Below are 449,299 nucleotides of genomic sequence, written 5' to 3'. Positions count from 1 at the left end.
TGTGGAGGTGTCTTCTGGCGAGAAGCAGAGATACACATGCCATGTGCAGCATGAGGGGCTGATTGCACCCCGAGTCCTGAGAAGGAGTAAGGAGGGAGATGTAGGCACACGGCTGACTCAGGGGCATCAGAAGGATGCCCTTCTCCCTTCTGGAGACCTTCAGGGTCTGACCTTCTCTTCCCTTTCAGTTTCCCCTCCTCAGTTCTCCATCCTTGCTGTCGTCCTCATTTCTGGCTTGGTTTTCTTTGTTGGTGTGCTCTTTGGACACAAGGTGGCTTCATGTGTCTCAGGTAGGGAAGGGAGTGGGGGATCTTGTCCACTGGGGGCTTTCATGTCCCAGGGAGAACTTGCCCTGCCTGGTTAATGGGAAGTACCATCCACACACGTGTGTTGCCCAGAGGGCATTTGGTTCAGTCCCCCCTCACCTCCTTTCTTCATTTTTCCCAGTCCTGACCTGGGTCTTTACTCACAGTTCTGGAAACTTCCCTGTGGTGCAGGATTAGAAGATTCCTTTAGGCTTCTGACCTGACTCCTCCCTGGTCTCACATGATACTTCTTCCCACAGGAGGACAAGGAGGAAGCTACACTTAGGCTGCAAGTAAGTGTGTTCAAGGGTTGGATCCTTGAGCCCCTGGGGACAGTGCAGATGGAGCCCATGGGGGAGTCACTCTCATCAGTTCCTTCTGTGGTCTCATCTCTGACCAAGTTTTGTTGTGTTCTCCCCCAGCAGCCACAGTCCCAGTGCTCTGAAGTGTATCTCAGACCTTAAAGGTGAGACCCTCGAAGACTGCTGGGGGGCTGGGGTTTGTGGCACAGTGGCTGGGACAAGATTATGGGGATGCTTTCAGGAGGACATCCTGAGAATGCAGTGGACCATTGATATTGTTAACACTGAGGTAATTCACCTGAATTTCTTCATCATTATTTTCTTTCAGGGTATTAGACAGCCTTGTGTGGGCCTGAGTGTTCCAGGATTTCTTTTCGCCCATATTGTGTGGCTTTATGATCCCCTGGTTTAAACCTTCACACCTGCAAGAACGGCCCATATCCAAAAGACCAGAAACAAGTGCTGGCAAGGATGTGGAAAAAAGGGGACAGTCGTGCACTGTTTTTGGATAAAGACTGAGCCAGCCCTTATGGAAACAGTATTGAGGTTTCTTAAAGAGTGAATGTGGTTCTGCCATTGATCCCAGCAATTCTACACTGAGGATCTCCTCACAGAGGATAAATACTCTCCTGTGAAGGGACCTGCACTCCTGTCACCACTGCAGCACTATTTACAGTAGCCAAGCTATGGGAACCACCTGAATGCCCCAGACAGGTGGGAAATGAAGAAGCAGCTGGCATTACACGTGTACATATATGTACATATACAGATGACTCCAAAGGAGATGAATATTGGGGTTGGGGGAGGGAGCTGTCAGGGGTGAAGATGCCACCACATCCTAGCAGGGGCCAGGGTGGGGGAAGGGGTCCTGCCCAGCTCTTACACCTCAAGGCAACCATGAGATTTTTCTAAACCTCCTCCTCTTCTTCAGGGCCAATGCTTTTTCAGTCCTGCTCATAAGCTACTTCTGCATGGACCTGTATTTATAGAGGTGTTGTTCTGACACTCTTTACTCTGTGTGCGATTTGAATTAATTTATTCTGGGGCTGAATGTTATTTGATTTCCCATCATCTTATCCTGCCATTCCTCTTACACACACACACACACACACACACACATACATACTCCCCTCTCCTTGGGAACCAGACCCTCACTCAGCACTGAGGTTACTCTGACCCTCTGTCTCTGGTTCCCCTCACAGCCGCCCTCTCTGCAGTGTCTCTACTCAGCAGTGTTTGAGCAGCCCCAGGAGTCCCTGCACCTCCTGCCTCTGACCTTGAGGGAAACCAGCCCCTCAGCCTTCTTGACAGTGAGGAGGTAAAGGCAAAGTCCTGAGGTCAGTGACTGATGGAGGAGACAATTACATTTTTTTCTTTTTACCTTCACTGTATTATTCAATTGAGGTTAGCATTGGTTTACACACTGTATGTGTTCAGAGGCACAGGGTCACCCTCTTCAGATGTTTGTTACCACATCACACCCACCCTAAGGGCACCGACAGTCTTAACCATAGTCCATTGGGCCCTCTTCCTACTTTGTTTCCTACTCTTACCCCCAGCCCATAACTTCCATTCTGCAGTCATATATAGAGAGTATGTTTTGGTTTAGTTTCATCTGTCCCTGCTTTGTTTCTTTATATTACAAATATGAAATCATCCAGTGCTTAACTTTCCCCTTCAAACTTATTTCACTTAGCACAATCCCATTCATATTTATCCATGTTGTTGCAAACCCATTATTTCATCTTTTTCACAGTCGAGTAGTATTCCATTGTGTATGTAGCTTGTGTTCTTTATCCCCTCATTTGACGTTGGGCATAAGGTTGTCTTCATCTCTTGGTTATGGTAGACAGCACTACAGTGACCATAGGAGGCACATATTTCTTGGAATTAGTATTTTTACCTTCTTTGGATAAATACCAAGGAATGGGATGCTTGACCATGTGACAGATCTATTTTGAGGAACCTTCATTTTTTTTTTCTATAGGGGCAGGACCAATGTGCTATCCACAGAAAAGAGAGGTTCCAGGTTACCGCCCTGCCCAAGGAAAGGTGGGGCTGAGCAGGGACGAGAAGCTAAGGAAGAGGAGGAAGACGTGGAGTGAGATGAGGAAAGAAGACTGGAGGAGGCGCATGGAGCAGAGAGACATGTGAAGAAGAAACCACACTTGCTTCTCACTTGGACTTGTGCCAGGGAGCTGGGGACATGGAAAGAGACACGTGAAAGACAAAAACGTGAATGAGAGACCCATCGGGAGGCTGACCCTTTCCCATGGGTCTCTACCAGTAGGTGCCTTAGCCTTGTGGCAGGCCTTCGGGCCCCAGTGGGCCTGCTTTGGCCAAGACTGTTTGGCTGGGCATTTACCCATGAGGGGACGGGTAACTTTGGATGCTTCACTTGGGAACTATTCTAACTATATTCTTTCTCTTCTCTCTCTCTACTGCACTGATTCTCTATTTTATACTAACTATATTAAAGTTCTTTTCTATTGAAGGTCTTATGCTTTAGAGTATGTTTTGTCTTTATGCAGCTGTTGGCAGATCCCATGTAGAGTGTGCAGTTTTGAGGGTCCAGGGAACCCCTCATTCTGCCCACTAACAGGATCAGACATCATTCCCACCCACTATGTGCCAGAGTTCCTTTTCTTCCACACCATTCAATGGGCCTTTCTCACAGTGTGAGGTGGTAAGTCATTATGGTTTCAATTGGTATTTTCCTGACTGCATATGACAAGCATTTATCCATGTACCTATTGGCCACATGTGTGTCTTCTTTAGAAAAAGTACCTATTTAGCTCCTCTGCCCGTTTTGAGTTGTTTCTTGTTTTGGAGTTCTTTGTAGATTTTGGATATTAACTCCTTGTTGGATTGATGATGTGCAAATAGTTTCTCCGATTTGATATTGTCTTGTCATTTTAATGTTAGTTTCCTTCACTATGTAGAAGCTTGATGTGATTCTATTGGTTTCTTTTTGCTTTTGCTTCCTTGGAGCACAGAAGACATTATGGGCAGTGAAAATACTCTGCATGATATTATCATGGTGGACACAGGTCATTATACATTTGTCCAACACCCCGAGAATGGACAACACCAGAGTGAACCCTGAGAGAAATCATGACTTTGTGACTGTGACATGCAGGTCCATCACTTGTAATCGACGTGTCAGTCTGGTCTTAACATGTGATTTAGACATGATGTATGAAGAGTTTTATAAATTGAGGAATAAAGTGTAATTTACTTTAGAAAGCATATTTCATGCTCATACAAGAACATTTAAATAACACTCAAGGATACACATAAGTCATTCCCCTCCATCCCCAAGACCCCAGTCAGCCAATGTCTTGCTCAAACCAGTTAGCAATTTATCTTTTCTCTTCTAATATATCTCCATGCTCCTGTCTGGGCAATAGTGTTTGTTTTCCCATCAGTAAAGGATTTCAGGTCAGAGCATGGGGGGAAACATTTGCAAATCACAAATCTGATAAAGGATTGTATCTACAAATAATGCCTAAAACTCAATGATTACAAAGAAAGAACCCAATTTTAATAAGGACAAAAATAATGTAATAAATGAATGGCACCTCATCTGTAAAAATGTACAAAATTTCCTTACAAACAGCAACTTTAGTCATAGAAAAGTAAAAATATGAACAGATGCTCAATATCACAGTTAAGAACAACAGTGATACCATCACACCTAGGAGAGACTGAAAATGCAAACTCTGAACAATACCAGGTGCTGCCCAGGGTGTGCACAACAGGAATCTCATCAGATTCATTGTAAAAGATTCTTAGGGGCTGAGAGACACATCAGAGCCCTGGGCACTGCTGCTGCCTGGTTGAGAACAAAACATACCTGGTCAGAAATGAGACCACAGGAGGGACTGATGAGGGTGACTCTCCCATGGAGTCCATTTACACTGTCCCCAGGAGCTCAGAGATCAAAACGCTGATCCACACTTACCTGCAGCCTGAGTGTAGCTTCCTCCTTGTCCTCCTGCGGGAAGAAACATCATGTGAGACCAGGGAGTGGTCAGGTCAGAAGATCTAAAGAAATCTTTTAATCGTGCAGAACAGGGAAGTTTCCAGAGCTGTGCGTAAAGACCCAGGTCAGGACTGGGAAAAAATGAAAAAAGGAGGTGAGGGGGACCAAATGCCCTCTGGGTACCACACGTATGTGAGGATGGTACTTCCCATTAACCAGGTAGGGCAAGTTCTCCCTGGGACTTGAAAGCCCCAGTGGACAAGATCCCCCTACTCCCTTCCCTACCTGAGTGTTTCTTCCTCCACATCACAGCTGCAGCCACCGCAGCTCCAGTGAGCACAGCTCCAAGGAGAACCAGGCCAGCAATGATGCCTGCAGTGGGCATGAAGGACTGAGGGGGCACTGGAAGGGAAGAGAAGATCATACTCTGAGCCCCAGATCTTATCCTGACCCTTTGAAGGTCTCCAGAAGGGCTCCTGATGGCCCTGAGAACAGCCTCTGTGCCCACATCCTCCTCCTCACCCCATCTCAGGACTTGGGGCTCCAGTAGTCCCTCATGCTGCACGTGGCATGTGTATCTCTGCTCCTCTCCAGAAGCCACCACCACAGCCACCCACTTCTGGAAGGTTCCATCTCCCCCAGGCCTGGTCTCCACCAGCTCCGTCTCCTGGGTCAGGTCCTCCCCATCTCGCTGCCAGGTCAGGGTGATATCCGCAGGGTAGAAGCCCAGTGCCCAGCACCTCAGGGTGACCTCATGGTCATTGTAGGGGTGGTGGGTCATGCGTGTCTTTGGGGGATCTGAGGTGGTAAATCAGAAAGTTCACTTTGTGTTTCCTCCATGGACACTGAAGAATCCTCATGAGACCATCCTCACAATGGACAAGACAACCGGTGTGGCAGGAAGAAACATAAAATGTAAAAAACAGGCTAATCTGGGGAATCTGTGAGATTCTCCTATTCCTTAGAAAGTCCTAGAATGAGGATGAAAACCCAGAGAAGGATGAAGCAGAGGGAGTGGAACACAGACTTTCTATTCCTGACCTGGGTGGAAGGTGAATGACACAGAAAAGCAGGAATCACATAACTGAAAATGTTCTCAGACCAGAAACAAGACTGAGAGAGAAACTCGTGGTTCTCAAACAGGCCCCTGGTCAAAAGGCCCTGGTGACGTGTGAAGTCAGGGACTGTGTGTCTTTCTCAGGAGAGACTGGATCCCTTCACTGTCCTTCAGGAGAAGCAGGAGGCTCTGGGAGTCTCTCTAGTGCAGAACATGAAACCCAGGGGAGTCCCCCTCTCGGGACTAGAGAGAGGACTCATTTCCCGCAGTGACTCCAGGCAGGGGGGGACGGTGAGGCCTCCAGGCCCCTCTTACCCGTGCGCTGCAGAGTCTCCTTCCCAGACTCCAGGAATCTGAGCAGCCACCTCAAGCACCTGCCCTCCACAAAGTTCCTGAATCTCTCTGCCTCACCCTGGGCTTCCCACTCGCGCCGGGTGATCTGAGCCACTGTGTCCGCCGCGGTCCAGGAGCGCAGGTCCGGGTTTAGGGCCAGGAAATCGGTGCCGTCGTAGGCGAACTGCTCATACCAGCCGAGGAGGCGCCCGTCGGGTCCCATGTCGCAGCCATACATGTTCTGGAAGGTGTGAGAGCCTGTCCCCGCCCCATCACTCAGCGTCACCCCGCCCGCACTATAAACTAAAAACGAAATGGGGTGAAAGTCCCGCGGGCTGTTCCCGGGCAGGCTGCAGAGGAGCCTGGAGGGGGAGACCCTGAGTGACCCCCGTCCGTGGGGATGGGGGTGCTGACCCGGCCCGGACCCGCGCCAGCTCACCGGTCTCACTCTGGTTGTAGAGGCAGCGCAGGGCGTCCAGCTGCGCTCGGAACCACTGTGCGCTGTCCCTTAGGATCCGCGTCTCCTCCTCCCACTCCTCCTGCTCCTCCTGCTCCACCTGCCCCGCCCAGGGCGCCCGCGGCTCCGCGCTCTGGCCCGGAGAGTCGCTGTCGAACCTCCCGATCTGCGTGTCGTCCACGTAGCCCACGGAGATGAAGCGGGGCTCCCCGAGGCCGGGCCGGGACATCGCGGTGGAGAAAAACCTCAGGGAGTGGGGGCCTGGGGGCGGGAGGGGAGACCCGGGCTATTCTTCTCCCCTTCGGGGGCTCGAGTCCCAGGGGGCGCCCACGAGACATAAAGTGGGTGAAAGACGAGTAGAGTGAAAAGCGGCTGCGGACGAAAATGGCCGGGACTTGGGGGGCCAGAGGGGGCTGGGGTCTCGGGGGACGGAGAGGGGCCAGGACGGGGCGGGGCCGAGGTGGGGGGACAACTAGGGCCGCGGCGAGGTCGCGCCTTTCCCACCCTCGCTCACGCCCTCGCTCCCGCCTCTGGGAGCGCCCTGTCCCCTCCCGACCCGCACTCACCCGCCCGGGTCTCCCTCGGGGCCGCGGCCACCGCGAGCAGGAGCAGGAGGGCTGCGCCCCCCATCCCCCAGGACGCGCCTCCACCCAGGCTGGGTAGACGGAGTCCCGGCGGGCGGGCGAGGGCTTTGGAATGGGAGCCGCGGGGCTGCTGATTGGCTGCTCTGGAGACCTCCAGGCAATGGGGATTGAGCCCTGGGGTGAGTCACCAGTATCCAGGAGGGAGGACCTGACACAAACTGAGAGATGAAACTGGGGTGATAGGAAGCCCCAACAGTCACCTTCCAGCCCCAGACAGCGCCCTGGGGACTGAGACTGTTACTGAGCAGCCCAGATATAAAATGAGTTGCCTGACTGTGGGTCCTCACCTGCGCGCTTAAAAGGGACTTATTAATACTCCACTGCAGGCACACACAAAAGGTTAACAAAAGGCTTATTTACAAGGGAAAGGGAAATGAGGAAATGTCTAACTCAGAGAGAAAATAGGGAAATAAAGTCTTTAATAGGTCCCACCCGATCCGCAGACCTGGAAACCCAATGGCACTCTGAGAGCTGGCCGGGCAAAGCGAGCTGGTGGAGAGCCAAAATGGGGGCCCTCCAAAGCCCACGTGTCTGGTTTTATACTAAACCTGGCTGCTTAACCCCACCCTCAGGTTCCAGCAACTTTCCCTTAGGCGGTGATGGGATTTGTCTTTCCCAATGTCCTGATGGCTTTGGTCTGGAGTGGGGGTGGAGTCCACAAAGTCTGTATGGAATTAGCTTTAGGACATCCTTTTCCCCTCAACAAGACCTTGAGAGCCACACCCCCAATCCCACTCCCTGCCCAGACCTGGGACTTTGCTGCCCCCTCCTCTCCTGTACCAAGACCTTTGTCACACTGTTGCCTCCCTGAATCCAGGCCCAGGAACTGGGTCAGAGATTCTCAAACATTTTTCTTTCAGGATGTCTCTGCAGTCTCACAAATTATTACGGATCCCATGCATATTTTTTTATGTGGGTTATAGCTTTAAATATTTACTTTACTAGAATAAAACCTTTCAAAAAGTTATTATGCTGGGAGCCATGCTACAACTGTCGTCTGACAAAGGTCAGGGCATGGGGCAGATTCCTGAAAAGTCAGGAATCTCTTTAGCTGACTCCTGCTAGAGTCTCATTTGTTTAAGGCTAGTTTCTACCATGGTTAAAATACGCATTTAAAAGTAAAACTGCAAATGCTGTTTGATCAATTACCGAATAACCAATCTGACAGCAAATGGCACTGCGTGATTCATTGATAACATTGGTTAGTTAGCATACAAATTCTTGACACAGGAAAAGGGGGAGGATGCAGATCTTTGAGACTGGCCCAGGAGAACAACCAGCCTAGCAGGCTGCCAGGCCTTGTTTAAATATGCTTGTTAAGGAAGCAAACTTGTCTTTTACTGACATTTCCATGTCTATGGCTCTTTAACAGGGAAAGATTCCCTTTTCCTTAACAGTTCCCTTTCAGAGACAATGGGTATGGTAGCTGTTGGAGTATGCATTAAAGAGTAAGCCAACAACAATTTTGTTACTGGTTAAGCTAATAACCTTGACAGCACAAATAATGCACTTGGAAATAGTCAATGTTACAACTACTGATATGTCCAATATTAACCATTCTGAGAACCAAAAGCTATAACCATCTCCGGCCCTGCCTCTGATGAAACATTTGTAGTTCCTTAAAACAACAATCAGCAATCTTACAGAAAAAGGAATTTTCCCTTGATCTTAAAGTTAGATATGAAAACTAGGCTGATTAAATAAGTAGAGGAGTAATAGGTTAGATTCTGTTAGATTAGGAGAATTCCTCCCTTAATTGAGAGCTTGGGGCTAGTGAAGAGTCAGTGCGGCTTGTCTGGCACTGACGCCCTCCATGCCCTTGGTTCCTTAATATTGAATCAGTATCTTATTAAAACAATATATATTAGATGATGACTTCTATATAAAAGCCTTCTGTTTTTTGCTTTAATCATAGTTACAAAGCAGCCCCGATATAAAACGGGTTGCCTAGCTGTGGGTCCTCATGTTAGGGGGAAAGGATGTCCTGAGCTAATCCCATACAGGCTTTGTGGACTCCACCCCCACTCCAGACCAAAGCCATCAGGACATTGGGAAAGACAAATCCCAGCACCACCTAAGGGAAGGTGGCTGGAACCTGAGGGTGGGGTTAAGCAGCCAGGTTTGGTATAAAAACCTTGGGGCCTTGGGACCTTGGGGGCTCTTCCTCTCTTGCTCCCTCCTGGCTCGCGCCAACTCTCAGAGTGCCATTTGGAATTCCAGATCAGCGAATCTGGTAGGACACATTTAAAATTTTGTCTCCCACTTTTCTCCCTGAGTTGTATATTTCCTCATTTGCTCTTCCATTAAAAATAAACCTTTTATTAACCTTTCATGTGTGTGCCTGCAGTATTTCTTTTTTTTAGAATTTTTTTTAGATTTTTAAAAATTTTTTTATTTATTTATACAAGCACTGGGTACAGTCAGAAGCGTGGGAGGGTGAGAGAATTCACAGAGCCAGAGCGGGGAGCAGAGCAGGCAGAAAGATGGAAGTACACTGCTGAGGGGAGCAGCGGGCAGCAGGAGAGGTCTGCGCACCACGTGGGTGGCCTCCTCAGGTGGCCAGGGAGCAGACGGGGATTGAACCGGTGCTGCAGAGGCTGGGGCAGCTTTGCAATCCAGCGCTCAACCGCTGCGCCACCGGGGAGGCCCGCCTGCAGTAGAGTATTGATAAGTCCTTTTAAGTGCGTGGGTGAGGACCCACAGTCAGGCAACCCATTTTGTATCCAGGCTGCCCTGTAACATTCACCTGCGCGCTTCTAATGCTCCAGATTTTTTTTTCTTTTGGCTTGGATAATGGACTATTTTCCAGTAATGGAAAACTGTCATACTGGACATTCATGGACAATGCTGCTGACTAATTGTTGCTTCTCTTACACACATTGTAACCCTGAAAAAAGACTGTCTCCTAAGACTATACCCTGAGATCTGTGCCACCATAGATATGGTGGAATAAAAATTAAAAGGGGGGATTGTAACAGGGTGGTCCCCAAGAAAGGGAGAGGTTCCAGGCTCCCTGTCCCACCCAAGTGGAGGGTGAAGCTGAGCAGAGAGAGAAGAAGCTGCAGAGGAGACTGAGGAAGGAAGGAAGCCGGATGGAGCCAGAGGAGACCCAGAGGAGGCACATGGAGCCGAGAGACACGTGAAGAAACTGCACTTGCCTTTTGGTCGTGGACTGGGTGACACAGATGTGGGTGAGACCCGTGGGGAGGTGACAGTGTCTGTTTTTATCTTGATTTTGATTTTGCTCTTTTCCCTCCAGACTTGTCTGGTTATTTCTGATCATTTTCTGTGGATCCCCACTGGAATCTTAAGATTTGTGGCAGGCTTTGGGGCCTTGTTCTGGGCCAATCCTGCTTGGGTGGACTTTTACCCACGAGGGGACGGGTAACATTGGGTGCTTGATTTAGAAACTATATTCTTTGCCTTTTCTGTATTTTTTCCTAATTGTATTAAAGTTCCTTCCCATTAAAGTCTCATATGATTTGTGTTGATGCAGTGGATGGCAGAACCCATTTAGAATAGGCAGGTTTGTGGTGTCTGGGCTGCCCCTCTCCCTGCCCTGTAACAATATGGTTATATGTTAGTCTCAACTTTATAGGTTAGTTAGAAAAAATCCCTCTGTCTCCCTTCCCCCAGGTACCTGCCTGGCCTTTGTTTCCCCAGCCCTTAGTTAATCCTTCACTGTAGTAAATATAGAAATGTTAGTCTCATTCACGTAAGTTTTTGCTAGTAATAAAATGATTAAGACAAATGAATATTCTAAGAACACTTTTGTTTAGCAACTGTCCTTCTTCAAAATAAAGAATGTTACAATGTCTGCTGAAGGGCAAATAAACCCCTGGCTGTTCTAGAGGAAGATGTGATGATTGTTATCTTCCTGCTCTAATACATATGCTTATGTACTCTGGGTTTGCTTGTAAGGTATAAATAAAGGGCTGCTGAGACCCTCAGCAGGATGATGTCTGCACCCAGATCAAGTGTTTGCATCTCCTCACTCGCCCTCCCCCTAATCCCTCAGATTTGTCCATGCCCTCTCATCCTTACAGGAACCCCTCACAGGACAGTTTGCCAAGGCTGGTCCCTGGCATTATTACTTCTTTACTTTAGAATATTAATAACCATTGTATGCTAACAAAGCATTTTTAAGAAAATAACTTTCTGTAAATGTAAGGATTATCGTACAATTGTATGATTTCTTTTTTAAAAAGTTACCTATTGTTTTACTACTGAAAGGTCCATGCAGGAGGCCTGAATACAAAAACCCACCAGGAAGCCCACCTGGGAACAGGAATGTGGAAGCCTGCCTAGAGGATTCAGATAATGAATCTCCCCCCCACCCTACAAATCTTTTCAGGGACCTACAAACCCAGTCTCACACCTGACCTCTCCTCACCCTATAAAACCCTGCTTCCCCCTGACAATGTGCGCGGCTTCACAGACCCCCACCTTGGGTCCCTGAGGCCATCAGGGGTGCAATAAATTTTCCCTTCCTTTGAGAAATTTAGCCTGGCTGTCCTTTTCTTTACCGCTCTGAACCTTTCATCTGGTGCATTGGCCGGGAACGGGGTTCGATCCCGCCTGGGGATCCTGCCCTGTCCCAAACCCTCCACTCTCCCTCTCCTTCACTCTCTCTCTTTCTACCTCTCCCTGTGGAACTGGAAGTCTGCAACCCCTCCGAGCTCACTAAGACTTAACGGCTGCTGGTACAGGACCCGGGGCACCCTCCCTGCGGGAGAACGGCCCTTGCTGCCTCTCATGCCACGTGAGTGGAGCAGGGACTTGCTCTAGTCCCTTACTGGGCTTCCCTGGTAACTCCAATCCATGTGGCCACTTCCGCCTTAACTTCCTCCCATCTCCCTTGGAGGGGCCATCCTCTTCTTCCTCCTGTTGGCCCACCTTCTCTTGCTATGGCACTTCGCCAAATAATCGCGAACGAAAAGACCCAGCAGGCCTGTGGACCACCAGCACTTGGCTCGTGACTCTCCCAGGGTGAGCTGTTGCCTCTAAGGTCCCTCGGATTGTTAGGGGGAAAGGATGTCCTGAGCTAATTCCATGCAGGCTTTGTGGACTCCACCCCTACTCCAGACCAAAGCCATCAGGACATTGGGAAAGACAAATCTCGTCACCACCAAAGGGAAGGTGGCTGGGACCTGAGGGTGGAGTTAAGCAGCCAGATTTGGTATAAAAACCAGACACGTGGGCCTTGGGGGACTCGCTCTCTGGCTCGCCTCCTGGCTTCAGGGCTCCTGGCTCGCGGCCAGCTCTCAGAGTGCCATTTGGGATTCCAGAAGAAGAATAGCGGTGCCGGGTTGCTCCACTAGACCTGAAGAAGCCCATTAGGACAACCCTCTCAGAGCCCCGGGTAACCCTCGCTGTGGGGGATCGTCTGATTTATTTCTTGGTGGACACTGGAGTGACATACTCAGTTTTGAATTCAAAATTAACTAAAATGAGCAAAGAGACTGTAACAGTCACTGGGATTACGGGAAGGCCACAACAGAAAGCCTTCTTACAACCTTTGGAGTGCCGGCTGGGCACCACACAGCTTCAGCACCGCTTCCTGTACATGGAAGAATGTCCAATTCCTCTACTTGGTGGGACCTTTTAAGTAAGCTCAACACATGAATTATATTCTCACCAAAACATCAGGGGCTTTCCCTACAGGTACCTCCAGGGCATGCTCTGCGGTTCCAGATGTTACTCAAGATGTTCCACTGAAAGGTGAACTTTTACCTCCAGAAATTGTTGAAAGAGTAAGTAAATGTGTATGGGCTGATGAGACCCCAGGATGTGCGAAAAATGCAGAGCCTGTAAAGATAGAAGTGATAGAGGGGAGCAGAACCCCAAGGAGGAAGCAATACCCCTTAAAGGAGGAGGCCTTGAGGGGAATTGAACCAGTATTGAAAAGGTTCCTTCAATCTGGACTCATTCAGCCCTACCGCTCACCGCACAACACTTCGATTCTGCCAGTGAAGAAAGCCCATATGGGCGAGTCCCACTTTGTCCAAGATTTAAGGGCCATTAATGACATTGTTTGGGATTTACATCCCACCGTGCCTAATCCCTACACCTTATTAACTGACATACCTGGTGACTTCGGGTGGTTTTCAGTATTAGACCTTAAGGATGTCTTTTTCTGTATCCCAATAGATGTCCAGCATCAACTGCTTTTTGCCTTTTATTGGCAAGACCCTAAGAGCACTCTCCAGTATTGCTGGACTGTGCTTCCACAGGTGTTTAAGAACTCCCCAACTATTTTTGGGGAAACACTGGCCAGGGATCTCAGGAAGATTCAATTAAACCAGGGCGTCTTGTTGCAATATGTAGATGATTTATTGATTGCAAGTCCAGACTACAAATCTTGTCTGGAAAATAACATAGTGGTACTGAACCACCTGGCAGAATGTGGCTATAAGGTGTCACCTCAAAAGGCACAGATCTGTAAACAAACGGTGACGTATTTGGAGTTTGAAATTAAGAAAGGCAGATGGAACCTGATGACGGAAAGGAACCAGGTAATTTCAGCCCTTAAACTCCCCAGCAACCGGCGAGAGTTGCGTGGATTTTTGGGTATGGCTGGGTTTTGCAGGATTTGGATTCCTAACTTTGGATTAATAGCAAAACCCTTATATGATGCTCTCAAAGGCCTGGACTCTGAACATTTGTCTTGGACTCCAGAATGTCTAAAGGCCTTTGATGAAATAAAAGTAAAGTTGATCTCAGCACCAGCATTAGGGCTTCCAGATCTTAGGAAGCCATTCAGACTTTATGTACATGAGAGACAGGGAGTTGGCCTAGGAGTGCTAATCCAATTGTTGGGGCCAGAAATGCAGCCCGTTGCATATCTGTCCAAACAACTGGACCACACCACTAAGGAATGGCCTCCATGTTTGCGTGTTGTCGCTGCCAATTGTGACCTACACGAGGCGGAGAAGTTTACATTGGGTCAGCCCATCACTGTGTGTGTGCACATCAGGTCTTGACATTGCTGGAGCAGAAGGGTGGACTTTGATTGACCGCTGGGCGAATGGGAAAATATCAAGCAGCTCTGTTGGACAATCCTAATGTGAAGCTGCAGTTTCCTAATTCCCTGAATCCCGCCACACTGCTTCCAAGTAATGCAGATGGACCTGAGGATGCCACTTTAATCTATAACTGTTTAGAAATCATAGACACAGTGTATGCCAGCCGACCAGATCTGACTGACCAGCCTCTGCCAGATCCAGAGTGGGAGCTATTTACAGATGGCAGCAGCTTCATGAACCAAGGCCATCAACGCGTGGGATATGCAGTGGTGACGCTCCAGAACACCGTGGAGGCCAAGGCTCTTCCGGCAGGTATATCAGCGCAAAAAGCCAAATTAATAGCCCTGACCCGTGTGTTGGAACTCTTGAAAGGTAAAAGAGTCAATATATTTACTGACTCCAAGTACTCTTTTTGATTTTCCACATAAACGTGGCCATTTGGAAGGAACAGGTACTCCTTACTGCCAGTAACAAGGACATCAAATATCCATTAGAAATCCTGGCCTTGTTAAAGGCAGTAGCTTTACCATCACCTGTGGCTGTGATGCATTGCCCTGGCCACCAAAAGGGTGGGTCTGACATGGCAAAGTGTAACAGGACAGCTGATCGGTGGCTAAGGCCGCTGCCTGTTCTGCCCTCCAGGGTGCACTCATCCCTCTTGTGGACCTGACTCAGTATGCTCCTGAATACACTGAGCGGGATGAGGAGAGAGCTCGTGCATGGGGATTCACTGAGTTTGACCCCAGCTCCACTTGGAGAGTAAACTCCCATGGGATGATACTCCTCCCAAAGGCCCTTGCATATACGTTGCTAAAACATCTGCACAAAGGATCTCACTATGGGAGAGATGCCTTAATAGAAACAGTGCGCCCATATTTGAAGGGCCCATATTTACATACAATAGCACAACGGATCACCCGAGGTTGTCAACTATGTGCCAGGAATAACCCCAAGACTGACTGCCACCCTAAAGACATTGGGGTTCAATATCGGGGCAAGTGCCCTTTTGAGGACTGGCAGGTAGACTTTACACAAATGCCTAGAACAACAGGCAATTTCATATACGTATTGGTTTTTGTGGACATGTTCTCGGGATGGGTGGAAGCATTTCCCACAATGACGGAAAAACCTTCTGAGGTTGCAAAACAGCTGCTGAAGGAGATAATCCCTTGCTTTGGGTTGTCCAGCTCCATCCACAGTGATAATGGGCCGGTATTCGTCTCTGACATTACTCCTGCAGAAAGCAGTGCGTTACAGATCAACTGGAAATTGCATGCTGCATGGAGACCACAGTCTTCTGGGTAAACAGAAAAGATGAACCACACCTTGAAGAAAGCCTTGGCAAAACTGTGCCAAGAAACACGACTTCGTTGGGACCAGGTACTATCCCTTGCCCTCCTCCACATAAGAGTGGCACCTAGAAGTGGGCTACAATTAAGTACAATTAAGCCCCTTTGAAATTGTGTTTGAAAGACCCTTCCAGGCCTCACTTCTGGAAATAGCACAAGATTGCCGCATCACACAATATGTGAAACACATCCAGGAGGTTCTGGCAGTAATTCGTAACTTTGCAACCTTGAGGATCTCTATGCCTCCTGATCAACCACTGCATCCCTTCAGACCTGGAGATCAGTTCTTACTGAAGACTTGACAGTGTGGGGATGCCCAAAATCAACTGTCAGAAAAATGGACTGGTCCCTATGATGTTTTGCTGAGCACATATACTTCTCTGAAACTTGCAGGCATAAAACCCTGGGTACATCATTCCAGAGTTAAGAAAGCCCCAAGAGGAACTGACCCAGAGACGAAGTCCCACAGGTCTTGTGAACCCACTGAGGACTTGAGATATTTGTTTAAGAAACAGACAAAAACTTGAATGTTACTGACTTCTTTTCCAGTTATTGTTGCAGGATACCCAAGGACTGAGAAAACTAACATGAGAAAACTAACTAAACCCTGAGAAAACTAACATGCTCTAACCAATCTTCCTTTCAAAGTTTAGGAGACATGAAATAACATCTAGGATCATGCATATGCTGGCAGTATTTTTTTTTTTTTTACACAGATAGACTTTCAATCTTGATTTTGGTATTTCCTTTTAACTTTTTGTTTATAACTTTGAGGTTTTTTTTTTCCTCTGCTTGTTTTTGTTACTTTGGCCTATCAGTGAAACTGCAGTTGTATGAGATATCCCACGCGTGATAAATGGTAACTAAAGAGTTCTTTGTGTCTATATGTTGTATGTATGTATGTCCTTTCCTTGTGTCTTGGTCTTGGCTTCCAGTAGTTGAAAAATTGGTACACATTGTGCCCATAGACATTGGGAAAAAAAAAAAAGAGAGAATCTCCAGTTATGAGAAAAAAACTAAAGGTTATGGTTTGATTGTCAACATTGTACTACTAAACTAAGCCGATGCCTTCATAGAGATTGAATATTGTTGTTTCTGTTGTTTTTCTGATACTTATGGCAAAGCTTCCCAGAAATCTAAATTCAAGTACAAATTTGGTAGCCTGTCATTTGGCTGATGCAAGGAAATTTTGTGGAACCACAGTAGAGCTCCTGAGACACTCCACAAAGTTTCTCCCTTTCCTCCTGGGAAAGGTGTTCGATGAATTTGTTCTATTTGGCTTACCTAGTAGAGTAAAACTAGAAGGGAAGCGCTGTTACTTGGGAAAATGGGTAACACTTTGACCTGATATGTGTGTAAATTATCAATGGTGAATGTCGCCTTGTAATATTGTATACTTCAATTGTTTAATATCTACAGATTTTTTTTTTTTTTTGGACCATCACCGGTGGCCGGGGAACGAACCGGTGCTACAGAGGCTTCAGGCAGCCTCGCAGACCAGCGCTCAACTGCTGCACCACCAGGGGAGGCCCTGTATAGAAATGGTTTCTGGAAATATAGGGAGAAAAGGGTCTCAACAGATTCCTATTGATGGAACTGTTGAGAATAAAACTTTCCCACAAAGGACTGAATAGACCTGGAAATACACTTGATATTTACTAAGTTTTCTTTCACATAATACTGATTTTTTTTTTTTTTTTTTTTGCATTTTGTTCTGAATCCACAAAGTTTCTTGTTTTGGTGACCAGGATCTGCAGCAAGGTTGCATTTTTTTTTCCAGCAAAGCTAACTTGTGTTTGCATTTTCTCTCCCCTTGATACCAACACAGCATAAAAATAGTGGTAGCAATCTTTTACTACTTATCTCAGAGTCTGTTTTTGCATAAATTCCATAGGGATTTTGTCTGCTTGAACAAAAAATTGGACATGAGTGTTATTGTGTGGCTTTGAGTGGAGTTCTTCCAGAAAGTTGAAACAGAGCTGAACCAAGAAGAGGAGAACCTGTTTGCTTTGTTCGTAGGGTTCCAGAGACATCCAAAGAAGGTGAGGAAGCTGCCTCCATTGGCAGGACTGGACAACCCGGCCAACGAAAAGTCCCTGGTACCCTCGAGAAGAGGAAAGCCTAGAAGGAGTCTGATGAGACCAACTTTGTTCCTGAAACCTACATGGACCGGATGTCAACAGTTCACTCTGATCCTATATGGAGTATTCCAACAAAGCCAGCTAAAATTGCTGCTTAGTTATTCTGCCCTATGATTTTATGCAAAAATAGGTACTATGGTTTAAAAGTACATTTAGTTTGCAAACTTTTGCTATGCTGTTCAAAATTTGGGATTAAAGTTGAGAGAATCTGTTTTTACATAATGGTTTTAACCATTTTAAGATTTTTTTCCCTGTGATTTTGAAGTATTTGCTATCTTGTTCTGGCTAATGCCTCCAGATTTTTTTTTTTTTTGGCTTGGACTGATGAACTGTTTTTCCAGGAATGGAGGACTTTTGCTTTCCACAATGGACAATACCTGGAGGGACTGGTTTTCTTTCACACTGGAACCCTGGAAAATTTTCATCTGAGATTATATCCCAGCATCCACATATTTGATCTTTATCACCATGGAAATGGTGGCAAAAAGTGAAAGGGGGGAATTGTTAGGGGGAAAGGATGTCCTGAGCTAATCCCATACAGGCTTTGTGGACTCCACCCCCACTCCAGACCAAAGCCATCGAGACATTGGGAAAGACAAATCCCGTCACCACCAAAGGGAAGGTTGCTGGGACCTGAGGGTGGGGTTAAGCAGCCAGATTTGGTATAAAAACCAAACACGTGGGCCTTGGGGTCTACCTCTCACTCACCTCCTGGCTTCAGGACTCCTGGCTTGCGGCCAGCTCTCAGAGTGCCATTGGGATTCCAGATAGGCGGATTGGATAGGACACATTTAAAATTTAATCTCCCACTTTTCTCCCTGAGTTGTACATTTCCTCATTTGCCCTTCCCTTATAAATGAACCTTTTATTAATCTTTTGTATGTGCGTGCAGTAGAGCATTGATAAGTCCTTTTAAGCACACGGGTGAGGACCCACAGTCAGGCACCCCGTTTTGTATCGGGGCTGCCCTGTAACACTTCCAGTCCCTGCTACACTTCCACCGGCAGTCTTGGGTTTGGCGGCTGAAGACTGAAGAGGCCCGGACTCATCGACTCCAATAATCTTCGAGGAGCCCAGAGTAATGTTCAAGGTAGCAGGTGAGTCCATCTCCTTTCTGGTTGGCACAGAGGCTGCCTTCTCTGTCCTCCCCTCCTATTCCAGTCAAGTTTATCCTTCTCAGGTCTCGGCTACGGGTGCTGACGGCCTTCCTTCTCAGCCCAGGACCACTGGGCTGCTCTTTCCTAGTCATGCCTTCTTGCCCCACACCACTCCTGGGTCGAGACCGCCTGACCAAACTCGGGGCTACTCATGGTTCCAAGATCCTAGCGCTGCTCTCATCCTCCCACTGCTCCAAACATCTCCTGATCCTCCTCAGGACTCCCCGCTGTCTCCTCCCACTGTCAACCCCCTGGTCTACAATATCTCTATCCTGATTGTTGCCACTCATCATACCCCAGTCCTCATTCGCCTTAAGGATCCCTCTTTTCCCTCTCACCCCCAGTTTCCAATCTCCCTCACTCACCGTCAGGGTCTCAAACCATCATCCAATGACTCCTGGGAAAGGGACTCCTTACTCCTATGAACTCGCCCTGTAATACTCCCATCCTCCCCGTTAAAAAGCCTGACGGTTCTTACTGCCTAGTGCGAGACCTTCACCTCATTAACATGGCGGTGATGCCTATCCATCCCGGAGTGCCAACCCCAACACCCTCCTATCTCATATACTGTCTTCTACCACACGCTTCTCTGTACTTGACCTTGAAAATGACTTTTTTTCCATCCCTCTGGATCCTCAAGGTTACTTCCTATTTGCTTTTACTTGGGAAGATCTGGACACACACACCTCCCAGCAACTGGCCTGGACAGTCCTGCCTCAGGGGTTCCGGGACAGCCCTCATCTGTTTGGTCAGGCATGAGCTAGTGATCTCCCATCATGTCATACTCCACCCCGCACTCTCCTCCAGGATGTCGCTGGCCTCCTCCTCTGCAGTCCTTCTCCGCCACAATCTCAGCAACACACTGCACAACTCCTCACCTTCCTGGGCTCAAAAGGATACCGTGTCTCCCCATCCAAAGCCCAACTTTCAGTTCCCACAGCCGTCTATCTGGGTCTTCGACTAACTCCTTCCTCCAAACAGCTGACGGTGGACCACAAACAGGCCATCCGGGGCCTTCCCTCCCTTGAATCGGCAGAACAAACCCTTTTCCTTCCTAGGTTTGGTCGGATTCTTCCATCGTGGATCCCTAATTTTGCTTTCCCAGCCAAGCCACTGTACGACACAGCAAATGCCTCCACAAAGGACGTCTCCAATCCTCCGGGGAGGTCCAAAGGGCCTTCCTTTTACTCACACATATCCTCCTTAGGGCACCTGCCCTTGGCCTTCCTCATCCAGAAAAGCCTTTCCTCCTGTGCACAGATGCATGTCGGGGCATTGCAGCAGGCGGCCTTTCCCAGCCTCTGGGCCCAGCCCTGTGTCCTGTCGCTTATCTCTCCAAGCAGATGGATCCCACCGTCAGGGGCTGGCAACCTCGCCTTAGAGCCCTGGTGGCGGCAGCTCTACTCACCCGGGAACCCCTCAAACTTACCCTGGGAAGACCTGTCCAAGCACATTCCTCGCACCGTCTTCAGGCCCTCCTGTCTCCCCGCCCGCTCTCCACTCTCACTCCTGCCCGCTCACAGGACTTCCACGTGCTCTCTCTCGAAAACCCTCTGGTGAGTCTTATTCAGTCTAATTCTCTCAACCCAGCCCCTCTTCTGCCTGTCTCTGGCCCCCTTCTGTCGTCCATTTGTGTCCTGAAATCCTGGGGAAAAAAATGCAAACCTCCAGACTGGGTTTAACTGACTCCCCTTTGTCAGATGCCTACTGTATGTGTAGACTGGTGGCTCTTGTGTAAATGCACGAGGTCAGCGGAGGGCTGCCTAGGCCATTGTTACCATCAATCAGGTAATTGAGGCAGGAAAGCTGCCCAGAGAAACCACCTTCCAAAAGGCAAAACTCATAGCATTTAACCAGGGCCCTGACCCTCCACAACCATAAGAAAGTCAACATCTATACGGATTCAACATATGCCTTCCTTATGGCTCACAGTCATGCTGCGATTTGGCAGGAAAGAGGGTTCCTCTCCACCAAGGGGTCCCCCATCATGAACGCTAAACTTATACTTAAGCTTTTAGGAGCCTTGCAGCTCACCAGCTGCGTGGACACTTACCCAGACAGCATTGGCAGGTTGATTTTACTCACCTCCCTACTCACAAAAAGGTTAAATATCTGCTAACAATGGTTAATACAATAACGGGTTGGGTCGAGGTCTTCCTGCAGCTAGAAAAATGGCTCAGGTGGTAACAGAGGCCCTTCTTAGCCACATTATCCCACGCTTTGGCCTCCTCACCTCTCTCCAATCTCACAATGGTCCAGCTTTTTATCTCAAATGTTACTGAGCAGGTCTCCGCGGCTATGGGTGTCACCTGGAAGCTTCACATTCCCCACCACCCACAATCCTCAAGGAAAGTGGGGCACGCCAATGGGCTAATCAAGGATCACCTGACTAAACTTTTGTTAGAGCTCTGCAGCTGCTCTGGGAACACGTAGACCTGCACTTACCCAGTCCTGCCTTGAATCTCGACCTTTTCAACTGACCTTCCCCACCACTGCAGCCGGGAGACCAAGTCCTGCACAAATCACTTCAGCCAAAGCCACTGCAGCCTCCGTGGACCGGTCCACACACGGTCCTTCTCACCACGCCTATAGTGGTAACACTTCTGGGAGACCCCTCCTGGCACCATCTCTCTCGGGTCAAACGTGCCCCGGAAGACAAACAGTATGCATGTCCTAACCTGGGTCCTACTAGGATGCGCATTTCTTGTCAAAATCTCCCCTAGCCCAGTGTCCTATGTATGGAAATTCAAAGTTAGGGAAACCTTTGTCTAAGGATCCACTGAGACTACCACTTGGTGGGTACTGTGGAGTGCCCACAGGCCGGATGCACAGCACCCATCACTCTCACCCTAACTCTTTCGTCAATTACTAATCCTATGAACACCGTCTTTTATTTCTTTTACCATCAAACCTTAAATCACTGCAAAAATACCTACAGATAATATAGGGGGTGCCCTTACCCGTCATGTACAGTGCACCTTCCAGACAAAGGCTGAATGTTCTCTCCGGTCCATCATAATACGGGTTTCGGTATGAATTAAGTTAACTCTGCTATTTCAGATCCTTGAGACCAAATTGGGTACAGGGAGTCCAAGCCGCAGTGTATTTCTACTGGCTGGCAACATTGTCCTTCTCAAGGGAATATGTCCCAACACAAAATGCCACAGTCCAAGTCTCCCGGGGCATCCTCCATTCGGAACAAGTTCTATAAAATCAGCTAACATCATCAGAAAAGACCGAGACACCCTCAGCGTGGATTCATATAATCCAAAATGTTATACCCTTCCTAAATGACTCTTTTGGGACTAATACCTCCTCTTGTTTCCTCTGCGCTTCCCTTCAGAGGCCTCTACTGGCGGCAGCTCCAATTAATCTCAATACCACTACAGCCAAGATAATGGATGCTGCTTGCCAGACTCCCCCACCTCTCAGTCCCCCTATGGGACTCCAATCACAGCTACCCCTGCCAGCAAACTGACGCCCTTTTCGGCTTTCATTCCCGCACTTCTAACATTTTGGTTAAAGGATAGATACCTCCTTAGAAAAAAACTCTGTGTCTTTAGCATCGTTACAACGACAGCTCCCCTCCTTGGCACAGGCCGCTCTCCAAAACCGGTGGGCTCTGGACCTGTTAACATCTGATAAGGGGGCACCTGCCTGTTCCTCAGGGAAGAATGTTGTTACTATATCAGTGAGTCAGGGATTGTAGAACAAAATGTGGAAGCCTTCATGAAACTACGCAAAGACGTGGAAAGGGAAAGCGGGGGCTCCAACTCTCCGCTGACATGGTTTCAAAATCCTATAGCCTCATGGCTCCTCCCACTCTTGGAGCCAATATTAATAATAACCTCGTTTTTTCTTTTTGCTCCTTGCCTCTTAAAATTCACACAGGCTCGCATTCGGGAAATGTTTCCTACCACCTTTAACCAACTCCTTCTCCACCCACATTCTCCCATCCCTGCAGAAGACCCTCATAAGGAGGCCTGAGCCACTCCCTTGTCTTCATCCCCTTCCAGCAGGAAGTAGCCAAAGAAATAAACTTCTGCCCTTTTTCCTATCAACAAAAGGCTGGTATGAAGGGTCCATGCAGGAGGCCTGAATGCAAAAACCCACCAGGAAGCCCACCTGGGAACAGGAATGTGGAAGCCTGCCTAGAGGATTCAGACAATTAACCTCCCCCCCTACCCCCGCCCCCCTACAAATCCTTTCCCTGCCCTATAAACCCAGTCTCCCACCTGACCTCTCCTCACCCTGTAAAAGCCTGCTTCCCCCTGACAACGTGCGTGGCCTCACGGACCCCCACCCCTTGGGTCCCTGAGGTCCGCCCTGGGCACAATAAATTTTCCCTTCCTTTGAGAAATTTAGCCTGGTTCTCCTTTTCTTTACCGCGCCAAACCTTTCAACTACATATTAAATATATACAGTGTTGATTACTCTAGGATCAAGTCATCAAAAATCATATGTTTTACTTTTTACCACAGATCCCAAAAGAAAAATTGGTCCATACTGTAAGTTGTCGAGTTTATAGTAATAGGACTCAATTTTCCATAATTCTGGAAGTTTACATTTTATCAAGGCAACAAATGCCCTCAGTTGATTTTTAAAAGGGACAGACTCACATTCATTTTCAGGAAAGTGTCTGCCAATTCAACTAGTCTAAGGAACCATGGTTTTAGCCATTCATTCTTTCAATTAAAAATGATATTGCCTAAAAGAAGAGGCAAATTCACTTCATACATTTTTTCCCCCGGGACACGGCCCTTTGGACTGTAGCAGACACGTCTTAAGTGCACTTCCTGGTCATTGCTTCAGACCTTTAAAAAAATGTGGATTTCAGGATGATAAATAGAAAATAGGATTTCATGATTTAACTAGGACATTCTGAAGGGAAACTGGTCTGGATTTTTTTTTTTTTTCCTGCAAGAAAGTGGTGGTGAAAAATAACTACAACTGCAGTTGGTACTATAATTTCCATTCTTACTAAGTTTTACCTTAGCAAATGTCAAAATAGTGAAAGGCAAATGGTATCTAAGTGATGTTATAAAAATAGTTTTGACCTCCTGGAACTCGTTAAAAGTTCTGGGTGACCTCAACGCTTCCACAGACCGACTTTAGAAATGCTTTTCTCAGTGAACCAGGGATAGTCTCTGCCTTTGTCACTTATCGAGTGTCCTCTGCCTTTGTCTCTTATTGAGCTCTCAGAATCCATCTCCTTGGTTTCGATTTTCAATTTTCAAAGTTTTTCTTAGAGCTTTGCCCCTGGAATCTCTGGAAGAGCACTCATTCCTCAGAGATGATGAGAGAGTGCTAGGTCTGAGAAGGGAGGTGGAGAGAGAGGTGCTTCCCTTTGGAACTGGGACAGTTTGTATCTGGAGGCACCAGACTCACTGATAATCTTTTTTGATTTTGTTTTTCACGTACTTAATATGTATTCCCATCCAGTGACTTCACCTCATCCTTAAGAGAGATAATATTGGCCCCTTGATTTTACATGTGTTTAATGCATCTGACTTGATGCTACCAAACCATGAAGAGCTGTGCTGTCCAACAGAACGTTCAGGAAGAAAGAAATGTTCAATATATGCACTGACCAATATGGTGCCTCTAACTATTGAATACTTGAAATGTGGCTCATGAGCTGAAATGTTGCATATTTTACTACATATCATTTAAAATTAAAAAGCCATACGTAGCTAGTAGCTACCATATTGACGGTACATATCTAGAATGTTCTTAACTTTCAGTATCTGCCCCCCAATACTTTGTTGTATAATAAAATAGTACAATAAAATATAATGTACAATAAAATTACCTTCATATGGAAATCATGGATTTTTCTACATGGATTTTTGGTATATCCTTAAAATAAGGCATGTCCAAATAGTTTAATTAACATGTATTTTAACAACAGATGGAGAGGTAAGAGCCCAAATCTGAATACAAACTCTGTCAAATCCATGGCTGATGACTGTACTGTGCTGAGGTGTGGGACACTCAAGAGAAACTGTCGGAAAACCAGAAAGAACTTAGAGGGTCTTCTACCCTTGAGTGACAGACTCATCCTAGTGCAATCTGTCAGTCTGCACCTATGACTGATGACTTGCCCAATCCACACAAGCTCAGAGAACCAGCAAAAATCTTACTGACTTGAGGAATTAAACATCAGATTTGGTGGTGACATTTGGGTACACCAGGCACAAGGTAACCAACAAGTGAGTGAATGCCAACATCTGGGTAGACATTGTCCAAAACCTTGGTTGACCATTGAATCACACGGAGACAAGTCAAACCCTTCAAGACCCAGCATGAAAATGCAGCAAGTGGAGACTGAAGCAACAGAGCAGGGGCCCAGCTGTGCACACTGCAGGGGCAGATTTCACCTGATTCTGGCAAATGTCCAGCGTCAGTGGGGGAAAAAAGAAATCCCCAGAAAAATGAAAGAGTCCAGATGTGTTAAATCTTGTCTTTCATGTATTTAGAATTAAACCTGCTTTCTCCATGGTGCTTGACTACTCTCTACAAGGTATCGGCATGATTTTCCTTCTTTGACAAAAGAATATAAATATTTAGTGGCCAGATGATGGAGAGTAGAAGTTTTTCAAATGTCCACAGGTATTTTTATACACTCCAGAGGTCAAGACCAATTCCCCTCCTGTGAGTCCCTGGACTTGCTGGCTCCCTGCTCATGGAGGAGGCTGTGGTGCCTGCGCTACTTCACAGTGAGGCTCAAAAGGTGTCGTGATCTCCTGCTTGATCTCTCCTGATCCTCTCTGGGGGAAAGACATTTGCTCTGCTTGGTGGGCACTCAGATAAGGAGATGCTCACATGGTGAAGAACTGAAGCTTTTTTTCCAGCAGCCACGTGCATGAGCTTCTATGTAGACCCTTCCATGTCCACCAAGCCTTTTCTTCAGCGTGACATTGTGATTGCATAATGTGAGGCGCCCTGAGCTGGAACCACCACTGGGGTACAGGCCAGAGGTGTGGAGGGTGAGAGGATGCACCAGAGACAGAGTGGGGTACAGAACAGGCAGACTGACTGAAATACACTGCAGTCAAGTCAGGAGAGGTCTGCTGTGCCATGTGGGTAGCTCCCTGGCCAGGGATCGAACTGGTGCTGCAGAGGCTGTGGACAGCTTCATAGGTTGTGTCTTAACCCCTTGCACCACCAGGGAGGCCCATAAATAAATACATCTTAGACAACAACAAAAGAAGTCTTGGAGAAAGAAGTTATGAGTGTGGAAGCCCTGGGCTTGGGTCCTAGGTCTGTGTCATGCTAAATATGGGAATGTTGCCACTCTCGCCTGTAAAATGGGACTAATAGAGTCTTGGTTGTCTGCCTCACACAGGTGATAAGAAGATTAAGCTGAAACTTACAGTACTGTAGAAGTGAACTATATATTGCTTACAAGAGATGAAGTTTCAATATAAAGACACACTGAAGGTAAATTGATGGAAAAAGATAAGCTATGAAGATAGACATCACAAGGAGATTGGAGTGGTTCTATCAAAATCAGCCATTAAAGATTTCATAATAGAATTCATTGGCAAATACAGAGAACTCCCTCATGATGATAAAATCTAATAGAGTGAGAAACTACAGAGTACAGCTAGAAAGGAGACACGTTGCCTGGCTGGGGTAAGGAGAGGGATCAAATATAAAGGTGCAGCTATTGATAAGAGCTAAGATATGGAAACAACCTAAATGCCCAAAATCAGATGTCTGGATCAAGAAGATGTGCCATATATACACAAGGGAATACTACTCGGCAATCAAAAAAGATAAAGATGCCATATGCAGCAACGTAGATGGAGCTGGAGGGGATTATGCTCAGTGAAAAATAAGTCAGAAGGAAAAGGAAAAATAGTGGATGGTTTCACTTAGAGGAGGAACATAGGGAAACCATACAAGGGATTGGGGAAAAAAGACAAAACTAGCAGCAAACTATACATTGGAGACATTCATCTGGGGAGAGGGAGGGAAATGGATCAAAACGGGAGGGAAGAGCAGCAGAGTCTGTGGTGATGTTCCCAGGTGTCCTGGTGGAGGCACTTTCATGGGGACAACACCTGAGAGGGGAATTCAAACACTGCACAAAAATGAAGACCAATGTAAAAATATATAAATAAATAAATTTCAAAAAACAGTATAAAGGAGCAGGAGACATTTTAGGATGAGGGGGCTGTGCTGTCTATGCTCTATGTCTGTGCTTCCAGGATTCTATTTATTTAGAATATTTATTTATCTATTTATTCTATTATTTATATTTACCTAACTGTCCGTCTATAACTGGTAAATTTTATTTCATGTAAAGATCTTAAGAAATAAAAGTGGGGAGAAAGAAGACAAAGTAAATACACTAGAGTTAATTAAAAACAGAGAATTCATTGCTAGGAGTCCTGTCCCAAGGAATGTTAAAGGATTTCTTCCAGGCCTCGGGAAGTGACAGTAGATGATAACTCACACGTTAGAGCAACAACTAGCAACAGAGACACGCAGAATACTCTTTTTTTATAGCTTGTCTTAACTTATTGAACAGATATGACTGCTTACATTTTTTGTTTTACAGTTTTATTTGGCTTCTGTTTGTTTTGGTTTAATAAATATATATATATATTACATGAATAACATTAAGATGGTTAAACAGAACTATATTGCTGTAAATTTCCTATATATTATGGAATGTAGTTCAATTAAGTAGATATTGAAAAATGAAAGATTTAAGTATTTACAACAATAAAAAGTACTGAAATAAATATATCTAAAGTCACAAGAAGAATTAATTTCACAGAAAACTATTTGCTTGAATCAAAGAAAGGCAGAAAATGATGAAATGGAATGAGAAAGATGCGAGGCAATGAAAAAATAAACATCAAAGTGATAGACTCAAATCTTACCATATCAAATACTGGATGGTCTCACTCATAGCAGGAATTTAGAAAACCTAAATAAGGGATCAGGAAAAAGACTAACTGCAATAAAGTAAAAATCAAAATCAGCGAGCAACTATAAACCAGAGACACACTGGAGGGTGGGGGCGGGAGGAGGGATTAGGGTCAAAATAAGGGGGGCGGGAATTGTATGGGGAATATAACCAAGATGAAAATGCACACATTTTGCAAAAATTAAAATGAGAAATGATGTAAAAATAGATAAAATAAAATAATAATAAAAAATAAATTAGGCACTGTGGGTGCTCTAGAGGCGGCCCCCTGGACACACAGCTTTGTGGCCTGAGAGGCTTGGGTGGGGCGGAGTCCAGACCCCGCCAGGAGGGCTTGCGATGCGGCTGGGCTCAGGGACTTTCGCTGCTGGCCTCGCAGTGATTGAGGTGATGGGGTCACGCTGTTCCTTCAGGGTTTCTCCAGGGCCCCCCGTTTGTTCTGCTCCCTGGACCAAAACACCAAACAGAGCTCCCACCACCCGTCTTCAGTAAAGATGTTATTATACTGAAAAAAAAAAATTAGCTAAATCCTAATCAAAAGCCTGTGATTCTCTGGCACATATTAAAAAACTAGCAACAATAAATGTTGGCGAGGATGTGGAGATAAAGGAACTCTCCTGCACTGCTGGTGGGAGTGCAAACTGGTCCAACCACTATGGAGAGCTGTGTGGAGATTCCTCAACCTACTAAAGATAGAGCTTCCATAGGATCCAGAAATTCCACTCCTAGGTATTTACCCAAATGACACAGAAACATTAATTCCAAAGGGCACCTGCACTCCTATGTTTATAGCAGCACTGTTTACAATAGCTAAGCTTTGGAAACAACCCAAACGCCCAAAAATAGATGACTAGATCAAGAAGGTGTGGTACGTATACACCACGGAATATTACTCAGCAATCCGAAAGGATAAACTCATGCCATTTGCAGCAACATGGATGGAGCTGGAAGGGATCATGCTCAGCGAAATAAGCCAGAAAGAAAAAGAAAAATACCGGATGGTCTCACTCATAGCAGGAATTTAGAAAACCAAAATAAAGGACCAGGAAAAAGACTAATTGCAATAAAGTAAAAATCAAAATCAATAAGCACCTCTAGACCAGAGACACACTACAGTGGGGGGCAGGGGGAGGAGAAGAGGGATTAGGGTCAGAATAAGGGGGGTGGGAATTGTGTGGGGAATATAACCAAAATAAAAATGCATACACTATGCAAAAATGAAAAATGATGTAAGAATTATATAAAATTCAAAAAAAGCCTGCAATTCTCAGATTGGATAATATGAAGGAGATTTGTATTCTGTGTGTGTTAGAAAGACTTTCTATACAAACAAATGTAGTTTAAAAGTGAAAGGGTGAAAGGATATGTCAAGGAAATAGAAAGTAGAACCACAAACCTTTACTGTCATTGCAGAAGGTGGCAGGAGCAAGGCCTGAGGGACCCAGACAGCAGGTCCCTGCCTCTCTGTCCAGGAGGGAGGGGGAGAGCAGAGTGTGGGGGGCACAGTGGATCTGGAAAAGGACTCTGGGTGCTGGGGTGGAGGGGGTGGTTTGGTCACTACCTCTGAAGAGATGGGAGCCTATTCCCTAAATGAATTGTAAATCAATGTTACTGCAATTTGAAAAACAGCCCTCAGAAAAGGGACAGGGAGTGGAAGAGAAACGTATCTGCTTTGGTAATTTCACATCGAAGAGATGTGAAATTATTCCCCTAAATCACACACAGTACTGTAAATCAGTGTTGCTTCAATTAAAAAAAAAAAAAATAGGCCTCATGAAAGGAACGGGGAGTTGAAGGGAAAAGCAACTGCTTTGCAGTCTCCAGGGTGTTGTCATCAAGGGGCTGCAGAGAGAGGCTGTGGGGAGAGAAGATGGCAGCTCCAGAGCCTCCTCTCCTCACTGCCCCCACCCCAGCCTGGTGCCAGGGTTGCTCACAGGGCATCTCACCCGCTCCCCCAGTGATGCTCAGCCCCAGCTCACCCTCTCAGCCTGAGTCACACACACCCAGCCTCTCCCCTGGCTGCCAGACTAGGACAGCGCCGCAGCGCCCCCGTGTGGCCACGGGGCAGAGGACAAGGGGCGAGAACCCTTAGGTCTCTCCAGGTTCTCATGGAGCTCCCAGAAGGACAGGGCTGTGCACAGGAGGGGGAGCCCCACACAGCTTCAGGTTCTCAGTCTGACCTGTTTCCTAATACACGCTGACATGATGAAGGTCTCCTGTCTCGCCCGCTGCTCCCCTCAGCAGTGTATTTCATCAGTCCACCTATTCTGTCCCCTGCTCTGTCTCTGGTGAATCCTCTCACCCTCCTGCACATCTGGCCTGCACCCCAGTTCTTGTATGCATGAATAAATAAATCTTTTTAAAAAAAGGGTCTAGAAGTACAGATGATGACTTGAGCTGCAGTATCATCACTGGTCCATACAAGGTGTTTAACCTTAATAAGATCCTTAACGGATCACTGGAGGAGGGGGAGGTTAAGGCAATGCACCAAGAACGCTTTCTGAAGGGACACATTGGAGAGTGATATGATTCTTAATAAAGGCCCAGCTAAACCTGGATTCCAGTGTCTAGGACAGCCATACTAGTTAAATGGAAGGTCCCAGTTCCAGGTTGTGTTGGTGTCCTGTGATGAATCCCTGTCTCATTCACCCCCAGATGCTCTCCAGTGTATCACCCTCTTTTCTCTCTGTTTTATGACTTACTACTCTCCAACATTTTCTAGTTGTTCCACCATTCACTAGTGCATTGTCCATGTTTTCACTGTCATTTGAGATCCTTGAAGTCAGGAGAATTGTCCCATGAACACATTTCCTCAAATGTAGTGAATGGCTAGAAATATCCATTAAAGTAATGAAGAAATGTACTGGCTCCTCTCTCATTACCTCTTGGTTCACATCCTAATCCACTGTCAGTTCTCCCCTATATCTCTTCTGATTTTTCTATCTCTGTCCCTTCCCCAGACCTCATCTCCTCCCTTAGGCTCCTGCCCCAGACTAACGACTTTTCCTAGATGATCCTGGAGGGGAGGGTTTTAGACCCTTCCTTCCATCTGGAGGACATTAGGTTGAAATAATCCAACCTCAAAAGGAAACACTGAGAATAGTCAACCTTTCATAGGCTAATATTGCTAAATATACAGCTCATGCATTATTATGCCCATAGTTGTTCCTTCTCATCAAAAATGGACTTCTGACCAGGGAATGAGGATGAGGTAGGAGGAGAAAACTCCATCCTGCCACATTATCCAAGAAGCATTACTGGTGATATGTTGGAACCCAAAGTGAAAGCCCTCCAAGAAACTGAAGGAAGAGGAAAGTAAGATTACCTTCAGACAGGTGTACAGGAAACGCACTAGTGCTGGAAGCCAGAGGAGGAAGGTAAATCTCAGGTGGAGGCATTACCATGTCTAAGCAAAGAATTTATCCCTGATGAAGGGCTGATCAAAACTGGAATTAGGGGCCTCCCCGGTGGCGCAGCGGTTGAGCGCTGGGTTGCAAAGCTGCCCGCAGCCTCTGCAACACTGGTTCGATCCCCGGCTGCTCCCCGGCCACCGGAGGAGGGTCCTGCATGGCGGGTACACCTCTTCTGCCGCCCGCTGCTCCCCTCAGCAGTGTACTTTGGTCCTTCTGCCTGCTCTGCTCCCCGCTCTGGCTCTGGTGAATTCTCTCACCCTCCCGCGCTTCTGACTGTACCCAGTGCTTGTATAAGTAACTAAGTAAGTAAGTAAATAAATAAATCTTAAAAAAAAAAAACTGGAATTAGACTAAATATTTACTTAGCCTCATTACTTCCAAACACCTTACTAAGAGATTTCCTTGTATTATCTCCTGTAATCCTCCAAAGAGCCCATTGGTCACTGGTCTTATCATCAGAGCTAGATTACTAAGACCATGGGAACAGGAACCATGTCTTTTGTTCTCTTAATTCTTTCGCTTGATATTTTGTCCAAACATCACAGCACAAAACACAATAATTGGAAGGAACAACCAACACTGGTTGATTGATTAGTTCCTCTAGTCAGCAATTTTCCTCCCCTCTGAAAATACTCTCCTCCTTTAGCTTTTATCTCTGTAACGGTTATATGCATAGCCTCCTCCTTGCCCTTAACTTTGGGGTCTTCCTTCCCTCTGTGAGAAATGCCTCTTCCATCTTTCTTTGGCAGACATCACCTATCTGAAAACAATATAACTTGGTCACTGGGTGGGTGGACTTGTAAGAACAAGATCCACAAAATAGCCATGTGACATTGGACACATTAACACTTTGTGTCTGTTTCCCTTCAGTGAAATGGTACTAAAAATACATAATTCTAGAATTATTGTAACAGTTGTTGTAAAGAGTTGAAATATAAAGAGTTATCATAGAGTTAAAACCTAATTACAGACAAAGCATAATACCTCAAATGCAAAGTCAAACTGAAGAGAATATTTGGGGGAGAAGAAAATAAGTTCTCACTAAATGATAGCTGGTAGGGTATTTTGATTGTAGGCAAAAGAAATTGCATTTGACTGGTTTAAACCCCCAAGCCCACACCAAATGGAATTTACTAGCATTCTAACTGGCTCAGAGGTAACCAGTCAACATTGGGAAGGATGGGTGTTGAAATTCATTTAAGATATCCTGGGGGATGCACTGGGATGATTTTGATCCAACTGTCTTCCATTCTGATCTTGGTCTAGAAAATCTGGGTTATGTCTTTTCTTTGAAGAAGAAGAAAGAGTGGAAAAGTAAATGATTAATAGTCACCAAAAATCATGCAGAATGGGGCAGGGGTTGAAATCTCTATTGCTATGGAAATAAATTACCACACAGCCAGTGGCTTAAAATAACACAAATCTGTTATTTTGTTGTTATTTTATTGTTCTGGAGATCAGAAGTTCAAAATCAATCTCAGTGGACCAAAATCAAGACCCCTGTAGTGCAGTGTCCCTGCCACCTGCTCTGAAAATCTTATAGAACATATTATTCCCTCATCTTTGTCATATAAAGTAACCTGATCCATGGGACAATAACCCACCTTAAGCACAAGTCCTGCCCATATGCAAAGGAAGAGGATTATACACACCCTTTGTGCGTGTAAAAATGAACCCTTTAGTAAGTAGAATGGGTATAGACTGTGACACAGATTGTAGTTCAACCTAGGAGGTGTAGGCACAAAGATGTGTATGTGAACTTAAGAGCAATTATGTGTAAAAGTGTCTGAGGAAGGAGAGGAGAAAATGGGGTTCAGAAAGGAGGTGATTTCTGAGCTGAGTTTTAATAGACAAGAATTCATCTCTAATGAGTGCTACACATGTAAACCTAAGAGAAGCCAAATTCAGATTTCTGAGTAAAAGACTAATACTTTACTCTAGACCACAGATGAATTCCCAAAAGAGCCAAAAATTAAATCCAGGCAGAAATAATCATTTAATCAGTCAGTCAGGCCACCTTGCCTTGCTTTGTGATTTAAAAGGGCTTAAAGAATACATCTGGATCCCATTTTGAAAGCTTATTGAATCTTGAAATTCTTGTTATCATAGGATTACTAGTGATTTTCAGGATCTTTTTGCTAAAAAATGCCATAAAAGAGCAGGCATATGTGGTGTTGCTGGGAGGAAAAGTAGTCATACTATTGTCTAGATGGCACAGTAGTTGAATTCAATGATCAGCCAGTTGCCTTGGGCTTACTAATTTCTTTTTAATCTTACACTGCAATGAAGAATTGCAGGGTGGCGTGAAATGTGAGAAGGGAAAAGGGGGAGAAGACTATTAAGTCAAACACAAAATAGAAAGGGAGCAAGTAAAAGCAGTGCATGAAGTTCCAGCTGGCTAGCAGCGATTCACCACTGCTCCGTTTGCTATTAGAATTCCGGAGGCTTGGAGGGTAAAGGAATGTCCCCAGATATTCCTTTTTCAATGGTTCTAGGGTTGGTTGAATCTAGTGTTCACCTAGTCTGAACACTTTTCCGTATTCAAAGGTTTTTTTTTTTTTTTGTATTTGCAATTTTTATCCAGCTAGTATATTAACATTTTTTAAAAATCAGATTTTGTAAGGAATTCTCAAGTAGACATGAATTCTTATGTCTCAAGTAGTGTACTAGAGGTATACTAAAAACACTATTCATTTTTTATCTGACATTCTTTTTTGTTCTAGTATTCAACTAGCCTACAGTTAATCAAACAATGAAAAACAGCAGCCTGTCTTGTGCTCTCCCCTGACCGGTTTCAGTATTTTGGATATATTCTATGCTACCTACAGATAATGTATTTATGTCACTCTTGCTTTGTGAGCTTATTTGAGATATATTTCCTGATACCAGTAGCTTTTTATCACTATTTGTACTTCCTCTCTTGATTAATTTTGCAATGGTAAATGATATCCCCCTTTTACATAGTGTTGGATTATCTGTACAATAGTACCTCTTGACTTTCTCTCTTGCCTTAAAAGGACTTAATAGGAATGATGACAGGTGAAAATAGTTACACGGAATATTAACAGATGGGTCATAAAGAAAGGTGTTTCATGTATAAATGAGTTTAAGAAATTCTGGGTAAATAAGTAGAAGTTGTTTATAATGGAGCATACAGAAGCTTTGATGTGCAAATATGTGCTGTAAAGCTTCAAAAGAGCATGTGATATGCAACATTTTCCAAACTTCTGATGATAGAAACTTTTTCACAGCACATCCAGTGATATCTTAAGGAAATGTTTATAAAAAGGTCCAGGAGGCAATCTCCTCTTTGATGTGATGGAAGGAACACAAAGTTACCTTTTAGTGAAACAGTACTGATCTGCTAGGGCGTTGAGAACTGGATACCTGCGGGTGCTATGCTGAGTGCCAGCTGTGCTAACAGTACCTCAATTTCACAAAGAGAGAGGCTGAGGTATAGAAATGGCAAATAGTTTGTACAGTGTCCCACCACATTAAGTGGCAGTCATGATTCAAATGGAGGACTCAGGTTTAGAAATCCCCCAGGACACTCTTCTGCCTCCCCCAATGACAGCTAAACTGCCTAAAAGGAAAGCAGTGCAAAAGGACTGTTTAAAGACCCAGGCACATTAATTAGATTCTGTCATTTTCTGTAAACATCATGCTGACTTTTACCTCTGTAGAGCAACTTATTTTACACCAACATCATTTACATTTATTATCTCCTTGAGTCTCACCCAACCCTGTCAGTGGACTGAGAAGTCCACTGGATACAAAAAGTTTGAAGGATACAAAAGTTTGAATGTGCTGGCTAACTCAACATCACTCATCAAGGACTAAAATAGTCAGGGGTTTACCTTTTTACTATCTCTATCCTAGCGAGAAGAGTGTCCAAATTTAATGAATAAAAATACAGGAATCTACGATTAAAAAAATAAAAATAAGAACAAAAATCTTTGAATAGTCTAAATTATCAGGTTTGATTAACTCTAGGCTAGTTGAATGCTAGAACGAAAAAGAATGTCATATAAAGAATGCATAGTGGTTTTAGTATATGTCTAGTACACTACTTGAGACATGCTTATAGTAAGATTTCACATGCATAGTTGATCTAAAAATTTTTATATGCATTTTATCTGGCAACTTGATAACTGGAAACAGAGCTCAGAACACAAGATTGAGTAAAAGTAGAGATGGAAGCTAAGTGACCTGGAAGCAGTGGGACATTAAGCTCTGTCTCTGAGCTTCTCAAGTGGTGTGCGCTGATGGTTTAACAAGATGGAGAAGTACTGGTTCCCTCAGCCCTCTGCACAGTTAAGGTAGTCAGAAGTGGTAGAAACACAAGTTCTTTCCAGGACTCCTTGAAGGGTGACCCAAGCATGATGAGGTCTAAAGGGGGCCTAACATTCTCTCGATGACTTTCAGAATAGTTCCAACTACATCGGCAGCCAGCTGCAAAGCATGCCACTGCCCATCATGGACAAGGAGACCCATACACCCACAAGTTTGTATTCCAAATGCTCGAAGAGCAGGGCTCACAGCCCAAGGTGCAAGTTGTCGGGGTGAAGGTGGTCAGGACATCTTTCAGGTATGGGCCCACACAATATAACTCCAAATCTCTTTCACATATATTGGATAAATGTTGCTCTGTGGCCCATGTGCTCTTACTGGCAATCTAGCAAGCTTCTCAGAGGACTGTATTCATGTTCTGTAAATTAGAGTTTCATTGTTACTTTCAAATACTTGATACGTAAAATATAGTTTTTGAACTCTGATTGCATTATTGTAAGCTAAAATTTAACATATCATTTGTCAACAAAGGAAAAGGAAAAACTATTGAAGTCTTTAAATATAAATTTACCCTTGCAAGTGTTTGAATAGGCTGTGAAAAAATGGTTTCAAGGTGTTATTGCAAAACTGTTTTTAATGGTGATGACAAGAATTTCAAGAGAATGCATTAAAAAGTCAATTAGGGTTCACTTGTAACCATTTCAACATAAAACATGATAAAAAGATATCTTGACTTTCACATCCACAAGAGAACACTGCTCCTACCTTAAGAAGAGCAACCCAGATAATCTACAAAAATCATGTTTTTTTAAGCCCAAAGAGAATTCAGGTTGTAAAAAAGCCTAATGAACCGAATCCAAAAAGTGACAACAACCTCCTAGGAGAGCTGCTTTTATCCTGGGCAGCAAATCCAATGGAAAAGGAAGCTGAAAAGAAAAAGCAGCTGAGCCTTTAACGCAATTTTAAAGGGTTTAGAATCCCCAAGAGCTCGACACAGGGGCCTGCACCTGTCCTTTGGCCCTTTTCCATGGACCTTCACAGGACAGCTTGAGGGGGCAGGGAGATAACTGAGAGACCCTGAACTCAGGCATGGAAATCCTGCTGAAGTCAGAGAGGAAGAACTAGGGGAAGTCCCGAACATCCACATTATGGTGCTGCTGATGAGCAGCATGTACCTCTGGGTGAGGAGCTGCAGAACTGAGAAAAACAGCTACTGTCTCCAGGTACAGATGGGAGTCTAAGGAGAACTGAGAGTGATTCCAGGAGAACTCAGAGTCACCCCAGAGATACACATGGGCCTTACCCTGGGTTAGGTTCTTCTCCCCACTGAGGGAAGGTCCAGGAAATGGAGGTCGACAGCTCACCCCAAACACAACTACAAAAGACCTCCTGAAGACTAAGGGCAGAACAGGGATACGGAGAGAAACCCCAGACCTTGCACTGAGTACTAGGAAGGGACCATGTACAGTTGGTAGAGGGCAGGAGCGTGGATACCTGTGTTAGGATACAGGGGGGAATTTTTCCCACCCCCCTGGGTTCTTCTGACACTAGACAAATACATTTATATCAAACAGATTAAGTAGGAGAAAATATCAAATTTAATAACAGATATATGGAGAATTTACATTATAAATTCTGAAATAAATGATGCAAGTCTGGGGTTTATATTCTGTGTGAAGGGATCTAAAGTATAAAGTGGTTGGAACTGGGAGAACATTTTTGCACCCAACACTAATGATAAAGGACTGATCACAAAAATCTGCAAAGAGCTGATGAGACTCAGCAACAACAAAGAAAATAATCCAGTCAAAAAATGGGCAGAAGAGCTAAAAAGAAACTTCTCTGAAGAGGAAATGCAAATGGCAAACAGACATATGAAAAAATGTTCAACATCACTTGTCATCAGGGAAATGCAAATCAAAACTACCATGAGATACCATCTCACACCAGTGAGAATGGCACATATTAAAAAAACTAGCAACAGCAAATGTTGGCGAGGGTGCGGAGAAAAAGGAACTCTCTGCACTGTTGGTGGGAGTGCAAACTGGTCCAACCACTATGGAGAGCTGTGTGGAGATTTATGGACCTACTAAACATAGAGCTTCCATATGATCCAGCAATTCCACTCCTAGGTATTTACCCAAAGGACACAGAAACATCCATTCCAAAGAACACCTGCACCCCTATGTTTATAGCAGCACTGTTTACAATAGCTAAGCTTTGGAAACAACCCAAATGCCCAAAAATAGATGACTGGATCAAGAAGATGTGGTACATATATACCATGGAATATTACTCAGCATTCAAAAAAGATAAACACATGCAATTTGCAGCAACATGGATGGCGCTGGAAGGGATCATGCTCAGCGAAATAAGCCAGAAAGAAAAAGAAAAATACCGGATGGTCTCACTCATAGCAGGAATCTAGAAAACTTAAATAAGGGACCAGGAAAATGAATATAAGAAAGTGAAAATCAAAATCAACAAAAAACTATGAACCAGAGACACTTTTTGGGGGGTGGGGGGCGGGAGGGGAAGGATTGGGGTCAGAATGGGGCGTTTGCAATTGTATGGGGGAATATAAAAATAAAATTTAATATTAAAAAAAAAGATAATACCAGAAAAAAAATTAAAAAAAATAAACTATAAAGTGGTTGGGGGTCATTTCACATTATGCAGAGGGAACAACTTCATATCACAAAATCTTCCCTCTGGATGTTTGCCCTGCCTTAAGGTAGGTTCCTCTGATTTTAAAGAGAAGAAAAAAAAAAAGGTTGTTTCTGGAAATATCCTTAATTTAGTAAATCTAGGTAATCATTCTTGAAGAAGTAGTAACAGTTTCAATCGAGGATCTCAATTGCTCTTAGTTCTACATATCAAGATAACATATATTGGGGGGAAAAAATCTAGATGTCTTGGAAAAAGTCTATCTGAACCCTTTTCAGGAGACTACTACCACAGAGGAATAAAGCAAAAGCAATCGGATCCTGTTAAAAAGTGAAGGTAAGAAAGAAGTGATTGGCCTCCCTGGTGGCACAGGGGTTAAGATGTAACCTATGAAGCTACCCACAGCCACTGCAGCATGAGTTTGATCCCCAGCCAGGGAGCAACCTACATGGCACAGCAGACCTCTCCTGACTCGCCTGCTGTTCCCCTCAGCAATGTATTTCAGTCAGTCTGCCTGTTCTGTGCCCGGCTCTGTCTCTGGTGAATCCTCACACCCCCCCCCCACAACTCTGGCCTGTGCACCAGTTTTTGTATGCATAAATAAATCTTTAAAAAAAAAGAAAGAAAGGAGTGATTAAATACTCCCAGGTGTTCACATCCCAGTTTCTGCTAAAGGGAAGTGGAGGATAGGCCTCTGTAAGTGTTTTAGAAGAGGCTTGATGGAGATGTGGCATGTGCATTATTTCAAACTAAGGTTAATAAAGACCCTGCAGGTTCTCATAGGAGAAACTTTTACCAATCCCTTAACTATCTTGAAAAATGAAAATTGAGACTATTGTTCAGAATGAGGCTTTTTACCAGAAAGAACCCGTCGATGGTAGAAACCTATCTATGAGGCAGGGCAGACGTCTAAATCGAAAATCTGGTCATTGTCATATGAGTCACCCAGTCCTCATAATGTGAGTTCCCTTCCTCTCTCCTTGAAGGCCGTGGCCTCTATCTTATTCCTTAGCTAAGGATGTATACCCTCATTTGCCCCCACTGACCCTGGAATTCACATCCACTTAAATTCTCCATATGTTTGTAACTCATCTTTGTTTTTTTCCTACTGATGTATCTGACATTAATTTGTTGTTCAGCCAGTCTAAAAGAATCCAAAGGGGTAGGGAGAAACTTCCTCTCTTCCCCTACAGAAAGTTGTGATTCCTCTATCACGTTACATGAAGCCTACAGTGAACTGAATAACTAAAGCCACAAAACCTTACAGGCCTAGCTCCACTACTGACTAGATTGTGTCAAATCGTCTCACTAATGGTGAGCCAGATAACAAAAGTCTGCCCTTTCTCTAGAGATGATTGCTGTTTTTTTCAGACTCTACTATTCCTTTATAATTGATGATCTCTGAATTTAATTTTAATCAAAATCAAATTATAGGGCCTCCCTGGTGGCGCAGCGGTTGCGCGCTGGGTTGCGAAGCTGCCCGCAGTCTCTGCAGCGCCGGTTCGATCCCCGGCTGCTCCCCGGCCACCGGAGGAGGGCCCCACATGGCGCGCAGACCTCTCCTGCCGCCCACTGCTCCCCTCAGCAGTGTGCTTCAGTCCTTCTCCCTGCTCTGCTCCCCGTTCTGGCTCTGGTGAATTCTCTCACCCTCCCGCACTTCTGACTGTACCCAGTGCTTGTATGTATAAATAAATAAATCTATCTTTTAAAAAAAATCAAATTACAAAACACATAGAAAAAGTAAGAAAACTAATATTTCCTCAAAGAGAAAACAGTAAATGAAATCTTACCTACAGAATAAAATTGTTGTTGGAATTATAAGGCAGACACTTTAAAATAATGTTTATAAATATTTAAGATGAAAGAAATAGAAGAAGTGAACATGTTTGGACAATTTCAGAGTCAAATGCAAATGCTAGAGATGAAAGCTATATTACAGATAAATAATACTGTCAATGAGTTTATTATGTTTTATACAGCAGAAGAAGGAATCAGTGTCACTGAAAACAGACAATGTGATTTTAAAACATATTTGCGTTCAAGATAAACATGCCAATAAATACATAACTTGATTTCCAGGAGAAATACTTTAATGGCCCAGAACATATGAAAGCCATTGACCCAAGATTCAATAGACTCAGAAACCTAAAGAAGAATAAATACAAAGAAATACCAAAATTATACATCACTGTCTAACTGCTTAAAATCAAACATGAAGAGAAAAACTTAAAAGCCACAAGAGAAAACAAAACACATTACAGAAAGGAGAAAAACAACAGAAATTGCATCTCCTCACTGGAATCAATAGAGACTAGAAGACACGGCCATGACAACTTTAAAGTGTTAAACAGAAAAACGTATTAGTCTAGAATTCTAGAACTAGTGAAATTATCTTTCAAAAATAAAGATATTTCCCAAAGGAAAAGGTGAAAGAAATTGTCTTAAATAGACTTCTGTAAGGAATACTAAAATGTATTAATTTAAGAAATACTAAAGGAATACTAAAATGTTTAGTTCAAAAAGAAAAATACCAAGTAGAGACCCAGTTATTCAAGAAGGTATGAAGAACACTGGAAAAAGAAAAGACATATCAGTAGATATAAGTGACAAACACATACACACACAAATACATACATTTTAAAGACTATTAATCTTATAAGGTAAAAATAGTAACAAGGTAATGTTAGGTTGTACCATATTTAGAAATAAAAAAAATGTGTGGCAAGACAGAGCACAGGGGAAGAGAGAGTGATAATTAAAAATATGCTATTTTAATATCCTTACATTGTAAAGTAACAGAATTTTGTTATTATATACATATGACAAGTTAGAGATGTATAATATAATCTTTAAATCAACCACTAAGAAAATAACATAAAATGATATAACTAAAGATAATACCTAACATAGAAAATAAAAATAAAAGTGATTACCTAAAAATACTTAATTAACAATAAAAAGGGACGAACAAAGAAAGAGCAAATGCAATAATTAAAATCAAATATCAGCATTGTAGTTTAAAACCCACATATACTAATAACAACTAATAATAAGTAAAAAAGAAATTAAAAGATGCAGACTCAGACTGGCTAAAGAATGCAACATCAAAGTAGATGTTTTTGACAAGTAACACTCTTTAAACATAGCGACAACAGAAAAGGGGGCCTCCCTGGTGGCGCAAGGGTTAAAGACATGCACTATCAAGCTCTCCCCAACCACTGCAGCATGAGTTCTACCCTCAGTCAGCCAGGGCGCAACCCACATGGCACAGCAGACCTCTCCTGTCTAGCCCACTTCTCCCCTCAGCAGTATATTTCAGTAGATCTTCCTGTTCTGCTCCCCACTCTCTCTAGTGAATCCTCTCACTCCCCCCACTCCTCGCAACTCTTGTCTACACCCCAGTTCTTGTGTGCATAAATAAATAAATCTTAAAAAAAAAAGACAACAGAGAGAAGGGGCGGAGCAACATGGCGGCGAGGAGACGCTGCGAGTAAGATCTCCCATTAAAAAAAAGTTAATAGGGAGGAAAAGCGGCAGGTCCCAGTGAGAACTGGGACACGGAAGATAAACGGGTGACTCCAGCAAACTACCCGAAGAAGAAAGTGGCCATAAAAGAGGACTAGTAGGGAGGGAAGCGCAGAACCCTGCTCCCCTCCCCCGCCCACAGAGGCGGCACTCTCCGACCAGCAGAGAGGAGGGAAACAACAAACCAAAACGGCCACCAAGAACAAACGACGCAGCAAGCGGGACTGTGAGTGGAAAGGAACTATTGCAGCCACCACACCCCTTGAACGGGAGCTGAGGCGAACCCTGCAGGATTCGCCGCAGCGGTGAGCGAACGGCTCTGGGCGCCATTAGAGAAGAACAAAGACCCCGGGAGACGCGCACACAGCCCGGGCTGCCGGTAAGCTTGCGCGGATAGCGGCGCGCTGGGCGCGCTTGAAAAGCAAGTGCAGACCAGGATCAAGGCTGCCCAGGTCCCCGCGCCTGCCACCTAGGCTTGGCAGATGACCTAGGCTTGCGGGGAGACGCGCGGAGGTCCTCACTGAGGTGAAGGTCCCTCCCTGAGTAAGCAGGAACCAGGCGCCCAGGCACGGGAGCGGTGCAAAAGGCGCCATTCCCGCGCCACTGAACTGGGCTACAGCCCGCGTCCTGGAACTGAGGGCTTTGGAACTGAGACCTGGGGCACGAAATTAGGGGCGTGGGTTCCCCACGACGGTGGGGCACAAGGCAGACACAGCACCCCAAAGCCGTTGAGGTGTACCCTACCATCCCCGCTTTGCTCCCTGTCCCACGGGGTGGAAAATCAGCTCCCCAAGGGCTCTAGGAGAGATCTTTGGCGCCACCTAGCGACTTGTAGCCAGCACAGGCTCCTGAAGGAGCTAGTGGCCAGCTGGGGAGTTAGCCCACACCCGGCCCCTTCCGAACAAGTAGTCTGAGCCCACAGGGAGAGCGAGCACCCACAGCCAGGGCAGACCAGGCACGCAGAAGAGTGTGCCTGACACCGGACGCGCAGGGAGTGTGTCCCACATCACCATTTTAGAACAGGGACATTTCTTCAGTAAAGACTACCTGCAGAAGGCTTCCTCAGGAGCCAGAGGTGAGCGGGGGAAGTTCGCCCACGCCAGACCCCCTCTGGCCTGCAGTCCAAGCCCAGAGGTGAAGCAGGAACCCACCACCGGGGCAGACCAGGCGCACAGGGGAGTGTGTCCCCACATCGACATTTTAGGACAGGGACCTTTCTCCAATAAAGACTGCTTGAAACTGACAGATGACTCCTGGAGGAACCAGAGGGGAGAAGAGAAGCCCACCCAAGATGCCGGCCAGTCCCAACAACACAGTGTCCCAACGCATACGGCAAATTAGAAAACAGACAGTAGGGAGGAGAAGAACCACACGCAACCTAGCAACTCTCCAGAGAAAAAGCACACCACAAAAAGAAAACCAGCCCCCAGATTGCAACGACAGTAACTTGGAAGAACTTCTGAGCCTTCCAGAAAGAGAATTTAAAATTGCCATGATTAAAAAACTGACAGAAGTCATAAAGGAAAACAATGATAAGGGAAAAATAATCAACGATCAGAAGAATGAAATTGAGTCCCTAAAGAGGGAAGTAAAAGAAATGCAGGAGATCAAAGAATTAGTGGAAGAACTAAAGAATTCTGGGAAAAGCAATGAAAGCAGAATTGATGAAATGGAAGAACGAATAAGTGCTCTTGAAGACACAGAAATAAAAAGAACCAAAACAGAAAAGGAAAGAGAAGTACGAAGGAAAAAGAATGAAGAAAGACTTCGGGAATTATCTGACTCCATGAGGAAAGGAAATATAAGAGTTATAGGAATACCAGAAGGAGAGGAGAGAGAAGTAGGAACAGAGAAAATATTCAAAGAGATAATTGAAGAGAACTTCCCAAATGTGAAGAAGGAGCTGAAAATTGATATACAAGAAGCAAGAAGAACACCAAACTTCCACGACGAAAGAAAAAATACAGCAAGACACATAATAGTAAAGCTCCCAAGAATCCAGGACAAAGAAAAAATAATGAAGCTGGCAAGAGGGAAGAAACAGATAACATTCAAAGGAAAGCCAATCAGGCTGACATCAGACTTCTCCGAAGAAACACTACGGGCAAGGAGAGAGTGGAGGGACATAGTCAACAGACTCCAAGAAAACAGATGCCAACCAAGAATACTCTATCCCGCAAAGCTCTCCTTCCTCTTTGAAGAAAGAATATGGACCTTCCCAGACAAACAGAAACTCCGGAATTTCATTGCAACTAAACCCCCACTCCAAAAAATACTACAAGGAGTCCTAAAGCCAGAACCTCAGAGGGACGAATAACAATGAAAGAAGGACAAAAAAAAAACAAAACAAAACAAAAAAAACCAACCAAACAAACAAAAAAAAAAGTTATTAAAAGAATAAATAAATAAAATCAAAGGAAAGACAAACACAATGGCAAATACAGATGTTAACATATCAATATTAACTCTAAATGTAAATGGACTAAACTCTTCAATAAAAAGACACAGAGTTGCAGCCTGGATTAAGAAACAAAACCCAACCTTTTGCTGTCTCCAGGAAACACATTTAGCTACAAAAGATAAAAATAGGCTCAAAGTTAAAGGATGGAAAACAATCCTACAAGCAAATGGACCAAAAAAGAAAGCAGGAACAGCTATACTTGTATCAGATAAAACAGATTTCAAACTCAAAAAGATAAAAAGAGACCCCAATGGTCACTACATTATGATCAAGGGGACAATACTTCAAGAAGAAATAACACTCATTAACATATACTCACCAAACGAAGGAGCACCAAAATATATCAGACAACTGTTGTCCTCTCTGAAAACAGACATCAGAGAAAACACATACGTAGCGGGAGACTTCAATACACCACTATCAACAATGGATAGATCAACAAGACAAAAAATAAGTAAAGAAACCAAAGCTCTAAATAAGGACCTAGAGCAATTGGGCTTAACAGACATCTATAGAACACTAAACCCCAAAAAAACGGAGTACACATTTTTCTCAAGCACACATGGATCATTCTCCAGGATCGATCACGTACTGGGGCACAAGACAAACATCAACAGATACACCAAGATTGAAATCATATCAACCATCTTTTCTGACCATGAAGGCATCAAACTAGAAATAAACCATAAAAAGAAGGCAAGGAACTTTCCTACCTCATGGAGATTAAAAACCACACTACTGGAAGACCACTGGACTAATGAGGAGATCAAAGAGGAAATTAAAAAATTTTTTGAATTGAACGACAAGGAGGACACCAATATCCTAAATGTATGGGATGCAGCAAAAGCAGTAATAAGAGGAAAATATATAGCAATAGAAGCTCACATCAAGAAACAAGAAAGAACTCAAAGAAACAACCTAATCTCGAAGCTCAAAGATCTAGAAAAAGAACAACAAAAAAACCCCAAAACCAGTAGAAGAAAAGAAATAATAAAAACCAAAGCAGAAATAAATGAAATTGAAACTAAAAAAACAATCTAAAAGATCAATGAAACCAAGAGCTGGTTCTTTGAAAAAATCAATAAAATAGACAAACCCCTAGCCAGGCTCACAAAGGAAAAAAAGGAGAAAGCACAAATAAACAGGATCATCAATGAAAGAGGAGAAATCACAACGGACACAGCAGAAATCAAAAGAATAATCAGTAACTACTATGAACACTTATATGGAAACAAGTTTAATAATCTAGAGGAGATGGACAAATTCCTACAACTCTACAATCACCCAAAGCTAGATAAAGAAGAAATAGAACACCTAAACAGACCAATTACAATTAGCGAAATTGAAATGGTAATCAAAAACCTCCCCAAAAACAAAAGCCCAGGACCTGATGGATTTACAAATGAATTCTACCAAACATTCAGAGACGAATTAGTGCCTATCCTTCACAAACTCTTCCAAAAAATTGAGAAGGAAGGGACAATACCAAACACGTTCTATGAAGCCAACATTACACTAATACCAAAACCGAACAAGGACAACACAAAAAAGGAAAACTACAGGCCAATCTCCCTAATGAACACTGATGCAAAAATCCTCAATAAAATTTTAGCCATCAGAATCCAACAATGTATCCATAAGATAATTCACCACGACCAAGTAGGATTCATTCCAGGGGCACAAGGATGGTTTAACATCCGAAAATCAATCAACGTTATCCAACACATCAACAAAAAGAAATATAAAAACCATATGATAATATCAATAGATGCTGAGAAAGCTTTCGACAAAGTGCAACACCCATTCATGATAAAAGCCCTTGAAATTCTTGGGATACAAGGAACATACCTCAACATCATAAAGGCCATCTATGACAAGCCAACAGCCAGTATCATTCTCAATGGTGAAAAGCTGAAAGCAATTCCATTAAGATCTGGAACAAGACAAGGATGTCCACTCTCACCACTGCTTTTCAATATAATACTGGAAGTCCTAGCCAGGGCAATAAGACAAGAGAAAGACATCCAAGGAATCCAAATAGGAAAAGAAGAAGTCAAACTATCACTATTTGCAGACGATATGATATTATACATAGAGAACCCCAAAAACTCCACAGAAAAGCTAATTCAACTCATCAATCAGTTCAGTAAAGTGGCAGGATACAAAATCAACACGCAAAAGTCAGTAGCCTTCCTATACACAAACAATAAATCTGAAGAAGAAGAAATCAAAAAAACCATCCCTTTTGTTATTGAAACAAAAAAAATCAAATATTTGGGAATAAATCTAACAAAAGAGGTAAAGGACCTATACAAAGAAAACTATAAAACACTGTTAAAAGAAATAGAAGAAGACACAAAGAAATGGAGAGACATCCCCTGCTCATGGATTGGAAGAATAAACATTATTAAAATGGCCATCCTTCCAAAAGCAATATACAGATTCAATGCTATTCCAATCAAAATTTCAATGTCATTCTTCAAAGAAATAGAACAATTATTGATGAAATTCATATGGAATCACAAAAAACCCCGAATTGCCAAAGCTCTCCTGAAAAAAAAAGAAGGGAATGGAGGCATCACACTCCCAGACTTCAAACTCTACTACAAAGCCATAATCATCAAAACTGCATGGTATTGGAACAAGAACAGACACACAGACCAATGGAATTGAATAGAAAATCCAGAAATAAACCCACAGATTTATGGTCAACTAATCTTTGACAAAGGAGCAAAGACTATGCATTGGAGCAAAGAAAGTTTGTTCAATAAATGGTGCTGGGAAAACTGGGTCGCTACATGCAAAAGAATGAAGCTTGACCACTACCTCACACCATACACAAAAATCAACTCAAAATGGATTAAAGAACTAGACATAAGACCTGAAACCATAAAATATATAGAAGGAAATATAGGCGAAACACTACGTGATCTGCACATCAAAGACATCTTTACAGACACATCACCCAAAGCAGTGATAGTGAAGGCAAAGATAAACAGCTGGGACTACATCAAATTAAAGAGCTTCTGCACAGCAAAAGAGACAATAACAAAAACAAAGAGAAACCCCACCAACTGGGAGAAAATTTTTGCACCCAACACTAATGATAAAGGACTGATCACAAAAATCTGCAAAGAGCTGATGAGACTCAGCAACAACAAAGAAAATAATCCAGTCAAAAAATGGGCAGAAGAGCTAAAAAGAAACTTCTCTGAAGAGGAAATGCAAATGGCCAACAGGCATATGAAAAAATGTTCAACATCACTTGCCATCAGGGAAATGCAAATCAAAACTACCATGAGATACCATCTTACACCAGTGAGAATGGCACATATTAAAAAAACTAGCAACAACAAATGCTGGCGAGGGTGTGGAGAAAAAGGAACTCTTCTGCACTGTTGGTGGGAGTGCAAACTGGTCCAACCACTGTGGAGAGCTGTGTGGAGATTTATGGACCTACTAAACATAGAGCTTCCATATGATCCAGCAATTCCACTCCTAGGTATTTACCCAAAGGACACAGAAACATCAATTCCAAAGAACACCTGCACCCCTATGTTTATAGCAGCACTGTTTACAATAGCTAAGCTTTGGAAACAGCCCAAATGCCCAAAAATAGATGACTGGATCAAGAAGATGTGGTACATATATACCATGGAATATTACTCAGCATTCAAAAAAGATAAACACATGCAATTTGCAGCAACATGGATGGCGCTGGAAGGGATCATGCTCAGCGAAATAAGCCAAAAAGAAAAAGAAAAATACCAGATGGTCTCACTCATAGCAGGAATCTAGAAAACTTAAATAAGGGACCAGGAAAATGAATAACTATAAGAAAGTGAAAATCAAAATCAACAGAAAACTATGAACCAGAGACACTTTTAGGGGGGCGGGGGCGGGAGGGGAGGGATTGGGGTCAGAATGGGGGGGCTGCAATTGTATGGGGAATATAACAATAAAATTTATATAAAAAAAAAGAGTAGATGGGAAATAAACCTTTTGTGGTGGTCATTTTGCATTGTATACAAATATGAAGTCATCATTTTGTACAATTGAAACTAATACATATAATGTTATATGTCATATTTGATAAAAATAAAATGAAATAACTTCAAAAAAAAAAAAAAAGAAAATTAAGTCAGGAAATGTTCGAACAATATGCAAGCACCCACATTCCATTGGCCACAGGGAAAAAAAAAAAAAGACAACAGAAAAATTGAAAATGAAAGAATGGAAAATATATAGCACTGAAATACTAATTATAAAACATCTTCCATCCCATATTTTATAATAGAAGTAGACTTCAAAGAGTATTACCAAGATAGACATTTCATAATGATAAAAGGTTAAGTCATCAAGAAATCTTAAAAATTTTAAAGCTGTCATATTACTTGTTCTCTTATGAACTAATAAAAAGTATAGACAGATCCAAATTATTGTTGTAGATTTTAGCACCTATCTCTCAGCAATTGATAACAAGACAAAAATTTAACAAAGACATCGGAGATATAAATCAACCTAGTTGAAAGTTATAGAACACTACACCCAAGAACAGAAAAGAATTGTATAATCTTCTCATGTGCACTTGAAAAATTCACCAAGGTAGACTATACTCTGAGACATAAAACAAGTCTCAATAAATGTCAAAAGTCAAAATCATACAAACAAAGCATGTTCTTAGGCTGTAACAGTATTAGATTAGAAATCATTAACAAAATATTACAATAGAATTTTCTGTAATGATGAAAAGGTTCTATATCTGTACTGCCCAAATATGGTACCCATTATCCACATATGACTTTTAAGCAATTAAAATTTGGCTAGAATGGTTTAGCCACTGAATTTTAATTTAAATTCATTTAAATAAATTAAATATCCACAATTGACCAATGAATATCATTGGTTCAAATCCATTAAATCTCCAAATATTCAGAAATTTAAAGACACATTTTTAATACACAAAACCATATTTTCTTGGGTCAAACAAATCTCAAGCAAAACTAGAAAATATTTTGAACAAACTCATAAAAAAACACACGATGTCAAATTTCATGGAATACACATAAAGCAGTTCTCAGAGTGTACTTCATAATTTGAAGACTTGTAGATATCACCTAACTTCTCTGAACCTCCATTCTGATTTCTTAATGGGGAAAATAATGCTACCTACCTAGATATTTTTGTAGGAATTAGATGAGAAAATCTTGCATTGGTTTGTGATTATAAAGTGCTATTACTTTTAGACATACTTTATAAAGATAAGATATCCAAAAAAGCATATTTAGGAACAAAATATCACCCTTGTTTGAATTATTATCTCGCCATTACCTAGCTGGGTGACTGTGGATACTTTCCATAAGGTCACCTGACCTCAGTTCAAAAAAAAGATAAAAACAAAAGCAAGGTAATTTTAAAGTTATTTTCAAACTCTAATTTTTAAGAACTATGAAAGTGTGACATTTCCTTTGTAATGTCTACATTACTACAAAGTGCACTGCATTATCATCACCAGGATTCCCTTCTTTCCTGTGGGATTAGGAAGGAGAATGGTGGAACCATCTCCTGACAAACACTGCACTCACTTCTTCACACGCATCATTCCATTTCTTCCTCACACTCCTCCTGGGGGGCTGGTATTTTAAGAAAAGTGTTACTGAAGAATCTGAGGTTCAGAGAAATAAAATGATTTGCCTAAGTCTGCACAGTTACACAAGAAGGGGCAGTTCTCAAATTTACCCCCCCCCTTCTCTCTCTCTAACTTCATATTCACCCTCGAAAGTGACCTCGAGGACCCGCCAAGCTCACCAGGGAGCAGGACCCAGGGAGTCTCTGCACCAGAAGTGGACACGCCCGTCCAGTCACCCGCATCCCCGCGGGGAGTGTCCGGGCCTCGCGCGTCCCCGTCTGTCTCGGGCCCAGGCCCGGGGACTCGCGCTGGGCGGGGCGGGGACGCGAGAACCACGAGGAGCCGCGACCCGCCGCCGGGTGACCGCGAAGACGGTCACGAGCACCAGCGCGGGCGCGTCACGCAGAGACGGGAACAGGGGTTTTCTCTGAGAGAACGTGTGACGTCCCCAAGGACACCTTCTGTTGGGGCAAATGTTTTCTTTCTAAAGATTTATTTATTTACACACGCAAGAACTGGGCAACCCGCCGCCCCGGGGAGGTTCATTACCGGCTCCAGCAGCCCCGTTGGTGTCGTCACGCTCTCCGCGCTCAGCCGTCGCCGCGCTCCGTCTGCTCAGCCACTCCAGCCCCTCCTCCGGCCTCGGCACCGCACCACACTGCGCTGCGCTGCGCCACGCCACGCCACGCACGCCACGCCACGCACGCCACGCCTGTTACGCATGCCACACACGCCACGCCACGCCACGCCACGCATGCCACGCCGTGCCACAGGGTGTGCCACGCCGTTCTGCCGAGTGCGCATGTGCAGTGGGAGGGCGGCAAAGCCTGAAGCTTCCCCCTCTTCTTACCGGCACACCCCTTCAGATGCATATTGTTATTCCACACCAACCACCAAAGCACCCACAACCCTCCACCAGTCCATTGTGGTTCCCCCCTTTCTCTCCCCCAACACGCCCTCTGGTAACCTCAATTCTATAGTAGGATTTCTAGGGTTTGATTTAATTGTGTCCATTCCTTGGTTTTGATGTTCCGTATATGAGTATAATCATCCAGTATTTGTCTTTCTCCAACTTACTTCCCTTAGTGTAATCCCCTCCAGTTCCATCAGTTCGCTCCATGTTGTTGCAAATGGCATGACTGCATTTTTTTGTGGTAGTTGAACAGTATTTCTTTGTGTAAATTTACCATAAATTCTTTATTCACCCATCAGTCCTCGGGAACTTAGACTACTTCCACAACTCAGCTGTTATAAATAGTGCCGCAATTAGCATAGGAGTTCATCTATCTCTTTAAGTTAGTGTTTTTGCATTTTGGGAAATTGATAGTTAGGAATAGAATTGCCAGACCATATGGAAAATATATTTTACTATTTTGAGAAACCTCCATACTGTTTCCGTAAAGGCTGAACCAGTGTACAGTCCCACCAACAGTATATGAGGGTTTCTTTTTCTCCTCATCGATATTGTTGTTTCTGATATTTTTGTTATGGGCCATTCTCACAGGTGTGAGGTGGGTGGTATCTTGCCAAAGCAATCCAAACCACAAAGAACAGAAGAATTACACTACTAGATTTCAGACTATATCATGAAGCTATAGTAATAAAAATAGTATGGTAATTGAATAAAACAGACAAGTAGACCACTGGAATACAATTAAACACCCAGAAATAAGCCCATGCTTATACAGACAAGTAGTCTTCAACAAAAGAGCCAAGACTATACATTGGGAAAAGGAAAGCCCCTTCAATAAATGACACTGGGAAAAGTGGACAACCAAATGCACAAAAATTAAACTACACCACTGTTTCACACCATACACAAAAATAAACTCAAAATGTATTAAAGACATGAATGTAAGACCTTAAGTCATAAAGTACATAGAAGAAAAACATAGACAAAACACTCCACAACATTGGCTTCAAGGATGTTTTGGGGGACTTGACTCCAAAGGCAAGGTAAACAAAAGCAAAATAAACAAATGGCAATATAACAAACTAAAAGCTTCTGCACAGTGAAATAAATATCATTAAAATAAACTATCATTAAAATAAAAGATATCTACTGAAAGGAAGAAAGTATTTGTACATCACACATTCTACAAAGGACTGATTACCAAAATCTGCACAAAATCCACAAAGAACTCATACAACTTAGCAAAAAGAAAGCACATAACCTAATCAAAAAATGGGCAGGAGAACAAAATAGACACTTCTCCAATTAAGACATACAGATGGGTAGCAGACACAGGGGAATAATGTGAAGGAGTGAGGGTGTCTAGTGGTGGGTGTGGTGTGGTAAAATATACCTAAAGAGGTATAAACCTATACCTCTGAATCATACACAGTGTTGTGAAAAAATGTTATCTCAGTGGAAGACAAAACATTGGTTTTTGTTCTCATTCAGTGAAAATACAAAAATATGAGATAGCAGAAGACATCAAAAGAAAAGAATATTCATTGTCACTTATCATCAGGAAAATGCAAATCAAAACTATAATAAAAAGTTCTTGGAATTATACCATATAGATTTTTTGAAAAATTTTCCACACCTTGATATGAAGATGCCTCACCATACCCACTAACAAAGTCCTAGAGCAAGTCTAAATAATTTGAGTCTATAAATATTTCTAAAACATTTTTGAGACACTATTTTCTCAGTACCTTCTATTGTATACTTAAAAAAGGAATTTTTATGAAATAAATTTAAGACAAAACAGTGCTACCTTGCCTAATGAAAGTAGTTATCTTGTCTTCATTTGATTACTTTTTAAATAGTGACCACTTTGGCAACAGCAATATTCATTGGCTTGAGAACAAATATTATCCACATGTATGAGCACGTATCTCAAACACATATTGCAGCATATCTCTGATAACTCACTTCATTTGTGTTTCACAAACATCTTAAAATGCTTCTGAGGTCCTTAGCTTCTGGGTGAAGTCAAACTACATGGACAGTTCATTTACTACATGCAGCTGTAAGGCACCAAACTGAATTTCAGCTACGAGATCTTTCAGTACAAGAAGTACGATGTGGGCCTCCCCTGGTGGCACAGCGGTTGAGCGCTGGGTTGCAAAGCTGCCCACAGCATCTGCAGTGCCGGTTCGATCCCCGGCTGCCAGGCAAGGGTCCCACATGGCGCGCAGACCTCTCCTGCTGCCCACTGCTCCCCTGAGCAGTGTACTTCGGACCTTCTGCCTGTCCTGCTCTCCGCTCTGGCTCTGGTGAATTCTCTCACCTCCCGCGCTTCTGACTGTACCCAGTGCTTGTATAAATAAATAAGTCAATCTTTTAAAAAAAATTCTATTAAAAAAAAGTGTACGATGTATTTTATGAAATTCTATTTCTACTTTAACTCATATGAAGAAAAATTGATTATTACCAGTCTGTAGGAGTTGGAAACAGATTTAATATTATGCTGTCACTAAAGCATAATTAAGGGATTTTTTCCCTTCAGCAGATATTATAAATACTAGCATTTGTCCTAAGCATTAATTTTGAAAAGAAATTTTACAAATTGCAATAACATTTCCCTTTTGTATAGGAGTGAATAAATGATTTAACTTAATTTCACTGTTACTTTGATTTCAAATCCTTCTTACATGCTTTCATTAATAACTTAATTTTATCCCAATGAGAGCTAGTTCTTCTTACTCTATCTTTGTATCCCTCATAAGCATGTGTTCTTTTGTTAGGCCTACTCAGCTGCCTGGTCCTGAATATTTAACTTGAAAAGAATCTCCAGCATTTGTCATTAACTGCTAGTCTCTCTGCATCTGGTTTAGCTATGATCTTTGTATATTTATGTGTAGTCTTTTAAGCAGACGTTTTAAAAAGAAAAAAAATGTAGGACAAACTAGGAAAAGAGAATGAGGGAAATTAAGCAAAAATCTTGTACTGTAGCAGAATTTTTATAGTGTCTGGTAAAAAAATTGGGTTTAAAACGAAATTGATAATTACAGAGTTTCTCTAAGCTAAAATGTATTTTCAATGTTTCTATAACTTTTTGAGGGAACATTGATTTACAACACTGTATATAATTTAGGGATATAGGTTCATGCCTCATAAGCTATATGTTTACACACCATGCCTACCACACATATATACCCAGAATCCTCTGCCATAGACCACTGAGCCTCCTTCCCACTCATCCCCTCTCTAGCCTCTATTCTGCAGCCATATTTCTGGAGTTTGTTTTTATTTGTTTTGTCTGCTCCTTTTGTTTATTTCTCTGTATTTCACATATGAATCAAATCATCCAGTATTTGTCTTTCTTCTTCTTAGTTCCTTAGCAAAATCCTCTCCAGTTCTATGCATGTTGTTCTGGCAAATTTTCATCTGTTTTTAAACTGAGTAATATTCATTTACATGTATGCCACAACTTCTTTACCCACTCATCTATCCTTGAGCACTGAGGAGGTTATTTCTATAACCAATGCAAATAGTGCTGTAGCAAACATAGGAGTGCAAATATCCCTTTGAATTAGTCTTTTTGTAATTCTTCTAATGCATATCTAATTAACTTCAGATAGATACCTAGGAATGTTAGATCAACCATCAGATCTGTTTTTAATATTTTGAGCAACTCCATACTGTTTTCTATAAGGGCTAGCCCTGTCTGCATCCCACCAACATCCTCCCCAACACCTGTTCTGGTCTTATCAGTATGGGTCATTCTCACAATGTAAGAAGGTAACCCATTGTGGTTTTGATTCATATATGATGAAAAGTTATGATGAACATTTTTTCATGTTCCTGCTGGTCATCTACATGTTTTCTTTGGAGAAGTGTCGATTTTATTGGATAATTTTTGTTGCTGAATTTTGTAGATCTTTGATATTAGTCCCCTGTCAGATATATGATATACAAATATTTTCTTCCACTCAGTGGGGCATCTTTTTGTTTTAATGATAGTTTATTTCACTGTGCAAAACTTTTCAGTTGGGTGTCATCCCATTTGTTTATTTTTGCTTCTGTTTACATTGCAGTTGGAGTCAATTCCCCAAATACATCCCTGAAGTCAATGTGGTAGAGTGTTCTGCTTATGTTTTCTTCTATGTATTTTTTATGATTTCAGGTCTTACATCCACATCTCTATTCCATTTTGAGTTAACTTTTGTATGTGGTATGAGACAGTGGTCTAGTTTCATTTTTCTGCATGTGACTGTCCAGTTTTCCTAGTACTATTTGTTGAAGAAAGTTTCCTTTCTCTAATGTATACTTTTGGCTCCTATGTCATAGATTAATTGTCCATATAAGTATGGGTTTATTTCTGTAGTCTCTAAAAAATGTATGTTAGAATTTAGTGTGATAGATAATATTTTGTTATTTTATAAAGAATATGGTAAGTTGGGCTACTTATCTACTTTGGGTTATCTTCCCTCCACATTCAATCTGATGTAAAGCAGACCATTTAGTAGTTTGTTTTGGAATCTTTATGGAGCAGATAAATTTAAAGATTTGGGGATTTGATCCGTAGTAAAGTAAATAAGTAAAACTCCATGTCTTACCTACCTATGAAAGATGAAATAATTGAATTTCACAACTCTGAAATATTAAGACAAGAGTCAGTTTTCCTACTATGTAAAAAAATGAAAGGACATTATTCACCACATTATTCACCACTTCCTGAAAGCACAACAGGGAGTTAATTGAGTAATTATAACTAACTTACTCATAATGAAAATGGAAGTGCTATAGCTTATACTTATTAAAAATCTGAAAGGTTATAATTTGCTCTAGAATTGAGTCAAAATTGAGAACTATCTATTAACTTAAAATATTCCATGTAATGGTAAAATTACAAGTACTTATGACAATTGAAACTAACAGTAGCATCATTCCATAAATTAGCTTTTGCATTTTAAAAATTGCCACAGTATTACCCTTTGTCACAATAGTGGATAAATAATTTTAATGGATATGGCAATCCTTATTTCATATGATCATTATGAAGTTTACATGAGTAAATTCATATAAAGCATATGTCAAACACAACAGTTCACGTATGGAAAATCTTCAATAAATTATAAACTAACAATTAAATGCTACCTATTTCAAATTACCAAATAAGTAAATATCCAAATTGTGATACAATCTTCCCATTGATGATGGCCTTGATCTTCCACTAGATAATACTGGATAGCTCTAATGCTGAGAAAGGAAACTTTTATATTATATTCCAGCCTTCAACTTTTGCTGTAAATTTTGTTCATTGGACAACACAGACCAGCTTCCCTGTTTTCCACATGACAACTCTTCAAACATTTCTGTACAGCTACATCCTCTTCCTTCAGACCTATCCCTTGACCTATCTTTAGAAAACTGAACCTGGAAATGACCCACTGTAGTCCACCGTAGTATAATCAGGACAGAGCTTAGATTTAATACTTTATTAGTAGTATCTAGAGATTTAATACTTTATTATTAGTCCACCCTTATTCCAGACACTATGTTGGAGGTCAAGTTTAAATATTATTACTGACATTTTGTGTTGCAAATGACAGAAACTTAATTAGCTTGAGTTAAAAGGGAATTTACTAGATTCTGGCAGGTTATTACAGTAGAATGACACTAAGAGATAAAGATGCACCTCAGCCACAGAAGCAACTGACCCAAGGAAACTAAAAATAGAAAGAAGTCTCTCCTGTTCCTGTCTATACAGATCAGATCCCTGTGTTGCCCCCATAGTGGAGATATGGCTACCTGCCAACCCAAGGTTTTACCTCTTAGACCCCAGACTTCCTAAAAGGGACTGTCTTACCATTCTCAGATCTGATTTTGGACTCGAAATAGATTCTCTTTCTTGTTCAAGTGTCCACTTCTGGTCTTATCACCTACGTCATGTTGTACCTTAAGTGCTTATGTGGCTACCATTCTGTATAGGTAGAGAGTTAATTTCTGGAAAAGATGTGCTGGAAGGACAGCCCTGCCAGTGTTCACTGGAGAACACGTTGTTTTAGTTTTCTTTTCTTTTTTTTTTTTTTTTGAATAGCAATTAGTTTAACCCACTTTAACATTTATATTTAAACCTCAGTTTAGTCTCATGTCCTGTTCTATTCTTGTGATTGTGACATCGTTTTTACTAACTGAACTTCAGAACACCTTTGCAGCCTATATCCATTGCTTTTGTATTCTACTTATCCAGAGACTGACTTTCACATCTTCGTGAGTGAATGATAAAGTGTACAGAGTTACAGATAGAACCTTGTTGCAGCCCATTAGAAATTTCTTTGGGGGTGAACATGGATCCATTTATCAATACCTTTTGGGTACAATCATTCAAACAACCATGATGTCTTAGAAGTGAATCTTTGTAGGAGCTCATGGATGTAATATCAGAGACACTGAGGTTAGAACACTCAACATCTCCTCATCCCATGGGCGAAAACTATTTGAGGAGCAATGTTCCTGCTGCACCAAAAGAATAAAAGCATTTCTTTTTTTTTTCTTTTTTTTAATTAATATTTTATTTTATATAATTCTTATATCATTTTTCATTTTTGCACAATGTCTGCATTTTCATATTGGTTATATTCCCCATACAATTGCACCCCCCCCTTGTTTTGACCCAAGTCCTCTCTCTCCCTGCCCGCCCCCCCCATAGTGTGTCTCTGGTTTATAGTTGCTTGTTGATTTTGATTTTTACTTTGTATTAATTAGTCTTTTTCCTGGTCCCTTATTTAGGTTTTTAAATTCCTGCTCTGAGTGAGACGATGTGGTATTTTTCTTTTTCTTTCTGACTTATTCCGCTGAGCATGATCCCTTCTAGCTCCATCCATGTTGCTGCAAACTGCATGTGTTTATCTTTTTTGTTTGCTGAGTAATATTCCATTGTGTATATGTACCACATCTCCTTGTTCCAGTCATCTATTTCTGGGCATTTGGGTTGTTGCCATAGCTTAGCTATTGTAAATAGTGCTACTATAAACAAAGGCGTGCAGGTGCCCTTTGGAATTACTGATTCTGTGCCATTTGGGTAAATACCTAGGAGTGGAATTGCTGGATCATATGGAAGCTCTATCTTTAGTAGGTCAAATAACCTCCACACAGCTCTCCATAGTGGTTGGACCAGTTTGCACTCCCACCAGCAATGCAGGAGAGTTCCTTTTTCTCCACAACCTTACCAACATTTGTTGTTGCTAGTTTTTTAATATGTGCCATTCTCACTGGTGTAAGATGGTATCTCATTGTAGTTTTGAATTGCATTTTCCTGATTACAAGTGATGTTGAACATTTTTTCATATGCCTGTTGGCCATTTGCATTTCCTCTTTGAAGAAGTTTCTTTTTAGCTCTTCTGCCCATTTTGTCACTGGATTATATTCTTTGTTTTTGTTGAGTCTCATCAGCCCTTTGTAGATTTTTGTGATCAGTCCTTTATCATTAGTGTCCTGTGCAAAAATTTTCTCCCAGTTGGTGGGATTTCTCTTTGTTTTGGTTATTGTCTCTTTTGCTGTGCAGAAGCTCTTTAATTTGATGTTGTCCCAGCTGTTAATCTTTTTTTTTTTTAATCCTCTTTTTTTTTATAGAGGCACTTTTTTTAATTTACTTATTATTTATTTATTTATTTGTTTGTTTGTTTTATACATGCACTGGGTATAGTCGGAAGCACGGGAGGGTGAGAGAATTCACCAGAGCCAGAGAAGGGAGCAGAGCAGGCAGAAGGACCAAAGTACACTGCTGAGGGGAGCAGCGGGTGGCAGGTAGGTCTGCGCACCATGTGGGACCCTCCTCCTGTGGCCGGGTTGCAGCCGGGGATCGAACTGGCGCCGCAGAGGCCGCGGGCAGCTTCGCAACCCAGCGCTCAACCGCTGCGCCACTGGGGAGGCCCCCAGCTGTTAATCTTTGCTTTCACTCTCACTGCTTTGGGTGATGTGTCTGTAAAGATGTCTTTGAGGTGCATGTCATGTAGTGTTTCGCCTGTATTTCCTTCTATGTATTTTCAGGTCTTATGTCTAGTTCTTTAATCCATTTTGAGTTGGTTTTTGTGCATGGTGTGAGGTAGTAGTCAAGCTTCATTCTTTTGCATGTAGTGACCCAGTTTTCCCAGCACCATTTATTGAACAAACTTTCTTTGCTCCAGTGCATATTCTTTGCTCCTTTGTCAAAGATTAGCTGACCATAAATCTGTGGGTTTATCTGTATTTTCTATTCGGTTCCATTGGTCCATGTGTCTGTTCTTGGTCCAATACTATGCAGTTCTGATGATTATGGCTTTGTAGTATAGTTTGAAGTCTGGGAGTGTGATGACTCCATTCCCTTCTTTTTTATTTCAAGCGAGCTTTGGCTATTTGGGGTTTCTGGTGATTCCATATAAATTTCATCAATAATTGTTCTATTTCTTTGAAGAATGTCATTGAAATTTTTATTGGAATAGCATTGAATCTGTAAATTGCTTTTGGTAGGATGGCCATTTTAATAATGTTAATTCTTCCAATCCATAAGCAGAGGATGTCTTTTTTTATTTCAAGATGGGCTTTTCTCTTGGGCATGAAGTGGTGCCTCATTGTGGGTTTACCTTTAAATTTTTTTTTCTCCACTAAAGAGAAAGGCATTTTTTTTTTAAGATTTATTTATTTATTTATTCAAGCACTGGGTACAGTCAGAAGTGCGGGAGGGTGAGAGAATTCACCACAGCCAGAGCGGAGAACAGAACAGGCAGACTGACAAAATACACGGCTGAGGGGAGCAGCGGGCGGCAGGAGAGGTCTGTGCGCCACGTGGGACCTTCACCAGTGGCTGGGATCGAACTGGTGCTGCAGAGCCTGCAGGCAGCTTCGCAGCCCAGCGCTCAATTGCTGTGCCACCAGGGGAGGCCAAAGAGAAAGGCATTTTTTAAAAACGAAATCCAAAGCACAGGAAAAATAATTTTCCACCAATTTTCCCTTGGAAGCAAATTCACTTCCTGCTTATATTTCATCCCTTCACTGTTTTGTGTGCTCACTGAGGAGACTCATTAGCCACCTCCTGTCTTCCCCCTCTTCTTTCTCACTGTCCCCCCACCCCCACCCACTGCTTTTCCAGGCCTGCTAAGTTCGGGTAGCCAACAAGGAATTATTGACAATCCGCCCAGTAATGCCTAATGAAAACAGTGCAGGCAGTCACAGATGGCCTACTTGAATAAGTGCGGCAGACCAGCTTTTGGCAAAATATTGGGTCAGAGTCCTTGAAAGGAAAAGACGGCCTAGGTGTGGTGTAAAGGACTGAGGGGAAGGGGATGAGGCAGTGAGGAGACACTGACACAGGATGAGGTGCAAGTATCTTCTGCTGAGAGACTCAGCAGGTCTTTCTTTAATCAATTTTAGTAATCAGAAAAAAAATGCATTATCATGTGTAAAGCAGAGACAATCAGAGTATTCTATTCCCATGGACTACTGGCTCCTACAGGTTTCAGCTAGACGGTAGCCTTCAAGGTTAATAGATAAAAAACCAAACCTAACACTAAAACTTATGATTTCAGCTAGACAATTACCTAGACAGTGGATAGACGCCAGTACATCCCTATCAGCTAAAGCTTAAGCAAGAAAAGACTTTTCTTATTCGCATGGCCTTCAGCCGGGACCGGCTGCTATTCAGCATCAGAACTTTTTCTACCTAGAAACTTCTTAACACAGTTAACTTCATTTAAAAACTTTCCTAAGAAACTTCTAATAAAAAGGAACTTCTAAAAAAGCAAAAGAAGGACTTACTATAATAGTTGTGCTGGTTTGCTTGTCAGGCATGTACAATAAATTGTCTCCCATTGTCAAGTGGGTCAAATTGTTTAATAACTAATTTCTAAAGAGATAATTTTCCGCGCCATCCACCCACAGTCTGCTGACACGTACAATCCACTGCCCAATATACTCTCTAATAAATTTTTCTCTCTCTATGACCAAGAACAAAAAGCAAAGCGATGCCAGATCTTTAGCCCCATGGTGTGAGGCCCTTTCTCTTTGCTGCTTGTCAGTATCCTATCTGGCTGGGGCAACAAGACCCCCTGCAGCAAATAAGCAAGAGCAGGACCCCTGTAAAAATCTCTCCAGGGAGGGAGAACAATGAATCAGTTTCTCAGCCACCTGGGGTTTCCTCATGCAGGCTTGTCTCCCACCAGCAACCCTATGACACCTTCATTATTGAGGAATCCCAACTCCAATCCTTCGGAGGAGTGACATTTTAGGAGCCTTCAAAGGAGAAGCAGATGTTTCTCTAGTAAAGAAGGCAGAGAAAGATGGTCCAGCCAAAGGGACCAGCATATACTAAGGGACGAGAAGGCCTGGAAAAGAATGAACATTTAGGAAGTGTCCAGATGTCAGCTAAATTAGAGGGTTCCCAGGTAGGGCATGGCAGGGCGTGATGGGAACACACTGGCCATGGAGGGCCAGGTCAGGTCCAGATGTGAAAAGTGAAGGAATCCCTTTGTTACAGGAGGACGAGGGGTACCCCAGGACCTCCAAACCTGTCTGCTCTAAATAGGTTCTGCCACCCAGCACATCAAGACAAAACATGCTCAAGTGCATAAAAGCTTCAATGGAAAACAACTTTAATACAATTAGTGTGCAATAAAGAGAAGAAAAACAGGAAGAATACAGTTTCCGAATCGAGCACCAAAAACTACTACCCATGCGCTTGTGGGTAAATGCCCAGCCAAACAGAGTTAGCTCAAAACAGGACCCGAGTCTAAGGCATTTCCTGGTGGGGGCCCATAGGAAAGGGGCAAAAGGGGCCAGGAAAGTCTAGAAGGAAAAGAGCAAAATCAGGGCCTCCCCATGGCTCAGCGGGCTGAGCGCAGGGCTGTGAAACTGTCTGCAGCCTCTGCAGTGTGGGTTCGATTCTGGCAGGCCAGGGAGATACCCACACGGCGTGGCAGACCTCTCCTGCATCGCCTGCTGCTCCCCTCAGCAGTGTCTTTGGTCCCTCTGCCTGTTCTGCTCCCCACTCTGTCTCTGGTGAATTCTCTCACCCTCCCCTGCACCTGGCCTGTACCCCAGACCTTGCATAAAAATAAAATAAAAAACTAAAAAATAAATAAATAAAAGAAACAAGCAAAATCAAAATCAAAACCCAAATCAATATAAAGGCTGCCATTGTCAGCCTCCCCACAGGTCTCTTCCCCACATCTCTGTCTCTTTCAATTGTCTCCCTCCATATCCCCCAAGTTCCTGATACAAGCCCCAGGCCAAGGAACAAGTAAGTACAGCTTCTTCACATGTCTCTCTGCTCCACTGTCTCCTCCAGGTGCTGGTCTTGGTATCCCCTTCCTTCTTTCTCCTGCCTTCTCTTGCTCCCCGTCCCTGCTCAGCTCCACACTTCCATGACGGGGCAAGTGAGACACAGGGCAAGCTAGAAATTAGGCAGTTTTAGGGACAGTGCAGGAGGGGACTTCTGAAGAATTTAGGGATTTTCTCCTCAATAAACTTTTTCTTTCTCAAAACAAACCTGTGTCTTCTTGCTTGCTTGCCTGAGAGTCTGCGAAGTTCCTGCTGCGGCTTCAGAGACACCATCCCGTGGGGGTCTAGTGGCTGGGACTCAGCGCTGCACCTGCAGCCTGGGATCTGTTCCAGGCTGGAAGACTAGGCCTGACAATTCCGGTATCACAAGGAACCTGGAAACTCCCCTTTCCTGGGGATTGCCTTGTTACACCTTCAGCTCTAAAATCATTCCTGTGTATTGCCAGCAAGGTAGTTTCTCCCTGTTTGGATAATATTAAGTATTCACCTGCAGGAGGGTGGGGGAAGGACTTTCAACAATGCTTAAGAGAAACCCACACCTTGACCATTCACTCTGCTATCTGATGAGCACTAAATTAATTTCCATATGAACGCATGATGTGGAGGTAAGACACAGAAACACGAATTACAAGAGACACAGCCAGCTCTTATTAAATTTCCCAGAAACACAGTGTGTGCATTAATTAGTCTAAAGCACCTGGAACCTAATGCAAGAGAGATTTACAGGGAGCAGTGGTACAGAGATGGATTAACCCCAGAAATAGGTTTGGCTCTGAGGCTGATATTTTCTTTTCCTCTCTGAATGGAACAAGATAAGACACATTACTTACAAAATGTAACCACTTCTGGCAGTTTTACCTCTGGTTCCTGCCTCCTACCCCCACCCCAAGTGCTGCCAGGCACAGAGACTGGTTCTGAACACAAACCCCTGGGGCCTCTTCAGCTCAAGCCCCAGAGACACTTGCTGGTGAATTGTGCAAATCGGTGGTGGGGGGGGGGGAATGCCAGTTCCTGATCCTCTCAGGCTTGGCCCTGTTTTCTGTCAATCCAGCTTTGCATGATGAATTGAAGAATTTCCCATATGGCCAAAGGCACCAAGGCACCATCACCACTGGGCTTAATCCTAATGCATTTTTAACTTCCCCCTTTTTAACCAGGTGCCAAGGAGAAAAGATCCACTTGAAAAAATTCCCTGAACAGGCACCAAGGAAGCAAGAGGCATGAATGCCACTTTCTTTGAAAGGCTGAGGCACTGGGAGTAGAAGAGTTGTCATAAAATGCAGGCTAGAGCTCCAGACCCCCTGGGCTGTGACCGAGGCCAAGGCCAGTGTGGCACCCTCAGGACACTTGTGACCTGCCTCTTTATGCTCCTATGGAGAGTTCAGCAGGTGTGATGGGATTTTTTTGGAGTTAGTGGGTTTGGAGTGCGGGGTCCTTGGGCTCACTCTGGGAAAGGTTTCACCAGAGCTCCCGTTTCAGCAACACGCAGTGAGTTTCCCAGGCAAGTTTCTCCACGAGACAGAGACATTGGTTATATTTAAAAAGCAGGTTTGTTAGGGAAAGGGACAGAAGAATAAAGGACACTTGCATAGACACAAGCAGGCAGGAAGAGCTGCCCTGAAAGGGAAGGTTTGCTAAGAGAGGCCTGCATGTTTGCAGGCAGGTGGCCTTGAGGAGAGCGGCCTCCGCTGAGGGAGGTCAATGAGGGGAAGTACAGGTCACGGGTAGGTAGGGAGCTGCTGCCCTGAAGAGGGAGAGAGTTGGTAAAAAGAAGCACCTGCATAGGCACAGGTGGGCAGAGAGATTGCTCCCTGAGCCTGTGCAGACACTGCACTGATATACTCTTCTCTTGTTTGGGAGGGGCTCACTCCTTGTGAGCCTTAGATTAGTTGCTTATTTTTTTTTTTTAAGATCTATTTATTTATGCATACAAGAGCTGGGGTACAGGCCAGAGGTGTGGGGGGTGAGAGGATTCACCAGGAACAGAGTGGGGAGCAGAACAGGCAGACTGACTGAAATACACTGCTGAGGGGAGCAGCGGGCGAGTCAGGAGAGGTCTACTGCACCATGTGGGTTGCTCCCTGGCTGGGGATGGAACTCGTCCTGCAGTGGCTGTGGATAGCTTCATAGGTTGCATCTTAACCCCTTGTGCCACCAGGGAGGCCCAATTGCTTATTTTGGATAACTATGTAGAATCTGAAAAGGACAGGAGATTCCACAATGGACTTGATCTCCATATCTTTACCCTTGAACCTTTGCTCTGGACACTCCCTACAGCAGCTTGATACCTGCTTGGATCTTATGCTTTGTAAATTGGGCTTTGGCACCTAAGGATCTTGGTTTCCATAGCTGTGTCAACAGCTATGCTAATCTCTTCTACCCCCACCTCCTGTGTGAGCCAGGTTGCTGGTCTTGTGGGGCCGCCTTTGCAGTTTTGCTATTCCTGTCCTCCATCAGGTGAATACCATGTGAACAGTCTTGTTCTGGAAAGAACAGACTTATTTTGCTGTAATCTTGCTGAGTGATCATGGGCAAGTCACTGAACCCCACATTTTCCTCCACTGTTCAACAGAGAGGTAGAGTGGCATGATCTCCAATATCCGCATGATGTTAAGATCCTATTATTTTACTAACAGCAACCTTATGCTTTCACATTGTGGTGGACATGGTGATGGGCCTCCCAGATGGTCCTTCTGTAACAGGGAGCTTCCCAGGAAAAGGGGAAGTGCCAGATTCCCTGCCCCACCCAAGGGAGGGTATAGCTGAGCAGGGAAGAGAAGAAACTGAAGAGGAGACTGGAGAAGGAAGGAAGCAGGATGGAGAGCCAGAAGGAGACCTAGAGGAGGCACATGGAGTGAAGAGACATGTGAAGAAGCTGTACTTGATGTTTGGTCCTAGACGGACTGAAACAGATGTGGGTGAGAGACCAATGGCAGCATTGATCTTGATTTTGATTTTGCACTTTTCCTCCAGACTTGTCTGGCTATTTCTGACCCTTTTCTATGGGTCCCCACCAGAAGGTGCTTTAGACTTGTGGCAGACTTTTGGGCCTCAGTGGCCCTGCTGTGGTTCAACCCTGTTTGGCTGGGCATTCATCCATGAGGGCATGGGTAACTTTAGGTGCTTGATTTCAAAACTATATTCTTTGTCTTTTCTGTACTGCACACTAATTGTATTAAAGTTACTTTCCATTAAAGGTCTTGTATGTTTTGTCTTGGTGTGGCAGACGGCAGAACGTATTTAGAATGGGCAGGTTTGGGGGTTCTGGGGTGTCCCTCTCTTGCCCTCTAACACTTCAGTGAAGACCTATTGTCCAGAGTTGGAAAGCGTCACCAGGAAAAATTGCCTCAAATTGCCTAAAGCTATATACCAGAGTCAGTGATGCTCCTCAGTTCCTCCTGAATAAGCATCCTTCCTGCTAAGCCCCTTCATGGAGTCAGCTTCTGAGAAAGCCCAAACTGTCAAGATCACTCCATAGAATTGTAGAGTTTGAGCCTCTGACTGCACGTCCCCCCAGCCTTCCTCCCTCATTGTAGAGGAAATGAAGTCTCAGATAATGACTTGCCAAGTTCATTCTATAAGCAGGACTGGGACAAAGTCTTCAGTTTCCCACATCTCAACCAAATCCTCCTATCATTCCTCACTGACTTCCCAACTTAAACCACTTTTCTTTGCATATGGAGAGAGAGAGATGTGTAGACAGAGAGATAAATAGATTCATCCATCCATCTCCTCTGCGAGGAAGAATAATAAGCTAATGCATGCATTCATGAGTTCATTGCCTCTACTTTACACAAATAAACCATTGGTTTTTGTTTGAGGGAATTTTTTTTATGTCCTTGAGAAGCCATATCGCATAAAGACAATAAGCTGTGGATCAAGAACCAGGAAAGGATTCTTATTCTCAGTTTCTCATTCTTGTGCTGCAAATATGCTGCCATTTGAGAGTAGGATTTTTTCAGATTCCAAGACTGGCTGGGGGATAAGAGTGGGGAAGGGGTAATCATGTTATGAAATGATGGTTCCACAAAGATTGATGTCATTGGGGAAAGCAGTGTGAAGGAGAAATAGGAAATTTCTGTATATGCACACACACACATTTGTATATATTTATATACATATATTTATATGTACACATTTATATATATGTTATATATGTATTTTTTAGCAATATTTTGTGGTCAAAATTATTTCATAAACATTTGATAATAATAATAATAACTCTCAATGGTTTCATTTATTCTCACAAAGAGTGGATGACTTGAGGGATGGGGGAGGGATGTGCAAGATACAGAGCATACTCACAGCACCTCATTGCAAAGCTAGTGTATTTTGAGTGCCACTCAGTGAGGTAGAGGTGATGAAACTTGTTGCACCAGTCATGTGCTTTTGAAAAACATGCTCTCTATGAAAAAGCCAAGGGACGGGCATTCTTTAGACCAGAGCCCTGAACACTGTCTGCTACAGCACCTGTTTTCCTGTTTGGGTTATATCACCCCAGGTGATTTAAGTCAGACCAGCTCCTTCATTTCATAGGTGAACAAAAACAGAAACCCTGAGAAGAAAACAGCTTTTGCGGTCGGCCAAAGAGTGACTGATTTGACAAAAGCAAACAATTCCAAACTGGAAATATATACCTGGTCCGTGGTCTGGAGAACATCCTCTTCTGTTTCAAGAGCCCAGGGTGCATGGGTGGGGAGGAGAGCAAAAGCCAGCTGCCACTAGACTTCCCGCCATCTGCACTGGCATCGGGACTGCCCCATGCAGGCTGCAGGCTCCAGCCAAGTGTTGCCTGCAGCATGGTCAGCAGGTTGTCCAAGGACGGTCATGGAAGTCACGTCCTAAGAAAGGAGCCAGAAAGCAAGAATTAAGCATTTCCAGTTTTATAACTAAATAGCATTCAAAGGTGCTATCAACTATAAATCAAATGTGATGTTAAAAAGGAAAAGAAACAAATCACCTCAATGGAAATAACTGTCTCCTATCAAAATATCTTGCAATTAAATATCCATTTCTTCTCTAAGTTCTAATTTTCTCTTAGGAGAAGTCAATGTTTTTGCAGTGACAGTCCAAAGTCATGAGGAAAACAGTGTGAGGTTTTATCCCTGGCACTGAACATTGTAAAGGTATATGTTTTTAATAACTTTTTAAACTGAAATATATCTTATTTATAATCTAGTGCATGAAAATTGGTTTTTACTTTTTATAAACCTGATAACCACTGCCCCGCTGACCAAGACCAAGAGGACATTTCCTGCTCCCTAGAAGCTTCCTGGAGTGCTTAGATAGCTGCATAACATTTAAATTAATATTACGAAAATCGAAGCCTCCTCCATCCGGGTGGCTAGCTCATCCCAAACCTGGCATTTATCCTAAAGACAGGCATCCTAAGACATTCAGGCACCCTAGCTCAGAACGCCCCACCCACTGCCTTCTCAAAACAGGACCATGGCCTTGAGAACATCTTATTGACAAGGTAAAGGAAGGCTAAGGCCTAGGGTAAGGCAAAACTTTATTCTTTGCTCCCTCTAAGGAGCCATGTGGAATGGGGGATTGCCGCAGACCAGCTTTCAGCAAAATGTCAGGTCTGAAGTCCTTGAAAGGAAAAGACGGTCTAGGTGCGGCGAAAAGGATCGAGGGGAAGGGGATGAGGTAGTGAGGAGACACTGACACTGGATGAGGTGCAAGTATCTTCTGCCAAAAGACTCAGCAGGTTGTTTATACTTTTTCAGCAAGCCGTGAGATTAGAATATCATGTGCATAGAAACAAAGCAGAAACAATCAGTGCATCCTTTTTTTCCATAGACTTTTGGCCACTACGTGCTCTCAGCAAGAAGGCAAACTTCAAGGTTCATAAAAAACTAAGCCTTACACTAAAACTCATTGATTCAGTTAAACAATAACAGTAGATAGCTGCCAGGACACCCCTATCAGCCAAAGCCTAAGCAAGAAAAGACTTTTCTTATTTGCATGGCCTTCAGCCGGGGACCAGCTGCTACTCAACTATCAGAACTTTTTCTACCTAGAAACTCCTTAACTCAAATAGCTTCATTAAAAAACTTTCCCAAGAAGCTTCAAGAGAAGGCAATAGAAGGACCTTCTATAATAGTTGTGCTGGATTGCTTGTCAGGCATGTACAATAAATTGTCTCCCATTGTCAAGTGGGCCAAATTGTTTAATAACTAATTTCTAAACAGATAATTTTCCGTGCTATTTACTTACAATATGCTGATACGTGTAATTTATTGCCTAATATACTTTCTGATAAATTTTTCTCTTTTTATGACCAAGAACAACAAGCAAAGGGATGTTAAATCTTTAGCCCCACGGTGTGAGGCCCTTTTTCTTAGCTGCTTGCTAGTACCTTATCTGACTGGGCCAACAAAGCCCCCAGCAGCAGGGGATGGTGAGAATCTGAGGTTTAAGGAAAACCTGGCGTTTGGGGATGACCTGATAGTTTGTCTTATAAGTTATGGTTTTCAATAGAGAACATTGAACTTAAAAGAGTGTTCATCAGTTTGTTTAATCGCCACGGGGTGGTAGAAGCATCCATCTTGAAGTTAAAAAAAGATACTTCTGGTGTGCTTAAGTCTCTAAACTGATGTTTGCAGAAAGTTTGCCTTTTCTTTCTTCTGGATTGTAGAATCAAGTGCCAAGTATCAAATTTCATTCCATTTTTTTTCCCCAGTGGGAAATTTTCTTCAATTCTCAAGTCAGGATTTACTAATATTTGAAGCTGCTGTCACCTGATGATTTTGGAACTGATTTCCCCAACCTTCTTCATTCCAGTACACATTTCAAAATCCTTCATACTTAGAATCTTCACCCTGAAGATTTCCTCTGTGAGGGATGTGAAATAGAAAGTTGTGGGCCTCCCTGGTGGTGCAGCGGGTGGAGCACTGCACTGTGAAGCTGTATGCAGCCTCTGCAGTGTGGGTTTGTTTCCCAGCCGCCCAGGGAGAAACCCACATGGCACGGCAGACCTCTCCTGCCTTGCCTGCTGCTCCCCTCAGCAGTGTCTTCTGTCTGTCTGCCTGTTCTTCTCCCTGCTCTGTCTCTGGTGAATTCTTTCACCCTCCCATGCCTCTGACTATACTCCAGTTCTTATATAAATAAAAAAAATTTAAAAAGAAATAGAAAGTTGCCTATATTTTCTAAAATTCAAATCCTAGTTCATAAAAGGAGTTCAATCACTTTCCCCACCTCTCAAAAATACTGTCTCAATTCCTTCCCAGTGCACGTTCTAGTTAGGAACTGAACCAAGCTATATTAAGGACAATTATAAATAAAAGACTTGAAACTGTGGATCAGAGGGAGGGACAGCGGAGGAAAGAAAATTGTAAATAGATGGCATCATTCCTCACAGGGCCCAAATCAGCCTTTGGAACAAATAAGCCAATTTAATTACTCTTGTTATCGCTCATAAGTAAGAATTTTGAGGAAATACCAAATGCCTAAGAGTTTAGGACATTTTTTTCCTTTTTCTCCAAGTGGGAGTTGGAGTTATGTGATTTCAGCAAGGTTGGAGGATGGTGTGTGAGGAGAGCAAGAGGTTCCAGTGGAGGTCGGGTTAAAGTCCAGCCCTTGCTATGCAACTAGTGGGCTCTGCTCATGCCTTGACACTTGTTTTGACAAGGAAAAACTTCTATTTACTTCTATAGAGAAGGGTTTGCTTTCTGGCTTCAGGAAAAAAAGATTTTTATGTGTAGATGTCTAAAGTGAGAAATACCACCTTGGCCCAAAGATCTATTTATTGTCTCATTATTTGTACTCCCATTTTTACTGCGTTTCTCTGATTATATTATGTAAATATCACACATTCATTGTGAACAACTCAAACCATTTATAAAATATGAAACTTTTGAAATATAAAAATATAATAAAAATTATCTTGTCATCTTACCATAATAATAAGCATTAATATTTTGGTGACATTTTTGCATGCATCTCTTTACATATCTATGTGTTTTTACATAAACAGCATTTAGCATAAATGATAATTTTCCTGGGATACCTTTCCACACCCATATCAGCAGCTTTATCCCCATCTCCATTTTCCCCAAGTAACACATGTATCTTAGCCAGAAAAAAACCTGAGGTTTTGCATGCAAATAGTTTATTTGGGTTCATTACCATGGGAACAGGAAACATAAAGCAGGGAGTGGAAGAAAAGTTGATACCAGGGTGCTTTACTGACCTGGGTACTGCCATGGGCAACTGGGGTTCAATCTCCGTGGGGCCCTCTAAGGAGCTATGTGGAATACACCTCAGAATTGTCCACCGATGGAAGGAAAGATGGAGGGACCTATTTACTTGCTGATTTCTATCTCCCATAGATCGAGGGTCGCCAAAGGGGCTATTAATTCCCTCTCCTAGGTTGCACATGAGTGAGCAGGTGCCAGACCGGTGCAGCACTCATCTCACAGAATGGCTTCAGAAAGGACCTGAGGCAGAAAGTGACAAATAAGGTGCAACTGGACTAAGGTGGTGAAAGGTTATTATACCTGCATGAAACTGCTCACTATGAAACAATAAACTATAGCAGTAAAAAGGTGAACTGAAGGGATAGAAGACATGAGGCCTGAGAAATGTCCCATACAGTCTACTCCTTACACCACTCAAATGTTCTCACGCCCTCTGCGGAGTCCAGTCAGTCAGAGGGTCTTTGATGTTGTGGTCAGTGACAAGCTCTACAAAAAACTCAGTTAATGGGCCAAGCCTACACAAATGCATGTGGTCACAACACCATTATCAATGTGCTTCGTCTCTTTCCCCCACATCCATTCCAGATTCCCCTCTCCCTGGAGCGAACCTACATTCTCCATCCCTGTGGATTTGGAGGCTGAGTCCCTCACCCCCATCAAGACATGGTTTCTGCATGGGCTGTTTGTATTTCAACTTGGCAAGAAGCCCCAGATCTCCAGAGTTTCTACGTGTGCTCCTTTCTTACTCCATTGTGCAGCAGCAACCCTAGCTCCTTATAGTAATCAGGGTCAATTATCCTGAAAACGATCACAATAGAGTTCATTGTGGCTCACTGGCTCAAGGAATATAAATGCGTAGGCAGTAGATATAACATCAAATCCAGCAGAACCTTGCTGGTACAAATATGCCTCCCAACCTCCCACCTCACGTCCCTGGGAAGCCTCTAAACTAATAGGGTGAAAGGCGTAGGGTGGGAAGGATAAATTCCTCCAGTGGATCATTAGGAGTAATGGTGAGAGCGGCTGGTCCTTCTTTCACCTCTTAGTTGCAGGATCCATGCTTTCTCGATATTAGAACACAGATTATATATTGGCCATTACTTCAATGTGTATAACACATGTTGAAAGCTGCCTTCCACCATCACAGAGTGTTTTGCCCAAGATAAAATGTTAAAAGTTTTTAATGTCTCTCCTCCTTCAATTATGCTGTCAACTTCCCAGGTGACATGCTGTATGGTAGAATCAGTGATTCCTGCAGACGTGCTGCCAATGTCATACTTATTTCACCATAAAATGTGCCCAGAGGCACATGTTATATATCAGAGGCAATGTTATATAGGCTCTATGCTGGTAAATTAGGCAATCTGTTGGCTCTTGTATAGAGATGCTGGCAGTCAGGGAAGGGAATCTTACATCCAGAATGGATGTCAATTCTTGAGAACAAATCACTCTCCATAACAGGGTAAACTGGGTGAAGAAATGCACCTGTTACCATGTAGCTGTCTGGTCTACTAAGTGATGTAATCACAGCAAGAGCTTGACTGTGATTTCTTTGACTGGAAATCTGGGCATTCATGAGTGGCAGTGACTGATGAATCACCCATGATGAGAAGAAACTCATGCCTCTGGACTCAGGTATGATCAAATCACTCTTGATCTCAATTTTATGACTTTTTTAGGGACTGTTGAATCAGCCCTAGGGTGACCAAGGAGACAAGTTCACTGTTGTCCACACAAAGGGAACATTCTCTGTGGAGGTGCTCTCTGAGGTGAGGACTCACATGAGACACAAAGGTCTTACACCCTGTGTCCACTCCCATGGACAAAAATGCCTCAATTCCTAACTTCCTTTGACGTTCACCTTCTTCTCATCTTGCTCCTTCTCAGCACTGAATCATTCAGAAAGTCACAAACCACTGCCAGGAGTCTATTTTATAGCCATGACGGAGGGAGGTCAACATTGCCACCATTCAAATTAAGTCATCAGGGCACTGCCTGCAACTCTTGCCACTCCTCACTGTCTCATTGGGCGCTCCTGGGTGAGGCTATTTAATGAAATTGTAGCCCTGGATATCCCATTACATCTCTAATCTTAATATCTTCCTCCTAAAACATATGTTCTTATAAATGGATGTCCTAACATGGACTGATGTAGACATTAATAATGATTTCTTGATTATACTTATGTAATGACATATGGCTGATTTGATAGATATTGCTCATTTGTAAAACCCTACCAATTAACTTAAATTGAGCATCCCCATTTTTTTTTTTTCTTTCTGCAGAGAAGAACTAGAGTGTAGACTTGAAGCTACACTGGAATGAGAGGATTCACCGGAGACAGAGTAGGAAGCAGAACAGGTAGATTTACTGAAAGACACTGCTAAGGGGAGCATCTGGTGAGACAGGAGAAGTCTGCAGAGCCCTAGGAGGGTCAGCTCCCTGGCCTGGGCTAGACTCAGGCCTCAGTGGTAACAGTGCTGAGACTTCACCCCTGGGACACCAGGGAGGCCCAACAAACCAAATTTGCATTACACCTACCATGTGTACTACCTCTATTGTGTACTTGGGAAGATCCCAGGTCACCACTGATTTGGTTCCTTCTCTGTAAAACGCCCAGGTAGAATTCAGAATAGAGGCAACAGGCATGTGAGGGAATCAGGGCCTGAGGGGCCTGGGCAGTGAGTGGTTTGACTAAAGAGTTTACACTAGTTGTAGATCTTCTGCAAGGCCATAGCAAGAAGGAGGCCAGCACTATGACAGAACTGGACTCAAAAGGAGTAAAAAAACTTGGGTGATACAAAACAAACTTTATTAGTATTTCCATAATGAACAAGAAACCTTGGAGGAAATAAAACAAAAACAACTTGAAATTAATTAGGAAACAAAGATTTGAACTACAAGAGGACGGCCAGGTGTCTGTGGGTGCAAGGTTAGTAGAAATTAAATGAGGACATGTGGCTAGGGAGGTGGGTGAGGAGAGGTTTGGGGTCAGCGGTGCTTAGTCTGCACCAGAGGTGGACAGGCAGGACAGGGGTCAGGCATGGGACCCTGGAGGAATGGTATCAGGTGAGCACCCTCTGCTTGTGCTGCCGGATCCCTGCAGGGGCTGGTTCCCCAGGCAGGGCTGCTGTGGCTTAGCACCCTCACTTGAACCTGCAGGATGTTGGCCAGAAGTGGCTTCCTCCCACAGGTGTGGTTTGAGCTCAGGACGCTCTTGCATAGGCAGCATTCTCCTGACCAGGGCCTGGCTGTCCCGCAGGGGTGGAGTGAGCTCAGCACTGTCCCCATAGGGTTCAGTATCCTGGTCATTGTCTGGTTCCTCCCACAGCACTCCTCTTATCTCAGAATCCTCAAAGAAGTCTTGGGGATCCTGCACCAGTCTTGGCTTCCCCAGAAAGGAGGGGCGTGAACTGCCCACACTGGGCAGCTCCTGAAGCATCCTGGCCTATACCTGTCTCCCACAGTGGGGCTGGTGTAAACACACCACTGCCAGCTGCCCTGCTGTGGCCTGGCTAGGGCCTGGCTCCCTGCAAACAGGTGGTGTTTGCTTGTGCCCAGCAGGTTGTCCCACAGGTTGCAGGTCCTGGCCTGGTTTCCCCAGCAGGGCTGGTATTAGCTTAGCAGCCCGGGGACATCCTGCTGGAATCTGGGGAGTTTCAGGCTGACTATTCAGGGGTCACAAAGCTCAGAGTGCCCAGGACGCCTACAGCATCCTGGGCATTGTCTGTCTGACCCAGCAGGCCTGCTGGGCTCTCCTGTTGCTCTGGAACAGCATATGCAGGAGCGGCTTCTCCTGTCCCTTCAGGACCCCTAGTGTCTGCTTGTCTCCAATCAGCAACTTGGCTGGTCTCCTGGCCTGTCCCATGGGCAGCAGGGAAGCCTGGCTGTGCTCCTTGAGAAGGGGCTAGAGATGCAAGAGGACAGGCCATCAGCCACATGCCAGATTGCCACTTGCCTTTGTAAACAGACCACATGCTAGAGCCCTGAGCAGAGACCAGCCCAAGATAGGGGGCCCCTGGGATTCTGTTCCCCAAATTCGGCAGCTACAGATGCCAGGTCATACTGCTCGTGGTCCGAATCTAGCCCGTGTGGTCTCCTCCAAGGGCCACCTGACCCTACCCTGCCCAGTCGGGCCCATGCACCAGACTGTGCCACTTACCCTCGGACAGCTCCTCAAGGGCCTTTGTGTACTCCAGCCAGTTCCTTTGGACATGTGCCCCAATCTCAAATTGCGGGTACACTTCAACCAGGGCTCTGTGCTGGGACAGATCCCACACTGGGCTGTGGGAGGACAGTCGGGAAAATGCACTCTCTGGATCTCTTCACCTTCCTGGACACAGAACACCTTCTGGGAGCAAACAGACATACCTCCTGGGTAGCAACCAGCTGGGGCAAGAGGGAGCAGCCATGACTCTCTGGGTCCCAACACCAGCTAGGCTGGTTCTGGTGTAGACATGACCCACCTCCTGGGTGGGCCAGACCCTCCTTCCTTGAGCAGGCACACACTCACTCTCACCGCTCGCACACCCACACTCACAGGGGGAAGGGAGGGGTGGGGGCATCAGAGCCCTGGCGTGGCCTGACCTGTCCCGAGGGCCCCCCTAGTTTCCTCAGGGGCAGTGCTGGTGCTGGCCAGAGACGTCGACACAGGCTCCTCATGCCTTTCAGCAGAGTGCGACACGAGTTTCGGGGACCTTTTTTGGGTCCACTGCAGGGAGACCTGGGCAAACAGCAACAAAATATGGTGCCGGGTCCAGGCCCACCAGGCAAGTGAGGTGGGTCAGGTTTGGTTCAGAACCAACTGCCTGGGGACCAGGGTTCCGAGGTGATGTGTGCCCTGTCATCTTTTGGAGGTGATGTCACTTCCTGGGTCCCCTTCCCTGGACTTCCTGCTCAGACAGATGCCCCCCATCCCATGGCTGCCTGGGCCACTTCCTGTTCACCCTCCATGCCAGGCCCAGCCCACAACACTGACAGCAGCACAGCCTCCCTGAGCCCTTGGATGGCGAGACATGGCGAGACGTAGCCAGGGCCCCTGCCGGGCACTCTGGTCTCTGGCTGCTGACCTGGCTCATCCTCCCTGCCAGGGAGCAGGCCCTGCAGCATCGGCAACTCCAGGCTCCTGTCTCCCATGGGCCCAGAGGAGCTCCAGAGTGTGGAGCCTTTCCCAGGGCGGTCCTGGGGAGTGGGTCACTCCTGTCTGCTGCCCTTGGAGGGGAGGCTGGTGTCAGGCTCACAGCACTTGGAGGGTCCCCCCTGGGGAAGGGCACCTGCTTATGCCTCACCCAGGCCTGACCAGCCCTGCTGGGGGCTGAGACATCTCCCACCCGGGGTGCCTGTCCTCCCACCCAGTGTGCCTGTCAGCCCTGCTCCTCTCTGGCCATGCCCTACAGGGCCTTGCGGGCCCAGTCAAGGTGCCAGGGCCACAGACAGTGCACACCTGCCGGCCACAGATTTCTCAGGGCACCCTGCCTGCTCACACACCTACCCACCTGCCTGGAGGTTGTATCGACTTGGGACTGGGTTCTGACTAGGACGAGGCCACCCAAGGCAGGGGGTGTCCACTCCAACAGTGACTGATGCCAGCGAGGCCTCTTCTGTCTCGTTCCCTGTCCTCACTGGCTGACTCTCCCTTTCTCTTTCTGTATGTCCCTCTGATGTTCTCTCTCCCCCTCTTGGTCTGTCCTCATCTCACTCTCTGTGTGTGTCCCTGTCCCTCTCGGCCTCTCTGTCCCTGCCCCATTCCTCTGTGTCCCTGTCTCAGTCTCTCTCTGATCCCCAGTGTGCGGAGGACCAGAGGGAGGGTGGGGGGAGCACAGGGGACTGAGGTGATGGTGCACGGGTGCCTTGGAGAAGGAAACTCTATGGGGACTACACCTGAGGGGGTGGGGGAAAGCAAATAGTGTTTACAAGTGAAAAGTGAAGTTAAAAAATAAAAAAAGAAGAGTATCAAAAAAGAATACAGTCACGCCTGCAGGATCCTCATCCTGTCTTGGCTTCTCCAGCAGTGGGGGTGTGAACTGCCCACACTGGGCAGCGCCTCAAGCATCCTGGCCTATTCCTGTCTCCCGCAGTGGGGCTGTTTTGATCCTGTCTCCTGGAGGCAGCATCAAGTTGGGTTTTGTTTTTGGTACAACCAGTCACTCTGTGTCTTGTTCTTTGGTGTGTTCAATTCCTATCCATGAAGGGTGATGACATGATGACTTACTACTGCGCTTTTGTCCTTAGTCAAATCCAGCCAAGAAATGTGTGGTATCTGGAGCGGGTGGTGAGGGCTCCAGGCTCACTGCCTCCTTGGTCCCCTGGTCAGTTTGGAGGATGGTGTCGGTCCAGAGGCCCAGACATTAGCCAGGACCTGGGCACTGCCATAACCCCTCAGTCTCCAGGTCCTTGTTTCTGAGAGGGTGTGGGGGAGGGGTGTCAGGACAGTATCACTTCCCAGCTCACAGAGTGCTGGGGAGGAATCTCCAAGGTCACATGGAGAAAGTCACTGCTGAGGTCATGTAGTCGGCCTTTCATCAGCTCCCTGAGCCACTTCTGTTCCTGTGCCCACATCTGGCTTTCAAGACCCAGCTCCCATGTTCCCTTCCTGCTGAGGAAGGAACCTCCCTGGCTCTGCCTTGGCCCCCTCTGAGGCAGCTATTGCAGCCCTTCTCTCCTCACACCCCAGGCTGCAGGGCCTCCTGGGTGGGGTCATGTGGTTCTCTGTGACCTTAACACCCTGTGGAGTATGTTCCTGGGCACCAGCATGCATTGGGTTAGGGTACCCCAAATGTCCACTGCAGGTCTGTGTCAGCTGAGTCGCCTGGGATGTGTTTAGAGAGAAGATCCTTGGCCCATCCCCAGAGGCAGAGAGTGGGCTCTGGCTGCCCAGGGCTGGGGAGGGGAGGGTGGGGGTGGTGCCCATGGGCCCAGGCTCAGGAAACAAGGTTGTTGTGGTGATGGAGATGTTCTCAAGGTAGAGTATGGGATGATTGCTCTGCTCTGCACTTACCAAAAGGAAATGACAGTTGAGCCTTCAACAAATGACTCAATGGCCAAAAGTTATATCTCAATAAATTTGCTTTTAAAACATGAAAAAATGGGTCTACAAGTTGCCCTGTGTCTGTCCTCCACAGTATACTGATAGAGGGCTTGTGGGGCAGGAAACTGTCTCAGCCCACGAGTTGCTGAGCACAGACGGCTTCACTGCACAGATGCTCTCAAGGCGCCTCCTCTGCGTGGTCCTGGGTCCTGCAATGAGATGCTGACGTCACGCTGCTTCTGTGATGGGAGAGACTTTAGGGGCCTTGGGTGGGAGGCAGCTTATTTTTTATGTGGACAGAATGGAAATAATGAGTGTCCAGAAGGTCTACTGTGTTGGTTTTCAAATTTCCACCAGTTCTGGGATACACAGGAGGGGAGACAGTTCCCCCCGTGAGTGTGTCTGACTTGCTGGCTCTTCCTCGTGAGGAGAATGAAGCAGAAGGGACGCGCCACGTCACAGAGTCAGGCTCACAGTGGCTGAGACTTCCCGCCTGGGCTCCCTTCCTGGTCCCTCTCTGGGGTGACTCCCTGCACACGGTGGACCCTCAGCTAAGGGGACGCCCACAGGACAAGGACCTGAGGGTTTTCTCCAGGAGCCACATGCAGGAGCTCTGAGGCAGGTCCTTCCACGCTGATCACGGCCGTTCAGATCCACCAACATCTCGTCCCCATCGCAGCCTCGTGGGACCCAGAGCTGGAGCCTCTGAGTGAGGCCCCTCCTGCTGCCTCCCCCTCAGAGACTGTGGAGACGCCAGATCTTTGGTTTAGGTGCAAAGGAGGAAGAGATTTGGTACAAACCAGTAAAATATTCAGGCGATAAAGTGATCAGTGGCTGTTTTCTCACAAGAAACAGTGGAGGCCAGAGTAGCTCACGTGACGGTCAAGGTCCTGATTGCAATGAGCTGTCAGACAAGGATTCCACGTCCTCTGAAGTGTCCTTCAAAATATGTGATTTTTAAAAATCAGTTCTACCGTTTTTAGATTCCCATTTAATTTTGCTGTTTTGTTTTCTGTATACTATCCCCAGAGTGGTGTCTTCAGGGTCACGGCACAGAGGGGCTGTCAGCAGCCTGGAGCTGTGAGCCAGGCTGACTCTAACCTGCTAGCTGGGAGTGGGGCCTTGGAGCCCCAGAATCAGCCCCCAGGGCTGGCCCTCCAGGGCAGCACAGGCCTTTCTCCTCTTGATTCCCTGAATCACCTCCTCTTGATTCCAGGAATCTCCCTGGCATCCCAGCATTGGGGAGTTGGGGAGGATGTTGTGGCTCAGGAAATGGGGGCCTCCTCCTAACCATCTGTCCTCTCCTCCTCTCTCTCCTTCATCAGCCTGAGTGTGCATATTTGAGTCACACCAGCCCTGCACGGACAGGAAAGGCCCAGAACTTAAGTGATTCCCTGGTCAGTTACAGCACCAGCCCCTCTGCAGTCCCACCAGGGGAGACAGAGACTCTCCCAGCCCCAGCCAGAGCCGCGTCACCCACACGGACCTTCCCCTCACAGTGTCCCCGATGCTGCCCCTTCCTGGTCCCACCCTTCCTGGTGCCCCCACCACTCCTTTTGGGCCCCATCCCCTAGTCCCCATTTTCATCCTCTGCTCCATTTCCAGGATCCTCCCGTCTTCCTAGTCATGCCCGGGGGATCTCCTCAACCTCCCCTCATTCAGAGATGGAGAATTTTTAAAAGATGTATATTTATTTATTTATTTCCTTACAGCGTGGGTCATCTTTCTATAGTTATTGTTCCTCTTACATGCGGCCCTTCCACCAATGATCCACCACATACCACCACCAGCTCCCCGGGTCTCTCCCCGGCTCTGATCACTCCTGCTCCCCCTGCTGCAAGACGTGGATGGATGGTCGGCCCACGGGTCTTGGTGTTATCCTGGAACCTTGTCCTTTTCTTGGGCGATGACCTGGACTCCTGGGTAGAATTGAATGTTAATTCCCTGGAAGCAGAAGCAGAAACAAAATACAGAGACTCTGGAGTCCAAGGATCCATCCGAGACTGAAGGAACCTCTATATTTGGGGATCAACCCATAATCTGGGAATCAGCTGTTATGACCTGGAAACCTGCTTTTGTCCTTTGTCCATAGGACTAAGAAAATTTGGGGACTTCTGACCTGACACTGGACTTGGGCGCCCCCTTGTGAGCAGATCCCTGTCCTGCCGCTGGGGGCGCAGAGAGCCTGGGGAGGGACTGGCTGAGCAGGAGAAAGGGCAGCTCTGGGCTCCTGTGCTCAGCCCTGTGGCCACACGGGGGCGCTGCCGCGCTGCTCCGGATTCTGGTGGAGCCGCCAGGATGGGAAGGGGGCTGAGGTGGGCAGAGTTGGGGGTCCTGGAGGGCGGTGTCCTGGGGTGAGATGCTCTGTGAGGAGTCTGAGCAGCAGGGCTCAGAGGAGAGGAGACTCCGGAGCCTGCCCTGTGTGTGAGGTTTCCAGCTTTTCTCCTAGAACCCCTCTCTCCAGTCCCTGGATGTTGATACCTGGGAAAACTGGAAAAAAAAAATTTCCTTCTATAACCTATTAAATATTGAGAGTATTTTAAAAAATAACATTTAAAGAATACCGTTCTATTCACAGAAAAGTTGCAAATGCAGTACAGGTCTTGTTTATCCCCCACCACTTCCATTTTGTTAACATCCTACATGAGTACAGATTTTTTTTTTTTTTACCACTAATGCAGCAATGTTGACATAATAACTAAACAACATACTTTAATTCGGTTTTGCTAATGTCCATTTTATGCCCAATAATCCCATCCAGTTTGCCTGGATGACAGTTTCTCAGACTTTCCTTGTTTCCTTGGGAGAGGTGTTGGGGTCACAGATGGGGGTTCTTGGGTCACCTCTAAGAAAAACTTCACCAGAGTCCTCCTTTTAGTGGGGTGAGGGCACACACACACACACGCACACATATGAAAAGAAAGAAGTCCATGCTTGCACAGACACAAATTGGCAGGAGGACCTGATCCTGGAGGGTTGGGGTGTGTTAGGGGAAGCCTGTTAGTGGAGGCTCATTAGAACTCTGTTGGTGTGTGTGGTGTGGAATTACACATCTTAATAGGTGTGAAGATGCACTCCAAAAATTTATACAGTGTTATAAACTAGTGTAACACACGCATATATATATTAATTATTGCTTTTGGGTGTTTTGCTTACATTACTGCTAAAAGCCATGATCCATTACGGAGGTCTTACTATGTGGGCCTCTTAGTTGAATCATAGTCTCTGGTATACTATCAGCTTTCCAATCCTCAGATATGGAGGAAATTCCTAATTCCGTTTATACCACATCTAGGTCATGGGTAAGAAAATGTTTGCTCCTCAGTTGATCTATGTAGCCAACATCTGCATCAATAATATAGAAAATCCTTGAATTTCCTCAAATTATGTCCTGGAAAATGTTCCTCAAATTTTGTCCCCTGCAGTTATTTCATTGTTTTCCTTCCTTTCCAGTCTGATTTGGCTAATTTTAATGCCATTCCAATAGGGAACAGTGGTAGAGAAAGAAATAGACGAGATAGTAAAACATCACTCCTTAATTCTTGTAGCCCTAGGAAAATCAAGTGTTCTCTATGGTGGTGGAAAGAGGAGATTATTTCCTGATGTAGGAGCACTCACAATGTAATGGAAATGCATGGTTGTATTGCCATGGTTTTGATCCCTTGCATATTTTGGAATAGGGCCCAAGTCCTGTTTCACAAGCCTAAATAACTAACCTGGACCTGGGTTCCAAGGAGGACCATGGATTTGTGGCTCACGGGTGCACACTTCTCTGCCCCACTGGGGGCATATTGTGGCACCAACCTTGTAGAGACTTTGGGCCCAAGACCTGTTTTCTGTGGTTTCCTGAGGGGAGGTTCCCCAAACTGTGTTTGCATGGAATAGCTGTGAGCCATCTACAAACTTCCATAATGGAGTTTCCCTTCATATATTTAAGTTGTATTCTGTTGTATAGTGATTTGTGGACTAGACAATGTAGCAGAAGTACACTGAAGCAAGTTGATTAAGAGTTGATAAATGAATGTAATGTAACAGAATTAGCTGACTGCTTTATTCTCAAAATGTTTATACTTCAGTTAGTTTATGCTTTAGTTTGAATTACCATGTTAATCCCTTCATCATATTGCTCTGTACTATTCTCAAATAGTTTCTCATTAAAGCGTTTTCTCCTTGATCTGCTTTGCAGACTTTCCAAACAAAGACTGCCACCTTTTTCCAATGTATTTTTTTTAAGCATAGAAGAACTGGGGAGTAGACCAGAGGTGCAGTGGTTGAGAGGATTCACCAGAGAGAGTGGGGAGCAGAACAGGCAGATGTACTGAAATACACTGCTCAAGGGAGCAGCAGGCATGGCAGGAGAAGGCTGCTGCACCCTATGTGGCTTAGCTCCCTCGTGGGGAATTGAACTCAGGCCACAGCAGTGACAGAGCTGAGACTTACTCCCTAATCCACCAGCGAGGCCCCTTTCCCAATAATTTCTCACTGCAGTATTGGCCATATAGAATTTACTATAAAATGAATGTATCTTTACTGATCAAGGAATCATGTCACAGGCAAGTTTTAGATTTAAATTAATTGGTATGCATGTGTAAGGACTATATACTACATGGTTGATATGAACAGTTTTTCTGGTTTTTAAGTGACTCTGAAATTGAAGAGTCTTTTTGGAAAATGTCAAAGTAAAAACTAATATGAAAATATTTAACCTTTCCTTCTTATTATAACAAAATGGAAAATAACAAATGACAGGGTTTCACATGGTAGCCCTGAAGGATAAAGCTTTTCAGATCTCTTTTATCCATCTCTTTTAATAAATAGCCCTTCATTACCTTTTTAAGTTTCAAGTTTGCATACTGAACCAGATTGCAATGAAAGAACAGCCTAATGAAAAACACTATGTTTGAAATAGATGCAGGTCATTCTGTGCCCATAAAATTTTTTTTTTTCCTGAGGACTGTTTGCATTTTATCTATTTATTTATTTTTTTAATAAATTTTATTGTTATATTCCCCATACAATTGCAGCCCCCCCATTCTGACCCCAATCCCTCCCCTCCCGCCCCCGCCCCCCTAAAAGTGTCTCTGGTTCATAGTTTTTTGTTGATTTTGATTTTCACTTTCTTATATTCATTTTCCTGGTCCCTTATTTAAGTTTTCTAGATTCCTGCTATGAGTGAGACCATCCGGTATTTTTCTTTTTCTTTTTGGCTTATTTCGCTGAGCATGATCCCTTCCAGCGCCATCCATGTTGCTGCAAATTGCATGTGTTTATCTTTTTTGAATGCTGAGTAATATTCCATGGTATATATGTACCACATCTTCTTGATCCAGTCATCTATTTTTGTGTGCCCATAAATTTTTAAGTAGTTGATGGAAAATTGGTCTCTCTAAGTAAGAGATTTTTGTTTTATTTTCAAGTTAGGCTATAGTTTTGGATCTGTGGACAAACCATTTACTCTCCCTGGTATTATCTTTCTTCTAGCTAATTCTGTGAGTCATAGTCTCTTCTGGTACCATCGATATTATTGCAAAGAGGAAGATTTAATCCGGTGGGGTTTTTTTAGTAGCTGAGTAGTATTTGTGTATTGTGCGCCATATTTTTGTAACCAACTCATCTATTGTTGGACCCTTAGGTTGCTTCTAACACTTTGGTATTGAAAATACTATTACAATGAACATAGGAGTGCACATATCCCTTCATATTAGTGTTTTTGTATACTTCAGAGAGATATCTAAGAATGGGATTGCTGGATCATCAGGTAGAACTACTTTTAGTGTTTTCAGAAATACCTATCCTACTTTTCTAGGAAAGGAAACAGTCTTCATTTCCACCAACAGTGGAGTAAAGACATGGATATAAGTTCTGAAATCACAAAATACACAGAAAAACAAAAATGACACAGTTCCTTAATCAGCCTTAGAGATGACTTTTGTCAATCGGATTACATTGGCAAAGGAAACAAAAGCAAATATAAACAAATGGGACAATATTAAACTAAAAGGTTTCTATAGAGTGAAAGAAACCACCATTAAAAAAGCTAATGATTTGGAGAAAATACTTACATATGTCAGACAAGGGCTTAATATAGAAATTTTATAAAGAACTCATTAAACTCATCACCAAAAGAACAAATGTCCCCATTGAAAAGTGGACAGAGATGTTGAAGAGAGCCTTGTCCACAGGAGACAGAGATGGCAGCAGGCACATGAACGTGGTTCCTCCTCTCCTATTCAGAAAGCAAATCAGAAGCAAAATGAGCGATCATCTCCTATCTGTTAAGAGGGTTATTATCAAAATAGACAAGAAACAAGTGATGGTAAAGTTGTGGAGAGAAAAAATTCTTTGTAGATTGTTGTTACAAATTTAAACTGTTCTAATCATGGAAATAGTGTAGCAATCCCTCAACAAAATTAAGAAAATAAATATCACATGACCCAGCTAGCTGACTTCTCTTTAGTTGTCAAGCTTTACCACAAAAATATACAAACTTAAATTCAAAGAGATATATGGAACACCATGTTCATCATAACATTATTCACAACACTCAAGACAGAGAAACAAACTCAGAGCCCACTGATAGATGATAAAATAAAAAAAAGTGACATATATGATATATATATATATCATATATATATACAGTGGGAGACTACTCAGCTATAAAGAAGATGAAATCCTGCCGTTTGCAACAACATGGATTGACCTAGAGTATTTATATTTTGCTATCTAAAATAAGTCAGAGGGATAATAAAAGCACCATATCATTTTGTTACAGGGCAATGAGAGGAGCAGCCCAGACACCACAAACCTACCTGTTCTAAATGGGTTCTGCCGTCCACCGCATCACCACAAACATATGAGACTTTACTGGGAAGGAACTTCAATACAATTAGGAAACAATACAGGAAAGGCAGAGACTACAGTTTCTTTTTTTTTAAATATTTTATTTTATATAATTCTTACATCATTTTTCCTCTTGGCACAATGTATGCATTTTCATTTTGGTTATATTCCCAATACAATTGCACCCCCCCCTTATTTTGACTCTAGTCCTTCCTCTCCCTGCCCTCCCTCCCTCCCCCCACCCCGCACCCCCTCCCCCTGCAGTGTGTCTCTATAGTTTCTAAATAAAGTATCCAATGTTACCAGTCCCCTTGTTGGTAAAAGTCCATCCAAAAGGGATTGCCCAGAATAAGGTCCCAAAGCCTGCCACAGGTCTAAGGCATCTTCCAGTGGGGACCCATAGAAAAGGATCAGAAACCACCAGACAAGTCTGGAAGGAAAAGAGTAAATTATCAAAAGCAAGACAAAAACCGCCATTGCCACCTCCCCATGGGTCTCTCGCCCACATCTGTGTCACCCAGTCCACGACCAAAAGGCAAGCGTGGTTTCTTCACGCGTCTCTCTGCTCCATGTGCCTCCTCTGGGTCTCCTTCTGGCTCCATCCTGCTTCCTTCCTCAGTTTCCTCTGCAGCTTCTTCTCTCCCTGCTCAGCTCCACCCTCCCTTGGGTGGGGTGGGAACCTGGAACCTCCCCTTTCCTGGGGACCACCCTGTTACAATTTCACTCCTATATAGATGATAAAGAAACAAAACAAAAGAACAAACAAAACAAACCAAAAACAACATCTTAGTTTGTAAGAACCAAATATTTGCTGCCAGAGGGAAACAGGAAAAGGGGCTGAGGAATTTGGGTAAAGGAGTTCTTGTATGGTGAAGAATAGAAACTGTTTATTCAAATGTTAATTTTCAATGTACACCAAAAACTATCCCTATATAATGGTACAAACCAGTGGAACTTCAGTAAAAATTAAAAGAAAATGAAGTGAAACACAAAGATGTTTATTAGAGCTCATGAAATTTGTGATAATTCCGAAGCTCCATTTGTATATATATGTAAAAAAGTAAAAGCTATTCTGAGATATTTTGACTTGCTCTCTTAGATGCAATCCTCATACTTTTCCTTTTTTAAATTTTTTCTCCCTCAGCAGTTAATTTTTAAAAACAATGGAATCAACTGATGGCCTATGAAGGGACATTTCAAGGTCTTAATTTCAGAGGACATTTATTCTGATTGCTGTGTGTTCTTTACAGTTTTTGCTATAATACATGGGAGTCAGAATCTCCAAGATGGATGAGGGTTGCTCAAAGACTCACATTTTGATGCAAATTTCCTAAGTCATCCTAAATTCCAGCCACTTCAAAATTCATGGAGCAAACCCAAAGATGTAAAATTGTGGAGAAAAGGGAAATGATTTCCTTAGAACAAGAAAATGACACCTCAGGCTAAATTCAACCTTGTAAATACAATGAAAAACCAGCCACATTCATTTGTTAATTGTCCTTGGCTATCTCCTTGCTGTAGTGCAGATTTTAGTAGTTGCAAAAGGAACTACAATATATGGTAAATAAAGTTTGAAATATTTATTCTTTGAGGAGAGAGAAATTTGTCAATCCTTGTTCTACAGTCATGATTTGTAAACATTCACGCCCAGCTTCTCTGGCATAGGGAGGGTGAAGAAAGAGATCTGAGCCTGTGTTCTTCTTCCCTTAGCAGGTCTCTGAATCTACAGAAAATAAAGGAACTTTTTAGAGTTTGAAAATCAGTGAATTTATCTTTGATTGCCCCATCAATATTAGCTTGCTAATGCTGTTAATAACATTTATATCAGAAATAATAATAATTCAGGGTCAGTGATATAAGCGATGATTGGATAGTTCATTAAGTGGAACAAACATTATTAAGCAGTCTTTGTGGTGGAACCATAGCTGGGGGAGGCGTGAGGTATGGGGGTGTAAGAGTGCGGCAGAGATGGAGTAGAGAACAGAAAAGGAGGATTTATTGAAATACCCTGCAAGGGAACAGGGGGCAAGAGGGATCTATACAGCTGTGTGTGAAGGATTTGAGACTTTTACACTAGGGTTCCATAGGGTTTCTTACTTGGGGAGCCAGTTTGCACGGGTTATCGGCTGGGGTGTCTGCTCTTGGGTGCAGACCCTTGACACAGACACATGTGCAGGCCCTGCCTCTGCATTCCTGGAGTTGGGCTGGTTTATCTGCCATGGTGGTCAGTCTAGCGGCCCAGTTCCCGTGGCAGCCTTATTGATGCCCTTCTCTGCTCAAGTCTCTCAAACATGACTGTGGGGTAAGAGTGAGAGCTTAGTTTTTAACCTTATGGAATGACACCCTGACACCCGTGTTGGGCCAGATGTATACTGCAGGAGTGACAACATGATCCTTTCTCTGGAAATCACAGTATTTTCTTTCCTTTTTCCAGAATTTATACTATTTTTGCTGATTTGATGGGCTCATGTTTTAATATTTGGTAATTAAACATGGTTTTGACAGGGAATGAGTAATAAAAAAATAAAGCAACCCAATTCAACCCCCTTTTGCTCTTTTGATTGTACCATAACTTACAACTTAATTGTCAGAAATTCTCTCTTAAGAAAATGTAGAATTGCTTCCGTGTTTAGCCTTTGGGGATTTGGGGTTCCCTTTTTGGTAATTTACTTGACATTCATTGATATAAGAGTGTTAAGTCATAAAGTGCATGCTTTGGATTGTTTCTGTCAGTAGAGACTTCCAAATTTAATGGATGCAGACAGGTGAAGACCAAGAAGATGGAATGTAAATCGCATATAGGAAATTATCCACTGTGGCAGAAAAACAGAAACCAAATGGTGGGGTAGTGTTAAATAAGGTTAAAATTAAGCCCCTACCCCTTGCCCAGCAGGAAGGTTTGGGAGGCTTGAACACAGAGAGAAAGGATAAGGCGGCTCTGGGTCCCAATCTGTAAGATGGATCCCTTTGACCAGGAATGTGGAGGCAAGGCCAGGACACATTCTGGGTCAAAGATCAAGCCCCCAGGATCAGACACCCCTGTACTAACCAGCCCAAAACTAACTCCCCAAAGCAAAACTGACAAAACTATTTATAAAAGGGAGCCCAAAATCTTTCTTCACTTGCAGATCTTTCCTGTCTCCCTAGCTGCTTCTCTTAGCAGTGTATTTGAACAAATGTGCCTTTTCTGTTCTCCAGTCTGCCTCTGGTGAAATTTTTCACCCCTGCACCTCTGGTCTGTCAAGGTATCGTTAAGAATTTGAAAACCAAGCCCCCACTCCTTGGCCAGAGGCAAGTTTGGGAGGCTGGAATGATAAAGGGAGTGGATGGAACTGCCATGGAAACATGGACATTAAGCTAGTGAGGCCCAGAACTGATGATCCTCTATGCTGATTCAGATCATCAGTCAGGACACACCCAAGACTAGTCACCCTAACCACTCAATGGTTCTAAAGCGTAGAGACTTGGGACCCAAACTCTGAGCAGTCCACCCTTCCTGTTTCGCCCTCTGCTTCTTTTAGCAGTGTATTTCAATAAATTCACCTGGTATTTCCCATCTGTATCTGGTGAACTCTTTCACCCTGCAACAGGGCCTCCACCTTGATTCTTCCCCACAACATTCTATATCAATAATCTTTGTTAGATAGAGTGGTGTGATTTCTTATAAAAGAAGATGGAACCTAACCTCTTCAACTACACCAATCTTCCATCTACCCAAACCTGTACTCTTTGTTCTCTGAATTCAGCAAATAAAAATAAAACTTAAAAAAAAAAAAAACATGGGCCTCCCCTGGTGGCGCAGCGGTTGAGTGCTAGGTTGCGAAGCTGCCCGCAGACTCTGCAGTGCCGGTTCGATCCCTGGCCACCGGCGAGAGTCTCACATGGCACCACAGAACTCTCCTGTTGTGCCCGCTGCTCCCCTCAGCAGTGTATTTTGTCACTCTGCCTATTCTGTTCTCTGCTCTGGCTCTGGTGAATTCTCTTACCCTCCCCCACTTCTGACTGTACCCAGGTCTTGTATAAATAAATACATAAATCTTTAAAAAAAAAAAAAAAGCAAATAGCAATTACATCTACCAAGTTGCTCAGGATAGAAAGTTTGGCAGCATCTTTAATTTCTGTCTTTCCCTCACTTTCTATATCCATCCAAAGCAGCCCTATTAGCTAACATCCTAAGCAAAGTACCATTCTGACCCACACCTCTCTCTTTGTCTACTGCAAGTTTCTCTGTTGTTTTCCCTGTTGCATCTTGTTCTCCTACAATCTAGTTTCCCCAATGCAAAGAGATTTTCCTCAAACACAAATTATTCAATTCACTCCACTCGCCAACACCTCTCTCCATTTTCACAATTAGCATGAAGTTCAGGCCATCCCCCTGAATTAGGAAGTTCTGAGTGACTAGTTTCTGTGAATATCTTTGACCTTGTCTCACAATTCCTTCTCCTTTGTCCACATGAAACACTGACCTGCTTTTTCTTACTGCAGGGTGATTCAGTCCTTTCTGCCTCTCTGTGCTCCCCTCTGCAATTGTGCTTTCTCCCAAACTTTGCTGTATGCATCCTGGTCTGTAAATAGTGTTCATATTGTCATTTATTGAAGTCTTATAATTTCCATGAAAGAATAATGTTTTCATAGCTTTACAGATACATACATTTTATTAAAAATATCTTGATGGGTTTCATATTTTGATGTTATCCTAAATGGCATTGAAAATTCAATTGGTTTGTTTCGATCCTTTGTACAGATCCTATCACCATTTGTTAATTCTCTGTTGGATATTTTAAAACTTATTTATATTGCTTTTATTCCCTGCCACTGAAAAGTCAGTTTTATCACAACAATCTCTCTATATCTTGATCACTAGAACACTATCAATTCTACAAAAGTACAGTGTAGTTTCTCAATAATTAGTCATTGTTTCTTTTGAGTGAATATCATATATAGGTAACCTTGGAAAAAGTAATTAGCCTCTCTAAATCTCCTTCCTCAGATATTAATATATATGTAAGTGCACATATTGATATATGTAATATACATAGAATTAAACCAATGATACTTATACTTCCTGATATTTATCACTATTAAATCACTTTATTTTGGTTGAAGTGTTAAAAGCAACCTAAAAAACAAAGTATTCTGAATTTCCTAACATTTTTGTTTAGTTTGAAGCACACTGGTACTGTTATGACCTATTGGATTTGTTAGTATATTCCTTCTCAAAGGAACTTTTGTGCATATAGTATTATTATTTAATGTTATTTTTCTACTAAACTGACTGCATGACACAATTACAGCCCCCCAAAAAGAAAGACAGGCTGAAAAAGAATCCTGAAATTACCTCTTGAAAATTTTAGAATTTAAACCTTACTAGTTCATTGCAACAGCAGTAACTGTGCCTTTATTTTTTTTTTTTAATTTTCTTAAAGATGTATTTTATTTATGCAAGCACCGGGGTGCAGGCCAGATGCGCGGGAGGGTGAGAGGATTCCCCAAAGACAGCCTGGAACAGAACAGACAGACTGACTGAAATCCACTGCTGAGGGGAGCAGCGGGCGGGGCAGGAGGGGTCTGCGCGCCACGTGGACCCTCGCGGGCGCGGCAGAGGCTGTGGACAGCTCCCCAGCGCGCGCCCAACCGCCTGCGCCCCCTGTTTGCTGTTCTCCCCACAGTGTGAGCGCGACAGTAAAGCATCTGCACAAGGCAGGGCCAGGATGGGGACGCCTGGAAAAGCCAAAACCCAGGACGGGATTGCTCGGGACCGATGAAAGGGCCTCGCGGGCATTCCAAGGGTTGTCGTTAAGCGGCAGCTTTTTCGTTAAGGCTGAGAAACCGCTGGCGGTTCCCTCTGCCAATGGCTGTGGCCTGTGGCTCTGACGCCACAAAGAGCCCTTGTGACGGCACCGGCACCGCCTGCATCAGGCCCGCCCGGACTGCGCCTGTGTCCTCAGGAGCCGGGAAGCTTTGGACAGTGACCTGTGCACTCCGGACGACGTGAGAGATAGTGAGAGCCTGTTTTGGTTCTCTTTTGTTTTATTTATCGGTTTATTTATTTAATTATTTGTTTAGGCTATTTATTTTAGTTATTTTATTTTTCTTTCTTTGTTTTTTAGCTTATTTTCCTTGTTTTTTTTTTTTTTTTGTATTTGCTTATACTCAGGGCTGGTGAGGGTGGTCAGCGTAGTCAAGCGCACAGGCGCTATGTCCCAGGGACGGCAAGGGCAAAGCTACCTGGTGCTGCGGGAGCTGGGGCGGGGCTCCCACGCCAAGGTGATGTTGGCGCTGCACGCGCTCACGGGCACGAAGGTGCTCATCAGGGGCGTCCGCAAGTCCGAGGTGCCCGACCTCCGCCTCCTGGCCCGCGAGATGGGGTGCATGAAGGCCCTTCACCACCCGAACATCGTGGAGCTCTTCCAGGTGGTGGACACCGGGCCGGAGCTGCAGCTGGTCATGGAGTACGTGCAGGGGGAGGACCTGCAGGACTTCCTGGACAGGCGTGGGCGCCTGGGCGAGCGCGAGGCTCGCCCGCTCTTTCGGCAGATCCTCGCGGCCCTCAGCTACTGCCATGCCAAAGGCATCGCGCACAGGGATGTGAGGCCTGAGAACATTCTGCTGACCCGAGAGGGGAAAGTCAAGCTGGTGGACTTTGGGCTCAGCGTCCAGGCCTTCAACCGGGCGCTGAGCAGGTGCTGCTGTCGCCCAGAATACAGGGCCCCCGAGGTCTACCTTGGCCAGCGCTACAATGGCCCCAAGGTGGACGTGTGGAGCCTGGGCGTCGTGTTCTATAAAATGGTGACCGGCACACTGCCCTTCAGGGGCCCAAACCTCTGGGCGATCAGGGTGCGCGTCGTGGGCAGGCGGGTCCAGCTGCCCGACTATCTCACGGAGCAATGCCAGGACCTACTGGCCAAAATGCTGGCACCAGACCCCTGGAGGCGCAGCACCCTGGAGAGCATCCGGCAGCACGCCTGGCTAGCAGAAAACACTGAGGGACTCCTGCCCTTCAGCGAGCCGTCCCTCAGCCCCCAGGACCCGGCCATAATCAAAGGTATGGAGCGCCTGGGCTACCAGAGGCAGGAAATTCGGGAGGCCATTGACGCTAACAAGTACGACAAGGTCATGGCCACCTACCTGATCCTCCGCTCCAGGAAGCAGGCGGGGGAGGAGGACTATGAGGAGGAGGGCCAGGAGCGGCCCAGGCGCGTCACTTTCCAGGTGCCAAAGCTCGTCACCTTCCGGGAGCCCGGTGACCCCGATTCCAAGGACAGCCTCCCGCAGCCTGAGGTTTCGGGGAATACCCCAAGGCCGGGTATCCTGCGAAAGCAGGAAGTCCAAAAGAGGGCAAAGGATGCCACCCCGGGCACCAGGGTCATCTCCGCAGGAGTCCCTGAGCTGGAGGACGCCCAGAAGCACACCACCGCCGCAGGGCCAGGCCGCCTGTTAGATGATGCCCCGAAGGGCAGACCCTCTGCGCTAGGCCCGGTACTGGAGGACGCCTGGGGGGACACCAGCACCTCTGTGGCCAGACCCCAGCAGGAGGACACCAGGGAGCACAGTAGCACCTTGGTGTCAGTCCTCCAGCTGGAGGACACTGGGGAGCACGGCAGCACCACTGAGACAGGCCCCCAGCTGGAGAGGGACCAGGAAAGCAGGGCCAGCACGATCTGTCCAGCTCCACAGGCCTCTAGCACCCCCCTAAGACCTCCCCCAAGACGTGGCTGGCCTTCCAGTGCAGTGGCCCCTTCAGCAATCATCAGGGCCAGAGACAGGGTATTAGATATTATCCTAGAATTTTGTTGCTGCTGTGCAACATTCGAATTGCAGAGCAACAAAGACTAAAAATAGCACCACACCAGACAAAAGCCTCCCCACCCCAAAGCACAAAGTGGCCATGGTGAACAGGAGTACACCAGGGAAGGTTGAGGCTCTGGAGAGGCTCAGGGATTGGGCCCAGTCACAGGAGCCAGGAGCAGCATGAGACCCATGGGACTGCAGCACAGAAATCTGGGCAAAACTGATGTCCCTGAGCAGAGCAGGTGAAGGGCCAGGAGGGCCACGGAACTGGTGAAACACCTGGAGGGGAGCAGAGTGGGTGAGTGGTGGGGTGTGGAGGGGCTGGGGAGAGCTGAGCAGGTACAGGGCCCAGGAGGGGTATGAGGCTGTGTGGGTGGCCCCAGGGCCAGAGGCAGGAAACCCTGGGCCTCTCTCCCCCATCATAGGCTCAGTTCCCTGAGGACCATACTGCCCCCTTGCTGGGAGAGACCTGCTGCTCTATCCTGGGCACAGGGATGGCATAGAGGATGCAGGAGCTCTTGCAAAGGCTTGGGTCCAGGTGGTAAAACGTGCAGATTGCAAGGAGCAGATAGAGAAGGTCTCTAGCTCCCCTTAAGAAAGACTCGGGGACCAGTATATTAGAATCCAAACAGGACTCTTCAAGGTGGACAGAGTTTATGCACAGACCAACCTTATTCCACACGACCTGCTCAGCTGGAAAATCTGCACATCTTCCTACACCAGGAAGCCCTAGGCTGTGACCAAACTCAGTCCCACAGTGAGCATTGTCACCTCAAATTTTTGCAGCTTGGGATTCTTACACAGTGTCAGCCCAGCTGGTATTTCCCCTTTTAAAAATCCTCTCCAGAAGGCCACCCACCCCTCCTCCTCCCTGGATTCAAACCCTGCAGGGTGACCTTAGCCAAATTGGAAACGTTAATATCGCCCAACAGATGCGGGCTTTGGACACCAGTCTCTGTCAAGTAAATCACTGGGTCCAGGAACGAAAAGCTACAGGGGCTGTCTACCTTAAATTTGTGTTTTTCATCATTGTTTAGATGGTGTTCAAGATGGGTAAAATGAAATGGCATAAGAAAGAAAGAAAGCAAAAGAAAGTGTTGAAGGTCTGAGAGAGATTTTGGTGGGAAATCATGTGTACTCAGGTGTCTCCCCCTCCTCCAACACATTCATGGACTTGCTCATCTGACCAGCAAAGTCCCTCTGATCGATACTTCGTCAGCCGAAGCTGGGGCCAGGACATCCAAATGTGGACCAGCTCTCCCTTACTGCCATGGATCCTGCCCCTAGTAGGCCCAGTGATTATGATGATGCTTTTCTTTGTTTCTACACCCTGTTTTCTCTGCTTTATCCACGCAAAGCTCTCTGAGATGAGCCTTCGCTCTCCCAGACCCGGGAAAGCCATTCCTGTTATTGACAGATGAGCAACAGGGCATTGCTCTAGGGGTTCTGGGCCAACCTGGGCTGTCCAGCGACCAGTTACTTATTTCCCTAAACAAAGGGATCCCACTGTAAGAGGATGGCAGCCCTGCCTGCATGCACTTGCGGCAGCTGCTCGTCTCGCTAGACAGGCCTTAAAACCCACACTGGGCCAATCTGTAGATGTTAATTCTCCACATCGGCTCCAGGACCTACTCAAGCAGTATGTATGCAAGTGCTGGGCCCAACTCGGGCACGCATCACTGCTCCCCTGGTCCAGGTTCCACTCAGCCTACAGAGCAGAGACCCACTGTTTCTAATCCCATCACTTCAAGCCACTTCCCGTTCTTCTGTCTATACCTGGAAATTCCAGATCAGCGCAGCCTCAGGCAAGGTATTAGCACACACAGGGCCTCTGATCCTAACCTTATTTTTTTCTTTTTGCCCCATGCTTACTGCATTTCATCCAACACGGGATCCAAGATCCGCCCCGTAGCACCTTTAACCAACTCCTCCACCCATGTCCTCCTGTCCCTGCAAAGACCTTCTCATAACCAGGCCTGAGCCCCCACCCCGGTCTTCGCCCCCGTCCAGCAGGAAGTAGCCAAAGAAAGAACCGTCGCCCCTTTTCCTATCAACAAAAGGCTGGTATGAAAGGTCGATGCAGGGGCCAGGAATGGGGAAGCCCACATACAAACAACAAGATGGCCCTGACACCAGTACCCCTGATTCCATCAAACTGAAACTGAAGCCATAAGCAGGGGAAAACAACTCGGCTCCACGAAAAAACAACTTTGTTCCACCTAAACCTGTTCCCCCCTGCCAACCCAGTTTTCCTGCCTAACCTCTCCTCACCCTATGAAATGACATCTCCCCCCACGACGGGCGTGACTTCAGGGACACCCCACCTTGAATCAGCAAAGCTCGCCTGGGGGCACAATGAATGTCCCTTCCTTTGAGAAAGTTTAGCCTGGCTCCCCTTTTCTTTACCGCGCCAAACCTTTCATCTTGGTGCCCGAAACCTGGAAGGCTATGTCCCCTGGCGCTGGGGCCGCCTTCCCGTCCCTGGGACCTCTCCTCTCCATGGCAGACGCCTCACATCCACCACCGGCCTTGATCCTTGGGGTGAGTCACCTGCCTGACCCTCCTTCCTAGGAGGCCCTCACCCCTGGTTACCTGGCTCCTCTCCTCACCCCCATCCTGGTCGACTGTTCCATAAACCGCGGGCCTACACCAGCCGACCCCCATTGCTCCTGGTTCTGATTTGGGGAAGCCCATCCAGTCCAGGTGTCCCTTTCTCATGCCCTCCCATCTCTCCCTCCTGCAAACCAGTTGTACTTTCCAAGTCTCCATTCTCCTCTCCCTCTTCGCCCTCTCCTCTTCTGCGTTCTCTTGTCCTCTAGATGTTCAGTCTTCACCTCCTTCAGCTCCCCAGGCCTGCCCCCGCTTCCACCTCCCAGCTACCACACCTGCTCTCACACTCGTCCTCTTTGTCCCCTTAGGGAGGTTGCGGGGACTGAAGGAGCAGGTGGAGTCCACGATCCTTTCCCTCTGTCTGATGTCTCCCAGATTGAAAAGCATCTCGGCTGTTTCACTAAGGACCCCACTACCTACACCAAAGAATTTCGTTATCTTACCCAAGGTTACACCTAAGGTTACACCTATAACCTTCGGTGTCATGACTACACGTTATCCTCTCTTCCACCCTGACCTCTAATCAAAGAGAACTTGTTTTTCAGTCTGCTCAAGGCCACCCAGATCAGGCCACTTCACTGACACAACCATGCCCCAGGCCCTGAAGCAGGTCCCCGCCAGGAGCCTGGCTGGGAATCCCAGACTGACACTGATGCGGGTCGCAGGGGCAGGGCTCGCTGCCTCTTAGCCAGGCTCCAAGCAGCAGCCTGTCTCCAAGGCAGTTAATTTTGACAAGCACGGGAGATCACCCAGTTCCACCCCATACGAGGAGGACGGTGACTACAAACAGCGATGAAGAGCATGTGGGTGCTAGATCTGTTCATAAACCTACCCGGGATGGGTTGGTTGCACTACAACTAGCGTAGACGGCAGGATGGTTCAAAGCAGGACGGCTCTACGCAGACGAAACCCTTTGGAACCTGGGGAGGGGTTGCCAGGTGGCCAGCCACGAGCAGATGGTACTCGGTGGCCAACCTCCTCGCCCTGTGGGCACCTCTCCAGGAATGGCCAGAGGTAGATGGATCCCCAGGGCAGTTGGAACAGGCCCTGTATGAAATAGAAGAAACCCTGAGTGGATGTGTTATAGGACAGGGAGAGGGGCAGCCCAAACCCCGCAAACCTGCCTATTCTACATGGGTTCTGCCATCCGCCGCATCAACACAAAACATAGGAGACTTTAATGGGAAGGAACTTTAATAAAACTAGGAAACAATACAGGGAAGGCAAAGAGTCTAGTTTCTAAATGAAGCATCCAGAGTTACCCGTCCCCTCGTGGGTAAAAGTCCATCCAAATGGGATTGGCCCAGAACAAGGCCCCAAAGCCTGCTACAAGTCTAAAGCATCTTCCAGTGGGGACCCACAGAAAAGGGTCACAAACAACTGAACAAGCCCGGAAGGAAAAGAGCAAAATCAACATCAAGAAAAAAGCTGCCATTGTCACCTCCCCACGGGTCTCACCCACATCTGTGTCACCCAGTCCACGACCAAAAGACAAGCACAGTTTCTTCACGTGTCTCTAGGCTCCATGCGCCTCCTCCAGGTCTCCTTGCTCCATCCTGCTTCCTTCCTCAGTCTCTTCTTCAGCTTCTCCTCTTCCTGCTCAGCTCCACCCTCCCTTGGGTGGGGCAGGGAACCTCCCCCTTTCCTGGGGACCACCCTGTTACAGATGCAGTTCCCGCGAGGTGGCAGGAGCAGTGGGATGGGTGTTTCTCACAGCTCTGCTTGAGTCCAGGCAGAAAGAGCAATCTAGAGTCCAGCGAGTATGGGATGAGATGCGGGAAAAGATGCGAAAACTACAATGTTTGAGGATTCTGGAGGAAGAAGTTCAGAGAAACCAACCCACCATTCTGGAGATGCCAGACTCCAGCTCAGAAAGGAAGGAGAGGGAGGCTGGCCCTTTGCCCGAATCGCAGCTGGTGGTGGGAAACCAACCCATGACTCCAGAGATGCCAGACCCCTCCTCAGGACAGGAGGAGAGGGAGGCTGGCCCTTTGCCCGAGTCACAACCAGCAATGGCAAACCAACCTGCGACCCCTGAGATGCCGGACTCCTCTGGAGAGGAGGTGGAGGCTGGTCCCATGCTCCGGGCCCGCCGAGTGGTGACTCAGAAATAAAGCGGCAGCCACCCATGGCCCCAGGTGGGTGGTCAGGCTGCTGGACCACCACAAATGACAGAATTTACTTCCTATCAACCATACACCCAGGCGGAACTGGTGGACTTGGACAAACAGTTTCCACCAGAAACCAGGGGAACCCTTGGCAGCCTGGCTGCTACATTTGTGGGGCCTGGGGCTGGATGGGATCATTTGCACGGCACAAGTGATGGAGAGACTGGCCTCCATGGTTTACACCCATCCTTGCGACAGAGGCTACAGAACAGCCAGCAGTATGGCCAGGGCGACCACACCCTCCGGGAATGGATAATAGCTGCCACACGAACAGTCTGGCTGATGCAGGAGACGTGCCGGACACAGTAAGTGGATGGCAGACGTACGCCGAGCTGGTACAGGTCCTTCGGGAATTGGGGATGCGGCAGGCCATGTTTAATGTGAATTCCCGTGGTCCTGATGATGAGCGTTTCACAGCAGGGATGAGAGACTTGGTATTAAAAAATGTCCCCTCATCCTCATTTGGATCCCTCATGGCAGTTGTAGCACCCCATGTGAGTCGTCAGCTACACGACGTCACAACAGTGATAGCCAGCTTGGGCGAAGTTGAGAACTGGCGCTCTCAAACTCAGGAGGGAATATGGGTAGTTGTTGAAAAGTCAAAAGGAATGCCAAGGAGGGAAAGGAATCTTCTTGGCACCACAGAATTTATTAAAGTCACCCATAACCAAATGTGGACAGATTTAGTGAGAGCAGGTGTAGATAGCACTAAAATACACGCACAGCCCAATCTATATTTGTTGGAATTATGGCAGCAGCTGCAAGAAGACCAGAGGTTCACGCCCATGAGAAGGACTGCTGCTCAGAGGGAGCCTGGAAGCTCCAGGCCTCAGGCACATGTCCTGCGCCTGGAAGACACTTGCTGCCAACCCTATCCTCGGGTGAGGCCTGATCGCTTTCAAATAGGGTGAGGGCCAAGGAACCCGTCCACAGGGGACGGGCGGGGACCGGAGGCCACATGTGGAGCTTGCCATCCACTGGTCCCCAACTAACATGCAAAGGGTTTTAGCTCTGGTAGACACAGGAGCAGAATGTACTCTGCTCTATGGAAATCCAGAAAGATTTCACAGGTCTACTTGTATTGATGGCTATGGAGGCCAGAGTGTCAAGGTGACAGCAGTGAGACTATCTCTGGGGATTGGGCCATTACCCCCCAAAAGAGTATAAAGTATATGTGTTGCCCGTCCTGGAGTACATCCTGGGGGTGGATGTACTATGTGGCTTATGGCGAGAGACCACAGCCGGAGAGTTTCACCTTAGAGTGCGTGTGGTAAAGGCAGTGGTGAGAGGACACGCTAAGCATCTGCCCACACAACTGCCAGTCCCTAGGCGAGTGACTAATACCAACCAATATCAGTTGCCCGGAGTCTACAAGGAAATTGGGCACAATATCAGAACTGGAGAAAGCGGGCATTGTGCGTACTGCCCACAGCCCCGACAATTCACCGGTGTGGCCAGTGAAGAAGCCGATGGCTCTTGGCGCATGACGGTAGATTATCATGAGTTCAATAAGCTAGTTCCCACTTTGCATGCTGCAGTGCCTTCGGCAGCAGATTTGGGGATCATCTGCTGGTGCCAATGAATGTCTTTTGCCACTAGGTTGGTACCTCGCCTGGACTAACTTGTGTTCTGTTGTATTTTGTTGTTATAGTGTGATGTGTACTATTTACTTTTATGGGACATGGCTGCGTTGTTTATGTTTGCTAAGAAACAAAATTGTCTATATGTAGATGGTCTGGCAGAAAACCCTGAGGGGGTGGATTGTAGGGTAAGGTAAAAAGTATCAGGCTTTTCTGCTCTCCCGCCATTAGGAGAGATGACGCATCCCTGCGGGCCTGAACGCAGGCCTGATGGCGGCACCTGGAGTAGGGTGGGGGTGCGGTGTCGAGGGTGGAGGAGGACAGTGGAGTGTGTGGAGGAGAGCGGCGACTACAAACAAGAGCGAGGAGCATGTGGCTGCTAGAACCGTTCATAAACACACCTGGAATGGGTTGGTTGCGTTACAGCGGGGTCCTGGGCTTCACTCTGGGATAGGTATCTGCAGAGCTCCCCTGTCAGTGGCACGCGGCGTTTCCCAGGCGAGTTTCTCCACGAGACAGAGACGGTAGTTACATTTAAAAAACAGGTTTATTGGGGAAAGGGAAAGGGGCAGGTTTTGCTGAGAGAGGCCTGCATGGTTGAAGGCTGGCAGCCTTGACAGGTCATAGGCGGGCAGGAAGCTGCTGCCCTGCAGAGGGAGAGAGTTGGTAAGAAGAGGAACCTACACAGTCCCAGGTGGGCAGAGGGAGTGCTGCCCCGAGCCAGTGCAGAGAATTTACAGACACAGTCCTCTTCTGTTTGGGGGGGTCACTCCTTGTGAGCCGTCAGTTGGTTGCTGATTTTGGATAACCACGCAGAATCCAAGAGGCACTGGAGATACCAGGATGGGGAGTGGAGATTCCAGGATGGGCCCAATCTCCAAATCTTTCCCCTCAGGCCTGTGCTCCACTCCCTAGAGCATCTGATCCTGCTTGGGTCTCATGCCTTGTGATAAGGCCCTGGTGCCTAAGGGTCATGACCTCTACCGCTGAGTTAATGGTCATGCTATTTGCCTCTATCCCTACCTCCTTGTGAGTCAGGTTCTGGTGTCAGGATACCTCCTTTCCAATCTTTCTATTCTGTCTGCTATTAAGGTATTCCTATTTTGTGAGGAGGGGAAGCTGGGTCCCGAATGCTGGGTGAGTATGGAGTAAGTGGCTCCTATAGCAATCAGAGAATTAATATCTTACCTGTGACATCCAGGGTTACTCTAGGCTTAACCACAGAGACCATGACATTGGGGACCTGGTGACGTCCTTGGGCCCTATCACTTGTCATCCAGGAGGTGTCAGTAGTCAGTCTACTACAGGGCAGGGAGAGGGGCACCCCAGAACCCCCAAAGCTGCTTGCTCTAAATAGTTTCTGCCATCTGCCGCATGGACACAAAACATTTAAGACTTTAATGGAAAGGAACTTTAACACAATTAGTAAACAATACAGAAAAGACAAAGAATCTGTTAGAGGTCAGGGAGAAGGGCAGCCCAGACACCACAAACTTGCCTGCTCTAAATAGGTTCTGCCATCCGCCGCATCAACAGAAAACATATGAGACTTAAATGAAAAGGAACGTTAATACAATTAGTAAACAATGCAGGAAAGGTAAAGAATATAGTTTCTAAAATAAGCATCCAAAGTTACCCATCCCCTTGTGGGGAAAAGTCCACCCAAACAGGATTGGCCTAGAGCAAGTCCTGAAAGCCTCTCCAAAGTCTAAAGCGCCTTCCAGTGGGGACCCACAGAAAAGGATCAGAAACAACCAGACAAGTGTGGGAGGAAAAGAGCAAAATCAAAATCAAGACAAAAACCACCATTGTCACCTCCCCACCGGTCTCTTGCCCATGCTGTTGTCACCCAGTCCACGACCAAAAGGCAAGTGCAGTTTCTGCACGTGTCTCTCGGCTCCATGTGCCTCCTCCAGGTCTCCTTCTGGCTCCATCCTGCTTCTTTCCTTCTCAGTCTCCACTGCAGCTTCTTCTCTCCCTTCTCAGCTCCCTTCCCTCTCTTCCTTTGGGTTGGGCAGGGAACCTGGAACTTCCCCTTTACCTGGGGACCACCCTATTATCTTGGATATCTCATACAGAAACACATATTTTAACTGTCTTAATTTGTTTAGGTGAGATGTCATTAAATTTTAGTTTTCTTATAATAAGAAGCAAAAAAAATAAACCTGCAAGCTCAACAATATTTAGAGAAAGTGATATTGTTTAACATTCTCATTCTTAAACTTAATAAGACCTTAGTTTTATATGAAATTTGGCCACCATTTAAATAGTGATAAAAGAAAAAATTTAAGGGAGAGATACCAATTGTAGCTGTTAGTTTTTCTTAGGACAGGAATTTTAAATTAATTTCAGAGTTGCAAATTCTAACATCCCAAAAACCAAATTTCTTTCTTAGGCAAGTACTAGATAGATTGATGAAAACCAAGAAAAATAAGAGAGACTTAATATCATATACATTTCCTACATACCTGTGAGGAACACAGTGTTGCTAAGGAACTTGCCCATGAGGCTAGATTTTGCTAGGACAAGGGGAAAGAAAGAAGTCAATCTGGGATTTTTCTGGAAAAGAATTTTATCAAGAGATTTAGGACTAACCATCAAAATGCAAACTTATCTTTTTTGATGTAGACTAGGTCAATTACTCTTTTTTTTTTCCTGAATACTGTGTGCTTCCTTTTGAAAATAGAGACATTTCAACATAAAATATTGATACTCAACATGAAAACTGTAAGGCTTGCATGCTACAAATTCAACCATTAAGTTTTGATCTAGTTTTTGATTACCAAAATCTTAAATCCTGATCTCAAAATTGGGAATTTTTTATTAGACTTTATATAGTTGTCATTTATAACTAATACTCCTAAGGCATTAGATAGTGATACAAACAGATTTTTTGATTTTTTTTTTAAAACTTTGGTCATGTGCATTAGTTTTAAAAAGTAGTTATTCTTTTTTTTAATAATAAATTTTATTTTTATATTCCCCAACAATTGCAACCCCCCCCCCCATTCTGACCCCAATCCCTCCCCTCCCGCCACCCACCCCCAAAAAAGTGTCTCTGGTTCAAAGTTTTTTGTTGATTTTGATTTTTACTTTCATATAGTTACTCATTTTCCTGGTCCCTTATTTAAGTTTTCTAGATTCCTGCTATGAGTGAGTCCATCCGGTAGTTTTGCTTTTCTTTCTGGCTTATTTCGCTGAGCATGATCCCTTCCAGCGCCATCCATGTTGCTGCAAACTGCATGTGTTTATCTTTTTTGAATGCTGAGTAATATTCCATGGTATATATGTACCACATCTTCTTGATCCAGTCATCTATTTTTGGGCATTTGGGCTGTTTCCAAAGCTTAGCTATTGTAAGTAGTGCTGCTATAAACGTAGGGGTGCAGGTGTTCTTTGGAATTGATGTTTCTGTGTCCTTTGGGTAAATACCTAGGAGTGGAATTGCTGGATCATATGGAAGCTCTATGTTTAGTAGGTCCAGAAATCTCCACACAGCTCTCCATAGTGGTTAGACCAGTTTGCACTCCCACCAGCAGTGCAGAGAGTTCCTTTTTCTCCACACCCTCGCCAATATTTGTTGTTGCTAGTTTTTTTAATATGTGCCATTCTCACTGGTGTAAGATGGTATCTCATGGTAGTTTTGATTTGCATTTCCCTGATGACAAGTGATGTTGAACATTTTTTCATATGTCTGTTGGCCATTTGCATTTCCTCTTCAGAGAAGTTTCTTTTTAGCTCTTCTGCCCAATTTTTGACTGGATTATTTTCTTTGTTGTTGTTGAGTCTCATCAGCTCTTTGCAGATTTTTGTGATCAGTTCTTTATCATTAGTGTTGTGTAAAAAAATGTTCTCCCGCAACATGGATGGCGCTGGAAGGGATCATGCTCAGCGAAATAAGCCAAAAAGAAAAAGAAAAATACCGGATGGTCTCACTCATAGCAGGAATCTAGAAAACTTAAATAAGGGACCAGGAAAATGAATAACTATAAGAAAGTGAAAATCAAAATCAACAAAAAACTATGAACCAGAGACACTTTTAGGGGGGCGGGGCGGGAGGGGAGGGATTGGGGTCAGAATGGGGGGACTGCAATTGTATGGGGAATATAACAATAAAATTTATTATTAAAAAAATAAATAAAAAACAAAATTAAAAAAAAAATAAAAATAAAAAAAATGTTCTCCCAGTTGGTGGGGTTTCTCTTTGTTTTTGTTATTGTCTCTTTTGCTGTGCAGAAGCTCTTTAATTTGATGTAGTCCCAGCTGTTTATCTTTGCCTTCACTATCACTGCTTTGGGTGATGTGTTTATAAAGATGTCTTTGATGTGCAAATCATGTAGTGTTTCGCCTATATTTCCTTCTATGTATTTTATGGTTTCAGGTCTTATGTCTAGTTCTTTAATCCATTTTGAGTTGATTTTTGTGTATGGTGTGAGGTAGTGGTCAAGCTTCATTCTTTTGCATGTGGCAACCCAGTTTTCCCAGCACCATTTATTGAACAAACTTTCTTTGCTCCAATGCATAGTCTTTGCTCCTTTGTCAAAGATTAGTTGACATAAATCTGTGGGTTTATTTCTGGATTTTCTATTCGATTCCATTGGTCTGTATGTCTGTTCTTCTTCCAATACCATGCAGTTTTGATGATTATGGCTTTGTAGTAGAGTTTGAAGTCTGGGAGTGTGATGCCTCCATTCCCTTCTTTTTTTTTTCAGGAGAGCTTGGCTATTCGGAGTTTTTTGTAATTCCATATGAATTTCATCAATAATTGTTCTAGTTCTTTGAAGAATGACATTGAGATTTTGATTGGAATAGCATTGAATCTGTATATTGCTTTTGGTAGGATGGCCATTTAATAATGTTTATTCTACCAATCCATGAGCAGGGGATGTCTTTCCATTTATTTGTGTCTTCTTCTATTTCTTTTAATAGTGTGTTATAGTTTTCTTTCTATAGGTCCTTTACCTCTTCGGGCTCAGTGTCCAAGGCTTCCCCCAGGCGCTGAGCACGTGCTGCTGTCGCCCAGAATACAGGGCCCCCAAGGTCTACCTTGGCCAGCAGTACAACGGCCCCAAGGTGGACGTGTGGAGCCTGGGCATCATGCCCTACGAAATGGTGACCGGCACACTGCCCTTCAGGGGGCCCAGCCTCAGGGCAATCAGGGAGTGCGTCCTGGGTGGGAACGTCCACCAGACCACCTACTTCATGGTCCAGGGCGGGGACCTGCTGGCCAAAATGCTGGCACGGGACCCCTGGAAGCACAGCACCCTGGAGAGCATCCAGCAGCACGCCTGGGTAGCAGAAACGAGCAGGGGACTCCTGCCCTTCAGCGAGCCGTCGCTCTGCCCCAGGACCTGGCCATAACCAAAGGTATGGAGCGCCTGGGCTACCAGAGGCAGGAAATTCGGGAGGCCATTGACACTAACAAGTACCGCGAGGTCATGGCCACCTACCTGATCCTCCGTTCCAGGAAGCAGGCGGGGGAGGAGGACTATGAGGAGGAGGGCGAGGAGCGGCCCAGGCGCGTTACCTTCCAGGTGCCGAAGCGCGTCACCTTCCGGGATCCCGGTTACCCTGATTACAAGGACTCCCCACCCACACCCACCCCTCCGGCACCTGAGGTTTCGGGGAATACCCCAAGGCCGGGTATCCTGGGAAAGCACCCAGTGCAGAAGATTGGAAAGGATACCCACCCCACTCCCTCAGCCTGAGGTTTTGGGGAATGCCCCAAGGCCAGGAATCCTGCGAAAGCAGGAAATCCAAAAGAGGGGAAAGGATGCCACCCCGGACAACAGGGTCAACTCCACCAGGTCCCTGAGCTGGAGGATGCGCAGCAGCACACCACTGCTGCAGGTCCAAGCCCCCTGCTAGAGGACACCCCAAAGGGCAGTCCCTCTGCGCTAGGCCCAGAGCTGGAGGATGCCTGGGAGGACACCAGCACCTCTGTGGCTAGACCCCAGCAGGAGGACCCTGGGGAGCACAGGAGCACCGCGGTGTCAGTCCTCCAGCTGGAGAACACTGGGGAGCACGGCAGCACCACTGAGACAGGCCCCCAGCTGGAGAGGGACCAGGAAAGCAGGGCCAACAGGATCAGTCCAGCTCCCCAGCCCTCCAGCACCACCCTAAGACGTCCCCCAATATGTGACTGGCCTTCCAGTGCAGTGGCCCCTTCAGCAATCATCAGGGCCAGAGATAGAGTATTAGAAATTATCCTAGAATTTTGTTGCTGCTGTGCAGCATTGGAACTGGAGAGCAACAAAGATTAAAAATAGCACCATACCCGGCAGAAGACCCCCCACCCCAAAGAACAAGCACTCAGTGGCCATGGTGAACAGGAGTACACCAGGGAAGGTTGAGGCTCTGGAGAGGCTCCGGGGCTGGGCCCAGTCAGAGGGGCCAAGAGCAGCATGAGACTCACAGGACTGCAGCACAGAAGTCTGGGCAGCACTGATGTCCCTGGGGCAGAGCAGGTGAAGGACCAGGCAGGCAACGAAACTGGTGAAGCATCTGGAGAGGAGCAGAGCAGGTGAGGGTTGGCGTGTGAAGGGGTTGGGGACAGTTGAGCAGGTACAGGACCAGGAGAGGGGTGTGGGGCTGTGTGGGCAGAGCCTCCAGAGGTCCCAGGGCCACAGGCGAAGAACCCTAGGCCTCTCTCCCCCATCTTAGGTACTGCACCCTTGGTGGGAGAGACCTGCTGCTCACCCCTGGGCACACAGATGGTGCAGAGGATGCAGGAGCTCTTGCAAAGGCTTGGGCCTGGGTGGTAAATCGTGCAGATTGCAAGGAGCACAAAGATAGGCTCTCTAGCTCCCCTTAAGAAAGACTCTGGGACCAGTATATTAGAATCCAAACGGGACTCTCCAAGGTGGGCAGAGGTTATTCACAGAGCAGCCCTAATCCACCATGACCTGCTCAGCTGGAAAATCCGCACATCTTCCTGCTCCATGAAGCCTAGGCTATGATCAGTCTCAGTCCCGCAGTGAGCACACCTAGGTGTCCAGTGTCCCCTGGGCTGAAGCTGCAGCTCGTCATGGAGTACGTGCAGAAGGGATTTTGCAACTTGGGATTCTTACACAGTGTCAGTCCAGTTGGAATTTCTCCTTTTAAAAATCCTCTCCAGAGGGCTACCCACCCTTCCTCCTCCCTGGATTCAAACCCTGCAGGGTGACCTTAGCCAAATTGGAAACATTAATATGCCCAACAGATGCAGGCTTTGGACACCATTCCCTGCCAATTAAATCACTGGGTACAGGAATGAAAAGCTACAGGGGCTGTCTACCTTAAATTGGTGTTTTTTCATCATTGGTTAGATGGTGTTCAATTCCCTTCTAAAACTAAGGTTTTGCTAAGTCTGGTAAATGCAAGTGAGGTGAGGTATGTGTGTTTGAAAAAAGAAATGTATGGAAGAGGGATATCTGAAGGGCCTTAAGATTATGTAAAGCCAGATGGGTAAAATGAAATGGCATTAGAATGAAAGCAAGCAAAAGAAAGTGTTGAAGGTCTGAGAGGGAGGTTTTGGTGAGAAATCGTGTGTACTCAGGTGTCTCCCCCTCCTCCAACACATTCCTGGGCTTGCTCATCTGACAAGCAAAGCCCCCTCTGACTGACCTTTTGTCAGCTGAAGCTGGGGCCAGGACATCCAAACTTGGACCAACTCTCCCTTACTGCCATGGATCCTTCCCATAGTAGGCCTGGTGATCATGATCATGCTTTTATTTGTTTCTACACCCCATTTTCTCTGCTTTATCCAGGAAAAGCTCTCTGAGATGAGCCTTCGCACTCCCAGACCCGGGAAAGCCATTCCTGTTATTGACAGATGAGGAACAGGGCGTTGCTCTAGGGGTTCTGGGCCAACCTACACCAGTCCAGCGAGCAGTTGCTTATTTCTCTAAACAAATGGATCCCACTGTAAGAGGATGGCAGCCCTGCCTGCGTGCACTTGCGACAGCTTCTCGTCTCGCTAGACCTAAGGCCTTAAAACCCACACTGGGCCAACCTGTAAATGTTAGTTCTCCACATTGGCTCCAGGACCTGCTCACTCATCAGGCTCTCTCCCCTCCATCACCCTCTTGTCTGTTAGATTTCTACTCTCTTTGTCAAAGACCCTCTCATCTCCCTCTCCCAATCCTCGACTCTCCATCCTGCCAGGCTTCACGGGTGTTCCACTCCCTAACGCAGGTAACACCCTCTTCTTACTACGGGGGACACCATCACCATTCGGACAGTGGACCTGCCTTTATCTCAAAGATTACTCCACAGGTCTCCTCCCTGGGCATCACCTGGGAACTACACATTCCCTCCCGACTGCAATCCTCTGGTAAGGTAGAACGGGTAAATGGTCTGACCAGAGACCACCTAGCCAAACTCTCCACAGAGCCCACAAACCCTGGGTGGAGCTGCTCCCACTGGCTTTAGTGCACCTCCGAACCACTCCCCATGGCCCCTTGTTCCTGAGCCCCCTTGAACGGATGTATGGCAGACCTCTTCTTACTAACCATGAGCTCCGCGTCCAACCTACACTGTTGGCTGGATATTTTCCATACTTCTCTTTGCTCAGACAGCTGCTCCAAGAACACGCAGACCTTTGTCTGCCACAACCTGTGCCTCTGTCCCCTGATGCACCTGTCAACCTGCTGTGCCCTGGAGACCAGGTTCTTCTGAAAGCCATCTCTCCAAAACCACTTCCGCCAAAGTGGATGGGTCCACACACGATCATCCTGACTACACCAATGGCTGTCAAGGCATCAGCTGTCCAGGGTCAAAGCAGTCCCTGTGGACAAGCAGTATGTATACAAGCACATGGGCCCAACTCGGGTTTGCATCAATGCATCCCCGGTCCACATCCCACTCAGCCTATAGAGTAGAGGCCCTCTGATTCTCCTTCCTCTGTTTCTTTTTTTTTTTTTTTAAAGATTTATTTATGCAAGCACTGGGTACAGTCAGAAACACAGGAGGGTGAGAGAACTCACCAGAGACAAAGCGAAGGGCAGAACAGGCAGACTTGACGAAGCACACTGCTGAGGAGAGCAGTGGGCGGCAGGAGAGGTCTGCCCGCCATGTGGGACCCTCGCCTTGAGGCCAGGGATTGAACCGGTGCTGTAGAGGCTGTGGGCAGCTTCACAACCCAGCGCTCAACCATCAACCGCTGTGCCACCGGGGAGGCCCCTCTCCTTCCTCTGTTTCTAATCCCATCTCTTCAAGCCACTTCCAGTTCTTCTGTCTATGCCCAGCAATTCCAGATCAGCACAGCCTCGGACCAGGTATTACCACTCACGGGGCTTCTTATCCTAATCTCCTCATTTTTTCTTTTTGCCCCATGCTTAGTCCATTTCATCCAACACCGGATCTAAGAATTGTCCCATACCACCTTTAACCAACTCCTTCTCCACCCATATCCTCGCGCTGCAAAGACTGTCTCATAACCAGGCCTGAGCGCCCACCCTGGTCTTTGCCCCTGTCCAGCAGGAAGTAGCCAAAGAGAGAACCATTGCCCCTTTTCAACAAAAGGCTGGTATGAAAGGTCGATGCAGGGGCCAGGAATGGGGAAGCCCACATACAAACAACAAGATGGCCCTGACACCAGTACCCCTGATTCCATCAAACCGAAACTGAAGCTATAAGCAGGAGAAAACAACTCGGCTCCACGAAAAAACAACTTAGTTCCCCCTAAGCCTGTTTCCCCCCCGCTACCAACCCAGTTTTCCTGCCTAACCTCTCCTCACCCTATGAAATGACATCTCCCCCCACAACGGGCACGATTTCAGGGATACCCATCTTGGGTATGACGCTTGCCTGGGGGCGCAATGAATTGTCCCTTCCTTTGAGGAAGTTTAGCTTGGCTCCCCTTTTCTTTACTGCGCCAAACTGTTACAGGGCAGCCCCGGTATAAAAAGGGTTGTCTGACTGTTTCCCGATTCTGGTGGAGTGTTTCGGATTCTGGTGCAGCTGCCCGGACAGGGCCGGTTCTGAGATCGGCAGAGTTGGGGGTCCTGGAGGGCGGCATCCTGGTGGTGAGATGCTCTGTGAGGAGTCAGAGAAGCAGGGCTCAGAGGAGAGGAGACTCGGGGGAATGCCCTGGGTGTGAGGTTTCCAGCTTTTCTCCCCAGGACCCCTCTCTCCAGCCTCTGGATAACAAAACCTGGGGAAACAGGAAAGTAGATCATTTTTTCCTTTTTACAACCTATTTAGTATTGAGGACTTAAAAAAAAAAAACATAACATTTAATGAATACTGTTAAATTTACAGAAAAGTTGCAAAGATAGTACAGTTCTTATTCATCCCACACCATTTCCACTTTGTTAACATCTTACATGAATACAGTTGTCTTTTTTTTTCACAGCTAATGAAGCAATGTTGACACAGTTACCAAACTCCGTGCTTAATTTCATCAGTTTTTCCTAATGCACATTTTATGTTCCATAATCCAAATTGCCTCACTCAGTTACAGCCAGTTCTCCTCGATGTGCCTCTTGCTGACTGTTTCTCTGACTTTGCTTGTTTTTATAACGTTGACATTGGTGAGGAGTGATATTTTGGAGAGGTGTTGGGTTCACAGTTGGGGTTCTTGGGTCACGTCTGAGAAAAGTTTCACCACCCTCCCCCACCCACTGAGTAGGCTCTCTCCGACCAACGGAAAGGAGGGAAAAAAAAAAAACTGCAAGAACGAACTACAGATCAAGTGGGACACTGAGTAGAGAGGAACTATTTCAGGCACCGCACCCCACAAATGGGAACTGTGGAGAACGGTGAAGAAATCACCACAGAGGTGATCGAGCGGCTCCGGGCGCCATCAGACGAAGACAAGGATTCCACGGTGACCTACAAATAGCCTAAGGCCAGCCGAGAACCACTGGGAAAAAGCAAAGGTCAGCAAGGACAGGTCTCTCTGCCACCTCATGACCAGAACAAAATCACCAACTAACTGATTCCCTGTTGGAACTAAGTAAATACAGAGGGAGGGAACTGTAAGGGACAGTGCCCAGCAACACAGCATCAACACTCTGGTGGAGTGTTGTCTCCAGTGCTAGTCTCAGTCTGCTGAAGAGTTTCCGACACCCCTGAAGGAGCACTCCAAAGAGATGGAAGCCACCCTTAGGACAACTTGGATCCTTCTCCTTTGGGGACTTGCTGGCGCGGGGTTGCACAGAGAGGAGGGGGCAGATCTTGCTGGCTTTCAGGGCTGCTTCAGAACCCAGGGGTTCTCTGAGCCCCTCTGGCTGCCCCCCCAACAGTAAATGGACTGAACGGTGAAGAGGAGGAGGAAGAGGAGGACAAGGGTCCCCTGACAAAACTAAGCATCCCGGACGATCTAGACAGCTGCGAGGCCATGGTGAGCTCGGCCCTGGGGCCCCCTCCCTGCCCCACCTTCCCCCTCCCACCAGCACACCCTTCTTCTTGGTTCCCCTCCCTTTGATTAAGCTTTCACCCACCTCTGCTGGGAGCCAGTGGGTAGACACCAACACCATCCTCGAATCTCAGGTGTGCCCACGGAGGCCCTGAGAGGTGTGCCTCCCAACCTCCTGCCGGGCCCACAGGGGCACCCTGCACCTCTGGCCCACAGGTGGCATTTTGTAACTTGGCCTTGGCCAGTGCTGAGGAAGAACAGGCGCGGCTGCACAGACAGCTAAATGAGCAAAAGCTGCTCTGGTGGCTCCTGGCTCAGCAGGTAGCCCCATGGGACCAGGAGACTGAGAAGATGGAGGCCCCAGCCCCCGGGGGGAAAGTGTGCCTGGGGAGACACACCAGGCCCTTCAGGGAGCCATGGAGAAACTGCAGGTGAGTGTGTGTAAGGCAGGAAGGAATGGCCACAGGGCAGGTTTTCTGATCCAGCAGACCAGGTACAGGAGAAGTGAGTCCTGGAAGCCTCAGTGAATTTTGCAGACTTTATTGGGATTTACCAGATACATGGCAGGTAGGGGTGCTAGGGGGCCAGGAGGCTGACAGGCCTCCCAGCCCACAGCAAGTCTTCACTCTTTCTGGGCTCTCTGGCGTTCTCTGGTGGTCTCTGCTGCTCTGCTCTCTCGGTTCTGCTTCTGCTTCTCTGCTTCTGCTGGCGTACCCGTGACGCCACCCTTAAAAGCCCATCTTAGCCCAGGGGAATCCCATCTACCTATGCCCACACCCTACTCCAGGTGCCCGCATCAGGCATGCATTCGGGACCACAGGGTTCCATCATCCATCCTATGGGCGGGAGAGCAGAAAAGCCTGATACTTTTACCTTACCCTACAATCCACCCCCTCAGGGTTTTCTGCCAGACAGTCTATACAAGTGATACACACGTTTCTCTTGACGAATATGAACACTGCAGCCATGGCCCACAAAAGCAAATGAAATATATCACAATGAAATATAACAGAACACAAATAAGTCCAGGCAGGGCATCAACCTAGTGCAAAAGACAATTATTGGCACCAGTAGATGATCCACCACTTCCGCTGCCGAAGGCACTGCTCATGCGAGGGAGGGAACCACTCAGGCATCAGCTGTCACACGCCGGGAGCCATCAGGCCTCCCGGCCCCCTCCGGCTGCAGTCTCGGCCACAAGCCACACACCGCATCCACCCCCAGGATGCACTCACTCTTGGGTTGGCGATTCTGTACTCTTTGGGGGTAATCGCCCATCCCTCAGGGTTTTCTATCTGTGGTCGCTCCAACGCTCCAGCATGCAGGCCCCAGCACTCAGGCCAACCCACTGCACAAGCACATGGGTCGGGGATCCGTGGATACAAGTCCACATGCGGCCTCTCTTGGGTCCCCTCTTTGGCTGTGGGCTCCACCACAAGCCACGTTCCCTACCCATCCCCCAAAGATGGGCTCCTCAGCTCCTCACCCTCACTCAACTATGAGCAGGGCATCACCCACAGGTGATTTTAAAAGACTCACTGGCCTTTAGCTTACGTAGTGCTTAACAGCCGCTCAGGGCTTCCCGAACTTAGCACAAGCTTTTGCCTTCTCAGTTGGCTTTTCTCCTCTGCTTAGCCGCTGGGCAGTACACCGGCTGCCTTTGGCCACCAAGGCCCACTGACACCCCCAGACTCCCATCTCTGGGGGTGTACAATCCCATCCTTCCTCAGGGTCCCCAAAACATATCAAACTTGCCAAGGTCCTCCCCCTTCTGGCGGGATTGTTAGTCCATTAGTCCAAGTTCATCGTCTTTTCCCTTTGTCCACACTGGGGAGCTCTGAGTCGTGGTCCTTTCTCCCCGGACGATTCTTGCTGCCTAGGCGGGGATTGTTGGCTGGTCCTCTCGGGCATCTCCTCCTCCAGGCGAGGTCTCATCCCGCAGGTCCCGCACCTTTCCCTTCCCCTGTCCCGCCATGACACGTCCAGCGCTGTCACAGGCAAACACTGTCTGCTGCTCCTCAGTCCCTCCCGGTCTTCGGAGGGCTCCACACCGGTCTACATGGATCATCTTGCTGACTTACACCAATTGTAAGAGAGGAAGGAATGGACACAGGGCAGATTTTCTGATCCAGCAGACTCGGTCTTGGAGAAGAGTGTCCTGGAAGCCTCAGTGGCTTTTGTAGGCTTTTATTGGGATTTACTGGATACATGGCAGGTAGGGGTGCTAGGGGGTCAGGAGGCTGGCAGGCCTCCCAGCCCCCAGCAAGTCTTCACTCTTTCTGGGCTCTCTGGCGTTCTCTGGTGGTCTCTGCTGCTCTGCTCTCTCGGTTCTGCTTATGTTTCTCTGCTTTTGCTGTGAACGCCACCCTTAAAAGCCCGGTCTTAGCCCAGGTGAATGCCATCTACATATGCCCACACCCTACTCCAGGTGCCTGCATCAGGCTTGCATTCAGACCACAGGGTTCCCTCATCTATCCTAAAGGCGGGAGGGCAGAAAAGCCTGATAGTTTTATCTTTCCCTACAGTGTGGTTTTCCAGAGGGCTAGGCGGGCTGGGTGCTGGGCAGGCCAGCACTGCTGAGCCCCTGAGCCCGCTGTCTGGCTGAGGGCCGATTTACCGAGCTTATGCAGGAAAAAGTTGGCTTACAGGACTGGATGGAGGAGCTGGAGCATCGATGTATCCAGATGTCTGGAGAGACTGACACCATCGGTGAGCAGGGAGGCTTGTGCCCTGCAGCTGGGGTGCTATGCAGAGGCTGGGGAGACCCCAGCAGCTGAGCTGTCTGCGCGCCCTCCCCCTAGGAGAATACATCGCTCTCTACCAGAACCAGAGAGCAGTGATGAGGGAGGAGCACCAAGAGAAGGAGGAGTCCATAAGCCAGCTGGCCCAGGACAAAGAGGAGATGAAGGTAGTCAGAGCTCTGGCTCCATGGTGGTGCGGCTGGGGGCGGGGCGGGCTTCTGAGCATCTCTGCTTCCAGGTGAAGCTGTTAGAGCTGCAAGAGTTGGTTTTGCGGCTGGTGGAGGCACGCAACGAATGGCGGGCAAAGCCCTGAGCACCCACCCAGAACCCTGCTGCTGAGCCCACTAGCGCATGCCTAGTCCCCAAGAAGCTTGGCACCGCCAACGTCCAAGGTGAGGAAAGCCCCTAACGGGCGGCTGGTCAGGAAGAGCACACACCGCCAGGCACACAGCATCCTGTCTCTGTCTCTCTGTAGGGTAAAGAAAATATCAGGCTTTTCTGCCCTTCCGCCATCAGGATAGATGATGGATCCTTGTCCTGAATGCATGCCTGATGGCGGGCACCTGGAGTAGGGTGTGGGCATAGGTAGATGGGATTCAGCTGAGCTAAGACTGTGCTTTTAAGGGCGGTGTGACGGGGACGCCAGCAGCAGCAGTAGAAGCCGAAGCTGAAGCCGGTAGAGAAGCCAAGATCACCAGAGAGCCCAGATAAAGTGAAGATTTGCTGGGGGCCGGAGGCCTGCCAGCCTCCCAACCCCCCAGCCAGCACCCCTGCCTGCCATATGCCTGGTGAACCCCAATAACACACCTGCAAAACCACTGAGGACTCTGACTCCTCCTTTACCCGGTCTGCATGGGATCAGAAAACCTGCGCTGTGCCCTGCTCATGCCCTTACTCTCTCTAAAGAACCAAGTAAGGTGAGCCTTGTCCACGATGTGCAGCCGACCCCGGGTGAGGCCCAGCTGGGCCTGACTCCACTCGAGAACGCCTCTGCGCAGCAGGTCGTTCAGCTGCTTCAAGAAATGCAGAACTCCCAGGAAGGTGTCACCATTGGAAACAGCCCATGCCTTCCCTTCTTCTACCAGGCTGACGACAACGAGGTGAAGATAATGGTGGTCTAGGCCACCGGCATGGGGCCGGAGGCTCTGCCCCCACCTGGCCCTCACCAACCCATCCCTGTTCCCCAGGCATTCCCCCCCATCCTTTGGCTCTCCTTCCCAGTCGTCCTTTCATCCCTCGGCTTAAAAAAGGGGTCCAACAACTCCCCTATCTAATAGGGTGAAATAGGTGCAGACCCTAGCTTCTGAGGTTAGGGCTGTGTCTTCATTTAACTCTGGACTAATCATACTTCCAGAGGCAAGGAGCTAGAAATATCCAGCTAGTTATTTAGGGGGCTCCGTTCTACAATATAGGGGCTCCTTGAATGACCAATTGAATCCTTACCAGGCCTTCTTGCAGAGGGCCTAGGTTATATTAGGCAATTTTGGGCCACGTGCCCCCCACCTCACCCCAACCATGTCGAGCGGGGCAGCACTTTGAAAGCCCAGCACGGGGGCTAAGTACAGACAGAGATACCAGCTGGGGCAGGTGGGCACCAACACCTGTCTAGAGTGTAGCCACAGAGATAGCAGTGGTTTATTTGAGACCACCCAGATCCACAAAGGGGTGGCCTCCCCTGCTCCCTTTTGAAATTTCCCCATGTGCCTTTGCACCCAATTTTGTTTTTGTTTTTCTTTGTTTTGTTTTGTTTTTAATTTTTTGTTGGACCCAATAATTGTTTTGATTTTTCTTTATTTTTTTTATTTTTACTTTTTGTTGCACCCAATTATTCTGGAGGTGATCCCTATCTGCAAAGGGGAGGCCTCTCCTACTACCTAGCAAAAGTCCCCATGGGACTGTGTGCCCGATTATTTTGTGGGAACCCACCTGTTAAGGGGGGGCTCTGCTCACTACACATGTCTTGCAGCTTGAGGTTAACCTGTCCCACTCACAAAAGGCCCGCGGGCATGAGGCCACCCCAATCTGCAAAGGGGTGGCCTCCCCCATCACCCCTCAAGTCCTGCGGGCATGAGGCTACCCCAATCCACAAAGGGGTGGCTTCTGCTGTCCTCCTCACAAAAGTCCCACGGGCATGAGGCCACCCCAATGTGCAAAGGGGTGGCCTACTCCTTCCCGCCTCACAAAAGTCCCATGGGCATGAGGCCACCCAATCTGCAGAGGAGTGGCCTCTCCCGTCCCGCCCCTCACAAAAGATCCACAGGCCTGAAGCCACCCCAGTGCACAAAGGGGTGGTCTCCCCCTTGCCCCCTCACAAAAGTATGAGGCCACCCCAATCCACAAAGGGGAGAACTCCCCCATCCCCCTCCTCACATAAGTCCTGCAGGCATGAGGCCACCCCAATCCGCAAAGGGGTGGCCTCCCCCGTCGCTCCTCTCGAATGCCCCACAGGTATGAGGCCACCGCAGTCCACAAGGGGGTGGCCTCCACTTGCTGTCTTTGCAAAAGTCCCGTGGGCCTCTGTGCCTGATTATCTTGGGACCACCCCGGATTTGCAGAGAGGTGGCCTTCACTGCTTCTTTTACAGAAAGTCCCCATAGAGGGGATGCATGGCTTACTGAGGCAATTTGGGGGTACACACTCCCCCAACCCTGTGGAAAACTGGGCTTGACCAGAAGCCGGGCCGGGGTGGCTGGTGGAGGCCAGGCGGAAGGCGCGGGGGCGCCCCGCGGTGTACATACTGTGCTGGGACATGTGTACATGGGACTGAGATGGCCCCTGTATCACAGCGGAGGCTGGGGTGGCCCCTGGGAGAGGAGGTTTCTATGAATCAGTTGACATCGAGGAAACTTATTTATAGATCGCCCAGGACAGAGGAAGGAGGCAAGGCCAGGGAGTGGTTCCTGGTGTTTCACTTTTGTTTCTGAATAAACCGAACTCACCACGTGGTGGGGCCCTGGGTTCTGGGCTCAGGCGCTGCGCTGGGTGTGGGTCCTGCCAGCAGAGGGCAGGCTTCGGGGTGCAAGGTGCGCATTGGCGCTGCCTGTCAGGGCATCTAATCCCCCTCAGCTCTCTGACCTGTAGGGCCTGTGGGCTGCTTGCTGCCCCGGGAGGGCCAGAGTACTGGCTTCCAGCCTAGGCATTTCTCCTCTCACCCTGTTCTTCTGGGGCTCCCACCCAGGCCCCATGAGTCCTCCAGGCTGGCACTCTACCCCTGATGGCCACAGCAGGGTTCAGATGAAGACCAGCTAAGTCCAGGTGCTTTCCAGGGCAGCCTGGGAAAAACTGGTGCCTCCCAGGCACCCCTGCGCCCCCATGCTTAAACCTTCCCTTCCCCCTGAACGCCACAGAACACAACCAGCACACAACACGTTGCTCCCCATTGTTCAGAAATGGGTTTCATTCTCAGCCAAGAGACAGCAGGACTGGTCGCGGCCAGAAGCACAAAGCTGCCGGAGCAGCACCCCCATGCTCGGGGAAGGGGCAGGAAGGTGGCTGGGGGGGCTGACTGTGCACAGGCAGGGAATGGCAGGGAGGCTCGTCGGAGGCGGCACATGTTGGCGGGGGCGGCTGGGGTGACAGTGTTTGCTTTTAGTTGGGCCACAAGACTCAGAAGGACAGCACAGCCAGCGGTTCCCAGCACCAGAGATGCGCGCTTGCACGTGTGTGTGTGCCCGTGTATTCATAGACATGCATAGAGCAGGGCAGGAGCAATACCACCGAGGAGGCACAAGAGTCACCGAGGTCACGCCTGGGGTGTCAGCTCACCACCACAACAGACTAAAGTCACAGATGAAGGGGGAGGCTTGGGGGCTGGGGGCCAAGTCACAGAACAGTCACCCAGGCAGGCCTGGGAAGAGAGGTGTCCCAGGAAGAGGAGGGGTCTGGTTAGAGGCCGAAGGGGGCCCTGGGGCTCTCAGGTTGGATGGACTTGCCTGACCCGATCAGCTGGCAGCTGGAGAGAAGCAGAGAGAAAACGGGGGAGGGCAGAGAAGGGGGAGAGCTGGGAAGGCAGGTGCAGCCTGGGCTGCAGCGCTGGGGGGAGGTGGGGAGGGAAGACGAAGCAGGGGAGGGTGTGGGCAGGGGTTCTGGATGAGAGGAGAGGGGGGACAGGGAGGGGGGATGCAGGAGCAGGAGCTGGAGCCTCTCCCTGCTCACTCGCCGGCCTCTCACACACACGAGACAGTGCACCCGTGGGCCAGACATGTGACCGGCCCCCTCCGGCTCCCTCCTCTCTGTTCCCCTGTCTTTCAACCCGCCAGCCCAGGGTCACCCTTAGTGTCAGGAGTAGGCGGCCTCGGGCCCCACGTGACTCCACCATTTCTGATGGAGAAAGACAGGCGGAATACCACTGTTTGCCCCGGGAGGGCAGAGCTGAGAGGATGGCTGGAGGGAGCACCGGGGGCCCCCTGGGGTAGGCAGAAAGCACAGTAGTTCCCCATATGGACCCTGGGGAGGCAGGGAGGGCAGGAGGCCAGATGCTAGTGGCCACAGGCTTATAAGTCTAAGAGGGGAGCCTCAGCAGGCTGGGGGACCACGGGTCGTGTAGGTGAGGCTGGGCCCTTCCTGGTGTGGAAAAGCAGAAGAGCCAGCATCAGTGTAGGGGTGCGGGGGCAGGCAGGTCTGTGGGGCGAGTTTTACTGACCAGCTTGGGTAGAACTCAGAGAAGCCGACTTGCCCAGGTCAGCCGACACTGAGGTCCCCTGGCTGAAAAAGGAGAAGTGACACTATGAACAACAGGCCCAGGTCCACGGGCTGCAGGCGGGCTTCGGTGCTTCACCTGGGGCACAGGGACTGCCGTGGCCCTGTGCTGGCGGGAACAGCAACAGCAGGCACGGAGGGCAAGGCGCTCTGTGGCCTGCCTGGTTGCAAGGTGGCTGCGGGCCGAGGGTGTGGCTTGGACCCTCAGGCTTTCCAAAGCCATCAGACAACCTGAGCCTTCCTGAAGGGGACTCAGTTGCCACAATAAGGAGGAGGGGTCAGACCTCCTCTGCCCTGTGGTGGAGCCGGTTCCAAAGCTCCCAAGGCAGCTGCCCTGCCCCAGCAGCACACTCACATAGGGGGATGGGGGCTGCACCCCCAGCATGAATTTCGAAGGCTCCCTGACGGCCTGCTCCCTGACAGCGGCACCAGCGGCCTATCAGCTCAACACCCTGCGTGACCATCTGCACTGCAGGTCCTCGAGCCTAGAGACTTCCACAGCCAGAGAACATCCACCTAGGTGGAAGGCCCGGGTAAGACAAGTCTCAGTGGCTGTCTTCAGTCGGAGGTACTTTGGGAACCTGGGGTTGGCTTGCCTGTATGAACTTAAGTGTGTGTGTGACCAATATAGGAATCAAATTCTCTCTGAGAGCCAACTTCTGACTGAAGCTTATCTATCACCCTCGCGGCAGATGCCTTCTCTCAAACCTCGGTCCCTTGGAGCTTAGGCCAGATATGTGCCCTAAGCGTCTCATCTTTTACCGCAGCGCTGCGTGGCCTCAATACCAATTGGACAATGGCTCCCACGGGCCGAGCATGGCGCTTTTGACTTCTCGATCCTTACAGACCTAAAGAGTTCTGTCACCGCAATGGAAAATGGTCAGAGATCCCTTAGGGCCAGGCTGGCTTTCTCTTGTGCTCCCGTGCCCCCCTCCAGCCCCTCCCTCCTGAAAACCTGCCACACTCTCCAAGTCTTGAGACTCCTCTCACTCTTCCCCTCTCTGGACCCTCTTCAACGTTTTCTGATCCTCTAAATTCTCAGTCTTCACCTCCTCCAGCTCCCCAATCCGGCCTCCCCTCTTTTTTTCACCTCCTATCCACCACACCCGTTCTGGGTGGTCCTCTTCTGGGTCCCCTCAGGGAAGTGGCGGGGAATGAAGGAGGAATTAGGGTCCATGGTCCTTCCTCTCTGTCTGGTCTCTCCCAGACTGAAAAGCTTCTTGGCTCTTTCACTAACAATCCCACCACCTACACCAAAGAGTTTCCTTGTCTTACCCAAGCCTGTGACCTTACTTGTCATGATTACATGTGATCCTCTCTTCCACCCTGACCTCTGACAAAAGGGAGCAGGTTTTTAGGTCTGCCCAAGACCATGCAGATCAGGTCCCTGTGACAGACACAACCATGGCCCCAGGCTCTGCAGCAGTTCCCAGCCCAGAGCTGGGGTGGGGCTTCCAGACTGACACAGGCAGGGCCCCCAGGGCAGGACTCACCAAGACCATTTTATTACCTGTCTCCTAGCTGGTCTCCAAGCCGCTGTGCACAAAAGTGTAAATTTTGCTAAGCTCAGGGAGATCACCCAGTCTGCCTCAGAAAACCCTGCTGCCTTCCTTAGTCGCCTGACGGAGGCGTTCCAGCGCCATACCAGGCTTGACCCTGACTCAGATGGAGGCTCAACAGTTCTGGCTACCCATTTTAATCTCAGTCAGCTCCTGACATTAATAGAAGCTTAAGAAGTTTGAGAGGACTCCCCTGATGGCGCAGATGGCAAAGCGCCGCGCTGTGAGTCTCTCCGAGGCCTCTGCAGTGCCGGTTCCATGCCGGCCGGCCAGCAAGGGTCCCACATGGCACAGCAGACCTCTCCTGCCTCGCCCGCTACTCCCTTCAGCAGTGTATTTCGTCAGTCGGCCTGATCTGTTCCCCACTCTGTCTCTGGTGAATCCTCTCACCCTCCCACATATCTGGCCTGGACCCCTGTTCTAGTGTAAATGAATAAATAAACCTTTTTTTTTTTTTTTTTAAAGAAGGCTGAGGACTGTCCTCAAACCCCTATCCAGGATCTGCTGAATATGGCCTTGACAGTTTTTAAAAACCGGAAGGAACAGGACAGGGCAGAGAGGGAACCCCGTAGTCTCCAGAAGGCTGGGCTTCAAGCTCAGGCCCTGGTAGGGCCTTGAGACTGCCAGGCCATGTTCCTTCAACCACCGCAGTGCCTGCCGGCCGACAGAGGATGACAACGGGCCCCATGGCCCCCAACCGACCACCGCTGGGAGCCTGCTTCAAATGTGGTCGAGAAGGCCACTGGACCAGACAATGCCTCAACACCTGCCAGGACCATGCCCCATCTGCAACGTCCAGGGTCACTGGAAAAGTGACTGTCCCTCCATGCCTGGCTGCGGTGGACCAGTCCTTCCAGCCCCTGCAACTCTTGCCACCGGCGGTCTTCGGTTTGGGAGCTGAGGACTGAAGAGGCCCGGACTCATCGACCCCGATAAACTTCAAGGAGCCCAGGGTAACAGTCAAGGTAGCAGGTAAGTCCAACTCCTTTCTGGGCTCTCCTTTAATATGTTGCTGGCCTCCTTCTCTGCAGACCTTCTCTGCCACAATCTCAGCAACTCACTGCACAACTCCTCACCTTCCTGGGCTCAAAAGGATACCGTGTCTCCCCGTCCAAATCCCAACTTTCAGTTCCCACAGCCGTCTATCTGGGTCTTCCACTAACTCCTTCCTCCAAACAGCTGACGGTGGACCACAAACAGGCCATCCGGGACCTTCCCTCCCCTGAATCGGCAGAACAAATCCTTTCCTTCCTAGGTTTGGTCGGATTCTTCCGTCACTGGATCCCTAATTTTGCTTTCCTAGCCAAGCCACTGTACGACACAGCAAAAGCCTCCCTCGAAGGACGTCTCCAATCTCCCGGGGAGGTCTGCAGGGCCTTCCTTTTACTCACACATATCCTCCTTAGGGCACCTGTCCTTGGCCTTCCTGACCCAGAAAAGCCTTTTCTCCTGTGCACAGACGCACATAGGGGTATGGCGGCAGGTGGCCTTTCCCAGCCTCTGGGCCCAGCCCTGTGTCCTGTCGCTTATCTCTCCAAGCAGATGGATCCCACCGTCAGGGGCTGGCAACCTTGCCTTAGAGCCCTGGCGGCGGCAGCTCTACTCATCCGGGAACCCCTCAAACTTACTCTGGGAGGACCTGTCCAAGCACATTCCTCGCACAGCCTTCAGGCCCTCCTGTCTCCCCGCCCGCTCTCCACTCTCACTCCTGCCCACTCACAGGACTTCCACGTGCTCTTTATCGAAAACCCTCTGGCGAGTCTCACTCAGTCAACTTCTCTCAACCCAGCCCCTCTTCTGTCTCTGGCCCCCCTTCTGCCGCTCATTCATGCCCTGAAATCCTGGGCGAAATGCAAACCTCCAGACTGGGTTTGGCCGACTCCCCTTTGTCAGCTGCCTACTGGGCTCTGTCTGTAGACTGCAGCTCTTGCGAAGGTGCGCGAGGTCAGCGGAGGGCTGCCTAGGCCATGGTTACCCTCGATCAGGTCATCGAGGCAGGAAAGCTGCCCGGGGGAACCACCTCCTGAAAGGCAGAATTCAGAGCACTTACCGGGGCCCTGACCCTCAGCAACCATAAGAAAGTCACGATCTATACGGATTCAACATATACCTTCCTTATGGCTCACAGTCCTGCTGCGATTTGGCAGGAAAGGGGGTTCCTCTCCACCCAGGGGTCCCCCATCATGAACGTTAAACTTGCCCTTAAGCTTCTAGCGGCCTTGCAGCTTCCAACTGAAGTTGCCATGATCCACTGTGAAGGACACCACACGGACAATTCTCACGTGACCACAGGGAATAACAAGGCTGATGCAGCACCAAGGGCTCCCACCACTCACTCTGCTGCAGATCCTGGTCCTATTCTCTCTCTATCTGTCCCCTCCATCTCTCCGACTTAGAACCTAATGAACGCCAAATCCTGAGTCTGCTCTTCCACCCCTCCTTGAATGCAAAAGTCTGGCAGCTGTGTTCCCATCATCAAACCGGTGCTCGTGGATCACCTCAAGGGGGAATTCGCCAACCTCCTTCTTCTGCAGCTCACCAGCTGCGTGGACACTTACCCGGACAGGATTGGCAGGTTGATTTTACTCACCTCCCTACTCACAAAAAAGTTAAATATCTGCTCACAAGGGTTGATACAATAACAGGTTGGGTCAAGCCCTTCCCCGCAGCTAGAGAAACGGCTCAGGGGGTAACCGAGGCCCTTCTTAACCACATTATCCCATGCGTTGGCCTCCCCACATCTGTCCTATCTGACAATGGTCCAGCTTTTATCTCAAAGATTACTCAGCAGGTCTCCGCAGCTCTGGGTATCACCTGGAAGCTTCACATTCCCCACCACCAGCAATCCTCAGGGAAAGTGGAGCGCGCCAATGGGCTAATCAAGGGTCACCTGACTAAACTCTCCTGAGAGCTCTGCAACTGCTCCAGGAACATGCAGACCGGTACTTACCCAGTCCTGCCCGAATCTCGACCTCCTCAACTGACCTTCCCCACCACTGCATCCAGGAGACAAAGTTCTGCTCAAACCGCTTCAGCCAAAGCCACTGCAGCCTCCATGGACTGGTCCGCACACAGTCATTCTCATCACGCCTATAGCGGTAACACCTCTGGGAGACCCCTGCTGGCACCATCTCTCTTGGGTCAAACGTGCGCCCGAAGACAAACAGTATGTATGTTGTAACCTGGGTCCTACTAGGATGCGCATTTCTTGTCAAAATCTCCCCTAGCTCAGTGTCCTATGTGTGGAAATTCAAAGTTAGGGAGACCTTTGTCTCAGGATCCACGGAGAGTACCCACTTGGTGGGTACTGCGGATGCCCACAGGCCGGATGCACAGCACCCATCACTCTCACCCTAACTCTTTCATCAATGAACAACACTATGAACACCATGTTTTCTTTCTTTTACCATCAAACCTTAGATCATTGCAAGAATACCTACAAAGAATATGGGGGGTGCCCTTGCCCGTCATGTGCAGTGCACCTTCCAGACAAAGGCCGAATGTTCTCTCCATCTGTCATAATACGGGTTTCAATACGAATCAAGTTAACTATACTATTTCAGGTCCTTGGGACCTACGCTGGGTACAGGGAGTCCAAGCCACAGGGTACACGGGCTGGCATTCCTACACAGTGGCAACATTTTCCCATCTCAAGGGACTATGTCCCGACACAAAATGCCACAGTCCAAGTCTCCCAGGACATCCTCCATTCAGAGCAAGTCCTACAAAATCAGCTAACATCATCAGAAAAGACTGAGACACCCCCAACCTGGATTCGTAAAATACAAAACGCTATACTATTCCTACATAACTCTTTTGGATCTAATACCTTTCTTGTTTCCTCTGTGCTTCCCTTCAGAGGCCTCTACTGGCAGCAGCTCCAATTCATCTCAATACCACTATGATCAAGATTACAGACGCTGCTTGCCAGACTCCCCAACTCTCAGTCCCCCTATGGGACTCCAATCACAGCTACCCCTGCTATCCAACTGATGCCCTTGTCGGCTTTCTTTCCTGCACTTCTAACATTTCGGTTAAAGGTATCTACCCCTCCTTAGAAAAAACCTCTGTGTCTTTAGCATCATCACAAAGACAGCTCCCCTCCCTGGCACAGGCCATGCTCCAAAACCGGCGGGCTCTGGACCTGTTGACGACTAACAAGGGGGGCACCTGCCTGTTCCTCAGGGAAGAATATTGTTATTGTATCAATGAATCAAAGATTGTAAAACAAAATGTGGAAGCCTTCATGAAACTACGCAAAGACATGGAAAGGGAAATTGGGGGCTCCAATTCCCCGCTGACATGGTTTCAAAATCCTATAGTGTCATGGCTCCTCCCACTCTTGGGGCCAATACTAATGATGACTTTACTTTTTTTTTTCTTTTTGCTCCTTGCCTCCTGAAATTCACACAGGCTCACATTCAGGAAATGTCTCCTACCACCTTTGACCAACTCCTCCACCCACGTTATCGCATCCCTGCAGAAGACCCTCATAACCAGGCCTGAGCCACCCCCTTGGCTCTCTGCCAGACCAGAGAGCAGTAATGAGGGAGCAGCACCTAGAGAAGGGGTTCTCATAAACGGGCTGGCCCAGGACAAAGAGGAGCGGCGAATGTGCGTGGAGGGGCAAGGGGTGGAAAGTAGCTACGTCACAATCCCTGGGAACCATCCTTATGTCACATCAAGAGCTGGGTGCTTGATTTGTTGCCCCAGCCCCCAGGACTAACCCCCTTTCAGGTTTCTCTTGTGGCTGCAGATTACCAACTTGAAGGGGACCCAAGACCTGACCCTGGGAGAGGGTTCAGGCTCGCTTGCTCTGTACTGTACCCCACCTTTAAACACTGAGCGCCTACAAAGCCTACGCTTCCCTAGTAAACTTGAAACGCTGGCAACTGCTCTGGGAGACACTGGGAAGAACTGTTTAGTTTGGTTTTCTGCGGGGTTTCTACTTCTCCACGGAGACTTTCCAATTTTTGTCTGACTCCTCCATCTCACATTCTAATTCCTTATGACCCTGGGGCCAGAGTGCCCCCCAATCAGTGCTCTTTGGAGTGATCTGTTTACCCTCTGTGGATCAGATCCCAGCAAACTGACCTTCCCAGTTGGGAATCTTCCCCCAGTCGTCTCAACATGGGTTGCTCTGCTCGCCACAGGATAAACAGGCGACTGAAGCATCAATTCTGCTTGAGTCTTCTGAGAAAAAAAAGCCTCTGTGTTAATGCACGTATGCAGACATATGAGAGATTGTGACAGATTGCTCTGAAATGGGCCTGGCTGTGCCCCTGGCTGTCCCCTCACTGCCTCCTGCCAATGTGCAAAGGGGTGGCCTCCTCCTTCCCCCCTCACAAAAGGCCCATGGGCATGAGGCCACCCAATCTGCAGAGGAGTGGCCTCTCCCGTCCCGCCCCTCACAAAAGATCCACAGGCATGAAGCCACCCCAGTGCACAAAGGGGTGGTCTTCCCCTTGCCCCCTCCCAAAAGGCCACCCCAATCCACAAAGGGGAGAACTCCCCCATCCCCCTCCTCACAAAAGTCCTGCAGGCATGAGGCCACCCCAATCCGCAAAGGGGTGGCCTCCCCCGTCGCTCCTCTCGAATGTCCCACAGGTATGAGGCCACCGTAGTCCACAAGGGGGTGGCCTCCACTTGCTGTCTTTGCAAAAGTCCCGTGGGCCTCTGTGCCTGATTATCTTGGGGCCACCCCGGATTTGCAGAGAGGTGGCCTTCACTGCTTCTTTTACAGAAAGTCCCCATAGAGGGGATGCATGGCTTACTCAGGCAATTTGGGGGTACACACTCCCCCAACCCTGTGGAAAACTGGGCTTGGCCAGAAGCCGGGCTGGGGTGGCTGGTGGAGGCCAGGCGGAAGGCGCGCGGGCGCCCCGCGGTGTACATACTGTGCTGGGACGTGTGTACATGGGGCTGAGAAGGCCCCTGTATCACAGCGGAGGCTGCGGTGGGCCCTGGGAGAGGAGGTTTCTATGAATCATTGGACATCAAGGAAACTTATTTATAGATCGCCCAGGACAGAGGAAGGAGGCAAGGCCAGGGAGTGGTTCCTGGTGTTTCACTTTTGTTTCTGAATAAACCAAACTCACCGCGTGGTCAGGCCCTGGGATCTGGGCTCAGGCGCTGTGCTGGGTGTGGGTCCTGCCAGCAGAGGGCAGGCTTCGGGGTGCGAGGTGCACACTGAGGCTGCCTGTCAGGGCATCCAACCCTGCTCAGCTCTCTGACCTGTCGGGCCTGTGGGCTGCGTGCCGCCCCGGGAGGGCCAGAGTACTGGCTTCCAGCCTAGGCATTTCTCCTCTCACCCTGTTCCTCTGGGGCTCCCACCCAGGCCCCATGAGTCCTCCAGGCTGGCACTCTACCCCTGGTGGCAACAGCATGGTTCAGATGAAGACCAGCTAAGTCCAGGTGCTTTCCAGGGCAGCCTGGGAAAAACTGGGGCCTCCTAGGCACCCCTGCGCCCCCATGCTTAAACCTTCCCTTCCCCTTGAATGCCACAGAACACAACCAGCACACAACACGTTGCTCCCCATTGTTCAGAAATGGGTTTCATTCTCAGCCAAGAGACAGCAGGACTGGTCGTGGCCAAAAGCACAAGCTGCCAGGACAGCACCCCCATGCTCGGGGAAGGGGCAGGAAGGTGGCAGAGGGGCTGACTGTGCACAGGCCGGGAATGGCAGGGAGGCTCGTCGGAGGTGGCACGTGTTGGCGGGGGTGGCTGGGGTGACAGTGTTTGCTTGTAGTTGGGCCACAAGACTCAGGACAGCACAGCCGGCGATTCCCAGCACCAGAGATGCGTGTGCACGTGTGTGTGTGACCGTGTATTTATAGACATGTATAGAGCAGGGCAAGAGCAATACCACCGAGGGGGCGCAAGAGTCACCGAGGTCACGCCTGGAGTGTCAGCTCACCGCCACAACAGACTAAAGTCACAGATGAATGGGGAGGCTTGGGGGCTGGGGGCCAAGTCACAGAACAGTCACCCAGGCAGGCCTGGGAAGAGAGGTGTCCCAGGAAGAGGAGGGGTCTGGTTAGAGGCCGAAGGGGGCCCTGGGGCTCTCAGGATGGGATGGACTTGCCTGACCTGATCAGCTGGCAGCTGGAGAGAAGCAGAGAGAAAACGGGGGAGGGGAGAGAAGGGGCAGAGCTGGGAAGGCAGGTGCAGCCTGGGCTGCAGCGCTGGGGGGGAGGTGGGGAGGGAAGACGAAGCAGGGGAGGGTGTGGGCAGGGGTTCTGGATGAGAGGGGAGGGGGGACAGGGAGGGGGGATGCAGGAGCTGGAGCCTCTCCCTGCACGCTCACCGGCCTCTCACACACACCAGACAGTGCACCCGTGTGCCAGACATGTGATCGGCCCCCTCCGGCTCCCTCCTCTCTGTTCCCCTGTCTTTCAACCCACTGGGCCAGGGTCACCCTTAGTGTCAGGAGTAGGTGGCCTCGGGCCCCACGTGACACCACCATTTCTGATGGAGAAAGACAGGCGGAATACCACTGTTTGCCCTGGGAGGGCAGAGCTGAGAGGATGGCTGGAGGGAGCACTGGGGGCCCCCTGGGGTGGGCAGAAAGCCCAGGAGTCCTTCATAAGGACCCTGGGGAGGCAGGGAGGACAGGAGGCCGGATGCCAGTGGCCACAGGCTTATAAGTCTAAGAGGGGAGCCTCAGCTGGCTGGGGGACCGCAGGTTGAATAGGTGAGGCTGGGCCCTTCCCGGTATGGAAAAGCAGAAGAGCAAGCATCAGTGTAGGGGTGCGGGGGCAGGCAGGTCCGTGGGGCGAGTTTTACTGCCCAGCTGGGGTAGAACTCAGAGAAGATGACTTGCCTGGATCAGCAGACACTGAGGTCCCCTGGCTGAAAAGGGGAGGTGACCCTAAGGAGCAACAGGCCCAGGTCCATGGGCCTGCAGGCAGGCTTCGGTGCTTCACCTGGGGCACAGGGGCTGCTTTGGCCCTGTGCTGGCGAGCACAGCAACACCGGGCATGGAGGGCAAGGCACTCTGTTACCTGCCTGGTTGCAAGGTGGCTCTGGACCGAGGGTGTGGCTTGGACCCTCAGGCTTTCCAAAGCCATGGGACAACATAAGCTTACCCTGAAGGCGACTCATTTGCCACCATAAGGAGGAGGGTTCAGATCTTCTCTGCCCTGTGGTGGATCCGGTTCCAAAGCTCCCAAGGTGGCTGCCCTGCCCCAGCAGCACGCTCACGTAGGGGGATGGGGGCCGCACCTCCAGGATGAATTTCGAAGGCTCCCTGAGGACCTGCCCCCTGACAGCAGCACAAGCAGCCTATCAGCTCAACACCGGCGCAACCATCTGCACTGCGGGCCCTTGAGCCTAGAGACTTCCACGGCTGGAGGACATCCACCTAGATGGAAGGCCTGACAAGTCGCAGTGACTGTCTTCAGTCAAACGTACTTTGGGAACTTGGGGTTGGCTTGCCTGTATGAACGTAAGTGTGTGTGTGACCAATATAGGAATATAATTCTCTCTGAGAGCCAACTTCCGACTGAAGCTTATCTATCACCCTCGCGACAGATGCCTTCTCTCAAACCTCCATCCCTAAGCATCTCCTCTTTTCCCGCAGCACTGTGTGGCCTCAATTCCAATTGGACAATGGCTCCCACAGTCCCGAGCATGGCGCTTGTGACTTCTCAATCCTTATAGACCTAAACAGTTCTGTTACCGCAATGAAAAATGGTCAGAGATCCCTTAGGGCCAGGCTGGCTTTCTCTTGTGCTCCCGTGCCCCCCTCCAGCCCCTCCCTCCTGAAAACCTGCCACACTCTCCAAGTCTTGAGACTCCTCTCACTCTTCCCCTCTCTGAACCCTCTTCTGTGTTCTCTGATCCTCTAGATTCTCAGTCTTCACCTCCTCCAGCTCCCCAATCCAGCCTCCCCCCCTTTTTTCTCCTAGCCACCACACCCGCTCTGGGTGGTCCTCTTCTGGGTCCCCTCAGGGAAGTGGCGGGGACTGAAGGAGGAATTAGGGTCCATGGTCCTTCCTCTCTGTCTGGTCTCTCCCAGACTGAAAAGCTTCTTGGCTCTTTCACTAACAATCCCACCACCAACACCAAAGAGTTTCCTTATCTTACCCAAGCCTGTGACCTTACTTGTCATGATTACATGTGATCTTCTCTTCCACCCAGATCTCTGACAAAAGTGAATGTGTTTTAGGTCTGCCCAAGACCAAGCAGATCAGGTCCCTTTGACTGACAAAGCCATGCCCCCAGGCTCTGCAGCAGTTCCCAGCCCAGAGCCGGGGTGGGACTACCAGACTGACACAGGCAGGACCCCCGGGGCAGAGTTCACCGAGACCATTTTATTACCTGTCTCCTAGCTGGTCTCCAAGCAGCTGTACACAAAAGTGTAAATTTTGCTAAGCCCGGGGAGATTGCAGTCTGCCTCAAAAAACCCTGCTGCCTTCCTTAGCCGCCCGGGCACATTCGCTGCCTGGGGAAGAACAAATCAGAACTGGGTCAGGGTCCACAGGAGATGAGAATGAGGGTGGAATTGCTGAGTCAGCTTATCCTATGGGCTCCATCTACACTATCCCAAGGGTTTGAATAATCATAAACCCTGATCCATTTACCTCCAGTCTGGGAGTAGCTCGCTCCTTTTCCTCCTGTGGGAATAAAACATCACGTGAGACCACGGAGGAGTCAGGCCGTGAAGTCCTAAAGGAATCCCCTAGCCTGGGCCAAAGGGAAGTTTCCAGAACTGTGACTGAAGACCTATAGCAGTACTGGGCAATATGAAGAAAGGAGATGAAGGGGGACTGGACTTACTGACTCCTGGAGTCTGTCCCATGCAGGAACTTTGCGCACTGATATTTTCTGGGAATCAGGTCCCCATCACCAGAATTATCAGTGAGAACAATCTGATTCACTTTCACATTTCACATGTTCTTTACAAAAGGCGGTGTTAGCAATCAGCTCTAGATCGGGCAACAGGTGTGTGGATGGTATTTCCATTAACCAAGCAGGGCAAAGTTGTATCTGGGACTTGAAATCCCCCAGTGGACAAGATCCCCCACTCCCTTCCCTACCTGAGCACTTCCTCCTCCACATCACAGCTGCAGCCACTGCAGTTCCAGTAAGCACAACTCCAAGTGTTAAGAGGAAATGATGTCCTGAGCTAATCCCATACAGGCTTTGTGGACTCCACTCCTGGTCCAGACTAAAGCCATCAAGACATTGGGAAAGACAAATCCCATCACCACCAAAGGGAAGGTGGCTGGGACCTAAGGGTAGATTTCAGCTGCCAGGTTGGGTATAAAATCCAAACACGTGGGTCTTGGGGTGGCTCACTATCGCTCGCCTCCGGGCTTCAGGGCTCCGGGCTTGCAGCCAGCTCTCAGAGTGCCATTTGGGATTCCTGATGAGCGGATTGGGTAGGACGCATTTAAAACTTTGTCTCCCACTTTTCTCCCTGAGCTGTACATTTCCTCATTTCCCCTTCCCTTGTAAATAAACCTTTTATTAACCTTTCGCATGTGCCTGCAGTGGAGCATTGATAAGTCCTTTTAAGCGCGCAGGTGAGGACCCACAGTCAGGCACCCGGTTTTGTATCGGGGCTGCTCTATAACAGTTTGGTGCCCAGCGTGGTTTCCAAGTTACACCTGTGGTTGACCAGCCCAAAGTAACATTCCTTGTGTTGGTCACCATAAGCGCACTAGTTCTGCAGGACTCGCAGTATAATATTTGTCTCAAGTCCTGAAAAGTCTGTTTTTTCCCTGTGCGTACAGCCCTTGTGGGTGCGTTTTTGACTCAAATATGGCCTCAACCATGAGCCTATACAGTTTCATCCCTAGCTTGAGTTCTTTCAGTTTCCTTCCGGCCTTGAATTTGAGTAGCCTTCTTCCATTAAATATCACCACTAGAGTCATCAATGTAAATCATTTGATGAAGCCTGGTGTATGGCACGTGATTTTACTATTGTATACATACATGGGTGGTTTACAAGCCATCCATTTACAGTCTGTGCTTCTGGGTGTTTTTTTGGTAATATGTGTAAGCGCCATTTGCTGCATTCTTGTTTCTATGAGAGGCAGATGTTCTACTTCACATACTGAGAATGTGCAACAACACATTCAGGCTCTTAACTTAGCCATGCAACAACAAATTCAGGCTTTTAACATGGCCATACAACAACATCAGGCCTTTGATTTAACTATTAAGTGCATGAAGGATGAGAACCGTAACATCTTTGAGTCAGTTTATAAAAGCATACAAGATCAAGCTTTTAAAAATATGCAGGACTGGATAGAGGTCGCCCTCATAAATTGGATATGGTGCAGGCTCGGCTTATGGCACAGAGAAGGATAAACCTTCCTCTTTTCATGAGGACTGCCAGCGGGCAGAGTTAGAAGAGGAGGAGCATCATATTTTAAATACTTTAAATACATCAGGACAAAATCCTCTTCCATGTGACAAGGCCCCTCCCGTGCAGACTCCTGAGGCTTCACATCCCCCACTGCCCTCCAGGGAGGAAACTAAAATGGTGTCTCCTCCCCACACTAGACTGGGCACCCACTTTGGCAGGAAGGATCACCCTGAGGCAGGACAGTTTCCCCTTTGCCAGATGCCAATGGGTGGCTTGAATGAACATGGGAGACCTGCTGGTTACTTTTGGTCGCACCATCCTGTCAGTACTGTGGACATCCTAAATTGGAGGAGCTCTGTTCCCTCGTACCGGCAGGCTCCTAAGAGGATGGAGAACTTGTTTGCCTCTATCTTCATCTCCCACCACCCTAACTGGGCAGATATACAGTCCATGCTCCATACTTTATTATCTCTGGATGAGCAGAGAATGGTATTCAGGAAAGCCAGGGAGGAGGCTGGCCATCTCCACCAACAGAATAGGCAGTCCCCAGAGCCAGAGGTTGTCCCAGAGGTAGATCCTGGATGGGACCCTACAATGGAGGAATGGCGATGTTGGATCTGTATAAAAAATGTTTATTGGTAGGACTGCAGCAGGGAATCCCCAAACAAAAAAACTTTAACAAAATATTGCAACTCGAACAAGGAGTTAATGAGGATCCGTCGGAGTTTCTTGAGAGGATTATTCAAACATACACTAACCACACAGATATAAACCCAGATGCCCCAGAAAATGCTCGTCTGATCACTATGGCTTTCATTACCCATAGTGCCCCAGACATAAAGAAAAAGTTAGCTAAGGTGGGCGGCGTCACAGAGATGAGTCCGTCCCAGGTAGTGCACTTGGCATTTAGGGTTTATAATAATAGATAGGACAGGAGAATGAAACCTGCGAATGTTTTCTTACAAAGAGAACACAGAACAGGGTTTCAGGGAAACAGTAATGGACAGAGACATGAACCCCTAGGAAGAAATCAGTGTGCTTTCTGTAGGGAAGAGGGACATTGGAAGCACAGTTGTCCCAGATTACAGGGAAGCGGCAGACGCAATAATTATAGAAGGCAGGGTAGAAGACAGAACACCAAGACATGATGATTCACGTAGGGGTTACAGGAGGGAATATAGAAGGAGTACACAGAACCAGGAATCAAGGAGAGAGGAAAAAAGACAAATGTTAGCACAGAGTAGAGGCTCAGATGATGATAGGGAATACAGACAGAGAAGGAATCGAGATCCCAGTACAGAGGAAAGGAGACAAATGACAGCACAGGGTAGAGCCTCAGGTGAAGATAGGAGGGAATATAGACAGAGTAGAAGGAATCTAGAGCCAAGTACAGAGGAAATGAGACAAATGATAGTTCATGGAGAAAGTTCAGATGCAGAATAGGGGTGCCCGGGGGCTCCATTAGATCTAGAGAAGCCCATTAGAATAAACCCCTCAGAGCCCTGGGTAACACTTGCTGTGGGGGATCGTCTCATTGATTTCTTGGTGGACACTGGAGTGACATACTCAGTTTTGAATTCAAAATTAACTAAAATGAGCAAACAGACTGCAGCAGTCACTGGGATTACGGGGAGGCCACAACAGAAAGCCTTCCTACAGCCTTTGGAGTGCCGGCTGGGCACCACACAGCTCCAGCATAGCTTCCTATACATGGAAGAGTGTCCAATCCCTCTACTTGGTTGTGAACTTTTAAGTAAGCTCAAAGCATAAATTATATTCTCAGCAAAACATCAGAGGCTTCACCTACAGTTTCCTCCAGAGCATGCTCTGCGGTTCCAGATGTTACTTACTCAAGATGTTCCACCGAAAGGTGAAATTTTACCTCCAGAAATTGTTGAAAGAGTAAGTAAATGGGTATGGCCTGATGGAACCCCAGGACGTGTGAAAAATGCAGAGCCTGTAAAGATAGAAGTGATAGAGGGGAGCAGAACCCCGAGGAGGAAGCAATATCCCTTAAAGGAGGAGGCCTTGAGGGGAATTGAGCCAGTATTGAAAAGGTTCCTTCAATCTGGACTCATTCGGCCCTGTCGCTCACCGTACAACACTCCGATTCTGCCAGTGAAGAAATCCCATACAGGCGAGTACCGTTTTGTCCATTAAGGACCATTAATGACATTGTTTGGGTTTTACATCCCACCGTGCCTAATCCCTACACCTTACTAACTGCCATACCTGGTGACTTTGGGTGGTTTTCGGTATTAGACCTGATGCCTTTTTCTGTATCCCAATAGATGTCCAGGATCAACCGCTTTTTGCCTTCGAGTGGCAAGACCCTAAGTCCAAGAGCACTCTCCAGTATTGCTGGACTGTGCTTCCACAGGGGTTTAAGAACTCCCCAACTATTTTTGGGGAAATACTGGGGATCTCAGGAAGGTTCAATTAAACCAGGGCATCTTGTTGCAATACGTAGATGATTTATTGATTGCAAGTCCAGACTACAAATCTTGTCTGGAAAATACCATAGTGGTACTGAACCACCTGGCAGAATGTGGCTATAAGGTGTCACCTCAAAAGGCACAGATCTGTAAACAAACGGTGACGTATTTGGGGTTTGAAATTAAGAAAGGCAGACGGAGCTTGATGACGGAAAGGAAACAAATAATTTCAGCCCTTAAAGTCCCCAGCAACCAGCGACAGTTGCGTGGATTTTTGGGTATGGCTGGGTTTTGCAGGATTTGGATTCCTAACTTTGGATTAATAGCAAAAGCCTTATATGATGCTCTCAAAGGCCTGGACTCTGAACCTTTGTCTTGGACTCCAGAATGTCAAAAGGCCTTTGATGAAATAAAAGTAAAGTTGATCTCAGCACCAGCATTAGGGCTTCCAGATCTTAGGAAGCCATTCAAACTTTATGTACATGAGAGACAGGGGGTTGACCTAGGAGTGCTAATCCAATTGTTGGGGCCAGAAATGCAGCCCATTGCATATATGTCCAAACAATTGGACCACACCACTAAGGGATGGCCTCCATGTTTGCGTGCTGTGGCTGCCACTTGTGACCTCCTACATGAGGTGGAGAAGTTTACATTGGGTCAGCCCATCACTGTGTGTGTGCCACATCAGGTCTTGACATTGCTGGAGCAGAAGGGTGGACTTTGGTTGACTGCCGGGCGAATGGGAAAATATCAAGCAGCTCTGTTGGACAATCCTAATGTGAAGCTGCAGGTTTCTAACTCCCAGAATCCCACCACACTGCTTCCAAGCAACGCACATGGACCTGAGGACGACACTTTAATCCACAACTGTTTAGAAAACATAGACACAGTGTATGCCAGCCGACCAGATCTGACTGACCAGCCTCTGCCAGATCCAGAGTGGGAGCTATTTACAGATGGCAGCAACTTCATGGTCCAAGGCCGTAGATGTGCGGGATACGCATTGGTGACGCTCCAGAACACCGTAGAGGCCAAGGCTCTTCCGGCAGGTACATTAGAGCAAAAAGCTGAATTAATAGCCCTGACCCATGCCTTGGAACTCTCAAAAGGTAAAAGAGTCAATATATTTACTGACTCCAAGTACTCTTTTATGATTCTCCACATGCATGGGGCCATTTGGAAGGAGCGGGGACTTCTTATTGCCAGTAACAAGGACGTCAAACACCCATTAGAAATCCTGGCCCTGTTAAAGGCAGTAGCTTTACCATCAGCTGTTGCCGTGATACATTGTCTTGGCCACCAAAAGGGTGGGTCTGACATGGCAAAGGGCAACAGGGCAGCCGATAGGGTGGCTAAGGCCGCTGCCTGTTCTGCCCATTCTGCCCTCCAGGGTGCACTCATCCCTCTTGTGGACCTGACTCAGTATGCTCCTGAATACACCGAGCGGGATGAGGAGAGAGCTCGTGCATGGGGATTCACTGAGTTTGACCCCAGCTCCACTTGGAGAGTAAACTCCCATGGGATGATACTCCTCCCGGAGGCCCTAGTATATCCAGTGCTAAAACATCTTCATGAAGGATCTCACTATGGGAGAGATGCCTTATTAGAAATAGTGTGCCCATATTTGAAGGGCCCGTATTTACACAAAATAGCACAACGAATCACGCGAGGTTGTGAATTATGTGCCAGGAATAACCCCAAGACTGACTCCCACCCTAAAGCCATTGGGGTTCAATATTGGGGCAAATGTCCTTTTGAGGACTGGCAGGTGGACTTTACACAAATGCCTAGAACAACAGGCAATTTCAAATACCTCTTGGTTTTTGTGGACACGTTCTCGGGATGGGTGGAAGCATTTCCCACAAAGACGGAAAAAGCTTCTGAGGTTGCAAAACAGCTACTGAAAGAGATAATCCCTTGCTTTGGGTTGCCGGACTCTATCCAGAGTGATAATGGGCTGGCATTTGTCTCCGACGTCACTCATGCAGTAAGCAGTGCGTTACAGATCAACCGGAAATTACATGCTGCATGGAGACCGCAGTCTTCTGGACAAACAGAAAAGGTGAACCACACCTTGAAGAAAACCTTGGCAAAACTGTGCCAAGAAACACAACTTCGTTGGGACCAGGTACTATCCCTTGCCCTCCTCCGCATAAGAGTGGCACCTAGAAGTGGGCTACAATTAAGCCCCTTTGAGATTGTGTTTGGAAGACCCTTCCAGGCCTCAGTTGTGAAAGCCAGTCCGGAAATAGCACAAGATTGCCGGATCACACAATATGTGAAACACATCCAGGGGGTTCTGGCAGTAATTCATTACTTTGCAACCTTGAGGACCTCTATGCCTCCTGATCAGCCATTGCATCCCTTCAGACCCGGAGATCAGGTCTTACTGAAGACTCGGCAGAGCGGGGATGCTCAAAACCAGCTGTCAGAAAAATGGACTGGTCCCTATGATGTCTTGTTGAGCACACATACTTCTCTGAAACTTGCAGGCATAAAACCCTGGGTACATCATTCCAGAGTTAAGAAAGCCCCAGGAGGAACTGACCCAGAGACGAAGTCCCAGTGGTCTTGTGAACCCATTGAGGAGTTGAGATATTTGTTTAAGAGACAGACAAAAACTTGAATATTACTGACTTCTTTTCCAGTTATTGCAGGATACCCAAGGACTCACTTTTTCTGAAGAAACCCTGAGAAAACTAACATGCTCTAACCAGTCTTCCTTTCAAAGTTTAGGAGACGTGAAATAACATTTAGGATCATGCATATGCTGGCAGTATTTTTTTTACACAGAAAGGTGTTCAATCTTGATTTTGGTATTTCTCTTTAACTTTTGTTTTTAACTTTGAGATTTTTTTCTTTTCTCTGCTTGTTTTTGTGACTTTGGCCTATGTGTGAAACTGCAGTTGTATGAGATATCCCATGCATGATAAATGGTAACTAAAGAGCTCTTTGTGTCTATATGTTGTATGTCTGTATGTCCTTTCCTTGTGTCCTTGACTTGACCTCCAGTGGTTGAAAAATTGGTACACATGGTGCCCATAGACATTGAAGGAAAAAAAAAAGAGTCTCCAGTTATGAGAAAAACTAAAGGTTATGGTTTGATTGTCAACATTGTGCTACTGAACTAAGCCGGTGCCTTCATAAAGATTGAATATTGTTGTTTCTGTTATTTTTCTGATATTTATGGCAAAGCTTCCTAGAAATCTAAATTCAAGTACAAATTTGGTAGCCTGTCATTTGGCTGATGCAAGGGAATTTTGTGGAACCTCAGTAGAGCTCCTGAGACACTCCACAAAGTTTCTCCCTTTCCTCCTGGTGTTAGGGGGAAAAGGATGTCCCAAAGCAAATTCCATATAGGCTTTGTGGACTCCACCCCCACCCCAGGTCAAAGCCAAAGACACTGGGAACTCCAAATCCCATCACCACCAAAGGGAAGGTGGCTGGGACCTGAGGGTGGGGTTAAGCAGCCAGGTGGATACAAAAGGCAGACACGTGGGCTTTGGGGCTCTCTCCATTTTTGGGCTCTCGGCCAGCTCACAGCATCCGGCCAGCTCTGAGAGTGACTTTGGGTTTCCAGGTCGTTGGATCGGGTAGGACGCATTAAAGACTTTATTTCCCTATTTTCTCCCTGAGTTGTACATTTTCCTTATTTCTTTTCTCTTGTAAATAAACCTTTTATTAACCCTTTTGTGTGTGTCTGTAGTAGAGTATTCATAAGTCCCTTTAAAGCGCGCGGGTGAGGACCCACAGCCAGGAACCCGTTTAATATCGGGGTTGCTCTATAACACTGGGAAAGGCATTAGATGAATTTGTTCTATTTGGCTTACCTAGTAGAGTAAAACTAGAAGGGAAGCATTGCCACTTGGCAAAACGGGTAACACCTTAACCTGATACGAATGTAAATTGTCAGTGATGATTGTCACCTTTTAATATTGTATACTTCAATTGTTTAATATCTACAGGAATTGTTTCTGGAAATATAGAGAGAAAAGGTCACAACAGATTCCTATTGATGGAACTGTTGAGAGTAAAACTTTCCTACTAAGGACTGAACAGGCTTGGAAATACACCTGATATTTACTAAGTTTTCTTTGACATAATACTGATAATTTTTTTTTGCATTTTGTTCTGAATCCACAAAGTTTTCTTGTTTTGGTGACCAGGATCTGCAGCAAGGTTGCATTTTTTTTTTTCCAGCAAAGCTAACTTGTGTCTGCATTTTCTCTCCCCTTGGTACCAACACAGCATAAAAATAGTGGTAGTAATCTTTTACTACTTATCTCAGAGTCTGTTTTTGCAGAACTTCCATAGGGATTTTGTTTGCCTAAACTGAAAAAAAATTGGACATAAGTTTCATTGTGTGGCTTTGTGTGGAGTTCTTCCAGAAAGTTGAAACAGAGCTGAACCAAGAAGAGGAGAACCTGTTTGCTTTGTTCGTGGGGTTCCAGAGACCTCCAAAGACAGTGAGGAAGCTTGCCTCCATTGGCAGGACTGGACAGTCCAGCCAACGAAAAGTCCCTGGTACCCTGGAGAAGAGGAAAGCCCAGGTGGAGTCTGATGAGACCAACTTGTTCCTGAAGCCTACATGGACCGGATGTCAACACTTCGCTCTGAATGCTATATGGAGTATTCCAATGAAGCCAGCTAAAATTGCTGCTTAGTTATTCTGCCCTTTGATTTTATGCAAAAATAGGCAATATGGTTTAAAAGTAGATTTAGTTTGTAAACTTTTGCTATGCTGTTCAAAAAAATTGGGATCAAGGTTGAGAGAATTTTTTTTTTACATAAGTTGAACCATTTTAAGATTTTTTTTCCTGTGATTTTGATGTATTTGCTGTCTTGTTCTGGCTAATGCCTCCAGATGTTTTCTTTCGGCTTGGACTGATGAACTGTTTTTCCAGGAATGGAGGACTTTTGCTTTCCACAATGGACAATACCTGGAGGGAATGTTTTTCTTTCACACTGGAACCCTGGAAAATTTTCATCTGAGACTAAATCCCAGCATCCATATGTTTGATCTTCATCACCATGGAAATGGTGGCAAAAAGTGAAAGGGGGGAATTGTTAGGGGGAAAGGATGTCCTGAGCTAATCCCATACAGGCTTTGTGGACTCCACCCCCACTCCAGACTAAAGCCATCAAGACATTGGGAAAGACAAATCCCGTCACCACCAAAGGGAAGGTGGCTGGGACCCGAGGGTGGAGTTAAGCAGCCAGGTTGGATATAAAAACCAAACACGTGGGCCTTGGGAGCTGGCTATTGCTCGCCTCTTGGCTTCAGGGCTCCTGGCTTGCAGCCAGCTCTCAGAGTGCCATTTGGGATTCCAGATAGGTGGATTGGATAGGACGCATTTAAAACTGTCTCCCACTTTTCTCCCTGAGCTGTACATTTCCTCATTTCCCCTTCCCTTGTAAATAAACCTTTTATTAACCTTTCGCGTGTGCCTGCAGTAGAGCATTGATAAGTCCTTTTAAGGGCGCGGGCGAGGACCCACAGTCAGGCACCTCATTTTGTATCGGGGCTGCCCTATAACACTTGCCTCCTAAAATTCATACAGGCTTGCATTCAGGAAATGTCTCCTGCCACCTTTAACCAACTCCTTCTCCACCCATTCTCGCATCCCTGCAGAAGACCCTCATAACCAGGCCTGAGCCACCCCCTTGGTCTTCACGCCCTTCCAGAAGGAAGTAGCCAAAGAAAGAACCATTGCCCCTTTTCCTATCAACAAAAGGCTGGTATGAAAGGTCGATGCTGGAGGCCAGAATGCAAAAACCCACCAGTTAACCCACCTGAGAACCTGAATGCAGAAGCCTGCCTAGAGGATTCAGACAATGAATCTTCCCCTCCCTACAAATCTTTTCTCAGACAAAGAAACTCCTCCCACCCTGCAAACTTTTTCCTGCTGTAGGAACCCAGCTTCCCACCTGACCTCTCCTCACCCTATAAAAGCCTGCCTCCTCCTGGCAAGGTGCAGCTTCATGGACCCCCATCTTGGGTCCCTGAGGTCAGCCCCGGGGCGCAACAAATTTTCCCTTCCTTTGAGGAATTTAGCCTGGTTCTCCTTTTCTTTACCTCAGCGAACCTTTTAGGAAGGAAATGATTAACCCACCAGCATCAGGACAATTTGTATCTGAGAAGACAACAGGGAACAGTGAACAGTGTGCTCTGATAAAGCAGCAGGAACAGACCCTGAGGGGCTGGAGAGGCAGTGAGGGAGTAAGGGTCTTCTTGCAGGGAGTCCAGTGTCCCCCAGGGTTGTCCAGGGACACCTACCCTCTGCTCCATAGCCCCTCCCCATCTTTTTCCTCTCTAAGGGCAGCCCTGGGGGGAGAAGATGTTTCTGGGTGTGTCCTCCTGGGGCAGTTTTTCCTCCTCCCCTTCCCCTGGGATGGGTGGAGCTAGGGGCTGGGCTGGGCTGAGAGCTGGGGTGGGGGTGGGGCACATCCTGCAGCTGCAGCCCCTCCCCCCAGAAAGTCTGGCTGGTCCTCTACCCTGAGGGGGCAGGTAACTTTCAGTGTTTTGTTGGGAAACTGGTATCCCATCTTCTCTTCCTCTCTATGGAGCGCCTCTACTGTGTTCTTTCACACTCAGAGTGTGCTCTGCCTTTATGGCATAACTTCCACAGGGATTTTGTCTGCTTAAACTAAAAAAAAAAAAAAAAAAAAAAAGGAAATGAGTTTCATTGTGTGGCTTTGAATGGCGTTCTTCCAGGAAGTTGAAACAGAGCTGAACCACGAAGAGGAGAACCTGCTGCTTTGTTCGTTGAGTTCCAGAGACCTCCAAAGAGGGTGAGGAAGCTTGCATCCATTGGCAGGACTGGACAACCCAGAAAACGAAAAAGTCCTGGTACCCCCGAGAAAAGGAAAGCCCCGGTGGAGTGTGATGAGACTGTTAGGGGGAAAAGGATGTCCCAAAGCTAATTCCATATAGGCTTTGTGGACTCCACCCCCACCCCAGGTCAAAGCCAAAGACACTGGGAACTCCAAATCCCATCACCACCAAAGGGAAGGTGGCTGGGACCTGAGGGTGGGGTTAAGCAGCCAGGTGGATATAAAAGGCAAACACGTGGGCTTTGGGGGGGTACCCCATTTTTGGCTCTCTGCCAGCTCGCAGCGTCCGGCCAGCTCTGAGAGTGACTTTGGGTTTCCAGGTCGTCGGATCGGGTAGGATGCATTAAAGACTTTATTTCCCTATTTTTCTCCCTGAGTCGTACATTTTTCCTTATTTCCTTTTCTCTTGTAAATAAACCTTTTATTAACCTTTTGTGTGCGTCTGTAGTAGAGTATTCATAAGTCCCTTTTAAAGCGTGTGGATGAGGACCCACAGCCAGGCAACCTGTTTTATATCGGGGTTGCTCTATAACAAGACCAACTTTGTTCCTGAAGCCTACATGGACCGGATGTCAAGAGTTCGCTCTGATCCTATATGGAGTATTCCAACAAAGCCAGCTAAAATTGCTATTTAGTTATTCTGCCCTGTGATTTTATGCAAAAAAAGGTAAAATGATTTAAAAGTAGATTTAGTTTGCAAATTTTTGCCATGCTGCTGAAACAATTTGGGATCAAGCTGCAGAGAACTTGTTTTTACACATGTTAAACCAGTTTTAAGATTTTTTTCACTGTGATTTGATATATTTGCTGTCTTGTTTTGGCTAATGCCTCCAGATGTTTTTGTTTTTTTTTTTTCCTTTGGCTTGGACTGATGAACTGTTTTCCAGGAGTGGAGGACTTTTGCTTTCCATAATGGACAATACCTGGAGATAGTAGAAATCTGAAAACTTTTTGTCTGAGACTGTACCCCAGCATCCATACATTTGATCTTCATCGCCATGGAAATGGTGGCAAAAAGTGAGAAGGGGGAATTGTTAGGGGAAAAGGATGTCCTGCACAAACTCCGTACAGGCTTTGTGGACTCCACCCCCACTCCATCAACACACTGGGAACTACAAATCCCATGATCCCCAAAGGCAGATTGCAAGGACCTAAGGGCAGAGTTAAGCAGCCATTTTCTCAGCTGGTGTTTATAACCGGCCATATGAGTGGGGGGAGGGGGTTTCTCTCTCTTGGCTCACTCTCCTGGTCAGGCAGCACTTGGTCTTGGCGGGTCATGTAGGATTCCAGGTCAGTGAAACAAGTAGGACACCTTTAAATTAAATTATCTTCCTCTTTTCTCCCTGAGTTGTTCATGTCCTCATTTCTCCTTCTTTGTAAATAAACCTTTGATTAGCCTTTTGTGTGTTCTTGCAGTTTAAGTCTCCTTTAAGCACATGGGTGAGGACCCACAATCAGGCAACCCATTTTATATCGGGGCTGCCCTGTAACAAGAGGAGAAAGCATACATTGTAAAAAATGAAGAATGATGTAAAAAAAAAAAGATTGGGGTGCTCCTCAACCACTCATATGATGACACAGTTAAGAGCAGTCACTAAGCTGTAACATGAGGGGCAGGGATGACAATTGCTCAGTCAGGGATTCATGGTGTTTTGAAAAGTCAACTATCAAAAATGTGAAAATACCTTTCTCCTCATTTTTTGCTTTTGATTTATTTGTATTAGAAACACTTGTAAGTTATTAATTCATTTCACTCCACCAATATTTGTATATTATGTGCTATGTATAGAACAGATAGATTCACTGTATTCAGAGAGGTGCTTTCATGCAGTGAATAATAAAGACAAGAAACCTACCCCACCCCCACCTGTAGAGGGGCTGAGAGAAGGGACAGGCAGGGAGCTGATCAGGCAGCAGGGAGGGAGGGGTGTGGGGGTCGCTGTGTCCATCAAGGGGGTCAGTGTAGATGGTGGGATTGGAGCAAAGCCCTGGGGAGGGGGTGTTGGGGGTGAGGGTCCCATGGAGGGGACAGCCTGTGGGGAGCTGGCTGGTGCCAGGTGTGCAAGGATGGGGGAGGGGGGTGGGGGGGAGTGTGGGGATCAGCTGGAGCAGAGGGAGAGGGAGGGACACAGGAATGGGTGACAGAAGCCTGGGAAGGGGTGACCCTATGGGACTGGGAGTGACTGTTGGCCTGGGGAACTCCTGCCAACATGTGTGCTGAGCAGGACCTGGTTTAGCTCCCAGGTGAAAGGGGCCCAGACTGGGGGTGGCAGGAGAGACTAGTCTGTGTGTCTCCAGGTGAGGGAGGAGGGGCTCAGGCCAAACTGGGGCAGCACAGGTAAGAAGTGGCTCTTTGGAGGTGCAGGGGACTCCTGAGGACAGCACAGTCCTGTCCTTCCCAGGCCTCCTTAGGTCAAGGACACTGACTAGGGAGCAGGCTGAAGGAAACTATTTCTTCTATTTTTTTTTTTTTACTGAGGTAACATTATTTTACATACTGCATAGAAGGCACGTGTACAGCTTCTCATACCCACTAGCAAAAGTCCAATCACAATCCTCCACCAAGCTATTCCCTCTACCCTCTTTCCCCTCTGGTGACTGCCATTTTGTTGTGTTTGCTGATTGCTTTTTTCCTCTTTATATTCCACAAATCACATGGTATTTATCTTTCTCCATTTGACTTAGCATAATTCTCTCAAATTCTGTCCATATTGTTGAAAATGACAAGATCTCATCTTTTTAAATATCTGAGTACTATTCCATTGTGTGTGTGTATGTGCATGAATGTGTGTGTGTGTGTGTGTGTATGATATATATAAATGTGAGATATATATCACAGTTTCTTAGTCTATTCATCTGTTCTCCAGCACTTGTGTTGTTCCATATTTTGGCTCCTGTAAATAATGCTGCAATGTCTTGTTTTGAATGTGTTCTCATATTCCTCAGGTAGATATCTAGAAGTGGAAATACTGGATCACATTGTAATTCTATGATTTTTTTTAGAACCCGCCACATTGTTTTCCAAAATGGCTGCACCAATTACATCCAATAGTGCACAGGGGTCCATTATCCCCTGATCCTCACAAAATTTATTTCTTGACTTTTGATAGTAGACATTGTTATTGGTGTGAGCAGAAATCTAAAGGATTTTTTCAAATGTTGACCCATCCTTGTGTTGCTGAGATAAACCCCACTCAGTCATGATGTGTAATCCTTTTTCATGTAAAATGGAATTCGGTTGCTAAGGTCTTGTTGAGGATGTTTGCATCTATGTTCATCAGGGATTGGTCTGTAGCTTTCTTTTTGTGTGGTGTCCTCTGCTTTTGGTATCAAGGGAATGTTGACCTCATGAAATGTGTTCTGTAGCATTCCCTCTTCCTCTATTTTTTTTGAAGAGTTGAGAAGTCAAGTATTAGTTCATCTTTAAAGATTTTGTAGAAGTTACTGAAAATGTCTGGTCCTGGGCTTTGTTTTTTGGGAAATTTTTGATTCATGTTTCAGTGTCTTTGCTTGTAGTTGCCTTCCTCTGAATCTTCCTGATTCAGACTCAGAAGGTTTGCAACTTCTAAGAATGTGTCAGTTTCTTCTAGGTTATTTGAGTTTTTCCATTTATTGATACATATTTAGTGTTGCCTTACAATCCTCTCTATTCCTAAAGAGTCTGTTGTAACTTCTCCACTTTTGTTTCTTATTCTATTTATTAGAGTTTTGTTTTCCTTTTTTCCTCTTTGAAAGTGTAGTAAAATATTTGTCTATTTTGTTTATTTTTTTTCCAAGAACCAGATTTTGGTTTCCTTGATTTTTTTGGTCTTTGATTTCTGTGTCATTTATTTCTGCTTTAATTTTTTGCCTTCTACTGTATCTTGGTTTCATTTGTTCTTTCTAGTTCTTTTAGGTGCAAGGTTAGATTCTTTACTTGAGCTCTGTCTTGACTCTAGGTGTGGCCTGTATTGCTTTATATTCCCCTCTTAGTGCTGCATGTGCTGTGCCCACTAATAGGTTGTCATTTGTCTAAGGTATTTTTAAATTTCTTAAATTTCTTGGTTGCTTTCCTCATTAACCCAAGAGTCATTTGGTAGTCATTTATTCCCCCCACCCTGGTTTCTTTTTATGATTGATTCTAGTTTGATACCACTGTGATCAGAGAGATACTTATATGATTTCAGTCATCATGAATTTATTGATGTGTGAGCCAACAAGTGGTGTATTCTGGAGACTATTCCATGTGCACCTGACAAGAATATGTATTTAGCTTTTTTTGGAGTGTAGCACCCTATAATATCTATTCAGCTCACATGGTCTAATTCCTCACTTAAAGCTATAGTTTCCCTGAGTTCTGTCAGGTGTATGTGTCCTTGATGAAACAGGGTTGTTGAATTTCTTTACCACTATTGTGTTGCTGCCAATATCTGTTTTCAGATTTGTTAATAGTTGCTATATATATTTTGCTGCTCCTTTGGTGCATCCATATTGATGAGTGTTGTGTCTTCCTGATGTAAGATTCCTTAATCATATGATGTTTATCCCTGTCTCTTGTTACCTTTTTTAGCTGGAAATTTATTTTATTTTATGTGGCAGCCCCTGCAATTTTGTGGCACCCCATTTTCTTGTGTTTTTTCCCAAGAACTTTCTTTTTTTTTTTTTTAAGATTTATTTATTTATTTATACAAGCACCGGGTACAGTCAGAAGCGTGGGAGGGTGAGAGAATTCACCAGAGCCAGAGCAGGGAACAAAACGGCAGACTGACGAAATACATTGCTGAGGGGAGCAGCGGGCGGCAGGAGAGGTCTGCTGCGCCATGTGGGACCCTTGCCGGTGACTGGGGATTGAACCGGCGCTGCAGAGGCTGCGGGCAGCTTCACGGTCCAGTGCTCAACCACTGTGCCACCAGGGGAGGCCCTCCCAAGAACTTTCTTGATCCTGTCTCCTGGAGCCAGCATAAAGTTGGGTTCTGTTTTTGGTGCAACCAGTCACTCTGTGCTTTTCTGTTTGGTGAGTTCAATTCATGTACATAAAGCATGGTTACATGATGACTTACTACTGTCCTTTTGTCTTTAGTCAAATGCAACTCAAAGAAATGTGTGGTATCTGGAGAGGGTGGTGACGGTTCCAGGCTCACTGCCTCATAGGTCCCCTGATCAGTTTGCAGGATGGTATCAGGCAGTAGGCTCAGACTTTAGCCAGGTGGCTGGGGTTAGACCTGGACACTGCCATAACCCCCCAAACCCCATGTCCTTGTTTCTGAAAGGGAATGGGGGAGGGGTGTTAGGACAGTATCAATGCCCAATTCACAGAGTGCTGGGGAGGAATCCCAGAGGTCACACAGAGAAAGTAACTGTGGAGTTCATGTAGTCGGCCTTCCATCAGCTCCCTGAGCCACTTCTGTTCCTGTGCCCACTTCTGGCTTTCAAGACCCAGCTCCCATGTCCCCTTCCTGCTGAGGAAGGAACCTCTCTGGCTCTGCCCTTGGCCCCCTCTGAGGCAGCTACTGCAGCCCTTTTCTCCTCACACGCCCCAGGCGGCAGGGCCTCCAGGGCGGGGTCACGGGGTTCTCTGTGACCCCAGCACCCAGTGGAACATGTTACTGGGCACCAGTATGTCTTGGGCTAGGGGACCCTAAATGCATGACTGCAGGTCTGTGTCAGCAGAGTCACCTGGGGTGTGTTTGGAGAGAAGTCCCTGGCCTGTCCCCAGAGGCAGAGTGGGATCTGGCTGCACAGGGCTGGGGAGGGGAAGGTGGGGGCGGTGCCCATGGGTCCAGGCCCAGGAAACAAGGTTATTGTGGTGATGGAGATGTTCTCAAGGTAGAGTATGGGATGGTTGCCCTGCTCTGTGCTTACCAAAAGGACATGAGAGGTGAGCCTTCAACAAGGGACTTAAAAGTTATAAGTTATATCTAAATTAAATTGCTTTAGAAACATTAAAAATTGGGTGTACAAGTTATCCTGTGTCTGTCCTCCCCTGTATCCACATCCAGGGCTTGTGAGGCAGGAAACTGCCTTAGCCCACGAGGAGCTGAGCACAGACGGCTTCACTGCACAGATGCTCTCAAAGAGCCTCCTCTGCGTGGTCCTGTGTCACATGCTGAGATGCTGATGTCATGCTGCTTCTGTGATGGTAGAGACTTTTAGGAGCCTTAGGTGGGAGGCAGCTTATTTTTCATGTGGGCATAGAAAAAATTAGTGTCCACAAGGTCTACTGGGTTGATTTTCAATTTTCCACCAATTCTGTGATACACAGGAGGGGAGACAGCTCCCCCCGTGAGTGTGTCTGACTTGCTGGCTCTTCCTCATGAGGAGAATGAAGCAGAAGGGACGCGCCACGTCACAGAGTCAGGCTCACAGGGGCTGAGACTTCCCACCTGGGCTCCCCTCCTGGTCCCTCTCTGGGGTGACTCCCTGCACACGGTGGACCCTCAGCTAAGGGGATGCCCACAGGACAAGGACCTGAGGGTTTTCTCCAGGAGCCACATGCATGAGCTCTGAGGCAGGTCCTTCCACGCTGATCACGGCCGTTCAGATCCACCAACATCTCGTCCCCATCGCAGCCTCGTGGGACCCAGAGCTGGAGCCTCTTAGTGAGGCGCCTCCTGCTGCCTCCCCCTCAGAGACTGTGCCAGATGCCAAGTCTTTGTGGTTTAGCTGCTAAGTTTGAAGTAATTTGGTACGAACTGTTACTGGAACCAGCGTCTCAGTGGTGGGAGCGGCAGGACAGTGGTGTTTTCCACCTGCTGCTCCACCACAAGGCAGTTGTGGCAGCTGCTCCTCAGAGCCCAGTAACTGCAGTTTGTAATGGGCGGATCAGGTGTGAGCTGGTTGGTGCTAAATGGTCCCATCAGACTTGTGGGACCATTTGTGGGTGAAAAGATAAAAACCAGGGTTGGAGGGAGTTGAGGAGCCCCCTGACCCAAGAAAGGAGATGACGACCCCAGTCCTGAGAGAAGAGGACAAGGGAGCCCCAAAGAAGAAGGAGAGAGACACCAGAAGCCCCTGAATAAAAGAAGCCAGTTCCAGCCTCCAAAGAAAGAGGAAAAGCAGCACCAGCAGCCGCCCTCTGAGGAGGGAGAGAACCCGAAGGACTCTGTCATGGGCTGGGCCTCGGTCCTGTCCCTGACATCGCCTGAGAGGAGCCCAGAGGCTCTGGGCCTGGCGTCTCAAAGAGCTGTTTGTTGCTGGTGTAACCCATCCCCTCACAAAGAGCCTTTACCAGTGGGCGTCTCTGATGCCGCCTCTGCGGGACCCGTCGTGGCCATCACTACTGGCTGGTGCTGTCCATCACCCCTGGGGGCCGGGGCTGACCATCACGGATGCTCCCTGGGTGAGCAGCTGCCACTTGTGGGTACAGTGAGCTCTTTGTTTCCCCTGTTTGTAAACTAAACCCCATGGTTGTGTTATGGCAATTTCCCAGAGGTCAGGCGGCACTCAGAGAGGTGGAGACAGATTTCATTGTCACACCGGTGGGCTCAATGGGATCGCTCCCAAAAGGCGGAACACCCAAAATGGCAGGGTTTGATAGAGTTTGTGTGAGAAACTTGCTCGCCCATCCATCATAGCATAAGCTATCTTTATGGTTCAGGAACGGGATTTAAGAGAGTCATGGCTACCCCTGTGAACAAGCAGTGCAGCTCACCCTGCAACTCCTCCGCTCCAGCAAGCAGCAGAATCAAGGCCGAAGACTCCCCCAAGCAGCAGGCTTGGGAAACTTCCTGCTTCAGTTGTTCCTGGAGACTGAGGTCTCTTGCAATTGTATACGGGGATGAGACCCACAGACAGTGGCCTGTCCTCTTACTGGGCACCTTCCTTTGTTGGTCTGTACCTCTTGCTTTTGGGCCTTTTGGCCTTCTGGGGCTTTGTTGGCTCCCTGGTCTGAGAACCTAGGCAGGGGGTGGCCCTTCCTTCCATCTGGCCTCCTTCCATCTGGCCTCCTGCCCTGGGGCCTCTACGTGGCCCTCTCCGCCCCTGCTTCAAAACCACTAGAAAATTCAGGGAATAAAGTGATCAGTGGCTGTTTTCTCAAAAGAAGCAGGGGAGGCCAGAGCAGCTGGAGTGACACAGTGAAGGTCCTGATAGAAATAAGGTGTCAAGAATTCTACGTCCCTGGAAGTGTCCTTCAAAATACAGGTGATTAAAAAATTATTTTTACTGTTTTTAGATTCCATTTAATTTTGCTGTTCATTTTTTTTCCCTTCACACTATCCCCAGAGCGGTGTCTGGAGGGTCACTGAACAGAGGGGCTGTCCGCAGCCTGGAGCTGTGAGCGGGGCTGACTCTGACCCTCCTGCAGGGAGTGGGGCCCTGGAGCCCCAGAATCAGCCCCTAGGGCTCATCCTCCAGGGTGGCCCAGGCCTTGCTCTGTCCTCCTCTTGGTTCCCTGAATCTTCCTGACACCCCATCATTGAGGAACTGAGGGGGGATGTTCTGGAACAGGAGGGCAGTCTCTCCTTAGCCATCTGTCTCCCCCGTCTCTCTGCCATCCGCTGTATCAAGCCAAATATATAAGACCTTTCATGGAAAGGATCTTTCATACAGTTAGTGTGCAACAAAGAAAAAGGAAAGAATAAAGTTTCCAAACCAAACACCCAAAGTCACCATCCCCTCGTGGGTAAATGTTTAGCCAACAGGGTTGCCTTATAGCAGGGCCCAAAGGCCTGTCACAGTCTAAAGCACCTTCCCGCGGGGACCCATAGAAAAGGGTCAGAGACAGGCAAGTCTGGAAGGAAAAGAGAAAAATCAAGATAAAAGCTGCCATTGTCACCTCCCCGTGGTCTCTCACCCACGTCTGTGTCACCCAGTCCAGGATCTAGAAGCACGTGCAGCTTCTTCACGTGTCTCTCTGCTCCACGTGCCTCCCCCAGGTCTCCTCTTGGCTCTTTCCTTTCTCCAGTCTCCTCCAGTTTCTTCTCCTCCATGCTCAGCTCCACCCTCCCTTGGGTGGGGCAGGGAACCCAGATCCTCCCCTGGGGACCCCCTTGTTACGGTCCTCTCCGTCACCAGCATGTGCGTGTGTTTGGGTGGCACCAGCCCTGCAAGGACGGGCAAGGCCCCGGATGTGCGCAGTTCCCTGGGCAGTTACAGGCCAGCACTGCGGCGTCCCCCCAGGGGAGACAGATGCTCCAGCTCCCCAGTGAGAGCTCGTGTCACCCACATCGACCGTCCCCCTCAGGGTCCCCCATGCTGCCCCTTCCCTGCCCGGTCCTCTCTGGCTTCCCGCTGCACCCTTTTCCACCTCTGTCCCCTAAAGTCCCCATTTCCATCCTCTTCTCTCTCTTCCAGGAGTCTCCCCATCTTCCTAGCCAGTGTCCTGGGGGATCTCCTAGGCCCCTCCCCTCCTCCAAAGGATGGAGAATGTCATTTGATTTCCAGGAGGAGGGGCTTTCATCCCTGGAAGCAGAAGCAGAAACAAAGTACAGGGACCCTGAGGCCAAGTTTCCATCCCAAAAGACCAAAGCAGCCTATATATTTGGGGATTTGCCCAGAATCTAGGGGCCAGTTGTTATGTCCTGGAGACCTGGTTATCTCCTAAGTCCAAAGTCACCTACTGGCTAGGAAATATGACACTTAAACTGACACAATGGAACAAGGACAGTTTGTTCAATAAGTGGGACTGGGAAAACTGGACCACCACATGCAAAAGAATGAAACTAGACCACTACCTCTCACCAGGCACAAAAATCAACTCAAAATGGGTAAAAGATCTGGACATAAGACCCGAAACTATAAAATATATAGATTTAGGGAAAACACTCCAAGACATACATCTCAGTAACATCTTTAAAGTCTTATCACCCAAAGTAAAGAAAGTGAAGTAAAAGACAAACACTTGGGATTACATCAAACTGAAAGCTTCTGTACAGCAAAAGAGACATTAACCAAAACAAAAAGACACACCACTGATTGGGAAAAAAAATCTTTACACTCCATGCAGCTGATAAGGGACTGATCACAAAGATATACAAAGAGTTGATGAGACTCAACAAAAACAAAGTAAACAATCCAGTCAAGAAATGGGCAGAAGTCCGCCTCCCTGGTGGCACAAGGGGTTAAGATGCAACCTATGAAGCTATCCACAGCCTCTGCACCACGAGTTCGATCCCAGGCCAGAGAGCTACCCACATGGCACAGCAGACCTCCCCTGACTCGCCTGCTGCTCCCCTCAGCAGTGTATTTCAGTTAATCTGCCTGTCTGTTCCCCATTCTGTCTCTGGTGAATCCTCTCAGCCCATGTACCTCTGGCCTGTGCCCCAGCTCTTGTATGCATAAATAAGTAAATCATTAAAAAAAGAGCAATGATGTTAAATATGTATAAATAAATAAATATTTTAAATGAAAGAAAAAAAAAAAAACCAAAAAAACTGACAGACTTGGGCGCCCCCTTGTGTGCAGATCCCTGTCCTGCCGCTGGGGGCCCAGGGAGCCTGGGGAGGGCCTGGCTGAGCAGGAGAAAGGGCGGCTCTGGGCTCCTGTGCTCAGCCCTGTGGCCACACGGGGGCGCTGCCGCGCTGCTCCGGATTCTGGTGGAGCCTCCAGGTCGGGGCTGGGGCTGAGGTGGGCAGAGTTGGGGGTCCTGGAGGGCGGCGTCCTGTGGGTGAGATGCTCTGTGAGGAGTCAGAGCAGCAGGGCTCAGAGGAGAGGAGAGTCCGGAGCTGCCCTGTGTGTGAGGTTTCCAGCTTTTCTCCCCAGTCCTTCTTTTCTCTCTCCAGCCCCTGGATAAACCTGGGAAAACTGGAAAGTAGATAATGTTTTTCCTTCTACAAGCTATTAAGTGTTGAGGGTAGTTTAAGAAAATTAAAGAATACTGTTACATTTACAGAAAAGTTGTAAAAGTAGTAGGTTCTGTTAGGGGGAGAGGATGTCCTGAACAAACTCCACAAACAGGTTTTAAGGCCCCCACCCCCACCCCAGACCAAAGAGATCCAAGACACCAAGGGCTGCAAATCCCACCAAGGACCCCAAAACAAGAAAACAAACAACCCAATCAAAACAAGAGCTAAACAGGCACTTCTCTAAAGAAGACATACGTGTGGCCAATTCGTACATGGATAAATGTTTGTCATCATGTGCTGTCAGGAAAATGCCCATTGAAACCACAATGAGATGCCCCCTCACACCTGTGACAATGACCCAGTGTAGGGTAGGGAGGAAAAGGAACTCTGGGACATGGTGGGTGAGGATGGAGGCGGCTCCTGTTAATGTGCTGAATGAGGGGTTCCCTGGACCCTCAAATCTGATGAATCTAAGTGGGTACCGTCATCGGTTGCATAGACAAAGCATAGTACAGTGTGTAAGACCTTTAATAGAAAAGTATGATAATATAATTCATGTGCAATAGAGAATTAGTGTGTAATAGAGAAAGAGAAGAGAAAGAATATAGTTAAAATAGTTTCCAAATGAAACACCCAAGGTTCTCGTCCCCTCTTGGTTAATGCCCAGCCAAACAGCGTTGGCCCAAAGCAGGACTGCTGAGGCCTGAAAGCCTGCCACAGTCTAAGGCACCTCTGGTGGGGACTCACAGAAAAGGGGCAGGAAGGGCCAGGCAAGTCTGGAAGGACAAGAGCAAAATCAAAATCCGCATCAAGATAAAGGCTGCCATCGTCAGGCTCCCCTGGATCTCTCACCCACATCTTTGTCTCTTTTAAGTGTCTCTTTCATGTCTCCCCTGGTCCTTAGCACCAGCCCAAGGCTCAGAAGAAAGTGTGGTTTCTTCTTCAGATGTCCCTCTGCTCCATGCGTCTCCTTCAGTTTCCTTTCCGTACCTCGTTTCTTCTGCCTCCTTGTTAGCTTCTCATCCCTGGTGGGCTCCACCCTTCCTGGGGTGGGGCAGGAAAACTGAAACCTTCCTTTTCTATGGATACCACACTGTTACAGTCTTGCCCCTGTGGAGAGCAGAATGAAGGTTCCTCAAAATATTCAAAATACCACCTTCCACATGGTCAAGTATTCCATCCCTTGGTATTTCTCCAAAGGAGGTAAAAACACTAATTCCAAATGATATGTGCCTGCTATGTTCACTGCAGCACTGTGCACAATAACCAACTGTGGAAACAACCTAAGTGCCCAATGACAGATGAGTGGACAAAGAAGAGGTGGTAGACAGACACCATGGAATACTACTCAGCTGTGAAAAAGATAAAGCCTTGAATTTGCAAAACATGGATGGATGTGGAGGGGATGATGCTAAGTGAAATACATTTGAAGGAAAAAGTCAAATACTAGATGATTTCATTCATATGTGGAATAGAAAGAAACAAAGCAGGGATAGATGAAATAAACCATAACAAACTCTAGAAATATGACTGGAGAATTGAACCTATGGGTGAGGGAGGGTGAGAGCAGGAAACAAAGAGGGAAGAGGCCTCATGGACTATGGTGGAGGACTGTGGTGCCCTCAGGTGGGTGTGATGTGGGAACAAACATCTGAAGAGGGTGACCCTGTGCCTCTGAGCACAAGCAGTGTGTAAACTGATGTTGCCTCCATAAAAATAATACAGTAATGAGGGAAAAAAGATAATGCAAGAAAATAGTAAATTGTCTCCTCCATCCATCACTGACCACAGGACTTTGCCTTCGCCTCCTCACTGTCACGCAGGGTGAGGGGCTGGTTTCCCACAAGGGCAGAGGCAGGAGGTGCAGGGACTCCTGGGGCTGTTCAGACCCTGCTGAGTAGAGACACTGCAGAGAGGGCAGCTCTGAGGGGACCAGAGACAGAGGGTCAGAGTAACCCCCAGTGCTGAGTGAGGGTCTGTCCCAAGAAGAGGGGAGTGTGTGTGTGTGTGTGTGTGTGTGTGTGTGTGTGACAGGAGAGACAGGGCACACAGCATAGATAGTGAGAGGACAATTACACATCGAGCCCAGCATCAAGGAATTCAAATCCCACAAAGAGCAAAGAATGTCAGGACAACACCTCGATGGCAAAAGTTCCATCGAGAAGCTATTTTTGAGCAGGTCTGAGAAAGCAATGGGTATGAAGAAGAGGAGGAAGTTTAGAAATATGTCTTGGTTGGACTGAGCTGGAAGGAGCTGGGTAGCACCCCACTCCAGGACCCCTGCTAGGATGTGGTAGCACCCCCACCTCTGAAACCTCCCTCCCACAGACCCCAATGTACACTTCAAGTTCACCTCCTTTGGGGTCACTATAGAAAACCCACTGGCCTCAGAGTCAGGGGGCTCCAGCCTGGCAGCCCCTCAGTTTCCCAGGGGGTCACTTCCTCCGTGGGTTGCAGCTCCTTTCTCTCTAGACCAGAGCTGGAGGGAACCCCACAGGGGGAGGGAGGAGTGTGTGTCCTGCTGGCCTGGCCCAGGGGCAGGATTAGCCCAGGTCACCCCAGTTCCTGAGCTGAGCCTTTGCCCACAGTCCAGGAAGGGAGGGGGAGATGGAGCAGGGTCTCCCTCAGCTCCTGGAGGAAGGTGTAACGTTAGAGGGGGTGAAATTATTGTTTCTTTCTCATTTTCTCATCATCAAATCCCCTGGAAACATCCAGAGTGAGGGTTGGGTCCTCTCAGTGACAGACACCCACTACCTGCCCAGGCAGCCCTTTTATTGTGAAGACTTACAAAAAAAATTCCTCCTGACGTTCTCGAGATGGCGGGAGATGAGTGGGAGAGAGGGGAGGTGATGACAGAGGCTGGGCCCCAAAACTTCTACAGAATGACCAATTTCTGACCTCTATTCAAACAGAATAAGGACACTTTTTCACATCATAGCCCTGGAAATGTCTGAAATCTCTGTGTGCATAAGCAGGGCAAGTCCCAACACAATACATGGTTGTTTGCAGTATGTTGGTTGGTGTGAAAGTCTTAACCCACCATTGCGAGAATCAAGAGTCCTCCTGAGCTGCTTTTTGCATAACCACATTAATTTATTAACACAAATGACATGTATTGGGGTGCCACCCACCAGGCACTGGGGTGCAGAGTGAGCCGTCCAGGGACTCTGTGTGTCTGTAACTCAGAGTCCAGCTGGAGACGTGCCCGGGGAGCACAGAGCGAGGGGCCCTGACCTGGGAGCCACTAGGCCTCCTCCCTGAGGAGGTGACAGGTGACCTCAGCCCCAGGGGGAGCAGAAGGTGACAGGGAGGTGAGTCACCCTGAGGAGACAGGGTGAGGGTCCTGGTTGTTGGGTGTGGGGTGGGGGCAGGACTGGGCATTGGCAGGAGCTGGAGCCACTGCAGTGGGTGCTGAGGGCTGGGGGACTCACCCTGGGTCTGGACTCCTGCCCATTCCCACCCCCACAGTACGGGGGTTGGACCTGCACAGGGACACCCACCCCCCGAGCCTCAGTTTCCTCACCTGCGTGTGGTGAGGTTACGGACCTGGTGAGGATGGGGAGCTGATGCCCAGGGCCTGGCACAGGGCCTGGTACATTGTGGACCCTCAGCCCGTCTGCTCTCCTGGCTGCAGGGAAAGGAAGTGCGGGAGAAAGTGGAGGTGATGCCAGGCCCTGTGAGCCCTCCCTGCCTGGTGTGGGGAGCAGAGAAGGCAGTGAGGGTCCATGTTGGGAAAGGCCTGGGGCGCCATGGGGAGCAGAAACTGGAGAGGGTGAGAGTGTGTGGGACAGGGAGGAGGCTCCTGTGTCCTGACCAGAACAGGTGTGGTCACCTGCTCCATGACCGTCTCCTCCGCCCTCCATTTGTTCCCCTTCCTCACCCACTTTGCGGGACAGTCATGACCTCAGGGCCACAACTGATCCTCCTGGCAGAGGAGACCTGCAGCATCTGCCTGGAGACAGGGGCCCGGAGCACCTCCTGTGGCCACAGCTTCTGCCAGGCCTGTCGCAGCCGACTCACTCTCAGGCTCAACGAGGGCCACGTGCTATCCATGCTGCCAGGAGCCACCCAAGAGCGGACAGCAGCCCCGCTGGGTCCTGGTCAGTCTGTGCTCTGGCCCAGCATTGGCACCCAGGGGAGAGACCCCAGACAGGAAATGGGGGTCTGTGGGCAGCACAGGAAGAGGACATTTCTCATGTCCAGCAGGCCAGGAGGGTGTGGTTTGCAAAGACCTCAAACACACATGTCACCCCGTGCTGCAGAAGGGGAAGGTTCTAGGTCTTATGTGACTGGCAAACTCTAGGACTATTATTGAGTTTTTGAAGTTGAAAGTCTTGGTGGCTTGTTCTGTTATCGATTACCAGGCACTGTCCAAGAGAGATGAGCTCCTGCATTCTCAAATCACCGCTGCTGCCAACACTAGAATCTCTGATCTGATTGTATTATTAAAAATGACTTGTGAACATAACTACCTGCATTATCAAAGCCCCTCCTAGATGATAGCCCCTCCTGACCCTGAGAAGCGGGAAGTAGGGGTCACCAGTCAACTCACCTTTCTTTCCCTCAGGTGGGAGGGGATGCAGTTTCCACTCCCATAGCTGTGTCCTCAAGGACTTATTGCCCCTTATTTAAAACTGAGCTTGGAAAATTATAACCCTTATTTCAAGGCTACACAAGAGGGAGCAGAATGAGGATTCAATCTTGGCGTTTCCTTCGAGATCATGTGCTTTGCTGCATCATACTCTACAGACATATTTTTTTTGTTAAATCATTCTTGTTTTTTTTTTTCACAATGTAGAATTTCTCCCCTCAGTTGGGGTCATACAGTTTTTCCCCCACCAGAGCTCACACAGCCTCCTCCAACAGCCCCCCCATTCCCTACTCTCCCCCTTTCCTTCCCCTTCTGCTCCTGTGTGTCAGGTCTAAGGTCTGATTTCTAAGGTCAGGCTCACTGTGTGTCTTTGTCTGATCCTTTGCTTAGTTTCTCTAGATTCCACATATAAGTGACACAACCTCTATTTCCCTTTATCCTTCTGGCTCTCTTCTCTTAGAATCATCCTTTCCAGCTCCATCCATGTTGCTGCAAATGGCATGAGTTTATCTGTTTTGATCGTTGGTAATATTCCATTGAGTGTATGTGCCATGTCTTCTTGATCCACCCATAAGTACTTGGGAATTTAAGTTGCTTCCATATATTGGCTATTGTAAATGGTATTGCTAGAAATAGGAGTGTACAGATGCTTTCAAATTAATGTTTTTGTGCTGTTTGGATAGAGACCTAGGAGTGCAATCCCTGGAACATGTTTACGTCCATTTTTGTCTTTTGAGAAATGTCCACACTTCCTTCCATAGGGGCTGGACTTGTCCACCAAGAGTGTGATAGGGTTCCTCTCCCTCCAGGCCCTCACCAGCACTTGTTTATTGTTTTTTTTAATATGAGCCCTTCTCACAGGAGTGAGGTGGTATCTCACTGTGGATTTGATCTGAATTTCCCTGGCTGATGATGAGCATTTTTCACATGTCAGAGCCATCTTCATGTCTTCTTGGAGACAGGTTCTTCTGCCCATGTTCTGATTGAGTTGTTCATTTTCTTTTGGTTGAGCTGTGTGAGTGCCCTGTAGATCTTCTGTATCAATTCCTTGTAAGATATATATGTGCTATGCAAATATTTTCTCCATTCAGTAGGGTGCCTCTTTGTTTTGGTCACTGTCCCTTTCACTGTTCAGAAGTTTCTTGTTTGATGTAATCCTAGTTGTATATTTTCTCCTTTGTTTAACTTGATGCTGAAGATGAATCTATAGATATTTCTGAGGTTTACTTCATGGAGTGTTTTGCTTGTGTTTTCATCTGTGTATTTTATGGTTTCAGGTCTTACATCCCAGTCTTTTATCTATCTTGAGTTGTACGGTGTGTTATGGTGGTCTAGTTTCATTCTTGTGCATGTGGCAGTCCAGTAGTCCCAATATCAATTACTGAAGAGGCATTCCTTGTTCCAGTGTAGATTCTTTGCTGCTTTGTCAAAGATTAATTGTCCATAAATCTATGGTCTCATTTCTGGGCTCTCAATTCTACTCCATTGATCTGTGTGTATGGATGCCCCCCCCCCACCCCCTGAAACAAAACCATGGTGTTTAAATTTTTAGTACAGATGTCAGGAAGTGTGATACTTCTATTTTTCTCCATTTTGATCAGGAGAGCTTTGGCTACTAGGGCATTTTTGTGATTCCATATGAACTTCAAAATCCTTGTTATTTTTCTTTGAATTGAGAAATCCATTAGGATTTTTATTGAGATTTCATTGAATCTGCAAATTGCTTGTGGTCAGATGGCCATTTTGACAATGTTGATTCTACCAAACCATGAACATTGAATATCTTTCCATTTATTTTTGTCCTCTCTATTTCTTTTAACAATATCTTATAGTTTTCCCTGTAAAGTTCCTTTACCTTCTTTGATTTTTTTCCCAGATATTTATTTTTTTGGTGAGATTATGAATGGGATGATTTTCTTCATTTCTCCTTCTTTTAGTTCACTATTTACATTTAGAAAGGCAACTGAATTTTTGTGTGTTGATTTTGTATTCTGCCACTTCATTGAACTGGGTTATTGCATCAATTAGATTTCCTGTGGAGTCTTTGGGGTTCTCTATGTAAATTTTCATATTTCTACAGAAAATGGCTTTAACGCTTTCCCAACTTGCATTCCTTTTATTTGTTTTTCTTGCCTAATTTCTCTATCTAGGACTTCTATATTATGTTGAATAATGGTGATGAAGTGTATATCCTTGTCTTGCACCAGAACTGAAAGGCTTTCAGTTTTTCACCACTGAAAATATGTGACTTTTGTCATATTGATGTGTTCCTTTTATTCCAAGTTTTTCAAGGGCTTTAGTCAATGGCTTTCAATCAAGGGCTTTTATCAAATGCTTTCTCGGCATCTACTGATATGATCATGTGGTTTTTCCTTTTCTTTTTGTTGCTATGGTACATTACTTTGATTGCTTTTTGGATGTTTGAACCTTCCTTGTGTTCCTGTTATAAATCCCACTTGGTCATGGTGTATAATCATTTTAATGCATTGTTAGATTTCGTTTGCTAAGATTTTATTGAGAATTTTTTATCTGTGTTTATCAGGGAGATAAGTATGCAGTTTTCTTGTTTTGGTATTAGTATAATGTTGGCTTCATGAAAGTGTGTTTGGAAAAAATTTCTTTCTTAACTTTTTGAAAGAATATGAGCAGGATAGTTATTAGCTTATCTTTGAAAGTTTGGTAGAACTCATTTGTGAAGCCACCTGGTCCTGGACTTTTGTTTTGGGAGCGAGTTTTGATTACTGTTTCAATTTCCTTGCTTGTGATTGGTTTGTTCAGGTTTTCTATTCCTTCCCTATTCACTCTTGGGTGATTGTATAATTCAAAGAATCTGTCCGTATCATCTTGGTTGTTGAATTTGTATGGGTATAAATGCTTATAGAAATCTCTTATCCTCTGAATATCTAGTGTCTTTTGTAACTTTCCTTTCATTTTAGATCCTATTTATTTTATTTTTCTCCCTCTTTTTTTTTAGTGAGTTAAGCTAAAGTTTTATCTACCATTCATTTTTCTCTTTTTTTAAGATTTATTTATTTATTTTATACAAGAACCGGGGTACAGGCCAGTTGCGCGGAAGGGTGAAAGGATTCACCAGAGACAGAGTGGGGAGCAGAACAGGCAGACTGACAAAATACATTGCTGAGGGGAGCAGTGGGCGAGACAGGAGAGGTCTGCTGCGCCATGTGGGACCTCACCAGCCAGCCAGGATCCAAGCGGCGCTGGAGAGGCTGCAGACAGTTTCATAGCGCGGTGCTCAAACACCTGCGCCACCAGGGGAGGCCCAACTATTCATTTTTCAAAGAAAGAGCTTTGGGTTTCATTGATCTTCTGGACTGTCCTTTTATTTCTTTAAAAAAAATTTATTAATATATTTTTGCATCATTGTTCATTCTCCTCACAGGTGAATTACCACCACCAAGACTTCTATGAACCGTCACTATAGTCTTATGCTCTTCCCTCCCCTGTTTTGATCCCTATCTCTGTCCCTCCCCAGCTGAATATCTGGGTTTATAGTTTATAGTTTTTCCCCCTGTCTTTTTATATCATTAAAAAAAATTTATGGGGCCTCCCCGGTGGTGCAGCGGTTGAGCGCTGGGTTGCGAAGCTGCCCGCAGCCTCTGCAGCGCCGGTTTGATCCCCGGCTGCTCCCCGGCCACCAGAGGAGGGTCCCACATGGCGCGCAGACCTCTCCTGCCGCCCGCTGCTCCCCTCAGCAGTGTACTTCGGTCCTTCTGCCTGCTCTGCTCCCCGCTCTGGCTCTGGTGAATTCTCTCACCCTCCCGCGCTTCTGACTGTACCCAGTGCTTGTATAAATAAATAAATAAATCTTTAAAAAAAAAAATTTATTTATTTTTGCATAGAAGAACTGGGGTGTAGGCCAGAGGTGCTGGGGGTGAGTATTCACCAGAGACAGTGTGGGGAGCAGAACAGGCAGATCTACTGAAATACACTGCTGAGGGGAGTAGCTGGTAAGGCAGGAGAGATCTGCTGGGCCATGTGGGTCAGCTCTCAGGCTGGGGATCAGGCTGTAGGGGTGATAGTGCTAAGACTTCACCCCTAGACCCCCAGGGAGGCCCTGCCTTTTTAATTGCTATTTTATTATATGTGCTTTAACTTTTATTAATTCCTTTCTTCTACTTACCTCATACTGTGTTCTTTCACTAAAATTTCTTTGGTGATAAATGGAGACCTAATGTGCCTGCTTATATTTACCAGGTTAATGAAAACACCAAGATTCCCACTATAACAGAGCCAAGGGTTGGCTCCATGATGGGCACTTTTGAACAGTTAAGACTTTGGTGTTATAAATCATTTTTGCCTAATATCTCTACAATCTAGTTGTTAAAATACATGTTAATTATATTTCCTTGGGTATGTTATATTTTAACGTTGTGTGTCAGACCCACACAGATAAGTCGATGACAACCATATGAAGAAAATTTCAATAAACATTTACCTTTGAGTCACACAGTATTTTGAGGGGACAGATGTTGAAAACTAAGGACATCCTAGATATGCGCTTTCCAATATGATAGCTAATAGTCATTTATGGGGATTTTTTGGTTTGAATAAAAAAAAAATTTAGGGTCTCCCAGGTGGTGCAGCGGGTTGAGTGCAGTGCTGTGAAGCTGTCCGCAGCCTCTGCAGCTCCGGTTCGATCCCGGCTGGCCGGTGAGAGTCCCACATGGCATGACAGACCTCTCCTGTCTCGCCCGCTGCTCCCCTCAGCAATGTATGTCATCAGTCTGTCTGTTATGCTCCCCGCTCTGTCTCTGGTGAATCCTCTCACCCTCCCATGCCTCTGGCCTGTGCCCCAGTTCTTGTATAAATAAAAATAAATCTTTAAAAAAAATTTAAAAATAAAAAATTCAATATCTCAGCTAAAAAGCCCACATTTCAAGTGCTCAATAACCAATGAATTAGCAGCATCACATTGTGCAGTGCACATATAGAATTATCCCTTGTCTCAGAATATTCTGTGGGACAGCACAGCTCTTCATGCTCTGTGGGCATCAAGTCAAATGCATTAGACACATGGAGAATGAAAGGGCCCGCAGTATTCCTCTTAAAGAATATGTCAGATCTCTCTCTGAGCTGAGACTCCATATTAAGCTGGTGTAAAACAAAACCCAAACAGGTATAAACTTCCCAGTCCCAAAGGGAAGCACCCGTCCCTCCATCTCCTGTCTCAGGCAGTGGACACTCTCTGGCACCCCGTTTCTGAGAGGTAAGTTACAGAAGATTTCAGGGCAAAGATCTAAAACAAGCTTTGGGAGTCAGGGAATCCAACCCTACGAGGATTCTAGGAAACCAAGAGGAGGCAGATACAGAACACTTGAAAAACTCTCCTAGTTTATCAGAAAAGCATTTCTCAAAGTGTGGTCTGTGGAACCCGTGAAGTCCCCAGGAACTTTTCGTGGAATCCATGGGTCAAAACTATTTTCAAGATTTTATTTAGACATCATTTGTTTCTTCATTATTTTTTCATTTGCACTTGTTGTAGGACCTCACCCCAAAAGAGTGGGTTCTTTGCACTCTAGGGAAAGGATTCACCAGAGAGTGCTGGTGGTACTTGAACCAGGTGAGGATTTATTAGACTCATGACTGAGGGAGCCAGTTTGGGAAAAAAGAATATGACCCAGTTCTCCTAAGGGAGTTAGGCGGAACTATTTAAAGGGTGAGTTCCCGAGGTAAAGAGGAGGGAGCTACTTCTGGGTTGGGCTTTTCCTGAGCCTGCACACATAGTGCTGGTCCAGCTGAGTGTGGGCGCTCAGTTTCCTCCCTCCAGGAAATGAGGAGATGATCACTAGTTGTCTCCTTATGATGACATGTGGTGCGAGAGGAAAAAAATTACTCAGAGTCCATGTGCAGAACAATGAGACGTCTAGAGGGACCACACCACAAAGGTGCCAGGATGTAATTTTTATCTCCCAGGGAGCTTCATGTCAGTGTATTGGGCCCAATTGCTTGGCCAGGACTTGCCAGTCTATGATTTAATCCACCTGTTCAATCAGGACTGGGGCAACTTATCCTACTGGGTCTAATTTCCTTTATCTTGGCTCTCTCACACTGAGGTGAGGCTAATAAGAATGCAGATTATTGTAACAACTGAGTAGTAGTGAAACAGATCCCCAACAGCACAGGCCACAGGACAGAACAGTCTCCCCCCACAGCCTAAGCAGCAGGTGTGCTGCTGTGTTAGGGCCGGTGGTCCCCGCATGTACACCTGTTACACAGCAAGGTGAGGGGCAGCCCAGAACCCCCAAACCTGCCCACTCTAAATAGGTTTTGCCATCCACCACATCAAGACAACACATACTTTAGGGCATAAGACCTCTAAAAGAAAGGAACTTTAATACCATTAGTGAGCAATAAAATGAAGAGAAGGGCAAGAATTGATCATATAGTTTCCAAATCAAGCATCCAAAGTTACCCACCCTCTTATGGGTAAATGCTCAGTCAAATAAGGTTGGGCCAAAGCAGGGCCAGTGAAGCCTGAAAGCTGCCACAAGTCTAAGGTACCTTCAGGTGGGGACCCATAGGAAAGGGCAGAAGAAGCCCAGCATGTCTGGGACGGAAGCTGCACAATCAAAACCAAGATAAACGCTGCATTGTTAACCTCCCCGGGCCTCTCACCAGTCTCTCTCCAGTTTCTCTTCCTCCATGCTCAGCTCCACCCTCCCTCGGGTAGGGCAGGGAACCTGTAACCTCCCCTTTCCTGGGGACCACCCTCTTATATAGCTTGTGGGTCAGCCAGCACAGATAGCTCTGAAAGCAGCAAGCAGAGAAGGGAGTTTCCCGCTCACTGCCCATGTGTGCTGCCTGTGGGCCAGCTGGCCCAGCCACTCACAGCAGAGGCAGCCCAGCCTGGCCATGGTTCCCAGGTCGTGCCAGAGAGCACAGCCCTGGGTCTCTGGTACAGAGGCAGCCCTGAGCCCTATGGCCTCTGGCCCAGGGGGACTTGGAGGAGTATTGGGCCCCATTAGGGCTATTCTGGGACTGCTGATCCTTGGGGCTGCTGGCAGAGGGACCCACAGAGTGCCAGGTCAACAAGGCAGGCTCCTAGCAGAGCCCACTTTGCAGCCACCTCCTCCTCCCCATGCCCCCCATCCCTTCCTGCTGCAGTTACACTGGCCCATCCAAGGGCCCTGGGTATGGTGTGCCTCTGTCCCCACTGTGTCCACCCTAGCCCAAAAGCCTGCCCTGACCTCTGTGCAGGCTCCAGGCTTTTCCCTTTTAAATCTGGCACCTACGTCATAAATGGGCTAATCAGGCGATGGACCAATCAGGTTTAAGCTCAGTTTCACTCATGGCGATGACTTAAATAAACTTGTTGTTGGACCCTGAGCCTCAGTGCTTGTGCAATTGTGCACACAGATAACAACTCATTGACAGTGGCCTGTTCCCTCCTTGGCACTGTTTTGCTACTGTTGTTAGTTAGTACTGTTGTGGTAGTTATTTTTCACCACTGCTTATTTGCAGAATAAAATACCCGAGGACTTTCAATTCAAAATTTCCTGGTTGAAGCAATAAAATTTGCCTTCCTTATTTTATCATTCTAAGATCCGCATTTTAATAATATCTGATATGATGAGATGAAAGTACATATATGGGGGCTCCCTGTTGGCCTTGGGGTTAAGTCTCAGCGTTATCACTGCTATGGCCTGAGTTGGAACCCCACCAGGGAGCTGACCCACATATGGTGGAGCAGACCTCTCCTGCCTCACCTGCTGCTCCCCTCAGCAGTATATTTTCAGTTAATCTGCCTGTTCTGCTCCCCACTTTGTCTCTAGTGAATCCTCTCACCCCCTGCACCTCTGGCCTGTACCCCAGTTCTTGTATGCATAAGTAAATCAATTTTGTTTCAAAGAAAAAGACTTGGATTAGTACCCTTATGAGAAGTGACTTGTCACAGATGATCGCCCTCTGACAGGTAAGGATATAGCAAAAGAGTAGCTAGCTAAAAGGCCCCTCTCCAATGTGAATTGGTCTTGAATGTCCAGGCCTCCAAAACAGTCAGAAATAAATATTTTTTGTTTAAGCACCCAGTCTATGAAATTTGTTATAGCAGCATTGCCGACTAAAATAAATCACCACCTAAGTACCAGAGAGGCCACCAGCAGTGGTGAACATGGGGGAATAGCTCCAACTAATGTTGCAAAGTCTTTGACAACATAATCCACAGAAAAATGGTCTGAACTTATGGTTATAACTTAACCACACCGATTGCTGACTTTAAAAAAAAGTCAATATTCTCCATAAAATTAATCAAGGGGCATGGTCTAATCAAAATAGCCAAGTAATCTAAATTGTAATCCAAAATTACTGGACATGTGAATTGGCAGGAAAATCTCAGTTCTCAGGGGAGAGACAATCGACAGATGTCAACTCCAGGATGGCATGGTCTAGTGCAAACGCGCACAGGACCGGTTCACTGTCCATTCAGGCAGACAGGTCATGAGAGTCCTGGAGACCTCGGTGGATTTTATAGGCTTTAATGCTCTCTCAGGGAACCAGGCCAAGGCACACCAGGCAGGGAGGCTGGCATGCAAGGAAGCAGGCATGGGACAGGAAGGGTGTCCGGGGGGGTCTGGAGGCTGACAAGCCTCACAGCTCCTTGCAAATCTTTGCTCTTTCGCTGACCTCTCTCTAGTGTTCTCTGGCATTCTCAGTCTCCTGTCATCTCGTGGCCTCACCTCAAAGTGGTCCCCCAAACTGAGTGGTGGTTGTAGTGTCACTGCCTTTACAGCCCCATCAGCACAGGTGCCTGTACTTACATATATGCACCTTGTGCTTCCTGGGCCCAGGTGTCCACAATCAAAGGCATGTGTGCCCCGACCACATCCTTCACCCTGGACATCTATGCAGGCGGGAGGGCATGAAAGGGTCATTTACTCTACACGTGGGATGTGGAATCATCTGAAAACTTTAAAGCAGCCCTTATGAAAATGCTCAACCCAGTAATTGCAAACAATCTCAGTGAGAGAATAGAAGATATAAATGAAAATATAGTAACATTGGTTGACTGTATGACAGTGTTCCACTCCAGTGCAGGATGTTGGGAGTAGGGAGGGCTGTCATGTTGGGGGGCAAGTAAGTGGAGACTCTATACTTTCTGCTCACTTTTGATATGAACATAAAACTGCTATAAAAATAAAGGGTATTTAAATATATATAAAAAAATGCAATAACTACATTTAAAAGCTCACTGAATGGATTTGATAATAGAAAGCTTATGGTAAATTTATTCACAAGCACAAAAACTGGAAACAACACAGTATCCTTCATTGTGTAGATGAATGAAAAATGCATACAAACCATCCAAATACTACTCAATCGTAAATAAATAAAAACCTATTGATGCACTCAACAACTCAACCAGAGCTTAAAGGCGATATGCAGAGGGAAAAAAAAAAAATCTGTCTCAAAATGTTGCCTGTTGCGTGATTCCATTTGTATGACCTTCTTCCAGACAAAATGGTAGCAACTGAAAATTGCTCAGTTCTTAAACTTTGCAGGGAAAGAGTATATGACAAAAGATTTAACAGAAGGGAATTGTTTTGATTGCTCTGTAATTTTATTGTGTGGTGCTCCCGAAAATCCATACCAGCATCAGAATTCACAAACTATACATCAAAAAGCTCTATTTTAGTTAACCACAATATAGAATTTTTAAAAATTAATGAGTCATATTTTCTTTAATGAGGAGTTCCAGGTATTCCTGCACTGTTCAGGAATTAAGTGTAACTGAGAATAGCCTGGTTTGTTTTTTGTTTTTTGTGTTTTTTTTTTTTTTTGTCTGTACAGTTATTTGAAATGTCTGCCTGGGTGCCCAAAGATGCATCTGAGAGGTGATCATTTTGAATCAACATTTCCCCAAAACATGTTATAGTGTTCAGTCTCCTTCATTTCCTCTGAAGGTGGTTTATTAAATCATTCTTTTGAATAATTTTCTCTTGCATTTGGTTTGGTCTCTTCTTCATAAATAGTAGGTATATATTGTTTTTTTTTAAGATCTATTTATTTATACATACAAGAATTGGGGTGCAGATTAGAGGCATGGGAGGTGAGAGGATTCACCAGAGTGTGGGGAGCAGAACAGGAAGATCTACTGAAATGCACTGCTGAGGGGAGCAGCGGGAGAGACAGGTCTGCTGCACAATGTAGGCTGCTCCCTGGCCAGCTGGGGATCAAACTCATGCTGCATTGGCTGGCAGTAGCTTGATAGCACTGTCTTTAACCCTTGTGTCACCAGGGAGCCGCCCCTGTATTGGATTTTGTCTGTCTTCTTTAGCTATCAGATCTACTTGACCCTTTTTGGCTGTATATGGCAGTTTCAGTTTACTTACATATTAATTAAGGACAGCGATTATGCCCTCCACATCCTTTCCTATGTTTGCAGAAGAGCCCTTTGTCCTTTATGCCACCCCACTGGCTCTTCATTTCGTCCCTCTCTTCTACTTCGCCATGTTTTGCCAGCTCATATGTCCTCTCCTTCAGTTGTCTGACAAGTATTCTCTAAACTCTTTCATCTCTGTATCTCTTACATCAGTTTTTTACAGTTCTATACTTTTTGGAGTCTATATTACCAGGGCCTGGAAAACCCTCCATTATCTGTTTACCTCTCTGACTCTGAACTCTCCACCTTGCCCTCTTTGCTAGCTTCTCAAGACCATCCAGCCTGCCCCAGGGTATGCTAACATGGCAGGCTGATTATTTTGAGGTGAAGAAAATTGAAATACAGAAGATCCAAGATCTCTTTCCTTCCAAGTTTTATTACTACATAACCTCACTGGAATAACCAAGAAGTTCCACTAGCCATGTTTGGGCCTCTGTGCCCATGCAATAAGATGTATCTTTGCTCTTGCTATTCTATTTTATGGCTACTTAATCAGTTTCCTGTCATGGGAACTTTCAAGGATGGACAAAGATTTGTTTCTTCCCCAACACCTGCATTCCAGCAGCACTGCCATTCTTGCTGTTCCTGGGATCCTCCAGACATGGTCCATCCCAGGACGCTGGCAATTGCTGATCTTCTGTCTGGAACACTCCACTCCCAGAGGTCCAATGTTTCCCCCCTCACTAATTTTCTGTCAAGAAATTTGACCAATGCTAACTCATAATATAAGTTTTTTACCTATATTTCATCAATCAAAATAATGCCATGTGGTCTGTTATTGGTACATAGGGAACTAGGAAATGTGACTTTGAAAAAACATGACACATTGGCTCCAAATAAAATAGCCTCTTTTAGTTAAAAAAAAAAAAAAGAGGGGTGGGGGTTGAATAGTTTTTGCAATAGGCAAATATTAGCATCTGCCACTTTCCTCCATGGGATCAGGGGCTGCCTGATTTGTTCATTGGCACCTATGGCCATGCCTGACACAGCGTATCTTAATAACTCTTGAATAGATTACTGTCATCTTACTGGTCCTCTGAAAAAAATGGACAAAACCCCTATTTAAATGAGGACATTTAAATTTACATCTTTGTATTATTAATTAAAGTGATAACTTTTGATGACTTTTTGATGAGGTTTAGACAAAAGAGATAAGTTTTTTACCCACTAAGGTAATAGAAATGAGGCTTTTTCAGATGAGGGAGTTGTGCTGGGGCAAGGGAGAATTACCCCCTTCCCCTCTGAGTTTTTCTAAGACTAAATGGATGAGCAAATCCACAACAGACAGATTCATGGGTGAATAGACCAAAATTTAATAGCATGTGTGTGGGGAATTACATTCTTATGAATTCTGAAGAATAATGGTGTGAGCCTGTGATGTCTGCTCTGTGTTTCGGGCCCTGAGGCATTAGGAGAGGGAGGGAGAGACATCCCAGGATGGGCAGATGAGAAGGGGGTGACTCAGCTTCTCTCTAAGAGTAAAGGTGAGATCCTTGGCAGAACAGACATGGTCACTGAACATGTCCAAACTGCTGACACATTCTCGTGGGCTCTAAAAGGGGAACCGTGATTACTTCTTTTACAGGGAAAAGGGAAAAGGACAAAAAGCTCCTAAGTCCTTCATGACTCTTAATTTAAAATATTCTGCACTATTGGGCCTCCCCTGGTGGCACAGGGGTTGAGCACTGGGCTGCAAAGCTGCCCGCAGCCTCTGCAGCGCCGGTTCGATCCCCGGCCGCCGGGTGAGGGTCCCACATGGCGCGCAGACCTCTCCTGCCACCCGCTGCTCCCCTCAGCAGTGTACTTCGGTCCTTCTGCCTGCTCTGCTCCCCGCCCTGGCTCTGGCGAATTCTGTCACCCTTCCGTGCTTCTGACTGTACTCAGTGCTTGTATGAATAAATAAATATTTTTTAAAAAGTGTTAAAAAGAATAAAATAAATAAAATATTCTGCACTATTGAAGTGACAGTAACAGCTTCCTTAGGCACAGGGTCTCCACGCTGGTGACATCCCTGGAGGAGACCCTCCCTGGGCATGTGGGGAGAAGCCCACCCAACTCTTTTGGGGACACAGGTCAGCAAAATGGGGCTTCTGTAAGAGTGAAGAAATTGGGAGCAAGGTTTAAAAAGAGGGAAGTTAAGTACGATGGCGACAGACAGGGCCCAAGAAGAGAAATGGCCAGTGAGAAAGTCCCTGTGATGGGAAGATGGATGACGATGTCCTAAAACCCGTGTTGCCAGTGAGTTGCTGCTTCTCTTGCACCATCAGCACCTTATGTTTCCTTTGATGACAGTGTGGGGAGAATGCTGGGGTGCAGAGGAAGAGTTTAACGCAGGAGAGAAGAAATGTAGTTTCAGAAAAGAGAGCTGAGAGGAGATTGAGAACAGGAGAACCATGAGTTTAACAAAAATGACCGTTAAACACAGAGCCCCGCCCTGTCCCCAACAAGGAATAGATACAGATATTGGTGGAAAAGAGGGATACTGCAGGGGACCTTGTTGCCCCCGCCAGATAAGACACTGGCAAGCAGCTAAGAAAAAGGGCCTCACACCGTGGGGCCAAAGATTTCCAAAGAGCCTCACACCCATGGGGCTGAAGATTCCTTGTGCCTCACACCGTGGGGCTGAAGACTAATTTATAACCTATAAGCATCCCTTTGTTTTTTGTTCTTGGTCATAAAAAGAGAAAAACCTCTCAGAAAATACATTGGGCAATAAAGTATATGTATAAGAATATTATAAGCACATGGCTCGGAGAAATACCTGCTTAAAAATTAAACACTATAAATTTGGCCTGCCTGACAATGGGAAAGAGTTTGTTATACATGAGCATGCCTGACAAGCAATCCAGGACAACGATTATAGTAAATCCTTCTTTTGCTTTTTAAAGAAGTTTCTTAGGAAAGTTTTTAAATGAAGTTAACTGTGTTAAGAAGTTTCTAGGTGAAAAGTTCTGATAGCTGAGAAGCAGCTGGTCTCCGGCTGAAGGCCATAAAAATAGAAGAGTCTTTTGATGCTTAGGCTTTAGCTGATAGGGTTGTACTGGCGACTATCCACTGTCTTAGGTAATTGTCTAGCTGAAATAATAAGTTTTAGTGTAAGGTTTCGGTTTTTAGCTATTAACCTTAAAGGCTATCGTCTAGCTGAGGCCCGTAGGAGCCAGTAGTCCATGGGAATAGAATACACTAATTGTTTCTGCTTTGCACATGATGATGTAATTTTTCTGTTTGCTAAAAATGAACAAATAAAGACCTGCTGGGTCCCTCTGCAGAAGATACGTGCACCTCATCCAGCGTCAGTGTCTCCTCACTACCTCATCCCCTTCCTGTGAGCCCTTAAAGTTTCGCCTAGGCCTTCTCATCCTTTAGGAACCCCTGACAACCAGATTGCCGAGGCTGGTCTTCGGCAGAGGGAGGCACTGATGCCCAACTGTACATGGCATTTTAGCTAAAAATTAAAGGGTAGATGTATTAAAGTTGTCCAGACAAATAGTCCTATAGACTCTGTGTGTGTGTGTATGTGTGTGTGTGTGTGTGTAAATGATTTTCTTACAAGTATCATAAGGAATTGACCAAAATAATTATGCAACTGACAACATACTTTGACTTAGATTGTGCTTTTAGTCATTTCCCCTTTCAAGCTCTATGTTTATCTTCAGTTCCCAAGTCAAATCCCACCTCTCCAGAAAGTTCTCTCTAAGCATTTCAGTTTTGGTTCATTCCAGTGGAGCCCCAAAAAGGGAAGAACAGAAAAGTTATCAGAAGTTTACCTTTTTTCCTGTATTGTTCTTCATTTCTGCTTCCTTTTTTTAGTTGGGTTCTGTCTCCTCATTTCATAACTTCAATAAGAAAATCAGCACACGCATCACTCTACATTGCCCTGTTTTATCACTATTGCTTTATAGATTCCCCAGCTACTTTACTGGGTAAAGGAGGGCAAAGAACACAGCTCATCTTTTGTATCCTACATCACCCACAGCACCTAGAAGAGTGTTGAATATTTAATGAACAGTATTTGCTTGAGTTACTTGTTGTAATAAATGTTCACAATAGTTTAAGAGCGGGTGTTTTACAGAAGTACTGAGAAATCAAGTGTCTAAAATCTAATATAGCTATGAACTGGTTTTCCAAGTTAAAAAATCTCATACAAAGTAGACAGAATTGCCAAATGAATTGTAAAGATAATTTTCTTGGTCATGTGAGAGAAAAATTCCTATCAGGATATTTTAGAGTTGTGTTAATTTTAGACATATATGTATGATTTTATTGGCTTTCTAAACATACCCTTCAGCTATCTGGACTAATAAAAACTGTATAGGTAATACTAAAATATTTTAACATTGTTAGTTAATGTCATTCTTTTTGTTGTAGTCACTGAAAATATGCCATGTAAATTTCTTCTTCACCCAACAAAAAAATTTTGAGAACAGATTGACATTCAAAAATGATCAAATGCTTCCTTCTCAGAGTATTAAAATTACTGGCTACTTTGGGAACAATAATAGAGCAAATTAAATTTGATTTCATTTCCAAGATTAGAAAGGGACTAGAATTAAACTACCTGAAGGAGTCATTGATTATTGAATCCTATGCATTCTGACAAGAAATTCTCTCAAACCAGGAAAATATGCATACAAGTTTGACACTGAGACTTCAAGAGAGCAGAGAGGACCTGGGTAATTCTATCAGCACCTCAGTAGGTGAGCTGGCAACACTAAGTTTATAGCTCTCAGGAACACTTAGATTGAAGGACTAAATCTCTCCCAGGGCACGGTCAAACATACTAACCATGAGGAAGGTTGGTTTCTAATGAGAGAAAATCTCCCACAAGTCATATTCTTTTTATATTATATGGGCCTCTTTAACAGAAACTTGATTTTACATAAAGTAAGTTGGGAGCAGGTATTGCAATGATTGAGAAGTTTCACAAAGTTCAGAGGCAGTAAAGGGGAAATTAAATCTTTGTAGCTCCCTGCTCAGAGGGTCTTAGGCCTGGTGCAGTTATTAATCCAATGCAATTGTAATCAACAAGTTTTGCTCACTTAACAGCTCTTTCCTTAGAAGACTAACAAAATTACAAGGTCAGGCAGCCGGCCAAGTTAGTCTCTCTTTTCAAGGCCATCCCGAGATGTCTGTGTTCTTGCTTTTTCCCATCCCCTTCTTTAGGAACTTTGCAGCAAATGATGTTATCAATGTAAGAATAGTCATGTATAAAAGAAATTCTTTATCTGTAAACAGGTGCTCAGACCTTATGGGGCTCCCCAGGTCTGGAACCTCAGGCATGAGTCATAAAGCTTCTCCTGACCTCACCATTCCTGAAGCACCACTTGTTCTTCCTCTTCCTGGGTAAAAAGCAGAATTTTTTTTCTGCAACATTTTGGTGCATTGGTGGGAAACAACAAGCCCATTGGCCCTTTGAGCCATCTGCTTAGGAGGACACAGAGTGGGGGAGGAGAGGGAGAGCCAACCAAGGGCAAGTGCACTCCCCTGAGGACTTTCCACATTCTCTGACTTGGTTGCTCCTGCCTGGCCCCCACAAGGCCTCCCGGGCCAGACTTCCAAAGGGCTGAGTGAGACCAGGATTTGGTGCCAGCGTCGGATCAGGTAAGGTCCCTGGACCCTGGTTCCCATTTGGCCTACCCAGAGTGGTAGAAGGAGAGGCTGATCACCTCTCAGGGAGACCTCGAGGGTCTCATTTGGCTTTGGTCGGGAACCTTGGAGCTCCCAGAAAGGGAGGGATGGTTATAACCTCTGGTGTGAGTGAGAGAGAGTGGTGTGTGCATGAAATCTCCACGACTGCAGCTACAGAGATAGATTGGGCTTTCACCTGCGGTTCTGTAGACAAAGCCGGATGACTTAACGGTGCCTGGCCTGGCCAGAGCCTGTCCGGGGGTTATTCGGACTCACTTGTACATCAAGGCTTCTTGCCAGTTTCAAGATAAGTGTGGCCAGGGAAAGCACCTGTGTGTTCCCTCTCCTCTTGCTGCATCACCGTTCATAATGGGAGGGAAACAAAGCAAAAACATGGTCCTTGAAACCATGCTTAAAAACTTCAAAAAGAGCGGTTGAGCGCTGGGTTGCGAAGCTGCCCGCAGCCTCCATAGTGCCAGTTCAAGGGTCCCACATGGTGCACAGACCTCTCCTGCTGCACCCACTTCTCCCCTCAGCAGTGTATTTCATCAGTCTGCCTGCTCTACTCCCTGCTCTGGCTCTGGTGAATTTTCTCACCCTCCCGTGCTTCTGACTGTAGCCAGTGCTTGTATAAATAAATAAATAATTCTTTTAAAAAAAAAAAAAAACTTCAAAAAGGGATTCTCAGGAGCTATGGTATTAAGCTCAGTCCTGGGAAGCTAGTACATTCTGTGAGCTTGAATGGCCGGCTCTTGGCGTTGGCTGGCCGGCAGAGGCACCCTAGACATCCCCACCATTCGCCGTGTCTGGCAGGCTGTTACTCCTAAGACAGGGCATCCGGATCAGTTCCCGTACATAGATTCCTGGTTAGAGGTTGTTCAGGCCTTTCCCCCATGGATACACATCAGTCAGAGCAGGCAGGACAGGCTAGGGTCCTTATTGCAGCTCTGCACAGTTCAGGGAAGAGAAGCCTTTTGAACTGGCCAGAGAAACCGCGGCTACATGTGGGAGACCCAGAGGAATCGGACTACCGATTCCTCCCCCACCTCCTTACCGGCCGGCCACCAGCTGGTGAATCTGCTCCAACAGCCCCACCTTCAGAGATGGGAAACTGGGAAACGCCACCTCCCTCTGTCCCTCCACCACGGGCCCTGTCAGAACCTTCTGACCTTAGGCCGGCAGCCCGGCTCCGCTCTTGGTCAACAGCCCTCCAAATGCCTGTGCGTGAGACCCGAGAGCCGGCGAGAGAGGAGGAGGATGGGACTCCCCAGCCAGGGCGTGTTATGCTCTATTATCAGCCTCTCAGCACCAGCGACCTCCTTAATTGGAAGCACAATACCCCCTTCTATTCAGAGAAATCACAGGCGATGGTCTGTCTCATGGAATCCATCTTCCAAACTCACTGCCCCACCTGGTTGGACTGCCAACAGCTCCCCTGCACCCTCTTTAACACCAAGGAGCAGAGGCGAATACTGAAAGGGCCGAAGTAGTCCTTACAGGGGCACGTCCCAGTGGGCTGGTAGATGCAGCAGCCTGGGTGAGTGAGGCGGCGCAGGAGAGCCATCCTGATTGGGACTTCACCACAGAGGAGGGCCAGGAGTGTATCCGGAGACACCAGGAAACACTATTGGGGGCTCAAAGCTGGAACTCAAAGCTCAAAGCGGGAGCTAAAAAGCCTATGAGTATTGCTAAGGTTTCCTCAGTGACCCAACACCTGAATGAGTTACCAGGTGACTTTCATGAGAGACTTTGCAAGGCATATCGGTTCTACACATTCTTTAACCCTGAGGACTCAGGGAGTCAGCAAAAGGTTAATTCAGCCTTTGTGGTGCAAGAGCCTCTGATATTCTGTGGAAATTGCAGAAACCGGAAGGCTTTATCGGGATGAATATCACTCAGTTAATTGAAGTAGCCAATAAAGTTTTCATGAACAGAAATGTTGTGGCAGAAAGGGTGGCAGAAAAACATATGAAGAAGGGGTTCAGTCTCTTGGCAGCTGCCCTGGGAGAACAGACCTCAACATCAGGCACCCCTGTGAGGCTCAGGGCCCCAGCCCGACCTCCAAGGAAGTCAAAACAGCCACTAGCTAAGGATCAGTGTGCTAACTGTAAAGAAAAAGGGCACTGGAGACGAGAATGTCCCAGCCTTAGAAAGCCCCCAGGCCAATCGCGGGACCCTGTCCAGTACTGGCCAGAGCCACGGCAGGATGGGCTTCTTGGAATGGCTGGAGACTCAGACTGAAGGCAACCGGGCTCAATCTCCCTTGGCCCCTGTGAGCCCTTGGTTAGAGTTAAAATTGGGGGCCAACCTGCGACTTTCATGGTTGATATGGGAGCCGAGCACTCTGTGGTCACCACTCCCATTGCTCCATTGTCTGAAGAGACTGTAACCATCCTTGGGGCTACAGGAAAGAAGGCTATTCAAAAGCCATTTTGCCATACCCGCCAGTGTGAAATAGGGGGCCACTTGGTTAAACATAAATTCCTGTATCTCCTGGAATGCTCAATTCCTCTCCTTGGGAGAGACATCCTTTCTAAGCTGGGAGCCCAGATTACTTTTGAGACATGGGGGGGGGGGCACCCACTGACTCCGCCCAGGCCCCCAGCAGATCGTATGGTACAAAGTTTATTGCACCAGGTTGTCCTGATTTTTTAAATGAGTTTCCTCATGTGTGGGCTGAAAATAACTCCCTTGGCCTCGCTATTAATTGGGTCCCCATTATTGTGGATTTAATTCCTGGAGCTGTACCACAGAGGCAGCGTCAGTACCTGCTCCGGCTAGAGGCCCGGAGAGGCATTCAAGAATATTTGTCAGGGCTCAAGGGCTCAAGGATTGGCGGAGTGCCAATCCCCATGGCCCACTCCCTTCCTTCCCATAAAGAAACCTGATGGAGGTTACAGACCAGTTCAGGATCTCCACGCTCTGTGCAGTTAATAAAGTGACTGTCTCTCTCTACCCAGTGGTACCAAACCCATATACTTTGCTTGGACAAATTCCAGGATCAGCCCAATGGTTTACCTGTCTGGACCTCAAAGATGCGTTCGTCTGTATTATGTTTAGCCCCATAAAACCAGCCATTGTTGGCTTTTCAGTGGACTAACCCTGAGTCAGGATGGCAAAAGCAGATGACCTGGACGAGACTTCCCCAAGGGTTTAAGAATGCTCCCATGTTAAAGATGACGCTCTGGCGGCAGACCTTGCCACATTCCCCGGAGAACAGACTCACTGCATGTGCTTCAGTATGTAGATGATCTGCTTCTAGCTGGGAAACTAAAGAAGATTGCTTAGCCGGTACCAGAGCCCTCCTCCAACTTTTAACTGACCCGGGGTACCGCGTTTCATGGAAAAAGGCACAGATCTGTCAGCAACATGTAAAGTACCTAGGCTTTTACCTATCACAAGGCTAGAGAAAGTTTGGGGTGAGAGGCAACGGGTCATTACCTCCGTACCCCAACCAAAAACTTGTAACAATCTCTGAGAATTTTTGGGAGCGGCCATCTTTTGCCGGATCTGGATTCCGAGTTTTGCAGCTTTAGCAAAGCCACTCCATGAACTTTTAAAAGGACCTGAAAATAGGGCCTCCCCGGTGGCTCAGCGGTAGAGCGCTGGGGTGCGAAGCTGCCCGCAGCCTCTGCGGCGCCGAATCGATCCCCGGCTGCTCCCCGGCCACCGGAGGAGGGTCCCACATGGCGCGCAGACCTCTCCTGCCGCCCGCTGCTCCCCTCAGCAGTGTACTTCGGTCCTTCTGCCTGCTCTGCTCCCCGCTCTGGCTCTGGTGAATTCTCTCACCCTCCCGCGCTTCTGACTGTACCCAGTGCATGTATAGACAAAAGCAAACAAACAAATAAATAAAAAAAAGCATGCCTCTATTAAAAAAAAAATTTTAAAAAATTTAGAAGGACCTGAAAATAGTCCTTTTATTTGGACTAATGCAGCAGAGGCTGCCTTTCAACGCATAAAGGACGCATTGGGGAGTGACCCTGCGTTGGGATTACCAGACATGAGCAAGCCGTTTCATCTCTTTGCACATGAGAAGGACAAAGTGGCTCTGGAGGTCTTAACACAGACTGTGGGGCCTTGGCAGCGCCCCATTGCATATCTCTCTAAACATGTGGACCCAGTGGCAGCGGGATGGACCCCTATCTCTGAGCAGGAGCACTTGCTGCCACTGTTCTCCTAATCAAAGAGGCAGATAAGCTCACCCTGGGACAGGCACTCAGTGTTAAAACCTCACATGCCTTAATTTCCCTAATAAATCGGCCAGCGCCCAGATTTCCCTCCAACTCCCGCCTCGCTCAGTATCAAGGTTTGCTCTGTGAGAATCCTCGGGTGGCTCTGGAAACTGTCCATACGATTAACCTTGCCACCTTCTGCCGGAAGCCAGCTCCAGCAAACTGTCGTGTGTGTGGGGGGGGTTTCCTGCAAGAACAAGAGGGCGTGGATGAATCTGAGGGGGTGAGGGGGAAGGGAATGAGGAGACACAGACACTTGGTGAGGTGCAAGTATCTCCTGCGAGGGTCTCAGCAGTACTTTATTTATACATCACAAGCAAGCCATGGGAGTACATAAGCGTGTGCTTTCAAGTGAAAAACTAACAACTGCGGCATTTTTTCAAAGTCAACCTGGGGTCTCATGACCTCTTGCAAAGGTGATAATAATGATTGAAACCAGCCTGGGCTTCTTAGACCCCTTGCCTTCGAGATAACAATTATTTTTACATTTTTCTATAAATATATTTACCACACAAAATGTCCCCCTAACAACCATTTGTTCTCCACAACCCAGTAATTGTTCTGTTAACATTAAAACCAGCAAACAACAAAACTCATGTGACTAAAAGCTGACTTCCTTATAAATTCTAAGTTACTAATTGATCAAACTTTATAAAATTTCCTAATCTTATTAAAAAACATAATTACTGCTAAAAGCAAAAACTTCTTACTCCTATAATTAATCTATCACATAATTCTAATTTAATAGAAAATAGTAAATTATTCAAAATCAAAAACCCAAAGAATTCCAGTGCTGCATAAGCTGCACTGACATTTCTCTGACCTCAAACTACAAAGAACAAGCAAAATTCTATTAATTACTTAAAACAATATTTTTGCTTGTCACTCTTCTAATTATTTTGTCAACTACTATCTCTAACTTCAAACCAAAAAAAGTTGTACTTCTTCATATGGCCTTTGCCTTAAAAGACCACAACTTTCTATCAAAGACTTGGCCAGGAATGTTTGCAGCCTTTAGTTTCCAGAAGTTTTTTAGATGTGGCATATCACTTATTTTGAAAATGTCGTAGGATTATGACCATATGCTAAGGTCAGTTGCTTTTTTATGTACTAGCAGCAAAACAACTGCTTATAATGAAATCTTAGAAATCAAATTATAGGGTTAGGTGGAAGAGTATTGGTTGTTTGGCATACATTTGTAGAGGTGTGAACCTATATTCCAAAAACATACAGTGTTATAAATTAATGTTACCTCAATAGACATAATTAAAAACAAAAAAAATTCCATTTTCAAGAGTAAGTAGAAAAATCAACACTCTCAGAAATAAATTAAACACAAATATACAAGACCTTTTTCTGCATGTTGCAATTGTTAAGATATACATTTATAAATAAAACTGCAAATGCTGTATGACCACTTACTAAATAACTAGTTTGACGAAATGGCACTGCGTGATACAAACAGTACATTTTTGAGTAATGTGGGGTGGGGGGGTGGGGGGGTGCCTGACGGGCGGCTTTTCGTCCCCACAGCACTGGGAAATCAGCTTGTACTGGAATATCACCAGATCACACATCTGGGGAAAACGGCTCTAGAAAAGCTCATCCAAAAACATTTTTTCATCAGTCTCTTGTCAACGCTCTGTAAGTCAGTTAGTGAATGTTGTGTAACTTGTGCCAGAAATAATGCTCAACAGGCACTGGAGTTCTAGAAGAAAGTGAAATCTGCAACTAAGCTGACAGATTCTAGGAAGTGCTCTTGGTCCAAATCTGCTTCTCCTTTTTGCGTTTCCTCTTCTTTCTCCCTGAACTTTGCCTCTCTCTGGTCTTCACTTCACAAAGTGGGCTGTAGTTGAAGGCCACATGAAGAGGCAAACTTTATTCTTGTACATAATTTTGAAATTCCTGGGTGAGACCATAGTTAACCAGTTAGTTCAAGTTGCCAGAACTTCAACAATCAACAGTGGCCATGGACCATCTTACCTGTCATTCTATTTTACTGCCTGCTCTTTTTCTTGTAACAAGATGCTTAAACAGAATTTTGAAATACTCAGTTTTGAAACCTGCCCTAAATTTCCTCACGGTCAATGTCATAACGAAGTATACAAAAAACACAAAATATGTCTAGCATAACAAAAAAGACAAAAATCAATTTGTTCCACCCTTACTTCCTTGCTTGCTCAACAGTCAAATTACATTTTTTAAAGATTTATTTATTTATGCATACAAGAACTAGGGTATAGGTCAGAGGTGTGTGTGTGGGGTGGGGTGGAGGTGGTGGTGAGAGGATTTACCAGAGACAGAGTGGGAAGCAGAATAGGCAGATCTAACGAAGTACACTGCTGAGAGAAGCAGTGGGTTAGTCAGGAGAGTTCTGCTGTGCCATGTGGGTAACTCCCTGGTAGGGGATTGAACTTGTGCTGCAGTGGCTGTGGATAGCTCTATAACCCCTTGCACCACCAGGGAGGCCCCTCAAATTACATTTTTGATAGAGGATTGTGAAATGGGCTATTTCCAAAGAAGAATCATGAATTTGTTTTATACTCTAGAAATAGATGTTTATTAGATATGCAATTTGGATATAGCTTGCAGTTAAAATTTATTTCTTTGGGACATGAAATGTCATGAAAATGACATACAAATGTCATGAGAATAAGTTGAAATGAAAGCTAATGTTGTCACATTACATTCAAACAAAAATAATAAAATTGCAAGGAATCATAAAAAAGTACATGCAAAACAGTATTAGGTAAAAAAGGGTACTGTACCAATTTTATGATATCATTTGTAAAAGCTTAAAAACATCATCTCAATTTCAGTGATTCCTGGGTTGTGTGATAATGGACAATTATTGTGCACTTTTTATTTAATACTGGAACTGCTATTTTAATAATTTAAAAAGTTTTTTTTTTTTTTATAAAGAGAAGGTGCTATCCCTGGAGTAGGAATAGCACTGGAATAGTGGAAACACTGTCTTGATTGCGGACACTAATCAGTAGTGATACATTGCTAACGTGTCACCAGAAAAGGGTAAGAGCAGAGTGGTGCTGGATGAGAGCAATGATGAAGAATATTCAGGTTCCTTTTAAATAAACTTTCCAGTTGAATACCCGATTGTTCTAGTACCTTTCATTGAAAAGGTTTTCCTTGACCCCAATGCATTACTTTGCTGTGTTTGTTAAAAATTAAGTGATTGCCCAAGTTCAAAATTCAGTGAACTTTTAGTAGGTAAGTAAATCTAACATTTCATAGGTAGATTTTTGAATGTTTAATTTATTAACTGGAATGAGCTAGTAAAGTGTGTCTATTTCCGGACACTCCAATCTGTTCTGTTGATCCCTGTCAGTACTTAGGTCAGTATCACATTGTCCTGATTAATGCAGCTTTGGTAAATTTTGAATTCAGGTACTGTAAGTTTTGCAATGTGTTCTTTTTTAAAAGGAAAAGGTATATATGTCCATTCACTTGTGCTTTCCTTTTCTCTCAGCAGTGTTTTATAACTTTTAGTGTGGAGGTCTTGTATATTTGTGTTTAATTTATTTCTGAGAGTGTTGATTTTTCTACTTACTCTTGAAAAATGGAATTTTTTCTTTTTTAATTATGTCTATTGAGGTAACATTAATTTATAACACTGTATATTTTTGGAATATAGGTTCACACCTCTACAAATGTATGCCAAACAACCAATACTCTTCCACCTAACTCTATAATTTGATTTATAAGATTTCATTATAAACAGTTGTTTTGCTGCTAGTATATAAAAGAGCAACTGACCTTAGCATATGGTCATAATCCTACGACATTTTCAAATTTCTATATTGTTGCTAGTAATTGATTATCAGTTACTTAGAATTTTTATGCAAGTAAATATTGTCGTTTTTACTTCATTTTCTTGCCAAATTCCAATGGTGAGGGACACCACTTTAACTTCGAGAGGTTATCTTGGCCCTGTGTTAAATTTTAGAGCGAAAACACTACTTTGTCTTTGAGCATTATATCAACTGTAAGATTTTTATTAATACCTTTTATCAGATAGAGGAAGTTCCTCTTCGATTCTATTTTGATTAGAATGGGTTTTTTTTGGTCACAAACGAATTTTTAATATTGTCATGTGCTTTTTATTTATTTTATTTATTATTTTTTTTTGATCAACTGTGGACAGAAGTATGTGTTCAGTGAAAAAATTTTCTGGTCTGTCCTTAAAGAGGTTCTGAATCTGTCAGATGATTCATTCAGTAGACTGCTTGAAGGAGATTGTAGTCTAGTGGAAGGAAATACTTTAAACCATGATTATTTGCTATATTTTTTAATAATAAATTTTATATTTATATTCCCCATACAATTTCAACCGCCCCATTCTGACCCCAATCCCTCCCCTCCCGCACCCCACCCCCAAAAAGTGTCTCTGGTTCATAGTTTTATGTTGATTTTGATTTTCACTTTCTTATAGTTATTCATTTTCCTGATCCCTTATTTAAGTTTTCTAGATTCCTGCTATGAGTGGGACCATCCGGTATTTTTCTTTTTCTTTCTGGCTGATTTCGCTGAGCATGATCCCTTCCAGCGCCATCCATGTTGCTGCAAATTGCATGTGTTTATCTTTTTTGAATGCTGAGTAATATTCCATGGTATATATGTACCACATCTTCTTGATCCAGTCATCTATTTTTGGGTATTTGGGCTGTTTCCAAAGCTTAGCTGTTGTAAATAGTGCTGCTATAAACATAGGGGTGCAGGTGTTCTTTGGAATTGATGTTTCTGTGTCCTTTGGGTAAATACCTAGGAGTGGAATTGCTGGATCATATGGAAGCTCTATATTTAGTAGGTCCAGAAATCTCCACACAGCTCTCCATAGTGGTTGGACCAGTTTGCACTCCCACCAACAGTGCAGAAGAGTTCCTTTTTCTCCACAACCTCGCCAACATTTGTTGTTGCTAGTTTTTTTAATATGTGCCATTCTCACTGGTGTAAGATGGTATCTCATGGTAGTTTTGATTTGCATTTCCCTGATTACAAGTGATGTTGAACATTTTTTCATATGCCTGTTGGCCATTTGCATTTCCTCTTCAGAGAAGTTTCTTTTTAGCTCTTCTGCCCATTTTTTGACTGGATTATTTTCTTTGTTGTTGTTGAGTCTCATCAGCTCTTTGCAGATTTTTGTGATCAGTCCTTTATCATTAGTGTTGTGTGCAAAAATGTTCTCCCAGGTGGTGGGGTTTCTCTTTGTTTTTGTTATTGTCTCTTTTGCTGTGCAGAAGCTCTTTAATTTGATGTAGTCCCAGCTGTTTATCTTTGCCTTCACTATCACTGCTTTGGGTGATATGTCTGTAAAGATGTCTTTAATGTGAATATCACGTAGTGTTTCGCCTATATTTCCTTCTATGTATTTATGGTTTCAGGTCTTATGTCTAGTTCTTTAATCCATTTTGAGTTGATTTTTGTGTATGGTGTGAGGTAGAGGTCAAGCTTCATTCTTTTGCATGTAGCGGCCCAGTTTTCCCAGCACCATTTATTGAACAAACTTTCTTTGCTCCAATGCATAGTCTTTGCTCCTTTGTCAAAGATTAGTTGATCATAAATCTTTGGGTTTATTTCTGGATTTTCTATTCGATTCCATTGGTCTGTGTGTCTGTTCTTGTTCCAATACCATGCAGTTTTGATGATTATGGCTTTGTAGTATAGTTTGAAGTCTGGGAGTGTGATGTCTCCATTCCCTTCTTTTTTTTTTCAGGAGAGCTTTGGCTATTCGGGGTTTTTTGTGATTCCATATGAATTTCACAAATAATTGTTCTATTTCTTTGAAGAATGACATTGAAATTTTAATTGGAATAGCATTGAATCTATATATTGCTTTTGGTAGGATGGCCATTTTAATAATGTTTATTCTTCCAATCCATGAGCAGGGGATGTCTTTCCATTTCTTTGTGTCTTCTTCTATGTCTTTTAACAGTGTTTTATAGTTTTCTTTGTATAGGTCCTTCACCTCTTTTCTTAGATTATTCCCAAATATTTGATTTTTTTTGTTTTGATAATAAAAGGGATTTTTTTTTATTTCTTCTTCTTCAGATTTATTGTTTGTGTATAGGAAGGCTACTGACTTTTGCGTGTTGATTTTGTATCCTGCCACTTTACTGAACTGATTGATGAGTTGAATTAGTTTTTCTGTGGAGTTTTTGGGGTTCTCTATGTATATTATCATATCCTCTGCAAATAGTGATAGTTTGACTTCTTCTTTTCCTATTTGGATTCCTTGTATGTCTTTCTCTTGTCTTATTGCTCTGGTTAGGACTTCCAGTATTATATTGAAAAGCAGTGGTGAGAGTGGATATCCTTGTCTTGTTCCAGATCTTAATGGAATTGCTTTCAGCTTTTCACCATTGAGAATGATACTGGCCTTTATGATGTTGAGGTACGTTCCTTGTATCCCAAGAATTTCAAGGGCTTTTATCATGAAAGGGTGTTGCACTTTGTCGAAAGCTTTCTCAGCATCTATTGATAGTATCATATGGTTTTTATAGTTCTTTTTGTTGATGTGTTGGATAACGTTGATTGATTTTCTGATGTTGAACCATCCTTGTGTCCCTGGAATGAATCCTACTTGGTCGTGGTGAATTATCTTATGGATACATTGTTGGATTCTGATAGCTAAAATTTTATTGAGGATTTTTGCATCAGTGTTCATTAGGGAGATTGGCCTGTAGTTTTCCTTTTTTGTGTTGTCCTTGTTCGGTTTTGGTATTAGTGTAATGTTGGCTTCATAGAACGTGTTTGGTATTGTCCCTTCCTTCTCAATTTTTTGGAAGAGTTTGTGAAGGATAGGCACTAATTCGTCTCTGAATGTTTGGTAGAATTCATTTGTAAATCCATCAGGTCCTGGGTTTTTGTTTTTGGGGAGGTTTTTGATTACCATTTCAATTTTGCTACTAGTAATTGGTCTGTTTAGGTGTTCTATTTCTTCTTTATCTAGCTTTGGGTGATTGTAGAGTTGTAGGAATTTGTCCATCTCCTCTAGATTGTTGAACTTGTTTCCATATAACTGTTTATAGTAGTTACTGATTATTCTTTTGATTTCTGCTGTGTCCGTTGTGATTTCTCCTCTTTCATTGATGATCCTGTTTATTTGTGCTTTCTCCCTTTTTTCCTTTGTGAGCCTGGCTAGGGGTTTGTCTATTTTATTGATTTTTTTCGAAGAACCAGCTGTTGGTTTCATTGATCTTTTGGGTTGTTTTTTTAGTTTCAATTTCATTTATTTCTGCTTTGGTTTTTATTATTTCTTTTCTTCTACTGGTTTTGGGTGTTTTTTGTTGTTCTTTTTCTAGATCTTTGAGCTTCAAGATTAGGTTGTTTCTTTGAGTTCTTTCTTATTTCTTGATGTGGGCTTCTATTTTATATATTTTCCTCCTATTACTGCTTTTGCTGCATCCCATACATTTAGGATATTGGTGTCCTCCTTGTCATTCAATTCAAAGAATTTTTTAATTTCTTCTTTGATCTCCTCATTAGTCCAGTGGTCTTCCAGTAGTGTGGTTTTTAATCTCCATGAGGTAGGAAAGTTCCTTGCCTTCTTTTTATGGTTTATTTCTAGTTTGATGCCTTCATGGTCAGAAAAGATGGTTGGTATGATTTCAATCTTGGTGTATCTGTTGATGTTTGTCTTGTGCCCCAGTGTGATCGATCCTGGAGAATGATCTGTGTGCGCTTGAGAAAAATGTGTACTCCGTTTTTTTTGGGTTTAGTGTTCTATAGATGTCTGTTAAGCCCAAATGCTCTAGGTCCTTATTTGGATCTTTAGTTTCTTAACTTATTTTTTGTCTTGTTGATCTATCCATTGTTGATAGTGGTGTGTTGAAGTCTCCCACTACGTATGAGTTTTCTCTGATGTCTGTTTTCAGAGATGACAACAGTTGTCGGATATATTTTGGTGCTCCTTCGTTTGGTGAGTATATGTTAATGAGTGTTATTTCATCTTGAAGTATTGTCCCCTTGATCATAATGTAGTGACCATTGGGGTCTCTTTTTATTTTTTTGAGTTTGAAATCTGTTTTATCTGATATAAGTATAGCTGTTCCTGCTTTCTTTTTTGGTCCATTTGCCTGTAGGATTGTTTTCCATCCTTTAACTTTGAGTCTATTTTTATCTTTTGTAGCTAAATGTGTTTCCTGGAGACAGCTAAAGGTTGGGTTTTGTTTCTTAATCCAGGCTGCAACTCTGTGTCTTTTTATTGAAGAGTTTAGTCCATTTACATTTAGAGTTAATATTGATATGTTAGCATTTGTATTTGCCATTGTGTTTGTCTTTCCTTTGATTTTATTTATTTATTCTTTTAATAAATTTTTTTTTGGCCTTCTTTCGTTGTTATTCATCCCTCTGAGGTTCTGGCTTTAGGATTCCTTGCAGTATTTTTTGGAGTGGGGGTTTAGTCGTAATGAAATTCCAGAGTTTCTGTTTGTCTAGGAAGGTCCTTATTCTTTCTTCATAGAGGAAGGAGAGCTTTGCAGGATAGAGTATTCTTGGTTGGCATCTGTTTTCTTGGAGTCTGTTGACTATGTCCCTCCACTCCCTCCTTGCCCATAGTGTTTCTTCAGAGAAGTCTGATGTCAGCCTGATTGGTTTTCCTTTGAATGTTATCTGTTTCTTCCCTCTTGTCAGCTTCATTATTTTTTCCTTGTCCTGGATTCTTGGGAGCTTTACTGTTATGTGTCTTGCTGTATTTTTCCTTTCGTCGTGGAAGTTTGGTGTTCTTGTTGCTTCTTGTATATCAATTTTCAGCTCCTTCTTCACATTTGGGAAGTTCTCTTCAATTATCTCTTTGAATATTTTCTCTGTTCCTACATCCCTCTCCTCTCCTTCTGGTATTCCTATAACTCTTATATTTCCTTTCCTCATGGAGACAGATAGTTTCCGAAGTCTTTCTTCGTTCTTTTTCCTTCGTACTTCTCTTTCCTTTTCTGTTTTGGTTCTTTTTATTTCTGTGTCTTCAAGAGTACTTATTCGTTCTTCCATTTCATCTATTCTGCTTTCATTGCTTTTCCCAGAGTTCTTTAGTTCCTCCATTAATTCTTTGATCTCCTGCGTTTCTTTTGCTTCCCTCTTTAGGGACTCCATTTCATTCTTCTGACCATTGTTTTCCCTCTTTAGGGACTCAGTTTCCTTCTTCTGATCATTGTTTTCCTTTATGAGTTCTGTCATTTTTTTAATCACCGTAATTTTAAATTCTCTTTCTGGAAGGCTCAGAAGTTCTTCCAAGTTACTGTTGTTGCAATCTGGGGTGTGGTTTTCTTTTTGTGGTGTGCTTTTTTCCTGAGGAGTTGTTAGGTTGCGTGTGATTCTTCTACTCCCTACTGTCTGTTTTCTCATTTATCGTATGCATTGGGACACTGTGTTGCTGGGACTGACCGGCATCTTGGGTGAGCTTCTCCGCTCCCCTCTGGCTCCTCCAGGAGCCATCTGTCGGTTTCAAGCAGTCTTTATTGAAGAAAGGCCCCTGTTCTAAAATGCCAATGTGGGGACACACTCCCCTGTGCACTTGTCTGCCCCTGCAGTGGGTTCCCGCTCCCCCTCTGGGTTTGGAATGCAGGCCAGAAGGGGCATGGTGTGGGCGAGCTTCCCCGCTCACCTCTGGCTGCTGAGGGAGCCATCTGCAGGCAGTCTTTACTGAAGAAATGTCCCCGTTCTAAAATGGCAATGCGGGACGCACTCCCTGCGCATCCGGTCTCAGGCACACTCTTCTGCGCGCCCGGTCTGCCCCGGCCGTGGGTGCCCGCTCTCCCTGTGGGCTCAGACTGCTGGTCTGAAGGGACCTGGGGTGGGCTAACTTCCCAGCTGGCCATGGGCTCCTCCAGGAGCCTTCTGCCGGTTTCAAGCAGAAAGAAAGGTCCCTGTTCTATGGGGTGTTAGTGACTTTTTTTCTGGTCGCTAGGTGGCGCCAGAGATCTCTCCTATTGTTCTTGGGGAGCTGTTTTTTTTCCACCCGGTGGGACAGGGAACAGAGTGGGAATGGTAGGGAAAACCTCAATGGCTTTGGGGTACTGTGTCTGCCTTGTGCCCCAACGATGTGGAGGACCCGCACCCCGAATTTCGTGCCCCGCGTCTCAGTTCCAAAGCCCTCAGGTCCAGGACGCAGGCTGTAGCCCAGTTCCGTGGCCGCAGGAATGGCGCCTTTTGCACCCCGTTCCCGTGTCCGGGAGCCTGGTTTCTGATTACTCAGTGAGGGACTTTCACCTCAGTGAGGGCCCCCACACGTCTCCCCGCAAGCCTAGGTCGCAGGCGCGGGTACCTGGGCAGCCGCGATCCGCGTTTGCTTTTCCGTGCAAGCTTACCAGCCGGCCCAGGGCTGTGTGCAGGTCTCCAGAGTCTCTGTTGTTCTCTAATAGCGCCCGGAGCCATTCGCTCACCTCCTCGGCGAATCCTGCAGGGTTCTCCACAGCTCCAGTTCACAGGGTGTGGTGGCTGAAATAGTTCCTTTCCACTCACAGTCCCACTTGATGCGTAGTTTGTTCTTGTTGGTCGTTTTAGTTTGTTTTTTTTCCTCCTCTCTGTTGGTCGGAGAGTGCCGACTTTGTGGGTGGGGGAGGGTAGCAGGGTTCTGTGCTTTCCTCCCTTCTAGTCCTCTTTTATGGCAACTTTCTTCTTCTGGTAGTTTGCTGGAGTCATCCGTTTATCTTCCGTGTCCCAGTTCTCACTGGGACCTGCCACTTTTCCTCCCTATTAACTTTTTTTTAATGGGAGATCTTACTCACAGCGTCTCCTCACCGCCATGTTGCTCCGCCCATTTCTGTTGTGTGCTTTTTAATCCATATTCTGAAAAGACCCTGTGAGATTGTTTCTTCATTCTGTTAATATGATGAGTAATATTGATGGACTACTGAATGCAAAACCAACCTTGCATTTCTGGGATAAAGTGTTTTGTCATAATGTATCAGTCTGTAAATAAATTTCTGCATTGAATTTGCCCATATTTAGCTAAGTATTTTTGTATCTATGATTATGAAGAATAGTTCTTTGTGATTTTCTTTTTAAAATATTAAATTCACATTTTACTACAGGAAATTAATTTTTCCCACCAAAATAACATCTATAATTACTATATTATTACTACACAAACAGCAAAGTTCCTATAGTTCTTATAAATCAAAACAAGGCAATAGATACAGATTCATTCAAATAGATGGTCAGTATCCTTGGCTTCTGATTCTGTTCTGACCATGTAATATAAGTGTTCAATGCACACCTGCTAGATGTGTACAGTTGGATTAAGGTGTAAATTCAACAAGTAAATGTAAATAACTAAGAAATATGGAATATTGGTGAATAGCTTTCTATTCAAACTTCAATTTTCTTTTTATATTTACTTAATGGAGACAAAATCAATACTGAAATCTCTTTTGTGAATTCATAGTTTCACAACATACAGAAATATCTTCTAGTTAATGGTCAGCCCTGAACTTTATTGCAGTATTTAATAAGATATATTTATTCTCCCAAGCCTCCCCAACATTTACTTCTTCAAAGAACTAGTAACTAATACATGATAATTATATATTTGGCAACAAGAATGTTATGCTCAAAATGACAACTAAAAATCTCCAGAGTGCCACCCACAAAAACCCCATGGAAATGAAATGTTCTTTCAATGCTGTCTTCAGGAAGGTGATGTCTTCAAAGATCAAAATTCAGTTAACTTTTAGTAGGTAGGTAAATCTAACATTTAATAGGTAGATTTTTGAATGTTTAATTTATTAACTGGAATGAGCCAGTATTTGATGATTAGGTGGCCCATAGATATCTCCAGTTTTCGCTCCAAATATCAAATAGAAGCATAAAAATTATTCCAGAACCTTCTCCTAACTATTTTTGGTGGTACTGAAGTACTTTTAAAAACTCTGGCTTCAATGTATAGTTTGATATGTGTATCAACCATTAAATTAAGATCATCTTTTTTATATGTAATTTATTTACATATATTTTACGTCATTGTTCGTTTTGTACAATGTGTGCTTTCTCCTCTCAGATGTAGTCCCCATAAAATTTCCCACCACCAATTCACCCAAGGACCATCACCACAGTCCCCTGTGTTAGTACCTCCCTGTTTTGATCCTTTCCCTCCCCCCATCCCTGCAGAATATCTGTCATCTTTTATATCAAGATTTGTGTCAAGCAAAGTTATTTAACCTCTGGTCTCTTGAAATATTTCATTGCCAGAGACCAGCCTCTGGCATAATGTCATGTCAGGGGTTCCTGAAAGGATGAGATGGCCTCGGCGACCTGTAAGGGGCTGAAACTTAAGGGCTGAGGGGAAGGGGATGAGGTAGTGAGGAGACACTGACACTGGATGAGGTGCAAGTATCTTCTACTGAGGGGCTCAGCAGGTCTTTATTTATACTTTTTTAGCAAGCCGAGAGATTACATCATCATATGCATAGAAACAAAGCAGAAATAATCAGTGCATCCCTTTTCCCATTGACTTTTGGCCACTACGTGCTCTCAGCAAGAAGGCAAACTTCAAAGATAATAAAAAACTAAGCCTTACACTAGAACTCATTGTTTCAGCTAAACAATTACCTAAGACAGCAGATAACCGCCAGTACATCCCTATCAGCTAAAGCCTAAGCAAGAAAAGACTTTTCTTATTCGTATGGCCTTCAGCCGGGACCGGCTGCTACTCAGCTATCAGAACTTTTTTACCTAGAAACTCCTTAACTCAAATAGCTTCATTTAAAAACTTTCCCAAGAAACTTCAAGAGAAGGCAAAAGAAGGACCTACTAGAATTATTGTGCTGGATTGCTTGTCAGGCATGTACAATAGATTGTCTCCCATTGTCAAGTGGGCCAAATTGTTTAATACCAATTTCTATACAGATAAGTTTCCGCGCCATCCACCCACAGTCTGCTGACATGTACAATCCACTGCCCAGTATACTCTCTAATAAATTTTTCTCTATGACCAAGAACAAAAAGCAAAGGGATGCCAGATCTTCAGCCCCACGATGTGAGGCCCTTTCTCTTAGCTGCTTGTCAGTATCCTATCTGGCTGGGGCAACAAGGCCCCCTGCAACATTTCATAATTATACTTAAGGTATTTTAATGCAATTTCAGAGCTTTCCTTCTAAAACAAGGAAGAACAGGACCTTTACTTGAAATGGAACAACAGAGCTGTGCTAGGAGGGGGTTCTTATACATGCTTGGTGGGAACTCGGTGTCTGCCCCTTTGCATTCTGGCTTGAATCTCCAATAACAAAGATTAGTAAAGAGTGTGTTATGACCGGATAAGTCTCTTTGGTCCATGTTAGCATGGTTTTACATGTCAGCTGTGCTATGACAGGTTAGCAGAGATGAGCATTTTAGAACTGTGTTGTACTATTCTGAAAAAAGAATTCAAGTCCTAAATAATGTGCTTCATTGCTGGAACACTAAGCATTTCTTGATAGTAATTCGCAATGTTTAGTTGAGATTCTAGATTATCTACTGAGCCCTGTGGAATGTCACAGGAAATATTTAAATATCAAGTTTGCTTTCCAAATTCCTTGCTTCCTCAAGTAAATATTTCTAACAAACATAAAATATTTTCCATCCTTTCATGTAACACAACTCTGCAGTTGTTAGTCTGTGATCAAGGGGTATCCAGAGACACCAGGCTATGAGGTGTGCTCTCTAAAGCAGGGTACTGCCTTCCACCACATAAAAAAGAAAGCAGATTCTCAGTGCAAAAATCTTTAGTGTGTAAAGAGAAAGAAGAGAGGAAAGGATGTTGCTAATAAAATTTTCCCAATTAAACACCCCAAGTACCTACTCCCTCGTGGGCAAATGCCCAACCAATAGGGTGGGCCTGAAGCAGGGCTGCTGAGGCTGAGAACTTGCCACAAGTCCATGGTGCCTTTTGGCAGGGAATAGTAAGAAGGGGGCAATTCTGCCAGGCAAGTCTGGGACAAAAGGAGAGATATAAAAATATGAATCAAGACAATGGCTGCTATTGTCAACATCCCCATTGTAAGGGCAGGAATGGACCAGTGCAGGTTTTCTGATCCCATGCAGACCGGGTAAAGGAGGAGTCAGAGTCCCTCAGTAGTTTTGCAGGTTTTTTATTTGGGGTTCACCAGGCATATGGCAGGCAGGGGTGCTGGCTGGGAGTCTGGGAGGCTGGCAGACCTCCCAGCCCCCAGCAAGTCTTCACTCTATCTGGGCTCTCTGGCATTCTCTGCTTCTGCTTCGGCTTCTCCTTCAGGTTCCGCTGCTGCAGCTGCTGCTACTGCTGCTGCTGCTGGCGTCCCCGTGACGCCGCCCTTAAAAGCAGTCTTAACTCAGCTGAATCCCATCTACCTATGCCCACACCCTATTTCTGGTGCCCGCCATCAGGCATGCATTCAGGACAAGGATCCATCATCTATCCTGATGGCGGGAGGGCAGAAAAGCCTGACATTTTCTTTACCCTACAGTCCACCCCCTCAGGGTTTTCTGCCATATAGTCTACGTATGTACAATTTTTTTAAGCAAACATAAACAGTGCAGCCATGGACCACAAAAGCAAATACATCACATATAACAAAATACAATATAACAAAATACAACAGAACACAAATAAGTCCAGGCAGGGCACCAACCTAGTGCAAAAGACAATTATTGGTACCAGCAGATGAGCCACCAAATCTGCTGCCGAAGGCACTGCTCATACGAGGGAGGGGAATCACTCAAGACATCTACTATAACACGCCAGGAGCCGTCAGGCTTCCTGGTCTTCTCTGGCTGTAGTCTCGGCTACAAGCCACACACCGCATCCACCCCCAGGATGCACTAGCTCTGGGATTGGCAATTTTATTCTCTTGGGGGTAATCACCAACCCTCAGGGTTTCTGTCTGCAGTCGCTCCAACACTCGGCCTTCACGGCCACCCATGCAACTCGCAGACCCCTGCACTCAAGCCAACCCACTGCACAAGCACATGGGTTGGGGATCAAAACTCTACATGTGGCTTGGGCTCCACCCCAAGCCACGTTCCCCACCCGTCCCCCAAGGACAGGTTCCTCAGCTCCTCACCCTCACTCAAGAATGAGCAGGGCATCACCCACAGGTGATTTTACGAGACTCACAGTTCTTCAGCATACCCAGGCTGCTTAACAGCCACTCAGGGCTTCTCAACTTAGCATTAGCACCAGCTTTTGCCTTCTTGGTTGGCTTTTCTCCTCCACCTGGCTGATGGGCATGCACAGGCTGCTTTTGGCCATCTAGGCCCACTGGCCACCCCCAGATTCTCAAAAAAAAAAAAAAAAACATAACCTGCCAAGGTCCTCCGCCTTCTGGCGGGATTGTCAGTCCAAGTTTATCAGTCCATGTCCATCAGTTGAAATCCATTGGCCTCTCCTTGCGTCAGCAACGTCCTGCTGCCTCAGGGGTCGTTGGCTGGTCCTTTCAGGCGTCTCCTTCACGCCAGGTCTCATCCTGTAGCTCGTGGACATATCAATCTTCTATACCGCCATGGCGCCTCCAGCGTCGTCACAGGCAGTCTTTTACTCCTTAGTCCCTCCAGGTCTTCGGAGGGCTCCATACACCCGTCTGCATGGATCATCCTGCCGACTAACGCCAATTGTAAGGGCAGGAACTGGCCACAGTGCAGGTTTTCTGATCCCATGCAGACCCGGTAAAGGAGGAGTCAGAGTCCATCAGTAGTTTCGCAGGTTTTTTATTTGGGGTTCACCAGGCATATGGCAGGCAGGGGTGCTGGCTGGGGGGCTGGCAGACCTCCCAGCCCCCAGCAAGTCTTCACTCTATCTGGGCTCTCTGGCGTTCTCTGCTTCTTCTTCGGCTTCTCCTTCAGGTGCTGTTGCTGCTGCTGCTGCTGCTGGCGTCCCCATGACGCCGCCCTTAAAAAGCAGTCTTAACTCAGCTGAATCCCATCTACCTATGCCCACACCCTACTCCAGGTGCCCGCCATCAGGCATGCATTCAGGACAAGGATCCATCATCTATCCTGATGGCGGAAGGGCAGAAAAGCCTGACATTTTCTTTACCCTACAAGTCCTCAGTGGTTTTTTGCAGGTCTTTTATTGGGGTTCACCAGGCATATGGCAGGCAGGGATGCTGGGGGGCCGGGAGGCTCGCAGGCCTCCCAGCCCCCAGCAGGTCTTCACTCTGTGCGCTCTCTGGCCTTCTCTCAGTTTCTCCTTCGCCTTCTACTGGCGTCCCGTGACACCACCCTTAAAAAGCACAGTCTAAGCGCAGGTGTACCCACTTCAGGTGCCCGCCATCAGGCATACATTCAGGATCACAGGGTTCCCTCATCTATCCTGATGGCGGGAGGGCAGAAAAGCCTGATACCTTTTACCTTACCCTACACCCATGTTCTGTCACTCCTTTGTCTCTTCCAAGTGTCTCTAATATGTCTCCCATCCATACATCTTCTCCAAGTCACATCAAGTCCTGGCTGCAAATCAAAGCTGGAAAAGCAAGTGTACAACTTCCCTCTTCCCCCCGGTCTTCCAGGTTATATAACTTCACCTGACCACTCAGCTCCATACCTCATTTCAGGTATCTAGTCCAAGGTGGTGTGTAAATGGGGCAGGGAATATGGCAGCTCCCCTAACACACTCAGCTGCCAGCTGCAAACATGCTGGAGATTTTTTTTTAAATTATTTTTATTTACTTGCATACAAGAACTGGGGCCTAGGCCACAGGTGTGGGGGTGGAGGTGAGAGGACTCACCAGGGACAGGAATTTTAATCACCAACCAATCTATGCATAGGGCCTAGACTCACACAAAAGACTTTATCAAAACAGGAAAACTACCTGGTGTCATTTACTTCTTTCAGATGTAAATTTACCCCCAGTTTCTTTTAATTCCTTTAGTGTGTCTTTATATTATTATATATATATTTTTTTTAATTTTTGGAGTCTATAGTTGTTATCTGAGAGTGAAAAAGCTAACCTTGATTGCTAAAGACCTATTTGCATTAACTCACTGAGAAATCACTGAGAAATCAGAGTTTATTATTTAGTTTCCTCACTACCTCCATGTAGGATTTCTCCGGTGTTTGTGGTAGGTATGATTCCCCCTTACCCTACACTACGAAATATTTTATTTATTCATGATTGTAGGGGCAGGAATGGACCACAGTGCAGGTTTTCTGATCCCATGCAGACCGGGTAAAGGAGGAGTCAGAGTCCTTAGTGGGTTTTTGCAGGTCTTTTATTGGGGTTCACCAGGCATATGGCAGGCAGGGGTGCTGGCTGGGGGTCTGGGAGGCTGGCAGGCCTCCCAGCCCCCAGCAAGTCTTCACTCTATCTGAGCTCTCTGGAGTTCGTTCTGCTGCTTCTCGGCTTCTCTTTCGGCTTCGGTTTCTACTGCTGTTTCAGCTTCTACTGCTGCTGGCGTCCCCGTGACGCCGTCCTTAAAAAGCACAGTCTTAGCTCAGCTGAATCCCATCTACCTATGCCCACACCTATTCTAGGTGCCCGCCATCAGGCATGCATTCAGGACAAGGATCCACCATCTATCCTGATGGCGGAAGGGCAGAAAAGCCTGACATTTTCTTTACCCTACAATGATTTATATATTTGTTCACTCCCCCATATTTAGCTATTTGAGGAGCTATGATGCTCTAAGCATTGGATATGTAAGAGTGGTTAAGTCATGGTTCCTGTCCTCACAGAGTCGGAGTCTAGCGTTCCCCCAATAACACAGCAGTTATTAGCACGTGTAGGACATTTCCAGTATCCAAAATGGGCTGTCCCTCTATTACAATTCTTTCTGCAAGTACTTCTGCAGTCTGTGTTCACTAGATGAACTAAGTAAAGAAACAAGCTATGTCTTTTACTCCGTGGTCCCAGTTCCAAGCAGTATCTGATGTATCACAAGACACAAATAAAGGTCAGTTGAAAAAGTAGACTTTAGCTTTAAATAAAGGAGCTATGCAATTTTAAAGCTAAGCTATATTTACTGCTACTAATTAATCACAAGTAAAGGAGTAAAGAGAAGAATTGTCAAGACATGAAAGGAACAGGAAGACAGCGGTTAGAATGTTAATAAAGCATTATGTTCTTATCACCCTTCACAGGGACAGAAAACTCTAATAATTTGTGTAGCCTTTGAAACTGGTGGGTGTTCATATTTCAAGACCTTTAGTTGTTAGTAGGATATTAAAAGTAAATATGGATTACCTACTCAAAACTTAATTGAGAAGGACATTTTTGTACTTCCTGGTTGATATGATGACACCTAAATTCATTATTCTTGGCTGCCTAATAGCACTGGGTAATCAAGCCTGTTGACAGGTATTATTGCAGTACTACTAACTTGTGGAAAAGAGACAGTGACATGAGCTGAAATTTGATTGCAGTCCTATCTGTGGTTGTTCTTCTTTTTTCCTCACTAAAAAGCAAAGAAAATGCATGTACTTTGTTAAGTATAATTAACAAAACAGATGTTTCTAATTCCTGTTACAAACTACTAGAGAAGAGTTTTGTGAAAGGAACCCTGGAAAGAAATGGGGACACCTGGATGCTAGATAAGCCTTGTCCTAGTTAAGTCATAATACTTTCAAATATACTATGAATATCAAGCAAGATCATATAGTTATTATGAAGCCTAATAATAATACTACTAATAAATAATAATATTGATAATAACAATGCATTACATTTATTGGCCATTTATCATATGCCAGCCATTGCTATTTATTTTTTATTTACATTTCTAAAAGATGAGAAAATTAGAGTTTAGAGAAGTTCAGTATTTGTTCAAGGTCACACCCTTTGTAAAGCAGCAGAGAAAGGATTCAAATCCATATGTAGACATATGATAATGGAGTCATAGATTCCTACTGCTGAAAAGGGAATTCCATGTGGAAATGGATAAAATGGCAATATATCCTGTGGTATTTGAGTGTGATAGAACATGGTTGAAATCATAGTTTTTTTTTTTTTTTTAAGATTTATTTTGCATACAAGAACTGGGGTACAAGCCAGAGGTGTGGGGGGTGAGAGGATTCACCAGAGACAGAGGGGGGAACAGAACAGGTGGATCAAAACACACTGCTGAGGGGAGCAGTGGGCGAGGCATGAGAGTTCTGCCACGCCATGTGGCTAGCTCCCTGGCCAGGGATCGAACTTGTGCTGCAGTGGCTGTGGATAGCTTCATAGGTTGCATCTTAACCCCTTGCACCACCAGGGAAGCCTGAAATCATAGTTTATAATAGATAGATGCAAAAATAACTGCAGACATATATGTATATATGCACCTGTGTACATGTATACCTTTATACTTATACATATATAAATTACAAATAAATATATACACATATATGAATGTCTGTGTATACACATATATACATATTTTCCAACTCTGTACATTAAAAGGGCCTAGAAACAGTTACACATTAGTAGCAATAGGACATAGCAATAGCACCAAGATCTTGGATTCTGTATATGATTCCCCATTAAAAGAAACCAACACTTCTTGGGAAATGACTTGTCTACAGCTGTGAAAGTCCAAGATAAGCCTAGAGTGTCTTTCAACTCTGGAAATTGAGAAATATGGGGACATATAAAATCCACACAGAAACAAGCTTAATGGGCTTCCTGCTGGCTTAATGCTGGCCAAACATGTCATCCTGAGCATTACAATAATGACCGTAGTGAATTATAACACATTAAATAAAACTAATATCCACAAATCAATATTGATATTAAATTAGTTAATTAATTAACTAAGAGAGGTGAGGACTTTAATGCTTAAAGTAGAAAGTCAATAAAGGTAAAATAAATGATGGATTTAGGAAATCATTAATAGATGCTTAAAAGTCTAAGTGGAAAATTAAGGAGCAGGATATCTGCATACCTTCCAAATATCTGCCCCAAGATAATTAATTACAAAGGGGAAAATAGTAATTTTATGGTTAAAACCTAGTGAAGACTACCTTAAGCAAGTGTTATGCTAACTTCACAAATATCAGGACAAACTGTCACCATGCCTTTCCGACAGGAATCCAGTCATAAGACATACACACATTGAAAGAAATTCTACATAAAATTGATCTTTATTTTTCCAAAACATCAAGGTCAAGAAAGGCTGAGTAACTTTTCTGGATTATAGGAAACTAAGAAAATTTAACAACTAAGTGCACGGTTGGTTATCTGTTTCTTCTCCTTTGTCAGCTTTATTATTCTTTCTTTGTATTAACTCTGAGAAGTTTCACTACTGTGTGTCCCACTGTTGGTCTCCTTTCATGTAGGTGGTTTGGCATTCTCCTAGATTCCTGTATTTGTATATTTAGTTCCTTCTTCAAGTTCAGGAAGCTTTCTGCTATTATTGATTTAAATAATTTTTCAGTTATCTTCTCTCTTCTCCTTCTGGGATGCCTAGAATTTTTATATTTCCTTTCCTCATGGATAATTCTTGAAGTATTTCTTTATTTTTTTTCTTTTATATCTATCATTTTGTATCTTGAGTCTTCCCCCAGTTGCATCTTTCAGATCACTGATTCAATCTTGCACTCAGTCTATTGTACTTCCATGGCTTTCTCCAATTCTGTTATTTTCTTATTTAACATTTCAATTTAAATCTTCCGTTCACTGATATATGTGTTTCCTTGAGACAGAAGAAGGTTGAAATTTGTTTTTTTTTTTAAGATGTATTTATTTATACATACAAGAACTGGGGTGCAGGCCAGAAGTGCAGGGGGCGAGAGGATTCACCAGAGACAGTGGGGAATAGAACAGGCAGATCGACTGAAACACACTGCTGAGGGGAGCAGCGGGCCAGTCAGGAGAGGTCTGCTGTGCCATGTGGGCTGCTCCCTGGCCGGGGATTGAACTCATGCTGCAGTGGCTGCGGATAGCTTCATAGGTTACGTCTTCCTTCATTTCCTTCTTTCAGATCTTAAGTTCATTCTTCAATTCATTAATTATATTTCTCATATCATTCTTTTCCTTTTTCATCTTCTTTATGTTTTTTTCTTAAAGGACTTTTTTTTTTTTTTTTTTTTTTTTTTTTTTTTTTTTTTTTTTTTTAAAAATTTTTTTTTCTTTTATAGAGGCATGTTTTATTTATTTATTTGTTTGTTCGTCTGTTTCGTTTATACATGCACTGGGTACAGTCAGAAGCGCGGGAGGGTGAGAGAATTCACCAGAGCCAGAGCAGGGAGCAGAGCAGGCAGAAGGACCGAAGTACACTGCTGAGGGGAGCAGCGGGCGGCAGGAGAGGTCTGCGCACCATGTGGGACCCTCCTCTGGTGGCCGGGGAGCAGCCGGGAATTGAACCGGCGCTGCAGAGGCTGCGGGCAGCTTCGCAACCCAGCGCTCAACCGCTGCGCCACCGGGGAGGCCCAAGGACTTTTTTTTTTTTAAAAAGATTTATTTATTTATTTTACACAAGAACCGGGGTACAGGCCAGATGCATAGGAGGGTGAGAGGATTCACCAGAGCCACAGTGGAGAACAGAATAGGCAGATTGATGAAATACACTGCTGACGGGAGCAGCGGGAGACAAGGGAGAGGTCTGCTATGCCATGTGGGACCCTTGCCAGCCAGCCGGGATCGGACCGGCGCTGCAGAGGCTGGGACAGCTTCACAGCATGGCGCTCAACCACTTGTGCCACCAGAGGAGGACCTTCTTTATGTTTTTTAATCATGACAATTTTAAATTCTCTATCTGGCAGGCAAACCAAGCTCTTCCAAGTCATTGTTGTTGAGTTCTGGTGCCTAACTTTCTTTTTGTGGTATATCCTTGCCCTGAGAACTTGCTTGGTTATTTGTTTTTTTTCCCTTCTCCCTGTTGTTTGTTTTCTAATTTGTTCTATGCACTGAGACATTGTCCTGCTGGTTCTTGTAGGGATCGCTTTAGGGTGCTCCTTCTGGGATTTGGGAACTGGTGGCGAGACCGAGTCCAGCACTGTTATGGTGGACTTCACAATGGTAGTGATGTTGTGGATATGTTCATGGGCGCTGAAGATCCCCTCCCTCTGTGTTTACTCAGTTCTAGAAGGGATCATGGGGGTCCCTGGCTTCCAACACTGGTGCAGGGGCTGCACTCTCCCAGTGCCCACAGTTCACCTTAATGGCAGATCTCTGCCTGTCTCTACTCAGTCCAAAACGGTGTGTGGGGCCTGCAGCAGCCTTGCTCTATGTGCACGCTGTCCTGCTTGCCTTTTTTTGTGGCGCCCACCCTCTCTCAGTTCCAGAGGGGAATGGTGAGGTCCCTGAATTCCAACAAGAATGGTACAGGGGCTTCACTCTCCCGGTCTTACACTATTTTCATTTAAAGTTTTTTCACTAGTTGTTTTGTGTATTCTCTGATATTACCCTTTTTGAGTTCATTAATTTTCTCCATTACTTATGTTATTGAAGCCCTGTATTTTTATTTTTTTTTTTTTTTTTTTTTTTTTTTAAGATTTATTTATTTATTTGTACAAGCACTGGGTACAGTCAGAAGCGCGGGAGGGTGAGAGAACTCACCAGAGCCAGAGCGGGGAGCAGAGCAGGCAGAAGGACCGAAGCACACTGCTGAGGGGAGCAGCGGGCGGCAGGAGAGGTCTGCGCGCCATGCGGGACCCTCCTCCAGTGGTCGGGGAGCAGCCGGGGATGGAACCAGCGCTGCAGAGGCTGTTGGCAGCTTCACAACCCAGCGCTCAACCGCTGCGCCACCGGGGAGGCCCAAGCCCTGTATTTTTAATATGTTGTTAATATTTTTGATCCTGGTTCTAACTGTAACAGTATCATATTTTCTCCATCTTTATTCTGTTCCTGGTTTATATCATGCAATTTTTTTTCAAGTTCAGTGGTTTTATTATAGCTGTTCACTTGAATTCCTCTTCAGGCAGATGCCACAGTTCTGCTGGATTGAGGCTTAAGTCAGGGTTTTGGTTGTTGTTTGCTCCATCATTTGTGATTTGTTCTTCTGTCTTTTCATTGTAGTGTTTATATCAGGAACCAGGGCTAAATTGCAGACCACCCTCTTTGTACCTGTTCGGGTGACAGGAGAACTCTCACTGATAAGGAGTAATGGGGGAAAGGACCCAGGGCAGGAGGCCCGAAGAATCAGCTCCAGTGTCAGGGACTCAAGCTTCCTCCTGTGCTGTAGGTACCAGAGTTGTGGAGAGGGGTCCACAGTGATCCCCTCCTCTAGGGCAACCCCTCACCCTAAATATCTTGAATAGACTTATGCTAACCTCAACCCCTATGCTAAGTTTGAGAACATAATTCAGCACTGGACACAAACTGAGCTTTCTGTTGCACAGCTTTAGCCTGGATTGCTTTCTCCCTGGTAAAAATCCAGTTGATATTAAACCATTTAGTGGATGCATTTAGTTGTGTTTTGACCCTGTTTGGGACAGGTGGGAGGGGGTCTGGAAACTGGGGGTATAGGAGGGTGCAGAGTTGGTGGATAGGGGGAGTAAGGAGGTTGAGTGATGGCTGTGGTTTAGAGTATCACAACCTCTCACTACAAATAACATTCTCTTAGAGAAGAGGCAAGTGAATCCATCTGGCTCTTCCCCTACTTTAGGCTCCAGTTGTTCCATATTGGGAGCACCAGTGTCATCAGTCATCACTCTGCACCCTGCCCCTGTGGTTCTCCAATAGTGCATCCCCTGTTCTGGAGGCCAACTCTGTGCACCCCCTCCAAAGTCCCTAGTGCTGGATCTCCAAAGTCCCCAGAGTGGGTTAAGCCCCTGTGGAGGGTCTCTGTGGAGACCTGTTAAGCCCTGTGGCAGGCCCCCCTTATGATTTTTATTCCCTGTATCACTGCACACATAGTTCAATTAAAGATTACCCCACCCTCCTCTGCTGGACTTTTGTTCATGTCACATACTGCAGATGTTGGTTTTATCCTTCAATGGTTATGAATTTGTTCTGCTGTAATTTAGTGTGAATATAAGAAGGAGGTGAGGCTTGTATCTTCACTCTGCTGCCAACTTGCCAGGCTTTTCTTGTCAAAACCTTTACAACACATTCTGAAATAAGCTTGAGGTTTTCTTTTTTATTACATTGGTTTGGTGTATTATAGTAATTGAATTTTATGTTAACTCAGGCTTATTTTCTGGAATAAATTCTACATAGTTATTCCACATAATTCTTTTTGTATGTTGCTGGATTGGATTTATATCCATGAGATATTGGCCTGCAGTTTTCTTTTCTTGTGACAACTTGATCTGTTCTCATATTGTTACAGAGCAACCCCAATATAAAACGGGTTGCCTGACTGTGTCCTCACCCGCATGCTTAAAGGGGACTTAAACTGCATGAACCACTAAAGGTTGATCAAAGGTTTATTTACAAGGAAAGGGGAAATGAGGAAATGAATAATTCAGGGAGAAAAAGAGGAAGATAAATTCGTAAATGCATTCTACCCGTTCCACTGACCTGGAATCCCAAATGACCCACTGATAGCTGGCTAAAAGCCTAGAGCCTTGAGGTCAAGAGGCAGACCCCCGCTCACAGAGCTGGTTAAATATCCAAACAAAAAACATGGCTGCTTAACTCCGCCCTCAGGTCCTTGCAACCCTCCCTTTGGTGGTCATGGGATTTGTAGTTTCCAGTGTCTTGATGGAGTGGAGGTGGAGTCCACAAAGCCTGTATGGAATTTTCTCAGGACATTCTTTCCCCCTAACAGTATCTGAACAATTTTGGCCTCATATAATTAATTGGGTAATTTTAGCACCTCTATACTTTGGAAGTTTTTGGACATTTGGGCCAGAGCTTTATATGTGGGTAGTTTTTAAAAACTGATTCTATCTGATAATTTTTATAGGTATGTTTAGATTGCCTGTTTCATCTTGAACTACTTTAGTAGTTGATATATTTCTATGAATCTGTCTTATATCTAATTCTCTAATACTAGGCATATCCTTTTTCATAGAGTTCTTAATAATTCTCTTTATTTTTGTATGGCCGCATAAATTCCTTCCTTCACTACATACATGAAGGTTGATTCTTTTTTTCCTTTTTTTAGTGTGTGTAGTGGCAGAACAGGGACAGAGCTGTTTCTCTATTATTCTCTCTGATTCAAGCAGACCACGTAAAGGAGAGCCCTGGAGCCCTTAGTGGCTTTGTCAGGCTTTTATTGAGCTTTTACATGCAGTGCAGCAACCAGGGGCATGGCAGGCAGGGGTGCCAGGGGGCCAGAAGGCTGGCAGGTCCCCCAGTTCCCACCAATTTTCATTCTTTTCCGGGATCTCTGGCCCTTCTCTCTGATGCTTTCTTTCCTTTTCTCCCTCCTGCCTCTGCTTCTCTTGGCCAATATATCAATACCACAGCCATGGCCCACAAGAGTAAAAAATACATCTGAATATAACAATGTAACAAAATCTAGGTGTCCTCCATCAGGCATGCAATGCTAATAGAAGGTGGGCAGAAAAGCCTGAAAATCATTTACCCTAAAGTGTGTCTACTTGAAAATATGTCAGTTTCATTGAACTTTCAGAAGAACACATTTGACTTAAAGTATTGTGTCACTTTTCCCTGTTTCATTCATTTCTGACTTATTTTTTGCCTTCCTTTGTTTTGCATTTAGCTTGCTCCTCTTTTTCCTTTAATTTAAAGAGGACCTTTTGGGCTTCCCTGGTGGCACAAGGGGTTAAGACGCAACCTATGAAGTTATCCACAGCCACTGCAGCATGAGTTCGATCCTAGACCAGGGAGCTACCCATATGGCACAGCATACCTCCCCAACTCGCCAGCTGCTCCCCTCGGCAATGTATTTCAGTCAATCTGCCTGTTCTGTTCCCCAGTCTGCCTCTGGTGAATCCTTTCACTCCCACACCTCTGGCCTGTACCCCAGTTCTGTATGCATAAATAAATAAATATTTAAAAAAACTTCTAAAAAAAGAGGACCTTTTGGTTATTAATTATAGAATTTTCTTTATTAATTTAGTCACTGATAGCTATAAACTTCCCTCTACAGACTTGAATACATCCAATACATTTTGACATTATATTTCTAATTTCCATTTTGATTTCTTTTTGATCTTTTGGTTATGTAGAAGTGCATTTCCACATTTGTGAGTTTCCCATATTTCCTTTAGTTATTGAATTTCATGCCCTACGTGTGAACATACGTAATATTATTTATGTCCTTTTAAATTTATTCGGTTTGAGAGAATGATGTCAACAACATGGTGGAAAAGAACAAAGTATACTTGATCCTGCAAAGCTCACCTTCCTTTATGAGGGAAAATTAAGGACCTTCTTAAAAAACCACAATCTTAGAAATTCATTATGATTAAACCCCCACTCCAAGAAATATTACAAGAAGCCTTAAAATCTAAACCAACAGAAGAATGAACAGGAAGAACTAAACAAGGTAGTGAAGAAAATCACAACACATCACCAAATGGCAATAAGAGACCTCCATGTATCTAAGTGTTACTGGACTAGACTCCCCAGTGGCATGCTGGATTCAAACACAGAACCCAAACTCCTGCTGATTCCAGGAAACACACTTAAGCGCTAAAGATCAGCACAGCTTGAAAGTAAAGGTTTGGAAAACAATTCTACAAATAAACAAATGGCCCCAAAAGAAGGCAGGGGTAGCCATACTCATACCACATAAAATAGACTTACAACTAAAAAAGGTGGCAAGAGACACCAAAGGACACTATATAATGATCAAGGGGACAATACACCAGAAAGTCTTAACACTCATCAGTATATACTCACCAAATGAGGGAGCACCAAAATACATTAGATAATTACTATCAGCTCTGAAAGTATAGGTAGTAGGTGTCTTCAATACTGCACTCTCACCAAGGTACAGAACAACAGGACAGAAAATAAGCAAGGAAAATAGCTCTAAAAGAAAATCTAGACCACACGGAACTAATAAACATCTATAGGACACTGCTACCCCCTCAAAAAAAAAAAAAAAAACCTGAATACACATTTTTCTCAAATACTAGTGGATCATTCTCCAGGATGAACCACACAAGGGGTCACAACACAAACATCAAAAAATACATATTGGGCCTCCCCCGGTGTGCAGTGGGTTGAGGGCAGTGCTGTGAAGCTGTCCACGTACTCTGCAGCACCAGTTCGATCCCTGGCCTGCCAGGGATTTACCCACATGGTGCAGCAGACCTCTCCTGTCTCACCCGCTGCTCGCCTCAGCAGTGTTTTCAGTCCGTCTGCCTATTCTCCCCTCTCTGTCTCTGGTGAATCCTCTCACCTTCCCATGCTTCTGGCCTGTACCCCAGTTCTTGTAGAAATAAATCTTTAAAAAAAATACATGAAGACTTGTAAGGGCAGGACAGGTCACAGTGCAGGTTTTCTGATCCCATGCAGACCGGGTGAAGGAGGAGTCAGAGTCCTCAGTAGTTTTGCAGGTTTTTTATTTGGGGTTCACCAGGCATATGGCAGGCAGGGGTGCTGGCTGGGGGGCTGGGAGGCTGGCAGGCTTCCCAGCCCCCAGCAAGTCTTCACTCTATTTGGGCTCTCTGGCGTTGGTTCTGCTGCTTCTCAGCTTTTCTTTCGGCTTCTACTGCTGCTTCTATTGCTGCTACTGCTGCTTCTACTGCTACTGCTGCTGCTCGCGTCCCCCCGTGACGCCGCCCTTAAAAGCACAGTCTTAGCTCAGCTGAATCCCATCTACCTATGCCCACACCCTACTCCAGGTGCCCGCCATCAGGCATGCATTCAGGACAAGGATCCATCATCTATCCTGATGGCGGAAGGGCAGAAAAGCCTGATATTTTCTTTACCCTACAAGACTGCATTCATACCAAGTCTCTCCTAAGATGATAAAGATATCAAACTAGAAATAAACCATGAAAAGAAAGCAAGGAGATTGCCCACTACATGGAGACTGAACAACATACTACTGAAAAATCAGTGGGTTAATGAGGGAATCAAAGAAAAAATTTGAGTTTGGTTGACTGAGGTGATGGGATTGGGGGAAAAACAGACACATGAAGGGCCACTCTCAGCACAGCACCCTGGAGAGTCACCTGCACCTGATCCTCACTGATGATGTCACCTTCCCCACTGTAGGGTAAATGGTTTTCAGTCTTTTCTCCACTCCCACCATTAGGGTTGTCCTGTCTGATGGGGTACCTGCAGTTGTTACATTGTTGCAAACTATCTTATTTACTTCTGTGGTTCATGGGAGGGGTATGGAGATAGTCACCAAAGAAGCAGAAGCAAGAGAAGAAGCAGGAGAGCGAGAAGGAGAGAAAGAGGCCAGAGAAGCACAGAGTGAAGGCTTGCCTGGGGCCTGGAGGCCTACTGGCCTCCTGGCCCCTGGGCACCCCTGTATGCTGTGTACCTGGTTGCTGCTCTATATGTAACAGCTCAGTAAAAGCCTGAGAAATCCACTGAGGACTCCAAGACTCTCCTTTACCCATCTGCTGGATCAGAAAAACTGTTCGGTGCCCATCTTGCCCCTACACCCCCCTGGCTGAGGACGGGTCTCCACTTCCTCCCTGGGAAGTTCTTTCTTTCCTGTGTCCCTTTCCACACAGCAGTCGTTGGAAGGCGTCACCATGTGGCGCCCACACTTAAGGGATGCCCTGCTATAAACATTTCTGTGCAGGTTTTGTGTAAACAAAAGTCTTCAAGTGAGTTGGGTAAATACTCAGGGGAGTGATCAGCAGGTTTTAGGGTAACTCTGTGTTTCACTTAATAAGAATGAGTTATTATCTCTTCCATAGTGACTGTGTGATTTTGCATTTCCTCCAGCAGTGAATGGGGGTCCCTGTTGCTCCCCATCCTGGTCAGCACCTGATGCATAGTGCCCCCCCTTTTCTGAGGTTTCATTTTCCAAGGTTTTAGTTTCCAAAAATTAAACTAGATTAAAATTTTTTCATAAGATATTTAGAGAGATCACAGAACACAACTTTTATTACAGTACATTGTTGTCATTGATTGTCCTGTTTTAACGTTATTAATCACATGGTGCCTAATTTATAAAGTAAATGTATCATATGTATGTATGTGTGGGGAAATCTTTGTATATAGAGGGCTCCATACTATTTGTGGTTCTGGTATCCACTAGGGGTCTTGGAATACATCCTATGTGGATAAAGGGGGGCTGTACTAGGATTTGGATTTAGGCCATATAATAGGTGTGCCTAGCGTGTCCATGTTGCTTTAATTTGCACTTGCATTTACATATGTCAGCATATGATGTTGAGTTTCTGTTCATATGCCTAGTTGCCATCAATGTAGTCCGTGGAAACTGTTCAGAGTTTTGCTCAGTTTTAGAAAGTTATTTGTTCCTTGTTGAATTTTAAGGGTTCCATGCATATTCTAAAACATGTAGTATATTAGTCATATTTTGCAAATATTTTCTCCTGGTCTGTGGTCCAAGCTCTTTTTACAGACCTAACACATCAGTGCATACATAGACTTTTCTGGGGAGAAAATAAGAAGTTGCTGACTACAGTGGGTTCAGAGTAGAGGCGACTTGGTTGACTGAGGATGAGGTGACTTATTTATTTGTGTATGTTCTTGAGTATTTATGAATCCTCTGTGTGAGCGTGAATAGCAAATATTAGTTATTATCAAAATCATTTATTATAAAAAATAAATTACACAATACCTGACACTTATCAAACACTTGGCACTTCCCCCTCAGTCACATGTTCTCAGGCTCTGACCTTCTACTCTAGGACCCGTCATCTTGTCACTGAATGATTTTGCCTTAGAATTTGCACCTGACCAAGGTGGGCTGGATGGATGGACACCTTCCCACTGAAAAGAGCTAAAAATGTGAGATAGGTATGAGATACAAATCCACCTTCTTAAAAGCATTAGAATTGGGCTCCCCTGGTGGCCCAGGTGGTTGAGTGCCACACTGTGAAGCTGTCTGCAGCCTCTGCAGTGCTGGTTCAATCCCAGCCAGCCGGCAAGGGTCCCACATGGACTGCAGACCTCTCCTGTCTCGCCTGCTGCTCCCCTCAGTGGTGTATTTCGTCAGTCTGCCTGTTCTGTTCCCCGCTCTGTCTCTGGTGAATCCTCTCACCCTCCTGCACATCTGGCCTGTACCCCGGTTCTTGTATAAATCAATAAATAAGTCTTTTTAAAAAAAGCATTAGAACTGACAATATAGTAATGAATGCCCACACCCAGTAAAGAATAGGGAGACCCTACATGGGTCCCACAGAGAACAGCATCTTGAGGAGGGGAGGAAGGGCTGTGAGGGCCCTGATCAGAGCAGACACGTAGCCCAGCCCTTCAGCTCTGTGCTGAGCCGGACGACTACCACCCGATATCCCTTTCAAAATTTAGGAAGACCTGCTTTATTTTGCTTATGATGTGTGTGTGTGTGTAAACACACATATATGGTACACTTCTTAGGCTATAAACTGTATTCCCTATAAAAAATCAAAATGTTGGGCCTCCCCGGTGGCGCTGCCTGTTGAGCACAGCGCTGTGAAGCTGTCCTGAGCCTCTGCAGCGCAGGATTGATTTCTGGTTGGCCAGGGAGACACCCACATGGCGCAGCAGACCTCTCCTGGCTTGCCCGCTGCTCCCCTCAGCAGTGTATTTCAGTCAGTTTGCCTGTTCTGTTCTCCGCTCTGTCTCTGGTGAATCCTCTCACCCTCTCGCACACCCCAGTTCTTGTATGCACAAATAAATCTTTAAAATAAAAATGTTACAAACAAAGCATTTTCAGGCCAGAGGGAGTAAAAAACACTGTCAGCTGTTGTTAACAATGAGAAACAGAAAAGCATTGAAATGAGGCCTCAAGTTTGGTGACGACCTCTCATTGTCAGCCTTCCACAGGCAGGTCTAGCACCTGAGCCCAGTGGAGAAGGTCTGCCCAGGAGGGAGCAAGAGGGAGGGAGCAGGACGTGGACAGAAACCACCCTGTCCAATATGAAGGGCTGTGGGGTCCTAGCCAGGGAGGCTCAGGAAAGCAGGGAGCATCAACTCAAGCCTGAGAGAAAGAATCTGGACACAAAGTAAACCCAGTTTCTGATGACACAGAGCACATGTAAGTCACTTCTGCCACAATCCAAAGTACTATGTGCCAAGGAAACTAATTTGTATAAGGAGAATTAGACCTTTTGGGGGGGGGGTACTACCATCTTTACTTGAAGGGATGAATGACAAAACACTATCATTATTTAGATTTTGTTAATCTGTACACACTTTCTAGAAAGTGAATGTGAGCTGTCCCTTTAAGAAAATCAAGTGACAGTTGACAACTGATAGTAATTAACTACCTTGATAAAGTGCAAGCGCCACGTGAAAACCAGATAGTGCAAAATTGTGTCCCGTCACTGTAAACTTGACAACTTCCAGTAGCCACTTACTTTTCTTTGGGGATTTTTGGAACATGAAACATGTATGATTTTCAAAATTTGATTCTTGAATAATTAACATAAAGATCATATAACCTGGTAAGACAATGCATCACTTTTTAAAGTCATGTATTAGTACAAGATTAATAATTAATAAAGGCCTATGGAATTAATATAACAGAAAACATTCAATGATACTGTTCTACCACTCACTTTGCAAATAACATTTGAAAAACCACCACTTGTATAGTTTCAATTTATGGCAGAAGTGTAACAAAGTTAAATAGTCACAATTATGTGAAAAATACTTAAAATGCTATTTTCACAAATTTCAGAGAGGCTGTATAGTTTTTCATTGACCCACCAAAACAAAGAGTAAATGCAGGAGAAACTATGACAGTCCAACATGCCTCTAGTGAGACAGAGAAGAAAAATTGCAAAAAAATATAAGCTGTAAAAGATCCACTCATGACCCTGATTATTTTCATTAAATATCTACATTTCTTTAAGACACTTTGAACACACAATGGATTATTAATATTATTTTAAATTAAATGAAAATATCTTTAAATTGTCTTTATTCTTCATGTAGTAAATACTGAGAACTATAACCTCCTAAACTTATACCGGGGTCCTGGCTAATTTTAAAACTGCAGAGATCTTGAAACAAAAAAGCTTGAAAAAGCGCTGCCCCAGTCCCTGGCCTGGACTCAGGGAGGCAACAGTGTGACAAAGGCCTTGGAGCAGGAGAGGAGGGGGCAGCAAAGTCCCAGGTATCTGGTGTGGTTCTCAGGGTCTCAGCCCTGTGGGCTGTGCAGGGGGCAGGGAAGGTTACTGTTGGGGATTCTTCATCTCCCCACAGTTTCACATCTCCCACAACATACTGGTGACTCACCCCCAGTTCTCACTCTCCATTGCCTGGAGGGTCTCCAAAGACTCCAGCCAGCATCACAGCTGCAACCAGTGTGGACTCAGTCTCCCCTGACCCAAGAGCACCCGTCATGAGGCCCCCAACCCTCCTGCTGCTGCTTTCAGGGGCCCTGACAGAGACCTGGGCAGGTGAGTGTGGGCTCAGGAGCGAAAAGGTCTCATAGGAGAGAGGAACCCCGGCGGGGCGCTTAGGTCCCAGAAAAAGCAAGTCTCCCCTGCCTCTGACCCTGTTGTTCCCCTTGACCCCAACCTGCCCTGACCCCTTTGTCCCTCTCAGCCTCCTGCCGCCCCTCTGAGTCTCCAGCCTTCTCACCTGCTGCCCCCATTTCAATCTCAGGAGCTCCCTCGCCCCCTCCCCTCCCGCCCCGTCTCCCCGGGACCCGCGCGGGAGGAGGGTCAGCCCGGGTCTCCCTCCCGCCCCCAGGCTCCCACTCCCTGAGGTATTTCGACACCGCGATGTCCCGGCCCGGCCCCGGGCAGCCCCGCTACATGGAGGTGGGCTCCGTGGACGACACGCAGTTCGTGCGGTTCGACAGCGACGCGGCGGGGCCGAGGATGGAGCCGCAGGCGCCCTGGATGGAGCAGGAGGGCCCGGGGTACTGGGAGGGGGAGACGCGGAGAGCGAAGGCCAACACGCAGATGTTCCGAGTCAGCCTGAACAACCTGCGCGGCTACTACAACCAGAGCGCGGCCGGTGAGCGGGGCGGGCCGGGGCGCTCACGACCCCACCCCCGCGGGCGGGCGGGACCCCAGACCCCGGCCCGAGCGTCCCCCGAGGCAGGGGGACCCGCCGGACCCTCGACCCGGGACGAGCCCCGGGACGTTCCCCGCGGGGTTCCCGCGTCAGTTTCGGTTTATTCCCGGCGGGGGCGGGCGGGGTGACCGCGGGGTGACGGGGCGGGGACAGGCTCTCACACCCTCCAGATGATGTCTGGCTGCGACATGGGGCCCGACGGGCGCCTCCTCCGCGGGTAAAGTCAGTTCGCCTACGACGGCGCCGATTACCTGGCCCTGAACGGGGACCTGCGCTCCTGGACCGCGGCGGACACGGCCGCTCAGATCTCCCGGCGCAAGTGGGAGGCTGAGGGAGTGGCCGAGCGTTTCAGGAACTACCTGGAGGGCACGTGCGTGGAGTCGCTGCGCAGGTACCTGGAGCTCGGGAAGGAGACGCTGCAGCACGTAGGTAAGAGGGGCCGCGAGGTCTCCAAACCCCCCTCAGGTGGCACCCAAGGGGAGGGTGGAGTCAGGGTCACAGCAGTGCCCCCTCTCTGGTCAGGGGAAGGGGAGCCCCCTGGGTTTCCTGACTCCCCAGAGGACCCCACTTTTCCTCAGAAGTTTTCCTCTGAGCCTGAGGGGAGACCAGCCCTGAAATCACCCCTCACTGATCCTTTTGACCCAGCAGTCCTCTTGGGAACCATCAGTTTTTCTCTCAGGGTCTTGTTATTGGTCTGAGGACATTTTTCTGATCTGACTCTGCTTTTGTGAGTCCCCAGGTCAGGAGCACAAGTCTGTGCTCTCCTCCTTAGAGAACTGGGTCCTCCTATCCAGAGTTGTCACCTTATTTTAGAACTTTCTAAGGAACAAGAGATTATCCGAGACTCCCCAGACCAGGCTGGTTTCTAGATTTTTGTGCTTCCTTTTTCCAAACCCACTGCCCTGTCCATTCTGAGGATGGTCACAGGAGGGTTTTTCAGGGTCCATGAAAGAAAAACCCAGAGTGTGTAAGTTCTCACCCTTCTCCTCAGAGGCCCCAAAGACACAGGTGACCCGCCTCCCCACCTCTGACCAGAAGGTCACCCTGAGGTGCTGGGCCCTGGGCTTCTACCCCGCGGACATCACCCTGACCTGGCAACGAGATGGGAAAGACCTGACCCAGGACATGGAGCTGGTGGAGACCAGGCCTGGGGGGGATGGAAACTTTCAGAAGTGGGCAGCTGTGGTGGTGCCTTCTGGAGAGGAGCAGAGATACACGTGCCATGTGCAGCATGAGGGGCTGCTGGAGCCCCGATTCCTGACTTGGGGTAAGGAGGGGGATGTGGGCATAGAGCTTCTCAGGGACATCAAGAATCCTTCTGGAGACCTTCAGAGGGTCAGGATGAGGCCTGGGGCTCAGGGTCTCCCCTTCCCTTCCAGATCCCTCTCTTCAGCTCCTCGACTCCGCTGTGGACATCGTTGCTGGCCTGGTTCTCCTTGGACCTGTGCTCACTGGAGTTGCACTGGTGCACCTGTGATGTGTAGGAGGAAGCGCTCAGATAGGGAAGGAAGTGGGGGGGATCATGTCCACTGAGGGCTTTGAGGCCACAGGTAGAACTAGCCCTACCTGGTAATGGGAAGTACCATTGTGAGAGCAGCATGAGCACAGTGCAGGTTCTCTATGACCCGAGCTGATGGGTGAAGAAGGAGTCCTGGAGCCCTCGGTGGCTTTTTCAGGCTTTTATTGAGTTTACCAGGTACAGGGAAGGCAGGGGTGCGGGATGGTGGGGTCAGGAGACTGATAGGCACTGGCAGGCCTCCCAGCCCCCAGCAAGTCTTCACTCTTTCTGGACTATCCTGCGTTTTCTAGTGGTCTCTGCTTCTCTGCTGGTGCTGCTCTCTCGCTTGTCCTCCTTCTGGTGGTTCTGCTGTTCCCTTGGCGTTCCCATGATGCCACCCTTATGGGCTGCACTCTCAGCCCAGGTGTATCCCACCTATGCATGCCCACACCCTACTCCAGGTGCCCACCATCAGGCATGCGTTTAATCTAATGGTGGGAAGGCGAAAAGCTTGATATGGATTTTACTTACTGTAGGGTCAAGAACAGGGCATGGAGCAGGTTTCCTGATCCAGCAGACCGGGTAAAGGAGGAGTCAGAGTCCTCAGTGGTTTTGCAGGTTTTTATTGGGGTTCAGCGGGTACATGGCAGGCAGGGGTGCTGGGAGGCTGGCAGTCCTCCCAGCCCCCAGCAAATCTTCACTCTATCTGGGCTCTCTGGCGTTCTCTGCTTCGGGCTTCTTCTCTTTCGGCTTCTCTTCGGCTTCTGCTGCTTCTCGGCTTCTCTTTTGGCTTCTGCTGGCGTCCCCGTGATGCCGACCTTGAAAGCCCAGTCTCAGCCCAGGTGAATCCCATCTACCTATGCCCACACCCTATTCCAGGTGCCCGCCATCAGGCATGTGTTCAGGACCACAGGGTTCCGTCATCTATCCTGATGGTGGGAGGGCAGAAAAGCCTGATACCTTTTACCTTACCCTACACTAATCCTCTTTTGTAAAGCATTTTTGAAAATGAGTCACATTGTTCCCCTTGATAATTCTGGTGCTGGGGCCCTGATTCCAGTAAATGGCAGAGGAGGGGAAGGTCCCTGCTGAGGGCAGACCCAGGAGGCAGTTGGTCTAGTGCCCTCTCATCTCCTTTCTTCATATTTCCTGATCCTGCCCTAAGTGTCCAGTCACAGTTCTGGAAACTTCCCTGTGTTCCAGACTTGGGGATTTTGTTAGGGCTTCATAGCCTGACTCCTCCCTGGCCTCACATGATGCTCCCTCCCACAGGAGGAAAAGGAGGAAGCTACACTCAGGCTGCAGGTCAGTGTGTGAGATGGTCAGTGTGTGTAGGGTAAATGATTGTCAGGCTTTTCTTCCCTCTTGCCGTTAGGATTGATGATGGATCCCTGCAGTCCTGAATGCATGCCTGATGGCGGGCACCTGGAATAGGGTGTGGGCATACATAGGTGGGATTTAGCTGGGCTAACACAGGGCTTATAAGGGAGGCGTCCGGGAACAGAATCACCAGGAGAATGGCGTGGGCCATGCTACCCATGCTATCTGACAAGGTCCAGGCATGAGGAAAATTTCTGAAAAGAAAACTCCATAGCTGGCTCCTGCTACTTCCTTTCATTTGTTTGTGGCAGTTATTGAAACCATGGAAATTTTCTATAAGCTTCAGAATAAAACAATGTGTGCTGGCATCAATGCCAGTTTTGGTAATGCACACCTCAGTAATTTGAGAAATGAGCCTTCGAACACAATTGATAGTGAAACGGTTCCCAATAATTCTCCATGTCCTCCAATTTGTAATTCAGTTACCATGAGTAGCATTGAGTTCTTTAACAAGCCACCCTTGATAGAGCTGTTGGAACCAAGCCCGGCTAAAGTCCCCACTAGCGAAGGCCCTGAGGCACCCCGGGAGGCGAAATGGTCCAAGAAATACACCCCACATACTGTTCCCATGGTACCGGGACCCCTTGGTTCTATATAGAAAATAGGAAGCCGCCCTTGATCTTACAATGCCTGCTTAGCCTTGTTTTAGTTACCAGCTTGACCGCATTAATCACGTCGTGTGTAGCACCTGTTTCTATTTTCTGAATAACATTCATACCTAGGGAAATATGTAACCGAGTTAATGTAACCGAGTTAATCATAGACTGGGAAAATTTAAAAAAGGACTGTGCACTGTTAATAATCATTAATAAATTCTGAACTCTGTAAAATAAAATCAATCATGATTGCATGATGTAATGATCAAATAATTTCTGATGTATAAATAAAGCTCCGCTGAGGTTATCAGTGGGAGATGTCAAGTGTCAGTGTCTCCTCACAAACTCATCTACCTCATCTCCCCCTCCCCTCATCCCTCCATTCTGCCGACACTGTCTCAACCTGTAGGGACCCTGCTGCCCTGGTCAGAGCTGGACTCCGGCACCTGCCTGGAGGGAGTGGGGCCCTGGAACTCCAGAATCAGCCCCCTGGTCCTCCAGGGGACACAGGCCTTGCTCTGCCCTCCTTTTGGCTTCCTGATCCCCCAGCATTGGGGAGTTAGGGAGGATGTTGTGGCTCAGGAAATGGGGGCCTCCTCCTAACCATCTGTCCTCTCCTCATCTCTCTCCTTCATCAGCCTGAGTGTGCGTGTTTGAGTCACACCAGCCCTGCACGGACAGGAAAGGCCCAGAACTTAAGTGATTCCCTGGTCAGTTACAGCACCAGCCCCTCTGCAGTCCCACCAGGGGAGACAGAGACTCTCCCAGCCCCAGCCAGAGCCCATGTTACCCACACAGACCTTTCCCTCAGTGTCCCCCATACTAATCCTTCCCTGCCCAGTCCTCTCTGGTTCCCCTACAACTCCTTTTGGACCCCACCCCCTAGCCCCATTTTCATTCTCTGCTCCATTTCCAGGAACATCCCCATTTTTCTAGCCACACCCTGGGGGCTCTCCTCAGCCCTCCCCCCATTCAAGGATGGAGAATTTTTCTTTAAAGATTTGTTTATTTATGCACACAAGAACTGGAGTATAGGCCAGAGGTGTGGGGCGTGAGAGGATTCACCAGAGACAGAGTGAGGAACAGAACAGCAGATTGGCTGAAACACACTGCTGAGGGGAGCAGCTAGTGAGACAGTCGAGGTCTGCTGCACCATGTGGGTAGCTCCCTGGCGGGCTGGGAAATCGAACTCATGCTACAGAGACTGTGGCTATCTCCACAGTGCTGTGCTTAACCCCGTGAACCACCAGGAAGGCCCATCAAGGATAGAGATGATTTAAATATATATTTTTTCCTTACATCGTGGGTCATCTTTCCACTTTTTTTGTTCCTATTAGGTGCAGCCCTTCCACCTTCCTTCCCATATCACCACCCAGCTCCTCCATGTCTCTCCCCAGCTCTGATCACTCCCGCACCCCCTCTGCTGCAAGATGTGGATGGATGGTAGCCCTCAGGCCTTGTCTTTTTCCTGGAACCTTGTCCTTTTCCTGGGCGAGGACCTGGGCTCCTGGGTAGAATTGATTGTTAATTCCCAGGAGGTGCTTTCACCCCTGGAAGCAGAAGCAGAAACAAAGTACAGAGACTCTGGAGTCCAAGGTTCCATCCAAGACTGAAGGAACATCTGTATTTGGGGAAATCTGCCCATAATCTGGGAATCAGCTGTTTTGACCTGGAAACCTGGTTTTGCCTTTTTGTCCATGGGACTAAGAAAATTTGGGGACTTCTGACCTGACACTGACTGGACTTGGGCGCCCCCTTGTGTGCAGATCCCTGTCCTGCCGCTGGGGGCCCAGGGAGCCTGGGGAGGGCCTGGCTGAGCAGGAGAAAGGGCGGCTCTGGGCTCCTGTGCTCAGCCCTGTGGCCACACGGGGGCGCTGCCGCGCTGCTCCGGATTCTGGTGGAGCCGCCAGGACGGGGCGGGGGCTGAGGTGGGCAGAGTTGGGGATCCTGGAGGGCGGTGTCCTGGGGTGAGATGCTCTGCGAGGAGTCAGAGCAGCAGGGCTCAGAGGAGAGGAGACTCCGGAGCCTGCCCTGGCTGTGAGGTTTCCAGCTTTTCTCCCAGGACCCCTCTCTCCAGTCCCTGGATGGTGATACCTGGGGAAACAGGAAAGGAGATCATTTTTTCCTTCTACAACCTATTTAGTATTGAGGACATTAAAAAATAACATTTAAAGAATACTGTTAAATTTACAGAAAAGTGCGAAGGTAGTGCAGTTCTTGTTTATCCCACACCATTTCCACTTTGTTTACTCTTCCTACATGAATACAGTTTTGTTTTGTTTTTTAAAGATTTTATTTATTTATACAAGAACCCGGGTACAGGCAAAATGCGCAGAAGGGTGAGAGGATTCACCAGAGACAGAGCGGGGAACAGAACAGGCAGACTGGTGAAATACACTGCTGGGGGGAGCAGCGGGTAAGACAGGAGAGGTCTGCAGCGCCATGTGGGGACCCTTGCTGCAGGCCAGGATTGAACCTGTGCTGCAGAGGCTGCAGACAGCTTCACAGAGTGGCGCTCAACTGCCTGCACCACCAGGGGAGGCCCCACTTTTTTGTTTGTTTTTTTTTTGTTACAACTAATGCAGCAATCTTGACATAATTACTAAATGCCATACTTTCATTAGTTTTTGCTAATATCCATTTTATGCTGCATAATCCCATCCAGTTTGGATGACAGTTTCTCAGACTTTCCTTGTTTTTATAACATTGACACTGGTGAGGAGTGATGTTTGGGAGAGGTGTTGGGGTCACAGATGGGGGTTCTTGGATCACATCTAAGAAAAGCTTCACCAGAGTCCTCCTTTCAGTGGCGCGCGTGCACACACACATGGAAAGAATTAGATGCTTGTGCAGACACACTTGGCAGAAATTGTTGCACCTGAAGAGGGCAGGTGTGTTAGGTCAGGTCCCAGGAGGCAGCCTTGGGAGCAGAGCTGCATGTTCCAGAGGCTAAAAGGGCACTGAGGTAGTGTTGTGGTTGGGAAGGGCTCATTCTTTTGTGCAATTGTCATGTCTTTAAATTAATTACTTCAATGGTGTGACTAGGCTGATTTGTCAGGAGCAGCGATTCTCTGTAATGGCTCCATCCCCACATCCCACCTCTGGTTTGCACCTCCTTGTACTTCCTGTAGCATCTTGTAGTGGCAGGAAGGGCACAGAGCAGGATCTCTATGATCTGAGCAGATGGGTGAAGGAGCAGTCCTGGAACCCTCAGTGGCTTTTTCAGGCTTCTAGTGGGTTTACCAGGTACACGGCAGGTGGGGTGCTGGGGCTCCAGGAGGCTGCCAGGACTCCTAGCCCCCGCGAATCTTCACTCTTTCTGGGCATTCTCTCGTGGCCTCCGCTGGTTCTCCTCTGGTCTCTCTTTTGCTCTGCTGGCAGCCCTGTGACGCCGCCCTTATAAGCCCAGTCTCTCAGCCCAGGTGTACCCACCTATGCATGCCCACACCCCACTTCAGGTGTCAGCCATCTTTTCCATTTCTTCAGATACTGTTGTTTTTGGAAGAAAGTCATTATGGACAGCTCACACTTACAGGTGTTCTGCTATAAGCATTTACATGCATGCAGGGTTTTATGCAAATAAAAGTTTCTAATTGGTTGTGTAACTAGCTGGGGCAGTGATCTCTGGGCTGTATGCCAAGTTTTTGGGTTTTCAAAGAAACTGTCAAAGATCTTCCACAGTGACCGCGCCATTTTGCATTCTGGCCGGCAGGGAGGAGGAGCCTGTTGTCCACATCCTGGGCAGCACTTGTGCAGGGTTTGCATTTTTCAGCCTCTACCAGGTGTGATGGCATCACTGTTGTTCTTTTTGTCTTTTCCTAGTGCCCTGTGATGCTGAGCATCTGTTCATGTTCTTCCTTGCCGTCTGTGTCTCTTCTTGGTGACGTAGGGTCTGTTACAGTCTTTTGTCCATTTTTCAAATGAGGCACCATGCATTTACAACACTGTTGTCCCTTTTAAAATTGGGTTATTTCTTTCTGATCATTGAGCTTTCAGTGTTATTTTGTAAATTCTAGAGAAATGATAAATTGCTAACTGGCTTTGAGCAGATGTCCTGGCTGACTGGGATGTTGGGGGGGGGGGTGGAGGGGAATGACTTAATTATGTGTCTCCCTGAGTGTTATTTAAATGTTCTTGTATGTGCGTGAAATATGCTTTCAAAAGTAAATTACACTACACTGTTCAATTTATAAAACTCTCCACACATCACGTCCAAATCACATGTTAAGACCAGATGGACACGTGTGTTACCAGTGATGGACCAGCATGTCATAGTTGCCAAAGTCCTGGTGTTGTCCATTCTGTGGATGTTGGACAAACCTGTTCCATCATGAGAATATCATGCAGAGTATTTTCACTGCCCATAATGTCTTCTGTGCTCCAAGGAAACAAAAGCAAAAATAAACCAATGGAATCACATCACACTAAAAAGCTTCTACATAGTGAAGGAAACTATCATTAAAATGAAAAGACAATATTGAGTCAGAGAAAATATTTGCATCTTATATATCCAGAAGGAGTTACTATCCAAGATCTACAAAGAACTCCAAAACAAGAAAACAACCCAACCAAAACAGAGGCAGAAGAGGTAAATAGGTACTTTTCTAAAGAACACACACATGTGGCCAATAGGTACGTGGATAAATGTTTATCATCATGTGCTATCAGGAAAATGCCAATTAAATCCACAATGAATTACCACCTTACACCTGTGAGAATGACCCACTGAAGGGTGAGGAGGAAAAAGAACTCTGGCACATGGTGGGTGGGAATGGAATCTACTCCTGTTAGTGGACAGAATGAGGGGTTCCCCTGACCCTCAAACCTGCACACTCTACAAGGGATCTGTCATCAGCTGCATAAAGACAAAACATTCTCTAATGTGTAAGACCTTCAGTAGAAAAAAACTTTAATAGACAGTGTGCAACAGAGAATTAATGTGCTATAGTGAGAGAGAAAAGAATATAGTTAAAATAGTTGCCAAATGAAACACCCAGAGTTACCCAACCCCCAAGTGGGTAAATGCCCAGCCAGACAGGCTTTCCTCAAAGCAGGCCCACTAAGGCCCGAAAACCTGCCACAGTCTAAGGCACCTACTGGTAGAGACCCATGGGACAGGGGCAGGAGGGGCCAGGCAAGTATGAATGGAAAAGAAGAAAATCAAAATCCACACCAAGATAACAGAAAATCAAAGAAAGAAAAAATCAAAGAAAATCAAAATCCACACCAAGATAACAGCTGCCATTGTCAGCCTCACCATGGGTCCCTCACCCACATCTTGGTCTCCCTCACGTGTCTCTTTCCATGTCCTGAACTCCCTGGCACAAGTCCAAGCCTGAGAAGCAAACGCGGCTTCTTCACATGTCTCTGCTCCACTTATACCTCCACTTCTGTAACTTCTCATCCCTGCTCAGCTCCACCTTTCCTTGGATGGGGCAGGAAACCTGGAACCTCCCTTTTCTATAGATACCACATGGGTACAGTCCTGCCCCAATGGAAAACAAATGAAAGTTCCTCAAAATATTCAAAATAGACCTGTCCCATGGTCAAGCATTCCATTTATCCAAGAAGATAAAACATTATTTCCAAGGAATATGTGCTTCCTATGGTCACAGAAGCACTGTTGACCATAACCAAGTGATGAAGACAACCGAAGTGCCCAACGGCAGATGAGGGGATAAAGAACACAAGCTATATATATATATATATATATATATATACAATGAAATACTACTCAGCTGTGAAAAGGATGAAATACTGAATTTGCAGCAACATGGATAGATGTGGATGGGATTATGCTAAGTCAAAAAGTTTGAAGGAGAAAGTTAAATACTGGATGATTTCATTCATATGTGGAATATAAGGAAACAAAGCAGAGACAGAAGAAACTAAAACAAACCAAACTCTAGAAATATGAGCACAGAATTGAAGCTATAAGGTGGGGGTAAGAGCAGGAAACAAGGTAGGAAGAGGGCCCAATGGGCTATGGTGGAGGACCATGGGGGCCCTTTGGTGGGTGTGATGTGGTAACAAACATCTGAAGAGGGGTGACCCTGTGCCTTTGAACACATACAGTGTGTAAACCAATGTTAACTCAATAATACAATGAGGGAAAAAAGAAAAGTTCTTAAGCAAAAGAAAAAAAGTAAATTGTCTCCTCCATCCATCACTGACCTCATGACCTTGCCTTCGCCTCCTCACTGTCATGCAGGCTGAGGGGCTGGTTTCCCACAAGGGCAGAGGCAGGAGGTGCAGGGACTCCTTGGGCGGCTCAGACACCGCTGAGTAGACACTGCAGAGAGGGCAGGTTTGAGGGGACCCAGAAACAGAGGGTCAGAGTAACCCCAGTGCTGAGTGAGGATCTGGTTCCCAAGGAGATGGGAGTGTGTGTGTGTGTGTGTGTATGTGTGTGTATAACAGGAACAACAAGATACATTGCATAAGATGATGGGAGATCAATTAACATTAAGTCCCAGAATAAATTAATTGAAATCGCACATAAAGAATGTCAGTATAACACCTCAGTAAACACAATTCCATGGAAAAGCCATTTCTGAGCAAGACAGGACTGTAAAAATTGGACTTGAAAAAGAGGAGGAGGCTTAGAAATATCTCATGGTGGGCTTGAAGTGTAAGGATCTGGGCAGGTCACCCCTTCCAGGCCCCTGCTAGGATGTGGTGGCAACTTCACCCCTGGCAGCTCCCTCCCCCAAACCCCAACTTTCATAGAAAATCCACTGACCTCAGAATCAGGGGGCACTATGAGCTGCAGCTACTCTCTCTCTCTAGAGCAGAGCTGGAGGGAGCCACACAGGGGGAGGGAGGAGTGTGTGCCCTGCTGGCCTGGCCCAGGGGCAGGATTAGCCCAGGTCACCCCAGTTCCTGAGCTGAGCCTTTGTCCACAGTCCAGGAAGGGAGAGGGAGATGGAACAGGGTCCACCTCAGCAACTAGTGGAAAGTATAATGTTAGGTGGGTGAACTGACGTTTCTTTCTCATTCTGGGGCTCTCTCATGTTCCCAGGGTAACCCTCAATGTACATCAGGGAGAGGATCTCATGTCAAACCCAGGCTGGTGCCCCCAAGTCTCTATCCAATATTGTGTTCAGGATGAATCTTCTTGTATTCATGGCCACACTGGAGAAGAACACAGAAAGGTAAGTATCATTACAGTATTTGCTACTGGGATGGGAGGTAACATTTTTACTATAAAAGTTCTTTTATTTCTGTTGTTGCTGTGACAATGTTGTGCAATCACACACACACACATGCACACACACACAAAAAAAATACCTGGGAGAGGGAGAAAGTGTTGAATTGAGTTTTCATGATGCCAAAAAAAAAAAAAAGAAAAAAGAAAAAGGCAATAATGAAAATAAGACAAACATTTGCATGGATTATTCAGTTTAACCCATGATGCCCTGTGAGTTGTCAGATACCATGATCCCAGCTAATGACTGGGATCATAACTAATGACTGTGGGAGTGAGACTCAGAACTAACTAATGACTGTGGGAGTGAGACTCAGAAGCGCAACCCAGGCTACTCAGCAGGAGACCCAGGGTTCTGACCACCTAGGGCCCCCTGCTGTGGCAGCTGCAGTGAGGAAGGGTCTCAGAGCTGAGGGGGCTGAGGCCTCAGTGTGGTCACATCCACTGGAAACATCCAGAGTGAGGGTTGGGTCCTCTTAGTGATGGGCGCTCACTACCTGCCCAGGTAGCTCTTCTATTGACAAGTGAAATTTAAAAAAAATCCTCCTGATGTTGCTCTGGTGATGAAAGCAGGTGAGATGGGAGAGAAAGTGGAGGTGATGACAGCCCCTGTGAGCCCTCCCTGCCTGGTGTGGGGAGCAGAGAGGTGCTGGTGAGGGTCCATGTTGAGGAAGGCCTGGGGTGTCTTGGGGAGCAGAGACTGGAGACGGTGAGAGTGTGCAGGGCAGGGAGGAGGCTCCTACAGCCTGACCAGGGCAGGTGTGGTCACCTCCTCCCTGACCATCTCCTCTGCCCTCTGTTTTTTCCCCTTCCTTATCCACCTTGTGGGACAGTCATGACAAGGCCGCGACTGGACCCTCCTGACAGAGGGGACCTGCAGTGTCTGCCTGGAATACAGGGGCCCCTGGGCCACAGCTTCTGTGGCCATAGCTTCTGCCAGGCCTGTCACAGCCGAGTCACTCTCAAACTCTCTGAGGGGCCACGTGCTGTCCACACTGCCAGGAGCCACTCAAGAGGGAACAGCAGCCCCAGTGGGTTTGTCCTCTGGGGACAGATTGTCCTCTGTGGGCAGAACTGGCCAGTGGTCATTTTCTAGCAGTTACATTAAATGAGGACCCCGCCACCTGGTGCAACCAGTGGGGTGTGACCAGCTTTGCTGAGGCCGCTTCAGCAGCAAGGTTTGACACCAGCCACGGGGAGAGAGGCCCATGGTGTTCCCGGCCCCAAGCTCAGCGTGCAGTCTATGGGCATCCCTGAGCTCTGGCAGCATTGACCTGGGCTGTGCTGTGGCAGTTGGTAGACCGACCTGGTGGGCTGTGATAGAGGGGAGCCTGGCTGCGCAGGTGAGTTTCTGGCCCTGCTGAAGCCCACTCCCACTGTGATCCCTGATGCCATGGTGGGAGTGGACTTTACTGTGTGCAGACTGTGGTCCTGTCTAGTGGGCTCTGAGTGACAGCGGCCTGCACTCCAGAGTGAGACTACCTAACCTCAGGCATCTGGACACGCTGGCAGGTGTTTCATTTATGAATACAGTGGCAGAATTGTAAATGGACCAATCAGATTCATGCTCTCACAGGTACCATTGAAGGTTTATGAGACCATGCAGGGCTCTAAATGGACCAATCTGATTGGAGCTCCACTGGCACCAACCAAAGAGCTGGGACTATAAAGGGACCCCTTCAGGCTTGAAAGGTGGCACCCTGAAGAGGATACAAGCCAGAGCGGGAGCCAGCTTGAGCCACTTGATAGACAGCTGCAGGTCAGATATGTAAGTACTCCTAGAAAGATCTTTGTAAAGACCTCTGCAGATTTCAAAATCTCAATATATTTTGAGACCTTTCTGGAGACTTGATCACTATAACTCCCTCTGGCCCTGCCTCTAACATTGCCTGCAAAGAGCATCGTCAGTCTGTCCCTGGTGTTTCTTTTCTTTTTTTTTTTTAAGATTTATTTATACAAGCACTGGGTACAGTCAGAAGTGTGGGAGGGTGAAAGAATTCACCAGAGCCAGAGCAGGGAGCAGAACAGGCAAAATGACGAAGTACACTGCTGAGGGGAGCAGCAGGCAGCAGGAGAGGTCTGCGTGCCATGTGGGACCCTCGCCTGGCGGCCGGGGATTGAACCAGAGCTGCAGAGGCTCCGGGCAGCTTCGCAACCCAGCGCTCAACCGCTGCGCCACTGGGGAGGCCCCTGTCCCTGGTGTTTCTAAAAGAGCTGTTTGCAGATGGCTTATGTCCAGCCTCTCTAAGGCTGTTTGCTGTTGGTACAATGGCAACTCTACGAGTTGTGACACTGGCATCTCTGGCACCAATGCCTGTTGACCATCACTGCTGACCTGTATCCGGCCTCCTCTGAGAGCTGTCCATCACTCCGGCACCATCTCCTGGCGCTGTTGCATCTGCACAAGCTTTGTTGAGGCAGCGAGCTCTCCAATCAGTTCCGGTGCTAGAACCAAAGCCCTGTCTGCACCCGCATGTGTGAACCCTCTGGTACAGGGCAGGCTTCTGCAGCGTGTCCTGCAGGGGCTGGAGCGCACAGTCACACCACTGTGGGCAGGGGTGGTGCAGAGGGAGTAGGGGTTCCAGCTTTGATCATCAGGGAAAAGGGGGTCATCAGAAAAGCGGGCCTCAAAAGGCGGGGTTGCTGGGCGGGGCAGCTGCTAACCAGCTCGCTGCCTGGGACACGTGCTACAGAATGGGAAGATGGCTCCTGCCATGGGCGGGGGGTGAGGATCTAGGAACTTCGGAGGGTGACCCTCCTGGAGGTCAGTCAGTGCTTCTGTACTTGGGGGGGGTGTGGTTTGAAACTTGTTTATGTGTGGCCAAGACCTTGTGTTCTCCCACTACCTGATATGTTCCTACTTTGCAGAGGAAAAAGAAGAGGCCTGTAACATTTTTTAAAAACTTTATTTATTTTGTAGAAGAACTTGGGTATAGGCCAGAGGTGCCGGGCTGGGTGGGTGAGAGGACCCACCAGAGACAGAGTGGGGAGCAGAGCAGGCAGATCCACTGCTGAGGGGGGCAGCGGGGGCGACAGGAGAGGTCTGCTGTGCCATGTGGGTAGCTCCCTGGCCAGGGACGGAACTTGTGCTGCAGTGGCGGCCCATAGCTTCACAGAGCTGAGACTTAAGGCCTTGCGCCACCAGGGAGGCCCTCATTTCACTTTTTAACGTTATTCTTTGAATCACATTAGATTTACAGAAATGCTGTGAAGCTAGCGCAGAGGTCCCTTACTCCTTTCACCCAGTTTCTCTTGATGTTAACATCTAACAAAGCCATGCTAAGACCAAGAAGCTAACACTGGTACAATACCATTAGCTCCACTACAGACCTGTTTTGGATTTCACCCGTTTTTCTACACTCTTTTGAGTTTCTAAGTTCTTACCTGTTTCCATGACCTTGAAAGCTGTGAAGAGTACTGGACAGATACTTTGTACAATGTCACTCGTTCGAGTTTGTCTGAGGTTTTCTTATGATTAGATGGTGGTTGTGAGGTGTGGGGGAGAAAACCAGAGGTGAAGCGCCCTCCTCACATGCCTAGCCCCCCGCAGCGTGACAGCCCCAGGGTCCTCACGGCAGTCACCACCACCCTGGCCACGCGAGAGAGACTAGAGACTGAGTGAGCTGCCCACCGCAGCTCTCCTGCCCCACCCTCACCACGCCACCATCTTCCTCCCAAAGCAATGCCTCCTCCCTCCCCAGCCCAGGGCTTCTGAAGGCCAGAGCAGGAAGGGGGTCCCCACAGCTCCCTGCAGGAGTCTGGCTAACGGATCCCCTCCATTCCCACCGCAGCCTGAGTGCCTGCGCCGCGCAGCCTTGTACGCACAGAGTCTACCCAGGAAGGGGTCCCCGCAAGTCCCTGAGCCTCAGTCTCCTGCTTCAATTTTGCTCAACTGTCACCCAGTGAGGCCCACCCTGACCACCCTATTGGCAAGTGCCCCTCCCATCTGCTTGCCTTGGGCGTCCACCCTGCTGGAGTTTTCCTCTAACTCCTGTCACTTTCTGACACACTGTACAGGGGCCTTTTCCCAAGACGGGCTCGACAACACCCACCCCACATGCCCTTCCGCAGTGTGACACCGCCACCGCCTACCTAGGGCTGTGACCATCTCCCTCCCTTTGACCTTTGAAGAGCTTTGGGACAATGACACTTTGAATTCTGAGGATCTGACACCAGATCCCCAGTGGGGCTGACTTGTCCACAGGGGACACTCCCTCCTGGAGCCCAGGAGCCGAGCTGGGAACAGCCAAACCACGCAGTTAGCAGCCCCAGTGAGCCCCAGCCCACAGCCTGCACCCCCTGTCGTCCTGGGAGGGACCCTCCTGGGTGTTCCGGACCGCTGCACCCCCTGCCCGTGTACATGGAGCAGAGAAGCTGCCCACTGACCCTGTCACCAAGCAGAAGGGGGAAAATAAAAAGATGCTTTTATTTGGGGCATTGTTTTGTTAGTGATGGACAAGAACACACATCACACTTTATTCTTCTTGCGATGTTCCCATTTGTTGTCTGTTTTCCTGTCAGATGGAAGCATCAGGAAAGCAGTATTGTATTTTTTTCTCTGATTTCATGAAATGATCACGAGGCCCAGAACCATGCCTGGCACAGAATGTCACTGCATATCGATGACAGCACATGAATATACGCTGTGACAGTCCTGTAAAGCTGGTACGTCTGAAACTGAAAGGGAGAGTGCCTGGATTTTGGTTTGGAGTGGCCTTGGTCTGCTCAGGCTGGGTCAACAAATACACACACTAGGGGGTTGAAAGAAGTATGTTTTCTTGCTGCAGACCAGCTTTCGGCAAAATGTCGGGTCAGAAGTCCTTGAAAGGAAAAGACGGCCTAGGTGTAGCGAAAGGGGCTGAGGGGAAGGGGATGAGGCAGTGAGGAGACACTGACACTTGGTGAGGTGCCAGTATCTTCTGCCGAGAGACTAGGCAGGTCTTTATTTATTCATTTTTAGTAAGCAGAAAAAATGCATTATCATGTGTAGAGCAGAGACAATCAGAGTATTTTATTCCCATGGACTACTGGCTCCTACAGGTTTCAGCTAGACGGTAGCCGTCAAGGTTAATAGATAAAAAACCAAACCTAACACTAAAACTTATTATTTCAGCTAGACCATTACCTAAGACAGCGGATAGCCGCCAGTACATCCCTATCAGCTAAAGCCTCAGCATCAAGAGACTCTTCTATTCATATGGCCTTCAGCCAGAGACCAGCTGCTTCTCAGCTATCAGAACTTTTTCTACCTAGAAACTTCTTCACACAGTTAACTTCATTTAAAAACTTTCCCAAGAAACTTCAAGAGAAGGCAAAGGAAGGACCTACTATAACTATTGTGTTGTAATGCTTGTCAGGCATGTTCAATAAATCATCTCCCATTGTCAAGTGGGCCAAATTGTTTAATACTAATTTCTAAACAGATAATTTTCCGTGCCATTTACTTACAGTCTGCTGACATGTACAATCCACTGCCCAATATACTCTAATAAATTTTTCTCTCTCTATGACCAAGAATAAAAAGCAGATCTTCAGCCCCACGGTGTGAGGCCCTTTCTCTTTCCTGCTTGTCAGTATCCCATCCGGCTGGGGCAACAAGGCCCCTGCAGCATTTTCAAGCAGTTGGAGGCTAGAAATCAAAGATCAAAGTGCTAGGAAGCTGGCGTCTGATGAGGGTTCTCTTCCTGATTTGTAGCTGGGACTTCACAACATGGCCTCACATGGTGTTTCCTCTGTGTGCGTGTGTGCGTGTGTGCGTGCATGTGTGCATGTGTGTGCGTGCACACAAGTTGGGGAGAGAGAGATTTCTGATATTTCTCATAACCACCAGTCCTCTCAGATTAGGGCCCCAGGCTTATGACCTGATTTAACCTTAGTTATATTTTCAAAGGCTGTATCTCTAAGTACAATCATATTGAGGGATAGGACTTCAATGTATGAATTTTGGGGGACACAACTGTTCAAAATGGGCATTTCTTGAGATCTGTGTGTGTTTGCTACTATCATTTCATCTCAGTTTCCTTAGCCTCTCACTACACAGCTGGGAAGTCAGGTGGTGCCAGCCACCAACTGCCTCTGATGTCTCTTGGGCCAGGAAGTGTGTCCATCCGGTTGGGGGTCACTACACTGTCACCCAGATGACAACTGAAGGGACACTGCAGCACATGGGACTCTGGGGAACAGTCTCCTGCTTTTGAACACTTGTCCATTTGGGATATGATAACAGAACATCATAAACTGATACATGCACACTAGAAATTCATTTTTCGCAGTCCTAGAGTCTGAGAAGTCCAAGATCAAGGTGCCAGCAAATTCCAGTGCTCTCTTCCCTATTCATAGCTGGCTGCCCTCCCACGGTACCCTAACACAGTGGATGTGGTGAGGAGCTCTCTGGAGTGTCTCCCAGGGACATAATCCCATTCATGAGGCCCTAGCTCATCACCTAATCATCCCCCAAGGCCCCACCTCCAAATACCATCACATTGGGGATTAGAATTCAGCTTATGGATTTGCATGGAACACACTTACTCTGCACTCCACAAGCCCTGGGTCGCTCATCAAGGTAGAAAAGACATTGGGGTGGGGCTGCGGAGCTCCTAAGTTCATGGATTGTGGGCGGCAAAGAATCGGGCCTGAGGACCCAGCCTGCGGGTCTGGGTGCATGTCCCCGAAGGAGAGGGAACCCCTTGAGCAGCAGCTGTGGAGGTTGTCGGAACTGCTGCTGGGAAGCGGCTGTGGGGCGTCTGTGGGGCCATCACTGATGCCTGTAGCCTCAGTGGGGTCAGCGGCTGCTGAAGGTCAGCACAGGCCCTCGGGTCCCTGGCCTGGTTGTCACAGGGGAGAAAGGGACAACTGAGACCATGACAACCAGTTACTGGGGAGGTCATCCACAGGGGGTGGGAGCCTGGAGACCCCTGGAATTTGGGGCTAGGGCTGGTGCCTACAAGGGTGGCACAGCATCTCCCCTTTGCTCTCTCAGGCCAGAACCTGGAGATCCTCTCCAGGCTGCCCACAGCTGTCTCCCAGGCCAGGCAGTTCCCTCCCCTGGCTACTCTCCCCTCCTGTAACCTCTGCTCCTTTCATGTCCTGATTTCTGTTCTAGCCTTACTTTCCCAGGGTGTCCCCAGGTCACCCCAGGACCTAACACCCCAGGCAGCTCCTCCCCTCCCCATCCCATGGTTAGAGACACACTAGACTGAGTCCAACTCTAGAAGCAGTGGAAGGAGCAAGGAACAGGGACTCAGGTGTCTTATGTTCCATCTCAGGTGACTGAGGGCACCCCATTTGTTTGTGGGGTTCCCCACCTGGGACCTGCTGTAATGACAGGAGATCCTACAGCCCCAAGGCAGTCCATGGTGACTCAGCGGGGAGGAAACACTGATATAAGTGTGGGGTTTTGGGAAACACTTTATACTTCATACCTGACATGGATGGGGGCTCCTCTTGTGTTCAAAGCCCTCTTTGTGCTGCTGGGAGCCCCAGGAGCCCTCTGCAGGGCCTGACTGAGCAGGAGAAAGGGCAGCTCTGGTCTCCTGTGCTCAGCCCTGTGGCCACACGGGGGCGCTGCCGCGCTGCTCTCAGATTCTGGTTAAACAGGTGGAAGGACCTCAGCTGTGCTTGGTGGGAGGAGGCTGAACTGGAGGATGGGCACCCAATGTGAGGATTCTGGGGAGTTCTGAACTGCTTGTGTCAGAGAGAGGAGTGGGGCAGGGACTGAAGGAGAAGAGGGCTCAGAAGCCCTTGTGCCATCTCTGAGGGTTCCGTGTTCTTCCCAGCCCACCACCTCTCTCTAGTTCTTTAATGACTATACCCCAGAAAATTAAAATAATTTCTTCTATTTCCTGTTTCTCAGTTTTTTTAAACTCATTTTTTTAAAAAAATATTTTATTTATTTATGCATACAAGAACTGGGGTGCAGGCCAGAAATGTGGGAGGTGAGAGGATTCACCAGAGACAGAGTGGGGAGCAGAACAGGCAGATCTACTGAGTACACTGTTGAGGGGAGCAGCAGGGGAGATGGGAGAGGTCGGCTGTGTCATGTGGGTAGCTCCCTGGCTGGGAATTGAACTCAGGCTGCAATGGCTGCTGAGAGCTTCATAGTGCCGAGACTTTAACCCCTGCACCACCGGGAAGGCCCTGAAACTCAATTTTTGAATAAAATCACCTGGAGGTGGAAAGAACATCTCACTGTTGACACAACACTTCAAGGTGTGGATCTACTGGGACTAAGAGCACAGGTCCCCCACGCCCACCCCAGGCTTTCTGTTCCCTCAGCAGGGAGGAAGAGGGGCCTGTGCCAGGGCTCACTCCTGGTGCCCCAAGTCACCTCCAACAGCAGGGCCAGGCCGACCTGAGTGCAGGTGTGAGCGTCTCCCCGCCCCCAGGGCTGGAGTGGACTCATGCCCGTCTCTGAGACCCCGTCCTCTGTCAGGCACTCTGCCCAGGATCGGGCCAAGAAAGTGTCCACACCCTAGACCTGACACCTGGCTACCCCACACCTCCTCATCTCCATCGACAGAACCCAAGGGTGGCGCCCAACTCCTCTCCTCCCATCTTCATCTCTCAGACTCACCTCCACCACCTGCCGGACTCATCTCACCATGTCCTTTTCCTCTTTGCGTCTGTCACCAAGTAGCCTTCACTCTTATCTCCACCAGAGAGAAGTGTGTCTGCACACCCCTATTCTGTCTCCTCTCACACATCTCCTGAACCACTGAAACCTTCCCACTGTGGTCCCTGGAGTTCTCAGCCCAGGATCAGAAAAATCGCCAAAGCCCTCCCTCAAGATGTCCCTTCAGCTCGCAGCTCTGATAGAAACCTGGTCTCCTGAGGACATGGCTCCCTGCAGGGCCTGTCCCCCAGGGTGCTTCCTCTCCCCCCAACATTGTACCTGGGGGTGGCAGGTGGGTGGGGTCTTTGCTCATCGCTATCTTCAGGCCTTTCTCCCTCACACCCCCTAAGGTGTCCTCAGATCAGGCCCCGCCGCCCTCGCTGCTGCTGTTCTCTGGACCCCCAGCCATTCCCCGCTTTCCTCCACATTTCCAGCTGTGGTGCACCTCACTGTCTCCACAGTGCCATTTAAAACCACAGGAAAGATGTTGTATTTTTTTATAGGATGCTAACTGAATAGAGTCAGTTCTTGAAAAGCTTAGTTCCTAGATTGGAGTTAACCATTTCCGTCTGGATCACAGCAAAATTGTTGTCTTGATGGTAAACTAGGTGAATAGAGCGAGGCAGGAGGCTCACACTATTCTGGAAGTGAAAGCAATTTCATTAGGCAAATATTTTTGAAGATGATGTGGAGTAAGAATTGGCATTTCAGCATTCTGAGGTAACGTCCTGGCCTGTGTGGTTCTATTTGCCCTTTGAACTCACAGAGCTTTCCTTTCCTTGGGACAGTGCCTACAGCTATTCAGATGGGCCAGCATTTGATCTACTGACTTTGGTGAGCCGTCAGTATACCCTGTAACTGAACTGGGCTGTCCCAAATCCCTGGAAATAAGAACTGCTCATCTTATATCCAGAAAGTTTAGAAAGCACCCAAAAGTATAGTTGCTGTGTGCCCGGGAGGACTGCAGGAGTTCCCCTGTGAGGCTCAAGTTCTTACAAGCTCGTCAAAAATGAAAGAACACGTCAGCCGGGCCTATTCTAGGGGCTGTGCTGTGTGAGTGAGTGTGTCTGGACCGGACACCCATGCTCCCCTTCTGAGGAGCAGAGGATCACTGTGAAAGCCTTACCAGCACAAACACAGTATCAGAAGGCTACAAAAAAAAAAAAAAAAAAAAAAGAAAGAAAGAAAGAAAAAGAAAAAAGAAAAGAAAAAAAGAAACAAAGAAAAAAACTTTTGAGTTAAAAAAAATCAATAGGGTAAAACAATTGGCATTTTAGTCAATATTGTTCATAATCTTAACAAACTAACATTAAAATATTTATTTTTTTAAAAAGATTTTATTTATTCATTTTTATGTAGATGAATGAGGTGTAGGCCAGAGATGCAAGGGGGGTGAGAGGATTTTACCAGAGATAGAGTGGGGAACAGAACAGGTGGATTTACTGAAATACGCTGCTGAGGGGAGCAGTGGGCGAGAGAGAAGAGGTCGGCTGTGCCTTGTGGGTTAGCTCCCTGGCAGGGGATCAAAATCCGGCCTTAGGGTAATAGCACTGAAACTTAACTGCCAGACCACCGGGAGGCCCCAAAACATCTATTTTTAATCATGTTTTATTCAGTTACCATCCTTTACAAAACTAGATACAATTTCAGGAGCACAGTTTCACACCTCAATATATATGTATTTTCTTCCCTCATCCCCCACCAAAGTCCTAGTGCCTAACACTGTCAGTTCACCCCCCTCTACCTCTGCTCCCGCCCTTCCCAATCTCTGGTAGCCACCAAATCTCCAGAGTCTAAGGGTTCATGTTACTGTGTTTTGTCAGTTTGTTTGCTTTGGTTATTTATATTCTGCACATGAGCAAAACCATCTGATAATTGCTATTCACTTGTTGACTTAAATTTGAAACTTAAGGGCATCCCTCATGGCACAGGGGTAAAGTCTCACCACTATGAACTGCAGCATGAGTCCGATCCCTGGCCAGGGAATTGACCCATACGGCGCAGCAGACCTCTCCTGTCTCTCCCGCTGCTCCCCTCAGCAGTGCATTTCAGTCAGTCTGTCTGTTCTGCTCCCCACTCTCTCTGGTGAATCCTCTCACAACCCCTTATCTCACCTCTGGCCTGCACCCCAGCTCTTATATGCATAAATAAATAAATCTAAAAAAATTGAAACTTAAATAAGAAAAACAATATTATTTTAAGGCATTATGGTTATGACATCCATGTCTTGAAACTATTTGATCTAGCTAAAATATGTTCTCAACTTTGTGGCAATTATTTGTAGGGAGTGTTAGAGAAGGCAACTGTAAGAAAACTTACAAATATTATTGTATTTCCTTGCTCTGTCTCAAATTTTAATTCATTACTTTCTAAAAGTGAAATTTTAAATGTGAAAAACAAATACTCCCATAAAAAAAACATTGATTTAAAAGTCCTGACACAGGGCTTCCCTGGAGGATTAGGGGTTAAGTCTCAGTGCTAGCATTGCTGTGGCCTGAGTTCAATCCCCGGCCAGGGAGCTACCCACATGGTGCAGCAGACCTCTCCTGCCTCACCCACCTCTCCCCTCAGCAATGTATTTCAGTAAATCCACCTGTTCTGTTCAGTATTTCAGTAGATCCACCTATTCTACTCCTCACTCTGTGTCTAGTGAATCATCTCACCCCCGTGCTTCTGATCTACACCCCAGTTCTTCTGCATACAAAAAAGTCCTGAAACAATATTAAATTTTAAGTTTGGTTTTAATATGTATACAAATTCTTTGATAAACCTCCCCTCCAGAGGTGGAGCTTAATTCCCTCCTGTTGAGTGTGTGCTATACTTAACAAATCACTTCTGACAGGGTTAGGCTGATGTGTGTGTGCTTGTGGGTCTAGGTCATAAAACTTGCTGCAATTCCCACCTTGGTTCCACAATCCCCTCCTTCCCCATCTCTCTCTGTCTCCACTCACTGGGGGAAATTAGTCACTTTAGTAGTTATTGCCTTATGGAAAATTGCACATGGCTAGGAACTAAGCCTCTTGGGAACATTCAGGAAGGAACTGAGACTTTCCCAACAGCCACGCAAGTTAGCCATGTTTCATAGTCCCACAGCCCAGGTCAAGCCATTGGATGATACAACTGTGGCTACAACTAGACAACAACCTTGAGAGAGACCCTGAGTGAGAAGCACTCAGTTATAACTGTTGTAGTGCCAGGAAGGGCACAGAACAGGATCTCTATAATCGGGCAGATGGGTAATGGAGGAGAGTCCTGGAACCCTTGGTGGCTTTTTCAGGCTTGTATTGAATTTACCAGGTACACAGCAGGCAGGGGTGCCGAGGGCTCCAGGACTCTCCTTTACCCATCTGCTTGGATCATAGAGAACCAGCTCTGTGCCTTCCTGGCACTATACCTGTCCTTGATTTCTGACCCTGGGGAACTGTGGAAGGTAATACACATTTGCTTTGAGCTGCTAACTTTTGTGTGATATATATAACATGTAACAAATATAGCATCTAACAAATGAATGTATTATATTACATTTGCTCTAACTTAATCATAAATTTTAAACATGGGCCTCCCTGGTGGCTCAGGGATTAGAGTCTCAGTACTATCAAGCTATTGCCAGCCACTGCAGCATGAGTTGGTTCCCTGGCCAGAGAGCTAACCACATGGCATAGCAGACCTTTCCTTTCTCACCCTCTGCTCCCCTCAGCAGTGTATTTCAGTAGATTTGTCTGTTCTGCTCCCAACTCTGTCTCTGGTGAATCCTCTCACCCCCCACCCCACACACACACACCTCTGGTCTACACCCCATTTCTTGTATGCATAAGTAAATAAAATAAATCTTAAAAAAAGTTAAACATGTCATTTGGTTTTAATTTTTTAAAAGACTTAATTATTTATGCTTATGAGAACTGGGGTACAGGCCAGAGGTGTGGGGGGTAAGAAGATTCACCATAGACAGAGTGGGGAATAGAACAGGTGGATTGACTGAAACACACTGCTGAGGGGAGCAGCGGGTGAGACAGGAAAGGTCTGCTGCACCATGTGGGTAGCTCCCTGGCCGGGGAACTGGGAGCTGTCCTAATCAGGTTGTCACTGGTGGTTAAAGCCAAAAGACTTTTACAGGGGTGCCCCTTGGAGGAGGTTGCTGGTGAGGATAGCCCCAGGGAAAATGCTAAAAATTATCATATTTTGGAGTGGGTTGACCAATAAGACATAAGGGATTGCAGAAGGGGGTGGATTAATTCAGTCTTCAGGATTTCAGCCGTTTTTTGATCTTCAGAGTTTGGGGTCAGTGGATTTTGGCCCCCACCATGCCAATCTGCCAGAAGATGGAGGCTCCCAGCAGCCAAACTTGGAGAGAAAAAGTTCAGAGTCTTTGCAATTAGCCAAGCCACTAATTGCTGCTGTTACAGCCTAACAGAGAAGGCCAAGACCTGGAGCCGGGCGCCTCGCTGAGCTGCATGAGTGTGGCCATTTGTCAGGTCATTCGGTTGCTGCAGCTGCTGTCTTGAGTATTGCTTGTCTGGTGCTTCACCAGGGCATCTTGGAAGCTCAAGGATAGTCTACTGTCATGTCTTCTGCTGTCTGCATGAGTTGGAACCTGGCCTATAGTCTGCCTGCCACATGCTGCATGCTTGGCAAAGGCAGGAAGAAGCCACCTTGGACACGTGGCCTATTGTTCAGGAGAGGAACTCCTTGTCCTCAGTGGCAGGAAGATGCCATTTTTCCTACTTTTGCTTAGCTTTGAAAAACACTGGGCACTGCTTTGGGTGAGGTAAACAGCCATTTTTGGCCTCAGTAACTCTTTGTTTTTCCCTGGTTTGTTAAATAAATCCCATTATTGTTGTTCTCTGAGCCTGAGTAGTCTTGCAATTGTGCATGCTGGTGAAGAACTCAGACAGTGACCGTAAACTATTTGGGCAGTGTCTTTGGCCAGCTTTAGTGCCCCCTGCTGCCCTGTATCAAGGTGAGCCCTTGAAAGGACTGGGTTTTTCCTGAGCAAAGTGGTTCAAAGTGTGAGAGGAACTTAATGTGGGATTTTCTTCATTGTGGACTTTGAGAATGAAGGGTCAACCCAAAAAAGAATGCTGTGGACACCAGGAGTTGGGAGCAGCCCTCCCTCAGCTCTGTACTGACAGCTGTTAGGGAATCAGGGACCGCAGTCCTGCAACCACAAGAACTGAATTCTCCCAATAATCTCCGTATAAGCCTGGAGGAGGATCCTGAGCTCAAGATGAGAACACAACTTTGTGAAAACCTGAGCAGAAACCCCACCCACACTAGACGTGGATTTCTTACTAAGGAACTGCAGGTAAATAAATGGTTGTTGTTCTGAGCCACAAAGTTGTGGGAACTTGTTATGCAGTGATGGACGCATACAAAGGCGCAACTGCACAACAGACAAGCAGGTGGTATTTTCCCCACCAGGATGAATTTATGAGCTGATTTGTGTACTGGTTGCATGAGATAAAAATCTTTCCTAACCTTTTTTGGTGTTGTTCACTTTATGATTTTTATGCAATGCAAGAAAGTTTTCAATAAATCATAGCTTATTCATTCAAAACTATTTGATGCCTACTATGCACTTTTTATGACTGTTTATGACTTTTTATTCTAGGGATGCAACTTTGACCTCAGTAACCCATGATTCCTGTGCGCAGGTGCTTCACAATGGTAGAGGCTCCCCAGGAGTGAGATGGAGCCACTGGAGCATTTTAAGCGAGGCAATGGCACGTCCTGACTCACATTAGCAGGGTTGCTGACCCCAGTGGAGAGAACAGTCCTTGGGTGGCAGGGAGGGGGTGTCGCTAGTGCCAAAATTCAGGTGTGAGGGGATGGTAGAGACTAAGGGAGAAAGGCTGGGAGGTGAGAGAGACAGTGAAGGGCTGGAGAAGCAGGGGTGAGGAAAAGACCTAATGCATACAAAGAATTCTACAGACTTCTCAAATTTAGTATATTGTTTTATAGATCTTTGAGAAATAGCATTGCAGAGTACTTTTTGCATTTGGTATTTAAAACAGTTTGTGGGGCTGCTTAAAAACCAATGCCTCTTTAGATTAATCTGTTTAAAATAAGTGATAATAATTTAAAAAGTCTCAGTAAAATATGTACATTACTTAGATGTGAATAATTCATAAAAATAATGTTTTTTTAATTCAATTTTTATTTTTTACATCATTGTTCATTTTAAAACAATATTTGCTTCCCTCCGCCCAGGTGTAGTCCCCATAGAATTTCCTTCCCCAAGGCACTCGTGCACCATCACCTCAGTGCCCTGTGCTCCTCCCTCCCTCCCTCTGATCCCTCTCCCTCCTCCCCTGCAGGATGTCTCTGATTTATAATTGTCTGTTTTTGTTTTGTTGTGGAAAAGTAATTGTAAAGATTTGTTTATTTATGCATACAAGAGCTGGTGTGCAGGCCAGAGATGCAGGCCAGAATATATCAGAGACAGAGTGGGGAACAGAACAGGCAGACTGACTGAAATACACTGCTAAGGGGAGCAGCGGGCGAGACAGGAGAGGTCTGCTGCGCCATGTGGGTCAGTTCCGTGGCAAGGAAGGGATTGAACTCCTGCTACAGAGGATGAGGCTAGCCTCACAGTGCTGCGTTTAACCCCTTGTGCCACCAGGGAGGCCCATAAATAAACAAATCTTTTAAAAAAGAGTCATGGGGAAAGAGCAGTTTTGTTTTTTTTTAAATTTATGTACTTATTTACACAAGAACCGGGGCACAGGCCAGATGCACGGGAGGGTGAGAGGATTCACCAGAGACAGAGTGGGGAACAGAACAGCAGACTGACAAAATACACTGCTGAGGGGGCAGTGGGCACAACAGGAGAGGTCTGCCATGCCATATGGGATCCTTGCCAGCCGGTTGGGGTTTGATCCGGTGCTGCAGAGGCTGCGGACAGCTTCACAGCAGCGCAGCACTCAAACACCTGTGCCACCGGGGGAGGCCCAAGAATAGTTTTTTTTTTTTTTTAAAGATTTATTTATGCATACAAGAGCTGGGGTGTAGGCAAGAGGTTGGGGGGGAGAGGATTCACTAGAGACAGAATGGGGAGTAGAACAGGCAGAGCAACTGAAATACACTATATTTCAGTGTTTCGCTGTATATTTTCAGTGTATTTCAGTGTATTTCCCAGTATATTTGCATACAGTGAAATACACTGTATTCAGTGTATTCCCCGCTGCTGAGGGGAGCAGTGGGCAATACATGAGAGGTCTGCTGTGCCATGTGGGTAGCTCCCTGGCCGAGGATCGAACTCATGCTGCAGTGGCTGCAGTCTCTGTGGATTGCTTCATAATGCTGAGGCTTAACCCCTTGCACCACCAGGGAGCCCCCATTTAACCTTCTTTATCAAGGGGTTCACTTTAGAATGTGTCCTTCAAAATCCAGTGTCCAGAGTCCAAAGACCCTTCCATCAGCAGGTGCATCACGAGGCCTGAGTATGAGCTCTGTCAGGGTCAGTGTGTGCTCCAGGCCCAGCCCTGCTCACCTGCCTGCACTGTCTCAACACCACGGGCTGTGGGCAGGTTCCCATTAGGTCAGGGGGGCTGTAGTGCCCCTTGGATTTGCCAGGGTGGAACCAGTGAGCTGTCCCGACATAACTCAGCTTCATTATTAGGTAACACATCTCAGTTCAGGCTGAGAGCCAATATGGTTCGAGCAAAGAGCAGACAAACACACCTTAGCCACCGTCTCTTCCTGCAGTTGAGAGGCCCTGGCCCAGCCCTTAAGTGCAAGTGCCATTTCCATGGCACTTGGAAGATGGGAGTTTTTTTTGCACTTTCCCTCTATCAGATTTTGACTCACAGCGACCCCTCTGGTATGAGAACGCACATCTTTTTCTTTGGCATGATACTGGTTTTGGAGGGTGAATGGGCATGATCAGGTTTTGCCACCTCCCTCCATTAGCATCCAAGATCCACCCCTGTGGTCTTACATGCGTGCCTGATGGCGACACCTGGAGCGTGGTGTGGGTGTGCATGAGTGGGTGCACCTGAGCCAGAGACGGAGCCTATAAGGGTGGTAGAGGATGGGGCTGCAGAGGATTCCCCGCAGTGGATGCAGGAGAGACCGGTGAGGAGACCTCAAGGGAACACCCGAGAGCCCAGAGAGAATAAAGACTTACTGGGGCAAGGCGGCCTGCCAGGCTCCTGGCTGCTAGACGCCCCTGCCTACCCTGCCCTGGTCACTTCACTACAAATAGTGTAGAAAGATCATTAAAAGGCTGAAAAAGCCACCAAGAGATCCAGGACCCTCCTTTTTCCGTCTGTCTGGATCCTAGAAAACCTGCTCCGTGAATTGCTGGCGCAACAATGGTGTAGTCGGCAGGATGATGGGATGCAGACAGGTATGCAGCCTCCAAAGACCTCGGGAGGTACTGAGTGGTGCAGACCGTGAGCCTGTGACAACGCTGGAGATGCCATGGCAGCACAGGAAGTGACCAAACTGTTGGAGCTGTGGGAAGAGCTAAGATGCTGCTGGAGCACAGGAGGTGGATGAGGTCCAGGAGCTGCGGGATGAGACCTTGAGTGGAGGAGGAGACAGCCCACGAGGACCAGCCCACGACCCCTGAGGCAGCAGAGTCATCAGGGAAGAAAGAGGACCATGATTCATCATCTGGAGCTCTTCCTGTGCCAAAGCCAGGGAAAAGCTGATGGACTTGGACTAACAATCCCGTCAGAAGGCTGGGGGACACTGGCAGGATGATGTTATGTTTATGGGCCCCAGGGGTGAATGGGATTCTGTGTACATCTCAGGAGATGAAAATCAAGGCATGGCCAGTGGGTCTTGGTGGCACGGCCAGTGGGCCTTGTGTGAGGTTCTCTGCGGCCAGGCAGAGGAGATGGATCCAAAAGCCAGTTCAGACGGGGCAAAAGCTGGTGCTAAGATTAGGAAGCCCAGAACAGTTGTTTAGTAGCTGAAAGGACGCTAAAGAAGGCAGGGGAGCCTGTTAAAACCACCTGTGGGTGATGCCCTGTTCGTTTTTGAATAAGGGAGATGAGCTGAGGCACCGACCTTGGGGGATGTGTGGAGAATGTGGCTTGTGGTGGTGACCACAACCAAAGAGGGGACCTGAGAGAGGCCGCATGCGGAGCTCGCTATTCACGGGTCCCCACCCATGTGTGTGGCTTGAGTGCAGGGGTCTGCCTGTCACTTGGTGGCTGCGAAGGTTGAGTGTTGGAGTGACAGCAGTGAGTACCCCTGGGGATTGTGTGGTACCCCAAAAGAGTATAGATTGTATCACCCATTTCAGAATGAGTGCATCCTGGGGGTGGATGTGGTGTGTGTGGCTTGTGGCTGAGACCACAGCCAGAGAAGGCCAGGAAGCCTGACCGCTCCTGGAATGTGAGGGCAGATGCTGTGAGTGAAGAGCGGTTCCCCCTCGCATAAGCAGCGCCTTCAGCAGCAGAATTGGTGGATCATCTGCTACAACAATAATCTTGTCTTTTTACCCCAAGGTTGGTGCCCTGCCTGGGCTTAGTTGCATTCTGTTGTATTGCTATGTTCATTTGTATTGTTTACTTTCTTGGGTCATGGCTGTAGTGTTCATATTTGCCAAGGGAAACTATTGCATATGTTGTATGGTGGAAAACCCTGAGGGGTGGAATGTGGGGTGGATTGTAGGCTGAATGGAAACCCTGGGGGTGGAAGTGATGAGGTTTTTTTCTTCCCTCCTGCCTTTAGCATCTGTGATCCACCCCTGGAGTGCTGTGCAGGCGTGAGTGAGTGGGCACACCTGAGCGGAGACTGAGCATATAAAGGCGAAGTCACAGAGGACCATGCAGCAGAGTGCAGCAGAGACCAGCAGAGAGACCACAAGAGAACGCCAGAGAGCCCAGAGAGAGTAGATTCACCTGAGGCTGGGACGCCTGCCAGCCTCCTGGCCCCTGGGATCCCCTGCCAGCTCTGCACCTGGTCACCTCACTGCAAATGGTGCAGAAAGATCAGTAAAGCCTGAGGAAGCCAGTGAGGACTCCAGACTCCTCCTCCACACATCTGTCGTAGAAAAACTGCTCTGTGCCTTCCTGGTGCTACAGTATTCATTGGATCCTGACCCATGTGATTTGCAGTCACATCTCAAAATGCCTGTGCTGCTCAGAGGTGGAGGGATCCCAGTGCAAGAGGCCCAGAACTCATGAGTAATGGGGTGTAGGGTAAATGATTTTCAGGCTTTCCTGCCCTCCCTCCATTAGCATTGCATGCCTGATGGCAGGGCCTGGATTTTGTTACATTGTTAAATTCAGTTGTGTTGCTTACTTCTGTGGGCCATGGCTGCAGTACTGATACATTCTCCCAGAGAAGCAGAGGCAAGGGAGAACCTGAGAGAGAAAAGGAGAGACAGAGTGCCAGAGAGCCCAGGAAAGAGTGAAGGTTCACCAGTGGCTGGGAGGCTGTAGGGTCAGGAATGGACCACAGTGCAGGTTTTCTGATCCAGCAGACCGGGTAAAGGAGGAGTCAGAGTCCTCAGTGGTTTTGCAGGTTTTTATTGGGATTACCAGGTACACGGCAGGCAGGGGGTCTGGGGGCCTGGGGGACTGGCAGGCCTCCCAGCCCCCAGCAGGTCTATGGGCTCTCAGGCCTTCTCTCGGCTTCTGCTTGGCTTCTGTTCGTTCTTGGCTTCTGCTGGCATCCCCATGATGCCGCCCTTAAAAAGCAGTCTTAGCCCAGGTGGATCTCATCTACCTATGCCCACACCCTACACCAGGTGCCCGCCATCAGGCATGTATTCAGGACCTCAAGGATCCATCATCTATCCTGATGGCGGGAGGGCAGAAAAGCCTGACATTTTTTTCTTTACCCTACAGAGGCCTACTGGCCTCCCGCCGCCCCCCCACCACCCCCCCGCCGGCACCCCTGCCTGCCGTGTACCTGTTTGCCACACTGCATGTAAAGCTCAATAAAAGCCTGAGAAAGCTACGGAGGGCTCCAGGACTCCTCCTTTACCCGTCTGCCGGATCATAGATAACCTGCTCAGTGCCCATCCTGCCCCTACAATTGGCGTAAGTTGAGAGGATGATCCATGCAGACAGGTGTGGGGCCCTGAAGACCTCAGGAGGGACCAAGGAGGAGCAGACTGTGTTTGCCTGTGACAACGCTGGACGTGCCATGGCAGCACAGGTGGTGGCCAGAGTCCAGGAGCTGTGGGAAGGGCTAAAGACGCTGCAGGAGCCCGGGAGGTGGACAGAGTACGGGAGCTGTGGGACGAGACCGCGCCTGGAGGAGACGGCCCGAGAGGACCAGCCCATGACCCTTGAGGCAGCAGAGTCGTCGGGGAAGAAAGGACCATGATTCAGAGCTCGCCAGTGCTGACACCAGGAACTTGGACCGACAATCTCGCCAGAAGGCGGAGGAACTTTGGCAGATTAATGTTACGCTTTGGGGACCCTGGGGGAGGATGGTATCTTTTGTACACCCCGGGAGGTGGGAACCTGGGGGTGCCGGTAGGCCTTGGTGGGCAATAGCAGCCTGTGCGCTGCCCAGCAATCCTAGGGCCACAGCCCGGAGAGGCAAAGGCCAGATGTAAGGGCAGGAAGGACACAGTGCAGGTTTTCTAAGATCCCTATGCAGACCGGGTAAAGAAGGAGTCCTAGAGAGTCCTCAGTGGGTTTTTGCAGGTCTTTTATTGGGTTCACCTGGCATATGGCAGGCAGGGGTGCTGGGGGGCCGGGAGGCTGGCAGTCCTCCCAGCCCCCAGCAAATCCTCACTTTCTCTGGGCTCTCTGGCGTTCTCTGCTTCTGCTGCTGCTTCTCTGCTTCTCCCTCGGCTTCTCTTTCGGCTTCTGCTGCTGCTGGCGTCCCCGTGACGCCGCCCTCAGGACCGCAAGGATCCATCATCTATCCTGATGGCGGGAGGGCAGAAAAGCCTGATATTTTTCTTTACCCTACACCAGAGTAGAGGAAGGACAGGCATGAGAAGAGCCCAAGAGACTGAGGGAGGAAGCCCTCGCCAACTTCTCTGCAGCCAGGCCGAGGAGGGATCAAAAAGCCAACTTAGAAAGGCAAAAGCTGGTGCTGAGACTGGGAGGCCCTGAGCAGCTGTTAAGCAGCCTGAGTGTGCTAAAGAAGGCCAGTGAGTCTCTTAAAATCACCCGTGGGTGATAACCCTGCTCATAGTTGAGTGAGGGTGAGGAGCTGAGGAACCCATACTTGGGGGACAGGTGGGGAACGTGGCTTGTGGTGGAGCCCACAGCCAAAGACGAGACACAAGAGAGGCTGCATGTGGAGATTGTATCCACGGATCCCCAACCCATGTGCATGTGTAGTGGCAGGAAGGGATGGAGCAGGATCTCTATGAGTCGAGCAGACGGGTGAAGGAGGACTCTTAGGAGCCCTCGGTGGCTTTTGCAGGCTTTATATTGGGATTTACCAGGTACACAGCAGGCAGGGGTGCCAGAGGGCCGAGAGGCTAGCAGGCCTCCCAGCCCCTAGCAAGTCTTTACTCTTTCTGGGCTCTCTGGTGTTTTCTCGTGGCCTTGTTCTCTCTTCTGCTTCTACTGTTCCTCTGGCATCCTGTTACGCCACCCTTATGTGCCCAGTATCTCAGCCCAGGTGTAACCACCTACACATGCTAACACCCTGCTTCAGGTGCCCGCCATCAGGCATGCATTCAGGACAGCAGGGATCCATCATCAATCCTAATGGTGGGAGGGCAGAAAAGCCTGATACTTTATTTGCCCTACAATCCACCCACTCAGGGTTTTCTGTCAGACAGTCTATACAATTTATACACACGTTTCTTTTGGCGAATATGAACACTGCAGCCATGGCCCACAAAAGTAAATAGAATACATCACAATGTAACTGAATACATAACAAAATACAACAGAACACAAATAAGTCCAGGCAGGGCACCAACCTAGTGGCCAAAGACAGGATTATTGGCACCAGCAGATGATTCACCATGTCTGCTGCCAAAGGCACTGCTCATGCGAGGGGAACGACCCCCAGCATCTGCCGTCACATGACAGGAGCCATTAGGCTTCCTGGCCTTCTCTCTGTGGTCTCAGCCATAAGCCACGCCACATCCACCTCCAGGATGCACTCACTCTTGGACTGGAGATTCTGTACTCTTTGGGGTGATTGCCCAACCCTCAGGGTTCTGTCTGCGATCACTCCAACACTCAGCTTTCATAGCCACCAATGTGACACGCAGGCCTGCACTCAGGCCAACCCTTTGCATGTGCACGTGTGTCGGGGATCCGTGGATACAAGCTCCACGTGCGGCCTCTCTTGGGTTTCCTCCTTGACTTAGGCTTTACCACAAGCCACGTTCCCCAACCGTTCCCCGAGGACAGGTTCCTCAGCTCCTCACCCTAACTCAACCATGAGCAGGGCATTACCCACAGGTGATTTTAAGACTCACTGGCCTTCCTTAGCATACTCAGGCTGCTTAACAGCTGCTCAGGGATTCCCAGTCTCAACACCAGCTTTTGCCTTTCTAAGTTGGCTTTTTGTCACCAAGACCCACTGGCCACCCCCAGATTCCCATCTCTTGCAGTGTACAAACAATACCCTGCACCCCCAGTGTCCCATAAACATATATCAATCTGCCAAAGCTCTTCCGCCTTCTGGCGGGATTGTCAGTCCAAGGCCATTGGCCTCTCCCTGCATTAGCACTGGCGAGCTCTGAATCGTGGTCCTTTCTTCCCTGACGATTCTGCTGCCTCAGGAGTTGTGGGCCAGCCCTTGTAGGCTGTCTCTGACTCCACTCGAGGTCTCGTTCTGCAGCTCCCAGACCTTGTCTACCTCCTGTGCTCCTGCAGCATTTTTAGCTCTTCTGGAAGCTCCTAGACTTTGGTCACCTCCTGTGCTGCCAATGGCGCCTCCAGCATTGTCCCAGGCTCATGATCTGCTACTCCTCAGTCTCTCCTGAGGTCTTTGGAGGGCTCTACACCCATCTGCTTAGATCATTCTGCCGACTTATGCCAATTGTAGCGGCAACAAGGGATGGAGCAGGATCTCTATGATTCAAGCATACGGGTGAAGGAGTCCTAGGAGCCCTCGGTGGCTTTTGCAGGCTTTTTATTGGGATTTACTAGGTACACGGCAGGCAGGGGTGCTGGGGGCCCAGGAGGCTGGTAGGGCTTTACTCTTTCTGGGCTCTCTGGCATTCTCTCATGGCCTTGTTTTCTCTCTTCTGCTTCTGCTGTTCCTCTGGTGTCCCGTGATGCTGCCCTTACATGCCCAGTCTCTCAGCCCAGGTATACCCATCCACACATGCCCACACCCTACTCCAGCAGTCTGCCATCCGGCATGCATTCAGGACTGCAGGGATCCACCATCAATCCTAATGGTGGGAGGGCAGAAAAGCCTGATACTTTACTTACCCTACAGCATATGGAAAGGGTTGGCCTGAGTGCAGGGGTCTGCGTGTCGCAATGGTGGCTATGAAAGCCAAATCTTGGAATGACCACAGACAGAAACCCTAAGGATTGGGTGATTACCCCCAAAGAGTATAGAAACGCCAATCCAAGAGTGAGTGCATCTTGGGGGTGGATGCATTGTATGACTTGTGACCGAGACTACAACCAGAGTAGGACAGAAGGCCTGATGCTTGCCGACTTTTGAGGGGCAGATTCCTGGGTTCCCCCTCAAATGAGCAGTGCCTTTGGCAGCAGAAGTGGTGGATCATCTGCTGGTGCCTATAATCGTCTTTTGCCACTAGGTTGGTGCTTTTTTCATAGCCGCCAAGGCCTGTGTTACAGGCAACACCAAAATAAAATGGGTTACCTGACTGTGGGTCCTCACCTGTGTGCTTAAAGGGGACTTCAACTGTGGGCACAAGAAAAGGTTGATCAAATGTTTATTTACAAGGAAAGGGGAAATGCAGGCCAGAGGTGTGGGAGTGAGAGGATTCACCCATGGCACAGTGGGGAGAAGAAGAGGGGATTCAAAACAGGGGAGGGAGAGTGCACGGCTATGGTGAGCGTTCCCAGGTGCTGGGGTGGTGGGAGAGCTGTGGGGAATACACCTGAGGGGAGAAGCTGCACAAAAATGAAACACAATATATGAAAATAAATTTAAAAAATTGATATGTGAAAGTACAAAACAATAGTTTGGGCAAGTCTTTGGCAGAAGATAATTATAACAATTGAAACACAGAATCAAGTACTAATTCCCAACATCATAACTTTAAGGCAAATATGTTTTAAATTAAATGACTAAATTTTGAATTGGTTTTTATTTGTCAAGGCATGGAGAACTTTTATTAATTTAACTATAAGCAGTTTTTACTGACTTGAGGACTTTACTTAGGTCTAGGATACGGGACGGCCTCCAAGATGATGAGTGAGGTCAGGAGTAGCAGAGCCCTGGGCCTGTGGTTAAGGTGAACAGTCAGAAAGTGGTGCAAGAAAGGGCAACTTCCCTGCCTCAGAAAGAGACTGGAGAGTCTCTACACACACAGCCTACCCTGAGACTTTTCTCTCTACAGTCAACCCTCATGTTTTTTTTTTTTTAATTTATTCATGCACACAAGAAGTGGGGTGTAGGCCAGAGATGTGGGAGTGAGAGGATTCACCCATGGCACAGTGAGAAGAGGCAGATCTACTGAAGTACACTGCTGAGGGGAGCAGCAGGTGAGACAGGAGAGGTCTGCTGCGCCATGAGGTCAGCTCCCAGTCTGGGGATTAAACTCATGCTGCAGTGGCTGGTGATAGCTTGATAGTTCTGAGACTTTAATTCTTTTGCCACCAGGGAGACCCCCACCCTAATGTTTTTTATTAATAATTTATTTATATATATTTTACATCACTGTTCATTTTGTACAATGTTTGCTTTCTTAGGTGTCGTCCCCATAGAATTCCTACCAGCAATTCACCTGTGCACCATAACCATAGTCCTCTGTGCTCTTCCTGCCCTTGTTTTGACCCCACTCCCTCCTCTTCCCCTGCAGAATGTCTCTGATTTATAGATTACTGTTTTTGTTTTGTTTTTTATTGTTATTATTTTTTTCCTTATTTGTTTCCACAATATTTTTCCTGCAAGTGAAACCATGTGATAGTTTACTTTTTCCTTCTGACTTTTTTCACTGAGTGTAATCCCTCCTAGCTCCATCCATATTGCTGCGAATGGCATGAGTTTATCTTATTGGATTGCTGAATAGTGTTCCATTGTGTATATGTACCACATCTTCTTGATCCAGTCATCTATTTTTGGGCATTAGGGTTGTTTCCAAATCTTACCTATTATAAATAGTGCAGCAATAAACATAGGGGTACAGGTACACTCACCAAATGAAGGAGCACCAACATCTAGAAGACAGTTATTATGAGCTCTGAAAACAGACATTAGAGGAAATACATATATACTAGGAGATTTCAACACTGCACTCTGACCCAACGAGACAAAAAATGAACAAGGACACTAGGCCCTAAATAAAGATCTAGACCTCATGGGTTTAACAGACATTTACAGGACACTGCACCCAAGAAAATCCAAATATATTTTTTTCTCAAGTGCGCTCGGATCATTCTCCAGAATCGATCATACTTTGGGCCACAAGATAATGTTAATGTTTTAACAGATACATTCAGATCAAAATCATTCCAACTGTCTTCTCTGATCACAAAGGCATCAAACTGGAAATAAACCATGAAAAGAAAGTAAGGAATCTCCCACTTCATGGAGATTGAAACCCACACTACGGGAAGACCATTGGATTAAAGAGGAGATCAAAGAAGAAATTAAAAAATACTTTGAGTTGAACAACAATGAAGATGTTAGGGGGAAAGGATGTCCTAAAGCTAATTCCATACAGGCTTTGTGGACTCCACCCCCCACTCCAGACAAAAGCCAAAGACACTGGGAACTCCAAATCCCATCACCACCAAAGGGAAGGTGGCTGGGACCTGAGGGTGGGGTTAAGCAGCCAGGTTGGTATAAAGCCAGACACTTGGGCTTTGGAGGGGTCCCCCATTTTGGCTCTCCACCAGCTCGCAGCATCCGGCCAGCTCGGAGAGTGCCTTTCGGTTTCCAGGTCGGCGGATCAGGTAGGACGTATTAAAGACTTTATTTCCCTATTTTCTCCCTGAGCTGTACGTTTCCTCAATTCCCTTTCCCTTGTAAATAAACCTTTTATTAACCTGTTGTGTGTGCCTGTAGTGGAGTATTAATAAATCCCTTTTTAAGTGCGCGGGTGAGGACCCACAGCCAGGCAACCCGTTTTATATCAGGGCTGCTCTGTAACACTTGTGCACTCTCCCGGTTTGCTTGAAATGTATAAATAAAGGGCTGCTGAGACCCTCAGCAGGACGATGCCTGCACCCTGATCAAGTGTCCGCGTCTCCTCATTCCCCCTCCCTCACGATTGCGCCCTCACCTTCCCATCCTTCAGGAACCCCTGACGGCCAGACTGTTGCGGCTTGTTCGCAACAAACATGTGTTTTAAGTTTGCATTTATAAGAAATAATTGTTTTTTGGCTTTAAACCGAGACAGAAGATTTACAACCTCCACAGCCACGATTGGTTCTCCAGCTGCTGCTACACAAGACAGGAATAACACGGAAGCCCTAATTCTCACTGATGCTGCCACTTTGGCTACAACCCCTCCAGGTGTTTGGGACACTCCAGTGCCAGGCTGAGGTGTCTTTGCCACCCACCTTAGGGTGCAATTAAAGGAACCGCCTCTCTTCCTGATGGAACCACAACACCCCTCAAGCCAAAGCCCAACAATGCTCCCTGAATTCCCTAGTCTCAGTGGTTATGTAACACCATGGAGTTCTGGGCTTACCAGTCTGTGGCCTTCTTACTCTTAAATCCTTAAAAAAAAAAACAAAAACACAAAAACTACTGTCCTGGATGTTCCCCTGTTCAATTCTCTTACTAAAACTTTTTTTTTTCCATTTTTCTCTTGCTTGGGCCCTGCATCCTCCATGCCCTCATTGGGATTATCTCCCGCCTGGAGGCCATCAAACTCCATATGGTCCTTCAATGGAACCCACTATGAAACCTCCACCTTCTGAGATCTCTTAGATTATCACCCTGCAGTGGAGACCTGACTGCCTCCCCACGTTACCCACTGTAAGGCTAGGACCTGGGCACAGTGCAGGTTTTCTGATCCCATGCAGACCGGGTAAAGAGGAGTCAGAGTCCTCAGTGGTTTTGCAGGTCTTTTATTTGGGGTTCACCAGGCATATGGCAGGCAGGGGTGCTGGCTGGGGGGCTGGGAGGTTGGCAGGCCTCCCAGCCCCCAGCAAGTCTTCACTCTATCTGGACTCTCTGGCGTTCGTTCTGCTGCTTCTCGGCTTCTGCTTCGGCTTCTACTGCGGCTGCTGCTACTGGTGCTGCTGCTGCTGCTGCTGCTGCTGGCGTCCCCGTGACACCGCCCTTAAAAGCACAGTCTTAGCTCAGCTGAATCCCATCTACCTATGCCCACACCCTATTCCAGGTGCCCGCCATCAGGCATGCATTCAGGACAAGGATCCATCATCTATCCTGATGGCGGAAGGGCAGAAAAGCCTGACATTTTCTTTACCCTACACCCACGTTCAGCAGGAAGCAGTCATTGATCAGATGGATGTCATTTTTGCTAACAGCAGTTAGGGGCTCCATCCATAGAGGGGGGAATGAGTCCTAGGGTAATCGGGTAGTTTTAGGGACATTGTAGATGGGGACTTCAGCAGTTAAGGAAGGCTCCAGAGATTATTCCTAAGGGGATAATCAAACACCTCCAGGACTAGGGCCAACAGGACATTGCTGGACAAGGAAATAAAGAAAAAAGATAAGGACTGGGACACTCAGTTCTGGGCACAGAGACATTGAGGCAGTGAGTGAGACACCGAGAACTAACCAGTAACAAAGAGACAGGTGGAGCTTTAGAGTAATCAGGGAAAGAAGGTCTCTATTCCCTGAGGCCGGACTCCACTTGGGCTACCTTTTCCCTCCCTGGCCTGGTTCCACTGGCCTGGGATTACCACTTTACTTCTGTTCCTTTTCTGCTCAATAAAGTTTTTCTTTCTCTAAACATATCTGCCTCTTCTTGCCTGCTTGCTTGAGTGTCAAGTGCAGTTCCTGTTGTGGCTTCGTAAGACACCAATGACACCGAACGCGGGGGGGAAATTGCAAGAGATGGGAGGAGACAAGCTTGTTAATTCTTATCTGACAGAGAGGTGATTTGTTACTGTATCACCAACCCATGGGGTTCTAGTGGCTGGGACTCAGCGCTGCCCCTGCAGCCTGGGATCTGTTCCTGGCTGGGAGACTAGGCCTGAACACCTGCAAGTTTGGTATCATTACCTTAGTGTTGTCTTCTGAGTCAGTGGGTTTGGAGTGCAGGGTCCTTGGGTTCACTCTGGGAAAGGTTTCACCAGAGCTCCCGTTTCAGTGACACGTGGTGAGTTCCCCAGGTGGGTTTCTCCACGAGACAGAGACATTAGTTATATTTAAAGGGCAGGTTTGTTAGGGAAGGGATAAAACAGTAAAAGACACTTGCACAGACACAAGCAGGCAGGAGGAGCTGCCCCACAAGGGATAGGTTTGCTGAGAGAGGCCTGCATGTTTGCAGGTGAGCAGCTTTGAGGAGAGCTGCCTCCGCTGAGGGAGGTCAGTGAAGAGAAGACCAGCATGGTATGGCTCACGGGCAGCAGGAAGCTGCTGTCCTGCGGAGGGAGAGAGTTGGTGAAAAGAGGCACCTGTGTAGTCACAGGTGGGCAGAGGGAGTGCTGCTCAGGGTCTGTACAGACTGCACTGATATAGTCTTCTTCTGTTGGGAGGGGGCACTCCTTGTGATATGAAATGGGGGCAATGTGAAATGAAGTAGACCACGCAAGGCCTACGCTTGAGCTATCTCAGGAGGAAAAGAGAGGGCTGTGGGGAAATTCCAGGCCAAAACAATAGAGGCCGGGTTCCCGTCAAAAATAAGATGTGCCCTTTGTACCTGAAACATGGGATGTGGTGAAATGCTCTGCTGCTTGCAACAGCACAGTTTGGCTTTTGTACTCCCGCTTGCTGTAGAACTGCAAACTCCCAGGTGTGGTTTTCGGCTTTAAAAACCCTTAATGATGGAGGACAAGAATAGAAAGACTGGAAAGGAAGTGCCTCAAGACCAGAACCTGACTCAAAAGGAGATAGGGATAGAGGGAAATAGCATGACCATTAACCCAGCTGTAGAGGTTGTGACCCTTAGGCACCAGGGCCTTATAACAAGGCAGGAGACCCAAGCAGGATCAGATGCTCTAGGGAGTGGAGCACAGACCTGAGGGGAAAGATATAGAGATTGGGCCCATCCTGGAATCTCCACTCCCCATCCTGGAATCTCCCGTCCCTCTTGGATGCTGCGTGGTTATCCAAATCAGCAACCAACTGACGTGACGGCTCACAAGGAGTGACCCCTCCCAAACAGAAGAGGGCTATATCAGTGCAGTATCTGCACAGGCTCGGGGCATCAATCCCTCTGCCCACCTGTGACTATGCAGGTGTCTCTTTTCACCAACTCTCTCCCTCTGCATGGCAGCAGTTTTCTGGCTTCCCATGACCTGTACCTGCCGGGACTTCTCACTGACCTCCGTCAGAGGAGGCAGCTCTCCTCAAGGCCACCCACCTGCAACCATGTAGGACTCTCTTAGCAAAACCTGTCCCTTTCCCTAATAAACCTGTTCTTTAAATATAACCATGGTCTCTGTCTCATGGAGAAACTTGCATGGGAAACTCGCTGTGTGCCGCTGAAACGGGAGCTCAAATTAAACATTTCCCAGAGTGAACCCAAGGACCCCGCAACTCCAAAAACCCCATCATTTTGGCACCCAATGTTTGGTTTTTCATGGCATCTGTGAGATTTCTCCAGTTTTCTCTATCTTCATGCTACTACCTCCTTTTCTGAGAGCAGCTGGTGTTCGTCGACTGTTTGGCTATGCTACACGGACTCAGGGGCCCAGGCCAAGGCTACTCTTTAGCAGCTCCCAAAATTCCCAGTTGCCCTTGGCCCAACCAGGTGAGTGCCTCATGCCTCTCTGCCTCATTCTCTCAACTATCACCACCTCTTTCTCTGAGAGGAGCTGGTGTTCGGCTACTGCTTGGCTGTCCTACACGAACTGAGGGGCTCAGGCGAAGGCTACTCTTTGGTGGGCCCTAAAATGTGAGGGAACAGCCTTCCAGTTGCCCTTTGTCTGACCAGGTGAACGCCTCATGCCTTTCTCCTTGCCTCACTGCCTTGCTTATCAATCTCAGTCAAGCAGCCATTCCCTCTCTGCCTTGGGGAAAGAGCTGGCTCCTGAGTTCTGTCTTCAAACCAGGTCTTGGTCTCGCCGCAAAAAATAGTGGGCACAGGTCAGCCATGTAAGAGGCCACTAGGGCTGGCTGCCATTTTTTAGAAGACTCCTGTGAAAGTGTTAGGGGGAAAGGAAGTCCTGAGCAAGCTCCATACAGGCTTTGTGGACTCCACCCCCACTCCAGACCAAAGCCAGCAAGACACTGGGAATGACAAATCCCATCATCACCAAAGGGAGGGTTGCTGGGGCCTGAGGGTGGAGTTAAGCAGCCAGGTTTGTTATAAAACCAGACATGTGGGCCTTGGGTCGCTCTCTTGGCCTCACAGCTCTTGGCTCTTCGCCAGCTCTCAGCGTGCCATTGGGATTCCAAGTCAGCGGAACTGGTAGGACGCATGAATTTTTCTCCCTCATTTTCTCCCTGAGTTATTCATTTCTTCATTTTCCCTTTCTTTTGTAAATAAACCTTTTATTAACATTTTGTGTGTGTCTGCAGTTGAGTATTAATAAGTCTCTTAAGCCTGTGGGTGAGGACCCACACACAGGCAAGCCTTTTTTTATCGGGGTTGCTCTGTAACAAAAGGATAAGTTGGTGTGCGCCAGGGTTAGCTCTAGTCCTGCCAACTGCAAGACAAAGGGTGCAGCAACGCAGGAACTCGTGATAAGCACCCGCATGTCCCACTCCTTTACAACCTATTTACTGCTCTTCCCTAACTCGAACTACAACCTTCCACTGCTTCCTTTTCATCGCAATCAACTACAAGTCAACAAATTATAAGTAGCCAGCAACCCATCCAGCCCTTTCCTTGCTCAGGTAGACCTCTCCTTCTCAGAGAGCTTCCCCTCTCTGAATCCTTGCCTTTTAGGTGCCTTCCTACATCACAGGTACTCTTGATAGTCTTCTTCCCTTGCTTTGGAGACCAGATTTCCTCTCCTTGGTTAAACTATCTTGTTATACGTGCCTAAACTTTAAGACTCGTGAGGGACAAAGACAACCCCAGTCAGCTAATTTAGATTCTACAGTGTGAGAGAGAGGCCTCTGGTCCTACATTGAAAATCATCTTATTAAATGCCAACGGGTTTCCTTGTTAACTGGTATTAAGATAAGCCAAACATATGCCAAGCACCAGCTATCTTTCTTAAAACATTTCTAAATAAAAAAGGAGCCCGAGACAGCCTTCCTTTCCACCCAGAGAAGAGAGAATGGCAGGGACAGATAGTAAGTCGCGGCCTGGGGACGCTAAGGCCTGGGGAATTCTTCCTCAGCGTGGGGGCGCCCACAAAAATAGGACTACTCCCCTGGGGAGTATGCCCGTGGCTACTCCCCACCCCGTGGGGGTACGCCCGTGGCTGCCCCCAGTGTAATCTGTCCAGGATAGGTCCAAGCTCTCTTCCAGCCTATCATACGCTGGGTCTGCTCCCTCCATTCCTGTGGACTCTACTTTGGGTTCTCTCTTAAAACACCTTAACTCAGCCTGACATTCTCACATAACTAACCCTCGGCTATAACACCATTCTCTAAACCTTCGCTTTGGCTGAAGCAAAAGATAAAAATGCTGAAAAATAAGGTGGGGAACACCACCCTGGCTGACATGTGTGGGACCCCCCATTGTTCTCAGCTAGCAGCTGCCTGGACCTTTGCTCTAGTGCTGAGATCATTGGTATGTCCACCACCACCCAGCAATGGGGGACTGGGTTTCTTCTTTCTATCTTGATATCTTCCTCTGGTCTATAGGTAGGAATTTCTGCCATGCCTTCCACTCTTAAGGTATGTTTGGTTGGTTTAAGAAAAAAAAAAAATCAAATTACTTTGGTCTTATAGCAGGCTATGTAGGATGCTTTATTGATTAAAAGACAAGACAAAAGATCTTAATCTGCTGCCTCTCTTGTCCTCACAGTCTGTAAATAAGGTGCTCTCTTGTCTTAATGAAACTGAAATTTCACGTTTACCTTTTGCTCCTTATTGTAAGGAAACTTAACTTTTAGGTCTACTTTTTACTCCTTATTGTAAGGGAACTAAAGTTTAATGTCATCTCAAAGAAAACTAAAGGATGTGTTTGTGTAAGCTGTCCAGTCTAAAGAAACGATATATAACAGCTATTACAATGTCTTACAATGCAGAGGTTAAAAACCAGGATGTAATAACTCTAAATGTAAGTGACATAAGGGGTCTGTGTGTGTTTGGAAAAAAATATATTTAAGGTGGATATTCTGAAGGTCCTTAAGCTAATTCAAAGTAGGATGGGTAAATCAAATGGTATTAAAAACAAAGAAAGCAAAGGAAAGTGTTGAAGGTCTGAGACAGAGATTTTAGTGGAAAATTTTGTGTGCTCAGGTGACTTACTATGAAATGTTTTGGTTAATTTGGGTATCAGTAATACACCCATGTAACACCAAGCTTTAGTTCTTGATATATATATATATATATAAATTTATATATATATATATATATAAATTAAGGTATTCTAAAACTATGTTCACTAGTTTCTTATAACAAGTGGAAGACTGCTCAGGTAATCTGAAAATCTTGGTGCTCTTTTATCCTTGGGTTACCTGGGAAAAAAAACCTTATGTCAGCATTGCTGAGCCTTGTCAAAAAAAAAAAAAAAATAGATCTATACTCTTAAAAATCCTGTTACTCTGAGTAATTAAGTGTTTTGTAAAGATCTGTAAATTCTATGACAATTTCAGTCTAAAATAGTAAAATTTTTGCCTTAAGAGGACTCTTAAAGACACCTAATAAAATTGTTTTTCCTTGTGAAAAACAAACTGAATTAATTTGGGTATATTGATACCTCACAGAAAGTATTCTCATAAGATTGTTACACCTTTTCAACATAAATGTAAACTAATGAGATGGTTCTAAAATACACAAGACTTCTTAAAACCTAATAAGCCAGTCAATTATAAATGATTCTTTTTTTTAAAGATTTTTTTTTTATTCATTCATATAATAGCTGTGGTACAGGCCAGAGAGAGGCGTGGGAGGGTGAAAGGATTCTCCAGAGACAGAGTGAGGAGCAGAAGAGGCAGACTGACCGAAACACACTGCTGAGGGGAGCAGCAGGCGAGACAGGAAAGTCTGCTGCACCATGTGGGAATCTCCCTGGCCATCCAGGAATTGAACCCAGCTGCAGAGGCTGTGGACAGCTTCATAGCGCTGTGTTCACCCCGCTGCGCCACCGGAGAGGCCCCTAGCCAGTCAATTATAAAAGGGCAAAAAAGTTACTCAAAAGTCAAAAAATTCCAAATCATTTTAGGCTACATGTGCAGAGGCTATGAAAGGTATGCTAATCTAGACCCAGAAAAGCACAAGCATTTTAGCAGTCTCCTTCATTAGCCAGTCTTGCTCTGACATCAGGTGCAGGCTCCTGAGACAAAATCAAGGGAATTTAGTGAAAGCCAATCGCAAGTTCACAAACCTGGATCCTAATACAAGACAGGGCGAGGTGATTCTGGGGACTCATTTTAAAACTAGCCATGGGACACCAATCTCAGCCACAACAGCTTTTTAAAAGTGGCTTTTAATATCTTTAATAATAGGGACCAAAGTAAAGGGTTTTTTGAAAAAAAAGGCAAGAAGGCCATAGTGAGTGAGTAAAGACAGCTCCATTAATAGGCACCTCCATTGCCGGTGCCCTGCAGACCCAGGCTTACCCAGGCTCAGAGAAACAGAAGACTGACCTGCCTGGAATAAAGAATGGAGGAGCTGGGCCTCCCCTGGTGGCACAGCGGTTGAGCACTGGGCTGCGAAGCTGCCCGCAGCCTCTGCAGTGCCGGTTTGATCCCCCGGCCACTTGCAAGGGTCCCACATGGCGCGCAGACCACTCCTGCCGCCCGCTGCTCCCCTCAGCAGTGTATTTCGTCAGTCTGTCAGCTCTGTTCCCTGCTCTGGCTCTGGTGAATTCTCTCACCCTCCCGTGCTTCTGACTGTACCCAGTGCTTGTATAAATAAATAAAAAATAAATCTTAAAAAAAAAAAAAAAAATGGAAGAGCTTCAACGGCCCCACACTACAGGTACAAGTCTGGGCACTGGAGCAGGAATTACACACAACCCAAAAATCCACCTGGGCCGTGCCCCAGGTACAAGAAGAAAGGCCTCTGGAAAAGGGATTGTCCCCTTCTCCGAAGAGAGGAGGGACCAGACCCTCAGCCACCAGCTGATGCCTCCTGGTTGATGAGTGATGCCTCCTGGACAAGTGACACCTCCTGGATGGAAAGTGATGGGGCCCAAGGATATCACCAACTCCCCAGCTGACCATCTCTAAGGCTGAGTCTGGGGTAACCCTGGATGTTGCAGGTAAGAATATTAATTTTCTGATTGATACAGGAGCCATTTTCTCTGTACTCACCCGACATTCTGGACCCACCTTCCCCTCCTCACAAAATATAATAGGAATGGCCTGAACACAGTCAAAGGTCACTAAATCTGCTTACTGCCGCCCAAGGAAAACATATGTCTATTAACAGGATAAAACACATGTTTGAGTAACTTAATTTCTGGTCCTCTTCAACCTACAGATAGGACTAGCACTTTCTATATCTAACTGTTTAATATAAGCTTGCTCCTAACAGATGACAGTCTCCCGCAGACTCCCCTTCACATGACTGGTGCTCCTGAACACTTGGAATGTCCACCTGGAGCCCAAAAAGGTTCTGGCACCGTCTTTCTTTTTTTTTTTAAAAAATAAAAGATTTATTTGTTTATTTATACGAGCACTGGGTACAGTCAGAAGCACGGGAGGGTGAGAGAATTCACCAGAGCCAGAGCAGAGAACAGAACAGGCAGGTTGACGAAATACACTGCTGAGGGAAGCAGCAGGTGCGGCAGGAGAGGTCTGCATGCCATGTGGGACCCTCGCCCGTTGCCAGGGATAGAACCGGCGCTGCAAAGGCTGCGGGCAGCTTCGCAACCCACCGCTCAACTGCTGTGCCACCGGGGAGGCCCTGGCACCGTCTTTCTAATACTGCTTTGCCTCAAAATTGGAAGAAATAAAACCATGAAGTCATCATACTTAGGCAAAATCTTAACATGTAAAAAGGTGGACTGCGGTCCTCACGCTAACTTAACTTTAAAGCTGGCTAGCCTCACAGTGACCACACTCATGACACTGTCCCTAACACAACTAAATAACTAGTAGTTTTCACTGGACTTGCTGCTCTGCACACACACAAGCCAACCCTCACGCTGAGTCCGTGACTATCTGCCTCACTCCAGCACCTCAGGGCTCCCTGGCGGGTGTTGCCCTAACAAAAGGTTTGGCGCCACATATGGTGGGTGGGGGGGATGACAAAGGACAAGAATAGAAAGACTGGAAAGGAGGTGCCCCAAGACCAGAACCTGACTCACAAGGAGGTGTGGGTCGAGGGGAATAACATGACCATTAAACCAGCTGTGGAGGTCGGACCCTTAGGCGCCAGTGCCTTATCACAAGACAGGAGACTCAAGCAGGAACAGATGCTACAGGGAGTGGAGCACAGCCCTGAGGGTAAAGATGCAGAGATTGGGCCCATGCTGGAATCTCCACTCCCCATGCTGGTATCTCTGGTATCTTGGATTCTGCGTGGTTATCCAAAATCAGCAACACACTGACGGCTCACAAGGAGTGACCCCTCCAAACAGAAGAGGGCTGTATCAGTGCAGTCTCTGCCCATGCTCGGGGCAGCACTCCCTCTGCCCACCTGGGACTGTGCAGGTGCCTCTTTTCACCAACTCTCTCCCTCTGCAGGGCAGCAGCCTCCCTGCCTGCCTGTGACCTGTACCTGTAGGGGCTTCACATCACTGACCTCCCTCGGTGGAGGCAGCTCTCCTCAAGGCTGCCCGCCTGCAACCATGCAGGCCTCTCTCAGCAAACCTGTCCCTTTCCCTAATAAACTTGTTTTTCAAATATAACTAACTGCTCTGTCTCGTGGAGAAACTCTCCTAGGGAAATTGCCGCGTGCCACTGAAATGGGAGCTCTGGTGACACTTTTCCCAGAGTGAACCCCAGGACCCCGCAACTCCAAAAACCTCATCATTATCACCCCCTGCTAGGGCTGCCCCCTACAAGGGGGCCAGTGGCCGGCAGATTAATAAAGGTTTTTTTTTTAAATCTGCTTCAGACTCAGGTCTGTGTCTAGCGGGAGATGTTACAGTAGTAAGCCTTCTGGTGAGTTGCTGATTCTGGATAACCATGCACAGTCTGAAAGGGACCAGAGACACCACAATGGGCTCATCTCCATATCTTTACCTTTGGATGTGCAGCTGATACCTGCTTGGATCTTATGTTTTGTAATCTAGGTGTCCCCAGCCCCAAATATCTTGGTTTCCATGGCTGTGTGGAAGGCTATGCTAATGTCTCCTACCCCCACCTCCTGTGTGAGCCAGGCTTCTGGTCTTGTGGTGCCTCTGTTAGGGGGAAAGGATGTCCTGAGCTAATTCCATACAGGCTTTGTGGACTCCACCCCTACTCCAAACCAAAGCCATCAGGACATTGGGAAAGACAAATCCCATCACCACCAAAGGTAAGGTTGCTGGGACCTGAGGGTGGAGTTAAGCAGCCAGGTTTGGTATAAAAACCAGACAAGTGGGCCTTGGGCTCTCTCGGGCTCTCGCCTCTTGGCTTCACTGGTTTTGGCTCACTGCCAGCTCTCAGAGTGCCATTTGGGAATCCAGATCAACGGACCTGGTAGGACTCATTTATGACTTTATCTCCCACTTTTCTCCCTGAGTTGTACATTTCCTCATTTCCCCTTCCCTTGTGAATAAATCTTTTATTAACCTTTTGTGTGTGCCTGCAGTGGAATATTAAATCCCTTTTAAGCGCGTGAGTGAGGACCCAGTCAGGCAACCCGTTTTATATCGGGGCTGCCCTGTAAGTTTGTTGTCCAACGTGGGGCTCAAACCCATGGCCCTGAGATTAAGAGTCTCATGCTCTACCGATGCAAATTGCCACTGCTGAGATCATAGCCCAGTTTAAAGACAAGTTTTCTAGAGATAAAAAAACAAAACAATACATTAAAGACCAATATTTTTAAAAAGTCATTAAATATTATACAAATCCTCCTCAGTCTACTTTTTCCATGTATTAAGTCTCGATCCTCTGTCGGTAATTTTTATAAATCCATTTTTTTTTATAGGGCTTGGTAGGTCTTTTCAGTTCCAAAACATATCTATATTGCCAGTCTTTTTTTGTGAATTTTCTGAAGACAAAACTCAGCAAGTAACCTTTAGAAATAGCAAAAACTTGAAAATGACCATACCTAAAATTATGGCTTAAGGTAAAAGACAAGGATGTTTGCTCAAATTTGTGACATGCACATGCACATATATATTTCAAAATAATCAGAATCGCCCAATAATATAATGCCAGAGCATTTTAAAAATCTCATGTATTTTAGAACACTTTAATCAGCTTTCTTTTATATATGCTGAAAACGTATAACTTCCCCCTCAATGACAATATTTTTTTCTATGAAATTTAACATCTCTAGATTGGTCCAATGTGTTTTAGCATTTTCCTACAAGGAGAAATAATTTATTAAGAGTCCTAACACACATCAAATTGTTTTACTAATCAAAAACTTTACTATTTTTGAAATTTCAATTTAAGAAAAATTTTGTCACAGGCTTAATAAATATATACAGATTTCTATAAAACAACACTAAATTACTCAGAGTAATAACTGGAGGGTTTTTTTTAAGTAGTTATATTTTTACAGTGCTCAACAATGCTGACAGATCTGTATTTTTTTAGTTTCCAAGTCTGAGGTTAAAAGAGAACCAAGAGGGCCTCCACGGTGGCGCAGCAGTTGAGCGCTGGGCTGCGAAGGTGTCCGCAGCCTCTGCAGCACCGGTTTAATCCCCAGCCACTGGGTGAGGGTCCCACCTGGCGCTCACCTGGCGCGCAGACCTCTCCTGCCGCCCGCTGCTCCCCTCAGCAGTGTACTTCGTCCATCTGCCTGTTCTGCTCTCCGCTCTGGCTCTGGTGAATTCTCTCACCCTCCTGCGCTTCTGACTGTACCCAGTGCTTGTATAAATAAATAAATAAATAAATATTTAAAATAAATAAATAAAAATAAAAAAATTCTTTAAAAAAAAGAGAAACAAGATTTTAGATAGCCTAGACAGTTTTTTTTTTTCCCATTAAGAACCAGTAAAAGCAGTTTAAGAATACTTGAGTCTTTACTGCAAATGAAAAAGAAATTAAAGTTTGGTTGTTCATAAGGACACTACTGATAATAAACTTAAATATTTTTAAAGCAAGTCATTCTGTCACATAGCATTTTTTAAGATACTTCTCTCAGACCTTTAAACTATTTTTCTTCCTATTGTACCATTTTTTCAAAGATAGCCATTTTTTTGGACACTAAATTTTTCAAGACATTTAACATATCTGTCTTAAATACATTCCTTTTTTATCATTTTATTTTTCATTTAAATTTTATTTTATATTCCCCATACAATTACAACCCCCTTATTTTGACTGCAAGCCATCCTTTCCCTGCCCCCCACTCCCCATAGAGTGTCTCTGGTTCATAGTTGTTTGTTGATTTTGATATTTTCTTTCTTATAGTTATTCTTTTTCCTGGTCCCTTATTTAAGTTATCTAGATCCCTGCTTTAAGTGAGACCATCCAGTATTTTCCTTTTTCTTTCTGACTTATTTCGCTGAGCATGATCTCTCCCAGCTCCATCCATGTTGCTGCAAATTGCATGAGTTTATCTTTTTTGAATGCTGAGTAATATTCCATTGTGTATATGTACCACATCTTCTTGATCCAGTCATCTAATTTTGGGCATTTGGGTTGTTTCCAAAGCTTAGTTATTGTAAATAGTGCTGCTATAAATGTAGGGGTGCAGGTGCTCTTTGGAATTGTTGTTTCTGTGTCCCTTGGGTAAATACGTAGGAGTGGAATTGCTGGATCATATGGAAGTTCTATGTTTAGTAGGTCAAGAAATCTCCACACAGCTCTCTTTTTATGACCAAGAACAAAAACCAAAGGGATGTTAAATCTTCAGCCCCACGGTGTGAAGCACAAGGAATCTTCAGCCCCACGGTGTGAGGATCTTTAGCTTCGGCCCCACGGTGTGAGGCCCTTTAGCTTTGGCCACACAGTGTGAGGCCCTTTTTCTTAGCTGCTTGTCAGTGTCTTACCTGGCTGAGGCATCAAGGCACCCTGCAGCACCTGGCCACCAGGCGAGGTTCCCACATGGCGCTCAGACCTCTCCTGCTGCCAGCTGCTCCCCTCAGCAGTGTACTTCATCAGTCTGCCTGTTCTGTTCCCTGCTCTGACTCTGGTGAATTCTCTCACCCTCCCACACTTCTGTATAAATAAAATAAATAAATAAAATGAATAAATCTTTATTTATATATAAATAATAAATAAACCTTTAAAAAAAAAGATCTGGAACAAGACAAGGATGTCTACTTTCACCACTGCTTTTCAATATAATACTGGAAGTCCTAGACAGAGCAATAAGACAAGAGAGAGACATACAAGGAATCCAAATAGGCAAGGAAGAAGTGAAACTATCATTATTCACAGATGATATGATAATATACATAAAGAACCCCAAAAACTCGACAGAAAAACTAATTAAACTAATCAATCAGTATAGTAAAGTGGCAAGATAGAAAATCAACAACAAAAATCAGTAGCCTTCCTATACACAAACAATAAATCTGAAGAAGAAGAAATCAAGAAAACCATACCTTTTATTATTAAAACAAAAACAATCAAATATTTGGGAATAAACCTAATAAAAGAGGTAAAGGACCTATACAAAGAAAACTATAAAACACTGTTAAAAGAAATAGAAGAAGACAAAAGAAATGGAAAGACATCCCCTACTCAAGGATTGGAAGAATTAACATCAAAATGGCCATCCTACCAAAAGGAATTTACAGATTCCATGCTATGCTATTACAATAAAAATTTCAATGACATACTGCAAAGAAATAGAACAAATATTGATGAAATTCATATGGAGCCACCAAAACCCCTGAATAGCCAAAGCCCTCCTGAAAAAAAAAGAAGGGAATTGAGGCATCACACTCTCAGATTTCAAACTATACCACAAAGCCATAATAATCAAAACTGCGTGGTATTGGAACAAGAACAGACACACGGACCACTGGAACTGAATAGAAAATCCAGAAATAAACCCACAGATTTATGATCAACTAATCTTTGACAAAGGAGCAAAGACTATGCAATGAAACAAAGAAAGTTTGTTCAATAAATGGTGCTGGGAATACAGGGACACTATATGCAAAAGAATGAAGTTTGACTGCTACCTCACATGATACACAAAAAACAACTCAACATGGATTAAAGAGCTAGACTTAAGACCTGAAACCATAAAATATAAAGAAGGAAATATAGGCGAAACACCACATGACATGCACCTCAAAAACATCTTTGTAGACACATCACCCAAAGCAGTGATAATGAAGGCAAAATATAAACAGCTGGGACTACATCAAGTTAAAGAGCTTCTGCACAGCAAAAAAGACAATAACCAAAACAAAGAGAAACCCCAATGACTGGGAGAAAATTTTTGCACACAACACTAATGATAAAGGACTGATCACAAAAATCTACAAAGAGCTAGCTGATGAGACTCAACAAAAATAAAGTATATAATGCAGTCAAAAAAAATGGGCAGAAGAGATAAAAAGGAACTTCTCCTTTTTAGGAGGAAATGCAAATGGCCAACAGGTATATGAAAAATTGTTCAACAGCACTTGTAATCAGGGAAATGCAAATCAAAACTACAATGAGCTACCAACTTACACCAGTGAGAATGGCACATATTAAAAAAACTAGCAACAACAAGTGTTGGCGAGGGTGTGGAGAAAAAGGAACTCTTCTGCACTGTTGGTGGGAGTGCAAACTGGTCAAACCACTATGGAAAGCTGTGTGGAGATTCCTCAACCTACTAAAAATAGAGCTTCCACAGGATCCAGCAATTCCACTCCTAGGTATTTACCCAAATGACACAGAAACATCAATTCAAAGGGGCACCTGTACCCCTGTGTTCATAGCAGCACTGTTTACAATAGCTAAGCTATGGAAACAACCCAAATGCCCAAAAATAGATGACTGGATCAAGAAGATGTGGTACATATACACAATGGAATATTACTCAGCAATCAGAAAATATAAACTCATGCAATTTGCAGCAACATGGAGCTGGAAGGGATCATGCTCAGCGAAATAAGCCAGAAAGAAAAAGAAAATTACTGGATGGTCTCACTCACAGCAGGAATTTGGAAAACCTAAATAAGGGACCAGGAAAAAGACTAACTATAATAAAGAAAAAATCAAAATCAACAAGGAAATATAAACCAGAGACACACTACGGTGGGGGATGGTGGTGGTGGGGAGAGGAAGGATTAGGGTCAAAATAAAGGGGGTGCTGGGCCTCCCCTGGTGGCACAGATGGCTGTGCACAGCGCTGTGAAGCTGTGGGCAGCCTCTGCAGCACAGGTTCAATTCTGTCCAGCCAGAGAGGGTCCCACATGGCTCAGCAGACCTCTCCTGTGTCGCCTGCTGCCCCCCTCAGAAGTGTATTTCAGTCACTCTGCCTGTTCTGTTCCCTGCTCTGTCTCTGGTGAATCCTCTTACCATCCCGCACATCTGGCCTATACCCCGGTTCTTGTATAAACAAATAAATCTTTAAAAAAAATAAGGGGGGTGGAATTGTATGGGGAATACAACCAAAATGAAAATGTATACATTGTGCAAAAATGAAAAATTATGTAAGAATTATATGAAGTAAAATATTTAAAAAAAATCATACATTAGCACAAGTTCCAACCAATACGCAAGAGAGGCCTGTGGAAATGTAACAATAGGAAATATTCCATGATATTATTTCAGGTTTCACTTTACAAATAACCTTCGAGAAACTACCACCTGTATATATATATATATATATATATATATATATATATATATATATATATATTTTTTTTTTTTTTTTAAAGATTTATGGGCCTCCCCTGGTGGCGCAGTGGTTGAGTGCTGGGCTGCAAAGCTGCCCTCAACCTCTGCAGCACCGGTTCAATCCCTGGCCGCCAGCAAGGGTCCCACATGGCATGCAGACCTCTCCTGCCACTCACTGCTCCCCTCAGCAGTGTACTTAATCAGTCTGCCTGTTCTGCTCTCCACTCTGGCTCTGGTGGATTCTCTCACCCTCCCACACTTCTGACTGTACCCAGTGCTTGTATAAATAAATAAATAAATCTTTTTTTAAAAAAGATTTATTTATTTATGCATACAAGAACTGGGGTGCAGGAGGTGGTGAGAGGATTCACCAGAGACAGAGTGGGGAGCAGAACAGGCAGACTGAGTGAAATACACTGCTGAGGGGAGCAGCAGGCAAGTCAGGAGAAGTCTGCTCTGCCATGTGCGTATCTCCATGGCTGGGGATCAAACTTGTGCTGCAGTGGCTGTGGATAGCTTCATAGGTTGTGTCTGAACGCCTTGTGCCACCAGGGAGGCCCCATCTGTTTAGTTTTAATTCAGTATCAATATTCACATTTATCTCAAAATATTGCTAGTTTCTTCATTCCTCCAGGCTGCTGCTTCCCCCAGCCCAAATCCACTCCTCCTAAAAGTGGGGAAGGGAATTTGGAGCCTCCCCTGTCTGTGGATGTCACACTGTTACAGCATCACGTCTCCCTCTCACAGGCTCTGTGGGGTGGGGCAGCCTTGATGACCCCACACTCACCCCCATTCTCTCTCCCCATTTCCTGGGAAGACAATCAGCATCCTCCTGCTCCAGTTACAAAGTCTCCAAGGACTCTCCTGGACTCCTTCTCCCCAGGCTCCTGGATGAGTGTGATGCCCCTCACCCTCCTGCTGCTGCTCTGGGGGCCCCTGGTCCTGATGGAGACCCGGGCGGGTGAGTGCGTGTCCAGCTGGACACTGTTGCTCCAGGAGGGAGGAGCCAGGAGCCCCCGCAGGTGCAGGACCCCAGGAAAGGCTCATCTCCCCCAACCTCTTGTACCCCCTTCAGGCCCCTTGTGTTCTGGCCCCTTCTGTCCCTCCCGCCTCCCCTGAGTGCTCTGGTCCCCTGAGTCTGGGCCCTTCTTGGCCCACCGCCCCTTTTCACTCTCACGGCCCCGCCCCTTTCTCCCCTCCAGGCCCATCTCCCTGGGCCCGCTCTGAGAGGAGGGTCAGCCCGGGTCTCCCCTCCTGCCCCCAGGCTCCCACTCCCTGAGGCTTTTCTACACCATGATGTCCCGGCCTGGCCTCGGGGAGCCCCGCTACATCGCCGTGGGCTACGTGGACGACACGCAGTTCGGGCGGTTCGACAGCGACTCTCCGGGCCAGAGCGCGGAGCCGCGGGCGCCCTGGGCGGGGCAGGTGGGGCAGGAGGACCTGGACGAGGAGACTCAGAACCAAAGGGACAACGCGCAGTGGTTCAAAGCGCTCCTGAGGGACCTGCGCGGCCGCTACAACCAGAGCGAGGACGGTGAGCTTCGCGGAGCGGGGCCAGGGTCAGGTCACCCCCATTCCCATCACGAGGCCGGGGTGTCCCGGGTCTCAGGGTCCACTGACCCCTCGAGGCGGGTGGATCTGCCAGGACCCTCCACCGGGAAGAGCCCGCGGGACATTCCTGCCTGCATTTCATTTTCAGTTTAGGTTTATTGAGGTTTATTCAGAGAGGGCGGGGTGACCTCGGGGCTGACCACAGGGGTGGGTCTCAGGGTCTCACACCCTCCAGAGGATGTTTGGCTGCGAAGTGAGCCCAGACCTGAGACTCCTCGGCGGGTATGACCAGTTCGCCTACGAGGGCGCGGATTTCATCTCCCTGAGCGAGGACCTGCGCTCCTGGACCCCCGCAGACTCGGGGGCTCAGATCACCCAGCGCGCGTGGGAGGCGGCGGGCAGGGCCGAGCGCGTCAGGCACAGTGTGCAGAGCAGGTGCTTCCCGTGGCTCCTCAGATTTCTAGTTTTGGGGAAGGAGGTGCTGCAGCGCACAGGTAAGAGGGGCCAAAAGGCCTTGGACCTCCCCTCAAACTGGAAGAGGGGGGTTTCGTGGGGGGCGAATGGAATCATGGGCAGAACAGCAGCTGCTTTCTGGGCAGAGAGGGAGAGTCCCCCTGGGTGTCCTGTTCTGTGCTAGAGAGAGACTCGCCCAAAAGACACCACTTTTCTGGAGGGTTAAGGAATCCAGTCTCTCGTGAGGGAGGGGAGGCCATCCTGAAATAACACTTCCAGGATTCTTTTGACCTGGCAGCCATCCTGGGAAACATAAGCTTCTCTTTCAAGGTCTTGTTTTTGGTCTGAGAACATTTCTGGACCTGACTCCTGCCTTTCTGTGTCATTCACCCTCCAACCAAGTCTGGAGTAAAAATCTGTGTTCTCCCCAGAGACCCGCATCCTCCCTCATGGGCTCTTACCTAATTATCCCAGATTCCCCAGACTAGGCTGGTTTTTGGGTTTTGTGCTTCCTCCCTCCAAACCAATTGTCATGTTTGTTCTGAGGATGGTCAGTGAGTCTGCTTCAGTGTCCAGGAAGGAAAACCCAAAGTGTGATTTTTTTTGACCCTTCTCCTCAGATCCCCCAAAGACACAGGTTTCCCTCCACGTCACCTCTGACCGTGATGTCACCCTGAGGTGCTGGGCCCTAGGTTTCTACCCTGCAGACATCACCCTGACCTGGCAGCGAGATGGGGAGGAACTGACCCAGGAGATGGAGCTGGTGGAGACCAGGCCTGGGGGGGATGGAACCTTCCAGAAGTGGGCGGCTGTGATGGTGCCTTCTGGAGAGGAGCAGAGCTACACTTGCCATGTGCAGCATGAGGGGCTGCTGGAACCCCAAGTCCTGAGATGGGGTAAGGATGGGCTCTGAGTTTCTTTTTTTCTTTTTTTTAAATATTTGTTTATTTATACAAGAACTGGGGTAAAAGTTAGAGGTGCAGGAGGGTGAGAGAATTCACCAGAGACAGAATGGGGAGAAGAACAGGCAGACAACCGAAAACACTGCTGAGGGGAGCAGCAGGCGAGATAGGAGAGATCTGCCATGCCATGTGGGTATCTCCCTGGCCAGGTGGCAATCGAACTCGTGCTGCAGAGGCTGTGGACAGCTACAGAGCACTGCATTCAACCCATTGTGCCACCAGAGAGGCCCTGAGCTTCTGCTTGGAGGAATCAGGAGCCCTTCTGGAGAATTTCAGAGAGTCAGGATGTTCCTGGGGCTCAGGGTCTCATCTTCCTGTCCCTTCCAGTGCCCCCTCCTCAGTCCTCTGTCCCCACCGCGGGCATCATTGCTGGCCTGGTTTTCCTTGGAGCTGTGCTCACTGGAGCTGTGGTGGCTGCAGCTGTGATGTGGAGGAAGAAGTGCTCAGGTAGGGAAGGGAGTAGGGGAATTTGTCCACTGGGGACTTTCATGTCCCAGGGAGGACTTGCCTTACCTGGGTAGGAGGAAGTACCATCCACACATATGTTGCCCAGTCTGGTGCTGATTGCTAACACTCAGGTTTTTGTAAAACACTTTTGAAAATGAATCACCAATTATTCACCTTATAATTGTGGTGATGGGGATCTGTTTCCCAGCAAATGCCAATGGGAAGGGACCCTGCTGTGGAAAGACTCCAATTCCCTTTCATATCCATTCTTCATATATCCCAGTCCTGACCTGGGTCTTCAATCACAGTTCTAGAAATTTCCCTGTGACCCAGACTTGGAGATTCCTTTAGGACTCCATGCGCTGACTACTCCCTTATCTCACATGATGTTTCTTCCTGTAGGGGGACAAGCAATCAGCTACACTCAGGGTGCAGGTAAGTGTAGATCAGGGGTTGGATCCCTGAGCCCCTGAGGACAGTATAGAGGGAACTCTAGGGAGAGTCACTGTTGCACGAGGATGATCAAGAGGTCACCTGAGGATGGCAAGGGAAGGGCTGACCGAAACGCTGAGAAAACTCGCATATGCCAGGATGGAAAACCACCTGGGAGGGACGCCCTGGACTTGCTTCGTCCTTGGAAGTCTCCTTGGTCGTAACTTAGCAACAGAGACTCACAAGGACAGGCATGTCCGACAAGCACAAGGGCTCATATAAGTGATGTGTATGAGCTCACGCACATGGTGTGTGAGGCAAGGTTGTTTTGGCTTTTTCTGACTTATGATAAAACGCAGATGTGTTTGTTCACAATTCCCATATAACCATGCTGAGAAATGTAGAGAATCACTGCTTGTAGCTGAAAGCATTGCCCCGTCTGGTGGGTCCTTTGCGACCAGCGTCCCAGGTCTCAGAGCCCACTGGAGGCTCACAAGTGGCACCCAAACAGGGACCTGAAGGAGAAACCTCCCACTGAAGTGACGAGGTGACAGCAGTGGTCACGACTCCACAGAAGGATGTGAGTAGAGGTGGGAATTCCAGATGGGGCAATCTTCTTCAAGGCTTTCTACTTTCGCTTTGCTTCTGCAGCATCTGCTTTCTCACCATAGGGCAAAAATACCCCTTAACCAGATTCTAGAATGTTTAATGGTAGTTGAAAAATATAACCCATGGTTCCCAGAGGGCAGGTTGCTGGATATAGAAACTTGGGAACAAGTAAGAGATAACGTGACACAGTCTTATAAATGGAGGAAGAAATGCTTCAAGCTTTTCCTGTTAATTATTTGGGGTGGGGGGAGGCCAGGGTTTCTGCCACTAGAGTTTTGCCATTTGTTTTTTTTAAGAAAAATAAAAAAGTTATTTCTAAAAAATGGTATTCGAAGTTCATTCACAATTGTTAAAGTGATAGGAAATGGTTATAATATGACTATATGAGACTAAAAGGTTTTTATTAAAATAATGTAAACCCACTGTGGTGGACAGGTGGAGGCTACCCCAGTCTCAGCAAGCAGCTGCCTGGACTTTTTCTCCAGTGTTGAGATCACTGGCAGGTCTCTGCTGCCTTTCTGCTGTGGGGGACTGGACTCTCCTTTTGTCCACCTTAAAACACCATTCTGGCCTGTTCTATAGGTAAAAATCCTATTTCCCTGTGTCTCCTACAAAATGCTTATTGCTTGAGTAAAAACTTTTAAATTTACTTACTTGCTCTTTTTTGTCTTAAAAATATGCTTGTTCTCAAGGCCTCCTCTGGTGGCGCAGGTGGTTGAGTGCCACACTGTGAAGCTGTCCGCAGCCTCTGCAGCACTGGTTCAATCCCGGCTGGCTGGCGAGGGTCCCACATCGCGTGGCAGACCTCTCCTGTCTTGCCCGCTGCTCCCCTCAGCAGTGTATTTCGTCAGTCTGCCTGTTCTGTTCCCCGCTCTGTCCCTGGTGAATCCTCTCACCCTCCCGCGCATCTGACCTGTACCCTGGTTCTTATATAAATAAATAAATAAATAAATCTTTTCAAAATATGCTTGTTCTTGGTGAGATAAAACAATAACAACTTAAAGCCAAAGGATCATTTCTTTAAAATATAAACTCAAAAAAAATTTCTTATCTAAAAAAAGTTAGTAAAAACTGCCGTGACTGTTGTAGTCTCAAGCCCAAGGTCTTTAGTAATAATTAAGATTGGACACATATTCTATGTAAAGATTTTGGCTTTTAACTCATTAAAAACCTTCTTAATATAAAAGTGTAACAAAAAAAAACTTGGTAATTGAGAATATCAAACATAAATGAGAAGCTAAGGCATCTCAAAAACTAGGTTGTTTGAGATGTTTTATAAAGGCTCTTTTACAATTTTGAAGGAATTTTTTTTCAGGTCTTAAAATACTAATGTAAATTCTCTGTGCACAGCTTCTTCAAAGCCAGAGTCACTCTTAAAAATACAAATTTAAAATATGTTTGATCTAAAAGAATTGTTATAGAACTAAAATTAAATCATTAACAGGTTTCTCAGTGTCTTCACAAATATTGATAAAATAAATATCTCTTAAAATTTATACACATGACCAAAGTTGAATATGAATATCAAGAACTCTCTGTTTGTTTGTAACTGTCTTTGTTTTGTTTTGTTTTTTACCTCCAGAGGATTAATTATAAATCTTATGATATAATTCAAAGCATATATGCTTTAAAGTTATAATGTTAAGTATTAATAATTTACTCTGTTTAAATGTGTTTATTTCAAAAGAAACTTCTGGTATAAAAGGTACTTTTGTCTTTCCTACTGAGTCACATGTATATGAAAAATGTACATAGTATCTATATGTTACTCTGATTTTTCTTGTTTTTATTAATCTGCCTAATGCTTGTTTGATTATTAGCCAGCCTAGAAAAACTTGGTATGTGCCATTGTTTTATTAACAGCCCTGCAAAATGGAATTCCAGTCATAACAGGAACTAAAGCTACAACTAAACTTTCTTAGATACCTTAGTGTCTTGGGAACACATCAGCTGGAATAATTTTTGGTTAAAAGTAACTGAGTTTTAATCCAATGGGTTGTTTTAAAACATGTACTTATAAACTCGCATTGGGTATAACCTTAGCTCTTGTCTGGGTTAATGATGTTGGGTACATAATGTCTTTTAAGTGTCTGAAAAATTACTAAGGTTTTTGAGATGAAAATTAAAGGTTATGATTTGAATGTCAATATTATACTTAGGGCTGGAACTTTCATAGAGATTAAATATGGTTGTTGTTGCTGTTTTCTAATATTTATGGCAAAGCTTTCCAAAAATCTAAATTGAAGTAAAATTTGGTAGCCTCTCATTTGATCAATTGAAGGAAATTTTGTGGAACCTCAGTAAAGCTCCAGAAACACTCCACAAACTTTCTCCCTTTCCTCCTGGGAAAGACATTAGATAAATTTGTACTATTTGGTCTACTTAATAAAGTTACACTGAAAGGGAAGTATTGTCACTTGGAAAATGGTAAAACTTTGGCATGTACAGAAATGTTAATATTGGTTTTCTAAAACAAAATCTAGTGCAGGCCGTGCTACTCATGCTGTCTGCCAAGGTCCGGGCATGGGGGAAATTTCTGAAACGTCAGAAAACTCCTTAGCTGGCTCCAGCTACTTCTTTTCACTCGGTTGTGGCAGTTATTGAAACCATGGAAGTTTTCTATAAGCTCCAGAATAACACAATGAGTGCTGGCATCAATGCCAGTTTCGGTGATGCACACCTCAGTAGTTTAAGAAAAGTGCCTTCCAACATGATTGATAATGAAACGGTTTCCAATGATTCTCCACATCCTCCAATTTGTAACTCAGTTACCATGAGTAACATTGAGTTCTTTAACAAGCCACATTTGATAGAGCTGTTGGAACCAGAAGAGAAGGCCCTGAGGCACCAGGGGAGGCAAAATGGTCTGAGAAAGACACACCATATACTGTTCCCATGGTACCAGGAAACCTTAGGTTCTATATAGAAAATAGGAGGCCGCCCTCAATCTTACAATCCCTGCTTAGCCTTGTTTTATTTACCTAGCCTGACCGCATAAATCACGTAGTGTGTAGCACCTGTTTTTATTTTCTGAATAACATACATCACCTAGGAAAATATGTAACCAAGTTAATGTAACCAAGTAACCAAGTTAATCATAAACTAGGAAAATTAAGAAATGGGTTGTGCACTGAGTGATCAAAAATAAATTCTGACACAATGTAAATGACATAATGCATGATGTAATGATCAAATAAAAAAATTCTGATGTATAAATAAAGACCCTCTGAGACCCTCAGCAGGAGATACTTGCACCCTATCAAGTGTTTGTGTCTCCTCATTCCCTCATCCCCTCATCCCTCCACTTTGCTGATGTCATCTTGTCCTGTGGGGACCCTTGACATGACATTTTGCAGGAGCTGGCCTCCGGCAAAAATCTTTCAGTACCTGGTATGTATGCAAATTGTCAATGGTTATTGTTGCCTTGCAATATTGTGTACTTCAATGGTTTCTACAAAAAATATAGAGAAAAGGCCTCAATTGATTCAAATTGATGCAACTTTTGACAGTAAAAATTTTCTGCAAAGGACTGCATAGACTGTTGGAGTTATACCTGATTTTTACTAGGTTTTAGCTAAGTTGTATTTACATTTTGTGTGGCTTTGAGTGGAATTTTTCCAGGGAGTTGACATAGAGCTGAACCAAAAAAAGGAGAAACTGCTGCTTTGTTCATAGGGTTCCAGAGACCTCCAAAAATGATGAGGAAGCTTGCCTTCATTGGCAGGACTGGCCAACCCGGAAAAAGAAAAAGTCCTGGTACCCTCGAAAAGAGGAAAGCCCAGGTGGAGTCTGGGGAGACCAGCTGTGTTCCTGAAGCCTATTTTTAGACCCTATTTTAACAGTTCCATCTGATCCTATTTGGAGTATTCCAACAAAGCTATCAAAAATTGCTGTTTGGTTATTCTGCCTTGTGATTTTATGCAAAAATAGGCAAATTGGTCTAAAAGTAAATTTAGTTCACAAATATTTTGCTGTACTGTTATATAAAATTGGAATCAAGGTGGAGAAAACTTGTTTTTAAATAAGTTAAACTAGTTTTCAGAATTTTCTTTTTGCTTCTTTTTTCCTGTGATTTGACATATTTACTGTTTTGTTTTGGTTAATGCCTTCTAATGCTTTCTTGGCATGGCCTAACTAATTTCCAGTAATGAAGGATTGTCAATACTGGAACTTCATGGACAATACTGGTGGCAGACTGTTATTCTCTAACATACACAAAACCCTGGAAAAAAACTGTTTCCTAAGACTATGTCCTGGGATCTGCCCTTAAAAATCAAAAAAGGGGGAGAGAGTCCCCTGCTACACTGATTGCTCAAGCACTTATTACTCTAATTTTTTTTAATTTGCAGGCTGATACTGACTGTTCTGCAGCTAAAAAGCATTGGCATTCAGAAGTGGCTGTAGTAAAACAGCCCATTTGGTGGAAAGATGAGATGACCAATCAGTGGGAAAAGGGAGAGGTGCTCACCTGGGGAAGAGGGTTTACTTGTGTTTCTCCAGGTCTGGAAGCCAGAGAGCGGTGGTTACCTTCAAAACTGATTAAGCCTCATTATGGCCAAGAGGGGGAGATTCCACTTCAAGCCTCTGACTCAGGAGATGAACAGCTTGAGCCTGATAGCAGTGACCAATCCCACTTTCAACAGCAATAAGGCAGATCCTTCAACATGGGGACAGTTGAAGAAGCTGGTGCATCAAGCTGAGAGTGGTGGCCCATACGAAGAAACCTCGAAATTCTGTGATTTTGTTTTTTGAAATGATGGCCATTGTGGAGGTAATTGGTGCAGAATCTTTTTATTGGATCTATGTCCCTAATCCTCCACTGCTGCAGACTATGAGCTGGAATGCAAGGTCACAAGGATTCCAGGCAGCTTTGGCAGCCTCACCTTCATCTGGAGGAGGGACTGGAGGGTTGCCTGGGCAAATTACAACAAGCTGTTCAATGGCTAGGTGGCCAGTTTGTAGCACTTCAACATCAGATTATGCTACATTGTGACTGGAATGTCTCAGCTTGCTATGTGACTCCAGTGCAGTACAGTAGTTTGAACCACTTCTGGCAGGTAATCCGATACCACCTGACAGTATCTCTGGTAATATGTCCTTGGATGTTCATGCTCTTCAACAACAGGTGTTGGATTGTTTTTTGCTTGATCTACCCAAGGAAACATATGAGGGACTGGCTCAAGGAATAGCCGAGGCACTTCAGGGAATGGACTCACAATCATTTATGCAGAGCATGACCCATAGCATTAGTTGTGCTGTGATTGTTGTACTAATATGTGTGATTATTTTTTGTGTAGGATACTCCTTCCTCTGCCGAACCATGAGTGAACAATACTCCACCTCAAAGATCTTAGCCCTCTTTTTAAAGAAAAAGAAAGGGGGGATGTTGCATGAGGATGATCGAGAGGTGACCTGAGGCCGGCAAGGGAAGGGCTGACCAAAACGCTGAGAAAACGCACATGTACCAGGGGGGAAACAGCCTGGGAGGGACACCCCGAACTCGCTTTGTCCTTGGAAGTCTCCTCTGTGGTAACTTAGCAACAGAGGCTCACAAGGACAGGCATGTCCAACAAGCCCAAGGGTTCACATATGTGGTGTGTGTGAGCTCACGCGCATGGCATGCGAGGCAAGTTTGTTTTGCTTTCTCTGACTTACGATAAAATGCAGAGGTCCTTGTTCATAGTTCCCATATAACCATGCTGAGAAAAATAGAGAATCATTGCTTGTAGCTGACAGCAGTCCCCCATCTGGTGAGTCCTTCGCGACCAGCGTCCCAGGTCTCAGAGCCCACTAGAGGCTCACTGTCACCCTCATCATTTCCTCCGAGGGTCTCATCTCTGGCCTCTGACCAGGTTCTCTTTTGTGTTTCCTCAGCAGAAACAGTCCCCAGGACTCTGGGATGTCTCTCATCCCCTGGGACACACCAGAGAGAGATGTGAGAGGGACATTCTGAGGATGCAGTGGACTATTGAGAATGTTATCATTTAAGGTGATTCACCTGAATTTCTTCAATATTATTTTCCTTCACCGAGTGAGAGAGCTATGCCTTGTGTAGAACTGAATGTGGTAGAATTTCTCTCACCCCCCCATTATATCAGTGATTGATATAAATTTCTTAAATTAAATCTATTCATTGTTAATTTTTGTATAATATTTAATTTCTCTCTCAGGTGTAGTCCTTGTAGTTCCGTCACCACCATAGCACCCATGATCCATCACTACAGTCCCTTGTGCTCTTCTCTCCCCTATTTGGAATCATCTCTCTCCCTTTCCCCTTCTGTATGTCTCAAATCTATAATCAGGTTGCAAATTTTGTCTTTATTCTGACCCTCTGTTTGGTTTCGTATATATCACATATAAGGACAACCACCTGATATTTTTTTTTCCTTTTGACTTATCAAGCTTAATATACTCCCTTCCTACCCCATCCATATTTCCCAAATGGCATAAGTTTATGGTTTCAATCACTGAGTACATTCCACTGTATATATGTACCACACCTTTTTGATCTGTTCATGATCCCCTGATTTAAAACACAGTGACAAATCACTTCATGTCTGTAAGAATGCCTTATATTAGAAAGACCAGATATTAACAAGTGCTGGTGAGAACATGGAGAATATGGAACAATCCTACATTGTTTTTGAGAATGTAGACAGGCTCCTTTTTTTATTAAAGATTTGTCCTTTTTATACAAGAAGTGGGGTACAGGTCAGAGGCATGGGAGGCTGAGGCGATTCACCAGAGACAGCGGGGCACAGAACAGGCAGACAGACTGAAAGCACTGCTGAGCGGAGCAGTGGGTGAGATAGGAGAGGTCTGCTGTGCCATGTGGGAATCTCCCTAGCTGGCCAGGATTCGAGCCCATGCTGCAGAGGCAGTGGACAGCTTCACAGTGCTCTGCTCAACCTGCTGCGCCACCAGGGAGGCCTCTGGCTTGGTTTTGATGTCAACAATATCAAGGTTTCTGCAAATAATGAAAGCTCTCCTGACTAAAAAGGAGAATGGAGGCATCATACTGCCAGATTTCAAATTATACTGCAAAGCCATAATAATTAAAACAGTATGGTACTGGAACAAAAGCAGACACACAGACCAATGGCATCAAATAGAAAACCCAGAAATAAACCCACATATTTATGGGCACCTAATCTTTGACAAAGGAGCAAAGTATATGCAATGCAACAAGGACAGTTTATTCAATAAATGATGCTGGGAAAACTGAACTGCTACATGCAAAAAAAAAAATGAAGCTAGACTAATACCTCATACCATGCACAAAAAACAAACTCAAAATGGATAAAATAATTCAACATAACACCTGAAACCATAAAGTAGATAGATGAAAACATAGGCAAAACACTACAAGAAATACATCTCAGCAACACCTTTAAAGACACATTCCCCAAAGCAGAGAAAACAAAGAAAAGATAAATAGCTAGGATTACATCAAACTAAAACTTTTGTACACCAAAGGAGACATTAACCAAAACCCAGAGACACCCTTCTGATTGGGAGAAGATTTTTGCTCACAATGCAACTGATAAGGGACTGATCACAAAGAGCTCACATGACTCAACAAAAGAAAACAATCCAGTCAAAAAATTGTCAAAAGATCAAAAAAGACTACTCCAAAGAGGAAATGCAAATGGCCAACAAGTATATGAAAAATGTTTGACATCACTTAAATCAGGGAAATGCATATCAAAACCATAATGAGATACCAACTTACACCAGTGAAAATGGCACATATTTAAAAAACAGGAAACAGCAAATATTGCCACGGTTTTGGAGAAAAGAAACTCTTCTACTCTGCTGGTGGGAATGCAAACTTGTGCAACCATTATGGAAAACTGTTTGGAGTTGCCTCAAACTACTAAAAATGCATCTACCTTTTGAGCCAGCAACTCCATTCCTAGGAATGTACTCACAAGGCACAGAAGCATCAATTCAAAAGAATACCTTCCCCCTTTGTTTATTGCAGCACTAGTTATGATAGGTAAGATATGGAAACAACCAAATGCTCAAGAATAGATGACTGGATCAAGAGGATATGGTATATACACAATGGAATACCATTCAGCAATGAAAAAAGATAATCTCATGCCATTCTCAACATGAATGGAGCTAGAGGGATTATGTTCTGTAAAATAAGCCAGAGATGAAGAAAAATATCAGAGGATTTCACTTATAGGAGGAATATAATGGAATCAAATAAGGGATCAGGAAAAAAATACCAGTAATAATAGAAAAACAAAATTAGGCAACTATAAATCAGAGACATTTTTCAGGGGAGGGGGAGGTAGAAGGAGCAAAACGGGAGAGAAGAGCACAAAGGACCATGGTGATGGTTCATGGGTGAAGTGGTGCTGGGAATTTCATGGGGAATACACCTGAAAGGAGAAAGCATAAAAGCATACATTGTACAAAAATGAACAATGATATTATATATATATATAAATAAATGATTATATATATGACATACATCTATGACTATATATATGAAATTTTATATATATACATATAAAACATAATTAAGGTTTCTTAGAAAATTCAAAGTGCGTCTGCCATAGGGCCCAACAGTCCCACTCCTAGGTATGTACCCACAGAACACAAATACACTACTATGAAGGGCACCTTGCACATCCATGATCACTGCAGCACTATTTACAATATCCAAGCGATGGAAACAACCTAAATGCCCAAAAACAGATGAGAAATCAAGAAGTGGTATATAGATAATAGAATACTACTTATCAGAAAAACATAAATGCATGCCATCTGGGCAACATGGATGGATTATGCTAATTGAAATAAGTCCAAAGGAGAAAGACAAATATGTCACTTATATATGGTCTAAGAAGTCTAAGGGCTATATTAAGGCAAACTTAAAAACTAACCCTTGAACTCCCCAGGCTGCGCCTACTGCTGACCAGGGCTGCAGACCAGCCCAGGCTTCCTGGCCCAGCAGTGCTGAAGGTGGATGGACCCTCTCTAGTTTGGCAACAGACTGATTTGATGACAAAGCCTGACTCCCGCTGACTGAGTCCCCCACTGTGTCTTGTTGCACCTACACCACCACTGGGTCCCCAGCCTCCCCTTTATGCTAGAGCTAAGATGGATCTTGTACTCGATGCTGCAGATAATTATTTTTTATATTATTTCTATATCCAACCACTGGGCCAGAGTATGACATCTTCCAACAAACTGTTATTTTCCTGGTTATAAGAAATCTTGCTGCTTTTATCCTGTATTTCTTCATTGTGACAATGAGTTGTTACTTTGTCTATAGTCATTTCCTAATGAACCACCCACAATATTTGTAGAATCAAGTCTACTGAGAATCATGTTTACTGTTAGGTCATTACCATGGATTAAGTATTCCCACCATGTCATGGAGCTGGAAGGGATCCTTCTCAGCGAAATAAGCCAGAAAGAAAAAGAAAAATACCGGATGGTCTCACTCATAGCAGGAATCTAGAAAACTTAAATAAGGGGCCAGGAAAAAGAATGACTATAAGAAAGAAAATATCAAAATCAACAAACAACTATGAACCAGAGACACTCTATGGGGGGTGGGGGTGGGGAAAGGAGGGCTTGGCGTCAAAATAAGGGGGTTGTAATTGTATGGGGAATATAAAGATAAAATTTAAATAAAAAATATAAAAAAAATATATCCCCACCATGTCACTGCTTCTGTGGAGCTGAGAGGATGCAGCAAATTACATGACAACATAGGAAAGTTTCAAATAGCTGGATTCAACTCATTGTTCCTGTATGATCTGTCCTCTTTCTCACTAACATGCTGATCTACTGGATTCACAGAGGCTTTCTTTATAGACTTAAAGATAAAGGAATCCATGAACCTCCTCTCTGGAAGATCCTCTTTACCTGAAAGTCATGGTCTTCACCCTGTGGATGGCTTTCTTCAGAGTCCACCCTTTCATCTTACCATTAAACCAGCTGGTTTATTTAGGTTGAACATCTCGGTCAATGTCTGCACAATTTCCATTCATGACAGTGATTTCTGTCTCCTCAAATCTGAAGGCCTTTTATCAATGACTCAGCTCATCATACAGACCATCAGCTCTTCTCTAACTACAACTGTGGACAATATTTTACATTGTGGGGTAGAATTGGAGGCTCATTCAAAACCCTTCCCCCTTTGAAGGGAAGGTGAGAGAAAAAAGCACAGCAGCCAGCAGGAAGTTGTAAAAAATAAGAAATTATTATTTTTTAAGATTTATATTTTATTTATACAATATCTGGGGTACAAGCCACAGGTGTGAGAGGGTGAGAGGATTCAGCAGAGACAGAGTAGGGAGCAGAACAGGCAGGCAGACAACTGAGGGGAGCAGCGGGAGCGACAGGAGAGATCTGCCGCACCATCGGGGAATCTCCCTGGCTGGCCAGGAATCGAACCCGCACTACAGAGGCTGAAGACAGCTTCACAGCATATGCTCAATCTGCTGTGGCACTGGAGTGACCCCCCCAAAAGTAAGAAATTATTCAGTGGAGAGTTTACAAAGACTGAGCAGATTATTGCCCAATGATTAAATATTTTTAATGAGGGAAAATAATCTATACCCAGCCAGGAGACATAGTGATGGTAGCATTTGAAACTCCACATTGAGGGCCCTCCTGAGGGATGGTCAGCAGGGAGGGAGAGACCAAGAGAAACCAACCTCCTGCGTAAACACCATGGGTGACCTAAGAAGTGACTGTGTCTTTCCAGCCAGTGACTCTGCAACTTATATGGTCTCATCAATAATTTTTAAAAAGGTGGAGAGAAAATAAATGATTGAGGGGACCAGGTTATGTCCTTTTGCCTTAACCCACCACATTCATTAAGGAAAATTCATTGTGCTAATAGCACCAAGGCTGAGCGCCATACAAGGAACACAAATACAGTGACAGGTGGTGCCTGGTGTCAGGAGTGAGCTCCGTCTTCCATGCTGGGCTGGGATGACCACTTGTAGTACTTTGTTCAAGGGGGAGCTGCAATGTGACTGCCAGTCTGACAGAATCTAGTAGTGACTATGCAAATGAATGGTTCATATTTCATCTGCCCCCCCAATTCTCTGGGGACATTGCCAAATGTTACATTTTACTGACTAATAAGTAAACTGGAATTTTAAAAAAATGATGCTATCATGATTTATCAGATGTGGGATTATTTAGTTTAACATGCCAATGTTTATTTTTAAAAACCATTATGTAATAAGTGTAAAATTATGTGAATGTATATACATGTAGAAAGGAAAATGTGATGCCCAAGTAATATGTTTCACTATTGTTTTTTTAAAGTAAACTGAGGCACTGCAGTTTTGACATGTTTTGAGGTTATAAATATGTAACTGTCTTAGAAGAGCAACAATGGCCAAGAGTTTACCCTGTCACTGAAGATTAGCTTTGACATCGTCAGTGTCACTTTTTTTTTCTTTTTCCCTACCTCCACTGCCAAAAAGTCTAATAAATACATTTGTACATGTTAACATAAATATATTGGAAAAACATGGTTTGCAAACTATTAGCTATTTATGTGAAACCAATAAAAGTTGATTATGGGGACTATTTAACAACACACGCTCACACACACTGACCCTTGAAGTCTGCATGGAGAGCAGGGGCTGGCAGAGGGGCAGTGGGGAGGGTGAAAATAAGCGGGAAGGGAGCACAGTGGACGCTGCCGGAGGACCATGGAGCTCAGGTGTGGGTGTGCTGCAGTGACAGCACCTGATGGGGTGATCCTACCCTCTAAAGTATAAGCAGTGATGTAACCAGCGCTCCCTCAAGAAGAGATCCTCTGGTTTCTCTTGCTGCAAAGGGAGTCCTCATGTGTCTCTTCCTATCAGCATAACGTGAGGAGGTGGGGAGACGGGCCCAACCCCATCCATCTGGCCCCTCCCCACCCTGACCTGTGTCTCTCCCTGGTGACTTTCCTGCTCCAGCAGAGGCGGGGCTGACTCCACTCCTGCCTGTACTCTGTGTTTTCCTGAGGAATAATGTCCACTTCCCTACAGAAAATAGACACCCAGACATGAAACTTTTTTTTTTCTGGATTGTTTTTTTGATGGGTTAATTGAAAAGATTCTTAAAATTTGACAAGATATAGGGAGGAGCCACAAGGACCAGCCCGAACTGCATGCATTTGCTGTGCTGAGTCTGTGCAGGTAGGGGGCAGGAGAGGCTGTGAGGAGCCGAGGGGGATGGGACCTGTGTCCAGTCGGTGCTCAGTGCATTGTGGGCATTGCTGTGGTCACTCCTCAAGGTCATCTCTCTGCTCCTTTCTCCCTGTCCTTCAGGAGCACCTGTCCCAGCAGGGCCTGCGATCACAGGGATTCAGACCCCACCTGGGCCTGTCCTGTCTCCAGGATGTCAGTGGGGCTGCGTGTGGCTGGATCAGGGTTTGCTAAGGTCTTGTTGAGGAATTTTGCTTCTGTGTTCATCAGGGATATTGGTCTGTAGCTTTCTTTCTTGTGTGTGATGTCTTTCTCTGCTTTTGGTATCAAGGGAATGTTGGCCTCATGAGATGTGATGGCAGTGTTCCCGTTTCTTCTATTTTTCTGAAGAGATGAGGAGTCAGGTGTTAGTTCATCTTTAAAGATTTTGTAGAAGGTACTGAAAATGTCTGGTTCTGGGCTTTATTTTTTGGGAAAATTTTGATTCGTGTCTCAGTGTCTTTGCTTGCAGTTGCTTTGTTCTGAATCTTCCTGACTCAGTCTCAGAAGGTTGTATACTTCTAAGAATTCCTCAGTTTCTTCTAGGTTATTTGAGGTTATTCAATCTATTGACATATAGATAATTAGTATTGTCTTATTATCCTCTCTATTCCTGAAATGTCTGCTATAACGCCTCCCCTTCATATCTTATTCTATTTATTAAATTTTTTTTCCCTTTTTTCCTCCTTGAAAGTATAGCAAAATATTTGTCTGTTTTGTTTATTTTTTGTCAAGAACCAGTTTGTGGTTTCATTGATTTTTGGATGCCTTTGATTTCTGTTTCATTTATTTCAGCTTTAATGTTTTTCCTTCTACTGTCTCTTTGTTTCACTTGTTCTTTCTAGCTTTTTTAGGCATAAGGTTAGATTCTTTCCTTGAGCTGTCTTGACTCTAGGTGTGGCCCGAATTGCTCTGTATTCCCCTCTTAGTGCTGCTTGTGCTGTGCCCACTGATAGGTTGTCATTTGTCTCAAGGTATTTTTAATTTTCTTCTTTAATTCCCTCCTTAACCCAATTGTCATGTGGTAGTGTGCTCAGTCATTATGAATTCATTGACACTTGTTCTGTGACCCAACAAGTGGTTTATTCTGGAGACTGTTCCCTGTACACTTGAGAGGACTGTGGAGTGCAGTGCCCTGTAGATATCTATTTAGCCCTTGGGGTCTAACACTCTCTTAGAGCAAATTTTCCTTGTTGATTTTCTGTCAGGTGATGTGTCTTTGATCAAAGTGGGGTGTAGAGTTTCTTTACTAGTACTGTGCTGCTGCCAATATCTGTTTTCAGATGTGTTCATAGTTGCCTTATGTATTTTGCTGCTCCTTTGTTTGGTGCATGTGTATTGATGAGTGTTATGTCTTCCTGATGTAGGATTCCTGAATCAGATGATGGTCATCCCTGTCTCTTGTTACCTTTTTTAGCTGGAAGTTTATTTTATATTTTATGGCATTTTGGGGTGTCCCATTTTCTTGTGTTTTTCCCAAGAACTATTTTGATCCTGCCTCCTGGAGGCAGCATAAAGTTGGGTTTTCTTTTTTGGTGCAACCAGTCACAGTGTGTCTTTTTCTTTGGTGAATTCAATTCGTTTCCATAAAGGGTGATGACATGATGACTTACTACTGCGCTTTTGTCTTTAGTCAAATCCAGGCAAGAAATGTGTGGTATCTGGAGCGGGTGGTGAGGGCTCCAGGCTCACTGCCTCCTTGGTCCCCTGGTCCGTTTGGAGGATGGTGTCGGTCCAGAGGCCCAGACATTAGCCAAGTGGCTGGGGTTCTGACCTGGGCACTGCCATAACCCCTCAGTCTCCATATCCTTGTCTCTGAGAGGGTGTGGGGGAGGGGTGTCAAGACAGTATCACTTCCCAGTTCACAGAGTGCTGGGGAGGGATCTGCAAGGTCACATGGAGAAAGTCACTGCTGAGGTCATGTAGTCAGCCTTCAATCAGCTCCCTGAGCCACTGCTGTTCCTGTGCCCACATCTGGCTTTCAAGGCCCAGCTCCCATGTCCCCTTCCTGCTGAGGAAGGAAGCTCCCTGGCTCTGCCCTTGGCCTCCTCTGAGGCAGCTACAGCAGCCCTTCTCTCCTCACACTCCCCAGGCTGCAGGGCCTCCTGGGTGGGGTCATGTGTTTCTCTGTGACCTAAACACCCTGTGGAGTATGTTCCTGGGCACCAGCATGCATTGGGTTAGGGTACCCCAAATGTCACTGCAGGTCTCTGTCAGCAGAGTCGCCTGGGATGTGTTTAGAGAGAAGTTCCCAAGCTCATCCCCAGAGGCAGAGAGTGGGCTCTGGCTGCCCAGGGCTGGGGAGGGTAAAGTGGGGGTGGTGCCATGGGCACAGGCCCAGGAAACAAGGTTGTTGTGGTGATAGGGATGTTCTCAAGGTAGAGTATGGGATGATTGCTCTCCTCTGCACTTACCAAAAGGACATGACAGGTGAGCCTTCAACAAATGACTCAATGGTCAAAAGTTATATTTCAATAAATTTGCTTTAAAAACATTAAAAAATGGGTCCACAAGTTGCCCTGTGTCTGTCCTCCACTGGATCCTCATCGAGGGCTTGTGGGGCAGGAAACTGCCTCAGCCCACGAGGAGCTGAGCACAGACAGTTTCACTGCACAGATGCTCTCAAGGTGCTTCCTCTGCGTGGTCCAGAGTCACGCGATGAGATGCTGACGTCACGCTGCTTCTGTGATGGGAGACACTTTTAGGGGCGTTGGGTGGGAGGCAGCTTATTTTTCATGTGGGCAGAATGGAAATAATGAGTGTCCAGAAGGTCTACTGTGTTGGTTTTCAACTTTCGATTTTCTACCAGTTCTGTGATACACAGGAGGGGAGACAGTGCCCCCCATGAGTGTGTCTGACTTGCTGGCTCTTCCTCGTGAGGAGAATGAAGCAGAAGGGACGCACCACGTCACAGAGTTAGGCTCACAGAGGCTGAGACTTCCCGCCTGGGCTCCCCGCGCCCCCCCCCCGTCCCTCTCTGGGGTGACTCCCTGCACACGGTGGACCCTCAGCTAAGGGGACGCCCACAGGACAAGGACCTGAGGGTTTTCTCCAGGAGCCACATGCAGGAGCTCTGAGGCAGGTCCTTCCACGCTGACCATGGCCGTTCAGATCCGCCAACATCTCGTCCCCATCACAGCCTCGTGGAACCCAGAGCTGGAGCCTCTGAGTGAGGCCCCTCCTGCTGCCTCCCCCTCAGAGACTGTGGAGACACCAGATCTTTGTTTTAGGTGCAAAGGAGGAAGTGATTTGTTACAAACCAGTAAAATATTCAGGCGATAAAGTGATCAGTGGCTGTTTTCTCACAAGAAACAGTGGAGGCCAGAGTAGCTCACGTGACGGTCAAGGTCCTGATAGCAATGAGCTGTCAGACAAGGATTCCACGTCCTCAGAAGTGTCCTTCAAAATATGTGATTTTAAAAAATGAGTTCTACCGTTTTTAGATTCGCATTTAATTTTGCTGTTTTGTTTCTTTATACTATCCCCAGAGTGGTGTCTGCAGGGTCACGGCACAGAGGGGCTGTCAGCAGCCTGGAGCTGTGAGCAGGGCTGACTCTGACCCGCCTGCAGGGAGTGGGGCCCTGGAGCCCCAGAATCAGCCCCCTGGGCTGGCCCTCCAGAGCAGTGCAGGCCTTTCTCCTCTTGATTCCCTGAATCACCTCCTCTTGATTCCAGGAATCTCCCTGCCACCCCAGCATTGGGGAGTTGGGGAGGATGTTGAGGCTCAGGAAATGGGGGCCTCCTCCTAACCATCTGTCCTCTCCTCCTCTCTCTCCTTCATCAGCCTGAGTGTGCGTGTTTGAGTCACACCAGCCCTGCACGGACAGGAAAGGCCCAGAACTTAAGTGTTTCCCTGGTCAGTTACAGCTCCAGCCCCTCTGCAGTCCCACCAGGGGAGACAGAGACTCTCCCAGCCCCAGCCAGAGCCGCGTCACCCACACAGACCTTCCCCTCACAGTGTCCCCGATGCTGCCCCTTCCTGGCCCCACACTTCCTGGTGCCCCCACCACTCCTTTTGGGCCCCATCCCCTAGTCCCCATTTTCATCCTCTGTTACATTTCCAGGAGCATCCCCGGCTTCGTAGTGATGCCCTGGGGGCTCTCCTCAACCTCCCCTCATTCAGGGATGGAGAATTTTTAAAAGATGTATATTTATTTATTTATTTCCTTACAGCGTGGGTCATCTTTCTATAGTTATTGTTCCTCTTAGGTGCGGCCCTTCCACCAATGATCCACCACACACCACCACCAGCTCCCCGGGTCTCTCCCCGGCTCTGATCACTCCTGCTCCCCCCTGCGGTAAGACGTGGATGGGTGGTCGGCTCACGGGTCTTGGCGTTTTCCTGGAACCTTGTCCTTTTCTTGGGCGAGGCCCTGGGCTCCTGGGTAGAATTGAATGTTAATTCCCTGGAAGCAGAAGCAGAAACAAAGTACAGAGACTCTGGAGTCCAAGGATCCATCCGAGACAGAAGGAACCTCTATATTTGGGGATCAGCCCATAATCTGGGAATCAGCTGTAATGACCTGGAAACCTGCTTTTTTCCTTTGTCCATAGGACCAAGAAAATTGGAGGACTTCTAACCTGAAACAGCACTTGGGCGCCCCCTGGTGTGCAGATCCCTGTCCTGCCGCCTGGAGCCCAAGGAGCCTGGGGAGGGCCTGGCTGAGCAGGAGAAAGGGCAGCTCTGGTCTCCTGTGCTCAGCCCTGTGGCCACACGGGGGCGCTGCCGCGCTGCTCCGGATTCTGGTGGAGCCGCCAGGACGGGGTGGGGGCTGAGGTGGGCAGAGTTGGGGGTCCTGGAGGGCGGTATCCTGGGGGTGAGATGCTCTGTGAGGAGTCAGAGCAGCAGGGCTCAGAGGAGAGGAGACTCCGGAGCCTGCCCTGTGTGTGAGGTTTCCATCTTTTCTCCCAGAACCCCTCTCTCCAGTCCCTGGAAGGTAATACCTGGGAAAACTGGAAAAGAAAAAAATTTTTCTTTATATAACCTATTAAATATTGAGAGTATTTTAAAAAATAACATTTAAAGAATACTGTTCGATTTACAGAAAAGTTGCAGAGGCAGTACACGTCTTGTTTATCCCACACCATTTCCCTTTTGTTAACATCCTACATGAGTACAGATTTTTTTTTACCACTAATGCAGCAATGTTGACATAATAACTAAACGCCATACTTTAATTCGTTTTTGCTAATGTCCATTTTATGCCCAATAATCCCATCCAGTTTGCCTGGATGACAGTTTCTCAGACTTTCCTTGTTTCCTTGGGAGAGGTGTTGGGGTCACAGATGGGGGTTCTTGGGTCACCTCTAAGAAAAACTTCACCAGAGTCCTCCTATCAGTGGGGTGAGGGCACACACACACACACACACATGAAAAGAAAGAAGTCGATGCTTGCACAGACACAAATTGGCAGGAGGACCTGATCCTGGAGAGGGGGGGTGTGTTAGGGGAAGCCTGTTAGTGGAGGCTCATTAGAACTCTGTTGGTGTGTGTGGTGTGGAATTACACAGTTTAATAGGTGTGAAGCTGTACTCCAAAAATTTATACAGTGTTATAAACTAGTGTAACACATGCATATATATATTAATTATTGCTTTTGTGTGTTTTGCTTCATTACTGCTAAAAGCCATGATCCATTACGGAGGTCTTACTATGTGGGCCTCTTAGTTGAATCATAGTCTCTGGTATACTATCAGCTTTCCAATCCTCAGATATGGAGGAAATTTCTAATTCCATTTATACCACATCTAGGTCATGGGTAAGAAAATGTTTGCTCCTCAGTTGATCTATGTAGCCAACATCTGCATCAATAATATAGAAAATCCTTGAATTTCCTCAAATTATGTCCTGGAAAATGTTCCTCAAATTATGTCCCCTGCAGTTATTTCATTGTTTTTCTTTACTTTCCAGTCTGATTTGGCTAATTTTAATGCCATTCCAATAGGGAACAGTGGTAGAGAAAGAAATAGATGAGATAGTAATACATCACTCCTTAATTCATGTAGCCCTAGGAAAATCAAGTGTTCTCTATGGTGGTGAAAAGAGGAGATTATTTCCTGATGCAGGAGCACTCACAATGTAATGGAAATGCAGGGTTGTATTGCCATGGTTTGATCCATAGCACATTTTGGAATAGTGCCCAAGTCCTGTTTCATAAGCCTAAATAACTAACCTGGACCCGGGTTCCAAGGAGGACCATGAATTTGTGGCTCATGCATACACACTTCTCTGCCCCACGGGGGACATATAGTGGCAACACCCTTGTAGAGACTTTGGGCCCAAGACCTGTTTCCTGTGGTTTCCTGAGGGGAGGTTCCCCAAACTGTGTTTGCATGGAATAGCTGTGAGCCATCTACAAACTTCCATAATGGAGTTTCCCTTCATATATTTAAGTTGTATTCTGTTGTATAGTGATTTATGGACCAGACAATGTAGCAGAAGTACACTGAAGCAAGTCGATTAAGAGTTGATAAATGAATGTAATGTAACAGAATTAGCTGACTGCTTTATTCTCAAAATGTTTATACTTCAGTTAGTTTGTGCTTTAGTTTGAATTACCATGTTAATCCCTTCATCATATTGCTCTGTACTATTCTCAAATAGTTTCTCATTAAAGTCTTTTCTCCTTGATCTGCTTTGCAGACTTTCCAAACAAAGACTGCCACCTTTTTCCAATGTATGTTTTTCAAGCATCACAGAACTGGGGTGTAGACCAGAGGTGCAGTGGTTGAAAGGATTCACCAGAGAGAGTGGGGAGCAGAACAGGCAGATGTACTGAAATACACTGCTCCAGGGAGCAGCAGGCATGACAGGAGAAGGCTGCTTGCTGCACCCTATGTGGCTTCGCTCCCTCGTGGGGAATTGAACTCAGGCCACAGAGTGATAGAGCTGAGACTTACTCCCAAAGCCACCAGCGAGGCCCATTTCCCAATAATTCCTCACTGCACCATTGGCCATATAGAATTTAATATAAAATGAATGTGTCTTTACTGATCAATGAATCATGTCACAGGCAAGTTTTAGATTTAAATTAATTGGTATGCATGTGTAAGGACTGTATACTACATGGTTAATACGAACAGTTTTTTCTGAAATTGAAGAGTCTTTTTGGTAAATGTCAAAGTAAAAACTAATATGAAAATATTTAACCTTTCATTCTTATTATAACAAAATGGAAAATAACAAATGGCAGGGTTTCACATGGTAGCCCTGAAGGATAATATCTATTTCCGGACACTCTAATCTGTTCTGGTGATGCCTGTCAGGACTTAGGCCAGGATCACACTGTCCTGATTAATGCAGCTTTAGTAATTTTTTTTTTTAATAGAGGCATGTTTTATTTATTTATTTATTTGTTTGTTTGTTTGTTTTTGTTTATACATGCACTGGGTACAGTCAGAAGCGCGGGAGGGTGAGAGAATTCACCAGAGCCAGAGCGGGGAGCAGAGCAGGCAGAAGGACCGAAGTACACTGCCGAGGGGAGCAGCGGGCGGCAGGAGAGTTCTGCGCGCCATGTGGGACCCTCCTCCAGTGGCCGGGGAGCAGCCGGGGATCGAACCGGCGCCGCAGAGGTCACCGGCAGCTTCGCAACCCAGCGCTCAACCGCTGCGCCACCGGGGAGGCCCTAGTAAATTTTGAATTCAGTACTGTAAATTTTGCAATTTGTTCTTTTTAATAAGGAATATATGTCCATTTATTTGTGTTTTCTGCAGCCAAACTCAGAGAGGAAATATTTGGAGGCTTTGAAAGTAGCTTAGTGACTGAAACTGTTCCCGGTTTTGCTGCTGTTACAGCCTGGCAGGGAAGGCGAGACCTGGACCCGGGCACCTCTCTAAGCTTTGAGTGTGGTCATTTGTCAGGTCTTTTGGCCGCTGCACCAGCTGTTTTGAGTGTCGCTTGTCTGGTGCTGTACTGGGGCATCTCGGCAGCTCTGTTGGGCATCTCCTGTTGTGTCTTCTGCTGTCTTCGTGAATTGGATCCCGGCCTATAGTCTGGCTGCCACATGCTCCAGGCCTTCAGAGATAGGAGGATGCTACTTGGCAACATTTACGTTTAGGACTTTAAAACACTGGACACTGCTTCAGGTGAGGTAAATGGCCATTTGTGGTCTCAGGAACTCTTTGTTTTTCCCTGGTTTTTAAATAAACCCCATTATTGTTGTCCTCTGAGCCTGAGTGGTCTTGTAATTGTGTGCATGGGGGAAGAACTCAGAATGGTAAACTATTTGGGCAGTGTCCTGGGACAGCTTTAGGGTCCCTTGCTGCCCTGTATCAGACATGATAATGGGCTGCATGAGAAGCAACCCAGACCTTCAAACCTGCACATTTAAGTGGGTTCTGCCATCAATTGCATAAAGACATAGTCTAATGCATAAGATCCTCAATAGAAGAGGACTTTAATACACTTAGTGTGCAATAAAGAGAACAGAAAGACCATAGTTAAAGTAGTTACTAAATGAAACACCCGAAGTTACCATCCCATTGGGTGTAAATGTCCAGCCAAACAGGGTTGGCCCAGAGCAGGACCACTGAAGCCTGAAAGCTTACAATAAGACTAAGGCACCTTCTGGTGGAGACCCATAGGAAAGGGGTAGAAGCAGCCAGGCAAGTCTGAAAGGAAAAGAACAAAATAAAAATGATACAGGGCAAAAGAGGCACTAAAACTGGCCAAACAGTTTACAGGTCACTGTCCAAGTTTTTCACCCGTGTGCACAATTGCAAGACCACTCACGTTCAGAGAACAACAATACGGGATTTATTTTACAAACAGGAAAGTCAAAGAATCACTGAGGCTACAAAGGATGTTTATCTCACCCCAAGCAGTGTCCAGTATTTTGAAGTCCTGAACAAAAGGCATCTAAGATGGTGCCCACCTGCCACTGAAGATGAAAAAAGACTACTATCCTGAAAAAAGACATCGCTCCCAAAAGGACATCTTCCTGCCACTGATGGCCTAGAGCTTATGGCAGCCAGACAATAGGCCAGTATCCAGCTCACTAAGGCAGTAGAAGACACAACACGAGATGCTCCATGGAGCTGCTGAGAGGGGCCAGCACAGAACCAGACAATCAGCATCGAAACAGCAGCTTCAGTAGCCAAATGGCCTGACAAACTGCCCACATCGCACACATCTCAGGGAGGTGCCCAGTTCCAGGTCTTCACCTTCCCTTCCAGGCTCTGATAGCAGCAAAGCTGGAAACAGGTGAAGAAGCTGTGATTGTTTCTCAGCCTTGGACTTGTGCCAGAGACTTGGGGGACATGGAAGGAGACACTGGGAACAGATGTGGGTGAGAGACCTGTGCGGAGATTACAGTAGCAACATTTCAAGGTTCTTCTGCCTTCTGGTGGAATTGTCAGTCTAAATCCATCAATCTTTTCCTTGCACCAGCACTAGGACCTCCGAATCGTGCTCCTTTCTTCCTCAAAGATTCTGCTGCCTCAGGGGTCATGGGCTGGTCCTCTTGGGGCCCCTCTCCTGTGCTCCTGCAGCATCTTTAGCTCTTCCCGCAGCTCCTACACTTTGGTCACCACCTGTGCTGTCATGGCACCTCCCGTGTTGTCAAAGGCTCATGGTCAGCTTCTCCTCAGGCCCTCCTGAGGCCTTTGGAGGGCTCCATACCTGTCTGCCAACTATGCCAATGTAGTGCCAGTGCAGGATCTCCATGAACCTATGCAGACGGGTGAAGGAGGAGAGTCCTGGAGATGTGGTGGCTTTTTGGGATATTTTTTAAGATTTATTTATTTATTTATTTATTTATTTATTTATTTATTTATATAAGCACTGGGTACAGTCAGAAGCACGGGAGCGTGAGAGAATTCACCAGAGCCAGAGCAGCGAGCAGAACAGGCAGACTGATGAAGTACACTAATGAGGGGACCAGCGGGCACAGCAGGAGAGGTCTGCGTGCCATGTGGGACCCTCGCCCAGCGGCTGGGGATGGAACTGTTGCTACAGAGGCTGCGGGCAGCTTTGCAACCCAGCGCTCAACCGCTGCGCCACCAGGGAGGTCCGCTTTTGGGGATTTTAATGGGCTTTTTACCAGGTAGTACACGGCAGTGAGGGGTACCAGAGGCTGGGAGGTAGCAGGCCTCCCAGCCCCTGGTGAGTCTTCACTCTTTCTGGGCTTTCTGGCGTTCTCTCGTGGTCCTGCTTCTCCTTTGCTGCTCTGCTGGTTCTGCCCTCTTCTCCTCTTGCTGCTCTTCTGCTGGCATCCCCATGACACTGCACTTATAAGTGAGTCTCAGCCCAGGTATACCCACCTATGCATGCCCACACCCCACCCCACGTGTCCACCATCATTAATCCTAATGGTGGGAAGGCAGAAAAGCCTGACAATCATTTGCCCTACAGGCTGCACAGGAGGGAGCCGAAGGGGAGGGGGCAGGGACAGGGGCAGAGACACCCTGTCCAGTATGAAGAGCTGTGGGGTCCTGGACAGGGAGACTTAGGAAAGCAGGGAAGCATCTCCTCAAGCCCTGAGAGAAAAAATTTGGAAACAATGTAAGCTCAGTACATATAAATCACTTCTGCTACAATCTAAAGTAGTATGTTCCAAGAAAAACAATTTGTATGAGGTTAAATAGACTTATTTTTCAGGCAATACCATCTTTATTTGAAGAAATGAATAACAAAACTCATTATATAGATTAAGGTAACTTGTAGGCACTTTCTAGAAATTTAATGTGTCTTTTCCTTTAAGAAAAATCTACTGAGTTGTAAACTGATAGTAGTTACTTGCCATGATAAAATGCAAACTCCGGGGGAAAACCAGGTATTAGAAAATTATGTTGCATCCCTAAATAAGCTTGACAACTTTCCGTATCAACTAATTTTTTCCTTTGAGATGTTTGGAATATAAAACAAATATGATTTTATTTTATTTTAAAGATTCATTTATTTATTTATACAAGCACTGGGTACAGTCAGAAGCGCAGGAGGGTGAGAGGATTCACCAGAGCCAGAGCAGGGAACGGAACAGGCAGACTGATGAAATACACTGCTGAGGGGAGCAGCAGGTGCGGCAGGAGAGGTCTGCGCGCCATGTGGGACCCTCCCCAGCGACCAGGGATCTAAACCGTGCTGCAGAGGCTGCGGGTAGCTCGCAGCCCAGCGCTCAACCGCTGCGCTACCAGGGGAGGCCCAACAAATATGATTTTAAAAATTTGATTCTAGAATAATAAACGCATTATTCATATAACCTAGTGAAACAATGCTTTACATTTAAAAATCATAATAGTTCAAGATCTATTAACATGCGAGAGAGGTCTATGGAATTAATGTAACAGAATAGAAAACGTTCAGTGAGTGTATCAGGTTTCTCTTTGCAAATAACATGTGAAAAACTATCATTGTACAGTTTCAATTTATTATCAAAGCTGTAACAAACTTGAATACTCACAATTATCCTAAAAGATTATAAAATGCTATTCCTACATATTTCTTTAAGGCTGTATATTTTTTCATTGACCAACCAAAACAACAGACTAAACGCAGAAGAAAATATGACAATTAACTGCCATGAGACAGAGACGACACTTGTAAACTATAAACTGTGAAAGGTCACTTCTCACCACCACGCTTATTTTCAGAAATCTGATTTTCTTTAAAGCAGTGAACATGCGATGGATTATTCATAATTTTCTAAATAAAATAAAAACCTGCTTAAAATGGTTTTATTCCCTGTATGGTGAAGACTGATAGTTTTGTCCGCATAACACTATCCTTGGCGGTCCTTGAGGACTCGGACGGCTGCGCGCGCGGAGACTCTGAAAGGAAAATGTGTGAGACGCGGTGAGGCAGCCCCGGGCCTGGAGGAAGCTCTCGGCGCAGAAGAGGAGGGGGGTGCGGGGCGAGCCCCAGGTCCGGGGTGAGGCTCTCGGGTCTCGGTCCCGGGGCCCTGTCTGGGGCGGGGAAGGTGGCTGTCGGGGACTCCCCACCTCCCCCCAGGGGCACCTCTCCCTGCGCGGCCAGCGTCGGGCCCTCCCGCCTGGACGCTGGCGGCTCCGCCCAGTTCCCTCTCCCCGCGGCCCGAGGGCGCCGAGCAGCCGGTCAGCGTCCCGGGCTCAGGGCACCGCGTCTCCACCCGCCCCGCCGGGGCGCCCAGCGTCTGGGGCCGGGTGGCGAGGACCATGGGGCCCCCGCTCCTCCTGCTGCTGCTCTCGGGGGCGCTGGCCCCGACGGAGGCCTGGGCGGGTGAGTGGGGTCGGGAGGGAAACCGCCCTGGGGGTGGGGAGGGTGCCGAGGGGAACCCCTGGTAGCGGCGGCGCTGGACCCGGTAAAGGCTCGGTTCCCAGTCGCCCCCCCCGTTGTCCCCCCTCAACCCGACCTGTCCCGGTCCTTCCCGGCCCTCCCCGCCCCGCCGCCTCTTCCCCAGGAGTCTCGGCCCTTCCAGCCCCGCCGCCCCGGAACAATTTAGCGCCCCCCTCGCCCCCTGCCCCCCGCCCCGTCTCCCCGGGGCCCGGGACCCTCGCGGGAGGAGGGTCAGCCCGGTCTCCCCTCCCGCCCCCAGGCTCCCACTCCCTGAGGTATTTCTCCACCGCGATGTCCCGGCCCGGCCCCGGGGAGCCCCGCTTCATCGTCGTGGGCTCCGTGGACGACACGCAGTTCGGGCGGTTCGACAGCGCCGCGGCGGGGCCGAGGATGGGGCCGCGGGCGCCCTGGGCGGGGCGGGAGGGCCCGGGGTACTGGGCGGGGGAGACGCGGAGCGCGACGGGCGCCGCACGGACGTTCCGAGAGAACCTGCTCGACCTGCGCGGCCGCGACAACCAGAGCGAGGCGGGTGAGCGCCGGGCCCAGACGTGACCCCGTCCTCGGGGACGTGCGGGAAACCCCAGACCCCGCGTTGGAGCCGCCCCTGAGGCAGGTGGGCCCGCCCCGCCCCGCCCCGCTAAGAGCCCGCGGGGCTTTGCTCCCTGCGGTCAGTTTCGGTTTAGGTTTATTCCCGGCTGGGGGGTGGGGTAGGGGGGTGGGGGGGTCGTCGAGGCTGACGGGGCAGGGACGGGCTCTCACACCGTCCAGAAAATGGAAGGGTGCGAAGTGGGGCCCGACGGGCGCCTCCTACAGCCGGTTCGCCTACGACGGCGCCGATTACATCGCCCTGAGCGAGGACCTGCGCTCCTGGACCCCCCGCGGATGAGGCTGATGAGGCGGCTCAGACCACCCGGAGCAAGTATGAGGGGGAGACAGACCTGCGGAACTGCGGGGACTACCTGAGGATCACATGCGTGGAGTTGCTGTGCAGATTCCTGGAAAAGGGAGGGAGACACTGCAGCGCTCAGGTAAGGGGGACCTTGCAAGGCCTCGGTGGCTTCAGATCTCCCTCAGGCTGACACCTCCGGGGAAAATGGAGTCATGGTCAGAACACAGACCTCTTTCTGGGGCCTCCCTGGAGGCGCAAGGGGTTAAGCACAGCACTGTGTGGCTTTTGGCAGCCTCTGCAGCATGAGTTCTATCCCTGGCTGGCCAGGTAGGTGACCCACATGGCACAGCAGACCTCTCCTGTCTCACCTGCTGCTCCCCTCAGCACTGTATTTCAGTCATTCCGCCTGTTCTGTTCCCCACTGTGTCTCTGGTGAGTCCTCTCACCTCCCCACCCCCCCACCCCCACCCCTCCTCTGGCCTGTACCCCAGGTCTTGTATGCATAAATAAATGCATCTTAAAAATAAAAAAATACAGACCTCTTTTTGGTCAGAGAGGGAGGAGACCTCCTGGGTTTCCTGTTCTGTGCTAGAAAGACTCCCCACAGGGCCCTACTTTTTCTGAAGGGATGTTAAGGAATCCAGTCTCTCCTGAGCTGGAGGGGAGACCATCCCTGACATCACCCTTCATTGGATCCTTTTGACCTGGAAGCCATCTTGGGGACCATCAGTTTCTCACTATATCTTGTTTTTGGTCTAATTAGCATTTTTCAGATCTGGCTTCTGCTTTTTTGAGTCCCCATGTCAGGAGCATAAGTCTGTGTTCTCCTCCTTAGAGACCTGCATCTTCCTATCCTGAGCTCTTATCCTGATTTACCCATTCTAAGAAACAGATTATCCCAGACTCCCCTGATCAAGATGGTTTATCGGTTTTGTGCTTCCTCTTCCAAACCCATTGCCCTGTCCATTCTGAGGATGGTCACAGGAGGCTGCTTCAGTCTCAGTGAAGGAAAAACCCAAAGTGTAATTGTTCTGACCCTTCTCCTCAGATCCCCCAAGGACACATGTGACCCACCACCCCACCTCTGAGCATGATGTCACCCTGAGGTGCTGGGCCCTGGGCTTCTACCCAGCGGACATCACCCTGACCTGGCAGCAAGATGGGGAGGACCTGACCCAGGAGATGGAGCTGGTGGAGACCAGGCCTGGGGGAGATGGAACCTTCCAGAAGTGGGCGGCTGTGGTGGTGCCTTCTGGAGAGGAGCAGAGATACACGTGCCATGTGCAGCATGAGGGGCTACTGGAGCCCCAAATCCTGAGATGGGGTAAGGAGGGAACTTGGGAAAAGAGCTTCTCAGGGGCATCAGGAGCCCTTCTGGAAACTTTTAGAGGGACAGGGTGAGGCTTGGGAGTCAGAGTCTCACCTCCCCTTCCCTTCCAGTGCCCCCTCCTCAGTCCTCCATCCCCACCGTGGGCATCATTGCTGGCCTGGTTCTCTTTGGGGCTGTGCTCACTGGCGCTGTGGTGGCTACAGCTGTGATGTGGAAAAAGAAATACTCAGGTAGGGCCTTCCCAGTGGTGCAGCGGGTTGAGCACAGTGCTATGAAGCTGTCCGCAGCCTCTGCAGTGCGGGTTTGATTCCTGGCCAGCCAGGGAGATTCCCACATGGCATAGCAGACCTCTCCAGTTCCGCCTTCTGTTCCCCTCAGCAGTGTATTTCGTCAATCTGCCTGTTCTGCTCCCCTCTTTTCTTTGGTGAATCCTCTCACCCTCCTGCGCATCTGGCCTGTACCCCAGTTCTTGTATAAAAATAAATATACCTTGGGCCTCTCCTGGTGGCACAGGTGGTTGAATGCCACGCTGTGAAGCTGTGCACAGCCTCTGTAGCGCCAGTTGGATCCCCGCCAGCTGGTGAGGGTCCCACATGGCACAGCAGACCTCTCCTGTCGCGCCCGCTGCTCCCCTCAGCAGTGTATTTCGTCCGTCTACCCGGTCTGTTCCCTGCTCTGTCTCTGGTGAATCCTCTCACCCTGCCACACATCTGGCCTATACCCCGGTTCTTGTATAAATAAATAAATAAATCTTTAAAAATAAGTAAATAAATAAATAAATCTAAAAAAAAAAATACTCAGGTACGGGAGTGGAGGGGGGGTGTCTTGTCTACTGGGGGCTTTCATATCCCAGGTAGAACTTGCCCTACCTGGTAATGGGAAGTACCATCCACATACTGTGTTACCCAGTCTGGAGCTGATTGCTACTCCTCAGTCTTTTGTAAACCACTTATAAAAATGAATCACCACTTGTTCACCTTGATCATTCTTTCCGGAGTCCGGCTCTGATGAACAGGGTTGAGAGAGGAATCTGATTGAACTGAGGAAGTAAAGAAATGACAGACACAAAATAGAGTTTAAGAGAAGCGGGACCCGGGGGACACAAGGCCTCTCATTCGTGCTGGAGCATCCTCCTGAGTGCCTGGTGCAACTCATTTTTATTGCTACAAACTGCCCCCTCCCTCCTGGTTAGTTACTAGGCAATGAGCATTCTCTTGGCATTTAGCCTTGTCCAGGCGCACATTCACCCAAGGCTCTGCACTATCAAGTTATTCTGTTTCTTTTTTAATCTAGTTTGTCCCCCAGACATAGTTTCACAGACACAAGAAAGACCATCCTGATCTATGCACGGGCCGGTCTTTGGACCCGTGCTGACCTGTCTTCCAACCATGACCCTGATGTTTTCCTTGTCTCAGCACTTTATGCTTAGGGGATCTCCAACAATTCTGATCATGGGATCCTGATTCCCAGCAGATGTCAGAGGGGAAGGTCCCTGCTGAGGACAGACTCCAGGAGGTGGTTGCTCCAGTCACCCTTCCTCTCCTTCCTTCATATCTCCTGGTCCTCAGGCACAGTTTTGGAAACTTCCCTGTGACCCAGGGAATTCATTTGGATTTCATGGCCTGACTCATTTGTGGTCTTATAGGATGTTTCTTCCCACAGGTGGACAAGGAGGAAGCTACACTCAGGCTGCAGGTAAGTGTGGATCAGGGGTTTGGTCCCTGAGCCCCTGGGGACAGTGTAGATGGAGCCCTTGGGGATGTCACCCGCATCAGTCCCTCCTGTGGTCTCATCTCTCGTGGCTCTGACCAGGTTCTGTTTTGTCCTTCCCCAGGCAGTGACAGTTCCCAGGGCCCTGATGTGTCTCTCTCAGCCCCTAAAGGTGAGACCCTGGAGGCCTGCGGTGGGAGGGGCTGGGCCAGAGAGGATGGGACCAGGTGATGGGGAAGCTGTGAGGGAGACATTCTGAGGATGCGGTGGACTATGGAGAAGGTCAACACTTCCCTAACTTTGTTCATGATCATTTTCCTTCACAGTGTGAGCCAGCTGCCTTTTGGGGACTGAGTGATGCAGGATTTCTTCTCATTTTCATTTTGTGACTTCAATATCTGCTGCAGACAGGGCAACCGATGAAATTCTCAGCCATTAACGAAGACTCTAAATGAATTTGCAATGGGGGGAGGCTGGGAGAGTGTTGTCAAGAGCAGCCCTGCCTCTCACTCTCCCAGCCCAAGCTTTTATTAAAGACATGAACAAAGGAACAAGAAAATAGCACGCAATTGTGTTTGTGCTTCTACAGATTATTAAGTTACTGCTGGAACAAGCTTTCCTGATTAGCAGGGAACATGCGCACAAGCCAGCACATCCTCAGAGAACAGGAGTCAGTTCTAGGAAGAAGTTTTGTTTGCGGAACTTCTAACGTCCTGGAACTCAGTGTGCACAGTAAACAGGAGCTCTCCAAATAATCCAGCTCCCTTGAGGGCAGCAGGCTCCCATAATATCTCCCTTTTTGTTTTTAAAGCAAAGTATAACTAGTTTTGGCATAGCCTGTATGACTCTTTTGGTGTGGTGATTTTTGTTTGTTTGTTTTTTAAAGATTTTGTTTGTTTGTTTGTTTATTTATTTATTTAATTATACAAGAACCTGGGTATAGGCCAGATGCGCAGGAGGGTGAGAGGATTCACCAGAGACAGAGTGGGGAGCAGAACAGGCAGACTGACGAGATACACTGCTGAGGGGAGCAACGGGCAAGACAGAAGAGGTCTGCCGTGCAATATGGGACCCACCCCCACTGGCCAGGATCAAACAGGCACTACAGAGGCTGTGGACAGCTTCACAGTGTGGCGCTCAACCGCCTGCACCACCAGGGGAGACCCTGGTGTGGTGTTTTAAGTGATGCAGCAACTCCTGTGTGAATGTGATAGAAGGGTCTCTTGTCACCGATCCTGGAGTTCACCTGGAACCCATGTGGCTACCAGCTGTTTTAGTATTAAGAATGTGATATTTGGACTAGATTCCCAGTATATCCGATTGATACATTGTTGCAGATAAGTCACTACAAGTAACACCATACATGGAATAGGATGCAGTATAGCTAACATGAACATTTCCTGACAACATATGGATTAAGCACACAGGCAGAATCAAAAATTTTCTATTTTGAAGGTCATGTTCATATGAGTTTGGGTTCCTTTTTCAGTATGCTGTATGCCTCCCACACATACAGGGAGGAGACCCAGCTTTTAGATGGAGTTATGCATAGGCCTGTATCTCAGCCTTTACTGTTCCCCAAGTTCTCCTGGTTTCAGATTTTCTCAGTCCTGCCAGAGAGAGCATGGCACCAGAGCAAACTCCAGGGTAGGGGGGCAGGCTTAGCATCTATCCGCTACTTCCTGCTGGGACGGGCGGAGTAGGGCAGGGCAGCGGTGTCCTGTCTGAGCGGGTCTGTCCAGGAGATACCTGCAAGCTGAAGGTTTATAGCTTTTAACTTGCGGGAGACAAAAGTAACCAAGAGGTTCAGAATACACAGACCAGAGAGAGGGCCAGCAGGGGTATGGCAAGGGGCTGAGCAGGTTGGGAGTGAATTTTGGAGGGTTCTAAAAGGGGAAAAGAAACCATGAGTCTGGATGTAAGGGAATACAAAGAAAACCCACATCTTTAAGTCTGTCCCTCATAGGACTCTGGTTCTACATTTATATATTTATGCAGTGCCTCCCAGGTGATGCAAGAATATCATGGGACTCTCGTCCTTTTTTGTTGGAAAAGGTATATGAATGATTCTAACTTTTTTTTTTTTAAGATTTATCTATCTATACAAGAACTGGGGTACAGGCCAGATGCACAGGAGGGTGAGATGATTCACCAGAGACAGAGCGGGGAGCAGAACAGGCAAACTGACGAAGTACACTGCTGAGGGGAGCAGCAGGTAAGTCAGGAGAGGTCTGCTGTGCCATGTGGTATCCTCACCAGCAGGCCAGGATTAAACCGGAGCTGCAGAGGCTGTGGACAGCTTCACAGTGCCGCGCCCAACTGCCTGCGCCACTAGGGAGGCCCTAACTTTTTTTTTTTAGGATTTATTTATTTTTTTATACAAGAACCGGGGTACAGGCCAGATGTGCGGGAGGGTGAGAGGATTCACAGAGACAGAGCAGGGACAGAACAGGCAGACTGACTGAAATACACTGCTGAGGGGAGCAGCAGGCGAGTCAGGAGAGGCCTGCCACGCCATGTGGGATTCACACCACCTGCCAGCCTGGATCAAACAGGTGCTGCAGAGGCTGCGGACAGCTTCATGATGTTGCGCTCAACTGCCTGCGCCACCAGAGGAGGCCCTGATTCTAACTTCTAATTGATAATGTGAGGAGGTGGGGAGACTGGCCCAGCCCTGCCCACCAGATCCCTCCCCACACTGACCTGTGTCTCTCCCTGATGACTTTCCTGCTCCAGCAGAGGCGGGGCTGACTCCACCCCTGCCTGTACTCTGTGTTTCCTGAGGAATAATGTCTACCTGCCTATTGAAAATAATCAGATATGAAATTATTTTTCTTACCCGGTCATGTGGGACTGTGTTGGGAGCCTGCCGCCCTTACGGGAGCTGGAGTTTTCTGAGAGCACCTGTTTGCTCCACATGTGGAGTTCCAGGAGTGGCTGGCTATTCAAATGGACCCATTCAGAATTGCCATCTCAGGGTGGAATTGTGTAAGTCATCCCATGGGCAGCTGTGAAGTAATTAAAACAAAGGCCAGTAGCCACTGGGGTTCCAGTTGAACTCCAGGAACCGTGGCAAGAGGCGTCTTCTATCTCATTCAGGCAGGAGTTGCTGCATTGCTTAAAACACCGTCATAGGGTGGTGACTGCAGGCACTGCTAGCCTGGGCAGCATCATTGCTGCTGCAGCTGCTGCCGCCATTGCCCCGAACGAGCAGGTGTGCGCCTCTGACTTTCAAAAAAATTTACAGAAACTTGGAAAAACCAAATCCATGTTGACAAAGAACTCTTAGACTAAATACAGCAATTATAAGATTCTATTATTTGCTTGGGTAACAGGCTTTTCCAAACCTACTTAAACTTACTCTGCTTCAAAAACAAAAAGGGGGATATGTTGGCAGAGAGCCCGAGTTCTCTGAAAGCACGTGTTTACTCTGCGCATGGAGTTCAGGAGGTTAGAAGTTCTGCAAACAGAAATTTCTTTCCATAACTGACTCCTGTTCTCTGAGGATGAGCTGGCTTGTGTGCATGTTCCCTACTAACTGGAAAACTTGTTTTCAACAGTAACTTACTCATCTGTATAAGCAAAAACATAATTGCGTGCTAGTTTCTTTTTCTTTTGTTCCTATCTTTAATAAAAGCTTGGGCTGGGTGAGTGAGAGGCAGAGCTGCTCTCGATGGTTCTCCCTAGCCTCCCCTGCTGCAAATTCATTTAGACTCCGAGTCTTCGTTAATAGCTGAGAACTTCCCATTGGCTGTTTGCAGCAGCATTGCTGGGTTAATTAGCAGGATTCCTAAAATTTGAGATGAAACGAAGAGGAGCCCTGAGGACCAGCCAGAACTGCAGGTTTTCTGTGCTGAGTCTGTGCAGGTGGGGGTGGGAGAAGCTTTGAGGAGCCGAGGGGGACAAGGCCTGTGTCCAGCCGGTGCTCAGTGCCTCATGGGCTTTGAGGTGGTCACTCCTCAAGAGTCATCTCTCTGCTCCTTTGCCCTTGTCCCTCAGTAGCACCTGTCCCAGCAGGGCCTGTGATCACAGGGACTCAGAACCCCCCTGGGCCTGTCCTGTCTCCAGAAATGTGAGTGGAGGCTGCGTGTGGCTGGGTCAGCCTAGGATCAGGCCAGGGTTGGGTCCTCAGTCTTCATATTCTGTGTATCTACATTTTATTGTGTATCTACATTTTATTATGGTTTTTATTTTTCTGTTCATATTTAGAGACCAGGCCTCATGTCCTCTGGGTGTCCCCATCTCTGACAGCAGCAGGAGGCATCTTTCATTGTCCCCACAAGGTCCAGGAGTGCCTTGTGCACACAAAAGTCTGGTGTTAGAAATTGATTTCCAGACTCCTGCAGGTTAGGGCCTCATTTTAGGCTATGTTTTGGATTATTCTTTCCATCTTTTCCACATCTTTTTTAAAGAACCAAATTCTGGTATTAGTAGAGAGGAGACTTAGGTAATTTTTCATCTTAATGTCCTGTTGGGTTTCTGTTTCCTCTACAGCTTCTCCCTCCAACTTTACCCTTAAGTAACCCTGCCCAGAGTGTGTGGGGACAGAGAGGCTGGCTGCTTCCTAGCATGGTCAGTATGGGCCTCACGTAGGTGACCTTTGAGAAAAAGTTTGATGAACATGTTGCCCACAAGGATGTCCAGGGAAGTTCTTTCCAGGCAGGACAACCTCCAGTGCAGAAGCCCGAGGCAGGAATCTGTGTGGCTCAGGTAAAGGCTGCTGGAGCGAGGGTAATTGAGATGGGATCTGTGTGCACCCAGACCATTCAGGCCTCACAGATGTTGGGTTTGACTTTCCTTTTTTTTTTTTTTAAGTAAGATTTATTTATTTTTGCATACAAGAACTGGGGTGTAAGCCAGAGATGCGGGCGGATGCGGGCGGGGTTTGACTTTCTGAGTAAGGTTTGGGTTGACAAGAGCTTCTGAACAGAGATGACCTGTGTGACTTCTCTTTAGGAGCCCCAGTCTGGCTGCTGTGCAACATGAAGGGGTGAGAGGTGGAAAGAGAAATGGGGGAAACCAGTACAGGTCCCAGGACAGAGAGGTTGGTGGCTTTGTTGGAGAAGGGAGAGGAGAGCAGGAAAATAACAGGCAGTGATAGGATCTGTGTGTATTTAGAGATGGACTTTACAGCATTTCCTACTCTGGGCTGTGAGGAAGGGCTCAAGGATGACACTCAGTGTCTCAGACTGTGCAGGCAGTGGTGGAGCCTGCAGTGACATGGGGAAGACCCCAAAGAACCATGTGCGGGCGTCCTTGGCCTTCAATTTAGGAAAGTTGCAGCTGAGATCTATTAGAAATGAAAGTGAGGTTGGCAATTGGACAGACAAGTCTGGAGTAGAGATGAAATATCTGAGCTAAGAAATAGACCTGGGAGGTGATAGGATGTGAATGATGTTTGAAGTCTTGAGCTTGGAAAGGTCCCCCAGAGAGTGATCACTCAGGAAAAGAAAGGAGCAGGTTAAACCCCAGAACCCCCGGTGATGAACAATCTGAGCAGACACCCCCTGGAGCTGACTGTACTGTCTGACACCATGTGGAGAAGACACGGAGACCAGGTAGCCCCCTACTTCTGTGAGCACAGAAATCACCTGGATGCTAGAAGGTCTAGAACAGTGTCTCAGATTCTATTATCCAACTCCTTTCCTCACCCTAGGGATGGAGAACTTAGGGTTGATTCCCAGGAGAAGACACTTCATCCCTGGAAGCAGGAACAAATAACAGGGACTCAGGAGTCCAACGTTTCATCCAAAGAGACTGAGAGAACCTGTATACTTGGGGACTCACCCAGAATCTAGGAACCAGCTATTATGACCTGGAGACATGGATCTTACCTGATGTCTATGTGCACAGCCACTCCCTAGGGAGGAAGTTTGAGCACGCCTAACCTGACAGTGGACCTGTCCTGCCGCTGGGGGCCCAGGGAGCCTGGGGAGGACCTGGCTGAGCAGGAGAAAGGGCAGCTCTGGTCGCCTGTGCTCAGCCCTGTGGCCACACGGGGGCGCTGCCGCGCTGCTCCGGATTCTGGTGGAGCCGCCAGGTCGGGGCGGGGGCTGAGGTGGGCAGAGTTGGGGGTCCTGGAGGGCGGTGTCCTGGGGTGAGATGCTCTGTGAGGAGTCAGAGCAGCAGGGCTCAGAGGAGAGGAGACTCCGGAGCCTGCCCTGGCTGTGAGGTTTCCTCCTCTTCTCCCTGGTACCCCCCTCCCCAGGCCCTTCATGGCAAAACCTGGGGAAACAGGAAAGTAGATATTTTTTTCCTTCTACAACCTATAACTTTGCTAACAGTATTTTGAAAGATACTCCTAGAGTTACAGAAAAGTTGCAAAGGTAGTAGGGTTCCTATATAACCCACATCACTTCCAAGCTGTTAACATCTCACATGACTACTAAGTGATTTGTGACACTAAGGAAACGATGCTGATGCAGTTTCAATAAACTCCACACTTTATTTGGGCTTCATTAATGTTTCCTATTGTCCTTTTTATGCTCTGACATCCCATCCAGGACACCACATGAAGTCCCCACCTGGTCTCCTTAAGGTGCCTCAGGCTTGCATTTCTCAAACTTTCCTTGATTTTGATGCCACTGGCATCTGTGAGAGCTGCTCAGGAGTCATGGCCTCAGTTTGAGTTCTTCTGACTGGGCACAACGGGTTTGGGGAAAGAAGACCACAGAGGCGAAGTGCTGTTCTCCATCAACACATCAAATGTACAAATATGCACTATTGTATTTTCATTTATTTAGTAGTTACTGTTGTTATTGGAAGGAAGACACTATGGGCAGCTCACACTTAGTGGGTGTTCTGCTATAAACATTTACTTCCATGCAGGATTTTTTTTTTTAATCATAAGTTTTCAAATTAGTTGGGTAAATAGCAGGGACAGTCATCACTGGACTGTATGGCCCATCAGTGTTCGGCTTTAAAAGAAACTTTCAAGAATCCTCCCTAGTGACTGTGCCATCTCGTATCTTGCCAGCAGTGAGGGTCCTGTTGCTCAGTCAGCACTTGGTATTACCTTTTTTTTGGCCTTCTGGTAAGTGTGTAACGTTATCACTCTTGTTTTTTATGTCTTTCCCTAATAACCTGTATTACTGAGCATCATTTATGTAATTATTTGGCACCAATGTCTCTTCATTGGTGAAGTATTTTGTCCATTTTTAAATTGGGTTATTTTCTTATTGTTGAGTTGTAAGAGTTCATTTATAAATTATAGATACAAGTTCTTTATCAGATACGTGATTTGATTTTCAAATCTTTTCTCTCACTCTGTGTCTTAAAACTCTTATATTACAGTATACACTAATAACTAGATATAAACATAGATAAATTTTTCTGGGAAGGGAAATGATAAATTTCTGACTGGTTTTGGGTAGGTCTCGTGGCTCACTGGAGGGCCATGGTGTGTGTATGTGTGCATTTATGTCAATTCTTGAATGTAAAATCTTATTTTGTGTGCATATTTTTTTGGAAGGAAAGCTTGCAAAACCCTTCAGAGATCATGTCCTAATCACATGTTCAGCCCAGAGCAGTATGATGAACCTTTGCAACATCATCTCTCACGGCCCTTAACTTCCCTTAGGGGTCACTCTTGGTGGTGCCCATGCTATGAATTTTAAACAAATGTCCAATGATGTAGACACCATATTGTGCCCTGCAGAGTAGACTCACCTCCCTCAATATCTTTTGCGCGCCAAGGAAACATAAACGATAGTCCAGTCAAGCCACACCAAACTAACAAGTTCTTGCACAGCAAAGGAAACTGCCGATAAATGTAATCACATCATATTGAGTGGAAGAAAATATTTGCATATCATACATCCAAGTTATATAAATAACACGCATAACTCTAAAACCAGAACACAATTAACCCAATCAAAACATGGGGAGGGAAGCTAAGTAGAAACTTCTCCAAAAAAGATGCCTATGGTCAACAGTCACATAGAAAAATGTTCAACATCACAAATCATCAGGGGATGCACATCAAAACCACAATGAGATACTACCTCACACCTGTGAGATGGCTCATATTAAAAAGACAAACAAGGGCCTCCCTGGTGGTGCAAGGGGTTAAGATGCCACCTATGAAGCTGTCCACAGCCACTGCAGCACGAGTTTGATCCTCAACCAGGGAGCTATTCACATGGCACAACAGACCTCTCCTAACTCTCCCCCTGCTCCCCTCAGCAGTGTATTTCAGTCAATCTGCCTGTTCTGCTCCCCACTCTGTCTCTGATGAATCCTCTCAACCCCCACACCTCTGGCCTGTACCCCAGTTCTTGTATACATAAATAAATAAATCTTCAAAAAAAATGACAAACAAGTGTTGGCGATGATGTGGGGGGAAGAGGAGCCCTCATGCACTGGTGGGAGTTGGTCCAGCCCTACGGAGAAAAGTTTGGAGGTTCCTCAAAATATTAGACATAGATCGTCCAAAAGACCCAGCCTTCCACCTCTTGGGACTTACCCCTAGAATGTAAACACTAACTTGAAGGGATTTGTGTGCTTTTGTGTTCATTGCAGCAATGTCTACAATAGCCAAATTATGGAAACAACCAATGTGCTTAACAATAGATGAGTGTGTAATAGGCTGGTCCCTAAGAGAAGGGGGGTTCCAGGTTCCCTGCCTCACCAAAGGGTGGGTGGAGCTGATCAGGGAGGAGAAGAAGCTGGAAAGAACATGTGGTATGTATACAAAATGGAATACTACTCAGCTGTGAAAAAAGATGAAATCTGGAATTTATCACAACATGGATGGAAGAGGAAGAAATCATACAAAATGAAATCAGAACAACAAATACCAGATGATATCATTGATATGTGTAATATAAAGAAACAATGCAGGGCCTTCCCTGTGGCGCAGCAGGTTGAGCGCAGCGCTATGAAGCTATCCGCAGCCTCAGCAGCACAGGTTCAATCCCGGCCGGCCAGCGAGAATCCCACATGGCGCAGCGGACCTCTCCTGTCATGCCTGCTGCTCCCCTCAGCAGTGTATTTCGTCAGTCTGCCTGTTCTTCTCCCTGTTCTGTCTCTGGTGAATTCTTTCACCTTCCCGTGCCTCTGACTATACCCCAGCTCTTGTATAAATAAATAAAATCTTTAAAAAAAAGAAACAATGCACAGGAGGAGATAATACCAAACCAAAGCCTTGGAGTTTGGCTGCAGGACTGATGCTACCAGAGAGGGTGAGACTGGGCAGTAAAAGAAGAAGGTCCAAAGGACTAGGGCTGGAGACGTGGGTACCTTGAAGGTGGGAGTGAGGTTATACCTGAGGAGGTGTGAACCTGTACCTCTGAACCTGTACCTCAAAAAAAAAAAAAAAAACAGTAAAAAAATGAAAGTTTTAAGAGAAAAAGTAAATTGTCTCCTCAATCACTCACTGACCTCAGTGAGTTGTCTTTGCCTCCTCACTGTCATGCAGGCTGAGGGGCTGGTTTCCCACAAGGTCAGAGGCAGGAGGTGCAGGGACTCCTGGTGCTGCTCAGACCCCGCTGAGTAGAGACAGTGCAGAGAGGGCGGCTCTGAGGGGACCAGAGACAGAGAGTCAGAGTAACCCCAGTGTTGAGTGAGGGTCTGGTTCCCAAGGAGAGGGGAGTGTGTGCATGTGTGTGTGTGTGTGACAGGATGGCATGGGCCATGCTACTCAGGCTGTCTGACAAGGTCCGGGCATGAGGGAAAACCCCTGAAAAGTCAGGAAGCCCATGCTGTCTGACAAGGTGCGGACATGAGGAAAGTTTCTGAAAAGTCAGAAAACTCCACAGCTGGCTCCTGCTACTTCCTTTCATTTGTTTGTGGCAGTTATTGAAACCATGGAAATTTTCGATAAGCTTCAGAATAACACAATGAGTGCTGACTTCAGTGCCAGTCTCCGTATGCACACTTCAGTAGTTTGAGAAAAGTACCTTCCAACATGATTGATAGTGAAACGGTTTCCAAAAATTCTCCAAGTTCTCCAATTTGTAACTCAGTTACCATGAGTAACACTGAGTTCTTTAACAAGCCACGCTTGATAGAACTGATGGACCTGAGCCCTGGAAAAGTCCCCACTAGAGAAGGCCCTGAGGTGCCCCCGGAGGCGAAATGGTCCGAGAGAAACACCCCACATGCTGTTCCCATGGCACCAGGACCCCTTGGTTCTATATAGAAAATAGGAGGCCGCCCTCCATCTTACAATCCCTGCTTAGCCTTGTTTCGGTTACCTCGCTTGACCGCATAAATCACGTTGTGTGCAGCACCCGTTTCTATTTTCTGAATAACATACATCACCCAGGGAAATGTGTAACCGAGTTAATGTAACCAAGTGACCAAGTTAATCGCAGACTGGGAAAATTTAAAAAAGGACTGTGCACTGTTAATGATCATTAATAATTTCTGAAACAATGTAAAAGTAAAATCACATGATTGCATGATGTAATGATCAAATAAAAATTTCTGATGTATAAATAAAGACCCGCTGAGACCCTCAGCGGGAGATGTCTGCACCCTGATCAAGGGTCAGTGTCTCCTCACTACCTCATCTACCTCATCTCCCCTCCCCTCATCCCTCCATGCCGCCGACACCCTCTCATCCTTGCGGGGACGCTGACAGGACATTTTGCTGGAGCTGGCCTCCGGCAACAGGAGAGACAGGGCACACAGCATAGACAGTGCGAGGACAATGACACATCGAGCAGGTTTGGAGCAGGACTTGAGGCAGCAGAGGATCAGGAGACAGGAGGGGATGGGACTATCCCCATGGTTAGATGTAAGGAGCCTGGGTGGGACCTGCTGGGCTGGGGGGGGGCAGCCCCCCCTGACAGCTCCCTCTCTCCTCCTCCAATGCTCACTCCAGGCTCATCTCCTTTGGAGTCAGGGGCCTCCAGCCTGGCAGCCCCTCTGTTTCCCAGGGGTCACTGCCTCCGTGAGCTGCAGCTACTTTCTTTTCTCTCTAGAGCAGAGCTGGAGGGAGTGCCACAGGGGGAGGGAGGAGTGTGTGCCCTGCTGGACTGGTCCAGGGGCAGGATTAGCCCAGGTCACCCCAGTTCCTGAGCTGAGCCTTTGTCTACAGTCCAGGAAGGGAGGGGAGATGGAGCAGGGTCCACCTCAGCTCCTGGAGGAAGGTGTAATGTCAGCGAGGGTAAAGTTATTGTTTCTCATTTCTGGAGTTTACCCTTCTCTCCAGGGTCACCCTCCAAGTACAGCAGGGGGGAATCTCAGATAAACCCAGACTAGTGCCCCCACCTCTCTCCCTTCCTTCCTCAGCAATGATGTGTTCAGGAGGAATGTCCTGGAGCTGATGGTGCACGCTGGAATGATATATAAAAAAAGACGTTGGATTATTATATTAGCTTCTGGGATTTGAGTTAAGATTTCTCTTTTTACTGTAAAATTTATTTTGTTTTTGTAGTCACTATGATGATGTGCAAGCTGAGAAATCCTGGGAGTGGGAGACACCGTTGAGTGTTCATAGTGCAAATAAAAAAGGGAACAAGAAATCAACCGTGAAAACAAGACAGAGAACTGCACAGAGTGTCCAGTCTCCCAACAGACTCTGTGTTGGTTGTCAGATGTGATGATCCCCTCAACCTGAGGCTATGAGGAGTGAGACTCAGAAGCACAGCCCAGCGCTCTGAACTTCTTCAGGCACCCCCTGCTGTGGCAGCTGCAGTGAGGGAGGGTCTCTAAGCTGAGGGGGCTGAGGCCTCAGTATCATCACAATCCACTGGACACGTCCAGAGTAAGGGTTGGGTCCTCTCAGTGATGGGGGCCCACTACCTGCCTGGGCACCACAGATATTGTTCAGTTGAGTATAAAAATTCCTCCTGATGTTGCTCTTGTGGTGGAGGGAGATGAATGGGGAGAGAAGGGAGGTGATCACAGAGACTGGGCCCCCAAACTTCTACAGAATGACCAATTTCTGACCTCTGCTCAAACAGAATAAGGACACTTTCACATCATAGCTCTTGAAATGTCTGAAACCTCTGTGTGCATAAGCAGGGCAAGTACCAACACAGTACATGGTTGTTTGCAATATGATGGTTGGTGTGAAAGTCCTAACCCACCATTACCAGAAACAAGTGTCCTCCTGAGCTGATTTTTTTTTTGTAACCTTAATCATTTCTTAATTCAAATGACATATGTTTGGGGTGCCACCACCAGGCACTGGGGGCACAGAGTGAGCAGTGCCAGGACTCTGTGTGTCTGTAACTAAGAGTTTAGCTTGAAGAGGTGAGAGGTGACCTGAGCCCCAGGGGGAGCAGAAGGTGACAGAGAGGTGAGTCACCCTGAGGAGACAGGGTGAGGTTCCTTGGTGTGGGGTGTGGGGGCAGGTCCAGGGATGGGCACGGGTAGGAGCTGGAGAAGCTGCAGCGGGTGCTGAGGGACGTGGGCCTCGCTCTGGGCCTGGACTCCAGCCCGTCCGCCCAGCACGTGGCTGGGACCCACACAGGGACTCCCCCACAGAGCCTCAGTGTCCTCACCTGTGTGTGGTGAGGTTAGGGACGTGGTAAGGATGGTGACCTGATGCCTGTGAGTCTCGGCTCAGGGCCTGGCACACAGGGGACACTCAGCCCCTGTCTGCTTTCCTGGCTGCAGGGAAAGGGGGTTGGAGAGACAGTGGAGGTGATGCCAGGCCCTGTGAGCCCTCCCTGCCTGGTGTGGGGAGCAGAGAAGGCAGCTGAGGGTCCAGTTTGAGAAAGGCCTGGGGTGTCGTGGGGAGCAGAGACTGGAGAGGGTGAGAGTGTGCGGGGCAGGGAGAAGGCTCCTTCGGCCTGACCAGGGCAGGTGTGGTCACCTCCTCCCTGAGTGTCTCCTGTGCCCTCTGTTTGTTTCCCTTCCTCACCTACCTTGCGGGACAGTCATGACCTCGGGGCCACAACTGGTCCTCCTGGAGGAGGTGGCCTGCCTGGAGACAGGGGCCCAGGGAGCACCTCCTGTGGCCACAGCTTCTGCCAGGCCTGTCACAGTTGAGTCACTCTCAGATCCACTGAGCACCTCATGCTGTCCACACTGCCAGGAGCCACTGCAAGAGGGAGTAGTAGCCCCATTTGGTTCTGGTTAATTTGTGTTCTGATCCCCAATACTAGAGCCCAGGGGTAAAAATCCAGCTAGGAAGGTAGAGTTTGGGGGTGGCACAAGGAAAAGCATGTTTTTCTATCTCTAGGAGGACCAGGAGGTTTGTAAAGATCTCAAGTACAAAGTCACCCAGTGCTGCAGAAGCTGAACATTCTAGATCTTATAAGGTGGGTAAACTCTTACTGATAATCTGAATTTGTGACAAATCTTTGGCGACTTGCTCTACTAGGAGCACTATTCTAGAAAGAGTATCAGCACTATTCTAAAAAGAGAAATTCCTGCATATTTAACTCAACACTGTATGCAACACCAGCATCTCTGTGGATTGTGTTAGTAAAAATGACTCATGGGGGCCTCCCTGATGATGCAGCGGTTGTGCGCTGGGCTGCAAAGCTGTGTGCAGCCTCTGCAGCACCCGTGCCATCCCCGACGGGCTGGCGAACATCCCACATGGTGCTCAGACCTCTCCTGTGCACCCGCTGCTCCCCTCAGCACTATTTAGTCAGTCTGCCTGTTCTGCACTCCGCTCTGGCTCTGGTGAATTCTCTTACCCTCCCGCGCTTCTAACTGTACCCAGTGCTTGTATAAAATAAATAAATAAATCTTAAAAAAAAAAAAAAAAATGACTCGAGGATGCAGAAGGACTTCCCTGCTAAAACTCTCAGGTGCTGAAGCATCACAATAGCTCCACCTGCAGGACAGAGGAACTTCAGGGCTGCTCTAGGATGTCATACAAACCCCAAGATAGTCTTGAGATTTCTGAGGGTGAAGGACTCATCATTGGAAAAAATGAAAAGGACAAAATCACCCTGAGGATATAGGGCTTTACATGAGCACATTAAACACCATGTTATGTCTAGAGTATGTGTGACCTTGATATATTTATCAGGTATTTTTTGGCTGAAGATGGCAAAATCTAACTCACTATTGTCAAAATGGGGACTCGCCTACTTATTAAACCAACTAAAGGCAAAGCCAGGGTGCAGGTGCCCCTTTACAGAGCCGGAGCCCTATGCTACTCCTGCTGGGAGCCAGGACCAGCCTGTCCAGGGAGGACTGTCCTGGGCCAGCATGGCCCTGATGGGGACTGGTTCTGGGTCAGTAGCAATAAGCCACTTGGCTCTGTCCTGCCCTCAGTGTCCAGCTGTCTGTTCTAGAATGATCCTGGGTCTCATTTTCCTCAGCTTGTCAGGGATGAGGGTCTGTTCATCAAAGGCCCCTTCCAGATGAGAGCAGGAGGGTCACAATGGCTTGGGGATCCCTGATCCTGAGAGGGGATTTGTAGGGGGTCACTGAAATTCTGATCTTTCTTTCCCTCAGGTGGAAGGGGGTATGGTTTCTAGTTCCATAGCTGTGTCCTCAATATGTTCACATGACTTATTACCCCCCATGTACTTATGAAAAAACTGAGTCTGGAGGGGCCTCCCCGGTGGCGCAGCGGTAGAGCGCTGGGTTGCGAAGCTGCCCGAGGCCTCTGCGGTGCCGGTTCCATCCCCGGCTGCTCCCCGGCCACCGGAGGAGGGTCCCACATGGCGCGCAGACCTCTCCTGCCGCCCGCTGCTCCCCTCAGCAGTGTACTTCGGTCCTTCTGCCTGCTCTGCCCCTCGCTCTGGCTCTGGTGAATTCTCTCACCCTCCCACGCTTCTGACTGTACCCAGTGCATGTATAAACAAAACAAACCAGCAAACAAATAAATAAAGAAAAACATGCCTCTATTAAAAAAATAATAATAAAAATTATAAAAAAAAAAAACAAAACTGAGTCTGGAGAAAGCATGTGATTTATTCAAGGCTGCACAATGAGGAGCAGAGTCATGATTCCAACACAGTTTTCCTTCATTTGCAAGATCATGCTTTTTGCTGCATCACACACTACAGCTTTCCAAAGTGAGCTTTGACAATGAAAGTCAAGGAAAAGATAAACACCTGGGATTACATCAAACTGAAAACTTCTGTACAGCAAAAGAGACATTAACCAAAACAAAGAGACATCCCACTGATTGGGAAAAATCTTTGCACTCCATACAACTGATGAGGGACTAATTACAAAGATATACAAAGAACTCAACACAACTCAACAAAAGCTAAATAACAGTCCAGTCAAGAAATGGGCAGAAGAATTTAAAGGACACTTCTCCAAAGAGGAAATGCAAATGGCCAACAGGCATATGAAAAAATGTTGAACATCCCTTATAATCAGGGAAATGCAAATCAAAACCACAATGAGATACCACCTTACACCAGTAAGAATGGCTCACATCAAAAAAACTAGCAACAACAAATGTTGGCGAGTATGTGGTGAAAAAGGAACTCTCCTACATTGCTGGTCCAACCACTATGGTTGGGAGTGCAAACTGGTCCAACCACTATGGAAAGTTGCCTGGAGGTTCCTCAGTCTACTAAAAATGGAGTTACCAGAGGACCCAGCAATTCCACTCCTAGGGATCTACCCAAAGGACACAAAAACATTGATTCAAAAGAACACCTGTACCCCTTTGTTTATTGCAGCACTATTTACAATAGGTAAAACCTGGAAAAAACCCAAATGCACAAAAAATAAAAGACTGGCTCAGGAAGATGTGGTATATATACACAATGGAATATTACTCAGCAGTCAAAAAGATAAACTAATGCCATTTGCAGCAACATGGATGGAGCTAGAAGGAATTATGCTTGGTGAAATAAGTCAGAAGGAAAACGAAGAATATTGAATTATTTCACTTATATGAGGAATATAGGAGAACCGAGTGAGACCCCAGGGCAAAAAAATAATAACAATACAAAACACAACAAAACAAAACAAAAACAGACAGTTATAAACCAGTGACATCCTGCAAGGGAGGAGGAGGGAGAGGAATCAAAGGGAGGGAGGGAGGAGCACAGGAGACTGTGGTGATGGTGCAGGGGTGCATTCGCGAAGGAAATTCTATGGGGACTACACCTGGTGGAGGGGAATAAGAAAAAAGCAAACATTGTTTAAAAATGAACAATGATGTAAAAACATATAACAAGTTATAAAGATTTACTATAAAGTCGGAGTAATCCAGACAGTATAACATTGGTGAAAAAACAGACGAATAGGTTAGTGGACCAGAGAGCTGATAAACAGGCCCACTCAAATAGAGTCAACTCATCACTGGTAAAGCAGCAAGGACAACACAATGAAGAAAAGAGCCTTCTGAATTAATGGTTCGGGAACAACTGGATGCTCACATGCAAAACATTGAATCTATCTAGATAGACTTTACACTCTAGACAAAAATTCACTCAAAATGTATCTAAGTTAAAATGCAAGCTATAAAACTCCTAGAAGATAACATAAGAGAAAATCTAAATGACTTTGGGTTTGGTAATGTCTTTAGCTGCAACACCAAGGGCACAATGCATGAAAGAAAGAATGATATGCTGTTCACTAAAATTAAAAATATTTGCTCTGTTACAGAAACTGTCCAGAGAATGAAAAGATAAGTCACAGACTGGGAGAAGACATGTGTGATCAAAAACTGTTATCCAAAATCTTCAAGGAACTCTTAAAGTGCAATAAGAAGAAGACAATCATATTAAAAACTGGAACAAACAACTGCCAATAAGTTCATGAAAAGATGTTCATCATCACTAATCATCAGGGAAATGCAGATCAAAACCTCAATGAGATGTTACTTCCTACCTGTTAAAATGGCTACTCTCGAAAAGACAGGAGATAGCAAGTGTCAGGTAGAATGTGGAGAAAAGGAATACCACCATACTGTTGATGGGAATGTAAACTTGTAGCTACTCTGGAAAACAGTATGGAGACCCTGCAAAAAATTAAAAATTGTTGTCATGTGATCCAGCAATCCCACTTCTAGGTTAATATTGGAAGGAAATTAAATCATAATCTTGATAGTTACTTCCCCATGTTCACTGCAGCATTATTATTTGTAATAGCCAAGACACAGAAACAACCCAACTTCCATCGACAGATGAATAGATACAGAAAATGTGTTTCACACACAGGAATATTACTTAGCCATAAAAAGGGGGAAAGCCTGCCATTTTCAACAACACAGGTTGATGGACCTTTGAGAGCATTATGCCATGTGACATAAGTCACACAAATGCTGTATGCTCTCATAACTGGAATCTTTAAAAAAAAAAAAGCCACACTCACAGAAACAGGGAATAGAATGATGGTTGCCATGGGCTGGGAGTGGGGAGGGAGATATTGCTCAAAGATTATGAGCTTCCAGTTATGAGTAAATTTTGTGTCTAGTATTTATCATGGTAACTATTTATCATGGTAATACTACTGCATTATACACTTGCTAGTTGTTAAGAGAGTAAATCTTAAATGTTCTCAACATACATACACACAAATTGTGGTTATGTGGGGTGATGGCTGTGTTAACTAGCCTTATTGGAGTAATTCTTTCACAATATATACATGTATCAAATCATCATATCGTATACCTTAAACTTAATATGCCAAGTATGTCTCAATAAAGTTGGAAAATAAATAAAACAAAGCAAAACAAAAATGAGCTTTGAAGGACAAGGACGACAAAATCAGTCAACTCTATGAGCTTATGAGCAGGAAGCTGCCTTAATAGGCTCACTAAAGGCAGGTCACTCAAGGCAGGTTTCTGTCTCTTCTCCCTCTTTTGGTGGTAAATCTCCCGCCGTGGTGACCAACCCTCCATTTCATCTTCCGGAGGCCACAGCGGTTGACCAGTAACAACATCAGGAAAATCTGGAACATTTTCAGCGGTAGGAACAAGCACCAGGACCCCGAGGTGAAGCTGCTGGTGGAGCAAAGAGCGTGAGTCACACCTGGGCCATAACCTGAGGTGGCTTCTCCTCCCCCCGAGTGATTGGCCCTCAGGAGCTTGTCAGCACCTCCCTCCCCACTCTGTGGATGGTTCCTGGTCTTAGGAACCCCACAGGCCCAGGAGAGAGGAGCCTCCAGAGGTCCTGAGTGTCCCTGAGGGTCATTCTTAGAGTCTACGGTATATTCGACTTGCAGTAACGTGCTGACCTTGAGGAAAAGACATCTTCATTACTTCTGTGGGTTTTGATTATCCAGGTTTTTAACTTCAGTAGGATTAGAGAATTGCAAGTTTGTCACCTCACTAAACTCAGTCTCGACATGAAATAGTGTTCAGAATTTCCAACCATAACATGTGGAATTCCCGCGTGGCAAAACAATTAAGGAGAACTTACAAATAAGTCAGCCTAGGAAATTTCTAAGTATAATAAATGACACCAAGATAAAATTAAGGGAATCAAAAAAAGAAGAACTTCAAGAGAAAATTTGAATTTCGTGGAGATCACAAATGTGCTGAATTCAATACCCTTTCATGGGCCCCAGGGGGTGATTATAATGTACGGGGAACCCTCTGTGGGTCAGGTCCTTTCAGTCATAATTTCACTGCTCCCAACAATAATCCCCCCAGGCACCTTCTGTCCTTGATAAAGCAGATGATGCTCAGGGAAACACCCCATGTCCCCATCCCCCGGCCTGGAGTTTGCTGAGCCAGAAGACCCTAGCCCCGGCTCCCCTTTGGTCTCAGAGTCTGTGCCCCCACCCCCAAGGGGCTGCCTCGCCAACCCCACAGCCCAGCACCCAGGAGACACATGGCCAGACAGACGCAGAGCAGCACTGGCCCCCCTAGGCCTGGGGTAGAGGGACGTGCAGGGAGGGGACCCCCATGTTCAGTCCACTGTTCTCTCCCTCCCATGGGGACCTTCACAGGGTCACAGAGTAGAGGAAAAGGCAGGGCTGCGGGACCTCCAATGAGTATTCTGTGGGGACCAGGCAGGGCCTAATGCCCACACGCCAGGGACCCAGATCTAATTCCTGGTGATGGAGCCTGCGTCCTGCTCCCAGGACTCATGATAAATACCACAGGGAGCTGCTCCGTGTGCACAGGCTAAAGGGAGTGGCCGGCAGAGGGGTTTATAAAATGAACTTGGTGAGACTCCGGCTCCACATTGAGCTACCAGAGGGACAATGAGTCCTGGTGGCTTCTCCCTGAGTCTGAGGCAGGATCCTCATCAGCCCACAAGAGGGGCAGCGCTAACCCCTGCCCCCACCACTGTCTCCCCTCTGGGGCAGACTCGGCCAGTGGGCATTTTCCTGCAGCCATGTGACCTGAGGCTGGAAGTGGTGACTGTCCCCTGCAGGGCATGTGCTGACACCGGGCACCTCCCTTCTCTGCTCAGCCCTGAGAAGTTACACTAAATAAGGGAGGGGACGCCCCAGATAGTCAGGGCTGCCGGACATGTGAGGCCTTGAACTGGAAAGACCTTCACAGTCATTCTCACTATACCCATGAGGGGGATCAATGAAAAGACCATCAGGGCCAGTGATGGCAGAACCTGGACACAGCCGGGACCCTGACTCCCCATCCCTGCTTGTCCCCTGATGCCTGAGGGAGGACAGAGGCTGAGGATTCCAGGAGAGGAGCTGGACACTCACCTCCTCCTGCTCATTCCTCAGGGAAAATATAGGAAACAAGTGGAGAAATAACTTAGGCCACAGGAAAATATTTTTCTATGAGTATGTTTGTTATTCTGGGTTGAATATAATTTACGATATTTGACCATAAGCTTTAAACCCTGATGAGTACATCAACCTAAGTGCCAAGTAGCAGAAGACGTCTGTTTTGTCTAGAAGCACCTCAAATCTCCTCACTAAAGTGTTGTTAATACAGAGGGAAAAAGAGGAAACAATGTTTGATATCAAAAGGACACCGACTTGTAGGCATCCTGGGTGCTGAGCTGACGTAACACACTGTTGTTATGGAGTGGGGTGGATTTCAGGACAGACACCTTGTGGACATGGCACAGGAGCAGGAGGAAGCTCTCCAGGGTGAGGCCTGTGAGCACATGGGTGAGGGGCCTACTTAGGGTCCACAGTCAACGCAGACACTCCTGTTTCCTCCTGGGGGATCTGCAGAAGATTGATAAATATTTGTGAATGAAACCATGAAAGATACTCAAAGACCTGTTTGGGGGGAGCAGCTGGGCTTAAAATAACATCAGGGGAACATTTGAATTTCTCTAGTGAAGTCAATAACTTATATTTTTAAGAGAAATGATGATTTTATTTTGGCAAACAACAGTCATGACCGTCAGCCCAGAGAGAGGCCAAAGAACATATAGGATCAGTGAGCTGCAGGGTGAGTGTCCACATCAGGCAGAAGTGGCCTCTGCAGCCACAGACAGTGAGGATGGACATCAAGGACAGAGATGCCTAGAGACCCCTCTCCCCACGGGGACACGGCAGACACGGGGGTAAGGTCACCCAAGGGCCCTATTAGAGCTGCTCTTTGACCCGAGGGAGCAAGTGACCCACAGACCCCCCCCTCCTGAGACCCTCTTCTCTCCTGGGAAAGAGAAGCCACACTTTCCCCTTTGCCTCCAGAGTTGCATGAGCAGTAAAAGTGCTCTGTGTGTGCTGTAGGAGGAGAATCATTTCAAGCTTTTCAATAATATTCATTACTAATAATGACATTTCTCAGCTTCCAGAGGAGAAAACTGAACAACAGGTCACTTCCGTGATCTGCTCGGAGTTTACCCAGGGGCAGGACACGGGGCGCCCACACTCATCATCACTCTGACCCTCAGTCTCTTTCTCTCATGGTGCTGTTGGTCCTGGACGGGATGCTGCTCACCTGAAGCTCCTGGTCTCCAAGGACAGGGTGCCTGTCACTCTGCGTGGCTCTCTGCCAGGGCCATGTGCTCATCCAAGAGTTCTGGCCACCAACCCCTATGTGCTGGGTGAGAGGGGATCAAACTTGTGCTGCAGAGGCTGTGGACAGCTTCATAGGTTGCATCTTAACCTCTTGTGCCACTAGGGAGGCCCAAGATTTATTTATTCATACTTATAAGAACTGTGGTACAGGCCAGAGGTGTGGGGAGTGAGAGGATTCACCAGAGACAGAGTGGGGAGCAGAACAGGCAGACTGACTGAAATACACTGCTGAGGGGAGCAATGGGTGAGACAGGAGAGGTCTGCTGTGCCATGTGGGTAGCTCCCTGGTTGGCATCAAACTTATGCTTCAGAGGCTGTGGATAGCTTCACAGTGTTGTGCTTAACCCATTATGCCACCAGGAGGCCCAGGCATGAATTTTTGCAGCTTCACTTGTCACTTTCTTGGGCCTGAACAGAGAAGGGGGGTCAGATGGGTACTGACACCACACCCTGCATCGGGACAGTCACCAGTTCCAATCTCATGTTATGTTAAAACAGGGCAATGTTGGGGACAGTCATTGTTTCTGGGTCCTCATCCATGTGCTCACACTTGGAAGACAACACTCAGGCTCAGGGTGTAAAAGCAACAGGGTTTATTAAAAAGGGGAGACTGCAAACAAGGAAGGAGTGTCTAAGCCCAGAAATGGCCATCCGTCCTACCTCAGACAGTGTCCTCAGTGTCCAGTGGTCCAAAACAAAGGCTACTCACACAAGCTGTGCTACGACAGCCTGGAGCTGGTGACAACAGGTAAGCAGTGGAGCAGGATCCAACTCCCGGTGGCAGCTGGAGATGATCCCAGGTGGGCTGCTCAGGTGACGCTGCAGCAGCCAGCAACAGCTGTCCAAAGGCCAGGCAGACAGCACCAGAACCTGGACTGGACACTGCCAGATGCAACAGCACCAGGATATGGTGCCCAAGGGTGACAAGTGGTGGGCAGCTCTCAGAGGAGGCCGGATACAGGTCAGCAGTGCTGGTCAGCACTGGTCCAGCAGGCAATGGTGCCAGAGATGCCAGTTTACATCTGATAAAGATGCCATTGTACCAACAGCAAACAGCGTTAGAGAGACTGGACATAAGCCACCAGCAAACAGTTCCTTTAGAAACCCCAGAGACAGCCTGACGATGTTCTCTGCAGGCGAAGATGAACATTGGGGACTGAAGATGAAAGTTGGGGACTGGTGGAGGGAGCTGTCAGGGGTGAAGTCACCACCACATCCTAGCAATGCCCTGGAGGGGGGTCCTGCCCAGCTCCTTACACCTCAAGCCAACCATGAGGTATTTCTAAACCTCAGCCTCTTCTTCAGGTCCAATGCCTTTTCAGTGCTGCTTAGAAACTGCTTCTCCATGGAACCGCATTTACTGAGGTGTTGTTCTGACACTCTTTACTCTGTGTGTGATTTCAATTCATTTATTCTGGGGCTTGATATTAATTGTCTTCCCATCATCTTGTGTTGTGTATCCTGTCATTCCTGTTACACACACACACACACACCCCTCTCCTTGGGAACCAGACCCTCACTCAGCACTGGGGTTACTCTGACCCTCTGTCTCTGGTCCCCCTCAGAGCCGCCCTCTCTGCAGTGTCTCTACTCAGTGGTGTCTGAGCAGCCCCAGGAGTCCCTGCACCTCCTGCCTCTGCCCTTATAGGAAACCAGCCCCTCACTGTGCATGACAGTGAGGAGGCAAAGGCAAAGTCAGTGATTGATGGAGGAGACAATTTTTTTTTCATTTCTTTTTCCCCTCATTGTATTATTCAGTTGAGGTAACATTGCTTTACACACTGTATGTGTTCAGAGGCCCAGGGTCACCCTCTTCAGATGTTTGTTACCACATCACGCCTACCATAAGGGCACCCACAGTCTTTACCATAGTCCACTTGGCCCTCTCCCTACCTTGTTTCCCGCTCTTACCCCCAGCCCATACCTTCAATTCCACAGTCATATTTCTAGAGTTTGTTTTGGTTTAGTATCACCTGTGCCTGTTTTGTTTCTTTATATTCCACATATGAATGAAATCATCCAGTATTTAACTTTCTCCTTCAAACTTACTTCACTTAGCATAATCCCATCCATATCTATCCTTGTTGCAAAGTCAGTATTTTTCTTTTTCATGGCTGAGTAGTATTCCATTGTGTATATAGTTTGTGTTCTTTATCCCCTCATCTGTCGTTGGGCACTTAGGTTGTCTCCATCGCTTGGTTATGGTAGACAGTGCTGCAGTGACCATAGGAGGTGCATATTCCTCGGAATTAGTGTTTTACCTTCTTTGGATAAATACCAAGGAATGGAATGCTTGACCATGGGACAGGTCTATTTTGAATATTTTGAGGAATCTTTATTTGTTTTCATAGGGGCAGGACCAATGTGCTATCCATAGAAAAGAGAGGCTTCAGATTACCACCCCGCCCAAGGAAAGGTGGGGCTGAGCAGGGATGAGAAGCTAAGGAAGAGGAGGAAGATGTGGAGTAAGATGAGGGAAGAAGACTGGAGGAGGAGCATGGAGCAGAGAGACATGTGAAGAAGAAGACAGGCTTGTTCCTCAGGCTTGGACTTGTGCCAGGGAATTGGGGACACAGAAAGAGACACGTGAAAGAAACAAAGACTTGGGCGAGAGGCCCATGGAGACACTGACAATGGCAGCTGTTATCTTGATGTGGATTTTGATTTTGCTCTTTTCCTTCCAGACTTGCCTGGCCCCTCCTTCCCCTGTCCCATGGGTCTCTACCAGTAGGTGCCTTAGCCTTGTGGCAGGCGTTCAGGCCCCAGTGGGCCTGCTTTGGGCCAACCCTGTTTTGCTGGGCATTTACCCATGAGGGGACGGGTAGCTATGGGTGCTTCACTTGAGAACTATTCTAACTATATTCTTTCTCTTCTCTCTATTGCACACTAATTCTCTATTGCACACTAATTGTATTAAAGTTCTTTTCTATTGAAAGTCTTACGCTTTAGTGTATGTTTTGTCTTTATTCAGATGATGGCAGATCCCATGTAGTGTGTACAGGTTTGAGGGTCCTGGGAAACCCTCATTCTGCCCACTAACAGGACCAGACTTCATTCCCACCCACCATGTACCAGAGAGAGTTCCTTTTCCTCCTCACCCTTCAGTGGGTCATTCTCACAGGTATAAGGTAGTAACTCATTGTGGTTTTAATTGGCATTTTCCTGACAGCTCATGACAAACATTTATCCATGTACCTATTGGCTATCTGTATGTCTTCTTTACAAAAGTATCTATTTAGCTCCTCTGCCTTGTTTTTATTGAGTTGTTTTCTTGTTTTGCAGTTCTTTGTAGATCGTGGATAGTAACTCCTTTTTGCATTGATGATGTGCACATATTTTCTCCAACTTGATATTGTCTTTTCATTTTAATGAGTTTCCCTCACTATAAAGAAGCTTTTTAGTCTCATGTGATTCCATTGGTTTCTTTTTGCTTTTGCTTCCTTGGAGCACAGAAGACATTAGGGGCAATGAAAATACTCTGCATGATATTCTCATAATGGACACAGGTCATTATACATTTGTCCAACACCCACAGAATGGACAACACCAGAGTGACCCCTGAGAGAAACCATGACTCTGGGACTACGATGTGCGGGTCCATCACTTGTAACCCACGTGCCATTCTGATGTTAACACGTGATTTAGACATGATGGGTGAAGTTTTATAAATTGAGGAATGAAGTGTAATTTATTTTTGAAAGCATATTTCATGCTGCAAGGACATTTAAATAACACTCAAGGATACGCATAAGTAAGCCATTCCCTTCCATCCCCCAACATCCCAGTCAGCCAGTATCTGCTCAAAACCAATTAGTAATTTATCTTTTCTTTTCTAAAAAAATATATCCATGCTTCTGTCTGGACAATAATGCTTGTTTTCCCGTCAGTAAAGGAGTTCAGGTCACAGAGTGGGGGGAAACATTTGCATATCACAAACTGATAAAGGACTGTATCAAGAATTTACAAATACTGCTTAAAAATCAACGATCAGCAAGAAATAACCCAATTTTAATAAGGACAAAAAACAGTGTTACAAATATAACAAAAAAAGAAAAAATTTACTTCTGGGCCTCCCCTGGTGGTGCTGGTGGTTGAGCGCAGCACTGTTAAGCTGTCCGCAGCCTCCGCAGTGCAGGTTCGATCCCGGCCGGCGGGCAAGAATCCCACATGGCGCGGCAGACCTCTCCTGTCTCACCCGCTGCTCCCCTCAGCAGTGTATTTCATCAGTCTGCCTGTTCTGTTCCCCACTTTGTCTCTGGTGAATCTTATCACCTCCTGTGCATGTGACCTGTACCCCAGTTCTTGTATGCATGAATAAATCTTTTTATTTATTATATTTTATTTATTATTATTTGTAGACATAGCAAGTTATGTAGACATAGAAAAATAAAAATATGAACAAATGCTCAATATCACAGGTAAAAACAACAGTGACACCATCACACTGCCATCCAGGGTGTGCACAACAGGAGCCTCATCAGGTTCGTTGTAAAAGATCCTTAGGGGCTGAGAGACACATCAGAGCCCTAGGCACTGTCGCTGCCTGGTTGAGAACAAAACAGAACCTGGTCAGAGACGAGACCACAGGAGGGACTGATGAGGGTGGTTCCCCCATGGAGTCCATTTACACTGTCCCCAGGGGCTCAGGGATCAAACCCCTGATCCACACTTACCTGCGGCCTGAGTGTAGCTTCCTCCTTGTCCTCCTGTGGGAAGAAACATCATGTGAGACCAGGGAACAGTCAGGTCAGAAGACCTAAAGGAATCTTTTAATCCTGCACAACAGGAAAGTTTCCAGAACTGTGACTAAAGACCCAGGTCAGGACTGGGAAAAATGAAGAAAGGTGAGGGGGGACTGGACCAAATGCCCTCTGGCAACACACGTGTGTGTGGATGGTACTTCCCATTAACCAGGCAGGGCAAGTTCTCCCTGGGACATAAAAGCCCTCGGTGGACAAGATCCCCCACTCCCTTCCCTACCTGAGCACTTCTTCCTCCACATCACAGCTGCAGCCACCACAGCTCCAGTGAGCACAGCTCCAAGGAGAACCAGGCCAGCAATGATGCCCCCAGTGGGGCTAGAGGACTGAGGAGGGGGCACTGGAAGGGAAGGGAAGATCATAACCTAAGCCCCAGACCTTATCCTGACCCTCTGAAGGGCTCCAGAAGGACTCCTGATGGCCCTGAGAATAGCCTCTGTGCCCACATCCTCCTCCTTACCCCATCTCAGGACTTGGGGCTCCAGCAGACTTTCATGCTGCACGTGGCACGTGTATCTCTGCTCCTCTCCAGAAGGCACCACCACAGCCACCCACTTCTGGAAGGTTCCATCTCCCCCAGGCCTGGTCTCCACCAGCTCCATCTCCTGGGTCAGGTCCTCCCCATCTCGCTGCCAGGTCAGGGTGATGTCCGCAGGGTAGAAGTCCAGGGCCCAGCACCTCAGGGTGACCTCATACTCAGAAGTGGGGTGGCGGGTCATGCGTGTCTTTGGGGGATCTGAGGTGGTAAATCAGAAAACTCACTTTGTGTTTCCTCCATGGACACTGAGGAATCCTCATGAGACCATCCTCACAATGGACAAGACAACTGGTGTGGCAGGAATGACAGGGGTGAAGGATGCCCTGAGCAAACTCCATACAGGCTTTGTGGACTCCACCCCCACGACACTGGGAACTACAAATCCCACGATCACCAAAGGGAAGGTTGAGAGGACCTGAGGGTGGAGTTAAGCAACTAGGCTCTCCGTTTGGGTATTTAACTGGTCACGTGGCCGGGAGTCACTGGCTTGGCCACGAGATGAGGCGTGTGAGGTTTTCGCCACCTCTGTGGGTCACTGGGATTCCAGGTCAGCGGAACAGGTAGGATGCATTTATGAACTTATCTCCCTCTTTTTCTCCCTGAGTTATTCATTTCCCATTTCCCCTTCCCGTGTAAATAAACCTTTTATCAACCTTTTGTGTGTGTCTGCAGTTTAGCATTCATAAGTCCCCTTTAAGCGCGCAGGTGAGGACCCACAGTCAGGAAACCCCATTTTATATCGGGGTTTGCCCTGTAACAGCTAGAAGCATAAAATGTAAAAAAACAGGCTAATCTGGGGAATCTGTGAGATTCTCCTATTCCTTAGAAAGTTCTAGAATGAGGAGGAAAACCCAGGGTAGGATGAAGCAGAGGGAGTAGAACACAGACTTTTTATTCCTGACCTGGGTGGAAGGTGAATGACACAGAAAAGCAGGAATCACATAACTGGAAATGTTCTCAGACCAGAAACAAGACTGAGAGAGAAACTCGTGGTTCTCAAATAAGCCACCTGGTCAAAAGGACCCGGTGACGTGTGATGTCAGGGACTGTCTGTCTTTCTCAGGAGAGACAGGATCCCTTCACTGTCCTTCAGGAGAAGCCGGAGTCCGGAGTCTCTGGGAGTCTCTCTAGTGCAGAACATGAAACCCAGGGGAGCCCCCCTCTCGGGACTAGAGAGAGGACTCATTTCCCGCAGTGACTCCAGGCAGGGGGGGACCGGGAGGCCTCCAGGCCCCTCTTACCCGTGCGCTGCAGAGTCTCCTTCCCGTGCTCCAGGCATGTGCGCAGCCACCTCAAGTACCTGTCCTCCAAATTGTTCCTGAATCTCTCTGCCATACTCAGGGCCTCCCACTCGCGCCAGGTGATCTGAGCGGCCGTGTCCACCGCGGTCCAGGAGCGCAGGTCCTCATTCAGGGCCAGGTAATCGGCGCCATCGTAGGCGAACTGACTGTACGCGCGGAGGAGGCTCCCATCAGGCGCCAGGTCGCAGCCAGACATCCTCTGGAAGGTGTGAGAGCCTGTCCAGAATGAAACCGGGTGGAAGTCCCGCGGGCTGTTCCCGGGCAGGTTGCAGAGAAGCCTGGAGGGGGAGACCCTGAGCGACCCCCCCCCCTGCGTCCGTGGGGATGGGGGTGCTGACCCAGCCCGGCCCCGCGCCAGCTCACCTGTCTTGCTCTGGTTGTAGAGGCCGCGCAGGGCGTCCAGCTGCGCTCCATACCACAGTATGCGGTCCCTTAGGATCCGAGTCCTCCAGTCCCACTCCTCCTGCTCCTCCTGCTCCACCTGCTCCGCCCAGGGCGCCCGCGGCTCCAAGCTCTGGCCCGGAGAGTCGCTGTCGAAGCGGTTGAACAGCGTGTCGTCCACGTAGGCCACCGAGATGAAGCGGGGCTCCCCGAGGCCGGGCCGGGACATCGAGGTATAGAAAACCCTCAGGGAGTGGGGGCCTGGGGGCGGGAGGGGAGACCCGGGCTATTCTTCTCCCCTTTCGGGGACTCGAGTCCCGGGGGGCGCCCACGAGACAGAAAGTGGGTGAAAGACGAGTGAGAGTGAAAAGCGGCTGCGGGACGAAAATGGCCGGGACTCGGGGGGCCAGAGGAGGCTGGGGTCTCGGGGGACGGAAAGGGGCCAGGACGGGGCGGGGCCGAGGTGGGGGGACAACTAGGGCGGCGGCGAGGTCGCGCCTTTCCCACGCCCGCCCACGCGCTCGCTCCCGCCTCTGGGAGCGCCCTGTCCCCTCCCGACCCGCACTCACCCGCCCGGGTCTCCCTCGGGGCCGCGGCCACCGCGAGCAGGAGCAGGAGGGCTGCGCCCCCCATCCCCCAGGACGCGCCTCCACCCGGGCTGGGGAGACGGAGTCCCGGCGGGCGGGCGAGGGCTTTGGAACGGGAGCCGCGGGGCTGCTGATTGGCTGCTCCGGAGACCTACAGGCAATGGGGAGTGAGCCCTGGGGTGAGTCACCAGTATCCAGGAGGGAGGATCTGATGCAGGTTGTGAGAAGTGAAACTGGGGCGATGAGGAAGCCCCAACAGTCACCTTCCAGCCGCAGACAGGCCCTGGGGACTGAGACCTTGAGAGCCACACCCCGAGACCCTCCTCTCCTGCACCAAGACCTTTGTCACACTGTTGCCTCCCTGAATCCAGGCCCAGGAACTGGGTCAGCGATTCTCAAACAATTTTCTTTCAGGATGTCTCTACAGTCTCACAAATTATTACGGATCCCATGCATAATTTTTTTATGTGGGTTATAGCTTTAAATATTTACTTTACTAGAATAAAACCTTTCAAAAGGATGTTATTATGTTGGGAGCCATGCTACTCCTGTCGTCTGACAGGGGTCCGGGCATGGGGCAGATTCCTGAAAAGTCAGGAATCTCTTTAGCTGACTCCTGCTAGAGTCTCCTTTGTTTATGGCTAGTTTCTACCATTGTTAAAATATGCATTTAAAAGTAAAACTGCAAATGCTGTTTGATCAATTACTGAATAACCAATTTGACAGCAAATGGCACTGCATGATTTATTGGTAACATTGGTTAGTTAGCATACAAATTCTTGACACAGGAAAAGGGGAAGGACTCAGATCTTTGAGACTGGCCCAGGAGAACAACCAGCCTAGCAGGCTGCCAGGCTTTGTTTAGATATGCTTGTTAAGGAAGCAAGCTTGTCTTTTACTGACATTTCCATGTCTATGGCTCTTTAACAGGGAAAGATTCCCTTTTCCTTAACTGTTCCCTTTCAGTGACAATGGGTATGGTAGCTGTTGGAGTATGCATTCAAGAATAAGCCAACAACAATTTTGTTACTGGTTAAGCTAATAACCTTGACAGCACAAATAATGCACTTGGAAATAGTCAATGTTACCACTACTGATATGGCACGTGTTAACCATTTTGAGAACCAAAAGCTATTTTGAGAACCATCTCTGGCCCTGCCTCTGATGAAATATTTGCAGTTCCTTAAAACAACAATCAGGACAAAAAAAAAGGAATTTTCCCTTGATCTTAAAGTTAGATACGGAAACTAGGCTGACTAGATAAGTATAGGAGTAATAGGTAGAAAAACTCTTCTGTTAGATTAGGAGAATTCCTCCCTGAATTGAGAGCTTGGGGCTAAGGAAGAGTCAGTGTGGCTTGTCTGGCATTGACGCCCTCCAGACCCTTGGTTCCTTAATATTGAATCAATATCTTATTAAAAAAAATATACTATTAGATGATGATTCCCATATAAAAGCCTTCTGTTTCTTGCTTTAATCATATAGTTACAGAGCAGCCCCGATATAAAACGGGTTGCCTAGCTGTGGGTCCTCACCTGCGCACTTCTAATTCTCCAGATTTTTTTTCTTTTGGCTTGGCTAATGGACTATTTTCCAGTAATGGAAAACTGTCATACTGGTCATTCATGGACAATGCTGCTGACTAATTGTTGCTTCTCTTACACACATTGTAACCCTGAAAAAAGACTGTCTCCTAAGACTGTAACAGGGTGGTCCCCAGGAAAGGGGGAGGTTCCCTGCCCCACCCAAGGGAGGGTGGAGCTGAGCAGGAAGAGGAGAAGCTGCAGAAGAGACTGAGGAAGGAAGCAGGATGGAGCCAGCAGACCTGGAGGAGGCGCATGGAGCCTAGAGACATGTGAAGAAACTGCACTTGTCTTTTGGTCGTGGACTGGGTGACACAGATGTGGGTGAGACCCGTGGGGAGGTGACAATGGCAGCTTTTATCCTGATGTTGATTTTGCTCTTTTCCTTCCGGGCTTGTCCAATTGTTTGTGACCCTTTTCTGTGGGTCCCCAATGGAAGATGCTTTAGACTTGTAGCAGGCTTTGGGGCCTTGTTCTGGGCCAATTCCATTTGGATGGACTTTTACCCACGAGGGGACGGGTAACTCTGGATGCTTCATTTAGAAACTAGACTCTTTGCCTTCCCTGTATTGTTTCCTAGTTTTATTAAATTTCCTTCCCATTAAAGTCTCCTGTTTTGTGTTGATGCGGCGGATGGCAGAACCCATGTAGAATAGGCAGGTTTGCGGGGTTTGGGCTGCCCCTCTCCCTGTCCTATGACAAGACTACACCCTGAGATCTGTGCCACCATAGATATGGTGGAATAAAAATTAAAAGGGGGGGATTGTAACAGGGTGGTCCCCAAGAAAGGGGGAGGTTCCAGGTTCCCTGCCCCACCCAAATAGAGGGTGGAGCTGAGCAGGGAAAGAAGCTGCAGAGTAGACTGAAGAAGGAAGGAAGCAGGATGGAGCCAGGAGACCTGGAGGAGGCACATGGAGCCGAGAGACATGTGAAGAAACTGCGCTTGGCTTTGGGTCGTGGACTGGGTGACACAGATGTGGGTGAGAGACCCGTGGGGAGGTGACAATGGCGGTTTTTGTGTTGATTTTGATTTTGCTCTTTTCCCTACAGACTTGTCTGGTTGTCTGGTTATTTCTGATGCTTTTCTGTGGGTCCCCACTGGAAGATGCTTAAGACTTGTGGCAGGCTTTGGGGCCTTGCTCTGGGCCAATCCTCCTTGGGTGGGCTTTTACCCCCGAGGGGACGGGAAACATTGGGTGCTTGATTTAGAAACTATATTCTTTGCCTTTTCTGTATTGTTTCCTAATTGTGTTAAAGTTCCTTCCCATTAAAGTCTCATATTGTTAGGGGGAAAAGGATGTCCTAAAGCTAATTCCATACAGGCTTTGTGGACTCCACCCCCACCCCAGGCCAAAGCCAAAGACACTGGGAACTCCAAATCCCATCACCACCAAAGGGAAGGTGGCTGGGACCTGAGGGTGGGGTTAAGCAGCCAGGTTGGGATAAAGCCAGACACATGGGCTTTGGAGGGGATCCCCCATTTTGGCTCTCCGCCAGCTCGCAGTGTCCCGAGTGCCTTTGGGTTTCCAGGTCAGCGGGTAGGACGCATTAAAGACTTTATTTCCCTATTTTCTCCCTGAGTTGTACATTTTCCTTATTTCCTTTTCCCTTGTAAATAAACCTTTTATTAACCTTTTGTGTGTGCCTGTAGTGGAGTATTCATAAGTCCCTTTTAAGCGCACGGGTGAGGACCCACAGCCTGGGAACCCGTTCAATATCGGGGCTGCCCTATAACAATATGTTTTGTGTTGATGCTGCGGATGGCAGAATCCATTTAGAATATGCAGATTTGTAGGGTCTGGGCTGCCTCTCTCCCTGCCCTGTAACAATATGGTTATATGTTAGTCTAAACTTTATAGGTTAGTTAGAAAAAAATCCCTCTGTCTCACTTCCCCCAGGTAACTTCCTGCCCTTAGTTAATCCTTCACCATGGTAAACATAGAAATGTTAGTTTCAGTCACATAAGTTTTTGCTAGTAATAAAATGATTGTTTAAGATAAATGACTATTCTAAGAACACTTTTGTTTAGCAACTGTGCCTTCTTCAAAATAAAGAATGTTCCAACCTCTGCTGAAGGGCAAATAAACCCCTGGCTGTTCTAGAGGAAGATGTGATGATTGTTATCTTCCTGCTCTAATGCGTATGCTTATGTGCTCTCATGGTTTGCTTGTAAGATATAAATAAAGGGCTGCTGAGACCCTCAGCAGGATGATGTCTGCACCCTGATCAAGTGTTTGCATCTCCTCACTCCCTCTCCCCTAATCCCTCAGATTTGTCCATGCCCTCTCATCCTAACAGGAACCCCTGACAGGACAGTTTGCCGAGGCTGGTCACAAGCATTATAACTTCTTTACTTTAGAATATTAATAACCAACGTATGCTAAGTAAGCATTTTTAAGAAAATAACTTTCTGTAAATATAAGGATAATCATACAATTGTATGATTTTTTTAAAAAAAGTTACCCATTGTTTCACTACTGAAAGGTCCATGCAGGAGGCCTGAATGCAATAACCCACCAGGAAGCCCACCTGGGAACAAAAATGCGGAAGCCTGCCTAGAGGATTCAGACAATGAACCTCCCATGCCCTACAAATCTTTTCTCAGACAAAGAAATTCCCCCCCCCCCCGGCCCCCACAAATCTTTTTGGCCCTACAAACCCAGTCTCCCATTTGACCTCCTCACATGATAAAAGCCTGCTTCCCCCTGACAATGTGTGCGGCTTCACGTTCCCACCTTGGGTCCCTGAGGTCCACCCATGGCGCAATAAATTTTCCCTTCCTTTGAGAAATTTAGCCTGGCTCTCCTTTTCTTTACTGCTCCGAACCTTTCATCTGGTGCGTTGGCCGGGAACGGGGTTCGATCCTGCGTGGGGACCCTGCCCCGTTCTGAACCCTCCACTCTCCCTCTCGTTCACTCCCTCTTTCTACTTCTCCCCGTGGAACTGGAAACCAGGAACCCCTCCGAGCTCACTAAGGCTTAACGGCCGCAGGTTCGTGACCCGGGGCACCCTCCCTGCGGGAGAACGGGCCCTCGCTGCCTCTCATGCCACTTGAGCGGAGCAGGGACTTGCTCTAGTCCCTTACTGAGTGTTGTGCCCAATGTCGACCAGTGCAGCCCCCAAGGACACACAGACAGCAGTTGTAAAATCATAAAGGAGTTTATTACGGGCTCGAGTCCGGGCCCACGACACGCACCAATGTAACGGTGGAGGTCGGGAGCCCTGAACAAAGGGGACAGGGATCTTATATAGGGTTACAAGCCGATCTCTAAAAATTAAATCATGTTGGCAAACATTCATTGGTTACACAGGTGCATTTCCTAACAACAGTGGGTGCACAGTTTCAGTTTTTGAGCTGATTGGTCACATCAAGATACAGCTCTATTTTATGGCTAGTTTGACCCTATTAGTGGCCTGAATTTCTCAGCTCCGACTGAGATAAGACCAGAGTGGGGTGGGGGTTGAACTCTGGAATGCAGTCTTTTCCCGGGACAGCAAGACCTGAAATTCTAAAATGGCAGTTACACACAAAATGACAAAGCAATGGCTAAGAATACTTATGCTTGGTTCCACACTGAGCTTCCCTGGTAACTCCAATCCATGTGGCCACTTCCGCCTTAACTTCTTCCCCTCTCCCTTGGAGGGGCCATCCTCCTCTTCCTCCTGTGGGCCCACCTTCTCTTCCTAGGGCACTTCGCCAAATAATCGCGAAGAACAAAAAGACCCGGCCGGCCTGTAGACCACCAGTGCCTGGCTCTTGACTCTCCCAGGGTGAGCTGTTGCCTCTAGGGTCCCTCGGATCACAGGGGTCTCTTCTTTTTACTCAGTGATCGCTACCCCCTCCTGATCCGCGCTTTCCATTTGGGACTCCCATTGAGGTGAGACTGTTGTAGAGCAGCCCCAATACAAAACGGGGTGCCTGACTGTGGGTCCTCACCCGCGCGCTTAAAGGACTTATCAATGCTCTACTGCAGGCACACATGAAAGGTTAATAAAAGGTTTATTTACAAGGGAAGGGGAAATGAGAAAATGTACAGCTCAGGGAGAAAAGTGTGAGACAAAGTTTTAAATGAGTCCTACCCGATCCGCCGATCAGGAATCCCAAATGGCGCTCTGAGAGCTGGCCGCCAGCCAGGAGCCGTGAAGCCAGGAGGCGAGTGATAGTGAGCCCCCCCCAAGGCCCACGTGTTTGGTTTTTATATCCAACCTGGCTGCCCAACTCCACCCTCAGGTCCCAGCCACCCTCCCTTTGGTGGTGATGGGATTTGTCTTTCCCAATGTCTTGATGGCTTTAGTCTGGAGTGGGGGTGGGGTCCACAAAGCCTGTATGGGATTAACTCAGGACATCCTTTCCCCCTAACAAGATGTCTCCTCAGGGGAACGACCCGTCTATTTCTTGGAGGTAAAAAGGACAGCGGGACGCCGCCTTCCCCTTTCACTCTCCCTCTCAATTCCCTGAGGATCGGGCCAAGGACACTGGGACGCCGGCCTCCCTCCCTGACCCTCCGTTTGAGATCCTAAGAGGGACACTCACTATGGGGTCAACGCAATCCCGCATTCTGGCAGACACCCCCTTGGGGTGCCTCCTAAAGGCCCTTGGCCCTCTACATTTAAAGCCAGATGTGAGACCTAAGCACCTCATTTTGTTGTAGGACAGGGAGAGGGGCAGCCCAAACCCCGCAAACCTGTCTATTCTAAGTGGGTTTTGCCATCCGCCGCATCAACACAAAACATAGGAGATCCATCCTGCTTCCTTCCTCAGTCTCTTCTTCAGCTTCTCCTCTTCCTGCTCAGCTCCACCCTCCCTTGGGTGGGGCAGGGAACCTCCCCCTTTCCTGGGGACCACCCTGTTACAATTTTTTATTGCACCACGGCCTGGCCCAAATATGAACTGGACAGTGGCTCTAGGTGGCCGGAAATGGGCTCTTTTTGTTACAGGGCACCCCCAGTACAGCAACCTTCCCTTTGGTGGTGACGGGATTTGTCTTTCCCAATGTCCTGATGGCTTTGGTCTGAGTTGGGGTGGGGTCCACAAAGCCTGTATGGAATTAGCTTTGGGACATCCTTTCCCGCTAACATTTTGACCCCAAAATTCTAACTGACTTAGACAACCTTTGCCATAGGCAGAAAAAGTGGTCTGAAATTCCCTTAGGCCCAGGCTGTCTTTCTCTTGCACTCCGGCACTTCCCTCCCTCCTGAGAACCTGCCATACTTTCTAAGTCTCCAGACTCCTCTTAGACTCTTCGCGCCCTCTCCGAATCTCCGAACCCCTCTTCTGCCTTCTCTGATCCTCTAAATTCTCTATCTTCTCCTCCTCCAGCTCCCCAATCCAGTCCCCCCCCCTTTCTTTTCGCCTCCTAGCCCCACACCCTCTCTCCTGCTTATCCTCTTGTCCCTCCCCTCAGGGAAGTGGGTGGAACTGAAGGAGGAGGTAGAGTCCATGTTCCTTTCTCTGTCTGACCTCTCCCAGATTGAAAAGCATTGTGGCTCTTTCACTCCCTACACCCAAAAATTTCATTATCTCACCCAAGCCTATGACCTTACAAGTCATGATTTACATGTTATCTTCTCTTCCACCCTGACCTCTAATAAAAGGGAATGTGTTTTTAGGTCTGTCCAAGACCATGCAGATCAGGTCCGTTTGACTGACACATCCATGCCCCCCCAGGCTCTGCAGCAGTTCCCAGCCCAGAGCCTGGGTGGGACTACCAGACTGACATGGGCAGGACCCCCGGGGCTGGGCTCACCTAGACCGTTTTATTACCTGTCTTCTAGCTGGTCTCCAACCGGCAGCACCTAAACCTATAAGTTTTACTAAGCTCACAAAGATTACCCAGTCTGCCTCAAAAAACCCTGCTGCACTCCTTAGCCACTGCCTGACCTAACGGAGGCACTCCAGCGCTATACCAAGCTTGACCCTGACTTGCCTGGAGGCACCACAGTTCTGGCTATGCATTTTGCATCTCAGTCAGCCCCAGACATTAAAAGACAGCTTAAGAAGGCTGACAACAGTCCTCAAACCCCTATCCAGGATCTGCTGAATATGGCCTTGACAGTATTTAACAACCTGGAGGAACAGGACAGGGCAGAGTGGGAACTCCGTAGTCTCCAGAAGGCTGAGCTTCAAGCTCAGGTCCTAGTAGGTGCCTTGAGATTGCCAGGCCCTGCTCTGACTGTTATAGGACAGGGAGAGGGGCAGCCCAAACCCCGCAAACCTGCCTATTCTACATGGGTTCTGCCATCCGCCGCATCAACACAAAACATATGAGACTTTAATGGGAAGAAACTTTAATAAAACTAGGAAACAATACAGGTAAGCAAAGAGTCTAGTTTCTAAATGAAGCACCCAAAGTTACCCATCCCCTCGTGGGTAAAACTCCATCCAAATGGGATCGGCCCAGAACGAGGCCCCAAAGCCTGCTACAAGTCTAAAGCATCTTCCAGTGGGGACCCACAGAAAAGGGTCACAAACAACTGGACAAGCCCGGAAGGAAAAGAGCAAAATCAACATCAAGATAAAAACTGCCATTGTCACCTCCCCACGGGTCTCACCCACATCTTGTCACCTAGTCCACGACCAAAAGACAAGCGCAGTTTCTTCACGTGTCTCTAGGCTCCATGCGCCTCCTCCAGGTCTCTGGCTCCATCCTGCTTCCTTCCTTAGTCTCTTCTTCAGCTTCTCCCCTTCCTGCTCAGCTCCACCCTCCCTTGGGTGGGGCAGGGAACCTCCCCCTTTCCTGGGGACCACCCTGTTGCATGACCACCGTAGCACCTGGCACCCAACAGAGGACGACAACGGGCCCCAACCGACCGCCACCCGGAGCCTGCTTCAAATGTGGCCAAGAAGGCCACTGGTCCAGACAATGCCCCAACCCCCACCCTTCACCAGGACCGTGCCCCATCTGCAACATCCAGGGTCACTGGAAAAGTGACTGTCCCTCCACACCTGGCTGTGTAGGCGCCCAGGGTAACGGTCAAGGTAGCAGGTGAGTCCATCTCCTTTCTGGTTGACACAGGGGCTACCTTCTCTGTCCTCCCCTCCTATTCCAGTCAAGTATATCTCAGGTCTCGGTAACGTGTGTTGACGGCCTTCCTTCTCAGCCCAGGACCACTGGTCTGCTCTTTCCTAGTCATGCCTTCTTGCCCCACACCACTCCTGGGACGCGACCTCCTGACCAAACTCGGGGCTACTCATGGTTCCAAGACCCTAGCGCTGCTACATCCTCCCACTGCTCCAAACATCTCCTAATCCTCCTCAGGTCTCCCCGCTGTCTCCTCCCACTGTCAACCCCCTGGTCTGCAATATCTCTATCCTGACTGTTGCCACCCGTCATACCCCAGTCCTCATTCGCCTTAAGGGTCCTTCTTTTTCCTCTCATCCCCAGTTTCCAATCTCCCTCACTCACCGTCAGGGTCTCAAACCATCATCCAACGACTCCTGGGAAAGGGACTCCTTACTCCTACCAACTCGCCCTGTAATACTCCCATCCTCCCAGTTAAAAAAGCCTGAGGTTCTTATTGCCTAGTGCAAGACCTTCACCTCATTAACAAAGTGGTGGTGCCTATCCATCCAGGAGTGCCAACCCCTACACCCTTCTATCTCATATACTGTCTTCTACCACACAATTCTCTGTACTTGACCTCGAAAATGCCCTTTTTTTTTTGCCATCCCTCGGGATCCTCAACGTTATTTTCTATTTGCTTTTACTTGGGAAGATCCAGACACACACACCTCCCAGCAACTGGCCTGGACTGTCCTGCCTCAGGGGTTCCGGGACAGCCCTCATCTGTTTGGTCAGGCATGAGCTAGTGATCTCCCGTCATGTCATACTCCACCCCGCACTCTCCTCCAGTATATTGCTGGCCTCCTCCTCTGCAGTCCTTTTCCACCACAATCTCAGCAACACACTGCACAACTCTTCATCTTCCTGTGCTCAAAAGGATACCGCGTCTCCCCGTCCAACCCCAACTTTCAGTTCCCACAGCCGTCTATCTGGGTCTTTGACTAACTCCTTCCTCCAAACAGCTGACGGGGGACAAGAAACAGGCCATCCGGGACCTTCCCTCCCCTGAATCGGCAGAACAAATCCTTTCCTTCCTAGGTTTGGTCAGATTCTTCCATCTTGGATCCCTAATTTTGCTTTCCTAGCCAAGCCACTGTACGACACAGCAAAAACCTCCCCCAAAGGACCTCTCCAATCCCCCAGGGAGGTCTGCAGGGCCTTCCTTTTACTCACACATATCCTTCTTAAGGCAGCTGCCCTTGGCCTTCCTCATCCAGAAAAGCCTTTGCTCCTGTTCACAGACAAACGTCGGGGTATGGCGGCAGGCGGCCTTTCCAGGCCTCTGGGCCCAGCCCTGCGTCCTGTCGCTTATCGCTTATCTCTCCAAGCAAAAGGATCCCACCGTCGGGCTGGCAACCTCGCCTTAAAGCCCTGGCGGCAGTAGCTCTACTCACCCAGGAACCCCTCAAACTTACTCTGGGAAGACCTGTCCAAGCACATTCCCCGCACCCCCTTCAGGCCCTCCTGTCTCCGCGCCCGCTCTCCACTCTCACTCCTGCCGCTCACAGGACTTCCACGTGCTCTTTATCGAAAACCCTCTGGTGAGTCTCACTCAGTCTAATTCTCTCAACCCAGCCCCTCTTCTGCCTGTGTCTGGCCCCCTTCTATCGCCCATTCATGTCCTGAAATCCTTGGAGGGAAAAAATGCAAACCTCCAGACTGGGTTTAACTGACTCCCCTTTGTCAGATGCCTACTGTGTGTGCAGACTGGCGGCTCTTGGCGTAAATGCGCGAGGTCAGCGGAGGGCTGCCTAGGCCATTGTTACCGTCAATCAGGTAATTGAAGCAGGAAAGCTGCCCAGAGAAACCACCTTCCAAAAGGCAGAACTCATAGCATTTAACCAGGGCCCTGACCCTCAGCAACCATAAGAAAGTCAACATCTATACGGATTCAAAATATGCCTTCCTTATGGCTCACAGACATGCTGTGATTTGGCAGGAAAGAGGGTTCCTCTCCACCAAGGGGTCCCCCATCATGAACGCTAAACTTATCCTTAAGCTTTTAGCAGCCTTGCAGCTCACCAGCTGCGTGGACACTTACCCGGACAGGATTGGCAGGTTGATTTTACTCACCTCCCTACTCACAAAAAGGTTAAATACCTGCTAATAATGGTAAATACAATAACAGGTTGGGTCAAGGTCTTCCTGCGCTAGAAAAATGGCTCAGGTAGTAACCGAGGCCCTTCTTAACCACATTATCCCACGCTTTGGCCTCCCCACCTCTCTCCAATCTCACAATGGTCCGGCTTTTATCTCAAAGATTACTCAGCAGGTCTCCACGGCTCTGGGTATCACCCGAAGCTTCACATTCCCCACCACCCACAATCCTCAGGGAAAGTGGGGCGCGCCAATGGGCTAATCAAGGATCACCTGACTAAACTCTCTTTAGACTCCGCAGCTGCTCTGGGAACATGCAGACCGGTACTTTCCTAGTCCTGCCTTGGATCCTGACCTCCTCAGCTAACCTTCCCCACCACTGCATCCGGGAGACAGAATCCTGCTCAAATTGCTTCAGCCAAAGCCACTGCAGCCTCCGTAGACCGGTCCTCACACGGTCATTCTCCCCAAGCCTACAGCGGTAACACATCTGGGAGACCCCTCCTGGCACCATCTTTCTCGGGTCAAATGTGCCCCCGAAGACAAACAGTATGCATGTCGTAACCTGGGTCCTACTAGGATGCACATTTCTTGTCAAAATCTCCCCTAGCTCAGAGTCTGTGTGTGGAAATTCAAAGTTAGGGAGACCTTTGTCTCAAGATCTATGGAGACCTACCCACTTGGAGGGTACTGTGGAGTGCCCACAGGCCGGATGCACAGCACCCATCACTCTCACCCTAACTCTTTCATCGATTACTAACCCTATGGACACCTTGTTTTGTTTCTTTTACCATCAAACCTTAAATCACTGCAAAAATACCTACAAATAATATGGGGGGTTCCCTTACCCGTCATGTACAGTGCACCTTCCAGACAAAGGCCGAATGTTCTCTCCAGTCCATCATAATACGGGTTTCAATATGAATCAAGTTAACTCTGGTATTTCAGATCCTTGAGACCAACATTGGGTACAGGGAGTCCAAGCCGCAGGGTACACTGGCTGTCATTCCTACCCAGTGGCAACATTGTCCCACTTCAAGGGAATATGTCCTGATACAAAATGCCACAGTCCAAATCTCCCAGGACATCCTCCATTCGGAACAAGTCCTACAAAATCAGCTAACATCATCAGAAAAGACTGAGACACCCTCAGCGTGGATTCATATAATCCAAAATGTTATGACCTTCCTAAATAACTCTTTTGGGACTAATACCTCCTCTTATTTCCTCTATGCTTCCCTTCAGAGGCCTCTACTGGCGGCAGCTCCAATTAATCTCAATACCACTATGACCAAAATAACGGACACTGCTTGCCAGACTCCCCTACTCTCAGTCCCCCTATGGGACTCCAATCACACCTACCCCTGGTAGCAAACTGACGCCCTTGTCGGCTTTCATTCCTGCACTTCTAACAATTCGGTTAAAGGATAGATACCTCCTTAGAAAAAGCCTCTGTGTCTTTAGCATCATCACAAAGACAGCTCCCCTCCGTGGCACAGGCCGCTCTCCAAAACCGGCAGGCTCTGGACCTGTTAACATCTGATAGGGGGGGACCTGCCTGTTTCACGGGGAAGAATGTTGTTACTATATCACTGAGTCAGGGATTGTAGAACAAAATGTGAAAGTCTTAATGAAACTACGCAAAGATGTGGAAAGGGAAAACAGGGGCTCCAACTCTCCGCTGACATGGTTTCAAAATCCTGTAGTGTCATGGCTCCTCCCACTCTTGGGGCCAATACTAATGATAACCTTATTTTTTCTTTTCGCTCCTTGCCTCTTAAAATTCACACAGGCTCGCATTCGGGAAATGTCTCCTACCACCTTTAACCAACCCCTTCTCCACCCATATTCCCGCATCCCTGCAGAAGACCCTCATAACCAGGCCTGAGCCACCCCCTTGGTCTTCACCCCCTTCCAGCAGAAAGTAGCCAAAGTAAGAAACTTCACCCTTTTTCCTGTCAACAAAAGGCTGGTATGAAAGTTCCATGCAGGAGGCCTGAATGCAAAAACCCACCAGGAAGCCCACCTGGGAACAGGAATGTGGAAGCCTGCCTAGAGGATTCAGATAATGAACATCCCTCCGCCCTACAAATTTTTTCCGTGCCCTACAAACCCAGTCTCCCACCTGACCTCTCCTCACCCTATAAAAGCCTGCTTCCCCCTGACAATGTGCGCAGCTTCACGGACCCCCACCTTGGGTCCCTGAGGTCTGCCCGGGATGCAATAAATTTTCCCTTCCTTAGAGAAATTTAGCCTGACTCTCCTTTTCTTTACCGTGCCGAACCTTTCAACTACATGTTAAATAGATATGGTGTTGGGCCTCCCCGGTGGCGCAGCGGTTGAGCGCTGGGTTGTGAAGCTGCCCACGGCCTCTGCGCCGCCGGTTCAATCCCCGGCTTCTCCCCGGCCACCGGAGGAGGGTCCCACATGATGTGCAGACCTCTCCTGCCGCCCGCTGTTCCCCTCAGCAGTGTACTTCGGTCCTTCTGCCTGCTCTGCTCCCCGCTCTGGCTCTGGTGAATTCTCTCACCCTCCCGCGCTTCTGACTGTACCCAGTGCATGTATAAACAAAACAAACAAACAAACCAGCAAACAAATAAATAAAGCATGCCTCTATTAAAAAAAAATAAAAATAAATAAATAAATAGATATGGTGTTGATCACTCTGGGATCAATGCAAGGGGCCTTGTTGCCCCAGCCAGATAAGACACTGGCAAGCAGCTAAGTCAAAGGGCCTCACACCGTGGCCGAAGCTAAAGAGCCTCACCCCATGGGGCTGAAGATCTAACATCCCTTTATTTTTTGTTCTTGGTCATAAAGAGAGACAAAACTTCCCAAAAAGTACATTAGGCAATAAATTGTATGCATCAGTATACTGCAAATAAATGGCATGGAAAATTATCTGTTTAGAAATCAGTTATTAAACAATTTGGCCCACTTGACAATGGGAGACAATTTATTGTAATATCTGACAAGCAATCCAGCACAATTAAAGTAAATCCTTCTTTTGCTTTTTTAGAAGTTTCCTTTTTTTAAAGAGGTTTCTTAGGAAAGTTTTTAAATGAAGTTAACTGTATTAAGGAGTTTGTAGGTAGGAAAAGTTCTGATAGCTGAGAAGCAGCTGGTCTCCGGCTGAAGGCCATGTGAATAGAAGAGTCTTTTGATGCTTAGACTTTAGCTGATGGGGATGTACTGCCGGCTATCAACTGTCTTAGGTAATTGTCTAGATGAAATAATAATTTTTTGTGTTAGGTTTAGTTTTTTATCTATTAACCTTGAAGGCTACCATCTGGCTGAGACCCGTAGGAGCCAGGAGTCCATGGGAATAAAATACACTAATTGTTTCTGCTTTGCACATGATGATGTAACTTTTGATTACTACAAATGAATAAATAAAGACCTGCTGAGTCTCTAGGCAGAAGATAGTTGCACCTCATCCAGCGTCAGTGTCTCCTCACTACTTAATCCCCTTCCCTTTAGCCCCTAACATGTCGCCTAGGCCGTCTCATCCTTTCAGGAACCCTGACACGATATTTTGCTGAGGCTGGTCCCCCGCATCCCCTAACTATTGAACACTTGAAATGTGGCTCATGAGCTGAGATGTTGCTTATTTTACTATATATCATTTAAAATTAAAAAGCCCATATGTGGCTAGTAGCTACCATATTGACGGTGCATATCTAGAATGTTCTTAGCTTTCAGTATTTGCCCCCCAATACTTTGTTGTATAATAAAATTGTATAGGGCCTCCCTGGTGGCGCAGCGTTTGAGCGCTGGGTTGCAAAGCTTCCTGCAGCCTCTGCAGTGCCGGTTCGATCCCCGGCTTCTCCCCGGCCACCAGAGGAGGGTCCCACATGGCACGCAGACCTCTCCTGCCGCCCGCTGCTCCCCTCAGCAGTGTACTTCGGTCCTTCTGCCTGCTCTGCTCCCTGCTCTGGCTCTGGTGAATTCTCTCACCCTCCCGTGCTTCTGACTGTACCCAGTGCTTGTATGTATGCATGTATCAATCAATCAATCAATCAATCTTTAAAAAAAATAAAATAAAATTGTATAATAAAATATAATGTACAATAAAATTACCCTCATGTGGAAATCATGGATTTTTCTATATGGGTTTTAGGTATATCCTTAAAATATGGTATGTCCAAATAGTTTGATTAACATGTATTTTAACAACAGATGGAGAGGTGCAATCCCAAATCTGAATACAAACTCTGTCAAATCCATGGCTGATGACTAAACTGTGCTGAGGTGTGGAATGCTCAAGAGAAACTGCTCGAAAACCAGAAAGAACTTAGAGGGCGTTCTACCCTTGAGTGACAGACTCATCCTGGTGCAATCTGTGAGTCTGCACCTATGACTGATGACTTCCCTAATCCACACAAGCTCAGAGAGCCAACAAAAATCTCACTGACTTGAGGAATCAAGCATCAGATTTGGTGGCAGCATTTGGATACACCAGGCACAAGGTAACCAACAAGTGAGTGAATGCCAACATCTGGGTAGACACTCTCCAAAACCTTGGTTGACCATTGAATCACATGGAGACAAGTCAAACCCTTCAAGACCCAGCATGAAACTGCAGCAAGTGGAGACTGAAGCAACAGAGCAGGGGCCCAGCTTTGCACACCGCAGGGGCAGATTTCGCCTGGTTCTGGAAAATGTCCAACTTCGGTGGGGAAAAAAAGGAATCCCCAGAAAAATGAAAGAGTCCAGATGTGTTGAATCTTATATCTTTCATGTATTTAGAATTAAATCTGCTTTCTCCATGGTGCTTGTTTGACTAAAGCCTGACTCCTCTCTACAAGGTATTGGCATGATTTTCTTTCTTTGACAAAAGGATACAAATATTTAGTGGCCAGATGATGCAGAGTAGAAGTTTTTCGAATGTCCACAGGTTTTTTTAATACACTCAAGAGGTCAAGACCAATTCCCCTCCTGCGAGTCCCTGGACTTGCTGGCTCCCTGCTCATGGAGGAGGATGGGGTGTCTGCACCAATTCACAGTGAGGCTCAAAAGGCATCAGGATCTCCTGCTTGATCTCTCCTGCTCCTCTCTGGGGGGAAGACATTTGCCGCGCTGGGTGGGCACTTAGATAAGGAGATGCTCACATGGTGAGGAACTGAAGCTTTTTTCCAGCAGCCACGTGCATGAGCCTCTATGTAGATCCTTCCATGTCCACCAAGCCTTTTCTTCAGTGTAACATTGTGATTGCATAATGTGAGGCCCCAAGCTGGAACCACCACTGGGGCAGAGGCCAGAGGTGTGGAGGGTGAGAGGATGCACCAGAGACAGAGTAGGGTACAGAACAGGCAAATTGACTGAAATAAACTGCTGAGGGAAGCAGCAGTCGAGTCAGGAGAGGTCTGCAGTGCCATGTGGGTAGCTCCCTGGCCGGGGATTGAACTTGTGCTGCAGAGGCTGTGGACAGCTTCATAGGTCATGTCTTAACCCCTTGAGCCACCAGGGAGGCCCATAAATAAATAAATCTTAGACAGCAACAAAAGAAGTCTTGGAGAAAGAAGTTATGAGTGTGGAAGCCCTGGGCTTGGGTCCTAGATCTGTGTCATGCTAAATATGGGAATGTTGCCACTCTCACCTGTAAAATGGGACTAATAGAGTCTTGGTTGTTTGCCTCACACAGGTGATAAGAGGATTAAGCTTAAACTTACAGTACTGTAGAAGTGAACTATATATTGCTTACAAGAGATGAAGTTTCAATATAAAGACACATTGAAGGTAAATTGATGGAAAAAAGATAAGCTATGAAGATAGACATCACAAGGAGATTGGAGTGAGTCTATTAAAATCAGCCATAAAAGATTTCATAATAGAATTCATTGGCAGAAATAGAGAACTCCCTCATGATGATAAAATCTAATAGAGTGAGAAACTACAGAGTACAGATAGAAAGGAGACACGGTTGCCTGGCTGGCGTATGGAGAGAGGATCAAATATGAAGGTGCAGCTATTGACAAGGGATGAAATATAGAAACAAACTGAATGCCCAAAACCAGATGTCTGGATCAAGAAGATGTGCTATATATACACAAGGGAATACTATTCAGCAATCAAAAAGATAAAGATGCCATATGCAGCAACATAGATGGAGCTGGAAGGGATTATGCTCAGTGAAATAAGTCAGAAGGAAAAGGAAAAATATTGGGTGGTTTCACTTAGAGGAGGAACATAGGGAAACCATACAAGGGATTGGGGGAAAAAAGACAAAACTAGCAGCAAACTATACATTGGAGACATTCATCTGGGGAGAGGGAGGGAAAGGGATCAAAATGGGAGGGAAGAGCAGCAGAGTCTGTGGTGATGTTCCCGGGTGTCCTGGTGGAGGCACTTTCATGGGGACAACACCTGAGAGCAGAAATCAAACATTGTATAAAAATGAAGACCAATGTAAAATATATAAATAAATAAATTTCAAAAAAACAAATATAAAGGTGCAGGAGACATTTTAGGACGAGGGGGCTGTGCTCTCTGTGCTCTATGGTAGTTCCAGGATTCTATTTTATTTAGAATATTTATTTATCTGTCTATTTATTCTATTATTTATATTTACCTAACTGTCCATCTAAAATTGGTAAATTTTGTTTCATGTAAAGATCTTAAGAAATAAAAGTGGGGAGAAAGAAGACAAAGTAAATACAGGAGAGTTAATTAAAAAGATAATTCATTGCTAGGAGTTCAGTCCCAAGGAATGTTGAAGGATTTCTTCCAGGCCTCGGGAAGTGACAGTAGATGATAACTCACACATTAGAGCAATAACTAGCAACAGAGACACGCAGAATACTCTTTTTTTGATGCTTGTCTTAACTTATTGAACAGATATGACTGCTTACATTTTTTGTTTTATACTTTTATTTGGCTTATGTTTATTTTGGTTTAATATATATATAACATTAATAACATCAAGGTGGTTAAATAAAACTCTATTGCTGTAAATTTCCTATGTTATGGAATGTAGTTCAATTAACTAGATATTGAAAAATGAAAGATTTAAGTATTTACAACAATAAAAAGTACTGAAATAAATATATCTAAAGCACATGAAGAATTAATTTCACAGAAAAATATTTGCTTGAATCAAAGAAAGATAGAAAATGATGAAATGGAATGAAAAAGATGCAAGACAATGAAAAAATAAACATCAAAAGGATAGACTCAAATCTTACCATATCAAATACCGGATGGTCTCACTCATAGCAGGAATTTAGAAAATCTAAATAAGGAAGCAGGAAAAAGACTAATTATAATAAAGTAAAAATCAAAATCAACGAGCAACTATAAACCAGAGACACTGGGGGGAGTGGGTTGGGGGGGGAATGGGAGGAGGGATTAGGGTCCAAATAAGGGGGGTGGGAATATAAGCAAGATTGAAATGCATACATTGTGCAACAATGAAAAATGATGTAAAAAATATATAAAATAAAATAATAATAACAAATAAATAAATAAGGCACTGCGGGCACTCTGAGAGGCAGCCCCCTGGGCGCGCAGCTTAGTGACCTGGACTGAGCCCAGACCCGGCCAGGAGGGCGCGCGATGCGGTTGGGCTCAGGGACCTTCGCTGCCGGCCTCAGCCTCCTAGTGATCCAGGTGCCCAAGGCGCGCTGTTCCTTCGCGGCTTCTTCCCGCGCCCCCAACCCCGCTCCCAGGACCAAGCACCACCGAGTAGATCCCCAGGTGCCCAAACCTGCGGCCAGAGCAGCTTCCAACTGGACCAAGCTCCCACCACCCGTCTTCAGTAAAGTTGTTATTATACTGAAAAAAAAAAAAAATTAACTAAAATCCCAATCAAAAGTCTGCGATTCTCAGATTGGAAAATATCAAGGAGATTTGTATTCTATGCGTGCTAGAAAGACTTTCTGTACAAACAAATACAGGTTAAAAGTGAAAGGGTGAAAGGATATGCCAAGGAAATAGAAAGCAGAACCACAAACCTTTACTGTCATTGCAGGAGGCGGCAGGAGCAAGGCCTGAGGGACCCAGACAGCAGGTCCCTGCCTCTCTGTCCAGGAGGGAGGGGGAGAGAGAGTGTGGGGGGCACAGTGGATCTGGGGAAGGACTCTGGGTGCTGGGGGAGGGGTGGTGTGGTCACTACCTCTGAAGAGATGGGAGCCTGTTCCCTACATGAATTGTAAATCACCGTGACTGCAATTTGAAAAAATAGACCTCAGCAAAGGGACAGGGAGTGGAAGAGAAACGTATCTGCTTTGGTAATTTCACACTGAAGAGATGGGAAATTATTCCCCTAAATCACACACAGTACTGTAAATCAGTGTTGCTTCAGTTAAAAAAATTAAAGTAGCCCTCAGGAAAGGCACAGGGAGCGGAAGGGAAAAGCATCTGCTTTGCAGTCTCCAGGGTGTGGTCATCAAGGGGCTGCAGAGAGAGGCTGTGGGGAGAGAAGATGGCGCCTCGGACACGGGGCAGCTCCAGAGCCTCCTCTTCTCTCCCCCACTCCCCCCACCCCGGCCTGGTGCCGGGGCTGCTCACAGGGCAGCTCACCCCCTCCCCCAGGGATGCTCAGCCCCAGCTCACCCTCTCAGCCTGAGTCACACACACCCAGCCTCTCCCCTGGCTGCCAGACTAGGACAGCGCCGCAGCGCCCCCGCGTGGCCACGGGGCTGAGGACAGAGGGCGAGAACCCTGTGGTCTCCCAGGTTCTCATGGAGCTCCCAGAGGGACAGGGCTGTGCACAGGAGGGGGAGCCACATACAGCTTCAGGTTGTGTCTGACCTATTTCCTCAAATACATGTTGACGTGATGGTCCCTCTCCACTAATAACCATAGATTTTGTTTCAGGGAGGAGCAGGTCTCCAGGCCATAACAGCTGGGTCCCAGAACCAGGGTGGCCCCACAAACATACCAGGTCTCCTCAGTGTCCTGGGATGAGATCTTGACCCAGAGTCTCTTGTTTCTCTGCTGACTCCAGGGTTGAAGCTCCTTCCCCAGGGAATCAACTCTAAACTTTTCACCCCTAGGATGTGTTTTTGTGTTCCCTGGATCATACCAAAGGCGTGGAATTGCTGGATTACATGGTATATTATTTTTATTGTTTTGAGAAACCTCAACAATTTTTTTCATAGGACCTAGAACAGTCCACATTCATTAGGGTTATTCTTTTCAATAAACGTTATCATTTTCGGATTGTTTGCAATTTATGGAAAACTTGTAAAATTGGCACAGAGTTCCTGACGTTCCCACACACATTTCCCCTGTTGTTAACATCTTATATCACTACCTTACGGCACAGCTAGTGAGGCAATATTGATAAGTTATTCATAAACTCCATGCTTCATTTGTGTGTCATTAGTTTTTCCTTGTCTGTCCCAGGATCCCATCCTCACACCACAGTAAGTAAAACCGAGCATGTTTCCTAAGGCTGCTCTGACTGAGTCAGTGTTTTGCAACCAGCCCAGGCCGGTAAGTTCATTGTTGGTTCTCACCAAGGAAAAGATAGTTTTGGAGGTTTTGGTAGATGTACACAGGCCTTTAATGCTGCATCAGGGACAGGCCAGCTTCTCTCCCAGTGTTTCTCTGTGTCCTGTCTCTGGAGTCCGTCTCATGTTGTCTCGCCCCAGAGAGGTCGCTCATAGCTGTCATCTTGCCTCAGCGTGACTCTGCCCTTTATCCCTGGCCTCTCGGCACAGCTGCCCACACTTCCACAGGCGCCCCTGCTGCCTGGGCCAGGTGTCCATGAACATGGGCATGCCCTGGGGCCCCTGGACATCCAGGAGATCCAGTGGTGCAAGACAAGGCGTTCTGCTAGGCCGGTACCAGGCGGGAGTCACAGAGGCCTGACTATCTAAAAAGAGACTTTTACCTTCTTGGCCCTCCCCTATAGGGCAAAATTTTTTCATTTTCTAGTAAGATAACTTTTAAGTCATAAGGTAAAAATGTTCTTATAAAATTCTTGGGACACCCCCAGGAGCCTTTCCCCTGGTGTCTGCTTTGACCCTGCCAGTAGACACAGACAGAAGTTGAATTTCCTATTACGTCAGGGATGTATGTACAGGTTTGCCTCAAATTCTAGGTCCTGCTCATTGATTACACCTTTGGTATAGCAAATGTGTCTCATGGCAGTTTCCCAAAGGGAGTTTAAGCAAGTAAATATCAGGCCCTGGGCTACTGCTGGTTCAAGGGCTATGACTCTGAAAATCACTTTTGTTGTCTGGTAAATGGGCATCATTGGAAATTAGGTCCCAGGACCTGGTCTGTGGCTTGTGTTGAGTCTCTACTTTTCAGGTATGTTCAGGGTCTCTTTCGTTAGATGAGGAGAGTGGCTACTATAAGCTTGCTAGACTCTTGGAATGGGTGCCCTTTGTAGAAAGACAGAGTCAGGGTCACTGGTAGGGTCCCACAAAGTCTAGAACCCCTTCACCTTCTGCTCAGTGGGAGGCAGATAGTCCCATACATTGTGTTCAGGTCACGCTGATAAGGGAGTGATTAAGTCCAATAGACCCTCGTGAGCGAGGAGACTGTTCATCACTCACAGCTGGAGCTCAAGGTAAAGAGGAGGGACGCCTCCTGTAGATAGAGGTTGGTGTTGGACACCCACCTTCCTGTTGTGGATGGGAGCTTCCTCATCTGTCTTGAAAAAGGGTGCACCTCTCTCCTGCATCCTAGAGTTCAGACCACTTTTCAGGTGCAGTCTTCTCGGATTGCACCTGTTGCTTCTCTTACTTAGTAAGTCACTTAGACTTGAGTCTCGACATAGCCAGTCAAGAGGCCACGGTACATGGTCCTGGTCTTACGGGAGGGCCTCTAACTTAGCTGCAGGGATGCCCCTGCTTCGTCTCTCTGCCATTCTTGTGGGTACTTTTCTTTCAGTACTGCAGAAATCATAAAATGCTCTTTCTCAATTCTATGGGACATACCCTTGAGCCGCATTCTTAAAAACTAGCCCAATTTTGGCCCAGGCTCTAAAAAAAGAGAACCTAGTGTTTCTTTAAACACTACCTGGCCCCAGCACAAAACATCTAGCCCAGCATCCTGAGCTGTAACACTCCTCTCCAGCTAAACTGGATTCTCCCTTTGTCCACCTTGAGATACTGTTTTGGTTCATTCTTTGGGAAAAAATTCCATTTCCCTGTGTTTTCCTAATCTTGAGGTCTAGATTGTTTAAGGTAAAAACTGAGTTACTTGGGACTTGCTAACAAGCTGTATAAGGTGCTTCTTGGTTGAGTAAAAACTTCTAAATTGCTTATTGGGCCTGTAAAAGTTTAGTTTCTTATTAAGACTAATTAATATGGTAAAAACTATAAAATACAAACACAACTTTCTTTGAGCTAAATTACAAACCTCAGATTTCTGATAAGAGTCTAAAAACAGGGCTTCCCTGGTGGCACATTGGGTTAAAGGCGACCTGTGAGGTTTACTGCAGCCACTGCAGCACAAGTTTGATCCCCAGCCAGGGAGATACCCACATGGAGCAGCAGACCTATCTTGACTCACCCGTTGCTCCCCTCAGCAGTATATTTCAGTCAGTCTGCCTGTTCTGTTCCCCACTCTGTCTCTGGTGAATCCTCTCATCCCCCACATCTCTGGCCTATACCCCAGTTCTTGTATGCATAAATAAATCTTTTTTTAAAAAAGAGTTTAAAAACAGACAAATTGTAAAATAAAATCTTAATCTACTTAATCTACCTCTTCTCCTGTCCTGATACAGGGCAGGGAGAGAGACACCCCAGAACCGCCAAACCTGCCTGTCCTAAATAGGTTCTGCCATCTGCCACATCAATACAAAACATAGAAAACACTTAATGGGAAGGAACTTTAACACGATCAGGGAAAAAATACAGAAAAGACAAAGAATATAGTTTCTAAATCAAGCACCCAAATTTACCCTTCCCTTCATGGGTAAAAGTCCACCCAAACGGGATTGGCCCAGAGGAAGGCCCTAAAGCCTGCCAAAAGTCTAAAGCACCTTCTGGTGGGGACCCTCAGAGAAGGATCAGAATCAACCAGACAAGTCTGGGAGGAAAAGAGCAAAATCAAAATCAAGACAAAAACCGCCATCGTCACCTCCCCACAGGTCTCTCACCCACATCTGTGTCACCTAATCCACAACCAAAAGGCAAGCGCAGTTTCTCCACATGTCTCTCTGCTGCATGTGCCTTCTCCAGGTCTCCTTCTGGCTCTATCTTGCTTCCTTCCTTGGTCTCCTCTCCAGCTTCTTCTCCACCTACTCAGCTCCACTCTCCCTTGGGTGGGACAGGAAACCTGGAACCTTCTATTTTCCTATGCACCACCGTGTTACACTTCCCATACATGGTTCCTGAAACAACAAATGTCTTTTGTCTTAAAAATGTGCTTGGTCTCAGTGAGACAGAGCAGAAACAACATAAAGCCAAAGAATAATTACTTGGAGATACAAACTCAAAATGTTTTCTTATCCAAGAAAGTACAGACTGCTTGACTTTAAAAGGGTCTTGCCTAAATGGATGTGTCAAACATAAACTAAAACAAGTCAAAGAGCCCTTCCATTCTCAGCACATTCCTGTGACCACACTCTCCTCCGAACAGAGTCCATGCCTGATTTATCTTCATAGTTAATTGTTTTCATTATATTTATCCAGATAACTTTGATTTTTCAAGCATATATAAATATATATATATATATATATATATATGGGTTACAGGTACAAAGCTCCAGAATATATGTGTGTGTTTAAAAAGAAGTAGATCTTTATTTATTTATTTTTAATAGAGGCATGTTTTATTTATTTATTTGTTTGTTTTTTGTTTATACATGCACTGGGTACAGTCAGAAGCACGGGAGGGTGAGAGAATTCACCAGAGCCAGAGCGGGGAGCAGAGCAGGCAGAAGGACCGAAGTACACTGCTGAGGGGAGCAGCGGGCGGCAGGAGAGGTCTGCGCGCCATGTGGGACCCTCCTTCAGTGGCTGGGGAGCAGCCGGGGATCGAACCGGTGCCGCGGAGGCTTCGGGCAGCTTCGCAACCCAACACTCAACCGCTGAGCCACCAGGGAGGCCCAAGAAGTAGATCTTTAAAAAGAAGTAGGAATGTATTGAAAATGGATATTCTAAAGGTCCTTAAAATAATTTAAAGTAAGATCTTTAAAGTGAAATGGTATTAAAAAGTAAGAAAGCAAACGAAAGTGATGAAGGCCTGAGAGAGGGATTATAGTAAAAAAAAATTTGTGTGCTCAAATGATTTACTATAAAATACTTTAGTTAACATAAATATCAGGAGTGCACCTATGTAACACCAATCTTTAGCCCTTTTTATATATAAAAATTAAGGTATTCTAAAACTGCTTCACTAGTCTGTGTTTTTTTTTTTAAAAAAGATTTATTTATTTATTTATTTTATACAAGAACCAGGGTATAGACCAGATGCATGGAAGGGTGAGAGGATTCACCAGAGACAGAGAGGGGAACAGAACAGGCAGACTGACGAAATACACTGCTGAGGGGAGCAGCGGGCAAGATAGAAGAGTTCTGCTGGGCCATGTGGGACCCTTGCCGGTTGGCCGGGATTGAACCAGTGCTGCAGAGGCTGCTGACAGCTTCACAGCACAGCACTCAACTGCCTGCGCCACCAGGGGAGGCCCTTCACTTGTTTCTTGTAACAAATTAAAGACTATTCAGGTAATCTAAAACTCTTTGTGCTCTTTTATCCTCAGGTTACATGAAAAAAACCCTTATCATGTTAGCATTGCTGAGCCTTGTCAAAGAAATAGATTTACTCTTAAAAATCCTTGTTACAGGCCTCCCTGGTGGCACAGGTGGTTGAGCACAGCACTGTGAAGCTGTCTGCAGCCTCTGCAGTGCCGGTTCAATCCCCGCCGGCCTCAGAACAACCCACATGGCGAGCAGACCTCTCCTGTCTCACCTGCTGCTCCCCTCAGCAGTGTATTTCCTCAGTCTGCCTGTTCTGTTCCCTGCTTTGTCTCTGGTGAATCTTCTCACCCTCCTGCACATCTGGCCTGTACCCTGGTTCTTGCATAAATAAAAAATAAATTAAAAAAAAAATCCTTGTTACTCTGTGTAATAGTTTTTTTTTAAGATCTGTAAGTTTGCTCTATGACAATTTCATTCTGAAATAGTAAAGATTTTGTCTTAAGAGGACTCTTAAGACACCTAACAAGGGCCTCCCTGGTGGCTCAGGTGGTTGAGCACAGTGCTGTGAAGCTGTCAGCAGCCTCTGTAGTGTGGGTTTGATCCCAGCCGGCAGATGAGATACCCACCTGGGGTGGCAGACCTCTCCTGTCTCACCTGCTGCTCCCCTCAGCAGTGTATTTCAGTCTGCCTGTTCTGTTCCCCGCTCTGTCTCTGGTAAAACCTCTTACACTCCCACACATTTGACCTGTACCCTAGTTCTTGTATGCATGAATAAATAAAATCTTAAAAAAAAAGATAAAATTGTTTTTCATTGTGAAAAACAAACAACTGAGTCAATTTGGGTATATTGATACCTCATGGGAAGTATTCTCATAGGATTGTTACACCTGTTCAACATAAATGTAAACTAATGAGATTATTCTAAAATACATAAGACTTCTTAAACCTAATAAGCTAGTCAATTATAAAAGGGCTGAGAAAAGTTATACTGAAAAGCCCAAAAATTTCCCATCATTTCAGGTTAAATTTGCTGAGGCTATAAAAAGGTACACTAATCTAGACCCAGAAAAGGACAAGCATTTTAGCGGTCTCCTTCCTTAGCCTGCCTTGCTCTGACATAAGGTGCAGGCTCCAGAGACTAAACCAAGGGCCTAAGATCCTTTTAACCCTTTTGGACAAGGCCTTCAAGGTACAGTGACATGGAGGGGACTCACTAGACTAAAAAAGAGAGGGAGAAAGAAAAGAGAAGAGCCCAGTATATGGCAGTTGCCATTGTCAGTGCCCTGCCACCTCAGACTCACCCAAGGCCCCATGCGCCCCAGGGCAACCGGGGCCTCAACCTCTTAATGGGCTGCCAGCTTGTTTCTACTGCCAGCAACTGGGACACCTCAGGGGAAGTAAGTTGCCCCCAGGGTTATGCCCTCAGTGCCATCGCACAGGGCACTGAAAGAAAGACTGTTCTACTCTCCAGAGAGAGAGGGGCCAGCCCAACCCACAGGCCAGGTAGGGAGGACAGACTTGACTGCCAGTTGGCTCTGACTGTGAAGAACCTGCTGCAGGAGACCTTCTCTGAAGAAGCCCAGAGGTGAGCCAGTGTCCTCTGTTTACTGTTTCTATGGATAAGCCTTGAGTGACCCTAGAAGTGGCAGACAAAAAGATCGCCGTTTTGGTAAATAAGGGGCTACTTACTCTGCCTTGCTGCTCCAATTCCTTGGACTGACCTACTGGTCGATTGTCCCCCTCACTAGTACTGATGGCCAGCCTGAGCCAGGTCACTGCACAGCATGGCTTCCTTGCTCACTAGGAGGCCACATGTTTATAGGTTTTTAGTATTGCTTTCCTAGCTTCCTCTATTAAGACAGGACCTGGTAACTAAATTCCAAATTAACAGCCTCAGCAGCCACTATTGGCTCTCCCAGATGCTGCTACCCAATATAGAAATAATACGGAAGCCCTAATTCTCACTGATGCTGCCACAGCACCTCCAGGCATTTAGGACACTACAGTTCCAGGATGAGGTATTTTTGCCACCCCTCTCAGGGTGCAATTAAAGAAAACTCCTATCTTCCTGATGGAACCACAATAACCCTCAAGCCAAAGTCCAACAATGCTCCTTGAAGTCCCTAGTCTCAGCGGTTATGTAACACCTGGAGTTCAGGGCTTACTCATGAGTCTGTGCCCTCCTTACTCTTAAATCCTTAAAAAACCCAATTCCTGCCCTGGCTATTCCCCTTTTTCATTCCCTTACAAAAACTTTTTTTCAGGGCCTCCCTGGTGGTGCAAGGGGGTAAGACACAACCTATGAAGCCATCCACAGCCTCTGCAGCATGAGTTCCACCCCCGGTAGGCCAGGGAGCTACCCACAAGGCGCATCAGACCTCCCCTGACTCGCCCGCTGCTCCAGTCAGCAGTGTACTTCCCGTCAATCTGCCTGTTCTGTTTCCCACTTTGTCTCTGGTGAAGCCTCTCACCACCCCCACCCCCTGCACCTCTGGCCTGTACCCCAGCTCTGGTATGCATAAATAATAAATCTTTAAAAAATTAAAAATAAAACTTTTTCTTCATTTTTCTCTTGCTTGGGACCTGCATCCTCAATGCCCTCATCAGGAGCATCTCTTGCCTGGAGGCCATCAAACTCCATATGGTCCTTCAATGGAACCCACTGTGAAACCTCCACTGTTCTTCTTCTGAGGTCCCTTAGATCATTGCCCTGAAGTGGAGCCCTGACTGCCTCCCCACATCGCCCACTTTCACCAGAAAGCAGTCATTGATCAGATGGACATCATTTTGTTACAGGGCAGGGAGAAGGGCACCCCAGAGCCCCCAAACCTGCCTACTCTATATAGGTTCTGCCATCCACTAAATCAACACAAAACATATAAGACTTTTAATGGAAAGGATCTTTTAATACAATTAGGGAACAATACAGAGACAAAGAATATAGTTTTTAAATCAAGCACCCACAGTTACCTGTCCCTTTGTGGGTAAAAGTCCACGCAAGCAGGATTAGCCCAGAGCAAGGCCTGAAAGCCTGCCTATGGGGTAAGTAAAAAGGAAAAGCATCAGGCTTTTCCGCCCTCCCGCCATGTATGCACACTCAGCCATGGGGTGGAGGATGGCATGGCGCAGCATGGTGTAGCATGGTGCGGAGTACATGATGTGTTGCGGCATGGTGCCATGAACGGAGGAGTGTGGTGGAGTGTGGTGGAAAGAGGTGGAGAACATGAAAACACCAACATAGCTGCTTGAACTGATGATGAACCTACAGGGTATGGGATGGTTGCATTACAATGCCCAAAGTCTAAAGCACCTTCTGGCCAGGACCCAAAAGAAAAGATCAGAAACAACCAGACAAGTCTGGGAGGAAAAAAGCAAAATCAAAATCAAGATAAAAGCCACCATTGTCACCTCCCTAGGAGTCTCACCCATTTCTGTGTCACCCAGTCCATGACCAAAAGGTAAGCGCAGTTTCTTCACGTTTCTCTCCTCCAGGTCTCCTTCTGGCTCTACATGCTGCTTCCTTCCTTCCTCAGTCTCTTCTCCAGGTTCTTCTCTTCACTTTAGCTCTACTCTTATTTGGGTGGGGCAGGGAACCTGGAACTTTCCCCTTTTGTGGACACTTGTGCTAATGGCAGTTAGGGCTCCATCCATAGAGAGGGGGAATGAGTCTTAGGGCAAGTTAGGACAATCAGGGTGTCTTTAGGGACATTGTAGGTGGGGACTGCAGCAGAGTTAAGGAAGGCTGCAGAGATAAGGGCAACAAATTCCTAATGGGACTAACCACACACCCTAGGACCAGGGTCAACAGAACATCCCTGGATAAGGACAATAAAGAAAAAAGACAAGGGCTGGGACACAGAGACTTAGTTCTGGGCACAGAGACATTCAGGCAGAGAGTCAGACCACTGAGAACTAAGCAATCACAAAGATGCTGGTGGAGATTTAGAATAATTAGGGAAAAAAAGTCTATGTTCCCTGAGGCACAACCCACTGGGGCTTCCTTGCCCCTCCCTGGCCTGGTTCCACTGGCCTGGGAGTCCCACTTTATTTCTGTTCCTTTCTCCTCAATAAACATTTTCTTTCTCTAACCAACTCTGCCTCTTCTCACTTGCTTGCCTGAGCATCAGCAAAGTTCCTTCTGTGAATTCGTGAGACACCAGCCCGTGGTGTTTAGTGGCTGGAACTCAGCATTGCCACTGCAGCCTGGGATCCATTCCTAGCTAGGATACTAGGCCTGAAAACCTGTAATTCTGGTGTCAATGTGAGCTAACATTGAGAAGAACAAATTTTCTGGGATCTCAGGTGTCCCCATGATCTTTAAAGTATTTTCTGTTTCACTCATTAACTTTTTTAGATCACCCCAGGTTGGTCAAGTGGACTGCTTCATTGAGTCCACAAGATCCATCTTCCTCCTTAAAAGTATTGGTGCAGTAAAGATACAGAGAGCCAGGCCAGTTTCTAACAGGCAGAAACTTTATTGCATTCCCGGGCAAGATTCACAGACCCAGAGTCGGGGGTCAGTGAAGTCACGCCCTCTGTCAGGGGGAGGGTCACTCTTATAGGGTGAGGAGAAGATAGGTGGGAAAACTGGGTTGGCAGGGCGGGAGACAGGTTTAGGCAGAATAAAGTTGTTTTTCGTGGAGCCGAGTTGTTTATCTCCTGTTTATGGCTTCAGTTATGGTTTGATGGAATCAGGGGTACTGGTATCAGGGCCATCTTGATTTTTCTATGTGGGCTTCCTCATTCCTGGCCCCTGCATTGACTTTCACTCCTTTTCTGTCCCCTCCCCACCTGGAGGCAGATGTGACAGCAAGTATTGAATCTCCAGAACAGTCAGCAAATCAACATGGCGGTGAAGAAATGCTATGAGTAAGTTCTCCCATAAAAACAATAGGGAGAAAAAGCGGCTGGTCCCTATGAGAACTGGGACACCTAAGTAAACCTTTGATGCTGGCAAGCTGCCTGAAGAGGAAAGTTGCAATGAAAGAGGAGGAGAAGAGAGGAAAGCAGCATCCCTCCCCCACCCGCAAAGACAGCTCACTCTAAAATACCAAAAAGAGAAATAAAACTGAAAGGTTGATGCCTAACCTCTCCTCACCCTATAAAAGGACATCTCCCCCCACAAGGGGCACAACTTCACAGACCCCCACCTTGGGTCCGAGAAGCTCACCCTGGGACACAATAAATTTTCCCTTCCTTTGAGAAAGTTTAGCCTGGCTCCCCTTTTCTTTGCCAGGCCAAACCTTTCATCTTGGTGCCCGAAACCTGGAAGGCTGTGTCCCCTGGCTCTGGGGCCGCCTTCCTGTCCCTGGGACCTCTCCTCTCCATGGCAGACGCCTCACATCCACCACCGGCCTTGATCCTTGGGGTGAGTCACCTGCCTGACCCTCCTTCCTAGGAAGCCCTCACCCCTGGTTACCCAGCTCCTCTCCTCACCCCCTATCCTGGTTGACTGTTCCATAAACCGCGGGTCTACGCCAGTCGACCCCCATTGCTCCTGGTTCTGGATTTGGGGACGCCCGTCCAGCCCAGGTGTCCCAGTCCAGGCGACAACCGAGCAGTGGAGACGTCCCCCACGCTTGTCTGTCCCATTGCAAAGGCCAGGACGGTGTCATAGGATGCTGCAATTCAGGGCCTGTGCCCCTATAGGTCAGATCAGGTCGTGAGACGCTGCGTTCCTGAGTCTGTATCCCCATTCGTTGGGTAGAGGAGCCGACTTAGTCATGGGGTCTGCCAATTCCAAGCCTAGCTGGGCCACTCCACTTCTCTCAAACCTCAGTTCGCTGGGACTTAAGCCAGATATGTGCCTTAAGCGTCTCATCTTCTCCTGCAACACTGCCCGGCCTCAGTGCCCATTGGAGAATGGCTCTTGCGGCCGGAACATGGCACTTTCCATTTCACGGTCCTTACAGACTGTAGTACCAGGATTGGATGGGCACAGTGCAGTTTTTCTGATCCAGCAGATGGCTAAGGGAGACGAGTCCTGGAGCCCTCGGTGGCTTTCTCAGGCTTTTATTGAGCTTTTACATGTAGTGCAGCAACCAGGTACACGGAAGGCAGTGTTGCTGTGCGGGCCAGGAGGCTAGCAGGCCTCCAAGCCCCCAGCAAGTCTTCACTCTGGGTTTCTCTGGCCTTCTTTTCTCCCCTTCTCCCTCCTGCATCTCTCCTGCTTCTCTTGACCACTCTCTCTATACTCCTCCCGTGGCCCAGAGAAGTAAACAACACAACAATGTAACAAGTGCAGGTGCCCCATCAGGCAGAGCAACCTAATGGTGGGAGGGCAGAAAAGCCTGAAAAACCATTTACCCTACACAGACCTAAACAATTTCTGTCACTGTAATGGAAAATGGTCAGAGATCCCTTATGTCCAGGCTTGCTTTCTCGTGTACTCCCGTCCCTCCCTCCTGTCCCTCCTTCCTGAAAACCTGTAGTACTTCCCAAGTCTCCAGACTCCTCTCACTCCTCGCCCTCTCCGGACCCCTCCTCTGCTGTTCTCTGATCCTCTAGATGTTCAGTCTTCACCTCCTTCGGCTCCCCAGTCCAGCCCCCGCTTCCACCTCCCAGCCAGCACACCTGCTCTCACAATCATCCTCTTTGTCCCCTTAGGGAGGTTGCGGGGACTGAAGGAGCAGGTGGAGTCCACGATCCTTTCCCTCTGTCTGATCTCTCCCAGATTGAAAAGCGTCTCAGCTCTTTCACTAACGACCCCACTACTTACACCAAAGAGTTTCATTATCTTACCCAAGCCTCTGACCTTATGTGTCATGATTTACATGTTACCGTCTCTTCCACCCTGACCTCTAATAAAAGGGAACATGTGTTTTGGTCTGCCCAAGACCATACAGATCAGGTCCACTTAACTGACACAACCATGCCCCCTGGAGCCTGGCTGGGAATACCAGACTGACACTGATGTGGGTCGCGGGGGCAGGGCTCGCTGAGACGCTTCATCACCTGCCTCTTAGCCGGTCTCCAAGCAGCAGCCCATAAGGCAGTTAATTTTGACAAGCTGCGAGAGATCACCCAGTTCCCCTCAAAACTCCGGCCACTTTCCTTAGCCGCCTCACTGACGCCCTCCAGTAATACACTAGATTAGATCCTGACTCGCCTGGAGGTGCCACAGTACTGGCTACCCATTTTATATCTCAGTCAGCCCCTGACATTAGCAAAAAAATAAATAAATAAATAAATAAATAACTGAGGACAGTCCTCAGCCCCCTAACCGGGATCTGCTGAATATGGCCTTCAAAGTATTTAACAACTGGGAGGAACAGGATAGTGTAGAGAAACCTGTAGTCACCTGAGCTTCAAGCTCAAGCCCTGGTAGCTGCCTTGAGGCTGTCATGCCCTGCTCCTCCAATGACCACAGCACCTGCTGCCTGACAGAGGACATAATCAACCGCCATCAGGAGCCTGCTTCAAGTGTGGCCTGGAGGGCCACTGGTCCAAACATTGCCCCAACCCCTGCCCTCCGCCAGGACTGTGCCTCATTTGCAATATCTAGGGTCACTGGAAAAGTGACTGTCCCTCCACGCCATATTACCTAATTTTGCATAAAATCATAGGGCAGAATAACTAAACAGCAATTTTATCTGGCTTTGGTGGAATACTCGATATAGGATCAGAGCGAACTCTTGACATCCGGTCCATGTTGGCTTCAGGAACAAAGTTGGTCTCATCAGACTCCACCTAGGCTTTCCAAGGCATTCAAACAACCTAAACCTAAGTGTTCATCAATAAAGAACGTATAAAAAGATGTGATGTATGCAAAATGGAATATTATTCATGTTTTTTTAAAACATGAATTCTTACCATTTGCAAAATGTAAATGAGCATGAGGTGATATGCTAAGCAAAGTAAGTCAGAAAGAGAAAGACAAATATTTGATGATTTCACGCAAACGTGGACTATAAAGATGTTAGTGGAGGCTCATTAGAACTCTGTTGGTGTGTGTGGTGTGGTATTACACATTTTAATAGGTGTGAAGCTGTACTCCAAAAACTTATACAGTGTTATAACTAGTGTTATAAATTATTGCTTTTGGGTATTTTGCTTACATAACTGCTAAAAGCCATGCTCCATTAATGAGGTCTTACTATGTGGGTCTCTTAGTTGAATCATAGTCTCTAGTCTACTATCAGCTTTCCAATCCTCAGATATGGAGGTAATTTCTAATTCCATTTATACCACATCTTGGTCATGGATAAGAAAATGTTTGCTCCTCAGTTGATCTATATAGCCAACATCTGCATCGATATAAGAATAAGGCCCCAAAGCCTGCCACAGGTCAAAGGCATCTTCCAGTGGGGACCCACAGAAAAGGATCAGAAACCACCAGACAAGTCTGGGAGGAAAAGAGCAAAATCAAAAGCAAGACAAAAACCGCCATTGCCACCTCCCCACGGGTCTCTTGCCAACATCTGTGTCACCCAGTCCACGACCAAAAGGCAAGTGTGCTTTCTTCATGCATCTCTCTGATCCATGTGCCTCCTCTGGGTCTCCTTCTGGCTCCATCCTGCTTCCTTCCTTCTTCAGTTTCCTCTGCAGCTTCTCCTCTCCCTGCTCAGCTCCACCCTCCCTTGGGTGGGGTGGGAACCTGGAACCGCCCCCTTTCCTGGGGACCACCCTGTTACAATTTCACTCCTATATAGATGATAAAGAAACAAAACAAATGAACAAACAAGACAAACCAAAAACAACATCTTAGTCTGTAAGAACCAAATATTTGCTACCGGAGGGAAACAGGAAAAGGGGCTGAGGAATTTGGGTGAAGGAGTTCTTGTATGGTGAAGAATAGAAACTGTTTATTCAAATGTTAATTTTTAATGTACACCAAAACCTATGGATATATAATGGTACAAACCAGTGGAACTTCAGTAAAAATGAAAAGAAAATGAAGTGAAACACAAAGATGTTTATTAGAGCTCATGAAATTAGTGATAATTCCGAAACTCCATTTGTATATATATGTAAAAAAGTAAAAGCTATTCTGAGATATTTTGACTTGCTCTCTTATATGCAATCCTCATACTTTTCCTTTTTTAAATTTTTTCTCCCTCAGCAGTTAATTTTTAAAACCAATGGAATCAACTGATGGCCTATGAAGGGACATTTAAAGGTCTTAATTTCAGAGGACATTTATTCTGATTACTGTGTGTTCTTTACAGTTTTTGCTATAATACATGGGAGTCAGAATCTACAAGATGGATGAGGGTTGTTCAAAGACCCACATTTTGATGCAAATTTCCTAAGTCATCCTAAATTCCAGCCACTTCAAAATTCATGGAGCAAACCCAAAGATGTAGAATTGTGGAGAAAAGGGAAATGATTTCCTTAGAACAAGGAAATGACAACCCTCAGGCTAAGTTCAACCTTGTAAATACAATGAAAAACCAGCCATATTCATTTGTTAATTGCCCTTGGCTATCTCCTTGCTGTAGTGCAGATTTTAGTAGTTGCAAAAGAAACTACAATATATGGTAAATAAAGTTTGAATTACTTATTCCTTGATGAGAGACAAATTTGTTAATCCTTGTTCTACAGTCATGATTTGTAAACATTCAAGCGGCAGCTTTTCTGGCATAGGGAGGGTGAAGAAAGAGATCAGAACCTGTGTCCTTCCCTTATCAGCTCTCTGAATCTACAGAAAATAAGGGAACTTTTTAGAGTTTGAAAATCAGTGAATTTATCTTTAATTGCCCAACCAATATTAGCTTGCTAATGCTGTTAATAACATTTATATCAGAAATAATAATAATTCAGGGTCAGTGATATAAGCAATGATTGGATAGTTAGTTAAGTTGAACAAACATTATTAAGCACTCTTTGTGGTGGAACTGTTAGGGGGAAGGGATGTCCTGAGCTAATCCCATACAGGCTTTGTGGACTCCAACCCCACTCCAGACCAAAGCCATCAAGACATTGGGAAAGACAAATCCCGTCACCACCAAAGGGAAGGTGGCTGGGACCTGAGGGAGGAGTTAAGCAGCCAGGTTGGGTATAAAAACCAAACACGTGGGCCTTGGGGTCTCTCACTCTGTCCCTTGCCTCCTGACTTCAGGGCTCCTGGCTTGCGGCCAGCTCTCAGAGTGCCATTTGGGATTCCTGATCGGCGGATGGGTAGGAAGCATTTAAAACTTTGTCTCCCATTTTACTCCCTGAGCTGTATATTTCCTCATTTGCCCTTCCCTTGTAAATAAACCTTTTATTAACCTTTCGTGTGTGCCTGCAGTAGAGCATCGATTAAGTCCTTTTAAGTGCGCGGGTGAGGACCCACAGTCAGGCACCCTGTTTTGTATCGGAGCTGCCCTATAACACCCCTAGAGTGTGGGGGCAGCAGTGGGTGTGCCCTAGAGAGAGTGGGTGCAGCCATGGGCATACCTCCAGAGAGTGGGGGCAGCCGCAGGTGAATCCCCAGAGTGAGTGGGGGAAGCCACAGGTGTTCCCCCAGAGAGAATGGGGGCAGCCATGGGTGTAGCCCCTGAGAGGGTGGGGGAAGCCACAGGCGTGCCCCCAGAGAGAATGGGTGCAGCTGTTACAGAGACAGAGTGGGGAGCAGAACAGGCAGATTGACTGAAATACACTGCTGAGGGGAGCAGCAGACTAGTCAAGGTCTGCTGCCCCATGTGGGTATCTCCTTGGCTGGCACTCGAACTTGTGCTGCAATGGTTGTGGAGAGCTTTATAAGTTGCATCTTAACCCCTTGAGCCAGCAGGGAGGCCCCAGAATCTGGGATCCTTAAGTGGCATGTTTCCAGATGGGAGGAGGATTTGAAAATTCAAAGGCTTGGGTATTCTTTCAGCCACTGAGCCGTGTATAACCTTATGGCTCCTCCTCCTGCGACAGGAAATTGTCCTATAAGCCTGATGTCCTACCAGAATATTTTGGGTCCCAGGGTGTAATGCTCGAGAGCAAGCATCATTGTATAAATTTTCTGGGTGTCCCATTCCCCCCCGAGAACACCTTAAGGGCAAGGTGGTGGCGAGCCAAAAATATGAAAGGGGAAACTGTTGACTTTTTCCTATTATCTAGAAATTCTTTAGAGATAGCTTGCTTTTGCCCCACGTATGGCTGATCTTACTACCATTTAACAAGAACCCCCTGTGGCATTTAAGAGGAATTACAGTGCAGGACCAGAGGCCTAGCCCTGACACTTCAGGATCTAGAATAGCTGACTGGAGTTGTCTTAGTCCCTCACGAGTCTTAATTGAAGGCAGATATAACAAGAACGTTTAGAGTAGAACCTCAGGTTGAAGGCTTGGGCCCACTTATTAACCAAGGGGAGGAACTATGGTCCCCATAGTGAGAGAAGGAGACTATCCAAGTACTGGTGACATAGGAAGGCACCTAAAAGATGGGAATACATTTGGGAGAGAGAGAAAGAGAGGACTCGCAGAGAGGAAGGATCTGGTCTGCCTGGTAGGGAGTCAGAATGGGCCATTGGCTATTTACAGTCCCTTGACTTGCGGTTAATTACGATGAGAAAAGCAGCAGTGAAAGGTTGTGGTCCCAGTCTGGGAAGAGCAGTAGAGAAGAGGCTGTAAAAAGCAGGTCTAGGTCTCGGTTTATAATATTAAGAGGTGGAGAGCTGGGGGTGTGACATGTGAAATCTACATGGCTGACCTGCACTCATCATTTTTTTTCAAAGATTTATTTATTCATACATACAAGAACCGGGGTACAGGCCAGATGCGTGGGAGGGTGAGAGGATTCACCAGAGACAGAGCAAGGAGCAGAACAGGCAGACTGACTGAAATACACTGCTGAGGGGAGCAGCAGGCAAGACAGGAGAGGTCTGCCGCATCATGTGGGTATCTCCCCAACTAGCCAGGATCGAACCCGCTCTGCAGTGGCTGCAGACAGCTTCACAGTGCGGCACTCAACTGCCTGCGCCATCTGGGAGGCCCAAAAAATATTTGTATGAGATGATTAAAACTCTTTTTATTTGTGGTCAATACCAACCTTACCTGAAGAGATGAATGATAAAAACTAAAATTATTTAAATTTGGTTAATAAGCAGACACTTTCCTCAAAATGAATGTCTGTTTCTTTAAGAAAATCAACAATTGACAAATGACAGTAATTGTGTCTGATAAAATAAAAGCTCTCAGAGAAAACCAGAATTATGAAAAATCCAGTGCCATTACTACTTGGCAATTTACAGTACTAATTTTTCTTTGGGATTCATGATTAAAAAATAAAATATGCTTTTGATAATTCGATTCCAGGGTAATTAACACTAAAGATCTATGTAAATTAATGAAACAATGTATCACCTTAAAAAATCATACATTAGCACAAGTTCCAATCAAATATGTAACAGAATAGGAAATATTCCATGATATTATTTCAGTTTTCACTTTGCAAATAACCTTTGAGAAACTACTACCTGTATAGTTTTTTTTTTTTAAACATTTATTTATTTATCCGCATACAAGAACTGGGGAAACAGACCAGAGGTGTGGGGGGGTGAGAAGATTCACCAGAGACAGAGTGGGGAGCAGAATAGGCAGATGTACTGAAACACACTGCTGAGGGGAGCCAAGGGCGAGTCAGGAGAGGTCTGTTGCACCATGTGGGTATCAAAATGGCTGTGGATAGCTTCACAGTTTGTGTCTCAACCCCTTGTGCCACAAGGGAGGCCCCACCTGTATAGTTTTAATTCAGTATCAATATTCACAATTATCTGAAAATACTACTAGTTTCTTCATTCCTCCAGGCTACAGCTGTCCCAGCCCAAATCCACTCCTCCCTAAGGTGGGGAAGGGAATTTGGAGCCTCCCCTGTCTGTGGATGTCACACTGTCACAGCATCATGTCTCCCTCTCACAGGCTCTGTGGGGTGGTGCAGCCTTGATGACCCCACACTCACCCCCATTCTCTCTCCCCATTTCCTGGGGGTGTCCAGGGAAGACAATCAGCATCATCCTGCTCCAGTTACAAAGTCTCCAAGGACCCTCCTGGACTCCTTCTCCCCAGACCCCTGGATGGAGTGTGATGCCCCTCCCCCTCCTGCTGCTGCTCTGAGGGCCCCTGGCCCTGATGGAGACCCGGGCGGGTGAGTGCGTGTCCAGCTGGACACTGATGACCCAGGAGGGAGGCGCCAGGAGCCCACTGCGGGTGCAGGACCCCAGGAAAGACTCATCTCCCCCCAACCTCTTGTACCCCCTTAAGGCCCCTTCTGTCCCTCCCGCCTCCCCTGAGTGCTCTGGGCCTTGAGTTTGGGCCCTTCTTGGCCCACCGCCCCTTTTCACTCTCAGGCCCCGCCCCTTTCTCCCCTCCAGGCCCATCTCCCTGGGACCTGGGCCCTCATGCCCCCAGGCTCCCACTCCCTGAGGTATTTCTACACCTTGATCTCCCGCCCGGGATGCGGAGAGCTCCACTACCTGGCCTTGCTACGTGGACGACACGCAGTTCGGCAGCGACTCTCCGGGCCAGAGCGCGGAGCCGCGGGCGCCCTGGGCGGGGCAGGTGGGGCAGGAGGCCCTGGACGAGGAGACTCAGATCCAAAGGGACAACGCGCAGTGGCTCAAAGCGCTCCTGAGGGACCTGCGCGGCCGCTACAACCAGAGCGAGGACGGTGAGCTTCGCGGAGCGGGGCCAGGGTCAGGTCAGCCCCATTCCCACCATAAGGCCAGAGTGTCCCGAGTCTCAGGGTCCACTGACCCCTCGAGGCGGGTGGATCTGCCAGGCTCCTACACTGGGAAGAGCCCGCGGTACTTTCCTGCCTGCAGTTTCATTTTCAGTTTAGGTTTATTTAGGGTGAGAGGCGGGGTGACCGCGGGGTGACCTCGGGGCTGACCACAGGGGTGCGTCTCAGTGTCTCACACCCTCCAGAGGATGTTTGGCTGTGAAGTGGGGCCCACGGGAACCTCCCTGAGCGAGGACCTGCGCTCCTGGACCCCGCGGACTCGGGGGCTCAGATCACCCAGCGCGCGCGGGAGGCGGCGGGCAGGGCCGAGCGCATCAGGCACAGTGTGCAGAGCAGGTGCTTCCCGCGGCTCCGCAGACTCCTGGAGATGGGGAAGGAGGTGCTGCAGCGCACAGGTAAGAGGGGCCACGAGGCCTCGGACCTCCCCTCTCCTGGCGCCCCACAGGGAACATGGAATAATGGGCAGAACAGCACCTGATTTTTGGGCAGAGAATTGAGAGTCCCCCTGGGTGTCATGTTCTGTGCTAGAGAGACTCGCCCAGCAGACAACACTTATCTGGACAGTTAAGGAATCCAGTCTCTCCTGAGGGAGGGGAGGCCATCCTGAAATAACTCTTCCCTGATCCTTTTGACACAGCAGCCATCCTGGGAACCCTAAGATTCTCTTTCAAGGTCTTGTTTTTGGTCTGAGAACATTTCTGGAATGTTCTCCTACCTTTCTTTGTCATTCACCCTCCACCCAGGTCAGGAGCAAAAGTCTGTGTTCTCCTTAGAGACCTGCATCCTCCTACCCTGGGCTCTCACCTGATTATCCCAGCTTCCCCAGCCTAGGCTGGTTTCTGGGTTTTGTGCTTCCTCCCTCCAAACCAATAGTCATGTTCATTCGGAGGATGGTCAGTGAGGCTGCTTCAGTGACCAGGAAGGAAAAACCCAAAGTGTGATTTTTTGACCCTTCTCCTCAGATCCCCCCAAAACACAGGTGTCCCTCCACCTCACCTTTGACCATGAGGTCATCTTGTGCTGGGCCCTGGGTTTCTACCCTTCAGACATCAGCCTAACCTGGCAGCAAGATGAGGAGGAACTGACCCAGGTCCCGAAGCTGGTGGACACCAGTCCTAGGGGAGACGGAACCTTCCAGAAGTGAGTGGCTGTGGTGGTGCCTTCTGGAGAAGAGTAGAGATACACGTGCCACGTGCAGCATGAAGGCTTGCTGGAACCCCAAGTCCTGAAATGGGGTAAGGATAGGGACGTGGGCTCTGAGCTTCTATTTTTTTTTTTAAGATTTATTTATTTATACAAGAATTGGGGTATAAGTCAGAGGCGCGGGAGGGTGAGAGAATTCACCAGAGACAGAGGGGGAACAGAACAGGCAGACAACCAAAAACACTGCTGAAGGGAGCAGCAGGCGAGATAGGAGAGAGGTCTGCCACGCCATGTGGGTTTCTCCCTGGCCAGCCAGGAATCGAACCCATGCTGCAGAGGCTGTGGACTGCTCCACAGTGCTGCGCTTAACCCACTGTGCCTCCAGGGAGGCCCTGAGCTTCTGCTTGGAGGAATCAGGAGCCCTTTTGGAGACCTTCAGAGGGACAGGATGTTCCTGGGGCTCAGGGTCTCACCTTCCCTTCCCTTCCAGAACCCCCTCCTCAATCCTCCATCCCCACCGCGGGCATCATTGTTGGCCTGGTTCTCCTTGGAGCTGTGCTCACTGGAGCTGTGGTGGCTGCAGCTGTGATGTGGAGGAAGAAGCGCTCAGGTGGGGAAGGGAGTGGGGGATCTTGTCCACTGGGGGCTTTCGGTCCCAGGGAGAACTTGCCCTGCCTGGTTAGTAGGAAGTACCATCCATACATGTGTTCCCCAGTCTGGAACAGATTGCTAACACTCAGGTTTTTGTAAATCACTTTTGGTTGAAATGAATCACCAATTGTTCACCTTATAATTGTGGTGATGGGGATTTTTTTCCCAGTAAATGCCATTGTGGAGGGACCATGCTGAGGAAAGACTCCATTGCCTTTCATATCCATTCTTCATATATCCCAGTCGTGACCTGGGTCTTCAGTCACAGTTCTAGAAACTTCCCTGTGGTCCAGACTTGGGAATTCTTTTAGGAGTCCATGGGCTGACTCCTCCCTGGTCTCACATGTTTCTTCCCACAGGAGGATAAGGAGGAAGCTACACAGAGGGTGCAGGTAAGTGTGGATCAGGGTTGGATCCCTGAGCCCCGGGGGACAGTGTAGAGGAAACTCTAGGGAGAGTCACCCTCATCGTTTCCTATAAGGGTCTCATCTCTGGTCTCTGACCATGTTCTTTTGTGCTTCCTCAGCAGAAACAGTCCCCAGGACTCTGGGATGTCTCTCCTCTCCTGGGACACACCAGAGGGGATCTGTGAGTGGGACATTCTGAGGATGCAGTGGAGTATTGAGAATGTTATCACTTAAGGTGATTCACCTGAATTTCTTCAATATTATTTTCCTTCACTGAGTAAGAGAGCTCTGCCTCGTATAGAACTGAACGTTGTAGAATTTCTCTCACCCCCATTTTGTAACTTCAGGATATCCTGGTTTATTTAATTTTATTTGTTTTCTAGCTGTCAGTGATTGATACAATTTTTTTAATGAAATCTATTCATTGTTAAATTTTGTATAATATTTGATTTCTCTCTCAGGTGTAGTCCTTGTAGTTCTGTCACCACCATAGCACCCATGATCCATCACTACAGTCCCTTGTGCTCTTTCATCCCCTGTTTGGAACCATCACTCTCCCTTTCCCCTGCCGTTTGCCTCAGATCTATGATCAGGTTGCAAGTTTTGTCTTTATTCTGACCCTGTTTGGTTTCATATATACCACATATAAGGGCAAACATCTGATATTTATTTTTGTCCTTTTGACTTATAAAGCTTAGTATCCCTTCCTACCTCATCCATATTTCCCAAATGGCATAAGTTTATGTTTTTGATCACTGAGTACATTCCACTGTATATATGTACCACACCTTCTTAATCCGTTCATGATCCCCTGATTTAAAACACAGTGACAAACCACTTCATGTCTGTGAGAATGCCCTAGATCAGAAAGACATGATATTAAAAAATGCTGGCAAGAACATGGAGAATAGGTAACAGTCCTAACATTGTTTTTGAGAATGTAGACTGACTTGTTTTTTTTTAAAGTTTTTTTTTTTAATATACAAGAACTGGGGTATAGGTCAGAGGCATGGGAGGGTGAGAGGATTCACCAGAGACAGAGCAGGGAGCAAAACAGGCAGACAAAATGAAAGCACTACTGAGGGGAGCAGCGGGCAAGACAGAAGAGGTCTGCTGCATGTGGAATCTCCCTGGCCGGCTGGGAATTAAGCCCACTCTGCAGAGGCTTTGGACAGCTTCACAGCACTGTGCTCAACCCACTGCACTACTGAGGAGGCCCCTGGCTTGGTTTTGATTGAAATGGTATCAAAATTTCTGCAAATAGTGAAAGCTCTCCTAACTAAAAAGGAAAATGGAGGCATCACACTGCCAGATTTCAAACTATACTACAGATCCATAATAATTAAAACAGTATGGTACTGGAACAAAAGCAGACACACAGACCAATGGTATTAAATAGAAGACTCATAAATAAGCCCACATACATATGGACAACTAATCTTTGACAAAGGAACAAAGTATATGCAATGGAACAAGGACAGTTTGTTCAATAAATGAGGCTGGGAAAACGGAACTGCTATATGCAAAAAATGAAGCTAGGCTAATACCTCACACCATGCACAAAAACCAACTCAAAATGGATAAAATAACTCAACATAAGACCTGAAACCATAAAATAGATAGATGAAAATTTAGGCAAAACACTACATGACATATATCTCAGTAACATCTTTAAAGACACATCCCCCTAAGCAAAGAAAGTGAAGGAAAAGATAAATAGCTGGGATTACATCAAGCTAAAACTTTTGTACTGCAAAGGAGACATTAACCAAAACAAAGAGACACCCTTCTGATCAGGAGAAAATTTTTGCACGCAATGAAACTGATAAGAGACTGATCACAACGATATACAAAGAGCTCACACGACTCAACAAAAGTATACAATCCAGGCAAAAAAATGGGCAAAAGAGCAAAAAAGACCACTCCAAAGAGGAAATACAAATGGCCAACAAGTATATGAAAAAATGTTCGACATCACTTAAATCAGGGAAATGTATATCAAAACCACAACGAGATGCCAACTTACACCAGAGAGAATGGCACATATTAAAAAGCACAGGAAACAGCAAATGTTGCCAAGGTTTTGGAGAAAAAGTAACTCTGCTTCTCTGCTTGTGGGTATGCAAACTTGTGCAACCATTATGGAAAACTATGGAGATGCCTCAAACTACTAAAAATGGATCTACCTTATGATCCAGCAGTTCCATTCCTAGGAATGTACTCAAAAGATACAAAAGCATTAATTCAAAAGGATACCTGCCCCCCTATGTTTATTGCAGCACTATTTATGATAGCTAAGATGTGGAAACAAACCAAATGCTCAAAAATAGATGACTGGATTAAGAGGATGTGGTATATACACAATGGAATTCTATTCAGCAATCAAAAAAGATAATCTCATAATCTAGAAGGGATTATGTTCAGTGAAATAAGCCAGAGAGATGAAGAAAAATATCGAGTGGTTTCACTTATAGGAGGAATATAGGAAAATCAAATAAGGGATCAGGAAAAAAAATACCAGCAATAATAAATAAAAAACCAAAATGAGGGCAACTATAAATCAGAGACATTGCAGGGTAGGGAGAGGTAGAAGGAGCAAAGCGGGAGAGATGAGCACAAGGGACCATGGTGATGGTTCATGGGTGAAGTGGTGCTGGGAATTTCATGGGGAATACACCTGAAAGGAGAAAGCATAAAAGCATACATTGTAAAAAATGAACAATGACATTACAGATATAGATATATAAAACAGTTCTGAGGTTTCTTAGAACATTAATAGTGTATCTGCCATAGGGCCCAGCAGTCCCCTCTCCTAGGTATGTACCCACAGAGCACACATACACTACTATGAAGGGTACCTTGCACAGCCATGATCACTGCAGCACTAGTTACAATATCCAAGCTATGGAAACAACCAAAATTCCCGAAAACAGATGAGAAATCAACAAGAAGTGGTATATAGATAATAGAATACTACTTATCAGAAAAACAAATACATGCCATCTAGGGCAATGTGGATGGATCATGCTTATTGAAATAAGTCCAAAGGAGAAAGACAAATATGTCACTTATATATGGTAGAAGAAGTCTAAGAAAGGGCTACATTAAGGCAAACTCAAAAACTAACCCTTGAATTCCCCAGGCTGCGCCTGTTACTGACCAGGGCTTCAGACCAGCCCAGGCTTCCTGGCCCGGCAGTGCTGGATGGTGGACTGACCCTCTCTAGTTTGGCAACAGACTCATTTGATGATGAAGCCTGACTCCAGCTGACTCAGTCCCCCTTTGTGTCTTGTTGCACCTGCACCTCCGCTGGGTCCCCAGCCTCCCCTTTATGCTAGAGCGAAGATGGATCTTGTACTCGATGCTGCAGATAATTATTTTTTATATTATTTCTATATCCAACCACTGGGCCAGAGCATGACATCTTCCAACAAATTGTCATTTTCCTGCTTATAAGAAATCTTGCTGCTTTTATCCTGTATTTATTTCCTCTTTGGAACAATGAGCTATTACTTTGTCTATAGTCATTTCCTAATGAATCACCCATAATATTTATAGAATCAAGTCTACTGAGAATCATGTTTACTGTTAGGTCATTGCCATGGATTAAGTATTCCCACCATTTTACTGCTTCTGTGGAGCTGGGAGGATACAGCCAATTACATGACACCATAAGAGAGTTTCAAACAGCTGGATTCAACTCACTGTTCCTTTATGGACTGTCCTCTTTCTCACCAACATGCTGATCTACTGGATTCACAGAGGCTTTCTTTATAGACTTATAGATAAGGGAATACATGAACCTCCTCTTTAGAAGATCCTTCTTCACCTGCAAGTCATGGCTTTCACCCTGTGGATGGCTTTCTTCAGAGTCTACTCTTTCATCTTTCCATTACACCAGCTGGTTTATTTAGGTTGTACATCTCGGTCAATGTCTGTACAATTTCTATTCATGACAGTGATTTCTGTCTCCTCCAATCTTAAGGCCATTTATCAATGACTCAGCTCATCATACAGACCTTCACCTCTTCTCTAACTACAACTGTGGACAGTATTTTACATTGTGGGGTAGAATTGGAGGCTCATTCAAAAACCCTTCCCCCTTTGAAGGGAAAGTGAGAGAAAAAAGCACAGCAGCCAGCAGGAAGTTGTTGGAAAAATACGAAATTATTATTTTTTAAGATTTATTTTTTTATTTATACAATAGCTGGGGTACAGGCCAGAGGTGTGGGAGGGCGAGAGGATTCACCAGAGACAGAGTGGGGAGCAGAACAGGCAGGCAGACCTCTGAGGGGAGTAGCAGGCGCGACAGGAGAGGTCTGCTGCGCCATCAGGCAATCTCCCTGGCCGGCCAGGAATCGAACCCATACTGCAGAGGCTGCAGACAGCTTCACAGAGCTGTGCTCAATCTTCTGTACCACCGGGGCGCCCCCCCCCCAAATAAGAAATTATTCAGTGGAGAGTTTACAAAGACTGAACAGATTATTGCCCAGTGATTAATATTTTTAATGGGGGAAAATAATCTACACCCAGCCAGAAGACATAGCAATGGCAGCATTTGAAACTCCGCATTGAGGGCCCTGCTGAGGGATGGTCATGCCGAGAGACCAAGAGAAACCAACCTCCTGCGTACCACACCAGGGGTGACCTAAGAGGTGACTGTGTCTTTCCAGCCAGTGAACCTGTAACTTACATAGTCTCATCAATAATTTTTAAAAAGGTGGAGAGAAAGTAAATGATCGAAGGGACCAGGTTATGTCCTTTTGCCTTAACCCACCACATTCATTAAGGAAAACTCATTGTGCTAATAGCACCAAGGCTCAGCACATGACAAGGAACAGGAATACAGTGACAGGTGGTGCCTGGTGTCAGGAGTGAGCTCCGTCTTCCCTGCTTGCCCAGGATGACCACTCGTAGTACTTTGTTCAAGGGGGAGCCGCAAAGTGACAGCAGGTCTGATAGAATCTAGTAGTGATTATGCAAATGACCTTTTCATATTTCATATGTACCCCTATTCTCTGGGGACCTTACCAAATGTTACATTTTACTGATGAATAAATAAACTGGAATTTAAAAAAAATGATATGATTTCTCACATGTGGGATTATTTAGTTTAACATTTTGATGTTCAATTTTAAAAACCATTATGTAGTAAGTGTAAAATTATGTGAATGTAAATACATGTAGAAAGGGAAACGTGATGCCCAACTAATATATTTGACTATTGTTTTTTAAATAAACCGAGGCACTGCAGTTTTGACATGTTTGGAGTTTATAAATCTGTAACTGTCTATGAAGGGCAACGATGGCCAAGTGTTTCCCTGTCACTGAAGATGAGCTTTGACATTGTCATCTTCCCCTCACTTTTCCCTACCTCCACTGCCAAAATGTCTAATAAATATGTTCGTACATGTTCACATAAATGCATTGGGATAACATGGTTTGCAAACTATTAGCTATTTATGTGAAACCAATAAAAGTTGATTATGACTATTAACAACACACGCTCACACACACCCTTGAAGTCTGCATGGAGAGCAGGGGCTGGCAGAGGGGCAGTGGGAAGGGTAAAAATAAGTGGGGAGGGAGCACAGTGGACACTGCTGGAGGACCATGGAGCTCAGGTGTGGGTGTGCTGCAGTGACAACACCTGACGGGGTGATCCTACCCTCTAAAGTATAAGCAGTGATGTAGCCAACACTCCCTCAATAAGAGATCCTCTGGTTTCTCTTGCTGTAAAGGGCGTCCTCATGTGTCTGTTCCTATCAGCAGGCCCCTTCTCACTGACCTGTGTCTCTCCCTGGTGACTTTCCTGTTCTACCCCTGCCTGTACTTTGTGTTTTCCTGAGGAAAACGCCCACTTCCCTACTGAAAATAGACATCCAGAAATGAAACTTTTTTTTATTGGATTGTTTTTTCAATGGGTTAATTGAAAAGATTCTTAAAATTTGACAGGATATAGGGAGGAGCCATGAGGACCAGCTCAAATTGCATACATTTGCTGGGCTGAGTCTGTGTAGGAGGGGCGGGAGAGTGTGTAGGAGCAGAGGGGGATGGGACCTGTGTCCAGTCAGTGCTCAGTGCATCATGGGCTTTGACATGGTCACTCCTCAGGGGTCATCTCTCTGCTCCTTTGTCCTTGTCCTTCAGGAGCGCCTGTCCCAGCAGGGCCTGTGATCACAGGGACTAAGACCCCACCTGGGCCTGTCCTGTCTCTAGGATGTCAATGGAGGCTGCGTGTGGCTGGATCAGGGTTTGTGAAGGTCTTGTTGAGGAATTTTGCATCTGTGTTCATCAGGGATATTGGTCTGTTAACTTTCTTTTTGTGCGCGATGTCCTTCTCTGCTTTTGGTATCAAGGGAATGTTGGCCTCAGGAGATGTGATGGCAGCATTCCCTCGTCCTCTATTTTTTTTGAGGACTTGAGGAGTCAGGTGTTAGTTCATCTTTAAAGATTTTGTAGAAGTCACTGAAAATGCCTGGTCCTGGGCTTTGTTTTTTGGCAAACTTTTGATTCGTGTTTCAGTGTCTTTGCTTGTAGTTGCTTTGTTCTGAATCTTCCTGACTCGGTCTCAGAAGGTTGTACACTTCTAAGAATTTGTCAGTTTCTTCTAGGTTATTTGAGGTTATTCAATTTATTGACATATAGATAATTAGTAATGTCTTATGATCCTCTCTATTCCTAAAATGTCTGCTGTGACGTCTCCCCTTCGTTTCTTATTCTATTTATTAGATTTTTTTTCCTTTTTTCCTCCATGAAAGTATAACAAAAGATTTGTCTATTTTGTTTATTTTTTTTCAAGAACCAGTTTTTGGTTTCATTGATTTTTCAGTCTGCCTTTGATTTCTGTGTCATTTATTTCTGCTTTAATTTTATTTCCTTCTACTGTCTCTTGGTTTCATTTATTCTTTGTAGTTCTTTTAGGCCTAAGGTTAGATTCTTTCCTTGAGCTCTATCTTGACTCTAGGTGTGGTCTATATTGCTCTATATTCCCCTCTGTTGTGTGTGTTGTGTGTGCTGTGTCCACTGATAGGTTGTCATTTGTCTCAAGGTATTTTTAATTTTCTTGTTTGATTTCCTCCTTAACCCAATAGTCATTTGGTTGTGTGCTCAGTCATTATGAATTTATTGACACTTGTTCTGTGACCCAACAAGTGGTTTATTCTGGAGACTGTTCCCTGTACACTTGAGAAGACTGTGGAGTGGAGTGCCCTGTAGATATCTATTTAACCCTTGGGGTGTAATGCCTCACCTAGAGCAACAGTTTCCTTTCTGATTTTCTGTCAGGTGATGTGTCTTTGATGAAAGTGAGGTGTTTAATTCCTTTACCAGTGTTATGTTGCTGCCAATATCTGTTTTCAGATTTGTTAATAGTTACCTTATATATTTTGTTGCTCCTTTGTTTGGTACATGTGTATTGATGAGTGTTATGTCTCTGATATAGGATTCCTTAATCAGATGATGGTCATCCCTGTCTCCTGTTACCTATTGTAGCTGGAAGTTTATATTTTATGGCCTCTTGGGGGTGCCCCATTTTCTTGGTTTTTGTTTTCTTTTCCCATGAACATTTTTGATCCTGTCTCCTGGAGACAGCATAAAGTTGGGTTTTGTTTTTTGGTACAACCAGTCACTCTGTATCTTTTTCTTTTTAAGATTATTTATTTATTTATCCAAGCACTGAGAACAGTCAGAAGCATGGGAGGGTGAGAGAATTCACCAGAGCCCGAGTGGGGAACAGAATAGGCAGACTGACGAAATACACTGCTGAGGGGAGCAGCGGGTGCAGCAGGAGAGGTCTATCGCGCGATGTGGGACCCTTGCTGGCAGCCGGGGAACGAACTGGCGCTGCAGAGGCTGCAGGCAGCCTGCAGCCCAGTGCTCAAGTGCTGCGCCACCAGAGGAGGCCTCTGTGTCTTTTTCTTTGGTGAGTTCAATTCATTTACATAAAGGGTGATGACATGATGACTTACTACTGTGCTTTTGTCCGTAGTCAAATCCAACCAAGAAATGTGTGGTATCTGGAGAGGGTGGTGACAGCTCCAGGGTCCTGACCTTATAGGTCAGTTTGCAGGATGGTGTTGGACAGGAGGCCCAGACATTAGCCTGGTGACTGGGGTTCAGACCTGGGTACTGCCATAACCCCCCAATCTCCATATCCTTGTTTCTGAAAGGGTATGAGGGAGGGGTGTCAGGACAGTATCAATTCCCAATTCACAGAGTGCTGGGGAGGGATCTCCAAGGTCATATGGAGAAAGTCACTGCTGAGGTCATGTAGTCAGCCTTTCATTAGCTCCCTGAGTCACTTCTGTTCCTGTGCCCACATCTGGCTTTCAAGGCCCAGCTCCCATGTCCCCTTCCTACTGAGGAAGTAACCTCCCTCGCTCTGCCCTTGGGCCCCTCTGAGGCAGCTACTTCAGCCTTCTCTCCTCACACATGCCAGGCTGCAGGGCCTCCTGGGTGGGGTCATGTGTTTCTCTGTGACCTTAACACCCTGTGGAGCATGTTCCTGGGCACCAGCATGCATTGGGCTGGGGGACCCCAAATGCCTGACTGCAGGTCTGTGTCAGCAGAGTCGCCTGGGATGTGTTTAGAGAGAAGTTCCCCCTGCCATCCCCAGAGGCAGAGAGTGGGCTCCTGGCTGCCCAGGGCTGGGGAGGGGAAAGTGGGGGGTGGTGCCCATGGTCCAGGCTCAGGAAACAAGGTTGTTATGGTGATGGAGATGTTCTCAAGGTAGAGTATGGGAGGGTTGCCCTGCTCTGTACTTACCAAAAGGACATGAGAGTTGAGCCTTCAACAAGTGACTTGATGGTCAAAAGTTATATCTCAATAAATTTGCTTTAAAAACATTAACAAATGGGTCTACAAGTTGGCCTGTGACTGTCCTCCACTGTATCCACATCCAGGGCTCGTGGGGCAGGAAACTGCCTCAGCCCACGAGGAGCTGAGCACAGATGGTTTCACTGCACAGATGCTCTCATGGCGCCTCCTCTCCGTGGTCCTGAGTCATGCGATGAGATGCTGACGTCACACTGCTTCTGTGATGGAAGAGACTTTTTAGGGGCCTTGGGTGGGAGGCAGCTTATTTTTCATGTAGGCAGAATGGAAATAATGAGTGTCCAGAAGGTCTTCTGTGTTGGTTTTTAATTTTCCACCCATTCTGGGATACACAGGAGGAGAGACAGTTCCCCCTGTGAGTGTGTTTGACTTGCTGGCTCTTCCTCATAAGGAGAATGAAGCAGAAGGGATGCGCCACGTAACAGAGTCAGGCTCACAGGGGCTGAGACTTCCCGCCCCGGCTCCCCTCCTGGTCTCTCTCTGGGGTGACTCCCTGCATATGGTGGACATTCAGCTAAGGGGTCGCCACAAGGAACTGAGGGTTTTCTCCAGGAGCCACACGTATGAGCTCTGAGGCAGGTCCTTTCACACTGATCATGGCCGTTCAGATCCGTCAACATCTCGTCCCCATCGCAGCCTCATGGGACCTGGAGCTGGAACCTCTGAGTGAGGCCCCTCGTGCTGCCTCTCACTCAAAGATTGTGCCAGATGCCAGATCTTTGTGTTAGCTGCAAAGGATGAAGTGATTTGTTACAAACCATTAAAAAAATTAAGGCGATAAAGTGATCGGTGGCTGTTTTCTCACAAGAAACAGTGGAGACCAGAGCAGCTCACATGACAGTCAAGTCTTGATAGCAATGAGATGTCAGACGAGAATTCCACATCCCCTGAAGTGTCCTTCAAAATAAACGTGATTTTAGAAAATTATTTTACTGTTTTCAGATTCCATTTAATTTTGCTGTTCATTTATTTTTCACACTGTCTCCAGAGCAGTATCTTCAGAATCACAGCACAGAGGGGCTGTCAGCAGCCTGGCACTGTGAGCAGGGCTGACTCTGACCCACCTGCAGGGAGTGGGGCCCTGGAGCCTCAGAATCAGCCCCCAGGGCTGGTCCTCCAGGGTGGCACAGGCCTTGCTCTGCCCTCCTCTTGGCTCCCTGAATCTCCCTGACACCCCAGCATTCGGGACCTGAGGAGGGAAGTTCTCGATAAGGACAGGGACTATCCTCAACTATTTATCTCCCTCCTTAACTATTTATCTCTCTGCCATCCCCCTCATCAAGACAAAACATGTAAGACCTTTAATGGAAAGGAACTTAAATACAATTAGTGTGCAACAAAGAAAAGGAAAGAATAAAGTTTCCAAATCAAGCACCAAAGTCACCATCCCCTCGTCAGTAAATGATCAGCCAAACAGGCTTGGCCCAATCAGAGCCTGAAAGCCTGTCACAGTCTAAAGACCCTCCTGACGGGGACCCATGGAAAAGGGTGGACGGGGCTGACAAGTCTGGAAGGAAAAGAGCAAAATCAAGATAGAAGCTGCCATTGTCACCTCCACATGGATTGCTCACCCACGTCTGTGTCACCCAGTCCAAGGCCAAGAAGCAAGTGCAGCTTCTTCACGTGTCTCTGCCCCATGTGCCTCCCCCAGGTCTCCTTCTGGCTCCATCCTGCTTCCTTCCTCCTCAGCCTCCTCTCCAGCTGCTTCTCCCTGCTCAGCTCCATCCTCCTTGGCTGGGGCAGGGAACCCTGATCCTCCCTTGGGTAGCCTGTTACAGTCCTCTCCATCACCAGCATGTGAGTGTGTGGGGGTGACATCAGCCCTGCATGGACAGGCAAGGCCCCAGATGTGGGTAATTCCCTGGGCAGTTACAGGCCAGCACTGCTGCATCCCCCAGGGGAGACAGACGCTCCAGTCCCCCAGTGAGAGCCCGTGTCACCCACACAGACCTTCCCCTCACAGTGTCCCCCGTGCTGCCCCTTCCCTGCCCGGTCCTCTCTGGCTCCCCCTGCACCCCTTTCCACCTCTGTCTCCTAAAGTCCCCATTTCCATCCTCTGCAGAGGAAAAGAGCAGGGCCCTGGGGGTTCTCCTAGGCACCCCCCCTAGTCAAGGATGGAGAATGTGAGGTGAATCCCAGGAGGAGGGGCTTTCGTCCTTGGAAGCAGAAGCAGAAACAAATTACAGGGACCCTGGGATCTAAGTTTCCATCCCAAGATTCTGAGGGGACCTATATATTTGGGGATTTGCCCAGAACCTAGGAACGAGCTGTCATGTCCACCGGAGACTAAAATTAAGGACACTTAAACTGACACTGGACTTGGGCGCCCCCTTGTGAGCAGATCCCTGTCCTGCCGCTGGGGGCCCAGGGAGCCTGGGGAGGGCCTGGCTGAGCAGGAGAAAGGGCGGCTCTGGGCTCCTGTGCTCAGCCCTGTGGCCACACGGGGGCGCTGCCGCGCTGCTCCGGATTCTGGTGAAGCCGCCAGGACGGGGCGGGGCTGAGGTGGGCAGAGTTGGGGGTCCTGGAGGGCGGCGTCCTGGGGTGAGATGCTCTGTGAGGAGTCAGAGCAGCAGGGCTCAGAGGAGAGGAGACTCCGGAGCCTGCCCTGTGTGGGATATTTACAGCTTTTCTCCAAGAAGCCCTCTTTCCAGTCCCTTGAATGCAATACCTGGGAAAACGGGAAACTTCATCATTTCCCCTTCTTCAACCTAGAACTTCGTTGAGGGCTATTTTTTAAAATGTTATTTTAAAATTTAATTCTAACAACATTTTAAAAAATGTTGTTAGATTTACAGAAACATGGCAAAGGTAGTAGAGTTCCTTTAAACCCACATCATTTCCAAATTAACATCTCACATGACCACAGTGCATTTGAGCAGCTAAGGAAGCAATACTGATGCACTTTCACTAAACTCTGCATTGTATTTGGATGCCATTAATTGTCCTAATGCTCCATTCATGGTCCGGCATCCCTCCCAGGACACCACATGAAGTTCCAAGCACAGTTCCTCTGGCTGACAGTTTCTCAAACTTTCCTCTTCCGATGACACCTGTGAGCAGAGCTGCTCAGGCACACAGGCCTCCATTTGAGGCTTTTCTCCATCAGCACATCAAGTGTACAAATGTTCACTTTTATTTTTCTTTTCTTAAGTTATTGTTGTCTTTGGAAGGAAGTCACTATGGGCAGCTCACACTTAGAAGGGAGTTCTGCTATAAACATTTACTTCCATGCAGGGATTTTTTTTTTTTTTTTGGTTTGGTTTCTTTGTTGTTTTGCAAATACAAGTTTTCAGATTGGTCGGGTAAATAGCAGGGACAGTGCTCACTGGGCTGTATGGTTGTTCTCTGTTTGGCTTTAAAAGAAGTGTCAGATCCCCCCGAGTGGCTTGGTCATCCTATCCTGCCAGTGGTGACGAGGGGTCCTGTTGCTGCAGTCAGCACTTGGGGTTGCACATTTTGGGGGACTTTCACCTATATAAGCATGTAGTGGTATCACTATTGTTTCTAGTCTATCTTTTCCTAATAACCTTTGATAATTGAACATCACAGTTATTTGGTATCTGTGTCTCTTCATTGGTGAAGTCTTTTGTCCATTGTTTGCATTGGATCATTTATTTCTTATTGTTGAGATCTAAGATTTCATTTATAATATCAATTCTAGATACAAGTCCTTTATCAGATACATGATCTGATTTGTAATCATTTCTTCCACTCTGTGTCTTACACTCTTGTACTTATACAATAGTATACACTAGTGATTAGATATAGGCATAGATATATTTTTCTGGAAAGAGAAATGGTAACTTGCTAACTGGTTTTGAGCAGGTGACCTGGCTCACTGGAGGGCTCCTGTGGGAAGGAGATTTATTCATTTAGCTATGTAAATTCTTCAGTATAAAATTTTCTTCTGTGCTCAGAAAATAATATTTTCAAAGTTAAATCCTACTAAAAACCCTTCAACTGCATCATGTCCTAGTCACATGCTAAGCCCAGAGCGGCACATCTGTCACATGACGAACCACATGATGAACCCGATCATCATCACCTCTCATGGCTCGTGGCTGCACATTGGGGTCACTCTTGGTGGTGTCTGTGCTGTGGGTTGTAGACAAATACACAATGACATGGACACCATAGTGTGTCCTACACAGTAGACTCACTGCCCTCAGTATCTTCTGTGCTCCAAGGAAACAGAAGCAAAGACAGACCAGTGGATACACATCAAACTGCAAGCTCCTGCCCAGCGAAGGAAACTGTCCTTACATGTAAAGACACCCTGTGGAGTGGGAGAAATAATTTGCATATCATACATCCAAGAGGTACGAATAATACATATAACTCAACAACAGAAAACAATCCAATCAAAAATGGGGAGAGGAGCTAAGTGGACACTTCTCCAAAGAAGATGCAGATGGCCACAGGCACATGGAAAATGCCCCCATCACACGTCATCAGGGGATGCAGATCAGAACCACAATGAGACACCACCTCCCACTGTGAGGGGCTCATATTAAAAAGACCAGAGACAACAAGTGTCGGCAAGGGTGTGGGGGGAAAGGAACCTTCATACACTATTGTGGGAACTGGTCCAGACCCTGCAGAAAACAATATGGAGTCTCCTCAAAATATTAAACATAGATTTGCCAGAGAGCCCAGCATTCACTCCTTGGGATTTATCCAAAGAATGCAAAAGGTCATTTCAAGGGCTATGTGCACTCTTGTGTTCATTGCAACAATATTGACAATCACCAAATTATGGAAACAATCTATGTGCTTAAAATAGATTATGGGCACTCTTGTGGCAAGTGCAGGAAATCTTCAATTTACAACATGAATGGAAATGGGTAAAAGTATTCTAAGTGAAATAAATCAGGAGAACCACAAACACCAGATGACATGACTCATATGTGTAATATACAGAAACCCAGCGAAGAAGCAGAGAAAACCTGACCAAGTCCTTGAGTCTGGCTGCAGAACTAGGCTACCAGAGGGGGTTGAGGTTGGGAAGCAAAAGGAGCAAAAAGGTCCAGAAGAACACAGTGGAGGACTCTGGGTGCATTGGAGGTGGGGGGTGAGGGAACCTGCATCTGAGGAGGTGAGTCTCTGACTTTGAGTCATGTGCAGTGTGTAAACGCGTGCTACCACAAAGAAGACAGTAATAAAAAATCTATTTTTTTAAAATAATAAATTTTATTTTTATATTCCCCATACAATTGCAACCCCCCCATTCTGACCCCAATCCCTCCACTCCCGCCCCCCACCCCCCAAAAAGTGTCTCTGGTTCATAGTTTTTTGTTGATTTTGATTTTCACTTTCTTATAGTTATTCGTTTTCCTGGTCCCTTATTTAAGTTTTCTAGATTCCTGCTATGAGTGAGACCATCCGGTATTTTTCTTTTTCTTTCTGGCTTATTTCGCTGAGCATGATCCCTTCCAGTGCCATCCATGTTGCTGCAAATTGCATATGTTTATCTTTTTTGAATGCTGAGTAATATTCCATGGTATATATGTACCACATCTTCTCCATCCAGTCATCTATTTTTGGGCATTTGGGCTGTTTCCAAAGCTTAGCTATTGTAAACAGTGCTGCTATAAACATAGGGGTGCAGGTGCTCTTTGGAATTGATGTTTCTGTGTCCTTTGGGTAAATACCTAGGAGTGGAATTGCTGGATCATATGGAAGCTCTATGTTTAGTAGGTCCAGAAATCTCCACACAGCTCTCCATAGTGGTTGGATGAGTTTGCACATGTGAAAAAATGTTCAACATCACTTGTAATCAGGGAAATGCAAATCAAAACTACCATGAGATACCATCTTACACCAGTGAGAATGGCACATATTAAAAAAAACCTAGCAACAACAAATGTTGGCGAGGGTGTAAAAAAACTATTTTAAACCAAGAAAAAAAAAATACCTTGTCCTCTTCATCAATCACTGACCTGAGGATTTTGCCTTCACCTCCACACTGTCATGCAGGATGAGGGGCTGGTTTCCCACAAGGGCAGAGGCAGGAGGTGCAGGGACTCCTGGGGCTGCTCAGACCCTGCTGAGTAGAGACACTGCAGAGAGGGCACCTCTGAGGGGACCAGAGACAGAGGGTCAGAGTAACCCCAGTGCTGACTGAGGGTCTGGTTCCCAAGGAGAGGGGAGTGTGTGTGTGCGTGTGTGTGTGTATGCTTGTGTGTGTATGTAAGAGGAGAGACAGGGAGGACAATTGCACATCAAGCTCCAGAATAAATGAATTCAGATCCCACAGTGAAGAATGTCAGGCAACACCCCAATAGTACAGTTCCATGGAGGAGTAGGTTTGGAGCAGGACTTGAGGCAGCAGAGGATCTGGAGACAGGAGGGGTTTGGGACTAGTCTCATGTTAGATTTAAAGAGCCTGGGTGGGAACTGCTGGGCTCAGGGTGGGCAGTCCCCCCCCAACAGCTCCCTCTCTCCTCCTCTAATGCTCACTCCAGCCTCATCTCCTTTGGAGTCAGGGAGCTCCAGCCTGGCAGCATCTCTGTTTCCCAGGAGGTCACTGCTTCCGTGGGCTGCAGCTACTTTCTCTCTAGACCAGAGCTGGAGGGAGTCCCACAGGGGGAGGGAGGAATGTGTGTCCTGCTGGCCTGGCCCAGGGGCAGGATTAGCCCAGGTCACCCCAGTTCCTGAGCTGAGCCTTTGTCCACAGTCCAGGAAGGGAGGGAGAGATGGGACAGGGTCAGCCTCAGCTCCTGGAGGAAGGAAAAATGCTAGAGTGGGTGAAATTATTGTTTTTCATTTCTGGGGTTCTCCCATCTCCCCAGGGTCACCCTCCCTGTGCAGCAGGGAGAGGATCTCAGATAATCCCAGGCTGGTTCCCCCACCTCCCTCCCTCCCTGCCTCACCCTGTGCTCAGGATGACTGTCCTGGTCCTCACTGGAAGAGGAGGCAGAAAAAGAGTGTTGTTACCACAGTAGCCACCAGGATTGGAGGTAAGTGTTTTCATTTTTACTGTAAATGTTCTATTTTTTTTTTTTTGTCGTGATAATGATGTGAAATAGAAGATTGAGGGAAAGGGAGAAAATGTTGACCCAAGCAAACCATAAAAGCAGGACAAAAAGGCAAAAATGAAATAAACAAACAAACAAAAAGAAATTTGCCTCAGGTCCCCCTGCTGTGGCAGCTGCAGTGAGGACGGGTCTCCAAGCTGAGGAGGCTGAGGCCTCAGTGTGGTCACATCCACTGGAAACATCCAGAGAGAGGGTTGGGTCCTCTTAGTGACGGGCGCCCACTTCCTGCCCAGGCAGCCATATGTGATTAAGATGAATTTAAAAATTCCTCGTGATGTTGCTCTTGTGATGGAGGGAGACTAGGGGAGAGAGGAGGTGATGACAGAGGCTGGGCCTGAGACTGCTGCAGACATGACCAGGTTCTGACCTCTGTGTGTAAACAGAATAAATATAAATCTTCACATAATAGCGCATGAGATATCTGAAATCTTTGTGTTCTTAAGGAGGATAAATGCCACCCATAGATATTGGTTTCAGTATGTGTTTGATGGAGATGTCCTAACAGTCATGCCAGAAACAAGAGCCCTCCTGAGCTGCTATTTGTGTAACTGTCAATTTCTTAACTCAAATTGTAACAGGGTGGTCCCCAGGAAAGGGGGAGGTTCCAGGTTCCCTGCCCCACCCAAGGGAAGGTGTAGCTGAGCAGGGAGAGAAGAAGCTGCAGAGGAGACTGAGGAAGGAAGGAAGCAGGATGGAGCCAGAAGGAGACCCGGAGGAGGCGCATGGAGCCGAGAGACACATGAAGAAATTGCACTTGCCTTTTGGTCGTGGACTGGGTGACAGAGATGTGGGTGAGAGACCCGTGGGGAGGTGACAATGGCAGCTTTTATCTTGATTTTGATTTTGTTCTTTTCCTTCCGGGCTTGTCTAGTTGTTTGTGACCCTTTTCTGTGGGTCCCCACTGGAAGATGCTTTAGACTTGTGGCAGGCTTTGGGGCCTTGCTCTGGGCCAATCCCATTTGGATGGAGTTTTACCCACGAGGGGACGGATAATTTTGGGTGCTTGATTTAGAAACTAGATTCTTTGCCTTTCCTGTATTGTTTACTAATTGTATTAAAGTTCCTTCCCATTAAAGTCTCATATGTTTTGGTGTTGATGCGGCGGATGGCAGAACCTATTTAGAACATGCAGGTTTGTGGGGTCTGGGCTGCCCCTCTCCCTGCCCTATAACAAAATGACCTATATTTGGGGTGCCATCCGTCAGGCACTGGGGCTCAGAGTGAGCCGTCCCGGGACCCTGTGTGTCTGTAACTCAGAATTCAGCCGGAGACGGGCCCGGGCAGCACATAGCGAGGGGCCCTGACCTGGGAGCTGCTGGGCCTCCCACCTGAGGAGGTGACTGGTGATCTGAGCCCAGGGGAGCAGGAGGTGACAGAGAGGCGAGTCACCCTGAGGAGACAGGGTGAGGGTCCTGGGTGTTGGGCATGGGGTGTCCGGGCTGGGCACAGACTGGAGCTGGAGCCGCTGCAGTGGGTGCTGAGGGGTGTGGGCCTGGACCTGGACTCCAGCCCATCTCCCCAGCACGCGGATGGGACCTGCACAGGGACTGAACACCAGAGCCTCAGTTTCCTCACCTGTGTGTGGTGAGATTAGGGACGCAGTGAGGGTGGGGAGATGATGCCTGTGAGTCTCAGCTCAGGGCCTGGCACATCGTGGGCGCTCAGCACATGTGCCCTCCTGGCTGCAGGGAAAGTGGGTGGAGGAGAAAGTGGAGGTGATGCCAGGTCCTGTGAGCCCTCCCTGCCTGGTGTGGGCAGCAGAGAAGGCAGGTGAGGGTCCATGTTGAGAAATGCCTGGGGCGCCATGGGGAACAGAGACTGGAGAGGGTGAGAGTATGCGGGGCACAGAGGAGGCTCCTGTGGCCTGACCAGGGCAGGTGTGGTCACCTCCTCCCTGAGCGTCTCCTCTGCCCTCTTTTTGTTCCCCTTCCTCACCTACCTTGCAGGACAGTCATGAACTCGGGGCCACAACTGGACCCTCCTGGCAGAGGGGACCTGCAGCTTCTGCCTGGAGACAGGGGCCCAGGGAGCACCTCCTGTGGCCACAGCTTCTGCCAGGCCTGTCACGGCCGAGTCACTCTCAGACCCACAGCGGGGCCACGTGCTGTCCATGCTGCCAGGAGCACCCAAGAGTGGACAGCAGGCCCAGTGGGTTTGTCCTCTGGGGGCAGATTGTCCTCTGGGGGCAGAATTGGCCAGTGTCATTTTCCAGTAGCTACATAAATTAAGATCCCTGCCACCAGGTGCGAACAGTGGGTATGAATGGCTTTGCTGAGGCCACTTTAGCAGCAAGGTTTGACACAAGCCACGGGGAGAGAGGCGCATGGAGTGCCAGGCCCCAAGCTCAACATGTAGCCTATGGACATCCCTGAGCTCTGGCAGTGCTGACCTGGGCTGTGCTGTGACAGGTGGGAATCTGGCCTGGTAGGCTGTGATTGAGGGATGCCTGGGTGCTCAGGTGAGCATCTGGCCCTGCTGAAGCCCACTCCTACTGTAATCCCTGATGCTGTGGGAAGAGGGGACCTTACTGTTTGAAGCCTGAGGGCCCATCTGATGGACTCTGAGTGGCAGCAGCCTGCACTGCAGGGTAAGACTACCTGACCTCACGTATCTGACACACTGGCAGGAGTTTCACTTATGATTACAGTGCCAGGACTGTAAACAGACCAATCAAGTTCAAGCTCCCAATAGACCAATGAGATTCAAGCTCTCACAGGTGCCATTCAAGGTTTTTGAGACCATTCAGGGCCATAAATGGACCAATCCGATTGGAGCTTGACTGGTACCACTCAAACAGCTGGGATTATCAAAAGGACCAATTCAACTTAAATGGCTGGGACCCTGAAGAGGATACAAGCCAGTCTGTGTTAGTTGATTAGAGGCTGCAGATCTGATTCATCAGTACTCCTAGAAAGACCTGCTCAGACCTCCACAGACTTTGAGACCTCATATATTGATGCCTTTGAGACCTTTGCTGAGACCTGAACTGCCAGGGACCAGCCTCTGGCAAAATGTCGTGTTAGGGTTTCCTGAAAGGATGAGATGACCTAGGCGACCTGTAAGGGGCCGAAAGGAAGGGGATAAAGGAGACACTGACACTGGATGGGGTGCAAGTATATTCTTCTGCCGAGAGACTCAGCAGGTCTTCATTTATTCATTTTCAGTAATCAGAAAAATTACATCATCATGTGCAAAGCAGAAACAATTAGTGTATCCTATTCCCATGGACTACTGGCTCCTACGGGTCTCAGCTAGAGGGTAGCCTTCAAGGTTAATAGATAAAAAAACCAAACCTAACACTAAAACTTATTATTTCAGCTAGACAATTACCTAAGACAGTGGATAGCCGCCAGTACACCCATATCAGTTAAAGCCTAAGCATCAAAAGACTCTTCTATTCACATCGTCTTCAGCCGGAGACCAGCTGCTTCTCAGCTATCAGAACTTTTTCCACCTAGAAACGCCTTAACACAGTTAACTTCATTTAAAAACTTTCCTAAGAAATTTCTTAAAAAAAAAAGGAAATTCTGAAAAAGCAAAAGAAGGATTTACTATAATTGTTATGCTGGATTGTTTGTCAGATATATACAATAAATTGTCTCCCACTGTCAAGTGGGCCAAATTGTTTAATAACTAATTTTCTAAACAGATAATTTTCCGTGCCGTTTATTTGCAGTATACTGACACATATAATTTATTGCCTAATGTACTTTCTGATAATTTTTTCTCTTTTTATGACCAAGAGCAAAAAATAAAGGGATGTTAAATCTTCAACCCCACGGTGTGAGGCGCTTTAGCTTCGCTGCTTGCCAGTGTCTTATCTGGCTGGGGCACCAAGGCCCCCCGCAGCACTGAACTTTGCACATGCCTACAGCCCCGCCTTTAACATCGCCTGCAGAGAGCATCATTGGCCTGTCCCTTGTGCTTCTAAAGGAGTTGGCTTATGCCCAACATCTCTAAGGCCATTTGCTGTTGGCACAGTGGCAGCTCTATGAGCTGTGACACTGGCATCTCTTGCACCATTGTCTGCTCACCAGCACTGCTGACCTGTAGCTGGCCACCTTTGAGAGCTGTCCACCACTTCTGATCCTCTGGCACCATCGCTTGGTGCTGTTACATCTGGCACTGTCCAGTCCAGTGTCTGGTGCTGTCCTCCTGGCCTTTGGACTTTGTTGTGGTTGCTGCTGTGTCACCTGAGCAGCCCCACCTGGGATCACCTCCAGCTGCCACTGTGATCACCTCCATCTTGTCCACTGTTTATCTATGAGCTCCATGCTCTCATTGAAGGGCCAGCACCACCAAACCTGAGTAGCATTTGTTTGGACAGCTGGACACTGTAGACACTATCTGAGGTAGGACAGATGGTCATTTATGGCCTTAGACACTCCTCCCTTTTTTGCAGTGTCTCTTTAACAGACCCTGTTGTTGCACCTTGAACCTGACAGCTGTCTTGCAATTGTGAATGCATGAGTGAGGACCAGAAACAGTGACTTGTCCCCCACCTTTGTGCTGTTTTAACATGACCAGAAATTGGAACTGGTGACTGTCCCGCTGCAGGGTGTGATGTCCTGCACCCACCTGACAGCTTCTTTCTCTGCTCAGTCCTGAGAAAGTGACACTAAATACAGAAGTGATGGTATGTAAGTCATGACTTCCAGAAAGTGTTAGGATTTGAGGTAAATAGACCTTCACAGTCATTCTCACTATACCCATGAGCGTGATCAATGAAAAGACCGTCAGGGCCAATGATGGCAGAACCTGGACACATCCGGGACTCTGACTCCCCATCCCTGCTTGTCCCCTGATGTCTGAGGGAGGGCAGAGGCTGAGAGTCCCCAGAGAGGAGCTGGATACTCACCTCCTCCTGCTGGGTGTGAGGGTCCCTCTCTGCCAGGGACCCACTGCTGTAGTGACACTGTCATAGGAGGACACTGCAGCTGGGGTGGCTGGAGAGTCATTGAGAATAAAGGGCTGACTCTTCCTCTGCAGGAGGAGGGCATCTGGGCTGTGAGGGTCACCAGAGGACAGGTCTGGACTCTCACACCCCAGAAACCAAACTGATCCTGTATGAAAATCCCCAACAACAGAGGTGACCTTGAATTTCAAAAAGGACAGGTGACATTCACTAGAGCAGGAAGAACAGGCCATTATTTTTCTTTTTCAGGATCTTTCACAGGGAAAACAGCCCCATTCCTTGGCCTCTGTGGACCAGGGCACAGCTGAGCCCATGATGCTGGCAGGGACATGGCTTTCCCACGACCTCTCATGAGAACCTGCTCAGTTAATTAACTACCAGCTCAGGGCTCCTATCATGTTCGTCCCACATTGGATGAGTGTAGGGGCAGGTGTGTCATCCTCCCCTCATCACATCTGTGTGGTTCATGAGGATGGAAGGTCTGTGTCATCTGGTCTCACTGAATCTGCCCACTGATGAAAGTAAGATCCATGGCAGGTGCTCCAGGTCCTAATCCTCATCCATTTCCAAACACAGATCTCACCCAGATTCCGCACCATCTAGAGTGGTTCTGAAGCCTGAGGTTTCAGAAAATTTAGGATGATTGTCATAATGCAGATTCCTGGACCTCCCCAACCAGATGCAGAACCTCTGGACAGAGCTTGAGAATCTTCTCTCTGAGATGAGCTCCAGGTGTCTAGCAGTTACGCAAATAAGAAGCATCTAGTTAAAATGTAAACCCTGGGCCTCCCCGGTGGTTGAGCGCTGGGTTGCGAAGCTGCCTGCAACCTCTGCAGTGACAGTTCAATCCCTGGCCACCGGGTGAGGGTCCCACATGGCACGCAGACCTCTCCTGCTGCCCACTGCTCCCCTCAGCAGTGTACTTCGTTGGTCTGCCTGCTCTGCTCTCCCCTCTGGCTCTGGTGAATTATCTCACCATCTCACCCTCCCACACTTCTGACTGTGCCCAGTACTTGTATAATTAAATAAATAAATCTTTCAAAAAACAATTAAAAAAATAAATAAAATGTAAACCCTGATCCTGTGCCGGGGACCAGCCTCCGGCAAAATGTCGTGTCAGGGTTTCTGAAAGGATGAGATGGCGTTGGCGAATAGGAATGATCTGAAACTTAGGGACTGGGGGGAAGGGAATGAGAAGACACCCACACTTTGTGAGGTGTTAGCATCTTTTGCCGGAAAGGCTCAGCAGGTTCTTTATTTATACATTTTTTGCAAGCAGTAGGATTACATTATCATGTGCATAGAAACAAAGCAGAAACAATTAGTGCATTTCCTTTTCCCTGCTCTCAGCAAGAAGGCAACCTTCAAGGTTAATAAAAAACTAAGTCTTACACTGAAATTCATTGTTTCAGCTAAACAATAGCCCAACACAATTGATAGCCACCAGAACATTCCCATCAGCTAAAGCCTAAGCAAAGAAAGAACTTTTCTTATTCTCTTGGCCTTCACACCAGGGGCCAGCTGCTACTCAGCTATCAGAACTTCCTTTACCTAGAAACTCCTTAACTCAAATAGCTTTATTTTAAAAACTTTCCCAAGAAACTTCAAGAGAAGGCAAAAGAAGGACCCACTGTAATTATTGTATTGCAATGCTTGTCAGGCATGTTCAACAAACCATCTCCCATTGTCAAGTGGGCCAAACTGCCCAACAACTAATTTCTAAACAAACAATTTTTCGTGCTATTTACTTACAGTATGCTGATACATATAATTTATTGCCTAATATACTTTCTGATAAATTTTTCTCTCTCTATGACCAAGAACAAAAAGCAAAGGGATGCCAGATCTTCAGCCCCATGGTGTGAGGCCTTTTCTCTTTGCTGTTTGTCAGTATCCTATCTGGCTGGAGCAACAAGGCCTCCTGCAGCAATCCTGTGATTTGGGGACTGGTCCTGAAATCCATTTTCATGGCATGAAAGTTATATCATAAAGATTAAGTCTTACTCTAGTTCATTTAGCTTTCTTCTTTTTTTTAAAGAATTATTTATGCATAAAAGAGCTGGGGTGTAGGCCAGAGGTGTGGAGAGTGATAGGATTCATCAGAGACAGAGTGGGGAGCAGAACAGGCAGATCTACTGAAATACACTGCTGAGGGGAGCAGCAGGAGAGACAGAAGAAGTCTTCTGCACCATATGGGTCACCTCTCTGGCCGGGGATCAAACTTGTGCTGCAGTGGCCGAGGACTGCTTCATAGTGCTGAGGCTTAACCTTTTGTGCCACCAGGGAGACCCCATTTAACCTTCTTTATAAAGGGGTTCACTTTATAATGTGTCCTTCAAAATCCAGTGTGGAGACTCCAATCTTAGGTGCTAAGATTGGGAAGCCCTGAACAGTTGTTAAGTAGCCAAAAAGATGCTAAAGAAGACAAGGGGTCTCTTAAAATCACCTGTGGGTAATGCCCTGTTTGTTTTGAATAAGGGGGAGGAGCTGAGGAACCGTCCTTGGGGGATGGGTGGGGAACGTGGCTGTGGTGGAGGCCACAGCCAAAGAACTGTGGCCCTGAGAGAGGTTGCATGTGGAGCTTGTATACATGGATCCCCAACCCATGTGCATGTGCAATGGGCGGGCCTTAGTGCAGGGGTCTGCGTATCACTCTGGTGGCTATGAAGGCCAAGTGTTGGAGTGACAGCAGTGAGTACCCCTGGGGATTTGTGGTTACCCACAAAAGAGTATAGATTGTGTCACCAGTGTCAGAATGAGCGCATCCTGGGGATGGGTGTGGTGTGTGGCTTGAGGCTGAGACCACATTCAGAGAAGGTCAGGAAGCTGATGGCTCCTGGAGTATGAAGGCAGATGCTATGAGTGAAGAGTGGTTCCCCCTCACATAAGCAGCATCTTCTGTTGGGAGCCTGCTGACTGAAAGGGAGCCTGAGTATTTGGAGAGCACCTGTTCACTCTGCACACGGAGCTCCAGGACATTAGAAGTGCTGCAAAGAGAACTTCCCATGACTGACTCCGGTTCTCTGAGAACATGCTGGTGCGTATGGATGATCCCCACTAACCAGGAAAGCTTGTTCCAGCAGTAACTTATTCATCTGTATAAGCACAAACACAATTGTGTGCTGGTTTCTTGTTCCTTTGTATCTTTAATAAAAACTTGGGCTGGGAGAGTGAGAGGCAGAGCTGCTCTCGATGGCTCTCCCCAGCTCCCCCCACTGCAAATTCATTTGGACTCTAAGTCTTTGTTAATGGCAGAGAACTTCATCGGCTGTCCTGTCTGCAGCAGTGGCATCTGAACAGGGTCACAAACCCTGAACCTCTAGGAAGGTGCGTGTGGTAAGTGTGTTCTCTAGCTCCTCTATAGTCGTGGGTCGCAACTGACCAAGAGGGGATTATCTAAGGTTGGGTAAAAATGGGGCAGAATTTGGCTCATCATCATGAGATGACACAGGGCAAGCTAGAAATTAGGCAGTTTTAGGGACAGTGCAGGAGGGACCTCTGAAGAATTTAGGGAGGCTTCAGAGATAAGGACAACCAAGGGAAAGTAACCAATTCCACTAGGAAAAACAAACATCCCAGGACCAAGGACAACATTGTTAACGCTGGTCCTGGTTTCCTTCAGGTGGTAAAGGGAGGCGGAGATTGGAGAAATGGAGAGTGGTTTAATTTATGGACAACTTAGAAGGGCAGCTGTTTAACTTCAATGCAGGGATGCCCATCCAGAGGACTGGGCCATAAAGACAGAGATGCAACAAATGGGGAAAGAAAAAGCTGTTAGATAAGGAATGTAAAGATTCCCCACTCAGTAGCAAATTAAGTGAGACAGCAGAGAACTAACCAATCACAAAGAGACTGGTGGAGCTTTAGAATAATGAGGGAAAAACGGTATATATTCCCTGAGACACGACTCCACTTTGGCTTCCTTGCCCCTCCCAGGCCTGGTTCCCTGGCCTGGGAGTCCCACTTTATTTCTGCTCTTTTTCTCCTCAATAAACTTTTTCTTCTTCTAAACAAAATCTGCCTCTTCTTGCTTGCTTGCCTGAGCGTCTGCGAAGTTCCTGCTGTGGCTTCGTGAGACACCAACCCGTGGTGGTCTAGTGGCTGGGGCTCAGCGCTGCCCTGCAGCCTGGAATCCGTTCCTGGCTGGGAGACTAGGCCTGACAATTCCGGTATCAATCATTATATAATCCTTTTAAAATGCCTATTAGAACAGAGTGGAGCCACTGTCTCCATCGACAGCTTAAATGAGCTGTTAGATTGGGTCCTTCAGACCCCTCCGTGGTTCCCAGGTGAAGGTGTTTTGGATGTAGAACTTGGCAAAGAATTGGTGAAACTTTGAAAAGGCATCATGAACAAGGTATGAAAATCCCTACTGTAGATTTTTCAACATGGGTGTTGGTATGAACAGCTCTGGAACCCTTCTAGGAAACTTTAAAAAAGGAAACTAAACATAAACATGAGGTACCTGATATTTCTCATCCTTTCACACCTTCAGCACCACTAAATGAAAGGGAAACTTGCTCTGAAAGTAAAATCCCTAGAAATACATGGTCCCACAATCATCCTTTACAGAAGGAATACGTTGTTGGTTCAACTTCCTTAGCCAAAGCAATGAAGGAACAAAAGACAATTTTTGCAGATGGCCCGAAAATGGCTTCTGTATTGATGACTTTTCCAGTATTAAAAAAAAAAAAGGGCGAGTTGACCACCAGGCATATCAACAGGTCGCTTTAGCAGCAGGTAGAGATGGACAGAGCTTGCCTCAACCCAGAACACCGGATTGGTCTTTCGTGTGTATATTGCAGGAGCCCAGGCAGTTCCCTTGTTAGGCCCAGGCTAAAACTTTAATAATAAAACTCACATGTTCTTGCAAAACCAAAAAAAAAAAAAAAAGGGGGGGGATGTGGTGATCTTGGATCAACTGGGAGGCACTGTGTAAATATACAAACATAGACCCAAAGTCCTCTGAGGGCCAGATTTACTGAAAGATAATTTATCTACAGGCAGCCCCTAATATCAGGAAAAAATAACAAAAAATGGCTGTAGGCCCTCAACAACCATTGGAAAATCTCCTGACTGTTGTCACCCAAGTCTTTCACAGCAGGGATCAGGAGGAGGCACAGAAAAAGACCCAAAAGTCCCGTATCAAGGTGGAGGCTCCGGTGGCCCCTCTCAGAACTTCAGGGGGGCTTCACGAGCGGGGCAAGAGCTGTCAGTGCGGCTGCTCGGGGCGTGTCCAGAGAGGGCCTGGCCAAGCGGTGGCTTCCGGAGAGCGGGCAGTTGCCTCTCAGACACGCCCGAGTGTCAGGGTCATCACTGGAGAAGACACTGGCCCAGGCTGCTCTGAACGCAGACGGCCCCGGAGGCCCTGACGGCCCCGCCCTCCCTGCTTCCTCCGCGCCCAGGCCCGCCCTGCGGTGGAGACCGTGCAGCAGCCTTTCTGCCGGCTCCTGGGCCACGTCCTCCGCCCTCCAACCTTGTCCCTTGTCATTAACATCTAATGGGGTGACAGTTAAGGAGGTAGCCAAAAAAACTATTACTAGGTGTTTTACCCCTGTGGGGTGCCTCTGGGACTCCTTTTGTTTTCCGCACACCTTCCTAGAGATCCCCAAATGCCCAACCCTGCCTCTGGGACAAAATATCTTGGCCAAGGGGGGTGCTTCACTTTTGTTCACCAGCCAGAACAGCGGGCCGCTCCCTCATGCATCCTTATTTTGCCTGTAAGTGTAGAAATTGACCCATGGGTCTGGTCTGACGGGTCACAGCTGGGGAGAGCAGTTTCCAGCATTCCCGTTAAAATCAAGTTACGCTGCTGTCCCAGGTACCAGGAGATTCAAAGTTCTTCTCAGTCATGGACCTAAAAGATGTATTTTTTTTTTAATTCCCTTACATCCAGAATCATGGTTTCTTTTTGCCTTCTAGGAGCCTCCATAATTCACTCCAAACTTGCTTGGCCCCTTGCCATACTCCTGCCCTCCTTCTCTTCGGTCTGTGCATTCTGAACCTCTTGGTTAGTTTTGTCTCCCACAGGTTAAAAGCTACAAACCTTCAGCTTGCAGGTATCTCCAGTCCACTGACTATGCACGGGCCCCCTGGACAGACCCGCTCTGACCCGGCTGCCCTGCCCTACTCTGCAGCTTCCAGGAGGAAGTAGCCAGATAGACTCAACGCCCCCTTCCCTAGGACTGCTCGGTGTCTTGCTCTCTCTGGGGGGACTGAGAAAATCTGAAACCAGGAGAACTTGGGGAACCATAAAGGCTGAAACACCGGCCTATGCAAAAAGAGTCCATCTAAAAGCTGGGTCTGGTACAACCTCCCCTACATGTGTGGGAGGCTTACAGCATCCGGGGAAAAGGTCCCAAACTCGTATAAACATGACCTTCCCAACAGAAACTTTTTGATTTCTGCCTGTGTGCTTCATCCATATGTTTTGTTGTCAGGAAAAGTTCATGTTAGTTACAATGCATCCTATTCCAAGTATCATGTTACTTGTAGTGTCTCTTATCTGCAACAATGTATTAACTGGACATATTGGGTAATTATCACATTCTTAATACTCAAATGGCTGGTAGCCACTTGGGTTCCAGTTGAACTCCAGATCTGTTGCAACAGACTACCTTCTATCACATTCATACAAGAGTTGCTGCATCACTTAAAACACCACACCAAAAGATTCATACAAGCTTTACCGAAACTAGTTATGCTTACTCTACTTTAGAAACAAAAAAGAGGATCTGTTTGGAGCCTGCTGCCTTAAAGGGAGCTGGAGTTTTTGGAGAGCACCTGCTTGCTCTGCACACGGAGTTTCAGGACATCAGAAGTGCTGTAAATGGAACTTCCCATGACTGATTCCTTCTCTCCGGAACTGACTCCTGTTCTCTGAGGACGTGCTGGGGTGTGTGCATGTTCCCTGCTAACCAGGGAAACTTGTTTTCAGCAGTACCTTATTGATCTGTATAAGCACAAACACAATTGTGTGCTATTTTCTTGATCCTTTGTTCATATCTTCCATAAAGCTTGGGCTGGAGAGTGAGAGGCAGAGCTGCTCTCGATGGCTCTCCCCTGCCTCCCCTGCTGCAAAATCATTTAGACTCTGAGTCTGCTTTAATGGTAGAGAACTTCATCAGCTGTCCTGTCTGCAGCAACGTTCGGCAGCAGAATTGGTGGATCATCTGCTGACGACAATAATCTTGTCTTGTTGCCCCTTGGTTGGTGCCCTCCCTGGGCTTAGTTGCATTCCTATATTCAGTTGTATTGTTTACTTTTGTGGATCATGGCTGCAGTGCTCATATTCACCAGAGGGAAACTATTGTGTAGATTGTACGGAGAAAACCCGAGGGGGTAGATTGTAGGGTGAATGGGAGGGATCAGGTTTTTCCCGCCCTCCTGCCATTAGCATCCGTGATCCACACCTGTGGGCTTACACGCGTGCCTGATGGTGGCACCTGGAATGTGGTGCAGGCATGCATGAGTGCCTGAGCTGAGACTGAGCATATAAAGGCAGCGTCACAGAGGACCATGCAGCAGAGGGCAGTAGAGACCAGCCGAGAGACCACAAGAGAATGCCAGAGAGCCCAGAAACAGTAAAGATTCACCAGAGGCTGGGACACCTACCAGCTTTCTGGCCCCCAGGCTCCCCTGCCAGCCCTGCACCTGCACACCTCACTGCAAATGATGTAGAAAGATCAGTAAAAGCCTGAGGAAGCCGCTGAGGGCTCTAGACTCCTCCTCTACCCATCTGTCTGGGTCATAGAGAAACTGCTCTGTGCCTTCCTGGTGCTACAGTATTCATTAGGCTCCTGACCCATGGGATTATGCAGTCACTTCTCAAAATGCCTGTGCTCCTCAGAGGTGGAGGGATCCCTATTCAAGAGGCCCAGCACCCATGAGTAATGGGGCTTCTCACTATCAGAGCCCACAAGCATCTGTCAGATTGATGAGACACATGTGATTTCATGGTTTGGGGAAGATGAGACAAATGCAGAGACAGTTCAGATGTGAGCTAACCACTTCCAGGGCTCCTTTCAAACTTGACTGTATTTCTGATGACTTAGATAATGCAGGGACATCCTCAGTCTGCAGGTGCTGCCTCCAAACTAGCGAGGCCAGAGGGATTGTCCTCCATTGTCATGCTGGCTGTGCACGCTCAGTGGTTCCTGAGTGGGTTTGGTGCTTCCCAGTCCCTGGTCCAGTCTCATGTCAGTTTGAGAACTTAAGCAGGGATCCTAAGGCCTGGATGCACATTAGTTTCACACAATTAAATCATGGACTGTGACCTTCTCCCCCAAATCCTCTGTCAGGTGGGACTGCTGATGGCAGGGTAGAGAGGTTCAGCAAGTGTGGGAATATAAACTGGTGCAGCCACTATGGAGGCTGTGGGGAGTTTCCTCCAAACACTAAAAATGGATCTGCCATATGATCCAGCAATTCCACTCTTAGGAATTTACACTAATACCCAGGACACACTAATGTAAAAGGAAACCTGCACTCCTATGTTTGTTGCATCACTATTTATAATGGTCAAGATATGGAAACAATCCAAATACCCCAAGCAGAAGAATGGATAAAAAAGGTGTGGTATATATGCACCAGTGAATACTACTCAGCAATCAAAAATGACAAACTCATGTTATTTGAGGCAAAAGGGAAGACACTGGAAGGGATTATGCTAGGCACAATAAGTGGAAAGGACAAAGATAAATGTAGGATGGCTTCACTTACATGTGGCATGTAGAGAAACTGAACAAAACATCAAGAACAAGACAAAAGTTGCAAGCTGACTATAGACCAGAGTCATATAGCAGGGGAGGGTAAGGAGGGCTTCAAAACAGGGGAAGGAAGAGCACACGGCTATGGTGAGCATTCCCAGATGCTGGGGTGGTGGGAGAGCTATGGGGACTACACCTGAGGGAAGAAACTGCACAAAAATGAACAACCTTGTATGAAATACATTTTGAAAATCGATATGTGAAAGTACAAAACAATAGTTTGAGCAAGTCTTTGACAGAAAATAATTACAATTGAACAAAAGTATAAAAATAAATATTTGAAGTAACCAGAAAAATAAACCAACACAGCAGAAATATGGGAAGAAATTTCATCTTGAAGAGCTCCTGCAATGAGTAGAAACAGCAATGTGCAGCCTTCTCACCCCAGGGTGCTCTCCTCTCCCACAGACACTGCAGCCCAGTGTCTCAGGGGCAGAGCAGAGCAGCCAGACATTCCAGGGGAAATACAAACCTGAGAGAGCAGAAGGGTTGAAACCAAATCTGAATACAAACTGTGCCCAGGTGTGGGGGCCTCAAGAAAACTGCTAGAAAAGCCACAATACCACAATACCAAGCCACAACACCAAGAGGTATTTTTGCCTTGAAAGAGACAGAGTGATCCTGGTGAAATCGGTGAGTTTCCACCTTTCACTGATGACTTGTCCATTCCCGCAAAGCTCAGGCTGTCAAAAGCAAAAATCCTACTGGATTGAGATATTGAGGGTGGGACTTTATGAAGAGACATTTGGAAATTTGGGGTAAAAGCCAGGAGCAAGGCAACCTCTGAGAGGGAGATCGACACGGTTGGAGTAGAAACTGCCCAAACCTCGGTTGACCTTTCAATCTCACAGATGCGGTTAAATCCTTCAAGCCCAGGATAAAGGCGTAGCATGTGGACCCTGGAGGAGAGAACACAGCAGCTGCGCACACTGCAGGCTTCCCTAGGGTCCAGGCAAGGGTCCATGGGGGGTGGGGTGGAGGGAAATGTACCCCAGGAAAGTAACATAGATTCCAGATGTGCTAAATCTTATCTTCCATGTATTCGGAATTAAAGCTGATTTCTCACGGGGCTCATTGGAGTCAAGCCGAGGCTTGTCCTGAGAGATAGTATGTGGGGGAGCCTGTCTCACCTCTGGGCTCCTTTAGAGAAGGTCTTTTCCTCCTGCACTGGGGTCTTCACAGCCAGAGGCAGCTTATGGTCCATTTGTCCTCCAGTCTGACCTCTGTAGAGAGAGCCTCTTCCAAAGCCCTGTGTGATGGCACAGAAGGCATGGCCCTGGGGAGGTCTCTTTGGACACTTGTGGCTGAAATGTCCTGGTTGCTTCAGGCTCTTTAAGCGGGTGAGGTCCCGAGCACCCTGGGCACACATGGGGTCTGGGGTGTTTAAGGTGGCGGTACTGCCAATGGCTGCCAACATACTGATTCTTTCTTCCTCTCCTTTTTTAGTCTGCCTGGTCTCCCTGTTACTATTGGCCTTGAAGTTTATACCCAAAAGTGTGAGAAAGAGGTTTGAGGCTCTTGATCCAGGGCAAGACTGGCTAATGAAGGGGCTGCTAGAATGGCTTCATTTTTTACAGTCCCTGGGGCCAGATTAGTATATATTTTTTATGGCCTCAGCAAGTCTAGCCTGAAATAATGCAGGATTTTTATCAGGCTCCTGAGTAACCTTGCTCCATTTGTTATTATTGAAGGGCTTAACAATTGTTTTTAAAGTAGCATTTATTATTATTATTATTATTATTATTATTATTTTAATCTTATATGTTTTTATATCATTTTTCATTTTTGCACAATGTATGCATTTTCATCTTGGTTATAGTCCCCTTACAATTCCCACCACCCCTTATTTTGATTGTACTCCCTCCTCACCTCCCCCGCTGTAGTGTGTCTCTGGTTTATAGTTGCTCGTTGATTTATGGAAACAACCCAAATGCCCAAAAATAGATGACTGGATCAAGAAGATGTGGTACATATACACAATGGAATATTACTCAGCAATCAGAAAGATAAACTCATGCAATTTGCAGCAACATGGATGGAGCTGGAAAGGGATCATGCTCAGCAAAATAAGCCAGAAAGAAAAAGAAAAATAACAGATGGTCTCACTCATAGCAGGAATTTAGAAAACCTAAATAAGGGACCAGGAAAAAGACTAATTATAATAAAGTAAAAATCAAAATTAACAATTGTTTTGTGTTCCCTGAAGGAGGCAGGTGATCACTTGGTCGCTGCTTTAAGGCCAGTTCTAGGGACCACCCACCAGAAAGTATGAAGTTTTAAGAACTCATAAATTCTAGAATCACTCATATTCGGATATTTTTATGCTGAAAATGTGTAACCATTTTTTTCAAAAATATTTATTTATACAAGAACTTGGGGTATAGGCCAGAGGCATGGGCAGGTGAAAGGAGAGCAGAACAGGCAGACGGACCGAAAACACTGCTGAGGGAAGCAGCGGGTGAGAAAAGAGAGGTCTGCCACGCCATATGGGTATCTCCCTGGCCAGTGGGGAATCGAACTCACACTGGTGAGGCTGCGGCCAGCTTCATAGTGCTGCGCTCAACATGCTGCGCCACTGGGGAGGCCCATGTAACCATTTTTTAAATGGTAATAAATGTTTCTTTACTGGTTTTAATACACTCAAATTGATCCAATTTGTTTTTCACAAGAAAAACTACTTTATCAGATGTCTTAGGTGTCCTTTCAAGACTTTCAAAGAAAATCTTTACTATTTTAGAATATTTGATATTATGGCAGTCTGCATAGGATTAAGAAATGTACAGATTTTTATAACATATTTAATTACCTGGAGTGACAAAGATTTTCCAGAGCAGATCTTATTTTTCTGACAAGGCTTAGCAATGCTGACCAGATTATTAAAAATTAGTAAAGACAGTCCAAGAATACTTTAGTTCTTCTTGCAAATCAGAAATTTAAGTTTGGTATCAATAAGCACACTAGAAATATTAAAGTTTAATTTAATTGCTATTATAGTGAGTTAGAGGACCACATAACATTTTTTTTAGGATGCCTTTAACTTTAAATATTTTCTTTTGCTTTTCTGTTTTATGGGACTTTATTTCAAAGATAATGAGTTTTAATTTGATAGTAAACCCTTTTTTAGCTTTTCAGCCTGAACCGTCATCTCTCAGTAAGTCGCCAAAATGACTAACACAAAGGGAAAGAGAACAGGGACCCACTATATGTTCTCTAGGCCTTTTAGAAAACATGGAGTTGTTCCTCTGGCCCCATACATGCGAATCTGTAAGAAAGATGATAATTGTAGACATCAAGGGGATGGGCACTGTTCAGAAAGGAATGCCCCACAGGTGTTACCATGGCAAAACCGGAAGAGTCTATAATGTTGCCCAGCATGCAGTTGGCATTGTTGTAAACAAGCAAGTAAAGGGCAAGATTCTTGCAAAGAGAATTAATGTTCGTACAGAGCACATTAAGCACTCTAAGAGCCGAGATAGCTTCTTGAAACGGGTGAAAGAAAATGATCAGAAGAAAAAGGAAGCCAAAGAGAAGGGTGCTTGCGCCACCTGGAGAAGCACACTTTGTGAGAACCTGTGGGAAGGAGCCTGAGCTGCTAGAACCTATTCCCTATGAATTCATGGCATGATAGGTGTGCAAAAAGAAATAAAAGAGATCTGGACTATAAAAATGTTTCTCCTAATTGAGCAGAGGTGTGGTGTCCCCTCTCTAAAAAAATATTTAAAGCAGACTTTTAATTATATCGTAATTCATTGGAAAAAAAATAAACCTTTTTTTAAAAACACACATTTTACTTTACCTCTGTTGAAATTTATAACACCCTAGTTTTTTTTTTCTAGAATGTAAAATATTGAAGCAATGATTGTACTATCATCCCTTTGCACTGAATGTCTTACACTTAAACACATGGTTTAAGTTTTGTCCTTTCAGTTACATGACATTAAAATTTCAGCTTCTTTAAAATAAGGAGCAAAATGTAAACCTGAAATTTTAGTAATTTTAAATAAAATAATTTTAGATATTTAACAAATTTTTATAACTCAATACAACTTTACGTAATGATAAGTGGATTTGTCTTTTGGAATATAATTTCATAAAGAGAAGTTTTGGTATTAACATCAAAAAGCAAATTTATCTTTGTCGACATAGAGCAGGTTAATCACTTTTTTTTTTTTGCTGAATACCATGAGCTTTTTTTTTTTTAAGTAATCACATTTAAACACAGAATCAAGTACTAATTCTCAACATCATAACTTTAAGGCAAATATGTTTTTAATTAAACTACTAAATTTTGAATTGTTTTTTATTTGTGGAAGCATGGAGAACTTTTATTAATTTAACTTTAAGCAGTTTTTACTGACTTGAGGATTTTATTTAGGTCTAGGATACGGGACGGCCTCCAAGATGATGAGTGAGATCAGGAGTAGCAGAGCCCTGGGCCTGTGGTTAAGATGGACAGTCAGAGTATAAATAGAAAGTGGTGCAAGAGAGGACAACTTCCCGCCTCAAAAGACTCCAGGAGTTTCTACTCTACAGCACACAGCCTACCCTGAGACTTTGCTGCCTACAGTCACTGTAGTGTTGTTGTTTTTTTTAAAATTTTATTCATGCATACAAGAATTGTGGTGTAGGCCAGAGGTGTGGGGGGTGAGAGGATTCACCCATGGCAGAGTGGGGAGCAGAATAGGCAGATCTACTGAAACACACTGCTTAAGGGGAGCAGCAAGCGAGACAGGAGAAGTCTGCTGTGCCATGTGGGTCAGCTCCCTGACTGGGGATTGAACTCATGCTACAGTGGCTGATAGCTTGATAGTGCTGAGACTTTAACCCTTTTGCCACCAGGGAGGTCCCTACCCCAGTGGTCTTTAAAAAAATTATATATATATATATATATATATATATATATATATATTACATCATTGTTCATTTTTGTACAATGTTTGCTTTCTTTTCTCAGGTGTGGTCCCAATAAAACTCCCACCAACAATTCACCTATGCACCATCACCATAGTCCCTTCTGCTCTTCACACCCTTGTTTTGATCCCTCGCCCTCCCCTCCCCTGCAGAATGTCTCTGACTTATAGTCGCCTGTTTGTTTGTTTTTTTTTTTTTCATTGTTATCATTTTTTCTCTGATCCCTTATTTGGTTACCCTTTATTCTTCCTATAAGTGAAACCATGCAATGTTTTTCTTTTTCCTTCTGATTTATTTCACTGAGCATAATTCCTTCTAATTTCATCCATGTTGCTGTGAATGGCATGAGTTTATCTTTTTTGGTTGCTGAATAGTATTCCATTGTGTATATATAACACATCTTCTTGATCCAGTCATCTATTTGGGCATTTGGGTTGTTTCCAAACCCAAGCCCCTATTATAAAAAGTGCTGCCATAAACATGGGGGTGAAGATATACTCACCAAATGAAGGAGAACCAACATATATAAGACAATTACTACCAGCTCTGAAAACAGACATTACAGAAAATGCATATATAGAGACTTCAACATCCCTCTCTCATCAATGGACATATTGAAGAGACAAAAAATGAGCAAGGACACTAGAGCCCTAAATAAAGACCTAGACCTTATGGGTTTAACAGATATCTATAGGATTCTGCACCCAAAAAAATATCCAAGCACACATTTTTCTCAAGTGTGCACAGATCATTCTTCAGAATCGATCACATACTGGCTACAAGACAAGCATCAACAGATACATTAAGATAAAAATCATTCCAACTATCTTCTCTGATCATAAAGGTATCAACCAGAAATAAACTATGAAAAGAGGAGCCTCTCCGGTGGTACAGCTGGTTGAGCACAGAGCTGTGAATCTGCCTCAGCCTCTGCAGCGAGGGTCAATTGCCGGCAGGCCAGGGAGATTCCCACATCGTGAGGCAGACCTCTCCTGTCTCTCCTGCTGCTCCCCTCAGCAGTACTTTCAGTCTGTCTGTCTGTTCTGCTCCCCGCTCTGTCTCTGGTGAATCCTCTCACCTTCCTGCGACTTTGGCCTGTACCCCATCTCTTGTAAAAATAAAATAAATCTTTTTTTTTTTTTTTAAAGAAAGAAACCATGAAAAGAAAGCAAGGAACCTGCCCACTTCATGGAGATTGAAACCCACACTACGGGAAGAAGACCATTGGATTAAAGAGGAGATCAAAGAAGAAATTAAAAAATGCTTTGAGTTGAACGACAATGAGGACAAAACTTTCCAGAGTATACGGGACACCCTAATGGATTTTAACTGGCCCACAGGGCCCTGGTAATCTTAGGATCCTGGTAATTTTCTTTAATAAGAAAACATTTGTTTTAAGGTTGCATTTAAAATAAATTATTGTTTTATGGCTTTAAATTGAGACAAAAGATTTACATTAGTTTCCCAAAGTCCTTGTGTTTCACTTGGTCTCATGAGAACAGAGGCAGCTTCCCCAGCAGCTGCTGTGAGTCTCTCACTTTAGTCTCCAGCATTTTCCCTCCTGACTCAGTTGTGGCGTAAGATTTTAAATTTACACTCTCAACTTCGGCCAGGATTTCTTTGTTCTCTAGTTTATGAGCTGGCCAGGCAGGAGTTCAGAAGAAGATCTGAGGACACAGTCCACGGATGAGCAGGCAGTGGAGGCCTCCTTACACACCTGGATGAGAATGACAGGAAAAGCACCCTCTTTTTGGTCAACTCTGACCTGTAGCCAAAAAGTACCCCCTTTTGGGTCTCAGAATTGTGGGGGGAGGGTGACCTTCACTGACAAGTTGGAGGGGAAAGATCCTCTGGATTAGTTACCCTTTTTCATGCCCAGAGGTCTCGTCCTGTCCCGACTCCTTTCCACTGGTCTGAACAAGCAGTTGGGCACCTGCCTGGAGGGCGGGTCTCAGGAGCTGGTGGACACGGAGGGGGAACCTTTCCCAGCTTCCAGGACAATATCTGTGGTGACTGAATAAAGGAGCAGGGAAACCAAGGAGGGGATCTAGGGGCCTGTCCAGGTGGGTCAGAAAATCTGTGAGGGCAGACTCGGCTGGCTAGGACCGGTATAGTTTCCAGGGTTATGTCCCAAGTGGTGTGTGGGAAAAGGTGGGTGGGACTCAGGACTTGGGACAGATTTAAGAGTCACAGATTATTGATGCAAAGCCATGACCGCGAGTCAGGGACATGGACAGAGACCATCCTGTCCAGCATGAAGAGCTGTGGGGTCCTGGACGGGGAGGCTCAGGAAAGCAGGGAGCATCTCCTCAAGGCTGAGAGAAAGAATCTTGAGACAAAGTAAACTCATTTGTTTTTCTAGAAAGTGCAATAACAAACCACAGGAAATGACATGAAGCAACTGCTCACGCTCAGTCATTGTACAGGGGGTGTTTCGTTTCCATTTGAGGCCTAAAGACCCAGAGCCCCATTTACACCACATTGTCAGTGAGGATCATTTATGGATTTTAATATTGTCCTCTGCTTAGGCTCAAGGAGGCAAATTGCCTAAAAACGAGGTGGATACAATCTGAACACTTTTGATGCTCATTTCAGTGAAAGCCTAGGAAATAGTTTGTCCCACACTTTACAAAGGTATGTCATTTGCATGCTGTTATATGAAATGCTTTTTATTTTTATGTCTTCAAATAACTAAGAAAAGTTGATGGTTGATTTGAAGTTTAAGGTTATAAGGTTTCTGGCTTGTTTGTTTTCTGTTAATAGCTTGTTATGTAATGTTAAAGTATTACACATATAAAGGAATTGCTGTGACTTGGGTGACTGCATACAGACTAATTATAAAATTAAATCATTATTTCCTGCTCTTTTTTAAAAAAAATTATTTATTTTTTTATAGAGGCATGTTTTATTTATTTATTTGTTTGTTTGTTTGTTTTTGTTTATACATGCACTGGGTACAGTCAGAAGCACGGGAGGGTGAGAGAATTCACCAGAGCCAGAGCGGGGAGCAGAGCAGGCAGAAGGACCGAAGTACACTGCTGAGGAGAGCAGCGGGCGGCAGGAGAGGTCTGCGTGCATTGCGGGACCCTCCTCCGGTGGCCGGGGAGCAGCCGGGGATCGAACCGGCGCCGCAGAGGTCCCGGGCAGCTTCGCAACCCAGCACTCAACCGCTGCGCCACCGGGGAGGCCCTAAAAGATTTATTTTTATTTATTTATATATACAAGAAATTGGGTGTCGGCCAGAGTTATGTGTGGGGGGAGGGGGTGATGAGATTCACCAGAGACAGAGTGGGGAGCAGAACAGGTGCATCTAGTAATATACACAGCTGAGGGGAGAAGTGGGTGAGACAGGAAAGGTTTGCTGCTTCATGTGAGTCAGCTCTCTGGCTGGGGTCCAATTTGTGCCGCAGTGGCTGGTGATACCTTCACAGTGCTGACACTTTAACCCCTGGCCAGCAGGGAGGCCCTATTTCCTTGTCTTTCATCTAATTTCAAACATTCATTTTTCTAGAAGAAATGACCATCTCTTGAGGTAATGAAATGATGCTTCAGGTATTGCTTGTAAATACAAGTTTGTCTAATAAAACTGATAATAAAATAATATAAATGATAATAAAAATTACCATAGATACATATGGTAATATATGGCTGTAAAGATATGAAAACAGCTAAACTGCTCTTGTGATTGACAAATAGTCTTGTGGATGAAAGGAAAAGGGAGAATTAGATAACTTATTTGTTGAAAGATCAAAATGAATAACATCATATATTGATATATCAATTTATATTGGGTGATAACATATATTTTGGAGTTTTACCTATAAACCCTAAAAAATGTATATATGGTTGAAAAATCAAAGTTATCCAAATAAATAGAATAAGAATAAATAACTATGAAGATGAATCTGGCCTGGGATCTGTTCCAAGGAGAGTGTGTTCACAGGAACGTGCTGAGAATGGAGGGGTCAGGGAGGCTTCAGATTGGACTGTGGTAGTTACTCAAAAGATGGGGGGACCAATAAATTATATTGTTAAGTGTGACACATTATTAAATTATTCGAATGTTCATTGTTTCCAAGAGAAGAACGGAATAATATACATAATGTTCTTGACAAGGGTCAAAATTCCTCTAATAGTATACTTAAGGTTTGTGCCTTTCTCCAAATATTTATCTCAAAGAAAACTCTTAACCCAATTTGAGCTCTAGTTGTTAATTGGAATGCTCAAATGTTGAGAAATGAAAGGTGCTGACATGTGCAACTAACTTTGAAATGCATCAGAGGGCCTCCCCGGTGGCGCAGCGGTTGAGCGCTGGGTTGCGAAGCTGCCCGCAGCCTCCACAGCGCCGGTTCGATCCCCGGCTGCTCCCTGGCCACCGGAGGAGGGTCCCGCAATGCACGCAGACCTCTCGTGCCGCCCGCTGCTCCCCTCAACAGTGTACTTCGGTCCTTCTGCCTGCTCTGCTCCCCGCTCTGGCTCTGGTGAATTCTCTCACCCTCCCGCGCTTCTGACTGTACCCAGTGCTTGTATAAATAAATAAATAATAAATAAATAAATAAAGCTTGCCTCTTCAAAATAAATAAATAAATAAATAGGAATTTGTCTTTAAAAAAAAAAAAAGAAATGCATCCGAGTAATAAGATGGATGAATAGAGAGACAGATCCATGGATAAAGATAAGTGATAAAGCAAATGTGGCAAATGCTAATGCTGGGGTCTAGGCGGTGTGCTCTGCCCTGTTATTTCCGTTTTTCTTTGTGCTTGAAAATATTCATAAGAGATCACAGACTGAGCAGTGAATGTGTGTCTCATTATGATGTGTGGCAGGATGAAAAAGGATTACCTAGAGTCCATGTGCAGAACAATTAGAAGCCTAGAGGGGCCACACCATGAAGGAGCAGCCCAGCTCCAAGGGCAGACTCGTTTTAATTTAGAATCAAACAGAAAATAAAAAATATCAAAGAAGCAAGCAGACAAATGGGGAATGCACAAGTATGTAGGGGGACTAGTAACCAGCTGGCCCAGCCAAGGCTGGGAAATCAGGGAGTCAGTGGTTTGCTTTTCTAAGCACAACATCTATTGCTGTTTTCAGCACATGCTGAGACAGGACTCTCGGGACTTTTGCCCAGAGAGGTTCCTTATCTCAAACTCTCCCTGTTCATATTCTGAGAAGCACAAATTAGTCAAGGCAAAGAATAATCCAAGTTCCCACATGTCCTTTCCTTTTGTTTTATGAGAATCAGGAGAGGAGTCAGGAAGGGATTGATATGGTGATGGCTGTAGAAGGGTCAGCCTGGCCTCAGCTTGTCTGGGGTCTGCCTGAGCAAGGGACAGTGGGCCTTTAGCACTGAAAGAAAACATAATATACCCAGTCCAGTCAGACCCCATATTCTGATATTGAGACCTGAAATCCATTTGTTGGGTTTAGCCAGTGGGCTAGATGATTTAGATGGCTTACGGTGGCATTTTTTGCCTCTTGTTGGAGTTGAGCTATTTGTTGCTGAAGTTTGTTTCTGAGTATCTCGTCCCAGATGATCGTGGACGGCACCGTGAAGGCGCCATTGGACGTCTTCCCAAGAGGAAGTGGTGGTAAAAGGAACAGGAGTAACGCACACTGACTGGTACTGGGCATCACCACTAAGCCTGGTGCGAGTCCTGAGGGCTTGTTGATGTTCTCCAAGCCAGGACGCTGCAGTCTTGAGGGCATCCAGTCACTGTAAGATTTCCTGATCACTGGTGGTTTGAGTCAGGAGTTCCAAAGTAACATTTTGAAAACATTGATTCATTTGCTGTGCAGTGTGAATGGAGTGAGGTGGGCCACTATAGCAGTAGCAGCAGCAGCAGCCATAACAGTGGCAGCAATAACAGCAGCTATGAGGACACCTGAAAGATCATGTTCTAAAGCACTGGTAATTTGTTCAAGAGCAGATTCTCAATCCACTCACGGGTAAGATTAACTGGCAGCCAGACTTCAGCTCTTTGTTTTAGAAGGAACAGATGAGTAATGTTAAGGCTAGTGATGTTATGGTGAGTGAAGAGAGGGGTTAACCATATGGCATCCGCATGAAAGGTGGTGTTAACACCTTTAACCCTTTGCTGGTAGAAGCAGAATAAGTAGTCACCATCATGTTAGGTGTTCTGGAGGTCATAATAAAAATATAGGGTCTAGAAGTACAGATCATGACCTGAGCTGTAGTGTCATTACTGGTCCATACAAGACATCTAGCCTTAATAAGCGCCTCAACATCACTGAGGGAGGGTGGGAAGGTTAAGGTGATGGTCCAAAATGCTTTTTTAAGGGAGACATTTGAGAGTGATATCTGATTCTTAATAAAGGACCAGCTAAACCTGGATTCTAGTGTCCAGAATAGCCATAATAATTAAATGGAAGGGCCCAGTCCCAGGTTGTGTTAGTTTCCTGGACCAATATATTTCAAGATCCCCAGTTTCTAGGGACTGGTTAGCAAACAAAGAATTTACTGTAAGATTAGCTGATGTACAGATGACCCAATTTAGGTCCAGGTCTTCTCCAAGAGGTAGCCAGGAGGAGAACAGATGGGACATTAGGTTTAGGCAAGTTTTCCCCCAATATTGATGTGCCTCCTACTCCTGCTGTTTGAATGAAAATTTGATGTTTCAATAGTTTTCTATGATTTTCACCATCTGTATCTAGATAAATGTGATTCATGTACCACTGAGGTGAAAAGGAATGCATAATGACCAGAGCTGTGGGGAGCAAGGGTGAAAATGGGCAGATCTACTGTGAGGAAAAACCAATCATGAACAAGGAAATGCCATCCACCCTGAAAACCTTCTTGCATATAGCACCATGATTTCTTAGTGGACCCACAGGAGGAAGCCAATTCCCTCCAGTAAAGTAATTAATTCATGCAGAATAGGTGCCTTTACCTCCCTCAAACCTTCAACATGGGAGTAAACTAAACACTTCAACATGGGAGTAAACTAAACACACCTACGTGTTCAACAGGTGATATTTTTACAGGGCAGGGAAAGAGGTACCTTAGACCCCCCCGAATGTGCCTGATCAAAATGTGCCTGCCATCCGCCATATCAACACAAAACATGTAAGACCTTAACGAAATGGAACTTTAATACAATTAGGGAACAATATAGAATATATTGTTATAATATATAATATATAAAGAATATAGTTTCTAAATCAAGCACCCACGGCTACCCATCCCCCTCATGGGTAAAAGTCCAGTCAACAGGATTGGCCCAGAGCAAGGTCTGAAAGCCTGACACAAGTCTAAAGCACTTTCTAGTGGGACCCACAGAAAAGGATCAGAAACAACCAGACAAGTCTGGGAAGAAAAGATCAAAATCAAAATCAAGATAAAAGCTGCCATTGTTAACCTCCCTGCAGGTCTCTCACCCACATCTGTTTCAACCAGTCCATGACCAAAAGGCAAGTGCAGTTTCTTGATATGTCTCTCTGCTCCATGTGCCTCCTCCAGATCTCCTTCTGGCTCCCCATCCTAATTCCTACTTTCTCCAGTCTCTTCTCTAGCCTTTCTTCTCCCTACTCAGTTCTACCCTCCTTTGGGTGGGGCAGGGAACCCGGAACTTCCCTTTTCCTGGGGACCACCCTGTTACAATATTACTTACAATAGAGGGAATGGAACATAATAGTTCTGAGAGCAAGAGCAGCCTGCTACTGAGTCCTAGGGAAAGTTAGGGATAATTAGGCAGCCTCAAGGGCAGTGCAGGAGAGTTAAGGAAGGCTCCAGAGATAAGGGCAACACATTCCAAGGGGATAATCTCACACCAGGGCAACATTCCTGAACAAGGATGATAAAGAAAAAGATAAGGGCTGGGACACAGACACTCAGTTCTGGGCACAGAGACATTCAGGCAGTGAATGAGACCACAGAGAAGTAACCAATCACAAAGAGACAGGTGGAGCTTTAGGGTAATCAGGGAACGAAGGTCTATATTCCCTGAGGACCAACTCCACTTGGGCTTCCTTGCCCCTCCCTGGCCTGGTTCTGTAACAGGGTGGTCACCAGGAAAAGAGGAAGTTCTGGGTTCCCTGCCCCACCCAAAGGAGGGTGATGCTGAGCAGGGAGAAAAAGGAAGCTAGAGAAGAGACTGAGGAAGGAAGGAAGCAGTATGGAACCAGTAGGAGACCTGGAGGAGGCACATGGAGCAGAGAGACACATGAAGAACCTGCACTTGCCTTTTGGTCATGGACTGGTTGAAACAGATGTGGGCAAGAGACCTATGGAGAGGATAACAACAGCAGCTTTTAGCTTGATTTTGATTTTGCTCTTTTCTTCCCAGACTTGTGTGGTAGTTTCTGATCCTTTCCTGTGGATCCCCACTGGAAGATGCCTTTGACTTGTGTCTGGCTTTTGGGCCTTGCTCTGGGCCAATTCCATTTGAGTGGACTTTTACCCACGAGGGGATGGGTAACTGTGAGTGCTTGATTTAGAAACTGTATTTTTTTTTTCTTTTCTGTATTGTTTCCTAATGGTATTAAAGTTCCTTTCCATTAAAGATCTTCTATGTTTTGTCTTGATGTGGCAGATGGCAGAACCTATTTAGAGGAGGCAGGTTTGGGGTGCCCATCTCCCTGCCCTGTAACAGAAGGATAAAATGGTGACCACACCACACAAGGGGATTAGCCCATCTGCCAGTTGGAAAAATAAAAGTCTGGTTGTCATCGTTGTCGTATGAGGGACTGCGGTCTGTGAAGAGCTGGGCACATACATCATCTGGAGGCCATGCGGGAGCTGCACAGAAGGGCTGATCTCCCAGCAGCTGGGTCCATCATCCCCCACCCTCAGCAGTGGAGGAGATGCCGAGACCCAGTAGAAGATGGATGATCCAAGTGTGACATTGGGATCATTTCTCACTAAGCACTACACAGGATCCGACACAGAACCCCACTCTAGCTTCAGATCCCCATCAGGATTATTTAAATGGTTCCCCTTATCTTCCCTTACTCCCTTTCTCTCTCTCTCTCTCCTCCCCATTCATCCCTCTCTTCCAGTGTAGCTGATTTATTTCTCTGTTACCCATGGGGTTTCAGACAGGCTGTAGACATTTCACAAACTTTCTGTCCTTTATTTGGCTGCAAAATTAATGGGCTCCTGTCAGCCTGGTAAAAGCCAATCTTAAAGTCTAGGGTGACACGTTGCTCAGTTGACAAGGCTTCCTGATCCCTCACATTCTGAGTGGGAATGTCAGGATTCTCCTGTCACTGATTCCTTGCTTTTCTCTATCATCCATGGACTCTGATGGTGCTCAGGATGACCGAACTATGGCTCCTAGACCCATGGACATCCAGGAGATCCAATGGTACAGACAAGGCATTCTGCTAGGCTGGCACCTGGCGAGAGTCACAGAGGTTGCACAACTGCAACATCACTCATGTTCAGAGAACAATAATAATGGGATTTATTTAACAAACAGGAAAAACAAAGAATCTCTGAGGCCATAAGGGCAGTTTGTCTCACCCCAAGCAGTGTCCAGTGTTTTGAACTCCTAAACAACATGCATCTAATATGGCATCCACCTGCCACTGAAGTTGTTCAAAACTATCCTGAAAAAAGGCATTGCTCCCAAATGGACATCTTCCTGCCACTGATGGCCTGGAGGCTGTGACATCCAGATAATAGGCCAGTATCCAACTCACTAAGGTAGCAGAAGTCACAACACGAGATGGTCAGTGGAGCTGCTGAGAGGGGCCAGCACAACACCAGACAATCAGCATTGAAACCACAGCTGCTGTAGCCAAATGGCCTGACAAACTACCCACATCGCACACAGCTCAGTGAGATGCCCAGTTCTGGGTCTTCACCTTCCCTTCTAGGCTCTACAGCAAAGCTGGGAACAGGTGAAGAAGCTGTGATTGCTTCTCAGCCTTGGGCTTGTGCCAGAGACTTGGGAGACATGGGAGGAGACACGTGAAACAGATGTGGGTGAGAGACCTGTGGGGAGATTACAATGGCAGCATTTATATTGATTTTGATTTTGCTCTTTTCCTTCCAGACTTGTCTGGCTCTTTCTGTCCCTCTCCATGAGTCCCCATTGGAAGGCACCTTAGACTTTTGACATGTTTTTGGACCTTAGTGTCCCTATTTTGGGCCAAACTGTTTGGCTGAGGTGACCCACAAGGGGATGGGTAACTTTGGGTGCTTGATTGGGAAACCATAGTCTCTATTCTTTCCCTTCATTCTCGCTCTTGCACAGTGATTGTATTAAAGTTTGTTTCCATTAAATGTCTTGTTTGTTTTGTTTCGATGCAGCTGATGGCAGAACCCATTTAGCGTGGCAGGTTTGGGGGTCCTGGGTTTCCTTACCCTGCCTGGTAACAGAACCTCCTTTTACTATGGATACCACACTGCCACAGTCCTGCCCCTAAGCATATATATATTTCTCAAAATATCCAAAATACACTTTCTATATGGTCAAGTATTCCATACCTTGGTATTTATCCAAAGGAGGTAAAAACACTAATTCCAAAGGATATGCGCCCCCTGTGCTCACTGCAGCCTGTGCATAATAACCAAGTTATGGAAACACCTCAGTGCCCAACAACAGATGAGTGGGTTAAGAAGAGGTCCTAGACAGACACAGTGGAATACTGCTCAGCTGTGAAAAAGTTGAATTTGCAACAACATTGACAGATGTGGAGGGGATTATGCTAAATGAAATAAGTTAGAATGAGAAAGTCAAATGCTGAGTGATGTCACTCATTAGTGGAATATAAAGAAACCAAGCAGGGACAGATGAAACTAAACCAAAACATACTCTAGAAATATGAGGCTATGTGGGAGGGGAGGGAGTGGGTGTGATGTAGGAAACAAAGTGAGAAGAGGGCCCGGTGATGGTAGTGAAGACTGTGGGTGCCCTTAGGTGGGTGTGAAGTGGTAACAAACATCTGAGGAGGTGTGACCCTGTGCCTCTAACACATACAGTGTGTAAACTGATGTTTCCTCAATGGAAATAATACAATAATGGGGGCTGGGGAAAGAAACTGTCTTCAGCAAAAGAAAGATAAGTTGTCGCCTCCATCAATCACTGACCTCAGGACTTTGCCTTCACCTCCTCACTGTCATGCAGGTTGAGGGGCTGGTTTCCCACAAGGTCAGAGGCAGGAGGTGCAGGGACATACTGTTGAGTAGAGACACTGCAGAGAGGGTGGCTCTGAGGGGACCAGAGACAGAGGGACAGAGTATCCCCAGTGCTGAGTGAGGGTCTGGTACCCAAGGAGAGGGGTGTGTGTGTGTGTGTGTGTGTGTGTGTGTGTGTGAGAGAGAGAGAGAGAGAGAGACAGGAGAGAAGGGACACACAACACAAGAAAATGGGGGAGAATTATACATCAAGTCCCAGCATAAATAAATTCAAGCCTCACAGAGTAGGAGAATGTCAGCACAACACCTCAGTAACTACAGTTCCGTGAAGAAGCTGTCTCTGAGCAGGATGTGAAGAAGCACTGGGTCTCAAGAATAGAGGAAGTTTAGAAATATGTCATGGTTGGACGGAACTGAAGGAGCTGGGTAGGACCCCCTCAAGGTCCCCTGCTAGGATATGGTTGCACCTGACAGCTCCCTCCCCCAGTACCCAATGTTCACTTCAAGCTTTTCTCCTTTGGGGTCATTGTAGAAAACCAACAGGCCTCAGAGTCATGGAGTTCCAGCCTGGAAGCTCCTCTATTTCATTTCCTCTGTGGGCTGCAGCTTCTCTCTAGAGCAGAGCTGGAGGGAGTCCCACACGGGGAGGGAGGAGTGTGTGCCCTGCTGGCCTGGCCCAGGGTCAGGATTGGCCCAGGTCACCCCAGTTACTGAGCTGAGCCTTTGACCACAGTCCAGGAAGGGAGGGCGAGATGGAGCAGGGTCTACCTCAGTTGCTAGAAAATGTAATGTTAGAGTGGGTGAAATTATTGTTTCTTTCTCATTCTGGGGCTCTCCCATCTCCCCAGGGTAACCCTCCGTGTGCAGCAGGGAGAGGCTTTCAGATAAACTCAGGCTGGTTCCCCACCTCCCTCCCCACTATAGTGTCAAGATGAATCTCCTTGTATTCATGGCCACACTGGATGGGAGCACAGACAGATAAGCATTGATACTGTATTTGTTAGCAGGATTGGAGGTAAGATTTTTTTTTTTACTGTAAAGATACTTTCATTTTTATTTTTTAAAATTAATTAATTTACATATATTTTACATAATTTTTCCATTTTTAAAATGGAAAAATTTGCTTTTTTTCCCCCTCAGGTGTAATCCCCATAAAATTTCCTTCACTAATGCACCACAGTCCCCTGTGCTCCTCACTCCCTCCCTTCCTCCCTCTGATCCCTCCCCCACTCCCTCCCCTGCAGGATGTCTCTGGTTTATAATTGTCAGTATGTTTCTCTTTTTTTTGTGTGTGTGTCAGTATGTTTCTCTTTTTTGTGTGTGTGTTTCTCTTTTTTTTGTGTGACTCACACAAAAAAAAAATACAATACTCATTTGTATTGTTATTATCCCCCCCCCCATGTCTTATTTGGTTCCCCTATATTCCTCCTATAAATGAAACCATCTGGTACTTTTCATTTTCCCTCTGACTTATTTCACTGAGCCTAATTCCTTCTAGCTCTACCACGTTGCTGCGAAGGGCATGAGTTTATCTTTTCTGATTGCTGAACAGTATTCCGTTATGTATCTATAACACATCTTCTTGATTTAGTCATCTATTTTTGGGCATTTGGATGGTTTCCATATCTTACACGTTGCAAATAGTGCTGCAATAAACATAGGTGTACAGGTGTTCTTTTGAATCAATGTTTTTGTGTCCTTTGGGTAGATCCCTAGGAGAGGAATTGCTGGGTCTTATGGTAGCTCCATTTTTAGCAGACGGAGGACCCTCCAGACAGCTTTCCACAGTGGTTGGACCAATCTGCACTCCCACCAGCAGTGTAGGAGAGTTCCTTTTTCACCTCATCCTCTCCAGCATTTGTTGTTAGTTTTTTTGATATGTGCCATTCTTCCTGGTGTAAGGTGGTATCTCATTGTAGCTCTAATTTGCATTTCCCTGATTATATGGGATGTTGTACCTTTTTTCATATGCCTGTTGGCCATTTGCACTTCTTCTTTGGAGAAGTGTCTTTTAAGTTCTTCTGCCCATTTCTTGACTGAATTGTTTACTTTGTTTTTGTTGAGTCCTGTGAGTTCTTTGTGGATCTTTGTGATCACTCCCTTATCAGTTGTATGGAGTGCAAAGATTTTTTTCCCAATCAGTGGGGTGTCTCTTTGTTTTGGTTAATGTCTCTTTTGCTGTACAGAAGCTTTTCAGTTTGATGTAATCCCAGGTGTTTATCTTTTCCTTCACTTTCTTTGCTTTGGATGATGAGGCTTTAAAGGTGTTACTGAGATGGATGCCTTGTTTTACCTATATTCTATATATTTTGTGGTTTCAGGTCTTATGTCCAGATCTTTTATCCATTTTGAACTGACTTTTGTGCACGGTGAGAGGTAGTGGTCTAGCTTCATTCTTTGGCATGTGATGGTCCAGTTTTCCCAGCACCATTTATTGAACAAACTGTCCTTGTTCCATTGCATATTCTTTGCTCCCTTGTCAAAGACTAGTTGTCCATTTATATGTGGCTTTATTTCTGGGCTTTCTATTTGTTCCATCCATGCCCCTGGTTGCTTCCAATTAGCCTTGATTTTGACCTGTCAGTCTGACTGGTGCAGCATGAGCTTGTTGGTTTCCTTTTGATGAACCTGGACTTCCTGATGGGTCTGAGGGCAGCAGTGCTGCTGGGTGGGAGACGGCTGGGTGACCCCCAACCCATGAAAGTGCTTCACATCCTCACACCGCAGGCTCTTATGTCACTGGGGCTCCCTGACACTGAGGTCTGTCTGGGGATCATCCTCAAAGGTGAGGAGCCAAGGTCAGGATGAGACTGTGTCTCCACAGACAACACCGTGACTGAGGCACCCGGGGAATTGGGGTCTTTTGTTTGGAAGATCTCATCCAGGAATTTGCCTTCCGGTGAAGCATTCCCAGGGGGTGTCTGTGCACCCTCAACTGTAAAGAGACAAGGGGCTTCCTCAAGAAGATGCTGCCTGGCTGCTGAGGCGGGGGACCATCAGTGCCTCCAGCAACTCAGCTCAGCCCGGAGCCCCGGAAAGCACAAAGCTTTGAAAGCATGTGTTTTTATTTGGAAAATGTAGGAAAAGATTTGGATTACTTTCTGCTGTATCTTAAGAAACTGGAGGTAACATGTCAGGGAAAGGTGGTGGTGTCCATGCAGGCCCTTCCCTCACAGCCCGGCCCAAGGAGAGTCCCCGAGTGTCTCCTCAGGGGCCTCTGCTGCCTCCTCTAGTGAGCAGAGGACTCACGTCATGGGGGAGGGAGACCTGTCCTGCATGTCTTCCCTCCTGGGGATGATGTGCTTAGTGAGCCCCCAAGCACGTGTGCAGACAGCACGGGACCCAGCACAGGGCGTGCTTGAACCTGAGGGCTCCTAGGGCGTTTTTTTGGGAAGGAACTTGAAATAGAATTCAAAAGAAGAGCATAAAACAGTACTCAGCTGCCTCTGCTGAGAGCCCAAGTTCTAACACTCTGGTGACAGCTGAGACTCAGACAGGCTGGCTCACATGCATCTGGTGGCTTCCTTAGCCTGGCCGGGCCCTGGCCTAGTCCTTTCCCTGAGCTCAGGGTTTTCATCTGTTCTTGGGTCTGTGAGAAGGAAGTTCCTTCCTCAGCACAGCATCGTGCACCCAGGTTTTTGTTGGGGGTTCAGGGTGCTCATAGGCCCTTCCCAGAGACCCAGGCTCCTTATGTGAGGACGCCCTGCACGGCCAGGATCTGGGTGGGGAGGGAGGGCTGTGGCTGGAAATGGACAGTGATTAGGACCTGGAGTACCTGCCATGGCTCCTACTGGCGTCAGTGGGTAGATCTGGGGGACCCGCAGGTAACAGAGACCTTCTACCCTCATGACCCACATGATGTGATGCGGGGAGGCTAACACACCTGTCCCTTCACTGATGCCAACATTGGACTAATATGGTAGGACCCCTGATGCCCAATTCTCAGCAGGTTCTAATGAGCGTCTGTGGGGAAGCTGTGTCTCTGGCGGGAGACAAGGTCAGGTCTGCCTGAGTCCTCCAAAACCAAAGATTGGGGCTCTTTTCTCTTTAAAATTTCTTAAAAGAAAAAATATAATAGCCTGTTTTTCTGCACTAGTGATGGTCACCTGTCCGTTTCGAAATCCAAGCTCACCTCTAAATTTGGGATTTTTCTGGGGTGTGAGAGCCCAGAACTGACTCACAGGAAGGTGATCCGCAGGACCCAGATGCCCTCCTCCTGCAGAGAGAGAATTTTCCCTTTCACTCAAGGACTCTCCAGTCACCCCAGGGTGCATAACACAGTGTCGCCATGAGTGGTGTGTGCGAGGAGCAGCCTCTCCCCCAGCACAGGGGCCTGCTGTCCAGGTTCTAGGGTGCAGCATGTAACTCAGTAGAGAGACTCCCATAGTTCCCACCTGTGGGGACCCAGAGCTTCGAGTGAGGTGCATCCCTCCAGGACCTCTTCCCTCGCTAGAGATAAGACTGAGGTCAGTGAGTCACTCATGGAAACAGGAGTCCCAGGCCCTGCCCTTAGGTAGGGGCAGATCATATTAGCTACCTGTGGCTTAGTTTCTCCTTTTGTTATAATTATTTTTTAAAGATTTATTTTTATTTATTTATGCATACAAGAACTGGGGAGTAGGCCAGAGGTGTGGGGGGTGAGAGGATTCACTAGAGACAGAGTGGGGAGCAGAACAGGCAGATTGACTGAAATATACTGCTGAGGGGAGCAGCAGGCGAGTCAGGAGAGGTCTGCTGTGCCATGAGGGTCAACTCCCTGGCCAGGGATTGAACTCGTGCTGCAGTGGCTGGTGACAGCTTGATAGTGCTGATACTTGAACCCCTGCACTACCAGGGGGGCCCATGCCATTATTATTCACGAGGAGTACTGAAACAATTTATCACCATCTTACAACGCACAGAGCTCCTTTACCTCTTCTTTACCTCTCATGGCCACTCTGGAGGCAAAGGGGAAAGTGTGGCTTCTCCTCCCAGGAGAGAAGTGGGTTTCAGGAGGGGGGTCTGTGGGTCACTTGCTCCCTCGGATAGAAGAGCAGCTCTAATGGGGCCCTGGGGTGACCTTACCCCATGTCTGCAGTGTCCACATGGGGAGAGGGGTCTCTAGGCATCTCTGCCCTTAAAGTCCATCCTCACTGTGGTTGCAGAGGCCGTGTCTGCCTGATGTGGACACTGGCTGTGTAGACGACTGATTGGAGGCTGGCTTGGAATGTGGTTATGTGATCTTGCCCCAGGAATGGGACAGGAAGTCAAATCAACCCTCAGTGTACAACATCAGCCTTGCAGTGAGCAGGGAAGGGCACTGTCAAGCAGCCTGGCTTGGGTTGGCATTGATGCCAGTGAAAGGACAGCTGACCAGTAGGTTGGGGTGGAAAATCAGAGCAAGGCTGAACAAGTGGCCCCTGTATCCACCAGGAAGGTCTCTCTCTCTTTGTGATTTATGGGGTCACCGAGGCTTGTCCTTAGAGATAGTACCTGGGGGAGCCTGTCTCACCTCTGGCTCCTTTAGAGAAGGTCTTTTCCTCCTGCACTGGGGTCTTCACAGCCAGAGACGCTTATGGTCCATTTGTCCTGCAGTCTGGCCTATGGTTTGGTCGGCCCCTCCCTCTATAGAGAGTGGGACAGTCCCTCTTCCAGCGCCCTGTGTGATGGCACAGAGGGCATGGCCCTAGGCGGTCTCTTTGGACACTTGAGGCTGAAATGTCCTGGTTGCTTCAGGCCCTTTTAGAGAGACAGAAGATTTACATTAGTTTCCCAAAGTCCTTGTGTTTCACTTGGTCTCATGAGAACAGAGGCAGCTTCCCCAGCAGCTGCTGTAAGTCTCTTACTTTAGTCTCCAGCATTTTCCCTCCTGCCTCAGTCGTGGCGTAAGAATTGAAATTTATACTCCCAACTTCGGCCAGGATTTCTTTGTTCTCTAGTTTTTGAGCTGGCCAGGCAGGAGTTCAGAAGATGTGAGGACACAGTCCAGGGATGAGCAGGCAGTGGAGGTCTCATTACCCACCTGCAAGAGAATGACAGGAAAAGCACTCCTCTTTTTTGTCATCTCTTACCTGTAGCCGAAAGGCACCCCTTTTGTCTCGGAATTGTCAGGCGGGGAGGTGACCTGCACCCACCAGTTGGATGGGACAGAATCCGTGGCTTAGTCACCCTTACCCACGCCCAGCATCTCTCGTCCTGCCCCTACTCCTTTCCAGGGGTCTGAACACGCAGTCGGGCACCTGCCTGGAGGGCGGGTCTCAGGGGCTGGTGAGACTCCAGGACATGGAGGAGGAGCCTTTCCCAGCTTCCAGGACAATATCTGTGGTGACTGAATGGAGGAGCAGGGAAACCAAGAAGGGGATCCAGGGGCCAATCCAGGGGGGTCAGAAAATCTGTGAGGTCAGACTCTGAGGTGGACTGGTACAACGCAGCAGTTTCAACTGTTATGTTCTCAGTTTGTGTGGGGAAATGTCACCACAGACCAACATTTTTTGCAGAGCTGTGGTAACAGTAATTAATTAAAAATGAGATTTTCTGTCCAGTTCATTTCCTCAGTGTTCGTGGGGATATTCTTCCTCTCCCCACCCCGTGGAATGGTTCCTCTTTTCTCTTTGAGTCACAAAAAACCAGACACTCACTACACCACAGTGTCAGTGGGAATCATTCAGGTATTTTAATATTGTCCTCTGCTTAGGCTCAAGAAGGCAAATTGCCCAAAAACAAGCTGAATACAATCTGAGCACTCTTGATGGTCATTTCAGCTAAAACCTGGGAAATAATTTGACTGTCCCACCACTTTACAAAGGTATGGAATTTTCATGCTGTTATATGAAAGATTTTTATTTTTAGGTCTTCAAAAATTAAGAAAAGTTGATGGTTAATTTGATGTTTAAGGCTATAAGTTTCTGGCTTGTGTATTTTCTGTTGAATAACTTGTTATACAATGTTAAGATAGTACTCATATAAAGGAATTGATGTGATTTGGGTGACTGCATATAGGATAATATAAAGTAAAAGCATTATTTTCTTGTCTTTCTTTTTCATGAAAGATTTATTTTTATTTATTTATACATACAAGAACCAGGGAATAGGCCAGAAGTGTAGGGGTGACAAGAGTCACTAGATACAGAGTGGGGGAGCAGTACAGGCAGATCTACTGAAATACACTGCTGAGGGGAGCAGCATGCGAGACAGGAGAGGTCTGCTGTGCCATGTGGACCAGCTCCCTGGTTGGGGATCAAATTCGTGCCATTGTGGCTGGTGATAGCTTGATAGTGCTGCGACTTAAAACCCTGTGCTACCAGGGGTGCTCTATTTCCTTGTCTTTCATCTAACTCCAGATATTTGTTTTTCTAGAAGAAATGATCATCTATTGCTCTAATGAAATTATGCTTCAGACATTTTCTGTAAATACAAGTTTCTCTAATAAAACTGATAATTAGAATATTTACCATGGATATAAAAGGTTATATATGGCTGTGAAGGTATGAAAACAGCTAAGCTGCTGCTTATGATTGACTAATAGTTTTGTGGATGAAAGGAAAGGGAGAGTTAGATAAACTTATTTGTTGAAAGGTTAAAGATGAATAACCTTTTATATATATTGATATATCACATTTATATGGGACAATAAGATGTATTTTGGAGTTTTGCACCTATAACCCCCCAAAAAATATGAAAAATAACTTTGAAAAATCAAAGTTATCTGAATAAATACAATAAAAAATAAATAACTATGAAGATGACTCAGGCCTGGGCTCTGTTCCAAGGAGCGTGTGGCCACAGGAACGTGCTGAGAATGGAGGGGCTAGAGAGGCTTCAGATTGGGCTGTGGCAGTTACTCAAAAGGAGGGAGGGCAGATAAATTGTACTGGTAAGTGAGACACATCATTCAATTATTTAAATGTTCGTTGTTTCCAAGAGAAGAAAAGCACAATATACATAATGTTCTTGACAAAGGTCACAGCTCCTCCAGTAGTGTACTTAAAGATTTGTGCATTTCTCCAGATAGTTTTATCTCAAAAAAAAAAAAAAAAAAAGGTTCTTAGCTCAAGTGTTGAGAAATGAAATGTGGGGAGTCCCTAGTGACACAAGGGGTTAAGTCTCAGCACTGCGAAGCTATTGGCAGCCATTGCAGTAAGAGTTCTAACCCCGGCCAGGGAGCTGACCCACATGGCACAGCAGACCTCTCCTGTTTCGTCTGCTGCTCCCCTCAGCAGTGTATTTTGGTAGATCCACTTGCTCTGCCCCCTACTCTGTCTCTGGTGAATCTTCTCACTCACACACCTCTGGCCTGCACCCCAGCTCTTTTATGCATAAATAAATAAAACAAATCTTTTAAAAAAATAAAAGAAAGATGGGTACTGACATCTGCAACTAACTTTGAAATGCATCAGAAAAATAAGATGGATGAACAGAGAGATGGATCTGTGGGTAAAGATAAGTGATAAAGCAAATGTGGCAAATGCTAATGCTGGATCTAGGGTGTGCTCTGCACTGCTATTTCAGTTTCTCTGTGTGCTTGAAAATGTTCATAAAACACCACAGATTGAGGGGTGAATGTGGCCACACTCTGTGGGTAGGTCAAGGCCTCCAGCCTGCCCTTAAAAGCCTTTGAATGCACCCATTTTTCTGAGTTGCCTGGAGGATGGAGCCCACCACGAAGCTGTTCCACGAGGCTTCAGCCTGGCAAAAATCACGGCTCTGAGTTTTCAATGTCTCCTCTGTATCAGCTCCCAACATGCTCACACGTCTGCTTCTAGGAGGTTCTGCAGCATCTGCTCTCTGGATTTGGCCTGATTCCTCTCTACCGACACCTGCATTGATTGAGTTGTGTCCTACTAGAATTTTTTAATGTGCTCCTTGACCAGAATCATGTGTTATTTCAGAAAAGTTGTCTCCTGTGTCAGGGCTTGGGCACCACAGAGCATGTGGGGCATGTTCTGAAGGGCCTGGTGACATGCTTCCTCCTTTGTGCTTTAGCTCTTGGGTGAACAGCTACAGCCTCTTCCCCAGGGAGGCTTGTCACTGCCTTCCCGGCAGTCTTTCCAGGGCCCCTGATGTTGCCCTGCTCTCTGCTCCTTCACATTGAAGTTTTCAGCAAGCGTTTTGGAGAATTCCCTGCCCACACTGCCCAGGCCTCTTGCCCAGGCCTTGAGAGCTGGCTTTGAGTGGCAAGGAGACCTGGAAGATGGCCCCTTTGGAATCCACAGCACAGGCATTTGCCCCCCCGCGGGCCCTCTGGAAGGTTGTTGAAACACACCCCAGGATCCAGGGTTTGCATCATTATGACGTTGTGAGAGCCAGTCACAGCTGAGCAGTGAGTAGACCAGGATGCTTTTCCTTCTTGGATTGATTTTTTTATTGCCCCTGATGATATAATTATCCTGTTCCCTCACTAGCTTAGTTCCTATTGTGCTCATTCCTAATCACCCCTAAGACCATCCCAGGGTCAGAATCTCCATGGACATATCACACACACCAGCTGTTCTGCCTGCTTCATCCTGGGCAGACCCCTGTCCCACAGCCTCAGTCCTGCCTCCTGGGTCCTGGGGCCTGCTCACCTGGGCAGGGTTGAGGGCCCGGATCCCTCACCTCACCCTTGGCCTGTTTCCTGTCCCTGTTCCCCTGTGGTTGATTTTCCTGTGTCCTGTTCTCTGTGTCCAACATCTTTGTTTCCCTTTTTGCCCACTATTGTCCTTTGCCTACTATAAGAGGGACGTGGACAGTAACCCTGAGACCACGAACAGCTGAAGTGAATGTCTGTGCCCCCAGCGCCTCCCTCACCTGGGCCTGACATGAGTCTGGGCTGGATTCCCCTGAGGACTGGGCAGGCCTGGCTCCAGGGTCTTCTGGCCTCCAGGCCTGAGTTGTCTGCAAGTTGTGTCCTTCTCCAGCCTTTTTCTGAAAGTCCCTGGGGCAGGTCATGGTGTGGGGCTGCTCGTCCTCTGTAGGAGGAACCCGCGTAGGACACTCAGCGTGCACATTTTATCTGTGAGTGCTCAGGAATTTTCTTGAATTTTTTTCATCATTTCCACTCTCCATTCTTTTAGACACTTGTATTATTAACTAGTTGGAATCTCTTGGTTGATAGGCTCAGTTTCTTGTAGGTCTTCTCTCTGCTTGTCATTTCTTTTCCATTTACATTATTTACTGGGAGCGAGACTTTAATATTCCAGTTCATCTACTCATTTATTCATTTCTATGATTAAAATCTCTAATTTTCAAGAACTCTTATTCTGAGCACATGAAATTATATGACATCTTTTTTCTTTTTCCTTTCTTTTTTTTTTTTTTAAGTACTAGAAAGTAACCAAATTTCCCTATATATGCATAGGGAATCTACATCTAAATGAGTGTCTGAAATCTGTGCAGGAACCAAGGGTGAGCTAAGGAGTGAGATTGGGGCCTGGCACCCCAGGAGAGAAGAGAGGATCACATGGCAAGGACAGGATGACTCATGACAAAGATCAGATATTCTGTGTTTGCACTGACACATAGGGAAGTTTCTCGGGTACAAAGCTTGTTTCTGGTAATAAACCTAATTTTGGGTAAGACCACCAATTTTCATACTAGGTAGTTCTAGAAGTGGTAACTGTTTCTTAAGATGAACCCCTGCTGAACTCAGATGGAAATAATTCACACACCAAGTGGCCTGTCTTGGGGACACCTTTCTTAACATCTTGGGGAGGCCTGACCTTCAGCGCATAATAAATGAGGGAAGAGCAGATGAGGGGGAGGATGGGGCTAGGACCAGGCTGTAGGTTAGGCTACAGGCCTCCTCAGTATGGTTGGGTGCTGGGGCAGGACGTGGAGGGGGGGCTGAGGAAGAGGGGACAGGCTGGTTCTATGAGGCCAGAGCATGTGTGTCAGGGGCAGGAGTAACAGTTATGGGAAGAGATAAAATCTTTTCCTTATGCTTAATTTGTTTTTAATATATATATTTTTTGATACTATTGATACTATTGATAGTAGTGGTTGGGTCCTGTTAGGGCTCCTGCTTCTCTGCTTTCACAATAAACACACTCCTTCCTCCCAGCACAGGGCTCAGGTAGGGTATACTCGTGTCTTTCTCACCTTTACTCAGTGTCCACCTCTCATGACAGTGCAAGCTCCATGTCTCCAGGGTCCTCTCTCTGCTCCCCATTGTATCTGCAGGGGAGGCAGCTTGGGGAGGCAGGAGCCAGCCAGGGAGAGGGATGCTAGGAAGTGAAGGGGAGGCAAAGGCAGAGAACACTTGGGAGATGCTCCCTGGTTCACTGAGAAAAGCATTTCTCAAAGTGTGGTTGTGGAACCCTTGCACCCAGAACCTTTCATGGGATCCATGAGGTAAAACTAGTTTCAAAACATCACTTAGACACCATTTGTCTTTTCACTGTTTGGCATTTGCTGAGGTAAAAATTCATAAGAGTGGAGCTAGAGTCAAATTAAGGGGGGGGTGCAATTGTATGGGGAATATAACCAAAATGAAAATGCATACATTGTGCCAAGATGAAAAATGATGTAAGAATTATATAAAATAAAATATTTAAAATAGAAAAAAAAAAGAGTGGAGCTTATAGTACCACTGCAGAAGTAGTAATTCTTCACCAACACTTACCTGCAGGAACAAAAATCAAAGCAGGTTTCACTTGAAAATGTCATGAAAAAAAGCATTAGAAGTTATCTTCATTATTGCATCATCCTGAACTCCACATTTGAAATTATCTGGTGTGCTGACCTGGAAGGACACACAGAGCACCTCTGTGGCATCCCAAGCCCTGTGTCTCAAGGAAAATATTTGTTACGAGATGAATTAGACTCTTTTTATTTGTGGGCAACACCAATCTTACCTGAGGGATGAATGACACAAACTAAGGTTATTTAAATTTGGTTAATTAGCAGACACTTTCCTCAAAATGAGTGTCTGTTTCTTGAAGAAAATCAACAATTGGCAAATGGCAGTAACTTTGCCTGATAAAATATAAGCTCTCAGAGAAAACCAGAATTATGAAAAATTGAGTGCATCACTACTTGACAATTTAGAGTACAAATTTTTCTTTTGGGATTTGTGATTAAAAAAATAAAACATTTTTGATCATTTGATTCCAGTGTAATTAACACTAAAAATCTATGTAACTTAGTGAAACAATGTATCACCTTAAAAAATCATGCATTAGCACAAGTCCCAACCAATATGCAAGAGAGGCCCATGGAAATGTAACAGAATAGGAAATATTCCCTGATATTATTTCAGGTTTCACTTTGCAAATAACCTTTGAGAAACTACCTGAGTGTACAGTTTTAATTTAGTATCAATATTCACAATTATTTGAAAATACTACTAGTTTTCTTCATTCCCCCAGGCTGCTGCTTCTCCCAGCCCAAATCCACTCCTCCCTAAGGTGAGGAAGAGAATTTGGAGCCTCCCCTGTCTGTGGATGTCACACTGTCACAGCATCATGTCTCCCTCTCACAGCCTCTGTGGGGTGGTGCAGCCTTGATGACCCCACACTCACCCCATTCTCTCTCCCCATTTCCTGGGGGGTGTCCAGGGAAGACAATCAGCATCATCCTGCTCCAGTTACACAGTCTTCAAGGACTCTCCCGGACTCCTTCTCCCCAGGCCCCTGGATGGGGTGTGATGCCCCTCCCCCTCCTGCTGCTGCTCTGGGGGCCCCTGGCCCTGATGGAGACCCGGGAGGGTGAGTGCGTGTCCAGCTGGACACTGTTGCTCCAGGAGGGAGGAGCCAGGAGCCCCCTGCGGGTGCAGGACCCCAGGAAAGGCTCATCTCCCCCCAACCTCTTGTACCCCCTTCAGGCCCCTTGTGTTCTGGCCCCTTTTCTCTCTCCCGCCTCCCCTGAGTGCCCTGGTCCCCTGAGTCTGGGCCCTTCTTGGCCCACCGCCCCTTTTCACTCTCACGGCCCCGCCCCTTTCTCCCCTCCAGGCCCATCTCCCTGGGCCCTGGGCCCGCAATGAGAGGAGGGTCAGCCCGGGTCTCCCCTCCCGCCCCCAGGCCCCCACTCCCTGAGGCTTTTCTCCACCACGATGTCCCGCCCGGCCTCGGGGAGCCCCGCTTCATCGCCGTGGGCTACGTGGACGACACGCAGTTCGGGCAGTTCGACAGCAACTCCCTGGGCCAGAGCGCGGAGCCGCGGGTGCCCTGGGCGGGGCAGGTGGGGCAGGTGGGGCAGGAGGACCTGGACGAGGAGACTCAGAACCAAAGGGACAACGCGCAGTGGCTCAAAGCGCTCCTGAGGGACCTGCGCGGCCGCTACAACCAGAGCGAGGACGGTGAGCTTCGCGGAGCGGGGCCAGGGTCTGGTCACCCCCATTCCCACCATAAGGCCCGGGTGTCCCGGGTCTCAGGGTCCACTGACCCCTCGAGGCGGGTGGATCTGCCAGGCCCCTCCCCCGGGAAGAGCCGGCAGGACTTTCCTGCCTGCCCATTCGTTTTCAGTTTAGGTTTATTCAGGGTAGGGGGTGAGCGATTGGGGAGTGACCTCGGGGCTGACCGCTGGGCGGGGCTCAGGGTCTCAAACTCTCCAGAAAATGTGTGGCTGTGAAGTAGGTCCCCACGGAAACCTCGGCGGGTGTGACCGGTTCGCCTACGACGGCGCGGATTCCATCTCCCTGAGCGAGGACCTGCGCTCCTGGACCCCGCGGACTCGGGGGCTCAGATGACCCAGCGCGCGTGGGAGGCGGCGGGCAGGGCAGAGCACATCAAGACCTCCCCTCTCCTGGCCCCCACAGGGAAATGGAATCATGGGCAGAACAGCAGCTGCTTTCTGGGCAGAGAGGGAGAGTCCCCCTGGGTGTCCTGTTCTGTGCTAGAGAGAGACTCGCCCAGAAGACACCGCTTTTCTGGACGGTTAAGGAATCCAGTCTCTCCTGAGGGAGGGGAGGCCGTCCTGAAATAACTCTTCCCTGATCCTTTTGACCCTGCAGCCATCCTGGGAACCATGAGTTTCTCTTTCAAGGCCTTGTTTTTGGTCTGAGGACATCTCTGGATCTGACTCCTGCCTTTCTGTTATTCATCCTCTACCCAGGTCAGGAGCAAAAGTCTGTGTTCTCCTTAGAGACCTGAATCCTCCTACCCTGGGCTCCTACCAGATTATCCCAGATTCTTCAGACTAGGCTGGTTTCTGGGCTTTGTGCTTCCTCCCTCCAAACCAATTGTCATGTTCATTCTGAGGATGGTCAGTGAGGCTGCTTCAGTGTCCAGGAAGGAAAAACCTAAAGTGTGAACTTTTTGTCCCTTCTCCTCAGATCCCCCAAAGACACACATGACACACCACCCCACCTCTGAGCATGAGGTCACCCTGAGGTGCTGGGCCCTGGGCTTCTACCCTTCGAACATTACCCTGACCTGGCAGCGAGAGGGGGAGGACCTGACCCAGGACACAGAGCTGGTGGAGACCAGGCCTGGTGGGGATGGAAATTTCCAAAAGTGGGCGGCTGTAGTGGTGGCTTCTGGAGAGGAGCCAGAGATACATGTGCCATGTGCAGCATGAGGGGCTGCTGGAGTCCCGAATCCTGACTTGGGGTAAGGAGGGAATGTGAGCACAGAGCTTCTCAGGGTCATCAGGAGCCCTTCTGGAGATCTTCAGAGGGTCAGGTTGAGGCCTGGGTCTCCCCTTCCCGTCCCTTCCAGTGTCCCTTCCTCAGTCCACTGTCCCTACTGACTCCACCAACTCCAACGTGGGCCACATTGTTGGCCTGGTTCTCCTTGGAGCTGTGCTCACTGGAGCTCGGTGGCTGCAGCTGTGATGTGGAGGAAGAAGCGCTCAGGTAAGGAAGGGAGTGGGGGATCTTGTCCACTGGGGGCTTTCATGTCCAGGGAGAACTTGCCCTTCCTGGTTAGTAGGGAGTATGATCCGCACACATGTGTTGCCCAGTCTGGAGCTGATTGCGAACACTCACTCTTTGTAAGGCACTTATGAAAATGTATCACCAATTGTTCACCTTATAACTGTGGTGATGGGGATCTGTTTCCCAGTAAATGTCATAAGGGAAGGATCCTACTAAGGAAAGACTCCAATTCCCTTTCATATCCATTCTTCATATATCCCAGTCCTGACCTGGGTCTTCAGTCACAGTTCTAGAAAATTCCCTGTGACTTGGGGATTCCTTTAGGACTCCATGGGTTGACTCCTCCCTTGTCTCACATGATGTTTCTTCCCACAGGGGGACACGCAATCAACTAGTCAGGCTGCAGGTAAGTGTGGATTAAGGGTTGGGTCCTGAGCCCCAGAGGACAGCTTAGAGGGAATTCTCACCCCCTGGGACACACCAGTGGATGGGGCCAGGTTGTGGGGAGCTGTGAGTGGGACAGTCTTAGGATGCACTGGACTACTGAGAATGTTATCACTTAATGTAATTCACCTGAATTTCTTCAATATTAGAATATCTCAGAGAATGAGAGCTCTGCCTTATGTGGGACTGAATGTTATAGGATTTCTCCCCCCCCCCCATTTTGTAACTTCAGAATCCTCTGCTTTATTTAATTTTATTTGTTTTCTAGCTGTCAGTGATTGATATAAAAGTTTTTATTCAATCTATTTATTTGTTCCCTTACATCACTGTTAATTTTTGTATAATATTTGATTTCTCTCTCAGGACTACAGTCCTTATGGTTCTCTTACCACCATAGCACCCATGATCCATCACTACAGTCCCTTGTGCTCTTCCCTCCCCTATTTGGAACCATCTCTCTCCCGTCCCCCTGCTGTAGGCCTCAGATCTAGGATCAGGCTGCGAGTTTTGTCTTTAATCTGACCCTTTGATTGATTTCTGTATATCCCACATATAAGGGAAACCATGATATTTGTTTTTTCCTTCTGACTTATCAAGCTTAGTATCCCTTCTGACCCCATCCATATTTCCCAAATGGCATGAGTTTCTGTTTTGATCACTGAGTAGTATTCCACTGTATATATGGACCACACCTTCTTGATCCATTCACGATTCCCTATTTTAAAACACAGTGATAACTGAAGCAGGACATTTCCCAAGCCTGCTGCTTGGGGGAGTCTGATGCTTAGTTTCTGTTGCCTTCCCAAATCTGCTGCTTTGGTTCTGCTGCTTGCTGGAGTGGAGAAGTTGCTGGTGTACTCACTGCTTGCCTGAGGTGGTAGCCATGACACCCTTGAACCTCCTTCCCAAACAATAAAGAACACTTATACCATGAAAAATGGGATAGCAAGTATCTCATACAAACTGTATAAAACCTTGCCATTCTTGTTCCTGGGTGCTCAGCTCTTTGGAGAGCCATCCCACTGAGCCCACCGGTGTGACAATTAAATCTCTCTCTCTCTACCTCTCTGAGTGCCCTCTGATTTCTCTGGGAAACTGCCAGAACATTTTTGGTTCCCTGGTTCTAGTTCAGCGCGTCCCAAGGGACTGAAGGAGAACCTGGTCACCTTTCACACCCCCTCGTGGGACCAGGTAGAGCTGTCGGGTGGGTGGAATGCATAGCCAGATGCCAGATCTTTGTTTTAGGTGCAAAGTAGGAAGTGATTTTGTACAAACCATTAATAAATTAAGGCAATAAATTGATAAGTGGCTGTTTTCTCACAATAAACACGTGCGCCAGAGTAACTCCGTGACAGTCAAGGTCATGATAACAATGAGCTGTCAGACAAGGATTCCATGTCCCATGAAGTGTCTTTCAAAATAAACAGATTTTAAAAAATTATTTCTACGTTTTTAAGATTCCATTTAATTTTGCTGTTCATTTCTTTTTCTTCACACTATCCCAAGTGGTGTCTGCAGGGTCAAAGCACAGAGTTGTCAGTGGCCTGGAGCTGTGAGTGGGGCTGACTCTGACCCGCCTGCAGGGATTGCGGTCCTGGAGCCCCAGAATCAGCCCCCGGGGCTGCTCCTCCAGGGTGGCTCAGGCCTTGCTCTCCTCCTCTTGGCCCCCCTGAATCTCCTTGACACCCCAGCATTGGGGAACTGAGGGGGATGTCCTGGGTAAGGAGGGGTTAAGGACACCCCTTAACCATCTATCTCCCCCATACTCTGCCATCTGCTGCATCAAGACAAAACATGTAAGACCTTAAATGGAAAGGAACTTTAATACAATTAGTGTGCAACAAAGAAAAAGGAAAGAATAAAGTTTCCAAATCAAACATTCAAAGTCACCATCCCCTTGTGGGTAAATGTTCAACCAAACAGGGTTGGCCCAAACAGGGCTTGAATGCCTGCCACCTAAAGCACCTCCTGGCGGGGACCCATTGTAAAGTGGTGGATGGGGCTGACAAGTCTGGAAGGAAAAGAGCAAAATCAAGATAGAATCTAACATTGTAACCTCCCCACGGGTCTCTCCCCACATCTGTGTCACGCAGTCCAAGGTCAAGAAGGAAGTGCAAGTTCTTCACGTGTCTCTCTGCTCCGTGTGCCTCCTCCAGGGCTCCTTCTGGCTCCATCCTGCTTCCTTCCTCCTCAGCCTCCTCTCCAGCTGCTTCTTCTCCCTGCTCAGCTCAACCCTGCTTAGGTAGGTCAGGGAACTTGGATCTTCCCCTGGGGTCCCCCCTGTTACAGTCTCTCTGTCACCAGCATGTGCGTGTGTGTGGGTGACACCAGCCCTGCAAGGACGGGCAAGGCCCCGGATGTGCGCAGTTCCCTGGGCAGTTACAGGCCAGCACTGCTGCATCCCCCAGGGGAGACAGACGCTCCAGCCCCCCAGTGAGAGCCCCATGTCACTCACACAGTACTTCCCCTCACAGGGTCCCCTATGCTGCCCGTTCCCTGCCCGGTCCTCTCTGGCTCCCCCTACACCCCTTTCCACCTCTGTCCCCTAAAATCCCCATTTCCATCCTCTGCTCTCTTTTCCAGGAGTCTCCCCATCTTCCTAGTAAGTGCCCTGGGGGCTCTCCTAGGCCCCGCCCCTCATCCAAGGATGGAGAATGTAAGGTGATTGTCCATTTGGGGATTTGCCTAGAACCTAGGAACCAGTTGTTATGTCCCAGAGACAACTGGAGACTAAAAATAAGGATAAACTGACACATACTTGGGCGCCCCCTTGTGTGCACAGCCCTGTCCTGCTGCTGGGAGCCCAGGGAGCCTGAGGAGGGCCTGGCTGAGCAGGAGAAAGGGCAGCTCTGGGCGCCTGTGCTCAGCCACGTGGCCACACGGGGGCGCTGCCGCACTGATCTGGAGTCTGGAAAAGACCTAATGCACACAAAGAATTCTGAAGAATCCTCAGAGTTGGGTGTCCTGGAAGGCGGCGTCCTGGGGGCTGAGCTGCTCTGTGTGCAGCAAAAAAACCAGGGCTCAGAGGAGAGGAGACTCCAGAGCCCTGCCCTGTGTGTGAGGTTTCCATCTTTTCTCCTCAGAAGGCCTAGGAAAACTGGAAATTAGATTTTTCCTTCTACAACCTATAAAATTTGGAGGGCATTAAAAAAAAATAACATTTAGGGCCTCCTTGGTGGCGCAAGGGGTTAAGATGCAGCCTATGAAGCTATCTGCAGCCACTGCAGCATAAGTTCGATCCCCAGCCAGGAAGCTACCAACATGGCGCAGCAGACCTCTCCTGACCGCCCAGCTGCTCCCCTCAGCAGTGTGTTTCAGTCAGTTTGCCTGTTCTGCTCCCCACTCTGTCTCTGGTGAATCCTGTCACCCCAACACCTCTGGTCTGTACCCCAGTTCTTGTATGCATAAATAAATAAATCTTTTAAAAAATAACATTTAAAGAATACTGTGAGACTTACAGAAAAGTTGCAAAGGTAGCACAGTTCTTGTTTATACCACAGCATTTCTATTTTGTTAACATCCTACATGAGTAAAGTTTTTTTTTTTTTTTACAACTAATGAAGCAACGTTGACATAATTACTAAACGCCACACTTTCATTAGTTTTTGCTAATGTCCATTTTATGCTCCATAATCCCATCCAGTGTGCCTGGATGACAGTTTCTCAGACTTTCGTCATTTTTGGAACATTGACTTTGGTGAGGAGTGATGTTTTGGGGAGGTCATGGGTTCACAGATGGAGGTTCTTGGGTCACCTCTGAGAAGAAAAGTTTCACCAAAAGCAAAGTCCTCCTTCAGTGGTATGCGTGTCCACACCCCACACTCTGCCCCCAACCCCCACACACAAAAGGAAGGAAGAAGATGCTTGTGCAGACCCCAGCAGGCAGGAAGAGCTGATCCTGGAGAGGGCGGGTGTGTTAGGAGAAGCCTGCAGGCCCCAGGTGGCAGCCTTGGGATCAGAGCTGTCTCTTCCCAGGGCAGAAAGGGCACTGAGGTGGTGTTCTAGATGGGAGGGCTCATTCCTTTGCGCAATTGTCATCTGTCTTTACATGAATTACTTCTATGGTGTGACTGGGCTGATTTGTCAGGACCAGTAATTCTCTGCAGTGGCTCCATGTGCGTATCCCAGCTCTGGTCTGTACACGTCCTATTGCATCTGATACTTGCTATAGCAGTTGGCCCTAAGCATTTTTCATTTCTATAGTTGGTTTAGTAACTATGTTAATCACTTCTACCCCCACCCACAGTTTCTGGTCATGTGACCCCTCCACCCTAATTTTTCTACTCTTTTTTTTTTAAATATTTATTTATTTATGCATATAAGAATTGGGGCACAGGCTAGAGGTATGGGGGGAGAGAGGATTCACCAGAGACAGCGTGGGGTGCAGAACACACAGATTGACTGAAATGCATTGCTGAGGGGAGCAGCGGGGAGTCAGGAGAGGTCTGCTGCGCCATGTGGGTAGCTCCCTGGCCAGGGATCGAACTTGTGCTACAGAGGTTAAGTATAGCTTCATAGGTGGAGTCTTAACCCCTGGAGCCACCAAGGAACCTAATTTTTTATTCTTAGCCTCCATCAAGGAGGACTGCTCAGGAACATAGTACCTCAATTTAGGTATTTTTTTGTTTTTGTTTTTTTCAGTGGGACTGTGGGTTTGGGGACGCAGACCACAGGGGTACAGGTCATTGTCCATTCAACATGTCAGTGCTCATCATGTCCACCGACTGATCACTGATGGTGTTAACCTTCAACACTAGGCTAAAGTAGTGTTTCTCAGATTTCTTCCTGCCAAACTACTTTTTGTTCCATTTATTTAAATGCTGTTGTCTTTGGAAGGAAGCACTATGTGCAGCTCACACTTATGGGTATTCTGCTATAAACATTTGCATGCATGCAGGGTTCTGTGCAAATATAAGTTTCAAATTAGTTGGTAACTAGCTGGAGCAGTGATCACTGGGCTGTATGTCAGGTTTTCTGGTTTTCAAAGAAACTGTCAAAGATCTTCCACAGTGACCGTGCCATCTTGCACTCTTGCTGGCAACGATGAGGCTCCTATTGTCCACATCCTGGGCAGCACCTGTGCAGGGTTTGCATTTTTCAGCCCCTACCAGGTGTGATGGCGTCACTGTTGTTCTTTTTGTCTTTCCCTAGTGCCCTGTGATGCTGAGCATCTGTTCATGTTCTTACTTGTCGTCTGTGTCTCTTCTTGGTGACGTGTCTGTTAAAGTCTTTTGTCCATTTTTCAAACGAGGCACCACTCATTTACAACACTGTTTTGTCCTTTTTAAACTTGGTTTGTTCTTTTTGCTCATTGAGTTTTAAGTGTTATTTTGTAAATTCTAGATACAATCCTTAATCAGATTCATGATATGCAAATGCTTCCCCCACTCTGTGTCCTGAACTCCTTTACTGACAGGAAAACAAACACTAGTGTCCATACAGAAGCATAGATATACTTTTTATTGGAAAAGAGAAATGATAAATCACTAACTGGTTTTGAGCAGATACTGGCTGCCTGGGGTGTTGGGGGTGGAGGCAATACACATACTTAACTTATGTGTATCCTTGAGTATGATTTAAATGTTCTGATATGTGCATGAAATATGCTTTCAAAAGTCAATTACACTACACTGCTCAACTTATAACACTCTTCATACGTCACATCCAAATCATATAAGACCAGACCAGTACGTGTGTTACCAGTGATGGACCCACACGTCATAGACGCCAAAGTCATGGTTTCCTTTGGGTTCACTCTGGTGTTGTCTGTTCTGTGGGTGTTGGACAAATGTACAATGACCTATGTCCATCATTAGATTATCATGCAGAGTATTTTCACTGCCCATAATGTCGTCTGTGCTCCAAGGAAACAAAAGCAAAAAGAAACCAATGGATAACATCAAACTAAAAAGCTTCTACATTTTGAAGGAAAAATCATTAAAATGAAAAGACAATATCAATTTGGAGAAAATATTTGCACATCATATATCCAGCAAGGAGTTACTATCTACAAAAAACTCCACAACAATAAAACAAGCAAATCAAAACAGGGGGCAGAGGAGCTAAATAGGTACTTTTCTATAGAAGACACGCATGTGGCCAAAAGGTACATGGATAAAAGTTTATCGTCATGTGCTGTCAGGAAAATGCCAATTAAAACCACAGTGAGTTACCATCTTACACCTGTGAGAATGACCCATTGAAGGGTGTGGAGGAAAAGGAACTCCGGTACATGGTGGGTGGGAATGGAGACTGGTCCTGTTAGCAGGCAGGAGAGGTTCCCTGGACTCCCAAACCTGTACACTCTACATGGTTTCTGTCATCAGCTGCTTAAAGATAAAACGTACTCTAATGCATAAGACCTTCCATAGAAAAGAATTTTAATTTGTGTGCAATAGAGAATTAGTGTGCAATAGCGAAAGAGAAGAGAAAGAACATAGTTAAAATAGTTCCCACATGAATTAATTAAACTTACCCGCCCCCTCATGGGTAAGGCCCAGCAAAGCAGGCTTGGCCCAAAGCAGGCCCACTGAGGCCCAAAAGCCTGCCACAAGGCTAAGGCACCTACTGGTAGAGACCCATGGGACAGGGGCAGGAGGGGCCAGGCAAGTCTGGAAGGACAAGAGCAAAATCAAAATTCGCATCAAGATAACAGCTGCCATTGTCAGCCTCCCCATGGATCCCTCACCCACGTCTTTGTCTCTTTCAAGGGTCTCCATGTCCCCAACTCCCTGACACAAGTCCAAGCCTGAGGAGCAAGCCTGAATTCTTCTTCACATGTCTCTCTGCTCCATGCGCCTCCTCCAGTCTTCTTTCCCCATCTTACTCCATATCTTCCTCCTATTCGTTAGCTTCTCATACCTGCTCAGCTCCACCTTTCCTGGGGCTTTGGGGGGGGGGGGGAATGGGGGTGGGCAGGACTCCTGGAACCTCCCTTTTCTATGGATATCACATGGGTACAGCCCTGGCCCTGTGGAGAACAAATGAAGATTCCTTAAAATATTCAAAATAGACCTGTCCCATGGTACCTGTCCATTCCTTGGTATTTATCCAAAGGAAGTAAAACACTAATTCTGAGGAATATGTGCCTCTTATGGTCACTGCAGTGCTGTCTACCATAACCAAGCGATGGAGACAACTTAAGTGCCCAACGACAGATGAGGGGATAAAGAACACAAGCTATACACACAATGGAATACTACTCAGCTGTGAAAAAGATGAAATACTGAATTTGCAGCAACATGGATAGATACAGAGGGGATTATGCTAAGTGAAATAAATTTGAAGGGGGAAGTTAAATATTAGGTTTCATTCATATGTGGAATATAAAGAAACAAAGCAGGGATTGATGAAACTAAACCAAAACAAACTAGAAATATGACTGCAGAATTGAAGCTATGGGGTGGGGGTAAGAGCAGGAAACAAGGTAGGAAGAGGGCCCAATGGGCTATGGTGGAGGACTATGGGGTCCTTATGATGGGTGTTAAGTGGTAACAAACATCTGAAGAGGTGTGACCCTGTGCCTCTAACACATACAGTGCGTAAACCAGTGTTGCCTCAACTGAATAACACAATGAGGGCAAAAAGGAAAGTTCTTAAGCAAAAAAAAAAAAAAAAAAGTAAATTATCTCCTCCGTCAGCCACTGACCTCAGGACTTTGCCTTCACCTCCTCACTGTCATGCAGGCTGAGGGGCTGGTTTCCCACAAGGTCAGAGGCAGGAGGTGCAGGGACAATATCTCTACAATCCAGTTGTTGAAATAAGTGTTAATTAAATTTCCTTGGGCATGTTATATTTTAACGATGTGTCTCAGACCCACACAGACTAACCCATGACAGCCATATGAAGATAATTTCAATACACATTTTCCTTTGAGTCACACAGTATTTCGAGGAAACAGATGTTGAAAACTAAGGACATCATAGATATGCATTTCCAATACGGTACCTAGTAGTCATATATAGGGATTTTTTTGGTTTAAATAAAATAAAATAAAAAATTCAGGGCCTTCCCAGTGATGCAGCAGGTTGAGTGCAGTGCTGTGAAGCTGTCTGCAGTCTATAGAGTGTGGGTTCGATTCCCGGCCGTCTAGGGAGCTACCCACATGGTGCAGCAGACCTCTCCTGTCTCAACCTCTGCTCCCCGCAGCAGTGTTTTCGGGCGTCTGCCTGTTCTGCTCCCTGCTCTGTTTGGTGAATCTTCTCACCCTCCCACACATCTGGCCTGTACCCCAGCTCTTGTATAAATAAAAACAAATCTTTTAAAAAATAAAAAATTCAACATCTCAGCTGAAAAACTCACATTTCAAGTGCTCAATAACCAATGAGCTAGAGGCATCACAGTGTTCCATGCACACATAGAATTATCCCTTGTCTCAGAGTATCTTGTGGGACAGCACAGCTCTTCATGCTCTGTGGCCATCAAGTCAAATGCATTAGACACATGAAAAATAAAAGGGCCAGTAGTATTCCTCTTAAAGAATATGTCAGATCTCTCTCTGAGCTGAGACGCCATATTAAGCTGGTATAAAACAAAACCCAAACAGGCACAAACTTCCCAGTCCCAAAGGGAAGCACTGTCCCTCCATCTCCTGTCTCAGGCAGTGGACACTCTCTGGCATCCCGTTTCTGAGGGGTGAGTTGTAAAAGAGTTCAGGGCAAAGATCTAAAACAAGCTTTGGAAGTCAGGGAATCCAACCCAAAGAGAGGGATTTTAGGAAATGAAGAGGAGGCAAAGACATAGAAGAACACTTGGAAAACTCTCCTAGTTGACCAGAAAAGCATTTCTCAAAGTGTGGTCTGTGGAACCCTTGAAGTCCCCAGGAACTTTGCGGGGAATCCATGGGTCAAAACTATTTTCAAAATATTATTCAGACATCATTTGTTTCTTCATTATTTTTCCATTTGCACTTGTTAGAGGACCACAACCCAAGAGTGGGTTCTTTGCACTCTAGGGAAAGAATTCACCAGAGAGTGCTAATGGTAGTTGAACCAGGTAAGGATTTATTAGACTCATGCATGAGGGAGCCAGTTTGGGAAAGCAGAATATGACCCAGTTCTCCTAGGGGAGTTAGGAGGAGCTATTTAAAGGGTAAGTTTGGGCCCCCTTTGCAGCACGAATTTGATCAACAAACAAATTAGAAATATGACTGCAGAATTGAAGCTATGGGGTGGGGGTAAGAGCAGGAAACAAGGTAGGAAGAGGGCCCAATGGGCTATGGTGAAGGACCCCCTTTGCAGCACGAGTTTGATCCCGGCCGGCATAAGTTCGATCCCAGTGGTGGGCAAGATTCCCACATGGTGCAGCAGACCTCTCCTGTCTCACCCGCTGCTCCCCTCAGCAGTGTTCTGTTCTGTTCCCTGCTCTGTCTCTGGTGAATCCTCTTACCCTCTCGCGCATCTGGCCTGTACCCTGGTTTCTGTATGCATGAATAAATAAACCTTTCAAAAAAAAAAAGGTAAGTTCCCGAGGTAGAGAGGAGGGACCTGCTTCTGGGTTGGGCTCTGCCTGTGCCTGTGCACATGATGATGTTCCTGCTGTGTGTGGGTGCTCAGTTTCCTCCCTCCAGGAAATGAGGAGATAATCATTAGTTGTGTCCTTAGACTGTGTGGTGCAGGAGAAAAAAAATTACTGAGAGTCCATGTACAGAACAATGAGAAGCCTAGAAGGACCACACCATGAAGGTGCCAGGATGTAATTTTTATCTCCCAGGGTGCTTCACGTCAGTGTAGCGGGCCCAATTGCTTGGCCAGGACTGGCCAGTCCATGATTTAGTCCTCCTGTTCAAATAGGACTGGGACAACTCATCCTACTGCCCACAATTTCTTTTATCTTGGCTGTCTCACACTGAGGTGAGGCTAGTAAGAATGCAGATTATAGTAACGACTGAGTAGTAGTGAAACGGGTCCACACGGCACAAGCCACAGGACAAAACAGGGCTCCCCCCACAGCCTAAGCAGCAGGTGTGTTGCCTGTGCTAGAGCCAGTGTCCCCGCATGTACACCTGTTACACAACAAGGTGAGGGACAGCCTAGAACCCCCAAACCTGCCTGCTCTAAATAGTTTCTGCCATCCACCGCATCAACACAACACATACTCTAGTGCAAAAGACCTCTAATAGAAAGGAACTTTGATATCATTAGTGAGCAATAAAAAGAAGAGGAGGGAAAGAATAGATAATACAGTTTCCAAATCAAGCACCCAAAGTTACCCACCCCTTCGTGGGTAAATGCCCAGTCAAGCACATTGGGCCAAAACAAGGCCAGTGAAGCCTGAAACTTGCCACAAGTCTAAGGTACCTTCTGGGGGGGACCCATAGGAAAGGGCAGAAGAAGCCCAGCATGTCTGGGACAGAAGCTGCAAAATCAAAATCAAGATAAAAGCTGCCATTGTTAACCTCCCCATGGTCCTCTCACCCACATCTAGTGTTTTAACCAGAGCAAGACCAAGAAGCAAGTGCAGCTTCTTCGCATGTCTCTGCTCCATGTGCCTCCTCCAGGCCTCCTTCTGGCTCTCCATCTTCCTTCTTTCTCCCAGTCTCTCTCCAGTTTCTCTTCCTCCCTGCTCAGCTTCACTCTTCCTTGGGTTGGGCAGGGAAACTGGAACCTCCCCTTTCCTGGGGACCACCCTTTTGTGTAGCTTGTGGTCAGCCAGCACAGACAGCTCTGAAAGCAGCAGCAGAGAAGGGAGTTTCCCTGCCCACTGCCCACGTGTGCTGCCTGTGGGCCAGGGGCCCAGCCACTCACAGCAGAGGCAGCAGTGGCCATGGTTCCCATGTCCTGCTGTCCCAGAGGGCACAGCCCTGGGTCTCTGGTACCAGAGGCAGCCCCGAGCCCTATGGCCTCTGGCCCAGGGGGACTTGGAGGAGTATTGGGCCCCTCTAGGTAAGTTCTGGTGCTGCTGATCCTTGGAGCTGCAGGCAGAGGGACCCACAGAGTGCCAGGTCAACATAGCAGGCTCCCAGCAGAGCCCACTTTGCAGCCATTTCCTCCTCCCTACACCCCCCCAACCCCCATTCCTTCCTGCTGCAGTTAAACTGGCCCATCCAAGGTCCCTGGGTATGGTGCGCCTCCATCCCCACCGTGCCCACTCCAGCCCAAAAGCCTGCCCTGACCTCTGTGCAGGTTCCAGGCTTTTCCCTTTTAAATTTGGCACCAATGTCATAAATGGACTAATCAGGCAACGGACCAATCGAGTTTGAGCTCAGTTTCACTCATGGTGATGATTAATTAAATAAACTTCTTCTTGCTGTTGGACCCAAGCCTCAGTGCTTATACAATTGTGCACACAGATGACAACCCATTATTAGTGACCTGTCCCCTCCTTGGCACTGTTTTGCTACTGTTGTTAGTGCTGTTGTAGTAGTTATTCTTCACCACCACTTATTTATGGAATAAAAATACCCAGGACTTCAGTTCAAAATGTCCTGGTTGAAGCAATAAAAATTGCCTTCCTTATTTTATCATTCTGAGAGCCAAATTTTAATAATATCTGATATGATGAGATGAAAGTACACATATGGGGGCCTCTCTGGTGCCCTAGGGGTTATGTCTCAGCACTATCACTGCTGTGGCCTGAATTGGAACCCTGCCAGGGAGCTGACCCACATATGGTGCAGCAGAACTCTCCTGTATGACCTGCTGCTCTTCTCAGCAGTGTATTTCAGTCAATCTGCCTGTTCTGCTCCCCACTCTGTTTCTGGTGAATCCTCTTACCCCTCACACCTCTGGCCTATACCCTAGTTTTTGTATGCATATATAATTAAGTCTTTAAAAAATTGCATTAGTGCCCTTATGAGAAGAAATTTTTCACAGATGATCGCTCTCTGACAGGTGAGGATATAGTAAGAGGATAGCTAGCTAAAATACCCCTCACCAATGTGAATTGATCTTGGATGTCCTGGCCTCCAAAATAGTCAGAAATAAATACTTGTTGTTTAAGCACCCAGTCTATGGAATTTTGTTATAGCAGCACGGGCTGACTAAAAAAAATCACCACCTAAGCACCAGACAGGACACTAGCGGTGGCAAATAACGGGGGATAGCTTCAACTAGTGCTGCAAAGACTTTGACAGCTTAATCCACAGAATACTGGTCTGAACTTGTGTTTATGACTTAACCACACCGATGGCTGACTTAAAAAAAAAGTCAATATTCTCAATAAAATTTAAACAAGGTACAGAGTCTAATCAAAATAGCCAAGTAATCTAAATAGTAATCCCAAATTACTGGATATGTGAACTGGCAGGAAAATTTCAGTTCTCATGGGAGAGACAATCAACAGGCATCAGCTCAGGAGGGCATGATGGTCTAGTGCAAACATGTACAGGGCCGGTTCACTGTGGATTCAGGCAGACGAGTCACAAGAGTCCAGAAGTCCTAGTGGATTTTACAGGTTTTAATGCTCTCTCAGGGAACCAGGTACACAGGCACACCAGGCAGGGAAGCTGGCATGCAAGGAGGCAGGCATGGGCCAGGCAGGGTGTCCCGGGGTGCCTAGAGGCTGACAAGCTTTCCAGCTCCTTGCAATCTTTGCTCTCTTTCTCTGATCTCTCTCTGGTGTTCTCTGGCATTCTCAGTCTCCTGTCATCTCGTGGTCTCACCTCAAAGTGGTCCCCCAGTCCATGTGGTGCTTGTAGTGTCGCTGCCCTTACAGCCCCGTCAGCACAGGTGCCTGCGGTCACACATGCAAGTCCTGTGCTCCTGGGCCCAGGTGTCCATAATCAAAGGCTTGCGTGCCCCTTCCTCACCCATCAGCCCTGGGCATCCACAGAGGCCAGAGGATATAAAATGGCCTGATTACTTCATTTACCCGACACGTGGAATTTGGAATCATCTGAAAACTTTAAAGCAGCCCTTATGAAAATGCTCAAGCCAGTAACTGCAAACGATTTTAATGAGAGAATAGAAGATATAAAAAAGTTATAAATGAAAATTTTAGAACTGAAAATACAGTAACATTGGTTGGCTGTATGACAGTGTTCTACTCCAGGGCAGGATGTGGAGAGTAGGGAGGGCTGCCATGTTGGTGGGCAGAGTATGTGGAGACACTGTGCTTTCTGTTCACTTTTGTTTTTTTGTTTTTTTGGGTTTTTTTCCTGTGACACAGTTTGCTTTATTCATTTTCTTAAGTTTTACAGAATTATTTCTCTTCTTGGGATTGTATTCTTCATTTTACAAAGCTTTAAAATGAGACTCAAATCATATGACAATTTGCCTGTCCCTTTAGGAAAACGTAACTTTTTTTTTTCGCTTAAGTTAAATAGAGTCTGGAGCAAAAATGTCCATTTCAGAATGACCCAAGGGAAAGTACCAGTGGTAAATTATGCTACATTGGGATAAAGAACACAAAAGGCAGACACCAAACACCTCCATTTTCCCAAGATTAAATGATTATTAAAAAAGCACGCCACACTGTATATAAATCAACATTCTCTCCCATAATTCTGTGCATCTGGGACTATAGAAACATCACTGTCCCTGTCCCACATCTTCAAATTAACATTCTCGGGTCACAACAATGTCTTCCCAAAGGGGACTTTCCGGAAAAACAAGCTATTTCCTCGGCTCATATTTCCCTCTTTTTGTAGCATACACCAGCAACCTATCCAAGAATTATATATTGGGGAGTAAGGAGGGCACCGAACAGCAAGCCCACAGTTGTTGACAGCCATAAGATTAGAGACAAGCACAAAGGGATAGGTCAACATACTGGCAAAAAATCCTGTGACAGCTTGGGAATAACTTTTCATTTCATTCATGGTGGAAACCCCACTGTCCAGTGCATAGGTATTGACGGGGTAAGCCAGTGAGTTACAGAGTCACAAAGAAATGATGTCACCTAGGAGGCGAGAAATAAGACCTGCAAAAAATCCTATGATGCCCTCTTCCTGATAGATGGTTGCAATGGAGTCACAAAGTCCACAGTACCTGGATTCTCTGCCAATAAATTGTACCATAGATCTCAGAATGATCACATGGAAGGGATGTGTGATGAGGGTAACAGCAGAACGGGCCATCATCTCTCGAGTTGTCTCCTTGATAACTCCGTCAAAGCAAAATGAAACTTCTTTCTGTGCATTTCCAGGTCCTAACTCCTCATTCTTATCACATTCCTAGTAATGCTGTAAAACTTTACCATGGACCACAGTTCCAAGGACTCCTGAACACAGTCTTGGTGTTAAGCCTGTGAACAACCCATGCTTCCCATCGATGCTCGCAATGTGCTGAGCATAACAAAAGAGCCCAGGAAGCTGACATACTTGCCGCCCAAAAATATTTCGGCCTATTGTTGGAGGCAGAGGCTCATATCCCACCTGGATGAGCACCTTCACGTACATGAGTGGCTGGGATAGGATGGTATGAACCTAAAACCGCTATTAAAAAACATAGGATATTTAAATGTACATCAAAAAATGCAATAACTTAAATTAAAATATCATGGAATGGGCTTGATAATAGAAAGCTTATGGTAGATTTATTCACAAGCACCAAAAACTGGAAACAACCCAATATCCTTCGATGTGTAAATGGATGAAAAATATGTACAAACCATCCAATACTACTCAATAGTAAATAGATAAAAACCTACTGATGCACTCAACAACCCAGACAGAGCTTAAAGGTGATATGCAGAGGGGAAACAAAGTCTGTCTCAAAAGGTTGCCTATTGCATCATTCCATGTGTATTACCTTCTTCCAGACAAAATGGTAGCAACTGAAAATTGCTCAGTTCTTAAACTTTGCAGTGAAGGAGCGTGTGACAAAAGATTTAACAGAAGGGAATTGTTTGATTGCTCTATAATTTTATTGTATGGTGCGCCCATAAATCTTTACCAGGATGGACAAAGATTATTTTCTTTCCCGACACCTGCATGCCAGCAGCACCGCCATTCTGGCTCTCCCTGGGGCCCTCCAGACATGGTCCCTCCCAGGACGCTTGCAATCACTCATCTTCTGTCTGGAACACTCCATGCCCAGAGGTCCACACTCATTGCCCCCTCACTAATTCCCCTTTAAAAAAAAAATTGACGTATGCTAACTCAAAATATATATTTTTCACCTATATTTCATTAGTCAAAATAATGTCATGTGTGAGCTTCCCCGGTGGCGCAGCGGTTGAGCGCTGGGCTGCGAAGCTGCCCGTGGCCTCTGCAGCGCCGGTTCGATCCCCGGCTGCTCCCCAGCCAATGGAGGAGGGTCCCGCATGGCGCGCAGACCTCTCCTGCTGCCCGCTGCTCCCCTCAGCAGTGTACTTCGGTCCTTCTGCCTGCTCTGCTCCCCGCTCTGGCTCTGGTGAATTCTCTCACCCTCCCGTGCTTCTGACTGTACCCAGTGCTTGTATAAATAAATAAATAAATCTTTAAAAAAAAAATAATGTCATGTGGTCTGTTATAGGTACAGAGGGAACTGGGAAATGTGACTTTGGAAAAACATGGGCATATTGACTCCAAAGAAAATTAAAATCTTTTCATAAAAAAAAGAGAACGGTGAATGGTTTTTACAATAGGCAAACATTAGGGTCTCCCACTGTCCTCCATGGGAGCAGGGACTGCCTGATTGTTCATTGGTTTCTCGCTAGCACCTATGGCCATACCTGGCACAGAGTATCTTAAAAACTCTAGAATAAATTACTGTCATCTCACTGGTCCTCTATAAAATAATAGCCAAAACCCCTATTTAAACGATCTCATTAAATTTCACATCTTTTTATTATTAATTAAAGTGATAACTTTTTTTTAATATTTTTTATAGAGGCATGTTTTATTTATTTATTTGTTTGTTTGTTTGTTTTGTTTATACATGCACTGGGTACAGTCAGAAGCGCGGGAGGGTGAGAGAATTCACCAGAGCCAGAGCGGGGAGCAGAGCAGGCAGAAGGACTGAAGTACACTGCTGAGGGGAGCAGCGGGCGGCAGGAGAGATCTGCTCGCCATGTGGGACCCTCCTCAGTTGGCCTGGGAGCAGCCGGGGATCGAACCTGCGCCGCAGAGGCCGCGGGCAGCTTCGCAACCCTGCGCTCAGCCGCTGCGCCACCGGGGAGGCCCTAAAGTGATAACTTTTGATGATAGAGGTTTAGTCAAAGGAGATAAATTTTTACCCACTAAGGTAAGAGAAATGAGGCTTTTTCCAGATGATGGAGTTGTGTTGGGGCAAAGGAGAATTCCCCCCACCCCATCAGGGTTCTTCTAAGACTCAATGGATGAGCAAATCCACAACAGACAGATTCGTGGGCGAACAGACCAAGATTTAAAAGCATGTGTGTGGGGAATTACATGCTTATGAATTCTAAAGAATAATGGTGTGAACCTGTGATGTTTACTTTGTGTTTAGGGCCCTGAGGCATCTGGAGAGAGGGGGAGAGATGTTCCAGGACGGGCAGATAAGAAGGGGGTGACTCAGCTTCTCTCTGAGAGTAAAGGTGAGATTCTCGGGGGAGCAGACATGGTCACTGTACACGTGACCAGTTTGATTCCCTCCAAACTACTGAAACATTCTTATGGGATCTAAAAGGTGGGACCATGATTACGTCTTTTCTCAGGAAAAGGGAAAAGGACAAAAAGCTCCTAAGTCCTCAGGTCTCTTCATTTAAAATATTCTGCACTATTGAAGTGACAGTAACAGCTTCCTTAGGCACAGGGTCTCCACGCTGGTGACATCCCTGGAGGAGACCCTCCCTGGGCGTGTGGAGAGAAGCCCACCCAACCCTTTTGGGGAGACAGGTCAGCAAAGTGGGGCTCCTGTAAGAGTGAAGAAATTGGGAGCAAGATTTAAAAATAGAGGGAAGTTAAGCATGATGGGTACAGACAGGGCCCGAGAAGAGAAATGGCCAATGAGAAGGTCCCTGTGACGGAAAGATGGATGACGATGCCCTAAAACCCGCGTTCCCAGAGAGTTGCTGCTTTTTTTGCACCATCAGCACCTTATGTTTCTTTAGATGACAGTGTAGGGAGAATGCTGGGCACAGAGGAAGAGTTTAAAACAGGAGCGAAGAAATGTAGTTTCAGAAAAGAGAACTGAGAGGAGACTGAGAACAGGAGAACCATGAGGTTAATGAAAACGACCATTAAACACAGAGCCCCGCCCTGTCCCCAGCATGGGATAGATACAGAAATAGTGGTGGAAAAGAGGGCAGCACTGATGCCCAACTGTACATAGCAGTTTAGCAAAAAATTAAACGGTAGATGTGTTAGAGTTGTCCATACAAATAGTCCTATAGATTGTGTGTGTGTGTGTGTGTGTGTGTGTGTAAATGATTTCTTACAAGTATTATAAGGAACTGACCAACATAATTACGTTGACTTAGGTTGCCTTTAGTCATTTTTCCCTTCAAGTTCTAAGTATACCTTCAGTCCCCAAATCAAATCCCACCCCTTCTCTCTAACCACTTCAGCTTGGATTCATTCCAGTGGCGCCCCAAAAAGGGAAGAAGAGAAAAGTTGCCAGAAGTGAAAGGTGTACTTTTCTTCATGTATTATTCTTCGCTTCTGTTTTCTTTTTCAGTTTGTTTCTGTCTCCTCATCTCATAACTTAAAAAAGAAAATCAGCACACACTTCACTCTATATTGTCCTGTTTTATCACTATTGCTTTATAGATTCCCAGCTACTTTACCAGGTAAAGGAGGGCAAAGAACACAGCTCATCTTTTTTTTGCCTAAATCATCCACAGCATCTAGAAGAGTGCTGAATATTTAATGAACAGTATTTGCTTGAGTTACTTGTTCTTTTTTAAAAGATTCATTTATTTAGGCATATAAGAGCTGGGGTACAGGCCAGAGATGCAGGGGGCGGGCGGTGGTGGTGAGAGGATTCACCAGAGACAGAGTGGGGAACAGAACAGGCAGATTGACCAAAGTACAGTGCTGAGGGGAGCAGCGGGCAAGTCAGGAGAGGTCTGCTGTGCCATGTGGGTTGCTCTCTGGCCGGCAGGGACAAACTCATGCTGCAGAGGCTGCAAACTGCTTCATAGCGCGGTGCTTAACCCCTTGCACCATCAGGGAGGCCCGGGTTACTTCTTTTAATAAATGTTCACAATAGTTTAAGAGTGGGTGTTTTACAGAAGTATAGAGAAATCAAGTGTCTAAAACCTAATATATCTGTAAATGGGTTTAAAGTTAAAAATATCTCATACAAAGTAGACAGAATTGCCAAATGAATTGAAAAGATAATTTTCTTGGTCATATGAGAGAAAAATTCATATCAGGATATTTTAGAGTTGTGTTAATTTTAGACATATCTTTATGATTTTATTGTCTTTCTGGACATACCGTTCAGCTATATGGACCAATAAAAATTGCACTGGTAATACTAAAATATTTTAACATTGTTAATGAATATGATTCTTCTTGTAGTCACTGAAAATATGCCATGTAAATTTATGTTTCACCCAACAAAAATTTTGAAAACAGACTGACATTCAAAAATCAACAAATGCTTCCTTCTCAGAGCATTACAATTATTGGCTACATTGGGAACAATAATAGAGCAAATTAAATTTGATTTCATTTCCAAGATTAGAAAGGGACTAGAATTAAGCTACTTGAAGGAGTCACTGATTATTGAATCTTATGCATTCTGATAAGCTATTTTCTCAAGCCAGGAAAATATGCATACGAATTTGACACTGAGACTTCAGGAAAGCAGAGATGACCTGGGTAATTCTATCAGCACCTCAGTATGTGAGCTGGAAACACTAAGTTTATAGCTCACAGGGACCCTTAGGTTGAAGGACAAAATCTCTCCAAGGGCAAAGTCAAAGAATATGCTAAACATGAGGAGGGTTGGTTGCTGATGAGAGAAAATCTCCCACAAGTCATATTCATTTTGTATTATATGGGCCCCTTTAACAGAAACTTGATTTGACATAAAGTAGGTTGGGAGCTGGGTATTGCAATGATTGAGAAGTTTCACAGAGTTTAAAGGCAGGAATGCGCTGGAGTTCTGGAAGGTAGTGAAACCCAACGAAGCTGATAGATTCTAGGAAGGAAGTGCTCTTGGTCCAAATCTGCTTCTCCTTTTTGCATTTCCTCCTGTCTTCTTTCTCCCTGATGTTTGCCTCTTTCTGGTCTTCACTTCACAAAGTGGGCTACAGTGGAAGGCACATGAAGTGGCCCACTTTATTCCTGTACATAATGTTGAAATTCCTGGATGAGACCATAGCTGGTCAGTTAGTTCATATTGCCTGAACTTCAACAGTCAGCAGTGGCCTTGGACCATCGTACCTGTCATCCATTTTACTGCCTGGAGACTGCTTCTGTGGTTTTTCTTGGAACAGGATGCTTGAATATAATTTTGAAATGCTCAGTTTTGAAACCTACCCTAAATTTTCTAGTGGTCAGTGTTATAACAAAGTATACAAAGTACACAAAATATGTCTAACATAACAAAAAAATAAATTTTTTCCACCCTTGCTTCCTTGCTTGCTCAACAGTCAAATTACGTTTTTGATAGAGGATTGTGAAATGGGCAATTTCCATAGAAGAGTCATGAGTTTGTTCGATACTCTAGAAATAGATGTTTATTAGATATGCAATTTGGATATAGCTTGCAGTTAAAATTTATTTCTTTGGGAAACAAAATGGCATAAAAATGGCATACAAATGTCATAAGTTGAAATGGAATGGTCACATTACATTCAAACAAAAATAATAAAATTTCAAGAAATCACAAAAAAGAGAAGCACATGCAAAATAGTATTAGGTAAAAAAGGCATTATACAAATTTTATGATATCATTTGTAGAAGCTTAAAAACATCATCTCAATTTCAGTGATTCCTGAGTTGTATGATAATGGACAATGCACTTTTTCTTTAATACTGGAACTGTTATTAATGACTACTGCTATTTTAATAATTTAAAAAGTTTTTTTTAATAAAGAGAAGGGGCTATCCCTGTAGGAGGAATAGCACTGGAATAGTGGAAACACTGTCTTGATTGCTGACACTAATCAGTAGTGATACATTACTAATGCATCACTAGAAAAGGGTAACAGAGAGTGTGGTGCTGGATAAGAGCAATGCTGAAGAATATTCAGGTTCCTTTTAAATAAACTTTCCAGTTGAATATCTGATTGTTCCCGTACTTTTCATTGAAAAGGTTTTCCTTGACCCCAATGCATTACTTTGCTGTTTGTTAAAAATTAAGTGATTGCCCAAGTGTATCTATTTCCGGACACTCTAATCTGTTCTGTTGATGCCTGTCAGGACTTAGGTCAGGATCACACTGTCCTGATTAATGCAGCTTTAGTAAATTTTGAACTGAGGTACTGTAAATTTTGCAATTTGTTCTTTTTTAAAAGGAAAAGGTATATATGTCCATTTATTTGTGTTTTCTGCAGCCAACCTCAGAGAGGAAATGTTCGGAGGCTTTGCAAGTAGCTGAGTGACTGAAACTGTTCCCGGTTTTGCTGCTGTCACAGCCTGGCAGGGAAGGCGAGACCTGGACCCGGGAGCCTCTCTAAGCTTTCATTGTGGCCAGTTGTCAGGCCTTTCGGCTGCAGCAGCTGTTTTGAGTGTCGCTTGTCAGGTGCTGTGCTGGGGTATCTCGGCAGCTCCGTTGAGCATCTCCTGTTGTGTCTTCTGCTGTCTTCGTGAGTTGGATCCTGGCCTATAGTCTGGCGGCCACGTGCTCCAGGCCCTCAGTGGCAGGCAGATGCTATTTGGGAACATTTGTGTTTAGGACTTTACAACACTGGACACTGCTTCAGGTGAGGTAAACGGCCATTTGTGGTCTCAGAAACTCTATGTTTTTCCCTGGTTTTTAAATAAACCCCATTATTGTTGTCCTCTGAGGCTGAGTGGTCTTGTAATTTTGTGCACGGGGGAGGAACTCAGATTGGTAAACTATTTGGGCAGTGTCCTTGGCCAACTTTAGTGTCTCTTTTGCCCTGTATCATTTTTATTTTGCTCTTTTCCTTTCAGACTTGCCTGGCCGCTTCTGCCCCTCTCCTATGGGTCTCCACCAGAAGGTGCCTTAGTCTTTTTGTAAGCTCTCAGGCCTCAGCGGACCTGCTCTGGGCCAACCCTGTTTGGCTGGACATTTACATGCAATGGAATGGTAACTTTGGGTGTTTCATTTAGAAACTACTTTAACTATAGTCTTTCGTTCTCTTTATTAAACACTAAGTGTATTGAAGTCCTCTTCTATTGAAGACCTTATGCATTAGAGTAAATTAATTAATTAAATAAATAAATAAATAAATAAATCCCAGTTCCAGGTCTTCACCTTCCCCCAGGCTCTAACAGCAGCAAAGCTGGGAACAGGTGAAGAAGCTGTGATTGCTTCTCAGCCTTGGACTTGTGCCAGAGACTTGGGGGACATGGAAGGAGACACTGGGAATAGATGTGGGTGAGAGACCTGTGGGGAGATTACAGTGACAACATTTATCTTGATTTTGATTTTGCGCTTTTCCATCCAGATTTGTCTGGCTCTTTCTGCCCCTTTCCCATAGGTCCCCACAAGAAGGTACCTTAGACTTTTGACAGGTTTTGGGGCCTCAGTGTCCCTGTTTTGGATCAAACTGTTTGGCTGAGGTGACCCACAAGGGGATGGGTAAATTGGGGTGCTTGATTGGGAAACATATTCTCTACTCTGTCCCTTCATTCTCTTTCTTACACAGTGATTGTATTAAAGTTCCTTCCCATGTAATGTCTCATGTACTAGAGTATGTTTTGTTTTCATGTGGCTGATGGCAGAACCCATTTAGCGTGGGCAGGTTTGGGAGTCCTGGGTCCCTCACCCTGCCTGGTAACAAAACCTCCCTTTACTATGGATATCACACTGTTACAGTCCTGCCCTTAGGCAAAAAAAAAAAAAAAAAGGAAGGTTTCCCAAAATATCCAAAATACACCTTTCATATGGTCAAGTATTCCATTCCTTGCTATATATCCCAAGGTAAAAGCACTAATTCCAAAGGATATGCACCTCCTGTGCTCACTGCAGCCTGTGCACGATAACAAACTATGGAAACACCTCAGTGCCCAACGACAGATGAGTGGGTTCAGAAGAGGTGGTAGACCGACACAATGAAATACTACTCAGCTGTGAAAAGTTATATTTGCAGCAACATTGACAGATGTGGAGGGGATTATGCTAAGTGAAATAAGTTAGAATGAGAAAGTCAACTACTGAGTGATGTCACTCATTAGTGGAATATAACGTAACCAAGTAGGGACAGATGAGACTAAACCAAAACATACTCTAGAAATATGAGGTTATGTGGGAGGGGAGGGAGAGGGTGTGATGTAGGAAACAAAGTGGGAAGAGGGCCCAGTGACGGTGGTGAGGACTGTGGGTGCCCTTAGGTGGGTGTGAAGTGGTAACAAACACTTGAAGAGGTATGACCCTGTGCCTCTGCACACATACAGTATGTAAACCCATGTTACCTCAGTAGAAATAATACAATCATGGCTGGGGGGAGAAACTATCTTGAGCAAAAGAAAAATTGTCTTTTCCATCCATCACTGACCTCAGGACATTGCCTTCGCCTCCTCACTGCCATGCAGGGTGAGGGCCTGGTTTCCCACAAGGGTAGAGGCAGGAGATGCAGGGACTCCTGGGGCTGCTCAGATCCGGCTGAGTAGAGACACTGCAGAGAGGGCGGCTCCGAGGAGACCAGAGACAGAGGGTCAGAGTAACCCCAGTGCTGAGTGAGGGTCTGGTTCTCTAGGGGAGGCGAGTGTGTATGTGTGTGTGTGTGTGTGTGTGTGTGTGTGTGTGTGTGTGTGTGTAACAGGAGAGACAGGGCACACAACATAAGAAAATAGGGGAGAATTATACATCAAGTCCCAGCATAAATAAATTCAAATCTCACAGAGAGGGAGAATGTCAGCACAACACCTCAATAAGTACAGTTCCATGAAGAAGCTGTCTTTGAGCAGGACGTGAAGAAGAACTGGGTCTCAGAATAGAAGGAAGTTTAGAAATATGTTGTGGTTGGACTGAGCTGAAGGAGCTGGGTAGGACCCCCTCGAGGACCCTACCAGGATGTGGTTGCACCTGATAGCTCCCTCCCCAACCCCCAATGTTCACTTCAAGCTCTTCTTATTTGGGGTCACTGTAGAAATTACACAGGCCTCAGAGTCAGGGAGGTCTACCCTGGCACCCCCTGTTTCCCAGGGGTCACTGCCTCCGTGGGCTACAGCTACTTTCTCTCTAGACCAGAGCTGGAGGGAGTCACACAGTGTGTGTGCCCTGCTGGCCTGGCCTAGGGACAGGATTAGCCCAGGTCACACCAGTAACTGAGCTGAGCCTTCATGGAAGGTGCAGGAAGGGAGGGAGAGATGGGGCAGGGTCCATCAGCTCTTGGAAGATGTAATGTTACCCCAGGGTAACCCTCCATGTGCAGCAGGGAGAGGATCTCAGATAAACCCAGGCTGGTTCCCCACCTCCCTCCCCACTATAGTGTCAGGATGAATCTCCTTGTATTCATGGCCACCCTGGAGGGGAGCACAGACAGATAAGCATTGTTACTGTGTTTGTTACCAGGATTGGAGGTCAGACTTTTTTTTAACTGTAAAAGTTCTTTTATTTTTAAAATTAATTTATTTATATATATTTTACATCATTGTTCCTTTTTAAACAACGTTTGTTTGTTTTTTCCTCCTCAGGTGTAGTCCCCATAGAAGGTCCTCCACCAATGCACCTGTGCACCATCCCCACAGCCCCCTGTGCGCCTCCCTCCCTCCTTCCCATCCCTCTCCCTCAGGCTCCCCTACAGGATGTCTCTGGTTTATAATTGTCTGGGTTTTTTTGTTTTGTTTTGTTTTGCTTTGTTGTGCTTTGTACTGTTATTATTTTTCCCCTACATCTTATTTGTTTCTCCTATATTCCTCCTATATGTGAAGCCACCTGTTATTTTTCTTTTTCCTTCTGACTTATTTCACTGAGCTTAATTCCTTCTAGCTCCTTCCACGTTGCTGCAAATTGGATGAGTTTGTCTTCGTTCATCACTTAGTAATATTCTATTGCCTAAATATACCAAAACCTTTTGACTCATTTGTTGATTTGGGGGTATTGGGTTTGTTTCCATATCTTGGCTACTGTAAATATTGCTAAAATAAACATAGCAGTGCAGTTTTCCTTTTGAATTACTGTTTTTGTGTCCTTTGGGTAGATTCCTAGGAATGGAATTGCTGGATCATTAGATAGATCCATTTATAGTAATTTGAGGGTCCTCCTCACAGCTCTGAATAATGGTAGGACCAGTGTGCATTTCCACCAGCAGTGCAGGAGAGTTCCTTTTTCTCCACATCCTCTCCAGCATTTGTTGTTTCTGTTTTTGTTTTTGTTTTTTTCATTTTTAATATGGGCATTCTAATGGGACTGAAGTGTACCCCATCTTCTTGATCCATTCAAGATCCCTGATTTAAAATACAATGAGAAACTACTTCACACCTGTGAGAAGGGCCCATATCTAAAAGACCAGACCTAACAAGAGCTTGTAGGACATGGAGACAAGGGACGGTCCTGCACTGATTTGGGGAATATAGACTGGCTCATCCCAAAACAGTATCCAGGTTTCTTAGAAAATTAACTGAGCATCTGCCATAGGACCCAGCAGTCCCATTCCAAGGTGTCTACCCTGCCTCAGACGGCCCATGAGAAGTTCTCAGCTATGAACTGGATTCGAAGTCTAAATAAATTAGCAGCAGGGGGAGTCTGGGAAGAGCCCTCTAGAGTGGCTCTGCCTCTCGCCCAGCCTGAGCTCTTATTAAAGATATGAACAAAGGGATAAGGAAACAGCATGCATTTGTGTTTATGCTTATACACATTAATAAGTTACTGCTGGAACAAGTTTTTCTAATTAGTAGGGATCATGCCACAAGTCAGCATGTCCTCAGGGAACAGAAGTTCATTTGGGGAAGAAGTTCTGTTTGCAGAACTTCTAACCTCCTGGAACCTCCTGTGCAGAGTAAGCAGGTGCTCTCAGAGACTCCAGCTTCCCTTAGGGCGGCAGGTGCCAGCATACCCAGAGGATGTTACACTGCTTCAAAGGAAACCTACACCCCCATGATCACTGCAGCACTGTTTATAATTGCCAAGCTGTGGAAGGGGTGGTACACAGATAATAGAATACTGCTCATCAAGGAACATAAACTCATGCCATCTGGGGCAACACGGATGGAGCTAACTGAAATAAGCCTAACGGAGAAAAACAAATGTATCACTTAGATATGGATATAGAGAAATTAGACAAAGGGCTAGATGGGGAGGACATGACCCCAGGAAATGGAGCTGGTGAACACCAGGCTGGGGGTGGGGAGGTGGAAACTACCAGAAATGGGCTGCTGTGGAGGTGCCTTCAGGAGAGGAGAAGAAATACACATGCCATGTGCAGCATGAGGGGCTGATAGCACCCCAAGTCCTGAGATGGGGTAAGGAGTGGGATGTGGGCACACAGCTGACTCAGGGTCATCAGAAGCCCTTCTGGAGACCTTCAGCGGGTCAGATTGAGGCCTCAGGTTCAGGGTCTGGCCTTCTCCTCCCTTCCAGTTCCCTCTCCTCAGTTCTCCATCCTTGCTGTCATCCTCATTTCCGGCTTGGTTCTCTTTGGAGGTGTGCTCACTGGACACAAGGTGGCTTCATGTGTGAGGGGCTAGAAGACGTGCTCAGGTAGGGAAGGGAGTGAGGGGATCTTGTCCACTGGGGGCTTTCATGTCTCAGGGAGAAGTTGCCCTGCCTGGTTAATGGGAAGTACCATCCACACATGTGTGTTGCCCAGAGGGCATTTGGTCCAGTCCCCCCTCACCTCCTTTCTTTTTTTTCCCAGTCCTGACCTGGGTTTTCACTCACAGTTCTGGAAACTTCCTTGTGGTCCAGGATTAGAAGATTCCCATAGGCTTCTGACCTGACTCCTCCCTCGCCTGACATGATGCTTCTTCCCATAGGAGGACAAGGAGGAAGCTACACTCAGGCTGCAAGTAGGTGTGGTCAAGGGTTGGATCCCTGAGCCCCTGGGAACAGTGTAGATGGAGCCCGTGGGGGAGTCACTCTCACATGTTCCTCCCGTGGTCTTATCTCTGACCAAGTTTTGTTGTGTTCTCCCCCAGCAGCCACAGTCCCAGTGCTCTGAAATGTATCTCAGCCCCTAAAGGTGAGACCCTCGAAGACTGCTGGGGGGCTGGAATTTGTGGCAGAGAGACTGGGACAAGATTATGGGGATGCTTTCAGGAGGACATCTTGAGAATGCAGTGGACCATTGATATTGTTAACACTAAGGGAATTCACCTGAATTTCTTCATCATTATTTTCTTTCAGGGTATTAGACAGCCTTGTGTGGGCCTGAGTGTTCCAGGATTTCTTTTTGCCCACATTGTGTGGCTTTATGATCCCCTGCTTTAAACCTTCACACCTGTGAGAACGGCCCATATCCAAAAGACCAGAAACTCAAGTGCTGGCAAGGATATGGAAAAAGGGGACAGTCCTGCACAGTTTTTGGATAAAGACTGAGCCAGCCCTTCTGGAAACAGTACTGAGGTTTCTTAAAGAGTAAATGTGGTTCTGCCATTGGACCCAGAAATTCTACACTGAGGATCTCCTCACAGAGGATACTCTCCGGTAAAGGGACCTGCACTCCCATCACCACTGAAGCACTATTTACAGTAACCAAGCTATGGAAACAACCTAAATGCCCCAGACAGGTGGGAAATTAAGAAGCAGCTGGGATTACACGTGTACATATATGTACATATACAGGTGACTCCAAAGGAGATGAACATTGGGGTTGGGGGAGGGAGCTGTCAAGGGTGAAGATGCCACCACATCTTAGCAGGGGCCACGGTGGGGGGAGTGGTCCTGCCCAGCTCTTTACACCTCAAGGCAACCATGAGATATTTCTAAACCTCCTCCTCTTCTTCAGGTCCAATGCTTTTTCAGTCCTGCTCAGAAGCTGCTTCTGCATGGAACTGTATTTACTGAGGTGTTGTTTTGACACTCTCTACTCTGTGTGCAATTTGAATTAATTTATTCTGGGGCTTGATGTTAATTGACTTCCCATCATCTTATGTTGTGTATCCTGTCATTCCTGTTACACACACGCACAAACACACACACACTCCCCTCTCCTTGGGAACCAGACCCTCATTTAGCACTGGCGTTACTCTGACCCTCTGTCTCTGGTCCCCTCAAAGC

General features: G+C 46.6%; 1 protein-coding gene and 5 pseudogenes across 6 annotated transcripts; 4 read left to right on the top strand and 2 right to left on the bottom strand.

The window, feature by feature from the left end:
- Nucleotides 1-4,667: 4,667 nt before the first annotated feature.
- LOC311167659 (class I histocompatibility antigen, Gogo-OKO alpha chain-like) lies at nucleotides 4,668-206,791 on the bottom strand (the record flags this gene model as incomplete). Its single annotated transcript, XM_084228721.1, has 5 exons — nucleotides 4,668-4,723; nucleotides 4,878-4,994; nucleotides 5,115-5,390; nucleotides 5,965-6,285; nucleotides 206,785-206,791. The coding sequence occupies 5 exons, from the start codon at nucleotides 206,789-206,791 to the stop codon at nucleotides 4,668-4,670; spliced, it is 777 nt and encodes a 258-aa protein (XP_084084847.1).
- An 86-nt stretch (nucleotides 206,792-206,877) lies between these two features.
- LOC311167576 (saoe class I histocompatibility antigen, A alpha chain-like) lies at nucleotides 206,878-263,026 on the top strand (annotated as a pseudogene). Its single transcript has 4 exons — nucleotides 206,878-206,935; nucleotides 207,231-207,500; nucleotides 207,714-207,989; nucleotides 262,614-263,026. The product of its transcript is annotated as a saoe class I histocompatibility antigen, A alpha chain-like (transcript).
- A 10,279-nt stretch (nucleotides 263,027-273,305) lies between these two features.
- On the top strand, nucleotides 273,306-289,800 carry LOC311167657 (lathosterol oxidase-like; annotated as a pseudogene). Its single transcript has 5 exons — nucleotides 273,306-273,821; nucleotides 274,118-274,619; nucleotides 288,698-288,857; nucleotides 289,269-289,443; nucleotides 289,683-289,800. The product of its transcript is annotated as a lathosterol oxidase-like (transcript).
- Nucleotides 289,801-364,968: 75,168 nt separating this feature from the next.
- LOC311167584 (lathosterol oxidase-like) lies at nucleotides 364,969-365,738 on the top strand (annotated as a pseudogene). Its single transcript has one exon. The product of its transcript is annotated as a lathosterol oxidase-like (transcript).
- A 28,371-nt stretch (nucleotides 365,739-394,109) lies between these two features.
- LOC311167580 (large ribosomal subunit protein eL21-like) lies at nucleotides 394,110-394,723 on the top strand (annotated as a pseudogene). The gene has a single exon. The product of its transcript is annotated as a large ribosomal subunit protein eL21-like (transcript).
- A 40,939-nt stretch (nucleotides 394,724-435,662) lies between these two features.
- On the bottom strand, nucleotides 435,663-436,568 carry LOC311167575 (mitochondrial carrier homolog 2-like; annotated as a pseudogene). The gene has a single exon. The product of its transcript is annotated as a mitochondrial carrier homolog 2-like (transcript).
- Nucleotides 436,569-449,299: the final 12,731 nt, after the last annotated feature.

The sequence above is a fragment of the Talpa europaea genome (assembly GCF_964194135.1).
Source record: "Talpa europaea genome assembly, chromosome: 2".
NCBI lineage: Eukaryota > Metazoa > Chordata > Mammalia > Eulipotyphla > Talpidae > Talpa > Talpa europaea.
This window is presented reverse-complemented; position numbering and strand designations above follow the sequence as displayed.